Source organism: Macaca thibetana, chromosome 19, assembly GCF_024542745.1.
Source record: "Macaca thibetana thibetana isolate TM-01 chromosome 19, ASM2454274v1, whole genome shotgun sequence".
NCBI lineage: Eukaryota > Metazoa > Chordata > Mammalia > Primates > Cercopithecidae > Macaca > Macaca thibetana.
Genome location: NC_065596.1, coordinates 36,691,095 through 37,267,810, shown reverse-complemented (window position 1 = coordinate 37,267,810; position 576,716 = coordinate 36,691,095). Strand labels below are relative to the sequence as shown.

Genomic DNA, 576,716 nt, shown 5'->3' with positions numbered 1-576,716 from the left:
GAGAACAAACCACGACGGTGAACGGGCGAGATTCGAAGGCGGGTGGGGTGCATGCGCAGAGGGCCTGGGACTCTGGCGCAACTGGGCCGCTGAGGGCTGGAGGCTCGGCGTCTCCCTGAGGTCAGCCAGGTTCGTGGGCTCGCGCCCCGCGCCTCTTCGACACACAGACTTCCCCTCTCGGGGAGATACCTCCGATGTCCTCCAGACGGAAGTGCTGGGGCTTCCACTCCGCGCCAGGCTGCAGGCCTCGCGCTGAGACCCAGCCCGTCGTGATGAGGCGTTACCCAGGTGACCCGACCATCACAGGCCTCATTCGCCAGACGTGGTCTCTTCTCTGCCGGTCCCCACCAACGGCTTCCAGCTTCGCCGCTAGAGGCTTCGAGAAAGGCGAGCAACTTCCCGGAACGGCTGCTGAAGTCTGGGGCCCATTCTACGCTAGCGTTTCTCAGAACTTGCTATGTCCGATTATTAGCATTGATTTGACTGGGAAAAAACCTGTGAGACGGCTAGCACGGAGTATAGGAAATGGCTTTCGACAAGAAGCGGTAGCTGGGGTACCCAGCCTCTTTTAGACAGTTTTGTGGAGATGCAGTTTACGTCAAAATGTACCCAGTATACAACTGAGTATTTTTTAGTAAATTTGTGAGTTGTACAGCCATCACCGCAGTCCACTTTTAGAATGTTTACGTCAACCAATCCCACCATCCCCAGTTCCCTCGAGCCCATTTGAGGATCGGCCCCAGGCAAGCACTAATCCACTTGATGCCTCTTGAGATTTCCCTTTTCTGGACGTTCCATGAAAACTGAATTGTACAATTTATGATCTTTTGCGGCTGGCTTCTTACCTTTAGCATAACACTTCTGAAGTTCATCCATATTGTAACGTTTATGTGGAGTTTGGTCTTGCCTCTTTTAGAGGAAGATAGTTTTGGTTCAGAACTGCTTTGCTGAGTGAATCGTGGAGACTGTTGACATTGTTTGAAAGCTGTAGGTATACCACGCACCCCTTTATCCCCTTAAGTTTGACTGAGTTTTGTCAATTTCTTTTTTCCCTGGATTGAGCATGTATAATTAGGATTTTCAGACTTATTAGCTGAAAGTCTGTTACGGATGCCGAGTTTGTTCCCTTGCTAGCTTGGATTTGGATCCAGGCCCTCTTGCTTGTGTGATTTTGGACAACCGTTCAACATCCTTATGGTCTTAGTCTACAGGGGATACTTATTCCTAGTTTAAATGAGTTATTGCATGGGAAATGTTTAGTGTCTGGCACATAGTTCAGCTAAAAATGTTAGCTATCATTATCTTGCATGGTTTTTTTATTTTTAATGGTGTGTTTTTTGTTTTTTTTTAATGGTGATGAGTTAGAGATGAGTGCTATTGCAACCCAGTGGGCTAGGGTATTAAAACTTGCTAAGTCTGTTTTCTTATGACCCAGATCAATTTGTGGCACATATTTATTTGCTTCCTGGGAGTTGGTAGGAAATTTATACAGCTCACCAAGATTATTTTGATAGTTACTTTTGGTACTTTATATATTTTCAGTAAATTATGTATTTCCTTATATTTGCAGATGTATTAGATAAAAGTAAATGGTGTGGTGTTAAGACTAATATCTGGAGGGCAGAAATGAGGGTTAGAATGCTGAGCTCTATGTGGAGCATTGGGCAATTTGTTTAACATCCCGAGGACCCAGTTTCATCCGTGGAATTGGAAAACAATGGCACCCTACCTTCCTGGTTGTCAGGAAGATTAAATAGAAATCTTCTACTTAACCACAGCACCTGGCAGCATAGGGAAAGTTCCATAACTGCCAGCTGTTGTTATTTCCATTCTGCAGAGTTCTTTCCAATTAAAACAGCTTAGGGATTGTAAACCTCTGTGAACCAGTTAATTAAAATGAACTGGGAAGCCCTCCACTGTTTTCTAGGCCTTGGAACACTTTATGGAACGGAGACATTATTTGTTCCTTGAAAGTTGGAGGTTAGTTTCCATTCCTACTCCAGTCACCTTTTGAGGCCATGCTTTCTCTTGCTTTTTCCCGGGGAGGGGGTGGAGGGGGGGGACGGTACTTTCTGTGTACTACTCCTCCATTTTAATAAGAGTTTTAAATATGATAACAAAGAGGGTCAGCAAATCTTTTCTGTAAAGAGCCAAACAGCAAATATTTCAGGCTTTGTGCGATATACTGATGTCTTGTCAAAATTACTCAGCTCTGTCCTTGTAGTGTGAAAGCGGCTGTAAATAAATGGGTGTGTCTGGGTCCAATAAAATACAGCCAGTGTTATTTATGAACATTGAAATTTAGGTTTCATTTAATTTTCTCATGAAATACTTTTTTTCCAACCATCAATTTTTTTTTTTTTTGAGACGGAGTCTCGCTCTGTAGCCCAGGTTGGAGTGCAGTGGCGCCATGTCGGCTCACTGCAACCTCCGCCTCCCAGGTTTATGTGATTCTCCTGCCTCAGCCTCATGAGTACCTGGGACTATAGGTGTGAGCCACCACGCCTGGCTAATTTTTTGTATTTTTAGTAGAGACAGTGTTTCACCATCTTAGCCAGGATGGTCTCGATCTCCTGACCTCGTGATCCACCCACCTCGGCCTCCCAAAATGCTGGGATTACAGGCGTGAGCCACTGCGCCCGGCCCATCTATTTTTGATTCAACCGAATTTTTGTGTGTAGGCTGTGTGAACTGTATAAAAATACAGCAGACTGGACTTGGCCTGCTTGCTGTAGTTTGCTGACCCCTACCATAGTATTTCATGACATAGTGACTAGTGGTGTGATGTAGACTCAGAAAGACATGGGTTTAATACAATTTTGGGTCTGATATGTGTTAATTGGGTGTATTTGGGCAAATTAGCACATCACTCAGCCTCATGGTCTTCATCTTACAATAGGCAGTAAACTTACCTACCTTTTTGGTTGTCAGTTGGAATAATACATATGAAGGGAGTCAGTGTGATAATCCACAGTGCTAGGAGTCCAGTGACTCATATATTAGCTATAGCATATTCTTTTTTGAGAGTTGGTTGTGTAGATTTAAGTGCTGGAGAGTAGAGCTAGATGACTTGGTTTTTAATCCTGGCCACTTTCTAGCCATGTGACTTTGTGCCAGTCATCTACCCTCTCTGTGCCTCCCCTTCCTCATCTGTAAAATAGGGATTATTAATAGTACCTACCTTAGATAGTTGTCATGAAGATTTAAGAAGCTAACAATTACAAAGTGCTCAGACACATTCCTGGTACATACACATTCTTATGTCAAAATAAGGTACATTTGGGGTTGAAAATCCATGTGCTTTCTTCAAATGAAACACTTTTGTCTCTTTTTGCGGAAATTACACAATTTATAAAGCATAAGAATTATTTGTTCTTTGGAAATGTGAAGAAAGTTGCCTATAAATGGCAAAGGCTTGGAGAACTTTTTGAGGAAAGTACTCCCCTGACATTTGCCAAGTTTTTATTATCTCCCTTCCTTTCAAGAATGATCCATTTCATTATGGCTTTCAAATGTAATAGCCTAGAAATGTACCTAGTGGTGGTTGAGGGCCGAGGCTCAGGAATCTAACAGATTTGGGCTTGATTTCTAGCTCTGCCACCCTTTAGCTTGTAACCTGGGAAAAGACACCTCTTAAGGCTTGCCTCTCATCTGTAAAACCTGGATGATAATAGCATCTACCTTATTAAGTTGTTATGATAATTAAACATAATAATTCACATAAAGTGCTTGGTGCCAGGCCTTACCCACTGTAAAAGTTTAATAAATTATAGCTATTATTTTTATTATTCTCCGGGGCACTCTTGAATTCAGATGCACTTGGAAGCCATCTGCTAGCTTCTTAAATGGACAGCTTCCCTCTTACTTTAGGTTTGAAATGCTTAATAGCATTATAGGTTGAGTATTCCTTATCTGAAATGCTTGACACCAGAAATGTTTGGGATTTCTGATTTTTTTGGATTTAGGATTTTCAACTATATATGAATTATTTGTTCTTAGGAGGCTGCCTTCATGAACCTGTTAGTCATAAGTTTGTTTTCTAAGAAAAAAGGGGGCCATTTATTGAAGATTTTCAGTGTATTTGCATAGGATTGTGTTGGGAGATAGTAAGCAATATAGACAGAAAAACTCATATTTGAATTCTGGCTTTCTCAACTACTTAGATTATGACCGTGAGTAGATAGCATCCTCTCTGAGCTGCAGATTTCTCGTCTACAAAATAAGTATATTAGTTTCAGTTTCATTAAGGTTGTTGGGACAATACACCTAGATACATATTTTTAATAACAGCCTTATCAAGATATAATTCATCTGCCTTACAATTCACCTGTTTACAGTGTATACAGTTCAGTGGTATTTAGTATATTCAGAGCTGTATGGCCATCACTGCCATCAATCTGAGAACATTTTCATTACCCTAAAAAAAAACCTTCACTCCTCATTCCCCTCTTCCTCCAACCGTAGGGAACCATTCACCTATTTTCTGTCTATAGATTTGCCTGTTCTGGACATTTCATATAAATGGAATCATACAAGATGTGAGCTTTTGTGACTGACTTTTTTTACTTAGCATACTGTTTTCAAAGTTCATCTATGCTGTAGCATGTATTAGAACGTTGTTCTTTTCTATTGCCAAATAATATTCTGTTGTTTGGATATACATAATTTATCCATTCAGCTAATGACCGTTTGGGTTTTTTCCCCTTTTTGACTATATTATGAATAATGGTGTTAAGAACATTGATGTGCAAGGTTTTGTGTGAACATGTGCAAGTTTTCTACCTACTAGTAGAATTACTGGGTCATGTGGTAACTCTAACATTTTGAAGAACTGCCAGATTGTTTTCTAAGTGGCACCCAGATCTTTTATAAAGCACTTACTCCAGTGCCTGGCACAGGGTGAGTGTCCCATACAAGATAGCTATTCTTGTAACACATTTTCATTGTAAGAAATATGTTCTTGAAAGCCACTCTTCTAATTTAGTTCAATGAATTGGCAAGCACTTGTCTTTTTCTTCTTAATGTCCTGGGAACTATCTGTGCAGACTAAGAATAATTTGTTCCTTAGGCATTGGAAGAACACTGCCGGTCAAATAGATTTCAAGTAATTTCTGTTTCCCTAGAAAATGATGCATTTCTTTAAAGTTTTCCAGCTTATTAATACAGAATTAATGTAGGATAGTGGTTGCAGAATCTGACTTCTGGAGTTACTTACTGGGTATGCTTCAGTTTCCTTATATGTAAAATAGAGGTGATGAGGTCACCTATCTCAGGAATTGTGAGGATGAGCTGCAAATACATGTAATGCTTGATGCAGTATATAGCACACAGGAAATATTCAATAAATATTAGTTTTATCTCATGGAGCCTGTAGGGGCTAGATTATTAAAATGTACTAGAAAGTTTTAACATACAGGATTCTTTGTAAGAAGGCTTTTCTTACCTTTTTTCCCCCCCATTCCTTTGGCAGTCAGTTTGCTAATTTTTATTTTCCTTGAAAATGTTCCTTTTCATTAAAATTTTCATAAGTACTCATCTAAAATCATACTGAATATTAACTTTTTAAAACTTTTAATAGGTAATATATTTGTGTGGTTTGAAATTCAAAAAGGAGAAAATTCCTGCTCCCCACATCCCATCTTCTAGCCATCAGTTTCCCTCTCTATACATAACCAGTGTCTCAGATGTGTTTGAGTCAGAAAAAGAAAAAAAAAAAAGATAACCAATGTCAATAGTTTTGTGAATATCTTTCCAGTGTTATTCCATGCATATAGAAGCAAATATGTATACAGTGTGTTTCTCTTTTTATTTAATAAATGAAGTATTCTGTGTTTACTGTTTAACACCTTGGCTTTTCATTTAACAGTGTATCTTGGCGGTTGTTCCATAAGATTTTTTGCTTGCTTTTTTTATCATTGTAGATTTTTCTGTTAAATGTATGTGCCATAATTTATTCATCCAGTCTCCTCTTTGTGAACATTTTACTTATTGTTAGACTGTTAAATCTGTATCTCTTACCTCCAGCTGTTTTTCTGCTTTCTGATTCATGTTTTACGTTTATATCAATTATTGCCTTTTTCTCCATTCTTCTTAGGTTTATCTCATGATGGGCCTTAAAAACCAACCAGATAAAAATGCATTTTCTCTATCTGCACGATGATCTGCATTGTGGAAGCCAGAGTAGCTCTCCTTATCATTCTGGTCATGTTCTCAGGCATTGACATGTGAGTATGTGTGGAAATCATGCTGTTTTTCAGGGGACGTGGTTGAGATGTGAGTGCCGATCTCACCTGGGAGAAATTCTTGTAGTGTGCTACAGTTGTGGGTTGTCTGGGATCTCCAGTCATTAAATGGCCTACAGGGTCTTACAAGGTCTGACTCTTCTCTGCTTCTGTAGCCTTTATCTTATGCCATTCTGTATTCTAGCTACACAGGTTTCTGTATTCCTGCAGCCTCATAACCCTTGTGCACACTGTTAATTAGGCATAGAATGTCTTTCCTTACTACCTAGACTGGGTCAGGCTCTCTGATATATGTGTTATAGTACAATGTTTGTTTCATCACATTTATTGCTTGTTACTTATGTTATTTGTATGCTTATTTGATTGTTTGGCTTCATCAGTGAGCTATAAGCCCCATGACGGCAGAAGACTACGTCTCCATTGTTTATCACTGTGTCTCTAGTGTCTGAATGTAGTTGATACTCATTACCTGTTTATTAGGTGGTCGGATAAATGAACGTCTACCATTTTGCCAGTTCAGGGTTAGAGCTTTCTGGTTGGTAAACCAACTTGAGCAAAAAGCGGATGAGTAACCCTGCGTTTTCTACGTGTACTACTTTGGTTACCATGTTATAGCTTGATTTCTGAATGTTTTAGCTTCTTATGAGAAATGGTGCCCAGTGTCCTTTTGGACAGGGACATATAAGCTGAACTTTAGTTCTGAACCTTAATGCTGTCTGCCAGACTTGACATATTTTCCCTTTATCATACCTGATTCATGATGGGAGTGGGCTTTTGCCTGTCTCAAATCCTGTATGTAATTCATTGCTTTTAGGAGCTGTTCTTTTAATATTTGAACTTAGTAGTACTTTCTGTGAAAGGGTTGGTTACTTTAATATGAATGTTTGGCTTTATATTGTCCTGAAACTCCTACTTGAGAGAGTTAAAAAAATAAAAGTTTTCCTTAAGGAAAATTTGTTAGATTTGCATTACTGAGGAACGGTGTACAAATTTGAATATGAAGATATTTATCCAGCAGCACTGAATATATACACACGAGTTCTAAATACTGAAGAACTGGTTTCTTTATCTTGTAAAGTAGTGTTTATTTTAATCTGACTATTCATGTAACAAATCAGCTATGTGTGGAGGACTTCAGAGCTCTAGCAGAGACCTCTCCAGAATCCCTGCTCAGTGTCTCTACTTGCTTTAGTGTAAGCATTTTAAATATTACATGTCCCACATAGCTCTTGATATTGTGCTCTTCCCCTGAAACCTGTGTCTCAGATACTCACCAAATAACACTTCTGTGCACCCAGTTGTCCAAACCAGAAATGTGGAACTCATTCCTGATTCTTTTTTCTTTGCCACACATACACAGATCATCAGCAAGATCTGTCTCTATTGTTTCCAAAGTATATCTTGTATTTGTTCACTTCTCCCTGTCTCTACTGCCACCATACTAGTTCAGAGCCCTGCCATCCTTTGCTACCCCTTAACTGGTCTTCTTGCCTCCTCTGTTAAGTATCCCCAGTCCCCTAGTTTTCCACAGAGCAACATGAATCATCTTAAAATGCACGGTGTCAGGTCTTATTTAAAAATCTTTAATGGCCGCCATTACATTTAGGATTAAGTTCAAGCTCTTCCTCTTAATCTACAGTTCCTAAAGAGCTGGCTTTTGAATACCTGTACAACCTCATTTTACACCCCTCATTATCCTCTAGCCACTCTGATGTCTTTTCTGTTTTTTTCCTTTATTGTCTTTGTATATTGCTGTTTTGTTCTTTTTTTTTTTTTTTTTTTTTTTTTTGAGATGGAGTCTCTCTCTGTTGCCCAGGCTGGAGTTCAGTGGCACGATCTTGGCTCACTGCAACTTCCACCTCCTGGGTTCAAGCGATTCTCCCACCTCAGCCTCCTGAGTAGTAGCTGGGATTACAGGTATGCACTACCATGCCTGGCTAATTTATGTGTTTTTGGTAGAGATGGGGTTTCACCATGTTGGCCAGGCTGGTCTCAAGCTCCTGACCTCGGATAATCTTCCACCTCAGCCTCCCAAAGTGCTGGGATTACAGGTGTGAGTCACCACGCCCTGCCTGTTTTGTCTTTTTGAAATGTTCTTCCCTTCCTCTTCCCCAGGCTGGCTTTTTCAAAATTTAGTCTTAGTTTCTCTTCCTCAGAGATCCCTGCCCATTCTGTATCTACCATACAAACACAACCATCCTCATCTCGGCATCCTGGTTTTTGTTTGTTTGTTTGTTTAAATCATTTACCATAATCTTTAAAGGTTTGTTGAATGTCTCCTCCCAGCTGGACTGAAACTCCAAAGACATATTAAATAAATAAGTTATGACAGGGGCCATTTCAGTTTGATTTACAATGAACCATGAACTTGACCTAGCATTGGGTCTTATATTAAAAGTAATTGCAAAAACCACTATTACTTTTGCACCAACCTAATAAGATAGTAGGCACTCAAATATTTGCTGAAACAATAGCTGAATAAGCACTTATCGAGAGACTTCTGTGTACTAAGCTTTGTGCTAGGCCTTGAGATCATAGTAGTGAAAAAGACAGATTTCCATCCAATCTGCTCAAATAACCCAGACTATTACAGATTTATTGTAGACCAGAGATTCTCAAGCTTTTTGGTCTCAAAACCTACTTACACTCATGAAAATGAGGACCCTAAAGAACTTTTGCTTACGTAGCTTATACCTATTGATATGTATAGTTTTAGATATTTTAAAAACTAGAAATATGGCCAGGCATGGTGGCTCACACCTGTAATCCCAGCACTTTGGGAGGCCGAGGTGGCAGATCATGAGGTCAGGAGTTCAAGACCAGTCTGGCCAACATGGTAGAACACCATCCCTACTAAAAATACAAAAATTACCTGGGCATGGTGGCACGTGCCTGTAATTCCAGCTACTTGGGAGGCTGAGGCAAGAGAATGGCTTAAATGGGACCTGGGAGGCAGAGGTTGCAGTGAGCTGAGATCACACCACTGCACTCCAGCCTGTGCTACAGAGCGAGACTCTATCTCAAAAAACAAAACAAAACAAAAAATAAAACAAAGCTAGAAGTAAAGTCAGAGGACTTCAGTACTTGCATTAGTCTGATTTCATACTGCTGATAAAGACATACCCAAGACTGGGAAGAAAAAGAGGTTTAATGGACTTACTGTTCCACATGGCTGGGGGGCCTCACAGTCATGGCAGAAGGCAAGGAGGAGCAAGTTAAGTCTTACATGGATGGCGCCAAGCAAAGAGAGGGCTTGTGCAGGGAAACTACCATTTTCAAAACCATCAGATCTCATAAGACTTGTGCACCATTATGAGAACAGCATGGGAAAGACCCGCCCCCATGATTCAGCTATCTCCCACTGAGTCCCTCCCACAACACGTGGGAATTATGGGAGCCACAAGATGAGATTTGGATGGGGACACAGAGCCAAACCACATCATTCCTCCCATGGCCCCTCCCAAATCTCATGTTTTCACATTTCAAAACCAATCATGCCATCCCAACAGTCCCCCAAAGTCTTAACTCATATCAGGATTAACTCAGAAGTCCACAGTCCAAAGTCTCATCTGAGACAAGGCAAGTCACTTCTGCCTATGAGCCTGTAAAATCAAAAATAAGTTACTTCCTAGATACAATGGGGGTACAGGTATTGGGTAAATAGAGCTGTTCCAAATGGGAGAAATTGGCTAAAACAAAGGGGCTGCAGGACCCATGCAAGTCCAAAATCCAGCTGGGCAATCAAATCTTAAATCTCCAAAATGGTCTTCTTTGACTCCATGTCTCACATTCAGGTCATGCTGATGTAAGAGGTGGGTTCCCATGGTCTTGGGCAGCTCTGCCCCTGTGGCTTTGCCAGGGTATAGCCTCCTTCCTGGCTGCTTTCATGGGCTGGCATTGAGTGTCTGCAGCTTTTCCAGGTGCACAGTGCAAGCTGTAGGTGGATCTACCATACCAGGGTCTGCAGGATGGTGGCCCTCTTCTCACAGCTCCACTAGGCAGTGCCCCAGTAGGGACTCTGTATGGGGGCTCCGACCCCACATTTTCCATCTGCACTGCCCTAGCAGAGGTTCTTCATGAGAGCCCCAACCCTGCAGCAAACTTCTGCCTGGACATTCAGGTGTTTCCATACATCCTTTGAAATCTAGGTGGAGGTTCCCAAACCTCAGTTCTTGACTTCTGTGCACCCACAGGCTCAACACTACGTGGAAGCTGCCAAGGCTTGGGACTTGCACCCTCTGAAGCCATGGGCCAAGCTGTACCTTGGCCCCTTTTAGTCATGGCTGGAGCAGCTGGGATGCAGGACACCAAGTCCCTAGGCTGCACATAGCACAGGGACCCTGGGCCCAGCCCACAAAACCATTTTTTCTTCCTACGCTTCCAGGCCTGTGATGGGAGGAGCTGCTGTGATGACCTCTGATATGCCCTGGAGACATTTTCCCCCTTGTCTTGGGGATTAAAATTCGGCTTCTCCTTACTTATGCACATTTCTGCAGCAGGCTTGAATTTCTTCTCAGAAAATGGGATTTTATTTTCTATTGTGTTGTCAGGCTGCAAATTTTTTGAACTTTTATGCTCTGCTTCCCTTATAAAATTGAATGCCTTTAACAGCACCCAAGTCACCTCTTGAATGCTTTGCTGCTTAGAAATTTCTTCCACCAGATACTCTAAATCATCTCTTTCAAGTTCAAAGTTCTACAGATCTCTGGGGCAGGGGAAAAATTCTGCCAGTCTCTTTGCTAAAATGTAAGAAGAGTCACCTTTGCTCCAGTTCCCAACATGTTCCTCATCTCCATCTGAGACCACCTTAGCCTGGACCTTATTGTTCATATCACTTACTAGCATTTCTGTCAAAGCCATTCAACAAGTCTCTAGGAAGTTCCAAACTTGCCCACATTTCCCCGTCTTCTTCTGATCCCTCCAAACAATTCCAACCTCTGCCTGTTAACCCAGTTCCAAAGTTGCTTTCACATCTTTGGGTATCTCTTCAGCAATGCCCCACTCTACTGGTACCAATTTATTGTATTAGTCTGTATTCAAGCTGCTGATAAAGACATACCCAAGACTGGGAAGAAAAAGAGGTTTAATGGACTTACAGTTCCACGTGGCTGGGGAGGCCTCACAATCATGGCAGAAGGCAAGGAGGAACAAGTCAAGTCTTATGTGGATGGCGGCAGGCAAAGAGAACTTGTGCAGGGAAACTACCATTTTCAAAACCATCAAATCTTGTGAGACTTATTTACCATCATGAAAACAGCACAGAAAAGACCTGCTCCCATGATTCAACTATCTCCCTCCCACAACACATGGAAATTGTAGGAGCCACAAGATGAAATTTGGTTGGGGACACAGAGCGAAACCACATCAGTACCTCATTTTTAGTAATGTGTAAATTATCCAAACAGAAAACAATAAGGATAGAGTAGATTTGAACAATACTGTAGGCCAAATGGACCTGACACATATACAGAACATTCCATCTAACTGCAGAAGAATATACATTCTTTTCAAGCACACAAGGAACATTCTCCAGGACAAATCATATATTAGGCCACAAAACAAGCCTTAACAAATTTAAGAAGATTGATATCTATATGAAGTATCTTTTCTGACTATAACAGTATGAAACTAGAAATCAATAATGAAGAATATTGGAAAACAACACATATGTGGAAATTAACACACTCACTCCTGAACAACCAGTAGGTCAAAGAAAAAATCATAAGGAAAATAAAAAATATTTTGAGACAAATGAAAATGGAAACACAACATGCCAGAACTTGGGATGCAGAGAAAGCAATTCTAAAAGGGAAGTTTATAGTGTTAAATACTATATTAAGAAAAACAAAGATCTCAAAGAACCTAACTTTGCACCTCAAGAAACTAGAAAAAGATGAACAAATTAAGACCAAAATCTAGAGAAAAAAGGAAAGATAAAGATCAGAGCAGAAATAAACAAAATAGAGAATAGAAAAACAATAGAAAAGATCAACAAAACTATGATCGTAATAGTGAAATCTGTTTTTTTGAAAAAATAAAATTGACAAACCTTTAGCTAGGCTAAGAAAAAAGGAAGACTCAAAATTATAAATGGAAGAGGAGACATTACAACTGATACCACAGAAATACAAAGGATCATAAGATACTACTATGAACAAGTATGCCCCGACAAATTGGATAACCTAGAAGTGAAAAAATTATTAGAAACATGCAACCTACCAAGACTGAATCATGAAGAAATAGAAGTTCTGAGCAGATCAATAAAGAGTAAGGAGATTGAATCTATAATCAAAAACCTCCCAACAAAGAAAAGCCTGATACGTGATTGCTTCACTGGTGAATTCTACCAAATATTTAAGGAAGAATTAACACACAGCCATCTCAAGCTCTTCCAAAAATTAAAGAGGAGGGAAAACTTTTAAACTCATTTTATGAGGTCAGCATTACCCTGATACCACAGCCAGGCAGAGACACTACAAAAATAGAAAATTACAGGCCAATATCTCTGATGAACATACATGCAAAAATCCTTAACAAAATAACTAGCAAACTAAATTTAACAGCTCATTGAAAGGATCATACACTATGGTTAAGTGAGATTAATCACTGGGATATAAGGATGGTTCAACGTACACAAATAAGTAAATGTGATACACCACATTAACAAAATGAACCATAGAAATCGTGATAATTTCAACTGATGCAGAAAAGCATCTGACAAAATTCAACTTCCTTTCATGATAAAAACTCAACAAATTATGTATAGAAGGAACGTACCTCAAAATATTAAAGGTCATATATGACAGGCCCACAGCTAACATCATTATCAGTGGTAGAAGACAGAGACGTTTTCCTTTAAGATCAGGAGCAAGATAAGGAAAAACAGAAGGCATACAAATTCGAACAGAAGAAGTGAAATTGTCTTTGCTGATGATGTGGTCTTATATATAAAAGACCCTAAAGATGCCGCCAAAAACTTGTTAAACTAATAAACAAATTCAGTAAAGTTGCAGTAAAAACCAATATTGTTTCCAGGTACTACTACCAATAAACTATCCGAAAAAGTAATCAAGGAAACAATTCCATTCACAATACCATCAAATTATTTAGGAATAAATTTAACCAGAAAGATGAAGGACCTGTTCACTGAAAACTATAAGACTTCGATGAAAGAAGTTGAAGACACAAAAAGGAAAATATCTGGTGTTCATGGATTGGAAAATATTGTTAAAATCTCCATACTACCAAAAGTGATGTGTAGATTCAGTGCAATTTCCTTTAAAAATTCCAATGTGATTTTTCACAGAAATAGAAAAATACTCCTAAAACTCATATGAAACCACAGAATACCCCAAATAACCAAGGAAACTTTCAACAAAAAGAACAAAACTGGAGAGGCATCACACTACCTGATTTCAAAATTGAGTATAAAGCTACAGTAATAAAAACAGCATGATACTGGCATAAAACCAGACATAGAGACCAGTAGAACAAAATAGCCAGAAATATATCCGTAATTTATAGTCAGTCAATCTTTGACAAAAGTGTCAAGAACACACAACAGGGAAAGGACTTTTTTTTTTTTTTTTTTAAATAAGTGAGTGGGGAAAACTAGATATCCATATATAAAGGAATGAAATTAGACACCCCATATTACAAAATCAACTCAAAATGGATTAAAGACTTAAGACCTGAAACTGTAAAACTACTGGGAGAAAGCATAACGGAAGAAACTTCTTGTCATTGGTCTGACCAATGATTTTTGGATAAGACTTTAAAAGCACAGGCAGAAAAAGCAAAAAATAGAAGGGATTGAATCAAACTAAAAAGCTTCAAGTGTTGGCAAAGATATGGAGAAAAGGAACCTGTGTACATTGTTGGTGGAAACATAAATTAATATTGCCATTATGGAAAACAGTATGGAAATTCATTTAAAAAATTAAAACTACTGTATGACCCAGCAATCTCACTTCTGGTTATATATCTAAAGAAAATCAGTATATATTTCCATGTTCATTGCAGCATTATTCACATTAGCCAAGATGTGGAATCAATCTAACTGTCCATGGATTGATGAATGGATAAATAAAATGTATATATGTATAATGGCATACTTTTTCAGCCTTTAAAAAGAAGGAAATGCTGTCACTTATGACAACATGGGTAAACCTGGAGGACATAATGGTAAGACAAACACTGCATGATCTCATTTATATGTGGAATCTAAAAAAGTTGAACTCATACAAGTAGAGAGTAGAATGGTGGTTGTCAGGGGCCAGAGAAGATGAGCTGATGTTGGCCAAAGGATGCAAAGTTTCGGTTAGATGGGATTAAAAAGTCCTGGTGATCTGTTGTACAGTATAGTGACTATAGTTAATATATACTTGAAAATTGCTAACAGGGTAGATCTTAAGTGTTCTTCACACACAAAAGTAATATGTGAGGTGATATGTTAATTAGCTTGATATCCTTTTTCAATGTATATGTATATTGAAGCACCATGTTGTACACTATAAATATATACAATTTTTATCAATTATATCTTAAGAAAAAATTAAATATTTAAAATGTGTATTTTATTTAAAATAACAGTAGTAAACTTACAGGTTAATGGAAGCAACATTTTTAATGAAAAATAACAATTTTCAAAACCAAAGGTTACTGAGAAGAAGGGCATTGTTTCACATCTTTGTAAATCTCCTTAGCATCTGACTTAATACAAAACAGCTGGATTCTCATCTGCTTCGGCCTTCAATTTGTCATGATATCACAGGTCATACAGCCTCAGGCAAACTCCACTCCACACTTGGGAAACAAGTGAAAACTGTTGTAGTTCATAGAAGATAATACTTTTGATTGAGATGGTACTATGATGCTATGAGTTTGTGAGTTCACAATTTACCCTCCTTTTAATATAAACTTGCAATAATAGGAATATTTAAGATATCCATATGGGTCAAAACTTGAACAGCAAAATGCAAGGATATGTGGAATTGAAAACATAAACCTTCTGAACTAATGATCTTGAAAAAGGCAGAGGAAATTAGGAATCTGACTGCTCTTGGGTAATGAGGTCCAGAAGCACCCCATGCATATTGAGGTCCCAGGCTCATTGTGGCAAACAGGCACCAGATTGGGACTCTCCTGACATAAAAGGAACCTGGAAAAACAACAACAACAACAAACAGTGATGGTTACCCAGGTTTTTTACTTACGAGTGGTGGCAGGGGCGTGAAAAAACAGAGCCATGCAGAGAGGATCCAGCCTAAGCTTTAATCTTGCTCAGTGACTAATACGCCCCTTTTTTCACATGGCACAAAATCCCCAGTTGACAATACATGATTGTCTCTGGACTATGCTTCTCATGGGTGAGGTAGAGACAGTCAAAAAGACGTGGAGGGAAGAAAAGTTCAGAGAGGAGGGGAAACGATAACCCATAGGAAAAACACTTAGAAACTAAACTTGCAAAGCACTGGGTTAAAGTTAGGAAATCTTAAAATGAACAAGACAGCAAAACCAGCAATCGAGACATGAATTCAGTCCTTTCAAAATGCAATTCAAAATAGTGTTAGTGTGACTTTACGATTTTTGAAGCAATAAAGAATAGTGTCCATGAAATGTTCATCCATTTGAGAAAGGTAGATATTAAAAAAAGGTACCAATTAGAAATTATAGAACAGAAAATGTAGTTATTGTATTTAAAACATCTAGGGAAATGCTATTACCAGATGCCGTTAAAAAGAGGAGTTACTCAGCACAGAAAACAATGTGAAAAATAGAAAGATTGAGACAAATGGAGGATGGATTAAGATGGGTCATTATACTTTATAGGTTGAAAAGAGTAGAAATGGAATGGCAGAAAAGTTATATTTAAAGACACACTAGCCCAAGAATTCTCCAGAGTGGAAGAAAGACCTTCGTTTTCACATAAATCCTGAGCAGGATAAACAAAAATCTATACATAACATCTATTCTGAAAGCTACCGGGGCGAAAACTAGGTGTTATTATAAAGGAACGTTATGTTGATGCAGACCTCCTCATCAGGTTTGTTAGAAGAGAATGGAATAATATCTTAGGAGAGAAGATAAAGGTTACCTAAGAATTCCATACCTGGCTAAAATGTCATTCAAAAATGTCTTATAAAGACATTTTTAGAAATACAAATAGACTACCTTATACACTTCCTGAAAGATACATTTAAGGATTTATTGCAATGAGAAAAAGTAAACCTAGAGGAACGAGAACTGAGATTCAAGAAACAAGAATGAGTGAATCAATTCTTGAACTAAGCCAGTAAATATAATTAATCATTAACTGTAAAAATGGTTTTCCTTTGTTTATAAAAAAGGTATAATTAAAATTCTAGACAATATTAATGAAGGTGGGAATGGGAAATCCAGTGAATTGCTGACGTGTGCCAGCATGTTTGCTTTAGTACTTTATAGTCTGTTAAAATATATATGCTTGTGTAGAAATTAGGAACTTAAAGATAGACAGTGAAGTAATAAATATAATTGAAACCTCCCAAATAAGCAGAAGGAAAACAAAACTTGATCAATTCCGTAGAATGCAGGAAAGGAGAAAATAAGTGACAAAAAGCATATTAAACAAATACATCAATAATTAAAAACGTAAACAGATTAACTTTCCTGTGTTTCTCAACAGAGTCATGGCCTTGTTTGCACCTAAAAACATAGCCTTGAAATATATATAAAGCAAAAACTATTAATTATAACGAGTGGTGGATAAAAACCATAGGAATATTGGGAGATTTTATTATATCTAGAACAGATAGATCAGGCAGACAAAAAATTACCAAGAATACTAAAAATCTGAACACAGTTAACAAGTTGATCCTATGAACATAAATAGAAATTGATACCTAACAATTAGAGAATACTCATTCTTTTCTAATATATTGAACAATTAAAATTTACCATATCTTAAGGTCACCAAGGATGCTTTGACAAATGTGAAATAGTAGCATATGGGCCATACTATATGAGTATAATGCAGTTAATTTGGAAATCTGTATTCAAAAGATAGTTTTTTTCCCCCAAGATCTTTGACCCCTAAACACGTTTCTTCATGTCGCAAAGAGGAAATCTAATGGAAACGGAAACAGTGAAATACAGAACTGAACAAGAAAGAACTAGAAAAAGAACAGAAATTAATTACATGGAAAAGAAGGAAGAATATAGTCAACAAAATCAAGTCATTTTCAAAAGACAGAACTGGCAAATCTTTAGCAAAACTGATGGAGAAACCATGGATAGATTAATAATATTAGTAATAGAAAAAGGGGCATAATTCTCAATGGAGAGGAGATTATAAACTATGGTAGAGAATATAAGAAGTAGGATAACAATCCAAATCATTCTATAAGGCTGTTATAACCTTGGTAGCAAAACCAGACAAGGATAGTGTAATGGAAAAGTATAACTCAGTAGTACCCAGCTGCATGTGTATATTAATCAGATCCTCATAATCAAGATCAAGCAGGGTTTAGGAATACAGTTTTCAACATAAAACCTGCTTTATTCACCATATCATCAGATGATGTTAAATAATATAATCTTCCCAGTGGATGCAGAGAAGTCATTATATAAAATTAAACTTATGATAAAAATTTTAAAACCTAGAACTTAAGGGAATTTCCTTAACCCCCAATAAAGAGACTGTACAAAACAAGTTTGCAATGAACGTTTTTACTTCTTAGTAAAGATGAGTATCCCCTTTCAAATATAGGACAAGACTTGTTCAATATCACCCCAGAAGTCCTAGCCAATGCATTATGTTAATGAAGTGAGATACGATTGTCAATGAAAGTAAAAATGAAGTCATTAATTAGCATGTTAATATTTTAAAGATATAGGAACATTTTTTTCTGTAGAAAAAAAAAGTCAACAAGTTCACTGGATCCAAAGTCAGCATATAAAAAGCAATAGCAGGCCAGGTGCAGTGGCTTATGCATGTAATCCCAGCACTTTGGGAGGGCAGGGTAGGCTGATCACAAGGTCAGGAGTTCGAGACCAGCCTGGCCAACATGGTGAAACTCTGTCTCTACTAAAAATACAAAAATTAGCCGAGCATGATGGCACATGCCTGTAATCCCAGTTACTCAGGAGGCTGAGGCAGGAGAATTGTTTGAACCCGGGAGGTGGAAGTTGCAGTGAGCTGAGATTGAGCCATTGCATTGCTAGCTTGGGTGACAAAGCCGGACTATGTCTCAAAAAAAAAAAAAAAAAAAAAAAAAAGGCAATAGCAGATACTCTTCTCAAAAATTCATAACCCAAATCAAGTTGTGAGAAAATATCAAACAAACTGAGTATTCTACAAAATACTGAGAAGCTGTCACAGCCTTGGGGAGCCTAAGGAGATTTAATCACTAAGTGTAATGCTGTGTCCAGACTGAGATCCTGGAACAGAAGGAAGATAGTAATGGAAAAATGGGTGAAATCAAAATAAAGTCTGTAGTTTGTTTTCTGCTAATTATCTCTTCTTTTTGACAAAGTAGCAAGGTTACGGAAGGTATTAACATCAGGGAAAATGGGGTGGGGAAGTTTTGTACTATCTTTGCAACTTTTTTGTAATTCTGAAACTATTAAATAACCAATTATACAATTAATGGGGGGAAAAAAGGACCTCCTAAAGTCAAATAAGGCCTTTATAGGAAAAAAAATTACAGTGTATCGTTGATGGCAATAAGAGATACGAGTAAATACTGATATAGAGGATGGTCAAAGATGAGAGATCTTGATATAATGTTTTCAGTTTCTCTAAATTGCTGTGTGGATTTAATAAAATGTCAGAATCTCAATAGGATAGTTCATCAGACTTTAAAAGCTGCTTCTAAAAATCATTTGAAAGATGGTGGGCTAAGAGTCAGATAATTTTGAAAGACAAGGTAGGGCCAGACACTTTGAAAAACAAGGCAGGGCAGTCACCCTTTCAGATACCAAGATACTGTAAAGCTGTAATAATATGGTGCCTTAATGCACAGAGATAGAGAGTTCAAGCACAGACCTGCTCATATACAGAAATATGATACAAAGTCAGGGGAAAATTAGATCCCTAACACAGAACATAGGCAAAAATAACCATAAAGAAAACTAAAATGCACAGCTATTTGAGTATCTTTATGACATCAGTGTGGGGAAGAATTTCTTAAATTAGGCATTGAAGGAAAAGATTGTGAAATTTTACAGCACCTATTTAATTGTCCTCTAAGACAAAAGATAATGTTGGCTGTTCTAATTTTGGGCTTTTGGACTTTAAATGCAGTTGGGATGGGGGGCAGGAGGTCATTCAAGCTGAAACATGACATCTTTTTTGCTTTGCAAGATCACCCTTAATACTGGAGGAAGGGTTTGGAATGGAAGAAGGGTTTTTGTAGGAAGATAATGTTCCTTAGGACTACCATGGAAAGGGAAATCATGGGACAAATTTGGGATTTGCCTTAGATAGGGTCAGCAAGACTTGCTGATAAATTGGATGCTGGTGGTAAGGAAAAAAGGAACGAGAACAATCGTGAGGCTTTTTTGTTTGTTTGTTTTTATTTTTGTTGGTTTTTGTTTTTGGCTTCAGCAACTGGTACTGTTTATAGAAATGGGGAAAGGGGAAATTAATATTTGTTTGAAATGCTTTGAGTTACCTGATAGACATCCAAGGGGATCAGTCAGTTTCCAAGCAAAAGACTGCACTTTTGTGGACCGTCCTGTGACAGAGGATTGGAATTTGGAAACCATTGGTATGCAGGTGGCATTTAAATTATGTGACTAGGTGAGGAGGGAAGGGTTGTTACCTAGGGAGTGGACATTGATGGAGAAGACTAGTGACTAAGTTCTGAGGCAAGACCCTCCAGTGTATAGATGGTGAGCAGAGCAGAAGCCATTTGTGACTGAGAAGAGACCACTGATAGGGGGGCGGAAACCAGGACCATGTAATTGTCACCAAAAATAAGATAGCATGCGATTTTGTTTTTGTTTGCTTGTTTTAATGAGGATGTTGAGTATTACTGAGAGATAAAGTGAGATTAAGAGCAAGTTTCTTGGTCACATAAGAAATTGCTGAAATTTGTCAAGCAATTTCAGTGGGTTTGGAAGGGATGGAAGCCTTTGGGGCATATATGTTAGCAGGAGAGAATGTATGGTAAGACCATTGAGTCAGCGACAGTAGACTGCTCTATCAGGAGGCATTTTCAGGGCCAAGAGGTGCTGAGCAAAGGAGTGGTAACTGCAGGAGCTCTGAGAGCATGTGGTGTCTGGTGGAAATTAACGATTCAGGATCCAGAGAGAAACTGGTATTGCAGATAGAGGCCTTTGAGGAGAGAGGGGGATGACGGAATCCTTAAAATATGTTAAAATCACCTACAAAACCTAAACCAGACATTAGGATCCCTTGGGAACCTGAAAAACAAAGATCTCTGTGGGACACTGGGAACCCGCATTGTTTAACGGCTCTCCAGGTGAGCCAGATTTGAAAATCTCTAACCTAAGTCAGGGTACTGCCACAGTCACCTTCAGTCTTCCTGCTGGGAACTTGTTTTGAATGTGTATTTTCATAAGCACAGTGTTTTCATTCGTATATTATGTTTATGTTGCACTGCCGGGCGAAAAGAGACTGTTGATGGTCTAGGGAATCTAAAACACGTAAAGCAGCTCCTAGTGTAGCAAGCAATCACTGATAACTCCTTGAGTATAATCAAAGTTTAATTTGGGGTATTAAAGTCTGTGTGCTCCTTAGGTAAACACCTTTTGGTAATTAACCACATCTTGCAGATTTTTTCCTTTAAAGTTAAAATCATACAGCATTTTTATTAGCCACTTAAAATCGCTGTGTGTAAATTTACCAGAATACAGTTTAATTCTTTTCTATGGAGCACAGTTTTGGTGATAAAAATGATGCTCCGTGAATATCTCTGTATAGAATCTTCTGTATATCTCTGTATTTCCTTTGCTTTTTTAGTTCCTTGAAAGTGGAATAGTTGGACCAAAGAGTATATTAGTGAACTTTTAGTAATTCATTGATTTTACTGCCAGAGAAGAGATAAGTATTTCTGCCAAGGAAATTCACAGTATGGATGGCAGAAGGGAAGAATCCCTCTTCCACCCCACATTCCTTGTCCCTAGAAGTAACCCATTAACAATTTCTTGCCTACCCTTCCAGCAGTTTTACCTGTAGTTGGGTTTATCCTTAAAAAACAAATATATGAGAAAACACTTACTTACCAGTTCGTTTCTACAAACTTCAGTAACTTGTATATTTCACTAAATCTATTGAGAATTCGGTCCTTAATAATCCCATCCAACTCTACCTCATGATTTTTATCTCTCATTTTCTCGCTGTTTTACTAAATGGCAATGTAGTGGGCTCACGCAGTGGAAGGTCTGTATTGACGGCTGGTGGGAAACAAGTCAGTAGTGTGTGAGACTGCCCGCTCCCATAAACCGCATGTGCCCGGTGTTTCAGGTTTGCATTTCTTTATGCAAATAGGTCGTGATGTTTCCTTCGCAGGTCGGCCAGCCGTTTGGATTTTCTTGCGAATTGCCAGTTTTGTCCCCTTTGCCCATTTTTTCTGGCTTGGTTTAGTCTTTATCTCGTTGGTTTCCAAGAGCTCTTCATTTATTAAGGAAATTAGCTCGCTGTCTTTCATGTGTCCCAGGCGGAGAAGTCTTGTCTTCCCTGTTGGTCTTTAGACGTTAATGTATATGTTTTTGCGGCCAGGATTTTCATTTTTTTCATTTAGACAGTTGTGTACATTTGTCCCTTTATTCTCCGGCGGTTTTACATTTGAGCATCTCAGTAGGGTTTCCTCCATTTCGACCCCCATTTCTTTGTTTGGGGGCTGCACCCCCACCACCCAACCCACCCCCCAACCCACCCCCCTTTTCCAGACCCGGCTTTGGGGTCCCTCACGGCCACTCCCTGACGTCAGCCCCCAGCCTTCGCGCCAAGCCGTTGCTGTGGCAACCGCAGCCTGATTGGCACACCACAGGGCCGTGGTGAGGGGGCCCGGAGAGGGCGGCGAGGCTGCTGATTGGCTAGCACAGAAGCCCCGCCTCTGCAGAGAAGCCCTGACAAGGAGGCGTCGAGCGGCACCTCGGTGCAGAAGCCTGGGAGCTGCGGGTGGAGAGGTTTGGGAGGCGCGAGAGATGTCCACCCTGGGCTGGTGGCGCCGCCGGGCGCCAGGCGCCATGTGGGTGCGCTAGGCGGCTGTTCGCGCCCTAGGCGGCTGTTCGCGCCCGAGGCTGCACTGAGGTGAGGTGAGTGCGCCCTCGGCCGCCCGGTGCACCTCCTGTCCGCCGGACCTTGGTGTAACGACGGTGCTGTGCCGGAGTGGCCGTCTTGCCGCAAGCCCAAGACCCCCGCGGCAAGCCAGCGACCCCTGTGGCAGGGCGGTCCGGCGGACCTGGTACATGGCCGCCCACTGCCCAGTCCGGGAGTGGGCACAGTGGCGGCCGGGCTGTGGATGGTTGGTGCGTTTTTGGGGCAGGGGTGGGCGCAGCCTGGGCTGCTGCGTTGGTGCCGCCATCTTGCGGGCCGGGGTCTAAGGGGCTGCTGCGGGTCCTCCGCGCCTTCCTGACTGGCCGGGGTCCACCGCAGCAACCCGGGGGCATTAGGGCAGACAGCCAGGGGCTCTGTCACGGCGAGTCCAGCAAGGTGGACACCAGTGCCATCCCTGTTGCCGCGGTGGAGTGCGGCTCTCGGGAGCCCTGGGCTGCCTGGACTGGGTCTGGGGGCTGCAAGAATGCCCCTTCCTGCGGGCTCCCATCGGCCTCACGGCGCTGGCGTGCCCGGCTACCCTCTGGGGGCGGGGCCTGTTTGCCGCAGTGGTGGTGGGAGGGGCGAAGGCCGCCAAGGTGGCAGGGCTGAGGGCTGTCCTGCCTGTAAGGGGTTTTCTTTCCCCGCCCTCTCGGGCGCTATCTTAAAGGAGGGCGGCTGAAGCTTGCGGCGCAAGCGCTGCCCTGGTTGGTTGGCGGCAGATGGGGCGGGGCAAGGCTAAAGTGACTGTGGGTGGCGTTGGATGTAATCGTCTGCTCAAGCCCCACCCACTGGGTGACATCTTTTCTGAGGGTGGCTGAGATTTGCCGCGCAGGCGCTGTTTTGGTTGGTTGGCGGCAGATGGGGCGAGGCAAAGCTGAAATGACTGGGTTGCATTGGCTGTAATCGTCTGTTCCAGCCCCACCCACTGGGTGCCATCTTTTATAAGGGTGGTTGAGGTTTGCCGAGCAGGCGCTGTTCCTGTTGATTGGCAGCAAATGGGGCGGGGCAAGGCTGAAGTGACTGGGTAGCATTAGATGTAATCATCCGCTCAGGCCCCGCCCAGTTGGACGCCATGTTTGATGAGGGCTGCTGAGGTTTGCTGCGCAGGCGATTCCCTGGTTGGTTGGTGGCACATGGGGCGGGGCAAGGTTGAAGTGACTGGGTAGCATTGGATGTGACGATCTGTTCACGCCCCACCCGCTTGGACGCCATGTTTGATGGGGGCTGCGGGCCCCACTCTCTCGGACGCCATGTTTGATGGGGGCTGTTGAGGTTTGCTGCGCAGGCGCTGCGCTGGTTGGTTGGTAGGAGATGGGGTGGGGCAAGGCTGAAGTGACTGGATAACATTGGATGTGACGATCTCAGGTCCCGCCCACCTAGGTGCCATGTTTGATGGGGGCTGTTGAGGTTTGCCGCGCAGGCGCCGCCCTGGTTGGTTGGTGGCACATGGGGCGGGGCAAGGCTGAAGCGACTGGGTAGCATTGGATGTGAAGATCTCAGGCCCCGCCCACCTAGATGCCATGTTTGATGGGGGCTGATGAGGTTTGCTGTGCAGGCGCCGCCCTGGTTGGTTGGTAGCAGATGGGGCGGGGCAAGGCTGAAGTGACTGGGTAGCATTGGATGTGACGATCTCAGGCCCCTCCCACCTAGATGCCATGTTTGATGGGGGCTGCTGAGGTTTATTGCGCAGGTGCCGCCCTGGTTGGTTAGTGACACATGGGGCGGGGCAAGGCTGAAGTGACTGGGTAGCATTGGATGTGAAGATCTGCTCAGGCCCCGCCCACCTAGGTGCCATGTTTGATGGGGGCTGCTGGGGTTTACTGCGCAGGTGCTCTGACTGGTTGGTGGCAGATGGGGCGGGGCAAGGCTGAAGTGACAGGGTGGCATTGGACCTAGTGGTTTGTTCAAGCCCCACCTACCTGGGCGCCATCTTTAATGGAAGCGCCTGAGATTTGTTGCACAGGCGCTGTCCTGGTTGGTTGGGCGAGGCAAGGCCCGCCCGCCTGGGCACCATCTTTGATGGGGGCAGCTGAGGTTTGCTGTGCAGGTGTTGCCCAGATTGGTTGGCGGCAGATGTGGCCGGGCAAGGCTGAAGTGGCTGCGGGTGGCATGGGCATGATGGTCTCAAGCCCCGCCCACCCGGGCGCCATTGTTGATGGGGGTGGCTGCGGTTTGCCGCCTAGGTGTGGGGTTGTCCACAGGGAGGGGCGGGGCCGCGGCTGCTGTGCTGCCTTCTCTGCGGTGGTGGAAAGCTGTGGAGTGCCACGCCCGTTGGGTTGTGTGTGCTGGTCGCCGAGCTGTTCTGCCAGTGGGACTGGCTGGGTCCCCGCATCTGGGGGAGCCAGGAGACCTGCCTAGAGAGTTTGCCGTAGCGGCCGCGGAACCATTTGTCCTCAAGGACACGGCGACGGTTGTCAGCGTGCTCGCTGTGTTTTTGGCTAACGGTGGCAGAGGCTCACCCCTTCCCCTGTTGTTGTCTGACCAAGACTTTGTTCACCTCAGGATGTGTGTGGCTCCATTTTGTGTCTGGGGGCGACTTGGCGGGGGAGCTGCGTGGCGGGTTGCGCAGGCGCCCTGCTGGCAGGGCTAGGGGCGGGGGCCCAGGACCGTCCTTCGGGACTGATAGGGCTGAGAGCACCCCTACCTCCACTGCCCCCCGCCGCCTCCACGGTACTGTCTGTGCTAGCCGCAGGGGGGCGCCCGAGGTTGATTGCGCAGGCGCCATCTTGAGTGACACCTGGGTCGGCCCGAGGGCGGGCATGAGGGAGGGCTGTCTCAGTGACTGGGAGCTGCTGAGCCTGGTCCACTCTGGCGCAGTGTTTGGCTACAGTAGGGCACGTGAGGGCAGTTACACAGGCACTGGTTTGAATGACTGCTGGGTTGGCTGTAGGGCCCGGTGCAGAGGAGTGACCCGGGGGCTGCATGGCCCCGCCCACCCTGTGGCATCATCGTGGCTGGCCATTAGGTGGCAGCCAAGGTGTACTGTGCAGGTACCATCCTGAATGACAGGCTGGCTGCAGGTGCGGGCCTGAGGGAGGAGCTGCTTTGTCTTGAGTGATTGAGGGGGGCCATAGCATGTGTGTCTTGTGTGATGGAGCAGCCTTCATTCAATGTGACGGGTGCACTGCAGAGGCGCCATTTTTGAATGACAACTGTTGGCTGTAGGAGTGGGCGTGAGCCCCGCCCACCCTAGTACCGTGTGTGTGGGACGTTGGCGGGGGCAGCAGAAGCGTACTGCGCAGGCGCCATCTTGAGTGACAGCAGGGCTGTTGGAGGGGGCTGAGGGGATTTCAAGGTAGGCGGGGCCGTAGAGCCTAGTTCATTCATTCTGTGCCATCTTTGCCGGCTCAGGGGTAGGGCCTGCGCGGGAGCCTTCCTGAGTGACCGCGGGCTGCACTGGCGTGCCAGCTGAGCCCTGCCCCTACCGTCTTGGGCAGCGCGCCTTCATGGCTGGTGGCGCCGTAGTTCCTCCAGGGGGCGCCAAAGCCAGGCCTCGGGAAGCCGGCGAGTTCAGCTGCGCAGCCTTGGGACAGTGAGGTCCAAGGCCAAACTCAGAAATTTTAAAAGATTTGGGGAAGGGTGGGATTTTAAGTGAGAAAATGGAGGAGGTGCACTGTGGGTTAAGATTTGGGGTCTAGGTGATTTGGAGACTCTGGTGGTGAAGGATTTTCTCTCAAAATCCTACAAGTGGAGCTGGAAAAATTCAGGGCTGCAGGTGGTCCTGAAGGGAGGGGCAGTGCCTTGGAACTAGGAGGCTGCCCTGGGCAGGTGGGGGTGTGTTTGAAGGGGCTGCCCCAAAGGTAGGGTGGGTCCTTGGGAGAAACTGTTCATGAGCAGAGCCGCTAGAGGGCTGCACAGCTTCCAAAGCTTAGTTTGGGTGGGGACCTCCCAGCCCTAGCTCTCCTACAGAGTCCTAGAGCTCACTTACCTAGCCCTGGCTCCACCCAAGGAGATCTTAAGTCAGCCCTTTTGTTTTATTTGAGGTAGGGAAAGTGACACATATGACGCCTTCCTAGCCTGTCATCATTTCTTTTTTTTTTTTTTTTTTTTTTTTTCAGACAAAGTCTCGCCCTGTCACCCAGGCAAGTAGTGCGGTAGCGCGATCTCGGCTTGCTGCAGCCTCTGCCTCCCGGGTTCAAGTGATTCTCCCACCTCAACCTCTCTTGAGTAGCTGGGAATACAGACGCGCACCACCCTGCCCAGCTAATTTTAAATTTTTAGTAGAGCAGGGGTTTCACCATGTTGGCCAGGATGGTCTCGAACTCCTGACCTCAGGTGATCTGCCCGCCTTGGCCTCCCAAAGTGCTGATTACAGGCGTGAGTCACTGCACCCATCCTTTGAATAGTTTTTAATAAGCTCTTTAACCTCACCAAAATATGCTCACCTGACTCTTGGAATATAAACCAGCCCCGTAATCATGAAGGTCCTTCCCCCAGCGACCTCTAATTGATTGAACACATACTCTGAGGTGCAGTGGGACTTGAACTATGTCCTACTAGTCCACTGAGAGCATGTTGATAAACCCTAAAATATTTCACATGATTAAGAGTATCATTACGTAATAATAATGATAGGATAGCAGTCCTAACATAGGGATGGCCAGCGCCATAAATGGGGTTCTTGAATTGATTCCTTAATCTAGAGCCGCAGGGAAGGTTGTAAGACACCCCAGAAACTGACTTGAATGCTTTTGATGTACCCTTGTTGGAGAAAGTCTATGAGTACATCCCAGGGTGTGACATGGCCTAAGGGGGCTATACCCATGGCCATTCATCCTGGATGGGATGCTATTTATGGTCTCGTTTGACCTGTGCCATCATAGAAGATAAATGTGGAACTGTTGTGCTGTTGTTCCCCCCTGAGGAACCCAGCAACTGCAAAATAAACATGGTGAATCACATTTTCTTTTCCTCTACAGCTTTGCCTTCTTGATCTTCCATCCTTCTTGGAGACGACTGGCGAGAGGAAGAGGGACTAGGTCCAAACGCTAGGTGGCTGGGTCCAGGTGAGTTGAATTTCCTCCTCACAGTGCCACATCCATCTTTGAAGTGACCACCGCACTTCCTTACTCTGACACTTTCCTACTGCACACGTGTTCCACATAGCCACCCCAGCACCATTTGTGCCCTCTGAGAATACCCAGACTCTTCTGGTGGATTTTGTATTCCCTAGAAATTCTCCTTGGCCTCACACCATCCATTTCAGTATCCTCCCTCTTTTTCTCATACTCAGCTACTGCTTCAGGCCTACTCTTTTTCTCTTACCTGGTGATTAAAGAAGCATGAGAGATTCATCCACTCGTCTGTGAATATTGACCAAGTGTGTACTTTGTGCCAGGTACTGGGACATAGCCCCCATGGGGGAAAGGAAGTGTTTTCACAGAGTTTTTAGTCTATTTGGGAATTAAAGCTGTGGAAAACATAATTGTTTGATTTATACTTTTGCAAGAGAACATCTGCTAGCAACAGCCGACTTAATCTTGGAGAGGCCACATAGGGGCCTCCCGGAGATGGTCAAGAACATTAAAGCTGAGCCCTGAAGGAGTGTGAATGGTGTGTGTCATGGGGAGAGTAGTCTCAGCAGAGGGGACAGGGATGTTCTTGAGAGATGCAGAGAGAGAGGAACTGAAAATCCGGGATTCCTAGAGCAAGGGAGTCATTAAGTGGCATCTGACTGAGGTAGGAAGAAGGTAAGTTGCGGCTTCATTGTGAAAAGACTTGTAATCGTGGTAAGTAACTGGGCTTGACCTAAAGTGCATCAGGAAGCCCTTTTAACCATGGGAGTATCATAATCAGATTTGTGGTTTTAAAAAGATCATCTGGTTACAGGGTGCAGAAGGGGAGGGTGGACGCAGTGGGTGTGAGGAGGCCACCTTGGGCCTGGGTGAGAGATGGTGGCTTGGCTTGTGGTCATATCACAGGGAGGAGCGAAGTGGGTAGATTATTTGAGAGGTGATAGGAGGGAGACTCCACAAGACTCACTTTCTCTGTTCATGGCCTGCTGACTGATTCAGAGCAGACACAGTGAGTCACATGGTACAGGGAAGCAAGCACATAGCCAGGGGTTGTCTATTTATTTGTTAGCAAGCATTGATGCTGGGCCTGATCCAGGACAGGATCATGCCAGGCTTGGAGTCTCTAGAAGTGAGAGGCATAATCCCTGGCCTCAGTGTCTACTGAGTGGAAACTACTCCCATCACAAGAAGAGTAAGGATGTGTTTACCAAAATAGGTGGCTAAGGTGGTGGTAGAATACTGCTTGGGGAGAAGCTAACATGACCAGGTGGGCCCTTGGGATGGGTTGGTGTATTCCTGGCCTCAGTGAATGCTCAAGATATCCATTATGGTGCTTAACCCTGTGGAGACTTGGAAACCTACTTTGCCTGAGAGCTCGTGTTGGTAGATCCACATTTAACTAAGCTCGAGAGACTTAAACCCGTACTAACATGACTTGTAACAGGAGGTTCTTTTTCCCACAATTCTGGTTTATTAATTTATGGTAGGAGATCAACAGTAGCAGGGACCCAGGTACTCAGCAGTGTGTATGATCAGCAGATTCTCTCCCTGTGGGCAGACCTACATGGGAAACACAGCCATAGTGAGAAGGTTGCTTGGTGAGTGTGGAATCAGAACCAAGAGGATGTGGGTGAGCTTTCATAGCACTGGTTTGTAACACAGCCTGGTGCAGCCATGTAGTCACAGTGAAACCCTTGCTTAGGGTTACCAAGACACCACAAGCCCCTTATCTAACATCCTTGCCCTCCCCAAACTCCATTCGAGTTAGGTCTGATGAGAGTTGTTCACTATCCTGTGGATGGTTGGATGGACCATGCTTTGTGGCCTACTTTTTAGTACTCCCTCCCCTTAAAAAAAATAAGATCAGCCAATTATTGTTATTAGAATATAGTCAAATAATTTCATACTGTTCTGGAAGACATTTTGTCTCTTTAAAGTAGCTTTATTTGTCTCGAACCATTTTGTGCTGGTCGTAAGACCGAACTCTTAGATATTATTTCCTCTTTTTCTAAACTTTTGGGGAAATCTCTCAAGGATGGACAACGACAAGGAGATTTTGCTGCAGTGTGGTAAGTGCTAAGCTTAATGTGGTAGAAGTAAGCCCAGGATGTTGAGATTATCTGAGAGAAGCCAGCCAACAGACCAGAGGGTGGAGGTTGTGGCCTTTGAGATGGAGTTGGTGGTCATTTACTCCTTGCTCCCATATAAAATTGTTCCCTCTAAAGCCCCTGTGTCCCACATGTACCTTATTCATAGGTGATGGGACCAGACTGGATACCTTAGAGCAGTGGTTCTCAAAGAACAGCTCCTGGAGTGGTGGTAGGAATGCTTCTTTCCTGGGGAACCACAGACCTCCTGAGTCATCCCACCTGGAAACGTAGCTTCGTGTTTCATAAGCACCCTAGGCAACTCTTCTGCACGTCTGAGTTTGAGAACCACTGCCCTAGAAGGAATCAGGCTGTAGCATGCACTTTCATACTGAGAATTTGGATGAAAGGACGCTTGCGTGTCAGGCATTTAAACTGGGAGGTGAGGTAGGCCTGGGCTGGGATAGCATCTTACTCCATGTGCATGCTGAAGTAGAGAATGTCGGTCTGCAGAGAGAGGCAGGAGAATGGAGCAAACAAGAAGAGAGAGGCGACCACACACCACGCTGTCCCTGAGAGACGAAGAGAGTAACCTCCTCGGTTCCTGACTTTAAAGTTCTCAATTCCAGCCCCCTTTTATTGAGGTAGGTAGAACGAATTAGGGGGCTGAATCTAGGTGCACTATGGTGAGGGACCAAAGTAAGTAAATGGAAATGAGACTGAAGGAGACTTGGTGGATTTTCTCCTGCGTCAGATGGGATGTGGGAGCCTGAGGCCAAACTGGAGTCACAGGATTTCTTCTTACACATGGTCCCAGATGCTTTCTAGTGCATGATGTGTTCTTTAATTAAGCTCTTCCCTGCTCAGTTGAACACTGACCCATCATTTCTCTGATTAAAGCCATAGATCTTCCCCGACTTAATGGCAAGGATGCCTGATGAGTTTCATCTTTATTATGTATTATATTAATTGTGAGATCCATGCTTTTAATTTCTACTCATTTTAATGGAATAGAAGTAAAGTGTCATAAAATATCCAAAGAATGGCATCAGTACCACCATCCAGACTTCAATTGGCAGTGCTGTCTTACAGCAGGCAGCGCCAAGCTTATTCTGTATACAGAGAGGTTTCATGTGTAGATATCTAAAGAACAGATCCTTTGGAGATCAAAGAATGCGAGATTCCCAGAAGCACTCTTCCTGCCTGGCTGTGTAGAGGGATCCTTTATCAGTGGCCCCATCACTTGGCGCCTCTCCTCCCTCCCCTTGAAGTTGGTGACCTTTCTTTGTCCCCTGGCCCAGAGTCAGCTAGCCCTTGTGTGCTGCTAACTGCAGTTGGCTACTACTTAACACTGAGTCCTGCTCTGAAGAGAGAGCAGAGGGAGATGTGGAAGCTTTAGTAGTGAGGGGTGTGTGGGAGCTCACCTTCAAGTCAGGAAGGAGATGGATTTGCCCTGTGGCCAGAGTTCAGTCTTGAGCCATATGATGGCTAGACAGCTGTCAAGTGAAGTGAGGATTTGGGTGTGGAGCCTAATGCCTACTAGCCCCTCCATGGTACAGTCACTGGAGAGGGGAGGTACAGATGGTGACCACAGGGTACCCTCGGTGCTTAAGGGTCAGAGGGAGATTGTATTATGGGGACCCCAGCAGGGAAAGGGGAGGGCCTGATGTGCTGCAACAAGCTGGGCAGGAAGGAAAACAAACCCCCTAGGAAACAGTCATTGAATTTACTTCATTTTTATATTTAGTTTTTTTCCTGATTGGGAAGTTAAAATAACATTTTAAATAGAGCTGGAAAAAGAAACAGAGACTTGTTATTGTTAATCATTTATTCCGATAGATTCCCCTATTTTATAAATAGTCAGTACAAGTGTATGTGAGTTTTCTTCCAGTTTAGTTTGTATGTAGTTTAGTTTGTATGTAGTACCATATGTTTAACTATTTTTTACATACATGAGATCATGCCATTTATCAAACATTTCACACTCAAAGTCTCCATCTATAGCTTTGCTTTCTGAAAATTGCATTATATTCCATTGTGTGGACACTATCATTCTCTGTGTACACATAAGTGGGAATATTTGCAGTAAGAACAACATATGTATAGATTTTAAGATTTATTAATAGCAACAAACTTAATCAGTAGGTGTGGCTTGCAGTTTCTATGGTGAATGTTTTGCAATTCACCATATTTGCAATTCAGGTTTGTCAAAACCTGAATGTAGTGCTGTGTTTTATTTTTATAATCAGAAAATAAAGCTGTAACATTTCTTGACAACACGACTTAATGGTTATGTAACATTTTGCTAAATACTTTGTTTTCATTCCTTGTTTAATGAAAACTCAGGAGGGATGCTGATTTTTTGGGTGCAGTAACTTACTTAGAACAAAGTATGTTTGTCATTGGCCCTAGTGGCCTTAGCTTTCTAGAAATGTGTAGTTGAAATACCTAATTTCTTAGGGGATGCTCTGTGCCAGCAGTGGTTATATTGGCCTTTCCTAACGTCAAAGGCCAACTCTAATTCTAGAAATGCGTGCTTGAGTAACCAAACACTGAAGTGTCAGCGGTCCTGTCATGGCCTTTTTGTTAAAGTTACCCTTTGCCATGTAGTTGTAAGAAAGTTCCTAGTTTGTATTTAAATAAGGAGTCATTTTCCAGTCTTTTATTATACATTAAGTCCCCATGTGTCTATAGACTTTCACACAGTTGAATTCTGGACTCTGTTATGTCCCAGTGGTATATTTGTCCTTGTGCTTATATCCTTATGGGAAAAAACACTTTATTTTCATGTGTTGGAGTCATTTTACAGACAAACCACCTCCCACTCCATATAGGCCTTATGCACGGTTGTCTTGATATTCTTGTACATTTATTCTTCCAGAAGAACTGGATTATCGGTTTGTCAAAACTCCCCACCTCAAAATAAAAAGGAACTTTTAAAATGTGATACACATGTCTTCATGTATTTATTTCAGACTTATTGCCCTTCTGTAATTTTTTTTTTTTTTTGGTGATGTGGTCTAGTTCTGTCACCCAGGCTGGAATGCAGGGGCATGATCTTAGCCCATTGCACCCTCCTGCTCCCAGGGCTCCCCCTGCATCAACCTCTCGAGTAGTTTGGATTACAGGCGCATGCCACCACCCCTGGCTAATTTTTGTGTTCCTCTGTAAACTTTTGAAATTTTGTTTGAAGTTGCAGATAACTTTGTTAAACTGATTTATGGAGATTTATTTATTTGTTTTGCTATTAATGGGAATTATTTCTCTTGCTGCCTCATAAGGTTTTGTAGTTCAAAATAATGCTGTCCCCATATTTATACTTTTTTCTTCAGTTGCACTAGCTAGGACTTCCAGAGTCATGTTAAATTGTAGTTGTGATGTAGCTGTCCCTTCCTTGTCCCCACTTCCAGAGGAACACCTTTAGGGTTTAATAACATGCTTGTTTGCATTTCTTTGAGATAAGTATTATGCTTAGATGGTCTCCTGCGTTTACTCTGCTAAGAACTTATGAGGAAAGGCTGTTGAAGTTTGCAAATTTTTTTAACTTGAAATACTGCTCATGGGCTCCCCTTCCCCTTTCATCCTTTGTATAACAGTTTACCCTTATGGGACATCCTCCTTGTATTCCTGGAATAGCCTTTCAAGATCATGGGCTATTATTTGGACTTTGTTAGATTGGGTTTATCAAATGTTTTTGCATCTATGTGCAAATGTTTATTGAACACCTATAAAAATACAGAGATGAAAAAGGTAGCAGAGTCCTTGCCCATGGGGCCTTGCAGTGGGGTATAAATACAGGTGCTCTGTTGTTCTTTTGGATTCATACATTTTCAAGCACAGCTCTGATTAATAGGCTACATTTTTACTGATGGCCCGTTTAGGCCATCCTTGGGCAGACTAACTCCTCAGCCTTAATGTTTCATTTGATAGCATCAGACAAGCCTTTAGACCTTTCTTCCTCTCAGCACCTGCAAACACATATCTTCTGTTTTCTTCAGTGGTAGGCGTGGCTGTTGCCATGGAGAAGCTGGCCTGGGGAAGTGGGGGCCGAGTGGGTAGAGCAGTTATGCTTTTGATGGCCAGACTCGCTGTCACAGAAGGTCACCTGGGATCTGATCTTCCCCAGGCAGGGTAAGGTAAGTATGTGGCCCTGGCAGGTGCAAATTCAGCATCTGGCCCCATTGCTAGTTGCCCTTTGGGCGGCAAGTAGAGGATGGGGTGAATCCAAAGCTAAGGGTTGGGTCACGCGGCCAGGAAGGCAGCTAACCTAATTGCATATGGCCCACCTTGTGTCAGGTGGCCCTGCAGGAGAAGGCTGACCAGCACTTCCTCTTTCTGCCTTTGGCTCTGGGTTGCTCTAATGTGACTTGTGTTAGGACTGTGGTTACATAGCAGTAACACAACAGAACACGTTTGTTTCCCTGTCAGTCGTGCTCATCCCTTCCCACCATTCCATGTATAAAATGTGTTACCTGCCATTATTTTGTGCTCGAGGTTTTACCTTTTACAAACCAGAAATTAGCTGTACATACAAAGGTTAAAACATAGTGTGCAGCTGACTTTGTTTTTTGTTGTTGTTGTTGTTGTTGTTTTTTGAGATGGAGTCTAGCTCTGTTGTGCAGGCTGGAGCGCAATGGTGCAATTTTGGCTCACTGCAACCTCCACCTCCTGGGTCCAAGTGATTCTCCTGCCTCAGCCTCCCGAGTAGCTGGGATTACTGCCACCACGCCCAGCTAATTTTTGTATTTTTAGTAGAGACGGAGTTTCACCATGTTGGCCAGGCTGGTCTCGAACTCCTGACCTCAGGTGATCCACCCGCCTCAGCCTCCCAAAGTGCTGGGATTACAGGCGTGAGCCACCGCACCCAGCTGCAGCTGACGTTTTAGCTTTTTTTTTTTTCTTATTAACATTTTATCTACTTGGCTATATTTGTTCTTAAATGGAGAATTGCTGGTTCAAAAGAAGTAGGTGGTTTTTTTAGTAGCTTTAAACAGTGGCCAAAATGGGGTCCAGAAATGTGGTTCATGCCTGCACCAGCCAGCTTCTCTACACCCTCACTAGCAAAAATTTTCATCTTTTAAACATGTGCCCATTCGACAGGTCAAGAAAATGTTTATTGTAATATTTTACATTTCTTTGATTTCTGATGTTAAGTAAGCGGCCTTTATTATCACTAATTTTATGAACTCTGTGTATTAGTGTTGTTTATTTTCATATTGGGCTATTTTTCCTAATGCCAAAAACCTTTTACATTTCAAATATTAACTGTCATCTATGTTATAAAATACTTTCCCCCTCACTTTTTGCTTTGTTTTTACTTTGGTTGGTTTTTATAGTGCAGAAAAGTTGGGCCCATCTTTATTTTCCTGTGTCCCACGTGGTGGCCTTTCAGTGGTCTCTGCCACTGGAATTATGCTTGAGCATTTACCTGACTGTTCCTGTTCTCTGCTGTTGTAAACAGTGCTTCTGTGAACACACTTTTGAACCGTATGTCTTTGTGCACATGGGCAGATGGGTCTGTGAGTTAGATTTCAGAAGTGGAATTGCCAAGATAGGGGATGGCATTGTATTTATGTACTGACAGTTGATGGGTATAATTGAGGGGTATATTCAGATTGCAACTGCAATATCATAAGTATTTATTGGATCTAAGAGGTTTCAAAGTTGATTCTTTGGGGTTTTCTAAATTGACTTTCTCATGTCCCCTGCAAATGGCCAGGTTAGGGTATGACCATGGATTCAAGCTGCGGATGGATGGTGAAGGGGAGGGGAGGGGAGAAGAGCCTGGGCTCGGCACCAGTGTAAAGATGTTACGGCTGCCTGCACCCACTCCTTGGGTAGCACAACCTCTAAAGGCCTCTACTAATAGTTTTGTTTATTGTTTTAACTTTGAATTTATTTTTTTGACTAGGTAATACATGCTCATGGTAAAATAAAAATAAAAACAAAAAACAAAGGGTGAATATACAGTGAAAAAGTAAGTTGCCCTCCCTTTCCTGGCCCCTAGTTCCCTTACCCAGAGGCAACTGCTATTAGTCATCATTAATAGTCTCTTATATATCCTTCTAGAAACCGTCTGTGTAAGCACATCTGTTTTTAGTTTCTTGGAATGCTATATACATCTTATATATCCTTCTAGAAACCATCTGTGTAAGCACATCTGTTTTTAGTTTCTTAGAATGCTATATACATCTTATATATCCTTCTAGAAACCGTCTGTGTAAGCACATCTGTTTTTAGTTTCCTGGAATGCTATATACAGCACTGTGTCCGGTTTTGCACTTAACTATGTTAGAGATCATCTCATATTCATTTATTTAAGGTTGCCTTGTTTTAAAGGGTTTTACAGTAATTCATTGTATGAACATAACGTATCTTGTCTATTAACAACACTTCAGTGAATATATTCTTGCACATAGGCCATTACATATCTCTGAGGTAAATTCGTAGAAGTAGAATTTATAGGAGAGGGAGGATATGTGCACTTCTAATTTTGTTAAAATCTGCATTGCCACAAGCAGTATATGAGTGCCTATGTCTTCCCGCGCATACAAACATATGTTGCCCAGCTTTATGATTGATTGTTTTGTTTCCAAAGCCCTTTCTTTACTCCCAAATGAATTTCTGCTGCCATGGTGGGAAGTTGCTCAGGTCTGATTTTTTTTTTTTTTTTTAAGTTTTTCTGTTAAAAAAATAACTTCAATTTTTCAATGGCTTCTGTTAACCGAGGGCCAAGTTCTATTGGCCTGGTCTGAAAATCTTGAGCATGTTAAATGAAGATTGTGTATGTTTACTCTAATCCTGAATTTCTTGAGGAAAAGCAATGTGTTCTTTTTGTTGTTGTTGTTGTTGTTTTGGCACAGAAGTTGGCATCCACCTTGTGACAAGATTCATGTGGGCATTCAAGTGGTCACATAATTAATTGTAGGAAGTCCTCCATCTCTTTTCTGTGCTCTGGAATGGTTTTTATAGCATGGTAAATATTTTATTCACAGAAAGTTTATTTGGGAAGTTGCTCTTTACATTATTTCAGCTTTTTAGATTTCTTCCCTAGTGGTCATATTTTTCTCTGCTTCTTGAGTCAGATTCGGCTATTTGTATTTTCTTCAAAAAAAAAAAATGTTGATTTCCTGTTGAACTCTATAAGTCTACCATTCTGATATATAGCTTTTACCTAGGATACTTTATGCTTCAATTCATGTCTTTTGGGGAGAGAAATTCACATAATATAGAAGCATATATACGTATATAGATCTTACGTAAGGGAATGTTAGTTTTATCTCTTTGTGCCTCAGATGTGTTTTTCTTGTCTTATTGTAATTGGGTAGAACTCCATAGAATAATGTTCAAAAATAGCAGCATTAAGACTTTTATTTCTGCTTTCGTGAGTTTGGTTCGTGGTTTCTTAGTGATATCTTTGCCTTGCGTTTTTGACTTGTTCTGGTTTCATAAAGACAGTTTGAAAGCTTTTTATTTCTCCTGTCTGGCATGGTTTGTATGGCATGGGAATGACCTTTCCCTGAAGGTATAGAAGGCATCACCCCAGTGCTATTTGAGTCCCCAGTCATCTGGGGAGTTAATTCTCTGACGCTCCTTCTATATGTCTTTCATATTCTTAGTCTATGTATTTCTTCCTTTAAAACGTCTGCAGGTACCTGTGTTTTGACTCTCTTCCTGTGGATAACTGCTTGGTCTGAAGTTCCAGAAAGGATCCTGTTCCCAGACAGGTGATTACATATCTGAGGCTGTTTTATTGCCTGAGGATGAGGGCTAGTATCATCTCAGGTACCAGAGTGTTCTCCTGAGCCTGTCTGCCACGTAGCAGAGTTGGGCCGTGTGTCCTTGCCTGTCTCCCTCACAGGCACAGACCTCTGCTCTTGGCCTTTCCTGGGTTAGAGTGACCATGTCTGAAATGTCACACCAATCATCTGGAGCCTGGACTCTCTGGCCTGCTGCTTTCCCTTGCTTTGGGATTCTTCTGCCCAGCAGAGCATTATCTGTGTTGTGCTGTCTGTGGTGTCTCAGTCCTATGGAGAAGGGCAGCAAGGGAATATAGTCCAGTCGCTAAGGTCTTCAGGATCGAGGCATTTGCACTGGATGGTGCCCAAGCTCCATGGGATAACTTACAAGAGAGAGCGCGGGAAGGCAGTTTGCATAGTGAGGGAAGTGGGAGCCCATCACTGAGACGAGTAAACATGAGTTTACCGCAGTTACCACATTAATTTCCAAGTGATAATGTCTAATTGAGACTCTGAATAATGGAAACACCTTCAGTTTTCCTTTAGACTTTTTTAAATTAAAAAATTTAAACTTGCTTTCCTTTTAAAACAAAGGGAGAAAATTTTTGTTGCATATGTTTTTTTTTTCTTCTCTGGAAGTAAAGCCAGTAGGTAGTTTATGCTCCCAGACCTCGATTTCTTTCCCATATTGCCCTACTTAGTTGCACCAGTTGTGCTGACAAGTCATAAAAATACGTAATAAAACGTAAATGATAGCAAAAATGCTTTAAGGGAAACGTATAGCTTTACTTGGTTACGTAAAAAAGAGGAGAGATTGAAAATCTTTACGTTTATATCCAATCTCAAAAGTTTAAAAAATGGAAGGGGGCAGATAATAAAATAAAGACAAGGAAATAAATGAACTAGGTAAAGAAACAGTAAGAAAGGAATGTCAAAACAGAAAGCCGATTCTTTTAGACAGATGAGATCTTTGATGAGATTGATGAAGGGCAAAAGAACATGCAGTAGCATCAAGAGGCTCAGTGGTCACTTGTCACTGTCTGAGGGAATAATGTCATGTTACTTAGAGTTGAGTACTTTTAATATTTTTGAGTGGTCTTCCATTTTTTACATGTTGTATACTGTGTTTTAATGATTGTGTTAAGGGAAGAAATGTTAGGGGAGGATTTGCCCCAGCTCCTACTTCCCTTTTCATTTTTGCTAATAAATGTGCTGACATCTGATTGTAGTACTGGCTAGGGCCTTGAACACTTCTCTTGTGCCTTGCATTGGGCAGTTAAGTCTTTTTAGGTATCTTAGTTTATTTCAGCTTCACAATTCTGAAAGGGATGGAGGTGCTGTTATTCTCATTTCTCAGATTACAGAGACAGACTCTAGGGCATTAGACAAGTTGCCCACAGTCACCTAACAAGTTAGTAGCAGACCTAACTCCTCAAGAGTAGGTCTCTGTGAAGCCCAGGGGTCGTGCTTGTAACTGCTGTGCTGAGGCCAACTTTGTGCAGTTGTTTGTCTATTTCCTGGCGACTCCCATATCCCAAAGCATTGTTGATGCCCCTGGTAGGGTGGCCTTCACTGCTGCCTGGTCCTCAACTTCTGGGACATGTGTATATCTCCTTACGATCTACAGGTCCCTGAGTACTGACGGTCAGGGGCTGCCGCGTCTTTCCCGTTGACTCATGTTTGGTTCCTCCAGTGAAAATTTTACTTAGAGAAACGCTGCCTCCAAAGCACTTGTCTGCCACCACACCTAAGAAGTCCTGGGCCCCAAATCTGTATGAGCTAGACAGTGACTTGACTAAGGAGCCGGATGTCGTCATAGGAGAAGGTCCAACTGACTCTCAGTTTTTTCATCAGAGGTTTCGGAACATAATCTACGTGGAATTTGTTGGGCCTCGGAAGACCCTGGTCAAACTCCGAAACCTCTGCCTTGATTGGTTGCAGCCGGAGACTCGCACTAAGGAGACCATCGAGCCCTTGGTCCTTGAGCAGTGCCTGACCATCATCCCTGAAAAGCTCAAGCCTTGGGTGCGAGCAAAAAAGCCAGAGAACTGTGAGAAACTCATCACTCTGCTGGAGAATTACAAGGAGATGTACCAACCGGAAGGTAAGAGTCTCCATGGGGTGATGGTGGTCAGTGCAGGCCTCAGGCGCGCCCTGCGGCTCTCAGCCTCCACACTTCCAACATGGTCTGGGCTGGATTGTTCTCTGTCCTGGGCAGCGGTGGGGGTGTCCCGTGTACTGTGGAATTGAGCCGCATCATGATTTTCTGGGTGTGACCACCACAATTGTCCCCACACATGCCCAGGTATCCCCTGGCAGCCAAAACTGCCCTGGCGCAGAACCACCATCCTGAGTCAGGAGAGGGAAAGGAGACACCTCTGTGGAAGGGAGAAAACGTCTTACGGCTCCTGCCCTTTTGGTGTGGCGTGCTAGGAGATTGCCTTCTGGCTTTTTGTGTCTGGGGGTGAGGTCGGGGTGCTCACAGCCCACAGTTTTTAGTATGTCAGGAGTGGTTGGAAGCCACTAAAGGGTTTTGAGCTCAACAATGTTAGGATCAGGTCACTCCAACCATGTGTGTGTGTGACAGGGAGATGCAGCTCAGGGACTGGGGGGAACTACTGTGAGAATATGGGCCAGAGATAGTAACCAGGTCGATAGTAACCAGGTGATGGGTGTCCTCTCAGACGACAACAGCAGTGACATGACCAGTGACGACGACATGGCCCGGGACAGAGGAGAGTCCTCACCACCTCACTCAGTCCGTTCTTTCAGTGGTGAGTACTCATCCCCTGGGTCAGCCGTGGGCAGGCGCTGCCAGATGCTTCCAGGTGGAGACACGGTGGGTCGGGGCCTCCATGAAGATGCCCCGCCATCCCCAGGTGGTCAGCTTCACTCAGAGATCTGAGGAGAGGGTAAAGTAACTGATGGCATAATGAGATATTTTCATATCTAAACAGACACCTTAAATACTTAGTTTCATTTTATTCAACGATAAAATATTTAAAGCTATTTGGAATTTGCAACAGGCTGCTTCCAGCTGTACCCCAGCCTCCCCAGGAAGGTTCATTAAAGATGCTTCAGTGAGCTTTTATAGGGAGCTCTGCTTTCAGGGAGGGTGTGTGTGTTGTTTTCTTGGGTTTTGTGTTTTTTTGTGGTAGAATGACATGCACTTTAAGATTGGCTGCCAGACAGTAGACGGTCTGCAATCCATTCTCCTGAATGTGGACTCAGCCCCTTAGGAAGTGGGAAGCCAGCAAAGAGTTTGAAGTGGGGGTTAGCTACTGGACTGAGCTTTGGAACTTGCTTGGAAGCAAGCCCCACTTGCGCAAAGCCTGCAGAAACCATGTTGTGGGTATATGATAAAGAAGGGGCCAGATGAGCCTGGGAATCTGGAGCTCTCTGTTTTGGATACATTCCTTGTGGGAAGAGGGTAGCATCTCTTTCCAGAGGGGTGTTTGTGCACATGCAGGGAAAACAGGTGTGTCGAAGTGCTTTGTTAACCACTGGAATGTCTCACCCGCTCAGGTGACCGGGACTGGGACCGGAGGGGCAGAAGCAGAGACATGGAGCCACGAGACCGCTGGTCCTACACCAGGAACCCAAGAAGCAGTGAGTCTTAACCACTTTCTTTCTCAGTAGGAGATATAGAGCATGTGCTGTGCATAGGTTGAAGGGGAAAGTGCCAGGGCCTCAAAAGTTTCTGCTGCTCCATTTGGACTATATTCTGCTTCCCCAAAAGTTTAGTCTGAGCCTCCTATTTGTGAAGTTCCACTCAGTGCCACCAGCACAGGTTTCACCACATAGACCTGTTGCCATCTGAACTATTTGCTCAGTGTTCTTAAGCTGGTGCATTTTTTTAAAAAAGCTAGAAGTTTCTATATGAAAGATTATGCTACTCTAAAAATTGAAAACTAGGCCAGGCGCAGTGGCTCACGCCTGTAATCCCAGCACTTTGGGAGGCTGAGGCAGGCAGATCACGAGGTCAGGAGATCGAGACCATCCTGGCTAACATGGTGAAACGCCGTCTCAACAAAAAATACAAAAAAATTAGCTGGGCGCAGTGGTGGGCCCCTGTAGTCCCAGCTACCCAGGAGGCTGAGGCAGGAGAATGGCGTGAACCCAGGAGGTGGAGTTTGCAGTGAGCCGAGATCACACCACTGCACTCCAGCCTGAGCAATAGAGCGAGACTCCGTCTCCAAAAAAAAAAAAAAAAAAAATTGAAAACTAGTATAAAGTGCCATAGGCAGAAAGCAGAATGAAAAACACATTTTAACAATGTTGTTAACTAGGAATGTCTGCAATGACTTCTTGCAGTGTTAGGAAAGTACAGTGCCACATCTGAGCACCAGGCCTGAGATTTGAAAGGGAATCAATCATCACACCAATGTGGTGTTGGTGTCCATACTGCTGGAAATCATTTCCTCTTCTTCCTGGACTTGGAGAGCACTGCTCTGGGCAGCAGGGCACCCCTAAAATTGATCAGGAGAAGGATATCAGGAGTGAGTGACATTTAGTGATGGTTCACAACACATTAGGCATTGTTCAGAGACATGACCCTGTGGGACGGTCTCTTGATGCCATCTCCCTGTCACACATTGCAGCTGGGGAGACCCAGAGGTTGTGCCCGAAGGATGAGGCTAGTGGACACTGCACTGGACCCACACAGCTTAGGCACAATCTGAACCACCTGCGAGACTGGGAGCAGAAGGATGAGGCAGGGTCCCTGGCCCTGCTCTGGGTCTGGGTTTTTGTAGGGCCACTGGTTTTATGGGACTCCTCAGAGGCTGCCACAGAGTACAGAGAAGAGAAAGGCACTTGCTGTTATACACTCACACCCCAGCCAGCTTCACAGTTGAGTAGGACAAACCTGGGACCTGCAGGATGGACTGGGCCCTGCTTCTTGTTGATGCCTTTTCTCTTCCCAGGGATGCCTCAGCGGGATCTTTCCCTTCCTGTGATGGCGAAAACAAGCTTTGAAATGGAAAGAGATGATGACAGGGACTCCAGGGCTTACGAGTCCCGATCTCAGGTATGCTCAGGTTTCCTCTCTTTCTAGAAAGGCCATCTTCATTTCGTGGCAGAGATGCCTTTCTTTCCTCGGATGGTGTGTTTATTTATCTGCCCCTAGAGTCCCACCTGGGGTGACAGCCCCAGCCCTCCAGGAAGAGCCCAGGCCCATCCCATAGGTGACAAGTAGCCCAGGCTGCTGCTGGCTGTCGGTGTCGTTCATGTGGTCAGAGGAGCTACTGCCCCTCAGCATGTGTGTCGCTTGGTAGGTTGGTCACATTGCCGTTCCCTACAGGGCCGGGGAAGCAGAGTGACTCTGGAGATGTTTCTGGTCCTCAAGAGGGAGCCGGGAAAGCTGTGGGTCTGCAGAGTAGACTGGCCAGGGAGAGCAAAGGCTCTGGAGCTGACAAGAGCTGGGTTCAAAGCCTGGCTCTGCCACTTGCTAGCTGGCCTTGGGCCATTTACTCAACTAAGCTGAATTTCCGTTTCCTCATCTGTAAAATGAGTATGGTGATTGCTCCCAGAGCTGCTGTGAAAAGTCACTCATACACATACATAAAGTACCTGGCACATGGTAGGCATACCATTAAATGTTATGGCAGTTGTGGTTGAAGAGGCAGCATGTGCCAGGGAGATTCATGAAGGGAAAAAAAAGGTGGGACTTGAGCTTGTTTTTTAGGAAGGAGGAAAGGGGTCACTTAGACATGGTGGAGTGTGGAGGAAGACCCCAGCACTGACTGGACTCAAAGAAGGGAGGAGCCATTGGGCTGAACCTTGCTTTCCTTTATGTATCAGTGCCTACCCCATGTCAGATAGCAGGCCTAGGCCCTGGGGGGCACAGCAGTGAGCAACACAGAGAGGGGCCCTGCCCTGAGAAGCTTTTGACAGTTGCACAAATAAATATTGACATAAATGTTGTATATAACTGCTAATCGTTCTCAGTGCCCTCAAGGAAAAATAGAGAGTTAACAAGAAATTGTAACAAGGGCCTTGATTTGGATTGAAGGGAAATGTCTTGGAGGCATTAACAGTTGCCGTCTAGAGCAAGGAGCAGACTGGGTCAGGTGTTGTGGGAGGGGACCCCAGGCATTAGGGAGAGCTCAGCTAAAGTTGTGGGATAGGAACTAAACAAAGGGCCAAGTGACTGGGATACAGGAAGAAGGCTGCAGGCATGTGTGGGCCTGGCCATTGGTATCCTGGTAGTTGGGCTTTGTCTTGTTTTGCTTTTTAAATGCCCTTCCTTGACAATCTGTGAAGAATTGGCATCCAAGCCCCATGTCTGCATAATCAAAAGTCTGGAAGCTACTGATTCCTACTGATGCAGTATAGTAGTAACCCCAGCAGCAAATGACAAATTACGTTTTGGAGGTGTACAAAACAGGAAATTCTCTCATCTTTTAGCATCATGTGTAAATCTCTTAATTGTTCACATGTATGGATCATGTTGTGAAAATTACATTGTACCATACTAGCATTGTTTTCAGAACAGCATCTCTTCCGTTGAACTTGATTGCAGTTTGTATACATTAAGATGTCATTGTTGATTACAAACACAAAGTGAACAACCAATGTAGGGCTGCCTACTTGCCTAGATTTTAATTTCAAATCAAAGTGTGCTTTTTTTTTCATGTGAGAAAAGAATTTTATCTGTGAAGCTCTGCTTTGTTTCCTTGCCCTACTTAGTTTTTGTCGTTGTTTTTGCTTTTTTGTGGCAGGACACAGGCAGTGCATAAATAAGGCTTCCCTCTTAAACCCAGATGCCCGTACCTCTTTGTTTTCTTGATATATACCTTATTCAGCAAACCCTCTTTTTTGCTACATTTTTCATGTTGCTCCATGGCTTTTCCCAGCAATAGAACTATGGTGGATTTAATATCAAAACATACGTATTTCCTTTACATAATTTTTCTTAATATTTAAGCAACACATCACATTGCCGAAAATCCTCACCCACGGTATTGCAAAGCAGATAAATGCACTTCTCCCCATTTTACAGGTGAAGAACCTGAAAGAAAGGTTCAAAAAGATTTCTGTTCCCAAGGTTGCACAGCTCATAATTGGTGCGATCCTCCTTTGACCCAGATCTCTGTCCAGCTCCAAAGCCTGTGGGCTTCCCATAGCACCGTCTCCCTCCTCAAGTCTCTCTCCAGCCTCAGTGCCATTCTTCCTGGAACCATGACTCCCTGAAACCAGTAGTGTTCTAGTCGGCCCTCTGGCAATAAGCAAAGGTCCTTTAGGATCCTGGTAGAAGGTTCTCCTGAGTAATTCGAGGAATTTTTAAATTCCTTTTTAGGTAAATGTCCATTAAAACAGAAAAGGCAATTATAAAAATGCCCTCAGGGCTTACAGTTATTCCTGGGTTATTTGGAAATTCTGCAAACTGGAAACTCCCTCAGTATAGCCGTGCTATGCCATGGAGAAACCAGGAGGGAGGTTTAAGTCACATCCTGACCAGACGTCTGCCTGAATGTGTGTGTCTTCTTTCTGTTCCCTGAGTACTCCATGCCTGTTTGATATTTAGTCTGTTTAAGTTTTCCCACCAATCCCTTTCTCTATGTATCATAACCTTACCCGCTACTTAAGGCCCCACCTGCCCTCCACAAACCTGTGCACACTGTTCAGGCCCATCCTGAACTGTCCCTCTACAAAACCCGTTTAGCACTTATTATCTGTACCCCAATTTATTGTTTATTGTTCTCTAATTGTTTCATGAGTCTTTTCTCTCCAACCAAATTATAAGCTGCATGAGGGCAAGGAATATGTGTCATGCGTCTTTGGGATCTGCCTCAGAGTGTAGCACCAAGGTAGGTACGACGTAGGCCCCTAGTAACACTTGACTTGGATCACTCAGAACCCCAATACCGTGAGCACTTACTATATAACTTCATATATGTAGCTCCCATGTCGCCAACATTATTCTGTCTTTGGATATCGGTGGGGACAGACTCCATTGAGAGGTCTGTGTTTGCTGTTTTAGGATGCTGAATCATACCAAAATGTGGTAGACCTCACTGAGGACAGGAAACCTCACAACACAATCCAGGACAACATGGAAAACTACAGGAAGCTGCTCTCCCTGGGTAAGCAGCTGCTTCTCAATCACTACCAGTCCAGTCATTGGAGCATTTTGTCATCTTGCTCCTTTTTAAGCTGGATGTTAGAGTCCGACACATTAATATATTTGGACTTCAAGGGTAGTAAGAAATCTATGAAAGATTTCAAATGAGGGAGTAAATGATGAAATGTGTATTTTTAAGAAATGCCTCTGGCTTTGGGTAAAGATATATTGTACAGGGTGGGGACAAGCAGGGAGATGCTTCTTGCCACAAGAGTTGATACCTTTTTCCAGAGCGGTAGCACTGGAGGTTTTTAAGTAGACATTCAGGATGGAATCCTGAGTTCCCATGTGGACTTTCCTGGAAGACATCTAGCCTAAGTTGGTAGTGGGCAGTTGGCTGTCCTGCAGGTCTATAAGGCCATGGGGCCTCGAGGGAGCGGGTGGAGGAAGAGCAGTCGTGAGGTAAGAGGAAGAAGGCCAGTGAAAAAGAGGACTTAAAAAGTGGTTACAAGGGCCGGGCACGGTGGCTCAAGCCTGTAATCCCAGCACTTTGGGAGGCTGAGACGGGCGGATCACGAGGTCAGGAGATTGAGACCATCCTGGCTAACATGGTGAAACCCCGTCTCTACTAAAAAATACAAAATACTAGCCGGGCGAGGTGGCGGGCGCCTGTGGTCCCAGCTACTTGGGAGGCTGAGGCAGGAGAATGGCGTAAACCTGGGAGGTGGAGCTTGCAGTGAGCTGAGATCTGGCCACTGCACCCCAGCCTGGGTGACAGAGCGAGACTCCGTCTCAAAAAAAAAAAAAAAAGTGGTTACAAGAAGGTGAAGACTAAAAGACAATGCACTGATTTCAGGGACATGTGAGGTCTTTGTGCACATTTCTGAGTGGAGTCAGAAGAATTACTTGCAGATTACAATGGATTAGGGAATAGATAGTAGGGAAATGAGACAGCAAATGTCTTCTGACATCCAAGGAATCAGATGTGGGCCACCTCATATTTAGAGGCTCAGTGAAAGATGAAGATCAATTTATGGGGATGAGTCTTGGTCCTCAACTTGAATTTGAGGCACCATATTGTCCTTGTGACCAGGAGTGCAGCTTGCTGAAGACGATGGCCACTCCCACATGACGCAGGGCCACTCATCAAGATCCAAGAGAAGTGCCTACCCAAGCACCAGTCGAGGTAAGCAGGAGGCACATCCCACAGAGGAGCCACACAGCCAGTAAGATGCTATCAAGGAACCTTCTACACTTTGCATTCGTAAACATCACAGAAGGGTGCACCCCTCCAAGTCCAATGTCCTTCCTGTGGGGACTAGGGAGTATTTACATTTAGGGTTTCTTTCCAGGTCTAAAAACTATGCCTGAAGCCAAAAAATCAACCCACCGGCGGGGGATTTGTGAAGATGAGTCTTCCCACGGAGTGATAATGGAAAAATTCATCAAGGATGTGTCGCGCAGTTCCAAATCGGGAAGAGCAAGGGAGTCAAGCGACCAGTCACAGAGATTCCCCAGAATGTCAGATGCTAACTGGAAGGACGTTTCATTGCACAAGAGGGAGTCAGTGATCCAGCAGAGGGTTTATGAAGGGAATGCATTTAGGGGAGGCTTTAGGTTTAATTCAACCCTTGTTTCCAGAAAGAGAGTTCTGGAAAGAAAGAGGCGCTATCATTTTGACACGGATGGGAAGGGCTCGATTCATGATCAAAAAGGCTGTCCCAGGAAGAAGCCCTTTGAATGTGGTAGTGAGATGAGAAAAGCCGTGAGCATGAGCAACCTGAGCAGCCTCAGCTCCCCGTCGTTTACTGAGTCGCAGCCAATTGATTTTGGGGCAATGCCATATGTATGTGATGAGTGTGGGAGGTCGTTCAGTGTCATCTCAGAATTTGTTGAGCACCAGATCATGCATACTAGAGAGAACCTCTATGAGTATGGTGAGTCCTTTATTCACAGTGTGGCTGTCAGTGAAGTTCAGAAAAGTCAGGTTGGAGGGAAACGTTTTGAATGTAAGGACTGTGGAGAGACCTTCAATAAGAGTGCCGCCTTGGCTGAACATCGGAAAATTCATGCTAGAGAATATCCTGTGGAATGTAAGAATCAGGAGTGTGAGGAGGCCTTCATGCCTAGCCCAACCTTTAGTGAGCTTCAGAAAATATATGGCAAAGACAAATTCTATGAGTGCAGGGTGTGTAAGGAAACCTTCCTTCATAGTTCTGCCCTGATTGAGCACCAGAAAATCCACTTTGGGGATGACAAAGATAATGAGCGTGAACGTGATCGTGAGCGCGGGGAAACCTTTAGGCCCAGCCCAACCCTTAATGAGTTTCAGAAAATGTATGGTAAAGAGAAAATGTACGAATGTAAGGTGTGTGGGGAGACTTTCCTTCATAGCTCATCCCTGAAAGAACATCAGAAAATCCATACTAGAGGGAACCCATTTGAAAATAAGGGTAAGGTATGTGAGGAAACCTTTATTCCTGGTCAGTCCCTTAAAAGGCGTCAGAAGACTTACAATAAGGAGAAGCTCTATGACTTTACAGATGGCCGGGATGCCTTCATGCAAAGCTCAGAGCTCAGTGAGCATCAGAATATTCATTCTCGAAAGAACCTCTTTGAAGGCAGAGGGTACGAGAAATCTGTCATTCATAGTGGACCCTTCACTGAATCTCAGAAGAGTCATACTATAACACGACCTCCTGAAAGTGATGAGGATGAGAAGGCATTCACCATTAGCTCTAACCCCTATGAAAACCAGAAGATTCCCACTAAGGAAAATGTCTATGAAAGGAAATCATATGAGAGGTCTGTTATTCATAGCTTAGCCTCTGTGGAAGCTCAGAAAAGTCACAGTGTAGCGGGGCCCAGTAAACCAAAAGTAACGGCAGAGTCTACTATTCAGAGCTTCGATGCTATCAACCATCAGAGAGTTCGTGCTGGAGGGAACACGTCTGAAGGAAGGGAATACAGTAGGTCTGTTATCCATAGCTTAGTGACTTCCAAACCTCCAAGAAGTCACAGTGGAAATGAATTGGTGGAATCTAATGAGAAGGGAGAATGCTCCATTTATATCTCAGACCTTAATGATAAGCGACAGAAGATTCCTGCCAGAGAGAACCCTTGTGAAGGGGGCAGTAAGGATCACAACTATGGAGACTCTGTCATACAGAGTGTATCCCATGCCAGACCTCAGAAAAGTGTTCCTGGAGAGGGATCTGGTGAATTTAAGAAGGATGGTGAATTCTCTGTTCCCAGCTCAAATGTCCGTGAATACCAGAAGGCTCGTGCTAAAAAGAAATACATTGAGCATAGGAGCAATGAGACCTCTGTAATTCACTCTCTACCTTTTGGTGAACAAACATTTCGCCCTCGAGGGATGCTCTATGAATGTCAGGAGTGTGGGGAGTGCTTTGGGCGTATCTCTGACCTCACTGAGCACCAGAAGATTCATGATAGAGAGAAGCCCTCTGGAAGCAGAAACTACGAATGGTCTGTCATTCGCAGCCTGGCCCCTACTGACCCTCAAACAAGTTATGCCCAAGAGCAGTATGCTAAAGAGCAAGCGTGGAACAAATTTAAGGAATTCAGACAATTTTTTGCTACCAGCAAAGACCTGAACACATACCAGAAAATCTATGACCAAGAGAAGTCTCATGGTAAGGAGTCTCAAGGTGAGAAGATCCATGGGGAGGAGACCTATAGCGAGGAGACCCACGGCGAGGAGACCTACGGCGAGGAGACCCATGGTCAGGAGACAATTGAAGACCCTGTCATTCAAGGCTCAGACATGGAAGACCTGCAGAAGGATGACCCTGATAACGCAATCTATGAATGTGAGGACTGTGGCCTGGGCTTTGTGGATCTCACAGACCTCACAGACCATCAGAAAGTCCACAGCAGGAAGTGCCTGGTTGACAGTCGGGAGTACACACATTCTGTAATTCACACCCATTCCGTCAGCGAGTATCAGAGAGATTACACTGGAGAGCAGCTGTATGAATGTCCAAAGTGTGGGGAATCTTTTATTCATAGCTCATTCCTTTTCGAGCATCAGAGAATCCATGAACAAGACCAGTTGTATTCCATGAAGGGGTGTGATGATGGTTTTATTGCCCTCTTGCCCATGAAGCCACGGAGGAATCGTGCCGCAGAGAGGAATCCTGCTCTTGCTGGGTCGGCCATTCGATGCCTTTTGTGTGGACAAGGCTTCATTCATAGCTCTGCCCTTAATGAGCATATGAGACTTCACAGGGAAGATGATTTACTGGAGCAGAGCCAGATGGCTGAGGAAGCTATCGTTCCAGGCTTAGCCCTCACTGAGTTTCAGAGAAGTCAGACCGAAGAGAGAGTCTTTGAATGTGCAATCTGTGGAGAGGCTTTCATCAACCCAGCAGAACTTGCAGATCATGTAACTGTTCATAAGAATGAGCCTTATGAGTATGGGTCCACCTATACTCACACCTCATTTCTTACTGAGCCCCTCAAAGGAGCTATACCATTCTATGAATGCAAGGATTGTGGAAAGTCCTTTATTCATAGCACAGTCCTCACTAAACATAAGGAGCTTCATCTGGAAGATGATGATGATGATGATGAAGCAGCAGCTGCAGCTGCAGCAGCAGCAGCCCAGGAAGTTGAAGCCAATGTCCACGTTCCACAAGTAGTTCTGAGGATTCAGGGGTCAAATGTAGAGGCTGCCGAGCCAGAAGTGGAGGCTGCCGAGCCGGAAGTGGAGGCTGCCGAGCCAGAGGTGGAGGCGGCTGAGCCAAACGGAGAGGCTGAAGGGCCAGATGGAGAGGCTGCAGAGCCCAATGGAGAGGCTGAACAGCCGAATGGAGAGGCCGAGCAGCCAAATGGGGATGCCGATGAACCAGATGGTGCAGGGATTGAAGACCCAGAAGAAAGAGCTGAAGAGCCAGAGGGAGATGCCGACGAGCCTGACGGTGTGGGAATTGAAGACCCAGAAGAAGCTGAAGATGAAGAGATTCAGGTAGAAGAACCATACTATGATTGCCATGAATGCACAGAAACCTTCACTTCCAGCACAGCATTCGGTGAGCACCTGAAAACTCATGCCAGCATGATCATATTTGAGCCTGCAAATGCCTTTGGGGAGTGCTCAGGCTACATCGAACATGCCAGCACCAGCACAGGTGGTGCCAATCAAGCTGATGAGAAGTACTTCAAATGTGACGTCTGTGGGCAGCTCTTTAGTGACCGCCTGTCCCTCGCCAGACACCAGAATACCCACACTGGCTGAGGGCATGGGGTAAAGGTTAGAAAACCTTCACCTAGGACTTGACCCTTACCAAACCACAGAGAATTCAAACCAATCCATGATAATGTCAGTAGGAGACTTAACCTTAGTGTGTTACACACCTGACTTAACATCTCCAAACTCATATTGAAAAGAGAATGAATGTGGAGATTCCAGTCTTAAGCTTTCCCCTTCAGATGACAGTGTCTGCATGTGGGAAAGCCACAGCACACATCTTACCTTTCCAAGTAACCAGATTGAGAAAACCCTATGAGTATTCCATACTACAAAGGTTGCCCAAACCAACTGTAAATGACACTTGTGTAATGTATATATAGTGTTTCCTGAGGTGTATATAAAATAGCAAATTATGGCAGAACAGTGATCACATAGATTTGGATTTAATATGATATACAGTTACAGTTTACAGAGGTACCTTACCTGGTACTCTGAATTTTTTTTTTTTTTTTTTTTTTTTGGAGGAGGAAGAGAGCAACAAATTTGAATATATTTGTAAGTGTCTTAGATCCCAAGAAAGATTTATTGTGCATTATTTGAACCCTGTCAGTATCTTTTTCGAGTAATTGTTTTGTTTCTTACCCTTGAACAGTCTTGTGAAGGTGTGGGCATGATAGATAACATGTCTTTTACTCTTTGCTGTTTGAAAAGAGAAGTACTTTAGCTTCTTTCTGCAGCCATTTCATCTGCACCATCACTTTGGAACCTAATACTGTGTAAGGCTTTACACTATACGGATTGACTTTTTGTGACCCAAATTGATTGGTTCCCACATCGTTACGTTTGTTGAAGTGGTTGTCATGCAAAAATATTACAAGTTTGTTTTCTGGATTTTTTTTTTTTTAAACCAACTCAGTATGTGTTTGATGATAGTGAATTGATAAAACCCGAAGCTTTTCCCTGTAAATCTTACATCTTTGCCTTTAAAGAATGGGTTACAACCATCACTAGATCACAGTAGTGCCTAATGAAGGTTGAGAACCGTAGGAGAGGCTCTCATGCTGTAAATAATGATGCAGGCTAATGACCTTTCATCACTTCCTTTGTGCGCTTCCTGCCTTAAGTGACAAGTAGCAACATGGCTTGGGTCCCCTTTGCAGCACCAGCCTATGCTGCCACAAGTCAGTTTGCACCCTAGGTGCCCAGGAGCTAGTATCCTTAGATCTTTCTATCGCTAACTTAATTCTCTTCGTTATTTATCTGACCCTCTAACTCCATGTCTAACTTGCATTAAAAAAAAAAAAAATTGCTTTCTTTACAGTCAACCCAAGCTTAACATGGACTCAGGTTCCCCAGCAGCCTTAATTTGTTTTGTTAACATCTGTTCCTTCTTTTTCAGCTCTCCTAGAGTATTTCTGAGTGTCGCATTCATCTAATCTTAGTATTCCTTTTAATCACAAATTGACCTCACAGCTTGAGGTTTCCTGTGTCCTATTCTGTGGACTACCTGTGCTCCTTTGCTTCCCCTACCCTTGCATAATAACTATATTAAGAGATTTTTTTTTTTTTTTTTGGCCTTGAGTTGGCTGGAAAAAAAAATTTAAAATTTAAAAAATTAAAAAAAAAAAAGATTTGCAAAATGTAAGTGTAGATCATTTGAACAAGCAAAATTAAAATACCCACTGGGGGAAATGTGTCTGAATCTTACTCTTCTGGATCTGCAGGATTAGGGCTTGGAAGTATGTCAAAGATGCAGGGAGTGTCAACATTTAGGAAGATTGTAGAGCAGAGAGCTAGAAGCAGAAATGAGTAAGCCAAAGAAGGGAGTCCTAATATATCACCAGATCTAGGAGGGGAGAGGAGACAGACAGAAGAAAACACCAGAGGCAAGAACTGTGGAAGTCCAGGTTGCTGAGAAGGAATTGAGTGGGGTGTCCTGAGCAGTTTGGAAAAGGAGCCTTTGATGGTATGGTATAGGTGAGAGCTAGCTGCATAGGAAGACCTGAGGTTGGAACGGACATCGGGAAAGCTGAGGGGCAGTGAGGTGTACTACATGGGAAGAGGACTCTTGAAACGAGAATCAATGTTGATGTCGGGGTGAACTTTGTGGGTTCGTTACTTGGTGTTAACATTGTTGGCAGTGGTAGACCCTTTTCAGAAAGCACCTTGCCATAAGTAAGGGTGTCCGTTCCAACCTTAAGTTAGTGAAAAGGTAGTAACAAATGCTAAACAAGAGAATGATTGCTTCAACCTATCTGTGGACACTTAATGCAGCTGTTTAAAAATGATAATCACGAGTTATGTAGCAACGTGGAAATATATTTACAGAATATTAAGTGGAGAGAGCAGGACATGAAAGTATATTTATACTACAGTTATAACTGTTTAAAAATATATGCTTATAGTCAAAAGCTGTTGTGGTGGTGTTGTAGGCTTATAGTTGAGCATTATTTTCTTAAATTTCTTGAATGTTCTTTATGGTAGTGTTACTAAAAAGTTTATGATCACATTTCCATTGTGAACATAATTTGAACTCATTATCACACACTTGGAAATTACAGAAAAGTGGAGGAAAAAAAATCATATTCCCACCATCCAAAGACAGATATAGTCTCCTCTATCTTGTTTATGCTTGTTTCTGTGCACAGGTTTATGATTATAACTGTGTCAAAATGTATATTCAAAATAGCTTGTTACGTTACCTTTGTGGAATTATGGTTAAATACTTTCACCTTAATTTTTTCAAATGTTCCCTATAATAATGTCCTGATAACAGTGTATTATGTATGTCTCCATTGTGTGCATAATACATACCCAGAGGAAAAATTAGAAAATACAGTAAATTATTTTAAAAAATTACCTATATTCCCAACACCCAACAACTACTGCTAACATCTTGATCTATTTCCTCCGTCTTGTTTCAGTGCACAAGTTTGTGATTATAACACTGTTAAATATGTGTGCATAAAGTCTAAAATGAAAAGATGTGGAAAATAGCTAAAATAGTGTTGTCGTTGTGGGAACTTGGTTAAATATTTTGTCTCAAATTCCTTAAATAATCTTTGGTGTCGTGGTAATAAATTTTATGTATGTATTTTTCCATTACAAATATAATACATACTCATAGAAAAGTTTGGAAATTCAGTAAAGAAAATTCACTCATATTCCCAACACCCAACAACAATTACTGTTAACATCTTGATCTGTGCACTAGTCTGTGATTATTAGGGTGTTAATGATAAGTATGCATAAGTGTCAAAGATGGGAAGAAAGATGGAAAACAAGAAATAGTTGTGTAGTTGTTGTGGGATTATGGTTATTTTGTCTCGGTTTTCTTGAAAGGTCTTCATCATTCTAGTGTTTTGGTAGTCCGCCTTTATTACATATATTTCCATTATATATGAAATATGTGTTCATTATAGAAACTTTGAAGTTACAGAAATGTAGAAGAGAACCTCACCCATGATTTCACCATCCAAAGACTGTGGTTAACATCTTGATATATTTTCTTCATCTTGTTTCTGTGCACAGGTTTTTGGTTTGTTAATATGGTTGTGGTCGTTCTATCTATCTGTAATAGTGTCAACAATAAAAATAAAGTTAAAAATAAATATTTGCCAGTCTCTTTTGTCTGTTTTGTGTTTGGGGTTGTTAAATATGTTCTTTTGTTAGAGTTATAAATCCAAAAACTTAGTCCCTCCTTAAGCCTAAAAGTTTTGGTTTACAAATCTTATTCTATTTTTAAGTATTATCTATTTCAATGATTACTTCTAAGGGATTTAAAAATACTGTCTGATGTCACATTTGTAACTGCCCTTATGAAACTAAAACATACGTTCCAACAATGTTTTTAAACTTGATAATGAGCACAAGTACATCTTAGTTACTTGAGTGGGCATTTTTAATTGGAAATGTGAGATTGTCTCAAACATAAAAAAAATCACAGAAAATAATAAACCCTTAACATAAAAGTGTTAATACTATATTATATAATCTCAGGTGTTTATTCCTGACTCTTGCCTGAGGTTAAAAGGTAATTATCCTGAGTGGGTCATCTCGGTACCGGTTTTCCCCCAAGTTCATTAACCATACTTTAACCTGACTTCCCCACCAGAAACATCCCATGCAATTCAGCAGGTTGTCATCCCTGATAGTAATTTTTAAACATGGCTGTGATTCCATAGTGATCAGAGCTTTTCAACCAGCTTGCTAACTGGAACGCTGTTGACGACCACAGTGGGTGGCACCATACCCAATTTGCGACTGCTGTGTCCCCGATTCCATAAGTCAGAGGAGATGATTGTATTCATGTCCTTCATGTCACATGATTGGATTATGCTCTTAAGATATAAAAATGTACTTGCCACTAATTCTAACTAGGGTTTGACAGAGTCCTGCATTCTTTCACGTTCTTAGAACTTTATCTCTTGTGGCATCTGACTATTTTGGTCACAGCTTCCATGGTCATTCTGTGACAAGGGGCATCAGCATAGGTCAGGGTGGGAGGGTCGGGACTTTTTAAGGATGGATTCCCTAAATAATGCGTTACAAAAGGCTGTAAAGGAAGGGAATGAAGTAGGTGTCGTTAGGGGTTGTTTGACCAGTCCTTATACTCTGGGGAAATTCCTTCCTCCACCCCACACCCAGTTGAAGGGGTAACTAACTTCCCTACTGCTATGCTTATTCTGTTAGACTTGACCTCTCCCTCGTGTCAGTTGATTGGTGCCCATAGGTTCCTGGTGTTCAGTCAGACTCAAAAGAGAGTGAGGGCTACCTAGGTGGTCATACGGGTTGGGGCTGGGTATACTCATGAACAAACAGACCTAGAAGGAAATAGGCCATAAAGCCAAAGGGAATCCTGGTTCCTGGTGCCTCACCCACCCCAGTGCCTTATGGAGTCTGGCTGAACTGCCTGCCGTTGGGTTTCTTTTACATGGTTAATCCACTTTTTGACAAACCTCTCAAGGATTAATGGATGTTGAATCTAAACACTAATTGTTGGGGATCAGAACATTGCAGGGTGAAGAGCAATGAATATATGCTGTCTGCAGGCTAGCCAGCTCTCGAGTTTAAGTCACTCCTCCCCTAGAAAGGCAGGAGTGAGAAAGAAGCCAGGACTGGTACCATATCTCCCCACCAGCCAGACAGCAGATTGATCATACCAGTCCCTTTTAACCACAGAGAGGGCAGTTTTCTAGCCTTATGGAATAGAGATTCATCCTGGGCTTAGATTTTTCTTTTCCTGCCCGCCAGCCTCTCACGAATGTCTGCCAACTTACTGCATGCCTCGTACCACTTACATACCATATACAGCAGCAAGGAGTACAGAAAAAATCTGGGGAGACTACTCTCGAACCAAAGTAGTTCAAGAAGGTTCCCCAGGATAATTGCATTGTTTCTTCCACAAAGCCAAAGGGTGAATTGTCCAGGATAGCTCTTCTGTATGCCCAGCACCCACTAAATAACAGCACACTGCATGGTTTTGGTGAACTATCCTGACCCCATTCCTTCTGATCACCATCTCTGCCCCTCCCTCATGCCAGCAAAGGGATAATTATGTGGTTTGGGGTAGACCAATCAGACTTCCTTACCCAAGAATTTGAATCTTCAGCAGAGCAATACATGGATTGAAGGTGTTCAAAGCCCAGTCATTCTTATGGCCACACTGAGAAGAGACAGTCTATTATTTCCCCCAATGAGATTAACGAGTCTTCTCTGATTGCTGTCCTACTAGAAGGACTGATTATTAACTCTTTACTCACTATTTTAAGCCACACAATATTATTCCCGTAAGATTCAGTTTCCCCCTTAAATTAACTTGAATGAATTTATGTTGCTTGCAAGCAGAGAATCCTAGCACAGATGTGGTTTCTTTTTAATTTTCATTCTTTCTTATTTATTTCTTGAGACTGGGTCTCACTCTGTTGCCCAGACTGAAGTGCAGTGGCACAAACACAGCTCACTGCAGCCTCGACCTCCTGGGCTTGAGTGATCCTCTGGCCTCACCTTCCTATGCAGCTGGGATCCACAGGCAGGTGCCACCACACCCAGCCAATTTTTTAATTTTTTGTAGAGACAGGAGCTCAATATGGTTCCCAGGGCTCAAGTGACCCTCTTGCCCTGGTCTCCCAAAATCCTGGGATTACAGGCATGGGCCACCGTGCCTGGCCTAGATGTTTTTTGTTGCTGTTGCCCTGTCAGAGATATTGATGACCATTCCATACTCAAGAATACTTCTTTTCAAGGGAATCTGTCCTATCACAGCTGAACAGATGGAAAGTTTCTATCTGTATAATCATAACATGATACAAATGGGAACTCACTTTCTCAAAAAATTCTGATTTAAGTTCTTTATTCTCTTTTTTCCCCCATCCCATCATGAGGAAGCACATAAAGAAATACATCGGTCATTTGCCTGTCATCCTGAATTAGTCTTCAGGGATCACTGTGAGAGAGGTCAACTTTCATTTTGGTTTATAACCATATTTTGCCTTTATTCAAGAACCATGAGGTCTCATCTCCATGCAAGGTCTTCCTAAAATTTCTCTGACTCTGAACTCTCAAGCCACCTTCATTCACTCAATAATTGATGGGCCATTTGTAAGTGTCAGGTACTGTTTGGGGCATTTGGGATTCTGTGGGGGGCAAATCAGACATGGTCCCTGCCCTCATGGAACCAAGAATATGTGTATATTTGGGCTGCCATAACAAAATTTCTTAGACTGGGGAATTTATAAACAACAGAAATTTATTGCTTACAGTTCTGGAGGCTGGGAAGTCCAAGATCAAGGTGCCAGCAAATATGGAGTCTGATGAGGGCTTGCTTTCTGCTTCAAAGATGATGACTTCTTGCTGCATCCTCACATGGCAAAAGAGGCTAGGTAGCTCCCTTGCACATCTTTTATAAGGGCACTAATCTCATTTATGAGGGCTTAGTCCTCATGACCTAATCTCCCCCTAAAGGGCCCACATCTTAATACTATTGGATTGGGGTTTGAACATCAACATATGAATTTTGTGGGGACACAAACATTCCGACCACAGAAGTATGTATGGGGAGGAAGGCAGTAGCAATATATCTCCTAATATACATTCTCCTGCTCTTACTAAATGTTGACTGGTTATGTGGCTATTTAGAAGAAGTAAATATTTTCTCAGCTTCCCTTGCAGCTAGATGTAGGCGTGTGAGTAATGTCTGGTCCATGAGATGAGCACAGTAAAGGTGTGTGTCATTTCCAGGTCACAACCAGCCTTCTACTCTCTCCTCCCCCTTCCCCACAGGCTGGAATGTAGATACAATGGTAGGAACTGGAGTAGCCATCTTGGATCAAAAGATGGAAACCATATATTGAAGATGTCAGAGTAATGAGATAAGAACTTGTGTCTGATGATTCTTGACTACTTATCCAGGCTTTTACATGAGAAATATCTGTCATATTTAAGCATCTGTTAATTGGGGACTCTTCATTACAGGAATGAAACAATAAAACAAATATTGGGAAATAATTTAAAGCTCATGGGAACGTTGCAAGAATAGTACAGAGATCACCCATCTTCACTGATTTGGTAACATTTCTCCTATTTGTTTTGTCATTTGCATACTATTCTATATAAACCTAATACATTATTTTTATAACCACTGAGCATAGATTTCACACATCACAAAGCTCACCTCTAAATACTTCAGTCTGTGTCACCTAAGAATAATTATTTTCTCTTACATAACTGAGGTGTTATTACAACCTTTGCACATTTAACACTGACACAATGCTTTTATCAAATCTGTCAATATTCTAATTTTATCAACTTGCTGAATACCCTCCATTTAAACATTCTTTTTTTCTCCAGTGCAGGATCCTTTCTAGGGCTAGGACCAGGCCTGTGTTTAGCAGTTGTAAAGTAGCCTCCTTTAATCTGGAAAACCTCCTCAGCCTTTCTTTGGCTTCTAGGTCACACTCTGACACACTTTGGGGTTTGGGGGGCCATTTTCCTATGAATTAGGTTCAGTTTATGCAGTCGTTCCTGGAATACCACATAAGGGATTCTGCGTTCTCTCAGGACCTCACATTTTAACCTACAAGAGATCCATGTGCCATCACTGGTGATGCTAGTTTCGATCCACCTAGTCAAGGTGGTTGCCTGATTTACCCACTGATTACTTACTGGTTTCTCTCCTTGCAACTAATAAACCATCAGTGGGACACACTTAGATAAAGCAAATAAGGAAGGATTGGGGAATATTTCGATTGGTCCATGATGGGTCACATGTCTACTGCTGAACCAATCCACAGCTGGGGGATGTAGGACTCTTATTGGCCCAGCCTGAGTTGCATGCCTAGCCCTTCCCAGTGGAAGGTCCCAGACTCTCCCTAAAACGAAACAATGAAATTGTGGAGTAAGTCTGTGGTTCTCAAATGGGATTGAACGATTTGCCCTCCAGGGGACATGTGGCAATGTCTGGAAACATTTCTGGTTGTCATAACTGAAGGGGTGATGCTACCAGCATCTCATGGGTGGAAGCTGCTCAATACCCTATAATGCACACGACAGTGCCCCCACCCCCAGGACACAGAATGAACCGACCCTAAATGTCAGTAGAGCCAAGGCTGAAAACCCCTGGAGCAGAGGAAGGATGGTTCTGCAAAGGAAGGGGCACAGAGCAGAGACCCAACCCTCCTGTCCACTCCGATGCCTCCCAGCTGAAAATGCCAGCCTGGTGAAGCTGAAAGCCCAGACTCTGGGGTTTAACTGCCTGGTCACAAATATTGCCTCTGCCACTAAAAGCTGTGAATCTTGGGTTATTTCCTTAACTATTCTGTGCCTCAGTTTCCTCATCTGTAAAATGGGACTGATGTTAGTACCCCTGTTACGGGGTTACTGTAAGGTTTGAGTGCATTACTTGTACCATTCTTGGGACATGCCTATTTTATAAATGTTTGTGACATAACTGATTGGAAATTTCCACCCTCGGAGGTTAGATGCACACTTCTAATCCTAACCCTCTGCCTGCCCCATTCTAATCATATTGAGTGGGACAAGTTACCGAAGCTTTGTAGTCTCAGTTTCCTCTTCTGTAAAATGGAGAAATAACAACAGAGGCTACCTTGTGAGGTTTACATGAGATCATAGCACATCAACCATGTAGAAAAGGAAATACTTGGGCCGGGCGCGGTGGCTCACGCCTGTAATCCCAGCACTTTGGGAGGCCGAGATGGGTGGATCACGAGGTCAGGAGATCAAGACCATCCTGGCTAACACGGTGAAACCCCGCCTCTACTAAAAAAATACAAAAAACTAGCCGGGTGCGGTGGCGGGCGCCTGTAGTCCCAGCTACTCGGGAGGCTGAGGCAGGAGAATGGCGTGAACCCCGGAGGTGGAGCTTGCAGTGAGCTGAGATCCGGCCACTGCACTCCAGCCTGGGCGACAGAGCGAGACTCCGTCTCAAAAAAAAAAAAAAAAGAAAAGGAAATACTCAACCATCATATAGGAATAATAGTCTTGACAGAAATTGCTACACCTACTCATTGCTTACCTGAAGACTGTGGTCTCCAGGTAGCATGTGGGTGCCATCTTGTTTCTAGGCTTTGAGAAGTAGCTTCAGTAATGGAAGATATGAATGCTGGTCCCTCAGTTGGATTGACTGAGGCAGCCCAAATCTTGGAACAACTTTCTTTAATAGCACCTTTGCCACCTGATGTGCAGGGTCACTGCAGGTGGCAAAGGTTTCTACCCACCCTGAAAAGGTGTCAATGAAGATCAGGAGGTATTTAAAGTTTCCCAAGGCTCTGGGCATAACTATGAAATCAACTTTCTCATCTTCCCCTGGACATCTACCTTGGAACTGAACCAGCTGAGGAGCCTTCTGAGTTCCTCTCACCCCTGCTATCCCCCCATGGGGTGGGTATCAGGGGTTATTAACATAGCAGGTGGGATGAGTCCCAACCACCTTTTTGATTGACTCCCTGAAGTTTGGGACAGTCATGCTTTCACAAAACCGGTTATAAAGGATTTTCTCACCAAAGTGGGTGTTAGAGTGAACTTTTTTAATGGCCTGCAGTGCAACTGTTTTTAGGAAAAGAAATTGTCCACGACGGTTTATTAGCCATCCTGGATGGTCAGGATTCTTGGTATAAGCCCATTTGGTGGCCTTTTTCCATTCTTTTTGAGAGAAAACGGGGGTTAAAAGAGCAGGACCCAAGAAGAAAGGCAAAAGTGGCATTTGAAATGTGACCTTCCCTAAAGCTGCCTGCTTTGACGCTAGGTTGGATTTATTATTTTCTTTAATTACCTCAATGTCCCATTTCTGGTGACTGCAGCAATGGACTATTGCCATGTAGGCTGGTTTTCTTCCAGCTTCCAATAATCTTAAAATGATGGCACTACCTGTTTATTATGAGTTTAACCTGTCCCTTTCCTTCCAAATAACCCCATGTGGGTGTAAAATGAAATACACGTGCCTGGAATCAATGTATATGGTGAGGACCTTCCCTTCACCCAACTCTAATGCCTGGGTTAGAGCAACAAGCTCTGCTTTCTGTGAAGAGCATCCTGGTGAGAAAGCACTGGCTTGTATAACTTCAGTGGGAGAGAACATAGCACATCCTGCCCTTCTCTGTACCTCTTGCAGATTGCTGCTCCTATCGGTGAACCATTTGACTTCCACATTTTCAGTAGGCTCACTTTTAAGGTCTGGGCTACTGGAGTACATGTCACCGTCACCCCTAAGCAGTTATGAGATAGGTAGCCATCTTCAGATGGAAGGAGGGTGGCAGGGTTCAAGCTGTTACACACCTTCAAAGTTATGTGGGGGTCATCAATAAGCATTACCTGTAACTGGAGAGCCCTGCCTTGGGACAGTCCTTCTGCCCCCTTTCTTTTAGGAGAGTCTGGGTATGGTGGGGAGTCCAGACAGTTAACTTTTCGGTCTCTTTTGGAAGGATGGCCATGACCATCCCCAACCAAAGGCAAGGTGGCCATCCTTTAGCAACTGAGTCCAGCTGCTTGGAAAAGTACATCATCACCCAGGTCAGTGGGTCCAATCTTTAAATATGTATTCCTAGGGCAATTCTTCCCCTCTCATGAATGTAAACGTGGAAAGGTTTGCTTAAGTCAGGTAGGGCTAATTCTGGGTCCCTCGTGAGCTGGGTTTTCAGCTTTTTGAATGCTTGATCACATTCTGCCATCAGATCCTCCAGCTTCATGGCTAGGGACTCTCCAGATATTTTGGGGGAGTTTTTGAACACCTGGGTCAACACAGTCAAAGTTAGTTGCTGTTTCCTGCCTGTCTGAGGATCCTGCCATTTGAAAGTGAAGAGGGGCTGGGAGTCTGTCGCCAGCGGGATGCAGAAAAAGTCATCTTTTAGATCCAGGTCTGAGTACCATGTGCAACTTGGAGGCAGAGTGGACCATACAGTATAAGGGTTAGGTACACTGGGTTTATGTTTTCTGTGACCTCACTAATTGTCCTTAAGTCTTACACTAATTGGTATTTTCCATTTGATTTCTTAACAAGTAGGATAGGAGTATTGCAAGGGGATTGACAGGCCCTCAGAAGTCCCTGTTTTCTAAGCTCTTTAATCATTGGGGTCATCCCTTTTAGTGCGTCTCATTTGATCTAGTTTATATTTTAGGATCTCAATAAAGGGGCTATCTTTTGCCTTCCCTCACATTTCCATAGGCAATTTTGGTGGGTAACCTTATCCTTGGGGGTGTTCAAAACCAAGTAGGTGGCCCCCTATGTTGACCAAGAAGTCGACAGGCTTGTTCCCCATGCCCAGTGTCAGCCTGGGCTCCTAGCAGGACGGACACCTGGAGGGCCAATTGAGGAGTACCCAGGACCTGTCAATCTTTTTTTTCTACTTGGACCATCTGCCTCTGTGAGGCACCTGGTAGGACCTACCCTCTTCCCCCTCCCTTCAGACATAAAGGAGACAATCCCTTTTCCAGTGATCCTCCCCCTTATAGAGGGCATGTTGGTTTTGTCCTAGTCCCTTAGGTCTTTAGGATCCTTTCTGTTAGTTAGGGGACCAGGGATCACTCACTTCAGTTGTGGTACTTTATGGATAGGTATCCTGTGAGTTTTCCGGCTGGCACTCGAGAGTAACAGCCAGTAGTGGGCTTGCCATTTGTCCTCTCTGTCTTCTTTATGTTCTTTCTCCCTATCCCAGTTGTTGGACACCTTACTGGCCAGGTCTACCAGTCTTGAGATGAGAGCATCGAGCCCTAATTTTACTTTTTGGAGTGTATGTCTAATGTCCGCTGTGCTCTGAGAGCTAAAATAGGATTGTTTGTCTCTTCTCTATGGGATTGGTCCACTTCCTCCCTTACCCTTTTGAGGGCAGAGGTATTTTTCTGTTTCACTGAGGAGAATATCAAAAGGGATTGAACATCTGCCCAGTTGAGGTCATGGGTCCAAAACTATTCTGAATGAGGTTTTGAAACCCCTCAGATCTTCCCTTAGTCCTTTAGAATGAGACTTTCAGTTATAAAGCTCTGAAGTTGTGAAGGGAAAATGTACAGCAAACATCTCTTTCCCCACTGGGGACCTGCTGGAAGGGGCATCATAGAGTAAGACTGGTAAATGTCCTGCTCCAGGTAGTGGTTGGGCTAGGTCCCTGAGAGGAGTCTGAAGGTGATTGGTAAGGAGGGAGTGTGTTGCCTGCAGAGGCCACTGAGAATAAGGGAGCTATAGGTCAAAGATTATAGAATTAAAAATAAAAAACTCTTACAATTTCATTAATAGTAAATTAACACCATAAAGGGGCCAAGAGAGGTGGCTCACACCTGTAATCCCAGCACTTTGGGAGGCCGAGGCAGGTAGATCACGAGGTCAGGAGTTCAAGACCAGCCTAGCCAATGTGGTGAAAGCCCTGTCTCTACTAAAAACACACAAAAAATTAGCTGGCCTGGTGGTGGGCACCTGTAATCCCAGCTACTCGGGAGGCTGAGGCAGAGAATTTCTTGAACCCAGGAGGTGGAGGTTGCAGTGAGCCGAGATCACACCACTGCACTCCAGCCTGGGTGACAGAGCGAGACTCTGTCTTAAAAAAAAAAAAAAAAAAAAAGTAATACCATCAAGAAACCTTGTTTTAACATAGGGCACTGATCTCAGAAATACTTACGAATAATTTCTTATTAATTATAGCCAACTTAATCATATACAAAATTCCTTTTATAAATTTTCTTCCACAGACTTGATCATGACTTTTACAGACCATCTATGACATGCTTGGACCTTTTGATTTGTTCTGTAATACCTCTTTTAAAATAATTGGTCATTTTATTTTAGGACAAAACTTTACCACATGAAATCCTTTTCTTATATAAAATTATTTTCTTTTCTTACCAAAAATATATCTTTATGTCTACAAATCTTTTATCTCTCTCTCTTTCTCTCTCTTACTCGTTCCTTTCTACCTTTTAAAATAAATAACTTTTAAATAACCTCCAAACTACATAAAATTACTGTTTTCTCAATAAAAATACAAGTTACAGAGTTATATATTATTGCAATTCTTACTTTTAGTAAACTTAAATTTTAGTGAAAACTCAGGAAGCAATAAATCTTGAACTGTTTATCAGATGTTAGCATTTTATAGCTGAAACCATTCTATAATTTTTAGAAACATGTTTTTTTCATATTATAACCCATTTTTAATTGGAAAACACCCCAACATCTAATGAGTATTCATTATTCAATTCAAAATAATTATAAGATTTTAAATGATATGAAAAGTTTGTCTACAAGCACTTTCCCCATTTATATGTACTTAGTTCTTTCATTTTTTTTAAGGATTCTTTCTTTTCTATTGTGAGGTCAAATTTACATACATCAAAACATACAAGTCTTAAGGATATTATTCAATGAGTTTTGGAAAATATGTACACCTGTGTAACTCAAATCTCTATTAATATACAAAACCATATTGTCAATCCCAAAATTCCCTCCTGCTGCTCATCAATCAGTCTCCAACTCTGTCTCATTAGAGGCAACCACCAATTTATTTTCACCACGCATTAATTTTGCTTGTTGTAGAATTAGCATGAATGGAATGACACAGCATACATTCTTTGTGTAACTCTTCTTTCACTCAGCATGTTTTTCTATATTCATCCATTTTATTGCATGTATAGGCAGTTTGTTCCTTTTTTGCTGAGTAGTGTTCCATCGCATGAACCTACCATACTTTGGTTATTTTTTCTCTTATTGATTGACACCTGGGCTGTTTCCAGATTTTTGGCTATTATGACTATAGCTGCTAAGAACATTCATGTACAAGTTTTTTGTTGTTGTTTTTTTTTTTTCATATGTGGCCATATGTTTTTATTTCTCTTGGGTAAATACTTAAAAATGAAATCACTGGATTATGTAGTAGGTATATGTTTAGGGGTTTTTTTTTATTTCCAACTTTTATTTTAAAGTCAGGGTTACATGTCAGGATGTGTAGGTTTGTTACATAGATGTGTGCCATAGTGGTTTGCTGCACAGATCATTCCATCCCGTAGGTATTAAGCCCAGCAGGCATTAGCTATTCTTCCCAATGCTCTCCCTCTCACTCCACACCCTGCAACAGGCCTCAGTGTGTATTGTTCCCCACCATGTGTCCGTGTGTTCTCATCATTCAGCTCCCACTTATAAGTGAGAACATGTGGTATTTGCTTTTCTGTTCCTGCATTAATTTGCTGAGGATAATGGCTTCTGGTTCCATCCAGGTCCCTGCAAAAGACATGATCTTGATCCTTTTTATGGCTGCATGTTATTCCTTGGTGTATACGTACCACATTTGCTTTATCAAGTCTGTCATTGATGGGCATTTAGGTTGATTCCATGGTTTTGCTATTTTGCAATGAACATGCACGTGTATCTTTATAATAGAATGATTTATATTCCTCTGGGTATATACCTAGTAATGAGAGTGCTGGGTCAGATGGTATTTCTTCCCCTAGGTCTTTGAGGAATCACCACACTGTCTTCCAAAATAGTAGAACTAATTTACACTCCAACCAACAGTATAAAAGTGTTCATTTTTCTTCACAACCTTGCTATCATCGGTTGTTTTATGACCCTTAAGTAATAGCTATTCTGACTGGTGTGAGATGCTGTCTCATTGTGGTTTTCATGTGCATTTCTCTAATGATCAGTGGTGTTGAGCTTTTGTTTTAAAAAATGTTCGTTGCCTACATAAATGTCTTCTTTTGAGAAGTGTCTGTCCATGTCCTTTGCCCACTTTTTAATGGCGTTGTTTGTTTTTTTTCCTGTAAATTTGTTTAAGTTCCTTGTAGACACTGGATATTAGACCTTTGGCAGATGGATATATTGCAAAAATTTTTCTCCCATGCTGTAGGTTGTCTGTTCACTCTAATGATAGTTTCTTTTGCTGTACAGAAGCTCTTTAGTTTAATTAGATTCCATTTGTCAATTTTTGCTTTTGTTGCTACTGCTTTTGGCATCTTTGTCATGAAATCTTTGCTTGTACCCATGTCCTGAATGGTATTGCCTAGATTTTCTTAGGGTTTTTATAGTTTGGGTTTTTACATTTAAGTCTTTAATCCATCTTGAGTTGATTTTTGTATATAGTATAAGGAGGGGCTCTAGTTTCAACTTTCTTCATATGACTAGCCAGTTCTCCCAACACCATTTATTAAATAGGGACTCCTTTCCCCATTGCTTGTTTTTGTCACATGCGCACACAACATACAAACATCCAAAAGCTTTTACCTCAGAATTTTAGCCATGAGATAGCAATACAAACTCACCATTGTATAAAGATAGCTGCATCCAAATTATTTCTAACAAAATTGGAACCTGTTCACATGGCTGAACTTTGTTTGCCCTGATAAGTAATTCAGTGAAAGCTGTGGACCAAAATTTTGGGCAAAGCAGTTTTCATGGTAGTTTTGATTGTAAAAACTTCTTTTTCATTTTTTTCTTCAGCTTCAGACAAGTTTCCAGTATTGCCATTTCAGTTAGACCATAAATAATGTGTTATTTCAGCACCAGCAACTTAATAACAGCAGATCCAAAGCTGGCAGAGAAGAAAATAAGGAAGATACAGAGCTTTAGAAGACTCTACTTAACTCTGTAGTAGCAGATTAACCATTTACGCTCTAAATTTTCCTTACTGTGCACAAAACCAATATTGACCATTGCACTCAGGCATCCCTGGTGTCTTATTGAGGCCAGTGGGCATCACTGGCACCCTGTCTCAGGTAGTCTCCCATAGGTACCTTAACCTCATAATGGAGATTTCTTCCAATCCCCCAAAAGTGATCCCTTAACCTCACAGCCTCTGAATCGTCCTCCTTTTGGTACAGCAGCCAAGGCCACCTTGTCTTTAGGGCCTCAGGGAGGAGGAAGAGGAGGAGGAGGAGGAGAAGGAGGAGGTGAAGGAGGAGGAGAAGAAAGAGGTACTTTTAAGAAGGGGAGAATCCAGGTTCCTCCAGTGCATGGAAACTGGCATATAGGAGGTTTCCACAGGCATAAGAGAACAAACTCTAAGAGGAATAAACAGAAAGAAATAGAAAAGAACACACACACATAAAAGACTTGCTGGCAGGTCATTTCCTGGTTCTGTAGTCTACACTGTTAACCCTTCAGTTCCTCTCTCACCTTTCTAAGGACAGTTTTCTTTAAATCAATGTAATAATAAATTTTGTCATGCTTTCAGCTCACCCTCACATAGTCACAACTTATTTATTTATTTATTATTTGAGACATAGTCTCACTCTGTTGCCCAGGCTGGAGTGCAGTGGCACGATCTCAGCTCACTGCAACTTCCACCTCCTGGGTTCAAGCCGTTCTCATGCCTCAGCCTCCTGAGTAGCTAGGTCTACAGGCGTGCGCCACCACACCCAGCTATTTTTTTAAAAAAATATTTTTAGTGGAGAGGGAGTTTCACCATGATGATTAAGCTGGTCTCAAACTCTTGACCTCAGGTCATCTGCCTGCCTCGGCCTCCCAAAGTGCTGGGATTACAAGTGTGAGCCACCATGCCTGGCCGAGCCACTGTTCCCGGCCTCTTTAAATCAAAAGAGTAATAAATTTTGTCGGCCGGGCGCGGTGGCTCAAGCCTGTAATCCCAGCACTTTGGGAGGCCGAGATGGGCGGATCACGAGGTCAGGAGATCGAGACCGTGCTGGCTAACACGGTGAAACCCCATCTCTACTAAAAAATACAAAAAAAAAAATTAGCCGGGCGAGGTGGCGGGCGCCTGTAGTCCCAGCTACTCGGGAGGCTGAGGCAGGAGAATGGCGTGAACCCAGGAGGCGGAGCTTGCAGTGAGCTGAGATCCGGCCACTGCACTCCAGCCTGGGCGACAGAGCGAAACTCCGTCTCAAAAAAAAATAAAAAATAAAAAATAAATTTTGTCATGCTTTCAGCTCACCTTCACGTAGTCACAGTTTAGTTTAATCTTTATGTAGACAAGACTCCTAAAATCTTAAAACAAAGATGGTGTGTTTGTCTGCTTGCTTTCTGATGATGCCCTACTCTGTAATGGAATAGCTTCTAATAAACTTGCCTTTTTCACCGTGCTCTGTGACTTGCCTTGAATTCCTTCCTGTGCGAGATCCAAGAACCCTCTTTTGGGATTTGGATCAAGACCCTTTTCTGGCAATGCTTTCATTTGCCTGCTCTTTGTCCCACTCATCCTGGGCATATGGTCAGCCTCCCTGCCCCTCACTGCCTGGGGGAACCTTTAGTGGACTCACTGAGCAAGCTCGCCTCACTTGCCCATGGGTGAGCAGCCAGACGGGAAGCTTTGCTTGGTCATTCCTGGGCCTAGAGGACCAACCCGCTGTCCAGTGGGGATCAGCCTCCAGCTTTGGCACCACTCATGCCCATCCTGCAGCAGTGGCATCCAGCTTCGGGGGCTCCACTGTTCTGTCATTCCAGCCTGGGTGACAGAGCAAGACATCATCTCTAACAAAGTTAAAAAAAAAAAAAAAAAAGAAAAAGAAAAATTTGGAAGAAAATTCCACCAAGTTCCAAAAACCACAATTTAAATTTGCCATGTGTGCTGTGTACTGTCAAATCCACAAGAATGATGTGTAGGTACTGTACTAGGTAATGTAAGTAATCTAGAGATGAATTAAAGTATGCCTAAGCATGTGCATAGATTATATGCAAATACTATGCCATTTTACATGAGCCTTCAGTGTCCACAAAATTTGATATCCTGGAGGTCCTAAAACAAATCCCCCAGGAATACTGAGGGAAGCCTTACACACATACACATATACATTCCTTCTTCAGGTATAAAGAAACATTGGTGTGACACTTCAGATCAGTTACAGTGGTTACCTATGTTTTTGGGGTAAAATTTTGGTGAATGGTGCACACGTGGTGTGAGGAACGGTTTTCACAGACTACCACATATTTTCAAATTTTTGAAATTATCTAGTTTATTATTTTTTATTTTTACCACCTATCCTCAAGTTCTAAGTAACATATTAACTCTCCAAAACTTACATAAGGCGTTAGTTTTTTTGTTGTTTTGTTTGTTTTTGTTTTTGTTTTTTTGAGACGGAGTCTTGCTCTATCGCCCAGGCTGGAGTGCAATGGCGCGATCTCGGCTCACTGCAACCTCCGCCTCCCGGGTTCAAGCAATTCTCCTGCCTCAGCCTCTCGAGTAGCTGGGACTACAGGCGCCCACCACCAACAGAAGGCGTTAGTTTTAAGGAGGAAGGTCACAGGAGCGCCCTCCTTCGTCGCCGCCCTTCTCGCAGTCCCAACCCTATCCTCGTGTCTCACAGGGCGCTTGGCTGCGAGCGGCTGCGGTTCCTCAGCCCCCTGCACCGCAGAGCGCACGCGCAAGCCGGCCACGGCGCATGCGCTGCTGGTTTTGGTCAGGGCGTGGAGACGTTCAGTCAGGCCAGGGCGTGAGGCATGCGAGGTGAGTTCACTGGGCCCCGGGGCAGGAGAGCGGCCGGCGCGCGGGCAGCCCAGCCAGCGGCCTGGGCGGGGCTGGAGCCCCAGTGGACGTGAGGGCGCGAGAGGCATCCAGTGCAGGGCAACGCGCGGCTTCGTGAGGGAGACTCCGCGGCGGGTCCTACTGGGGCCTTGTGGAAAAGCCACTCCAGAGGCGAGGGCTGCGTCTGACTGCCCTAAAATCACTGCCCTTGCAGGGAGGGACCCAGGACGGCCCTGCGCTGGTGGGCCCGGAACTCACCCCAAGGCTGGAGGCTGAGGCCTGACAATCACTTGAGCCCAGGAGGCAGGGATTGCAGTGAGCCAAGATTGCGCCACTGCACTCCAGCCTGGGCGACTGAACGAGATTCTGCCTCCAAAAAAAAAAAAGAAAGAAAAGAAACACCTCAATGGAAAGAAGCACAAAGGACATGAACAATTTATAATTGGCTAGTAAATCCGAAACAAAGAGAAAGCCGTATTATTAATCAAAAGAAATGTAAAATTAAGGAATAAAATGATAATATTTTTAAATCTGGCTAATTGACAACAGATTTTGAGGGATGATAATATTCTTGATTGGCAGAACCAGTTACATAATTTGCAGGGCCTAGTGCAAAATGAAAATGTGGAGCTCCTTGTCCAAAAAATTGTGAAAAATTTCAAGAGAGTGACAGTAAAGCCTTAAACTAGGCCTGTGGGCTTTATGAGAATGGGGCCCTTGTGACTGACCTAATTACAGGCCCATGAAGATGGCACTATTGGCTTGTAAGGTGGACTGAGACGTAATCTTACACATTGAGTTTGGAAGAAGTTGGTAGAAGCCATTGAAAGGAAAATTTGGCAGATTGTGTCAAGGACTTTTAAAAACAGTTTATCCCTTTTGTCTGTGTAATTTGAGAACAAATACTTAGCTTCAGTGATATTCATTATATTATGATTTATAATAATGGAAAACAAAAATAAATGCTTTCAAATGGAAAAACTGTTAAATTATAGAAATAAAAGGTGTAAGTTTTAGTGGGGAGAAGAAAAGAAAAAAATGTTTCCCCCAAGTGGCATCTTTGTTCATGGTTTCTTAGAGTGAGTGTAGCCTTTATGGAAGGTATGTTTTATTTATCTGATTACAGAAGAAATGAAGGTTTGTTGTAGAACATCTTGAAGCCAGAAAATAGTTTTGACAGAGAAAGTACAAAATCACCTGTAAAAATTACTTATAATATTACTGTTCTTCCTTAACCCACTGGCGCAGTATTTTGGTTTACCGCCTTTTCTGTGCTTTATATGGTTAAGCGTATAGTGTTATGTACAGGTTTCCTTTTTCCACTGATACTATGACCTAGACGTTTTCCTACAACTGTAATACAGCTAAAAAATGTTTAGCGACATACACATACGGAAAAGGGCACAAACCACAAATATGTAGCTCAGTTTTCAGAAAGTGAATACACTGTGTCCAGATCATTCCTAGCTTTCCAGAAGCCCTCATGCCTGGTTCCAGTCATTACCACTCTTCCCCCTAACAGCAGCCACTATTCTGAATTCTAACACTTTAGGTTTATGTTGCCTGTTTTTGACCTTTATATAAATGGAATCATATAATATGGACCTTTTTTTTGAGTCTGGTTTCTTTCATTCAACAGCAACTTACATTCGTATTTTTTGTTTAGTATTCCAGTATACAAATATATCAGCCTACTGTGGCTCTATCTCCTTGCCAACACTTGGTATTGTCTGACTTTTTCATTTTGGACGTTTTGGAGGCTGTGTAGTGTTACCCTATTGGGGTTTTAATTCCTATATCTCTGATAACTAATGAAGTTTAGCCTTGTTTTATGTTGATTGGCTATTTATAGCTGTCATCTTTTGTGTCATACTTGCTCAGATCACCTCCACTCCACTGTCTAATCATAACTCTGCAGGCTAGTTGTAAGTCTCTACATAATTTCTGCAGTTCCTGAGGTTTCTGTATCCTTTCAGCTGATACAACTCTGCCCACCATCTTCCACAGCATTGTGTACCAGAGCAGCCTGCCTTTAAGAGTAGCTCTGTCTTGTAAAGGGCCAAGGTGTAGAGATGCCGGATGTGACAGGAGTTTTGGATATCTTGAGGAATCCCTAAATCTTTTGTATGCGTGGTCAAGAGAAGAAACTAGAAACAGAGACACTGAAAGTTTCTCCTCAAAAGTTTGGGGATTTTCAGTACCTGTCAGTGAATAGGCCTTATCAAGCTGTGAGCCAAATCCAGGAGTTCTGCTTGCAATGGCTGCAGCTGGAGCTCCTCACTAAGGAGCAGATGATAGAGCAACTAGTGTTGGTACAGTTTCTGAGCATCCTGCCAGAGGAGATTCAGACATGGGTTAGGTCAAAACAGCCGAAGAACAGCAAAGAGGCAGGAACCATGGTGGCAAACTTTATTCAGGCATGTGAGAAGGAAGGTGAGAAGGAGGAAGCAACTGGCTGCTTCTATTTATTGAATATCTGCTGTATGCCTGGCACATAACGGGAGCTGAATAGAAATTTGTTGAGTGAATGAATGAAATAATGCATTTTATACATTCAGTCTGATCTGCCTAATCTCATGTGAGATGAAAGAAATTTGGGGTTTGGGTAATTTTTAAATTTTTATTTTAAGTTCAGGGATGCATTTGCAGGTTTATTACATGGGTATATTGGATGATGCTGAAATTTGGGCTTCTAATGATTCTATCACCCAAGTAGTGAACATAGTACTGGATAGGCAGTTTTTCAACCTTTGCCCTCCTTCCTCCTTACCCCCTTTTGGAATTCTCCATGTTTATTTTTCCCATCTTAGTGTCCATGTATACCCAATGTTTAGCTCCCACTTAAAAGCGGAAACATGTAGTGTTTGGTTTTCTCTTTTTTTTTTTTTTTTTTTTTTTTTTTTGAGACGGAGTCTTGCTCTGTCACCCAGGATAGAGTGCAGTGGCACGATCTGAGCTCACTGCAACCTCCACCTCCCGGGTTCAAGCAATTCTGCCTAAGCCTCCTGAGTAGCTGGAATTACAGGCGCCCGCCACCACACCTGGCTAATTTTTGTATTTTTAGTAGAGACGGAGTTTCACCATGTTGGCCAGGCTGGTCTTGAACTCCTGACCTTGTGATCCACCCACCTCGGCCTCCCAAAATGCTGGAATTATAGGCATGAACCACCGCAGATTCTGTATTAATTTGCTTAGGATAATGGCTTCGGCTGCAACCATGTTGCTGCAGAGGACATGATTTCATTCCTTTTTATGCCTGTGTGGGTTTGGTTTTTGCTTTTAACATTTACTATTTCTCTGAGTGTACCAGCTTTGTTCACCTTGCCTCACATTTTTTATCCAGTGTAAACCTTAGTTTCAACACAAAACAACACACACACACTACAAAAAAAATCTCCTGGGATTGCTTGTGGCATTAATATAGTAAGTATAAATTTGGGAAAATTGGTCTTTACATTATTTAGTCTTTCTATTCAAGAACAAGAATGATTAGCTAAATTTTAGATGCAAGGGGGCATAAAATGTGGGAGATACAAAGACTGGAAGTTCAACTTCTGCCAAAATTTGACTGGTATCTTAGAAACTCAAGTTATTAGATTAGAGCTAAGGAGGTATTTCTAGAATGAGAAAAGAAAGTCACTGGGTCCTTATAGTCCTTTGAAAAAAGTAATACTAACTAAAAGCAAAATATTGTTTGGGGCATATATATAGCAAGGGAAAAATGAATACAAACACCAGACCTCAGAGCATAGTTATCTCTAGCGGGAAGGCTGGAGTATGGACATGAAAGAAGCACACAGGCAGATGTAAGTTATTGGGAATGTTCTAGTTTTGGGTTGGATAGTAAATTCACAGGCCTTAATTATACTTAAAAATAAAAATAAATGGATTTAAAATAATCACGAGGGCCATGCATGGCTCAATAAAGATAGCATATCATGAACTAAGGATTATGATTAATCCCATTCTATGTTCCCACATTACTTAAAAGAATTTTAAAAATGCTGACGGTGAACACTTGAGCACTTAGAATGTTTTAATGTATTATCACAGGTGTTCTTTCATGTTAATTCATTTTCTTCTATTAATAGTTCTGTGAAATAGGTATTACCTTCGTTTCATAGACCAGGAGCCAGAAGCATAAAGAGGTTGAGTAACTTGACCGTGGTTCCACAACTTATAATAATAATTGGCAGTCAGGATTCAGACTTAGGCTGCTGGCTCCAGCATCTGTACTCTTAATCACGGTGTTACAGTGAGTGCCTCATATAGATATAGTGGATGTTGTCCCAGAGGCTAAAAACTTGGCCAGAGGCACTGAGTTATTGATGAAGCTAGAGTTCAGTGAGAAGGAAAGAGAGTGCCCTAGGGTACCAGAAATAAACAACAGATTAATGAAGGGTTTACCCAGAAAAGAGAATATATAGGCAAGGAAGGCCATCAAGGTTAAGGCTCCTGAGGGAACGTGGTGGTTGTGTTTTAGATCAATGAGTGAAAAATATGTAGGAAAGGCTTAATCATAAGAGCTGCCATTTACCAAACAAAATACCTGCTATGTGCCTTACATATATAATGTTTAATTCTCACAAGAGCCCTTACAGGTATAGTATACTCCCCTTATCTGAGGGGCATACATTCTAACACACTTGAAAGTGTGGATAGTATCAAACCCTATACATACTATGTCTTTTCCTCTACATACATACTTATGATGAAGTTTATTAATTAGGCACAGTAAGATATTAACAACAACTAGTTATAAAATGGAACAATTATTAGGCCGGGCGCGGTGGCTCAAGCCTGTAATCCCAGCACTTTGGGAGGCCGAGACGGGCGGATCACGAGGTCAGGAGATCGAGACCATCCTGGCTAACACGGTGAAACCCCGTCTCTACTAAAAAATACAAAAAAAAAAACTAGCCGGGCGAGGTGGCGGGCGCCTGTAGTCCCGGCTACTCGGGAGGCTGAGGCAGGAGAATGGCGGGAACCCGGGAGGCGGAGCTTGCAGTGAGCTGAGATCCGGCCACAGCACTCCAGCCTGGGTGACAGAGCGAGACTCCGTCTCAAAAAAAAAAAAAAAAAAAAAAAAAAAGGAACAATTATAACAGTAGGTTAGCATCACTACTTATGTGCTTTGGGGGCATTATTAAGTAAAATAAGGGCTACATGAACACAAGCACTGCGATACCATGACAGTTGATTTGATAACCAAGACAGCTAATAAGTGACTAACAGGTAGGTAGTGTATACAGAGTGGACACACTGAGGATTCATGTCCCAAGTGGGACAGAGCAGGAAAGTGTGAGATTGCATAACCAGAATGGCACACAATTTATAACATATGAATTATTTATTTCTGGAATTTTCCATTCAATATTTTTGACCCCCAATTGACCATGGGTAACTGAAACTGCAGAAAGCAAAACCTCAGATAAGTGTATACTACTGTATAGGTATTGTCATTATTTCTGCTTTACAGTTGAGAAACAGAGGTTCTGTTTTCCTTTTTCACCATAGCCCTCCATGGGCTTCCAAATATCACTTTGCAAATTCCACAAGAACAGTCTTAGCGAAAGGCTTCTTGAGGGGAAAGCTGTAACTCTGTGAGATGATTTCACAGAACACAAAGAAGTTTCTCAGAAAGCTTCTTTCTCTTTGTTATCGGAGGATATTTCCTTTGGCCCTATAGTCTTCAAAGGGCTGATCTTGATTGGACAGTGAGGCCCGAAATGACTGATATGGAGGGAACTTTCACTTTATTTGGAAGGCATGGGAGCCATTGAAGCATTTAGAGCTGGGAAATAACTAGAGCTCTTTTTTGGAACTTGTTATATTGAATTGAAAAATGATTTCTGTCTTTCTCACCGTAGGAACTCTAGAGCTGCTGTTCCTTCCCATGGCAGGACAGGGTGGCATGAGGGTGGCTGGCCACTGTGTCTGTCAGTGCTGCCAGACAGGACTCAATTCCATGGTTATTCCTCTTTCCCTTCTAGGTTTCCTTGCTCAGGACTCTGTCCCTGCAGAAAAGAGGAACACAGAGATGTTAGACAATCTGCCATCTGCTGGGTCCCAGGTGAGTCAGGCTTTCCTCTGACATGGTTATCAAATATGGGGATCTTATCTTCCTAATTTGTGGACTTCCTTATTTAATTGAACCACATCCTCATTTCCATTCAGTTTTTATTTAAATATCACTTTACTGAGCCTTTTTTCTGACTAATCTAACATTTGCTTATGATTCTTTTTTTTCTTATTTCTCCAAGAAAAATCCTTCTGACTCTTTTATCCTCCTTCCTTGCTTTACTTTTCTCTGTTGTACTTATCACCAGCCCACATACTATTTATTTAATATTTTTCCTCTTTCCCTGTATTTTGAATTGTTTACTTTTTTTAGTATTCTATTTTATTTAAAAAAAACCCTTACGTGGTTTGCATTATTGTTGTACCCCTTTTTATATATGAGGGAGTGGAAGCAGAAAGGCTAGGTAATATGCTAAAGGTCACACAGCTGTTAAATAATACAATTGAGACATGAACCCAGGCAGTCTGGCTTTACAGTCCACATTCATAACCCCTTAGTTATTGCTGCCTAATATAGTGCTGTTACTCCAACTTAGGCTGGCCAGATTAGCAAGTAAATATACACAATGCCCAAATTAAATTTGAATTTTGGACAAACTATGAATAAATTTTTAGCATAAGTATAAATATTTAGCATAAGTATGAAGTTTGAATTTCAGATAAACAATTTTTTGTGTAAGTATGCAATGTTTAAGACATACTTATGTAAAAAACTATTGTTTATCCAAACTCTTCCAAGCTAAAGGAGCATGTTGTAACCCAGTGCAACGAAGCTAGGAACCTTGAAAAAAGGTTAGAGGAATTGCTATCTATAATAGCCAGTTTAGAGACAAACATAAATTACCTGATAGAGCTGAAAAACACAGCATGAGAACTTCATGAAGCATACATAAGTATCAGTAGCAAATCGATCAAGCAGAAGAAAGGATATCAGAGACTGGAGATCAACTTAATGAAATAAAGCATGAAAACAAGATTAGATAAAAAAGAATGAAAAGAAATGAACAAAGCCTCCAAGAAACATGGGACTATATGAAAAGACCAAACCTACATTTGATTGGTGTACCTGAAAGTGATGGGGAGAATAAACCAAGTTGGAAAACACTCTTCAGGATATTATCCAGGAGAACTTCCCCAACCTAGCAAGACAGGCCAACATTCAAATTCAGGAAATACAGGGAACAGCACAAAGATACTCCTTGAGAAGAGCAACTCTAAGACGCATAATTGTCAGATTCACCAAAGTTGAAATGAAGGAAAAAATGTTAAGGGCAGCCAGAGAGAAAGGTTGGGTTACCCACAGAGGGAAACCCATCAGACTCACACAGATCTCTCTGCAGAAACCCTACAAGCCAGAAGAGAGTGGGGGGTTAATATTCAACATTCTTAAGGAAAATAATTTAGAACTCAGGATTAAGAAACTCACTCAAAACCGCACGACTATATGGGAACTGAATAACCTGCTCCCGAATGACTCAGTAAATAACGAAATTAAGGCAGAAATAAATAAGTTCTTTGAAACTGATGAGAACAAAGACACAATGTACCAAAATCTCTGGGACACAGCTAAAGCAGTGTTTAGAGGGAAATTTATAGCACTAAACACTAAATGCCCACAGGAGAAAGCAGGAAAGATCTAAAATTGACACCCTAACATCACAATTAAAAGAACTTATTTAGAGAAGCAAGAGCAAACAAATTCAAGAGCTAACAGGAGACAAGAAACAACTAATATTAGGGCAGAACTGAAGGAGATAGAGACACCAAAAACACTTCAAAAAATCAATGAATCCAGGAGCTCGTTTTTTGAAAAGATCAACAAAATAGATAGACTGCTCACCAGACTAATAAAGAAGGAAAGAGAGAAGAATCAAATAGACACAATAAAAAACGATAAAGGGATATCACCACTGATCCCACAGAAATACAAACTACCATCAGAGAATACTTTAAACACCTCTACACAAATAAACTAGAAAATCTAGAAGAAATGGATAAATTCCTGGACACATACACCCTCCCAAGACTAAACCAGGAAGAAGTCGAATCCCTGAATAGACCAATAACAAGTTCTGAAATTGAGGCAGTAATTAATAGCCTACCAACCAAAAAAAGCTCAGGACCAGACAGATTCACAGCCAAATTCTACCAGAGGTACAAAGAGGAGCTTGTACCATTCCTTCTGAAACTATTCCAAACAATAGAAAAAGAGGTTCATTTTATGAGGCCAGCATCATCCGGATAGCAAAACCTGGCAGAGACAACAAAAAAAGAAAATTTCAGGCCAATATCCTTCCTGAGGCGGGAGGATCACCTGAGGTCAGGAGTTCAAGACCAGCCTGGCCAACCCCCATCTCTACTAAAAATACAAAAATTAGCTGGGCGTGGTGGCACATGCCTGTAATCCCAGCTACTCGGGAGGCTGAGGCAGGAGGATCACTTGAACTGGGGAGGCGGAGGTTGCAGTGAGCCAACATCACATTGCTGCACTCCAGCCTGGGTGAGAGTGAGACTCCATGTCAAAAAAAAAAAAAAAAAAAAAAAAAAGATTTTTGATAGACACATAACAAAATTTGATCTTCACAAAACCCTATGATACAAAAAGTATGATGACCATTTATAGATCAAGGTCCAGATCAGAGATGTTACCTGTCTTGTGCAATGCAACTAAATAACAGTACAGGCTGGGTGCAGTGGCTCATACCTATAACCCCAGCACTTTGGGAGGCCAAGGCAGGCAGATCACCTTAGGTCAGGAGTTCAAGACCAGCCTGGCCAACATGGTGAAACCCCGTCTCTACTAAAAATACAAATATTAGCTGGGCGTGGTGAGACACACCTGTAATCCCAGCTACTTGGGAGTAGCACAAGAATTGCTTGAACCCAGGAGGTGGAGGTTGCAGGGAGCTGAGATTGCACCACTTCACTCCAGCCTGGGCGACAGAGGGAGACTCTATCTCAGAAAACAAACAAGAAAAAAAAGAAAAAAACAGTACAGTACTTGAACCCAGGTCTCTGAACTGCCAGCCCAGTGCTCTTCCCACCCAACACACTATCCATGAAATTGTCAAAGATTTCAGAAAACTCAGCCCCTTAAAACTTACTGAAATTCAAATTTAACTGGGCATGCTGAATTTTATCCGGCCATCCTATTTCAACTAAATTTTTGGATTTGGAGATTTGAGACAATGGGGTCCACTGGGAAGCATGGATAGGCTAGAATACCCCAGAATTTTTAAAAAAAGGAAAGGTAATTATGTCCTACCATATATTTCCTCCAAAATAATGAATAATATTTTAATGAAATCATCAAACATAAAACTTTTTTCTCATTGTACAAGATTATACAAATGATTCTGGTAGTGTCATCATCTGTTTGTTTATTCACCAATGTCTACCGGTCAGGTTCTGTTTGAGGGAAAAAAGAATGTTCTTAGAACCATATAGGAGGTGCCAGAAAGTCACAGAGCAATTGAAAAGGGCCTTTTCCTTGAAAGTCATGTCCTAGAACATGCATTCTTAAGGAGGAGGATATTGCCTTCAAGGGGAAGAAAACTGGTTCTTGGGGATGAACACATACTATTCTTCTTATGCATATAGCACAGGCATACATATAGTACATACACAGATACACAGTATATTTGCAATATTAAAATGTATGGGGTACCGTGTGATTCCATTTTTATGAAATATCCAGAATTAGCAAATCCATGGAGACATAAAGTATGTTAGTGGTTGCCTAGGGCTTGGGGTAGGGAGTGGGAAGATGTTGGAGGCAAATGGAGAGTGACTGCTAGAAGGTGCAGGGTTTCTTTTGGGGTGATGAAATGTTCTGAAATTGGGGTGATGGTTGCACAATGCTGTGAATATGCTTAAAAACCCATTAAATTGTATACTTCAAATAGGTGACTTTTATAATTCATAAATTAAATCTCAATAAAGCTGTTATTTTAAAAATAGACATATGGCACCTGTGGCCCCAGTTCCACCAACTGAATTAGAATCTGTGTTTAACAAGATCCCCAGGTGATTTGTGTGCACATTAAAATTGGAAGCATCCAATAACTGTGTATGTGAATCAATGCTAATTTATAATTGTTTGAAAAAGTATACCCATGTCAAGGACTGGAATGTACTTTGCAAAAATGAAAATAGTGTAGATGAAGACAACCCCTTCTACCCACACAAAGGGTATGGCTTACTGTAGGCCTTTAACAAATGGCAGCTCTTATAGGGACATGATACTGTTATGAGGTTTTCTGATTTTTTGTTTCAAAAATGTTCTCCAGTGTTCTTGTTAAGTCATGTTTTAGAAACCTAAAAGACAATAATGAAATTAATATACTCTGCTTTCTTTAGAACCAGAAAAAATTCATGGGGGTTGTGATTAGAAAAAATGGTCTATAAAGATTACTGGGGTGGAGGGAGCGAGATAAGGAAAAAAGGTTGAGAAACAATGTTCTAGAATGTCTGCTCCTGAGAGTAGCCCTCTGTCCCTACCTTCTGTGCCAGGGATTCCAAGCAAAGATGCCCCCGAGGGACTACCAAGGGAATATAAATAAGGAACTGGGCTGGGTGGATTATGACAAACAGGGGAGTGCCTGTCCCATATATAAGGGCAGCTGTGACTCAGCTTTTGCTGATGGTGCCATGTGAGAATGTGTACCCAGGTCCCCAGATTTTCTAATGTTTTTAATCAGAAGTCACAAAACCAGTTAATAATGACATTTCCTAATTTTTTGGTGTTGGCAGCTAATACAAATTTTTTAAAAAGAGTAGAAGGACCACGCGAGCCAAATAAACCCATCTGAAGGAGCTGGGCAGCCAGTATGTGATCCCTAATTTAATCCAGTGTTTGTTGATTTGCATAAAGTTTTAAAAAGTTTCAATTAAAACACAAAAGATGTATATTAATAAAATGGCTATCATAGTCTTATGTAATCTTATGATATCTGCCTTTTTATTTTTATAGTATCAAGCAATTTTAGGTGTTTTATTGTAAAATTTTAGAGTGTAAGTGACTTTAGAAATAATGTAATGGGTCTCTTTATTTTAAAGATGAGACAATGAGAATCAAAGATTAATTAACCCATACCTCACAACCAGCTAATAGCAGAACTCAAAACTCCTTATTCCAGTATAGGTTTGTTCCCATGATTTTCTCTAATAGTTACAGAGAATGAGATGGAAAAAAGAAAGGAGGGTCGATTGACAGTTTATAGTAGGAAAACAGTTGGGAACAGTAAGAGAGCAGTCTTAAAAATGCTCTGACTACCACATGACCACCATCGTTTAAAAAGGACGCTGTGACTGAGAACTCATGGCCTACCATACAGTGATTCTTACTTGAAATAGATACCTTTTCTACAACTAAATTCAGTTGTCTTACAGTGAATCAGGTAACATTTCTCTTTTAACAATTTTTATATATAATAATATCGATTATCCATTATATTCAAGGTATTATAGCATATTAACTGTATTAGTTAACTAAAATAAAGCACAAGAAAAATGATTATGAAAAACTGAGACTGCTGTCTATTCTAAATATTTTGAGTCACAGACTCCTTTGAGAAACTTGGAATTTTTATCTTCCAGAAAGGTGCACATGTACTGCAAAGCTCAACCTTAAGAATCCTTGATTGCCAGGTTAAGACCTCAGCCTAACAATGTACCTTTGGTTTTGAATCATTTTTTTCATTGCCAAAGTATAACTGGAAACAAACAGAAAACTCATTAACTGCTATAACATTTTGAGCAAAATGGCTAGTAAGTTTTAATTTTCAATTTTTGTCGTTAACTGTTTATGAAGACTGTTATTGGATTAGCATATTTGAGTGGGGAGATCCTATGCATTTTCTCATACGTGTTACAATTTTCTAGTTAGTAGATATTCAGATTTGCTAAGGAAGGTAAGTATCCTGTTGCCTCAGGATAATGTTAGATTTGAAGAGGTCAGTCTATCTTTTTTTTTCACTTTTATTTTAGAATTAGGGCACACATGTGCAGGTTTGTTACAAAGGTGTAACAATGCTAAGATTTGGAGCATGAATGAATATGTCACTCAGGTACTAAGCATGGTACCCAATAAATAGCTTTTTCCAACCCTTACTCCCCTCCCTCCCTGCCTCCTCCTCTTGTATTCCCTAGTGTTTGTTGCCCCATTTTTTTTAGGACAACAATTAACTACTTTTATTATTTTTAGTATTTTAATATTACCTAAAATATTCTTAAAAATTAAGTAGAGTTTTTTACAGCTTTGACCTTTCAAATATTTCACATTCAAATTTGTTGGCAATTCTTTCTTTTTTTTTTTTTTTTTTTTACTATACTTTAAGTTCTAGGGTACATGTGCACAACGTGCAGATTTGTTCCATATGTATACATGTGCCATGTTGGTGTGCTGCACCCATTAACTCATCATTTACATTAGGTATATCTCCTAATGCTATCCCTCCCCTCTACCCCTACCCCACAACAGGCCCCAGTGTGTCATGTTCCCCTTTCTGTGTCCAAGTGTTCTCATTGTTCAATTCCCACCTATGAGTGAGAACATGCAGTGTTTGTTTTTTGTCCTTGCGATAGTTTGCTGAGAATGATGCTTTCCAGCTTCATCCATGTCCCTACAAAGGACATGAACTCATCCTTTCTTATGGCTGCATAGTATTCCATGGTGTATATGTGCCACACTTTCTTAATCCAGTCTATCATTGATGGACATTTGGGTTGGTTCCAAGTCTTTGCTATTGTGAATAGTGCCACAATAAACATACGTGTGCATGTGTCTTTATAGCAGCGTGATTTATAATCCTTTCGGTATATACCCAGTAATGGGATGGCTGGGTCAAATGGTATTTCTAGTTCTAGATCCTTGAGGATTCACCACACTGTCTTCCACAATGGTTGAACTAGTTTACAGTCTCACCAACAGTGTAAAAGTGTTCCTGTTTCTCCACATCCTCTCCAGCACCTGTTGTTTCCTGACTTTTTAATGATCGCCATTCTAACTGGTGTGAGATGGTATCTCATTGTGGTTTTGATTGGCATTTCTGTGATGGCAGTGATGGTGAGCATTTTTTCATGTGTCTGTTGGCTGCATAAATGTCTTCTTTTGAGAGGTGTCTGTTCATATCCTTTGCCCACTTTTTGATGGAGTTGTTTTTTTCTTGTAAATTTGTTTAAGTTCTTTGTAGATTCTGGGTATTAGCCCTTTGTCAGATGAGTAGATTGCCAAAATTTTTTCCCATTCTGTAGGTTGCCTGTTCACTCTGATGGTAGCTTCTTTTGCTGTGCAGAAGCTCTTTAGTTTAATTAGATCCCATTTGTCAGTTTTGGCTTTTGTTGCCATTGCTTTTGGTGTTTTAGACATGAAGTCCTTGCCCATGCCTATGTCCTGAATGGTATTGCCTAGGTTTTCCTCTAGGGTTTTTATGGTTTTAGATCTAACATTTAAGTCTTTAATCCATCTTGAATTAATTTTTGTATAAGGTGTAAGGAAGGGATCCAGTTTCAGCTTTCTACATATGGCTAGCCAGTTTTCCCAGCACCATTTATTAAGGAGAGAATCCTTCCCCCATTTCTTGTTTTTGTGAGGTCTGTCAAAGATCAGATGGTTGTAGATGTGTGGTCTTATTTCTGAGGGCTCTGTTCTGTTCCATTGGTCTGTATGTCTGTTTTGGTACCAGTACCATGCTGTTTTGATACCAGTACCATGCTGTTTTGATTACTATAGCCTTGTAGTATAGTTTGAAGTCAGGTAGCATGATGCCTTCACCTTTGTTCTTTTGGCTTAGGATTGACTTGGCAATGCGGGCTCTTTTTTGGTTCCATATGAACTTTAAAGTAGTTTTTTCCAATTCTGTGAAGAAAGTCATTGGTAGCTTGATGGGGATGGCATTGAATCTGTAAATTACCTTGGGCAGTATGGCCATTTTCACGATATTGATTCTTCCTATCCATGAGCATGGAATGTTCTTCTATTTGTTTGTGTCCTCTTTTATTTCGTTGAGCAGTGGTTTGTAGTTCTCCTTGAAGAGGTCCTTCACGTCCCTTGTAAGTTGGATTCCTAGGTATTTGATTCTCTTTGGAGCAGTTGTGAATGGGAGTTCACTCATGATTTGGCTCTCTGTCTGTTATTGGTGTATAAGAATGCTTGTGATTTTTGCATATTGATTTTGTATCCTGAGACTTTGCTGAAGTTGCTTATCAGCTTAAGGAGATTTTGGGCTGAGATGATGGGGTTTTCTAGATATACAATCATGTCATCTGCAAACAGGGACAATTTGACTTCCTCTTTTCCTACTTGAATACCCTTTATTTCTTTCTCCTGCCTGATTGCCCTGGCCAGAACTTCCAACACTATGTTGAATAGGAGTGGTGAGAGATGGCATCCCTGTCTTATGCCAGTTTTCAAAGGGAATGCTTCCAGTTTTTTCCCATTCAGTATTATATTGACTGTGGGTTTGTCATAAATAGCTCTTATTATTTTGAGATACATCCCATCAATACCTAATTTATTGAGAGTTTTTAGCATGAAGGGCTGTTGAATTTTGTCAAAGGCCTTTTCTCCATCTGTTGAGATAATCATGTGGTTTTTGTCTTTGGTTCTGTTTATATGCTGGATTATGTTTATTGATTTGCATATGCTGAAGCAGCCTTGCATCCCAGGGATGAAGCCCACTTGATCATGGTGGATAAGCTTTTTGATGTGCTGCTGGATTCGGTTTGCCAGTATTTTATTGAGGGTTTTTGCATCGATGTTCATCAGGGATATTGGTCTAAAATTCTCTTTTTTTGTTGTATCTCTGCCAGGCTTTGGTATCAGGGTGATGATGGCCTCATAAAATGAGTTAGGGAGGATTCCCTCTTTTTCTATTGTTTGGAATAGTTTCAGAAGGAATGGTACCAGCTCCTCTTTGTACCTCTGGTAGAATTCGGCTGTGAATCCGTCTGGTCCCAGACTTCTTTTGGTTGGTAAGCTATTAATTATTGCCTCAATTTCAGAGCCTGTTATTGGTCTATTCAGAGATTCAACTTCTTCCTGGTTTAGTCTTGGGAGGGTGTACGTGTCCAGGAATTTATCCATTTCTTCTAGATTTTCTAGTTTATTTGCATAGAGGTGTTTATAGTATTCTCTGATGGTAGTTTGTATTTCTGTGGGATCAGTGGTGATATCCCGTTATCATTTTTTATTGTGTCTATTTGACTCTTCTCTCTTTTCTTCTTTGTTAGTCTTGCTAGCGGTCTATCAATTTTGTTGATCTTTTCAAAAAACGAGCTCCTGGATTCATTGATTTTTTGAAGGGTTTTTGGTGTCTCTGTCTCCTTCAGTTCTGCTCTGATCTTAGTTATTTCTTGTCTTCTATTAGCTTTTGAATTTGTTTGCTCTTGCTTCTCTGTTTCTTTTAATTGTGATGTTAGGGTGTCAATTTTAGATCTTTCCTGCTTTCTCTTATGGGCATTTAGTGCTATAAATTTCCCTCTACACACTGCTTTAAATGTTTCCCAGAGCTTCTAGTATGTTGTATCTTTGTTCTCATTGGTTTCAAAGAACATCTTTATTTCTGCCGTCATTTCGTTATGTACCCAGTAGTTATTTAGGAGCAGGTTGTTCAGTTTCCATGTAGTTGAGTGGTTTTGAGTGAGTTTCTTAATCCTGAGTTCTAGTTTGATTGCACTGTGGTCTGAGAGACAGTTTGTTATAATTTCTGTTATTTTACATTTGCTGAGGAGTGCTTTACTTCTAACTATGTGGTCCATTTTGGAATAAGTGCAATGTGGTGCTGAGAAGAATGTATATTCTGTTGATTTGGGGTGGAGAGTTCTGTAGATGTCTATTAGGTCCGCTTGGTGCAGAGATGAGTTCAATTCCTGGATATCCTTATTAAAATTCTGTCTCATTGATCTGTCTAACGTTGACAGTGGAGTGTTAAAGTCTCCATTATTATTGTGTGGGAGTCTAAGTCTCATTGTATGTCTCTAAGGACTTGCTTTATGAATCTGGGTGCTCCTGTATTGGGTGCATATATATTTAGGATAGTGAACTCCTCTTGTTGAATTGATCCCTTTACCATTATGTAATGGCCTTCTTTGTCTCTTTTGATCTTTGTTGGTTTAAAGTCTGTTTTATCAGAGACTAGGATTGCAACCCCTGCCTTTTTTTGTTTTCCATTTGCGTCGTCGATCTTCCTCCATCCCTTTATTTTGAGCCTGTGTGTGTCTCTGCATGTGAGTTGGGTCTCCTGAATACAGCACACTGATGGGTCTTGACTCTTTATCCAATTTGCCAGTCTGTGTCTTTTAATTGGAGCATTTAGCCCATTTACACTTAAGGTTAATGTCATTATGTGTGAATTTATGATCCTGTCATTATGATGTTAGCTGGTTTTTTGCTTGTTAGTTGATGCAGTTTCTTCCTAGCATTGATGGTCTTTACAATTTGGCATGTTTTTGCAGTGGCTGGTACCGGTTGTTCCTTTCCATGTTTAGTGCTTCCTTCGGGAGCTCTTGTAGGGCAGGCCTGGTGGTGACAAAATCTCTCAGCACTTGCTTGTCTGTAAAGGATTTTATTTCTCCTTCCCTTATGAAACTTAGTTTGGCTGGATATGAAATTCTGAGTTGAAAATTCTTTTCTTTAAGAATGTTGAATGTTGGTCCCCACTTTCTTCTGGCTTGTAGAGTTTCTGCTGAGAGGTCCGCTGTTAGTCTGATGGGCTTCATTTGTGGGTAACCTGGCCTTTCTCTCTGGCTGCCCTTAACATTTTTTCCTTCATTTCAACTTTGGTGAATCTGACAATTTTGTGTCTTGGAGTTGCTCTTCTCGAGGAGTATCTTTGTGGCGTTCTCTGTATTTCCTGAATTTGAATGTTGGCCTGTCTTGCTAGGTTGGGGAGGTTCTCCTGGATAATATCCTACAGAGTGTTTTCCAACTTGGTTCCATTCTCCCAATCACTTTCAGGTACACCAATCAGATGTAGATTTGGTCTTTTCATGTAGTCCCATATTTCTTGGAGGCTCTGTTCATTTCTTTTTACTCTTTTTTCTCTAAACTTCTCTTCTCACTTCATTTCATTCATTTAATCTTCAATCACTGATACCCTTTCTTCCAGTTGATTGAATCGGCTACTGAAGCTTGTGCATTCGTTACAAAGTTCTCATGCCATGGTTTTCAACTCCATCAGGCCATTTAAGGACTTCTCTACACTGGTTATTCTAGTTAGTCATTCGTCTAATCTTTTTTCAAGATTTTTAGCTTCTTTGCGATGGGTTCGAACTTCCTCCTTTAGCTCGGAGAAGTTTGATCGTCTGAAGCCTTCTTCTCTCAACTCGTCAAAGTCATTCTCTGTCCAGCTTTGTCCCATTGCTGGCAAGGAGCTGCATTCCTTTGCAGGGAAAGAGGTGCTCTGATTTTTAGAATTTTCAGCTTTTCTGCTCTGTTTTTCCCCCATCTTTGTGGTTTTATCTACCTTTGGTCTTTGATGATGGTGACATACGGATGGGGTTTTGGTGTGGATGTCCTTTCTGTTTGTTAGTATTCCTTCTAACAGTGAGGACCCTCAGCTGCAGGTCTGTTGGAGTTTGCTGGAGGTCCACTCCAGACCCTGTTTGCCTGGGTATCACCAGCAGAGGCTGCAGAACAGCGAACATTGCTGAACAGAAAATGTTGCTGCCTGATCCTTCCTCTGGAAGCTTCGGCTCAGAGGGGCACCCAGCTGTATGAGGTATCAGTTGGCCTCTGCTGGGGGGTGTCTCCCAGTTAGGCTACTTGGGGGTCTGGGACCCACTTGAGGAGGCAGTCTGTCCATTCTCAGATTTCAAGGTCCATGCTGGGAGAACCACTACTCTCTTCAAACCTGTCAGATAGGGACATTTAAGTCTGCAGAGGTTTCTGCTGCCTTTTGTTCGACTATGCCCTGCCCCCATAGGTGGAGTCTACAGAGGCAGGCAGGTCTCCTTGAGCTGTGGTGGGCTCCACCCAGTTTGAGCTTCCTGGCCGCTTTGTTTACCTACTCAAGCCTCAGCAATGGCAGGCGCCCCTACCCCAGCCTCGCTGCCACCTTGCAGTTCGATCTCAGACTGCTGTGCTAGGAATGAGCGAGGCTCCATGGGCATGGGACCCTCCGAGCCAGGCGCAGGATATAATCTCCCGGTGTGCCATTTGCTAAGACCATTGGAAAAGCGCAGTATTAGGGTGGGAGTGACCCAATTTTCCAGGTGCCATCTGTCACAGCTTTGCTTGTCTAGGAAGGGGAATTCCCTGATCCCCTGCATTCCCATGATGCCTCGCCCTGCTTTGGCTCACGCTCGGTGGGCTGCACCCACTGTCCTGCACCCACTGTCCGACAAGCCCCAGTGAGATGAACCCAGTACCTCAGTTGGAAATGCAGAAATCACCTGTCTTCTGCCTGTTGTCCCATTTTAATGACCATGCGAACCCAGTGTTTAGCTCCCACTAATAAATGAGAACACGTGGTATTTGGTTTTCTGTTTCTGCAATAGTTCACTTAGGATAATGGTTTCCAGTTACATCTGTGTTGCTGCAGATGACATGATTTTGTTCTTTTTTTGGCTGCATAGCATTCAATGGTGTGTACACACCTCATTTTCTTTATCCAGTCCACTGTAGATGGGCACTTGGGTTGATTCCATGTCTTTGCTTCTGTGAACAGTGCTATAATGAACATATGAGTGCATGTGTCTTTTTGGTAGGATGGCTTATTTTCCTTTGGATATATGGTATCTGCCTTTTAAATTCAACCTTAGGCTACCAAGATTCTTATATATAACTGTAATTAATTGATTTCTTTCTTTTTCTTTTTTCGGAGTCGGAGTCACGCTGGAGCGCAGCGGTGTGATCTCGGCTCACTGCAAGCTCCACCTCCCGGGTTCATGCCGTTCTCCTGCCTCAGCCTCCCGAGTAGCTGGGACTACAGGCACCACGCCCAGCTAATTTTTTGTATTTTTAGTAGAGACGGGGTTTCACCGTGTTGGCCAGGAGGGTCTCGATCTCCTGACCTTGTGATCCGCCCACCTCGGCCTCCCAAAGTGCTGGGATTACAGGTGTGAGCCACTGCACCCGGCCAGTTAATTGATTTCTATTGCTAGAATACTATTTCATTATATGGCTATACCATATTTGTCTCGTCTACTGTTAATGAATGTTTGGGTTATTTCCAGATTTTGGATGTTCCAAACATGCTATTATAAACATACCTACCCATCCATGTCTTTAAGTACACATGAGCAAATATACCTAGGAATAGAATTTTGGGGTCAAATAGAGATGAGAAGGGTGGTTGTCAGAGGCTGGGAAGGGTAGTTGGGGGGCTGGAGGGAGGTGGAGATGGCTAACGAGTACAAAAAAAAAGTAGAAAGAATGAATAAGACCTACTATTGATAACACAGTAGGGAGTCTATAGTCAATAATAACTTTATTATTACAATAAAGTTATTGTAAAATAACTTAAAGAGTGTAATTGGATTGTTTGTAACTCAAAGGACAAATGCCTAAGGGGATGGATACCCCATTCCCCAGGATGTGCTTATTCCACATTGCCTGCCTGTATCAAAGCACCTCATGCACCCCAGAAGTATATACAAGTACTATGTACCCACAAAAATTTTTAAAAATTAAAAAAATAATTTCTGGATCAAAAATGGTTTTCCAATTTACATTTCCCTTAGCATCTCCAGTGGATCCATGTTTTATATAATACTTGGTATTGTCCCACTTCTTAATTTTTACTCAGTTACTTAATTTTTACCCAATACTTAATTGAATGGGTATAAAATGGTATTTTGTCATTTTGATTTTCATCTCCTTGTTTATTAGCAAGATTGAATATTTCTTCATGTTATGAGCACTTTGTTTTACAGGTGGTACCCTGAGGCTTAACCTACCCAAACTCACAAAGAACCAGAGCCAGGACTCTGATTCCTGAGGCTGAGGTATACTGCTGAGCTTTTAAGTATTTGCATGCTTGCATTCTATCTTTATAAAGTGGCTTAAAAGGCTGTTTCCCCCTCAACCCAAATCTGTAGTAATTAGCAACAGGAACTGTTTCAGTAATGTTCCCACTTCTCTCAGACTGTAAGACAAAGCAAGATGCAATGCCAGGTGCCTGTGGCTCTGCATTAGAGCACGCGGAAGCTCTCTGCTGGTCTGAATGCCTGCATCATGTTCAGTCCTCTCATCACATTTCTTCTCCTCTCTCTGGGATAGTTCCTGGACTTCAAACACTTAGGAGCATTTCTGGTGTTTGAGGAGTTGGTGACCTTTGAGGATGTGTTTGTGGACTTCAGCCCGGAGGAATTAAGCTCCCTTAGTGCCACTCAGAGAAACCTCTACAGGGAGGTGATGCTGGAGAATTACCGGAACCTGGTCTCCTTGGGTAAGTATGCCTTCTCCACAGGACTTGGTTTCTTCCCACTAGGGCAGTGGCTCTCAACTCCTTTGTGTCCTCTCATGAGTAATGGCGGTTCAGTATGTCAGTGAGTCTCAACCCAGGTCAGAGGCAATATTTTAATATTTGAATATCAAATTCACTGTTAATTATAAAATAGCTAACATTTCTTGAGCACTACATATGTGTCAGGCACTTGTGTAAGTGTTTTACATATTCCGACTCCTTTAATCCCGACACTAGTCCTATAAGGGGAAGGTATGCTTATCGTTGTTGTTGTTATCGACATTTTTAACGTTGAGGAAACTGAGTCGTTGGAAGGTTAAATTACTTGTCGAAAGCTGGGATTTAACCCCAAGCAGACTCCAGAATCTGCTCTCTTAAACTCTGATGTGCTACCTGACAGGGGTTTGCTCCACCAGTTCTCAGCACAATGGAAGGCTCGAAATGATGTTTATTGAATGAGCGAAGGAATTGCTAAAAATTCCAGGAGCTCCAAAGACTTCTACTGGCTTGAGTTTTAACAATCAGAGGTTGCCAATCTCTCTTTACATGCAGAGGCAAAATTGTCTTACCTGTTCTCACAGGTAAAGTTGAAAGTGAAAAGTGAAAAGTTTATGTTGCCGGTGCCAACATCCTTTTTCAGTGGCTTTTTTGGGGGCTTGAGGTCTCCTGAAAAACAGAATCCGAAACAAATGCTGTTCCACTGGCAGTAACCTGGTGAAGTCAGAGATCTAGTGGGAAAACACACACATCCTACCTCAAACCTAGCACAGGGATGCATACGTTTAACTCTGGTTCTTATCGGTTACCAGGAAGTACATTTTCCAGCATATTTTATACTCTTCTCTAGCTTACCACATTTTATGACTTAAAATAGAGGGAATAGTATCAAAATAGAAGAAATAAATTAATTTTATCTTTCCAGCTCTTATGCAGTGACCTGGAGGCATTTCTATCTTATGAGCCCTTGGCTTCTTTAACACTAAAGGTTTCATGTTAATAGCAATCTTATATGTCATCTGGGACATTGTCTTCCTAAGTATGGAATGAGTACGGTGAGCTAAATAGAAGATTATTTTAGGCAGTACATGGACAGCATGACATAATCCTTCAATCTGTTGGTGAGAAAAAAGTTCTTCTAATTTTCTTTTAAGCCTTCTGACTATCAAGTAGAGAATATCAGTTTGTTAGCATGTCTCTCTATCTTATTATTCTTCCATTTTAGCAAAGAGAGAGCAGACATCAAACCCTGAGTGTCAGATAGGCAACAGAAGCTAGCTAGCACTCAATAACCTTAGTTTCTGTTATATTTACCATGATGTTACCTTCCATTTTTTGTGCGTGTGGGTGAGTGACATTGGTTTCCATTTATAGGGTTGATATAAAGCTTCCATTGAAAATAAGCATATTGGCCAGGTGCAGTGGCTCATGCCTGTAATCCCAGCACTTTGGGAGGCAGAGGCGGGCAGTTCATTTGAGGTCAGGAGTTCAAGACCAGCCTGGCCAACGTGGTGAAACCTCATCTCTACTAAAAATATGAAAAATTAGCTGGGTAGTCCCAGCTACTGGAGAGGCTGAGGCAGAAGAATCACTTGAACCTGGGAGGCAGAAGCTGCAGTGAGCCGAGATTGCGCCACTGCACTCTAGCCTGGGTGACAGAACGAGACTGTCTCAAAAAAAATAAAAAATAAAATAAGTGTATTTAAGTTAACAAGAAAGGTGATCTAAAGAAAAACATTAAATAAATACTGAATATGACTATAAATGGCACATAGAAATGCCAAAATGCAAGGGTCATTCATTAACTTGTCAGTGAATTCAGATGCACAAGGCCTGGTATAGGCATTGGGGTTACCAAATAGATGACATTTCCCATTCTCATGGATGTTATGTTTGAGTAGAGAGAGTCAGACAGTAGACAAATAGATAATAATTTGGTGTGCAAATGATAGAAGTTTGGGAAACAAGGAACTAAGGGAGGGGGAGGAGCAGCACTTCAAGACAAAGAGTCAGTGGACGTTATCCCAGGAAGGAAAAGAACCAAACTGTTGACTTTTTGAGCAGCTACGTCAGATTCTTGGTGCTGAAGTGTAGAGCTCAGCACACTGCCCTCATGCCCCCTTTTTAGTCTTCATAGCAGAGTTGTTCAACCTTGGCGCTCTTGACGTGGGGCCAGATCGTTCTGGATTGTGGAGCTGTCTTGCAGAATGTTGAGCCGTGTCCCTGCCTCCAGCCGTACTAGACACCAGGAACCCCTCCCGCTGCTCCCACAGTTGTGACAACCAAAGATATCTCCATACATTCTAGATGTCCCTTGGGGGTAAAATCTCTATAGGCTGGAAACAGGCTTCATTTCACTCCTGCAAGAGTTTATTCCTTATTACCCCAGAGTCTTTGGGACCCCGGGTTGGGAGTTACTGAAACCCTGAGTTCTGAATCTTCTCCAACAGGGTACCAGTTCTCTAAACCTGACATTATCTCACGCCTGGAAGCGGAGGAATCACGTGCAATGGAGACAGACAGCAGACATACAGTGATTTGTCAAGGTGAGTAGTGAGGGGGAAGCCCGGGCTGTAGGAGGAGGGACCAGGAAATGCTAGTCAGGGAGCTTTCCTCAAAGCCCCCTGGGCCAGGGAGAAGGCTGGTAGGTGCTCTCACCTCAGGGCCTCTTTCTCCTCACTACTCCCCTTCATCTCCTTTCTGGAGCTCATCTCTTCCTGCAACGTCAGTTCCTGTCCTGCTCAGTTCCAGGGTGGCCAGTGTCCTTTTACTCTTGTGTTGCAGCCCTTCCATTCACTCCTGCCTTTCTCCTTGCAGCTAGAAATCATAGATCTTTCCTCTTTAACTGAGACAAACAAAAAACTGGCCTGATACCACTTGTCTTTCTCACTGCCCTCCACTTTCCCTCACATCAGCTCCTCAGACTTGTTGACACCCAGAGGCTCCCTTCCCTTGTCTTCTTAACCCCGGCCCTCTGGTTTCCATCCCCCTACTTCTGCCAACATAGACACACGTATACGCTCTTTTCTGAAAGTTCCACAAAAGGTTCCCACTAGGATCCTTACGGTTCTGGAACCATAGACTTCACGTCCTCCAAACTCTATGGCTACAGTCTAATAACACTTACCATCTTCATGAAATCCCCTTCTTTGAATTGGGTCACTATGTGCATCAGCTGGGATCACTGTTGTCCTTCAGTTGCAGTTAACAGAAAACCCACACCCAAACTGGCTAAAGTCATAGAGGGATTATTAGCCTATACTACTGATCAGCTGGCCTGTATTCAGGGACCCAGTGAAGTCATCGAAGACCTAGTTTCATTTTCTCCTTCTACTCTGCCTTCAACTCTGACAATAAATCCTAGATGCATTTTTGTTGTTGTTGTTGTTCATGTGCAAAGAAGGAGCAAGAAAGAGCTGGTGTGTCCAACACGCATTCTCAAGAGAGAGGAAACATCTTTTCCAGCTCTCCTGATTTTTCATTGTTCCATATCGGGTTGTATCCCTTTCCTGAACTAGTAGCTGTGTCCAGTACAGTGCTGATGGACACAGCCCTCCTCCACCTTTTTCTGTGTGAGTGGAAAAGGGATGTCCAAACAAAATGCAAGAAGTTACCAGGAAGACTCCTCTCTGTTTCTTTCATTGTCTTCTCTTCTTTCCCTACTCTGGTTTCTTCATTCAGTCATCCCATAGATATTTATCAGGCTTCTGTGGTGGACCAGGTACTGTCCTAGCATCTGTGGATACAATAATGAACAAGACAGGCAAATCTCTTCCTTCATAGAGCTTGCATTCTAACGGAGGCAGTAGTTTTAAAAAATAGACAATAACTGAGTGTAAAGCGGATAGTGAATGAGATATGGGAGGTTGCTTAACATGGAATAGTCAGAGAAGGCCTCACTGTGGAAGACTTGAATGAGATTTCTACCCATGTAGAAATCGTGAGGAAGACTGTTACAGGCAGAGCGAACAGCAAATGCGAGGACCCTGAGATTGGAATGAGCGTGGGTGTTCCAAAAACAGGAAGAAGGGCAATATGGTCTGAGTTAAGCGGAAGATAGAAGATGAGATCACAGAGATAGTCAGGGGCCAGCCCACTTAGGAATATGTTAAAGAATTTTGTTATAAGTGAGATGCAAAGATGGTGGGAAGTTTTGAGCAGGGAAATGAGGTAGTCTTATTGACATTTTAGAACTTTGCTGTCCAGTGTGGTAGACAATAGGCACATGTGGCTACTTACATTTACACTCGTAAGAATTACATAAAATTTAAAATTTAGTTCCTCAGTCACACAAGCCACATGGCAAACATTTGATAGCCACATGTGACTAACGGCTACTGTGCTGGACAGCAAAAGTGTAGACCATTTCCATCAGCACTGGGAGTTCTACTGGGCAGTGCTATTCTAGAAAGATCCATCTGGTTGTCCTATGGAGAACAGGCTTTAAGAGGAAAAGCCAGAGAAACCAGTTCAAGAGGCCATTGAAGTCCACCAGGCTAAAGATGATGGAGGCTGAGGCTATGGTTGTAGAGTGGTCAGGTTTGAGGTATTCCCTGAAAGGAGAACTGGCAGAACATACTGAAATATTGGATGTACAGCAGGGTAAGGAAAACAGAAGAGCCAGCGAGGACTAGGTGTTCTCTTACTCTTCCGTTCTTGAGTGTTCTCTTCAAAGACCATTTCCTAAAAGAGTCAATCCATTGTGATGGGCCCAGCTATCCCTCTTTTCCTGATGACTTCCTAAGCCGTGTTCTGGCTGTGCTGTTTTACCTGTACTCTGTTCACATACTTTGAGTGTCTGCCAGGATGCAACCACTGTGTTCACCACCTCTTTTCCAAACCACAGTCTTATACTTGACTTCCTTGGCTTCAGTATTTTTCCTACCAGAGAGTTGCCTTTATAAAGCATGGACTTTTTTATCAGCTTCTTACCTCCGTCAAGATAAAACTCAAAAAAACACTGAAGTTCCTCCCAGTCTGGCCTGAAATTTGCATCCCACCCTCATCTCCTACAGATCTTGCAACTAAAATCCTGTTTCTAGCTCCCCAGGACTGTATACTTTCACAGTTCTATAGCTTAGCTCAGGCTGTTTTATATAAACTCGCCCCCCTTCCCCATTTGCTGAGGCCAAATGCTGTCCCCTCCACTAATCATGTCCTGTTCCTAAGTGGAGTCAGTTCCCCCATCTCTGCTCCTGTCGTCATTTATAGTCCGATTAGAGTCCCTTTTACAGACCTCTGACCCATCTGGTTAGATAATGCCTTGCACCAAACAGGCATTTAATAAATATTGAATTAAAGGGAATTGGTTGGCATTGTAGATTGGGGTAAAATAAGAGATTTGGAGCTAAGAAAGGAGAATCTTTATTTAATTCTGAACAAGAGGTTATTGACCTGTTTACTCCAGTGTCTCTCCTCAGTAGTCCTGAAGAACCACGGTAATAGATATTCTAAAAAAAAAAAAATGTTTCATGGCAAGATCAGTTTAAGAAATGCCACATTCTGTACCTTCCCTTTTTGGGGTTCGAGGTGCATATTAAAAGTTCTGAATCCTACAGGAATGAAATCTGCTTGATTTCTTGATTTGTGTCATACAACATTTCCCAAATTAACTTGACAATGGAACCCCCTTCATGGTAACAGCTATTTGTTTTTCAGAATATTAGCGATCTGCCACACATGGTTTGGAAAATGCTGGCGAACCCCAACCCCAGCTCTTTCTCTGATTTCTGCTCATTCTAACTCTGTACATTTGTGGCATCTTTTTGACACGCCATCCTCCTGGATGATACTTTTTCTGCTGCTTCCTCACTCTTCCTTGCTTACTGTCTTTTCTTTTTCTTTCTTTCTTTTTTTCTTTTTTGAGACAGAGTCTCACTCTGTCGTCCAGGCTGCAGTGCTGTGGTACGATCTCGGGTGAACCCGGGTGAATCCCAGGTTCAAGCGATTCTCCTGCCTCAGCCTCCTGAGCAGCTGGGATTACAGGTGTGCGCCACCACGCCCAGCTAATTTTTTGTATTTTTAATAGAGACGGGGTTTCACCACGTTGGCCAGGATGATCTCAATCTCTTGACCTTGTGATCTGCCCGCCTCGGCCTCCCAAGGTGCTGGGATTACAGGTGTCAGCCACTGTGCCTGGCCACTTACTGTCCTTTCTGTCCTTTTCCCATTTTCTCTTTAGGTTTTCAGAAAACTCTCTCAACCTCCATGAGATCTGTTTGTTACCCTTGGTCTCTTTATTTCTATTATATTCGTATGTCTCTCTGAGTAAAAAGAATAGAGGAATTTTTACTTTTTTTTTTTTTAGATTAGGAAAAGAGACCTGAAACCAAAGCACTAACTCCAGGGCAAAGCCTGCCTATAGAAATGTCATTACTGGGGGGCAGGAAAGGATAATTTAGCAGTAGGTAACTTCTGGCATGTCTCTGCAGGAGAGGCTCATGACAATCCATTGGAACCACACCAGGGCAACCAAGAGAAACTTTTGAGTCCTATAAAAATGAATGACCCCAAGACCCTCACTCAGGAAAGAAGCTGTGGCAGTGATGAATTTGAGAGAAGTTCTACTTTTAGTGAACAATCCAAGGATCCTCTAGGAAAGGATCCCCAGGAGGACACTGCTCCTGGCATATGTACAAGTCCCCAGTCAGCTTCCCAAGATAACAAACACAACAGATGTGAATTTTGCAAACGAACCTTTAGTACTCAAGTAGCCCTTGGGAGACACAAACAGATCCATACTGGGAAGAAACCCTATGAATGTAAACAGTGTGGTAAAGCCTTCTATCTCATGCCACACCTCAACAGACATCAGAAGACCCATTCTGGTAGGAAGCCTTCCATCCAGTGTGCGAATCTCTGTGAACGTGTAAGAATTCATAGTCAGGAGGACTACTATGAATGTTTTCAGTGCGGCAAAGCTTTTCTCCAGAATGTGCATCTTCTTCAACATCTCAAAGCCCATGAGGCAGCAAGAGTCCCTTCTCCTGGGCTGTCCCCCAGCAAGATATACTTAATTCGTTATCAGCGGAAACATGACTATGTTGGAGAGAGAGCCTGCCAGTGTTGTGACTGTGGCAAAGTCTTCAGTCGGAATTCACATCTCATTCAGCATTATAGGACTCACACTCAAGAGAGGCCTTACCAGTGTCGGCTGTGTGGGAAATGTTTCGGCCGACCTTCATACCTCACTCAACATTATCAACTCCATTCTCAAGAGAAAACTGTTGTGTCCAATCACTGTTGAGAAACCTTCAGTCACAGCCCACACGTTTCTCAACATTTTTGGCTTCATCCTAGAAAGAGTGTTCTGAATGTGAGAAGGCCTTTCACTAGCCCCCACACCTTTTTAACAACTTGAAAATTCATCAAAGTGTGGTTAAAAAAAAATGTTGCAAGGATGTAGGAAAACCTTTTTCCAAGAGGGGATTCCTCAGATGTCATACAGGTGAAAAGCTTACAAAGAATATTTTTGTTGCATAGGAAAATAGCTAATAGATTTTACCTTTTTCAGTGTTATTCATCATGAGGGAAGATTGCCCTCATTTCCTTTTTTTTTTTTGAGACTGAGTCTCGCTCTGTCATCCAGGCTGGAGTGGAGTGCAGTGGTGCAATCTCGGCTCACTGCAAGCTCCGCCTCCCGGGTTCACGCCATTCTCCTGCCTCAGCCTCCCAGGTAGCTGGGACTACAGGCGCCCACCACCATGCCCAGCTAATTTTTTGTATTTTTAGTAGAGACGGAGTTTCACTGTGTTAGCCAGGATGGTCTCGATCTCCTGACCTCGTGATCTGCCCACCTCGGCCTCCCAAAGTGCTGGGATTACAGGCGTGAGCCCCCGCACCTGGCCGCCCTCATTTCTTTATATCAGAATGGATTCATGGATATGTATTCTATGGGCTGTAATTCAGTACTGTCATTTATTTTGTTGTTCAAACGGCTGTAGCTTTGGCCATTGGGAGCTCTTTCAAGTTGGCTCCTGTGCCTTTTCAATTAGCTCCCACCCTTTTCAGGAACCACTTCCTTTCTACATCTTCCATAATTTTTCTCCCTTCACCTCCAGGAAAACCCTGTCATGTCTTTAAGGTAGTTTCTACCTCATTCACTCTCTCATGAAATCCACTTCTCTCCCCACGGTCAGAAGGCTCATAGCCTGATCGGTCTTTTATTTCACTGCTCCTGTTGCCGTTTTTGCTAAATCTACATTCTGTTTGAACTGTTATTTACTTAACATATTTTTAATGGACTCATTTATGTTTTTTAAACTTCAGTACCTCTACTTAAAAAGGAAATTTTTAAATCACCTCAGACAAAGGGTTTTACTCACACCATAACCAGACTTTCCTGATTATCTCCCAGATGTCCTTGGACAGTCAGCTTGTTTCAATCTGGATCTAAACGTTCCCCCCAGATCGCATTTGGTCGTCTGAGCTCTTAAGTCTGTTAATCTAAAGCAATCCCCTCTCACGTTGTTAAGGCCTGTGTGACCCTGAGGTTAATACAGAATTTCCCTCCTGTTCCTACCCAGTTCCTGATACGTCAAACAGTTTAGACACTCCTCTTCATGTTTACATTTTTAAATTTAGAAGAACTCATTTAAAAATTCTTATATTTCATTGTGGTAAAAACCACACAATGCTTAGTGTCTTAACCGTTTTTAAGCATACAGTTCAGTAATGTTCAGTATATTCATACTGTAGGCCGGGCATGGTGGCTCACGCCTATAAATTTAGAAGCACTCACGTTTTAAGGTTTTTAGTGGTGATGCAAGTAATATACATTCCCAGAAGAACACTAGAAATTATGTTTGTTTTTTCTTTGAGTATTTCTATTTCCCCCTCCCAGATATACTTGCTGCTAAAAGTTTGTGCCCATTTTTTCTTACACATACATCTCTGTATAGCTTTTAAAAGTTATATTTTTAGGCTGGGCATGGTGGCTGATGGCTGTAATCCTGGAACTTTGGGAGCCCAAGGCGGGCAGATCACCTGAGGTCAGGAGTTTGAGACCAGCCTGGCCAAAATGATGAAACCCTGTCTCTACTAAAAATACGAAAAAATAGTCGGGCGTGGTGGCACTCGCCTATAGTCCCAGCTACTTGGGAGGCTGAAGCACGAGAATCGCTTGAACCTGAGAGGCAGAGATTACATTGAGCTGAGATCGCACCATTGCACTCCAGCCTGGACAACAGAGCGAGACTCTGTCTCAAAACAAAAAAAGTTTTATTTTTATGAAATGAAATACACTACCATAAACACTGTTTTGAGGGCTATCATTTTCATTCTCATATATTGTGAACATCTGTCCATATGCAGATATACATTCCTAAGTTTCCTTTTAGTACTTGGTTGCATGGATGTGTCCTCATTTATTTCATCTGGCCTCTCAGGGTTGGAAACCAGGGTTGCTTATAACTTCTCTCTTTTTTTTTTCTTTTTGAAATGGAGTCTCGCTCTGTCGCCCAGGCTGGAGTGCAATGGTGCAATCTTGGCTCACTGCAAGCTCCACCTCCCGGGTTCACGCCATTCTCCTGCCTCAGCCTCCCGAGTAGCTGGGACTACAGGCGCCCGCCACCACGCCTGGCTAATTTTTTTGTATTTTTTAGTAGAGATGGGGTTTCACCGTGTTAGCCAGGATGGTCTCGATCTCCTGACTTCATGATCCGCCCGCCTCGGCCTCCCAAAGTGCTGGAATTACCGACGTGAGCCACTGTGCCTGGTCAGTTTATCTTATATACACGTTGCTGCTATAGTTATGCTTCCACCCCTTTAACCCTTGGGTTTTGGGGTTTTGGCATTTTTCCTTATTGATTTGCTCTAATGTCTTTGCATCTGGTCTTGTTTCCTAAGAGGAAATTCTCAGCAGTGGAATTTCTGAGCCAAAATATGTGTATCTTGAAGGTTTTAGAAACACTCCTAGCCTCATCCTAGCAGGGTTTAAAAGTTGTATTGATTTTTTTCTCTAGGGAAGGACTGTAAACCACTTACCTCTCCTCCACAACCCTCTTCTCCTTGAAGAATTTGCATGATGATCCCATATTAGGATATAACAGGATTTAAGTCAGGTCTGGAAAGAGCCACAGATTAATTGAAGTCTTTTGTTTGAACTCTGATTTTTAACATAGTTTTATTAGGTATTGTTTCCTCACTATACAAATAATATTAAGCATATTAAAGAAAATTTTGCAAAACAGAGAAGGCTAATAAACTTCCTAGTCGTTCTGGGTACGCAGCTAGTACAAGTCCAGGGAGGTAGTTATATTCACAGGTAGAAGAGACCCTTGGCAGAGAAGAGAGAGGGTGGGTTTTGGAGCCAGGGAGAGCTGAGGTCAAATCTCAGGGTCCTCCTTACAGGCTGATTATATCTCGTTTTCTTAGGAAATGGGGATCCTCCCCTGGGAGAACCATTGAAAGGCCTAGAGTTCATCTATAGAAAAGAGCCTAATAGTGCCTGGTATTTAGAAGGCACTCAGTAACGAGTAGCTACAATTAGGGAATATTTTAAATTAAATTAAATTTAATGTAATTTTAATTTTAATTTATTTTATTTTTGAGATGGAGTCTTGCTCTGTTATCCAGGCTGGAGTGCAGTGGTATAATCTCAGCTCACTGCAGCCTCCGCCTCCTGGGTTCAAGTGATTCTCCTGCCTCAGCCTCCTGAGTAGCTGGGATTATAGGTGTGTGCCAGCACGCCCAGCTAATTTTTGTATTTGCAGTAGAGACGGGGTTTCACCATGTTGGTGAGGCTGGTCTCAAACTCCTGACCTCATGATGTGCCTGCCTCAGTCTCCCAACGTGCTGGGATTACAGGCGTGAGCCACTGCACCTGGCCTAAAATTTATTTTTAAAAACGTTTTATTAGCAGCGATAAACTAGAGTTGTAAACCACAGTTAACACATCAAAATGCAACGACATTTTAATCATATTTTAGTATTTTTTCTACAAATAATTTTTTCTATGTGTAGGTTTTTAAAAATAACATTACAAGTTTAAAGTTCTTTTCTGATTTTGTGACAGTTTTTAATAACTTTGTATAAAACTCTGATTAACAAAGCATAAAGTACTGTATTTACAGTTTTTTTTAGAATCTATTTCCAAAAAGTTGTTTTACTAGATGGCATGTGATGAACATTTCTAAGGCCCTTGAAAGATCCTGCTGGATTTGTTTCTGGAAGGGCTCTGCCATTTGTAGCCCTCAGCATAGGGAAGGCCAGAGGTATGAAATAGGTGGTAAACCATCCTCCCTCTCGAGTCCCTGGCAGGCGTCGTTAACCAGTTATCCACTCTCTGGTTCCAGTGAACCCGAGGACAGGGTTGGGATCTTTCTCAGCACAGCACCCAAGGCAAACAAGACACACTAAGCAGTTTTTGTATGTGTAAAGAACTGCCTTTGTCGCCCTGGAGCCAAGTAAATACTCCCTTTAAATAACTTGGCCAGCACTGGGTATGTATTCACTTAAACAACCACCAAAAAATCTTTACCTATTTGATAAACCCAAAAAGTGATTATTATTAACAATAATTAATCCATGTTTGCATTATTATGCATTTTTCTCCAAATAAGTTTTAAAAACTTCTTTATGTATAACCTAGGCCCTTTAGCTTTTTTGTCTTCATGCTTTTTCTTACTAATTTGTGTGAACTCACTTTCCTTTTTCTTAAGTACACATTTCTGATGGACTAATGTTTTTTTTCTTTTTAAAGTAATATTTGACTCATTAAAGGCAACTACTTTACAGAAACGTAGATCTCCCTCCCTCCCTCTGCCCCCGAAACAGAAAAATACACTATAAACACCATTAACATTTTAGTCTGTTTTCTTGTAACTTAAAATTAATGACCAGATTTATGAAGGTAGCTGCCTCTGGGGAGTGGCTGAAGAAAAGATCTCATTTTCATGGTCTATACCTGTCCACTTTGTTACCCTTGTGACTGTATTACCCTCTGTTGCCCAGGCTGGAGTGCAGTGGCACGATCTCAGCTCACTGCAGCCTCCATCTTCCAGGTTCAAGCACTTCTGCCTCAGCCTCCCAAGTAGCTGGGACTGCAGGCGTGCACCACCCTGCCCGGCCTTTTTTTTTTTTTTTTTTTTCTATTTTTGGTAGAGATGGAGTTTCGCCATGTTGGCAAGGCTGGTCTGGAACTCCTAACCTCAGGTGAGCTGCCTGCCTTGGCCTCCCAAAGTGCTATGATTACAGGCGTGAGCCACTGCACCCAGCCCTGTATTAACCTATTTTTAAGGTATTCATAGATAGTTGTCATATAGCTGTGACCATTCCATGTGTGCAATAGTACACCTTGTTTTTCTACCCAATCTTATACCTAAAAAACTGCTTTCATCACTCATGTATGGTTATCACCTCCTTAGCAGTTGCACAGCATACCCAGTGCTTTCTATGTATGGCTCCTCCTCTGTTTTTGGGAGGTAAAATTTAGTTTCAATTTTTCATAGTTATAAATATACTATAATGAACATTTCGGTGCTTAAACATTTTTCCAAATGTAAAATTTCTTTAAGATATGTATTTGCCAAAGAGGAATTGCTGGGTCAGAAGGTGTATAATTGCTTTTAAGATTTTTGATATATCCAAGTTCCTTTTGGGAACATTACATCAGTTTGCACTGCTGCTACTGCTAGTAACGCTTGGGGATATGTGTTCCTCACACACACCCACTACCCTCCACACCTTCCCCCCAGCTGGCATTATGTATTAAGAGCACTTTTCATTGTAGGGTGTTTAGTAGCAACTTTGCTAATAGGGGAAAGGGTATCTCATTTTAATTGTGTTTATTTGGTTTTTAAGGATGTTGAACTTTTTCCTGTAAGCTTCTTAAGCCATTGTGTTTCCTCTCTTTGCATTGTCTTTTAATCATTTGTCTATGTGTCTTTAATAGCTTCCTATCAATTTGATCCATCTCTTTGTGTAATAAAGATTTAATTCTTTGTTGTCATCTTGGCTGCAAATGATTTTCCCTGTTGGGCATTTTCTTTATTTTTTGAAAATGTTTCAATTTTTATATATTTCAATCCTTCTATTTTCTTCCAACCCTACAAAATCTAACCCTCTGTAAACATTAGTGTTGTATTCTGGAGTTTTAAAAACATACTTTAGTCATTCTTGAATTTACTTGGGCATATGGTATGAAAAGAGAATTAATACTATTTCTCATTGTTAATTGCCCCAACATTATTAGTAAATTATAAATAGTTATATTTTATAATGTAGGATCTATATTTGGACCATCTATTTGCTTTTATTGGCCTATTGCCCTGTTTTATCCTAGATCTATATTCTTTGTAATTTTTGTAGCTGTATTTAATGTTTTCCATCATTGTGCCTTTAAAAAGTGTATGTGTATGTATGCATAAACTTATGTGAAGTTATATATGTACATTTCTGTTATTCCAGATTAAAATTTCTCTTTAGTAATCAAAAACCAACCTTTTGATTATTATTGCAATGAACTTATAAATTAGGGAGAATTAACATTGTTACATTTAATCTTAACATCCAGGAATATGATACTGTCTTTTCATTCATTCAGGCTTTTGTATCAATCAGTAAAGCTTTATATATAGTTTTCTTATCAGAATGTCACAAGTTTTCCTTAGTTATTTCTGCCTGTTTTTGCAGTTGTGAGTTTTCTTCTATAGAGTTTTTCTTATATTTCTCGTAAAAAGCCAGCATCTCAAGAATAGGGTCACTTCAGCATTGCCAAGGAATTCTGAAATTTTAGAACCAGACTAACTACATTTGGCTGCTTTATTAGTCTCCCAAGATCATCTCTGCTGGCCCCTGTAGGATCCTGAGTTTTCAACCCTTTCTTGAAACCAGTATTTCTCAAACTTTAATGTGTAATATGGGGGAGACAGGCAATAAGCAAAATAAGGTGGTAAATGCTATGAAGAAAAATAAAACCAGGAAAAAGGGTAGGGAGTTACCATGCAAGAGGGCTCATTTAAGACAGGTTAGTCCAAAAAAGGCTCTCTGAGGAGATGGCCTTTAAGCAAAGACCATCAGATGAGAAGCCGGGAGTGGTGGTGCATGCCTGTAATTCCAGCAACTCTGGAGGCTGAGGCAGGAGAATCACTTGAACTTGGGAGACAGAGGTTGCAGTGAGCAGAGATTGCGCCATTGCACCCCAACCTGGGAGACAGAGCGAGACTCCGTCTCAAAAAAAAAAAAAAAGAAGCAAAGCATGCCCAGTGTGGTGCCTGTGATGCTCCAATGGGCTGGGGGAGGTGCCGACACATGCCCAGAAAATGCTTAAGTATATTCACCCCGGGGGAGACCCTGGGGGATGGAGGAGTGCATTTGAGTTTTTACTGTATGCCAAGTGCTTGTACTGTCTGTTCACAAAAACTAATGATAACATTCTGTTTCTGGAAGGGCATTTTCCAGATGTGACTTCAATGGATTCTCAAACTGGGAAGGCAGGCATTGTTAGGGTTCCCATGTCACAGACGAGGAAACTGAGATTTAGAGAGGAAGTGGGAGCATCTAACTCTGAACCCAGGCCTCCCTGACTTCAGTTTTAAGTCCTTTGTGCGACCTGAGCAGAATGACAACTAGCTTTTAAAAACCTCTTCCTGCGAGCTGGACTCTGATCTAAACGCTTTGCATACAACCCACTTAAAAATTATTGAGAAATCCCCGAAGAATGTTTCTTTCTACAGTTTATATCTCCTATGTTAGTCATGTTATAAATAAAAGCAGAGAAATTGTTAAATTTAAACTTAAAAACAGCAACAAATCTATTATATGTTAAAAGAACTTACATTTTGTGAACAGTGTTAATATTTTCCAAACAAAATCTTAGTAAAGGTAAAGGTGGTATCGTTTTACATTTTTGTAAATCTCTTTAATTTCCTCCTAAAGAGAAGAGAGATAGATTTCCCCCATCTACTCACAATATTATATCATGCAGAGAAAATGAGAAGGAAAAAATCCAAATAAAATATTAATGTTCTGGTTGGGCATAGTGGCTCACACCTGCAATCCCAGCACTTTGTAAGGCCAAGGAGGGCAGATCACTTGAGCTCAGGAGTTCAAGACCAGCCTGGGCAATGTAGCTTGCTTTAGTAGAGACCTCATCTCTACTAAAAATAAAAAAATTAGGCCGGGCGCGGTGGCTCACGCCTGTAATCCCAGCACTTTGGGAGGCTGAGACGGGCGGATCACGAGGTCAGGAGATCGAGACCATCCTGGCTAACACGGTGAAACCCCGTCTCTACTAAAAAAATACAAAAAACTAGCCGGGCGAGGTGGCGGGCGCCTATAGTCCCAGCTACTCGGGAGGCTGAGGCAGGAGAATGGCGTGAACCCGGGAGGCGGAGCTTGCAGTGAGCTGAGATCCGGCCACTGCACTCCAGCCTGGGTGACAGAGCGAGACTCCGTCTCAAAAAAAAAAAAAAAAAAAAAAAAAATTAATTAAAAACCAGGTGGGCATGGTGGTGTGTGCCTACAGTCCCAGCTACTCAGGAAGCTGAGGTGGGAGGATCACCTGAGCCTAGGAGATCGAGGCTGCAGTAAGCTGTGATGGCACCACAGCATTCTCGCCTGGGCAACAGAGCAAGACCCTGTCTCAAAAAAAAATAAATTAAATAAAAATTAATGTTCTTAGAAAAATAGTTTGAAGTGGTGGACCCCTTACAAAGATCTTGATTTACTACATTTGGAAATTACTGTCCTAAGAGATGCACAAATAACGAACAAGAAATTACAAATGGAGACCATCAGAGTGTACAAATGAGAAGTTATTAATTCAAGAAACTGTGAAACATCCACATCACCTTTGTAATTCTGTGCAGCTGCATTTGGCTGGGGCAGAATAGCCCCTCCCCCATGGCCAGGTCTCACTCTGTTTCCATGGTGACTCGTCTCCAAAGACACTGAGCGTTGCTTGGCAACCAGACCAGCTCCTCCATTCTCTCCCCCTGCAATGAAGACCCACTGCATTCTTGCTGTTCTATCTTCATACCTGCAATTGTCTGCAGAGGAACCCTGGATACATTAAAACTGAGGGAAGAACAGCAACATTCCACATCTGATGCCACGGAGACGACCAGCTCCAACGGTGCACAGATCCTGCATTTGATCTCTCTACATTTCCCGGGCTGACACGACGTCTCTGTGAAGCTGAGGTGTCAGTGCTTGCTGGGAAGAAAAGCAGTCCCCACATGGAAATCAGCGAGAATGAGAAGTGAGGGTGGCATGGCCCCGTCTGATTCAAAAGTTCGAGAAGTTGCACAGTGCCCAGCAGACACACATATCCCATTCATCAATAACTGTCATTATTGAAAAATGGAAAAAATAGATTTTGAGAGAAAGGAGGAACCACCACACATTATTAACATGGCTATTATCCATAAAACAGAATATAACAAAGGTCGGCAGGCTGTGGAAAAATAAGAAGCCTTCCGCCCTCTTGCTGGGAATGTGATGTGGTGCAGGGGCTTTGGAAGCGAGATGGTTCCTGTGAAATTCATAATAAAGTTACCAGATGATCCAGCTGTGTCCTCATCTGGGTATATACCCCAAGAATTGAAAACGGTGTTTTAAAGAGATATTTGGGCCGGGCGCGGTGGCTCACGCCTGTAATCCCAGCACTTTGGGAGGCCGAGGCGGGCAGATCACGAGGTCAGGAGATCGAGACCATCCTGGCTAACACGGTGAAACCCCGTCTCTACTAAAAGTACAAAAAATTTCCGGGCGTGGTGGCGGCACCTGTAGTCCCAGCTACTCGGGAGGCTGAGGCAGGAGAATGGTGTAAACCCGGGAGGCGGAGCCTGCAGTGAGCTGAGATCCGGCCACCGCACTCCAGGATGGGAGATAGAGCGAGACTCCGTCTCAAAAAAAAAAAGAGATATTTGTACTCTCATGTTTATGGCAGCTTTATTCATAATAGTCAAACGTAGAGAGACTGAAGTGTCCATCAAGGGATGAGTGGATAATGGGTTAACAAACTGTGGTTTTTCACTTTGGGAGGCCGAGGCAGGTGGATCACCTGAGGTCGGGAGTTCGAGACCAGCCTGACCAACATGGTGAAACCCGGTCTCTACTAAAAACACAAAAATTAGCCGGGCATGGTGGCAGGTGCCTGTCATCCCAGCTACTCCGGAGGCTGAGGCAGGAGAATCGTTTGAACCCGGGAGGCGGAGGTTGCAGTGAGCCGAGTTCATGCCACTGAGCGATCTCGAGGTTGCAGTGAGCTGAGAATGTGCCACCGAATGATCATGCCATGCCGAGATTGTGCCTGGGCGACAAAAGCAAGACTCTGTAAAACAAACAAACAAAAAACACCTGTGGATTTTGCATGTGATGGAATATTACTGTGCCTTACAAAGAAGTAAAACCCTGACACATGCTACAACACAGATGAACTTTAGGACACGATGCCAAGGGGAATAAGCCAGTGCCAAAGCGACAACTCTCTCTGATTCCACTTCCATAAGGTCCCAAACTAACCTAATTCATAAAGACAGAAAGTACAATGGTGGTTGCCAGGGGCGAAGAGAGAAGGAACGGAGACTTAGTGTTTCATGAGTACAGAATTCCAGTTTGGCAATATGAAAACTACTCTGGGTTTGGAAAGTGGTGATGTTTGCAAATAATGTGAATGCAATTAATGACACTGAATTGCACACTTAAAAAATGATTAAAATATAAATATTGACTCCTGTAATAATTTACCCCATGTTTATTTAAAAATTTAAAACAAACTTGAAAGTCTTTGCTTACGAATTAATATTAGCAAAATATGGACTATACGGTAAATTTTATATCCTGTGCAGTCTGGCAGATTTTTAACAAGGAATGCCTGTTTCCTTTCCAGTGCTTCAACAGTGCCATCTAGCTGTGGCAAAGGCGCTTGACAGTATTTGATAAAATTATACGCATTGCCTCAAATGAGAAGAAAGAGAAAAAAATGAGACCCTGAAAATTGCTGTGTCACTTTAGTTTCTTGTTTGTTCTTTGAAAAGAATTTGTGCTGCAAGTTTTATTAATGAGCACATGGCCCCGGAAGGCTGTAGGGCCTTGGGTTGATCTGCAATGGTGTAACCTCCTGATGGGCTGGTTCTTCCTGCACAGAAAAAAAACATTCACCGAGACACCAGCCACGGTGGCTCATGCCTATAATCTCAGCACTTTGGGAGGCTGAGGCAGGCGGATCACCTGAGGTCAGGAGTTCGAGAGCAGGTGACCAATGTGGTGAAACCCCATCTCTACTAAAAATACAAACTCATCCGTGCATGGTGATGGGCGCCTGTAATCCCATCTACTCAAGAGGCTGAGGCGGCCGGGCGCGGTGGCTCACGCCTGTAATCCCAGCACTTTGGGAGGCCGAGGCGGGCGGATCACAAGGTCAGGAGATCGAGACCACGGTGAAACCCCGTCTCTACTAAAAATACAAAAAATTAGCCGGGCGCGGTGGCGGGCGCCTGTAGTCCCAGCTACTCAGGAGGCTGAGGCAGGAGAATGGCGGAAACCCAGGAGGCGGAGCTTGCAATGAGCCGAGATCACGCCACTGCACTCCAGCCTGGGCGACAGAGCGAGACTCCGTCTCAAAAAACAAAACAAAACAAAACAAAAAAAAAAGAGGCTGAGGCAGGAGAGTCGCTTGAATCCAGGAGGCGGAGGTTGCAGTGAGCCGAAATCCCACCATTGCACTCCAGCCTGGCGACAGAGCGAGACTCCATCTCAAAAACAAAAAAAACAAAAACAACAAAACAAACAAAAAACAATTCACTGAGGCCATGACACTGCCACAAAGAGTTTATTGATATGAGGCTGGCCACGCAGCGTGGGAGACAGAGTTATTACTCAAATCAATCTTCTTGAAAATTCAGAGGTTAGGGTTTTTCCAGGCTAGTTTGGTGGCCCAGGGGGTCCACTTCTAGGTGGGGCTAAAGGACCAGTTGGTGGGTTGAGAGATTCGAGTGGAGCCATTGGCCATCAGAAATGCAAAAACCTAAAAAGATATTTCAAAGGGCCAGTCTTAGGTTCTACAAGAGCGATGTTATCTGCAGAGGTAATTGTGGAAGTGGCAAATCTTGTGACCTCTAGACTCCTGGTTATCATTTAAGTCTATACCTTAGCAGAATTCAGGCTCCTCATCCTCCTAACCTGGTGACTTTTCATTAGCTTTACAAAATTTCGGGGTTTTTTTTTGGGGGGTAAGGGCCATTATCATTTAAATTATGAATTAAAACATCTCCCCCAATTAACCTGGCCTATACTCAGCAATGATCTAAGACACTTTGGAAGTTAAAGGCAAGATGGGGGCCGGTTAGATCAGACGTCTTTCACTGTCGTAATTTTTGCTGTCGTAATTTTTGCAAAGACGGTTCGGTATGGCTCTGGAGAGATTCTTCAGTTCCGGTACAGGCATAACTGTAGAGAGAGTGCAGGCTGGATTTCAAATTCTGCTCAGCTCTACGGACATGAATCTAAATGCGGAGGAAAACACACACAACCATCCCCAGCAGCCTTGGCCGTGAGCAAGGTCCTAGGAGCGTCCACATTTTACAGAAAGCACTGGGCCCAGAGATGGGAGGTCTCCAGGCTGCCTGTCCCTGAGTCCACACCCCCATCACCTGCTCCCCCAGCCTGTCTCTGGACATCCAAGGAGAGGGGTCTGGCACCTCCTAGAAAAGAGTTTCCAGGGCTGCGGTCTTGTTCCACCCTCAGTCTTGGGATAGCGCTCATGCCCCTAGGGGACAGTTGGCAGTGTCTGAAGGAGTTTTTAGTCATCACAGGAGTGGAGAGCTGCTGAGAATCCAGGAATGCCCCTCAACGACCCACATGGCCTAGCACAACCCTCCCTGCCACAATGAAGAATATCCTACCAAATTTTCAATGTTACCCTGGAAGAGAATACATGATACAGATGACCCTCCCAACATGTTTGACCATCGCCGTATTGACCGCCTCCCCTCCAAGGCTTTCGTTCAATCTCCCTAAGCCATCCACTCCTACCTGCCTTGTCATTACCAATAACCAAGACCACTCAATCCCCTCATTTCGAGCATCCCATTCCCATCTCCAACATCACATCCTACCAAACAGATAACTTATCCTCCTCACCTGATACCAACATTCTTTTATCCTTTAAGGACCAACACTCCACCATTTTTATCAAACCTTCACTGCCACACCCAGGTCACCTTCTAGGGTCAATCTGTGAAATGGATTCTTCCTGCACACACTCCACTCACAGTTTTGTGTGATTCTCTTGGAAAACCCCATCCGTGTTTGGCTCTGACTCCCCTTGCCCTCCCCCTTACTCCTCACTCCTGGTGGCTGGAAAGGAACAGCCCCTACCCCATTGCTGTTCTCACCCTCCCTTCACGGTGACTCACCTCCAAGGATTCTGAGCACAGCCTGGAAGCAGGACCAGCTTCTCTATACACACTACTACTTCAGTGCATGACCACTGCATAATGGCTCTTTTTTTACAGAGTTTTTCACTCTTGTCACCCAGGCTGGAGAACAATGGCACCATCTCGGCTCACTGCAACCTCCACCTTCCAGGTTCAAGGGATTCTCCTGCCTCAGCCTCCAGAGTAGCTGGGATTACAGGTGCCCACCACCACACCTGGCTAATTTTTTTTTTTTTTTTTTTTTTTTTTTTTTTTTGTATTTTTAGTAGAGTTGGGGTTTCATTGTGTTGGCCAGGCTATTCTCGAACTTCTGACCTCAAGCGATCTGCCTGCCTCAGCCTCCCAGAGTGCTGGGATTGCAGGCGTGAGCCACTGCCCTGGCAGGCTTTTCTGATCTTAAGACTTCAACTCTTACATTCACATTGTCACCTTATTCCTATTTCCCAAACAAAAGTAACAAGATTAAAATAATATTTTTAATCATGTCCAAAAGGAAGTGAGATACAATTCTTACTTTTGCCCTTTGAACCTCTTCTATCTCCAGCAACAAACCTAAAACCTGAGATACTCGCAACTTTAGGTATATTTTTCTACCACACTCCAAGCTTACATTCCAGGAGAGGAAGAGAACAAACAGTAAGCAAGGAAAAGAAGCGTTAATTTACGTGCAGTGGCTCATGCCTGTAATCCCCATGCTTTGAGAGGCTGAGACAGGAGGATTGCTTGAGGTCAGGAGTTTGAGACCAGCCTGGGCAACATAGCAAAACCCCATCTCTAAAAATAGAAAAAATCAGCTGGGGCTGAGATTTGTAAACTGAAGGATTAAAATATAAAATATAAAATTAATTGATAAAGCATCAGCAGGCTTTGACAGGATGGATTTCAATTTTAAAAGAAGTTCTGTGGGTAAAGTGCTATCAAACAGCATCACATGCTACAGAGAAATATTTTGTGACTCAGCTGATGTGACGGTCTTTATCGTTATCTTATTTTAAGAAATTGCCACGGACACCTCAACCCTGAACAACCACCACCGTGATCAGTCTGCAGCCATCAACACTGAGGCAAGACCCTCCACCAGCAAAATGGTTATGACTCATTGAAAGGTTAGGTGATTCTTATAATTTTTTAGCAATAACATATTTTACATTAAGATGGGGATATTGTGAACTGGAGGATATATTCTAAATTCTAAATTCTTTGTGGTCATTTTACAATGTTCACAACATCTTCACGAGGAGTAGATTCCATCTCAAGAAACCACTTACTTTGCTTGTTCAAAAGAAGCAACTCCTGTAATCCCAGCACTTTGGGAGGCCGAGGTGGGCAGATCACGAGGTCAAGAGATTGAGACCATCCTGGCAATACGGTGAAACCTCATCTCTATTAAAAGTACAAAAAAAAAATTAGCCAGGCGTGGTGGCACATGCCTGTAGTCCCAGCTACTTGGGAGGCTGAGGCAGGAGAATCGCTTGAACCCAGGAAGTGGAGGTTGCAGTGAGCCAAGATAGTGCCATTGCACTCCAGCCTGGGTGACAGAGTGAGACCCTGTCTCAAAAAAAAAAAAAAAAAAAGAAAGAAAGAAAGAGAGAGAGAGAGAGAGAGAGAGAAAGAAAGAAAGAAGAAAAGAAAGAAAGAAAAAGAAAGAAAGAAAGAAAAAGAAAGAAAGAAAGAAAGAAAGAAAGAAAGAAAGAAAGAAAGAAAGAACTCCTCACCTGCTAAAACTTTCTTATGAGATTACAGAATTCAGTCATATCTTTAGGCTCTACTTCTAATTCTAGTTTTCTTGCTCTTTCTACCACATCTGCAGTGACTTCCTCCATTGAACTCTTGAACCCCACAAAGTCATCAATAGGAGTTGAAATCAACTTCTTTCAAACTCCTATTGATGTTGACATTTTGACCTCCTTGTTCCATTTATAGAGCACAGGTAGAGTAGGTTTTGCAGTGTTGAAGAGTCCTAGAATTTTTAGGCCATGCATGGTGGCTCACGCCTATAATCCCGGCACTTTGGGAGGCCAAGACCAGCAGATCACTTGCGGTCAGGAGTTCGAGACCAGTCTGGCCAACGTGGCAAAACCCTGTCTCTACTAAAAATACAAAACTTATCCGGGCATGGTGGTACAACTTGTAATCCCAGCTACTCGGGAGGCTGAGGCAGGAGAATCACTTGAACTCAGGAGGTGGAGGTTGCAGTGAGGCAAGATTGTGCCACTACGCTCCAGCCTGGGCAACAGAGCGAGACTCTGCCTCACAAAATAATAATAATAATAATAATAATAATAATAATAATAATAATAAATTTTTAGGACTAATAAATAAATAGTCCTAGGACTTTTGGAATAGTAAAAAAAGCATTGGATTCCACTGACCATCACCAGCTGCGTTCGTTCCTAAGAAGAGAGTCAGCCTGTGCTTTGAAGCTTTGAAGCCAGGCACTGACTTCTCTCTAGCTATGAAAGTCCTAGATGACATATTTTTCCAATAAAAGGCTGTGTTGTCTACACTGAAAATCTGTTGTTTGATGTACTCACTAAGGACCTTCACTAGATCTGCTGGATGACTTGCTTCAGCTTCCACACCAGCACTTGCAACTTCACCTTTCACTTTTTTTTTTCTTTTTTTTTTTTTGAGACAAGAGTCTTGCTCTTTTGCCCAGGCTGAAGTGCAATGGTGTGGTCTTGACCCACTGCAACCTCTGCTTCCTGGGTTCAAGCAATTCTCCCCCCTCGGCCTCCCACGTAGCTGGGATTACAGGCATGTGCCACCATGCCCAACTAATTTTTTTTGTATTTTTAGTAGAGACAGGGTTTCACTATGTTGCCCAGGCTGGTCTCAAACTCCTGGGCTCAGGCAATCTGCCCACCCTGGCCTCCCAAAGTGCTGGGGTTACAGGCGTGAGCCACTGCGCCTGGTCCGCCTTTCACTTCCATGTTATGAAGACGGTTTCTTTCCCTAAAGCTCATGAATCAACCTCTGCTAGCTTCCAGCATTTCTTCTACAGCTTCCTTACCTCTCTCAGCCTTCATAGAATTAAGGAGAGTTAGTTAAACACTGTGTATTAGGCTATGGCTTAGGGCAATTTTCTGGCTGGTTTGATTTTCTGTCCTCACAGATGGCTCCAACTTTCCTGACTTGGCGATAAGGGTATTTCCCTTTCTTATCGTTTGCGTGTTCCCTGGAGTAGTCTTTATTTTCAGTCCAGAACTTTTCCTTTGCACTCACAAGTTGTCTCACTGGTGCAAGAAAACTAGCTTTCACCCTGTCTCGGCTTCCTACCTGCCTTCCTTACTAAGCGTAGTTATTTCTAGCTTGTGATTTAAAGTGAGAGACCAGCAACTCTTCCTTTCGCTTGAACACTTTAGCATCATTGTAGGGTTATGTTTTGGAAGAATTCAAATACAATTGTGTCTCACAGAATAGAGAAGCTTGGACATGGGGAAATAGGGGAATGAACAATTAGTGCAATTAATGGGGCACTCAGAACAAACACATGGTTTTTGTTGTTGTTGTTGTCGTTGTTGTTTTAGAGGGAATCTCACTCTGTTGCCCAGGCTGTCATGCAGTGGTGCCATCTCAGCTCACTGCAGCCTCCGCCTCCTGGGTTCAAGCGATTCTCATGCCTCAGCCTCCTGAGTAGCTGGGATTACAGGCCTGCGCCACCACACCTGGATAATTTTTGCTTTTTTATTAGAGACAGGGTTTCACCATGTTGACCTGGTTGGTCTCGAACTCCTGACATCAGGTGATCTGTCCGCCTCGGCCTCCCAAAGTGCTGGGATGACAAGCGCGAGCCACCGCGCCCGGCCACATATATTATTTAGATTCCCCGTCTCATATGCATGTGGATTGTGATGTCCCAAAATAATTACAGCAGTAACATGAAAGATTACTGACCACAGATCACCATCACATCCATGATAATAATAAAAATGCTTGAACTGTTATGAGAGTTACTGAAACGTGATACCGAGGTGTGAGGTGAGCAGGTACTTTGGGAAAACAGCACTCTCAGACTTGCTAATGCGGACGTGCACAAACCTTCCCTTTGAAAAACCTCCATATCTGTGAAGCGCAGGGAAACGAAGCACAACAGAAAAATGGACGCTTGCATTTTCCAAACAAAATTCGCAATAAAGATGGTGTGGCTTTTCATTTCTGCAAATATCGTTAATGTTTTCCTTACCACTAGATGGCTATGATCAAACTGTCTGCTTAAATCAGACACGTGCAATATTATGCCATCCAGAGAAAATGAGGGAAAATGCAAATAAAGTCTTCGTGTGTTTAGGACAATTATTTGGAATTGTGGATTCCAAATCTTGATTCCACCACATCCCTGGAGTCCTGGAACTCCACTTTTGGGAAAAAGTGGTCTAACAGATACACAAATGATATACAGGAGATTATAAATGGAGGTCATTTGAATAAACAAGAGGTTGTCCATGAAGAAAACTGAGGAACATCCAATCACTTTCCTTAGTCTCCACAAACTCCCCTGGCTGAGGAGGAACTCCTTCCCCAACATCCCCCACCACTGTCCAGGTATATGAGGTACTTAGGTACCCGATTCTACGTATATGAGGTACTTAGAAGAGTCAAATTCATAGAAATGGAAAATAAAACGTTGGTTTTCTGGGGCTGGAAAAAGGGAAATGAAGAGTTATTGCTGTTTCCATGGTGACTCATCTCCAAGGATACTGAAGGTTGCTCGGCAACCAGGTCACCTTCTCCATTCTCTCCCTGATCCGACAAACACGTATTCTATTCCTGCTATTATATCCTTTTAGCCACATCTGTCTGAAGAGGTAACCCTACAGTTTAGATTTAAAGGAAGTATGGCAGTATTTCCTATCTTCTGACACCACATTAAGTAGAAGCTACAGGGATTCACAGTTTCTACATTGGTTCTCTCATTTTCTTTATTTTTTTTTGCAGTCATCATATCTTTGTGATGCTGGGTTATCGGTGGTATCTGTGATAAAAACAATAACTCCAAGAAAATCAATGAGGATGAGGACATCAGGGTGACACGGTCTAGTCTGATTCCTACATTTGAGAAGTTGTGCAGGAACCAACAGACAAACACATCCCATTATTAAGTAATTATTATTGAAAAGTGAAAGAAATATTTTTTTCTTTGGCAAAGAGATAATGAACCACTTCATTCCCATTTCCATGGACACTATCCACAAAACAGAAGATAACAACCACCCACAGGGCTTGGAGAAGTTGGCACATCTGCACTCCTGGTGCAATTGTGATGTGATGCAGATTCTGCGAAAAAAAAAAAAAGACAATAGTTCTGAAAAGAATAAAAATAAAATTCTCTTTCTATCTCTGGATATTACCCAGAAGTATTGGAAGCAGAAAATTAAAAAGATATATGTACACCCATGGGCATAGCAGCATTATTCATGAGAGTCAAAAGTGGAAGCATCCCAGCACTTTGGGAGGCCGAGGCGGGCGGATCACAAGGTCAGGAGATCGAGACCAGCCTGGCTAACACGGTGAAACCCCGTCTCTACCAAAAATACAAAAAATTAGCCGGGCGTGGTGGCGGGCGCCTGTGGTCCCAGTTGCTCGGGAGGCTGAGGCAGGAGAATCGCTTGAACCCAAGAGGTGGAGCTTGCAGTGAGCCGAGATCGCAGCACTGCACTCTAGCCTGGGCGACAGAGCGAGACTCCGTCTCAAAAAAAAAAAAAAAAAAAGGTAGAAGCAAACCAAGTTGCTCGTTAACCAAGTTTTGGTTAAAAAGTCAAAAAAATAACATATCAGCAAGGCTGTAGAGAAAGGGGGACACTTACATACTCTTGGTGGAAATGAAAATTAGTCCAGCCACTGTGGAAAGCAGTTTAGAGATTTCTCAAAGAACTAAGAGTTGAACTGCCATTCACCCCAGAAATCCCATTACTGAGTTTATGCCCAGAGGAAAATGAATCATTCTGCTAAACAGACACATGCACCTGTATGCTCGTTACCATTCTATTCACAACAGCAAAGACTTGGAATCAACCTAGGTACCCATCAACAGTGGATTGGATAAAGAAAGTGTTGCACACCTACACTATGGAATACTATGCAGCCATAAAAAGAAATAAAACCGGCCAGGCACGTTGGCTCATGCCTGTAATTCCAGCACTTTGGGAGGCCAAGGCGGGCAGATCACATGGGGGGTCAGGAGTTCGAGACCAGCCTGACCAACATGGAGAAGCCCCGTCTCTACTAAAAATACAAAATTAGCCAGGCGTGGTGGCACATGCCTGTAATCCCAGCTACTTGGGAGGCTGAGGCGGGAGAATCGTTTGAACCCGGGAGGTGCAGGTTGCAGTGAGCTGAGATCATGCCATTGCACTCCAGCCTGGGCAACAAAGAGTGAAAGTCCATCTCAAAAAAAAAAAAAGGAATGAAACTATGTCCTTTGCAGTGACATGGATGCAGCTGGAGGCCATTTCCTTAAGCAAATTACCTCAGAAACAGAAAGCCAAATACCACGTGTTCTCACTTATAACCAGGAGCTAAACATTGAGTGTACACAGACATAAAGATGAAAACGACAGGCACTGTGGGCAACCAAAGAAGGGAGAGAGGGGTTGAAAAACTACCTATCAGGTACCATGCCCACTACTTGAGTGATGGCTTCAGTCATATCCTAAACCTCAGCATCAGGCAATAGGCCTTTGCAACAAACCTGCACGTATATCCCATGATTCCAAAATAAAAATTGATAAAAAGTAAAGGACATCCTGACAAGTGCTATAACTTGGATGAACCCTGAAAAATGATGTCAATTGAAATAAATCCATACCAAAAGGACAGATAATATATGATTCTAGGTATATGAGGTACTTAGAAGAGTCCAATTCATAGAAATAGAAAATAAAATGGTAGCTGCCAGGGGCTGGAAAAGGGAAGTGGAGAGTTATTCCTTAATGGGTACAGAGTCATGGTTTTCCCAGACTAAAGGAGTTCTGAAGACGTATGGGACAGATTAGGATACAACAAGTAAATGTACTTAATTGCTGAACTTTACACTTAAAAATATAGTTATGCTGTAGTTCCAGCTACTCGGGAGGCTGAGGCAGGAGAATCACTTGAACCCGGGAGGTGGAGGTTGCAGTGAGCCAAGATCACGCCACTGCACTCCAGCCTGGGTGACAGAGTGAAACCTTGTCTCAAATAAATGCAAAAAATTAGCCAGGCGCAGTGGCGGGTGCCTGTAGTCCCAGCTACTCGGGAGGCTGAGGCAGGAGAATGGCGTGAACCCGAGAGGCAGAGCTTGCAGTGAGTGGAGATTGCGCCACTGCTCTCCAGCCTGGGCGACAGAGCGAGACTCTGTCTCAAAAACAAAAACAAAACAAAACAAAAAACTATTTGATGCTACCATCCATTCGGCCCTTGAAGATCAGCACTCCATTGATTAAACTATTTTCCACTGACCTTCACTCCCACTCCCAGGTCACCTTCTGTGGTCAATCATTCCAATTAATTCCTTCTACACAAACTCAAATCTCTGTTTCATGTTCTCTTTTATGCGATTCTCTTGGAAAGCCTCGTCCCTGCTGGGCCTGACTCTGCCTGCTCCATCCCTCACTCCTGCAGCTGCAGGGGGCTGGGGAGGAACAGCCCCTCCTCCACAGCCTGTTTCCACTCCAACTTCGCGGTGGATCCTCTCCAGGGATGCTGAGCACAGCCTGGAAACAAGGCCAGCTCCTCCATTCTTTCTCCCTCCAATCGACGTGGCATCGGCTTACATTTTTGTGTACGTTGTTCATATCCCCATTACTACAAGATGGCTAGATTCTCTAATTGACTACTTAATTCAAACACTTACAACATTACATCATCCAGAGACAAAGACAAAGAAAAGGCAAATAATTTTTTTTTTTTAGATGCAGTCCTGTTCTGTTGCTCAGGCTGGAGCGCAGTGGTGTGATCTCAGCTCACCTCCACCTCCTGGGTTCAAGGGATTCTCCTGCCTCAGCCTCCTGAGTAGCTGGGATTACAGACACCCACCACCACACTCGGCTAATTTTTGTATTTTTAGTAGAGATGGGGTTTCTCCGTGTTGGCCAGGCTGGCCTCAAGTGATCTGCCTGCCTCGGCCTCCCAAAGTGATGGGATTACAGGCGTGAGCCACCATGCCCGCCCAGAGTGCTAATGTTAGGGAAATAGTTTGGAATTGTGAACCACCTTAAAGAATCTTGATGCCCCCAGGAACCCTTGAACTACATTTTAGAAAGAGCTAACCTGAGAGATATACAAATAATACGTGAAAGTATAAACGGAAGCCATCTGAATATAAAATCAGGAGGTTATTCAAAAGAAAAACAAATGAACTGTGGTACATTCGCATCACTTTCCTGTTCTCTGCAGCTGCATTTGGCTGGGGCGGAATAGCCCTTCCCCCGCTACCTGTTCCCATTCTGTTTCCATGGTGACTCATCTCCAAGGACACTGCATGTTGCTAGGCAACCAGACCAGCTCCTCCATTCTCTCCCCTACCCCCACTAACTCCTACTTTGTTTCTGCCGTTCTATCCTCGCAGCTGCAACTCTGCACCCAGGTAATGTTACATTTGAGGGAAACACAGCATCATTGACGTCTGACACCACATGAAATTCTCCAAGCTACAGGTGTTCACAGTGTGAACATTCGCTGTGTCCACCTTTCCTTTGCTGACATCGCATGTGGGTGATGCTGGGGCGTCAGTGCTTGCTGTGAAGAAAAGCAATTGTCACATGAAAACTAGCAAGGATGAGGAAATGGGGGCGACATGGCCTAGTCCGAGTCCAAAGTTTTAGAAATCATGGAGTGCCCAAAAGACACACACATCGTATTATTAAGTAACTGTCATCATGGCAGAAGGAAAGGAATTGTATTTTTCCTTTCAAAAATAAAAAAGGAACCACCAACACCCATTAACATGGCTACTATCCATTAAGCAGAATGTAGCAAGGTGTTGGCAGGGTTTGGAGAAATTGGAGCCCTTCTGCACTGGTGTTGGAAGTACGACATGATGCAGGGGCTGTGGAAAACAGGAAGATGGTTCCTGATAAATTAATAATAAAATAACCATCAGACCCAGCAATGCCACTTCTAGGTATATACCAGAAAGATTTGAAAGTGAGAATGAAGAGATATTTGCACAAACATGTTCATGGCAGCATTATTCATAATAGTCAAAGATGGAAGCAGCCCAAGTCTCCATTAAAACTAAATGGGTAAACAAAATATCGTGTTTATATACAATGGAATTTTACTCAGCTTTTTTTTTTTTTTTTTTTTTTTTTTTTTTTTTGAGTCTCGCTCTGTCGCCCAGGCTGGGCCGCAATGGCTCAATCTCAGCTCGCTGCAACCTCCGCCTCCCGGATTCAAGTGATTCTCCTGCCTCGGCCTCCCGAGTAGCTGGAATTACAGACTCCCATCACCATGCCCAGCTAATTTTTGTCTTTCTAGTAGAGACAGGGTTTCACCATGTTGTCCAGGCTGGTTTCGGACTCCTGACCTCAGGTGATCCATCCGCCTCAGCCTCCCAAAATGCTGGGATTACAGGCATGAGCCACCGCGCCCAGCCTACTCAGCCTACTCAAGAGAATTCTGACTCATGCTACAGTATGAACTAAAGAAACACTATACCAAGTAAAACAATCAGTCAGAAAATGACAAATATCGTGTAATCCAACTTCTCTAATACACATAGAGTGCCCACATTAATACAGACAGAAAGCAGAATGATGGTTCCAAGGGCCTGGGAAGGTGGACATAGGGAGTGCTGTTTAATGGGTACCATTTCAATCCATTTGTGTTGATAGCTCAGAATTCTGTGGTCTGGGTGATTTGTAAACAATAAACATTTATTTCTCCCAATTGTAGAGACTGGGAAATCCAGGATTACGGCGGCGGCAGATTTGGTGTCTAAGGCAGTCCCATTTCAAATAGATTGCTTCATCTAGGGCTCCTCAAATGGTAGAAGGGACAGCAAGGCAATTAATGCCCTCTTAGCAGGTGTTAAACCAAGCCTGGGTGCAGCGGCTCATGCCTGTCATCCCAGCATTTTGGGAGGCTGAGGGGGGTGGATCACCTGAGGTCAGGAGTTCAAGACCAGCCTGGCCAACATGGTGAAACCCCGTCTCTAGTGAAAATACAAAAATTAGCTGGGCCTATAGTCCCACTTACTAGGGAGGCTGAGGCAGGAGCATCCCTTGGATCCGGGAGGCGGAGGTTGCAGGGAGCCAAGATCATGCCACTGTTCTCCAGCCTGGGTGACAGAGTGAGACTTTGAAGGTGCTAATCCATACATGAGAGCAGGACCCTCTTAATGTAATCACTTCCCAAAAGGCAACACCACAACGGGAATTTGGTTTCAACTCAAGAATCTGGGAGGACATTCAAACCATAGCAGGTCCCATTTCAGTGTTTCAGGACTGAAAGAATCCTGGAGCAAGATGGTGGAAACCATGCAAACAGTGAGAATGGGCTAAATACCGCTGAACTGGGCACTGAAAAAATGGTTCGAATGGTAATCTTATGTTTTGCCATGTTTTTATGTTCAAGGTTAATGTTAGTAAGACAATTGCTTAAAATGGTAAATTTTATGGTATGTGTATTTCGCCACACTTAAAAATTGCTGGTCATGGGGGCTCACGCCTATAATCCCAGCATTTTGGGAGGCCGAGGCGGGTGGATCACCTGAGGTCAGGAGTTCAAGACCAGCCTGGTCAACATGATGAAACCCCGTCTCTACTAAAAATACAAAACTCAGCCAGGCATGGTGGTGCACGCCTGTAATCCCAGCTACTGGGGAGGTTGAGGCAAGAGAATCGCTTGAACCCGGGAGGTGGAGGTTTCAGTGACTCAAGATGGCACCACTGCACTCCAGCCTGGGCAACAATAGTGAAACTCTGTCTGAAAAAAAAGAAAAAGGAAAAGAAAAGTTTAAAGAAATGTCTATTTACTTTTGCATTATGCTAGAATGCCACCTATTGATGGCAAAGGCACTGATATCATACACATTGCCTCAAATTAGAGTAAAAAGAGAAGACAAAAGATATCTTACAATGGGTATGTTTATATATGGTTTGTTTGTTTTTTGAGACGGAGTCTTATCCTGTAGCCCAGGTGGGAGTGCAACGGTGCAATCTCGGCTCACTGCATATTTTAATGAAATAAAATAAAAATAAATGGTGATGATGGGCCAGGCGCAGTGGCTCACGCCTGTAATCCCAGCACTTTGGGAGGCCGAGGCGGGAGGATCACCTGAGGTCAGGAGTTCAAGACCAGCCTGGCCAACACGGTGAAAACCCGTTTCTACTAAAAATGCAAAAATTAACCGGGCATGGTGGTAGGTGCCTGTAGTCCCAGCTACTCTGGAGCCTGAGGCAGGAGAATCGCTTGAACCCATGAGGCGGAGTTTGCAGTGAGCTGAGATCCTGCCATTGCACTCCAGCCTGGGTGAAAAGAGCAAGACTGTCTCAAAAATAAATAAATAAATAAATAAATAAATAACCAAAAAAATTTCACAGACAAGGCACAGGGAGGTTAAAGCACTTGAAGGAGTTTTCAGGGGACACCAAGAAGCTTGCACTTCAAGTGTGTGTTCCTGGTACTTCAAGGAGCCCATTTGGCAAGGACTATTCCTGCGGGGAGGGTGGGAGTAAAACTGGATTTCCTGGGTCTGCAGAGCTGAGGACCCCAGCCTGGCTTAGAGTGACTTCTTCGTGGCCCCCCTCCCTTCCCCCTTGATCCCAGAGCCTTCCACTGGAATCTTGTCTTTTTTCCTCCTATTTTTAAAGGGATAGGTTAGTTCAGAGCAGGATTGGTCCTTCCTTCTGTGATGCAATAGTGCCCTCAAGTGATGCAGTGAAGCTTGAAATGTATCTTTGCAAGTGACTGAAGGACAAAGTAACATTTATCATGGTTTACATTTTGCCTGCTTCCTTTTTTCTTTTGATTTTTTGAGTAAAGTAGGACTTGGTAATTTGTTCTAATTGTACTTAGAACCAACATTTATCTCAATAGTCTTCCTCAGTCAGTTCTCTCTCCACACCCCTTCCTGCCCACTTCCCATAAGACTCCTGCTACGGAGTGTTGTTGGTGTTGTTGGTGTTGTTGGTGTTGTTGTTGGTGTTGTTGGTGTTGTTGTTGTTGTTGTTGTTGAGACGGAGTCTCTCTCTGTCACCCAGGCTGGAGTGCAGTGGCGCGATCTCAGCTCACTGTAACCTCCGCCTCCTGGTTCAAGTGATTCCCCTGCTTCAACCTCCGAAGTAGCTGGAATTACAGGCACGTGCCACCATGCCCAGCTAATTTTTGTATTTTTTAGGAGAGATGGGGTTTCACCATGTTGGCCAGGCTGATCTGACCTCAGGTGATCCACCTGCCTTGGCCTCCCAAAGTGCTGGGATTACAGGTGTAGGCCACCGTGCCCAGCCCTGCTATGTTGAGTTCTATCAGCCAACCTGGTTGGGGTCCAGAGCCTGGTAATCCAATCACATGCTAATCCAGGTGTCGCTGTGAAGGTATTTTGCAGATGTGGTTATCATCTACAACCAGTTTTTTTTTAAGAAAAGGTTGCCCTGGGTGATGTGGGTGGGCTTCATCCAATCAGTTGAAGGCCTTCAGAGTAAAACTCAGGGTTTCCCAGAGAAGAGGAAATCCTGCCTCCAGATTTCAGCATCAATGTGTGCCTGAGTTTCCCACCTGCTGGCTGGCCCTACACACCAACTCACACAACTGTGTGAGACAATCCTTAAAATAAATCTCCATCTCTGCATACATTAGATGATAGATAGATAGATAGATAGATAGATAGATAGATAGATAGATAGAGATATATACACACACATATGTATCTGAATTTCCTGGGTCTGCAGAGCTGAGGACCCCAACCTGGCTTAGAGTGACCTTTTCATGGTCCCCCTCTCTTCCCCCTTGATCCCAGAGCCTTCCACCAGAATCTGTATTATGTATGTATACACATAGACAACACAGAGGGAGAGAAGAGAAAGATTTTAAGGAATTGGCTCACATGATCTATTTATATCTATTTACATGTACATTTCTAATATATATGTGGATAGGTACATAGCTATCTCCTATTGATTCTGTTTCTGAACCCTGACTGATACAGCTTCACATTCTATTTATTTTATCACCCATTTTTAAAAACTGGTAAAAACCGTGTTCACGGAAACATCATTTATCACAGTAGGAATCTGAAAATCACATACATGTTCTTCAATTGTAGGTCAGTTATATAAATGCACAGAGCAAGTTTTGCAAATGCCAACTCTGATTTTTTCTTTTTTTCTTTTCTTTTTTTTTTTTTTTGGAGACAGAGTCTCACTCTGTCGCCCAGGCTGGAGTGCAGTGGCGCAATCTCTGCTCACTGCAAGCTCCGCCTCCCGGGTTCACGCCATTCTCCTGCCTCAGCCTCCCAAATAGCTGGGACTACAGGCGCCCGCCACCACGCCCGGCTAATTTTTTGTATTTTTAGTAGAGACGGGGTTCACTGTGTTAGCCAGGATGGTCTCGAAATCCTGACCTCGTGATCCGCCCGGCTTGGCCTCCCGAAGTGCTGGGATTACAGGCGTGAGACACTACTCCTGGCCAAATTTTTATTTTACCAATAAAGAATAGAGAAATTCAAGTCATAGTTGGGAATACATTTTAGCATGAGAATAATTTTTTTTTTTTTTTTTTTTTTGAGACAGAGTTTTGCTCTTGTTGCCCAGGCTGGAGTGCAGTGGCACCATCTAGGCTCACTGCAACCTCCACCTCCCGGGTTCGAGCAATTCTCCTGCCTCAGCCTCCTGAGTAGCTGGGGTTACAGGCATGTGCCACCACGCCCGGTTAATTTTGTATTTTTAGTAGAGACAGGGTTTCTCCATGTTGGTCAGGCTGATCTCAAACTCCCAACTTCAGGTGATCCGCCCACCTCAGCCTCCCAAAGTGCTGGGATTACAGGCGTGAGCCACGGTGTCCGGCTGCATGAGAATAATTCTGTCTAAAGGGGGTTGACTCTGATAGGAAAAGTTTGGAAATAACATCACTTGAGTAGTTGAAAGATCTTTGCACATTTTTATTAGAGGGTGTTTGTAATTACACACACCAGGTTGTATCCAATTCACCACATGTGTGTATGTGCATGTGACAGACTGCAAAACAGATTGTATCCAATTCACCACATGTGTGTATGTGCACGTGACAGACTGCAAAACAGATTGCAGTCTTCCACCCCTCCTTGAACCCATGCCCTTTGCCCTGTGGCCATTTTCCCACCCCTCAAGTCTGGGCTGCACTTGTGGTTTGCTTTGGCCAATAGCTTGCAGTGGAAGCTGCACTTGTGGTTTGCTTTGGCCAATAGCTTGCAGTGGAAGCTGCACTTGTGGTTTGCTTTGGCCAATAGCTTGTAGTGGAAGCTGCACTTGTGGTTTGCTTTGGCCAATAGCTTGCAGTGGAAGTGCAAAGCTGTCAGTACAAAGCCTTGTACTCAAGGGGTTTGACGGTTCCTACTAACTCTCTTGGAACCCTGCCCGGCTGCCATGGAGATGACCCTAGGCTGTCCTGATGGAGGATGAGAGGCTACAGATGGGCCAGCTGCCACTCAACCCAGCTCGGCACAGATGCATGAGTGGGTCCAGCCAAGACAGAAGAACTACTTGGTTAAACCCAACCCACAGTGCCGACCCACAGCTGATTAAGTAAATGAAGCACGGCGGTTGTTTAGTCTCTTTATCAGTGAGCTTGGCTGCCATAACAAAGTACCACAGACTGTGTCACTCAAACAACAGAAACTTATTCTCTCCCAGTTCTGCAGGCTGAAATCCTAGATCAAGGGGCCAGGACTGGGCGCGGTGGCTCAGGCCTGTCCTCCCAGTACTTTGGGAGGCTGAGCAGGGTGGATCCCCTGAGGTAAGGAGTTCGAGAGCAACCTGGCCATCATGGTGAAACCCCGTCTCTACTAAAAATACAAAAATTAGCCGGGGGTGGTGGCGGGTGCCTGTAACCCCAGCTACTTGGGAGGCTGAGGCAGAAGAATTGCTTGAGCCCAGGAGGTGGAGGTTGCAGTGAGCCAAGATGGTGCCATTGCACTCCAGACTGGCAGACACGGCGAGACTCTGTCTCAAAAAAAAAAAAGAAAAAAAAAGAATCTCCAATGTTGGCACTGTGAAGTCTGAATCAACAGTGGTCTGCAGGCCACTCCACCTCTGCCAGGTCTGAATATTTGTGTCACCTCCCCAAAAAAACTTTTATGTAGAAACTTAATCACCAAGGTGACAGTGTTGGGAGGTGAGATTTTGAGGAGGTGATTCGGCGGAGCCCTCATGAATGGGATTAGCGTCATTCTAAGAGGCTTAAGAAAGCTCTTTTCTCCCTTCCACCGAGGACACAGCCAGCAAGAAGGTGCCATCTATGAACAAGGAATCGGGCTCTCATCAGACACTGAATCTCCTGGCACTTTCATCTTAGGCTTTCTAGCCTTCAGAATGATTCTTTTCAAGGCCAGAATGATTCTTTTACAGTGGCTCATGCCTGTAATCCCAGCGCTTTGGGATGCCAAGAAAGGAGGACTGCTTGAGCCCAGGAGTTTGCGACCGGAATGGGTAACATAGGGAGACCTCATCTCTGCTTAAATAAATAAATAAAGCACCTGTTCTGCTTGTTATAAGCTGCTCCATTTATGCTGTTTCGTGATAGCAGCCAGAATGGACTGGCAACCCCCTTGAGGTCAAAATCCCAGCCATTACCTAGCACACCGTAGAGGGGGGAGTCTGGAAGCTTAAGGCAATGTGGATGTAGACACTGGTCTATGCAGGCAAACTGCCCAGCTGCCCTTAAACACACCCCTGGAGGGCCCGTGGGAGACTTGCCTCACCAACACTGTAAGGTGAAGAGGCTCCTGGATCGGCGAAGAGCCCTGAGGCTGCTGTCCATTGTAGGACGGAGAAAACGCCACGAGGAAATTGGATTCCATGAGCTTGGTGGGAATAACAGGATCTTTCAGTGGAGGCCAGGTGGACACCAAACATTCAGAAGCAAGATCATGATTGTGATGCTAAGCCGGAGATAAGCCAGTTATAATGATAATGCAGCATAAAATTCAGAGTATTTCAACCCACAGGATGTGAGCTTAATGCCTCATAAATGCAATTTACCCGTTGTGCTGAGCCAAATCGTGCCCCCACCAAATGTATACGTTGCTGAACACCAAATTTGTATGTTGACGTCTTAAACCCCCATCCCTTGGAATGTGACTGTACTTGGAGATGGAGAAAGGGAATTAAGATAAAATGAGGTCATTAGGGTGGGTCCCAAGTCCAATACGACTGACATTCTTTTTGTTGTTGTTTGTTTGTTTGTTTTGAGATGGAGTCTCACTCTGTTGCCCAGGCTGGACTGCAGTGGCACGATCTTGACTCACTGCAACATCCACCTCTCGGGTTCAAGCTATTCAGCCGCCTCAGCCTCCTGAGTAGCTGGGACTACAGGTGTTTGCCACCTTGCCTGGCTAATTTTTATATTTGTTTAGTAGAGATGGTGTTTCGCCATGTTGGCCAGGCTGTTCTGGAACTCCTGACCTCAGGCAATCCACCCGCCTCGGCCTCCCAAGATACTGGGATTACAGGTGTGGGCCACCACACTGGGCCCATGGCTGACATTCTTTCAAAAAAGAAAAGAGTGTGAGAGAGATTATGACACAGACACCCAGAGGGAAGACCATACGAAGACAGGGGGAAGATGGTCATCTGCGAGCCAAGGAGAGAGGCCTCAGGGGAAACCAACCTTGGCCATACCTTGACCGTGAACGTCCATCCTTGAGAACGGTGAAGAAATAAGTTTCCGTCGTTTAAGACCCTGGTGTGGGTGCTTTGTTATGGTGGCTCTAGAAAACTACTCACCCGCCATCTCACCTCACGTTCCTCAACGTCACATCTTCACTTTCTTCCAGAGGGTGTTTAAGGCTTAATGGAAATGACCCAAGAAAACCACAGAAACCAAAAAAAAAAAAAAAAAAAAGAAAACCACAGAAACCTGGGGTTCCTGGAAGGAGCTGCCTGCCCTGGTTGCCAGAGCCTATAGCTGGGTCTAGAATCTTCCAGCCTGGGCAGGGGCTGCCTACTGATGTGTGACAAAAATGACTGGGACATGGAGTCCCTGCCTCAGGGTCTCTGAAATGACAGTGCATGGCCCGATTTGACGGTGCACTTCCTCAGCAGTCCGCGCCAGCATTTTCTAGGGACATTTTTGCCTGATTGTGAAGGTGTTTTCTTAGTGACCACAGAAGTACATCTTCTCCAGGCTAGGAAATGAAAGAGGCAAAGTGCTGTAAAGAGGACGTGCAGGCCTGGTGCAGTGGCTCATGCTTGTAACCCCAACACCAGGAGACCAAGGCAGGAGGATCGTTTGGGCCCAGGAGTTCAAGATCAGCCTGGGCAATATAGCGAGACCCCCATCTCTACAAAAACTAAAAATAAAAATAAGTAAAAATAAATGTTAATACAGAGGAGGCACAGGCATCACGCAGACAGGGGTTCGAATCCCAGTTCCTCCACTTGCAACTGTCAAAATCACAGATTAATTACTTATCCTCCAGGAGCTTCTATCTCCCCGTGTGTCAAATGTGTGCTGCAATGTGCTTGGCATGTAAAGAGACCATCTGTCAGGTGCTAAGGCTACTGTAGCAAAGCACCCCCCAACTGTGGCTGCAGCAACAGACATTTATTGCCTCACGCTTCTGGAGGCTGGAAATCTGAAATCAGGGTGTAGGCAGGGCTGGTTCCTTTTGAGAGCCATGAAGAACTTGCTCCAGGCCTCTCTCCTTGGCTTGTAGATGGCGGCCTTCTCCCTGTGCCTCTTCACATCACGTTCTCTCTATGCGTGTCTCTGCATGCAAATTCACCCTTCTTATAAGGACAGCTGTCATGTTGGGTTACGGCCCACCTTACTTCTCATTTTAACTTTATTACCCTGTAAAGAACTATTCTCCAAATAAAGTCACATTCTGAGGAATCGGGAGTTAGGATTCCCACATATATTTGGGAGGGGCGGAGCATAAATCGACCCCCAACAGGTAAATGTGGCTTTCTAAAGAAAATTGTCTTAAAAACCATATTTAAAGGAAATGAATATTTGAGTTGTTTCTGTTGTCCATCCTTTGAGGAAAATGTCCCTTCTCATGAAGCTTCCAGAAGGAAGAGGGAAGCACACAATGCCTCTTGAGGTCTACAAATAAATAAAATGTGAACTGTAAAGACAGCATGTGTCATGGTTTACGGGCAGCTTTGGGGCTATATAAAGTAATGTGGTATCTCACAATCAATGGCATGTTGGTTTGGTGAAATGCATTTTTTTTTCCTATTCTCTCTTCACAGATTCCTCTGCTTTTCCAATTATCTAAAAATGATCTCATGTCTATTTTTTTAATGGCCAAGGAATAATTTAGGAAGGCTAACAGAATTCCTTCAGGGAAGTCACCTTAAAATAATGCTGGACAATAGTAAATGCCATGTGCACGTCAACTGTTAATATTAAAATTATCGAAGGCCAAGGTGGAAGGATTGGAGTTCGAGACTAGCCTGGGCAACATAGCGACGCCTCATCTCTGCAAAAAATAAAAGTTAAAACAATTAGCCAGTGTGGTGGCACACGCCTAAGATCTCAGCTACAGCTACTCGGGAGGCTGAGATGGGAGGATCACTAGAACTGGGGAGGTTGAGGTTGCAGTGAGCTATGATTGTACCACTGCACTCCAGCCTGTGCAACAAAGCGAAACTGTTTCTAAAAAATAAAACTAAAAAGTAAAATGAAATTATTTATCTATGTCAATGGATTTGCCACCTTCTTTGCCATAGACTGGAATGACATCAGCTACCTCAGACCAAAACAAAAGTGTGGGTTGCAAACTTTTTAGATTGTGCAGCCTGCAGTAGGGACTTAGCCTGTCTGAATCTCAGCTTCTTACTTTCTTCTTCTTTTTTTTTTTTTTTTTTTTTTTTTTGATACGAAGTCTCGCTCTGTCACCCAGGCTGGAGCGCAGTGGTGTGATCTCAGGTCACTGCAAACCCCGCCTCCCGGGTTAAAGCGATTCTCCTGCCTCAGCCTTCCCAGTAGCTGGGACTACAGGGGCGTGCCACCATGCCCGGCTAATTTTTGTATTTTTAGTAGAGACGGGGGTTTCGCCATGTTGGCCAGGCTGGTCTCGAACGCCTGACCTCAGGTGATCCACCCGCCTCGGCCTCCCAAAGTGCTGGGATGACAGGCGCCCGGACTCAGGTGCCTTCTTTCTAAGCCTGTGGGCTCGGCCTCATCCCCTGAGCAAGAAAAAAGTCCCACCCCTGAGTCAGTGCTGGGCGGGGCTCTGGGCAGCCGCCCGGCCCTCCTCGGGACCCCCAGGGGCCCGTGCCGGCGCGTGCCGACGCTTAGCCTTCTGGGAGTTGTAGTTTCGATGACCGAGGCTCTGCAAGCCTTAGTCGCGGTACCAGCGAGCGCGCAGTGCCTCCTGGGAGTTGTAGTTCCTAAGAGCCGGGCAGGCCTGATGCGCAGGCGCAGTCCACCGGGGCCTGGAGCGCTGGCCACTCCGCAGCGGCAGAAGTCTTGACCTTCGCTCCTCTAAGGAAGGAGGCCCCAGGGTCTGTGTTGGCCCAGGAGGACCCGAGACTGAGTAGAAGCGGAGCCGACTCCACCAGGCTGGGAGGGGGCCGGCCAGCGCGTTCGGAGGCGATCCCGGGAGGCGAAAGTAACGGTGGGTAGTGTGCGTGTGCGCGCGTGTTCGTGCAGGTGTGTGACCGCGTGTGAGCCCGTCCCTGTGTGTCATTGTGTCTGCACCTGCTCACTCGGTGCCAGCCCATCACTGTGTCTGCACAGGCTTACTGGGCAGTGCTAGCCTGTGCAGGCGTGTGACTACCTGTGAGCTCGTCCCTGAGTGTCACTGCGTCTGCACCTGCTCACTCGGTGCCAGCCCGTCACTGTGTCTGTACCTGCTTACTCGGCGGTGCCAGCCCGTCACTGTGTCTGTACCTGCTAACTCGGCGGTGCCAGGCCGTGCAGGTGTGTGCCTGCCTGTGAGCCCGTCCCCGAGTGTCACTGCGTCTGCACCTGCTCACTCGGCGGTGCCAGCCCAGGCAGGTGTGTGACTGCATGTAAAGGCATGTGACACTTTATCAGTGTGTCATGTGCTCGTTCATGTGAAGCGGTGTCTGCGATTCGCAGCATTTCACATACACGTGTGACTGACTTTGGGCAAGTCTGAAAGTTCTCCTGGATGTGAGGTGTGTGACCCCACGTGTGCATGTCTGGGTGTGCCACTGTGTGGGCTGGCTCAGCCTGCCAGCACAACGATGGGTGACCTGGGCGTGCGAGCCTGTAGAGTGCCATGCTGTCTGAAGTGTGTGCATCCACACACACACGATGGAGACGCTGCATACGTGGGCTTTGGCCATGCTGGAGCTCTGTCCAGTGTGACTGCACACGTGTCCAGCCATCCCCTGTGGGTGTGTCCTGGTGATGGCCTGCCTGTGTGGAGCAGGTGGTGTGTGTGACCTTGTCCCTCTCTGTGCACCTCTTCACACAGGGATGCTATGTGTGGGTCTGGGTGTGTGTGTAGCTGCGTGTGTGTGTAGCTGCGTGTGCCCAGGACCCTGTGTGCATGTGTGAGTGTGGCTGCAGGTGAGGGCTTCCCACCTGCCTCCTTGCATGGGGGTTGGGAGGGCGACTGTGTGTCCCTGGATATGGGTGTGGGTGTCTCTGCATGTCTGTGTGTGTCTGGGCAGGTATGATTGTGTATGACCGTGTGTGTCTCAGAGTGTGACATCATGCATGTGTCTACCTGTGATCTTGTAATATAATAAGAAATATATGTTTACTCTTTATCCCCAGCTCCTGGTACCAGAGCCCCTAAAATCCTTGGAATTTCCTGAGTGACAGGGGTAAAAGGAGTGTCTTTTGCAGCTCTTAATGAGCCCCTTTCAATCACACCTGTGTTTATGCTAATGGAGGACTCCTGGTAGACCCCTAAGTACATTTATGCTAATGGAGGACTCCTGGTAGACCCCTAAGCACATTTATGCTAATGGAGGACTCCTGGTAGACCCCTAAGTACATTTATGCTAATGGAGGACTCCTGGTAGGCCCCCCTAGGATGGACTGGTTGCCAGGGGAGGTAACCCTGATGAGCATTCCAGCCTTCAGCCAGCCCCTACCTCCTGGGAGGGGAGAGGGCTGGAAGTTGAGTTCATCACCGATGGCCAGTGTCATCACACTTATGTCAGTCACACCTGTATCATGGAACCCACATAACTGCCCTAAACTTAGGGTTTGCCGAGCTCTGGGGTTGTCGAGCACCCAGAGAGGGCACAGTGCTCTGAGCTCCTCCCCATACCCTACCTTGTGTGTCTTCCATCTGGCTATTCCTGAGTTGTGTCCTTTATTGGAAACCAGTAAGAGTAAATAAAGCATGTCCCTGAGTTCGATGAGCTGTGCGAGCAAATCACCAAACCCAAGGAGGGGGTGAGGTAGCTTTATGGCTGGTGGCTGCCTGTGCCTCCCAGCCAGAGCAGATTGGGGACTTGGTTGTTGGTGTGGAGAAAGCCCACGTGTCAGAAGTGCTGGGAGTAGACAACTTTCTTCTTCTGCCCCGGAGCAAGCCTGTGTCTCCCCTTGGGCTCCCGTGTGTGTGTGCACAATGCCCCAGGTTTACCCAACCCCGCTGTGAACCCACTTGCCCTCCCCCCACACACGAGGTGGGTACCCCTGCACACTCTGGGGATGCTGGTGGACGTGGTGCCTGAGCCGACCCAGCCTGGTCCCCACCAGCTGAGTTCTTACCAGCACACGTGACTTCCTGTGTGAGCTGACCCCCACCCCACTCTACCTTGTCTTCCCTGCCTTGCACCTCAGTTGCTGTGTCCAACCCCACACCACCTTTACCTTTCCTCTACCACCCTTGTCACCATCCTGCCCCGGGACCTTTGCACTTGCTGTGTTCTCCACCCTGAACATCATCACTCCCTGCCTCAGGGCCTCCTCTTGTCCTCTTGCTGAGGCACACGCTGCGGGAAGAACATGTCGGGCAGAAAGAATAGCCCAAGCAAAAGCCCTGTCTTGACCAGATGTGGTTGGTGATGCCTGCCTGTGATCTAGGCCCTTTGGCAGGCTGAGGTGAGAGGATCACTTGAGCCCAGGATTCCCAGGCTACAGCGAGCTACGATCACAATACCGCACTCCAGCCTGGGCAACACAGCAAGAAAGACCCTGTCTCAAAAAAACAAAAAGAACAAAAGCCCTATTTTGGGGTGTGACAGAATGCCATACTCTGGTGGCTTAGAAACAGCACTTATTGGCTGGGCACAGTGGCACAAACCTGTAATCCCAGCACTATGGGAGGCCAAGGCGGGTGGATCGTCTGAGGACAGGAGTTCGAGACCAGCCTGACTCATATGGTGAAACCCCATCTCTACTAAATACAAAAAAATTAGCCAGACATGGTGGCGCACGCCTGTAATCCCAGCTACGCAGGAGGCTGAGGCAGGAGAATCACTTGAATCCGGAAGGCGAAGGTTGCAGTGAGCCAACATCATGCCATTGCACTCCAGCCTGGGCACCAAGAGCAAAACTCTGTCTCAAAAAAAAAAAAGAAGAAGAAAAAGAAAGAAACAGCGTTTATTTCTGCACAGTTCTGTGGCTGGAAGTCCAAGGTCAAGGTGCCGGCAGGTTTGGTGTCTGGTGAGGGCTGCTTCCTGGTTCACAGACCGGGCCCTCTTGTTGTGTCTTCATTTGGAGGAAGGGGCAAGGGAGCCTTCCAGGTCTTCTTTTGTAAGGGCAGGAATCCAATGCCTGAGGGCTCCAGCCTCATGTCATCATCACCTCCCAGAGGCCCCACCTGCCAGCACCACCACAAAGGGTTAGGATCTCACACAGGAAGTGGGGAGGACAAGCTTCAAACATAGCCTGCCCAGCAGCAGCAGGAGTGTGCCCGGAGGAGGCCGTGGCTGTGGCTGCAGCAGCATGAGCGCAGTACAGGGAAGGCGTCGCTGAGGATGAGGACAAGGGCTCAGGGAGAAGGCTGGCTATTGAGGGAGCCATTCGGGGTTATCAGCAGGAGGACAAATGAGAGGAAGGACGGTGAGGCCAGGCGGCCTGGGTGTGGGCCCTGGGGTGGCCGCGTCCAGAACCTCTCCCTGGGAGAAACTGGTGGTGCTGCAGAGCCCTGCGCCCGCACGCTGGCGGTTACCCCTGTGTCCGTGCCTTGCAGACATTCCTGTGCCCGCGAATGGCCGGGCTCTTGTTCCCAAGCAGATTTGAATCGGGCCCGGGGAGGGCCTGAGCTCTGTGTGTGTCACAGGCCCCCAGGTGACGCTGAGGTTTCAGGCCAGGGTGGAGCCGTGCTGAATTCAGAGTGGAAATCGGGGACAAAGTGTCAAGGCTGCAGGACTCGCCCTCTGTGACACTGTGATATAACAAGGAATCTATCTTTGGTCTCCGCCCCAGGTCCCTAGCATAGATCTCCTGAAACTCTTGTAGATTGTGGAGCTAGGAGGAGCTTTCGTTCCAATATTTGGTCTTTGATCCCAGTTTCTGACACAGAGCTTCCAAATCCCTTGGAATATCCTAGGAGGGTCTTTTGACCTTTTTTTCTAAAGAGGTGACTCTCGGTGGGCTCCTGGACAGCCTCAGGATGGGGGTGGTTGCCAGGGGAACCAACCACTTGATCTGAGGGTTGGGACTTCAGCCCCACCCCAACGCCTACCTCTGTGGAGGGGAGAGGGCCTGAGGGTTGAGCTGATCACCTATGGCCAATGAGTCAATCAATCCTGCTTACATAAGGAAACTGCCATAAAAACCCAAGAGGACAGGGTTTGGGGAGCTTCCAGACAGCTGAACACGTGGAGGTTCCTGGAGGGTGCCCCCCGGGAGGCCATGGAAGCTCCACGCCCCTTCCCCCATTCCTTGCCCTATGTAGCTCTTCATCTGTATCCTTTAAATGATCCTTTGTATTAAACCAGTAAATGTAAGTGCTTCTCTGAGTTCCGTGAGTCACTCCAGCCAATTAACTGAGCCCAAGGAAGCAGCCGTTGGATTTATAGGTCAGAAGTGCAGGTGACAACCTACTGCTCATGACGGCCATCTGAGATGGGGCAGGCTTGTGGGACCGAGCCTCAGCTTGTGGGGTCTGCACCAATATTGGGTAGACAGTGTTGGAATGGAGGTTAGTTGTGGGATGCCCAGCTGGCTTCTGCTGGAGTGGTTGTTGCTGGAGAGAAATTCCCACACGTGTGGGTGACCAGTGGTGAAGAGTCCTGTCCTGAGTGGTGAGAGAAGGGAAATCACAGGGTATTCCTATACCTCCCACCGCTGCAGGTCATGCATCTGCCCCATGTGCCCATTGAGAGGAGAGGGACATCACGTTGCCTGGATCCCTCTGAGATTGAGAGCCTGGACGTATGACCCACCCTCCATGCATCCTTCCCAGGTTTCCTGTCCCTGGTGTGTGTTTCTGTTTTCCACACACACCCTGTCGTCCTATCTCTGCTGGGATGGGGACTCGAGGAGAGCTCAGAGGCTGTGAATACAACTTTGGGCACAGCAGGGAGCAGCATGAAGGCGTTGATGGGGGTCTATAGACAGAGCGATGTAATGCAGGGGTTGGGGGGCATTGGACCCTCTGGATCCAAACCAACAGGGTCTTTCCGGTGTTTGCGGGAGTAAATCTTCTCCCCTAGGATGAGCCAGAGAGGCCTCCACTCAGCCCCCCATCCCAGAGGGCAGAGCTCAAGGCCCAGCACTGTCTGCTGTATGCACACAGCCTACGAGTTAGTTCAGGGAATGCCTGTGTGTGAGGGGCTGAGCCCACACTTAACATGAGACCAAGCTTCCTGAGAGCCCCACCATGGCCCTCAGGAGAAGGGGAGGCTGGAGCCCTGTTTAGAGAGAGAAAACCAGGCAGAACCTCAGAGCAGGTAGCCACTTACCTGCAGCCACACAGCCTGGAAATGCCCCCCCACCCACAGCAGTGTGAGCCCCCTCCTCTGGGGCTAGCCCCAGCACAGTGGATCCACAAGCAGCTGCCTCCTTCCCTCTCTCAGTAACAGGAGGTCATTTGTCCGTCTGTCTTCCCATTCTGTTAGAACTAAAGTATCAGAAGTCAGTGGTGAGTTTTTGTCCAGTGTGCAGGTCCAGTGTACACCAGGCAATTGGTATAAATCCTTCAGCATCACAGCCCCACTAGAAGTAACTAAATGTATGGCTTCTGTTATGGCTTTCTAAAATGCACAGTGATTTCCTGGGCTTATATAAAAACAGATCCCTGTTTTCCTCTGAGAATGTGGAAAGCACAGACAGGGTAACCTACCACAGCTTGAGGTCACCATCTCTAATGAGGACCCTGGGCCCAGGGGCCAGCTTGAACCTCTGAGCCTGGGAGACCCTGGGCAGCTCCTTCACTGCCAGAGCCCTGTAGAAGGGGGGCATAGTGAGTTGAATAGTGTCCCCCATAATGTGAAATCCGGGATTGCTGTTGGCTGATTCTGTGTGGTGAGGGCTCTCTTCCTGGTTTACAGACAGCCGCCTTCTCCCTGTGTCCTCACACGCAGAGAAGGCAGAGAGAGCAGAGAGTAAGTGAGCCCCCTGGAGTCTCCTCTTATAAGGACACTAATCCTATTAAGAAGGGTGCCCTCATGACCTATTCATCCTCCAAAGGCCCCACATCAAACACTGTCACACTGGGAATTAAAGTTTCAACTGATTTTTTCCCCAGAAAAGAAAACTGTCTTTCCAGGTATCTTAGCTCTGGCTTACAAACAAACAAACACATCACAGATTAGGTGGCTGAAGCAAGAAACACTTATTTCTTCACAGTGCTAGAGGACGGGAGTCCGAGATCAGGGTGCCAGCATGGTCGGGCCACGCTGAGGGCTCACTTCCTGGCTTGCAGACGGCTGGCTGCCTTCTTGCCATGTGTTCACCTGACAGCGAGCTCTGGTGTCGCTTCCTCTTCTTAACAAAGCATTAGTTCCTGCCAAGCGCAGTGGCTCACACCTGTAATCCCAGCACTTTGGGAGGTCAAGGCAGGTGGAACACGAGGTCAGGAGTTTGAGACCAGCCTGGCCAATATGGTGAAACTCCATCTCTACTAAAAATTCAAAAATTAGTCAGGCATGGTGGCATGCACCTGTAGTCCCAGCTACTCTGGAGGCTGAGGCAGAAGAATTGCTTGAACCCTGGAGGCAGAGGTTGCAGTGAGCCAAGACTGCGCCACTGCACTCCAGTCTGGGCAACAGAGCAAGACTCCATGTCAAAAAAAAAAAAAAAAAATTAGTCCCATTGTGGGGGCCCCACCCTCATGACCCCTTCTAAACCTAATCACCTCCCAAAGGCACCATCTCCAAAAAGCATCACCTTGGGAGTTAGGGCTTCCATGTATAAATTTTGAGGGGGTACAATTCAGTACACAGCACCAGATTACAAGGCCGTATTTTAAGAGCTGACAGATTCATGCTTTTTTTTCTTTTAATTTCAGGGATGTTTTAAATTTGTTTTTAGTTCCATTAAATCAGTGATTCCTAACTGGGGGCAATTTTGTCCCCAGGGGAGGGGACACCTGGCAGTGTCTGGAGACTTTAAAAAAAAATTCAGACAGGGTCTCACACTGTCACCCAGGCTAGAGGGCAGCAGTGTGATCACCACTCACTGCAGCCCCAACCCCCTAAGCTCAGGTGATCCTCTTGCCTCAGCCTCCTGAGTAGCTGGGACCACAGGTGCACAACACCATGCCTGGCTAATTTTTTTTTTCATTTGTAGAGATGAGATCTTGCTGTGTTGCCCAGGCAGCAGACAGTTTGAGACAGTTTGCTGGTCTCAAACTCCTGGGTTCAAGCAACCACCTGCCTTGGCCTCCCAAAGTGCTGGGATTACAGGCATGAGCCACCACGTCCGTTGTTACAACTCGGGGATTGAGGGGTAGTGTCCCTGGCATCCAGTGTGGAGAGACCAGGGACGCTGCTCAACATCTCACAACCCACAGGATGGGTCCTACCACACCGAATTATTGGACTCAAAATGTCATTGGCACAGAGGTCCAGGGGACCCATGCTAAGTCCTTCCCAGTTCAGCTGTTAGCCATTTTTCCAGCTCAGGACAAGTGACAATGTTTAATTTTTTCTTTTTTCTTTTTTTTTTTTTTTTTTTTCCTATCTTTTGCCTTTCAGACCCAGAGAAGAGATGTGAGATTGACAGCAGCCCAGGGATCGAGGATGGAGGGACTCTTGGGCGTCGCCCTCCGGGGCGCAGAGTTGGAAGGAAACTGGAAACGCGAGGGCCGGCTTGAGGACCTGCAGGAAAACCGGGAAAGCTGTCCAGCGCCAGAAGCCGTGGCCTGCAAGGGAGACCCTGCCGGGGACGACATCCGGGAACGCGATGAATTCAGCCGAATCCCAAGAACCATATCGAACCCTGCTGCTACCCAAGCCAGTGTCCCCGATGACAGCAGGCCCCAGAGGTGCAGTGCGCCCGGGAAGAGCCCGAAGCAGAGGCATCCTGACAGCCGCCAGCGGGAGAGAGGTGGTGGCCCCAAGAAGCCGTGGAAATGCGGGGACTGCGGGAAGGCCTTCAGCTACTGTTCGGCGTTCATCCTGCACCAGCGAATCCACACCGGGGAGAAGCCGTTCGCGTGCCCCGAGTGCGGCAAGGCCTTCAGCCAGAGCGTGCACCTGACCCTGCACCAGCGCACGCACACGGGCGAGAAGCCCTACGCGTGCCACGAGTGTGGCAAGGCCTTCAGCCAGGGCTCGTACCTGGCGTCCCACTGGCGCACGCACACGGGCGAGAAGCCGCACCGCTGCGCCGACTGCGGCAAGGCCTTCACGCGCGTCACGCACCTGACCCAGCACCGGCGCGTGCACACGGGCGAGCGGCCCTACGCTTGCGCCCAGTGCGCCAAGGCGTTCCGCAACCGCTCCTCCCTGATCGAGCACCAGCGCATCCACACCGGCGAGAAGCCCTACGAGTGCGCCGCGTGCGCCAAGACCTTCCGCTTCTCCTCGGCGCTCATCCGCCACCAGCGCATCCACACGGAAGAGAAGCCCTACCGCTGCGGCCAGTGCGCCAAGGCCTTCACGCAGATCGCGCACCTGACCCAGCACCGGCGCGTGCACACGGGCGAGAAGCCCTACACGTGCCAGGACTGCGGCGCGCTCTTCAGCCAGAGCGCCTCTCTGGCCGAGCACCGGCGCATCCACACGGGCGAGAAGCCCTACGCGTGCGGCCAGTGCGCCAAGGCCTTCACCCAGGTGTCGCACCTGACGCAGCACCAGCGCACGCACACCGGAGAGCGGCCCTACCCCTGCCACGACTGCGGCAAGAGCTTCAGCAACCGCTCCCACCTCCTCCAGCACCGCCTCGTGCACACCGGTGAGCGGCCCTACAGGTGCCTGCAGTGCGGGGCCGCCTTCAGCCACGTGTCCTCGATCATCGAGCACCAGAAGATCCACACCGGGGAGCGGCCCTACAAGTGCAGCGAGTGCGGCAAGGCCTTCAGCCAGGGCTCCTCGCTCACCCTGCACCAGCGCACGCACACGGGCGAGCGGCCCTACGCCTGCCCCGAGTGCGGCAAGGCCTTCAGCAACCGCTCCTACCTGATCCAGCACCACATCGTGCACACCGGGGAGAAGCCCTACGAGTGCAGCGGCTGCGGGAAGGCCTTCAGCTTCTCCTCCGCTCTCATCCGACACCAGAGGACGCATGCAGACAGTGCGGGACGCCTTTGCCCAGCTCCTACGCCTGACTCAACACCTGGGCTCTCACAGGGAGAAGCCTGTTAACAGGGGTGCCCTAGCAGAAATCCGCGTGGACCAGAAGCGGATTAAGAGCTGAGGTTAACTGGGGCCGTGTACACCAGGCGCTGCACTACTGCATGCCTCCTTTCCTACCTCACAATGCTGTGGGGGAGATACTGTGTTATCCCCAATGCTTCCTGTGAGGAAACCGAGGCTCAGAGAAGCTTGTTCACTTGCCTGAGGGCACACAGTGGGGAAGACACAGGGCTGGGACTGTACCTCAGTCCCAGATACCTCAGTCTGTATCTGCCAGACTCCCCTGGGGTCTCCCTGGTGCAAAATTATAAATGGGGCACAAGCAAGTAGACCTGCAGAAACACCTATGGCTGGCCCTTTCTTCTTTCTTTCCTTCCTTCCCTCCCTCCCTTCCTTCCTTCCTTCTTTTTTTTTTTTTTTTTTTTTTTTTTTTTTTTTTTTTTTTTTTTTTCCCGAGACCGTCTCGCTCTGTCACTCAGGCTAGAGTGCAGTGGTGTGATCTCGGCTCACTGCCACCTCCGCCTCCCGGGTTCAAGCGATTCTCCTGCCTCAGTCTCCCGAGGAGTTGAAATTACAGGCGCCTGGCGAATTTTGTTTGTTTGTTTGTTTTGAGGCGGAGTCTCGCTCTGTCACCCAGGCTGGAGGGCAGTGACGCAATCTCGGCTCACTGCAACCTCCGCCTCCCGGGTTCAACGATTCCCCTGCCTCAGCCTCCCAAGTAGCTGGGACTACAGGCATGCGCCACCACACCTGGACTAATTTTTTATATTTTAGTAGAGGCGGGGTTTCACCATGTTGGCTAGGATGGTCTCGATCTCTTGACCTCGTTATCCACCCGCTTCGGCCTCCCAAAGTGCTGGGATTACAGGTGTGAGCCAATACACCCGACCTAATTTTTGTACTTTTAGTAGAGGCAGGGTTTCACCGTGTTGGCCAGGCTGGTCTCGAACTCCTAACCTCAGGCGATCCGCCCGCCTTGGCCTCCCAAAGTGCAGGCCTGAGCCACCGTGCCTGGCCAGCTGGCCTTTTCATTGTGGATTTTATTATTGAGTAAGCACTTGCTCAGTAAATTTAATTCAGTTAAAGCGAATAAAAGGTTTGGTTCCTGTGGCCAACTTGGCATATTTACTAAAGGAGCAGAGTCTAAAGAAGAAATCTGGATTCACTAAGATAGAAACAGTGCTTAGAGAAAATGAGCAGGAGAAATCTAGAACTGGAAGTTATTCTAGAAGAAGGGAGTGCCTCTCCTCTACAAAAGATTTTTAGAGTGGGCCTAGTCTTTTTTTCGGTATGAGGAAACACCTACCCATCTCCAGCATTTTTCCCCCTACCTCAAAGACCTGACTTTAATGCTTGTATCAGTCAGCACTTGCTGTGTAACAAATCATCCAGCCCTCATTTCTCCATTGACTATTTCTCATGCATCTACAGGTCAGCTGCTGGTTCTGTTGGTCTGGACCAGGCTTGATCTGGACCTGGACCAGGAGGGCTCAGCTGGGCCTATTTGATCTTCTCCTGACTCACATCTCACCTGGGTGTGTTCTCAGGGAGGTGGCAGGAGTCTGAGAGGGAGTGGACACACAGGCACGCTTTCAAGCCTCTGATATTGTCACATTTGCATCTAGTCCCACAGGCCAAAGCAAGCCTCCTAGCCAAGCCTAGAAGCAGCACAGGAAGAGCCTTCCCAAGTGTGTGGTCACAGGGAAAGGTGAAAAGTAGGAGTTAGGAACATAATCCACCTACTACAGTGGTGAAATGAAAGTTATAATCTCATAACTTCACATGACTATAATCATTGGAAGATTATTTTATGGGGTAATACATTCGTGTAGTCCACAATTTATAAAGTTAAAAAAAAATACCGTTCTTATTCCTGTGTCTCCCAGCTACCAAGTCCCCCCTCACTAGAAGCAACCACTTACTATATGTAAGCATATATGTGAATATTTATATGCATAGAATATTCTGGAAAGATATATAGTACAGCTTTCTTCACAAATGGTAGCATATGATATGCAGATTTTTCTACCTAGCTCTTTTTAACGATGTTTACCAATATACTTTGTATTAGTAAACAAATGGGTAGATGCTATTCCTTTAACGAAGTTTGGGCATAAGATTTCTTATGAAATAGAATCACTTACGATTGTTTCAGTCTTCCCACTGTGACTTGTTTGGCTCCAGGAAAAAAAAAAATCCCTGACAAAAATATTTTTCAGCTATAAGAATGCTTTTCTTACAACAAATCTTCCTGGGTCACAGGACAACATAGGCCCCCCTCTGCATAAAAAAGAACATCCTAAGGTTTCTTATGAGATTTTTCAATTACACAGAAAAGTATAAAGTACAAGTAATACCCATACATATATACCCACCCAGATTCAATCCTTAAAATAAATTTAATAAAAATACAATACCTAAAACATTTTAATAAAACATTTACCAGATTTTATAGTATATATTTACTTTTAAAATAGGTCATGAAAATATATTTTCCTGGTCTATTTAAAAGTAAATTACAGATGTGATCTCCCTTCATTACTAAATACTTTAGCTTACATCTCCAAGAAAAAGTATCTTGCTATACAACCACAATACCATTATCACACATAACAAAATTAACAATTTTTGTATCATCCAGTGTCTAATCCACATTCAAATTTCCTTGCCCCCATAAACAACATTTGAAAAAGTGATGTAATTTATCTGAAAATTATGTTTCAAGCCTTGAAAATAACAAACCCAGATAGTCTTTAATATGTGTAACTTGTTCAGGGGGGCACTCAGAGACCCTAGTGCAGAGACACACAGGACACACACAGGTATAGACACATCTGGCTCCCTACCTGCCAGCTCCCTTAACTCTCAGCCCCACCAAGGAAGCAGTGAGGGACCTGGCAGAAGAAAGAAGGGAGTCATTATACCTTTAGACCCGTCCTGGCATTGCCTGCACAGGCCTGGGCACAGAGTAGGTCCTCAGGAAATGTCAGGCTGATTGAATAGGTGAAAAAAAAAACCTGAATTGGCCCTGTGCTCTTTAGGACCAGGGACCAAGCAGTTGGTTCTTCCCTTGGCTCCTGACTGACCACCCAGGCCTCAGCACACAGTAGGTCCTCAAGAATTGTCAGTGACTGTATGAATAGTTATACATCCCCAACACCAGTCCCATAGTCATTCAGGGACACATTTAGTTTTTCCTTATCCCCCAACCCCGCCAACATCCCCCAGCCCAGGCCAAGCACACAGTAGGTCCTCAGGAGAGGCCAAGTAAATGGATGAACACGTGAACATCCTCAGCACCAGCCTTGGAACCCATAGGTTCAGGGACCATGCATTCTGGTTTCTTCCTGTGACCCAAACTTTGCTCAGCCCCTGTCCCAGCACACAGTAGGTCCTCAAGAAAAGCTGAGCAAGCTAATGAGTAGCTGAACATCCCAGCACCAGCCCTAGAGTCATTCAGAATCAGGGACCACAGAGACCCGAACTTTGCCCAGTCCAGCCCTCGACACACAGGTGGTGCTCAGGCAGTACCGGGTGAAAGGATGAATGCGTGAAATGCTTACCCTAGTTTACAGACATGTCAGAAAAAGAGCAGAAAGAACGGGGTCAGACCCGCTCTGCCGAGAACTGGCAGGGCTGGGGGCGTGGTCGTGGGCGTGGTCGGCGTCGGTCCTCTGAACCCTTCCGCCAGCTCTTTTCGAGGAGACCCCCTCCTAGTCGGAGTGCGCAGGCGCAGGGGGCTGGCGCCTCTCCAGTGCGCAGGCGTCTGGCGGCTCTCCAGTGCGCAGGCGTCGGGCTCCATCTGCTAGGGAGAGTTTCCCGCGGAGCTGGCACGCCCGGGACAGCGCCGCTGGAAGGTGTGTTTGGTGTGGGCAGGTTGGTCGGCCATGAGCTCCTGTTCAGTGGCGAAGCAGCAATAGGGAGGGGTGATGAGAATTTGCCATGAACCCCTCCTGCTGTAGAAAGAGGAAAGCTCCCGGGGAGGTTAGAGTCGGCTGAGCCCGTGGAGGAGGAATTAGTCAAAATATTTCTGAGCTTCTGAAATGTAAGGATTGACAGATAAGGTAAGGAGGAACTGGACCTAGGATTCTGTGAACTCTCACAGCACTGGATGCCGAAGCTGCCCTCTGGTGGCAGCGTGCAGCCTTCTCATTAATCCCTCCCAAACCATCTCTCCGGCAATCGGAATTGCCCAGTAGGCAGTTTCACCTTTACAATTACTAACCACAGGCCACATGACTGGCCCAAGGGGTGGGCCACTTAATCTCTGTGGTTTTACTTTATTTTATTTATTTATTTGAGATGGAGTTTCACTCTTTTTGCCCACGCTGGAGTGCAGTGACACAATCTCAGCTCACTGCAACCCCTGACTCCTGGGTTCAAGTGATTCTCCTGCCTCAGCCTCCCAAGTAGCTGGCATTACAGGCACACGCCACCACGCCCGCCTAATTTTGTATTTTTAGTAGAGACAGGGTTTCCCCATGTTGGCCAGGGTGGTCTCGAACACCTGACCTCAGGCAATCCACCTGCCTCGGCCTCCCAAAGTGCTGAGATTACAGACATGAGCCACTGTGCCTGGCCTAATCCCTGTGATTTTAGATTTGCCGTATTTACCAACTTCTAGTACCTATTTTCCCCTACACAGTGTTCCCTAGATACTATATTCAGATACCACCCTGGTCCAACGTGCCCTGTTGAAGGAAGAGACAGAGCGGCCGGGCGCAGTGGCTCACACCTGTAATCCCAGCACTTTGGGAGGCCGAGGAGGGCAGATCACGAGTTCAGGAGATCGAGACCATCCTGGCTAACATGATGAAACCCCGTCTCTACTAAAAAATACAAAAATTAGCCGGGCGTGGTGGCGGGTGCCTATAGTCCCAGCTACTCGGGAGGCTGAGGCAGGAGAATGGCGTGAACCCGGGAGGTGGAGCTTGCAGTGAGCCGAGATAGAGCCAATGTACTCCAGCCTGGGCGACACAGTGAGACTCCGTCTCAAAAAAAAAAAAAAAAAAAAAAAAAAAAAAAAGAGAGCAGCTTCAAGAGCATGGGGGTGGGGTCGTGCGGAGGTGCCACAAGCTGGTATGGATGTGTGAGGAGTTCCTGGGAGGCACAGCATGAACTCCACAGCCCTCTGCTCCCCCAATTCCATCTTCGCGGACCGCGCTTCCTCCAGGGAGAACCACCCAGGGAGTAGGAATGGCCATTGAGGACGCTAGACTGAAATTGCGTTGACCCGTTACTTGTCAGGTCATGATACAATCTGTGGAGACAAGTAGAGCGGGACCTGCGGAGAGAGATGCTACTTGATGGTGGTCGGGGAAGGCTTCTCTAAGGAGGTGACATTTGAGACCTCAAAGAGATGAGGGAGCCATGTGAGCTTCTGGGGGAAGAGCCTTCCGGGGAGCGGGAACAGTGCCCAAGTCCTGAAGTAATCATGAAGGGCGAGTTTGAGAAACAGCAAGGAGGCCAGTGTGGCTGCGTGGGAGGGAGCAAGATAAGGAGGATAGAACAGACGCCACCTGGAATAGGGCTGGATGGCATTGTGAAAACTTTGGCTTTACCTGAAATGGGAGGATTATGAATGGTCCTAATGTTATTGTTATTATTATCGTTGTTGTTGTTGTTTTAGAAACAAGGTCTCTCTCTGTTGCATAGACTGGAATGCAGTGACACAGTTGTAGCTCACTGTAACCTCGAACTTCTGGGCCCAAGCGACCCTTTTGCCTCAGCCTCCACGGTAGCTGGGACTACAGGTGCACGCCACCATGCCTGGCTAATTTTTTTATTTTTATTTCTGCAGAAACAGCGTCTCACTATGTTGCCCAATCTGGTTAATTAGGTTTTCATGGGATCTGTCCAGCTGTTGGGTAGAGAATGCAACATCAGTGGCTTGAGTGGATACTTCCGTCATCAATGAAATTAGGTCCCTGGCATACTGTAGAGCTAATTAGCAGACCATTGCTAACATGATTTATATTACTGATAGTATCATGATTCTTTTCTTCTCTTCTCTTTTCTTTCTTTCCTTTCCTTTTTTTTTTTTTTTTTTTTTTTTTTTTTTTTTTTTTTTGAGACAGAGTTTTGCTCTGTTGCCCAGGCTGGAGTGCAGTGGCATGGCACAATTCTGCTGCTCACTGCAGCCTCCACCTCCTGACCTCCCAGGTTCAAGCGATTCTCCTGCGTCAGCCTCCTGAGTAGCTGGCATTACAGGCACCCACCAGGCCTAGCTAATTTCTTTGTATTTTAGTAGAGACAGGGTTTCACTATGTTGGCCAGGCTGGTCTCGCACTCCTGACCTCAAGTGAGCTGCCCACCTTGGCCTCCCAAGGTGTTGGAATTATAGGTGTGAGCCACCGTGCCTGGCCATGATTATTTTCAATATCCCACAAAATCAATCAAGACCTGTGGCACTGTCTGAGCTAATCAGAGCCCACTCAGCCCCCAAACGTCATCCCAACTTTTTGTTTTTTGGGTGTGTGTGTGTGTTTGTTTTTTGATACAGGGTCTCACTCACCCAGGCTGGAGTGCAGTGGCCTAATCATGGCTCTCTGCAGTCTCAGCCTCCTGGGCTTAAGCAGTCCTCTTGCCTCAGCTTGCTGAGTAGCTGGGACTACAGGTGCATGCCACCATGCCTGACAATTTTTTTTATTATTATTATTTGTAGAGACAGGGTCTGTGTTGCCCAGGCTGGTCTCAAACTCCTAACCTCAAGTGATCCTCCTGCCTTGGCCTCCCAAAGTGCTGGGATTATAGGCGTGAACCACCATGCCCAGCCCAGCCCCTGTTGATTGGACACCTAAGACAGTCTCCACACTCATCTCCCTGCTTCTGCTTTGCCCTGCTACAGTCCATTCTCCACCCTTTACTTAGGCAGTTGGTTTATGCCTCAGGGCCTTTGCAGTTGCTGCTCTCTCTCCCCTTATTTCACTCTTGTCCCCAAGGCAGAACAAGGATGCGAGTTGTGAGTGTGCCATGAGAATCCGCCAGGTCTCCCACCTTGCTGTGTGGAAGAGATGATCACAGGGTCCATGATAGCCATCCCCAGCCACGTAGAAGAAAGAGAGGGAGGTGAGGAGAGGAAAAACCCCAGTGAGATTTTTGGGTCCCCCAGAACCAGCTGTAATTAAAGCCAATTTTATCCCAAACTTTGGTGTAACATGAACCAATAATAATAATTATTATTATCATTATTTTGCTTAAGCTCATTTGAATTGAGCTTCTCTTATTTCCAGTAGAATCTCAAAAAAAAATGTAATAGTTAAGGCCAGTTTTCCTTTCTTTTTTTTTTTTTTTTTTTTTTTTTGAGACGGAGTCTTGCTCTGTCGCCCAGGCTGGAGTGGCCGGATCTCAGCTCACTGCAAGCTCCGCCTCCCGGGTTTACGCCATTCTCCTGCCTCAGCCTCCCGAGTAGCTGGGACTACAGGCGCCCGCCATCTCGCCCTGCTAGGTTTTTTTTTTGTATATTTTTAGTAGAGACGGGGTTTCACCGTGTTAGCCAGGATGGTCTCGATCTCCTGACTTCGTGATCCGCCCGTCTCGGCCTCCCAAAGTGCTGGGATTACAGGCTTGAGCCACCGCGCCCGGCCGGTTTTCCTTTCTTTTAAGGGCTGGTTGCTTGTTGCAGGTAATCAGCCTGAGAGAGGAATGGAGAGATAATCCCATATTTTTCCCTGTTAATTTCTCTAGAGAACCTCATATACGTAGACAGAAGAATTTTTTTTTAAGTGCAGGATGGTAATATCAACCAGTATTAGACAAGGTAAAATTTAAGGCAAAGGATTAAACTGACTGAAAACAATCATTTTATATTTAACAAAGGATTCAGAATCAGGTTTTAATTAACATTTATTGAGTGCCTACTATCTGCCAGCCACTGTCATATGGTGTTTTACATATATTATTTAATTGGCAAGGACATAACAATGCTGCACTTATATGCATCGAATTACACAGCTGTTGAGTACATAAAGCAAAGATTATAAAAATTCATTAGCAAAAACAATTGTACTAACAGATTTTCACATAACCTTATTGGTTTTTAATGAATACAGTAGGCCAAAATTAGATAACACATCAATCTGAACAATATAATTGATGATACTGAGTTAATTAACAGGCATGTAAAGTTTTCAATTCTACAGACAGAGAAGCTATCTTCATCTTAAATGTTTGAGAAACAATTACAAAAAAATGGACATGTTCTAGGCCACACTAAAAGCTTTTTAAAAAGTTTTGGAAGCAGATGTGTTGTAGGCCACATTCTGTGTTCACAGTGCAGTAAAACAAGAAAACAAAACTCTTTTTAAACAAAAAATAAACCAAATCACTGAGTTTCAAAGCACTCTTTAGAAACACTACAATGTAATATTTAGACAACATAAAAATGAATAATCAAATGTTAAGATGTGGCCAAGGCTATATCCAGAAGTACATTTGTATTAGTAAGTATACTACTATAGAAAATATAAAGAAAATATAAATCAAGTATTCAATATAAAAACTGAGACAAAGAAGAAAAACAATAAAAAATAAATGCAATACATATCAAAGGAAAACAAATTACAAATAAAAGAAATAACGGATATAAATGAATCCTAATGCTGGTTCTTTGGAAAAACAATAGTAAACTAGATAAACCTTTGACAAATTTAATAATGAGTAAACCACAAACAGCAGTTGACAGGATACAGGGGATAGAACAAAATAAAGGAAAAATTTTAATTATAAAACAGTAGGCATAATTAAGCTAATCATATGAAAAAGCCCTATGGAATGAAGAATTTTCTAGAGGATAAAAGAACTCTGGGCTGGGCGTGGTGGCTCATGCCTGTAATCCCAGCACTTAGGGAGACCAAGGCGGATGGATCATGAGGTCAAGAGATTGAGACCATCCTGGCTAACACGGTAACACCCCGTCTCTACTAAAAAATACAAAAACTTAGCCGGGCATGGTGGCAGGCACCTGTAGTCCCAGCTACTCAGGAGGCTGAGGCAGGAGAATGGTGTGAACCTGGGAGGCAGAGCCTGCAGTGAGCTGATATCACGCCACTGCACTCCAGACTGGGTGACAGAGTGAGACTTGGTCTCAAAAAAAACAAACAAACAAACAAAAAAACTCTGTAATTCGCCAAAATAAATGCAAGAGGTAAAAAGTATTAATAAACTGATAACATTGTAAAGAACTAAGAAAGCTGCCCAAGAATTAGCTGAAACATTCTCTCCATGACTCGATGACCTGGTTATAACAATGAATTCATTTAAAATTTCAAGGGACTGATAATTCTCAAGCTACAGAAACTGCTTAAAAGCATAGAAAAGGTAAAAGTTACCCAAGTCTTTCTATTATGCAAGCTTAACCATGATACCAAAACTTCACAAAGATAGCACCAATCTCACATATGAAGATAGAGGCAAGAATCCTACATAAAATATCAATAAATAGAATTTAGTGTATGAAAAGACTGGTGCACCACAACCTTAAGAATGCAAAGTTGGTTTGATGTTAGGAAATCTACCAGATTTCATCGATCCTCAGTTGCACATTTTTTCATCTTCTCAAAGTCAGGAGATATCTTCCAGTTGGTGGCATCTTACGATTAATTAGCATTTTTCTTTCTCCGTAGTATACAAAATAATGTTTTACAATCAATGATGTTTTCATTTCATGGAAATAAAGTATGTGAAAACTCACACCAAAAAATTTTTTAAAATCATCTCAAAGGATGTTTGAAAGGCATTTGAAAATATTCAACACCTATTCCTGATTTTTAACTAGCACAGTTCCTTAACATAACGCAGGGCATCTATTTCATTAAATTAAACTTTTAAAACAACAGCCACCATTATAGTTAAATGTGAAACATCATAGGCATCCCCGTTAAAACCAGGAACAAAAAAAGCACGCACACTACCAAGACTATGGTTGTTTGTTGTGGAGCTTTTGACCACTCCACAAAGCCCTGAAACAGAAAAAAGGAAAAGGATAAATATTGGAAAGGAAGGGGCCACCATTGTTACTTGCAGGAAAATAGACTTGTATGATTAGAAATGAAATGTCATATCAAGAGAAAAGCTGTTTGAATTTAAAACGGTACAGCTGAGTTACTAGATATAAGATAAACGAATGTAACATAACTATGCTCTCTCAGAGGAAATGTTCAAATAATGGGATGACAATTTCAAAATCTCATTGGAATATTAAATCTCAGTTTTAACATACTGTCTATGCTTTAATGACCTCACCCCTCAAGAGATATGTGTGTGCATGCATATGTATGTGTGTTTTTTGACCCAACTCTATATCTCACTGGCTATTTGCCATCTCCATTTGAATATCTGATGGACATCTTAAACTTCACATGTCCCCAAACAAATATTCTAATGTCCCCCGCCACACACAAAAGCTCCTCATGCAGTTTTCCTCCCATCCTTTCAGGCCCCTCCAGACCTCCAACTGTGGTATCCTTGACTCCTCTCATTCTGTCACCACCCACATTCAAGACATCAGCAAATACTATTGGCTTTATCTTCAAAGCATTCAGAATCCAACCATTTCCCTCCCCTTCACTACCACCACCCTGGTCAAAGCCACTGTCAACTATCTTGTACTCTTGATACAGAATTTCGTTTCTTATCTTGATAATCCCACCCAATTTCTTGTCCATGGGTCAGAGTGCTCCCTCTAAAGTTGACGTCATTCCTTGCCTTTCTCACTCTGTTCCAGCCACAGTCACTTCCAAGCCTTTGTAGTTATGAGCTCTTCTTCCTGGAATGCCCTTCCTCCAGATACCCTTAAAGCTTGCCTGTCAGTCCTTAGAAAACCTTTCCCTCATTACCTATGTAAACCAGGATGCCCTCCACAACCCCTTCCCAACAAAGACCTGCACTGTGCACACCCCTTGTCTTTTTCTCCATGCTCTTATCACCACCTGACATGCTATGTATGTTTATCGTCTCTTCCTCCAATGACACTGTAAGCACCAAGAGGGCAAACCCTTGCTTTGTTTGCTACTGTAGTCCCAGTGCCTGGAACAGGGTATGAACTCTGTAAATATTTGTTGAATGATTTAATAAATGAAAAAACATACCATGATAAGAGATGAGAAGACATAATGATGACAATTTTCCAAATTAATGATGAATTTAGTGCAATTGCTATTAAAATATCAAGGAAGTGAATGGTGAATGCACAAGACATAATGGATTATCTGGAAAGTTAGACAATGGTGAACACTGAAAAAAATCCTGTGAAAGAAGAAAAATGGAAGGACACATACTATGAATTATTAAAGTATATTATAAATCATTGATGGAATTCACATTTCTAATCTTTGAAAACAAATTCCTCCCTCTAGCCTGCTGATTCCCTCTGGATGATACCTCATTTCAAATCTTCCTTTACAACCAGATACCTAGGGACAATGACCCACTTAAGCAGTTCCCAAACCTGGTAGAGCCCCAAAAGTTGTTGGGAGGGTTTTTCAAATATCTTGCGATCCCCTTTGGATTTTCTGGTTCAGTGTATCTGAGGAGAACCAGAGAATGTGAATTTGTATAAAGTTCCTCATAAACTATGCATAAAATTGGGCCAACTGAACAAATGCTCATTGTAGCATTGCCTTCTGTAACAATCACAACAATGGCAGCCTAACAATTCATCAGCCAAGGAAATGGGTCTGACACAACTGAGCTAGAGAATATTTGGCAGCAGTAAAAAGTAACTTTGAAATACAATGAAGATAATCAATATGTATTAAATGGAAAACTGTCCAGCATGTATTAAGTGACAATGCCAATTGGAGCAATAACAATTTTGCCATAATTTCCTTTTGTGGAATTAAAAAATATATGTGTAGTTTACTACATGACAGTATTTAGATAAAATTCAACAACAAGCAAAACTAATCCATGTAAGTGGAAATCAAGAACTATAGTTGCCTCCAGGGCTGGGGAGTGAGAGGGACCAGAAGGGAAAATAAGAGAATGTTCTAGAATGATGACAGCACTCAATATCTTGATTGGGGTGTTGGTTACATGGATGTACGTGTGTAAACACTCTCTGGTTAGTGCATTTTATTGGAAATAATTATACTTCAATTTTGAAAAGCAGAATATAAAGTTAAGAAAATGTAATAAATACAGGTAATCTGAAATCCAATAATTTTACCCACATCACACATAATAGACCCATAGATGCCTCACCTAATTCCTCTTTATTTCTGTTTTTCAGGCTGATGCAGCTCTCCCCTGGATGCTAGCGGTATTGGCTACAAGTTGTATGGTTTACAGTTTGTAGTTGCTCCTTCTCTTCTGACAAATGCCCTTTGCTAATGAGATCCTCCTTCCTAGAGGATTACCCAGGAGGTTAACTCGCCCTCCAGGGCAGTCCACAGCCAACAATAACTCATATGGGATACAAAAGGCCACTCCATTGACTCAGAGGAGGACAATTCTCTCTCTCTCTTTTTTTTTTTTTTTTTTTTGAGAAGGAGAGTCTCGCTGTGTTGCCCAGGCTGGAGTGCAGTGGCAATCTCAGCTAACTGAAATCTCTGCCTCCCAGGTTCAAGCAATTCTCTGCCTCAGCCTCCTGAGTAGCTGGGATTACAGGCGTCCACCACCACACCCAGCTAATTTTCATATTTTTAGTAGAGATGGGGTTTCATCATCTTGGCCAGGCTGGTCTTGAACTCCTGACCTCGTGATCCACCCGCCTCAGCCTCCCAAAGTGCTGGGATTACAGGCTTGAGCCACTGCACCCGGCCCAGAGGAGGACAACTCTCTAGTCACATTCCAGGGCTCCCCTGAGATAAGACGGAGGCTGGACTTCAGTTCTACCAACATACTTGCCTGGTTCCCTCTCCTCCCCTCCCCAGCTTCCCTCACTCCCTGCTGGGCTTCACCTGAGAGCACAACCCTCAATCAAGCACTGGCATACAAATCTCAATTCAGTCTCAGTATATAGGGAAACACGTTTGGCAGGACATATACAGCAACTTATTTTTCTTTTTCTTTTTTTTTTTTTTTTTTTTGAGGCAGAGTCTCACTCTGTCACCCAGGCTGGAGTGCAGTGGTACAATCTCAGCTCATTGCAACCTCTGCCTCCCAGGTTCAAGCGATTCTCCTGCTGCAGCCTCCTGAGTAGCTGGGATTACAGGCAAGCGTCACCATGCCCAGCTAATTTTTGTATTTTTAGTAGAAATGGGGTTTTGCCATGTTATGCAGGCTGGTCTCGAACTCATGACCTTAAGCGATCCGCCTGCCTCTGCCTCCCAAAGTGCTGCGATTACAGACAGGAGTCACTGTGCCTGGCCAGCTTAAAACATTCTGTTGAAGTGGAATGTAGAAAGAGGAGGTTGCACACATCCTAGGTGTACAGCCTGAGGCAACTTCAGAAGGTGAACACACCACGTAACTAGCACCCCAAACAGGAAGCAGATCATTATCAACCCCGCAAATCTGGTAACCACTACCCCAACTTCTCACACTATGGATGAATTTGGCCTGTTACAGCAACTTTTACCAGGGGTTATTTCTGGGCATTGATCTTTTTAAAATCTCATGCACTTAGATAAGATTTGCAGGTGTTACATATGCTTGCATTTTATGGAATGGGAATGATGGGAGCGTTTTCCCCTGCTTGCTTTCCTCTGGGCCCACAGACTGGGAACTTCTGCCCTCCTGGAAAGTAACTCTTTTTCTTTCTTCTACTTGTTCACTCAGTGCTCTCCACAGGAGGTACAGTGACTAGGAAAACAGGGAGAGGCCTTCATCTCTGTCCCCAGTCCTCTCTTGAGGCAGGATCAAGCCCCAAACAGGCAGGACACCTAGTGGTTAAGAGACATGCTGGGTTCAAATCCTAGCTCTGCCATTTACGTGTTGCATGACAAGGGAAAGTCACATAACCTCTCTGTGCCTTAGTTTTCCCATCTGTAAAATGGGATGACAGGTCCTACCTCAAGGACTGATAAGAAGACCAAGTAAATTAAGGTAAGTAGAGCACAAAGTCCAGCTCCTGGCCCATGATGAGGCTGTGACTGCCATCAAAGGTCTCTGGTTCCAGACAGCCCACTCCTCTTTCTTTTTTGGAAGTGGGTAGTTGTCTGCAGGAAGGAGGGTCTGTCCATGCAGAAAACGGACTCAGGGCCTGACAGTGAGAGGCCGTCCCCTATCAGCCCCCTGGTGTGTGCTCCATCAATGCTGGTTCAATGAATTACAACTGGGCGAATGAGTGAGTGAATGAACGATGTCACAGAGGCCTCACCCAAGCAGCATGTCTAAAATTGACCTTGTCATTTCTTCCAAACTTCTTCCTTGATCCCTATGCTGGAGGCTAGAACCTCCGTCTGCCCTATCCCCACATCAGAATTCAGGTGTTGCCCCTGGGTTTGCCCCTGTTCCTGCAGCTTTTATGTCCCACAGATCTGGAAATGCCATCAGGTCCCTGACTCGACACGTCCTGGGTCCCATTGGCTCCTGTCCTTGCCTCCAAGCCCAAACTCTGTGCTAGCTCTGCGACCCACTCACTGTGGGACCCGAAGCAAGCCATTTGGTTTCTCTCTGCCTCAGTTTCCTCATCTGTAGAGGAGGAAACCATGCTAACGATCTCACAGGGCTAATGAGTTAATCATGGGAGTTAATTAGTGTTCAGTTACTAGATGAGTTATAATAAGATGCGCTTAGAATAGCAGCAAGCTGGCTGGGCGTCGTGGCTCATGCCTGTAATCCCAGCACTTTCGGAGGCCGAGGTGGGTGGATCATGAAGTCAAGAGATCAAGACCTTCTTGGCCAACATGGTAAAACCCCGTTTCTACCAAAAATACAAGAATTAGCTGGGCGTGGTGGTGTGCACCTGTAGACCCAGCTACTCAGGAGGCTGAGGCAGGAAAATTGTTTGAACAGAGGTGGCGGAGGTTGCAGTGAGCAGTGAGCCAAGATCATGCCACTGCATTCCAGCCTGGTGACAGCAAGAATCCGACTCAAAAAAAAAAAAAAAAAAAAAAAAAATAACATCAAGCTTGTAACATGCACAAGGAAAGTGGCAACTCGTCTCTGCTTTTTTCCCTAACTTCACATTTCTGACTTGCTCCTTTGCCCCCCACACTCTAACCCCAGCCACATCCAACCCACCTTCCTTCTACATGGGCTCCCAGATTCTCTAAGTCCCCAGACCCATTCTGTGGCTCCCACTGCCTGCAAAACACATCCAACCCCATCGGTGTGGGACTTGGCAGAGAGAGGAGTCCTCTTAAAGGCCAAATCAGAACATGTCCCTCCTCTGTCTAGAACTTGCCTATGGCTCCCACCCCACTCAGAGTAAAACCCACATTTCACCATGGTCCACGAGACGCTACGTCATCCATCCCATCGCCTCCATGACCTCACCTCCTAGTCCTCCCTCCCACCCTCCAGCCATGCTGACCACCACCCCTCTTGGTGTTCCCCAGATGTACCAGGCACATCTGTACCTCAGGGCCTTTGCACTTGCTGTGTCCTCTGCATAGAGCCCGTTCCCCCTAGACATCTGCCAGTCTCACTCCCCACCTCCTTCAGGTCCTCACTCAATAGCTCCCTCTCAGTGGGGACTTTCCTAGACACCCTTCTTAAAATGGCAACCCCCAACCCCAACTCCTACTCCCAAACCCCCTTCCTGCTTTATTTTTCTCCACAGCAGTTATCACCACTCAGCGCAATTCATATTTTAGCTGCTTATTTCAGTTGTCATCTGTCTACCTCGGTGACCGTGAGCTCCATGAAGGCAGGGACCATTTCTGTCTCACTATTGTACGCTCTGTGCATTGAACGCTGCTTGGCACTGAGTAGGTGCTCAAGAAATAGACGTGCAATGAATGAATGATGTCATCCCAGCCATATTTTCACCCAAATCTCCCACTGCTCTGCCCTTAACTTCAGTGTCCCCGAAACGTACTGTGCTATACCACCTTGCCTGTGCACATGCTCTTCCCTTCCCTGCTATGCCCATGGAATTCTTACTATCCCGAAAACTCCAGGTCTGGTGTGTCCTCCTCTCTAGGATATCCAAGAATAAACCTCCTGCCATGCAGTTAACTTCTTCCTTTGGGCCTCCCCACTGTGCCCAGCACTTATTTCTGCACTATCATGGTTTGTTGGCCAGTTTGTTTCTCTCACCCTCACCTCTGCACCACGAGTCAATAAATCCATTTTCTGGCTTGAGGCAGCCAGAGTTACATTCCTGACATGATTGGGAGATGGATGGGACTCTCATGTGCTCACTGAGAGTGATTATGTGATTTTTCTCATGTATGAGATGAATGTATAAATGAAAGAACCATTGGTTTTCTTATATTGATGTCTTATTCCTCAAAAAAGAAAACATTAGTATTTTTTTAGTGAAAGGAATGTGTTTGATGATTCTCTTTGGTTTTACTTGTAGTATGTGAATTAAAACTCAGTAGATGGTTAGTGAATGGATAAATGGAATAGTGGGTGGATGGGTGAATGGATTGGTAGGTGGCCTTATGACTGGATGTGTGAATAGATACAGATGGATGAATGCATGAGTGGGCATATGCGTGGATGCATACTAGCCACATCCTACCACAGCCAACAGGTAGTAGAGGGATGAATAGGTGGGTGGACAGATGAGTGGATATGGGATGGGTATGTAGGTGGGTGGATTGAATAGATGGATTGATGGCATCTGAATAAAAGGGTGAATGAGTATGTGTATGGATAACTGGATATATGGATGGATGAATGGGTGGATGGAAGGATGGATGGAATGGGTATATGGATGCATAAGGGATGAAAGGTTGGGTAAATGAATGAGTAGACAGATGAATGGTTGGTGGATGTTCAATGGGTAGCTGAATGAATGGGTGGGTGAATGGAAAGGTGAGAGGGTGGGTGGAAGGGAGGGTTTATGGGTGGATGGATAAGTGGATAGACAGCTGAGGTATAGGGATGGGTTGATGCATGGATGGATGGATGGATGGATAAGTGGATAAACAGATGAAGTATAGGGATGGATGGATGGATGGATGAATGGATGGATGGATGGATGGACAGATGGATGGATGGATGGTGGATAAGTGTATAAACAGATGAAGTGTAGGGGTGGATGGATGGATGGATGGATGGATAAGTGGATAAACAGATGAAGTATAGGGATGGATGGATGGATGGATGAATGGATGGATGGATGGATGGACAGATGGATGGATGGATGGATGGATGGTGGATAAGTGTATAAACAGATGAAGTGTAGGGGTGGATGGATGGATGGATGGATGGATAGATGGATGGATGGAATGGGTATACAAATGACTAGGTGAATAAAAGTTTGGGTGGATGAATGACTGGACAGATGAGTGAATGGCTGATAGATGTTTGAGTGGTGGATGAATGAATGGATGAGTGATTGGAAAGGTAAGAGGGTGGGTGGAAGGGAAAGTTGATGAATAAGTGGATAGAAGAAGAATTACAGAGGTGGATGCATGGGTAGATGGATTTATGAAGGAAGTGTTGCAGGACACGTGTGAACTAAGTTACGCACACCACATGGAGACCCTCCAGTCTGTGTCTGATCACCATAGAGATCAGACACAAGAGATCTCTTGAGATTTTTATGGGGCAGGTAAATTCCAAGCTGAGAATGCAAATGTGACAAACTTCTGAGATCTACAGAGTGAGACATTTGTGGAAAAACAAACCCCTCAGTGTACCTGGGAGCCCTCTGATTCGTCATCTTCCTCCACCGAACTCCACTCCTGGGAAAGCCCAGTCTCTTGAGAAGACAGGTCTGGGTGAGGGTGGGAGCGGAGGAAAAAGGAGCCATGAGTGAGTGGCTAGATGGTGGGAGTGGGCTCTTCCCACTGGCATCTTGTGCCTTTACTAATAGCTTGTCCCTTTACTAATAGCCTTCTCTCTCTGTCTCACCCTCCCTCTCTCATACACACACACAAACACACAACACCCCCCCCCCACACACACACACATGCCTATGTGGTTCAGCTGGGGCTGAGAGAATGAGAGGCCTGAATTCTGTTCTATAACTACCTAGAAAACTTCAACTGGGTCACCTGATGTGCCCTGCCACTTGAGTCTTCACTCCCTTACCTGTCCAGTAAGTAAGAGTTCCTTCGCTATAGGCAGAAACTGAGTGAAGGAGCAGAAGAAAAAGCCACAGAAGTAAACCAGGATGATGGAGGCTTCCCCAGCTTCCAAAGAACAGACACTAGTGGAGACATGTCCCCACAGTCAGAACCTTAGCATCCTTCTCATCCCTAAGCTGAATAGACTGGGCAAATCCTGGCATTTTCCACTCTTGCACCTGAGCCCCAGCCAGGAGCGCCAAGCCTCACTAGCAGAGCTGGCCTCTGTTATCCACGCCTTCTGTCCCAGGCCTGCTTATCCCCCTGAGGAAAAAGACAGTGCCTTGTAGGCGATATAAGGCTCAGCCCCTTTCTGCTATGGGGTGCCACTGAGATATCAGCAAATGGCACTACCCTTTATCCATCTGTTTGGGCCCAAACCCTAAAAGTCATCGTGATACCTCTCTTTTCCCCCCCTTCCCCACATCCATTAGCAAGAACTGATTCCTCCTCCCAAAGGTGTCCCAAATCTCTCCACTTACCCCAGCTCTCTCTTGGACAGTTGCAGGAGTCTCCTAACTGGCCTCCCACCTTCCATTCTTGACTTCCTAGCCCTACAATCCATTGTCACGTGCAGTGAGACTCAGGGTTTCTCAAACTTGGCACTATCGGCATTTGGAGCTGCACCATGCTTTGTGTGGGGGGAGGGCCCGTCCTGTGCATGGTAGGACGTTTATCAGCATCACTACTGGCTTCTCCCAGATAACAGCAGCATCTCCACAGTTAGGATAACCCTAAACGTTTCCAGACACTGCCAAAAATCGCCTGGGGAGGAGGGGTGGGGTAGAAGACCACGCCCAGTTGAAATCCACTGAGTTACAGGAATATTTTTGAAATGCAAATGAGATCATGTGTTTTTCCCCTTCAAATCTTCCAGTGCTTAAAAATTGGGGTATTCCCTTTCTTGCCCTCCCTGAGAACCCTGCAAGCACCCCCATGAGGATAACCCTGAAAAATCCTGCTGGAGACACATGACCTGTCCTCAGCACCACCAAGCCAACCAACAGCCAGCACCAGCAGACATGGGAGTAAAGCCGTCTGAGATCGGCCAGTGGCCTCACCAGCTCTCTGAGGCTGCACAGACAAGCACAGGCAGGAAAAGCATCCCCTGAAGGCAGGTCAAACTTCTGACCCACAGAATCATGAGCCGATACGTGATTGTTGCTTTAAGCCCCTAAGCTTGGGGATGACTTGTTACACGGCAAAAGCTGACTGACACAGTGCTCCACGAATAGCTGTCGAATGCATGAGTGAAGGAGTGAATGTTTAGTCTTTCCCTGGGCTCTGCCGATTCCTTCCCCTCCACCCACTCACCTCCCAAAGGACCCGTGCCTCTCACCTTTCTCATCACTGTCATGGCTGGAGGCCCCAACCTCCACAGCCTCCCAGTCCTTGGTGCAGGTGGGATGGGGAGGCTTCTCCCAGGCCCGGCTCTCCCGAGGCAGCAGCGTCTTGGTCCTCTCGGGCTCCAGCAGCCCCCGCGTCTGCTCAGGACTGAGACTCTGCATCGCCCCAGGAGGAGGTGAAGCTTCTGAGACAAGCTTCTCTTTCTCCTCCCGCTGCAGGGTCCTCTCTGGTTCCCCAGGCACAGGGTTCAGAATCTGAGGACTGACGAACATTTCATCATTCAGTGAATCGTTACGGAGGGCCAGCAGGGGCTAGGCACGATTCTAAGCATTAGAAATACAGCAGCAATCAAGTGGAGATTCCTGACCTCCTGGGGCTTACATTCTAGTAGGGAGACAAAGAGACAGCCAGGGAACAAATAAAGCACGCAGCAGGTCAAACGGTAGAGAGCACTCTGGAGACAAAGCTGGAAAGGGAATGTTTGTCATGGGCAGGTACACGCAGACACACACACTCACATACTCACATATACATACAAACATAAACATCCACACATACACACACACAGACATAGTCACATACACACACTCATACCAACACACACATACACATTCACACACTCACACTAACACAAACACTCATACACACATTCACACACACACACATTCACACTCACACACATACACACATACTCATATACACACAGCCACACATGCACCTAGACACACACAGTCACATAGGCACACACACTCATACCCACACTTACACTCACATACACACGATACACCCACACTTACACTCACATACACACACACGATACACTAACATACATATACACAATCATACACACATTCACACATATACACACATACACAGTCACATACACACATATACACACACTCATACACATTCACAGACACACACCTCACATACATATACACATACATAGTCACATATACACACGCTCAAACTCTCTCACACACACTCATACACTTACACACATTCACAGACACACACACGCATATGCATTCACAATCACACACACATATGCCTCACATACATATACAAGCACACACATACACACAGTCACATATATACACACTCAAACTCACTCTCACACACACACTAACACACACACACATATACACACATTCACAGACACACATTCACACATGCATTCACAATCACACACACATATGCCCTCACATACACATACACGCATACACATACACAGTCACATATACACATGCTTAAACTCACACACATACACACTCATACACTCACACACACTAACATATACACACACATACACATTCACACATACACACACATTTCTACTCACACACACATACATTCACAGAGTCCACATCTCAAAGCATATGGGGGGTTTTTAGAGAGAGTTGCCCCTGGAATCCCTCTGGCTATAGACAGAAGAGCCCTAGTCTTCGCACCAGCCCCCCATGGCCCCAAATTTCTCCTTGGTTGTCATAAAAAATGATGCATTCACCATATGGGGGTTAAAAGTCTTATTTTATTTTTTAATTTAATTTAATTTAATTTATTTTTTGAGACAGGGTTTCGCTGTTTCCCAGACTGCAGTGCTGTGACAGGATCTCGGCTCACTGCAACCTCTGCCCCCCAGGTTCCATGGATTCTCCTGCCTCAGCCTCCTGAGTAGCTGGGATTACAGGCATGCACCACCATGCACAGCTAATTTTTGCATTTTCAGTGCAGGTGAGGCTTCACCACGCTAGCCAAGCTGGTCTCAAACTCCTGACCTCAAGTGATCTCCCCACCTGGGCCTCCCAGTGTGCTGGAATTTGCCGATATGAGCCACTGTGCCCAGCCTCAAAAGTCTAATTTTAAATGAACTATTATTTAATATCCGTATTCTATATAGTTGATCAACCTGAAATTCAGGTGGTTGTTTGCAAGAAGCTATCTAAACTCTAAGGACTTATAATTACGTAACCCTTTGCCTTAAAACTCTAAAGCTGGTTTATGATTTTGTTTTAGGAAATTGTATCATCAATTTTGTATGTGTAACCCAAAGACTATCCTTGTGAATAATAACTTTTAAAAAAAAGTAAATTATCTTGGAGTGAATGGAAAGCTTTGTGAGCCTTTGTCTCTTTGCTTAGGCTTATGTAAATAGAAATTGTTCTGTCAAATTTTAAAATCACGGGGCAGACACTGTAGATCAAGAAGTTTGTGACTCAACAACCAAAACCATGTAGGGACTATGATGTTTGGTCTCAGATTAAAAAACTAAATCTTCTGTGAAAAGAAAACTTTTTTAAAGAAAACCAAATTAATGTGATTATGGACTGGGTATTTGACTACCCCAAGGTATTATCAATGACTTTTGTTGAGTATGGGAATGGCTTTACGGATAGATAGGGAGAGGTCCACCTTAGCTTTTAGAGGTGCTTTTGTAGTACGTAGGGGTGAATTGACCTGATGGCTGAGATTTGCTTTAAAATACTCCCATATGCAGCCATAAAAAGAATGAGTTCATGTCCTTTGCAGGGACATGGATGAACCTGAAAGCCATCATTCTCAGCGAACTAACACAGGAACAGAAAACCAAACACTGCATGTTCTCACTCGTAAGTGGGAGTTGAACAGTGAGAACACATGGACACAGGGAGGGGAACATCACACACCGGGGCCTGTCGGGGGGTGGGGGAAGGGGAGGGAGAGCATTAGGACAAATAGCTAATGCATGCAGGGCTTAAACCTAGATGACAGGTTGATAGGTGCAGCAAACCACCATGGCACATGTGTACCTATTGAACAAACCTGCACGTTCTGCACATGTATCCCAGAACTTACAGAAAGAAACAAAAACAAACAAAAAACAAACTCCCACAAAGAAAGAGCACACAAGAAAATGAGAAATGCTGAATCTGGGAAGTTGGTAGACGGTGGTTCACAGTACTATCCTCACACTGAACAGTATGTTTGAAATGTTTTCATAATAGAAAATACATATGTTTATATGTGTATATATATGCAGAATGTGCCTTTCTTTTTCTGCATTACCAATCAGCAGTTCTGTCTCCTTCCTGCAGCGGGGTGTCTCACATTTCCCTAGAACCCAAATTCAAGCTCATCATTTCCCCAGACCCCTCTGCCCACTGCCCCACTCACAGCACTCCCTCCTCCTGGGTCCCCCACTCTTGGCCAGGACTCCACCGTCCTCCCCAACAATCTCTACAGGACTCATCTTCGACTTGCCTCCGCCTCCCCTGCCACATCCAATCTTTGGCCAAGTCCACTTCCTCTTGCCTCAGAAAATACTCTGCCCTCCTGCCTGATGCCCAGGGTCCGTCCCAGTCTGCGTTTTTGTTCCCCTGGATAGAGTGACCTCCACCGTGTTCATCACCCTGCCTCCTGGGGGTCCACTCAGCCCTTCGCCCATGGATCCTGCTCCCCGCTCCCCTGCCACCAGCTTCAACCTCCTCAAGACCCCTCTAGTTATGAGATTCTCAATGCCCAGGAGTGGGCACCACGTCCCTGCATGCTCTCACCTCCTAGACAGTCCAGGTGGAGATTTCAGGCACAGCCAGGGATCTCTGACACTGAATTCCAGGGAGAAAAAGCATCTCCTGTGTCAGCCCCTGTGATCCTCCGCATTACCTCAAAGAGAAAGTCTCTGTTGGGTGTCCCTATGCTTTTAGCATCTCTCTCGCTGAGCTTCCTTTCTAACAAAGCAAGAGCAGCTTCAGGCCAGGCAGGCAAAGCAGCCAGCACAGAGCTTCCCCTCAGTAAGAAATAAACATTAAAAGTGATACTGGCTTTCCCTTTGCAACAGTGATCCAAAGTTTGCCTTTGAAACCCACTGAGGTAGAGTTTTAAAGCAGGTTGACTCAGGCCTGCTGGTGGACGTGTCTGTCGGCTCAATCACTTTGGAAAACTATTTGGCAACATCTAGGAAAGCTGAGCACCCCAGGACCTGGTGATTAAACCCCCCGACACTTAGCCAGGAGCAATGAGAACCCGTGTCCACACACACGTGTGTGCGTGAATGTTGATGTCTGCTGTATTCATAACCATTCATAAGAACGCAGTGGTTTACATGCATAGCCAGAAGCACTCATAGGCATAATGAAAATGCTAAAAAACCAGGTGTTTATCAACAGGATAATGCAGACATAAATTGCAGTTTATGCATTCAGGGGAGTACAGCTCAGTAATGAGAGGGGCCAACAAAAGGACACAGGTGGCAACATGGGTGAATAGAATATATATATTTAAATAAGCAAATATATTTTAGTATATAATTATTTTATATAAATATATACTTATAAATATAAAAAATAAATATATTTGTATTATAAATTTAAAAAATAAATATATTTATATTGTAAATATAAAAAATAAATATATTTGTATTATAAATTTAAAAAATAAATATATTTATATTGTAAATATAAAAAATAAATATATTTATATTATAAATATAAAAAATAAATATATTTGTATTATAAATATAAAAAATAAATATATTTGTATTATAAATATAAAAAATAAATATATTTGTATTATAAATTTAAAAAATAAATATATTTGTATTATAAATTTAAAAAATAAATATATTTATATTATAAATTTAAAAAATAAATATATTTGTATTATAAATATAAAAAATAAATATATTTGTATTATAAATATAAAAAATAAATATATTTGTATTATAAATATAAAAAATAAATATATTTGTATTATAAATATAAAAAATAAATATATTTGTATTATAAATATAAAAAATAAATATATTTGTATTATAAATATAAAAAATAAATATATTTGTATTATAAATATAAAAAATAAATATATTTGTATTATAAATATAAAAAATAAATATATTTGTATTATAAATATAAAAAAATAAATATATTTGTATTATAAATATAAAAAATAAATATATTTGTATTATAAATATAAAAAATAAATATATTTATATTATAAATATAAATTTTCAAATATGTTTATGTACATTTATATAATTTACATGTAAATATAATGTTATAAATATAACATGAATATTATAAATATAATATAAATATAGTTATAGAAACAATTTCATAATATAAATATAGAGTTATAAATATACCATAAATACAATAGATGTATGTTATAAGTATAAAAGTATAAATATATTTATATTATAAACATGTAAGTACATCATGCGTATATGTATGTATGTGACTGAGTGAAAAAAGCCAGATACAGAGAGCACATACATGTGATTTGACTGAGATACAAAACGTCTGGAACAGGTCAAAATGGATTGGTCTCAGTGGAGTCAGAGCAGTGGTGGTGCCGGGCTGGCAGACGTGAGAAAGGCTATGAGGAGCTTTCGGGGGCTGCTGGAAATGCCCTCTGTCTTGCTGAGTGGTGGTCACCAGGGGATTTACTTGTGCACCAATTTATTTAGCTGTACCTTCGCCCCACTGTACACTTTGTGCACATCACTCTGTCTTTTTTTAGATCTCACTTAAAAACTGAAAGAAAATAAAAATTGCTGAAACTGTATGTCACGTGATTTGTGGTTATATGTGTGTTTCAGTATCTCAGTGTTTACGCAGGTTGGCTTTGGAAGCTGCATCCTGCACGAACTTTGTTGTGTTGTTTAGACCCAGCTCAGCGGCACCATCAGCACCACTGCAGGTCTTTTATGAAGCTGTGACCTAAAGAGCCCTGTGGGTGTTGCGTGAGTTTCCTACGGCTGCTCTGACAAAGGACCACAGACTCGCTGGCTTACAGCAGCTCACATGGTTCTTAGGGTTCTATAGGTCAGAGGTCTGAAGTGAGTCTCACTGGGATAAAACAAAGGTGTGGGCTGGGCAGTTCCTTCTGGAGGCTCTGGGGGAAATCGTTTTGTGTCTCGTCCAGATACAGAGACCACCTGCTTCCTTCAGTCCATGGCCCGTCCTCTACCTTCAAGGCCAGCAGTGGCCATTTGACTCTCCCATCGCAATCCTCTGACCCTGACTCTCCTGCATCTTTCGTCCTTGTTTTTTTGTTTTGTTTTGTTTCTTTGATTGTTTTTAGAGATAAGGTCTTGCTCTGTTGCCCAGGCTGGAGTGCAGTGACATGAACATAGCTCACTGCAGCCTCAACCTCCTGAGCTCATACAATCCTTCTGCCTCAGCCTCCAGAGTAGCTGGAACTACAGTTGCCCACCACCATGCCCAGTGCCTCTTCCATTTTTAAGGAGCCTTGTGATTACCTTGGGCCCACTCAGACAATCCAGGATCTTCTCTCCATCTCCAAGCGAGCTGACCTTAATCTCATCTGCAGCCTTAATTCTTCCTTGCCAGGTAATCCCACACATTCAGATTCTGGGGATTAGCACTTGGACATCTGTAGGGAGCTAGCATTCTGCCTGTCACAGGTACTAACATAAAATTGTGGCCGGGCACAGTGACTCACTCTTGTAATCCCAACACTTTGGGAGGCCAAGGCGAGTGGATCAGCTGAGGTCAGGAGTTCGAACTAGCCTGGCCAACATGGTGAAACCCCATCTCTACTAAAAATTCAAAAATTAACTGGGAATGGTGGCACACACCTGTAATCCCAGCTACTCGGGAGGCTGAGGCAGGAGAATCACTTGATCCCGGGAGGCGAAGGTTGCAGTGAGCAAAGATTGCACCATTTCACTGCAGCCTGGTCAACAAGAGTGAAACTCTGTCTCAATAATAATAATAATAATAATAATGTTAGAAGAAAAAAGAGGTAATTTAAAAAATAGTAGGTAAGTGTTTGCTAGTACAGGTGTTGCTAAACGGATAAAATACTCAGGACAGTGGGGAAAGAATGACAGCAGTTAATAAAATGCTAACTGCTGCCTGCATGGCTGAGTAGTTACGAGCCAGGGATGGAGATGACCACACAGGTGTGAATTTCGGTTTCGCCACATATTTCCCATGTGGCCTGGGGCAGGTCACTTTAACCTCTCCAAAATTCAGTTTGCTTATCTGTAAAATGGGGAGGTGATAACAGTGACAGCTGCCTCATAGAGCTGCTGTCTCCACCTAGATAGACACGATTTAATTCATAGTGTAAGTACCTGGTGAATGGAGGAACAAAAAGGTGTTCCTCTATCCCGGCCTCAGCTTGACCTCCTTGCACAGGCTTCTAGAAAGTCCCTACCTGTCAGGCCAGAGCTTCCCCTTCATCTCTCATGGGACCCTGTGAGTATCTGCCACCCATGAGTGCTTGAATGAATACAACTTTTCCCAACCATTTCTCAGCCAGAACTTCGGGCCAAACCTGTGCTGAGTATTGGGTATGTGAAGATGAATTTGACATCCTTAACAGCTCACATTCTCCTGGAGGAGAAAGGTAAGCAAGCAGGCAGGACCAAACCGAGCACAGACCCAGCATTCCAGCAGACAGAAACCCCAGCAGCAATGATTGGAACTCACATGCCTCCAAGGCTCGGCAGGTAACACAAATAGGACAGGAAATGACACGAATTAATAAATGAATCAGCAGGCGAGGTGGCTCACACCTGTAATTCCAGCACTTTGGGAGACCAAGGTGGAAGGGTTGCTTGAGTCCAGGAGTGTGAGGCCAGCCTGAGACGCAGTCTTTACAACAGTTTTTAAAAATCAGCCAGGTGTGGTGTCACGAGCCTGTAGTCTCAGTTACTGGGAGGATCCTTCGAGCCTGGGAGTTCAAGGCTTCAAAGAGCTAGGATCGTGCCGCTGCACTCCAGCCTGGGTGACAGAGCAAGACTCTGTCTCAAAGAACCAATCAATGAATCAATCAAGAGTACTCTTTTACTGTGAGTTTTCTACACATAAAAATTAAATATAGGTCCAGAGAAATATTTCCCTATTGTAAGGTGCCCATGAACAAACGGCAGCGGATGCATGGCATGGGAAGAGACAACGGGGGCCGTGGGGGAGTGCAGCAAAAGAGAAATCAGGTCTCCTGTCTGAAGAAGCAGCACCGTGCAACTCAGCTAATGTTTGCAGAGCAAACGCTTGGGACTGATGTCGCCCATCCTGTGATTTCTCAAAAGAAGACTGGAAATCTGTATTTTCAGATGGCATTTTCTACATTTCATGATGTCAATAATTATTTCCAGTGTTTAACAGGAAGACACCTGTAGTCAAACAGCGTAAGTTGTGGGGCTGAATTAGACCCTGGGGTTGCCCATTTGCAACCTCGGTGTGGGTTGGGGAGTCTGTTGGGAGTGAGGAGAGGAGGCTGCCTAGATATTTTTCAGGGGAAGAAAATTCCTACGGGACGTTCATGGGAAAGAGGGTTACGGAGTACCATCATTAATGTGAGACCTAATTAATCATGGATCTAGGTTGAGGGGAGGGGACGGCGTGGAAAAGGAGAAAATGCAGGCAAGCGGGGTGACAGATGGGAGAGACAAGAGCCATCAGGTCAAGGTCAGGAGAAGCTGGATCTGCAGTGAATGGAGGAGGAAGAAGGAAAGGGGATGAGACAGAGGTATGGTGGGCGGGGAGGGGATTCACACCCCACAGCCTCAATGTTCTTCGTGAAATAGCAAACAAGTCATCCCCTGAGAGGATGGAGACGCAGTCACAACGACAACCAGCAACCACAATAAAAGCAATAACTATCTCGGCAGTGTTTCCTGGAGCCCGGGACTCTCCTTGTGCCCAGTCCTTCTGAACACTGCGAATCCCTTTTCTCACATAAAGCTCGCCATGCTTCTCGCTACAGACACTATTATGTTTCCATTTGACAGACAGGGAAGTCCCTTGATCAAAGCCACACAGCTCAGAAGAGTGGGGGCGGGGCTACAGCACCTGTTTGCTGAGAGCCTGCGCTCCCACCGTTGCAGGGTGGTCCACGGGGACCCAGGCGGACACACGACGCGAACACGCACAGGTGCACACGCGGGCAGGTGCACTGACACCCAGGGGGGAGCGAACATCGACATGGGGTCCCCGCGAGACGAGCGCACGTGCCCGCGCCGCCCCACGAGGGTACACAGACCATCAATGCACTCTCAGTGCAGGTCCGGGCTCCCCTCCTGACGCGGAGGCTGGAATTCACCTGCAACCCCAAACCAGGACACAGACCGCCGCTGTGGAGAAACAGACGCAACCCCGACAGACCCCGGCCCTCTCCCACCCGACCGGCTTGGAGACGCCCCCCTCCCCGGACCCCATCCCTGGAGCGGCTCTGCCCTTCACCCCCACCCATGCACACACACACTCTGCGCATCCACACTCGCGCGCGCGCCTCCCCGGATCGCCGCCCGAGCCCCCAGCCCCTTTTCTCCGCCTCCTTCCCGCCCGCGAGGGTCCCTCGAAGGACTCACCCTCCCCAACCAGACCCTGTCTGGGCTCTGCAGAGCTGGCGCCGCACTGACTGCGGCTGCGCAGACGCGGAGGCTGCAGGGTGGGGGGGGGGGGAAGTGGGAGGTGGGAGGTGGGGGAATTGGGGAGCGTGGGCGGCCTCCTCCCCTCCTCCACCCCCGGGAAGCCTGCACCTGGAGGGGCGTGGGGAAGGCAGCGGAGGGGCCGCAGAGGCCGTGTACCGGCGGCGTGGTTGCAGGGGGGTGTGGTACCGAGCTGGTCCATCCCCAGCTGATGGGCACGTACGTTATGTTCGAGGTCCCCTGCGACAGATGCCCCAAGGCCAGCGGCTTTGCGCACGCCCCTCGTGGTTCTCCAGTCTGCAAACGGGGAGTCCGGGTGGGCGGAAGGGAGAAGGAGCTGGGGCAGGGGGTGGCAGCCCGGGGACCCTGAGGCCTGACCGCCTGGGGCAGCGGCTGGCTTTGCCATTAGTTACTAGTGAGTCCTCGGGTGTGTTACTTACCATTTCCGTGCCTCGGTTGCCCACGCTGTAAAGTGGGAATAATTATGGTTACCAAGTCCCAGGATTTCTGTGAAAGTAAAACAATAATAACAATAATAAGTAATACACGTGCAGTTCTTACAACAGTTCCTAATAGCTGCTATTATTATCAATGACCGTTGTTGTTCAAATTTGCAACTGCAGTGACTACAGCCAAGTTGCTCTCATGGAGGCTACATTAAATTTTTAAAATTTTCGACAAAGCCATAAGTAGGGGGAAAACGGTGTGCCTGTGTAATCTTAGCTATATTCCCCTGATTACTAGTGAGGAGAAGTAAACTCACATGTTTTTGAACAGGTTTATTCTCTCTTCTGCTAATTACCTGTTTGTCTCCTCTCTGCATTGCTCTATTTGTTTATATAGCTTTTACTTACTGATTAATAGGTATTCTTTCTATATTCTGCACATTAATCGTTTGCCTGTTACTCTATCTGTGGCAAATATTTTCTCCTGGCCTCTCCCTTATGTTTTTATTGTGTTTACATAGTGCCTGAAGTTTTGAATTTTAATAAAAATCCAAGATATCCTTTTTATTTTATTTTATATTTTTTGCTGTTAACGTCTTAAGATGCCCTTCCTCAGCCTTCTATCCTCTCTCTCTCTCTCTCTCTCTCTCTCGCCCTCCACCCCCGACCCCATCTTTTTGAGACAGGGTCTCACTCTGTCACCCAGGCTGGAGTGCAGTAGTGTGATCATAGCTCACAGCAGTCTTGAACTCCTGGGCTCAAGTGATGCTCTTGCCTCAGCCTCCTGTGTAGCTGGGACTGCAAGCATGTGCTACCACACCTGGCTAAGTTTTAATTTTTTGTAGAAAGGGGGTCTCACTATGTTGCCCAGGCTGATCTCAAACTCCTGGCCTCAACTGATCTTCCGGCTCAGTCTTTCAAAGTGCTGGATCACAGGCATGAGTCATTTCACCTGGCCTCACCCTACTCTCATAAACACATTTTCCTGGATAATCTTATATTTTACAGTCTTATTTTATATATTTATTTTGTTTGAACCTTCTGGACTTTTTTTGAATGGTATGAGGTAAGGATTTAACCTCCTTTTCCAAATGGATAGAAAATTGAATTACCCTGATCATTCAGAAAAACAAAAATAACTCTCGTTTATCCAAAAAATACTATAAGGAAAGGCCTCTTGTTAATATTATCTCATTTAATTCCAACAGCCCAAAGTGGAAGTATTATTATCCCCATTTTACAGAGAAGGGAACTGAGGCACGAAGGAGTTAAATGAGTTGTGTGAAGGACACACAGCAAGATTACGGAAGAGCTGAGATTGGGTTTGCCTAGGAGTTTTCAGATAGGTTATGTAATTGGGAGGGGAAACTTCCTTCATTTCTATGTTTAGGAGATGAGTTTCCTGCCATTCCAAAGATAGTTCAGAGTGTGCAGAGAAGAGAGATGAACTGTCAAGAATTAGACATTTCATCCAGTCCTCATCATTTCCTTTGATAACAAGATATTTGGTACAAGAGACCAGGGGAGCTGCCCCAGGTCACAGAGTCTTGAGAGGGTTAGGAACCAGGCACCCAGATGCAGATCTAACCATGTACTAGCTGTATAACCTTTGGAAGTGAATTAACTCAGTCTCCGTTTCCTTACCTGCAAAATGGGGACAATAATATTTTCTACTTCATAGGGTTATTGTGAACATCATATAAGTTAATACATATGCCTCCTAGTTTTGAGTGCTCAGTAAATGTCACTGGTTTGTCATTATAATTATTGAATAGCACGTCCTCAATATGGGAAAAATCTCCAGTTATGACCCTCATAGTCCAGATGAATTATGGTTATTTCAAAATGGACTCAAGTTTTTCCAAAATCTATTTGGAAAAAGAGGTTAAATCCTTACCCCAGAATTCTGAGGGAAGGATTTTTTTTTTTTTTTTTTTTTTTTTGAGATGGAGTTTCACTCTTGTTGCCCAGGCTGGAGTGCAGTGGTATGATCTCGGCTCACTGCAACCTCTGTCTCCCGGGTTCAAGCGATTCTCCTGCCTCAGCCTCTTGAGTAGCTGGGATTACAGGCTTGTGCCACCATGCCTGGCTAATTTTTGCATTTTTAGTAGAGACAGGTTTTCTCCGTGTTGGTCAGGCTGGTCTTGAACTCCTGACCTCAGGTGATCCACCTGCCTCGGCCACCCAAAGTGTTGGGATGACAGGCATGACCCATCGTGCCTGGCCCAAAGGAATGTTACTGAGTGACCCCTTAGAGGTGATTTCTTCCTGAAACAGAAGAAAACAATGAAGGGAGAGTCCTATAATCCTATTTTATGTCTTACTTTAATGTTTCTCAAACTTCAACTGCTCCAATATCCTTTTTCAATGTTTTCCCTGTTTCTGCAGCAACGAATAATATCTTCATGATTGCTTTCATTTCCACATAACATCCCCGCATTCCTATTTACTTAATATTTGTATTTAAAATGAATTTGTTTTCTAAAACCATTTAAGAAGTACCTGTAAATGGAAACTTTACAGCACTCCTATGAATGGAAAACCAGTTTCAAGTGCCATAACCTAAAAGGGAAATAAAATCATGATTAATAAATTATAGCTACATGCCACCACTAGGTGTGGTAGACTGAATTATTGGGTCCAATTCTTCATTATCCTCATGTAACATAACACATTCTCTGTCTTGCCATAGCCTCATGGCAAGTCAAGGGGTGGAGTACAGATGTGTTATGCCCATGGGCATTTTCCCTTTGTTGATTGTGCTTTGTGTACTTTCACTGTAGTAAATCGTAGCCGTGCATATGACTGTGTGCTGAGTCTCTCTTCAGTCCTCCTCCCAGGAAAGCATCAAACCTGAGGGTGATCTTGGGGAACCCAACACAGGCCTCAAACCCTGGACCACAATTTTATCAGGAGGTGAGTGCTGCTGACACCTTTCTGGGGCTCCATGACTAGCCAGGAAAAGAAAAATTAATGCAGGGCTGAGAATTCATCCACTCATTCATTCATTCACTCATTCAACTAATATTTGTTAAACAACTGCCATGTGAAGATGCTGCTCCGGGTAGCTAAGGCAACTGATGTCTGTGGCCTCATGGGGCTTACATTCTAATGATGAAAACAGACAATGTCAAGTAAACCAATAAGTGCAAAATGAAATATAGTTTGTGCTAAATTCTGTGAAGTACTAAATTCTGTGAAATAAATCACTGTGATAGTAACTTTGAAGCCAGTTTAGATGGGGATGGTCAGGGAAGGTCTTTTAGAAAAGGTAACATTTTGAGCTAAGAACCATATGGTGGAAAGGAGACAATTATAGTTGAATTCACACTAGAATGCACTCAGCACCACGGACAGAGCACACCAGCGGCAAAGGCCCTGAGGAACCAACAAGGAGGTGGTGTGGCCAGTGCGACCAGGAAAGCGAGAGTGTAATGGGATGTAAGATAGAGAGGCGCCCGGGCGCGGTGGCTCACGCCTGTAATCCCAGCACTTTGGGAGGCTGAGGCGGGCAGATCACGAGGTCAAGAGATCGAGACCATCCTGGCCAACATGGTGAAACCCCATCTCCACTAAAAATACAAAAATTAGCTGGGCGTGGTGGCGCGCACCTGTAGTCCCAGCTACTCAGGAGCCTGAGGAAGGAGAATCGCTTGAACCCGGCAGGTGGAGGTTGCACTGAGCCGAGATCACGCCATTGTACTCCAGCCTGGGTGACAGAGTGAGACTCCGTCTAAAAAAAAAAAAAAAAAAAAAAAGAGAGAGAGAGAGAGAGGCATCCAGAGTCGTGAAAGCCACAGGAAGAGCTTTGAATTTTATTGTAGGTGTATTGGAAAGTAGTGGAAAGTACTGAGGAATGGTGTGATAGACTGTGTTTTACATTTTCCAGGGGTCACTGAAACTGCTGTATGGGGAATGCACTAGAAGGGGCAATAAAGTAGGATGATCAATTAGGAGGCTCTTGCAGTAAACCAGGTGAGAAGCAACAGTGGCCTGGAGTAAGGCAGTGGCAGTGGGGATGGAGAGCAGTGGGTAGATTCAGGATTTGCTCTACAGGCAGAGCTGAGCGAACTCACTAATGGCTGGAGTGTGAGGTGTGAGGGAACAAGAGGAATCAAGGGAGACTTCCGGGCTTTGGGCCTGAGCAACTGAGTACCCTGAAGTGCACTAAATGGGATCAAGTTTATTTTGTGGGGAAAATCCAGAGTTCCCTTTTGGGCATGTTAACTGCTGGATGACTGCGTTTCTGAGGTCAGTTCCAGAAGAGCCTGGATTACCCGAATAGCCCCATTAGAGTCTCCAGGGGTGAGGGTTGCAGTGTGGGCTCAGGAATCAACTCAGAAGAGCGCCTACATCTAGCACAGGTGGTGGCGAAATGACACTTGTTCCTATCCATGTTGCAGAACCAGTCCAGCAGGGCTCTCCCTGATGCTGGAATAGTCCAGGCACACGCTACCCTGCGAGGCTGGGAGGCTGCCCGTGGTGCTGAACCATTCTGGCCTGAGCTATCCGGGGCTCTGATGGATATTAGCAGGGCTGTCCGTGGTGCTGAACCATTTTCAGCAGGGCTGTCCTGCCCGGCTCGGGCTGTCTGCGGTGCTGAACCATTCACATCACGAGTTGCCTTGGGGGCTGTCCGTGGTGCTGAATCTGTCTGGTATGAGCCGTCCGCAGTTCTAAATCATTCAAGCATTAGCGTTCGGTGGTGCTGACGCTGTACACAGACTAGCAGAAGTAAATTTTTTTCCCTCCTTTAAAGAACCCATCCGCCTGGGGAAAGCCCTGCTGTTGCCTGGAAACAAAGATCTCTGGGCTGTGGAGAGCATGGGATGAAAGCAGATGAGGGCAAGAACTGCAAAGTCATTTTTAAGTGACAGCTTTGGTTCTTAGGACAGCATGGCCTGACTACAACCTGATTGAAATTATTAACATGAAGTTTCCCAAACAGCTCTGAAGAGGGGGAAAGTACAGAAAGGAAATTCAAAGAAAGAGATGCCCAGGATTCAGGCTGTTGGTTATTCTGTGTTGGGAGAAGCAGTGGAGTGGGGAGGAGAGGACTATATAAGTATATGTGAGTTATTGGCAAAGCCCTATTTTTTATATTGCAAGCTGGGGTCACAAGAGGGATGTTATTGTAGATTTACAGAAATGCAGCATGGTTACAGTTTCTCATGCTTCCAAATACAACCAATCACATACATTGTAAACTGTGACTGTTATTTTAGTGTCGCTTTAGCTGGTGAATAGACACACCCATCATCTTTTTGTCAGGGTTAGTCTTGAATTATGTGGGTTTTTAATTGTACACCCTCTGCAAGAATGAGTCCTTCACAAAATCAAACCTCTCTTGAACTGTTGAATGGATGAATAAGTATTCTTCCCAATGATCTGGTCACTAGAAAAGGCACAGTTTCCACACTCACTCAAGAGACAGACATTTATAAAGCACTCACTATGTGCTGGACATTGCAGGTGACACCCAGTATGCCTGAAGCATATCCTCTATGCCTAACAGGATGATATTCACAACTCTTCAAGGGCCAGAAAACTTTGGGGCTCTGACTTTGAGCTCTTTGTTTACCAAGAACCACTGTGGTATGGCTCTTCACTATCTTTCTATTATATCCTCTAATGAAGTTGCTGCTCCAGTGAGTTTTGATATTTCAATTTCTCAAAATAAGCTGGAGTTCATTACGTCATGAATATTTCTTTTTGCTTACTGTCTGCCTTGCTTCTAAAATGGTACAGACCCATGATGGTAGGGGCTGTGTGTTTCTAATTTACCTCTGAGCCTCCAGAACCTGGAACATGTCTTGGCACATACCAGATGGCCTATGAATGTTTTGAAACAGCTGAATAAATGAAAGACGGTGTTTGTAAATGTAAACTATCTCAATGTTTTAATGCTGATAACTCATTAAAAGGAAAATGAGTGACCCAAACTGTGCTCATCCGTTGGCAGGATGCAGTCTATGATCTGCCTGGTTGAGACATCCAAGATCGTAGACCCCTGCTGAGCAAGACTCTGCCATAAGACCACTTCATGGGCCGGTGACCTGTTGTTCTATCCTCTAGTACATCTGCTGTGGCCCATAAGGCAGGGTTCTGTGGCACCAAGCAGGGATTCCTATCAGTAGGGACCATCCCACAAGGAGAGGAATCTATTTCATGCTTTTTGACAACTGCAGGGAATTAATCACACTATGTGGATGTATCTCGTTTATGTGACTGTCTCCAAATGGTGATCATTTGGGAGCCTTGGATCCCCTCGGGCAGGTCAGCTTGGAAATGGCATATCCAGGATTAAACCCAGAGCAGTATGTCCCCAAAGACCTTCTTGTTTCACTACTACTAAAAAATTTTCCATTTATTTAAGATGGGGATGCAGGGGGAAGAAGTATGATTGAAATGGGAAAACTCACCTTGTTATTTAAAACCTAGAAGGATACAATTACTTGGGGGTGTATAGGGTAAATCATACAAGGGCAGTGAGCTGCCAAGTCTGCTTAGAGAAACAGGTTCTCCTAGCCACTTCCAGCCCACAGGGCTTTTCTGCAGTCTCGCTAGAAAAATGATTCCAAAGACAGAATCGCTACACATCAAGTAACATTTATTGAGAGCTTAATGTGTCCTCACCAAGATCCTGTTGGTTGGGTGTTGTTATTACACTCATTTTACAGAACAAAATAGATCGTTGTGGATGGATATGAAAAGGTCTCCAAGACACATCATTTCATGGGAGGATGCGGGGAGCAAGTTGCAAAACTACAGATGTAGTCTGACATGAATTACGTGAAAACCCAACAACACAAAAACAATGTCGATATTTTCTGTGGGCACATAGATATGTGTAAAAAGTCTTCACAGGTTAAAAACACAAAAGGTATTTAAAAGAAAAAAATCACAAGATTACCACGTTTACCAAAATTACATTTGTTCTTTCATGATAAAAAAAAAGGGGTAATAATATTAAATGATTAAATGATTACCACATCCAGAAAGTTTGTGAAGTCTCTTCAAATCTCAGCATGGCAAAACTTAGAGATACATATATATATACACGCACATTACACACACATATATATGTGTATCTATCTATCTATCTATCTATCTATCTATCTATCTATCTATATTGCTAAGGAGTCCGGCTTACAGGAAGTGCTCAATGTTTTATTATTTGGGGACCAGGACTAAACAGGGTGAATCTGGTATGTTTGGTCAACCTCAGGATGCAACCTAATTTTTCTTCCTGACTGTCATATGTCACGAATGTGATGATTTTCCTTTCAAATATATTGCTTATAAAACAAAGAAGTTAAGAACTTTGTAAAGAAAGAAGAAGAAAAGCCAAAGATATGAACAATTGTAAGACACATTTCAATGTGAGAGATATTAAAATGTAAATAACAACTCAGCATCAATAAAATATGATTTACTGGCCAGGCGTGGTGGCTCACACCTGTAATCCCAACACTTTGGGAGGCCGAGGTGGGTGGATCAGCCAAGGTCAGAAGTTCAAGAGCAGCCTGGCCAACATGGCAAAACCCTGTCTCTACTAAAAATACAAAAAACAAAGCCAGCATGGTGGTGGGCTACTGTAATCCCAGCTACTTGGGAGGCTGAGGCAGGAGAATCGCTTGAACCTGGGAGACAGAGGTTGCAGTGAGCCAAGACTGCACCATTGCACTCCAGCCTGGGCATCAAGAGCAAAACTCCATCTCAAAAAAAAAAAAATAATAATTTACTTATCACAACCTATCCAATAACAATAGTGCATATCTCATAGTATGCAGATGATAGGCATTTGGCATTGTTATTATGGAATGGGTAATAGTAACCAGGTTCATTCTATGTATAAGAAAAGTGAAGCTGAGGATCAATGCATACACACACACACCTCAAGATAATTCTATGCTCTCTCGTCCTCTCAAATCCCTGCTCAGTCATGTGCACTGGCTTCAGCTGGCTTCCTGGAGGATGAGATGCCCAGGGAGGAGAGGGGAGTTATCTTGGACAAAGTTATTCTGGACCAGGCAGCCCACAGCTGACCACATTTGAACACATGAGGCCTGCTCAGGCCAGAACTATCCAATTTAACTTAGCCCAAATGGCCACATTCATAAGCTAATAACGCTTGTTATTTTAAGTCACTAAGTTTTGGAGCGGTTTGTTACACAGCAAAAGCTGACTGAAACATTTTATATACACAACTGATAATCAGCAGAGAGCACTACTACTGTTACACTTCATATACACAACTGATAATTAGCAGAGAGCACTACTACTTCTATATAGGTTGTTAATTTATTGAAATGTTTCTGTGAAAGTCGGTAAATAGCTGCTCACTGAAAGCCCCTGAAGCTCCCTCACTTAAAGAAAACACAAATAAGACACATATTGTTCTTTGTTTGTTTTGAGTTAATTCTGTAATTCAGAACTCCTACCATATTCAAATATTCAACTCATTTCTCACCCAGTTGAATCCTGATATATTTGGCCAGTCTTCTAAAGATGGACTCTTGGGTGTTGCCAATTCTTCTAAGGAAAGCATCAGTGAACACTTGGATGAAAGGAGAATGTCTTCCTTAGATACCCATGTAACTGTCTCTTTGCCAAGTGGGTCTCTGCTCAAATGTTACCTTCTTAGAGGGGCCCTCTCTGACCACTGAAGTTGAGGTGGCCTCCGCCTTCACTCTCCATTTCATCCCATTCTCTGCTCATACCCAGAAATTAGGAGTGGTGGTTCCATATGGCAAAAGACTTTGGTTTGTTTATTGCTGGGTTCCCAGACCCTGGAACAGTGCCTGGCACAGAGTAGGTGCTCAGATGTTTGTTGAATGAATGACTCCCTGCTCACCCCCAAAGTTTCTTATTTCTTGGGATTCCTACTTATCAGAGGGCACAGAAGTTCTGAGTATTTATATATTAGGTATTCACTCTCTTCCTTTTCTCACTTTCTTTTTCCTTAAAACAGCTACTCACCCACCACTAAGGGGGAGAGAAAAAAATAGCTCAGGCTCCTTCCTGACCCAAATTTCTCCTCCTCCTTTCCACATGCATCTGCTCACACCAACCTCTCTGTGCTACATTGGATCAACAATGAAAAATGCCAACTTCACACCTACCTCTTCCTTCCCTCCATTTCTTTCCACCTCTCAATCTCTCTGTAAAACAGGTGATCAGCTATAAATAAACATTTACATCCCTGTAGGCATCTCTTAAAAGAAACTTGAGCCCAAAAAGATCCCCTTATGAATTTTCATGCTTTGAAAAAGATTTACTGAGCAAATGAGTACATGTCACGAAGGAAATGGAAAACCTATTGAGCCTCATGGGGTGGTGCTGGGGAGGAAGGAGTAGATGGATGGATATAATTCCTAATATTTCTCCCTGGTCTTGGTAGACAAATAAGCATCAGGGAAACTTGTTCTGATAACAGACATGGAGCTTGGTCATACTTAAACCTTACATCAACCTTAGGAGGTGATAATAAAAGTATTATTGGCTGGGGGTGGTGGCTAGCACCTGTTACTCCAATGCTTTGGGAGGCTGAGGTTGGATCATTGCTCGAGCCCAGCAGTTTGAGACCAGCCTGGGAAACATAGAGAGATCCCATCTCTACAAAAAAAAATTTTTGAAAAATAGCCAAATGTGGTGGCACACATCTGTAGTCCCACCTACTGAGGAGGCTGAGGTGGGAGGATCACTTGAGCCCAGGAGGTTGAGGTTGAGGCTGTAGCGAACCATGATCGTGCCATTGCACTCCAGCCTCAGGACAGAGCAGGATCCAGTCTCAAAAAATAAAATGAAAGTATTATTATACTGATAATGATAACAACACATAACAAAACTTCCCATGTGTAAGTACTGTTCTGTTTTTTTTTGTTTGTTTGTTTGTTTTTGTTTTGAGACAGAGTCTCACTGTATTGCTCGGGCTGGAGTGCAGTGGCACGATCTCAGCTTACTGCAACCTTCATCTCCTGGGTTCAGGTGATTCTCACATCTCAGCCTCCCGAGTAGCTGGGACTACAGGTGTGCACCACCACACCGAGCTAATTCTTGTATTTTTAGTAGAGACGGGGTTTCACCATGTTGCCCAGGCTGGTCTCGAACTCCTGACATCAACTGATCTGCCCACCTTGGCCTCCCAAAGTGCTGGGATTGCAGGCATTAGCCACCACATCTGGCCATTAGCCACCACATCCAGCTGTAAGCAGTGCTCTAAATGCATCATTGCGTTACTTCACTTCTTCTTGACAACACTATAAGGCGGATACTATCGCTATCCCCAGTCTACAGATGAGGAAACTGATGCACCAGAGAAACTAAGTCACTTTTCCAAAGTTCCTCAACAGAGAAGTGGCAAAACCAGCATCTGAATGCAGTAGTCCATCTCCTGGAAATGGCAACATGATGTTGCTACTTAGACTTTATTGGTTGGAAGCTAGTCACATGGCCACACCTAGCTGCAAGGGAGACTGGGAAATGCAGCTAAAATGTAAGGGTTCTAGCACTATGGAAGAAGGAGGGACCAGATATTGGGGAAAAATGAACAGCCTCTACACACCCACCCTAGACCCTTGAAGATCTGAAAAATCAGAAGTTTGCAGTTATTCCTCAGGATGGGTCAGGGAGTAACTGAGATAAGTGTTCTTATACATTGGTGGTGGGAGTACCAACGGGAGTACCAACAAAGACATTGCTCTGGGAAGGTGCGTCAGTTAGCTATTGCTATACAACCAACCATGGCAACATTTAAAAGCTCAAAACAGAAACAACTATTATTTACTATAGTTCATGAAGTTATGAACCAGCTAGACAGTTCTGCTCATCTGTCTTTGGCTGATCTTGGCTGGACTTGCTCCCATATCTGTCCACAGCTTGGACTGTGAGTTGGGGGTTGTGCTGGCTGGCCTAGAATAACTTTGACCAGGATGACTTCCCCCATGGGCCTGTCATCCTCCAGCAAGCTAGCTCAAGCCAGTGCACATGGCTGAGCGGGGACGTGAGACGAAGAGAGCACGGAAGCATCTTGGGGTTGAGCCTCTGAATGGACACACCATCATCTGTTGGCAGGGTTGGTTTCCCGGAGGCCTCCCTCCTTGGCTTGTAGACGGTCGACCTTCTGTGCGTGTCTGAATCCTAATCTCCTTGTAATTACACCAGCAGATTGGATTAGGGCCGGCCCTAGTGACCTCATTTGACCTTGATCACCTGGGTAAAGGTCCCATCTCCCAATACAGTCACCGTATTGGGAAGTACTGGGGTTAGGACATCAGCCTATCAATCTGGTGGGGAGCACAGTTCAGCCTGCAACGCTCACCAGCCCAGACCCCTTCAGAGCTGTGCTCTCCTATTGGAGACCTAAGATTGATAACAGTGGAGTTGGATGCTGTGTTGGATCATAAATCCCATTGGCTTTACTTTCTTTTTATTATTATTATTTTATTTTATTTTTCTATAAGTTACTGGGGTACAGGTGGTATTTGGTTACATGAGTAAGTTCTTTAGTGGTGATTTGTGAGATTCTGGTGCACCCATCACACTGCACCATATATGTTGTCTTTTATCCCTCGCCTCCCCCTCCCACGCTTCCCCCCAAGTCCCCAAAGTTCAGTGTATCACGGATTTACCTTCAAAACCTACCCAGAATCCATTACCTTCTCACCACCTCTGCCTGGTCCCAGCCACTCTCACCCCTCGCTGGGACAATTGCAGGGGTCTCCCCACTTCGCCCTTGCTCCATTCTCCCTGCCCCCAGCCCGTTCCCCACACAGAAGCCCTTCATGTCCCTCCTCTGCCCATAACCCTCCATGGCTCCCACCTCACCCAGTCAAGCTGCAGTCTTCACCCTGCTGGCCAGCGCCCCACATGATCCAGCCCCTGTCTGCTCTCTGTCCTCTTGTCACTCTGCCTCAGGTGTGGGCGAAACCCCAGGCCTCTGCCCTGGCTCTTCCTTCTTCCTGAAACACTTTCCCCCATATCCCTACCCACCTTGTCCTGCCTCTGAGTTTCTGCTTTCCTGTCTCCTCCTCAGGGTGCCTTCCCCCTCCACCTTCTTAAATCTGGAACCTGCCCCGACCCTCCGCATAGTACCCTCCTCTTTCTGAGATATTTTCTCCACAGCTTTAAAAAAATTGTCACTTCCCAGAAGAACATCAACCCCACAAAGGCAGGGATTTTGTAAGTCTTCTTCACAGCTGTTTCTCCAGCCCTTAGAACTTTATCTGGTTCAAACAGGCACAGTCTGTATGTCTTCTGATATAATTTATTCCAACACAGTCTGTATGCCTTTGAATATAACTTAGCCATGGAGGGTTATGGTCAGAGGAGGGACATGAAGGGCTTCTGCGTGGCAAACAGGCTCGGGGCATGGAGGATGGAGCAAGGGTGAGGCGGGGAGACCTCCTGCAATCATCCCAGCAAGGGGTGAGCATCGCCAGGACCAGGCAGGGGTGGCAATTTATTCTGTTACTGTCATGGCTCAGATTTGCCACCCCAAACAGCTGGGAATTTAACCTTTTATTCCTGTACCTGATATCTACATGTGCTGGTACCACCCTGGGCTTTGGGTAGCAGGGAGGGTCAGCCTCTCCTCAAATTCTGTGTTTTCTTTTTGGGCTGCTGTAACAATACCACAGACTGAGTGGCTTATACACAACATTCATTCATTGCTTACGGTTCTGGAGCCTGGGAAGGCCGAGGTTAAGGTGCCAGCAGATTCAGTGTGTGGTGAAGGCCCATTCCCAGTTCATAGATGGAGCCCTCTTGCTGTGCCCACACATGGAGGAAGGAGTGAGGGAGCTCTCTGGGGTCCCTTTCATAAGGGCACCAATCCTATTCATGAGGCCCCACCCTCATGACCTCATCACCTCCCAAAGGCCCTATCTCCTAACACCATCACCTTGGGGGTTAGGGTTTCAACATGTAAATTTTGGGGAGACACACAAATTCAGACCATTGCACCTTTCTTCCAGGGTGTGGAGTTGGTCCTGGGAATTGGCTGACCACCTACCAGAGACTGCACTTCCCATGACCCTTCACGTGCAGGAGAGTGCAAGGAACACTGCTCACCAGTGGAAGGAGAGGAGAGCTATGTGTCCAGAAATGGCTTGGCCCTCCCCGGTCTGCTGCCCAGATGTCTACTTGAGAAATTATGGGCTCAAGATGGTGGAGGGAGCTTGGATCCCTGAGTCACCCCATGGAGTAGATCCTCCTGCTGAGGGACAGCAGCAGAATCAGACTGATGCATGAGGAATACTTTCCAGCATGGGATGTCTCCTGGTCTCTGGGGCTTGTTGATGCATCCAATCCATGCCAACCAGCACGAGGTCTGCGACCTCACCCAGAGCTTCACCCCTGTGCATAAGATGCTAGGACCATCCCCAGGTACCAAGTGAGCTCAGCGAGCACCAGCTCATAAGTGGTGGAACTAGCAGCTGGTCCCCGGATTCCCTGACCCCAGACCCCACCTGATCACTTGGTGGTCCTACACAGGCTGCAAGCCAGGAGTCAAATCTCCTTCTTCCCCAGGGGTATTTTGTGTGGCCTGTCCAGTCCAGGCCCAAATCGCGTATCTTTTTTGTTTGTTTGTTTTGAGACAGCCTCTCACTCTCCTACCCTGACTGGAGTGCAGTGGTACAATCATGGCACACTGCAGCCTCCAACTTCTGGTCTCAAGTAATCCTCCCACCTTGGCCTCCAGAGTGGCTGGGAGGACAGGCACACATCACCATGCCTGACCCCAAAACAGAGTTTCTTAATAAATATGTAAATTTTTTGCCATTTAGAAATCAGAAACATTGCACATAAAAGTCTGGCTTTTCAGCCCCATGATCTCGAATAAATTATTACTGTTCTGAGCCTGTTTCCTCAATCGAAAGAGAGAATAGTATTACCCTATATTAATAATGTAAACCCTGTTAATGTATGTAGCTCTTATATATACATATTTAAGACTATATTACAATATATTCATATATATTATTAATAAATAATAGTATTTATAATAAAATATTATTAGGGCCGTAAGGTGTGTGTTGGATAGTGCACCTGCTTGACTCAAATAACTCATGTTCATGGCCCTACACCTGGCCTGCCAGGGGTCATAGAATAGTCTGTGATCTCGGAGAGGATCCCTAGTTCATCTCATGTAATTCGGAAACTGCCACCGCAATAGGATTCTGAAGGAAGAGCTTCCTTCTCTCCCCCATATCTGAGGCTGTGAGCTGAGGCCCAGCCTCTCAGTTGGACCATTCTCAGGCCAGGAATCTGCAGCTGCCAGGGGTGTCCACCAGGAGGCCCCTTCGTCATGCTCTGGGGCAGGCGCACTGGGTTCCCCGGTTCTGATTGGGATTCCAGGCGGGGAGGAGCAGAAGAGCCTTCCCTCTGCAGCCTGGGTCTTCAGAGGCTGCCCCTCAGTCAAGGCCTGGGTCAGGAGCCTTCTCCAGCTGCCCAGGCTAAGGCCGAATGCAGGGGATTATATCTGGCTGGGGCAAAGGTGTATGAACCCTGCCTTTTATTTTTAGATGCTTTGATATTTTGGAGGTTTGCCGACCTTGGAGGGACTGTCCCTCCCAGATCTGGGTGATTCCTAGAGACAGCAAACAGCCCCGCTGACAGCGTACCTTTCACAAGCAAATCACCCAATCCAGAGCCCACACCCAGCAACTCCCCCACTGGGCTCCCACACTCAGGGGCTCTGTGCACCTGTCCTCAACACCCAGCGCTGAGAACCAGACAGCCAGGGCAGCCCCTGTGCCCCAGAACCGCTAAATTACTCAGAAAAGCCAATCCCGCTCCTTGCTAGGGAAGCCACAGAGAAGCTCCTGCCCCCGTCTTCCCCCAGCCCCTCTGCCTCCTGATCTGCCCTGGGCTTCCCTGTGGGGCCTGGCACCGCCCTCTCCTCCCAGGAACTGTAGCAACTGTCTTTTCACTCCCTGGTATCTCCTGACCTATGGGCCTCACCTCCCTGGAATAAGAATAAAACCCACATTTTAAATCAGACAGGGGCTGTGGACAAAAGGCTGAGGGATCCAAGTCAGATCCAGGTCTCCAGGGACTACATTAGGCCCAGAGTGGAATGGGCTGCTGCCTCAGAAAACTCACTTGCTTATTCATGATTCAGCCAGGAAGCATTTATTGAGCACCTACCATTAACTCTTTCATTCGACACACATTTACTGAGCACCCACTATGTGTCTGTGCTGTAGCAAGTTTGGGGGAAACAACAGTGGGCAGGACCAGTAACATCCAGATCTCTACCTGAATGCCGTGTGGAGACGGATGGCAAAGAAAGAAAACAGGTATCGATACAGGCTGCAGTGCACGCGACGGGGAATACGAAGCAGGGGAAGAAGGGTCATCAGGGAGGGCCTCCCTATCAGTTAGGGTTCTGCAGAGACGCATTAGTGATACAACTTAATATATTTACATATGTCCTATCATATAGATTGCCTTATTTAGATCATATATATCCCATATAGATATATCATATATATGCTATTACATATATATTTATTATATCATTATATATCCTATATAGCTTTTTTTTTTTAGACAGAGTCTCACTCTGTCGGCTAGGTTGGAGTGCAGTGGCATGATCTTGGCTCACCTCCGTCTCCCGGGTTCAAGTGATTCTCCTGCCTCAGTTTCCCAAGTAGCTGAGAGTACAGACACATGCCACCACGCCCGGCTAATTTTGTATTTTTAGTAGAGACGGGGTTTCACCATGTTGGCCAGGCTGGTCTCAAACTCCTGACCTCAGGCCTGTCTCGGCCTCCCAAAGTGCTGGGATTACAGGCATGAGCCACCTTGCCTGACCTTTTTTTTTTTTTTTTTGAGAGAGAGAGAGAGAATGAGAGAGAGAGTCTTCCCTTGTCACCCAGGCTGGAGTCCAATGGCACGATCACACCTCACTGCGACCTCTAATTCCTGGACTCAGGCAGTCCTCCCACCTCCGTCTCCTGAGTAGCTGGGACTATAGGCACACGCCACCACACCTGGTTAATTTTTCTAATGTTTTTGTAGAGATGAGGTCTTGCTATGTTGCCCAGGCTGGCCTCAAACTCCTGGTCTCAAATAATCATCCCACCTTGGCCTCCCAAAGTGCTGGGATTACAGGTTTGGGCCACCATGCCCTACCTGTATATCTTATACATATCCTTTTATATACCTCATATTTCTTATTATACATATGGCATATGTATACTTTTATATATAAATAGATTTAATTTAAATAACTGGCTCATGCTACTGTGGGAGCTGGCAAGTCCCAAATCCATAAGGCAGGCTGGTAGGCTAGAAACTCAGGCCAGAGTTGGCACTGTAACCCTGAGGCAGAGTTTCTTCCTCTCCAAGAAACTGGTTTTGCTCTTAAGACCTTCAACTGATTAGATGAGGCCCACCCACATTACAGATAATGAATCGTTTACTTAAAGTCAGCTGACGTGGGCGGCATCCACGTCTATAAAGTGTCTTCTCAGCACCACCAGGACTCACTGTGTGATGGGACTGCTGGGCACTGGAGCCCAGCCAGGCCAACACGTGAAACTGAGCATCATGGACCTGAGGAAGCTCAGTGTGGGCTCCGGGCCAGGACGAGAGAGGCCCCTTTGGTGGGAGTTGGTTGGGTCAGTGGTGGGACTGGACAAAAGCACAGGGTGGCTGGAGCAGAGTGAGGAGGGGAGCAGGACGGGAGGTGGGAGAGGCTGCATCACACAGGGGTTTGTGAGGAGTCTGGCATTTACTCTGAGTGAGTAAAGGGGTCATTCAGACCCCACCCAGCACCCACAACCTCAAGGCCAGGCTTGGGTCAGGCCCGGGGACACAGAGACACAGGGCCCCGTGAGGGTGAACCCAAAGGCCAGCACATAACCCCAAATAGTGCCTTGGACAGATGTATGGGATAGGAGACTTGTTAAAAAGTAGGTTCCTGACCTGCTTGATTCCCGCCGAATCCACATTTTCAGGAGGGTAAATATAATTTGGCTTCAGTAAGTACCCAACTGAGGAACTGGGGGGTGGAATGGTGCCCTGGACTGCAGTCCAGCTTCTGGAGTCAGACTGGGTTTTAATCCAGGAGCTGTGTGAACTTGGGCATCTGGCTGAACCTCTGCGAGCCTGTTTCCTCATCTGTAGAGTGGGGGTGATGAGAGCACCCCCTCAGAGGTGGACAAGTGACTCCATCAATGTGGCCGCTATTCCAGCCCCCTCGGGGTTCCTCTTGGGGAAACGTGGAACCCTGAGTGGGGAACTTGCCCGGGAGGCAGGAGACCAGGGATGTGAAACCCACCTGGTACCACAACATCCCCCCGAGAGGAGTCTCAATGCCCTCCACATCAGCTTGGGTTGCAGGGAAAAGAAATAGGAGGGACCTCCGAGGAGGCCCGGGCGGTTCTCTGGATCGGAGAAGGGGGATGGTGGTGGTGCGGCCTCGATCCCATCTCTGCTTCACACACTGGGGAGTCCAGGAAACCAAGGCCAGGAGTCAAGCCCTGGGAAATTCAGTATGTCCATCTCTAGAAGTAGTCCAGTGTAGGCAAGGAGCACGGACCTCAGAGTCCAGGTGGACCCCAGCTCACACCCTGGCCCCTCCACTTCCATGCTGTGTGCCCTCAGGAAGCTCGCCTTGCCTCACTGAACCTCAGATTCCTTATCTGTACGATATGTACATGAATCCCTACCTCAAGGATCTTGTGAGAGTTAAATGAGCCATTTCATCTCTCCAAAGGGCCTTAGAAGGTCTTCTCCTTCCATTTTGCCACTAAAGGGTAGTGAGATCTTGTGTACATATTAGCTAATAGTTGTTGACCATTGTAACACCCCATTCTCCGCAGTGCATACATATTCTCATTTATTCCCACAACAGATGCAACTAAAACAATGTCTGATCAAGTTCTCATTTATTCCCACAACAGATGCAACTAAAACAATGTCTGATCAAGACTTGCTGCTGGAAACCACCACAATCCCACGCGGGAAGCCAGCCTGAGGATGATGCTAACTCATGAAGGGAGAGCCAGAGAATCACAGAGAACCAGAGCTATGGCTCCAATGAGGACAGCCTGGATCAAACCCACCCTGAGGCCCACTTGACGGCCAGAATTTGAAAAATGGTCCACCTTGGCCGGGCACAGTGGCTCACGCCTGTAATCCCAGCACTTTGGGAGGCTGAGGCAGGTGGATCACGAGGTCAGGAGATCAAGACCATCCTGGCTAACTCGGTGAAACCCCATCTCTACTAAAAATACACAAAATTAGCCAGGTGTGGTGGCAGGCACCTGTAGTCCCAGATACTCGGAAGGTTTAGGCAGGAGAATGGCATGAACCCAGGAGGCAGAGCTTGCAGGGAGCTGTGATCACACCACTGCACTCCAGCCTGGGCAACAGAGCGAGACTCCATTTCAAAAACAAAGAAAGAAAAATGATCCACCTTTTTTATACATGTCAGAGTGGCGGTTTTTCTTACTTGCAGAATGTGCTTGCTGATATAATTTTTTTCTGTATTATTTCTTCGTGTACACCAGTGTCAAGGAGTGTGGAACAACTGGAAAAGCCAGGACATTAGCAACCAGTAGTATCAAATTGTAAAATAAAAAGGATGGCCTAAAAGGCCCCAGAGAAAGTACACTTTGGGGAACACTCATGTGTAAACAGAGCTTCAATCGGCCTTAGGAAACTCACTTGAAGCTACTGATATGGTCTGTTGGTGCCTCCCCATATTCACATGTTGGAAACATGATCCCCAGTGTAACAGTATGAAGAGGGAGGACCTTTGGGAGGTCATGATGTCAGGGCCCTTGTGACTGGGATTAGCACCCTTATAAGGGGCCTGAGGAAGTCTGCTGTTTTCAACCAAGTGAAGACACACATCAAAGCACTACCTATGAAGAACATATCCCATCAGACACCAAATCTGCCAGAGCCTTGATCTTGGACTTCCCAGCATCCAGAACCATGAGTGACAAATTTCTATTGTTTCTAAATTACCCAGTCTAAGGTCTTTTGTTACAGTAGCAGGAAGGGACTTAAGACAGTTGCCTTCCCATTTAGCTGCAAAAATCACTATAAAAATAGTCTCTGCTTAGATATATATACTTATTGAATCCATGCATATTTAATCCTGAATATCAAACCTGCTGCTGTTTCTTTTCCCTCTTGCCCCTCCCACAATCACTGAAGCCGATTTTGACCAGACAACTGGCCAAAACAGAAGACTGTTTAAAATGACACAGTCTCCCTTAATTAGAAGTTTTATTTTTAAAAAATGTAACAGCACACTCTAAGAAACTTTGGCATTCAAAGCAGTAGTTACTGTTATTTGCTAACTCTGAAAAAAAAAAATTTTTTTTCCCCTCACAAACAATCGGCAAACTCCTGCCTACTTCCTAGCTTGGTGGCTTCCAGCGCGCACTGCAGGGAAATGGTGGGTGGAGGGATAGGAAAGCCCTCATGCTCCTAACCCACCGAGACAATGCAGATGGTGACAAGCTGCATCTGGACTCCAGGGTGTCTCTGACAAAGGGGGAGATGCCTCCTCCCTCCCCTCCACCAGCTCCACTTTCCCATTGAAGAAACAGAGATGTGGAGGCAGGCGTGACCTGTCCAAGCTCGTAGGACAGTTACTCAGAGAGCTAGTCTGGAACCCTGATGTCTGTTACCAGCGGCCACGGCTCAGTTACAGTGAACCCTGAAATGTCCCCAGATACGTCCGACACCGAGGGGCTTGCTTTCTGAGGCTCAGTAAGGAGGGGGCATGTGTGATCAGCCAGCCCTTCCACAACCCCACATTCCTGAGGTCCCCTGACCCCGAGTCCCCACCCCAGGGGAGAACTTCTCACAGCACTGCTGGCAAAGCGCGCATCCCTCTGACGTCCGTCCTGAGCACCGCCAGGGAGAGCCCTGCACGGCGGCGCTCAGGTGTGAATCCGCAGGTGGCGCGTCAGGTTCGTGTTCCGGCTGAAGGTTTTTCCACACTCGCCGCATCGGTAGGGCTTCTCGCCCGTGTGGATCCGCTGGTGCACAGTGAGGGAGGAGTTCTTGATGAAGGACTTCCCGCACTGGCCGCACCTGTACGGCTTCTCGCCGGTGTGGATACGCTGGTGCTCGATGAGGTAGGCGCTCTGGCTGAAGGCCTTGCCGCACTCGCCGCACACGTAGGGCTTCTCCCCGGTGTGCACGATCTGGTGCACGATGAGGGACGAGCGCCCCGTGAAGTGCTTCTTGCAGATGTAGCACTCGTAGGGCTTCTCCCCGGTGTGGATGCGCTGGTGCTGCGTGAGCGAGGAGTTCTTGCTGAAGGCCTTGCCGCACTCGCTGCACTCGAACGGCTTCACCCCGATGTGGAAGCGCTGGTGCTGGATGAGGTAGGAGCTCTGGCTGAAGGCCTTGCCGCACTCGCCGCACACGTAGGGCTTCTCGCCGGTGTGGTTCCTCTGGTGCAGGGTGAGCGAGGAGCTCTTGTTGAAGGCCTTGCCGCACTCCTTGCAGGCGTACGGCTTCTCCCCGGTGTGCGTGCGCTGGTGCTCGGTCAGGTGCATGTTCTGGCTGAAGGCTCGCCCGCACTCGGGGCACACGTACGGCTTCTCCCCGGTGTGCGTGCGCTGGTGCACGATGAGGTGCATGTTCTGGCTGAAGGCCTTGCCGCAGTCCCCGCACGCGTAGGGCTTCTCCCCCGTGTGGATCCGCTCGTGCTGGGTGAGAGAGGACGTCTTCCGGAAGGCCTTCCCACACACGTCGCACACATACGGCTTCTCGCCCGTGTGCGTGCGCTGGTGCACAGTGAGGTTCATGCGCTGGCTGAAGGCCTTGCCGCAGTCCCCGCAGGCATAGGGCTTCTCGCCCGTGTGCACCCGCTGGTGGATGGTGAGGGACGAGCGCTCGATGAAGTGCTTCCCACAGGTGTCGCACTCAAACGGCTTTTCTCCCGTGTGGATCCTTTGGTGCTTTATCAGGGACGAGCTTCGGCTAAAGGCCTTGCCACACTCGCTGCAGTCATAGGTTTTCTTCTCCACGCAGGGCGTGGGGGGCTTACTGAGGTCCGAAATACTGGAGAAGTTCTTGTCACACCTTATGGGTGGACAGGCCCCCTTTTCTGTGGGGTCGTCCAGCCGTGGTGGAACCAGGACACAGCTTTGGTTGGTAAATGCCTTCAGTTCATGACATCCGGGTACTGAGCCCCCCAAGAGTTTGTTCCCCTGGGGAATTCCCAGTGGCTCGCACTGGGCACCCGCATCTCCCCGCCGCCTCTCTGGCCAGCTGCCTGGTTCCCACACTCCTTCTGAGCCAGGACCCCTGGCACTGTTCCTCGTCGGTCCTCCTGTGGCCACCCCAACAACAGAGGGTTTGTCTTCCGAAATGTCCTTCTTTGGATCCAACTCTTTCATTTCAGGTCTAGTCTCCCAGTCTGAAAACAAAACAAAACAAAAACAAAAACAGAAGATGCAAATATATGTAGTTAAAGATGCTGGGAGTGAGGAATCTCCACAGCGGGAAGGAGCAAATGAAATCGACCCCAGTGAGGCCCAAGGCACAGAGCGAGTTAGCAACGAAGAACGTTGGATCAGAGAGGGAGGGAAGCGGGAGGCATGGAACTGAGGCCAATGTGGTTTATGAGGCAGAGTCAACACAGAAGGTGAGCAGGGAGAGCAAATGTCCCTTCAGAAGAGGGATGACAGTGGCACCAGGAGCTCGGAAAGGGCACGGCTGGAGAGCAACTGTAGCAGTGAGCTGGGCTAGCAGGGAGCCAAGGGCGGGCTCTGCAAACCTGAGTAGGAATGATTGCAGCCAGCTACTGACTTGCAGGGCCTCCTCACCTCATCCCACAGACCCACAACCAGTCATGCTCCTCAGCAACAGTTTTTATCAGAAATAATAAGGTGGCCAGGCACAGTGGCTCATGCCTGTAACCCCAACACTTTGGGAGGCCGAGGCAAGGATTGCTTGAGACCAGCCTGGACAACAAAGTGAGACTCCCTCCCCGACGGCCCCCCGCCTCTACTAAATTTTTTTTTTTAATTAGTCGGGCATGGTGGCACATGCCTGTTGTCCCAGCTACTTGTGAGGCTGAGGTGGGAGGATCACTTGAGCCCAGGAATTCGAGGTTGCAGTGAGCTATGATCACGTCACTGCACTCTAGCATGGGTGACAGGATGAGACCCTCTTAAAAAATAAACAAATAAATTCTGAAAAAATAAAAATAAAGAAATAATAAATAACTAGCATTTATATGGCATGTGTTGGTTATTCTCTACTCCTTCGACCCACTTTCTATTCTCCACCCTTCTCTGACCTGCCCTGTACTCAGGATGCTGACTTTACCCACTGGTTTCCTGTGCGTCTGGCCGAAGGCAGGAAACTGGAAGTGAAATGAGAGAAAAATCGGGCATTTCTCCTGCCCCTTGGCCACTTCTCTGGTGTAACTGCCCCCGGGTTGCTGGCTGCGAGATCCCCTCCCCTGGCTGGGGCTCTGGCTCCTGCTAGCTCATCATGCACCTGCCCTGGCTGGCCCCAGACCTCCCACACCCCAGCCCTCTTGTCAGCCTCAGCACTAAGAGTGTTCGTACACACAGGACTGCTCACTTGAGCCCGTAATAACCACATGACCTGGGGTCTCACAATTGCTTCTGTTGCTCCGTCACACCCCTCTCTGCTGCCTGGTTCTTGGGTGGCAGGCATTCCGTGGAGCTTGGGTTCAGACCCTCTTCTCTGCTCATCCACCCTGCCCTGGATAACTACCTCCATACCCACAGCTTCAATCACCTTCCATGTGTATCCTGTTCATTTCTAAACCTCGATTTCTAGCCTAGGTGGCTCTCGGGAGTCTAGACTCTGCATCAGGGGACTCATTCCCAACATTTAAAAGTTGCTGTCCATGTAGCTGCCAGCTACATGAACACACACGTGAACACACAGCCACATGGAGCCTCATTCTTATGGGTGACAAGATGTTGCGTGGGGCAGCAGCTGTCCCCCTACCCTATATAAATGATCCACCTGGTAGTTCCTGAGGCCACCTGAGTTTGAGACCCCTCTCCTGAATCACACCAGACCTGCAAAGCCACACGAAGTGAGTCTGGATCTAAATGTTATCCACAGGCTGATGCTGCTCAAACATGCACCTCCAGCCCAGACCTGCTTTCTGGGCTATGTCCAAACTGTTCAAAAAAGCCCAGCATCTCAACTGGATAGCCCAAGTCTAATACATCCGATACAAAACTTGGGATTTCAGACTTTCCCCACGAAAAACATTTTTTTAAAAAAGCAAAGCCCATCAAAGAGACTTAGTAAAATAAATGAGACATGGAAGGATGAATGCTATGTGATTCCACTCATCTGAGGTACCTGGAGGTCGGATTCCCAGAGACAGACGGCAGAACAGAGGATGCCGGGGGCTGAGGAGTGGGTGGGAGTTGGTGTTTAGGGGATAGGGTTTCATTTGCGGGAGATGAAAAGAGTTCTGGGGATGGATGGCGGTGATGGCTGCACATCATCATCAATGTCCTTAAGGCCACTGAACTGTACTCCTAAAAGTGGTTAAAATGGTAGATTTTATGTTCTATGTATATTTTTCACAGTTTTAAATATAAAATTTAAAAAATTGTTTGAGAGAGACTTAGCAGACACCCTGACTTGCCCTTTCCCTCCCACCGTCCTGACCGTTGGCAAGCGTCGCTGTGCACAAACAGCCTGAATCAGACCAAATCTCCCGGTCCCCGCTGACAAAAGAGCTGGCTGGCCACTGTGGGCCCTTGCCAGAAATGCAACAGCAGCTCCTCTCTGTCCTCCCCACCCCATTCTCACCCCTGCAATGCGTCCTCCACTCCTCCGGGAGTGTGGTCTTCTGAGGAGTCAGATCAAGCCCTCCCGTGGCCTCCCTACTGTACTGAGAATGATGCCAGCACCTTCAGCAGCCTCAGGGCTCTCAGCACCCAGCTGGCCTGCTTGAGTCGTCCCCTGGCCACCTTCCCTCCCAAATTCTCATCACCATGCTCTCCCTCTTGTCCGTGTGTTCTTCCTGCCTCCGGGCCTCTGTACCCACTGTCCTGTGGACCTGCCGTGGACGTCCTTATCCTTCAGGCCTGTTTCCCCACAATCCCACGGGAGCCTTCCCAATCTACCCTATGGAAGGAAGGAAGGTCCTCCTGCCCACTTCTTTATGAACACTCAGTGACCTGTGGCAATTCTTCTCTGCCTATCCCTTGATCTGTTTATTATCAGCCCCCAGCAGGAGTCAGCTCCACTAGAGGCAAGGGCCTTGCTCACCCCCCAGCTCCTCACACAGCCTGCACACGGAAGGCACCAGATAAGCGAGTATGGAGCACTGGCAACACGCCTGGCACAGTGCTAAGCAATTTGCATGGATCTCTGGAGACCCTCACAATCATACTTGAGTTACGTACAGTAGTAGACAGTTATGACCATCCCCATTTTGCTGACGGGGAAACGGAGATTCCAAGAATGGAGTCAGAGATGTACTCAAGGGCACACAATACACCTGAGGCACAGCGGGATTCAAGCCCTAGCAGTGTGGCCCCGGAGCTGTGGCTCCTGAGGAATGGCTATATTACCATGCATCACTTTTCCCATCTCAGACGAAAAGAGCTGAGAAATACTTAATGCAGGTGAACGATTGTGGTTTAGAGACCCTAGTCAGGGTGTGGCACAATGCCCAGATGTTGGCACAGATGGTAGTGTGGGATGTAGACTCGGCGGAAAGAAGACTGTCTCCAGGGGTGATGGTGAATTTGGTCTGGGGCCTGTGGAGTCTGAGATGCTCTGGAATATGAGCTGGCAGCGATTGGAGAGGACCAGGAGTCTTGGTTGTGAATACAGCTGGAAGTCTCCTGGAGTGAACATGACCTCGAGAAATCAGGAGAGCTGGGGGAAGAATACCAGCAGAGGGACAGGGGGAAGGAAGCCACTTCCCTTTCACAAGTTAAAACCCTGCAGTAGAGATCATCTGCAAACAGCAAACACTCAGCGCTAACCATGACAGCTGTGAAAACACAAGTCCACCCCACCCAGATTAAAACTACCCGATCACACCTTTTCTCTAATCAGGTCAGCAAAAGAACAGAAAGTCTGATGGCAAGGCCACTGTCATGGGAGACATCCCAAGCTTCTGCACAGGGCACTGTCGCCAAAAGCCGTTAATGTGCAAAATGCCATTCATTCCTTTTGATACAAGTGTAGGTGCATTGTTTTTTCACATTGCTAAATCTCTTGTCCTTCATAGTTTTTCAGTTTTCTGTCTTTCTATGCTTGTTTCTGATTACAAAGTAATTTACACTTGTTTTTAAAACATCAAACGCCAAAATGGAACGGAGAAAATGGAAGTCTCTGTAATCTCAGCACATTGGGAGACTGAATCAGGCAGATCACTTGGTCAGGAGTTGGAGACCAGCCTGGCCAACATGGTGAAACCCTATCTCTACTAAAAATACAAGAATTAGCTGGGTGTGGTGGTGGGCACCTGTAATCCCAGCTACTTGAGAGGCTGAGGCACCTGTAATCCCAGCTACTTAGAAGGCTGACGCAGGAGAATTGCTTGAACCTGGGAGGCAGAGGTTGCAGTGAGCTCTGATCATGCCACTGCACTCCAGCTTGGGCGACACAGCAAGACTCTGTCTCAAAAAAAAAAAAAAAAATGAAAAGAAAAGAAAACAGAAGTCTCCTGTAATCTTACTCACCAGAGTTAACAGTTTGGTTTATATTTTAGACTCCCCTCCAACACATACCTTTAAAAAAATACACACAACACACCTGTACATGCACACACACATTTTTCCCCCAGATGGGGTTTTCATCCAAGATGGAGTATAAAGGATGAGATTCCCTCGAGCCTAAAACAAAATATATAAAACAATGGATGTGAAGACACTGAATATCAGGCAAGGAAGGGCAACAATCCCTGAGAGAAGAAAATCAAACAAGGTAGGTCCTACGACGGCCCCAGCTTACTGCCTGGGAAGTTTCCAGGCTCTGACAAAGGAAAGGTAAATTGAGGTACAGTCTGGCCAACTCCCCAAGTTGAGGAGATGGAGCTGAGAGACCAAGGCAGATAGAGTTCCCAGGACAGACGAGAGAGGAATGAGCTGCACACAGAGTGCTCTGAAGACCTGCAAGGAACTCCCTCCAGTATTCAGCAGACTGTTGGTCAAAACATGCAAGTCAGGAAACCACCCAACACAGGAAAAAAACCATCTGAAAGGATTTGAAAACAGTGCCCAGAGCTGACACAGGGCTGAGAAGAGTGCCTTTTCCTACCAGTCAGACTGTAAAACCTTGTCATTCGTGGGGTTTTGGGCAGAACACCCAGAATGGTCTTTAGGAGAATGTCATTCTAGACTGGGCACGAGTCATAAAAGCAAGATCTGAAAGGATGACACTGCTTGGTATTGATGCAAAGGCAGACAAACAGATGGACAGAACAGGATTCAGAATTGGACCCACACTTGTAGGGACAAGTGATTTTTGGCAAAAGTGCAAAGGCAATTCATTGGAGAAAGTGGTCTTTTTAACAAATGGTGTTGGACAACTGGACATACATTTGTCCCCCCTCCCCACATACCCCAATAAACTTGGATTAATACTTTATATCATATTAAGAAATTTAAATAGATCAAAAGAACAAAATGTAAAACCTAAAACTATATAACTTACAGAATAAAACCTCTGAGGCCTTGGGATAGGCCAAGATTTCTTACAAAGACACCAAAACCAAAAAACTGATAAACTGGACTTCATTGTATTAAAAACTTCTGCTCTTCAACAAATAGCGCTGGGGCACCTGGATATTCACATGCAAAGGAATGATGCTGAGCCCCTTTCTTACATCATTCACAAAAATTAATTCAAAATGGATCAGAGACCTCAGTGAAGAGGTAAACCACTAAAACCTTAGAATAAAACACAGGAATAAATCTTCATGACTTTGGGTTAGACTGTTTAGATATAACGCCAAAAATACAGGCAACAAGAACAACAAAAAATAGATACATCAGACTACATCAAAATTAAAAACTTTAGAGTCAGAAATAATGCCATCAAGAAAGTGAAAACACAATCCACAGAATGGGAGGAAATATTTGCACAGCATATATCTGATAAAACTTGTATCAAGAATAAATAATGAACTTTCAAAATTCAATAATAAAGAACCCAATGGGGGAGAAAAAATAGGCAAAAGACTTGAACGGATACTTTAGCAAAGAGAATATACAAACATCAAATAAGCTCATGAAAAGATTATCCGTATCAAATGAAAAGCACAGTGACGGGACCACACACCTACAAGTGTCAGTATCAAATGAAAAGCGCAGTGATGAGACCACATACCTACAAGTGTCAGTATCAAATGAAAAGCACAGTGATGAGACCACACACCTACAAGGGAGGCTAAATTTAAAATATAAAGCAATTGGAATGAAGCTTGTGCACTGCTGGTGGAAACAGTCACTTTGGAAAACAGGTTGGCAGTTTCTTAAACAAGTTAAATATACATGTAGCACATGATCCAGACTTTCCACTCAACAGAAAGAAAAGCAAATGTCTACACAAAGAACTGTTCACAAATGTTCACAGCAGCTTTATTTCTAATAGCCCAGAACTGGAAATGACCCAAATGTTGATAACCAGGCGAATGGCTAAACAAATTGTGGCATATCCATACAATGGAATAATACACAGAGATAAAAATAAATGAACTATGAAACATGCAGTGACATGGGTGAATCTCAAAATAATGCCAAGTCAAATAAAAAAAAAAGCCAGACCAAAAAAAAAAAGTACCTGTATGATTCTATGTATATAAAACTGGAGAGCATGCAAACTCAACCACAGCGACATAAAGCAGACCAGCGGATTCCTGAGATGGGGGTTGAGGAGGGGGAGAGAGGGGTAGTAAAGGAGGATGAGGAAACTCTTGGGGATGATGGATATGTGTCCTTTATCTTGATCACGGTGATGGTTTCGTGGGTATGCACTACGTCAAAATGCATCAAACTCTTCACTTTATATATGTGCGGTTAATTACAGGTCAATAATACCTCCAGAAAAGTTGTTAAAGAAATAGGACCACACTCTGATTCCAAAAGTGAGTGTTTTCACCTCACAGTATGTTGTGGGACATCTTTTCATGGCAGTGCCTACAAACAGTCCTCAGCTTTGAAGAGATGCCTGGTTTCCATCATATTGATAGGCCTTGATACGTTCAGTCAGTCTTAGGCAGCTGGGCATTTAGGTCGTTTTCCTTGATTTTTCTTCCCATGGAAAACTTTGCATACTTACGTGAGAATTTCTAAAGGACAGATCTCTAAAAACGGAATCCTTCAATATTTGATTGATAAGGCCAAGCTATCCTCCCAAAGAGCTGTTGCAACTTTATACCCCTACAATGGGAGTCCTTTTCTCTATAGCCTCATAATATAGGCTATTATTCTTTTTTGATCTTTGTGTACCTCATGGGCAAAAACTGCTGGTATCTCAATTTGTGTGTCTCCAGTAGTAAGGTTTAAAAAACTTTTATAAAGTGTAACTTTGTGTATTTCTGTATCTATGAATCACCAACTCCTAAGTCTGGTCCATTCTATCATTCGCTTAGTCTTTTTCTTATTCCCAGGAGCTGCTAACATAATTATGACCCTTTGAATGTAAACACGTGATATCCCGGCCCGCGGGATAGTCGAAGCAGGCCCTGGAGGAGGGGGTGGGAATTTGGGGAACAAGAGATACGAGAAATGGAGACAAGACAGTGCTCTGATCAAGTCTCGTTTAATGGCGGTAATGCAGTGCCTTATATACACTTGGAGGGGAAGGGGTTGGGCCAAGGCGAAAATGATCTCATAGTGGAGGCGTGGCCAGATAGGTATTGGTTTCTCTGGTCGAACGTCATGTTGCACCTGCGCTGTCAGGTAGTAATTTTCGCGGGCGCGGGAAAAATGGGTGAAGAAGAAGCAGGAAGAGCGCCATCTTTTATGAGGTATTAATACAGGGAAAAAGGTAAATCTAGGGAGGAGGTAGAAGGTGGAAATGAATAGAGCTCAGGCGTTTTTTTAATCGTCAGTTATTATTCGCTATGGCCGGGGTGTGCAGCTCCGGACAACGTGAGAAATATTATTTCCCATACCATCATCTATCAACTTTATTTTTAGCTTCAAGTAGAGCAAATTTTAAAACTTTCCATGTAGTCAGATCTGTTGATCTTTTTTTTTTTTAATTTATTTGTGGTCCTGAAGTTATGGGCCAATGATGAGTAACTCAACGAAGCTGCCCCTTACCCAGTGAGACCAGGTTCCTGTAGTTCTCCAGCATGACATCCCTGTACAGGTCCTTCTGGGCAGGCTCCAGCTGCTGCCACTCCTCCTGGGTGAAGTCCACAGTCACATCCCTGAACGTCACTGACTCCTGTAAGAGGAAACCCACATCCGCTCATCGCAGGGCCCTCCTTAAAGAGGCCTGGCGGAATGGCCAGAAAAGCCAAGAGGATTTAGGGGAGGCAGATGGGATGTAGCTGAAGTGATTTCAATAAGATGCAGGGTTCTAAAGGGATCACTCACAGTTTTCTCTGTGTCTAGTTATATTGGGTTGGCACTCTGACAGAGAAATAAATCCCATATGAGACATTCTGGAACAGAAGGTCACAGATCTGAGAACCAGATGCAAAGGAATTGAAGGCAAAGTGAGTCTAACCCAGTGAATCAACAAGTGCATTAGAAGCACAGCAGAGGCAGAGCCCCAGATGGAATCCAGGGGCACAGCTAACTTTTCTGAGCCCCTACTAAGCGCCAGGCAGCAAGCCCAGGTCTGGGATACAGACACAAAAGGTTCACGAACTAATTCCTCATGGCACAGACAGGCAAAGACACGTAACTTGGTACATGCAATCAATCATGAAGGTATGAACAGAGATCTCCAGGTGCCTGAGTAATGTCAGCTATAGGGGGTGCCCAGGAAGACTCTGAGTAGTCTGTGAAGAGAACTGGTGGTTGGGTCTTTAGGGGGAGATTCTGGGTAGGGAAGAGAGTTTGGATCAAGACCCGAAGGTAAAAAGGCAGATGAGACTGCTGGGGAGTGGAGAGAAGGCCACGCGGAAGGAGCAGCGCTTTGTGGTAGATGTCACAAGCCTGTGGACTGAAAGAACCTGGCGGAGCAGGGTGGATGGTGATGATGAGGTAGGCAACACCAGACATTATGCAGCAGCTGCTATGTGCCAGGTACTACTCTAAGTGGTTGGTATGGGCTGAGTTGAGCCCCCCCAATTCATATGTTGATGTCCCAACCTTCAAGGCCTCAAGAACATGACCTTATTTGGAAACAGGGCTGCTGCAGATGTAATTAGTTAAAATGAGGTCATCCTGGAGTGGGGGTGGGGGCCCTAATCCAACAGGACTGGTGTCCTTATCGAAAGGGGAAATTTGTTTTTTAATTTTTAAAATCTCAATAGTTTTAGGGGTACAGGTAATTTTTGGTTACAGGGATGAAATGTACAGTGGTAAAGTCTGGGATTTTAGTGCACCCATCACCTGAATAGTGTACATTATACCCAATATGTAGTTTTTCATCCCTCACCCCCCTGCCACCTTGCCCCCTCCTGAGTTTCCAAAGTCTATTATACCACTCAGTATGACTCTGTATATCCATAGCTTAGCTCCCACTCATAAGTGAGAACACACAGCATTTGGTTTTCCATTCCTGAGTTACTTAATTTAGGATAATGGCCTCTAGTTCCATCTAAGTTGCTGGAAAAGACATTATTTCATTCTTTTTTATGGCCGAGTAGTATTCCATGGTGTGTGTGTGTATGTATATGTGTATGTGTATAAATGTGATATATATGTGTGTGTGTGTGTATCACATTTTCTTTATTGGTTGATGGGCACTCAGGTTGACTGCAGATCTTTGCAATTGTGAATTGTGCTGCAATAAACATACACGTGCAGGTGTCTTTTTGATATAATTACTTATCTTCCTTTGGGTTGACACCAAGTAGTGAGATTGCTGGATCAAATGGTAGATCTACTTTTAGTTCTTTGAGAAACCTCCATACTGTTTTCCAAAGAAGTTGTACTAATTTACCTTCCCAGCGGCAGTGTATAAGCATTCCCTTTTCACCACATCCATGCCAATCTATTGGTTCTTGACTTTTTAATAATGGTCATCCTGGCTGGGGTAAGGTGGTGTCTCACTGTGGTTTTAATTTGCATTTCAGAAAGGAAAAATGTGGACAGAGACAGACATGCACACAAGGACAAGGCTGTGTGAAGAATGGAGTTATGCTGCCACAAGCCAGGGAACTTGCCAGCAGATGGGAGAGACGCCTGGAACAGAGCCTTCCCTTGAGCCTTCAGAGGGAGTGTGGTACTGCAGATACTTTGATCATGGACTTCCAGCCTCCAGAACTGTGACAGAATAAATGTCCTTTGTTTAAGCTGCACAGTCTGTGGTACTTATTTACAGCAGCCTTGAGAAACAGATACTGTGCTTGGCACATATTGATTCATCCATTATTAACTTAAAACAGACCTACGAGGCAGGCACTAACATTATAATATAGTATGCCTGTTTAAAAGTGATTAAATGATTGTCTTTCATCCCCAAAGCCCGCCTTCCACACTCTGCACAGAGGTCTGCGGGCTTTGACTCAGCGATCCGGTGCTGTTTCTACCTTAGTAGCTACTCTCCGTTAAGCTCTGTCAATAGGGGGCACTGGAGGGAGGCTGGAAGGTGGAGATAAAGAAATAAAAAGAAAAAGAAAAAGAAACCAAGGCACAGAGAGGGTAGGTTCCTGGACCAAAGCACACAGCTAATGCATGGGACAGCCACGCTTTGAACCCCACGGGCTGTCTCCAGAGCCCGAGTCCTCATCCTTGCAGGCTGCTGCCTCTCATGAACTACCCAGAGTGGCAGGTAATGAAAACTTGTGGTGCCCAAATGTGTATTCCTGACTCCGACCTCTGACCCCCACCCTGTCCCCACACCTGCTCTGCCCCTTGGGCTCTGCTCCAGCCCTGCCAGCCTTCCTTCTCTCTTCGACTATACCTCAGGGCACTAGCACTAGCTGTTCCCTCTGCCCAAAATGCTCTTCCTTCAGGTCTGGCCTAAGCTGGCTCCTTCTTACTCATTCTTTGGAAGGTTTGAGCAGGAAAGGGACAGAATCTAATTTAGAATGTTACAAGTGCACTCTGTATTTGCACGCCCATGTTCCTAACAGCACCATTCACAATACACAAAAGGTGGAAGCAACCCAAGTGTACACTAACAGACGAAAACATGAACAAAATGTGGTCTGTATATACAATGAAATCAGACTTGATAGGGAAGGAAATTCTGACACATGCGACACCATGGGTGAACCTTGAGGACATTCTGCTCAGTGAAATACGCCAGTCACAAAAGGACAAATACTGCAACATTCCTCTTGAAACACTCTGTCCAACTCAAATACTAAAATATTCCTCTCTGACACTCCTGATAGGGGAACAGACTGGAATAATGTCTATGGAGTAGCATTTAGCAAAATGTATCAAAACGAATATTCAAATTCTTTTGAACACTTTAGACTAATTCAGATATATTAACACACATGCAAAAACATATATGTTTAAGGATATTTATTACAGCATCAGATGAAGAAGTAAAAAGAGTGAACACATCCCAAATAGCCATCAGTAGAGGTTTGGTTAAATTAGGTCAGCGAATCCACCACAGTGGAATACACACAACCGTAACAAAAAAAAGGGGGCAGCTCCTTAGCTGCAGATGCAGAATGATCTCCTGAATATACTGTTACATGAAAAAACAAATCAACGCCCAGAACAGTGTGTCTAGTTTGTTAACATTTCCATAAGAGGAAATAATAAGGGACATTTATACATATGTGCCTACACAGGTGCAGATTTTTTTTTTTTTTTGATGGAGTCTTGCTCTGTCACCCAGGCTTTAGTGCAGTGGCGTGATCTCGGCTCACTGCAAACTCCGCCTCTCGGGTTCACGCCATTCTCCTGCCTCAGCCGTAGCTGGGACTACAGGTGCCTGCCACCGCGCCCGGCTGATTTTTTGTATTTTTAGTAGAGACGAGGTTTCACCGTGGTCTTGATCTCCTGACCTCGTGATCTGCCTGCCTCAGACTCCCAAAGTGCTGGGATTACAGGCGTGAGCCACTGTGCCCGGCTGGTGCAGACTTTTTATGGAAGTGAATGTAAGAAACTGGTAAGAATACACAGCTGGTGAGGATGTAAAATGGTTCAGCTGCTTTGTAAATCAGTCTGGCATTTCCTCAAGTGACTAAGCACCGAGTTACCTTATGACCTAGCACTTCCATTCTTGGTAAGTACCTAGGAAAAATGAAAACAGAATGCCACACAAAAACTATACACTGACGCTCATAGCAATGTTATTTGCAATAGTCCCAAAGTGGAAACAACTCAAATGTCCATCTCCTGACGAATGGACAAATCATGTGGTTCGTCCATATGACAGCTCTGACATACGCTGCAACAGGAAGGAACCTGGAAAACATTACACCAAGTGAACGATGCTGGACACAAAAGACCATATTGTATGCCTCATTTATATACAATGTCCAGAATAGGCAAAATCCATATAGTATGCCTCAATGCCTCGTTTATATACAATGTCCAGAATAGGCAAAATAGAATGAAGGTAGATATATGGTTGCCTAGGGGTGAGGGTGAGTTGGAGAGAGATGCGGAGTAAGTGCCAGTGGGTATGGGGTTTCTTTTTGGAGTGGTAAAATTTTTTAAAAATATTGTGGTGATGGTTGCATAACTCTGTAAATAAACTAAACCTTTTCATACTCTCAGGGCTGTGAATCAGAAATGCCCAGTCCTGCTGCCCAAGCAAGGAAAATGTGGGTACCTTTCCAGGAACCATCAATGAACATATTTAGAATACATCAGAATAAGTATTAGATACCATTGATCTAGAATTCCTGTTTTAGGGGGTAAAAATTCAACCGTGCTTTTCTGGTAGCCCAGAAAACTGAAAATTAAAACACCAGTTAAATTTCTAATCCAGTTATATTTTGCTGGATCAAATTACCCATTTTCATACTCTCTTTCAATATAGGTCAGTTTTGGTAGACAATGGTAAGTGGGTAGACTGGTCGAAAATGGCCTCAAATCCGTCACTAGTGGAGTCTAGTTCCCCTATCCTTGAATCTGGGCTGGCCTGAGGGACCTGCTTGGCCAATAGAATCTGGCAGAGGTAATGTTCTGGGACTCTCAGGCTAGATCACAGAAGACTTCCAGCTTCTGCCTCAGCCTCCTGGAACACTTGCGCTGGGAGAAGCCAGTCATCACAATAGGTGTCTCATTACTCACATGCCATGCTGTGAGGAAGCCCAAGCAGCCACAAGGTCATGTGGAGAAAAAGAGATGCCCACCAATGCCTCAGCTGTGCCATCCATACCAAAGCAAGAGACAGACATGTAAGCAAAGAAGCCAGCAGACTACTCTCACCTAGCTGCCATCCAACTGCCACCAACAAGAGATGCCAGGCACGAACTGCCCAGCTGAGCCCATCAACCCCGAAATAGTAATAAATTGTTGTTTTTGAGCCATTAAGTTCCAAGATGGTTACTACCCAGCAAAATATAACTGGATAGGAAATTTAACTGGTGTTTTAATTTATAATTTTCTGGGCTACCAGAAAAGTATGGTTGAATCCCCTAAACAGGAATTCTAGATCAATGGTATCTAATACATATTCTGACATATTCTAAATATGTTCATTGATGGTTTCTGAAAACACACAGAGTGACACTTCACCCACTCACGTATTCATTCGACCAATATTTATTAAGTGCCTGTTATGCACCAGGCACTGGGCATACAACTGTGAATAAGACAGACATGGTATTGGCGCCAGGTTTCTTCCATACTAATTCATTAGTAAATAATGATAAAAATAACTAATGTTCATTAAGTACATATTACATGCCAGGTATTGTTCTAAGCCCATTGCACACATCATCATCTCACTTAATTTTTAAAACAACCCTACTATGTAGGCACTTTTATGAGCTCATCTCTTTTACAAAGGGGGAGACTGAGGCACAAGAGGTCACACAGATAGGAGTGGCAGCATTTTAAACCCAGTCAGTTCAACTCTCAGCCCCAACACTACATGGCCTCATCCACATATAACACCGATCTAGCCGGCATCAGGGCCAAGGAGCAGTTTAGTTTGGATCAGACCCTGAGATGGATGGCATGTCTTTTTCCAATAAAGAAGACAGTTGGATAAATATAGCAGAGTGTCCCAGCTGGCGCTTTTCTTCCAGATAGATCACAAGCGATCCTGAAGCTACTTCCAGAGATGGTGCTTGACAGTCAACCTCCTCCCTCATGTGATGAAGGCCTGCACGTCTCACATTATTGCTGGCTGATCACATCATCCATGCATGACTCTACCACATGAAGATCTTGAGCCACGGTCACAGATTAAATTTCCTATCCAGTTATATTTTGCTGGGTAGCAGCCATCTCAGAACTTCATGGCTCAAAAACAACAATTTATTACTATTTTGGGGTTGATGGGTTCAGCTGGGCAGTTCGTGCCTGGCATCTCTTGTGTGGAGGCGGCTGGATGGCAGCTGGGCTAGAGTAGTCTGCTGGCCTCTTTGCACACATGTCTGTCTCTTGAGCTGGTAGGGATGGCATAGCTGAGGCCTTGGTGGGCATCTCTTTTTCTCTACATCACTTTTCCTTATGGCTGCTTGGGCTTCCTTACGGCTGCTTGGGCTTCCTCATAGCATGGTATGTGAGTAATGAGAGACCTACTGTGTCCTACAGAGGGACCTGCTGTTCTGAACTGAGTCAGTGGTACAACCCCCATGGCACAAGGAAAGAACGGGAGCTCTGAGCATGCACCGCATATGAGATGTATCTGGGCCTGAAGCTAGCTGCACACATTGCTATTTTGCCCCATGGGGGTTTCAAAATTGTTTTTGTTACATGAAAAAAACATCCACAATTTACCAAGAAAATGAATTTTTAGTTTCTCTTTAACCAGAATATCTGGCCACTGTAGGCTGGAGCTGAGTGGTGGCTGGCCCTTTGATGGGGCAAGAGAGCTCCAATTTGCCATGGGCCCCACCTGCCCACTTATTTATGTAAGACACTCAGAATGGTAGTGCATAGCACACAGCAGGCACTCAATAACTGCCAGCTATTGTTATTGACACCCAGAGCTTGCTGGCTCTCTCCAGCATACTGAGTCTCCCCACCACCAACTAAATCCCAAGGGGAGGCCTCACCCCCGCTGGCTAGTCCCTCCATGGTCCTAGGGTACCTTTCTGGGGCTTGGGCTCAGGATAGCCTCCTCTACCTCAGGGGTCACCTTTGATAGAAAGTGGTTGGGCTGGTGGTTCAGAGTGTGGGCTCAGGAACCACACTCTGCGACAGAATCCTGGCTCTGCCCTTCACAAGCTATGTTTCCTTGGACAACTGTCTTTCTCTTTTTGAGCCTCATATGAGAAGCAGGCTTCCTGATAACAACGTCCCCCTCCACAGGGTCATGAGGCTAAATGTGTAGAAATATGGTCCAGGCACAGTGCCTCGTGTGACGGAGGAAGCTCTCAGTAAATGTCGACTCTTACTATTATTATTTAATTTTGATATTTAATATATATCTTATGTACAACTATAGATCCTTATATGATATTATTTGACCTTTTGGCCCAATGTATCTTTCAGCCAGTCCAGCTAGTAATTCCTCCTTTTCTAAAAATTTAAACTACTTCATTGAGGTGTGACTGATATAGAAAAAGCTGTACATATTTAACGATGTACATAACTTGATGAGTTAGCAGATGCATACACACACATGAAACCATCACCACCATCAAGGCCATAAATGGATCCATTACCTCCAAAAGTTCCCTCTCACCCCTATATTTATTTATTTAACAAAACTGTAATATAACAATTCCTTCTGGAAGTCTTCCCTAAGTATACCCACCTAATTCACTCAGTAACTATTCACTGAGCAGTCTCCAGGCACCAAGCCCAGACTGGCACCAGAGTTGTGCTGAGACACAGAACACAGCCTTCCAGGTCTGGGAGCCCATTGTGTTGGGACAGAAGTGCTACAAAGGGCCTCTGAGTTCTCTGCATGTACGTGTCCAAGGCCACTTTTTCTAGTACTCTATCTTTTTCTGTTTCCTGTCTAATGACACAAACCGTTTCACCACAGGGAAAACTCAGAAGAGCTGAAACCAGACAGGCTCAATTTTTTAAAAAATCAGGATGTAATTACACTAGCAGTAATTTTTAAAAAACCAAACTTAAACCAAAACTCCCAACCCTGTTGAAATAAAAACAAACAACAAATCTTTCTAAGTAATGTAAGTAAAAGAAGAATTCAAGGCAAGAATCACAGATGAGATAAAAATGAAGGCATCATGGTGCAATCGCTTAGGAAAACAGTCTGGTGGTTCCTTTAATGGTTCAACAGAGTTAACGATACGAGAACCAACATTCCACTTCCAGGTACACACCCAAGAGAACTGAGAACATATGTTCAAAGACTTATACATGAATGTTCATAGCAGCATTATTCATAATAGCCAAACAGTGGAAACAACCCAAATGTCCATCAACTGATGAAAAGATAAATAAAATGTGTATAACCACGCAGTGGATATTGTTCAGTCAAAAAAAGGAATGAACCACATAGATGAACCTTGTAAATATAATGCTAAGTGAAAGAAGCTAGTCACAAAAGACCACACAGTGTATGATTCCATTTATTTGAAATGTCCAGAATAGTCAAATTCACAGAGACAGAAAGCTGATTACCGGTTGCCAGGGGCTGCAGACTGATGGGGGGAAATGGAAATGAGTGCCAATGGGTACTCAGCTCCTTTTCAGGACGACGAAAATATTCTGAATATTCTGAAATTGACTGTGGTGATGGTTAACACAACTCTATGAATGTACCCAAAATCAATGAATTGTACACTTTGTGGTACGTGATGTGTACCTCAACAAAGGTATCAAATAAATGAAGACAGAATAAACCAAAGCTCCCAAATAAGTCAACTGACACATTTATATAGCAAAATAAATTACAGGTAGATTCAAAAGTTCATTGTTAACATTCAAATGATAAATGGCAAAAGGGAAGAAAATATAGCTGCTCTGTGACCTGTGGATGGAGAAACCCTTTCACAGCTTAAAGATGAAGAAAGACACCACAGTGGGAGAAACCAACAGATTTGATTTTTAAAATATGAAATGCTTTTTTCATATTTTTATGAAAAAATAAGGCAAAATAAAGAAACAAAAAGCAAATCTGGGAAGAATATTTGCAACAAATATTTACACACACACATTTACTTCTGTAAAGTCTTTAAAGCATACTCAGATCCCTGTAGACTGGTAAAGCACAAGACGGATCATTTCCCTGCCCACAGAAATGGCCAGTAAACATTTTCTAAGACTTGAACTTCACTAATAATACAAACAATGCTGCTCAGAAAGAAATCACTTGGCACCACTTGTGCCCTATCAGGCTCATGGTTTATAGCTTTCATATCCATTTATCATTGATTATCATGGTGCAATATTACACCAGTCTAAATATATCCAACATGCAGAATAAATGCCTGACAACAACCATATAAACCAGCGGAGACCTGCTCAGACACGCTGGTGGGAATACCTACCGCCATAACTGATTTGGAAAGTAGTATCAAAATACCTCAAAAATACCCAACCCAATCTTCCTCTTCAAGGAACTGCTCCTAAAGAAATCATATAAGACACAAGGAAAGATTTACGCCCAGTGTCCCTCACGACACTGTTTATAACCAAAAAAAGAATACTTGGAAACCAATAAAGGTCCAACAACAGAGGAACCATTAAGTAAACCAGGGTATGGCCACTGAACAACACTTTTATGTGGTCATTATGATGGATGTTACAAAGGAGTTTTTAATGATGTGGAGAAATGCTGAGGATGAGATCTCTGATGAAAAAGCAATCTTTAATATTAAAATTGCTTAGCCAGACTCAAACATTCCAGAGTGATTATCTTTTGGGGTAAAATCATGGGTGAATTTGTGGGCCTCATTCCCATAAGCTTTTGTACTTTCATCACACATGTAGGCATCCACAAGGAGCATTTAGTGTGTCTGCCCATTTTAAAGGTGACACATCCAGCATGAGTTTTTTCACTCAGTGTCACATATCTAAACCACCACTTCCCACAGGTGCCCACCTGTGTCTCCTGAGAGTCCAGAGAGCTAGTTTGGCCATTCCAAAGCTTCCCTGTCCCCCACAACTGACCCCACAGCCAGGGTCAGCATCATCTGTAAGCACAGCCCTCCTCATCAGGACAGACACAGCCCCAGAAGATGGGACTGGGGGCCTTGGAGAGGGTTCGAGCAGCAGAGGCTCACCCAAGGCAGGAATCCAGTCTTTGGAAAGGAGAGTGACAGGGCAACATGACTCACCAATGCCTCATCAGTCAGCAGCTGAGCAGCCATCCCTCTGCTGCCCACGGTGAACAGGAAGACAGGCCTAGGGGGCCAACAGGGCTGTAGGGAGAAGACAGACGGAGGCATGCTGAGAGACTAGGTCTAGGCTGGCCTCACATATGTAGACGGGACAAATCACACACACTGAGAGACAAGCAGAGACAGACAGACAGACACACATACACACACACCAACAGTGAGTATTTAGAGGGCTTACTGCACGTAGGGTACTTGAATGTATCTCACTTGATGTTCTAACCATCCTGGAAGGTAGGTACTACATCTACTCACCCATTTCACAGATGAGGAGACTGGGGCCCAAGGAGATTAAACCACTTGCTAGAGATTACAAAGCTGGGACTGGAGTCAGGCAGAGTATGTCTGGGTCCACATGCTTAGCCACTAGGCTACAATGCCTCACAAATGCACTCCCATGCACACTCCTACAGATACAGTCAACACACATACACTCACACACATTCCCACAGGCTGCTGAGGGCCACCGTACACCCTGCCTTCTTCCAATGGCCCTGCCCGGATCCCTCCTCGAAGGTGAGTGCTGGACCGAGGCCCCCCTGAGATGCCCCAGAACCACCTGTGGCCTCTTCGGGCACTTCCCCCAGACTTCATGGGGTTACCATGAGGTTCAACTAGCAGATATGAGTGTAAGGAACTTCCACCCAGGGGCTCTCAGAGCCATATTCGCCTGGAGAAATGCAGCTTGGTTCAATTCTCTTTCAGTTCCACTGACAAGCTCAGGACAAAGTCTCAAGTGGAGAGGTATCTTAACATTCCTGCAACCCCTCACTCACCCCTTGAAACAAAAGAAAAGCAGGAGAATAAGATCCTGTCATCTGCAACAACATAGAGGTCATTATGTTAAGTGAAATAAGCCAGGCATAGAAAGACAAACTTTGCATGTTCTCACTTACTTGTGTAAGCTAAAAATTAAAACAATTAAACTCATGGAGATAGAGACTAGAATGATGAAGAAACCAAAGGCTGGGAAGGGCAGTGGAGTGGTGGGGGGAATGTGGGGATGGCTAATGGATATTAAAAAAACACAAAGGGTTGTAGTGAGCCAAGATCGCACCACTGCATTTCAGTCTGGCAACAGAGCGAGACTCCGTCTCAAAACAAACAACAACAAAAAACACAACAACAACAAAACACACACACACACAAAGAATAAATAAGACCTAGTATTTGATAGCACAACAGGGTGACTATGATCAATAATAATTTAATGATACATTTAAAAATAACAAAAGTATAATCAAATTGTTTGTAACACAAAGGATAAATCCTTGAGGTGACAGATACCCCATTTATCCTGATGTGATTATTACACATTGTATGCCTGTATCAAAATATCTCATGTACTCCATAAATACATAAACCCACTACATACCCGCAAAAATTAAAAATTAAAATTAAAAAGAAAAGCAGGGTTCAGGACCCAAACTTAGGGTGACCATAATATTTCATTAGAACTAGCTGGCTTTACTTCCATTTGTTTTAATGTTTGTTTCCCTTCTTACAGCAAAACTCAGCTTCTTTTTACAGCAGTCACACAGAATGCCCTTTTAAACTAAGTCGATTTAAATTAAAAAAAAAAATCAGTGAGCCAATTCAAGTAAATGGCAAAGTAAAAAAATAGGATGCATGGCACAGGTTAGGACAAATTCTTGGAGTTTGAGGCATGTTGGCTCAGTCCTGGCTTCTCCTGTGACAGGGGGCTCCCTACCCATGCCACCAACACCTCTGACTGGAAATGAGTTTTTCTTCTGCTGTAAACAGAAACATGCCTCTCTACATCTCCAGCCCTTCAGGATCACCCAGAAAAACCTCAGTCCTCTCCAACACAATACTCTTTTAGCTCAAAGTACCAGAATCACTAGGGATGCTTATTAAAATATCACTCAGAATATATACTCCTAACCCCCCTCCCAGATTCTCTGAATCAAACTACCTGGGTAGGGCCCTTGAATCAGTATTTCTAAACAAGTTTCCCAGGAGATTCTGACACCTCTGACAGCGTAAGAACCACTAAGATAAAGAAGAGCCTTTCTTAGGCCAAATGGTCCCAACTTCCACAGGTGAAAAGTAATTTTAATTGTAGGTGGGTATATATATATGGCCAAGTTGGCAGAAGCCTTTGGTACTCAACCGGGAACAATTTTGCCCCCCCCGGAAACATTTGTCAAAGTCTGGAGACATTTGCCAAATTGTCATAATTTGGCAGGGGAATACTATGGGCATTTAGTGGGTAGAAACCAGGGATGCTGCTAAACATTGTATAATGCACGGGACAGGCCCCACAACAAAGAATGATTAGGCCCCAAGGTCGGTAGTGTGGAGGCTGAGAAGCCCTGTTGTAGAACAAAAGGATCACAAAGGCGTGGGCTCGGGGTTCCTACCACTTAACGCCTGTATACAGGCACCACACCTGGCCAACTGTAACCACTCAGTGAAAACGTCCTCTGGGTTAAAACTCTTCAAAACTCTTCCTTGGCTTCCCCCACCTGTAGTCCCAGCTACTCGGGAGGCTGAGGCAGGAGAATGGCGTGAACCCGGGAGGCGGAGCTTGCAGTGAGCTGAGATCCGGCCACTGCACTCCAGCCTGGGCTACAGAGCGAGACTTCGTCTCAAAAAAAAAAAAAAAAAAAAAAAAAAAAGAAATCACTCAAAGTCTTCACTGCCGCCCACACAGCCTTTACGATGTGCCCCGATGCCCTCTCCCCTTCCATCTCCTCTACTCCCCTCTCCCATGCTTGGCCCCAGGCCCCCTGGCCTTGCATTTGCTGTTCCCTCTGGAGGGAGTGCTCTTCCCATGACTAGCCCCACTTCCTGGTCAGCTCCAATGTTACCTCCTTAGAGAAGTCCTCCACCCCCAATCACCTGACCTTAAGCAGCAACTCTCTCCCCCTCTATTTTCTTGCAGTACAAACCACTATTGACAACTGTCTTTTCTTAAATAGTTGTTTTCAAGTTTGTCATCTGTCTTCCCTCCATGAGAACAGAAGCCCCCAGGGAGCAGGGATTATCACTTTTAGATTGTATTTCTGACATCTAGGACAATGTCTAACACACAGGAGGCACTTAGACATCAAGCTGAACGAACAGATGAGCTAACTTCTAGTGCTGGCCAGGATTCAAAGGAACAGGCCCTCTCACACACTGGTGAGGGAATGTGAATCGCTCAACATTTTTCTGGAAAGTGAGCTGGCAATACACAAATCCCATAACCCAGCAACCCTGTTCCTGGGAATCTGCCCACACTAATAACGCTCCATGTAAAAGTTACATATAGGAAAAAAAGATATTTATGGCAGCGTTGTTTCTAGAGGAAAAAAAAAAAAAACACACCCTGAAAACAAAATTAATAAAATTACTAAAGGAATCAAATCAATGGTAGCGTCTCCATAGTACGAAGTATCAGGTCGCCTCTGCGAAGCAGAGTTAGTTCTGCATCTCGCAGAGTTAGTTCTGCATCTGTTGACATGTCTGTGGTTTCACTAAGTGAGAAAAGCAAGTTACCCAGTTTTATGCATAACTTCAGCCCCTTTGTGAAAAAAAAAAACCAACCATGTGGATGTGGACACATCTGTACAGCGTTTTCCATCCTGGGAAAGGTTGTGGAATGAGGCTGGCTTGGTATCTGGAGGGCGTGGAATGGGAATGAGAAAGGGGTAGGGGTTATTAATTATTTTTTCTTTCTCTTCCTTTGAACTGTCTCCCTGGGTGTAGAAACCTCATATCACCATACATATTTTTGAAACAGAATTTAATTTAAAAAAATATATTCCTTGCAGATCAGTGGTCTCTGACTTTCACCCGTGTCCTATGAGGTCAAGAACACTGGCCCATTTTGCCAGACCACAGCAGTGACCAGAGCCCACTTACCCAGTAGGCACAGAGCCTGGGGCCCATGAAACCTTTAGGGGCCCATAGGAAGGACTTAATTTCTTTTAAAATCATAAGAAAAGACCTAATCCAGCCTAGAATACATTTGTCTTCCTATTAATGAAATTACAAAATGTAACTTTTAGTGCTTTAAAAAGCCAATGGAGCAAGAGGTCCATAAAGGCAAAGTACCCTTAAAAATCATACAGCAGCCCTGGAAGTGACTTGCCCAAGAGTACTTGCCAGTGACTGCTGAACCTGGTTTGGCCTTAGATCTGGATTCTTCTTCCTCTGAGCTTTTTAGCATTTCCTTCCTTTCATCCATTTCTACTGTTTCCAAGCGGAGATTCCCTTGGGGAAAACCCTGCAACCTTGTGTCAGCTGAGCGGAAAGGGAAAAAAGGGATCTCCCATTTGTCTAGTGGCTAATTGTGGGGGCTGTGGAACCTGGATGCCTGAGGTAACCTTGGGTGAGTCACTTAGTCTGAGACTCAGTTTCCCTGTCTGTAAGATAAGGATGATGATGGTCCCTACCTCAGAGTTACTGGGACACCTATAAATGGCCAGCACTGGCTGCAAACACATTCTGTGAACAAATCAACCTCTCCTTGGTCAGAACGGAGTAGGGCACAGAGACCCTTTAGGAGTCTGATCCCCTTTTAAGATGATCCTGTGGGAGGCAGAAGAAACAGCCTTTCTTTTCCCCTCCTCCACCCTGCCCCTGTCACTCCCAGGCCCCTATGCCTCCAAAGCTTTCTATGGGCAAGAAAAAGCCAGGGAACTATGGCTGGGCAGACTAGGAGAAGTGTGGGGTGAGAAGGTAGTGGCTCTGCTAGGCCCCCTTGTCCAGGCATACAGTCTTTGGAAGAGGCACACCCAGATGCATCCACCTCTGCAGAGTCACACACAAACATCAAGAAACACTCAGACACACGTGGACACACAGAGATAGGGAAAGATCCAGACAGGACTGGACCCTGGAGAGACACACCCCTACACTCATGCCAAGAGACATGCATGGAAAGACCAGACATAGTGGACACCCAGAGGGCACCCTCACACAGAGACACCCAAGGATAGAGATCAAGGCTGACACACCCACAACACCAAAGACAAGGACACAGGCAGTCACTCAGAGATATCACCACACATGTATAGGCAGAGGCCCGGAGAGAGACAGCTCCACAGAGAGACCAAGACTCTGTAGAAGTTGGACAAACACACACACACATTACCACACATAACCCACATGGACACACATGGACACATTCACATTCATTCACAGACCCAGCCTCTGGACGACACGCAGTTTCTCTCTCTCTCTCTCTCACACACACACACACACTCTCTCTCACAATCTCCAGAGACACAGCCATACCCTCAGGACGACACAATCTGTCTCACACACACATACAGACCCACACAGACACATTCACAATATCCACAAAGGCTCGGCCTCATCCTCAGGATGATATGCACCGCCTGTCTCTCACACAGGCCACCTTCCCCCCAGGATGGCCCTGGTGTCCATGCAACTTTCCTACCTCTAACCCAGTCACGCCTCTCCCTTCCTGGCCCAGGCCTCTCCTCAGCCCCTCCTCAGCCTCTCCTCAGCCCCTCAGCCTCCCCTCAGACTCCACTCAGCCTCTCCTCAGCCTCTCCTCAGCCCCTCAGCCTCCCCTCAGACTCCACTCAGCCTCTCCTCAGCCTCCCCTCAGACCCTCAGCCTCCCCTCAGACTCCACTCAGCCTCTCCTCAGCCTCCCCTCAGACCCTCAGCCTCCCCTCAGACTCCACTCAGCCTCTCCTCAGACCCTCAGCCTCCCCTCAGACTCCACTCAGCCTCTCCTCAGCCTCTCCTCAGCCCCTCAGCCTCCCCTCAGACTCCACTCAGCCTCTCCTCAGCCTCCCCTCAGACCCTCAGCCTCCCCTCAGACTCCACTCAGCCTCTCCTCAGCCTCCCCTCAGACCCTCAGCCTCCCCTCAGACTCCACTCAGCCTCTCCTCAGCCTCCCCTCAGCCTCTCCTCAGTTTCTTCTCAGCCTCTCCTCAGCCCCTCAGCCTCTCCTCAGCCTCCGCTCAGCCCCTCAGCCTCTGCTCAGCCTCTCCTCAGCCTCTCAGCCCCTCAGCCTCCCCTCAGCCCCTCAGCCTCCGCTCAGCCTCTCCTCAGTCCCTCAGCCTCCGCTCAGCCTCTCCTCAGCCCCTCAGCCTCCCCTCAGCCTCTCCTCAGCCTCCCCTCAGCCTCTCCTCGGCCGCTCAGCCGCTCCAGGCGCCCCTCGGTCCCGGCCTGCACCCTCCCCTGCGCCCGCATGCCCTGGACCTGCACCCAGCCCTGCACTCCCCGTACCTGGGCCTGCACGCCCTCTCCCCGAGGCTGCGCCCTATCCGGGGCCAGGGTATGGCCCCCCGCACAGGTAGAGGGTGGGCGGAACCCCGCAGCCACACTCACCCGCTCGCCGCTCTGCCAGGACAATGACCGCGCCCGCTAGGCCCGCCCGGCCGCAATGCGCCTGCGCGGACTGCGCCGGACTACGCTTCCCAGAAGCCCGCGCGCGCCACCTCCCCTCGGGCTTTTTCAGCCGAGCCCTGCCCCCAGCCGAGCGAAGCCGAGCAGAGCCAACTGAGCTCCTCTAGCTCCCAGAGGCCACCGCGGCCAAGGAGGCGGGGGCAAGAGGGAGAATTGAGGGGGAGGAGGCAGGGAAAGGGGAGGAGAGAGAACAGACGGAGGGAGGAAGGGTGGGAAGAAGGATGGAGGGAAAGGAGGGGCGAGGAGGGGGGGAGGGGGAGGAGGGAGAAAAGAAGTAGGAGGGGTGGGAAGAAGGATGGAAGGGGAGGAGGGATGAGGAGGAGCGGGAAGAAGAGATAGGAGGGGAGGGACTTGCAGAGGAGAGCTGGGGAGGAGGGAGGAGGAAGAAGAGATGGAGAAGAAGGAGGGGTTGGAAGAAGGGTGGAGGGGAAGGAGGAAGGGCTGGGGAGAGACTAAGGGAAAAGAACAGGTCAGAGAGAAGAACCAACAGAAAGAAGAGGGAGGGAGGTGGGAGGAGGGAGGGGCAGGGAGGCAGGAAAGGAAGAGAATGGAGAAGGCAAGGAGGAGGAAAGAAGAAAGGGTGGAAAGGGGGATGAGAAGGTGGAAAGAACTATAAGGAAGAAGAAAAGGGTAGGAAAAGGAGGAAAGAGAAAGTCGAGTTAGGGAGGGCAGGACAGGCTGAAGAGGAAGAGAGGAAAGAATGGGTAAGGAGAGGGAGGAGGGAAAATAGAAAAGGACAAGGGATGAGTGGAGGCAGATAAATGAGGGGAATAAAAGAGGCGTGTCACATCTGCTGCAGACATTTCTGCAGTCCACCCAATGGGCTGGACTGAGGGACCATCCCAGGCAACTTTAAACCTGATAATCATGCTTATTTGTAGAACATTTGCAAAGCATACAGATGTGCAAAGAAGAAAATGAGCATAGGTGTAGAATAAAATGTATAGGAGACTATTGGGTTGGACTGAGTTCCTGCACTAGGCCCAACAGATCAAACCGAAATGGAGCTACTCATGCTGAAGTTCCAGGCCACCAACTCCAAGTTGTTATCTGACCTCCTCTCAGGAGAGAGAGAGAGAGAGAGAGAGAGAGAGAAAGAGAGAGAATAGCCAAGTCCCAAACAGGCCAGTTTTAGCACTCATGATAAAAGAAATCCCCTTTGCTTTAACCTTGACAGGTAAAGTAACTTTAAAATGACCATCCACTTTTGTTCTGTTTCTGCTTTCCTCAGCCCGTTTCTGTGTATGAAGCCATATTCCTCTGCTTGGATCACCAGAACATTAGTTCTATTTTATAGAAGGAGGTGTGGCTGGATTCTAGAATTGCAAATAAAAGACAACTAGCTCTTTAAACGTAATGTCAATTGCCTTTATCTTTAGATATAAGAAGAAAGCATCAATCCTTGTTGTTACGAGTTTCCTTTGTTCTGGCCCCTGGTCTCCATGCCTTATGATTTATAAACAATCTTCACAGCCAAGCTACTTTCCAGATGAGTTGGGTAATACAGACAGGGGAGCTTACACAAGAGGAAAGGTAGGAACCAGGTGCCTGGCTGAGGCCCTTTTCTATAGTAAACCACAAAGCCAAGTTTAAAAACATTTGCTGAACGTCTGAGTGGCCACAAAACTGTCAACAGCAGCTAACCTTAGATGGTGACTAATGATGTATTTAAGTGAAATCTTTTATTCAGAGATAAATGTGGATTTGTTCACGTCAAGTTGTAAAACATAATACAGAAATCATAGAGAGAGACCTATGTCTCTTAGGTAATTTCACCCAAGGGCAACATCTTGCAATATCACAAGTAGGATACTGATGTCAGTCCATTCAAGAGACAGAATATTTCCATCACAAGGATCTCTTCCAATATTTCCACAAGGATCCATCATCTTGCCCTTTTATAGCCACACTCACTTTCCTCCAGACTCGATCATTAGTCTGTCCTCCATATATACAATTGTGTCATTTCAAGAATGTTATACAAATGGAATCATACAGTATCTGAATGGTGGGATTGGCTTTTTTCATTCAGCACAATTCTCTGGAGATATATTCAAGTTGCTATATATATAGAACTTAATTATCTTACATAATAGAAGCTTTATACTCATTGAGTAACATCTCACCTCCCCCAGTCCTTGGAAACCACCATTCTAATTTCTGTTTCTGTTGGGAGCAAGCCCTGAAAATTCTGGCCATAAACTGGCCCCAAAACTGGCCATAAACAAAATCTCTGCAGCACTATAACATGTTCATAATGGCCCTAACGCCCATGCTAGAAGGTTGTGAGTTTACGCGAATGAGGGCAAGGAACACCTGGCCCCTCCCAGGGCAGAAAACCACTTAAAGGCATTCTTAAGCCACAAACAATAGCATGAGCGATCTGTGCCTTAAGAACATGCTCCTGCTGCAGTAACAAGCCCAACCTATTCCTTCAAGTCGGCCCATCCCTTCGTTTCCCATAAGGGATACTTTTAGTTAATATAATATCTATAGAAACAATACTAATGACTGGTTTGCTGTTAATAAATATGTGGGTAAATCTCTGTTTGGGGCTCTCAGCTCTGAAGGCTGTGAGACCCCTGATTTCCCACTTCACACCTCTATATTTCTGTGTATGTGTCTTTAATTCCTCTAGCTCCTCTGGGTCAGGGTCTCCCCGACCGAGCTGGTTTCAGCAACTGGCATCCATTCGTGGGGGCTCGAATCCAGGTCGAAGGGTCGCCAGAGTGATGGTTGTAATGGAAAACTAGCTGGAGGATACCCGAGTACTCTTAAAGCAATCCCCATGGTGAGTAAGAAGGGGAGCTCAGAAGTGTCAGGGTAACAATGGGACAGGTGTGGGGTCTGGTTTGTTCCACCTTGGAACTTCTTCACACTGATGATGAGGAAGAACAAGACTGTAACGAAGTAACAGAAGAGGTTACAGAGCATGTTTATTTGCCAGCTAAAGCTAAAGCGGCAAAGGAAGGAAAGGTTCATCCCTACCCTTCTGCACCCCCTCCTTATTATTTTGAAGAAAAAGACCCTCCAGATCTTTCTTTTCCAGAGGACATTGGGTGAAAAGCAGTTGCCCCAGTGACTGTTCGAGCAGCACCTTGAGAGACCGCCCTTAGTTCTATTCAGACAGGAATTCAGCAAGCTACACGAGAGGGTGATTTAGAGGCTTGGCAGTTCCATGTTAGAATACACCCCCCAGATCAACAGGGAAATATTGCAGTTACATTTGAACCTTTTCCTTTTAAATTACTCAAAGAATTTAAACAAGCTATAAATCAAGATGGAGCAGGTTCTACTTTTGTAACGGGACTGTTAAAGAATGTTGCTGTTTCCAGTCAGATGATTCCTACTAACTGGGACGCTCTTACTCGAGCTTGTCTAACTCCTGCTCAGTTCTTACAGTTTAAAACTTGGTGGGCAGATGAAGCTTCCATTCAGGCTGCTCGCAATGTCCAGGCCCAACCTCAAATTAATATAACTGCAGACCAACTTTTAGGGGTTGGCGGCTGGGTTGGTTTAGATGCACAACTGGTCATGCACGATGATGCCATAGAACAGCTTAGAGGAGTATGCATTAGAGCTTGGGAAAAAATCACTTCAGGTGGGGAACAATACCTTTCCTTTACTGCTATAAAACAGGGACCAAGAGAACCATACATTGATTTTATAGCTCGGTTACAGGAGTCTCTTAAAAAGATGATTGCACATTTGGCTGCTCAGGATATAGTGTTGCAGTTATTAGCCCATTCTTCTCATGACTCATCTGCCTTCATTTCCACAAAACAAAACACCACATTTCCAGCTGTCATTGGAGAGTGAGAACATTGGGAAAGCTCTGTCACCTACAGAGATGAGGTTATCCATCACCAGGATGACAAAACCCCACCCCAGCATTCCTTCCCGTCTGACCCTTCCGGGGGGGAGATCATTGTGGCTTTGATACACATTTCCCTAATGGCTAATGACTGAGCATCTTTTCATATACTTGTTTTTCATTCACATATTTTCTTTGGATAAATGTCTATTCAAGCCTTTTGCCTATTTTTAATTGGGTTGTGTTGTTATGGTTAAGTTGTAATTCTGGATTCATGTCCTTTACAGATAAACGATTTGCAAATCTCTTCTCTCATTTCATGAATTTACTCTTTCACTTTCTTGATGGTGTCTTTTGAAGCATAGATTTTTTTGTTTTTGAGACAGTGTCTTGCTCTGTCACCTGGGCTGATGTGTGGTGGTGCAATCACAGCTCACTGAAGCCTTGGTCTCCCAGGCTCAAGCAATCTTCTCACCTTAGCCTCTCGAGTAGCTGGGATTACAGGCATGCACCAACTCATCTATTATTATTATTATTTTTTTTTTTTGTAGAGATGAGGTCTCACTATGTTGCCCAGGCTAGTCTTAAACCTCTCCTCAAGTGGACCTCTCACCTTAGCCTCCCAAAGTCCTGGGATTACAGGCATGAGGTACCATGCCCAGCCTTGAAACATAGATGTTTTTAATTTTGATGTAGTCCAACTTGTTTTGCTTTTGTTGCTTGTACTATCTATGAAACTACTTCCAAATCCAAGGTCATGAATATATACCACTATGTTTCTTCTAAGAGTTTTACAATTTGGGTTATTGCATTTAGATATTTGATCTATTTGCATTCATTTTCATATATAGTGTGAGGTAGGGGTACAAACTTTTTTTTTTTTTTTTTTTTTTTTTTTTTGAGACAGAGTCTCACTTTGTCACCCAGGCTGGAGTGCAGTGGCACAATCTTGAATCACTGCATGCTCCACCTCCCGGGTTCACGCCATTCTCCTGCCTCAGCCTCCCGAGTAGCTGGTATTACAGGCATGTGCCACCATACCCAGCTAAGTTTTTGTATTTTTAGTAGAGATGGGGTTTCACTGTGTTAGCCAGGATGGTTTCGATCTCCTGACCTCGTGATCCGTCTCCCAAAGTACTGGGATTACAGGCATGAGCCACTGCACTCGGCCCCAAATTCATTCTTTTGCAGGTAGGTATCCAGTGGTCCCACCATTATTTGTTGAAATGACTTTTTTTTTTTTTTTTTTTTTTGAGACAGTCTCACTCTGTCACACACGCTAGAGTGCAATTGTGCAATCTCGGCTCACCGCAACCTTTGCCTCCTGAGTTCAAGCAATTCTCCTGTCTCAGCTTCCCGAGTAGCTGGGATTACAGGTGCACGCCACCACCCCCGGCTAATTTTTTGTATTTTTAGTAGAGACTGGGTTTTGCCACGTTCCCCAGGCTGGTCTTGAACTCCTGAGCTCAGGCAATCCACCTGCCTCGGCCTCCCAAAGTGTTAGGATTCCAGGTGTGAGTCATCGCACCTGGCCAAAACGACTCTTCTTATCCCACATTAAATTGTTTTGACATCCTTCTTGAAAATCAATTGACCATAGATGTATGGGTTTATTTCTGGACCTTAATTTCTATTCCATTTATCTCTATAACTATCCTTATGCCAGTACTGCATAGTCTTGGTTACTACAGTTTTGATTTAAAATTGGAAAGTGTGAGTCCCTTTGTTTTGCTTTTTAAATGTGTTTTGGCTATTCTGTGTCCCTTGTGCTTCCATATGAATTTTAGGATCAGCTCATCAATTTCCACAAAAAGGAAATGAGATTGCACTGAACATGTAAATAATGTTGGGAAGCATTGCCATCTTAATAATATTAAGACTTCCAATGTATAAATATGGGATTTTCTTTCAATAATATTTTATAGTTTTCAGAATCTAACTTTTGTACTTTTGTTGATTCCTAAGTATTTAACTCCTTTTGATGCTATTGTAGGTAGAATTTTTTAAATCTTATTTTTAAATTGTTCATAGCTTCTGCCTCCAGGAACCCCAAAAAGCCTCCCCGAGGCCCCAAACAACCTTCCCAAGGACCCTCGGGCCATGCTGAGTTAAAAGCTCTCTCTGAAGTCACATTAGTCCCAGAGGAGGCTCACCTGGCAGGGCAGTTTGGTGTCATTCCCATTTCAATTCTTTTGATCAGAGATGCTCCTTCAATTACAATCTCTCTACATAGAATTCTTGACCTGCCAGAGAGGCAGTATAATGGTTTTAAAATCCATAAGACAAATGGTGTTTTTCTCATGGGAAGAATGAATGTATGGGCTTCCAGACCCTTGTCAGGAGACCTGATGTTGCAACACAAGAAACAAATCCAGCATTCCTGCCTTTTGAAGTCTGAACAACATCCTTTACATTATGTTAAGAAATTTCTGGCCTTATAACATAATTTATTAGAGGCCAGCATTTGGTACATGGATGAGTTCAACAAATTCTTAGAACCATGGCAGGCTACTCAAGCCACTTTGTCAATATATTCAGCCTCCTCAAATTTCACTTTCACAAATGCCCCAGATTTTTCTTAATCTACACTAGTAAACTAACTGCTGAAAATTCTTCTAAGATACAGTTACTCTTTGCCCTATTTTAATGTTATATGTATGAATGATTTTATTTATTTTTTCAAACAGGGTCTGGCTTTGTCATCCAGGCTGGATTGCAGTGTTGTGATCATGGCTCACTGCAGGCTCAAACTCCTGGGCTCAAGCAATCCTCCCACCTTAGCCTCCCGAGTAGCTAGGTGCCACCATGACTGGAAATTTTAATTTTTTTTAAGAGATGGGATAGGGTCATGTTACATTGCCCAGGCTGGTCTCAAACTCCTGGTCTCAAATTATCCTCCTGCCTGGGCCTCCCAAAATGCTAGGATTACAGGCATGAGCCACTGTGCTCAGCCTGATTTTGCATTTAATTTTATGGTCATGTTAAATTTACTTTGTTATTCCATGTGAGCAACAATGGAATGGGGGAATAAGATGAATTGTTAGCGGTCTCTTCAGGGCAGCCATATGTACCTATGCAAACAGATGTTAATAGGTGGTATATCACACGAATCCAGAAGTTCAGTATGTTCCAACCCTTCGGATCATCTCCAATATCACCTTTCCAATAGTAGAGCTATATTTTTTTCTATCAATATTCTGCTACACAAGTATGACCATATATCCTGCTTTGCTGAGGATATGAACACCTGTTGCTAAGTGCCCTGTGCAGTTAGTTATCCCTTTCACTCTCAAAAATGTCCCAGTTTGGACAATAAATTATATGGTAATTGCATTAATCAGTTCAGGCTGCCATAACAATATACCACAGACTGGGTGGCTTAAACAACCAACATTTATTTTCTCACAGTTCTGGAGACTAAAAGTCCAAGATCAAGGGACTGAAAGGGCTGGTTCCTGGTGAGGTCTCTCCTCCTGGCTTGCAGATGGCAGCATTCTTGTTGTGTCCTTACATGGCATTTCCTCTGTGCACATGTGGAGAGACAGAGCTCTGGTGTCTCTTCCTCTTATAAGGACACTAGTCCTATGGGATTAGCGCCTCACTCTTATGGCCTAACTTAACCTTAGTTTCTTAAAGGCCTTATGTCCAAATACAGTCACTTTGGGGTTTAGGACTTCACAAGTAAATTTGGTGGTGGTAGAGGCCAGCATTTGGTGGTGCTGATGGGAACACAATTCAGAAGTGAATTCACAATTCAATTCACAGTGACTCTTGCGAATAAAGTATAAAATTTAACCAGCATTTCACTTTATTTTTTTTTTATTATTTATTTATTTTTTTTTTTTTTGAGACAGAGTCTCGCTCTGTCGCCCAGGCTGGAGTGCAGTGGCCGGATCTCAGCTCACTGCAAGCTCCGCCTCCCGGGTTTACGCCATTCTCCTGCCTCAGCCTCCCGAGTAGCTGGGACTACAGGCGCCCGCCACCTCGCCCGGCTAGTTTTTTTTGTATTTTTAGTAGAGATGGGGTTTCACCATGTTAGCCAGGATGGTCTCGATCTCCTGACCTTGTGATCCACCCGTCTCGGCCTCCCAAAGTGCTGGGATTACAGGCTTGAGCCACCGCGCCCAGCCCAGCATTTCACTTTAACAATGCATAAAAACAGTCTCTAAATTTGGTTATGAGCCATCTTAACCCTATGACTTTAAATAATGTGAGACAGCTTTCAACAATATCATACAAAATCCCTTAGTTTAATTTTTTTGCCTTAATGCTAGAAATTCAAGAGCTAAACTTTTAAGTTATTCAAAGCAGTGAGATACCAGTATTACATATAACTTTTGGATTCAGCGTTCTCCATCCTCTTTAAATTGTCATTATCCAGAACCCTAGACCTCTATTCATCCCAGGTGACTATAATGAATAATAATCAGGTGTTTGCTCATTGCACACCATGAGAAAATAAGTCTTATTTGCCCCATCTCATCCAAAAATCAACTTCCAATACCGGATTTTCCAAAGATTCTAATGCCTATACCCAATTTTCATACCAAATTCTCTATGATTGTTTCTTTACTTGCAAGCAACTGACCAACAGGAGGCAAAAATCGAGTGCCAGAAAGATAATGGGTAGTTCGAGCAATCACAGACTTAGAAAGTACAAAAACCAGCGTGGTTCCAGGACCAATCAAAAGAATAACTGCATCAAGCTTTTAGGGAGTTGCCATTGGATGACACAGATCCAAATGCCTTTTGAAATTCAGAGACGATTTTATTGGCCACATCCATCAGAAACATATGGTAGGGTATGGCCAGTTACTCAAAAGGAAAAGATGAGATAGTGCAGCCAAAAGGAGGAGGCAAGCGAAACTGGGCAGAGAAAAACAGATGCCTACTATAATATGTATTTTGATTTTTTATTTTCGATATTACAATTGTGGGTCTATACTACAATACAGGTCTGCAATTTTTCATTTAGTATAGCACAGCTATCTTTCAATGACTATACAAATTGGTATTTTTTTCAACAGCTGCGTAATTCCTATTGAATGGATATATACCATAATTAATTTATTCATTACCCTGATGGACACTTAGGTAATTTTAATAGTTTACCATTAATTTTTTTGCCACTAATACATTTACCTACCTTTGTATATTTTGGTTTCCAAGGAATATTAATTAAAAGGGTATATACACAAAGCAATAGATATATAATCAACAATGGAATGCCCTTGTTTCCACACATTCACCAATACCGAATGTTATCAGTCAGTCTTTTGGGGGAAAAGTAGTTAAATAATCACTTTAATTTGCATTTCCTTGATTTCTAGTGATATTGGATAATTTTCATTAACTGCTTTTATTTCATCTTTTGTGAACTGGCCATTAGCTTTGTCCATTTCTCTAAGTTGCAGATTATTATTGGTTTATAATAGTACTTTGAATATCATTAATTACAGTCCTTTGTTATATTTGTTGCAAACACTTTGTGTCAGTCTCTCATTTACCTATTGACTATGATGTTTTCCACCATATGAAAGCCTAATATCAGCTTTGGGGTTATGCATTAGTGCTTAGTCTATTTCAAACCAAGGGTACAGAAATATTATTCTGTTTTTCATGTACTTTAATTTTACATTTAGACCTTTAATCTCTCAGGCCTTCATTAGTGTGAAAGGTACAGATCTGTTTTTCCAGTGAACTAAGTTTCCCAATGCCGTTTAATCCAACCACCTTTTCCCCACTACAATGAAAAATCCTTTTTATCATATATAAGGGGAGTCTGAAACTCCACATTCTCTGGTGAAGCTACCCATCTCCTAGCTGTTATATTTCTATCAGCAGAAGTGAAGAGGGAGCCCCACGCTCCATTTTCTAGCAGTCATGTACTCTGGATAAGAGCTTCCCTCACATAGCCCTCTATACTGCCACAGAAAGCAGTTAAGAAGGAACCCAAGAGCTCTGGGTGCTTCAGTTAAAAAAAAAAAAAAAAGTACTCTTCCAGGGATGAACGTAACTACAAAAGGACAAGGGATTCCTCTTTGAGGATACGAAAATGTTCTAAAACTGACGGTGATGGCTGCACAACCCTGTGAATGAAATAAAAGCTGTAAGTTGCACACTTTAAGTGGAGCTTTGGGGCTCCCTCTTCACTTCTGCTGATGGATAGAGAGGAGAGGGTATGGGTGTTCTTCTCCAGAATTGCTTTGTCTCAATAAAGCTGTCACTCAAAAAATACCCTTCCACCAGCTTCTAAATCAACATTTATATAAGTGAATATAACTGCCATGATCTCTGTGAAACCATTAGTCCTCTCTTCCTCCAACACTCAAAGCATCATAAACAGTATCTGCCTTCGGACTATCATGACTATTTTCAGTATGCCTTTTGTGTCTCGCAGTTACCTCTAGTTCTTCCCTCATCCTCTAATACCCACATGTTCTGGGGACAGTAAGGTGCCTGATCCAGCACTCCCTAGCTTCTTTTTTAGATCATTTCTCTTTATGGGACATATCATATATTTATCACATGGCATGCATTTAATTTTTTCTGTTCTACTAGATCTGTAAGAGCACGTATTTTTGTCCATTTTGTACCTTATTGTATCCCCCAGCACCTAAAACAGTGTGTGATACATTAGCAAATGTTCAGTTAGTATTAGTACTACATTCCCAGTGTAAACTACATTCCTTGTTAAAATCAAAATTCTACAGATGATCAGAATCAGCTTCTCAACTAAAAAATATATGAACATTTTTATTGGAATATCAATGAAGTTACAAATTTAATTTAGGGAGAAATATTTTTATCAGCCTTTCTATACAGAGGCATGTCTAGCCTTCCTATTTTTAAATATTTTAAAAATAAGTTTAAGTTGTAATATCTACATTCAGAAATTAATTGCAGTGTACCTATTTTTATGTTTTGGCATGTCTTGTCAATCTCATGGAACCAGATGGAAGGTCTTATTGCATTTTATTTTATGCTAGAATAATTTTACCACAGGAATTGTCTGTGGTACTTTTATAAAGGTGAAAGTATATTGAATTACCCTTTTCAGTTTGTTTCATGGCTATTAATCTATTCAAGTTTTTTTGGCTTGTTACTTTTAGTTTAATGCTAACCACCCTGGTTAGTCCTACATTCTACCAAATGCTTTTGTTCTTCTTTTGTTTTTCCTTGAGACAGTGTCTGGCTCTGCTCCCCAGCTGGAATTGCAGTGGTGTGATCATGACTCACAGCAACCTCTACCTCCTGGGCTCAAGCAATCCTCCTGCCTCGGCCTCCTGAGTAGCTATGACTACAGGTGTGCACCACCATGCCTGGCTAATTTCTGTATTTTTTGTAGAGATAGGGTTTCACCATGTTGCTCAGGTTGGTCTTGAACTCCTGAGCTCAAGCAACCTGCTTGCCTCGCCCTCCCAAAGTGCTGGGACTACAGGCATGAGCCACTGTGCCCAGCTAAAAGCTTTTGTTCTAATTGACTGATTCTCTCTTCTCAGTGTCAGGTCAAGTGAGAGTTGCTCAACAATGCCACAGAGGGAGTGATAAGCCACCATGTTACCTTGTGTACTATACATCTTTCAATTCTGAGTGTGTTCATCTTTCCTCTCTATCAGACTAGAGTCTTCTGTCTGCTCTAAAATCTTAGTCTTGACTTACTGGTTTGGTTTACTTGCTGCTTAATATGACAGTTTGTAAGGAAACCTTACCTTAATGGCTAGCATTTATTTAGCAGTAACTATATGCCAGTGTGTGCTAAACCCTTGAAATGGATTAATATATTTTCCAAATCAAGGGTTTTAAATGGGAAAGTAAATATATATTTTTATTTTTAAAAGGTTAGGCTGCCTACAGTGTTAAACGTGTACTTGATAGGAGCAAAAGGGGCAACAGTTATGCTACTGCAGAAATCCAGATGAGATGGTTGCGTCTTGGACTATGATGATGGAACAAGTGCTGGAAAAAAGCAGATGGATTCTAGAAGCATTTACAAGATTGAATCTACAGGACTTGGTGGTATGGGAGGGCAGAGGAGAGAATAACTGATGACTCTCCAGTATGAATTCGCTGATGATGAGCAAGATGTACACTCTGCCTGAACGCTTTTCCACATTTTTTGCACGCATAGGGCCTTTCTCCAGTATGAATTCTCTTATGGAGAGTAAGATGGGCAACCTGGCTGAAGGCTTTGCTACATTCCTTACACTCATAAGGTTTCTCTCCTGTATGAATTCTCTGATGTAGAGTAAGGGATTTACGATGGCTAAAGGCTTTCCCACAAACGTTACATTCATAAGGCTTCTCACCAGTATGACATCTCTGATGACAAATCAGGGATGCCCTCTGTCTGAATGCCTTCCCACATTCAAGACATTCATATGGTCTTTTGCCAGTGTGGAGTCTCTGATGTTGAACAAGATATGAGCCATCACTAAAGGCCTTCCCACATTCAATACATTCATAAGGCTTCTCACCAGTATGAACTCTCTGGTGCTGAACAAGATGTGCAATCTGACTGAAGGCCTTACCACATTCCTTACATTCATAAGGTTTCTCCCCAGTGTGTATTTTCTGATGTTGTGCAAGGTGTGCATTCTGGCTGAAGGTTTTGCTGCATTCCTTACATTCATAAGGTTTCTCTCCAGTATGAATTCTCTGATGATGAGCAAGATGCGTGCTCTGCCGGAAAGCTTTCCCACATTCTTTACATTCATAGGGTTTCTCTCCAGTATGAACTCTCTGATGAAGAGTAAGAGACCCACGATGGCTGAAGGCTTTCTCACAGGTATTGCATTCATAAGGTTTCTCTCCTGTATGAATTCTCTGATGTACTGTCAGAGATGAGCCATGGCTAAAAGCCTTCCCACACACATTACATTTGTAAGGTCTCTCTCCAGTATGAATTCTCTTATGCTGAATAAGTCCTATGTGATCAGTGAAAGCCTTCCCACAATCAATACAGTCAAACGGTTTCTCTCCAGTATGATAATATCGCCGATGACGTATAAGAGAAGCATTTTGCCTGAAAGCTTTTCCACAGTCAACACATTCATAGGGTCTTTTCCCAGTGTGAATCCTTCGATGATGAGCTAGGGATGAACAATCACTAAAAGCCTTCCCACATTCAATACATTCATAGGGTTTCTCTCCAGTATGGACCCTCTGATGTTGAGCAAGGTGTGCAAGCTGGCTGAATGCTTTATTACACTGCTTACACTGATAAGGTTTCTCACCAGTATGAACTCTCTGATGTTGAACAAGATGAGCATTCTGGCTGAAGGCTTTCCCACATTCAGTACATTCAAAAGGTTTTTCTCCTGTGTGTATTCTCTGATGTTGAGCAAGGTGGGCACTCTGGCTAAAGGCCTTTCCACATTCAATACATTCATAGGGTTTCTCTCCTGTATGAATTCTTTGGTGAAGAGTAAGGGTTGAGATTTTGCTGAATATTTTCTCACAGTCATTACATTTTAAAAGTTTCTTTTCTCCACAGTCTTGCTTGTGTTTTTTCACAACTGAATGTGTTTTTAAGCTTTTCTTATCTGTATGAAAATTAAACATTCTCTCTTCCATGGGAAAAATCTGTTTTATATAAGATAATGTATTCAGATGAAAAACTGTCCCAGACTTGTTACAGTGGTCTCTTTTTTCAGTAAGAGTATCTACATGAGTGATGATCTCTTGCCTAAAATGTGTCTTCTGGTTTACAAGCTCCCTCTCAAACAAGTCTTCACATTTACAGTTTTTCCCTAATGTTGAACATTCGAGGTCACAGCTTGTAAGTCTTTCCATTATTATTGCCGGGGGTAATTTTTCTTCATAAATATCCTGGTTTAAAGATAATGACTTTGTCACCCACACACACTCCAAGTCTGAAAGATATTAAGAAAGCAAATGTCTCCTTTATTAAATGCTAGAATGGAAACTTCGAAAATGAAAATGTGAATCACATAGTTATTGAAATCCACAAGCAGAGGTACATGTTTTTATGGTTCTTATGTAAGATTAGGTGATACAACTATCCTTGCACTGCTATGATAAATCCTCATTGGTCATGGTATACTATTTCAATATGACCTTTTAAGATTTTGAACCAATATTGATAATTGAGGTTTGTCTCTAATTTCCCTTTTTGGTGCTATTTTGGTAGATTTTGGTATCAGAGGATACGCTGTATTCATAAATGAAAATGTTTTAAGCTCTCCTTTTTATTCTCTATCCCAGAACAATTGAAACAACATTGGTGATATTTTTCCTTAAAGAACTATTTGGGGACGTGGCTTCTTTTCTTGGGGGAGGCAGTTCCTATACAATATTCTACATTTCTTTCATGGTAACCTACTTGTTTAAATGTTGTATTTCCTCTTGGTATCAGTTATGGTAACCTACATTATTATATTCTCCTAGAATATCATCTATTTTTTCAAATTATTTATGGAGAGCTGAGGAAAATAGATTCATATGATTCTTTTAAGTTCTTATGCATGTGTGGTTATTTATAATTATTTTGTTTTTGTGTTTCCTCTCATTTGTCCTTACAGTTTATATACTGTATTGGTTTTCTAATGAAGTATATACAAAACTTTATAATTTTCAGTAGCGCTACTGTTTCTAATTCATTTATCCCTACTTTTATTTGCAGAAGTATAAATCACTACATATAACTTATCTGGGTTTTCCTTAAATTCTTTTTGTTCTTTTTCTAATATTGTGAATTGGATGTTTACTGATTTTCATTATTTCTTATTTATTAACATACATAGTTAGGACCACAAGTAACCCACAATCCTCTTCTTGGAACTGTAAGAGCTGAAAAGTAGGGCCAGGTATGGTAGTGCATTCCTGTAGTCCTAGCTACTCAAGAAGCTGAGGTGGGAGTACTGCTTGAGCCCAAAAGTTCAACTCCAGCTTGGGTAACATAGCAAGGTCCTGTCTCTAATTTTAAAAAGTAAAATAAAATAAAACAAAATGAAGAACTGAAAGTAGGAAAAGTCTATGCTTCAGGCCACAGATTAAACCAGAACCATCTCATCTGAGGTTCATTTTCTTGCAATATATTTCTGTTGTCTCTTATCTAGCTTTCTAAATCAGTAAAACAGCTACAAAGCAAGGGCAATTTGAAAAAACTGAATAAAATACCCTGGGTCGAAAATCCCAGTGAGCACAATATAAGTGGGGAAATGACGTACACAGGGAAAGAAAGTAATATTCATGAGCTAATTTCTTCATCTTTTGTAAGGGTAGCAGAAGATAATGTCTGGAATATCAAGCAGAAAAATTATAAATGATCTTAAAATATATAAAGACATAAAGGTAACAACTTACAGAACTAAAAACTTTTCTAATTCAAAGGTTGGGTGGTATAAAGAAGAGAGTGAGAAAAAACAGACCTAATAAACAACAAAACAAGAATAAATAACAAAAGAAATACAAAAGAGAAAAAGGCAAAGGGAAGAAAATAGATATAATACATGTTAACTCAATAAACTCACCTTTTAAAGAAAGGAAAATATTTAAACCAGTTCCAAAAACTAAACATCAGCTTGTCTAAAGGATTCAGAAATGTTTGAAGTCAGGGATGATGACAACAACATGGTGCTTGAGTAGAATTAGGTATATATCAGTAAAACAAGAGCTCAGAAATAGACCCTGGTATGCCTAAGAAATCAGTAAAGGTAAAGGAGGTATGTTACACCAGTAGGGAAGAGAATAACCATTCAAAAACTAGTGTTAGAAGACAAGTTTCAGTTTGGGAGGGAGTTTGAGAGGTGTTTTCCAACAAATTTCAGAGAGAAGAACATGTTGAGAACAGTTCCTCTATCTCTAGGTATCCTGCACTTACCTGGGCACAGGCTTCTGGTCATCTCTCCTTTTATCACCCAAGGGTCTTTCTCTTGCTCCAATAAGGAGATCACATCCGGTTTAGAAAGGCAAAGACCTGCATGTAAAAAAACATATAAAAATTGCCTATGCTGTGGAAGACTGTGGGAAATTCTGATAATGGCATAAAAGACTACTGAGTCATGGGGAGGCAAAAGGAGGAAGATACTCTTACCTACTGAAACTAGGTTCCTGTAGTTTTCTAACATCACCTTCTTGTACAAACTTCTCTGAGCAAGATTCAGCCACTCCCATTCATCTTGGGAAAAGTCTATGGCCACATCTGTGAAAGTCACTGAACCCTAAAATGACACAAATATAATCTTGCTCACTCAGTGTTCATATTCCAATGTGGCTCTAGGGTAAAGGGTTATGCTGTTCTCACTTTGGGATTAAAAACACTATGTATAAGTAACTGCACTAAGGGTCTAAATGATCCAGGTCAGGTAAGTTATTGGACAACTTTTCTGCCTAGTTATGCTGTAATGCTGTACATATTAGGAAAAAGAAAAAAATGAGATACTCCTTGCTCTTCAAACATTTGCAATTCTAGGTGGTGAGAATACATTACCATTAAAAAAATGCTGACTACATTCAAAACAGGATATAATCAAGTGCTAATGCAATGCTATTCATGTTAGGAGCTAAATCACTTCTCTACATGGAGAAACTAAAGAGCTCTGGAACTGTGAGAAAAACTTGCAAGGAAGGATGCTGACCTGATGAACAGGATTTCAATCTCCACAATATTTTCTAAGAAATCTTAGTGTTCTTGAGATGTTAAGGGGTATGCCTAAAAAATGAAAGAAAAAAAAACACACCTAGCTATAGTCTTTTCTTCTGACATAAAAATATATTTGTATTAGGAGAGAAGAACACATTTGCAAAGTTGTTTTTCGTTTTCCTTTTTTATTTATTTCTTTATTTTGTAGAGACAGGGTCTCACTTATTGCCCAGGCTGATCTCAAACTCCTGGCCTGTCACAATCCTCCCACCTTAGCCTCACAAAGAGTTTGGATTATAGGCCTGAGCCAACATGCCCAAAAGTTGTTTTTGGATAATCTAATGGCAAATTATCAGGAGAAATAATGTAATGTGAGCACATATCAAGCAACCTGTATTTTGTTACACGAGCTCCATTTCCTAACCAACCCACAAGGTGATTAACTGGACTGTTACTGGCAGATTTTCAATTTATTTCATGACTTCACTTATATCAACATCAGACTTTTAAATAAATACCAGTTTTGAATAAATCAGAAAAAAGGTCAGATTACTCCAATGAATTTGGTCTCTAGTACTGACTAGCTGGGTGAGGTTGGCCAAGTTTAACTTCCCTGTGCCTGTTTTCCCATCTGAAAAATGGAAATATAGTACTTGCTTCACGGCAGCATTGTGAAAATTAAATGAAGAAACAGGTCTAAAGTGCCTGGCATGACGTAATTGCTTGAGAATTGTTGCCTATGATAAGGATGAAGAAAGACAGAAGGGAAAAAACAAAGAGAAGGAAGAGGAGGAGGCCAAGAAGAACAGGTGAAACATTTCATTTAGTATTTCAGTAATAGTTCTTACATTTTATTTTACCTAACTGTAGTATGCTACAATAGTTTAGACATGGTCTTTGAATCTAGATTACCTATATTAAAATACTGTTCTGTTTAGTTGAGCTATTAGCTTTGCTTTTAACCATTGAAGATATTTTTATAAACTCAAGAGAACAGTCTATTGTATTTACAAACAATATTTCCCATTTCTGTTGCACTTCCTTCACCCTGATGCTCTAAGTCCCCTTCAGGCATAATTTCTATCTGAAGAACTTCCTTTAGTGATTCTTGTAGAATTCTGGCAGTGAATGTTCTTAGTTTTCTTTCCTATGAATAACTATTTTATCTGCATTCCTAAGGGCTATTTCCCTGGACATAGTATTCTAGGTTGACAGTTCTTCATCATTTTTCAGTGGCTGGTTTTTTAGACTTTTTGTCTTTAGTTTTCAGCAGTTTGATTATCGACTAGAAGGCTTCTCCTGCAGCTCTTTCTGTCCACACCATTACTCACTTGCAGGTTTTGGTCTCTTGAAGGTAAATGCACTATGGTCTGGTGGTACTTCAAATCTGGGGCTTTTTCCCCAATCTGACTGCTACTATTTTTTTTTTTTTTTTTTTTTAGACAGAGCCTTGTTCTATTGCCCAGGCTGGAGTGCGGTGGTATAATCTTGGCTCATGGCAACCTCTGCCTCCCACGTTCAAGGGTATTCTCATGCCTCAGCCCCTTGAATAGCTGGGATTACCAAAATGCACCACCACACCTGGCTATTTATTATTTTTTTTTGTAGAGACAGGATTTTACCATGTTGGCCAGGCTGGTCTTGAACTCCTGGCCTCAGGTAGTTCACCTGCCTCAGCCTCCCAAAGTGCTGGGATTACAGGTGAGTCACTGTGCCCAGCCTGCTTGCTACTAACTTTACAGAGACCTCAGATTGCTGTTACAGGCATGCTGTCCTGGTTTTATAGCAACTTTCAGTGGGAAAAAGAGTGGAGTGTGCATAGTTCATCTTAACCTTTATGACAAATTCCGCCACTCTTAAAATATTTTCCTCTGGCAACTGACATGAATGTTTTTGTTTAAAATGTCTAAATGTTCTAAGAAACAAGTTACCTTGGTAGTGTATGTTTTGTGGCATTATACCTAAGAAAAGATGTCATGCTCTGGCCATAAGTTGTTATGCCTATTATAAAAAAAAAACTTGGCCAGGCACAGTGGCTCATACCTGTAATACCAGAACTTTGGGAGGCCGAAGCTGGCAGATCACTTGAGGTCAGGAGTTTGAGACTAGCCTGGCCAACATGGTGAAACCCCATCTCTACTAAAAAAGAAAAAAAAAATTAGCCAGGCGTGGTGGCACATGCCTGAATTCCCAGCTATTTGGGAGGCTGAGGCAGGAGAATCACGTGAACCTGGGAGGCAGAGGTTGCAGTGAGCCAAGATTGCACCACTGCACTCTGGTCTGGGCAACAGAGTGAGACTCTATCTCAAAAAAAAAAAAAAAAAACTACTCCATTAAAAAAAATATTAATTTTCTAAGTTTGTACACCAAATTCAATACTTTCTTACAATAAGCAATTTGCTGGTGAAACTAGATTAGCAGTTTATCTTAATCAGAACATGAACTGTAGCTCTGAAGCTTCCATTGTTGGCCATAAAAATAATAAAATTTAAAATGTTCTGGAGTACGGTCAGTTTGAGAAACTTTAATCCACAAGGAATGAAAAACTAGGAATTTAGTTAAAGAAAATAATCAGAGATGAGGGCAAAAATTCAACCACAAGAATGATTACTGCAACACCCTATTCATAGCAGATAATTGTCAACAATTTACCTATGGAACATCAAGGGGCTGACTAAACAGATTATGGTATTCATCCTAGAAAGAAGAAAGGATGTAAAACATTCCTTGGCATTTAAAGATGTTTACGGCTCCATGGTCAAATGGGGAGAACAAACCTTTGCATACTCCGATCAGAATGCCACCAATTCCACCTGTGCCTGCACTTCCTCCGTTTCATTCAAGGCGTAACTCAGGAATCACTTCCTCTGTGAAGTTCCCCCAACCCTTCCTGCGCTCAGCAGTGCGTAGGATGGTGCAGGTTATATCCTGCTCAAGGATCCCTCACCAAGGAGGCAGGAAGGAGCTAAAATACGGTAGACTTCCTCTTGCCATACTGTGCGGCCTGTCACAGAGCTTCACCAGTAGAGAGGAAGACGCATCTTTTTTCTAATTCACCCAAAGATATCATATGGGCTATTAATGGCCCTTCGCAAGTATTCCACTGTGAGTCTACTCTCTGCCTGCAGCACTTATCACACTGCATAAGTGTCTGCTGCCTTTTCATTTCTCCAACAGATTATAACCTCTCTGAGAATCAGGACTGAGACATAGGAACTAGGCATGGAAATTTCCTCTGAGGATTGCACTTCTGCTTTGTCGGATGCCTATGAAAAGACTGAGCACAAGGGAAGGGCTCAGACTGGGTCATTTCTTGAATGAAAAATAAACAATGAGTAGGAAGAAGAGAAGGAACCTCTGAGAGGGCACTGGGCTGTGTGAGTCTCTCACTCACTCACAACCCCATCACATCTCAGAAAGGGAAGAAACAGGAAACAGGCCTCAGGGTGGAACTCTTAAGCACAAAATTTTCAGAAGACAACAAGCATTGCCAAATCCTGAAAAGCAAGATTATTTTAGTGGCGACAGGGGGAATACTAACTCACCAGGGACATGGCTTTACGAAGTTTAATTCCTGGCACCTCTACCTCTTCCTGGCTCTTCATTTGGAGAAGAGCTTTACTCTGGCATTGCAGAGCTGGGGATGAGAAAGTAGTAGTGAGAAACCAAGTAGCACTAATAATCAGTCTAAAAATGCTTTCTTCCCTTCAGCTTCTTCTGTCCTCACTCACAATCCTCCCTCCAACTCCCCCACCCCACAGTCCAGATGCTCTTTGGGAGATTTGAAATATATAGCTGGGGTTCCCCTCTGCTCTGGGTTTTCAGGATGAGCATAATATATCTTGACCCCCTCTTCCCATCAGCCACCAATTCATTAACAACAGATGTATTAATACTAGGTGTTCTCTGTGTGTGTGTACATTTTTTTTCTAAGACAGGGTCTCACTCTGTTGCCCAGGTTGGAGTACAGTGACATGTTCATAGCTCACTGTATCTTCAAACTCTGGGCTCAAGTTATCCTCTTGCCTAGGCCTCCTAAGTAGTTAGGACTACAGGCGTGTGCCACCATGCCCAGCTAGTTTTTTTTCTTACTTTTTATAGCGATGGGGGTCTCACTATATTGCCCAATTGCTCACTATATTGCTTGAGGCAATATAGAGTTGGGTATCTGGTCAACTTCCTGGCCTCAAGCAATCCTCCTGCCTTGGCTTCCCACAGTGCTAGGATTACAAGCATGAGCCACCATGTCTGTGCTGTATATATTAATACTCTCTTTAAATCTCCACAATCTTCAATCAGAATAGGGTATACTGTCACCATTTTACAAATGAAAGCTCTGGGAAGTCAAGTCTTTTTCACAAGTCACACGACTTTGTAAATAAAGAAACACAGTCCCTAACCTAGGTCTGGGTAACTCTACCACAAAAGTTATTTGCTCAGACACCAGAAAATAGCAGAAAATATGTCCTCTGTGCAACTGGCCAGGATTTGTGAAGACTCTATGAGACAAATTCCTTGGAGAAGTCCATGTTTCCCAGAGGGAGGCATTCCTTTTGTTACAACAGAGTCCATGTGACTTGCAGACAACTAAACAAAAAAATCCTCGTGAGGCCCAGGATCTCATTTTGTTTTGTGGCAAACTACAGTGTTGAAGCAGTCCCTTGACTCCACTGAGCCACGTTTCCTTAATTAGGAAGAGGATAAAGTATCTGAATTCTGGTTTCTTTCATCTAAATTCCACTGCCTTCTCAAAGGATTATCATAATGATGATAAAAATGAACACATTACATGGCAGGGACTATACCAAGTGCTTTACATGTATGAGGTCATTTAATCCTTATGACAGTACTGTAAGATATAGAATATTATCATCTCCATTTTACCTAAGAACTTAGAGTCACAAAGTTTTTTTTTTTTGAGACAGAGTCTCGCTCTGTCACCCAGGTTGGAGTGCAGTGGCGTGATCTCCGCTCACTGCAAGCTCCGCCCCCCAGGTTCACACCATTCTCCTGCCTCAGCCTCCAGAGTAGCTGGGACTACAGGAGCCCGCCACCACGCCCGGCTAATTTTTTATATTTTTAGTAGAGACAGGGTTTCACCGTGTTAGCCAGGATGGTCTCAATCTCCTGACCTCGAGATCCACTGGCCTTGGCCTCCCACCGTGCCTGGCCTACAGTCATAAAGTTTTTAAGAAAAAAACCCCAAACCTGCTCAGTAGAGGTTCCGGGATATGAACTCTTTAGTTATTTAACCCTTTCAGATTCAGTTTCTTCAATTGTCATAAGTGGGTAAGAAACCTACCTGAGACAGTAGTTGGGGAGACTACATGACAGCCAGTGACTCTGGAGTCAGCCTGTTCTGGATCTGAATCCCGGTTCTTCCACTTACTAGTGATACTTATCCTCTCTATGATTCAATGTCTTCATCTGTAAAAAAGAGATAAGGTAGTTCCTACTTCATAATGTTGTGAAGTTTGGTGTTGATGCTCCCAAAACGTCTTAAAACTGTGTCTTGCACATTATAAACACTCATTAAACATTAGCTATTACTATTGCATGCAGGAAGCTAAACAAGCAAAGAACAATATGGCTAAAATTAGCCCTTCTTCCCCCTTTCTCTTTATTGGAGTAGGAGGCCAGAGGGGAGGGAGAGAAGCCCAAGGAATGGGGATAGCTTCCGTTACTGACTAGAACGTGTTTAACCCGTAGAAAGGCTGGAATGCCTCGGCATTCCTAGGTGAAGCTGTGAATCTCGCCTTCTTCCCAAGTCCCATCCTACAGTGATAGATGGGACAACGCTCTGAAGGGTAAAAATCTAAATGCTGAGCTCTTCCTTGAAGAGCAGCAGAGTACTCAGAGGTAATGCTATAATGGGTAATATAACGGGTAGTGTTCTCTCCCCTGGGCCCTTAGTGATATCCCAAGGACCTGAGTCAGGTATCTGGTTAGGTGTCTCTGGCCAAGTCAAGGTCACTCCCTAACTAAACCCAGCTCCACTCTGACCCAAGGTGACCCTCCAAATCTTTGGACTTCCGGGTCCACTAGCCTTAGAAACCGGAGACATCCTCCTCCAGCACCTGAACCCCAAAGGACAGCACCCAAAACCTCAATGTCCACTCCTGCAACTGCATCCGTCATCTGTCACGCTCACCTGTGTACTCTGTTCCCATGGTCTTCGCTCCTCGCTGTCCTGTGGACATGGAGTCGTGTCCTGAGCTCTGCCCCCCCCAGATAGGGCCGACGGGAAATGCTTCAGCCGAGGCCGCCCCGCCCGGGTACCTTCCCCAGGGTCTAGGGCTTTGCCCACACTGGGCTCTAGGCAGTTGATACAGGGGAGGGCGGGGTAAGCCTCCTCCAGCCAGGTTTCCTGCTCTCGGCCGGTTAACGTGCTTCACTCATTCCATCACACACCACCTTCCGCACGCCGCCGGGACGTGCACGCAGGCGTACATTCGTGGCCACGCACCGGGCAGTCACAACACCGGGCCGCCATCCCCGCGCGCGCTCGCCCAGCTCAGCGCCGCACCACACGCTCACCACTTATGGGCACTCACAGCCACCAGGCCACACGCGCACTCTCACGCCCGCCGCCCACGCAGGAGCCGGGACACCGCCCTCGCCGCGCCCCGGCCCAGCCTCGGCCGCCGCCCCGCCTAGGCCCGCCTTCCCCTCAGCACCCGACGGGGCGCGCGGTTGCCCGGCTTCGGGTCCTCTCCGGAAGTAGGCGCGTCCTCCGCCGCAATGGCCCCTGGGAAGTGTAGTCCCGAACCGAGGCAGCGTTCCGGAAGCGGGCTCCGGCTTTGCGAGGAGCGGCTGCTCTCAAAGCCTGGCGGTTACTGCCCTGTGTCCTCTTTTGGGACTCTCCTGGTCCTCCTGGTTGGATTAGGCGCCCTCTCAGCCCGGACTCTGGGTTGCCGAAGTACAGGCCGCTTCACTGAAGCGAATCACGGCGCAGGGGTTTCTGGAAGCCATCGCCAGGCTCCGAGTGTTCAGATGCAGCTGCCAGACTCAGGGCACAGGGAACTGACTTCCAGCTCGCAGGAGCGCCCGTCCGTGGTGGGTATGGTCGCAGGCGTGGGGTGTGCAGGAGCAGTGGGACAGCACTGAAACGCAGTGGGTAAGGCGTAGCGGCCACCTCAGGAGAGAAAACCATGATAGGGCGGGGCTTGGGGCGCGTGCGGGGCCTACGGGATACAAAAGTGAAGAGATTTGGATTTGTCTGCTTTGCACGCTTGTGACTTTCTGATGGTGCGCGTGTGGAACTTGTTTTATTTCATGTCTGCTAGTTACCACTCTCTGATATACGGTACGCCCCTCATTCCCTCGACCCCATTTTATCTCTCCCTGCTAGAAGGAGGGTTCCGAGAAGGCACACAGCTTACATCCTGTTCAGGGTTATATTCTCGGTGACTAAAACAGCACATAGTAGGTACTTAGTTTTTTATTTTTTTAGGAAATCATGAAATCTAGCATTGCCAGCCGCACCATGATACATGTTATGGACTGAATGTGTCCTCCCACAATTAATATAATGAAACCCTAACCCTTAATGTGATGACGTTAGGAGGTGGGACTTTGGGGAGGTAACTGGATTTAGATTAGGTCATAAGGGTGATGCCCTTATGATGAGGTCAGTGCACTTATTAAAAAAGAGGAAGGGCCGGGCGCGGTGGCTCAAGCCTGTAATCCCAGCACTTTGGGAGGCCGAGACGGGCGGATCACGAGGTCGGGAGATCGAGACCATCCTGGCTAACATGGTGAAACCCCGTCTCTACTAAAAAATACAAAAAAAACTAGCCGGGCGAGGTGGCGGGCGCCTGTAGTCCCAGCTACTGGGGAGGCTGAGGGAGGAGAATGGCGGGAACCCGGGGGGCGGAGCTTGCAGTGAGCTGAGATCCGGCCACTGCACTCCAGCCTGGGCGGCAGAGCGAGACTCCGTCTCAAAAAAAAAAAAAAAAAAAAAAAAAAAAGAGGAAGGAGAGGTCTCCATGTTTACACAACCACCAAGAAAAGGCCATGTGAGGACACAGCAGGATGTAACCCATTTGCAAGCCAACAGGGCCCTCACCAAGAACTGAATGTCCCAGCACTTTAACTTCTCAGTCTTCAGAACTGTGAAAAATAAAGTCTCTTAGTCAAGTCACTTAGTCTATGATACTTTGTTTTAGCAGCCGCAGCTGACCAAGACACAGCGTCATAGATGCTGGCTCACCAGAAATTAACTCACCCAGTCACACTTAATCACCCAAGGCCACACAGTGACATCTAGACTGGACTCCTGGATCCAGTTTACATCAGACATCATAAACACCATAATAAAGCCGAGTCTAGCTGTGAAGATACTTTCTCTATGAAACAGCAAATGTCATCTTAGAGCTTGTAACTATTGTGGTTATCTGAATTGGATAAAAATGATAATATTCTCATTGTAGCTCTGGCATATAAAGAGCTCAGAAGCCTTCATTCCCATCCTCACAACAACAAAACCATTCAACAAAAAAAATCAACTTTTTTAGATCCATCAGAGAACTGAAGATAGAAAGGAAACTGACACCCCAAAACCCTGAGAAAGAAAAATACATAAAATTATAGCCAAGATTAGCTTACTTGAAGCAGAAGCCACTGGAGCTATAAACTGGTAGAAAATTTATTTTATAATTTTGATGAATAGCCACAAGTTAGTGTCGGTTAACTTGTGAGTTAAAAACTCCTAGGGGCCTAATCTTAGATGGGCCCCCACACTTTCATAAATTTTACCTCCAGAAGCCCTATCAAATTCCCTCAGTGAAGAATGGGAAAAAATCTCAGATTTTGGGGCAAGGGGAGGAGAAAAGTAACCAGAGCATTCTCCATAATAAACACTTGCACTCCAAGGAAAACTACTTACTAGAGTCTTGTTGGACCTTGGGGAGAGGCAATTGGCCAGCTCCAGTCCCTCTATAGCCTGTCTGTCTCAGTAAGGCAGGATTTTTAAAAGGCTAAGAACTGGTTGTGAAGATCACAGTCCAAGGACTCAAGCCCACTAGAAAAATGGTATTTAATAATAAGATTATAGAATGCTTCCCTCCCCACTGTACCTCATTGCCACACTAATGGGGCTCTGGTCAATAACAGTAGATTACAACAGAGAAAGCTGCGAGGCACGGACTTGATTTAAGAAGGAGTTCTTAGGGAAGCCCACAGAAGGAGAAGCATCTTGGAAAAGGTAGACAACATACAAGAACAGATGAGTAATGTAAGCAGAGAGATGCAAACTGTAAGAAGGAATCAAAAGGAAACCCTAGCAATTGAAAACCGTTGTAACAGACATGAAGATTACCTTTAATGAGCTCGTCAGTAGACTAGACACTCTGAGAAATGAATGAGTGAGCTCGAAGATATGTTAATAGAAATTTCCCAAACTGAAATACAAAGAGGAAAGAAAAAAGAACGAAAAAAGAAAAAGAACAGAATATCCAAGAACTGTGGGACAATTACAAAAGGTGAAATATATGCATAACTGGAATACCAGGAGGGGAAGAGAGAAAGGAGAGAAAATATTTGAATAATGACTGAGAATTTTCTAAAGTTAATGACATACACCAGGCCAGTGTGGTGACTCATGCCTGTAATACCAGCACTTTGGGGGACCAAGGTGGGAGAATTGCTTGAACCCAGGAGATTGAGACCACCTGGGCAACACAGTGAGACCCCATCTTTTAAAAAGATACAAAAATTAGCTGGGTGTGATGCTGTGCACTTGTAGTCCCAGCTACTCAAGAAGCTGAGGTGGGAGGATCACTTGAGCGAGCCGTTATCCTGCCACTGCACTCCATCCTGGGCAACAAAGCAAGACCTTGTCTCTAAAAGCAAGAAAACGAACACCAAACCACAGATCTAGGAAGATCAGAGAACACAAAGCATTATCACAAGTCGCCTTTTGACATTATCACCAGCACTATTCAGTCCTTCTAATTTCTTTCCATCCTTTTTGTTTCAGATTAAATAATTTCTATCTATATTCAACTTCATTAACTATTCTGCCACCTCAAATTTCCTGTTAAACCTATCCAGTGGATTTTTACTTTCAGACATTGTATTTCTCAGTTTTAGAATTCCCATTTTCAAATTGATTTACTCATTTGCTGAAATTCCCATCTGCTTATCCATTAATAGCACATTTTCCTTTATATCATTCAGAATAATTATAATAGGGGCCTTATTATTCTTGTTAATTCCAATTTGCAATTCTTGCAAATTCCAATGTTTAAGGATTGGTATTGCTTTTTTCTCTTGAATGTGGCTTACGTTTTCACATACCTAATAATTCTTATTGTATGAGTAACACACTGTAGAGACTCTGTTGTCTCTACAGACAAAAAGTCTGTCTGAATTTTGTTTTTAGTAGGCAGTTCACTGTGTTGAACTCAATCTCCAACTCGTGTCTCACTGAGGCAGGTAATGCTAAAGCCTTTGTTGGGATGCTTGGAGTTTGTCAAATACTTGTATAGAAAAGGGACTGTCCAGAAATTTTGAGTCTTAAGGGCTGGTGAAGGCTAAAAGGATAGTGAGAAATACTACATTAAAAACTGGAGGAAAGAAGGTCCTTGTTATGTAATGGGAGAAAGTTTAGCAGCCTGTTATTTGCAGCTAATGCAGGAAGAAGAACTGAGTGACCTAGCTAAGATTTTCAAGCAATGTGTTGAACGTCCTGTTGCTATTGTTTTCTTGCTGCTTACAGAAACATGCAAAAGAAGAGATATAAATTGAGGGAATAACTTAACAAAGAGAACATTAGGATTTTGAAAATTATTAACCTCTGTAGGTGGCAAACAATGCTAAAAGCAAGAAAGGGCTTCCAAGCAAAAATGAAATCCAAGTTACTGGTAGGAAAACTGGTCTAGATAAACAACTAAGGGCATGTCTGTAAAATCCAGAACCTCAGAAAGACCAAAGCTTGTATCTCAGAGTATATTTAACCACACAGAGGCTCTGTAAAGAGATAAAGGCGACCTGACAGACACTCTTATTCAAATAATGAGGCCTCTAAGAAGCTTATCTCAGATTTGTGGCTGTGGCTTTTGGCTTGTGCAGTGAACCCCAATGAGGTTCTCATGAAGCCCACAACATTTTCAGAAGAATCAGCAGAAACTCTGCCAACTGGAGTGAGAGGGACAGAGACAGCACAAAATGAAGAGCCGCCACTAGATTCCTAAAACTCTAGTAAGCAAGCTAAGAAACTATTGAGCTGCAAATGCATTTCAGGAAAAAAGGATGATTCAGAGGGCAGAACCTAGAGTTCAGATGGTGGATAATTATCCCAGGCCTTGTGACCTAATAAAGGAATTTCCAAACATTTGTCTGGCTAGATTTCAGAATTGCTATGGAGCAGTGGCTCCACTGTGTTGGTTAGGGGTGGTGGAGGAGGGGAGACACATAACTTGTTCTTTATTTTCTTTAAAGGTCTGCAGATCAATACCCATACTTAAGAAAGTATATCTTGTGGACCTCATTAGCACCTGTACCTATGTTAGATGACAAGATTATTGACTTTGAGGTGATTGTGTAATGAGGTGAGCCTCTGAGAGGGGCCTTGAAAGGGGTGAGTGTATTTTGCACGTGGAAGGGACGTGAATCACTGGGATGTGGGGACAGAGGGAAGACTGTGGTGGACAGCCGTTATGATGCCTCTCAAAGTTCCCCACCTCCTCTTATTCAAACTATTTTGTAATCCCCTCCCCTTGAAGGTAGGCTAAACCTAGTGATTCCTAATTAACCAAATACAAAGATGAGGGGATATCACTTCTAATATTAGGTTACAAAAGGACTTCATCTTCTATCTTGGGCATCCTCTGCTGCTCACTCACTTTCAAGGAAGCCACTTGCCATATTGTAAGCTGCCCTACAGAGAGGCCCACATGGAAAGGAACAAACATGTCCAGCCAAAGCCTGTGGGGAACTGAGTCCCGCCCACTTACTTGAGCTTGAAAGCTGATTATCCTCTAACGAAATCTTCAGATGACTGCAGCACTGGCCAACAGCTAGACTGTAGCCTTCTGAGAGACCTTAAGCCACAGGCACCCAACTAAGCTGTGCCTGGATTCCTTACCCAAAGAAATTGATGTAATGAACATCTATCTGTTTTCAGCCACTAAGCTTTGGGGATAATTTGTTATAACAACAAGCAATTAACACACCATCACAGTTCCTACTCTATGACTCAGTGAGGGAAAATAGGAATTCTATCATTAGTCAAAGGTATTATATTGATCAGAATTATAGTAGCTGCTATTACAATTGAAATCCAAATATTACCTTAATACAATATAAGTTTATTTCTCACTCATATAATCATTGCTGGTGTTCCTTGATGACTGGGGAGCTTTCCTCCAAATAGTGATTTAGGGAAACAGAGTTCTATCTTTCAGCTTTGCCATTCCATATGATTAAGATGATTCTTCCGTCGGGACAGAACATCTTTTTCCTAAAAACCAAGCCCCGAGTGGCATATTGCTTCTATTCACACCACACTGAAGAAAATTCATCTGATAGACAAAACTGGAAGCAATGGTGCCTGGGCAGACACATCCCAGGATCAATTCTAGACAACAGAAAAGACAAACTTTTGGTGTCATCTGGTCACACATCATAGATATCATTAACAAATGCATACCCAGGACCTGGGAAAATAGCCACAGTGTGCATTTGTGGTCTCAATAGACCTTGTTCTAAGCTACGCTTATATAAGAATTCTTCCATAAGCCCTCACTCTGCATAAATGCAAGTCTTTTTCGAATTCCCATGGAATTGTTCATAGAAATTTTACAGTCATTCAGGAGTGCCCAGTCCCCTGCCACTGATTTAAGTCAGTGTGAGATTTGGATGCCATGCCATGGAGTGTTTTTAATTAAAATAAAACCTTAGTGCAGTTTCTTTTTTCTTTTTTTTTTTTTTTGAGACGGAGTCTCGCTCTGTCGCCCAGGCTGGAGTGCAGTGGCCGGATCTCAGCTCACTGCAAGCTCCGCCTCCCGGGTTCATGCCATTCTCCTGCCTCAGCCTCCCGAGTAGCTGGGACCACAGGCGCCCGCCAGCTCGCCCGGCTGGTTTTTTGTATTTTTTAGTAGAGACGGGGTTTCACTGTGTTAGCCAGGATGGTCTCGATCTCCTGACCTTGTGATCCACCCGTCTCGGCCTCCCAAAGTGCTGGGATTACAGGCTTGAGCCATCGCGCCCGGCTAGTGCAGTTTCAATGCTAGGGATCAATTTGTTTTAATTACAGTGGAAATATCAGAAATCAGAACACTCTTAGAGTTCTGAGGTTTGTTACAACTTTTTACTTTCTTCTCATAGTTAATGATTGCCCCGTAATCCAGCCTCTACAAATGCCACAGTTCTACAGAAATCGGATACCCTTTTCAAATGTAATCACTCATGAAAACTCTCCACACCTAAAGGAGGAGGTAGAGGGATATTTTTCAGTGCTTCTTTCATGTCAAAGGAATATGGAAAGGCTATTGGGCCCTGACAGGGGAACTTGCAGATGAGTGAAGGGCATGGACCTAAATGATCCAATCCAGCATTATGAACTTCTGAATTCTTTCAGTCCATATATATTATGCAAAGTAATTTCTAATCCTCAAAATACACTTCCAACAATGTTCCCTAGATTTTTGATGTTATAACAATAATGAAGGAAATTAAATATTTCTGGGTGAGATTAATCTCCTTCCTAACTTCCTGTATTTCAAACTACAGGTCATATTAAGCTCTGATTTTGGTTACCAGCCAAGCAATAATGGTGACCATGTGAGAAAAGGGACAATCAAGTTTTCAGTCACAGGCTGGGTATGGTGTCTCACACCTGTAATCCCAGCACTTCAGAAGGCCGAGGCAGGCAGATCACTTGCACCCAGGAGTTCAAGACCAGCCTGGGCAACATGGCACAACCATCTATCCACAAAAAATTTAAAAATTCTGGGTGTGGTGGCACACGCCTATAGTCCCAGCTACTCCAAGAGGCCGAGGTGGGAGGAACGCTGGAGCCCAGGAGGTCAAGGCAGCAGCAAGCCATGATTACATCACTGCCCTCCAGCTTGGGGGATAGCAAGACGCTGAGAAAGAAAAATAAAAGAAAAGAGAGAAAAGAAGAGAGAGAGGGAAGGGAGGGAGGGAAGGAAGGAGGGAGAGAAAGAAGTTTCCAGTTACAAGGGAAGCATGGAAAGTAGAATCAGTGGGGAGGTTGCTTAACGGTTGAGAGGGAGAGTCAAGAGAGGGTCGATGTTTTCTAAGATCCTTGAATCCTCCTTGTTAGTCTCATCCCAGTAATTCAAATTCCAATATTTCCCTCATAGCTTAACAGAAGTGACAAGGTTGTGAATTCAGTAAGCATCATCATTGAGCAAATAACTGCATCTACTGCTGCCTTTGATTTTTAGCAAATGCAGCCCCATGCTTAGAAGGAGTATGAGATTCTTGCCAACACAGACATACAGGTAATGATTCAATTCCTTAAGGCCAGAATTTCAAGTAGCCTTGAAATTTAATTACCCAATTTCATTATAAATAGGTATCATATATACTTTTGGGAGTAGTATTCCTCAATACCTTTGTTTTTGGTAGGAGCTATCCAGCCCCTAGTGCACAGTGGGCTTAGAATTCTGCTATATCATGAATATCCTTTCACAGCACAAAATAGGATTAGGAATTTACCTGTGCTTTGATCTGTCTCACTCGACATCCATCTTGAACACTCTGCTTCTCTACAGCCTAGTAATCATTCTGTAGTATAAATTTCTGTATTGGCTAGCTCTCTTTGCTTGAGAACCAAAGAACTTGACTCTAACTTAAAATTAGAAATATTAGAATACCAGGTAGTTCACAGATTCAAAGAACTGAACTCAAATCCAGGATGTGAGAAAGCAGGAATCATCCCAATGGATTTCAGTGACAGGTGGAGGAATCCTTAAGTTGCTGCCGAAGGATGACTTAATTCAAACAAATTCCAGCCTAGGAGTCATATCCCACAAACTTCACAGCAGGTACAAAAATGTCCCATCAATCAAAATGGATATTGACTAAAACAGAACATCCATTTTGGCCATACTGGTTCATAAAGCTGAATATTGGCCCTGTTCCTGTCCCAGTGTCTTTCAATCAAAATAGAGAGAATGAATCTGGTTGGCTTAATTGGAACATATGTCACTGACAGTTCACCAGAACAATACAGAATGAAGAGAGGGAAAGGGCCCACAAAATGCTAGGAAAAGTCTGTGTGTTAAAGACAAAACCAGATTTCAACATATATACTGAGGCTGTGCATATGTGTGTTCATACACACATATATATTCAGTATTAATTTTGACTCTGACTAGATCATTTTACATGTAAGGTTCTGTAAACCACATATTTCATTAAATATGTTGTAGATGCCATTCCACAGGAGTATATGTAGAGCTTAACTGCTTTCTACTAACTGCACAACACCGTACTGAGTAACTACAGTTTAATCAATCCACTTGGCAGGGCACTGAATTCCTATTTGTCATAATTAAGACAGTTCTACAAGAAAACATTATTTATATCTACCTATCTATTCCAATGGGATAAACTTCCTAGATCTGGAATTACTGTTTGAAAAAACCTCACATTTATGTTGGTAGGTCATGCTACCCAAGGAGATAGGGGATGAAGTGACACTGCTAATAATGATCAAGGACCTGTTTTCCCACAGTAACACCATTCCTGGATATTATCCAAATTTTGTATTGTAATCTACCTAAGAGCCAGGAAAATGCGGTTTCATTAATATTCTTCTGATTAATGAGGTTAAGAATTTCACGAATTTTCTTTATTCATTTGGATTCTTCAGGGTGATTTGCCTACAAGTGTGTATGGCCAGTTGTTCCCCACTGCTCTGTATATGTAACAGCATTCTGTTGTTTTCTCTAAATTGCATACATTTGCCTTCGATTGTCTTTTATGAGTTTTTGGTGCCTTTCACCATGCTGAAGTTTTAGATCGTTGCATAGCCCAACTTGTTCTCGATTTCTTTATGGCTTGTAGGACTCCATGTCCTACTTGATAAAAGGTTCCCTTTTTCTACATTTGCCTCTAACATGTTATTTTATGATTAGATATGTCAAATACGATAGGCATATTTCTCTGTAAGGTGTAAATGTGCTTCTAACTTTTTTCTTGGAGAGGGTGGATAAAATTGTCAAAACATCATTTCCCCGACATTGAAATAACACTGCTATTATATACCAAAATCTCATATGCAAAGAGATCTATTTCAAAAATTTTGGGGAAGGCTGAGGCAGGAGAATCACTTGAGGCAAGGAGCCCAAGACCAGCCTGGGCAACAAAATGAGACACAGTCTCTACAAAAAAAAAAAAAAATTTAAGGTTACAGTGAGCTAGGATCTTAGCACTGCACTCCACTCCAGCCTGGATAGAGTGAGGCCTCCATCTCTTAAAAAAAAAAAAAAAAAAATCTTGGCCAAGCATGGTGGCTCACACCTGTAATCTCAGCACTTTGGGAGGCCAAGGAGGGTGGATCACGAGGTTAGGAGTTCAAGACCAGCCTGGCCAAGGTGGTGAAACCCCATCTCTACTAAAAATACAAAAATTAGCCGGGCATGGTGGCGGGTGCCTGTAATCCCAGCTACTTGGAGGCTGAGGCAGAGAACTGCTTGAACCTGGGAGGCGGAGGTTGCAGTGAGCTGAGATTGTGCCACTGGCACTCCAGCCTGGGCAACACAGTGAAACTCCATCTCAAAAAACAAAAAATTCTTGCTATTCTTGCCTAATTATACTTCCCTGTTACCGTCAAAGTAAATACATCTTACTGGGACTGAATTATAATTTACAAACATTTGAGCAATATTATTTCTTCTAGAAAAATATTATTTCTCCTTTTATTGACATCTTTACTTTTCAATATAGTTTAATAATTTCCTTTCACCTCTATTGATAAATGAGTTCCTTTATCATTTGTTTTCTTGTTTTTGATGTGAGAGTTGTATTACCCTCATAAAATTAGAATCTTTTATACATTTTTCTCTAGAGCAGAGGTTGGCAAACTTCCTGCTAAAGGACAGGAAATATTTGAAGTTTTGCGAGCGATACAGTCTGTCACAGTTGTCTAAAGCAGCCATAGTCAATAGCTAAACAAATAAGCATGGCTGTGGTCTGATAAAACTCTATTTACAAAAACAAGCAGCAGACAGGATTTGGCCCATGAGCTTTAGTTTGATAACCTCTGCTCCACAGCAGGGATCACACACATTTTCGGTGTAGGATCAGACAGTAGATATTTGGGCTCTGCAGGCCACATGATCTCCTGTCACCACTGCTCAACTCTGCTGCTGTAGCCCAGTATAAAGGTCAAGGTATAAATCAATGTGTGGCTGAAGCCAACCAAACTTTATTTACAGACGCCAAATCTTAAATTTCATATAATTTTCATGTTGAAAATATTCTTTTCACTTTGTTCAACCCTTTAAATTTTTTTAAAATTCTAGATCATGGACCATACAAAAACAGTCAGTGAGACTGTGGCCATGAGTCATAGTTTGCTGACCCCTACTCTGGATCAATTTACCTCACAATGAATGGTTCCTTAAAAGTTTTAATATAGTTCATTTATAAATGTGATTTTTAAACAGGTCAAATCTTGCAAAGTTTTCTAATTCTTGAGTAACATGTCAGTTGTTTTAACTTTATGCATATAAATCTTGCATTTTTTTCTGATTTTTAAAATTCATTTGTCCCAGGCGGCCTATTCATTCATGGTCCCTAGACTTTCTAAAACAAATCAAGTCAAATGTAAAGTTTAATTTTCTCACCAACAAGGTCACATCACCTTACATTCACACAGGGTCAGATGGAAAGCCACAAAACTAACTCGGCATTATAGAATCAAGTTTTAAACCAACAAAGGCAAAATCTCACCCACTACTGGAGAACGCTGTTCCTGATCTAAAATGTACTTTTTCCTACCCTCATCCTACTGCATCGTTTTTTATCAGAGCTGACTACTGTAACTTTTCAATGTTCAAATACAACGTTTTTAAAAGAGCTAAGTTTACTGAGCACTTAATATGCACCAGACATTGTGCTGAGCACATCTCACGCGTTAACCAATTAAAGAAACTATTAAGTTTTACAAGAGGAGTGAATAAGTTACATTTACACTTATGTGAAGAACAAACTAATAAGGGACAAAAATAAAACAAAAGGGCAGGGAGATGGGGTTTTAAACTGCTGGAGTACTCAAACAGAAATGACGTCTTGAGGCTATGGTGATGGGAGGGAGGATGGATTCCAGAGAAATTTGGGAAACAGATCCACAGGATTTGACGTGGAAGGTAAAGAGGGGCATGTTGACGACTCTCCAGTATGAATTCGCTGATGATGAGCTAAGTGTGCAGTTTGCCTGAAGACTTTTCTGCTTTTCTTATAGTTATAAGATCTCTCTCCAGTATGAACCCTCTTATGTTGATTAAGGTGTCCAATTTGGATGAAGGTTTTCCTACATTCCTTACATTCATATGGTTTCTTTCCAGAATGAATTCTCTGATGTACACTAAGGGATTGACGATGACTAAAGGCTTTGCCACACACACTACATTCATAAGGTTTTTCTCCAGTATGACTTCTGCGATGACAAATAAGGGAGGATTTTGTCTTGAATGCCTTTCCACACTCAATACATTCATAAGGTCTTTGGCCAGTGTGCAGTCTTTGATGTTGAGTACAGGATGAGTTATCACCAAAGGCCTTCCCACATTCTATACATTTATAGGGTTTCTCACCAGTGTGAACTCTCTGATGTTGAATGAGGTGTGTGGTCTGGCTGAAGGCTTTACCGCATTCCTTGCACTCATATGGTTTCTCTCCTGTATGGGTTTTCTGATGCTGTGCAAGGTGAGCCTTCTGGGTGAACGCTTTACTACAAACCTTACATTCATAGGGCTTCTCTCCAGTATGGATTCTCTGATGAGTGGCAAGCTGAGAACTGATGCTGAAGGATTTTCCACACTCCCCACATTCAAAAGGCTTCTCCCCAGTATGAATCCTTAAATGACTGGCAAGGTGTATATTCTGCCTAAAAGCTTTTCCACACTCTTTACACTTAAAAGGCTTTTCTCCAGAGTGTACTCTTTGATGTTGAGTGAGTGATGCATGATGGCTGAAGGCCTTCCTGCAAACATCACATTCATATGGTTTTTCTCCAGTATGAATCCTTTGATGTACAGTAAGGGAGGAACCATACCTGAAGGATTTGTGACATACATCACATTTGTAAGGTTTCTCTCCAGTATGAATTCTCCTGTGTTGATTAAGCCCTATGTGGTCACTGAAGGCTTTCCCACAATCAATGCAATCAAAGGGTTTCTCCCCAGTGTGATAGTATCTCCAGTGACGGATAAGGGATGTGTTCTGGATGAAAGCTTTCCCACACTCAATGCACTCATAGGGCTTCTTGCCAGTGTGACATCTCTGGTGTCGGGCAAAGGACGAGCCATCACTAAAGGCCTTCCCACACTCGTTACATTTATAAGGTTTCTCTCCAGTATGAATTCTCTGATGAACAGTAAGAGATGAGCTCTGGGTAAAAGTTTTCTTACATTCATTACACTTGAAAAGCTTTTTTCCTGCATAGATGCCTGTCTGTTTTATTACCACTGAACTTTTTTGAAAATTTTTAATTGAATCACAATTATGAACTTTCTCTTCTGAATCGTCCAAATGGAACCATCTTCCAGATTTGTTATACGTACGTTCTCTTTCCTTAGAGAGGGTTTTGTTATGATTAATTGGCTCTTCCCTGAATTGTGTCTCTTGACCTACTGCAAGCTTCCTTCCAAACACACAGTCAGAATCCCAATTTTCTCTGAAACTGGAACACTCAAGTTTAGTGTTTGAGGTTCTGTCTGTTTCTCCTTCAGCATATGAATCTTGCTTTGGAAATAATTCCTGGGTCTCACGTACAGATCGCTGGCCTGAAAGATACCAAGAAAACACACATTTCCTTTTTCATGTGCTAGGAAAAAGAAATCTGCCAAAAGGAAAACTAGTGAATTAATTCACTGATTGGTGAATTCATCAACATACATTTTACACCTCTAAAAACTATTACATTTAGGACCAGGCACAGTGGCTTATACCAGTAATCCCCATGCTTTGGGAGGCTGAGGTGGATCACTTGAGGCAGATCACTTGAGGCCAGGAGTTCAAGACCAGCCTCCACAACATAGCAAGACCCTATCTCTAAAAAACTTTTTAAAAAATTAGCCAGGCATGGTAGTATGTGCTTGTAGTCCCAGCTACTCAGGAGGTAAAGGCAGGAGGATTGCTTGAGCCTAGGAGGTTGACGTGGCAGTAAACTATGATCAGGCCACTGCACTCCAGCCCGGGCAACAGAGCCAGTCTCTGACTCAAAAAACAATAATAATAATTTTCACATTTTCGTGGCTACTTCCACAAGCCTGAAAACATCCTCAGTTCTCTGGCCATTCCACAATGAAGCCTTGCATTTTCTCTTTTTTGGGCAATAAATATTTTTCCAGCTTTATTGAGGCACAGTTGACAAATAAAAATTGTATATATTTAAGGTATAAAATGTTTTGATATGCTCATACATGGTGAAATGTTTACTACAATCAAGCTAATTAACATATCACCTCACATACTGTCACTGAATTGTACACTTTAAAATGGTTAAATTTTATGTGTCCTTTTCTGTAATAAAAATATGTAAATAAAACAAACGTAAAAAAATGTAAAATAAAACAAACATGTAAAAAATAATGTAAAATAAAACAGACCACACAGCAAAATACAGAAGATAAGAGAAAGGTAAGGAAAGAAGGGGAAAATGAGAAGGAAAGAAAGAAAAGGAAGGAAGGGGATATAGGAGAGAGAAATAATAAGTTACAGAAGGTCAAACAAATGTATTATATTATTCAAATGGGACATCTATTCATTTTTTAAAATCTAGGAGTGAAACAAATGAAAAAACCAACAAAGTACATGCTTCTATAAATGAAGATAACTCCCAAGTTAAGCTACTATATAGTAAGAAATACCATTTGCAAACTTCTAGACCACAGAAAATTGGGGGAAAATTTTATCAAACTTATAAAAAAAAGCATTCATATCAATGTTGCATAAATATAGGAAAATATACAACCAATAGAAATGTGAGTAATGAGTATAAACAGACTATGAATAGAATACAAACTCTAAATAGATTTAAGTGCACATATTCTCAACATCATAAGTAGTTGGGGAAATGCAAATTAAATAAAACATTTTTCATCTAGCAGCGTGGCAAAATTATTTTTAAACTACAAAATAGCCATATTGGTGATGATGTCTAGAAACAGTATTCTCATATATTCTTTACCAATGGTACAGCAAAATATCTATGACACTTTAAAAATATGTATGCTTTGACCATGCAGATTCATTTCCAAGCATATATCTTGAAGAAATATTCTGACATGTAAGCAAGAAGATACATACAAACTGGACCACTGTCGATTATAGGTAAAAACTGGAGAAGACCTCCTAAATGTTTAAATATCCTCAACAGTAAATAATTTAAATAAATTATGTATATTCATATGTTATAATACTAAATAGTCATTAAAAATGAAGTAGAACTATGTGTGTTAAGTTGTTAGGCACACAAATAGGATAAATCACATTAGAAATAATACACTGGACTATATAAAAACTGAAAAATTTTACATGCCATAATTTTAAAAGACCTAATTAAAATAAAAACTCTTATTGCCATAGGTGAAAAATAGTTTGAGACAATATATCACAGAATTAGTATGCTTATATACATAGCAATCACTGAGACTGTTAAAATATTTAACACACAAGTGAACTGGGTATGAATGACAGACATTTTACAAAAAGATAAAGAGAAAAACCAAATTTACAAAAAAATGTTCAATTTCTTTCATAAAAATTTTAGTGTATAATCTTTCAACAAATAATGAGCGCAAGTTTTCATGTAAATAACCAGTGCTTTCAAGATGCAATTAAACTCATCCATCTAATTGTTGCTAGTCACCAAAAACAAACAACTCTCAGAGCCCAGCAGGTGCTCATATCCAGGAATACAGCAGTCCCCAAAATGTGTAGTTTTCACTTAACTTGAAAAATCTATTCTATCTTTAACACTAAGAAATGTAAAGCAACCTAACTGAGCAATGACATATACAATGTGGAATCTACATGAAAAACATGTGAATGCATAACTGAATGTACACTATAATTTCTACTATGTGAAAAATGTGTTTATCCTAACTTAAATGGGTCTAAGGTGTATGTTGTGATAAGGTCATGGTTTTCTATTCTTTTGCCAAACTAAACCATTACATTTTCTACAAACCATTATTTCTATGGAAATTTCCTTTCTTTCCGTTGTGTATCAAGAGGAAAAGATCCTTTACTTCCGCCTTCTTGCAATTCAACTTCTGCCCACCTGTCCTACTAAAACATAGAAGCCATTGGGAACAACATCTCCTTTGTCTCTGTAATGCCCTATTTGAAATTCTGCAAACTTGACTTCATGCAAGCTATCCATAAACATGTGTTATCCTTTCCATTACAGTAATTCACTGATGGTTTACATTTATGCGTAATTCTCCGTTTCCAATCACCTGCCAATACTCAGCAGAGTGGCTCAGTCACATAACTTTCAATTGGAGGTTCTCACAGGAATGGATGCATGATGAAAATAATAGGCTATTTAACCATAGAAGAGAAAACCTTTGGAAGTCAGCTCAAAAGTGCATCAGGGTCCGGAAAAGGAAGTGAGTAGATGATACACATCCCAGTTCCTCATTTAAGGAAGTGAGTGGATGATAAATGTCCCAGTGGTCAAGAAAAAAAGGAACTTCAGGGAAATGGGAGTTACTGGAGAGAAGGGGGCAAAGGAGGAGGAAAGAATTATTTGGAAATCCTGGAGTTCAATTTTCTTTCCAGACCCGGAGAGCCTGGTAAAATTTCCTACTGTATATTAGTGAGGATGCAACCTTTTTAATAAAAGCTCTGCTCTCTCTCACAGTGACTTTTCCACATTAGGCTCTCCTGCACTCACCTGATAACAGGCTTCCTGTCAGTTCTTGCTTCACCATCCAGGGCTCCTTTTCTTGCTGTAGTAAAGAGACTAAATCTGGCTTAGCCACACAATGTCCTGCAAAAGTGAAAAGAGAGGAGGTTTGGCCAATACTCTTGCCATCCTAAAATTGAGAACCACTCCTTGTTGATAGAAAAGTGTTACTGCTGAAAGAAGCAGTAAAACAGGTGAGTAGGATCTGAAAGACACAGAAGATAACGCTTTAAGCATAACAAAGACACCATCTTTCACCTCTACAAATGCCAAATTCTTGTCTTAGGAATCCACAACAAAAATTCAGGCCAGCACGTCAGAAGACACTCCCTCCCTCCTCCATAATTCAAAACTGGTTTGAAAATGGAGGTACCCAATGACAGATTCAGATATGGGAGAAGGACATCCTTACCTGCTGATCCCAGGTCACTATGGTTCTCCCATATCCCATTCTTAGAGAAATTCTTCTGAGCTGGGTGTAGCTGCTGGGGGAAGTCAACAGCCAGGTTTTTGATAGTCACCAAGCCCTGCAATGGTAAAAGCACGTTTTTTAAATCAAACCATGTTCATGAACCCACCTGGTCCCAGTGGGATGGACTGTGTCCACACACTGCAAAAAAGGCACTCCATACCAAGAACTGCAACTTAAGTTCTGGTACACCAGGTCACATAATGATAGGGCTTAGTTATAGCATATATGTTTGGGGAAAAACACAGAAAAATAGGAGAAACTTTCTGCTATGGAGAGTTTGTCATACTTACACACAGTATGAACTTACACACAGTATGAACCTTTTAACACAGACGGAAGGCTTTCCCATATTCATGCAAATTATTCAACAAGTCCACAGAGTTTTTCTCTTGTATGAAATCTTTGATGAAAAGGAGGGGTCGATATTCTGCTCAAAGCTTTCTTACATTCATCGCCAAGTCAAACATTTCTTACCTTGACAGATTTGTTTGTAATTCATTACAACTCAGTTTCCCCCTCCACTGTTCTTATGTGTATTGAGATTAGGCACTCTGTTCTGAGGGGATAATCTGTCTATAAGAAGTATTGTATTCAAATGAAAACTTCTCCTATAGTTATTGTAGTCATGGTCTCTTCCCTCAAGAAGAGTTTCCTCATGAAGGATACTTCCTCTTGCCTGAAATGTGTCTTCTGACTTACCGGCTGTGTGTCAAACAGAGCATCATAATCCCAGTGTTCCCCTAACAGGGAGTACTCCAGATTATAGCTTGTGAGTCTCTCTGTTATCACTGCCTGGGATAGCTTTCCTTCACAGAAGTCCTTCTTGAGAGGTAACTCCTTGATCTTCCGCACAGTCTTCAAGTCTGAAAGATATAAAGAAGGCGAATATATCTTTTATCGTGTTAGTATGAAGAAAAATTCCAAAATGTAACCATTAAATTAAAAGCCACAAAAAAGCATATGATAGTCACTTATTTTTATGGAAGAAAATGAAAAGCAAATCGTTTTGAAAGCTTTCTTATATTACTAGCAATATTCAACCAACCCTACATTCCTAAATTTGTGTAGCCATAGTCCTAAAGGACACAATAAGACCTTTCCCACCTAAAAGCTGAACAAGAGTTCACATTATGTTTTTAGCAGAAGACTGGAAAAAGCAATTAAAAATCAAGAGATAAGGGAGCTCACAAAAAAAAATGTATGATAAAATGTCTAATATAAAGAGAAAGTGGAGGCTATAGAAAAAAACTGCTATATGATCCTTATTTCAGCTTTAAGTCAACTCTTTTTCACTGTCCATTTCACCTAGCAAAAATTTCATCTCTATCTCTACGTACCTCCTTTTTTTTTTTTTTTTTTATTACAATGCTAACTAATAAAAGTCCAGATCCTGGCCTTAAAAATGTAAGTCTTCATAATTAACTAGTCTCAACAAGAGATGAAGGATCTGCAGGAAGAAAAAACAGTTTTATGTCATTAAACTAGCTCGAAGTATATGATTTCATATGATGTTAAATTGGAAACTTCACACAAACATTCTTGTTCTCTGATGCCATATACTGACCCATGTGAGTCACTTTAATTTATAACTGTCAGTAACTTGTCTTGGTGTCAATGCAAGCGTTTCCTTTAAATGTGAATTGAACAAAGAAACCTTGTAAGATTCTCAGTTCTTTAGAAACTGTTACCATTTCCTATTAGGATAAAACCTCTGAAAGAAATCTATAATTCTAATTCCTTGTCTTACTTAATAATCTGCTGTTCTAGAAATAAAAGATGTAGTTGAAATTTCTGTATTCCCAAATAGTATAAATAACAGATACTGCAAGAGGCTTAGGAAGAGTCTGTTGAAGATGCTGCGTGTCTGAGGCAGCTGAACTGTGACCAGCAGTGGCCTCACCCTACCTGGTTCTCCCACACTCACCTGGGCACCAGGCTCTTGTCATTTTTCTCTTCACTGTCCAAGGCTCTTTTCCTTGTTCCAATGAGGAGATCACATCGGGCTTAGAAACACAAAGTCCTAGACACATAAAAAACAACCTGGTCACATACTGTGTGGCTGTCCAGACTGAGATGCAGTCCCCTTGGCTTGACGCGAGAGGGCAGTGCAGGTCTTGGTGATAAAGGCATGAAAGGCTTCTAGGTCAAGGAAGTGGGTAGGGTGAGGGGTGGAAAAAGGAGTGGGAGCCCTTACCCAGCGATGCCAGGTTCTTGTAGTTCTCCAACATCACCTTCCTGTATAAGTTCCTCTGATTGGGGTTCAGCCACTCCCACTCCTCTTGGGAGAAATCTACGGCCACATCCCCAAATGTCACCAAGCCCTGAAATGATATAACCATGTTCTTGCTCAACCAGTGCTCATGCCCCGACATGACTGGGGGGCTGTTATAGAAAGAAATGTGTCCCCCGACAAAACTCCTACATTAAAGTCCTATTCCCCAGCACTTTTGAATGTGACTGTATTTAGAGACAGGGCCTTCAAAGAGGTAATTAGGGTTAAATGAGGTCATATGGGTGGGGCCCTAACCCAATCTGACTGGTGTCCTTATTAAAATAGGAAGAGATACCACGGTGTGCAGGCACAGGGAAAAGGCCACGTGAGGACACAGGGAGAAGACGGCCGTCTGCAAGCCAAGGAGAGAGGCTTCAGGAGAAACCAAACCTGCAGGCACCTTGATCTTGGACTTCCAGCCTCCAGAACCTTGAGAAAAGAAATTCCTGTTGTTTAAGACACCCACTCTGTGGTATTTGTTCTGGCAGCCTTAACAAACGAATATAGGGGTCTAAAGATTCCTTGTCTTCATTTTGAGTAAGAGACTGTAAACTCAGTACTCTGGAGATCTAGTTAGGTATTATACAGCTAGCCTCATTCTGTCTTAAACTCCAGGGAAAAGAGAAAAATATGGAGACAGCCCCTGCCTTTGGAGAACTTGCAGTTTTGTGGAGTGAAAGGAGGCAGCCTCAAGAAAAACCCCTGACATCAATTCAAAACTATAAATAACGAAGACTAACTTGTTCTATGCACAATAGGTACTACAGCACTGTCCAGCATGGAGACATTTGAGTGGCCTGAAGCAGCATAAGAATGGGGCAATAAACTTGAGATGAACCTCAAAGCATCAATATTATTCATGACTAAACTGGGTTCTAAGAATTTCTATTTTTACTGTTAGTGTTCAGTAGAGGTTCATTTAAAAAAATCTAGCAATATTCTTTTTCTAAAATGAATATGTAATAAGAATGAAAAACACTATAATGTTTTAAATTAATGAAATGCTTTTAAGAACCAAGGTGCCGTGTTGGAGAAGCTACGCATTATGAGGGGCTATCAGGAGCACGTTTGCTAACAGCTCGGCATGAGCAAGATTTTCCTGACCGACGGGCAAGATGGGCTGCTCAGCTCCTGCTGGCAGATTTTTATGCAGTGTAGTTTTACAGTTTCAGCCTACAACTCTGATACGTTCCAATGTATTTTAAACATTTATTCAGTTGCAACTCTAATCCCAGGAACCTGTGGCTAACAGAAGGCAGATTTAAATGACTAGCAGCTGTGAGATTTTCCAAGTCTAAACTTAAATGAACATGAAAAACAGTTGGACTACCCCAAAAGCTGAATTACGAAACCTCACTTGGTTACCTAATGCCTCTGTGCCTCAGTTCCCCAGCTATAAAATGGAAAAGGCAACAATACCAACCTTATAGATTACATTTTGGATTAAATGAGGCAATACATACACAGCACTTAGAACGTGCAAGGCACAATGGAAGCATGCAGTGAACATGAGTTATGATGATGCTGACTGTCATAACTCTCATTCATAGGGATGCTCCCTCTGCTTGTCACCCTTGACCTATATGTTTTCAGGCAGTCCTCGCCCAGTCCCCATTTGTATGTTCTAGATAGAAAAGGCCCCATACTATGAACTGACCACTGTACGTCTGCATGAAGCCTGGTGAACCTGATAATGTAAACTTCAAGTTCCCTTACTGAGCCTTGAGCTCCCTTCAAAGTATCCAAGCCAACCCTGTCTTGGAAAACACACCTAGATGATGCCCTGGACCCCAATAAAAGCTCCAGCCCACAGGTCCCTCCCTCCCTCTTGGTCCCCACCCTTTGGCTGGGCATGTGTGTCTTGAATGTCTCTGGGCCCTTCCAGTAAGCCCTGCAAGGTGTGCTGGTCACCGTTCTCTGGAATCTGCGAGTAATAAATAATCTTTTTGCCATTCTGCTCTGATTGTCCCTCACCATGCTGCATCTGACTACACAAAACCTAATTTAAATACCTCACTTAACAAACCACACCACCAACCAAAAGCTGAACCTTTTAAAGATTCACATTATTCTACTAGAAACAAAAGTCCCTTTGAGGTTTGAATTTCTGCTGAATAATATACAATCACATGTTCTTTAACCTGCTACCAAACTTTAAGGACATTTTTAACTGAATTGTGTAAAGATAGGTCAAAAAGGTTTTGTAAGTGATATCCCGATTTGAGTGAAGATCAACTGCAGAGGTAGTGGAATCAGTCAACTGCAGAGCTACACTCTCGATGGTAAACTCATGATAGAGAAATCTCCTAAGCTGGGGACTGAAAGGCCCCCTGCAGTGTAAACCACAGGTAATACTTGCAGGAAACAGCCAAGAACTGCTTAATGTCCTTGAGCAAAAGACACACTAATATGGCTACCTAAGCAAGCTAGTCTAAAACAAATGCTGGTCAGCTCTCAGCAATAATTTTGCAAGTTGAAGCATCTTGGCATAAAAGAAGAGGAACTTATTTGCTTGCCAAGAAGAATCAACCCTAGTTTCCCAGGTTGATCCTGTTTATGCATTAGTGATCTGCTTTTGTATCAGTGGTTTGTTAAATGCCTTCAATTTAATCATGTACGGGGACCCAACTTTAGCAACATACATACATCCTCCTAAGACATTTTCTGTTTTTTTCGGACAGCTCTTTATGTACAGAATCAATGACTTTTGTTTTAAAAATGTCTTTTACTGTAAATAACAGCAATAACAATAGCTGAAAGTACTTACAACACTTCAGACACTATTCTATATACTTATATATTAGCTTATTTAATCCTCACAATGATCCTAATAGTCAGTACTATTACTATTCCCATTTTACAGATGAGGAAATACTGAGCTGTAACATGCCCAGGATCACAGTCAGTCAACTGTAGAGCTGGGTTTTGAACCCAGGAGTCTGACTCCACAGTCCATGCTCTTAACCTCCACTTCAGGTGTCAGCAAAGTGTTTCTGTAAAGAGCCAGAAAGTAAATATTTTAGGCTTTGTGGGCCACATGGCCTCGGCCACAACTCTTCAATTTTGCCACTGTAGCACAAAAGCAATCACAGATAATATATAAACAAACAAGTATGTTGTGCTACAATGAAGTTTTTTTTATGGACACCAAAATGTGACTTTCATTTAATTTTCACGTATTCTTCTTTTGATTTTTTTCAACCACTGAAAAATGTAAAACTCATTTGTAGCTTGTGGGCCACACAAAAGGAGGTGATGGTGGGCTGGATTTGGCCCATAGGCCATAATTTGCCCAGTTCTGTCCTATATTACACACTTTTTTTTTAAAGTACGCCATCTAAGTGTCTTGCCTGTAAATTTCTAAAACCGTCATGGTGACATGAGGATGCTGCCAGCTAACACTAGTAAGTCCTTACTGTGTGCCACGTACCTCGTTTCAGGCACTATACACAACTTAATCCTTACAAGAACTGCTTGAGGCAGGTCTAATTATTTTCCTCATTTTATAGATGAAGAAAATGTGGTCACTTGAGTTGCCTGAAGGTTATGCAGTGATTAGATGCTAGAGCTAGCATGTGAACCTAGTCCATGACCTTTGACCACTTTGCCATTCTACTTCTATTAAAACTTTCCACTCTGATAATAGCAGTAATACTTAGTATCCATTCACCCTGATAGTGAAACAAGTTCCAGGAGAAAACACGTTTTCAGATAAAAATAAAAAGAACTTTCCCTAACTGATGTCTCCATCAACCTACTTAATTTAGATGGAGACAAAACACTGTCAAATGTGCAGGTCCTGTTCTTATTCCTGTTGCTGCAACATAAATATGCAGACTTCAAAACGGGTTTCACATTTTTACACTATACCACAGAGAAAACATTATACAGGCACAGAATCTACTCCTGATATAGGCATCTGATGTAAGTTAACTCATCTTAATACACATATGAACTGGGTATGGTGGCACATGCCTATAGGTCCAGCTACTCAGAAGGCTGAGGCAGGAGAATTCCTTGACCCTAGGAGTTTGAGGCTGTAGCACACTACAGTTGTGCTGAAAATAGCCAATATACTCCAGTTGGGACAAAACAGTGAGACTCCCATCCCTTAAAAAAAATTATATATACATATACATATATAAAAGTATATATACATATACATATAATATATAATAGATGTAATATATATTATATATAATATATGTATGTATATTATATATGTATGTATTATGTGTATAATTTATATGTATATATGTGTGTATGCATGTGTTTATATATAAAATATATATAATTATATATGTAAACACATTACATATATTCTGTATTATATATACATATATTACATAATATATACATACATATATACATATAATATATAAACACACACACAGACACACGAAGATAGAGACATTAAAAGAATACAAACCAACAAAAAATAAAAGCAACTTTACACTTACAGAAAAATATTTCTGTTGAAATTTCATAGAAAAGAATGAACAGGAAGTACTTTATAGAAAAAATACACTAAAAAGATTTGTTTCAATTCAATTCAGTTAACTTTTGAAACATATGAATAAACATTTATTTGGTAATAACTATTTTTCCTCATGAAGTGTACATTTTTTCAAAGCATGCATTTTACAAAGCATGAATTACAGCTTTTGAGGCACCACTGCTGTTCTATCCAAAATAATAATTTTAGAAGTATTCTGATTTCACATAAGCTTAGGAAACCTTAATCCACGAGGAAAGAAAAACTTCTAGGAATGTATTCACAAAATAATCAGGGGCTGGGCATGGTGGCTCACACCTACGATTCCAGCTCCTTAGGAGGCCAAGATGGGAGGATTGCTTGAGGCCCAGAGTTTGAGGCTGCAATTAGCTATGACTGTGCCACTGTACTCCAGCCTGGGTGACAGAGTGAGACCCTGTCTCTAAAAGCAAAAAACAAAACAGAAAAACAAAATCAGGGAAGAAGCACATTTTCAGGTATAAGAATGACTATTCTAACACTACACTAAATATCAAAACACTGGCCACAAGAGAACTTTAAGACTATATTCAAACATTCATCCACCAAATATTTTCTGTATCAAACATTTAGGCAAAACTGCCCCAAATCCTTGCCTACGAAGTGTGACACAAGGTGACATGTTTGGATAGACCTTTCTGGCTGCTCATAGGGAAGGGGCTGTGGGGAGCATGAGCAGAAGCAAGAGGTCCCAGAAGCACAGTCAAGAAGCTGACAGTAAGAGATAGGAGGACTTGGACCTGCTGGTGGTGACAGATGTGATGAAAACTGCCAGATTTTGCACATAATTTGCAAATAGAACTGACAGGATTTGCAACAGGACCAAATATGGAAGGAGAAGGAGAGAAATGAGACAATAATGATAAGGCTTTTGGACTGAGTAACTGAGAGGATGAAACGGCCACTGACTAGGACTCAAGCTGTGGGAGGAGCTGGTTTATGGGAGACTCTCAGGACTTCGGGTCTGGACAGGCTGGCTTGAGTTACCTGTTAGACACTCAGGCAGAGGAGTGGAGCAGGATACACAGGCCCGCAGCTCAGAGGAGAGGTTTGGGCTCACAATGTGAATTTGGGAGGAGGCACCATGTGAGTAGGTTTTACAGACAAGGAACAGGCTAATATCCCCAGGAGACAGCATGCAGACAACAAAGAAAGGGCCAAGAGCAGAGTGCTGAGGCACACGCTGTTCCAGGTCAGGAAGGTGAGTAAGAACTGTGGCAAAAACTGAGAAGTCAGGAAGATGAAAGTCAGATGAGTGTGGGATCCTAGTAGCCAAGGGAAAAAGGGAGCCTACTGAAGGACAGGGATGAACTATTTGAGGGATTGGCAGCCACCTGTTTTTGTAAGTCAAGTTTTACTGGAACACAGCCCATCCATTCATTCTTTGGCTACTTTAGCTCTATAAGAGCAGAAAGGAGTAGGCACAGCAGAGACTCTCAAAGCCTAACATATTTTCTGCTGTGCCCTCATCCAGCACAAGTTTGCCAACTCTGAGCTATTTCAAATCCCAATGATGGTCAAAAAAGACTAAGAATTGAGCACTGCATCTGGTAATGTGAAGATCACAGTAACCCGCTTAAGAGCAGTTTGGGCAGGTCAACCGGAAGCTGAATCATCTGTACATATATTTTTTGAGGCCCCAGTGGAAGTGAAATGGTTCATCTATTAATGAGCTAGCTATGATATTTATGGGACACAGCCAACAGAAACAAACACAACTATTTATTGGCATTTTTTAAAGCCACAAAGTCAAGTGGGAAAAAGAAAGCCTTTCATATTGCACCTCCTCTCCCTAAAATGTTGTCTTTACTGTGCCTCCCAAACATCTTCTCTCCCTTCAAGGCAAGGCTCAAAAATCACCTCCTTGGTAAATACGCCTACCCTTCCGCTACAAGAGGCTGGAAGCCAGGAGCGCCTTGTAGTCCTCGCTCACAATACTTGGCCCAAGGATGATCACATTCTAGAATCTTGCTTGTTTCCTTGACATTGGGTCAACAGGCTGTGAGCTCCAGAGCAGGGAATGGGGCTTAGCTATTGGTTTGTCCAGTGGCTGGCACAAAGTGGTCACCGAACAAACCACGTATAGCAGAAGGGTCTGCCGTGTTCCTCAAGGAGCACACTTCCTTCATCAGAGTGCCTCTGAGAAAAGCGGTACGAGGGAGAACTGACTCATTTCATCAATCAAGAATGAAGGCTGACTGGAATGAAGCAGCAGCAGGCATGGAGGCCCTGGGCAGCTTAAACTTTTCCCTGTAGCCCATCACTTCACTAGAATGTGAAGAAATAGAAACCCGCACCCAAACAGGTCTCTTAAACTGAAAAATTTCAAGAAAATAAACAACATTAAGTCCCGAAAAGCAAGACTGCATTTCAGAGACGAGAGATGAAATGCCAACTCACCTGGGGCATGGCTTTAGGTTCAATTCCTGTCCCCGCAGCCTCCAGCTTCTGGTTTCTCTCCTTGGGAAGAGCAGTGTCCCTGGAAGGCAGAGCTGGAAGAGAAGGGAGTAGCTAGAGACCAGGTCTACACAGTCCCAAATCACCAGCCTAGAAACGTCCCTTCCTGCATGAGCAGGTGGGATCAGGTCATTACCCTGCCTAGGAACTACCACAACGTAGAGATAGTTTTTTTTTTTCTCCCTGGGAGCACGAAAAGAGGAAAAGTGTCCAGTTAGAGTCACCCTGGGAAAGTAAACACCCTTTTACCGCGGCTTGGCGCTCTGAGTCAGTTGAGCTTCCAAATCTTCAGATTCCCCCGCTCCACCAGCTTCAAAGACCAGGGGCACAGTTCTCCAGCAACTGGTCCCCGAGAGCCCAACCCCCTCCCAGATCTCATCCCGAGATGAATTCGTCCCTGTCCGCCCGGCCCCAAACACCTGTCACTCTCACCTCTGTGCCCAGGCCCCGTAGTGGCCGCTCCTCGCTGGCCTTTGGTTGCGAGGCCATTCCTTGAGCGCGGCCTTCCCCGGGCAGGGAGGGCCAAGGTGGCTGGAGTCCCTGTCGTCGGGCCTCGGCCCGCCCGGGGCTTTGTGCGGGGGGCGCCTCTACCCCGAAGCGGCGTCGGCTCGCGAGCACCCGCGCTCGCCGCCCCCCGCATGTCACCCGAGGCCGCGCGACGCCCTCCCGGCCGGTCCCTCACAGACCCACACCCATGGCCACACCCGCCCGCCACGCCCAGCGAACAGCCCCGCGCGCGCTCCCCCAAGCCCCGGCATCCACGGGGCCGCGCCGCGGAGCCGCCCCGCCCCCGGCCGCGCCCCGCCCCTCCCTACACCTCCCTACCCCTCCCCGCTGCCCCGCCCCTCCCCGCCGCCAAGCGCAGCCTGGCCCGACCCGCTCCCAGTGCGCAGCCAGCGCCGCCGGAAGTGGGCGGGACCTCCGCGCAACGCCCGCTGGGAAGCGTAGTCCCAAGCAGGGAGAGAAGCGGCGGTCCTCGGAGCTCCTGTTGCAAGATACGGTTTGGCCCCGGGCCTACTTAACGCCCGTCAGTCCTGCCCTCTGCGGGTCGCTCCCACTTGTCCCTGGACCGCAGCGCCGCATAAGTGGTTGGTCGCCAACGCCGGGCCTCGGTGTGGCCGGAAGCAGAGGCCGCCCTGACTACACACCCACGCCCCAAAGGCTTTTGGGAGTCGCGTAGGTGCAGCGGCAGGCCGGGTGAGGAGGGGCTTGTGGAGAAAAAGGGTGCTTGGCTGTGACAGGTGTGGGGCCTGGGTGTCAGCTCCTTGCGGGAGCATCACTGCCGACGGGGAAGGGAAAGGCAATCCTGGGTGCCTCTGGAGTCCGGAGGATGACTCTGATGGGGCATGTGTGTGGGCTAGGAAAAGATGTAGAGAGCTTGTGGGATTGATTTTGGGTGCGCCCTCACCACCTCCCGTTCTCTCTGGCTACACGGGCCTCCCATCCTCCAAAATACCATTTTCCATTTTGTAACCTATGTATTTGCACGTCCTGGGTCGGAATAGTCTAACCCCAAATTTTCGTCAGGGCTGGCTCCTTTATGCCATTCACTTGTCATCGCCTCAGAGAGGGCTGCCTAACGTTTCAAAAATACCAGCCCTGGCGACCTCTTGAAGTTCCCTTCTTGTGTGAATCACGATCTGAAGTTAACTGATGGATTTATTCTTGTACATGTTTAGGACCGGTCTCTCCCCCAGGGGCCTTGTCAGAGCTGGAGAGCTTCATCCTGGGAGCCAAGGGCCTTGTTGGTTCACAGGCAGTGATGCTGTTACCAGTCATCACAGATGCACTGACCCCTGCATGCCCAGTCACACTGGACGCCTGGTCTCCTTACTGTTGAATTGATTTCCGTCAGGTTTCCTGGTCTCAGTGATAGAATTAAGATGACTTCTATCTCTGAATCCAAGGGTGACTGAAAGCCACAAGCAGCAGAAAGGACAAGCCCAGCATTTCTCTTCAAAACACTTCAGTCTCATAGAAAAGGCTTAGTTTCAGAGTCAGGTGGACCTAGCCATGTAATAGCTGTGGCAGACACTGCTGGTGGTCTCTCCAGTGTCTATTTTGCACTCCTTCTGCAGCAGAACACTGATGATCTTCAAGTGGCCACCTGTCCAGCTTATAATGCTCACCTCCCCAGTTTCCTTGTAAGGAGTAGTGGCTCTGTAACCAGTGAAATTTAAGTACAGATTTGCTGGGGGTTTGGTGGTTGTGTGGAGAGAGACACAGCTGGCGTGTAACTCTGGCCTGTTGTCATTTCACACAACCTTCTTCCTGCTTGGGTATGACACAGGATGTCAACAGGTAGAACAGCTGTAGAGACCTGGCAAAGGGATTGTGACTAACTCAACATTCCACTGGAGGCTATATGATCAAACAGCAAATTGTTTATCATGAATGCAGAATGTGGGCAAACTTGCTTCTGTGCCTGCCACCAGAAAGTTTGCTGAAGGCAATCACTTCCTGGCGCCATGCTCCTTGAGGTTATCTAATGGGACATCTAGAGCCTATTGTTTGAAGAATGCAGTCTTGCAAGCCTGCTGTAAATCAAGCTACCGACCGACAACCACCCCCGCTTCTCCCTATTCACTCTACCTAATAAATATGAAGGGCTGTAAAAGCTCAGGGCCCTTGTTCACTAGAAGCAAGGAGCCCCCATATCCCTTCTTCCAAATATACTCTTTTGTCTTTGTCTTTATTCCTATGTTTGTCATCCTTTTTTCAGTCCAACAGGGATAGGGTCCGCCACAAACAGCCACCTTGACATCATGAGGATGACAGTTATGCTAAAGATGGCTTAGCAGGAAAAAAAAAGAGAAATAAAGAACCAAATAAATAGTATTAGAAATGAAAAAGTGAACATAATCACAGAAATTTTTAGAATTTTACAAATACTATGATCGCCTTATCTCAATATATTTAAAACATGCAAGGGTTTACCAGAGAGAAAATTATAAGTACCAAAACTGACTCAAGAAGAAATGGAAAATCATTAAATAAGTTCTGAGGCTTTTCTGTGAATACCAAAGCAATAGATAATCCCTATCCTATAAAACTACACTGGAGAATTTAAAAACTAGACACCCTTGATACCAAAACTGGACAAGGACAGTAGGGAAAGAATTTAAATAGGGAAAGAATTGCCAATCTTCAATGACAACATACACATTAAAATCCTACCTAAAGTGACAATAAACATAGTCCAGCAATACCTAGAAAAATATGTCATATCCAAGGAAGATATGTCAGAATACTTTCATGTTCTGGAACATAGAGGCATCACCTATGTGGATAAAGACAGCATCCTGAGTTGATGGAGAAATGGCATAGAAGGAACCAGGTCCTTTGATGACATGGAGCACAGCTGTCTTCTTGCCATGACCTGCCACCTACCTACATGGGAAGCTGTTACTTGAGAAGGCAATAAAATCTTCTTTATTGACAGAGTTGACAATATTTTTATTGTAGCAGTCACTTATTCTCATATGACTGCTATATGCTGTTTTCCTATTATATGGAGCTATATGTGTCCTTGTTCATATTTAGCAGAGAAGCAACAGAAACACACTAAAGAATTACGAAGAAAAAATTCTCAATATATCCAAATTTTTAGAGAGCTACAAGAATCATTTCATTATTAAGTTCTGATGCAGCAGGAAGATGACAAAATTTCTCACCTTAACCACCAGGAGTTACACTGTGCTTTTTTATAAACCCAAAACTATAACTTTTTGAAAAACAAAAACCAACAAGAAAGATGAATAATCTCCCTGCTGAATCATTTAGATTAAGCTGATACAACTTATGAACTACTGCCTATCTTCACATTTGCCATATTTATAAATTCTTTTATTATTTTTTTAAAAATCCAGTATAAAGAATAATATGAACTCACAATAGGCAAAAAGAATATTTATAGCACAAAGAAAGGATGTCATATGCTTAAGTGTCAGATATTTAACAAACAGAATGTACAACATAATGACACTTGATTTGGGAAATAATACTTAGTCCAATGAATTTAGTTATCCAGGGAATCTACTGATTAAAAATATGAATTTTCTGTAAGATCATAATTTCTGATTTTATATTTTTCTCTGGAGAGGCATTTTATGTTGTATGTCCATAGGGCCTTACCACATCATGGGACATAAGTCTTTCCTTAGTCACTCAGGAAAAGCCTTGTGATATCTGGCTAAGACGAAGTGGCAGTCTACTCCTGTCACTGGGAATTCGGTCAGCTTTTGATGAATCATCTGAGGGTGGAAGAGTCACCTGAGCACAAGTTGAGTTTTGTTAGAAAAGATAAAAAGGAGACTGGATGCCAAGCAGGTAACCGACAGTTTATACTGCCAAGAATTTATCACAGGAGTGCCAGGGTGGGGAGCCTGTTAATATCATTCACCACTATTAATAAATAAGGATGAAACAGTTTCTTGAATCATCTCAATAGATGATTGAGATAAAATGCAGCTCACATCTGTGATTTTAAAAAGAAAAAGGCTTAGCAAACTAGGTATGGTGGAGAGCTTCCTTACTTGATAAGAAGATGGAATAAAATTATTATAAGCCCCAAATTCTTTCATTCAGCTTTGGTTAAAATGGTCTGTCAACATCAGACTGGAAAGAAAAGGTTTCCATAGGTAGTTCTGAAAATGGAAAGCAGTGGCATAGACTTTGTCTTTTATTGTAAAGAATATTTACTCATAACTTACTATTAATTGGAAAATGGAAGACAAAGCCTCAGACCAAGAGGTGAAATCTCACTTAGGTTAGATTTTATGAGCCTACTTTAAAAGCAATAAACTGATAAATTGGCCTTCATCAAACTGAGATACACAGCATGTGAAATAAAACATTCACTGGGCTTAAAAGCAGAATGGAAACAAAAGAAGTAAGACTAAGTGAACTTGAAGAGAGATTGATGGCAATTATCCAATCTGAAGCACAGAGGAAAAAAGTTCGGGGGAAAAACACTGCTTCAGAGCAATGAACAGGCAGTAACTAAAATTCAAAATACAATACCATTTCCGATTACGAATTTTAGCTCCAGATCGACTGCAAGAACAAACCAGAAATCCCAAGAGTACCCACAGACCCTGTGAAGGAAGGGGGAGACACCCCAAATACTGTGAGTGCCCCAACTTCGGAAATGGGAAAGGGAGATCCTCCTCTCCCAAATATACCCCACCTCAGCTGGAGAAACTGAAGGTCTGTTTGTGGGAGAAGTTGCTGACATTTCCTGGAGCTGAGTCAATTTAGAGAGCTGAGCAAAATACAGGGGTAGAGGAAGCAGTTGGAAAGACCCTGGGAGCTCACTGGGCCCTAGGCAGGCCATTCCTGCCTGACACCACAGGGATCCATTGGGAAGGCACCCGGGGAGAGGGGGAAAACACCAAAGGGAGAAGGAAATCTCCAGCTGCACTTTGTAGCACTTTGAACTGGGTGAGAAGCCTCCTGGTCAGAACTTGGGGAAGGGCATGGATCAGGTGTGCAGACTCCCCAGGTGGGGAAAGAACCAAGCCCTTTTCTTTTGCAGTTGGGAGGCGGGTAGCCTGGGGCAAGTTCTCAAGCCTGGTGCATCCACTGGCTGGAAACAGACTCAGGTCTGTTGGGGAGTCACAGTGGGAGTGAGACCAGCTCTTTGGTTCATGTGGGAGCTGGGAGAGGCCTGTGACTGCCAGCTTTCCCCCACTTCCCTGACAACCAGTATGACTCAGCAGAGGCAGCCATAATGCTCCTAGGTACACAACTCCATTCATCTGGGAATCTCATCCCCATCCCCCACAGCAGCCCTAGGAAGACCTGCTCAAGGAGAGTGTGAGCTCAGACATACCTAGTCCTGCCCCAACCTGATGTTCCTTCCCTACCCACCCTGGTAGCTGAAGACAAAGGGCTTATAATCTTGGGAGTTCTAGGCCCCCACCCACCAATGGTTCCTCTCCAAATGCCACAGCTGATGCTTTTTGGAAAGTGCCACCTCCCAGCAGGAGGCCAACCAGCACAAAAAAAGAGCATTAAACCACCAAAGCTAAGAACCATCACAGAGTTCATTCCACCCCACTGCCACCTCCACCAGAACAGGTGTTGGTATCGACAGCTGAGCGACCCATAGGTGGTTCACATCTCAGGACTCTGTGCAGACAAACACCAGTACCAGCCCAGAGCCAGGGAGACTTGCTGGGTGGCCATATATATATGAAGGAAAGATACAGTCCTTTGCAGACAAACAAATGCTGAGAGAATTCACCACTACCAAGCCACCCACTAAAAGAACTGCTGAAAGGAGCTCTAAATCCTGAAACAAATCCTGGAAACATATCAAAACAGAACCTCTTTAAAGCATAAATCACACAGGACCTATAATACAAAAAATAAAAATAAAATAAAAAGCAAAAGTAAAGAAACCAAGGTACACAGGCAACAAAGAGCATGATGAATGCAACAGTACCTCACATCTCAATACTACCATTGAATGTAAATGGCTTAAATGATCTACTTAAAAGACACAGAACTGTGGAAAGGATAAGAACTCACTAACCAGGTATTTGCTGCCTTCATGAGACTCACCTAACCCATAAGGACTTCACATAAACTTAAAGTAAAGGGGTGGAAAAAGGCATTTCATGTGAATTGACACCAAAAAGAAGCAGGGGTAGCTATTCTTATATCAAACAAACTAAACTTTAAAGCAACAGCAGTTAAAAGAGACAGAGGGACATTATATAATGGTAAAAGGCCTTCTTCAACAGGAAAATATCACAATCCTAAACATATATTACCTAACACTGGAGCTCCCAAATTTGCAAAACAATTACTAATAGACCAAAAAATGAGATAGAGATCAACACAATAATAGTGGGGGACTTCAATACTCCATTGACAGCACTAGACAGGTCATCAAGACACAAAGTCAATAAAGAGGTCTGGCACAGTGGCTCATACCTGTAATCCCAGCACTTGAGAAGGCCGTGGCGGGTAGATCACCTGAGGTGAGGAGTTCAAGACCAGCCTGGCCAACATGGTGAAACCTTGTCTCTACTAAAAACACAAAACTTAGCTGAGTGTGGTGGCAGGCACCTGTAATCCCAGCTACTCGGGAGGGTGAAGCAGAAGAATCACTTGAATCTGGGAGGCAGAGGTTGCAGTGAGCTGAGATCATGCCATTGTACTCCAGCTGGGGTGACAAGGGTGAAACTCCGTCTCAAATTTTTTAAAAAAGAAAGTCGACAAAGAAACAATGGAATTAAGCTATACCTTGGAAAAAATTGACTTAACAGATATATACAGAACATTTCATCCAACAGCCACAGAATACACATTCTATTCAACAGCGCATGGGACTTTCTCCAAGATAGACCATATTATAGGCCAGAAAATGAGCCTCAATAAATTTAAGAGATAAGAAACCACTTTCCTAAAACAGTCCTTCTTTGAAATGTCCTATGGGTGGTGAGTAAAGCACTCCCTAGAGGTAAAATGCTGCTCTTGAGCACAGGTTCAGGAAAAGCTTTTCAGTCGTTTTGAGCCAAGGTTTTTCCCAGCAGGCTTAAACCCAACCAAAGGCCTTAAAACATCCCCAGGCACTAATAAAGATATCTAAGCAACTTCTAGCCTAGATGTATGAGCTGAGCTTGTGCAAGAATCACCACCCATAATTCTTCTGAATGACTGCAACAGAAGTCTACCTTCCTTAGAGCTCTCCCAGAAATACTGGTTATATTCCTTTCTTCAGTATGTGCATACCTTAGTCACAGTTCTTTTGGGGCTACTCTGCCAATTCAGCAGGACAAAACATGTTTACAACCTGGCAGAAGCATGAATCGGGTCAGGTCTAGGGAGCAGAGTAGCAGAAACTCATATACTATCTTTAAGTCATGGCCAAAGGATAACTCATGTTCAACTTCACCCATGTCTCAAGGAGTATCTAATTTGATTTAAATGAACTGTGTACAGGCGGGATGCGGTGGTTTATGCCTGTAATCCCAGCACTTTGGGAGGCCAAGGTGGGCAGATCATGAGTCAAGAGATCGAGACTATCCTGTAGTCCTAGCTACTCGGGAGGCTGAGACAGGAGAATCACTTGAACCCAGGAGGTGGAGGTTGCAGTGAGCCAAGATCGCACCACTGCACTCCAGCCTGACGACAGAGCAAGACTCCATCTCAAAAAATAAAAATAAAACATGAACCATGCACAACCAGCAACACACAAAAAAACCTCATGGAATAACATGAGAGCAGTTCACCCCGCCCACTACCAAAACCAAAACAAAAACAAAAACAGGGAAGGAGTTCTTGTATCTGTGTGTGCATGGTTTCTATTTGTATTGTAAACAAAAACTACAAATAACAGATACTATGAATGCATTTTTTAAGCTTTATGAAGTTTATGTAGTTAATAACGATGTCTTCGTGTTAGTTATGAAATTACATTTGTTCATAAACTGCAAGACAACTTTGAGTACATAGAGATCCATCTCATTTTCTGTAACTACATACTGATCTACTAAACTGATTATCTGTAACGTAAGTAACCCACAACTTTACTAGTTCTAAACATTTTTTCCAAATTTTTCACAATTCTACAACGTATTTGCTTATGCATATATATTTCTGCACTTGTGCTTTTTGAGAACATAAATGACTAGGTGTAGAATTGTGGCAAAGGGTAATTACATCCAAAATGCTGACAGGTAACACCACATTGCCCTCTAAAATGGCTTTCCTCTAATTTACCCTGTCAATATATGAAAATATGGTCTCTCGTACATCTGTAACAATACTGGATATTATCCAAACTTTACATTCACATAAAATTTCTGCTGGTTTGTGTTGGTGGTGATGAGGACTTTTACAGTCTGCATTTATCTGATCATTAGTGAGGTTGAGAACTTCTTCTATTTAACCATTTTAATTTCTTCATCCAATAAATTTTGTTGACGTGCTCTGTAAGACTGTGTACCTTATCCTTGCTGCTTTCCAACAGCCCTTTTTCAAGGGCTATATCCTTTCTAATGTATGTTTAAGATATCTCTCAGCCTGTCATATGCCTTTTAACTTTGCATACAGTATCTTATGCCATGAAAAAGGTTTAAATCTTCTACATAGTCCTGTCATTCTCCATGGCTTCTGGACCATGTCCTGCTTCCCAGACTTCCTGAACCTAAAGGCACAGAAATACTCTACATTCTCCTCTACCATTGTAACAGTATTTCCTCTTACATCTGTAACCAGTATAGAATGAACTTCTGTGTAAGGAATAAAATGGGATGCTGACTTTATTTCCAGTTGGATAACTGTCAAAGACATTTAATCTCCCCCAATGATACATCGAAAACACTTCTGCAATATAAAAAAACCCATGGGATATGACCTTCTACAAAATCTCCCTTCTGATAGCTCCCTAATTAACACTCAACATGAATTTCAGAACTGTCAATGTAAAAGTAACTTACAGGATTACAATATTGAAATATTCATCTAGGATCATGTTATGGATCTCCATTTATTCAGAGCCTCTGTTCTCCATCAATAGAGGCTAATAATTTCCTTTTGTATATAACTAAGTAAACTCACCTATACTTTCATTTTTTTCCCCTTGGTTTGATATCAGAGTTGACTTAGCCTCATGAAAGAAGTGGAACATTTTAAGTGTGTGTGTGTTTTTTAAAATACACTCCAGAACAACTTTACTAGTGGATCCTTGAAAGGTTAGACTAAATCTGTGAACCCACATGTTGAAATACAACTATATTACTCAATTTCTCTTTCTTCAGTTAAACATTAGTTTTTTGTTTTGTTTTTGCTTGACTAAATACAGTCTTTTATATATTCTCCCCAGGAATTCTAATTCTTTTGTTCATTTTATCCAGAGCTATATAGCCACTTCTTAAAACATGTTCTGTGCATCAAGTCATAATTAATTTCCTCACCAACAAGGGAACACAGCCTTAATCATGAGAGAGCCACTCTGAAGTTTTATTATAATATTAAACGTTAAGCATACTACATGTGCTAATCACCGTCTACCTTAAGATACTGTTTTAAGTCAGGCTGGTTGCCTGTAATTCCAGCCACTTGAGAATGAGGTGGTAGGATCACTTGAGCACAGGAGTTTGAGATCACCCTGGGCAACATAGTAAGACCCCATTTAAAACTTTTTTTAGTTTAAAAAAAGATACTGTTTCGGTTCCAAAATTTTTACGATTGCCAAACTGCTTTCAAGAATACACTGTTTAAAAATAACTTACATCAACTCTGAAGAATACTTATCTAACATTTACCAAGCACTTAGTATGAGCTGATCATTTTGCTAAGCACCCTATGTACATCAAGTATTTTAACTAGAGTTTTAAGAGAGTAATTCAATTTGCATTTTTCAAGGGTCACTGTGGCTGTAATGTTAACTCGAAAGGGACAAAAGAGGATGAAGTTTTGGAATTCACGGGTATCCAACCCATTGAATGTGCGGACTTTTATGCTTATTTGAGGTGGTGTATCACTAAAATTATGCATAGACTTTTTTTTTCTTAGCTCATCAGCTATTGTTAATGTTACTGTATTGTATGTGTGGCACAAGACAATTTTTCTTCTTCCAATGTGGCCCAGGGAAGACAAAAGGTTGGACACCTGTGTAATGACTGAAATAGTCAAGGTGAAATGACTGTGTTTTGAACTGGGGAACGAAAAGAAGTGGATAAATTCCAAAAGTATTTAGCAGATATATCCACAGGACTTGGTGATGTAGTGGGTGAGGGAGAGCTGAATGCCTGAAATGAACTCACTGATGAGCAAGGTGTGCATTTCGTCTGAAGACATTTGCACATTCTTTACATTGTTAAGACCTCTTTGCAGTATGAATTCTTCCATGTAAAGCATTCAATCTGGCTGCAGGTTTTTCTTGTGTATGCTTCACGAAGTTCTCATGATGTGTTTTTCAGTTCCATCAGGTCATATGTTCTTCTCTAAACTGGTTATTCTAGTTAGCAATTCCTTGAACCTTTTTGCAAGGTTCTTAGCTTCCTTGCATTGGGCTAGAACATGCTCCTTTAGCTCACAGTTTATTACCCACCTCCTGAAGCCTACTTCTGTCAATTTGTCAAACTCATTAGCTATCCAGTTTTGTTCCCTTGCTGGCGAGGAATTGTGATCCTTTGGAGGAGAAGAGGCATTCTGGTTTTTGGAATTTTCAGCCTTTTTGCACTGGTTTCTCCCCATCTTCATGCATTTATCTACCCTTGGTCTTTGATGCTGGTGACCTTCAGATGGGGTTTCTGTGTGGATGTCCTTTTGTTGATGTTGATGATATTCCTTTTTGTTAGTTTTCCTTTTAACAGTTAGGCCCCTCTGCTGCAGGTCTGCTGGAGTTTGCTGGAGGTCCACTCGAGACCCTGCTTGCCTGGGTATCACCAGTGGAGGCTGCAGAACAGCAGATTGCTGCCTGTTCCTTCCTCTGGAAGCTTTGTCCCACAGGGGCACCCACCAGATGCAAACTGGAGCTCTCTTGTATGAGGTGTCTGTGGACCCCTGCTGGGAGGTGTCTTCCCATCAGGAGGCATGGGGGTCAGGGACCCACTTGAGGCAGTCTGTCCCTTAGCAGAGCTCGAGCGCTGTGCTGAGAGAACTGCTGCTCTCTTCAGAGCTGGCAGGCAGGAACGTTTAAGTCTGTTGAAGCTGTGCCCACACCCACCCCTTTCCCCCATGTGCTCTGTCCCAGGGAGATGGGGGTTTTATCTGAACTTTTTTCAGAGATGCCCTGCACAGAGAGGAGGAATCTAGAGAGGCAGTCTGGCTACAGAGGCTTTGCTGAGCTGTGGAGGGCTCTGCCCAGCTGGAACTTCCCCGTGGCTTTGTTTATGCTGTGAGGGGAAAACCACCTATTCAAGCTTCAGTAATGGCAGATGCCCCTTCCTCCACCAAGCTTGAGCATCCCAGGTCGACTTCAGACTGCTGTGCTGGCAGTAAGAATTTCAAGCCAGTGGATCTTAGCTTGCTGGGCTCAGTGGGCATGAGCCCACTTAGCTCAATCACTTGGCTCCCCGGCTTCGGCCCCCTTAACAAGGGAGTAAGTGGTTCTGTTTCACTGGCGTTCCGGGTGCCACTGGGGTATCAAAGAAAACTCCTGCAGCTAGCTTGGTGTCTACCCAAATGGCCGCCCAGTTTTGTGCTTAAACCCAGGACCTTGGTGGCATAGGCACCCAAGGGAATCTCCTGGTCTATGGGTTGCAAAGACCATGTGAAAAGCTTAGTATCTGCACCAGAGTGCACCATTCCTCATGGCACAGTCCCTCATGGCTTCCCTTGGCTAGGGGAGGGAGATCCCCGACTCCTTGCACTTCCCAGATGAGGTTACGCCCCACCCTGCTTCGGCTCGCCCTCCATGGGCTGCACCCACTGTCTAACCAGTCCCAATGAAATGAGCCGGGTACCTCAGTTGGAAATACAGAAATCACCCACCTTCTGTGTTGCTCTCATTGGGAACTGCAGACCAGAGCTGTTCCTATTCAGCCATCTTGCCAGCCTCTGGCTGAAGGTTTTTCTACATTTCTTACGTTTATGTTTTTCAACCAGTGGGACATCTCTGATTAACAGTAAGGGATTGATGATAACTAAAGGCTTGGCCACATGCACTACATTCTTAAGGTTCTTCTCCAGTATGACCTCTTTGATGATAAATTAAGGATAACTTTCTTCTGAATGCCTTCCCACATTCAAAACACTGATAGGGCCTTTGGCCAGTGTGGAGTCTTTGATGTTGAGCACAGGATGAGCTATCACTAAAAGCCTTTCCACATTCAGTACATTTATAGGGTTTCTCTCCAGTATGAATTCTTTGATGTTGAGTAAGATTGGAAGTTTGGCTGAAGGCTTTCCCGCATTCATTACACTCATAAGGTTTCTCTCCTGTATGAGTTTTCTGATGTTGGGCAAGGTGTGATCTCTGTTTGAAAGCATTTCCACATTCAATACATTCATAAGGCTTCTCTCCAGTATGAATTCTCTGATGAGTAGCCAGCTGCGAACTGATTCTAAAAGCTTTTCCACATTCTTTACATTCATAGGGTTTTTCACCAGTATGAATTCTCAAATGACTAACAAGGTGTACATTCTGCCTAAAGGCTTTCCCACATTCCTTGCATTCATAAGGTTTCTCTCCAGAATGTACTCTTTGATGCTGAGTGAGTGATGCATGATGGCTAAAATCTTTCCCACATATATCACATTCATAAGGTTTCTCTCCTGTGTGAATTCTCTGATGTACAGTACGGGATGAACCAGAGCTGAAGGTTTTTCCACACACATCACATTTGTAAGGTTTCTCTCCAGTATGAATTCGCCTATGCAGAATAAGTCCTATGTGAACACTGAAAGCTTTCCCACAATCAATGCAATTAAAAGGCTTCTCTCCAGTATGATAACTCCTCCAGTGGCGAATAAAAGATGTGTTATACCTAAAAGCCTTCCCACACTCAATACATTCATAGGGTCTTTTCCCAGTGTGACATCTCTGATGGCGAGCAAAAGATGAGCCATCACTGAAGGCTTTGCCACACTCTTTACATTCATAGGGTTTCTCTCCAGTATGAATTCTCTGATGCTGAGCAAGGTGTGCAGGCTGTCTGAAGGCTTTTCTACATTCCTTACATTTATATGGCTTTTCTCCAGTATGAATTCTTTGATGTTGAATAAGGTGTTCACTTTGTTTGAAGGCTTTCCTACATTCTTTACATTCAAAGAGTTTCTCTCCAGTATGTGTTCTGTGATGTTGAGCAAGGTGTTGCCTTTGCTTGAAGGCTTTTCCACATTCCTCACATTCATATGGTTTTTCACCAGTATGAATTCTAAAATGAACAGTAAGGGATGAGCTATGGGTGAAGGTTTTGTCACATTCATTACATTTAAAAAGCTTCTTTCCTACATAGACTTTCTTGTGTTTTATTACCATAGAATTTTTGGAGAAGCTTTTTTTATCTGATGTGTGATTATAAATATTCTCTTCTATGTTTTCCAGATGGATACATTTCCCAAATTTAGTATATTTGAATTCTGTTTCCTTAGTGAGGGTTTCTTTATGAGTGATTGTTTCTTTCTTGCTAAAAATATTGTGACTTCCCATCTGCTTCTCAAAAAGGTCTTCCCATTTCCAGTTTTCTTCAAAAGTGGAACACTCAAGTCCATAGCTTGTAATTCCCTCAATGCATGCATCATCATACATGAACTGCTTCAGAGGTAATTCCTGTGTCTCATATATAGATTCCCAATCTGAAAGATATAAAAAAAGTGAATGTTTCCTTTATCATGGCTACATCAAAGGAGACATTGTGAAAAAGGTAATTTAAAAATATTTAATAAATCTCACAAAACCTGTTATGTACAGGCATGTCAACTGGAAAATATGCAGGGAGACCCCAAGAAAGACAGCTTATGAAGGAACATGGAAAAGGTGATTAAGAAAACTAAATGGGCTAGGTGTAGTGGTTCAGGCCTATAATCCCCAGCACTTTGGGAGGCTGAAGTGGACTGCTTGAGCCCAGGAGTTCAAGACCAGCCTGGGCAACATGGCAAAACACCATCTCTGCAAAAAATACAAAAATTAGTCAAGCATGGTGGTACATGCCTGTAGTCCCAGTTACTCAGGAGGCTGAGGTCAAAGGGTCACTTGAGCCCAGGAAGTTGAGGCTGCAGTGAGTCACGATTGCCCTACTGCACTCCAGCCTAGGTAGAGCGAGACCCTGTCTCAAAACAAAAACAAAAACAAAAAACAAAAACCTCAATGTAGGATGAAATCCTAGAGAAGTAGTCTGCTATGGTAATATTTCATGCCTGTGTTGACCTAACAGACTATAAATTAAGCTCTCGTCATCTACTCTCTTCCACTTGTAATTGGTTTTCATATATAGTTATGTTAACTTTGTTTAAATACCAATATCGTATCACTACTGCTGCTGAAAACTCTCTAGAGATCTCCAGTAACCACATACCCTATGGTTTGTGATTATCTTAGGATTTAGGTGAAATCCTATGGTTATCTTTTCATAATCAGAAAATGGTGTTCCAATGAAATCATCTACATGTTTTGATAAAGTGAACTTTTCAATTCTGAGTTCCCTGAACTTTAATCTGCATATTAAGAGATTTTTTCCATTCACCTTACTTTCAACAGCCTGGTAAAATTATCACTTCTTAGACCACCTTTTTATTAAAAAAAAAAAAAAAAAAAAAGAGAGAGAGAGAGAGAGGGTTTCACTTAGTTGTCCGGGCTGGAATGCAGTGGCATGACCATAGCTCACTAATTCCTGGGCTTAAGCAATCTTCCCACCTTCTTTTGAGTAGCTAGGATTACAGGTGTTAGCCACTGTACCCAGCACCTTAAGCCACTGCTTAACAGGGTTTTACCATTTCCCCTTTTGAAGAAATGAATTTTATAATGATATGTAGGTTGATATCACTATTAATCACATTCTTATTTACTACCACGAGTAACTTTCTTAACTGCTGACCTAGAACATAAGTTTAGAGAAGGAATAAATGTCCTTTAAAAATTATTGCAACATCGGCCAAGCGCAATGGCTCATGCCTATAATCCCAGAACTTTGGGAGGCGGGCATATCACCTGAGGTCAGAAGTTTAAAGACCAGCCTGGCCAATGTAGTGTAACCCCATCTCTAGTAAAATCACAAAATTAGCGGGACATGGTGTCACCTGCCTATAATCCCAGCTACCTGGAAGGCTAAAGCAGGAGAATCGCTTGAACCCAGGAGGCATAGGTTGCAGTGAGCCGAGACTGCGCCATTGCTCTCCAGCCTGGGCAACAAGAATGAAACTCATCTCAAAAAAAAAAAAAAAAAAAGAAAGAAAAAAGAAAAAAATATTGCTACATCACTTACCATAGATAGAAGAAATCTGGGCATATATAAAACGTTATCAGTAAAATATAAAGAAATTTATATTGAAGAGGTGATACTGAGAGAAAACCTGAGGGAAAAGGTGGTTCAAGAAAAGGCAAAGGAAGTACTTTCCTTTTCTATGTCATCCATAGGAAATCATTGACTAATCCAATATTTCCTAAGCAATTATACATTATGCACTAAGCATTTGTGATATCAAAGTAATGAAGGAATTGTTCTTGAAAAGTTTAGAAAGTAATTAGGAAGACAAGACCAACAACAAAAAAGTAATTTGAGAATATAAAACATAATCAAGTGTGAGCCCATGTGATAAAGATTAAATTGTTGGCCGGGCGCGGTGGCTCAAGCCTGTAATCCCAGCACTTTGGGAGGCCGAGACGGGCGGATCACGAGGTCAGGAGATCGAGACCAGCCTGGCTAACACGGTGAAACCCCGTCTCTACTAAAAAAAATACAAAAAATTAGCCGGGCGAGGTGGCGGGCGCCTGTAGTCCCAGCTACTCGGGAGGCTGAGGCAGGAGAATGGCGTAGACCCAGGAGGCGGAGCTTGCAGTGAGCTGAGATCCGGCCACTGCACTCCAGCCTGGGCGACAGAGCGAGACTCCGACTCAAAAAAAAAAAAAAAAAAAAAAAAAACAACAACAAAAAAGATTAAATTGTTATAAAAGTTCAGAGATGGGAGAGATCAAATCCACTAGAGCAGTTAAGAAAGGTTTTGAGGTATTAACAAGCTTTGTAGTTCAGGTCTTCATGGTATCAGGAATATCCAGTGTCTTGAATAACTTGGGTTGCTATAACAAAATAATATTGTGTCACTTAATGATGGGGACATGCTCTGAGAAATGCATCATTATGGATGGGCAATTACAGAGCATACTTACACAAATCTTGATGGTATAGCATACTGCACACTTCGCCTATATGGCCTACCGCTCCTGGTCTACAAGCCTGTGCAACATGTTACCATACTGAATACTACAGGCAATTGAAGCGCAATGGTATTTAAATGTTTAGATATGTTTGTATCTAAACATATACAAACATAAAGAAGGTAAAGTATGATATGAGGACATTTTATATATATATTTTTTGAGACAGGGTCCCCTCTGTCACCAGGCTGGAGTACAATGGTATGATCATGGCTCACTGAATCCTCAAACTCCTGGGCTAAAGTGATCCTCCTGCCTAGCTTCCTGAGTAGCTGGGAGTACCAAGTGCATGCCACCATGCCCAGCTAATTTTTTATTTTTAGTAGAGACAAAGTCTTGCTGTTGCCCAGGCTGGTCTAGAACTCCTGTTGAGGCAATTCTCCCACCTCAGCCTCTCAAAGTACTGCGATTATAGGCATGAGCCACCATGCCAAGCAATAGAAGAGATTTTTTTTTTTTTTTTTTTTTATGATGGAGTCTCCTCGCTCTGTTGCCCAGGCTGGAGTGCAGTGGCATGATCTCGGCTCACTGCAAGTTCCACCTCCCAGGTTCATGCCATTCTCCTGCCTCAGCCTCCCGAGTATCTGGGACTACAGGCACCCGCCACCACACCCGGCTAATTTTTTTTTTTTTTTAAGATGGAGTCTCGCTCTGTAGTCCAGGCTGGAGTGCAGTGGCCAGATCTCAGCTCACTGCAAGCTCCGCCTCCTGGGTTTATGCCATTCTCCTGCCTCAGCCTCCCGAGTAGCTGGGACTACAGGTGCCCGCCACCTCGCCTGGCTAGTTTTTTGTATTTTTTAGTAGAGACGGGGTTTCACCATGTTAGCCAGGATGGTCTCGATCTCCTGACCTCGTGATCCGCCCGTCTCGGCCTCCCAAAGTGCTGGGATTATGGGTGTGAGCCACTGCACCCAGCCAGAAGAGATTTTTTTAAAGTTACACCTGTATAGGGCAGCTCCATCATAATCTTCTATGACTGTCTTAACATGCAGTCCATAATGGATAGATATATTGTTTATGTGGCCCATGACTGTACCATATACTGGGTAGCTTATTGATGTGGTTTGGCTGTGTCCCCACACAAATCTCACCTTGAATTGTAGTAATACCCACATGTCAAGGGTAGAGCCAGGTGGAGATAATTCAATCACGGGGGCAGTTCCCCCGTACTATTCTCGTAGTAGTGAATAAGTCTCACAAGATCTGATGGTTTTGTAAATGGGAGTTCGCCTGCACAAACTCTCTCCTGACTGCCACCACGTAAGAAGTGACTTTGCTCCTCCTTTGCTTTCTGTTGTGACGGTCAGAGCTCCCCAGCCATGTGGCACTATAAGTCAATTAAGCCTCTTTCCTTTATAAACCACCCAGTCTCAGGTATGTCTTTATTAGCAGCTTGAGAACAGACTAATACACTTACAAACAACACTTATAACTAAACAAACTAATATACTTATAAAAAATTAGCTGGGCATGGCTAATTTATTTCTCACAGATCTGCAGACTGGGAAATCCAAGATCAAGGCCCAGGCAGATTTGGCATGGGCTGGCTTTCTCACAGATGGTGCCTTCTTCCTGTTTCCCCACACAGTGGAAGGGGCAAGGAAGCTCCTTTGGGCCTTTGATAAAGGTAATAATCCTATTCATGAGCCATCATGACCTAATCACCTCCCAAGGTCCCACCTACCACTATCACTCTAGAGAAGATAATTTCCACATGAATTTCAGGGGCACACAAACATTCAGACAAGGGTACCCATGCTTCAAGAACTGAGGCAATGTGGGGTTAATGAACTAATCACCTATAATTTTTCCTACATAGACAGACTGAAGTAACAATACTAGAAAAAGACACAGAAAGCTGAGTCCATCATCTACTGTTTTCTCACATTTTACTTTTTTGTCACATGAAGATTGTCTTCAACTTCAATTTCCTACAGAGAGCCATGGTTGTTCCTAATTTTCTGGCCTTTTTAAACAGACACTAAGATATCTTATGCATACAATAATACTTATATCTACACATTGACTCAGCATCCCACCAGACTTATAGCTTCTTCCTTTTCCCTTCTTCTACTTGTTCTTCACAGGGCCAATTATTAGGAAAGTTCTTTTCTGTTTCTCTATTTAAGGCAGATGGCATCTTCATACAAAACCAAAGTATAAAGTGCATCTAAGCAGAGTCTATTTCCCTTCTGATGTGTGGGTATAGTCATCCCTCCTTATCCACAGTGGATACATTTCAAGACCCAGTGGATGCCTGAAACCTGGAATAATACTGAACGCTATATTCACCACATGCAACAGATCTGAAAAGCTAGATGAGACTAAGAGACTAACAGGCAGGTAGGGCATACAGCATGGATGTGCTAGACAAAGGGATGATTCATGATCTGAGCAGGACAGAATAGAAAGGTGCAAGACTTCGTCATACAACTCAGAATGGTGCACGATTTAAAACATATAAATTATTTATTTCTGGAATTTTCCATTTAATATTTTTGGACAGTGGTGGACTGTGGGTAACAAACTGCAGAAGGCAAAACCTTTAATAGGGGGACTATTGTATTTGGAGGACACAGACAGTTTAGGATCCAAATTATCCCAAAATGTAAAGATCAAACACTGTTACATAAGGGAAAGGAGAATGTTTTAAGGTATAATTGTAACGGTATATATTGATATGCCCTTGTCTTTTGGAACTTTAATTTCAATGGGAGAGGCAAAATATAAGCACTGAGCAATAAACAAGTTAACTGTAGGCTTTCCTGAGTACTAGGAAGAAAATAAACAGTGGCTCGTTGGGCAGTTATGGGTTGGGATGGAGAAATGTTCGTTACATAAGGTGGTTAGGGAAGGCCTCTGATGAGATGATTTTTTAGCTCTGACTTGATATTCAGGGTAGACAGACCCAAGAGAGGAACATTCTGGGTAGAGGAAACAGGAAATGCAAATGCCTGAGTCAGTAAAAAGCTTGGTGAGTTCAGAAAAGTTGACCCATGGGCTAGATGAATACTTATTCAATATGACATCTGTAAAACACAGGTGGAGCAGGCAAAAGAATGATACTGCCTGTGACTCAGAGGCGATCAGATTTGGAATTACCTCTGGACCCATCTAGTCTTCCAAGGCTCTTGACAGACTCAGTAGCTTGGTATACCTGTAACTCACTTGAAACATACCCTCGGTATCTCACATAATTTAGCAAACTCTGGACTAAAGTATAATGAAAAAGCTAAAAAGTAATAAAGAATGAGTTTATAGAAGTAGGAGGGAGCTGGTCAGGAAGAGGCTAACAGGGTTTAGATTTTTCCTATCTGCTACAGGAAAGGAATGAAAGAACAGAAGGGTACATTATAATTTGTAAGCAGAACCTAATGCAAGAGTTAAGAAAAGATTTAAGAAACACAAAAGTTTATATAAGTCTGTATGGCAAAGCAAAAGGGGATGGTAAGGAGCTGGATAAAGATTTTTGCAAGACAAAAATCTTAACAGATTTAAGATTCTCTAATCTCTAGAGAATCTTAGTTCTTAGAGAGAAGACAGTCAAGTAGAAGAGAAGATATTTGAGGGGCCCATGTTAAGCATAAAGTTTCCGTTTTCTCCCCCAGGCCTGTAAGGCTGATGTAGAGTTTCTGAGATGCATAAGTGAGAAGGTATCACCTCTAAAAATGGCTGAGCCATGATGTCAAAAAGATTTCTCTCTCTGGTTCTTCCACACTCACCTGAGAAGGGGCTTCTTGTCATCTCACTTGTCATCTCCCAAGGCTCTCTCCCTTGCTCCAATAAGGAGATCACACATGGCTTAGAAATGCAAAGACCTACATATTAAAAAAAAGACATGAAAATTGGTCATGTTTTGGGTTATTTCAGAACTATAAGCCAGTTCCTTAATTCTGGTGGAATGATATAGTAGGAATACTAGATAAGAGATAAAGCACATCTGAAGGACAGACTACACAAAACTCTGGAATAGCCTAGTAAGACTGCTAACAGTTAACTCTGAGAACTATTTTATAAGGGGCTTGAGGGCAGAAATTTAGTCCAACATTTTCTGAATATTATCACACAGTAGTAAATGAGGTATTTTAAAAGGTCCCTAGAAAGAGTTTGAAGTTTTGAGATAATTGCCTGCTTTAGAAAAAAATAAATACTCTTTAGGGGAATATGACAGAATCCAGAGGCTCTACAATGTTTTATTTACAGTACACATGAAAAAATTCAAAATTACTTGACTTAAGAAAAAAGTGAATCATGCCCATTAGAAAAAGCAAGCAACAGATGCTCATACTGCAATAACAAAGAAGAAATAGCATATGATCTTAAAACAGCTATTATTATATCAATACTTAAGAATATAGAGGCAAATATACTTGTAATGAATGCACACACAGAAAATCTCAGAAAAGAAACTATAAGAAGAACCAAATAAATATTATATAATTTAAAAAATATAACATCTGAAACTTAAAAATTCACTAGATGCACCTAACCAAACACTGAGGGTAAGGATAGAGTCAGGGAATTTGACTATGAATCAACAGAAATTATCCAATCTGAGCTGGGCACAGTGGCTCATGCCTGTAATCCCAGCACTTTGGGAGGCAGAGGTGGGCAGATCACCTGAGGTCAGGAGTTCGAGACCAACCTGGGCAACATGGTGAAACCCTGTCTTTGTTAAAAATAAAAAAATTAGGCCGGGCACAGTGGCTCACACTTATAATCCCAGCACTTTGGAAGGCTGAGGCGGGTGGATCACGAGGTCAGGAGATCAAGACCATCCTGGTTAACATAGTGAAACCCCATCTCTACTAAAAAAATACAAAACAATTAGCCGGGCATGGTGGCAGCCACCTGTAGTCCCAGCTACTTGGGAGGCTGAGGCAGAAGAATGGTGTGAACCCGGCAGGCAGAGGTTGCAGTGAGCTGAGATGGAGCCACTGCACTCCAGCCTGGGCAACAGAGTGAGACTCTGTCTCACAAAAATAAAAGAAAAAAAAAAAAATGAGCTGGGTGTGGTGGTGGGTGCCTGTAATCCCAGCTACCTGGGAGGCTAAGGCAGGAGAATTGCTTGAACCTGGGAGGTGGTGGGCCAAGATTGCGCCACTGCACTCCAGCCTGGGCAACAGAGCAAGACTGTCTTTTAAAAAAAAAAAAAAAAAAAGAGAGAGAGAGAAATTAAAACAGAGAACAAAGATTTTTAAAAGTGAAACAATCCTTGGTTACCTAGGGCACAATATCAAACAATCTAACATAGGTGTAACTGAAGTCCCAAAACATAAAAGAACAGAAAAAAAGATTTGAAGAAATAATGGCTAAAAATTTCCCAAATTTGGTTTAAGATATAAATTTAGTTTCAAGAAGCTCAATGAACCACAAGCATAATCAAAAGGGCTTCTAGAGAACAGAAAGCTAATTTAGCCAATGAGGTGGCCCCAGTGCTTAGAAGAAAAGGCCATATGAATTTCCCTAACTGTAAGCGATCTGAAGCCATTTTCAGTTTGTGTCTTCAGTTTGTTACTTATCACAAGTTAATATAAAGATACAGATTTTAAAAGTGATATTCTGAATTTATAGTAATCTAGCTATATATTCTTTGTGAACCTTGTTGTTGTCTAGTGGTGATAATAATTCTGTAGGAGAGAGAGAACAAGGAAACCCAGGAGACTGGTGAGATTCACATTGTGTCCTGTGTTCCCAATTGCCTTAAGGGTGTACACATGGAATATCTGATATTCACCAAATTCACTAACTCTAAATCTCAAGTTTTCTTCAGTCCCTCAATATCCTCTGTTTCTCAGATTCCATTCCCAGATTCCATTCTGACCTACATATAACAAAAACAAATTTCATAATATATAAAAACATAAAAGTTCCTTAAAGGTAGATTATGCAGGAGGGAAAAGATCCTCACCAAGTGATACCAGGCTCTGATAGTTCTCCAACATCATACTCCTGTATAAATGCTTCTGAGCAGGGTTCATCCATTGCCATTCTTCCTGGGAAAAATCTATTGCCACATCCTTGAATGTCACTAAGTCCTGAAGTGATAAATATATTCTTAACCAACCAATACTCATGTCCAAAGATAACTCTGAGTTGATCCAAGATGTCTCTACTTTATGTGAGAAATAACTCATAGAAGAGAAAAAACATAAATATGAAGATCCAAGTCAAAATAGTACTTATGGAAGTGTTTAACTGCATTGGGTACAATGGTGCCAACCAATTCCGAACATAGGGAAATGTGCGTGCATAACTACAAGGCAGTGAAGAGGGCTTCAGGGAAGAACACATACCTGTGTTGAATCTTCAAAAGCATAAAAGGAATATCTAAATTGATATTTTTTAAATGATTCTCCATGGGATCCAAGTTTTATTGGCAGGGATAGAAGAAAGGCATTGAACTAATGTGGCTGATTTTTTTTTTCTTAAATAATAAAAACATGTTTAAGAATGCAATTTTCTTATGTCTGCATCAGTGAATACTGTGTTTTCCACCAACGGTTGGTAGAACCCACAGTTGCAGAACAAAATGAAATTGAAGTTATAACTTTTAAATGTTCTTAGAGAAAAATTAATGACCAGTTATAATCACCAGCAGGTTGTAAGAAATTTTAAAAGTTATTGTGGGCATTTTTGACCTTCAGATTTATTTCCATTGAAAATGAATATCTTCTTAATCTTAGTGCCTGATTTGCAAAGTTATCAAAAATATAACTAAATAAAGACAAGGTTAGGAGCACAACATTTTAATTTGCTTTAAACAGTAATCTCTGTATCATGTCTTTATTCTAAAGATTAGTGTTTAAAAGCAAATTTTAAGCAGATATTCAATGTAGGGGACTTCAGAAGATATACATACCTTTAGAAAAATGTTTAATATATTTTTGATATAAAAGAATTACAAAATTGTTTGTTTCTCTGTGAACTCTCAGTTTTCCTGAATTCTAGTTTTCACCTTCTAGTAAGTTGAGAACTAAGAACCACCATTTCACATATTCTTATAAAATGAGATGAATTCCTCAATGCAAGCAAAAGGTGCTCACATTCTTTCCAGTATTTAGGATAATTTTGGTGACTATTAAGGACAGAGGAGCTTTGGCTGTTCCCACAGGAAAAAAAAAACTGATTGCTTTTGATCCTGGTACTCATGGTTAATAATCTGGTATATATACTACCAGAATTTTACCAATATCAATGAAATAACTTTATATATATATATACACATGTATATGTAGTGATGTTTTTAACTGATAATGCTATAACCAATGAGGTAAATCCCAATGGATAGCATCTGAAGAGCTTGTAATTCTTTTTTTCTTTTTAAGGAAAAAACCATTTATTGCAAGGTATCAGATAATTTATGAAATTTCCAGGAGGATTAAGACTGAATAAGTGACTAAATTAATTAAGACTAAATAAAATAAATGAGAAAAATAGGCAAACATCTCATTCAGAAGATTTTCAAATGATTTATGTTTGCCCTTAAGGAGGTAGAACATAATTTCCCACTCTTGGAGTGTAGATTGTGCATAGTGACTTCCTTACAAACAGTACAGTATGGAAAAGTGAGGGAAAAAAGAGTCACCTTATTATAGAGAAATCTGACAAACACTACCTCAAAGTTAATTAACATCAATTAACATCAACAGTAATAACTCATGTTGACAGTGTGCACCCCTGATTTGATGTGATGAAAAAGGAAATTTACTTCTGCAATCTTCCTCCCCAAAACACAGTACCCTATTCTAATCATGAAAAAACATCATATTTGAGACATTCTACAAAATAATCGAGTATTCCTCAAAGTTGACAAGGTCATCAATAAGCAAAGTATGAAAAACTATCACAGCTAAGAGGAGTCTTAGGAAATATGGCTACTAAATGTAATATAATTTCCTAGATAGTATCCTGGAACAGAAAAAAGACATTAGATAAAACCTGGCCAGGTGCAGTGGCTCACACTTATGATCCCAGCACTTTGGGAGGCCAAGGCTGGTGGATCAGTTGAGGCGAAGAGCTCAAGACCAGCCTACATAGCATGGCAAGGACAATACGGCAAAACCCCACCCCTACCAAAAATACAAAAATTGGCTGTGCACAGTGCTGCATGCCTATAATCCCAGCTACTCAAGTGGCTGAGGCATGAGAATTGCTTGAACTGGAGAGGTAGGTTATAGTGAGCTATGATCCTGCCACTGCACTCCAGCCTGGGTAACAGAGTGAAACTGTGTCTCAAAAAAAAAAAAAAAATTAAAAAGTTGAAACAATGAAAGAAAATCTAAACTAAGCACTTTAGTTACTAATAACATATCAATATTGGTTCATTAATTTTAACAACAGTACCACACTAATGTAAAACGTTAATAGGGGAAGATTGGTGTGGTATAAGATTTCTCTATACTATCTCCGCAATTTTTCTACAAATATAAAACTATTCTAAAAAATAAAATTTATATTTTAAGTAAACCTTCTCAAGCGGAGGACATCAAAACTTCAAATTATCTTTTAAAAATATATAAAGTCTAGCACTAAACCCAAAATGAGGCATTTAAGACAAAAATCAAGATAATTTTCAAAGAATCAGAAAATAGAAACACATAAGAGATTCAGATAATGGAATTATCCAACAAGGCTATCAAAATATTATGATAATATTTTTAAGGAGTTAAAAGGAAAGGTAGTGAATTCAGGAAGAAAATAGAAAATTACATTAAACAATTAAATAGAAATTCTAGAACTAAGTATTCTATAACAGAAGTTAAGAATTCCATTATGGGCTTAACAGGAGATTACAGAGTTAAAGAGAGAATTAAAGCATAAGTGACATGTAAAACTGTGAAAAATAATTAACATGTATATAATTGTAATCTTAGAAACAGGAAAGTTTCAGAATATTTAAAAAGACAGTGGTTGAAAAATTTCCAAATTGATGAAAGACACCAAGCTACCCTGAACACTGACTTAAAACAAAAATAGTGAATAATGTTCACCGTCTATCAAATAAGCATGTGTGTGTGCATTTCAGGTGATGGGGTTAATGGACTGCATCTTTATCATCTATAGTAGTAGGTTACTAGATAATTTCTAAAACTAAAATAATCAAGAAATAGTGTATGGAACAGTGTATGGAACATTATTCAGGAGTATGAGGTTAAATATCAAAACTAAAGACAGTAAGTAGTATTGTGGAGATAACTTACTTCTAGAGGGCAAATGGCAGGTGAATAATTCTGTTGTATTAAATGGTGCCTGTGACTTCAGGCAGAAATTTAACGACAACATCAGGCACACAAACCATAAAAGGTCTGTATCTTTGGAAAATTATGTTAGATAATTCACAAAATGGTTTAATGCTGAGGAAGACACAGATGCCCAGAATCCATGTAAATATTTTTTAATATCTCATGAACTCTGACAGTGCAAGAAAAAAAAGCAGTGTTTCAAAATTAATTTAACATAACTTTTGATATGAAGCATATAATTAAATTAATTAAGCACTAATTATGGACATCTGACACTCATGTATGTCATGAAAACACATTTTCCACTTAGAAAAAATGTGAAGGGGAATTTCACAGTGGGAGAATTAAGGGTTCCTTTTGTATACATGGTTCTTTATACATGTGCAATATAATATTTAAAAATTAAAAAATTAAAAGCAGAAATTCAAGTAAAACTGAGTGTAGTACAGCAACAGAACCAAATATACACAGGAGTTTAGTGCATGGTATAGGTGGCATTTCAAATTAGTGAGAATGAGATGAATAATTCAATTAATGCCATTGCGCCAACTTGAAAAAATCAATCTCTGCCTCACTTATTATAAATTATACATTTAATATAAAAATTTAATGTAAATTAAATTTAACATAAAAAGTGAATGTAATTTCAGCTCTACCATGATAGAAAACCACAAAAATCAAGTCTAAGCTTACCAGAAACTTAACTGTGAAGGATAAAACAAATCTTAGAAGAAAAATAGGACCTAAAGGTAGACAAAAATTTCATCAACAGGACACAAAACACCATTAACTTTGAAGGGAAGAAAGTATTTATGTATACACACAAAGGCATAACATAGCTGTGAATGAGATACAAGCTGAGAATAACTTCTTAAAAGAACTGGGAGGTAACGGTGAAATTTGTTTTTAAATTTTGTACCATGTAAACATCTCACCTATTTAAATTTATAAAATTTGCAAAAATTAAGTAGAATAAGATTTTTTCAGGTGAACAAATGAGGCTGGTAATTCATACTTAAAATGTAAAGAAAATCTTTTAAGGAATTTATCTTAAGGACATACTCAGAGATTTGGACAAAAATTCAGGTAGATGCATTCTCTATATAGGAGAGGCACTGGATGCGCATTTAACCTGGAACCCGACTCACTAGTACTAAGATATCCACAGATATATTCCATACAATATAAATCAAGTCTTTTCACAAGAGTCAGCACTAAATTTAAAATGTACACAAGGTGGGAAGAGGAATCTCCCAGGGGCCTCCATGACTTTTTATACTAAGCTATTACTCACTCATTAGGTAATTAGAGTTAAAGACAGTGGCCTCTGAGAGAAGTGGGAACTAGGCTCTTGGACTGTTAATCGGGGAATTTTCAAAAGAAAAGAAGCATTGCAAAGTACTAAACAGCAAGACTGTCTTTCATGAAGAGAAAGAAAATATCAACTAACCTGGGGCATGACTTTTACTACTTCAACATTCATTTTTGCCTTCTCTTCTGGTCTTTCTCTTGAAGAGCAGTGTCTTGGGAAGGCAAGGCTGAAGGAAGGGAAAGGTTAGTGAGAGATGAGGCCTTTGCTGCACTCCCAGAATCACTAGCCTAAAACTGTCTTCTTCTTCCCAGCTTTGGTTGATCCCATAACTGGGTATGAGCAACCTATGGCCACTGAAGGGCTGTAACTCATAACTGGTTTTTGTTTTTTTTTTTTCATGCTTGAGGTCCTAAATTTAATCTTTTTCAAAGACTTACCTTCCCATTCAGATGTATTAGGTACTCTGCATAGATTAGATTATCTCGCTTTATTTTTGAAATAATCCTACCAAATAGTCATTTCCTCTATTTTTACAGGTAAAGGTGGAGTCATTCTCTTCTTGGGTCTCTGCTTCATGCTTTGAAAGTCTACTCTTTGAAAATCTGGCTCCTTTTTGGGCCAGATGGATGGGGTTTTTGGGAAAAAACAAAAGAAAAAGGAAAATCTGACTCCCAAATGCCACTAGAGGCCAGGGTTATCCTCCTCCTTCACTCAACCCCCACCACTGCACCCCTGCCCTGCTCCCTGGCAATGTTTCACTTTCCTCACCCTGAAACGATGGAACCTTTAGCACTCAATTCTGCCACTTTCACTCTCACCTCTGTCCCAGCCCCTTGATTACCCTCCTGTCACACAGAACTGAGGGTGTCTCCTGCTTCAGTTAGGAGTTTCAGTCACCCCAGCTTTTGCTTCTTACTGAAACTCCTGGACTGTGGACAGGAATTCTATTCCATGTTTCCTATCCCAGCAACACACAATTCCAAACAGCCACACTCATAAACAATCCAATCCTATCCATCTTCCAAGTAGTCTCCCCACACACAGCAGTCATACAGGGAGACAATTACAGGTATACAGGGTGACATACAAACACTAACAAGTTTCCTGGTCACACAGAGGACACAATCACAAGCACCCCAAAACAAGCACATATACAGTCACATTTCCATTGTCTAAGGACATGAATATAAGCACACACAGTGACTCACCAACACCTTCACACATACCCCTAATCTTACTTCTCTCACACACACAGCTCACTGTCCCCTATCTCTGTCTCACACATTCATGCTTCACAACCTCAGAGAGGTTATATTTGTAAAGCCTTTTGGATAACACACCATGGTTCACATAGTTTCTTTCTTACCCAGCCACATCACTAGTCTTTCTCTCCCTCTTTCACACATACAAACATGATGTTCTCTCATACATACACATGCAATGGTATCTTTCAAAGAGGCCTCAATTACTCAAATACACCAGTATCTCACACAGATACACAAACACACTCTGATCTCTCACATTCCAACTGCTTTATCTGATGCACACAAAATACATACTGGTTGCTGTCATTCCAATCTTTTTCATACTGTGATACACCATCTCACTACCTACCAGGCCAGACAGAGACATACTCTAGTCTCTCACATACCCATTGGTCTCTCACACACTCACACCAACATACCCTATTCTCTCCCAATCACTGAACTCTCAGTCTAGTCTCTTGCTTTTACTCAGACACACACATGATCTTTCTCAGACTCCAGGGAGCCTCATACTTGTTAATCTTTCACACAGGCACATCTATTTCTCTCACACATTGATATACCCTGGCTCACACTCTGGATTCTCACAGTCCAGTCCCTGATAACACACTCAGCTGACAAAGAGGAGAAACAAACTGTTTCTCTTACTCTACTCTCACAACACAAAACAGTTCTAAGACCAGATGTGTGGGGTCTTCACACACACACACACACACACACACACACACACACCAGGCAAGCAATAAATTCTTCAATGAATACCAGGTGGGTGACCTCTAGGGCAACCCAATTCTGACACTATTTACCTGGAGATAGCATAAGATCCCATACATTGAGGGCTCAGTCCTACAAAATTGCTCCCTACTTCCAATGCCAATTGCAAGCCCCAGGTTGTTTTATGTGTGCTTCTGATTGGCTATAAAACTGGGGTTCCTATGACCCCCTCCTTGCATTCAATTAATTTGCTAGGGCAGCTCACAGAACCTAGGGAAACACGTTTATAATCATAAAGAATTATTACAAAAGATACAGGTGAAGAAATGCATAGGAAAAGGTTATGTAGGAAGGGGCTCATCCTACAGGAGACTCCAGCGTTCAGCTATCTGGAAGTTTGATGAACTCAGTCCCTCTGGGTTTTTACGAAAGCTTCATTACTTAGGCATGGCTGGTTAAATCACTGACCACTGATGATCCATTTAACCTGTGGCTTCCTTTCCTCTCCCTGGAGATTGAGGATGGTACTGATAATCCCAACCCTCTAATCCTGCCTAGGTTGTTCTGATGACCAGCCCTTACCATGATCTACCTACAGACTGCCGGCCCACCAATCATTAGCATGCAAAAAGACACTTAATACTTTGGAGATTGCAAGGATCTTGGAAGTTGTATGCCAGGAAACATAACTTTGTCCCATACTTTGATCACCTCCCTCTCTCTCACAAACTAATACCAACATACCATAGTCTCACTCTACTTTGATCGCCTCCCTCTCTCTCACAAACTAATACCAACATACCGTAGTCTCACTCTTCAGACTCTCACAGTTTAGTCTTTCTCTCTCTCACACACGCCAGCCTCTCAAGGAGCCTCACATGACTGGTCTTTCACACACAGCCACATGTTCATCTCTCTCACACTCACTGGTGTCATGCTGTGTAGAGAACACTCAGGTTGTGAGAAAGAGACTCACACACGAACACACCATGGTCTCACACTCTGGTCTCAGTCTGTCAGACACATATAAACCACAGCCTCACACACTGACGGGTCTTTCACCCAAAACACGCATTTCTCACACTCACTGGTCTCCCTTTCACACATTAACACACCAGTCTCACACTCTGGCCTCACACGGTCTAGTCTCGCATACATGGTGATTCTTCTCTCTCAAACACACACACACACACACACCGGCCTGTCATTGAGCCTCACACACTGACCAACCGGCCTTTCACACACAGGCCCACGCCCATCTCTCTCACACTCACTGGTCTCCCTTTCACACATTAACACACCACAGTCTCACACTCTGGCCTCGCACCGTCTAGTCTCGCATACGTGGTGATTCTCTCTGACACACACACTGGCCTCTCATAGAGCCTCACACACCGACCGACCGGCCTTTCACACACAGGCCCACGCCCATCTCTCTCACACTGGTCTCTCAGACGCCAGCCCGTCTCCCTCTCTCACACGAATACATCCTGGTCTCACGCTCTGGACACCCGGTCTGTTACACACTTACACACCCACACATCCCGCATCTTCTCACAGAGCTTCACACGCTCTCTTTCAAATGCAGGCACACCCCCATCTCTCTCACACTCACTGGTCTCTCGCACTGACCCGTCTCGCTCTGTCACACACGAACACACCCTGGTCTCACACTCTGGACTCTCGGTCTTCACACACACACACACATACAGAAACCGCACCCTCTCACGAAGCCTCACACGCTGACCGATCTTTTACACACAGGCACACCCCCATCTCTCCCACAGCTCACTCCCGTGGTCCCGCCGCCCCAAGCCGCCCCGAACGCCCAGCAGCCCCGAGCCGCGGCCTCCGCCCCGCAGACTCGAGTACGCGCGCCGCGCTGGCCTCTGGGAAATGTAGTCGTCTTGGGGACGGAAGACGCGGCTGGGCCTTCGCGACCCGGGTCTGAGCCGCCCGCCTCGCCTGCCCTTCCTGGCCCAGCCCTCGGGCTCGGACTCCCAGACCACGCAAAACAAACCCCCGGCCTCGTCTGGCACCCAGAAGCTCTCATCCGAAGGACTTCTTGAGTCGACGCCGGAACCTCCATCGCGCAGGCGCCAGCCTCTCTTCAGGGGTCGGACGTGACGGGCGGAGACGAGGCGTGGCCTAGCGTTGAGGGGCTTGTCCTCGGGCTGCTGTGGGAGTGGGAGGGACCTTAGAGATGGAGCGGGTGGTGCCTGCGCAGTACGTGATTATGACAGGTGGGCGTGGCCCAGGGTTTCCGGCGGGTAAGAGCGGAGTGTGCGCAGGCGCAAAGATTGCGCTCTCCCCCACCCACCCTTTCGCCTAGAGACCAGAAGAGTCCCTAGTTACCGGTTTCTGGGGACTGGGAGTGAAGCGCGCGACGGCTGAGCCTTCGGTGTGAGCATGTGTGCGGCTTTGTGACGCTGTCTGTGCCTCTATGATCGCGATGTCATTCGGAGCGCGGCCTTCTGTGCCTGTCCGTGGGAATGTGATTATCTTTCTGTGCTAAGCTTATTTTGGAATAAGAACAGCGACTCGGAACCCCTACCGTGTTGTGACTCTAGCAAATAAATACCTCTCTCAGCTGCAAAATGGGAATATCACTGCTCAGAGGCAGTGAATAACACGAAGTTTTTGGAACCAGTCCGCTAGGATTGAACCGCGTTCCGCCCCTTAAAAGAATGGAAATGGTCCCTGTTTTAGGGGACTAGCCCTTACTAGGAAAACTGTAGAATTAGTATGGGAAGGTGAGACAAATAAGGTAAAGCAATTCAGGGGGATACAGCAGAGAAAAAAAAATCCCTGCCCTCTTATTATATAATTTACTTTGAGGTGGAGAGAGACAAGCCACAAATTCATGAGTTAGATAAATAGTCTGATGAATAGTAAAAAGGGCTATGGAGAAATATAACACAGAGAAGGTTGTATCGTATACATTTTTTCTATTGTCTCTTATAATGTCTTAACATCTCAAAACAACCTTTCTGCAGCAGACACCAGCCAGGTGACCTCCACTCCAATTCAATTCTGACGCTACCTGGAGAGCATCAGATCCTACAGGTTAGACAGCTCAGTCCCACAAGACTGTCCCCCACTTCCCATGCCAATTCCAAACTCCAGATTGTTGTACCTGTGTTTCAGAGAGATGTGCTATAACTTGGGGCTCCCACAACCGGCTCCTTGGGTTCCATTAATTTGGTAGAGCGGCTCACAGAACTCAGGGAAACATTTATGTTTACTGGTTTATTATAAAAGATATTTTAAAGGATACAAATATATAGCCAGATGAAGAGACATGTAGGGCAAGGTCCAAGAGAATCCCTAGTGCAGGAGCTTCTGTGCCCGTGGAGCTGGGGTGCACCACCCTCCCAGCATGAGGATGTGTTTTTGTCTACCTTCTTGGAAGCCGCTTGAACTCAGGTCTTTTTGGTTTTTATGGAGGTTTCATTATGTAGATGTGATTGATTAAATCACTGGCCACTGGCGATCAACTCAATTTTCAGCCTCTCTTTTCCAGGAAGTAGAGGGTGGAGCTGTGAGTTCCAATCCTCTGAGTACATGGCTGGTTCCTCTGGCAACTAGCCACTGCTCCCCCCAAATATTGGGATTATCTTGTGAGTTTCCAAAAATCACCTCATTAACATAAACTCATGTGTGGTTGAAATACTGTCTTTCACATTTATGGCTCTGGAGCTGTTCTGGAGCTTTTTCAGGAACCAAGAACAAAAGGCAAGATATTTTAACAAAAGATACTTTATTGCTGTAGTCATTTAGGAGATTAAAAGGGCTGTAAGAACTGTGAGCCATGAACTGTACCTTTCTAACTCCACATTCAGTGATGTCATACTCATAGATTGAAATCTACCACAAGGGGACTATTTACAGTATGAAAATACAGTCTACATCGCTAAAGGATGGAGATCCATTCTGAGAAATGGGTTCTTAGGTAATTTCCTAAGAAGCTTGTTGTGCAAACATCATAGAGTGTACTTACACAAACCTAGATGGTGTAGCCTACTACACACCCACACTCACTCAGACTGGGACAACCTAGACCTACCAGTTAACTTCTTGTGCACATCTGTGGGATGTGGGAGGAATCTGGAGTACCCAGAGAAAACCCATGGAGACATGGGGAGACTAGTCAGAGTGCATTAGGACCCACCCTAACGAACTCGTTTTAACTTAATTAACTCTGTAAAAATCCTATCTCCAAATACAGTCACATTCTGAGATACTGGGAGTTAGGACTTCAACATGCAAAATTTGGGGCAGCCAAAATTCAACCAGTAACAAGAGGTTATTTTGATTCTTCTGTCCTCATTCATCCCACCAACGAAGTAAGGGATATTTCCATTATCATACTATGTATTAAATTATCATTACATTACATATATAATGTTTTCTTTATCTAATTTTTACCTTATGTATACCCCATTTTTGTTCATGGGCCATCATGACCAAAATTTCACAAAAAAAGGGGAAAAAAAAGTAAGCATCAAATCCATATTCCCTCTGAATTGTAAGTGATTATAATTCAGCTGCTTCCCACATGGGCAACTCAACGTCCAGTATTTCACAGTGGGTACAGCAGAGATGTATTTAACTAATGAAGACTGAGTATTCTCTAGGGTAACACCAAGGAGATTATCTATTATATGACACTGTAGCCTACAACCAGGTTTTCTAATATTCTCATGTTACTGAATCTACTTTTCACTTCTCCTAAAGTGCTGGCATTCAGGACAGACAAAAAAATAGGCCATACTTACATTCCACAGGTAGCTCACCTTGCCCTTGGAATCGAAGAATGACTTGGGGAAGAAGTGGGTGGGGAGGAGGAGGTATAGAAGCGTGACCATTCTGACTCTCTATACGTTCTTGCACAGACTTAGTTTCTATCCTTGGCAAACTATTTAATATTCCAAATGGCAACAGATGGGACCCAGCTGAAATCTCTCTTGGAGTAGATAAGACTAAGGATCTTCATCATTCAACTGATTCCTGAATAGGGAGGAAGAATGTCATCTACTTCAATTTGACTTCTGACTCCACCACTGTATCTTTAAAAAAATGAGAGTTCTATTGAAATATAGTCATAAGCTATATAATTCACCTACATAAAATGTAAAAATCAGTAACTTTTAGTATATTCATAGACATATAACCATCGCCATGGTCAATTTTAGACATTTTTATCACATCAAGAAGAAACCCCATAACCTTTAGCTATCCCCTTCCTCACCTCCCATTCCTCTAACACAAAGCGGATAGTAATCTACTTTCTGTATTTATGGGCCTGCTTATTCTAGAGATATGTTTTTATTTTCTATATTTTATTATGCTCCAACATATTAGGGTAGGGGAGCTAGCTGTAGTTGGCTGGGGAGAGCCCCTCCTACAGCTAGCTAATTCTTAAAGGCAGTAAACAGCTTGCCCATAAATATACCCTTTATATGCAACCAACCAACCCAAAGCCCATAACCCCAATTACCATCTTCATCTAACTCTCATACACCAACCATTATTTCCCCTGCCCTAAACCAACCTGAGGACCAGACAACTAGAGACTACCCCCATAGCCCAGAGCCTGGCGACATTATTCAAACTAGACAATCCTAAATTGTTGCCCCTGCCTGGTTCTGCCTTTTCTAAAGAAAACATGATAAAGGCTCTGGGTCTAGGCTTTTTCCCTTCTGCCCAGGCACTCATTCTGCCTCCTGACCAAATCTTGAGACATCCCCATGTGGCTCTGTACAGTGTGGCATGCTCCCTTCTGCTGGGAAATGGAAGTAATAAACTTTTCATGCAAAGGCAGTTGTCTCCATGTCTGTCACCTTACCATACCTGATTTTTAAAAATCCAGGGTACGTTTTAAAATGCCTCTCCTCACATAGAACCTGTCTTAGCCAAAAATAAACCAAAAAACCTAAGCTTAACATTTGATGCTACATAAAATAGGATTATGCTTTAGCAACACTATATTAAGATGTAAAATGGAGACATTTAGAAAAGCTTTTCTCATGTGTTATAAACTGTGTCCCCACAAATTCTTATGCTGAAAGCCTAACACACTGCACCCCAGAATGTGACCTTATTTGGTTGTTTCAGATATGATTAGTTATATCAAAATGAGGTCATTAGGGTAGACTCTAATCTAATCTAACTGGTATCCTTATAAAAAGGGGAAACTTCTCAAAATATTTCATGTACCCTCTAAATATATATACCTACTATGTATCCACAAAAATTAAAAATAAGAAAATTGTAAAAATTAAAAGAAAAAATTTTAAAGGTGAAATTTGCACACAGACGCATGCATGGGGGAAAATGACATGAAGAGACCACAAACTTCTGCTATTTAAGCCACCAGTCTGTGGTACTTTATTATAGCAGCTGTAGCAAACCTATACATCATAGGGCAAAAAAGTTACCAAGTTTGAGTCATATTTTACAGCCAAAAAAAGGAAAAAGCTTTATGTAACTAACTTTATCTTGTTAGAATGTACAATTACAACTAAAAAAGTTCATTTTCAAGTGTATCATTTTTTGTTAGGTGTGTTTTTAAAAGCATATGAATTTATTTATTTTATTATACTTTAAGTTCTGGGTTACATGTGCAGAATGTGGTTTTGTTACACAAGTATACATGTGCCATGGTGGTTTGCCGCACCCATCAACCCGCCACCTACATTAGGTATTTCCCCTAATGTTATCCCTCCCCTAGCCCCCCACCCCAAGCCCCGGTGTGTGATGTTCCCCTCCTTGTGTCTACGTGTTCTCACTGTTCAACTCCCACTTATAAGTGAGAACATGTGGTGTTTAGTTTTCTGATCTTGTGACAGTTTGCTGACAATGATGGTTTCCAGCTTCATCCATGTCCCTGCGAAAGACATGAACTGAAGCATATGAATTTGAAGTGATTATTTCCTACAGTACTTAGATTGTACAGTAGGCAAATGTTACAGGCTACTTAGACCTAAACTCAAATTACAATATATAAATCCCTGCTGGTGTTCCATCCAAATAGTATTAAGTTTTTAAATAGTGGGAGATCAACTAAGTTTAAAATGCTCCAATGTAATTGGAAAGAAAAATATATAGAAATGGATCCTAAGGAAATAATTACAGATGAGGGTCAAAATCAGCTGAAAAATGGATCAGGATAGCATTGGTTATGATAGCCAGAATTAAGGCAAAAAAACCTACGTGATAGTAAGAGTTAAATAAGTTGTGTTATGTTTACAATAAGATATATGATCCAAAAAATAAATAATACACTGATATGGTTTATCTGTGTCCTCACCAAATCTCATGTGGAATGGTAGTTGCCAATGTTGGAGGTGGGACCTGGAGGAAGGTGACAGGATCATGGCGGTGGTTTCTCATGAATGGTTTAGCGCCATCCCCTTGGTACTGTCTTTAGGATAGTGAGTTTGTTTTTGTGGGATCTAGTCGTTTAAAAGCATGTGGCACCTCCCCTACCCCCATCTTTCTCTGGCTCCTGCTCCTGCCATGTGAGACTCCTTGCTCCCCCTCTGCCTTCCCCCCCAACGGAAATTTCCTGAGGTCTCCCCAAAAGCAGAAGCCACTATGCTTCCTATACAGCCTGTAAAACTATGAGCCAATTAAACCTCTTTTCTTTATAAATTCCCCAGTCTCAGGTATTTCTTTGTAGCAATGTAAGAACAGACTAATACACCATACAAAATACATAGAAAATAGGCAGAGTAAAATGACACCATTTACAATAATAGAGATGAAAATATCTGGTAATATACTCAACAGGACCTTTATGAAAACTTTGAAAACTCTACCAATGGAGTTAAAAGACCTGAATGAATGGAAACACACATCGTATTCTTAGATAAGGGATTCAATATCATGAGTATAATAATGGCAAAACCCTAATAAAATGAACAAGTACATATTCAAAGTGGTAAAATCTGAATAAGGTCTGTGTACTGTACCAATATCAATCTCTTGGTTTGATATTATATTACTGTCATGTAGAATGTTACCACTGGGGAAAGCTAGGTGAAAGGTACTATTTTTGCAACTTCCTGTGAGTTTACAATGATCTCGCAATGAAAAGTTAATTAGCCTTAGGGAGGGAATTGGGTCAAGGTGGCAGTACTTCTTACCATTTACTCTTCTGAAAGTTTTTTTTTTTTTATCCACAGTGTAGATATATTCTATTTAAAAGAGCATATTTTCTTCATGTAATGGCTTCAACCCTCCTAAATACCACTTTTTTCCTAAAACTTTCCTGGTTATTTTTTTCTCAAATTGATTCTATCCTGCCTAACAATATGCCTTTTTTTGTTCTCTGTATATAGGAAAAGACCCCAGCATTCCACAGATGTGGCCACAATATCATCTTGAAATAGGACCTCATTACTCCATGGAATCTTAATTCCTCATAGCAAATTTCCTGTCCCCATTGACCAGACCTCATCCTTTAAGAACAAAATCATCTTCTAGAATATACTGCAAGCCAGAGCTCACAGATATTCAGAGTAGGCTAGAGCTATCTGGGGCATGGTACCTCATAACAAGGCATCAATCCCTCATCATCTTACGTGCTTCTCAAGGATAGCTCCCTTTTTCTCTACAGACGGTACATTTCTCAGCCACCAGTTATTCACAGAATCGTAGGCACAATGCTTATAGTGAATACATACATGATGGTTAAGCGGAGAACAACGTCGACAGAGGGCACTGGGCTACTTTAGCCATCCCTTTTGGTCTTTCATTTGCCAGAAAGGGAGAAATAAGGACTAAGACCCTAACAAGGTCTTTATGAGACAGCAAGGTGCTGAAGGAAAAGACTGAAAATCACAGGAGAAGGAAATGCCAACTTACTTGGGACATGACTTTAAAATTTAAAAGTGATTTTTGTCAAGGTGCCATGTCTCATGCCTGTAATCCCAACACTTTGGAAGACCAAGGTGGGAGGATTGCTTGAGCCTAGGAGTTTGAGATCAGCCTGGGCCACACAGTGAGAACTTGTCTTTACAAAAAATTAGCCACGTGTAGTCCCATCCTAATTGGGAGGCTGAGGCAGGAGTAGTGCTGCAGTGAGCTGATTGCTCATTTTTTCCTCCTGATCCCTCTTTTTGAAGAGAAATTGTCCTGGGAAGGCAAAGTTAGGGAGAAAGAAAGGAGTTGTAAGACGCCAAGTCTGTCCTGCAGTTCCCAAGATCAGCTCAGAAACCCTCCCTTCCCCTGCTCTCCTCCTTTCCCTCATGTTCCAAACACAAACACGTTGTCATAATAAGATTCCAGATACTTGGGGACAGGAATGGTGGCTCACGCTTGTAATCCCAGCGCTTTGGGAGGCCGAGGCGGGCAGATCACGAGGTCAAGAGATCGAGACCATCCTGGCCAACATGATGAAACCCTGTCTCTACTGAAAATGCAAAAAAATTAGCTGGGCGTGGTGGCGGGAGCCTGCAGTCCCAACTACTTGGGAGGCTGAGGTAGGAGAATGGCGTGAACCCGGGAGGCAAAGGTTGCGGTGAGCCAAGATCGCGCCACTGCACTCCAGCATGGGCGACAGAGCGAGACTCCGTCACAAAAAAAATAATAATAATAATAAATAAATAAATAAACAAAACACTGGTTTCTCTCTCTCACACACACACACACACACACACACACACACACCACTCAATCACAAAAACTGGCTAGTGCTAGAAACCTTAGCAGGATAGTATTTTAGGCTTTTAGGTCACAAGATTTCTGCTGCAAGTACTGAACCCTGCCATTGTGCAAAAGCAGTCATAGAATAGACGTAAATATACACAAGTATACATATTCAAAATCAGTGGTTCCCCACAGGGATGTACACACCGCAAAAACTGGGCTCTAGAGTCAATAGTAAACAGTTCAGGCTTTGTGGGGTCACACAGTACCTGTTGCCACCTACTCTACTCTGCGCTTCCGTAAACGTGGATGCAGAAGCTAAACAGATATCCAGAACATACACACATATTCAAAATCAATGCCCCCCCTCCGCCACGTACAAAACCACAAAAATCGGCTCGGAGACACACGTCTAAGGAAACACAAAGGTTCGTCCTCACACATGTTCAGGGTAACACAATGTGGGTCTCACCTACACAAAAGTGCGATCAAAACCCGCGACCCGCACGCCCAGATGACCGGGACGAGGCCATACTTCACATCTTCTCTCACAGACTCACAATTACGCAACGGTCACCACACAAGACTTTATGGCGGACACTCCCGGACCTTCCGCTGCCCGCCCCTCCTCGCTGCTTCTCCCAGCCCGGGTCGCCTCACCGACCCCGTCTCATCCCCGACGCAGTCTCACCACCAGCCCGCCGGCTGCGAGGCGCAACACCGCAAGGAAGAGCCGCAGGCCGCGCAGGGGCCTTTGGGAAATGTAGTCCGGGCGCCACGCAAAGGCCTGTGGGCCTCTTCGCAAAACGTGCAGGTGAGTCCTCACCGTCGGCGGAAAGAAACATCCCTGTGCTACTCTCCCGGGTCAGTTCATCTCCGACCCGGACAGAGCAGAACCAGCGCAGCCCAAGCTTTCTTCACCTCACGTTGTGGGTGGGACCTTCCACAGCCTCGCTGCACCCCGGTGGCTTCTGGAAGTTGCAGGGTGACTGCGTAGTGCGCACGCGCGGGTGAGGCCGGCTCCAAACCTCGTGAATGTGGGGGCGAAGGATGGTGGCGGGTGGGGGGCAATAAGCCCTCACACGGGAACGTGTGGGTGTGGGAGCCGGGAAGGCGGCGAACTGGGGAGGTTGCGTTTAGTTAAAGAGCTCGAGGAAGGGCCTCAGTGTCCACACGTGATCTCCTGAGAGGATGAAAAGCAAGGCCGAGCGCCCGTCCCCTAGTAGCCCGGTGCGCGTGCCAGCCCCGGGAGTGTGCGCAGGCGCGGGGCCTGGAGCGTCCGCCCCCAGGACTGCACCGATTGTGCGAACGCGCTTGAGCGTGTGGCGTTGAGGGGGCGGGGCCTCAGGCCGGGGCTGGTGGCTCCCTCCCCGAGAGGCGGGTGAGCGCGCGCCGCGTGGCCTTGTTTGGGGGCGGGGCCACGCGCCTGCCTGCGTGGTGCGTGTGTGAAGGGGGGTGCGGCGCGCGGTCCCGGGGTCCCGGAGGGGATTGCGCAGGCGCTGGGTCCCCGCGCGGCTGTCACGGTGGTCGCCGCTGGGGTCGGAGCCTGGGAAGACCGAGGTGAGGGGGCTGGCGAGAGTGTGCGTGTGTCTCTTTGAGGGCGTGGGCGGCGCGCCCGCCACTGCGTGGACTTTACTGCCCGGGCGCGCGTGGGCGTCTGCGCGGGTGCTTGCGGGGGCCGTGGGCTCAAGCCTGCGTGGGTTCTGGGCCCGCGACTGCATGGGGTTTGCGCCTTTTCGCTGCTGTGGCTCTCGGGGTTTGTGCGCCCGCGTGTGAGGCGCGCCATGTGTGCCTGTGTGTGAGGGAGCTATGTCGGGACCGCGGATGTGTATCGCTGCGTGACCCACGCGAAGGAAACAATGGAGCCAGTGGGAAGCCGGGAGTGGGTGTGTGACGCTGGCTGTGAAGATTTGTGTTGCGGGAGTGTGTGCGTGTGTGTCAGTGTCAAGCGGATGTGGGCGTTTATTGTAGCCTTGGGTTACTGTGTGATTTGCCTGGGCGTCTGTCTGCCACTTAGCGTCAGTGGCTTTGCGGTTGTGAGTGTGTGACTGTGCCCTTCTGGTGTATATTGCACTGTAACCATGGAAATGGAGGCCCGCAGGGGGAGAATTCTGAGCAGCTCTAAGGTGTGATGGGCTGCCCTGGAAATCTGTGGAACTGTTTAATTGTGCATGACACTCCTCCTTGGTACAATAGTATATTAATAGCACCTGCCTGGGTGTTATTGGGAAGATTAAATGGGATGATGTAGCTGAAACACCCTGACGTGTGACAGACCTTGTCACATACTAATCACCGTGTTTAGGTGTTGGTTTTGGTGCTGGTGGTCGTTTTTCTTTGACCCTAGACAGAGGCAGAGATAGTGGTGAATGCTGGAGGAGTTTGCATCTCTGAACTTGGGACTGGGCGATCTTTGTCCACATACCAGGGCATCTGACCACCTCCATTTGAGCAGTGGTGCACTGTCCCCGCCAACCACCTGTGTCGTCTGTTTTCTGCATGTGTGCATTTGAGTGGAGGACAGAGCCCTCCACTGACGCTGCGTATGGTTGTGTCCCCTTCCTACCAGCGTAGCTTGGAAACAAGAGTATGGACTGTGGCGCCCCACTGTCTGGTGTTGACTCCTGGTTTCACCACTGGCTAGCTTTGTGACTGGGAGAGCTTAGTTAAGTCCACCACCCCTCGGTTTCTCCTGTAAAACAGTAGTCATAACAGAACCAACCTCAGGCTTATGGTGAGCATAAGTAGAACTTGGCACAAGGAAGTGCCACATAAATGGTCATCGTTTTATTAGTAGCATAATCGCGGGCATCCCACACCTGGAGAATAAAATCCATAGGTAGAAAAGCAAAAAGATGAGGCCTAGAGTAAAGGTTTCAGGTTCAGAGGTAAAATAACTTGGACGTCTAGATCAGGGCTTAGGTTCAGAATTGTGTAGTCAGGGTCCTGGGAGGGCAGCAGTAGGGTGGAGGAGGTGGGATCAGGAACAAAGGATCTTCCTGATGGAGATGTCCCTAGGGAGCCCATGGGGAACCCATGGGGTCAAGAACAGAACTTTGAAGTGACAGGGACTAAGGGATGTTCTCATATAACACATGGATCTGGAAATGTTTCTGTCCAGACCAGTGTTTCACAGCCTTATCACTGTGACATTTGGGGCCAGATAGTTTTTTGTTGGGAGATGGGAGGGGGTGCTATTCTATGTATTATAGGATGTTGTGCAGCAACCCTGGGCTCTATTTACCAGGCCAGTAGCACACCGCACCTCCCTTCAGATTGTGACAAGCGAAAAAAAAAAAATGTCTCCAGACACTGTCAAGTGTCCTCTGCAGGGGCAAAATCACTCTGATTGAGAGGACGGTGATGCAAAAGCATGGACAGACCCAGGGCACGATGAGAGGGAGAAGAGTAAGGGAGCTGGGGAAGGCAGGGAGGGAAGAGATCAAAGGGATAGTGTTCTGAGATGAGAAGAAAGGTGTCCATGACCTGCAGCCCCGGTAAGCTCCGAGATGCATTCATTCGTTTAGCCAGTGAGTGCCTACCACGGATTGGGCACTGTGCTAGTCACTCAACAAAACAGGCAAGGTTTTTACTTAGCTGGAGCTTGCATTTAGTGGGAGAGACAAAAATAAAGTCTATAATAGGTGCTGATTGTATTTTGAAAAGGAAAGCAGGGTAAAAGGATTACCGGGTGTTGTTAGGTGTTCTTTTCAGAGTCAACATCCAGGTCTCCCATGGGCATCTTGGTCAACTCCAGAGCCAGGAATGGCCACCAGCAGTGACCCTCTGGAATCCCTTGATTAGGGAATCTAAGAGTTTGACTTTGATCTTACCAAATTGATTTGGAGGAGTCAGGGGGAGGATGCAAGTGACCTCTGCTTGGATATCTTATCAAAAACAGTCCTCAGAGCTGCACTTTCCTGCAGTAGGGATATTCCTAGCCCCATCCTGCAAGTGAGGAAACCTAATCTGTTCCCACACAAAGTGGGGAAATGGCAGGCTAGACATGCATATGCATAGCCTGTGTTCTTCCTGTAACAGCTGTGCTGCGGTCTTTGGTGAAATTGCCTACATACGTTCCTGGCCTCTGGGACTGGCAGGTTCAGGCCAGGAGTGATCTTTGAATATTTGACAGCTGGTACAGCAAAAGCTGACTGGCCCAAAGGAGGCAGTGAGGCTGTGGCAGTGCATTTAATGGCTGGTTTTCAGTATATCAGGACCCTCCCCCAATTCAATACCCAGCACAGCCCCCCAGGCTCAAAGGGGTGCCAAGGCAGGAGGGGAAGGCCCCTCAGTTATTTGCCTCAGAGGGGAGGCACAACCACTGTTCAGTAGCTCTTTGAAGCATGTTCCAGCCGTCCTCACCTCAGGAGGACGTAGCTTTGTGCCTTTCAAAGCCCTTTCTCATCTATCATCAGGGACTCAGAAGACGAGCCAGGTTTACAGCCCTGCCTTGATGGGGTATGTGCGACCCAGCCTTCTTTTATTTCGTTTGTTGTTTTGAAGATGTAATTATACGTTCATGACACAAAAACAAAGCATAGAGAGCAAAAAGCGGATTTTGGATTTTTCCAAATCCAAAATATGTTATATATGTGGATTCCCACACATATAACCTGGTTCCTTTCTTCAGGGACAGTCACTGCTACAAACTTTTTGTTTATCTTTCCAGTGCCTTTTCAAAGTCATGTATTTGTATACTATATTTTGGTTTTTCTAAATGGCTTTTCTATATTTTTCCCCTTATACCATTTTATCTTGGAGGTTTTTCAGCCTTAGCACAGTTGATGTTTTGAGCCAGATCCTTCTCTGCTCTGGAGGGCCGTCCTGTGCATTGCAGGATGGTGAGCAGCATCCTTGGCCACCACTCACTGGACGCCAGGGGCACCTCACCTCCCAGATGTGACAACCAAAAACAGCCTCAGACATTGCAATTTTCTCATGGGGGGCAAAATTACCCCCAATTAGGAATCACTACTATGGTTCTACTTTGTTCCTTTTAATACGTGGTATCTCATTATATGCATGTAATATTCACTGAACCATTTTCCTATTGATGGGCCCTTAGGTTGTTTCCAGTCTCCTGATGGTGGTAGTAATAATAAAATTCTTAGCATTGACCCTGCTTCCTGGCACTCCTCTAAATGTGTTGCTTATTTTGACTCATTTAATCTTCACCACAACCCTGTGAAGTCATTACTGTGTTTTGTCTCATCTTGCAGATGAGGAAGCTTAGCCCCGGAGAGGACACGTAGAGTGTCTAAGTCCACACAGATAGCGGATGGCAGAGTTAAATACTGAACCTAGACAGCCTGCTGCAGGCCCACACCCTTACCCAAGGAAATGTACTGCCTCTTTCTATAAACTCTGCCACGGTGAATACCTTTGTGTGTCTCTCATTGTGCACATGTGCAAAGACATCTGAAGACATGTACAGGAAATAAGATTGCTGGATTAAAGAGTATAACAGGGGTGAAGAATGTGTATCTTCAGTCTTAAAGACATTGCCAAATTCCCCTCCATTGAGGTTATACCAATTTCTCTCCTCCAGCACTAGATAAAGAATTCTAATCTCAGCCTTTTTAGTGGGTCTAGTCTTTGTTGGTCTCTTGGATGCGTGGTATGTGGTTGACCCTTGAACAGTGCAGGGGTTAGTGGTACCAACCCCCTGTACTGTAGAAAATCCACATATAGTTTTGACTCCCCAAAGAGTTAAGTACTGATAGTCTAATGGTCACTTTACTGGCACCTAAGCAATAACCTAAACAATCTGTTAACACATATTTTGTGTGTTACATGTATTACATACCCTATTCTTACAATAAGATAGAAGAAAATGTTATTAAGAAAATCATAAGGAAAATATATTTACTGTTCATTAAGTAGGAGTAGTTTTCATAGTCATGGCCTTCAAGTTGAGTAGGCTGAGGAGGAAGAGGAGGGGCTGGTCTTACTGTCTCACAGGTGGAAGAGGTGGAGGAGCTGGAAGGGGAGGCAGGAGAGGTAGGCACACTCAGTGTAACTTCCATTGAAAAACATCTGCATATAGGTGGACCCTCACAATTCAAACTAACGTGGCTCAAGGGTCCACTGTATTGTGAGTTGAAGAGGAAAAGGAAGGCAAGCAATGACCATGTTCCAGTTACCGAAGACATCACGTGTAAATATCCTAACAGCAGAGGTGAGGTAGGTTTTCTTTACCCCATTGTATAGATGAGCAAACAGGCTTTGTGTAATTTTTTCACAGCCGGTAATTGGCAGAGACAAGCTTTGAATCCAGGATTATCTAATATCAAACTGCTGTTCTTTCTTCCCCAGTAGTGCCGAGTTCCTTGAAGAAAATTGTTTTATGGACAGTGTATGAGTCTGTTTTCACGCTGCTGATAAAGACATACCGGACTCACAGTTCTACGTGGCTGGGGAGGCCTCACAATCCTGACGGAAGGTGAAAGGCCTGTCTTACGTGGCCGCAGGGAGAATGAGAGAAGGAGAGCCAAGCGAGAAGGGTTTCCCTTACAGAACCCAGAACCCTCAGATCACGTGAGACTTACTCACTGCCCTGACAACAGCATGGGGGAAACTGCCCCCATGATTCAGTTATCTCCCACCAGGTCCCTCCCACAACACATGGGAATTATGGGAGCCATAATTCAAGATGAGATTTGAGTGGGGACCCAGCCAGACCACATCAGACAAGAATCATGCTTCTCAAATTTGGGGTGCGTGGCTGAGTGCAAACACCTGTGAAAACTGCAGGATGAATGCATTACAACTTTCTGGAACAAGTCATTTTACCTGAGTAATTGGACAGGGAAAGCCAAGTGATCTGCTTATCTGGTAAATCATTTAAAACATGATTTTTGGCCGGGCGCAGTGCCTCAAGCCTGTAATCTCAGCACTTTGGGAGGCCGAGACGGGCGGATCACGAGGTCAGGAGATCGAGACCATCCTGGCTAACACGGTGAAACACCGTCTCTACTAAAAAATACAAAAAACTAGCCGGGCGAGGTGGCGGGCGCCTGTAGTCCCAACTACTCGGGAGGCTGAGGCAGGAGAATGGCGTAAACCCGGGAGGCGGAGCTTGCAGTGAGCTGAGATCCGGCCACTGCACTCCAGCCTGGGCGACAGAGCAAGACTCCGTCTCAAAAAAAAAAAAACAAAAAAACAAAAACAAAAAAAAACATGATTTTTACATTAACACAAACCCAGATTTATTCTGAAGTAGTATGCACAAATGAACATGTTTCAAAACAAGAAGTCAAAAGAGTTTTCTGTTATGGGCAGCTGCTTTGGGATTTACCGCAAACCATAGAAATAGGCATCAGCCCTCCTGTACTCTTCAGGGATATCTGCCCAAAGTTTGAGAATTCCCAGGCAAAGAATAGGGCTTTGTTCTCGAAGGCCCTGCAGCAGTGGTGTGCTGGAGCTGGCTCACCCAAGCCATTCAGCCCCATGCCAAGTGACGTCAGTTCAGTAGCTTACAGCCTGCTGTGGTGGGAGTGTGTATTAGTCCGTTCTCACACTGCTAATAAAGAAATCCCTGAGACTGGTAATTTATAAAGAAAAGTTTAGACCGGGCGCGGTGGCTCAAGCCTGTAATCCCAGCACTTTGGGAGGCCGAGACGGGCTGATCACGAGGTCTGGAGATCGAAACCATCCTGGCTAACACGGTGAAATCCCGTCTCTACTAAAAAATACATAAAACTAGCCGGGCGAGGTGGCAGGCGCCTGTAGTCCCAGCTACTTGGGAGGCTGAGGCAGGAGAATGGCATAAACCCGGGAGGCGGAGCTTGCAGTGAGCTGAGATCCGGCCACTGCACTCCAGCCTGGGCGATAGAGCGAGACTCCGTCTCAACAAAAAAAAAAGAAAAGAAAAGTGTAATTGGCCCACGGTTCTGCAAGTTGTACAGGAAGCAGCAGCTTCCAGGGAGGCGTCAGGAAACTTTTACTCATGGCAGAAGGCAAAGTGGGAGGAGGTGTCTTACATGGTGGGAGCAGGAGAAAGAGGCGGGGGTTGCGACACACTTCTAAACAACTAGATCTCGTGAGAACTGACTCATGAGACCAGCACCAAAGGGACGGTGCTCAACCATTGACGAAGGATCCACCCCCATAATCCAGTCACCTCCCACCAGGCCCCACCTCCAACACTGGGGATTACAATTGAACATGAGATTTGGGTGGGGACACAGAGCCAAATGGTATCAGAGGATTTACTCCGTGGAAGTTAGTAAACACTATAAATCACCCCTGCAGCAAGCTGCTTGTTAAACATTCCCCAGCACACCACTGTCATAGGGTCTAACACAGCCCAGAATTCAGGTGTCCAGGATTCAGGGCAGGCCCCTTGGTCCCCATCTCTGTACGAAGGAAGCCTCGCTCAGAAAAGTCAGAATCGAAGGCCAGTCTGCTCAGTTCGTCACCGAGCCCTCGCTCCTCAGTCTTAACATGATATGCTCAAATTTCCCCCAACTCCTGTGGCCACTCTACTATGACAGAAACGTGGGGATGTTTTCAGTAAGCATTTCACCACACTGACGCCTCCTGTACCCTGCCAGGGTGGATAGTGGACTTCTGCCCCGTGTGAGGAGTGCAGTGTGTGCAGCTTGTGGATAGGGCCTCAAATCCAGGCTCCATCAGCTAAAGCTCTGTGACAACAGACGGGTCATCATCCCTCATCCCTGCGATGGAAAATAGGAACCCTGGGTGGTTGGTTTGCCATTAAAGGTTAAAGGAGATGGTGTAATGCATATAAAGGATCCAGCACAGCTTTTATTCTCATCGTTGTTAACTGCAGAGGTGATGTCGCTGCCCAGGCATGGGGTACATTCAACACACACACCTGAGCACGTGCATAGAGCACGTGGGCAAAGGACGGTCAATGTGACATTTTACCAAACTCACCTCCCACAGAACTGGCCCCACCTGGCACTTGTAACCTCAACAGCAATGATGGTAAATACAGTTTACCTTAATGGAGCATTGACTGATATGATCTCATCTCATCCTCCAACCGCCCTTTGTCCTCCCTTTGCAGATGTAAAGGGGGGAGATAAAGACCCATCAAGGTTCAGTAACTTGCTCGGGATCACACAGCTACACACATGAGAACATTGGTCAACTCATTGTCCGGTGAAGGACAAGAGGTGAAGCCAGAAGGCAGATGTGCTCACAATGGAACGTGTTTCCCCTGTGAAGAAGTGGCACCTGATACATGCGAAGGATAGCCCTACCCCGGTTTAGTGGGTGAGGAAAGGCTCCTTGAAAAAGTGCTGGTAAAGAAAGTTAATATTTATTACAGAGCCGTTCAGTCATTCAGTTAGCAAACACTTAAGCCCTTTCCGTGTGTTGGATGCTGGTCTAAGGCACTTGGAATAGAGACACCTGTCCTCGGGACGGTTGACGGTAAGCACTAGACATAATAAGCAAATTGTGCCGTGAGTTACACCATGATAAGAGCTACTGAAAAAAGAAATATCTGAACCAGCTGTGAAGGGTAGGTGGGGGCAGCTTGCGTTATTAAATAGAATGGTTAGTGAGGCTTGCTGAGAAGGTGAGGTTTGAGCAGACTGAAGGAAGTGAGGTGGGGCTGTGGCAGCCCCTTCAGGGACTAGCAGGGAAGCACCGGCATGGGGATGGGGGTGTGGGACCCGAATGTGATTCTTGATTCTTACAACTCCCTCCAGAAGTAGGTTCTGAATTGTCCCCAGTTGAGAGGTGAGGAACCTGCAGCACGGAGAGGTCCAGTGGCTTGCCCAGGGTAACACAGCTGATAGGAACACTTGCCACGCTCAGGTGATCTGACCCCAGAGTGATGTGTTTACCACCACTGGTGGCTGCCTGGCCCTTCCCTCTGGCTAAAACAAGGCAAGACCCTGAGCTTCCTCAGCATGAGGGAGCTCTGGATGCGCGTGTGTGTGCACACGCGTGCGTGCAAGAGGGAGGCAGGCAGGGCTGGTGTTTCTGGAATCCTTTCTGCCTCGTGGAGTGGCCTCACAGGCCAACTTCAGTGATCACGAGCCTACCTCTTCATCTCACCGTAGCCCTGTGATTCCCCTGAATTACCGATGTTTTCAGCACCTGGTCACTGACAAAGCCAAAGAAGCCCATTTATTGGGCATGAGGACTGGAAGGAAATGGTGGAAGGGTCACTGTGTTCATTTCCTCTTGCTGCTGTGACAAATTACCACAAACTTAATGGCTTCAAGCTACACTCATGTATTCTCTTAACAGTTCTGAAAGGCAGAGCTATGAAGCCGTGTCAGCAGGTGTTCCTTCGTCTTCAAGGCCAGCAGCATAGCTTCCATCTTGCAATTTCTTTTTCTCTCTGACTCTCATCCTCTGCCTCCCTTTTATAAAGAGGACCCTTGTAATTATGTTGAGCCCACTTGGGCAATCCAAGATTATGCTATTGAAAATGATCTATTTAGCCTTTAACCTCTTCCCTGGCATACAACTCCTGAAATCTTAGAATTTCCAAAGTGATGTCTGTGAACCCAAAATATCGGAGACAAGTCTTAGTCAATTTAGAAAGTTTATTTTGCCAAGGCTAAGGACACACCTGTGACACAGCCTCAGGAGGTCCTGACACATGCCCAAGGTGGTCGGGGCACAGCTAGGTTCTATACGGTTTTGGGAGACATGAGACATCAGCCAGTATATGTGAGATGTACATTGGTTTGGTCCAGAAAGGTGGAACAACTCAAAGTGAGGGAGGGGCCTTCCAGGTCATAGGTAGATAAGAGACAAACAGTTGCATTCCTTGAGTCTCTGATTAGCCTTTCACTGAATACACAGTTTACATGTGAGAGGAGGGTAGAGGAGTAGTCACGTATGCCTTAGTCTGGCTTAGTGAAATAGGGCAGAGGAAGCAATCAGATACGTGTTTGTCTCATGAATTCTGTGTGTCCTTTGTCCATAAAGGATTTCCTTGTGGGCAAACTGTGAGGGAGGTATGTGGTTAGTAATAAAATGGGAGGCAGGTTTGCCTGAAGCAGTTCCCATCTTGACTTCCCTTTGGCTTAGTGATTTTGGGGTCCAGAGTTTTTGTTGTTTTTGAGACAGAGTCACCCAGGCTCTGTCACCCAGGCTGCAGTGCAGTGGCGTGATCTTGGCTCACTGCAACCTTTGCCTCCCAGGTTCAAGCGATTCTCCTACCTCAGGCTCCCAAGTAGCTGAGATTATAGGCATGTGCTAATTTTTGTACTTTTAGTGGAGACGGGGTTTCCCCATTTTGGCCAAGGTGGTCTTGAACTACTGACCTCAAGTGATCTGCCCACCTCAGCCTCCCGAAGTGCTGGGATTACAGGCGTGAGCCACCATGCCCTTTTATTTTACATGTCTTTTGTATGCTAATGAGATGGCTGGTGGCTGGTAGCCCCTGGGTAGCTTCAGGATGGGGTTGGTCACCAGAAAGACTGAGGCAGGACTAGACGGTTGGGACTTTCAGCTCCACCTTCCAACCTCCGGGGAGGGGAGAAAGACTGAAGGTTAAGTCGATCACCAAGGGCCAGTAATTTAATCTTGCCTGTGTCATGAAGCCACCATAAATACTCAGAAGGACAGGGTTTGAAGAGCTTCTGGATAGCTGAACACGTGGAGGTTCCTGGAGGGTTCCCAAGGAAGGCATGGAAGCTCCACACCACCTCACACATACCTTGTATTTCTACACGTTTCTCCCTCTGTATTATTCAGAATAGCCTTCATCATCAACTAGTAAATGTCAGTATTTGCCTGAGTTCTGTGAGCTGCTTTAGCAAATTATTAATTGAATAATTATTAATAATTATTATTATATTTATATATAAATAATCCCCAAAAGGGGATTGTGGGAACCCCAGCTTAAAGCCAGTCAGTCGCATGTTCCTGAAGTCCGGACTTGCATCTGAATGTGGGGCAGTCTTGGGGGCTGAGCCCTCAAGCTCTAGGATCTGATTCTATGCCCAGGAACACAGTGTCAGAATTGAGTTGGAGGACAACCAGCTGGGGGTGTGGGGAAAATTCCTCACACATGTGGTCATGGAAGTCTTCTGTATTGATTGCTGTGGTGTGAGAGCAGAGGAAAAACGGTTTGTGTTTTTTCTATTTTCAGGATAATGTCCCCCGCCCCCAAGATCCTTAACTTCATCACATCTGCAGAGTTCCTTTTGCTATGTAAGGTGCCATATTCATGGGTTCTGAAGATCAGGATGTCCATATCTTTGTGGGGGCCATAACTCTGGTCTGCCACAGTCACTAATGCCCCAGGGCCCTCGTCCCCCGATCCCATTCCCAGGCAGATGAAGTCAGGTATCCCCCTTAGCCTGATGTGGCCGGCGTGGCACACAGTGCTAATTAGAGGCCCCTCCTGGACCATGGCTCACCCACATGGGACCCCACCCCTTCTTGCCCAGTGAGTTTTGCTGGAAAAGAGGGTCCCAATGCAGACCATAAGAGAGGTTTCTTGGATCTTGCACAGGAAGGAATTCAAGGTGAGTCACAGAGCACGGTGAAAGAAGCAAGTTTATTGGGAACTACTCTGTTACAGAGTAGGGTGTTCTCAGAAAGCAGGAGAAGGAATGGGAAACTGTAAGCAGCTATCATTAAACCCGGAATGTGCAGATGAGCTCACTAAAGGTAGGGGCTATTTGTGCTATCAATGACCATTCATCCTTCAACCGAAGCCTGGTCATTGATGTTATCTCTGAGTAAAGTGGGCTGCACTCTCAGGACACCTGGACATTCTGCAGGCTTGGTGGGAGATGTTCTGTGTGTCCATAAACTTTCTGTAATTATAATAGGTGGTCAGCTCAGGATGTAGCTATTTTCAGACTGTAAGCATGAACCTTATAGCGGGGGCCTTGTGAACGTCTAGCTACTCACTTTAAGACAGAGTCACCCTGGTCATGTTTTATTAAACCAGAGGCCTGGTAACCAGGGATCCCTCTCACAAGAGCTCTAACAAGAGGTGGGGGTTACCTCTTACTGGCTTATGTTTCAGAGTCTGCAGGGCCACCTCCCAGGTTCCAGCATTCTCAAGGGTCTCCCAGGACCCAGCCGGTAGTCATGCTCACATCTTGGGCCAGGGAATGGCCACGACAGAACTGTGTCTCTGGGATGGGGTTTCAGCACACTGAGGATTTGGTTGAGTTAGTCAACAAGTGTTTCTTGAGCACCTGCTCTGTGCTAGGTTGGTTCTCAGCCCTGGGAGAAGAGCGGCGAACAAAACAAAGTCTCCGCTTTCCAGCCCAGATCACTGTGTGTGTGTAGGGAGGCGGGAGGTACTACCCACATAAACACCCACATAAACAAGCTGTTTTCGGAAAGTGGTAAGTGTTGTGTGGAAAATGGGGCAATACAATACTAGAGCATGGGGCAGCACTGCCTCGCAGAAGCATAATGTGAGGCATATAATTTTACATTTTCCAGTAGCTACATTGGAAAGGGTAGAAAGCAACACATTTATCATTAGAGTTAATTTTGTTTTGTTTAGCTTTGTTTTTGAGACAGGGTCTCACTCTGCTACCCAGGCTGGACTGCAGTGGCATGATCTTTGCCCACTGCAACCTCTGCCTCCCAGGCTCAAGCAATCCTCCTATCTCAGCCTCCCAAGTCGCTGTATTTTTAGTAGAGACGGGGTTTCACCTTGTTAGCCAGGATGGTCTCAATCTCCTGACCCCGTGATCCACCCACCTCGGCCTCCCAAAGTGCTGGGATTACAGGCCTGAGCACCCGGCCTATCATTGTTCTTTATATGGACTTGCTTTCCCTACTGGAATGTAAGGTGCCTGGGAGCCGGCAGTCTTCCACTGTAACTCACTGCTGTCTCCCCACTACCTGGGACAGCTGGACACCTAGTAGGTGCTCAGTAAATACTTGTCAAATGGATGGCCAGAGGTCTGTACAGTCCTTATTTGCCTCCTGATCAAGAACCTGCTGCAATCTTAGGCACAAAAAGTGTTGGCCGTGCCCCTCCCTGACCGTGAGAGGGTGAGGGGGGACAGAAATGCGCCAGGTGTTCTGACATCTGTGTGTGCGTCTGGGTGTGTGTGTGTGCCTCCAGGTTAGGGGCCTGTGCGCTCTGGCACTGCCCAAAAGACCCAGTTGGCCTCATGACCTGTCTTCTCCCCACAGCCCTGCCTTACCAGCTCTCTGCCCCTCTCTGAGTGTGGACCCTAAAGGGGGAGAAGGGATGCCAGCTGCACGGGGGAAATCCAAATCCAAGGTAAGTGGCAATTCCTGTTTCTTCAGGAACATCCCATTGTGTCCTGTGAGATGTGGACCATTTGCTTTCCTTCCATGGAGACTTGTTGCCTATTGGAGATCCATCCAACACCTAGCCCTTGGTTTTCTTCCATTGCCATGGGGGATGAGAGCCTGAGAAGGGCCCAGCAGCCAGGAAACTGCCCAGTGGGCCTCTCTCCATTCCCCAGTGTGCACATGGCCACTTGCCTGTTGGTTCAACATTTCTACGGGCTTTGCTAGTGCCGGGAGAAATGTCATCCTCTCTGGAGGAAGATGAGAGCCACTGTGATTTCTCAGCATGGAGATAAATGCCCAGGTGGGGTCTGCAGTAGCAGAAGGGATTTGACATGTGCTCTGGAGTTAGTCTTGTTGTGTGGTTTTGTTTCTCCTTGTAAAACCCATATTTACATGGAGGAAATCTCTCCAGCTAAGGTCCCAAGACTCAGAGGCACCACATAGCCCTGCTATTCCATTGAGTGCATTGGCGCAGGCACTGAGGTGGTATGGGCAGCCTCCTGTGGTCAGCATGCTCCACCGCTGTCAATCATCAAGTGATTTTTACAACAGGCATCTCAAATGCAGTTTCCCATAACAAGCGTGTTTGCTTTCACTTACGTGTATTAGTTCCCCCTTGCTGCTTTAACAGATTAGCTGCAAACTTGGCAGCTCAAAACAACACGTGTTTATTATCATGCAGTTTTGTGGTTGGCGTCCAGGCACAACGTGGTTTAGCTGGGTCATCTGCTTTGGAGTTCACAGGGCTGAAATCAAGGTGTCGGTCGGCTGTGTTCTCATTTGGGGCTGAGGTCCTCTTCCAAGCTTGCTGGTTATTGGCCAGATTCAGTTCCTTCTCACACTTTCCACCTGACCCTCATTTTTCATCTTCAAGACAGCAAGAACCAATAACCAACTGGCCAGGTCAAGTCTGAGATAATCCGCCAAGGTCAAGTGGTCAGTAACCTTGATTGTACCCTCAAAGAACCTTTTGTCATGTGTAACATATTCACAGGTTTCTTGGAGAGCATGTGGTTAGGAGATTAAATCGGGAGCTACACTATCTGGGCTGAACCCTAGCTTCTCCATTTACTAGCTGTGAGACCTGCAGGAAGTTTTCTTCTGTCTCTGGGCCTCCGTTTCCTCATCTGTAACATCCTGTGATTCTGCTGACAGTGCTTCTGTCACTGATTCACATGAGCACTAAGTGAACCAGCACAGTCAGGTGCTTAGAAGAATGCCTTGACTTTGTAAATGCCTGGTCGATCCAGGCTGCCGCGTGTTCTTAATGCAACATAATTTTAATAACAGCTATGTCTTCTATTGTATTTTATTTAATTTATTTAACACACCTGCCCCTTTTGGCCTCAGAACCCTGAATGCTTCCTGAATGATTCTTGGTACCTCGTGTCTCCCATGTTTAAGATGTGTGCACCGTTTCCTCCAGCCACGTGGAAGCACAAGTCCATGGTGAATAGACATTTGATTTTTCATTTCAGGCACCTATAACATTTGGGGACTTAGCCATCTACTTCTCCCAGGAGGAGTGGGAATGGCTGAGCCCCATTCAGAAGGATTTGTATGAAGATGTCATGTTGGAGAATTACCGGAACCTGGTCTCGCTTGGTAAGGCTCTTCTTCCCCAACAATCCAGAACCAGCCTACTGAGGGACATGCATCACTCTGGGTCTGGTCTGGAAAATGGAAACCACTGCAATTTCTGTTTTTAAAGAGCTTTATTGAGATATAATTCACATAGTATACAATTCACCCATAAAAAGTGCACAATTAAATGGTTTTTATAATAGTATATTCAGAGTTATGCATCCATCACCACAATCGATTATATTTTCATTATTCCCACCCCAAAACCCAGTACCCATAAGCAGTCACTCTTCGTCTCCCCCAACCACTCATACCCCCCGGATTGGGCAACTACTAGTCCATTTTCCATCTCTATGCATATGCCTGTTCTGGTCCTTTCATACGTGTGAAATCATAAATACATGGCTTCTTTCATTTACGATGTTTTTGAGGTTCATCACGTTGTAGCATGTGCCAATACCTCATTTCTTTTCATTGTCAAATAATATGTATTGTATGGATAGACCACATTTGTTTATCCAGTCATCAGTTAATTGACGGGCATTTGGGTTGTTTCCACTCTCATTATTTTGATATGCTGCTATGAACATGTACAAGTTTTTTGTGTGGATGTATGGTTTCATTTCTCTGAGGTATAGACTTAGGGGTAGAATTGCTGAGTCATATGGAAACTCTGTAGGTAACTTTTGAGTTCTTTTGATAGACTTTTTTTTTTTTTTTTTTTTTTTTTGGAGACAGAGTGTTGCTCTATCTCCATCTCCAGGCTGGAGTGCAGTGGCGCGATCTCTGCTCACTGCAACCTCCGCCTCCCAGGTTCAAGCAATTCCCCTGCCTCAGCCTCCCAGGTAGCTGGGATTACAGGCGTGCTCCACCACAGCTGGCTAATTTTTTGTATTTTAGTAGAGACGGGGTTTCACCATGTTGGCCAGGATGGTTTCGATTTCCTGACCTCGTGATCTTCCCACCTCAGCTTCCCAAAATACTGGGATTACAGGTGTGAGCCACTGTGCCCGGCCCTCTTTTGATAGAATTTAAGGAATTGATTTAAGAGGTGGTGTTGAACGGTGAACTGTGGACATTGATGTAACTGCAGGATGCTGCCACCATCCCTAGGGTTGGAGGGACAAAGGGAAGAGTTTAGAGTTTTTAGGGCTTCAAGGAAGGTCTCCTTGGATCTGGGACTCAGACTTCTGAAGGAGGGGGCAGTGTGCTGCCTGATTTGTTTATACTTCTGAGGGGCCAGATGAAACTGGTTCTGGGAATACAGAACTAAAAAAAAACCAAACATTGAAACCAGCAAAGCCCGTTATTGGTGGATGTTGACAGGAAGCAGCTGGTGAAGCAGAAGTGAAGATAGCAAAGCCCCAGCCCTGGCACACAAAACAGACAATAAAAGGGTGGGGGTCTGGAGCAGAAAGACAGTAAGTTCATAACCAGCCTCAGGAGCTTCTGACCTAATTCTCAGGAAAATAGTTTGCTTTGTAGAATTAAAGTTTAACAACTCTACTGGCTATAATTTAGATTTCTGCCTCCACGTTTGAGATTTAAACAACCAAACTCAACACCGCACACTCTAACACCAGATGTTTGGGGATTTTCCCACACACAACAAACAGTTCTCCAGCAGACTCCAGCTGGGTGTCCTCCAATTCAATTCTGACAGTGTCTACCTGGAGATAGTGTCAGATCCCACAGGGTAAGGGCCCAGTCCCACAAGACTGTCCCCTACTTCAGAGGCCTTCCGACTGACCAACTCTAAATTCGGGGATTCCCATGACCCTCTCCTCAAGTTCAGTCATTTGCTAGAGTAGCTTTCAGAACTCAGGGAGGCGCTTTATTTATGCTTACCAGTTTAGTGTAAAAGATATTACAGAGGATGCAGTTGAACAGCCAGATGCAAGAGATGCAGAGGACAGGTTATAGGGGAGGGGCACAGAGCATGCACCTTCTACTGTACCACCTTCCACGTGGTCAACAACCCTGAGGCTCTCCAAACCCAGTCCACTGGGGGCTTTTAAGGAGGCTTCAGGTAGGCAAGGTTGATTAAATCATTGGCCATTAGTGATCAGCTCAACTTCCAGCCCCTGACCCCTCCCCAGAGGTCAGGAGGTGGGACTGAAAGTTCCAACCCTCTAATCACATGGTTGGCAACCGGCCCCCATCTGAAGGCTGTCCAGGAGCCCCCAACCAGTCTTCTCATTAGCATACAAAAGGCACATATGCAGGAGATTCCAAGGGTTTAAGGAGCTGTGTGCCAGGAAACAGGGGTGAAAAGCAAATAATGTTTCTTATTAGAAATCACAATTTCACACTCCCCATTCTCCAGCTGCCCTTCACATCCTGCGTGCTCCCTTCATGTTACTACACCTGCATTCCTGTTGATGCAGAACGTGGCTGTGACTTCTGTGGTGCCCATATTTATGATCATTTCCCATGTTTGTGCCATGTACAGGTCTTTCCTTTCGGAGACCAAATGTGATCACCTTATTGGAGAAAGGGAAAGCGCCCTGGATGGTAGAGCCAGTAAGAAGACGCCGGGCTCCTGGTGAGTGACAGAGAACCACGGCATATGTCTCAGTCTACTGGGGCTGCTATAACAGAATGCCATACACTAGGTGACTTACAAACAACAGAAATCTACTTCTCACAGTTCTGGAGGCTGAGAAGTCCAAGATCAATGCCTGAGCAGATTCGGTGTCTGGTGAGGACCACTTCCTGGTTCATAGGTGGCACCTTCTTGCTGTGTCTGCGCATGGAGGAAGGAGTGAGGGAGCTCTCTGGGAGAGAGATTATAGGTGATTATAGATGATATTAATCTCATTCATGAGGGTTCCACCTTGGTGATTTAAACACCTCCCAAAGGCCCTACCTCCTAATACCATTACCTTAGATAGTAAGATTTCAGCATATTTTTAGTGTTTGGAGCCTCCAAACACTAAAAAGTGCAAAAAGTGTGGGAAAGCCTTCAGTCAGATGTCATCCCTTTTACTTCATAAAAGAACCTCCCCATACTGTTCTCAGTAGTGGCTGTACTAATTTACATTCCCACAGTGTACGAGGGTTCCCCTTTCTCCATATCCTCACCAGCATTTGTTTTGCCTGCTTTGGGATAAAGGTCATTTTAACTAGGGTGAGATGATACCGTGTAGTTTTGATTTGCATTTTTCTGATGATCAGTGATGTTGAGCACTTTCTCATATGCCTGTTTGCCATGTGTATGTATGTCTTCTTTTTTTTTTTTTTTTTTTTTTTTTTGAGACGGAGTCTTGCTCTGTCACCCAGGCTAGAGTGCAGTGGCCGGATCTCAGCTCACTGCAAGCTCCGCCTCCCGGGTTCAGGCCATTCTCCTGCCTCAGCCTCCCGAGTAGCTGGGACTACAGGCGCCAGCCACCTCGCCCGGCTACTTTTTTTGTTTTTTTTTTTAGTAGAGATGGGGTTTCACCGTGTTAGCCAGGATGGTCTTGATCTCCAGACCTCGTGATCCGCCCGTCTTGGCCTCCCAAAGTGCTGGGATTACAGGCTTGAGCCACTGCGCCCGGCGAATCTTCTTTTGAGAAATGTCTATCAGATCTTTTGCCTATTTTTTAATTGGATTATTGCATTTTTTTCTATAGAGTTGTTTGAGCTCCTTGTGTATTCTATGGTTATCAATCCGTTGTCAGATAGGTAGTTTATATTTTCTCCCATTCTGTAGATTGTCTCTTCACTTTGTTGATTGTTTCCTTTGCTGTGCCCAAGCTTTTTAACTTGATATGATTCTATTAGTCCATTTTTAGTTTCATTGCCTGTGTTTGTGGGGTATTACTCAAGAAATCTTTGCCCAGACCAATGTCCTGGAGACTTTTGCCAGTGTTTTGTTTTAGTAGTTTGATTGTTTTAGGTCTTAGATTTGTCTTTAATCCATTTTGATTTGATTTTTGCATATGGCAAGAGATAGGGGTCTAGTGTCTTTTGCATGTGGATATTCAGTTTTTCCAGCGCTATTTATTGAAGAGACTGTCCCTTCCCCAATATATATTTGTAACATCTTTGTTGAAAATGAATTCACTGTAGATGTATGGATTTATTTCTGGGTTCTCTGTTCTGTTCCATTGGTCTGTGTGTCTGTTTTTATCTCAGTACCATGCTGTTTTGGTTACTATAGCTCTGTAGTATAATTTGAACTTAGGCAATATGATTCCTACAGTTTTATTCTTTTTGCTCAGGATGGCTTTGGCTATTCTGGGTCTTTTGTGGTTCCATATGAAGTTTAGGATTATTTTTTCTATTTCTGTGAGGAATGTCTCTGGTATTTTGATAGGGATTGCATTGAATCCATAGATTAATTTGGGTAGTGTGGGCATTTTACTAATAATTATTCTTCAAATCCATAGCATGGACTATCTTTTTATGTTTTTGTGTCCTTATCAATTTCTTGCATCAAGGTTTTGTAGTTTTCATTGTAGAGTTCTTTCACTGCTTTTGTTAAGTTTATTCCTAGGCATTTTATTTTATTTGTAGCTATTGTAAATGGGATTACTTGATTTCTTTTTCAGATTGTTCACTGTTGGCATATAGAAATGCTGCTGGATTTTTATATGTTGATTTTGTATCCTGCAACTTTACTAAATTTATCAGTTGTAATAGTTTCTAGGGTGGATTTTTTACGATTTTCCAACCAAAAGATCATATCATCTGCAAAGAAGAATAATTTGACGTCTTCTTTTCCAACTTGGATGCCTTTTATTTCTTTCTCTTCTCTGAGTGCTCTGGCTAGGACTTCCAGTGCTATGTTGAATGTAGAATAATAGTTGTGAAAGTGGGCATTCTTTTTATGTTCCTGATCTTACAGGAAAGGCTTTCAGGGTTTTTTCCCATTCAGTATGATACTAGCCATGGGTCTGTCATATACAGCTTTTATTGTGTTGAGGAATGTTCCTTTATACCCAGTTTTTTGAGGGATCATGTCATGAAGGGATGTTAAATTTTATCAAATGCTTTTCAACATCAACTGAAGTGATCATATGTTTTTTGTCCTTCATTCTGTTTATATATATCATTGATTTGCATAGGTCAAAGCATCCATGCATTCCTGGGATGAATCGCTCTTGTTCATGATGAATGATCTCTTTAATGTGTTGAATTCAGTTTGCTAGTATTTTGTTGAGGATTCTTGAGTTAATATTAATGAAAGATATTGGTCTGTAGCTCTTTTTTTGATGTGTCCTTGGTTTTGGTATCAGGGTAATACTGGCCTTGTAGAATGAGTTTGGAAGTATTCTCTCCTCCTCTATTTTTTGGAATAGTTTGAGTAGGATTGGTATTAGGGTTTTTTTTTTTTTTTTTTTTTTTTTTTTTTTTAAGTATTTGGTAAAACTCAGCAGTGAAGCTATCAAGTTCTGGGCTTTTCTTTGCTGGGAAACTTTATTACAGCTTCAATCTTATTGTTTGTTATTTCTCTGTTCAGGTTTTGGATGTCTTCATGATTCAGTCTTGGTAGGTTGTATGTGTCTAGGAATGTATCTATTTATTCTAGGTTTTCTAATATATTGGCCTAGGTTGCTCATAGTAGTCTCTAATGATCCTTTGAGTATCAGCTGTAATCATTCCTTTTGCATCTCTGGTCTTATGTCTTTTTTTCTTAATCTGATTAAAGCTTTGTCAATTCTGTTTATCTTTTTGAAGAAATTTCATTTTGTTGATCTTTTGTGGGTTTTATTGTTGTTGTTATTGTTGTTGTTGTTTTGAGACAGAGTCTCACTCTGTCACCCAGGCTGGAGTGCACTGGCATGATCTCGGCTCACTGCAACCTCCACTACCTGTGTTCATGCAATTCTCCTGCCTCAGCCTACCAAGTAGCTGGGATTACAGGCGTCTGTCACCACACCCAGCTAATTTTTGTATTTTTAGTAGAGACGGGGTTTCACCATGTTGGTAAGGCTGGTCTTGAACTCCTGACCTCAGGTGATCTGCCCACCTTGGCCTCCTAAAGTGCTGGGATTACAGGTGTGAGCGACCATGCCCGGCCTCTTTTGTGGTTTTTAAATTTCATTTCTTTCTGCTCTGATCCTTACTATTTCTTTTTTTCTGCTAACTTGCGATTTGGTTTGCTCTTGCGTTTCTAGTTCATTAAGATGCATCATTAGGTTATCTGAAGTTTTTCTACATTTTTGGTGTATGTGTTTATTGTTACAAACTCTCTTCATACTGCTTTTACTGTATCCCATAGGTTACAGCATGTTTTCGTATGTTGTGTTTTCATTATCATTTGTTTCAGGGAATTTTTAAATTTTAATTAAGAAATTTCTTCAGGCCAGGGGTGGTGGCTCATGCCTATAATCCCAGCACATTGGGAGGCAGAAGTGGGCAGATCACCCAAGGTTGGGAGTTCGAGACCAGCCTGGCCACCATGGTGAAACGCTGTCTCTCCTAAAAATACAAAAAAGCTATCTGGGCATGGTGGTGGATGCCTGTAATCCCAGCTACTCAGGAGGCTGAGGCAGGAGAATTGCTTGAACCCGGGAGGTGGAGGTTGCAGTGAGCCGAGATTGCGCCATTGCACTCTAGCCTGGGCAAGAACAGCGAAACTCCGTCTCAAAAAAAAAAAGAAATTTCTTCATTGATCCACTGGTCATTCAGTATTATATTTTTAAATTTCAATGTGTTTGTAACTTTCCAAAGTTCTTCTCATTATTGATTTCTAGTTTTGTTCTATTGTGATCAGAGAAGATACTTGATATGATTTCAATTTGAAAGACTTTTTTTTTTTTTTTTTGAGACAGGTTCTTGCTCTGTCACCCAGGCTGAAGTACAGTGGTGTGATCACGACTTACTGCAGCCTCAACCTTCTAGGCTCAAGCAATACTCCCATCTTGGCCTACTGAGTAGCTGGGACTACAGCATGTGCCACCATGCCTGGCTAATTTTTGTGTTTTTTTTTAAGATGGGATTTCATCATGGTGCCCAGGCATTGAGCTCAAGCAATCCACCTGCCTCAGCCTCCCAAAGTGCTGGGATTACAAGTGTGAGCCAATGCACCCAGTTTTTTTTTTTTTTTTTTTGAGACGGAGTCTTGCTCTGTCACCCAGGCTGGAGTGCAGTGGCGCGATCTCGGCTCACTGCAAGCTCCGCCTCCCGGGTTCACGCCATTCTCCTGCCTCAGCCTCCGAGTAGCTGGGACTACAGGCGCCCGCCACCACGCCCGGCTAGTTTTTTGTATTTTTAGTAGAGACGGGGTTTCACCATGTTAGCCAGGATGGTCTCGATCTCCTGACCTCGTGATCCACCCGCCTCGGCCTCCCAAAGTGCTGGGATTACAGGCTTGAGCCACTGCGCCCGGCCAATGCACCCAGTTTTTTTTGGATTTTTAAGACTTGTCTTGTGTCCTAATATTTCATAGTCTATACTTGAGAATGATCCATGTGCTGAGGAGAATGTGTAACCTGTAGTCATTGGATGAAATTGTCTAAATATCTACTAGGTCCATTAGGTCTGATGTTTCTTTGTTGATTTTCTGTCTGGATGATTTGTGCAATGCTGAAAACGAAGTGGTTAAGTCTCCAACAATTATTGTATTGTGGTCTGTCTTTCTCTTTAGCTTCAAATATGTTTGCTTTATATATCTGGGTGCTCCATTGTTGGGTGTGTATATATTTATAACTGTTATATCCTTTTGCTGAATTGATCCTTTTAGCATTATATAACTTTCTTTGTATCTTTCCATACTTTTTGTCTTAAGCTCTATTTTATCTAAGTATAGCTGCTCCTGATCTATTTTGGTTTTCATTTGCATGGGATATTTTTTTCCCTCCCTTTATTTTTAGTCTATGTGTGTCCTTATAGGGAACGCATGTTTCTTGTGGGGAACAGTTCATTGGGTCTTTTTGAAAATTCATCCAGCCAGTCTGTGGCTTTTGATTGGAGATTTAGTCCATGTACATTTAATATTTATAAGTAAGGACCTACTACTGACATTTTGTTATTTGTTTTGGTTATTTTGTGGCCTTTTCTTTTTCCTTCTTGTCTTCCTTTTTGTGAAAGTGATTTCCTCTGATGGTATGTTTTAATTTCTTGAATTATATTTTTTTGTGTATCTCTTAATGTATTTTTTTATTTGATGGCACCATGAGGCTTGTAAATAACATCTTATAACCCATTAATTTAAACTGATGACAGTTTGTGCAAAAACAAACCAACAAACATGCAAAGAGAAACTAATAAAAACTCTATACTTTAAATTCATCTCCCCTGCTTTTTAACTTTTTGTTGTTTATATTTTAATACTGTGTGTGTCTTAAGTTGTAGTTGCCATTTTTGATCAGTCCATCTTTTAGTATTCCTACTTAAGATATGAGTAGTTTACACATCACAATTACCGTATTATAATATTTTGTATTTATCTGTGCACTTACTATTGCTAGTGAGTGTTGTATGTTCAGGTGGTTTTTTATTGGCCATTAACATCCTTTTCTTTCGGATTGAGGAACTCCCTATAGGATTTATTGTAGGATAGGTCTGGTGTTGACAAAATCAGTTTTTGTTTGTCTAGGGAAGTCTTTATTTCTCCTTCATGTTTGAAGGGCATTTTCACTGGATGTACTATTCCAGGATAAAGGTTTTTGTTTTCTTTAGCACTTTAAATATATCATAATTATTTCTCCTGGCCTATAAGGTTTCCACTGAGCAGTCTGCTGCCAGACGTATTAGAGTTCCTTTATATGTTATTTGTTTATTTTCTCTTGCTGCTTTTAGGATCATGTCTTTATCCCTGACATTTGGGAGTTTATTAAATTGTCTTAGATAGCCTTCTCTGGATTAAAGCTGCTTGGTGTTCTGTAATATCCTTGTACTTGAATTTTGACATCTTTCTCCCGGTTTGGAAAGTTCTCTGTTACTATCTCTGAATACACTTTCTACCTCAGTCTCTCTACCTTCTCTTTAAAGCCACTAACTCTTAGATATGCCCTTTTGAGACTCTTTACTAGATCCTGTAGGCATGCTTTAGTATTCTTCTTCCCTTTGACTCCTCCAACTATATTTTCAAATAGCCTGTCTTCAGTCTCACTTATTATTTCTTCTGCTTGATCAATTCTGCTGTTGAGACTCTGATGCATTATTTGTCAGTTGAATTTTTCAGCTCCAGAATTTCTGCTTGATTCTTTTTAATTATTTAAATATCTTTTTAAAATTTATCTGATAGGATTCTGAATTCCTGCTCTGTGTTATCTTGGATTTTGTTGAGCTTCCTCAAAATAGTTTTTTTTTTTTTTTTTTTTTTTTTTTTTTGAGACAGAGTTTCCCTCTGTCCCCAAGGCTGGACTACAATGATGGCATGATCTCGGCTCACTGCAACCTCCGCCTCCTGGGTTCAAGTGATTCTCGTGCCTCAGCCTCCCAAGCAGCTGGGATTACAGGTGTGTCCCACTCTGCCCAGCTAATTTTTTTTTTTTTATTTTTAGTAGAGACGGTTTCACCATGTTGGTCAGGCTGGTCTTGAACTCCTGAACTCAGGTGATCCACCTGCCTCGGCCTCCCAAAGTGCTGGGATTGCAGGCATGCTCCACCACCCCTGGCCAAGACAGCTATTTTGAATTTTCTGACTGAACGGTCACATTATCTCTGTCACTCCAGAACTGGTCACTGTTGCCTTATTTAGTTCATTTGGTGAGGTCATGTTTTCCTGGATGCTCTTGATGCTTATGGATGTTTGTCAGTACCTGGTCATTGATGAGTTAGGTATTTATTCTTATCTTTGTAGTCTGGGCTTGTTTGTACTGGTCCTTCCAGAGAAGACTTGCCATGTATTCAAAGGGGCTAGGGTGTGTCTTTGTTCACTGCAGCCATGTTTGCATTAGGGATCACCCCATAGCCAGTAACTCTGTGACTCTTGTAGACTCACAGAGGTACTGCCTTGGTGGTTTTTGGTAAGATCCAGGAGAATTCCCTAGATTACCAGGAAGTCATTCTTCTCCCTTACTTTCCCTGAATGAATGGAGTCTCTCTGTCTGTGCTGAGCTGCCTAGAGTTGGGGAAGGGGTGATAGAAACACTCCCATGGCCACCACCACTGGACTGTGCTGGGTCTGACCTGAAGCCAGCATAGTACTCATTCTTGCCCAAGGGCTGTGGTTACCACTGCCTGGCTACCACAGATGTTTATTTGAAGCCCAAGAGGTCTTAATTCATCAGGTGGTAAATTCTTCCAGGCCTGTTTTTCCCTTCAGGGCAGGGAGTTCCTTTCTGGCCCAGGGTAGGTCTAGAAATCTTGTCCAGGAGCTATGGCCTAGAATGAGGCCTTCAGGACACTGCTTGGTACTTTATTTTACTGTGGTTGAGCTCATATCCAAGTTGCAAGACAATGTCCTCTTTACTCTTCCCTCTCCTGCTGGAGCTGCCAGCTGTGCTGCCAGGAGGTGGGAGAGAGTTGATACAAACACTCTCGTGGCCACTCCAGCTGGTGTGTCACTGGGTAGCACGTACCCTAAGTCCACTGGTTCTGAGCCAAGCACAGCACTAGGACGTGCCCAGGAATTGCAGTCCTTGTGGCCCAGACTGCCTTTCAGATTTATTTAGGACACCAGAGTGTTTTAGTCTGTAGTAGGCGTACTTGCTGGAACTCAAGTTTCCACCACTGTGGTGGACAATTCTCAGGCTAGAGTTGATTTAAATGCTTCTTCTGGGGGTGCTGGCCAAATTCTGCCCCACGTTGCTTTCTGCTGTGACAGGGCAGCGCTGAGTTCCAATGCAAAGTCCCACCATCACTCTATTCTTCCTCCTCCAAACACATAGATTCTCTCTTGTTGCCATGCTGCACTGCCAGGCATTGGGGGAGGGGTGGTGCAGGCAAATGATGACTGTCTTTTCTACCCTCCTCAGTGCCTCTTTCTTTGAATACAATGTTAAAACCTGATACTTTGATTGCTCACCTAATTTTTGGTTCCTATGAAGGTGTTTTCTTGTGTGGATAGTTGTTCAATTTGGTGTTACTGCAGAGGGGACAATCGCTGGAGGGCTCTGGCCATCTGGCTCCTCCACTTTCTCCTTTTTTCTTGTTTTGTTTTTTGAGAGGGAGTCTTGCTCTGTCGCCCAGGCTGCAGTGCAGTGGCACGATCTCAGCTCACTGCAACCTCCGCCTCCTGGGTTCATGCAATTCTCCTGCCCCAGCTTCCTGAGTAGCTGGGATGACAGGCACATACCACCACACCCAGCTAATTTTTGTGTTTTTAGTAGAGATGGGGTTTCATCATGTTGGTCAGGCTAGTCTCGAACTCCTAACCTCGTGATCCACCCACCTTTGCCTCCCAAAGTGCTGGGATTAAAGGTGTGAGTCTCCACGTTTGTTTGTTTGTTTTAAGGAGATAGGGACAGGGTCTTCTGTTACCCAGGCTGGAGTGTAGTGGAGAAGTCATGGCTCACTGCAGCCTTAAACTCCTGGGCTCAAGCAGTCCTCCTGCCTCAGTCTCCGAAGTACCAGTTTGTTTCTTGAGCCCTTGTGAATAGACTGGATATCCACATGAGTTTACCCGTACTGGATAGGCCATAAATCTTTCTTGTAGATTTGCCAGCATTTGTTTTCTGTTTGTAATTATTCTCGTGAATTGTTTTTTCATGATCCTTCTTCTTTTATCTAACAGTGACTTTGTTTTTTATTTTCTGCTTGTATAGTAAGCTTTCATATAGAAAATGCATTAACCATATGACATTACATTTTACTTCAAATATTTCCACATTCTTTCTTAAGACTTATTTTATTTACCTCTTATTTTTCTGTTTGGTTATATGAAAGTTTTTTTCATTTTTGTGTGATTGGAAGTGTTGGCATTCACAATGTAATTTTTCTTTTTTTTATTTCCTTAGTTAGAAATTCATCTGGTTTCTAGAATTTGGGGTATATTTCCTATTATTTTAGTTTGTAGTGATTTTGTACTTTATATTGAACTAATTTACCTGGGATTAATTTTGGTGTATGGTGTGGTTTAAGGATTTCCACATTGAAGATGGGGAGATGGGCTAAGAGGATATGTTAGTATTCCACACAAGAAGGAACAAAGGAAGGTACCAAGGAAAAGGAAGGGAAGCTAAGAGTTTTAGGAGAATGTGAGAGGGAGAAGCAGCTTAACTGATGTGACTTAATGGGATGTGGGGTGGGAAGGACTACAGGAGGAATCCTGGGTTTCTTGTTTTGCTGATGCTGCTAACTTCACTGTAAACATTTCCATTGTCTTCCTGTGTTAATTCCTTATTTTGTCTGGTTGTTTTCTGGAACTTCTACTATTAATAATTATAATGGTAGCTACTACCAGTTATTAAGCAACTGCAGGTCGACAAAGCTTTCTCTAGAACCCTTGGAGCAATATGTGTTTCACAATTCAGAATTGTGCAGATTTTAGAAAGGAAAACAGGTCATATACTATATGTGGCATAACATACCCAGCAGAGGCTGGAGCAGCACCCCAAAATCAAACACACTGAGATAGCTACGAAGACTAGACTTCCCAAGAGCAATAAATGGAGGCTATGAACAGTCTTACTGCATTTCAGACGGGGTTTCACTCCAAACGTCCAAACATTCAAAAAGGAAAAGAAAAAAGGAAAGACTTTGGTTCTCAGCTTTTTGAATACTGGAATGGCAGATTAGTGGTCACAGCGTGTGCCAGAAATTTTGCACATTATTTCCAATTCTCATGAAAATCTTGTGAGGTAGGTGATTATATTTTCAAGATAATATGCTTATGGTAATAGAGTTAACAAGTGAGTCACAAGCTTATGTAGTTAAATGAAAAACACCTCAGTTAATTCAGTAATGTCTGTGTTTAAAGCACAGCTAGGAAATAGAAATATAATGTGAGCCACATATGTACTGACAAAATCTTTAGTATCCACATTCAAATAAAAATTTAAAAACAGTGATATGGTTTGGATCTGTGTCCCCACCAAATCTCATGTTGAAATTTAATCCCCTGTGTTGGAGGTGGGGTCTGGTGGGAGGTGACTGGATCATGGGGGTGGATTTCTTATGAATGGTTTAGCACCATTCCCTTGGTGATGTCTTAGCAATAGGGAGTGAGTTCTTACAAAATCTGATTGTTGTAATATGTGGCACCACCTCCACACTCTGTCTTTATCTTTGTTTCACCATGTGATGTGCCTTCTCCTACTTGGACTTTCACCATGAGTAAGAGCTCACTGAGGCCTCCCCAGAAGCCAAGGAGGTGCCAGCACCATGCTTGTACAGCCTGCAGAACATGAGCCAATTGAACCTATTTTGTTTATAAATTACCCACTCAAGTATTTATTTATAGCAGTATAAGAACTTCCTAACACAAACAGGTAAAATTAATTTTAGTAATATATTTATTTAACCTAATAGATCCAACATATTATATCATATAACCAGTCTTTTCACAATGAGATACTTTACACTTTTTTGTAGTAAATCTTCACAATCTGGCATATGTTTTATACTCGTAATATACCTCAAAACCAGCCACATTTCAGTTCCTCAGTAGCTACAGGTGACTAATGGCTACTACATTGGATAGCATAGTTCTAAACCTATGTTTATCATTCCACATTCACTCAGGTTTATAGTCAGTTTGCTACACAAGTAGTTATTTTATATCATCTTGGACTTTGACACCCTGTGCCAGCCATATTGGTCTATTTTACTAAATAATAGATTCCTTCTTTTAGCCTAATCTCTTACCTATTTTTCTGAGTTTTTCCTGCTTCTTGTTAAAGTCCTCACCTTTGTAAATATCTACATACAGTCATATGCTGCATAATGATGTTTCAGTCAACAACAGACTACATAAACGGCCACGGTTCTATAAGATCATAAAACTGTATCTGTACTGTACCTTTCCTACATGTATGTATATTTAGATACACAAATACTTATCATAGTGTTAAAATTGCCTACAGGATTCAATATAGTAACATCACGTACAGGTTTGTAGCCTAGGAACAGGCTATACAATATAACATTGGTGTATAGGCTATACTATCTAGGTTTATGTAAATCTACTATAAGATGTTTGCACATTGATGAAATTGCCTAACAATGCATGTCTTACAACATATCCCCATTGTTAAGCAACATGTGACTGTACTCAGTTCTAATTGTTACTAGTTCTTTTTCAATTTGATCTTAAGAATACATTTTTTTAAATCTACAACTTTATTAAGGTAAACATCATAAAAGTCACTATATCTAGAATATAATTAAATGATTTTGGATAAACTTACAGAGTGTGTAACCATCAACATAATCCAGTTTTAGAACATTTTTATCACCCCTGTAAGATTCCTCATGCCCATTTACAGTTAATCCTCATTCCTACCTTGAGTCCCAGGCAACCACTTATCTTCTGTTTCTGTAGATTTGCCTTTTCTGGACACATTCTCCAATAAACATATGTTTATCCAGTGAACAACCTGTGGAGTTCAATGTGCAGTATATGGCATAAAAGTTACCCTATAAATAAAATCTTAACTTACTCATTTTCCAATTACAGACTCTTCTGAATTCTGGTTATTAAATATCTCTGTAAAGCCTTTAGTATGGTCATCAAAACCATAATGAAACACTAAAAAGTTATTGTTTTGGTAATCAAAATTGTTATGATTAATAATGATAATTGTATTTATATTGTAGAATCTTCATTTTTTCAGCACAGGAAAGGAGAAACATTTAATTCATTTATGTCTTTCAGACTCGGGGTCTAAGTGTGAGACCAAGAAGTTACCTCCAAATCAATGCAGCAAATCTGGGCAAAGCATCTGCCAGAAACTAGTTTCTGCACAACCAAAAGCTCCTACACGAAAGAGTGGCTGCAACAAAAATTCAGTCCTAATAAAGGCTAAGAAAGGGCATTCCGGGAAGAAACCTTTAAAATGTAATGACTGTGGTAAAACCTTTAGTCGAAGCTTCTCTCTTAAACTTCATCAGAACATTCATACTGGAGAGAAGCCTTTTGAATGCAGTAATTGTAGAAAAGCTTTCAGACAGATCTCATCCCTCGTACTTCATCAGAGAATTCACAGTGGAAAGAAAAGCCATGAATGTGATAAATGTGGGGAAAGCTTCAATCAAAGAACAACCCTTATTCTACATAGGAGAATTCATGATGGAAAGGAAATTCTTGACTGTGAGAAGGCCTTGAGTCAATGTCAGTCTTTCAATATACATCAGAAAATTCACGTTGTTGGGAATGTCTGCCAGTGCAAAAAGTGTGGGAAAGCCTTCAGTCAGATGTCATCCCTTTTACTTCATAAAAGAATTCACAATGGAAAGAAAACACATAAATATAATAAATGTGGGAGAGGCTTCAAAAAGAAATCAGCCCTTGTTATAAATAAAAGAATTCATGCTGGAGAGAAAATCCCTGAAAATGTGAAGGCCTTAAGTCAGAGTCTACAGCAAAGAAATCACCATTTAGAGAATCCTTATAAATGCAGAAAATGTGGGAAATTCTTTAATAGGATTTCACCCCTGATGCTTCACCAGAGAATTCACACTTCAGAGAAACCATACAAATGTGATAAATGTGACAAGCTCTTCAGGCGGCTTTCAACCCTTATTCTGCATCTAAGAATTCATAATGGAGAAAATATATACAGATGCAATAAATGTGAGAAGGTCTGCAATCGGCATTCATCCCTTATTCAACATCAGAAAGTTCATACAAAGAAAAAGAAACTCTTTGAGTGTAAGGAATGTGGGAAGATGTTTTCTGGAACTGCAAACCTTAAAATACATCAGAACATTCATTCTGAAGAGAAACCTTTCAAATGCAATAAATGTAGTAAAGTTTTCGGCCGCCAATCATTTCTTATTGAACATCAAAGAATTCATACTGGAGAAAAACCCTACCAGTGCGAGGAATGTGGAAAAGCCTTCAGCCACCGAATCTCTCTCACGCGACACAAGAGAATTCATACTGAAGATAGACCCTACGAATGTGATCAGTGTGGGAAGGCCTTCAGCCAGAGCGCACACCTTGCCCAACATGAAAGAATTCACACTGGAGAGAAGCCATATACATGCAAAACATGTGGTAAGGCCTTTAGTCAGCGCACATCTCTTATTCTACATGAAAGAAGTCATACTGGAGAGAAACCCTATGAATGTAATGAATGTGGAAAGGCCTTTAGCAGTGGCTCCGACCTTATTCGACATCAGAGAAGTCATTCTTCAGAGAAACCCTATGAATGTAGTAAATGTGGGAAGGCATATAGTCGGAGCTCATCCCTGATTCGACATCAGAATACACATTCTGAAGAAAAAGCCTAAGGTGATTTTAAATCTATAAAATCAACAAATGAGGCTATCAAAGATATGGCAAATATTTATTTGTCTATAATGTAAATTTTGTGTATATGGGACCATTTGATGATATGTCCCACTTTGAAAGCCAAAGAGCAAAAGTCATTGGTGATTTTGACCTCAGGATTTGAAATTAACTGAAGGAAACTCAGAAGTTTGGTCAGCCATTGGAAATTAAGATCATTTTTTATTTGATAAGAATCACTGGCTGGGCAGGAAATGAAGATCATTTTTTATTTGATAAGAATGACTGGCTGGGCACAGTGGCTCACACCTGTAACCCCAGCACTTTGGGAGCCTGAGACGGGCGGATCATGAGGTCAAGAGTTTGAGACCAGTCTGGCCAACATGGTGAAATCCCATCTCTACTGAAAAATACAAAATTAGCTGGGCGTGGTCGTGAGCACCTGTAATCTCAGCTACTGGAGAGGCTGAGGCAGGAGAATCGAACCCAGTAGGTGGAGGTTGCAGTGAGCAGAGATTGTGCTACTGCACTCCAGACTGGGCAACACAGCAAGATTCTGTGTCAAAAAAAAAAAGATTGATATTTTACTTCCAGCATAGTTTTAAAGATAATTCATTGGTCACATACAACAAAGTATAATTCTGAAGTCCATTATGGCGCTCTGAGCCTGGTTTAAGGTCACAGAAGAAAGAATTTGAGTCTCTTTCTCAGATCTAGAACTATCAAATATCAGGAACTTCTTGGCAAAACAGGGTGCCACTTTCAACTGACAAACTTGTGGGTGAGAATAAAGAAAAGTGAGTCTTTAGGTAGATAAAGGCATCATTCACTCATAATGGTGTGTAACAGTAGAAACCTTATTGTACCATCTCCATGGATATGAGAATATATGATCTTCATGGTGTGAACATCTAACGTGGCTGAGACAAGCTATCAGTAAAAGAACCAAGATACAGTGAAGAATGAGGATTTCAAAGCCAGGAGAAATCAGTATTGTTTTATTTGGAAATAAATCATCTATATTTATATGAATAAACATTGGTATTTTCATGTAACAATACTGGTATGCAATAAGTGATGAAATATGAGTTGTTATGGACTGAATGTTTGTGTTTCCCCCCCCCCCCCCAAAATTCATTATGTTAAAATCTTCACCATCAATGTGATGTTACTTGGAAATGAGGCATTTGGGAGGCAATTAGAATTAGATGAGGTCATGAGGGTGGAGCCCTCATGATGGGATTAGTGCCTTTATAAGAAGAGACATTGGGCTGGGCGCAGTGGCTCATGCCCGTAATCCCAGCACTTTGGGAGGCCAAGGTGGGCGGATCACGAGGTCAGGATTTCGAGACCAGCCTGGCCAATATGGTGAAACCCCGTCTCTACTAAAAATACAAAAATCAGCTGGGCATGGTGGCATTTGCCTGTAGTCCCAGCTACTCGGGAGGTGGAGGGAGAAGAATTGCTTGAACCCAGGAGGCAGAAGTTGCAGTGAGCCAAGATCACGCCACTGCACTCCAGCCTGGGTGACAGAGCCAGACTGTGTCTCAAAAACAAACAAAAAAGACATCAGAAAGCCTGCTGCCTCTCTGCACCATGTGAGGATGCAGCAAGAAGCCAGCTGTCTACAAAACAGGAAGAGAGCCCTCACCAGAACCTAACCATGCTGGCCACCTGTTCTCAGACTTCCAGGCTTCAGAACTGTGAGCAGTAAATTGTTGTTTAAGCCACCCAGTCTATGATGTTTTGTAATGGCAGCCCAAACTAATATATGGAGTGGAAACCCTAGGTTTATATACTGGGTTCTTTTCCTGTCAGCAGTTCAACACGTGTAGTAACTTTCAGTCTCTGCTGTTTGTGCCAAATATATAAGAAATAAAATCAGAGAACTTTTTTGCAATTGGATCATATACAGTTGGGCTCTTCTGTGTAAGTTTTCCTTCTGTAAAAGCTATTTTTGAGAATACCTAAAGTTTAAGATGACTTTGTGGAATGTACATGGGTTAGGTTATCCTAACTTTGACCACAATTGATAAAACAACAATCCAAATTGTGAGGGGTGAGCATGCATACAGGATAGTACAACTAACTTCCCAGTTAAACTTGTTCTTTCATATTTGTAAAGCAAGTATAAAAATCCACCCCTTGGAGCAAATGGGTGAGCAAACAGCACAGAGGTTACTCATGCAGAGGCATGTCCTTTTTTCCCCCTCTTTTCTACACACACCCTCTAGCTTGTTAATTCCTCTGCCAATCTGCCATACAAATACACGTCAGTCCCGAATGAATTGTGACACACCTGAAGACTGGGGAGAAGCAAGAGGATGCCCTGCCCACGGTAACCTAATTTCCTCAGGCTTATCTCATTGCCTATTGCATTTCTTGTTCCTCCTGGGGATTTCAAGAGAGCATTAGAATGGCAATACATGATAAAGTTAACTTGGAATTACTTGTGAGAATTGCATATCTTCACTGATTTATTTCTGGCCTAGTCAAAAATCCTCATTTCATCTGGTTTTGTCTATTCTCTCCTTTTCTTAAACTCTTAAAGGCATTAGTGAAAGTGCCATAAAGGTAAGATAACTTTGGGTTTATGTGTCCTCCAAATGCTTGGAACTCAGTTACATCCCAATAGGCTGAATCATTTATTATTTAAATTATTTTGCATTACATGAATTTTAAAAATATATCCAAACTAAGAAGGAAATCAACTTTGTGTTTTTTTTAAAGTCCTGAAAAAACTGGCAAGAAAAATGTTTTGCTTTATTCCTAGACTGTTGTAGGAGAGCCCATTATTACAGTATTTTGCTTTTAATAGACACCTATAGATTTCCAGTTTTCATTAGCAAACATTTTAGCTGCATATTTGTTGTGCATGTAGATACCCTGGACCAATCACTGCTAAATCCTGGGGATATGTAAACGAATAAGACACTGTCCTTGCAACAGACACTTACAGTTTACCAGGGAATTCAGGTAATATGGAATTCTGTATAAGGTGCATAGGTAGTACAGAGAAGAGGATGATAAACTTCATGGTGATGGAGGTATGGGGACAGGGATTGTTTTTGCAGATAGCATTAAAGGAAGAACATGAATTTACTAGGCACACAAAAGTTGGAAAGCTACTGAAGGCAAAGAGAAAATTACAGATGCATAAAATAATAGCAAATAGTAATAGAGTATTTGGGGAGTTACAAGCTCCAACATTTAGGACAATGACACATAGTTCAATGGTAAGCACTCAATAAATATTTGAATGAATGAAAATAGTAGGCTGGGCGCGGTGGCTCAAGCCTGTAATCCCAGCACTTTAGGAGGCCGAGACGGGCGGATCACAAGGTCAGGAGTTCGAGACCATCCTGGCTAACACGGTGAAACCCCGTCTCTACTAAAATATACAAAAAACTAGCCGGGCGAGGTGGCGGGCGCCTGTAGTCCCGGCTACTCGGGAGGCTGAGGCAGGAGAATGGCGTAAAAACCCGGGAGGCAGAGCTTGCAGTGAGCTGAGATCCGGCCACTGCACTCCAGCCTGGGCGACACAGCGAGACTCCGTCTCAAAAAAAAAAAAAAAAAAAAAAAAAAAAAAAAAAAAATAGTATAGATGGGGTTTCTGAAGTATAATCCAATGGGACCTAAACCTTAAGGTCACCCTGACATTGAGATAGATCCTTGGGAAAATCAGTTCTGACCCTAAAGATAAGGAATCACTATTCATATCTGAAACCTTTGGTGAACTTACGATAATACAGCAACAACAAACCATAAGCCTTCCTCAATTCCTAGCTATAATAATAAAAATCTTACCCACCCATCTCCCACACGCTAAAGACTACATAGAAAAACATCCCCTTTCCAGGAATTAAATTTATTTACCTTCATATCTGTTGTTCTACAGAAGATACTTGGCTTTCAGGAAAAAACAAACAAAAACTATGAGGCATACAAAAATGCAAAAATCAACACCTTACCCCACCAAGAAACAAAACATTCATCAGAACTAGACTCAGAAATACATAGCTGTTGGACTGACATGGAACTCAAAGGAACTATGAGTAGTATCTTAAGAGTTGTAATGGAAAAGTGCACAACAGGCAAGATTAGATGGGTAATTTGAGCAGAGACACCAAAACTATAAGAATAAAATGGAAATACTGGGAATGAAAAAAGCAGAACAATGTCTTCTATGGGCTCATCAATATTCTTGACATAGTCAAGGAAAAGGTAAATGAATTTGACGTTTGGACAATAAAAGTTAAACTAAAACATAAGTTGGGTGGGGTAGGACAAGAAGGAACAGAGAATCCAAGAGCTCTGAGAAAATATCCATTGGTCCAACACATACACATAATTGGAATCCCAGAAGATATATTATAAGTGGGACAGAAGAAATATTTGAAGACATAATGGCCAATACGTTTCCAAAATTTATGAATCCAGAACACAAATCTATGAAGCCCGGAGAACCTCAAGAAAGATAAATATTAAAATCACACACACACACACACACACACACACCACCTCAGCCATATTATGTTCAAACTACTGGAAATAATCTTGAAGCAAGCCAGAGAGGGGAAAAAATTACATATAGAGGAACAAAGTTAAGAAACTTACAGCAGACATCAGAAGTATTGCAGGCCAGAGGACAATGTAATGGCATCTTTTAAGAGCTAAAGAAAAAAACTGTCTTCACGAAATGTTCATGAAAATCTTTCAAATTGATAAATACTCTCAGAGAAACAAAACTGAGAGAATAATACATTAAGACCTACTCTACAAGAAAAGTTCTTCAAACAGAAGGACGGTGAAACACAACAGACACTTGGAGATACACAAATAAATGAAGAGATGTGGAAATGGAGTACATGAATGTAATAACTTTTAAAACTTATCTAAAAAAGTAACTGGCTGTCTTAGAATAAAAATGTACCAGGTAAACAGCATATAAAAGTAAAATATGACAAGCATAATGGATGTCAGAGAAAATGGGAATATATAAGATCTTAACATGTTAAGTTGTATATTATTTGAATGTATATTCCAATTAAAGATGTAAAGTAACAACTGAAAATGTTTAATTAGATGTAAACAATAATATAAAATAGAATTATTAAAAATGGTCATTTAGACCATAGAAGGCAAAAACAGAACAAAAACCAAAGAACAGATAGAACAAAGGATAGAGTTAACAAGGTGGATAGATTTTAATCTAACTATATATTTAAAAATATCAAATGTCAATGATCTAAATATACCAGTTAAAAGACAGAGATTCTATGATTGAATGAAAAAGCAGTATCCAACTATAAACATACTTTAAATATAAAGGCATAGATAAAAGTTAAATGGTGGGGAAAAGATACACCATGCAAACATTAACAAAAAAGCAGAAATGACTATATTATTATCAGATGAAGTAGACTTCAGAACAAGGAATACAATCAGGGATAAAGAGCAAGATTACATAATGATAAAAGGGTCTGTTTACTGGGAAAATGTATTTATTTATTGATTGATTTTTTTGAGACAGAGTCTCATCTCACTCTTGTCTCCCAGGCTGGAGTGCAATGGCGCAATCTCAGCTCACTGCAACCTCCCCCTCCTGGCTTCAAGCGATTTTCCTGCCTCAACCTCCCAAGTAGCTGGGACTACAGGTGCCCGCCACCATGCCTGGCTTAATTTTTGTATTTTTAGCAGAGATGGGGTTTCACCATGTTGGTCTTGAACTCCCGACCTCAGGTGATCCACCTGCCTCAGCCTCCCCAAAGTGCTGGGATTACAAGTGTGAGCCACCGTGTCTGGCTGGGAAAATGTAATTCTAAATGAGTACACGTTGAATTGCAAGGAAAAATGATAGAACTGCAAATAGAGAAAGACAAATTGACAATTGTCATTGGAGACTTCATCACTCCTCTTGGTAATTAATAGAACAAATAGACAAAAAATCTGTAAGGATATAGAAGACCTCAACAACATAATCAACCAACTTGACCTGGTTGACATTTTTTAATATAAAACATTCCAAACAACCCACATTCTTTTTAAGTGTTCATGAAACATTCACCAAGACAGAGTATAAATATTAATAAATTTAAAACATTATTTTGCAAACTATATTCCTTGACTATACCAGAATTAAAGTTGCAATAAACAGAGACATCTGAAAATATTTGGAAGGCTTAAATTACAAATTCCTTTTTTTTTTTTTTTTTTTGAGATGGAGTCTTGCTGTGTCGCCCAGGCTGGAGTGCAGTGGCATGATCTTGGCTCACTGCAAGCTCCACCTCTCAGGTTCACACCATTCTCCTATCTCAGCCTCCCAAGTAGCTGGGACTACAGACACCCGCCACCACGCCCGGCTGATTCTTTTGTATTTTTAGTAGAGATGGGGTTTCACTGTGTTAGCCAGGATGGTCTCAATCTCCTGAGCTCGTGATCCGCCTGCCTTGGCCTCCCAACGTGCTGGGATTACAGGTATGAGCCACCGTGCCTGGCCACTAATTCCATTTTTCTAATATAGAACTGAATATTTCTTCAGTAAACCTTGTTAACTTCTTTCAAGAATTTTTAAATTGTCAAATTATTTGCATAAAGTTCATAACATTCTTTTATTCATTTAATAACTGTATCATTTGTAGTGATACCACATCTGCCATTCCAGATACTGATAACTTGTAGAATCTTTTTTTTCTTTGCCTGCTATTTTTTTGTTTCATTGACCTTCTCAAAGAACCAGCTTTTGTTTTTCAGGTTTCTATTTCATTGGCTTCCGTTCTGATTTTTATCATTTCCATTCTTGTGTTAACTTCAGGTTTCATTGCTCTTCTATTTCTAATTTGTTAGGTGCAAATTGGAGTCATTGATTTGAGTCATTTGTTTTGTAACATTGACATTTAGTGCCACTGTATTTCTTTCCAAGTACTGTGGTACATCCCATGCATTTTGATGTGCTTTTTTCTAAGTTTCATTCAACTCAAAATATTTATTTTCCCTTTTGATTTCTTCTTAGAAATATGGTTACTGAAAAGTGTGTTCTTTTGTTCTAAATATTTGGGTGTTTTCTAGTTACTTTTCTGTTATTGATTTAAATCCATTGTGGTTAGAAAATATATTTTGTGTGACCGGGCACGGTGGCTCATGCCTGTAATCCCAGCACTTTGGGAGGCCGAGGCAGGTGGGTCACGAGGTCAGGAGTTCAAGACCAGCCTGGCCAAGATGGTGAAACCCCGTCTCTACTAAAAATACAAAAAACTTAGCCAGGTGTGCTGGCAGGCACCTGTAATCCCAGCCACTCGGAAGGCTGAGGCAGAGAATTGCTTGAACCTGGGAGGCAGAGGTTGCAGTGAGCCGAGATGGCACCACTGCACTCCAGCCTGGGTGATGGAGTGAGACTCGTCTCCAAAAAAAAAAAAAGATAGATAGATAGATAGATAGATAGATAGATAGATAGATAGATAGATAGATAGAATGACTTTAATCCTTTTCAATTTACTGATATGTGTTTTAAGGCCTGGAATTATTGTCTGTCTGGGTGAACGTTCTGGGTTCATTTGAAAAGAATGTGTGTTTTACTCTTCTTGGGGTGAATAGTTCCACAAATATCAATTAGGTCAAGCTGGTGATAATGTTCAAGTCTTCAATATCCTATTTGTTCTATTTACATGTTCTATTGAGAGGCATGCTGAAATCTACAATTATAATTCTTGGTTTATTTCTCCTTGTAGTTCTTTCAGTTCTTTCCCCAGTTTCAGGTAGTTTCTTCACATCCATATTCTGATCTGTACTCAGGTTAAAAAAAAAAAAAAAAATAGAAGAGGAACACACTATAGATTTCTAGATGCTTTTTTTTTTTTTTTTTTTTTTTTTTCCTTTTCTGACAGCTGTCTCCTCTCAAACTCTCTATCCTGGGAACTCTAGCCACCTTGATCTCCCTGACTCCTAGCTCCATCACCTTAATTCGTGGAGATCTGTACCACAGCCTGGAAACTCCATGCAGTTGTCTGGGGAAATCCTAGGACTCACCTCATTTGTTTCTAATTTCTCAGGGATCATTACTTTATTACCTGATGTCGTTTTTTAGTATTTCAGATGGGAGATTAAATTATTCCCTAGGACTCCATCTTTGCCAGAAGTGTAGACTCAGATAAGGATTTAGAGAGGGTGATGATAATGAGGAATCTAGGATTTTTAATTTCTAAAATAATATTGCAATTAACATTCTTGTACATATGCTTTTGTAAAGATTTAACAATATTTTTAGAGGAAAAATTATTGGGTCAAAACGTAGGTATATTTAACATATATTACCAACTTGTCTTTCCTATCCAAACTACTATCTATCTGGAGTGAAGTAGGATTCTTAAGAGGCATTTTATGTATGTTTGTTCATTGCAGCCTGCATCTCCCCTCTTCCCCACACAACGATCAGGATGTATCAGTGAAGTTTTTTCAGATTTTCTTCCGACTTTTTCTCCATTATGCTGCTTTTCCCAGAGGGCAGAGAAAACCAAAGATGCTGGCACATTGTTTTAGTGTGAGCCTACTGTTTCTGTATTATATTTTCAAGTATGTGATATGAGGTAGTGCAATTTTCTCATTCCATGATGCTGGCACACTCTTTTCATTTTGTTCAGTTTTAATGAAGGAGTGTTCTGTAATTTTGAACCTACCATTATTGATAAGATCTGTGAATGACTGGAGTTTTTAATTTTTGAATGAAGTGAGCTTTTCCTGATCTACTTATTTATGGAAGGACAGTGCCTTACACTAGCAGATAATTGGTTTTACTCCAGTGAATCTGAAACAATGTGTACAGATCACCTGGAGATCTTGTAAAACTGCAAATTCTGAATGATTAAGTCTGGATTAGGGCCCAAGATTCTGGAATTTTAACAAACTCTCAGGTGATGCTGATGCTGTTATTCCATGGCCCAGACTGAGTAGCAAGGATTAGTCTTTACTTTGCATTCTTGCACATCACTGGCAGTATTTTCTTTCCTCTATTACATGATAAAGCATTTTTAAAAACCCATGCATTTCCTCCTTAAGCCCTCCTGTCACTCACACAACACTCTGCAACAATAATAGAGTTTAGGAATGCTTCCAAAGCCAGACTGTTCGAAGTGATGTTGTGACTGCAATAAAGGTGCCCTTTCTTTTGCCTTTCCAGATATGCTACTGCCTTAGGAAAATTCTGTGCTCCTCAATGCAGCAGTAGTTTCTTTTCCCAGGATTTCCCACATTTGGCAGCATCACTTTGTGGATTTTGAAGCTCAGAATAATACATGTTTCTTCACTTCATTAAAGAAGAAGCCTCTACATGCATTTCTTACTCTTGTTTCTTTAACTTGGTTTCAGAAAGGAGAGACAAACAGAAACTACTTCATTCCATCTTGTTAAATGTAGAAGTTAGTAAATATTTTTAAAGGCTTCTCACACATATATTCAAACTTGTCTCCTTGTGGGAATACACCAGTCTACCACTCTGCTGTAGAGAACAGGATAAGGGAGTAGGAAAATGAAGTTCCTTACCTGAAGACCACAGTCTTTATAGATCAGATCTGCTTTCCTTTATACAGGTAAGCCGTCTCACTTTCTGTGGGTTGTATCTCTGACACTTTCTGCAAGGGAGACCTTCTGTGGAGTGTATTAAAAGGAACTCCCTTGAACCGTCTCACTTTCTGTGTGTTGTATCTCTGACACTTGCTGTGAGGGAGGCCTTCTGTGGAGCATCTTAAAAGGAACTCCCCTGATGTCCCCCGGCATGCTGGGTCCAGGTGACGCTAAACCAATTCTTGTCACCACAGCCCCAGCCTCTTTCTGCTGGGGTTACTTTATCCTGCAACCTTCTCTGGATTACTAGCAAGACAGCTTAATTACAAGCCACTTTGTGCTATGTCCATTTGATCCATAAAAATTTAACTTACCTATGCTTCAGAGTCTGAGGTAGCACTCCTGAATTGAACAAATTAATATTTCTCAAGAAAAACATATGAATGTTTATACTAAGTGGAATCAATATCAATAAATACCTTCATGTCAATTCAGGTCAGGTTTTGCCATTATGAGAACTGATTCTCAACCTCCCTTTAACCAGGCCCCATTCTGTTTTTTTGTTTGTTTGTTTTTGTGAATTGGTCAGTTCAGTGATTCAGTCTCTCTGGAAGAAGCATGTGCACCTGACACAGGCTGGCTAGAGTACCCCACATACCATGGACCCCAGAGTGGGCACACAGCCAAAACTGAAACAAATATTTTCCTCCCAGGGATTGACATGGAGGCAGAAAGACAGAGATATTGCCCTACTTTTCAGATTAAATATTCTATGGACATTTTAAGTCTAATATCCTCAGATGCCATTTCTTTCCTACCAAGAGACAGAACCTGGAAAGAAGGAAACTACTGAAAGCAGAGCTGAGTTACAAAAATCTGATAAGTCTGAGCACTTAAATCCAGCCTAACACTATGCCATACATGTTCAATGCTTTTTGGTTACAAGAATCAATAAATACCTGTTTCCTAAACTAATTTTGTTTGGTTTCTGACAATCCTGACTACTGTTGCTGTTTCTGGATTTATTTTTATACACTCTTTATAAGTCTTTTATGAAAGAAAAGGATTTAACTCATTCCATGTGAGTTATATTTTATCACATTTGTTGCATTTTAACTTGAAATATAGCTAATCTATATTTTCTTATTCCATCAACTTTAGGCATATCTCCGGAATCTCCTCTGCGCGATGAGATTATTGCCACTTCCCCTTGCTTCAATCTTTCATCTTCCCATCTGCCTTCCACCATCCAATCAATCAGCTATATTCTGCCTTTCACATTACTAGATATTTGTTATAGATAATACTTCAGTGATTTCTATATTATAAATGTAGAAAATAAAATAGCGTTGCATTGCTACTAACATTTGTTCTTCTCTGAAGAGCCAGTGCCAAGTAATATGTAAAGATTACATTCCTCCTCTACACATCTAATGTTATGATCTTAGTACTCAGTTAAAGGGAAACTTTTTCAGTTTTCTAAAATCATGCAACATTTCATGGGGAGTTGCTTAATGTTAAGACCATGATATCTAGTATGGTTTTTCCTTTGTCTTCTCCAGAGCCAGTTTCTTTCCTTCTCCTATGAACAAAATTTTATCTCCATCATATCGCTAAGATCCTCCAAATTCATATGAATTCTGTTTAATGGAACCCATTCCATTCTTCAAAAAGTTTTTCTTCAGTGACTCCCTGGATTCTTAGTCTACCAATAATTTGGATTGTTTTCTATGCTTATTCCAAAGTGGGTATCCTTGTCATCCTCAACTCTAGTCTCTTGGGGTTACAACCACTGTTCACTGAAGCCTATCCTGCTGTCTTCTTCCTTTTTCATCTACATTTTGCTTGAGTTAATCCTTTAATACCCTGGATAATGGATATATGGAAATAAATTCCATGTCTGTAAACATCAATATTTGGCCTCATGCTTTAAATATTGTTGGCCAGGTATAGACTTCTAGGTCCAAAGTAATTTTATATCATGAGTTGGAAAGTGCTACTCTGTATTCTATACAATATTTGATAGGATGAAGGGCTAAAATCATCTTGATTCTTGTTCTTTTTTAGATGACCTAATGATTTTTGAAAACTTTTAGAATGTTTTCTTCTTTAATATTCTGAAATTTCGCAAGCATATTTCTGGATTTTCCTGTTGTGGTTTTCCTAGTTCATCCTGTCCAACATTCAGTGAGCTAACCCAAGCTGAACATGTATGCCTTGTTTCAGTTTAGAAAGCTTCTCAATCATTCATTTGATACATTCTTTTATTTTGTTAAATTTTTTCCCAAACATAGATATTGGACCTTGCAAATTTCCATGTCCCTTTTTGATTCTCATTTTTCTTTTCAATTTATGCATCTAAAGTTTCTTGTCTTTCTGCCCTTTATTAAATTTATTACAGCAGCATTTTTTAAAATTATTATTTCTTAGGAGTTCTTATCTAATTGTTCCCTTTGTTTTGTAGTTCCAAACCGCAGGCTAAAATCAATTTTTCATTTTCTTCTGTTATTACATGACTTTCCCCACTCAGGATTCAATTATATCTCTTGGTGTTTATTATGCTGATAGTTTTCTTCATGTGATGATACTTAGCTATCAGTTTCCATTTAAGTAGGACATAGTTTGATTACCACAGGTAAATGCCAGGGGGTCCTTTGTTTATTTCCACTGTAGGTCTGTTTGCCTAAATGGGAAGGGTTACCAGGGTATCTGTATGCTTGGGAAGGGCTGGCAAGTCAAGCAGAGATTCTCTGAATTCCAAAAAAAATTTTTAACTTAGACTGCCAACTTTTCATTCTAGGTGTCCTAGTTCTTTGTAAACTCAATTTTTTTCATGTGAAAGTTTTTTTTTTTTTTTAATTATTACATTGATGTTTAAAACTTCAAACAGTACAAATAACACTAAATCTTCCTTTGACCAGAGCATCCAATACCAGTCCCTTCCCAGAAGAAACATTTATCAGTTGGGTATCTGTTCAGAACTTTCACTAAGCATTTGCATCCTTCTAGAAATGCATTAAAAATAAATGTTTAAATATACATTAGTGTGTGCCAAAAATTTTACATTTTCAACCAGTAAGTCCTTTAGTCAAATTCGTATCAATATTATCAGCCCATTCTTTTAAATTCCAGCATAGAACTCCTAGTCATTACTTTGATAGAAATTTAGGTTGTTTTCAGCATTTTGTATACTAACTATACCCTACAAAGTGGCTATAGTGAGCATTTTAAAAACTTCACTGCCTCTAAAGTAGCTGTGATGAGAAATCCTGGCTCCACACCACTACTAATATCTGGTATTATATTGTCTAAATTTGAATCTCTCCACCTGTGATGCCAGCACTTTGGGAAGCTGAGGGAAAAGGACCACTTGAGCCCAGGAGTTTCAGATCAGCTTCAGCTACAAAGTGAGACCTCATCTCTAGAAAATAAATAAATAATAAATGAACAAATTTGTATCACTTAATACTAATGAGGTTAAGCAGAGACTTAGATTTATTAGACATCTCTATTTCTTCCATAATTTGCCCATTCTTATCCTTGCATATTTATATATATGCTTAGTTGTCCTTTACTTATTGACTTATATGTGTTTTACATGTGTCCGTTATATTACAAATGTGTTTCTTCATTCCTGTTGCTTATCTTTTAACTTTCTTTAAAAGCACACTAATTTTTGTTGTTGTTGAGGCAGAGTTTTGCTCTTGTTACCCAAGCTGGAGTGCAATGGCATGATCTCAGCTCACTGCATTCTCTGCCTCCTGGAATCAAGCCATTTACCTGCCTCAGCCTCCCAAGTGGCTGGGTTTACAGGCATGCACCACCACACCCAGCTAATTTTGTACTTTTAGTAGAGACAGGGTTTCACCCTATTGGTCAGGCTAGTTTCTAACTCCTGAGATCAGGTAATCCACCTGCCTCAGCCTCCCAAATGCTGGGATTACAGGCATAAGCCAGCACAAGCCAGCATGCCTGACCAAAAGCACACTATATATGTGTGTGTGTGTGTGTGTGTGTGTGTGTATATATATATTTTTTTTTTTGAGACAGAGTCTCACTCTATCGCCCAGGCTGGAGTGCAGTGGTGTGATCTCGGCTCACTGCAACCTCTGCCACCCGGGTTCAAGCGATTCTCCTGCCTCAGTCTATTGAGTAGCTGTGATCACAGGCGCCTGCCACTGCACCTGGCTAATTTTTTATTTTTAGTAGAGACAGGGTTTCACCATCTTGGCCAGGCTGGTTTTGAACTCCTGACCTCATGATCCACCTGCCTACATCTCCCAAAGTGGTAGGATTACAGGCATGAGCAACTGCGCCTGGCCAAAGCACACTAATTTTTGACACAGTCAATTTTATCAATCTTTTCCCTTACGGTATTTGAATATTTTAGAAAGACATGTCTGACACCAAAGTCATTAACATATCCCACTATATTTTTTTTCTAATAGTTTTGCTTTAGTAATTTACATTTAGATTTTATTGTTAGAACTTATACTTGTTAATGCTGTGAAATTTACTTATATAAGAGAGGGGAGAGTAAGGAGGCTTTTGGCAAGGGTTACTGACATAACTTTCACATAGAAAGGCTTTAAGAGGTTTTTCGTCATGTCTTCTTAGAAGCCACAGCCTGTACAGAAGCCAACTCCAAGCTTGAACTTCTCTAGGGATCCTTTGGGCAGACTAGATCCCATTTTCAAAACCCTTCAGTCATTCACATATAACATGCAGCATCTTCTGCTACATTTCATGAATGAACACTCTTCCTTGTTTTGCCGTTTACAAAATTATTTCATCCACTCAAAAGCCTCACTTTTTTTTAAAGTATCGTTTACATTGTTCTATGTGTATAATAGGATCTGGAGGGAAAGACATTGTGTGCCGAGTTTTTGAACTTCAAAATAAAATTCTACTTTTCCCAATTAAAATTCTGAAGTTGACAAATTGCCTACCAGAAAGTTTGTACAAACCCATGCTCTTTTAAATTTGTGCATAGTATCTCTTTTTCTATGCTTTCAATGCAAAGTTTTATTAATCTGATATTGAAAAAATAGTATTTCATTGGCCTAAACTGTATTTCTTCTGATCCTAGGGAGATTTAGTACTTACCACATATTTATTGGTCACCTGTTGCCTCTTCATATCCTTTGACTATGAGCTGGAGAAACGCATCATTTCCTAAGAGATTTTTATGAGCAATTTTATGTTAAGGATACGAATTCCATAGTTTATATGTGCTGCGATAAATTTCTCCCATTCTTAGCTTTAAAAAATATTGTATCTTTGTTTTGCTATCTTTGGTCATATAAAATCTTTATACAGGTCTGATACAGTCAAACCTATGACTTGTTGGCAGGAGGTGGGGAGGCTTCTGAACATCATGTGATGTTCCATGATTAGAGTGTGCCACAGAGTTCTCTAATCACTGTTTGTTCCACATTTAGACAAACCACTTGAAAATAACTTTCACATATGTAAGGAATGAATTGTTGTATAGAGCAGAATAAATTTTTCCAAAACTGTTAAACCACTGATGTGATAGGTCACTTTTGTTATATATTTTCTTTATATGTGTAACAGCGTGAATATGTATGTTCACACATACATGTTAAAACCTTATAAAATGTATTAGATTTTTGTTAGGTAGAATCTGTAGATTAATTCATGGGCTACTGACATCGGTATGATAGTGAATCAATCTTTTTTTTTTTTTTTGAGACGGAGTCTCGCTTTGTCACCCAGGCTAGAGTGCAGTGGCCGGATCTCAGCTCACTGCAAGCTCCGCCTCCCAGGTTCACGCCATTCTCCTGCCTCAGCCTCCCACGTAGCTGGGACTACAGGCGCCCGCCACCTCGCCCGGCTAGTTTCTTGTATTTTTAGTAGAGACGGTGTTTCACCATGTTAGCCAGGATGGTCTCGATCTCCTGACCTTGTGATCCACCCATCTCGGCCTCCCAAAGTGCTGGGATTACAGGCTTGAGCCACCGCGCCCGGCCTAGTGAATCAATCTTACCATATAAAGGATAAAATATTTGTCTTCCTTTTCATCCTCCATTAAACTTTCATCATTCTGTTTGTATCTATAGTCATATGTGAATTGATTATTGGATTGATTATATGCCAAAAGACTTCTGGGGTCAGGAAGTAATATTAAAAAAGGTCAGATATAAAGGATCAGGGAGTGGTCTGAATGTTTGAGAAAGGGAAAACACATGGTCTGCTGAAGGTATTCACATGTATTTTAAACTTCATGCATACAGAATCAAACATGTTTGTGGGCCAGTTTATGAGAACTCACCTACAGTTTTGGTTTCTTTTCTTCACTAGTTTTGAAATTTTAGTAATTTAACAACCTTTATTAGTTTAAATGACATAGGTTTGATATAACTCATTTACCTAGATTTAGAAAAGGGGTTCAAACTTAATTTTCTACTCTTCTTTGGTTACTGATTGTTTCACGACTTCTTTTTAATTTTGATTTTGCCTTTGTTTACATGTAAATGATGAATACATCTCAGTAAACTGTCTTATTAAAAAATGACTTTTTATGCCAGGCACGGCAGCTCACGCATGTAATCCCAGCACTTTGGGAGGCCAAGACAGGCGGATCACCTGACGTCAAGAATTAGAGAAAAGCCTGGCCGACATGTCAAAACCCTGTCTCTACTACAAATACAAAAATTAGCCAGGCATGGTGGTGCATGTCTATAATCCCAGCTACTCAGGAGGCTGAGGCAGGAGAATCACTTGGGAGGTAGAAGTTGCAGTGAGCCAAGATTGCACCATTGCATTCTAGCCTGGGCAACAGAGCAAGACTCCATCTCAAAAAAAAAAAAAAAAAAAAAAGACTTTTAAAATAGGACATTAGCTTCTTAGAACTGTTAAATATCTAGTCAATGCTGAGATAGAAGCCACCATTTTACCCTATATGACGGACTCTAATGTCAATCCTACTGTATTAGATACTCTCCTTACCTACTTTTAGAAAAATGCCTACCATTCCTAATAAAAAAAAGAAAAACTTCACAATCTCTCAGTCCTGAGCTGCTGCATCTCTTTTTTATTTCTGAGATAATCATGGCCGAGATGATCGGCTCTTCTATGTATAGTATGGTTATCTTTTTACTTTACATTAATGTTTAATTACTTTATGCTAGGCACGCTGCTGAGCAATTTACATGCATTATTTCATTCTTCTCTTAACTTCTGAGGTAGAACCATTATTATTCCCACACTATAAATCAGACTGAAGCTTACAAAGCACAAAATGCTGCCCCCAAATTAGAGGGCAGAAAATGGAAGTGCAAAGATTGGAACCCAGATCTTTTTGGTTCTGGAAAATGTGTCTTAATCCTGGATAAGTATTCAGAGAATGAGATGGGTAGTGACACAAGATAGGAACTTTGGAAGGTAGCCTGGAACAAGGTGTTAGAGGCTAGGTTTTTAGGCTATTTTGAAGAATGTGTACTTTAACTTAAAAACTATGGGATGCCACTGAGGAATTTTAATGAGGGAGAAATGATATTCAACATATTTTTTTTAAATACAAATTTGGCTGCAATGTGGACAGCTGACACAGACAAAGGTGAATACAAGGTGACTAATTGGAAAGCTACTCGAGTATCCCATGTCAAATATATTAATGTGCATTGGACAAGGATGATGTAATGGAAATGGATTAAAGAGGTGAGATTTCAGACATATTCAGGAGATGAAACCTACATGTCTTGACAACTGATTTGATGTGGAGGGTGAGGGAGAGGAAAGAGTCAAGAATGACTCCATAGTATGAATTCTTTCATGATGAGCAAGATGTGCACGCTGCCTGAAAGATTTCCTGCAATCTTTACATTCATAGGGTCTCTCTCCAGTATGAATTCTCTGATGTAGAGTAAGAGATCCACTATAGCTAAAGGCTTTCCCACAAACATTACATTCATAAGGTTTCTCTCCAGTATGAATTCTCTGATGTTGAGCAAGGCCTGCATTCTGGCTAAATGTTTTCCTACATTCTTTACACATATAGGGTTTTTCTCCAGTATGACTTCTCTGATGTTGTGCAAGTGATGAACTATTGCTAAAGGCCTTCCCACATTCAATACATTCATAGGGTTTCTCTCCAGTATGAACCCTCTGATGTTGATCAAGGTATGCAATTTGGCTGAAGGCTTTCCTACATACTTTACATTCATAAGGTTTTTCTCCAGTATGAACTCTCTGATGTTGAGCAAGGTGTGCATACTGGCTGAAGGCTTTCCTACATTCCTTACATTCGTAGGGTCTCTCTCCAGTATGAATTCTCTGATGTACAATTAGGTATCCACGATGGCTAAAGGCTTTCCCACACACATTACACACATAAGGTTTCTCTCCTGTATGAATTCTCTGATGCTGAGCAAGAAATGAACCATTACTAAAGGCCTTTCCACATTCAATACATTCGAAAGGTCTCTCTCCAGTATGAACTCTCTGATGCTGAGTCAGGTGTGCAATCTGGCTGAAGGCTTTTTTACATTCTTTACACTGATAGGGTTTCTCTCCAGTATGAACTCTCTGATGTTGGGCCAGGTGTGCATTCTGGCTGAAGGCTTTCCTACATTCTTTACATTCATAGGGTTTCTCCCCAGTATGTATTCTCTTATGTTGTGCCAAGTTTGCACTCTGGCTGAACGTTTTCCCACATTCAACACATGCATAGGGTTTCTCTCCAGTATGAATTCTCTGATGAAGAGTAAGGGATGAGCTCTGGTTGAAGACTTTCTCACAGTCATTACATTTCAAAAGTTTCTTTTCTACATAGACTTTCCTATGTTTCATTTCAACAGATTTTTTCCGGTAACTTTTCTTTTGTGGTTCATGCTTATGTTCTTTTTCTTTGGTGGGAAAACTCTGTTGTATATCAAAGATTGTATCCTGGTGGAATGTTTGCCAAGATTTGTTATATTCTTTATTTTGAACTTCTGGAAGGATTTCCTTATGAGTGATGATTAATTGCCTAAGATGTACCTCTTGACTTCCCAGCTGGTTCTTATACCAGTCCTTACCTTGACAGTCTTCTCTCAAATTGGGGTAGTCAAGGCTATAACTAAGATGTCTTGTTCCCACTGTCACAACTGTGGATGATTCTTCATATGTCTCTTGCTTTGATGAAAATTCACTGTTTTTAAATACATACTCCCAATCTAAAAGATATCAAGAAACAAATGTCTTTTGTATTTAATTCACTAGAAGAAACTTAAACATGTGAATAAAATACATAGCAAGTTAAAGGATTTAAAAGCTTATAATGCATTCTAAAATAATGACATTATAAATAATAAGAATTTAAGAGAGTTGATTAAGGAAATAATCATTGACAACCAGTAAGGTAAATATAAGAAGAGCAAAACAAGGTGGTCATCCAAAATCATAATCAGCTTTTTATATCGAAGTTAATAACAGACTTCAAACACCTGTCCTCTCTTATCATAGGTTATCCTGCATTCAAGCTAAGTTATCTTTAATAAGCCAGTTTTATGACGTTAACATGATTTAAAAACTCCATTGGAATCACAGGCCTAAAAACAACACTAGGCACTATCAATATCCTTATTAGGATACATGTAAAACTTTATGGTTGTTCATATTGTTCATAAAACTCTGTGGGTAAACATCTGCAGTTAGAAAAAAGTCTTCCTGAAAATCATTTTCTATGTAACAAATTCTAACCATATGTAAATTTTCAATTGATCCCTGAAGCTAAGATGCCTTCCTTTAAGAGTAGTTTTCTATTAAACTGCTTGGTCTTACTAACCTGGCACAGAACTTACTCTGCCTTCCCGTGTTCAGTTCCAAATCAGATCACTTCATTTTTCTGCTTAAGATTTTCCTGTAGTTTCGTACTATGTTTATAATAAAGCCAAAATTCCTACCCTGGTTTATAAAACTCTACATGACCTGGTGTTCTCTGATCTTATATTCTACTACTCTCTTGCTTGCTTCCTCCACTTCAGTCATATGGGTATTCACTATATTTCCACTTTAGGAACACCAGACTTGCCATTTCTCTGCCTGAAAAGCACTTTCCACAGATACCTGCTTGATCCCTTCTCTCAGTGCACTTCTTCACTTGAGGTTCTGTTCACATATTACCTCTTCAGTATGGCCTTTGCTGAACATCCAATATGAAGTATTCCATACTCCCCTTCCTCCTGCTTTGCACTTCACAGCACCTAACTTACTTAATATCATATTACATGTTAACTTACTCTCTATTCTCATTAGAATGTAAACATTCATGTGTAGGAACTTTTTTCCTCACCCTTGAACACCCATTGCCTAAAATAGCCTGGAAAGATAGAAGATGCTTAGTATCTTTGGAATAAATACTGAATCAATAATATACAAAACATCACACTAATTCATCCTCTTATTAGAATGACATGCTTGCATGAATGGGGTAAATGTCTGAAATCAAATGGAATATTACCATTAAAATATTATAGTGGATAATGATATTTGGAAGGAAAAGAATCTGAAGGCAACATACTTAAATTGAGGCTGCTGATTCCCACTGTGCTGCCTCAGTGCCCTTCCAAATTCCACTTTCCTCTCTAAATAGTTGTAAATCACACTCATGAATGCCCTATAGAAAGTCAACATGAAAATTAAATTCTGAAGACTCATGGGTCAAAAAAGAAATATGAAATGACTGCCAAGGAGCAATGATCTAATTAAATAAACCCAGAATTAGGTTGATAAAACTATAATAAGGAAGTAAAAACATAGGTATAGTCATTGATGAATACTAATTCTCATTAGACTGAAAAGGATGGATGTTATAATCGTTACAGGCATGATTCTTACATTTTAGAGTATATCAGAATTAGATAAAACTTGCTAAACGACAGATTGCTATACTCTGTGCACAGAGTTTTTGATTGAGTTAGTGGAGGTTGAGGGCTGAGAATCTTCATTTCTAATAAATTCACAGGTGATGCTGCTGGTCTCAGGACCACATTTTGAGCATCACTGCACGATAGCACCCACTGGAAGCATAATATAAAAAGGTACAACAAGCCAGCAGATAAAATAAAATGGAATTATAAAAAATATTCAAACATCCCAAAAGAAGATAGAGATGAACAAATATTTTTTAATGAGAAATATTAAAGAGAAAACAATAGTAGACCCAACTCAAATTATACAAATAATTAAATATTAATGAACTCATTTAGTTAAAAGGCAGAGTTTATAGGAATCAACAAAATGAAAGACACAATTATATGCTGTTTATAGAAACCTCACATTATATATAAGAATACATTAAAAATAAATAGTAAACAGATAAAGATGTAACATTCAAACAGTAAGCATAAGGCCAGACTGACTATATTCGTGTCAGATAAAATAGACTTTAAAACTGAGTATTACCAAAGATAAAGAGACATATAGTAATAAAGGGATCAATTCACCAGAAAGAAACAATCTTTAATGTGTGTGCACCTAATATAAAGCCTCAAAATACATAACACAAAAATTGAAAGTGTAAGAAATAGGTAATCCTATAGTCATAATAGGCAACTAACGCATGCTTTGCTCAGAAACTGACAAAACTACGAGAAAATAGTAACAAAGAGGATCTCAACAGGGTTAACTACTTTGATCTAGTTTATATTTATACAACACTACAATCAACACTTGTACAACATGTATTCGAGTGCACACAGTGTGTTCAGTAAATAAGATAGACTATAAACCAAGTATATACAAACCAAGTCTCTATAAATTCTAAAGTACCGAAACCAAGGTGAGTATGCTGTCTAACCTCAAGAGAGGTTATATATCATGGGCCAAATCATATAAATCATGGGCCAAAGAGTATAGTAAGAGAAATTAGAAAATATCTTGGTTGATAATGACAATACAACATATCAAAATCTGAGGGATACAGCTAAAACGGTACTTAAAGGAAAATCTAGTTTTCAAATGCTTATATTAGAAAACAACTAAAAGTCTAAAAATCAATAATCTAAGATGTTACCTCAAGAAGTGAGGAAAAGGCCGGGCGCGGTGGCTCAAGCCTGTAATCCCAGCACTTTGGGAGGCCAAGACGGGCGGATCACGAGATCAGGAGATCGAGACCATCCTGGCTAACACGGTGAAACTCCGTCTCTACTAAAAAATACAAAAAACTAGCCGGGCGACGTGGCGGGCGCCTGTACTCCCAGCTACTCGGGAGGCTGAGGCAGGAGAATGGCGTAAACCCGGGAGGCGGAGCTTGCAGTGAGCTGAGATCCGGCCACTGCACTCCAGCCCGGGTGACAGAGCTAGACTCCGTCTCAAAAAAAAAAAAAAAAAAAAAAAAAAAAAAAGTGAGGAAAAGACCAAAGTAAACTTAAGGAAAGTGGAAGCAAAAAGTTAAGAAAGAAAATTAACAATACAGAAAAACAACAACAGAGGAAATAAAACAAAAGTAGGTTCTTTTAAAACATCAGTTATCAAGAAAAAAAGAACAGATATCAGCAACACCAGAGGAGTTATCATTACATATTGTACAGCTGTTTTTAAAAAATGTTAATAAATTGAACAACTCAGATGAAACACAGAAATCTCTTGAAAGACACAGCCTACCAAAGCTGATTCAACAAAAATCAGATAACCTGATTAACCCTATATCCATTAAAGCTGTTATTTAAAAAATACTTCAGGCCCAGATGTCTTCATTGGTGAATTCTATCAAATATTTAAGGAAGAAATAATATCATTTTATCCAAACTGTCAGAAAATAGAAAAAGATAAAACACTTTCCAACTTGGTTTCATAAGGCCAGTATTATCTTGATACCAAAACCAGATAAAAAAAATTTTAAGAAAGTAAACCTGCAAGCCGGGCGCGGTGGCTCATGCCCATAATCTCAGCACTTTGGGAGGCCGAGGTGGGCAGAGCACGAGGACAAGAATCATGACCATCCTGGCCAACTGGGTGAAACCCCGTGTCTACTAAAAATACAAAAATTAGCTAGGCGTGGTGGCATGTGCCTGTAGTCCCAGCTACTTGGGAGGCTGAGGCAGGAGAATCACTTGAACCCAGGAGGCGGAGGTTGCAGTGACCTGAGATTGATTCACTGCACTCCAGCCTGGTGACAGAGCAAGACTCCGTCTTGAAAAATATATATATACAAATAAATAAATAAAAGTAAACCTGCAGACCAATGTAGCGCATGTACATAAGGCAAAATCTTTAATAAAACTGGGCAAATCAAATCCAGGAAAATATGAATAGCAACATCTTGACCAAGTAGAGTTTATCCCAAAAATGCAAGATTGGTTTCACATTTGAAAATCAATCAGTGTAATTCGCCATATTAAAAGGTTAATGAAAAAAAAATCACATTATCATTTCAACAGATGTAGAAATAGTATCTGATCCATTTATTATAAAAATGCTCAGCAAACCAGGAATAGAAAGTAATATTTTCAAACTGATCAAGGACATCTAAGAAAAACTTACAGCTTACACTGACTTAACAGTAAAAATAGAATACATTTCCCCTTAAGACTGGAACAGCACAAGTACATCTCCTCTTACCCCTTCAATTACACATTAGACAGGAGGTCCTAGCCATTGCAATACATCAAGAAAAATAAGGTGTAAGGTGTAAGGTGTAATTCTCAAAGGATCAGAAGGAAAAAAAAAACTATTTGTAGATGGCATGATTGTCCATCCAAAAAATCCTCATAGACCTACAAAATAACTGTGAGGGCAACTATTAAATGAATCTAGCAAGGTCATAAGATGTAAAGTTAATACAAAAATCAATTTACATTTTTTGCCTACTAGGGGCAAACTATTAGAAAACCAAATTGTTAAAAAATTATATTTATTATAGCACTCAAAAAGCTATTAAACACTTAGGAAAAAAATTTAACACAGTATGACTACACTGCATACTACAAAATATTCTTAAGATAAATTTTATTATTTTTCCTTTTTCTTTTTCAGACAGAGTCTTGCTATGTTGTCCAGGCTAGTCTCAAAGTCCTGGACTCAAGTAATCCTTCCAACTCAGCCTCCCAAGTAGCTAAGATTACCAGCGCACACCATCACACCCAACTTCGAGACATTTTTAAAGACTAATAAATGGCTTAATAAACCATACTTATATTAGAAGACTCAATGTTAAGAGGTCAGTTCTTTTTCAATTGATGTACAGAATCAATGTAATCCCAGCAAAAATCTAAGTTTTTTGAGTAGAAATTATCAACTTCATTCTGAAATTTATATGAAATGCAAATGATCTAAAACAGTCAAGGCAATTTTACAAATTGCACTATCTGATATCAAAACTTACCATAAAGCTACAGTAATCAAGGCAGTATGGAACTGGTGAGACAATAGACATATAGATCAATGGAACAGAAGAGATTCCAGAACTATACCCACACATATATGGTCAAGTGATGATCAGGAAAAGTAGCAAGGTGATACAATTAGGAAGAGAAAGTGTTTCCTGACAAACGGTCTTGGGGCAACTGTATATCCATATGGAAAAAAAAAATGAACCTCAACCTTTACCTCACACAAGACACATACATTACCTCAAAATCATTCACAGAGCTAAATGTAAATGCTAAAACTTTAAAACTCCTAGAAAAATATCTTTGTGACCTGGGAGTAGCAAGAATTTCTTAGATATAAGAAGCACCAACTAAGACAAGTTAATGAATTGGATTTTACAAGAATTGCAAACTTTGCCTCCAACAGTGGTGGCAGTAGAAAAACAAAAAGGCAAGCCATAATTGGCATACATATAAGCCAATACATATAAATGATAAAGAACTTGTTTTAAGACAATATACAGAACTCTTACAACTCATAAGATAAACAATCCAATAAAACATGGGCAAAATATTTGAACAAATATTTCATAAATGTTATATGCATGGCCAGTAAGCATATGAAAAGAGGCTCAACATTATTAGTCATTCCAGAAATGCATACTAAAACTACAACACAACTTTTAGAATGACTAAAATTAAAAATACTACTAATGATACCAAGATTTGGTGAGAATGTGGATTAACTGGAAGTCTCATACACTGCTAGAAGAATGGTATAATTCCTTCAGAAAGCTGACAGTTTCTAACAGAGTTAAACATATACCTATCATATAACTCAGTTCTTCCATCTTAGGTATTTACCCCCAAAAAATAAAAATATATGTTCACACAAAGTCCTGTACATGACAGCTGTATAGCAACTTTATTTATAATAGCCCCAAAGTGGAAACAACCCAAATGTCCATCACTAGGTGAACGGATAAATGAAATGTTGCATTCATACTGCAATGATATAGATAAATTTCAAGATCATTATGCTGAGTGAAATAAGCCAGACATAACAAAATACATACTGTATGATTCCATTTACTTTAGATGCAAATTAATAAAAAACAACAAAGATCAGATTCATGTTTGTTTGGAACTGGGAGTGGAGAGTAGGATAGAAAGAAAGACACAAGCAATCTTTTGGGGTGATAGAAATACTAAATGTGTCTTGATTGTGGTGACAGTTTCATGGGTATATGATCAAACTGTACAATTTATATGTATCCAGTTTACTGAATATAAATAATTCCTTAATAATAATACTATCTGATCAAATACAATAAAACCAGAAAACTCTCTTTTAAACAACTCTGGGTGAAAGAAAAAAATTTTTAAGGTAGATTATCTAGTATGAACAGCAGTAACAAAAACACAAGTATCAGAATCTACAGGAGATAGACAAAGACAAACTTAGAGGAAAATTCATAGTCCTTAATAATCTCATTACTAAATAAAAGAATGAAATTAATAGATCAAGCTCTCATTTCAGCACTATGGAGATAAAAATAAATAAGAAAATTAGAAGGAAAGAATTAGTAAGGAGAAAATATGTTATGAATTAGTATGGAAAAAAACAGAAAATTGGAAAAGAATACTAATACATAAATGCATAAGCTAATTATTTAAAAATAAACTTATTTATGAACAGAGCGACCTAATAATACATGTATTCTTTTTTTTTTTTTTGAGACAGAGTCTCAAGTTAAAGTTCAGTGGTGTGATCTTGGCTCACTGCAACCTCCACCTCCTGAGTTCAAGTGATTCTCTGCCTCAGCCTCCTGAGTAGCTGGGATTACAGGAGCCTGCCACCACACCTGGCTAATTTTTGTATTTTTAGTAGAGGCGGGGTTTCACCATCTTGGCCAGGCTGGTCTTGAACTCCTGACCTCATGATCCATATGCCTTGGCCTCCCAAAGTGCTGGGATTACAGGTATAAGCCACCATACCCGACCAATATATTCTTTTTAAAAAAGAATAGTTATACAAAATAAGAAATTAAAATTGGAAACCATTATAGATATAAAAAAAGAAAAATAATTGTATATTACTTTGCTCAAATTCATGAAATCTGATAACCTAAATGAAAAGAACAATTATCTAGAAAAATTAAAATGCATAAAATTTAACTAAAGACAGGCTGGAGGCAGTGGCTCATGCCTGTAATCTCAGCACTTTGGGAGGCCCAGGTGGGCAGATCATTTGAGGTCACAAGTTCAAGACCACCCTGACCAACATGGTGAAACCCCATCTGTACTTAAAATACAGAAAAATTAGCTGGGCATGGTGGCGCATGCCTGTAATCCCAGCTACTTGGGAGGCTGAGGTAGGAGAACTGCTTGAACTTGGGAGGTGGAGGTTGCAGTGCACCACTGCACTCCAGCCTGGGCAACAGGTCAAGACCCCATCTAAAAATATATATATATTAACCAAAGACAAACTACAGAGATGCCATTTACCATGGAGGATACTGAGAAAGTTGTCAAAGATTCACTTCTCCCACAAAGGCCTCAGCATCAGGCTTTATCTCTCAAACTCTTAAGACCAGTGATCTCATTCATTCACACTGACATCTCTAAATCAGAGTATTTTTCTCAGACCCTATCTTCTAAACCAGTTGCATGTTGCATTTCTTTGCTTGGAACTCTCCTCATCTTATACATATAACCCTCTTATGTCCACAGCCAAATTTATCATCTTTCCTCCTATCAACCTATTCTTATGATTGTTTCTATTAAGTGTTATCATCTTGTAGTTATCCACACTTGTAAATAAAATTGGCTTTCTTTTTTCTTTGCTGGTGTATAAGCCTCTGAATAATCCCAAGAATTTAGCAGAATCCTCTTCTCAAAACATAAAGTCGGCTGGGCGTGGTGGCTGAAGCCTGTAATCCCAGCACTTTGGGAGGCCGAGACGGGCGGATCACGAGGTCAGGAGATCGAGACCATTCTGGCTAACACGGTGAAACCCCGTCTCTACTAAAAAGTACAAAAAACTAGCAGGGCGAGGTGGCGGGCGCCTGTAGTCCCAGCTACTCGGGAGGCTGAGGCAGGAGAATGGCATAAACCCGAGAGGCAGAGCTTGCAGTGAGCTGAGATCCGTCCACTGCACTCCAGCCTAGGCGACAGAGCGAGACTCCATCTCAAAAACAAACAAACAAACAAAAAAAACATAAAGCCAATGAGGCTTGGAAAAAGAATAAATAAATGCATCAATCCTTCAATCTAAAAGGAATTAGTAACTGAGAAAGGAAAAAAAACAAAAAACAAACCAAAAAAACCTAGCTTCTTTTTTTTTTTTTTTTTAGACAGGCTCTTGCTTTGTTGCCCAGGCTGGAGTGCAGTGGCGTGCTCTCAGATCACAGGCTCAGGTGATCCTCCCACCTCAGCCTCCCACGTAGATATTACAGGCGCATGCCACCAGCCTTGGCTGATTTTTTGTGTGTGTGTATTTTTAGTTTTACCATGTTGCCCAGGCTGGTCTCGAACGCCTGGGCTCAAGTGATCCACCCACCTTGGTTTCCCAAAAAGCCGGGATTATAGGCACCTGGATTTTTAAAAAATGAAACAAGGCAACCTGTATAAAACTAAAAGGCAAGGACAAGGAGATGCTGTGACATTTGGATCCAACAATAGGAAAATGGGTTATCAGAGAAGATTACTGTCAGAGAAGACCATAACTTGTGAGAGAATATAAACAGAGAGAACATATTGAGGAGCTCATGCTAAAGATGCCTCAATATTTCTTCCCAGACTTCGAATCTTTAAGAAAAGCTACCCAGGAAACATCAATGATGAACTGAAATCTTTCAGAATTGCTGAGCTTTTCCTGGCAATGTCTTCTATCTCCCTATTTCTCTCTTACTCACCAGGGCATGTGCCTCTTGTTCCCTCTTTCTTCACCATCCAGGGCTCTTTTCCTTGCTCCAATAATGAGATCACATCTGGCTTAGAAACAGAAACTCCTGCTTACAAAAAATAAAAGGGGAATTAGGCAGGTATATAAGTAAGATCAAGTTTCTGCATCATCAAGAAGGTGGGAGCATAATGGGAGGGAGCTGAGGAATAAGAATGGGGAAGATGAAGCTGCCAGTTCTACAAATTCAACCTATTTTGGGAAGCACAAGAAAGGTAAATTTAGTGAAGGACATCAGAGGTTTCCCAACATTACACTGGAGCTCAGTCCCATGTACAGATTCTGAATTACAGGAGACGTCCTTACCCAGTGATACCAAGCTCCTGTAGTTCTCCAACATCACTTTCCTGTACAAATTCCTCTGAGCGGGGTTTAGCCATTCCCATTCCTCTTGAGAGAAATTTACAGCCACATCCCCAAATGTCACCAAATCCTGAAATGACATAAACACATTCTTGCTCAACTAGTGTTCATATCCTCACATGAGCCTAGGTTAAAAAGTTAAATTGTCTATACTTTGAGAGAGAAATATTGCACATAGCAAAACTTTCTGACAGTATCTTAGGTTCTAGGCAACACATGTCAGATAATTACTAGATGACTTCTTTGTGCTTTGTTTTGATATTCTGTCATGGAAAGTACACAATTTGAGAGATAATCCTGTTGGAGAAAAGGATTTATAACATACACAAAATTGGAAAATAACAGAACACTGTAAATCGAGTATAAAATATGTTATTCATATTAAATGCCAGAGTTATTTCTCAATATTGGAAAATCAGATACACTGGGGAAGTAAAGAGCTTCAAGGAGGAAACAGGCTGAGTTAAGCTTTATAACGTGTATATGGCTGAACCTGGCATTTTTCCAAACTCAGTACAATGAAATGGTCAATGTTCCAGAGACATCAATAGGGTTGTATAAAAATACATATAAATATGTTTGATGCTTACAATATTGACTTTCTGAAATTAAATATACATAATAGAAACAGTAAACAAAGTTTTATACTGACTTGCAAAAATATGGCTTAAACGTATACCATAACAGAGAGCAATCAAGAAGCTGAGTGACGCTTGCAGTGAGCTGAGATCCGGCCACTGCACTCCAGCCTGGGCGACAGAGCGAGACTCCGTCTCAAAAAAAAATACCTAATGTGTGGGGAAGTATGCCACTGAATTTGTGCTTGCTGGCAAAGATAACATTAGCTAATCAGCTGTCAAAGTGATGCATTTCATCTCACTGATGACCTCAGGTATCTCACGTATTTTTTACATTTCATAGTACACATTTCATAATGACAACCTAGGTCTTGTGTGTGTTGTACTTTAAACATTTGTTTTACACAAATTCCTCCCCTGTAGATGGTTTAAATGAACGGAAGGCATATGGTTTAGATGAACAGCAGCTTGATGTCACAAAAGGTATCTGAATCAGGCCAGAGGTGGTGGTGCATGTCTAAAGTCCCAGGTACTCAAGAGGCTGAGGCAGGAGGATTGCCTGGGATGCTTGAGTCCAGCCTGGACAATATAGTGAGACCCTGTTTCTAAAGACAAACAAACAAAAAGGTATCTCAATCAAAACAAGAAAAAATTTGTCACAGATAAAATGAAGTTGATCTCCAAGACTGTGACTTCTAATGTCTTGAGAAGAAGAGTACTATTATAATAAATGTTTGAATCTGTATAATCAGTACTTGATAAGAAGGAATCAAAGAAGTACAATAAAAGTTATTTCAATATAGGACAAATTTCCGTTGGAAATAAAAATTTTCCTGAGACTGTGTGGAAGAGGCAACAAATGATTGCCTAACAGCTCTTGATAACCCCACTAAGTTGTAAAGATAGTTGGTAACTTATAAATATGCTACATAAGAGACAAAATAATATAATTTAAGCACTATTAATTTACTTAAATAGTGAATGTCTCCAAGTCTGATAATGAAATGCATCAAAAAATACCCACCGCTCTCACTAGAAGAACATACACAACTGTGCCTGTTTGATGAGCAAGAGGGTTTTTAAAATGTTACAGTACAGCTCCCAAATACTACTACTGCATGTTGAAGTAAGGATCTTTAAGATAACATGGAACGAGACCTAGTTCGCTCCCTAAAAATTAAAAATGGGTCTTCTTCCTAACAAGATAAATCAGCTCAAGACTTACCAGGGCTTGCTGTATGGTTAGGCATATGCATCTTGGTTTTGACATGTCACAGAGCAAAGCCTGTTCTTAAGCTGGGCTGACATAGAGATGGGATTCAATGGTACACACCTGAGCAGCTATGTTGATTCCTTAAATACTGAAATATTGCCACACTCACTGGTAAACAGCTACTGCACTGAGTGCTGCTAGTGACCAGATTTCTCCATAAGGAATTCAGCAACTGAAGATTAATGCCCAGCATGGCAGCAAACGCCAGGATCCCAGCTAAGATATGTTCTCGCTGTGTGCCTTTGCCTTGTTGGTTGTCAAATATGAACATCACCCCTACCCTTGTATGACTCTTTGCAGAGTAATGCTCCTGTTGAAGAAATACTCAAATACATCAGTGGTTTTATTTAGAAACCTTTTTAATGGAAAAAAAAAATGAGTCAATGTTAACTGCTACTGTCAGAACGATGCACAAAAATGTTAAGGAGGTTATCTATAAAGAAAGCAAAAGTATGGCTCCAAGAAACATCAATTACATGCATCAGCTGTTTAAAAAGCTTCCATCTCTGAAACACTTCTTAATACAAGGATATCTAAGGAAGTGACTTGTCACTTCAAAAAAGGAAAGGAATGTGAATCAGGTCTAAAAAGTAAAACTTGTGCTGGATAGGCCTGGGCACTGCTATTCATCAATTCTACTGTAACTCAAACACTTCAATACAAACTCTTTAAAATTTTGGGCAGGAAAGTGTTCCACACACATCATTTATTGTGTAGACATTAATGAAGAAGCTTTTGCTACACAAAGTCCTCAAGAGACATTTTTTAGCTGCACACATGAACTAATGCATTCTGTGTTTTAATTATCTGACATTTTCCTCTCAGCCAATGAGACCATGAATACCTTGCAAATGCTTTTTATAATTATTTTGATTTAATTTAAAAATTACTATCATTAAAGAAACTTAAAAATATACTCTCCAGTATTTCTACCCTCAGTGATTTCCCCCCACTCCTTTTTTTTTTAATTTTATTTTTTAGGAGACAGGATCTTGCTCTGTCGCCCAGGCTGGAGTGCAGTGTTACAATCATGGCTGATTGCAGTCTCAACTTGTAAGGCTTGAATGATTCTCCCAACCTCGGCCTCTCAAGCAGCTGGGACCACAGGCGCTCATCACCAGGCCCAGGTAATTTTTTTAATTTTTGGTACAGATGATGTCTCACTATGTTGCCCAGGCTGGTCTCAAACTCCTGGGCTCAAGTGATCCTCCTGCCTTGGCCTCCCAAACTGCTAGGATTGGAAATCTTTCACCCCCATGTCTACTCCCGTGTCACTCGACCTCCTAAAAGCAATTATAATTTATAGTTAGTATAATCTGTTCAAACAGTTCCTTATACTGATGTCTATGATTATGTATATATTTCACTTACCGATAATGTCAATTATTAGCTGAATAATATTATATAGTACAATTATGCTCTGTCTTACTTACTAACCCCTATGCTTATTTTCAGTTGGGTAAATCTTAATTTTTTTTTTTTTTTGAGACGGAGTTTTCTGCCCTCGTCACCCAGGCTGGAGTGCAGTGGCATGATCTCGGCTCACTGCAAACTCCACCTCCCATGTTCAAGCAATTCTCCTGCCTCAGTTTCCCAAGTAGCTGGGATTACAGGCACCCACCACCATGCCCAGCTAATATTTTTGTATTTTGAGTAGAGATGGGGTTTCACCATGTTGGCCAGGCTGGTCTCGAACTCCTGACCTCAGATGATCCACCCGCCTGGCCCCTCAAAGTGCTGAGATTACAGGCGTGAGCCACCGCACCCGGCTGGGTAAATCTTAATTTTTTACTATGATGTTGCATAGGTCTTGAATTATTTTTTTTTAATTGATTCATAGATGTCATTCTCTCCATTGAGACCAGGATTTCACAAAATTACTTAACCTCAAAAAAATTTTTAATTACACTATTTTGACCCAGCAACAATACGATCAAATTGTTTTTGAAGTGAAAAAAAACAATTAAGGGTGGGAGTAAAGTGTTGCCTTGCACTCAAAGACATCCTCAAAGAGTTCTTCAGGTAGAAGTAAAACAGAAGGAAAATGGAAGCATGAAAACACAGGAATAAATTAAGAGTTCTAAAGCAGTAACTATAAATAGAGCAATAATAATACTGTGGAGTTAAATCACCATAGGCATCTCATCCTGTTCAGGAGAAACAAAGGAAAAAAGAATAGATGGGATAAATGGAAAACAAACAGAAATACAGTAGTTTTAAAAACATATCTACAAGTATTATATTAAATATGTAATAAACACTAAAAGATTAAGATGATCAGGCTAGCCTTTTTAAAACTAGTCAATTATATGCTGCTTACAAGAGGCATACTTTAAATATAATCTTTAAAGGCAGAGGTTCTCAAAAGCCATGCATTAAAATCATCCTGGATACCTGTAATCCAGCTACTGGGCTACTTGGGAGGCTGAGGCAGGAAGATAACTGGAGGCCAGAAGTTCAGAACCAGTCTGGGCAACACAGTGAGACCCCATCTCAAAAAAAAAAAAAAATAATCCTGGGAAACCCAATAAAAATGTGTTTTCTTAGGTGCCACCAAAAGACCATGATTCAGGAGGTCTGGGGAGGGGTCCTAGAAACAGCATTTGGGCTAATGGATTCCATCTATTCTATACATCACACTTTCAGCTTTTTCTTTCTTCTGTTACCAAATCAGTAGCAGGAAAGAAGAGGTGTCTAGCTCTAGCTATCCTGGTCTCGCTCACAGATGAGGAATTCATCTGAATGCCTATTACCAACTGGGCACTATTCTAAGAGTCAGGAATACAAAGGTGAACAAAACAAAGTTTCTCCTCTTAATATTCTAACAAAGGAGAAAAACATTAAACATAAGGTCATACATGTCAGGTAGTGACATGTGACAAAAAACAAAAGAAGGTAAAGGGTGATTAAGAGTGATAGGGTGTTTATTGTAGATGATATGGTCAAGGTAAGTCTAAACGAAGAGGTAAGGTTTGAACAATAATCTGAGTGAAATGGGAGGGCAAGCTATGTCAACATGTAGGGGGATGGGGGAGCAAATGCAAAAGTCCAGACACAAGAAAAAGCAGAGTAAGTCTGAGAGACAGCAAATTCACTACTGTCATTAAAATGAAGAGAGGTAAATATTTGTAGAAAATGAGGTCTAGGAAAGCCAGGAGCTGAAGCACAAAGGACCTTATAGGCCATGGTTAGGATACTGGATTTCATTCCAAGTAAGACAGGAAGGCAATAAAGGTTCCGGGCATGGGAGTGAAATAATGAGCCCCATCACAGTCTCGCTACAGTGTCCTTCATCATTTTCCACCACCCTCTTAATATCATCACTCACCATCATCGACGTTACTGACCCTCAATGTATATTACAACTTCTTTTTTTTTTTTTTTTTTTTTTTTTTTTTTGAGACAGAGTCTCGCTCTGTCGCCCAGGCTGGAGTGCAGTGGCGCAATCTCGGCTCACTGCAAGCTCCGCCTCCCGGGTTCACGCCATTCTCCTGCCTCAGCCTCCTGAGTAGCTGGGACTACAGGCGCCCGCCACCGCGCCCGGCTAATTTTTTGTATTTTTAGTAGAAACGGGGTTTCACCGTGGTCTCGATCTCCTGACCTTGTGATCCGCCCGCCTCGGCCTCCCAAAGTGCTAGGATTACAGGCGTGAGCCACCGCGCCCGGCCACAACTTCTTACATCTGACTCAGTCACTAACTGGTTACGTGGACATGTCACTCTCTTCCCCGGGCCTCCTTTTCTTCATCTGTAGAATGGGAAACTTGGACAAGATCACCCATAATTATCTTCCTGGCTTTACTGTTTTATAAGCCTAACACTGTGCTGTCTAATACACTAGCTACTAGCTACATATGGCTAAATTTAAATCAAGTAACATTTAAAAATTCAGTTTCTCAGTCATGCTAGTATATACAAGTCTTTGTAGCCACATCTGGCTAGTGGCTTCTATATTAAACACTGTAGATATAGAACATTTCTACTGTCAATCATCACAGAAAGTTCTATTGGACAGTGCTGTACTAGCTGATTTCTGCATCTCCCTCACCTTACTCTTTCTCCATTCTCTATATTTTAACCTAGAGGTTTGTGTTTTTTAATACATATTTAACCTATATAATGTATTTAACCTCTATGTATTTTTATCTATGTGTAATTTTTTTTTACTAAATGAATATTCCATCCCTTCCCTATTGATTTAAAATAACATCAGTACATCATATAATTAAACTAGTATACACTAAATTCTATGAAGACAAAGACAGGGCCTATTTTTATTTATCACAGCACTTAGCATAAGGTCTTTAATAACTATATGTTCAGTGAATGAATATTTCCATTCTTATGGAATTCTTATACTTGAATTTGTTTCTTAACATCATATGTTTCTTCTGGCTCCATTCCACACTATCTACTGTTTTCATTATTATAGATATATACAGCTTTTATTTTAATGTAGATTTAAGTGCTCTCCCATTACTCTTTTTCAAAAAAAGTTCTATTTTTTACATATTAATTCCACTTAACTGGATGACCTAGAATAACATAGCTGTGGACACTGAGAATGTCCCTAAAATGGTACCTCATTATTCCCTGGAATACTATTCTTTAAAGCCCACAGAGTGCTTGGAAAAATCCCTGCCCTAGCTGACCCACACTTTAATATTCAAGACTCAACACATCTCACTCCTCAAAATCACTTTGAGCAAGAGACTCTGCCCTGTTCTGTGACTAAGACCACCTGACAACCCTCCTGTCTCGCCTTCTTTTCAAACGTAGGTCTGTGGAAAAGCTTTATTTATGCTAGTGGTTACATCTGAACATACACCTCAATCTCAATGAATCAACTTACTACAGTGAAGGTTTTCATATACCAGTGAGTGTATTTTTGCATCTTGAGAGCTTCTAACAGACACTAAACCCAGAGGAGGTGCCGAACTATTTCTTGAGTGAAGATAAAAATGCTGGCTGTGGAAAAAAAGATGACTAAGCTTTTGGGGACTTTTACTGGAAAGCAAGATATGAGGAACGAGTCACTGGATGAATGGAACCTTGTTAGGTTGGAGTATTTTGGAAGAAAAACAAAATGTTCGTATAACCTAAAAAATAAGATGGCATTTTAGGGAAGAGAGAAGAAATGCTTCCTTACCTTGGACATGGCTTTAAGGATTCCAGAATTTGACAGTTCTTCTGTCCTACTCCTTCAGGCTCCTCTCCAGGAGAGGGATGGTATCCTGAGAAAGTAGAGCTGGAGAAGGAAAAAAAACCATAAAATGCCAGGCCTGCCCTGCAGCTGTCAGTATCATCAGCCTAGAAACCTTTCCTTCTCTTTCTCCTTCTTTCCCCAACCTCAGGAGTAAATTAGAGATATCACTGAGCAAGTCATTTATATCTAAATTTACAATTCTTTTGCCCACATGCTTTGGATCTTAAGAATACAACATATGGGCCAGGTGCGATGGCTCACACCTGTAATCCCAGCACTTTGGGAGGCTGAGGCGGCGGATCACGAAGTCAGGAGATCAAGACATGAGGCCAGGAGATGGAGACCATCCTGGCTAACATGGTGAAACCCAGTCTCTATTAAAAAATACAAAAAATTAGCCGGGTGTGGTGGTGGGCGCCTGTAGTCCCAGCTACTCGGGAGGCTGAGGCAGGAGAATGGCATGAACCCGGGAAGCGGAGCTTGCAGTGAGCCAAGATCACGCCACTGCACTCCAGTCTGGGCAACAGAGCAATACTCTGTCTCAAAAAAAAAAAAAAAAAAAAAAAAATACATGTTCTGTGATTAGGTTACCTTTCCTTTTATAATTTAAAACAAAAACAGCAATTACACAATGGCATTACCAAGCAAGGATTTCCCTCTCTTTCACACAGGAAGGCTCTTCATCTGAGTAATTAATTATTCAAGGCATCATGGTAATAAGGAATTAAGCCAAACTGGAAACCAGGTCTAACTTTTAATTCTTTCCACCCGATCATGATGTTGAAAGGAAATATATTCCCACCCTTTCTGCAAGGATGAGAGATAAAGCTACAAAATAAAATTTCTCAGAGAAAGCATCTCTATACACAGAGTGAGCGTCAGAGGGTCCATGTGGTGTGGTGGACACTCGATCAAAGAGTCAAGACGGCCTGCTTCAGGTCCTGGCTTATGACAACCCACAATTGAAAACTAATCTCTTGACTTTTCTGGGCAATCTCCTCAGAGAGAAAGAAGGAGAGAGGGAAGGAGGGGCAGACTATGCATGAACAGTCATCCAAACCCTTATCATTAATTCTTATCCATCAGACCTCACTGTCTTGAAGAATAAAGCTATTACCTAAGAAGCAGCATAACTTAGTGGTAAGAATGACTAGGCTTAAGGATCAGAACACTTGGTCTCAAACAGCCAAACCACGACATGCTACCTCTACAACCTCTGGCAAGTTAGGTAACCACTGCAAACCTGTTTCCCTATCAGTGAAACGGTAACTATTCCCTATCAATTGTTGGGAGGATTCTGAAATGATCTACATAAAGCATTGAGCACAGTGCTTGGTACATCCTTTCTTAAATAAATTTTCATCTTTCTGTCATTTATTTTCATAAATAGCACATGGTAGGTCTCCCATTCCTTTTTCCTGTTAAATTCCTCACATGCCCCCAGAGACTGAGAGGGATGGAAAAACTACTGTGCCAGAGGACAAGCAGCCAGTGTTTTCAGGCTTAAGTCTGAGGCTCCTGTCTGTCTCTCCCTTTCCAGCTCTCTTCCCCTCTCCCTTTTTCCATCTTCTCCCCTTCATCTCCATCTCTCTGTCTCTCCACCACAACAGCAGTCTCCCAAACCCCAGAGAACACCAGCATCTCCAAGCACCCACATAGCTTCCTGCCCACACAAATCACAGACAACAAACCACACAGTTTGTCACTCTGGCACCTCCCCTGGCAACCTATGGACATGCCCCCACATTGTAGCCCGCCCTGCTCTCACAATGGGTCATATAAGGCCATTCTGAGTCACACTGTCACACTCACTGTCGGAATGACACACAGTGCTAAGTCACACAATCTCCCTCAGTCTCACATAATCACACACAGTCATGCACAATTTCACTGTCACATACAATCTTAGTCCAACAACACGAACTCTGTTCACATAGTTTCACATACAGTGACAGTCTCACACACTGTCACACAAATTCTCAGTCGCAGTTTCACGTGGTCCCACATCAACAGCCACATACCGTACACAACCACACATAGCCTCACACACGGTGACATGGCCTGACATACTGTCACAGTCTCACGTGATCCTACACACATGGTCAAACTCTGTTCACAAAGTCACACACACTGTCACATAGTCTTACATTATCCCGCACACACAGGTCACACACACAGTGACATGGTCTTACACACTGTTCACACACGGTCTACACATAGTGACAGTTTAACACTGTCACACACTCCCAGTCAGTGTCACACATGGTGATGTGGTCTTAAACACAACCCACACGGTCCCATATACTGTCAAAGGCTCCCGCACATACAGGGGCAACGGTCTCATACTGTCACACACATTCTCACACCCAGTCTCACACTGTCACACACAATCCCACATTTGTCCCACATGGTCTCACACTGACACACATATTCACACACGGTCTCACACACATTCTCACACTGTCACACACAGTCTCACATTCTCACACAGTCACACATGGTCTCACACACGGTTCCACACTGTCAAACACATTGTCACACACGGTTCCTTAATGTCACAACATTCTCACACACTGTCACACACGGTCCCACACACGGTGGCATGGCCGCTCTCGGCGTCAGCTCCATCCCGCGCTCCTCACCGCCTCCTCCCTCCGGTGGGTACTTCCTTCGCGCGGTCCTTGGAGGCCGGGGCTGGGCCAGGGCCCGGGCCAGGGCTCGATCCTGGCCGCCGGCCGCGCTCACAAAGGCGCCGCAGCGCTAGGGCAGGCCGCAGGGGCCGCTGGGAAATGAAGTCCAGGGCCGGCGCGGCGCAGAGGATGCTGGGATGGTGGCCGAGGGTCCCTGGCGGCAGCAGGTCTCGCCGCTCGTTGCGGGTAGTTTCTGCTGCGCCGCCTTCCCTAGTAAGCCCACCTCCGCTGGCCTTCAGAACCCCACTCGGACCAGCTGAACCCTCTCAGGCCGTTCGACCGCCCGTTCACCCACCCGTTCCACCTGAGGCCTGGGAGGACCCGCTCTGACTGCGCAGGCGCAGCTGGCTCGGGTCCCCAAAGGCTGCCAGGCCGGGGCGCTGGCGCGGTGACGCGCACGCGCAGTAGCCGCGTCCGCGCTCAAGCGCTCGGTGTGGGGTTGTGAGCCCAGCGCTGAGAAAAGGGAGCCTGGAGGACCAGTGTGTGGCCAGAGCCAGCTGGAGAGGGGCCCGGTAGGACGTACGGGTGATTAAGCTGTCTGGCAGCCCGGGCTTTCTCTTTCCTTTCCCTTTCTGTTTCTTCTCTCCCCGCCTTACCCTGTTTTTCATTCACCATTTATTGAGCGCCTACTGTGTCGGGCACTGTCGTAGGCCCTGGGCACACGGCAGTGAACAATCAGACAAAATCCCCACTTCATGAAGCAGCGTTCTAATGCGGGAAGAATTCAATAGGAAAAAATTAATAATAAAGGACACTGATGCATACTGGGAAGTAATGCGTGTTATGAAGAAAAGCGAAGCAGAGTGTTAAGACCATTCTTTCAGTTCTTCCTTCCTTCAGTTATGCCCTCTGAATCAGTGGAAAAAACAAAAGGTGCATTTTTTTCCCTATTATCTCGAGAACTAATCATAACAAGACTTCTCTGACCAAATATGGGGGAGTTTCCCACACATACCAAGCACCCGCATACCAAGCAAGCAGTGAGTTCAATGAGTTCTGCAGTGAACACCAGCTGGGTGTCCTCCAGTTCAATTCCGACGCTGTCTGCTTGGAGATGGGTCAGACACCATTCGCTGAGGGCTCAGTTCCCAAGCCTGCCTCCCCCTTCCCACTAGTCACAAGTCCAGTCTCTGGAACATCTGACCCCACCAACTTCAAATTGGGATTTTCACCACCCCCTCTTTGCAATTCAGTATTTTGCTAGAGTGGCTCACAGAACTCAGGAAACACTTATGTTTACTGGTTTATTATAAAGGATATTACAAAGGATATAGATGAAGAGATGCATAGGGCGAGGTACAGAAGAAAGGGTGTTGCACCCAGGAACCTCCACATGTTCAGCTATGTGGAAGCTCTCCGAACCCTGTCTTTTGGGAGTTTTACGGCTTCATTACATAGACATGGTTGATTAAAATCCCCTCCCCTCCTTGGGGTTGTGGGTGGGGTTGAATGTCCCAGCCTTCTAGTCATGCCCTGGTCTTTCCATAACCAGTCCCCATCCTGAAACTATATAGGGGATGCCAGCTATCAGTCAACTCATTAGCATACAAAGAGTTTTTACTCTTACTTTGTAGTTTCTTTTTTTTTCTTTTTTTTTTTTGAGACGGAGTCTCGCTCTGTCGCCCAGGCTGGAGTGCAGTGGCTGGATCTCAGCTCACTGCAAGCTCCGCCTCCCGGGTTCACGCCATTCTCCTGCCTCAGCCTCCCGAGTAGCTGGGACTACAGGCGCCGCCACCTCGCCCGGCTAGTTTTTCGTATTTTTCAGTAGAGACGGGGTTTCACCGTGTTAGCCAGGATGGTCTCGATCTCCTGACCTCGCGATCCGCCCGTCTCGGCCTCCCAAAGTGCTGGGATTACAGGCTTGAGCCACCGCGCCCGGCCTTACTTTGTAGTTTCTAAGGATTTTAGGAGTTCTATGCTAGGAAGATCAAATATATATTTCACAATATCATACTCTCTTATTCCTATTCTTCAATGTTTTTGAAAATATTTTATAAACTCCTATCTCTAGTTCTATCTCCCAATCCTGTACCATCCCTTCCAAAATCCTGTTATGCCCTTCAATTGTTTCATTTAATTGTCTGATCAAAGTTGCCAGTGACAAAGAGCATCATAGAAGCTGGGAATTTTATTTGAGAAAATAAAAAAAATGCAACTATGATAGCAGCAAATACTAACTAAACTTCTTTTTTTTTGAGAGGGAGTCTTGCTCTGTTGCCAGGCTGGAGTGCAGTGTTGCTACCTCAGCTCAATGCAACCTCCACCTCCCGGGTTCAAGCGATTCCCGTCTCAGTCTCCCAAGTAGCTGGGATTACAGGCACACGCTAACATGCCTGGCTAATTTTTTTTTTTGTTTTTTAATCTTTAGTAGAGACAGGGTTTTACGATGTTGGCCAGGCTGGTCTCGATCTCCTGACCTCGTGATCCCCCACCTTGGCCTCCCAAAGTGCTGGGATTACAGGCATAAGCCACCATGCCCAGCCAGGGTCCTGAGATTTATTTTCCTTTCACATCTATCCGATTGAAAACTATACAACTTTTTAAAAGAATAATCACATGGCAATGAAGCAACATGTAAAAATACTTCTTGTGTTAAGGTTTCTTAAAGGAGGAACAAAACTGATGAAATTGCATTATGACTGCAACATTGGAAAACTATTCCTATGAATAAAAAGTAAAAGGAACACAATCCACAAAAATTGTAGTTGGGTTGTGTTTGAGTGTTGAAATTGTTAGAAATAAATTTTCGGGCTGAGTGCGGTGGCTCATGCCTGTAATCCCAGCACTTCGGGAGGCCAAGGCAGGCAGATCATGAGGTCAGGAGATTGAGACCATCCTGGCTAACACAGTGAAACCCCGTCTCTACTAAAAATACAAAAAATTAGCCAGGTGTGGTGGCAGGTGCCTGTAGTCCCAGCTATTAGGGAGGCTGAGGCGGGAGAATGGCATGAACCCAGGAGGCAGAGCTTGCAGTGAGCTGAGATTGCACCACTACACTCCAGCCTGGGTGACAGAGCAAGACTCCATCTCAAAAAAAAAAAAAAAAAAAATTTGCTGCCGCAAAAGAAGTAGCACTCTAACATAAATTTTCTCAGCAAGGCAATTTTACTTCTATAGAAGGGTACATCTTGCAGATGGAGCAATGGTGAGAGCACACCTGAACAAGGGAGGGGAAGGGGTTTTTATCCCTGATGTAGGTAGCCCCTACTGCTGTGTCATTCCCCTATTGGCTAGGGTTGGACCACACAGTCTAAGCTAATTCTGATGGGCTATATTAAAGATAGCAGCGGTAAGAGCCAGACTGGTGGGGTGAGCAGTTTTGGCAGGAAAGACTGTTATGGAACAGGTGACTAAAGGTGACTTAGGTTAGAGCAGGTGACCAGGGGTGACTCACGATGGAGCAGGTGACCAGAGGAGCAGATGTGAACTACTGATCAGAACTGGCAGGGAAGTTGTTTACTGAAACTAAGGGCAAGGAGATGAAGAGAATGAGGAAGTTAAACTTTAAAATGGAGAACAAAGAACTGAACATACTGACATACTGATTCTTTGAAGAGAAACTTAGAACTCACTGTCTTGAACAAAATTATGATTGATATCTTCCCCTCACTTTTTCAAACCAGACAGACAAGACTTGTTTAAAATAAGGCATCAGTAAACTTCCAGGTTTTGGCAGTCTTTTCGACATTTCACAGATGCGTGAAGAGAGTAGGCATCTTTACGAAACCACCTTTGCAAAGACTGTATCAGTGAGAAAAATTGTTACAGTAAACTGAGCTAACCCCTTTCCCTTAATTATTCCTGGGCTATAGGGCTGAGCTAACTTTGGAACACACTTACACTATAGTCTAAATAATGGACGAATGGGAGCCATTCGTCTGAGAGGAGAAGAGGATGGGTCCTGCTAAGGTGGTGCCATTATTCAACTGTCAGCCATTACTCCAAAAGTTTTAAGATGTGCAACTTCCCCAATTACTACTGCAAATAACATCACCACTGTAGAACCTCAGATTGGCCTTTTGAGATATCTTTTCGGGTTTTTTCATGTCTGACACCCATGGCTCCACCTGGACCTGATGGTTCCACTTGGACTAACCAATCCAGCTCCCGTGGCACCACCCAGCAGCAATTCAGCCCACACAAGGAGAGCTCTGACCCCCTATGATTTCATCTCCAGCCCAACGAATCAGCAGCAAGCACCCGTTACCTGGCCACTCTTACCCCTTCCCCCAAACTGACTTTGAAAAACCTCTAATATAAGAGCTTTGGATGAGATGATTTGAGTACGAACTCCATTTCCCATGTGGCGTGGCCAGACTCATGTCTGTTAACCTCTTTCTCTACTACAATGCCATGGGCTTTCTTTATGCAGTTGGCAGGAAGAACCCCTTGGGCAGTGGTTACATTTAGCCAAGGAGGCTAGATGGTAACATTTTTTATTTTTAGCCATTATCTCTTAAGCTTCTCCTTTTGGCAGAACCTTCTACAAAGCTTGGTAAGAGTCACTAAGTAAACTTTGATTTGCTTAAAAACCACATATATTCTTTGTCTCAGGTGAGCAGCAACTATTTGGGCTGGTGGTGCAGAGGTAAAAGAACTTACCAAGATAGTTGTGGGTAAAGAAAGGCAGATAGATTTATTTATTTATTTATTTATTTTTATTTATTTATTTTTTTTGAGATGGAGTCTCGCTCTGTCGCCCAGGCTGGAGTGCAGTGGCCGGATCTCAGCTCACTGCAAGCTCCACCTCCCGGGTTCACGCCATTCTCCTGCCTCAGGCTCCCGAATAGCTGGGACTATAGGCACCCGCCACCTCGCCTGGCTAATTTTTTGTATTTTTTAGTAGAGACGGGGTTTCACCGTGTTAGCCAGGATGGTCTCGATCTCCTGACCTCGTGATCCGCCCATCTCAGCCTCCCAAAGTGCTGGGATTACAGGCTTGAGCCACCGCGCCCGGCGAAAGGCAGATTTATTAAAGACAGTATGAAAGTGTGTTATCAGGGAGCGACAGGCAGAATCAGCAGAAGAGGAGCTGACTGCAAGGAAACAAAGGCTAGCTGGAGATTTTATAGGATGGTTCCTGGGCTGATGGATAACGCCAAGGCAGCAGGGAGCTAACCTGCATTCTTCTGTCACTCAAGGTGTTTGATGATAAATGTTTGCGTGCGTTTGATGATAAGCAGGGAGTTTGTGAATTATGTTCATGATTTGCTCCGGAGGGCTGTATGTCCTGGGCCATAAAGAAAAGCAAGCCTATAGCTTATCTGCTTCCTTTTTTGTTTATATATCCTGGACCATGAAGAAAATGCAGATCTATAGCTTATTTGCTTTATCTCTTTGCTTTCCGCTGGTCCCACCAGCCTGACTCCTTTTCCCTAAGTAGGAATCCACATTCTTCCTAATGGGTAATCAGCAGACATATGTCTACCTAGCACACCTAAGTTTAACATAATTATCTAAATGCAAAATCTTGAGGAATAAAGACAAAAAAACCCTCTACCAGGCACAGTGGCTCATGCCTGTAATCCCAAGTGACATAGGAGTTAAAAAGAAATTATTTAGGCAGATAGTGAGGGTAAGGAAATCCTCGGTACGGTTTTCCTTTTAATGAAAAGCAGCCCCTGAGTCATTTCTAACAAAGAGCAGCCTGAAAAATCAAGCCGCAGACATAGATAAGCAAGCTGGAAGCTTGCACGGGTGAATGCCGGCAGCTGTGCCAATAGGAAAAAGGTACCTGGGGGCCAGGCATGTCCAACATGGCAGCTCCATCTTCCCTTTTGTCAACCAAAAGGGAAGTGTACAGTAAGGAACAGACAGCATGGCCCTGGCCAGGCAGGGACCCCATCTGCATAATAAAAGATTAGGGTGGGACAGCCAGCTTCTGATTGGCACACCTGGTCCAACCAATCTTTGGGGCCTATGTATATCAGACACCACCTCCTGAAGCCAGTCTACAAAACCCCGTGCCCCATGGAAGTCCTACCTGGGAGCCCTTCTCTCTCTGCAGGAGCTAGAGCTGTTCTCTTTTCTCTTTCGCCTATTAAACCTCTGCTCTTAAACTCACTTCTTGTGTGTCCGCGTCTTCGATTCCCTTGGCGTGAGACAACGAACCTCAGGTATTTACCCTAGACAATGACGCAGCATCATCAGCATTTTGGGAGGCTGAGGCAAGATGATCACTTGAGCTCAGGAATTCAAGATCAGCCTGGGCAATACAGTGAGACCCCCATCTCTTAAAAAAAAAAGAAAAGAAAAATTAGCTGGTGTAGTGGCACGCACCTGTGTTCTCAGCTACTTGGGAGGCTGAGGTAGGAGGATTGCTTAAGCCCAGGAGGTTGAGGCTGCAGTAAGCTGTATTTGTGCCACTGTGGCAAGCCAGATCTCACAAAAGCTGAACAGGCAGGCCTCCATAACAACTGTTCCAGCATTGACTAAATGGTTAGGTTAAATATTAAAGGCTGAGAGAGTCAGTGCCCTAACACAAAGGCTGCTGATTTGAAGCATGACAAGGTAATGAAGGAATGGTCACACTCCTCATCCCAGGATCCATTTAGGATTAAACAAGTTTTACTGAGGGTCTAAAGGCACTCCCCAGACCTCCATAACTTAGTAGGAGACAAGGTAAGGGTAATCACCTTTGGCACTTGGACCCAAGTAGAGTAAGTAAAATTACTGAGGCTCTGGAGGAAGGTTCCCAAGACTCAGACCTTAGTTATAGATGAGAAGAAATTAATCACTTATATCTTTAGATGAATGCACACTTACATGTAGACATATAGCTTAGAAGGTGGATAAGCACTGGAAAACTGTGTAATTTTGAGTTGTCTGGCAATATTTTTCTGGCCCTCTCCCTGTACCTGGTTACAGAAATAAAACTCTCTTCTTTTACATCAACATCTTGTTATTGGGCTGCGAGAAAAAGCAGCCTGGTCCTCGGTTCAGTCCAGGAACACCACTGCATACCAGCTTGGGTGACAGAATGAGACCTTGTCTCTTAAAAAAAGTCCTCAGAGGCCGGGCCGGTGGCTCACGCCTATAATCCCAGCACTTTGGGAGGCCGAGGCGGGCGGATCACGAGGTCAGGAGATCGAGACCATCCTGGCCAAGATGGTGAAACCCCGTCTCTACTAAAAATACAAAAAGTTAGCTGGACGTGGTGGCGAACACCTGTAGTCCCAGCTACTTGGGAGGCTGAGGCAGGAGAATGGTGTGAACCCAGGAGGCAGAGCTTGCAGTGAGCCAAGATCGCACCACTGCACTCTGGCCTGGGTGACAAAGCGTGACTCCGTCTCAAAAAAAAAAAAAAGTCCTCAGAGAGAGAAGGTCACACGTATTTTATCCTCAGTTGTCACAAGATGCAATACATGTATTTTTCTCCTGGATTAGTACTGGAGAAAAGCCTTTTATCCTTTTTCTTTCTTGGCTATGGATGTCCAGTTGCTGCAGCACTGTTTGTTGAAAAGGTTATACTTCCTCCATGGAAATTTATTATTATTATAGTGCACAGATTTTAGGTCAGAAAAATTGGGGGAGGTGCCCAAGGTCATTCAGAGAGTAAGTAGCTAAGATTGGGTTAGAGCCCACTTTGTTGTTGTGTGATTCCTTGCTTGGATTACTATGCACAACAGAATATGGCCCACCTCCCCACAGTTGATCTCATTCGAGTGATAATGGGTGATCCTGAAATAGAAGGAATCTGGCAGAAGGATGGATATGGCTGGGTGTGGCGGGGTGATGGTTAACAGGAGAGGGAGCTGCTGGAACTCTGCATGTGCTTTGGCACAGGAATGTGTACTGGGAAGTGGCTGACTAAAGACCTATGGATTCCATGGAATGGAGAGGCCAGCTCAGAGCATTCTCATACTCTTAAAAGGAAGAAACTGGAAGCCACCTTCTAAGTGGACCCTGAATGATCCCTGCCACCTAGTATGTATACTCTTGTGTAGCCTCCACCTACTTAGACTCACAGCTGATTTTGTGACCAAGAGTATAATGGTGTATGACTTCAGAGGCTTGGTTCAGAGTCAGAACTGGCCATTTCATCATCTTCTAAATTTCTCTCTGGCAGATTAATAAATGTGAGAAAGTAAAAATGGTATAGAAGAAAGCCTGAGAGATGGCTGGCTTTGTACCTGTTTGGTCCTTTTCCTTCCTTTCCTCCATAAGCAAATACTGACGCATGTACATATAGACACACACAGTGGGATGTTAAAGGGAAACTAGAGCCACTCGCCCCTTCCCAAGATCAGAGAACCTAGGAAAGATGACTTTTTGCATCTACCCTCTGCTCTTGAACTCACAACACTGTCCTGAACCACAAATAAGGTCAAGTAGGATAAATCTACAACTGTCTCCTCGACTCTTTGCTCACAAGTGTGAAATTCAACCGTCTTTGCTGAAGTTGTCTCTTAACCAACCTCTGAGCTTTGCTTCTATTATTACATCATTTTATTTGACCCTCAGGACAAAACTGCAGGCCCAGCATTACATTCTTCCCTTTATGGACAAAACAAAACAAAACAAAACTGAGATAGGCATGAAGAAACTAATAAATGGCTGAAATGGCATTTGAATCCACACCTGTCTAACTCTAAAAGTGTGCTTTCTACCACATCACTGTGCCTGCAAGGAAAATACAGCCTCTACCCTCTCTTGAAGAATGTGTAAAGAGGCAATATGGTGTGTTTTGGAAAAAGCATCTTTGCAGACAGAAAGCATTAGCTTCAGCCACATCATCATCCTTATCCAGCAGCAGTAACATTATTTTACACATATTGGCTCAGTTACTCCTCCCAAACAACTCGATGTGTTAGATGCTATAATCATCCTCACTATCAAATGTGGAGACCGAGGCACATCTCTTAAGACTAGAGTTCGGCCGGGCGCGGTGGCTCAAGCCTGTAATCCCAGCACTTTGGGAGGCCGAGACGGGCGGATCACGAGGTCAGGAGATCGAGACCATCCTGGCTAACACGGTGAAACCCCGTCTCTACTAAAAAATACAAAAAAAAAAAAAAAAAAAAAACCTAGCCAGGCGAGGTGGCGGGCGCCTGTAGTCCCAGCTACTCGGGAGTAGTCCCAGCTACTCGGGAGGCTGAGGCAGGAGAATGGCGTAAACCCGGGAGGCGGAGCTTGCAGTGAGCTGAGATCAGGCCACTGCACTCCAGCCTGGGTGACAGAGCGAGACTCCGTCTCAAAAAAAAAAAAAAAAAAAAAAAGACTAGAGTTCAGGCATTCTGGCTCCAGTCTTAGAGATGGTAGAGATGATTAAGGGCTCACACTCTTACCCACTTATTACACCATAGAGCTCACCAGGTCTGAGGGAAACAGGATCAAATCAAAAGACAGTAACTCAGGACTCCGGGCCTGACTCAAGGACGAACTGTTCCATCTCGGACAGGGAGGGCTTCCTCATTCTGAGACCCAGAATAACAGGTCCTGACCGGCATCTGGCACTCGGACTCCCCATCATATTGGACCACACTGGCTCGGGATGTGTAAAGTCCTGGGCTTCTCACACGTGATGGCACCAAAGCCGCCTAAAAACGAGAAAGAATTAACACCTACCTGCGGCGGTCTGGTATTTGACCAAGAGATGCCGCCCCATAAAACTCCTTTACATCTTTATAACGTTTTTATTTTGCGTTCTCCTTCATAACCCACATTTAATTCGCCATATATGTAACGTTTAAAAATAGTTACCAGATAAACTTACGCTTCCAAACTTTTAAGGCTCCTTCCAAACCTTCTGGTAAAACTGCTGTTCCACGGAAATGGGAACTTAACGGATGAGGGAATCTTCCACAGCGGCACACAATTGTGTATCCACCGCTAAACGGTACCAGTCACACAGTCAGCGACCCACGCGGAGTCGAAGTGACCACCACACACCGTCACAACAATCACGCACACACAGTGACAGCCCCTTGCCCACTCGGTCACTCGCGCACAATCTCTCGCTAGAGAATCACACGCAGATAGCACAGCACCAAGAACCCCCAGGAAGGGACCCAGGGACTCGAACACACAACTCTCTCCCGCGCGCAGGGGAAGCACGCCTGCGCCCGGCTCACCTCGAAACATCGCGAGATCCGGCTTCAAGGCCGGGCTGCGGCCTTCACGCCTAGAGACTATGTTTCCCAGAAGTCACGGCGGCGCCGGCCCTATCATGGCGCAGCATCGGTGTGCTTTGTGCGTCTGCGCCATCTTCCGGCTGCGCACGGCGAATCCGCCGGTACCGTGGTGGAAGCGCGCCCTGGGCTGCTGGGGGCGCGGCCGCGGTAGCACTTGGACCCGAGGAGGCGGCAGGTGAGGGGCTCCGGAGCTTTCCAGGTGCTCTGGGGTCCAACAGGAGCTGGTGCCGCGGCCAGGCGGGTCTCAGGCCTGAGAAGAACCGAGACTTCTCGCCCCATCGTCGCTCTGTGGCTTTACCGGCGTGAGACTACATTTCCCGCCGGCCCTCGCGGCGCGCGCCGGCTGGCGCCCCCTTTCTGCGTCCAGCCTCATAGGCCAGGTGCATGGACCCCTTAGGTGGGTGCGCAGGGGTCTCCGACCCCCTGAAATTGCAGATGTTTTGCATTCACTGTTATGCGTGCTTTTTTTTTTTTTTTTTTTTTTTTTTAAATCTGAGAGGAAATCTTGTTTCATGAGGTTCTCAGAGAGTTGCAAGACCCCAGAAGACTTAGAACCGCTAGTTTAGAAAAACTTATACTTGGGAACATTTTATATGACCTTGTTCAAATTCTGTGTCCAGCAATGGAGAAACACTTGAGTGAATCACAGGCCATCCTGTGTAAATAGGATATGGTGCAGTTAATACAAATAATGCTTATAAAAGTGGTCATAATAAAGAAAAGCTGCCTATTACATCATATTAAGCAACATTCATAATTATTTCACTTACAAGTTACTTAGAACCAAATGTTTGTAATGCAATAGGCACTTTATATACTTACTCCTTTACAAAATACTTCTTGTTTAACAATGAGCTCAAGAACTGGTTAAATGACAACACTGCAAATACTTGGGTGTTTTTCCTTCCAGTTTTTTTGTTTCGTTTTGTTTTTAGCCTGTGTGTTAGTGAGTTTGACTTCTTCTTGCTGAATGTTCTCAGAGGATCCAGTAGTTAATATCTTTGCTTGTCAGTTTTTGATAGTCATTTTAGATAGTCACTTGGCATCGCATTTATGGCTGTGCCAAAAATGATTCAACCACTTGCCTACTTGTGGACTTGCCTACTTATGTACTAATTTTCAGTTCTATTATTTAGCAAATATTATTGGGCCTGCGGCTTTGTGCACTGCTGTGTCTCTATGGAAGGACACATTTATGTGCTGATAATGGAGCACTGGGCGTACTGCGTGTGATTTGTCTCTGACTGTTCCTTGCAAGTCTGTCCCATTTGTTGATGCAAGGCATGCTCCATGAAGTGGCAGTTTGGGCTGTAAAGGTTTTTGTAAATTCGGCAGTTGGGAAAAGAGCCAGGTAGACTTCCGAAGGTGTTACATTTGCTGCAGGAAAGAGTTAAATGGCCTAGTCCTGGAAAGGCTTTATTCTAGGCTGGGGCTATGCAAATTATGCAGACCTTCTATGCTTCCTGGCTTGAGGGAAGCCTTCTTTGTCCTTGAGGTAATATGTGGGTCTCAGTCACTAGAACAGCCCACAGCATCCCCGTCTCAGTCTTGCATCTGCAACAAAACAGAACCACTGGATGTTTAGGGGAAATGGGAGGGAACGGACCACTGGTTTCCCTTTGCCTTGCAGCAGCTAAAGCTGGTTTCCTGGGGTTGGGTGAGGATCCCTTTGTCCCCTCCCCCCCCCCATTTTCTTGGTGGGCAGAGGGGCAAGCAGGTGGGAACTTGTAACTTTGGCATTCTAGGAGCTGTGAGGCAAGCCTAGCCTCTCATATTTGCTCTTTCCTCCCCCAGCTCTGCCATCGCAGGACTCTGCCCTTCCCCAAGAGAGGAACCAGGAGGAGGACCTATCAGCCCTTGAAATTCTAAAAGTCATGTCCCTTGTGAGTTTTAACATCCCACAAATATTTGCTTTCCTTATCTTGAAACTTTCCACCTGGGTTCCATCCAGGAATTTGGTTCTCAGACTTTCCCATTTTAGGGAATAAAAGTACTAGGCAGGAGTCCCCTCTCCCATTGTCCTCTCCTCTGACAAATGCCCACAGATTTATTCTCTATAGCATTCTGCATCTCCTGATGGTTTTCGTCTGCTAGGAGGAGAAACTCATTTCCCTGTATGAAAGAGAGCATCCTTTGTAAGAACTGAAGTGTGAAGAGATGGAAATGAATGGTTAGGAGCAATCGCATATAGAAAAGCAGGGGAGGTGGTGTTGGTTGGTTTCAATTTCAGCACGTGGTACAGTGTCCTGCTTTGGGGGTGATTAATGATTGGATATGTAATTGAGGTTTGGCTGGGAATCCATCAAGATTCGATGCCAGAATTAAAGTCTAGTTTGACGTTGAACAGAGAGCATTTGAATCTGGGACATCCTCCATTAGTTTCTTTAGCTTAAGAGCAAGAAAAGTACAGAGCTGAAGATGGTGATACAGAAAGTGAGATGATCAGTCAGCTAGGTGAGTGAGTGGTCAGGGCTTGGAAAAACCTTAGAGATCTGATCCAACCTCGGGATCCAAAATAAGAGGATGTTTGGGTCATTCATTTCACTTGATAGAAAACTGTACACTCAATAAAGTGATCTCCATGGTTTTTCCCATGAAGAAAAATGCTTGTGTTATGTTCCAACATAATGATGAACTTTCATCTCCAAGAAATTCTTGACTTATATGAAAATCCTGTATCTAAGATAGACAACATGTTTCCATAATTAAAAAAATAAAATAAAATATTTGGGGAAAATCCATCAGAAATATTTTTATTGTTATTGTTATTCCAAAAGATAGAAATGATAGGTCTCACTTTGAGAATTTATTGTATGCCAAGTACAGAGTGGGCAGTGTGCTTTATTACACTGTTTCTTACAATAAGGAAAACTCCATTTAGCTTGATTTTAATTTTCATCCCAGACCTGTACACAGAGCTTTGATTTGCAGTTAAAAGGAGTGTTTGAGAACATCTGAACATTCTGTTTTACTCATACCCATTTCTTCTGTCACTTTTCACATTCAGTCCCACCTTTCTTGTTCAACAAAACAACCCCCCTCCTGCAAAGACCTGCCCCACCTCCTTTCATCCCACTGTGAACCATTGGAATACATATATATCATACATGCCTGCCATTCCAGGGGTCAGAATTGTTCAGGGATGTGGCCATAGTCTTCTCCCAAGAAGAATGGCAGTGTCTGGCACCTGCTCAGAGGGATTTGTACAGAGACGTGATGTTGGAGACCTACAACAACCTGGTCTCACTGGGTAAGGTGATCTCATCTGTTTAGTTTGGAGGTTATCCTTGGGCATGTTCCTTCCTGGTCAGTTTTTGGGTGCTTTTCAGTCTTATGACTGGTCATTTTTGAGGGGTTAAAGGGCAGCGCTGTCAGCTGAAGCTGCATCTTCCCCTGCCCTCAGGCAGTTGTCCCATCTTCCTCTGGCACTTCCTGCAACTGCCTCTCCTGCTTGATGACCAGGTCCTGGATCTGAATTCTGGGGCCCTCACACCATAACCAGGTGGCATGTTTCTTCTCATCTCCAGGTCTTGCCATTTCCAAACCTGATGTGATCTCCTTCCTAGAGCAAGGCAAAGAGCCCTGGATGGTGGAGAGGGTGGTGTCTGGAGGCCTGTGCCCAGGTGAGTGATGTATCAATGGGAAGGGAGTAGCCACTGCAGGTATCAGGTCAGCTGGAAGTAGCCCTTTGTCTTAGAAAATCTTCCCTGCAGATTGCTACATTCAAAGCTTATGTCTTAAGTGTTGTCATCCTCTCCTCCCAACCTCCATTCTCTGAAAGGCCCCAGTGTGTGTTGTCCCACTCCATGTGTTCATGTGTTCTCATCATTTAGCTGCCACTTAGAAGTGAAAACATGCAGTTTTTGGTTTTCTGCTCCTGTGTTAGTTTGCTTAGGATAATGGCTTCCAGCTCCATCCATGTCCCTGCATAGGACATGATCTTGTCCTTTGACCATTTTTCTAAAGGAATGTGTATCGGTTTGTTTGAATTTTGGAGAGTCAGTTAACAAGTACTTATAAGCTTTTATTATGCACCATGGAATATGCCACAGTATACATTGATGAGGCAGGCAGACATTATCCTTGCTTTCAAGGAACTTACACTGCAGTGGGAAAATAGACATGAAATCATACAGACACATGGACATGAGCTAATATATGAAAGAAAAAGAACAGGTTGAGTCAGGGTGCATGGTAGGGCCAATGGCCTCTTCAAGGATGAGGCGTTTCAGTTGAGACATGGAAGGTGTGATGTAGCTGGGGAATACCAGTTGCAGCCAGTGAGTGTGAAGGACCTGAGCAGGGAGCCCTTGGTACCTCTGAGATAATGGACGGCCTCTGTGGCTGAGTTCAGTGAACAAAGGAAGGAACACAAAGAAATACCCTAGGGGCCAGGCATGGTGGCTCATGCTTATAATCCCAGCACTTTGGGAGGCTGAGGCGGGCAAATCACTTGACTAGCCTGGCCAACGTGGTGAAACCTCGTCCCTACTAAAAATCACAAAAATTAGCCAGGTGTGGTGGCACATGCCTGTAATCCCAGCTACTTGGGAGGCTGAAGCATTGCTTGAACACGGGGAGTGGAGATTGCAGTGAGCCAAGATCGAATCACTGCACTCCAGCTGAGGCAACAGAGAGAGACTCTGTCTCCAAAAGAAAAAAAAAAAAGATAAGCTAGGAAAGGCAACCACATTAAGAAGTTTGGGCTCTGCACTGTGGGCAGAGGGAAAGCAGTGTAGAAATAGAGCCAAGCCATGATTTTGTGGTCCACCTTGAGAGGATATTAACTACTGCGTGTCTCACATATTATTCACCTGCTAGTTTCAGAAGTCATTGATAGTTTTCCCTTGGATCAGATATGATTAATAGTTACAAAAGAGTGATTTTTAAAAAACTTTATTCTTCTTTATTTATTAGATCACATGCTCCTGTAAAGAAGAGCTTTCTCCCTTTCACGATTTGTTTCTTCATTTATATCATATGGATTAATAGTAGGTGGCATATTTTTTCTCATCTCCAGGTCAGAATAAAATAAATCTTATTTTATCCTGTAACAGATGGTTACCCATTATCATTATTTATCACAACATTCATGTTTTTCCAAATTTGGCCAATGACACCCTTTCATACTGGCTCTTGGGCTCTTTGGACATAATCCCCTACACCTTTTTTTTTATAAGCACGGGTTTAACTTTTTTTTTTTTTTTTTTGAGACAGAGTTTCGCTCTTTTTGCCCAGGCTGGAGTGCAATGGCGCATCTCGGCTCACCGCAACCTCCGCCTCCAGGGTTCAAGCGATTCTCCTGCCTCAGCCTCCCGAGTAGCTGGGATTACAGGCGTGTGTCACCACCCCGGCTAATTTTGTTTTTTTAGTAGAGACGGGGTTTCTCCATGTGGGTCAGGCTGGTCTTGAACTCCCGACCTCAGGTGATCCACCTGCCTCGGCCTCCCAAAGTGCTGGGATTACAAGCGTGAGCCACCATGCCCGGCTAACTTTTTTAGTTTCAACAGTTCAGTAAAAGCTGGTCAACATCAGTACAGAACAAGTCCCACACAGTTGACAGCCATGTACATAAATGCAAGAATACCAAACCTCATGCGAACGAAAAAGTATCAGCTCTGACAATGTTGACTATTTAGCTGTGACTCATAGGTCATAAATCTTCGCCTGAGCAAGGTCCACATTCAAATGTTTTTTACAACTAAGACTAAAACAAGAATTTTATGTTTCTAAAAGGAGAAGCATAAAAGTCACTGTGTCGAAGAACATAAGGATGTGATAGAAAAGAGATTTGAGCCGGGCGCAGTGGCTCACGCCTGTAATCCCAGCACTTTGGGAGGCTGAGGTGGGCGGATCACCAGGTCAGGAGATTGAGACCATCCTGGCTAACACAGTGAAACCCCGTCTCTACTAAACATAAAAAAAATAGCCGGGCGTGCTGGTGGGCGCCTGTAGTCCCAGCTACGTGGGAGCCTGAGGCAGGAGAATGGTGTGAACCCGGGAGACGCAGCTTGCAGTGAGCTGAGATTGCACCACTGCACTCCAGCCTGGGAGACAGCGAGACTCCATCTTGGGGAAAAAAAAAAAAAAAAAAGGAGATTTAAGTGGGCACAAAGTTAGTGCCGCGTGTTAATACTTTTACCTATTAAAATCCCTCTGCAGCCAGGCGCAGTGACTCAGGCCTGTAGTCCCAGCTACTCAGAAGGCTGAGAGAGGAGGATGACCTGAGCCTAGGAGTTTGAGGTTGCAGTATTACTGTGATTGTGCTTCTGCACTCCAGCCTGGGCAACAGAATGAGGCCCCATCTCTCAAAAAAAAAAAAAAAAAAAAAAAAAAAAAAAAAATTTTGGAGGCAAACTTCATATAGAACGTTTGTATATAGGTTTTTTTTAAAAGTCATCAGTGTCATCATTAAACTAAAATGCAGATTGTGCTTTTGTCTCCAAACTGATTATAATATTTTTGAGTCGAGTCAAAACATCTCAGAAACATCCAGTTACTGTTGATGACAATGAATGTGACATGCTGACAGAATTTAAGAGGGTACCATTTTTCACTGGTGAGAGCCGAAAAAGCTTGGTAATTTTCAGTAATGTTGGGGTCACTATAGTGAATAGATCTGCAAAACGACATATCTTAAACCCAGACAAATGTTATGAATACTGGTTCTGTTTAATAAATGACCGATGTTTGTATAAAAATACTTAACATAGAATTCTCTCCTGCTCTTTCACCCTCAATAAATGCTATAAAGTGCATTCACAAAGAGCCATATTAAGATAAAGCTGCTGCACGAAAGATCCCACTCATATGTACTGAAATGAGTAGGATCACACTGGAGTTTAATTGTGCACATTTTATATACCAGTATAGCAGCATCCTTAGCCAGAAGTCTCAACAGAATTATCATGAATGTGTTTAAGGGTTATGTACATATATCCATTTAAAGTATTAAAAGGTACATTTGAACTGAATGGCAACATTTAAAAATGATATCCTTGTTAGCACATCAACTTGAGTCTTTCTATGATGTACGATTCAGCAAATTAGGACAGAATCAAAGTCTCATCAAAAAGTCCTTTGAGGCTGGGCATGGTGGCTCACGCCTGTAATCCCAGCACTTTGGGAGACCAAGGCAGGCGGATTGCTTGAGCCCAAGAGTTTGAGACCATCCTGGGCAATATGGCGAAACCTCATCTTTACAAAAAGATACAAAAATTAGCTGAGCACGGTGGTGCCCACCTGTAGTCTCAGCTACTTGGGGGCCTGAGGCAGGAGGATCGCTTGAGCCCCAGGAGGTCGAGGCTGCAGTGAGCCGAGATCATGCCACTGCACTCCAGCTTGGGTGACAAAGTGAGAATCTGTCAAAAAAAAAAAAAAGAAAAATGTACCTTGTTCATTTACAAAAGTGTAAATCAAAAATTACCTGCTGAATTAGACAGCAGATAGCCCCTTTTCTATAACTGTATACTGTTGTTGATATTAATATAATGTGGTTCAAATGCTTACTGTGGAAACAAGCAGAGAAAAATTCAGAAGTGGTAAATGTTCCCCCTTTGAGCAAACAATATCTAGGTATGATAAACAGGCAGGTTCATAATAAATCACTGAAAGAACAGTTGAATTCTAGCTGTCTTCATGTACCACAAAGTTACGGAAGATATGAGGATGTGTTCATATCACTGGAGTGACCAAAAATCAACATTTTACTGCTGTCCCAAACTATTAGTAGTTTGTCCCTAATTATTAGCATTTGAGTTTGGTGTATTTATTTAAATGTCCAAATTATGCTAAACATCAAGCACCTGTTAGAAGTGGAAAATAAAGGCCGGGCGCGGTGTCTCAAGCCTGTAATCCCAGCACTTTGAGAGGCCGAGACGGGCGGATCACAAGGTCAGGAGATCGAGACCATCCTGGCTAACACGGTGAAACCCCGTCTCTACTAAAAATACAAAAAACTAGCCGGACGAGGTGGCGGGCGCCTGTAGTCCCAGCTACTCGGGAGGCTGAGGCAGGAGAATGGCGTAAACCCAGGAGGCGGAGCTTGCAGTGAGCTGAGATCCGGCCACTGCACTCCAGCCCGGGCGACACAGCGAGACTCCATCTCAAAAAAAAAAAAAAAAAAAAAAAGAAGTGGAAAATAAAATATTTTAATGCTAAGACTATACATAAGATTTTTAGATGTTGTTTCATTGGTTGCACGAAACAGTGACTTCTGCCCAAATAACTTTAAAATACTGTGCCAGATTTTGTAAAAAAATGTGAAAACATAGAAAACATCATTATTGTTGCTATTTTGCAAACTTACAAGTTAAATAGAAGCAAGAAGTTTGAAATTTATGACTGATAATACTCTCTTTGGATAGTTATACAATAGTATTTAATCAGGAATGGCTTTATTTACAGGAGTAGAAATGTGTTCGTGGAATAAATAACACTATACCCTGCTGTAAATCAACAGAGCTCAACTGTGCAAGGTGGATGTGGTAGAGAAAATGGCATTTTGGAGAAAAGAGTGCTTTAAAAAGACACTTCCTTGGAAGCAGCCAAGATTTTTTTCACATTGCCAGAAAGACCAAGTAATACGTGTTCACTTTAATTCCTACAACCAAAAGCCCAGTTAGGCAGTTAGCTTGTCTCAAATGTGTGTTGTTCTGTACACCAGGTTGGCTTTAATATTCCATGGTCCACTGCAGTTTCTTGGTTTTCCTTTTTCTGTAAGATGGCTGCCACATATCCCAACCATTGAGTAGATCCACGCCCTCAGAGGTAGATAGGTGGCTGTGTTTGGAAACTGTCTCACTAGTTGAGTTGTTAGACCACAGTAGAGACCCGTAACCTGACTCTTGAACAGCCAAACACAATGTCTGAAAAAAATACCTTTGTGTACTGTTTACATAGTCTTGTTCTTACAATGTCATGTGTATACACTATAGTTGTGGCACAAGTCTTTGAGGTGACAGCAGCCAGCATTATTCCCACAAAACCCGATGTTTCTTTCACAGTCTTTATCGTCTTCCATTGTAGAAGCAATCTTATATTCCAGTAATTTTAGCTTAATATTTTCACAAATAACAAAATGAATAATAGTATCTGGTCTGCCACCATATGAAACCTGTATGTGCCTATAAAGTCCTCCAAGGCTGTCTGTTCCATACACGCCATGAATACATTCAAAAGCATCCATTCATTTTCTCTCATGGCTCCTTGTGTCAAGCTCTATCTGAATCTCTTTAAGTCAACTGCTATAAGGGGGTTGATTGCTATAAGTACAGTAAAACCTGCCACTGTAGCTGAAATCATGGACCAGATAGAATCACAGTCCCTTATACCATTCAACTTTTTCATGCAGTTTGAATAATTAGCAAAGTATGTTGCTCTAGAAGGACCCACCCTCAATCAACTGGCCTAATCCTCTAAACAAGGAACAAAGCCTTTCTTTTTCCAAGGTCACCTTTAAGAAATAGGTTCAGGTAAATGAATGACATTTAAGAAATTTAAGAAATGTCATTCAGTTGACAATGGGCTTCAGCCCTGGTGTTCAACTATACTTCAGATATAAAAAACACCATGGTGTTCAGCTAAACTTCAGATATAAGAAGCTTCACAGGGGAAGACAGCAGCCATGTCATTCTAACTTCTAGCAGACATGAGCATAGCTGCCACTGTACCAGCATGTTTCTCTGGCTCATTCTCCTGCATGTCTTCCAGGCGCTGAGGCAGGTTGCAGATCCAACCACACACTTCCTCCATCACTTTTATTTTTATTTTTTTAAACTGCGGTAAAATACAAGATTTACCATGCCCACCATTTTCAAGTATACAGTTCAGTATTATTAAGTACATTCACACTGTTGTGCAACCATCATCACTGTCCATCTCCAGAACTCTTCATCTTGAAATCCCCATCATCTTTTAAAAATTCACTTTTGGCGGCATAATTTACAGTCAATAAAATGCATTTTTAAAATGTAGTATTAATGAGTGTTGACAAATTTATACACCCACATAACCATCATCTCAATCAAGATAGCGAACATTTCCATCAACCCAAAAAGTTCCCTTGTGCGCCTTCCTGCAAAGTCCCTCAAACCAATGATTTGCTTTGGTTTCTGTCACTCTATGTTTGTCTTTTCTGGAGTCTCACAGAAACATTTATTGTCTTAAAAAATATGGTTCAACAGTGATTCTGACCCACACCTTTATTTTTTTTTTAAAAAAAGAGTCCCCCTCTGTCACCCGGGTTGGAGTGCATTGGCATGATCATCGCTCACTGCAACCTTGAGCTCCTGGGTTTAAGCAGTCTTCTTTTCTCAGCAGGGACTACAGGCATATGCCACTGCAGCTGGCTAATTTTTAAAGATTATTTTGTAGACGTGGGGTCTTGCTATGTTGCCCAAGCTGGTCTCAAACTCCTGGCCTCAAGTGATTCTCCCTTCTTGGCTTCCCAAAGCACTGGGATTACAGGCATAAGCCACCATGCCCAGCCCCACACTAACATTTTAGAATCACTTTTATAACCTCTCTTATTACCTCCCTCATCTCATTTATGTTATTTTCCTTTCACTGTTCTACTTGTCCATTTTCTAATTGCTTAGCTACATTCAAGAGTTAATAAGCATTGAGTGTAAACCTTCCAATTCTTACTTTAGTTCCTTTATTTGGAAAAACAAACAAACATACTTTTTTCATTCTTTTTCAGTATTGGAGTCCAGATATGATACCAAGGAATTATCTCCAAAGCAGCATGTTTATGAAGTCGAATCACCCCAATGGGAGATAATGGAAAGCCTTACAAGTTATGGTCTGGAGTGTTCAAGCTTCCAAGATGATTGGGAATGCAGAAGCCAGTTTGACAGACAACAGGGAAATCCAGACAGACATTTCCATCAAATGATCATCAGACATGAAGAAATGCCCACTTTCGACCAGCATTCATCCCTTAGTTTTTATCAGAAAATTCATACTAGAGAAAAAGCTTTTGGGTATAATAAATGTAGAAAAGACTTCTGGCAAGAGGAACTTCTTATTAATCATCAAGGAATTCATCCTAATGAGAAGCCCTATAAATGTAAGGAATGTGGGAAGGCCTTTAAATATGGTTCACGACTAATTCAACATGAGAATATTCATTCTGGTAAGAAACCCTATGAATGTAAGGAATGTGGAAAGGCCTTCAATTCTGGTTCAAATTTTATACAACATCAGAGAGTTCATACTGGTGAGAAACCGTACGAATGTAAAGACTGTGAGAAGGCCTTTAGTCGAAGCTCACAGCTGATTGAACATCAGCGAACCCACACAGGTGAGAAACCCTATCAGTGTAAGGAATGTGGCAAGGCCTTCAATCGGATCTCACATCTTAAAGTACATTATAGAATCCATACTGGTGAAAAACCCTATGCATGCAAGGAATGTGGGAAAACCTTTAGTCATCGTTCTCAGTTGATTCAACATCAGACTATTCATACTGGCAAGAAACTCTATGAATGTAAGGAATGTGGGAAGGCTTTTAATCAAGGCTCAACTCTTATACGACATCAGCGAATTCATACCGGTGAGAAACCCTATGAATGTAAAATATGTGGAAAGGCCTTTAGAGTGAGCTCACAACTCAAGCAACATCAGAGAATTCACACTGGAGAGAAACCCTACCAATGTAAGGTATGTGGTAGGGCCTTCCAACGGGTCTCACATCTTACTGTACATTACAGAATTCATACAGGTGAAAAGCCATATGAATGTAAGGAATGTGGGAAGGCTTTTAGTCATTGCTCACAATTGATTCATCATCAGGTTATTCACACTGAGAAAAAGCCTTATGAATATAAGGAATGTGAGAGGACCTTGAGTCATGATTCAACTACTGTTCAACCTCAGAGAATGCATAATAGAGAAACACATGTGAATATAATAAATGTAGAAAAGCCTTCCATCAGCACTTACCCCTTACTAATCATCAGAGAATTTATGTTGGCAAGCAACCATATGAGTGGAAGTAATGGGGAAAGCCCATTAGCTTAGGCTAATCATGACTTAACTCCTTCCTCTTTGAGAAAGACTTGAAGAATGTAATGCCAGTGACAATGCCTTCATTCAGAGGTCATCCTTTATCCTAAGTCTGAAAATTCTTATCAAAGAAAATTTTATGGATGTAAATTGTTCAGACCATGATTGTCAAGCAGGGAAAGGTTGGAAGAAATTTTATTTCTAACACATTCCAGAATCACATTTTCTAACCACAGTGTAGTGATTTTATCAAGAACAAAAAGTTTTAGTTTTCTTACAAGTTAAAAAAACAGCCAAATTATCATTTGCTTAACAAAGAAATCATGCAATTACCATAAATGGTAATGAAAATAATGAGAGTTTAACATGCCAAGAGATGTGAAATGTGGCCAAAGAGATGTGAGAGGAAGGGGAAATCCGAAGCTACACTGGAGGAGTTTTTACAGCCTTTGAATGCATGCATATACATGAAAATCTGAAAGATAAACTCATATGCACTAAACATACTATTCAAGACTACGAAATACCCAGGCAGTGAAAGAAGAAAGTAACAGAAAATGATAAAGCTACCATCTTACAGTAATCTTGGTTTTTGTTTCTTTCTGATCCAGAAATAATCTAAATTTAGGAGAATATATCTTAATTTCCACATTGGTATATTGTTTTATGTGACTGGCACAACCATTGATTGCCATCCCAGCAGCCATACCAAATTCCCCTTGTTATTGGCAGCATCTGTGTCTTGCCTTAGACTCTGAGGATATCGGATGGTAATTTTCCAGTCTCCTGTGCAGCACAGGATGGCCAGTATCTCCCAGTGTTGCTCAGTGGGATCTGCCAGGGCTTCTGGGAAAGGTTTTCCTCATTTGGAAGAGACAGGTTTATTATGAAGACTTCCTCCTCTCTCGCTTCCTGCTTTTAAACATTTTTCTATGAGAACATGATGCCTGGAGCTGCTACAGCTATCTTGCAACCAAGAAGAGAAGAAAGTGGACCTCAGAGAAGCCGACCCAGAGCCTAAGAAGACTCAGCTACTAGGCCAATTCTGGAACTGCCTTTTTGATGCCTTGTTATGTAAGAAAAATAAACCTTGATTGCTCACTTTTAGTTGAGTATTTTGTAAATTCGTAGCCAAAAGCATCCTAAGTGATATAATATCAAATTTAATTTTATTATGGTTGGTAAATGTGGCCTGAAGTTATCTACTTTTTTGAATTTTACTTTTTTTTGGATATAGAGTCTCACTCTGTCACCAGGCTGCAGTACAGTGGCACAACCTCTCCCTCCTGGGTTCAAGTGATTCTCCTGCCCCAATCTCCCCAGTAGCTGGGACTACAGGTGCGTGCTACCACACCCAGCTAATTTTTGTATTTTTAGTAGAGATGAGGTTTCACCATGTTGGCCAGGATGGTCTGGATCTCCTGACCTTGTGATCCACCCACCTCAGCCTCCCAGCACTCCCTGTAAGTGCTAGGATTACAGGCATGAGCCAGTGTGCCGCCCAATTTGACCTTTATTTATTTTTTTGTGGTTAAGTACAAGATTGATTTCTATATATGTTCCATGAACATTGAAAAAATATGTATTCTGCATTTTTGGATACAAGTTTCTAAATAAGTCCTTTAAGCCACTAGATTGCAATGGTAAAAATCTCCATGTTTTTATATAATTTGGTATGCTGGATCAGAATTTCCTAAAACATTTTTGCCAACACCTTGAGTTTCCAGACATTTATGCTTTTTAAATTGTTTGACTTACAGGGACACACTACTAACCTTCTATTCAGGAATTATACCTTTATCTTTACATAATATCCCATTTTGCCTAGTGCAGGGTCTAAAAACCAAATCCAGCCTGCTGCCTGCTTTATAAAGTCTGAGTGTGCCACATTGCATTTATGGTCTACAAGTGCTTTGGCTTCACTACAGCAGAGCTGAGTAGTTGCAACAGAGACTGTATGGCCACAGCACCTATATTTATCTTATTTTTATTTTGAGATGGCATCTCAAACTGGAGTACAGTGGCACATCCATGGCTCACTGAAGCCTCAACCTCCCATTCAAGCAGTCTTCCTACCTCAGCTTCCTGAACAGCTGGGACCACAGGCGTGTGCCACCACACCAGGCTTATATTTTTAAAATTGTTTCATAGATACAGGGTTTTCTTATGTTGCCCAGGATGGTCTCAATTTCCTAGGCTCAAGTAATTCTCCCACTTTGGCCTCACAAAGTCCTGGGATTACAGATGTGAGCCACTGCACCTTGCCTTCTCTGGTTTTTTAATTAAGTTTGGGCCAGGCACTATGGCTCCCGCCTGTAATTCCAACACTGGGAGGCTGAGGCAGGAGGATCACTTGATACCATGAGTTCTAGACAAGTCTGGGCAACAAAGGGAGACCCCATCTCTAAAAGAAACAGAAAAATTAGCCAGGTGTGGTGCCATGTGCCTGTATCCCAACTACTTGGGAGGCTGAGGTGAGAGGATCATCATTTGAGCCCAGGAGTTCAAGGTTGCAGTGAGCTGTGATCATGCCATGCACTCCTGCCTGGTCTACAAAGCAACACATTGTCTCAGTTTACTCTTATTGGCAGCAGATGACTTGCCATTGGCAAACTTGTGCTATGAGCCAGAACTATAGATTTCTGAAGATCAATCTCCGCAGATACTATTATAAACCTTCTACCCATATAGTAGTTATGGCTCTCCTTGCTTTTGATGCCAAGAGCTATCACCTGGCTGCTGCCATTATTCTGAGATCCTATCATTCCCATTGCAACTAGAGAGCCCAATTCCCTAACAGCACCTCTTGCAGCCAGCTCTCGCCTAGGGACAGCCACTATCGGCCATCTCCATGATACTTGTTCTCCCTTCTTGTATATCCACTTCTTTTGATCCTGTCCTCATTTGTCATGGCAGTTCTGCTATCTCCATTTTTTTAATGAGAACCAATGCTTTTTCCAAGCTTCAAAAACTGTTCCAGTATCCATTAAAAGCATCTTTTTCCCTTGCCAGTGTGTTAATCTTGTCATACAGTGACCTCATAGCAGAAAACTCTCCCCTATTCAACTTTGTATTCTACTCCCTGATGCAGCAGTCTCAGCATCTGCTCCCACGTATACTCTTCTGGTTCTTGCTTGTACGTTAGCCAGGTCCTACAGCTCCTTTGGTGTCTGAATCCAGTTCTTACCACAGCAGTCCCAGAACTTTCCCAGTTTGGGGTTGCTGAAATTTGACCCATTATTGATTTGGGGGAAAGATATGTGGAAGAAAGCATTGTTTTAAAGGGAGCATAGACGGTATAGGGAAATCTGGGGATCTGAGCAAGGTGCTCGAATGCACGTGCTAAGAAGTCTACATCCTGACTCAGAGTTGCCACTTCTTCCCCATTAAGTTTTTCCTCCTAAGATTGAAAGTAAAACAAAGGTCCCTACATTTATCACTTTCATTCAACACTGTCCTGGAGGTCACACAGCAATTGCAATAAGAGGAGAAAAAAAAAAAAAGGATAGCATGAAGACCAGAAATGAATAAACTTTCTATTTGCAGATGACACCATTGCTTATGAAAAAAATCAATAAATCTCTATGACAACTCCAAGAATAAGTGAAATGTTCCAGACAACATGCAAGATAAATGTACAAAACTCAACGTATTTTCATGTACAAGTAGCAAACAACTGGAAAAGTAAAAGACAAACCAATTTACATATTGTGAAAATGTCTATGAATAAGCTTAAGAAAATACATTCAAGATCTCTATATAGAAAATTCCAGGATATTTTTTTTTCTTTTTTTGAGGCAGAGTCTCGCTCTGTCGCCTGGCTGGAGTGCAGTGGTGCGATCTTGGTTCACTGCAAACTCCACCTCCCAGGTTCAAGTGATTTTCCTGCCTCAGCCTCCTGAGCAGCTGGGATTACAGGCGCCAGTCACCACGCCCACCTGATCTCAGGTGATCCGCCTGCCTTGGCCTCCCAAAGTGCTGGGATTACAGGCATGAGCCACTGTGCCCGGCCTACTACAGAGTATTTCTGAGAAAAATTAAAGGAGACTGAAATAGAAGTTATGCTAAGGTTAAAGACTGGAAGTCACCGCTGTTAAGTGTCAGTTCTCTTCAGATTTATCTGCAGAGTTGATGCAATCTCAGTTATAATACTGACAGGCTTTTTGGTAGGAACTGATAAGGTGACTCTGAACATTTATTAGAAAATGCAAATAAGCTAGAGTAGTGAGGCCAATTTTTATTTTATTTGTATTTTATTTTTTAACCCAGGAAAGCATCACCAGGATTTTTTTTTTTCTTTTTTTTTTAAGAGACAGGGTCTCATTCTGTCAACCTGGCTGGACCACAATGGTGTGATCACAACTCACTGCAGCCTTGAACTCCTGGGCTCAAGCGATCCTCCCACCTTAGCCTCCGAGTAGCTAGGACTACAGATGGGTGCGCCACCATGCCCAGCTAATTTCTAAATTTTTTTTGTAGAGACAAGGTCTTGCTATGTTTCCCAGGCTGGTCTTGATCCTCTGGGCTTAAGTGATCCTCCCGCCTGGGGCTCCTAAAGTGCTGGGATTATAGGCATGAGCCACCATGCCCAGCCTAGAGTTTGTTAAAATAACAACAAAACTGGAAGACTTAGACTACCAAATTTCAAGACTTCCTCTAAAGCTATAATTAAGACAATGTGGAACTGCTGAGAAGACACAGATTGATGAAAGAGATTATTTCAGAAGGGTACCCATGATAATTGACTTTTGCAAAAGGTGCCAATAACAACATGAGGAGGAAAATGAAAGACATCTCCCAAAACTGGTGTCACTGTGGGTCAATAATACAGGGGAAAATATAATTCAACCTTTACCTCCTCCATTATCCATAATAAAAACATGAAATAGATCTAACTGTAAAGGGTAAAAATACAAAACAGCTATAGAAAACATGTAAGAAATTCTACATAGGCTCAGCATAGAATAAATAATACTTCTTAGAAGATAAAAAGCATAACTAGGTCAGGCATGGTGGCTCACGCCTGTAGTCCCAGCACTTCGGGAGGCTGAGGCAGATGGACTGCTTGAGCTCAGGAGGTCGAGACAAGCCTGGACAATATGGGGAAACCTAGTCTCTACAAAAAATATAAAAATTAGTTAGGTGTGGTGGCATATGCCTGTAGTCCCAGCTACTTGGGAGGCTGAGGTGGGAGGATCGCTTGAGCCCGGGAGGCAGAGACTGCAGTGAGTCATGATTGTGCCACTGCACTGTAGCCTAGGTGACAGAGTGAGACCCTGTCTGAAAAATAAATAAAAGCATAACCATTAAAAAATGTGATTAATTGGATGTGATCAAACTTAAAGCTTTTGTTTTATCACCATTATGTAAGTGAAAAGGTAGGTTACAGAATAGAAAATATTTCTAAAATCTGGTGAACTCTCATAACTGGACATGAAGAAAAACCTCTAATTTAAAAAATAATCAGCAAGACTTCAACACACACTTCACAAAAAATATATATCAGTAGTCAAGGGAAGGCATTTTTAAGTTAAATCAAAAGTACAATGAAGTATCATTCCATACAAACTAAGTACTGGTGATGATATGGAATAATCAGAATTAATATTTTGAGTTTTGGTTATTTGCTAACATTTTCCATTACACATTCTACAGTGTCGAGTAAGGTGAGAGCTGCATCTAAAGGACTTCCCGCACTGACTGCACTGAAAGGGTTTTTCACCAGTATGAATTCTATTATGTTGACAAAGTGTGGAGGAAGTATTAAAGGCCTTCCCACAGGCATGGCATTTATAAGGTTTCTCTCCAGTGTGTGTTCTCTTATGAGTAACAAGGGAAGAGTGCACACTGAAGGCTTTTCCACATTCCTTGCATTTATACGGTTTCTCTCCACTGTGTGTTCTCTTATAAGTAACAAGGGAAGAATGGGCGCTGAAGGCCTTTCCACATTGCTTGCATTCATAGGGTTTCTCACCAGTATGAACTCTCCTGTGCAGAGTGAGCTGCATGACACGACAAAAGGTCTTTTTGCAGTCCTTACGTTGATATGGTTTTTCTCCAGTGTGAGTTCTCCAATGTTCAATCAGGGAAGACAGGCGCACAAAAGATTTCTTACACTTACTACACTCATAGGGTTTTTCTCCAGAATGAGTTTTCTGATGTCTAATGAGCTGGGCACTTTGAGTGAAGGCTCTGCCGCACTCCTTACATTCATATGGCTTTTCTCCACTATGAATTCGCTGGTGATCCATAAGGGCTGAGGAACGGCTGAAGGCCTTTCCACATTCACTGCATTCATGGAACTTTTCTCGCGTATGTGTACTCTGATGCTGTGTGAGATGAGTCATCTGGCTGAAGGTTTTCCTACATTCCTTACATTTGTAAGGTTTCTCACCCATGTGAATTCTCTCACGCTGGGTAAGGTGTGCCCTCTGGTTGAAGGTTTTACTACATTCGTTACATTTATAGGGTCTCTCTCCCGTGTGGATTCTTTGATGTTGAATGAGAGTTGACCGACGAGTGAAGTGTTTCCCACAATCTAAACACTGATTGCATTTCTTTCGTGTGTGATTTCTCTTACGGAGAGTAAGCTGTGTATTGTGGCAGTATACATTTCCACATTCCTTACATATGTTTCTTGTACATTTTATCACTGTGTCAAACTGAGATAATACTTCATTAATAGCCCTCTTTGCAGATAACTCCTTAATCTCTGCACCTGGTGTATCTGAACGGGGAAAAAAAATCAATGAACAGAAGCAAGTTAAACTAATGTAACACGCCCGCCTTTTATCTTTTCAAACCCACTTTAGGCACCTACTCAAGAAATTAAGCTACCAGTTTTTAAGGTTATATTGATAAGAATGCTTATTGAAATAATATGGAAACAAACTAGGTGTCCCTCATCATTAACCATGGTATATCTCTATCTGTAGTACTACTCAGCTACTAAAAAGATTGAACTTCAGCTGTTTTCTGACCTGCAGGATAATGTATTCAGTGAAAAGAACAAGATGCAGACTTATGTGCTAAGTTATACCACAAGTTTCAAAACACAGAAAGGTAAATGATAGTTTCTGTATACGCATTAACCGGAGGAATTAATGTGTCCAGACAGAAGGCACCTCCAGTTAGTTTACTGCAGAAAACAATTTGACATAATATAGAAACAATAAAATCAATCATATAATCAGGGGCAGACAGGGCATGAATTCTCGTTGATACAGACATTTTGAGATTGAAGAGATCGCTAAGCAAACAGGAAAAATAAGAGGGTCAAGTGCAGGCTGCAAGGAAACAGATTTAGAGCTTAAGAAAACATGTACTGTGGGGAACTGCAGAAGCCAAAATGGCATTACAGGAAGGCTGATCAACATGATCAAAAATTAAAGAAAGGCAATAGGATTTGCGACAAAGACGAACATAATACCCTTCTAACCTGTAGTTATTTTTACTGTTTAGGAGCTAAAGGGCAGAGATGCTGGCTGTGCTTGATGTAAAAGTTAAGAACAGAACCGTGGTCAATTACAAATGACTGAGTCTGGCCTGTTCTTCATGCACTAAACATGTGGGAATCCCAGTTTTTTCCAGATTGAACTGTGTATGTAGACAGTGGAGAGGGCTAACCTCATGAAGGGTGCAAGAGGAGCTGGTTTTACAGGGGACCTCCACCACAAGGCCTAATGATTTTTAAAATGAACTCAAATAAAAGATTATTACCAAATGTGACGATTCAAGCTCATTGTTCTACATCCTTTGCACCACAGAAATATCCATTTTAGCAAGAACCATAAATTAGTCAGATACCAACTACCTTTCAATGTTGTCTTACTCTAATGTCTTGGTCTTACTTTGGTTACCTTTTCTTCATGAACAGTGAGGCCCTGGAATTCTAACACAGGATGTTTCCTGTTTCTCCTGCTACCAATCAATCAGTCCTTCTCTGCTATCCATAGGCAATTCACTTCTTCCATTCCTAAGGGTCCATCACCACAAAACATATAGAAAACACGTTCATCTCCAATTCTGAATTACTATTGAGATCCAGTTACATATTTCTAATGTACATTTCAAGACATATCTTAATTCTAACAATTCCCTAAATACATATAGCAGAAATGTACTTCATTTCCTCACTTTCTGTAACTTTAAATATCACCAAGTTTTGAAGCTAAAACTCTACTAATTCCCACACACCAAAATAACCCGTTTTAATCAGTTTCTACCAGTTAATTAGTTTCTACTTTGCACAAGGTTTGTGGAAGCAAGTCTTAATCCCCTCACTCAAATGTAAACTCACTGCAAGTTTCTATACTTTTAAACAAACTCAGAAAAGAACACAGCAGGCTTTGAGACTGTTCTCCTAAGAAAGGTGTGCTTCCAAGGTTGGCCCGATTGACCTCTAAGGAACTTGGGTTTCAAGAGGGTTTCTACCATTCCCGAGAACTGGTACAAGCGACTTACCACACCTAAACTATTTGTGCAGATGATGTGGTTTATGCAGAACACCTACTTTCGTTTTGAGAGTCTGGATTTTCAGCATACACTAGGCAGAGAGTACCTTTATGGCTTCCCTAAGTAAAATTCCTTGGCACTAAGTCTAATGTTATCTAGCTGCTATCATCTCACACATACCACACAAGTTGCTGCTAGAGGAATTAAGTACCTCCTTTGTGACTCCACTGGGAGAGGAATCTCAGAAGCACATTCCTGATTTCCTCCAGACCTTGCCTTATGAGCTTACCTTTGCTGATTTTGCTTTATATCTTTTGCTAAAATAAAACTTAGCCATTGTGCAGTCAAGAATTTAACCTTTTCCAAAGAGAGGTCTAGTCTTTGCCCTTGGCTCCTGGGAGGTAATCTCTGACACCTTGAAATATCCTGCATGATAAAAGTGTCTCTATTTGCCTATGGGCGTTGGACCACACCAGAGAGTCAAATTATGTGATTTATGTGGGGCTCCAGGTCACATGATATTAGGGCAACCTCCAGAAGGGCTAGAGCCTGAGGTGAGACATGAGCAGTCAGCCATGTCTACATGATGGTGCCCTAATGAGGAGTCTGGATACCAAGGGTCAGCTAGACTTCCTTGGTTGGTCAAACACTGTGCATATTGCCACACATCATTGTTGGGAGGAGTTAACACTGTCCATGACTCCACTGTAGGGGCATAAATGGAAGTCCTCCTAGACTCTGCCCATGTCTTTTTCCTTGGCTGATTTTAACGTGTATCCTTTCATGGTAATAAACTGTAACCATGAGTATAACAGCTTTCAGTGAGTTCAGTAAGTTCTGTGAGTCCTCGTGAATTATCAAACCTAATTATCTTGGGGACCTTTGGATTTGCAATTCATGTCAGAATTCAGGGTGGTCTTGGGGATCCCCATACTTTTCAGCTGGCATCAGAATGATGGTGTTCTTCTAGACTATTCACTAACTTTGCAGGCATGAATACAACAATATCATGACTCCTGTGACTACTCCTAGTAAGTCCTTGAACCTGGAGGTGGTCTTGGGGACTCTCAACAGTTGATTAGTTTTAAAAAAGGAATGAATGTTAATGAATAAATGACCAATGAATATACCCATTCAAACAATCAGACCACTATATAAGTCATTTTACAGTAAAGAAAACAACAGTTATCAAAGAATCAAATAAAAAAAAAGTTGGAGAAACAGGATACTGAGTTTAAAAAGAAGCTTACCATAGACAAAGAGGAAAGACACACCTGTAATTTCTGAGCCCACAGGCATTTATAAAAGTAGATATAAATGGTGGGTGATCAGTATCCTTTTAGGAACTCAAACTCAAGAAGCCTCAATGTCTACATGTGTATGGAACAGTGGAAGACAGCATCCTTCACATCTTAAAGGTGCTTTGCCCTCTAGAACTGGTATGCCTTTCATATACATGGCTTACCCCCGCTAGTTGGTTCTTCATACTCACCTGGCAATGGGACTCTTATCTCTTCTTTCCCCATTATCCAAGGCAGTTTCCTTTTCTCCAACAGTGAAATCACAGATTTAGAAATGGAAAGTCCTGTGAAAATAAATAGAAAGAATTGGCTATTCTCTGGTTACTCAGGTATTCTGACAGATCAACACTGTAATCAAAACACAAGCCATTATAAAAACAAAAAAATTAGAATATCTGGCAGATAGGATAAAGAAAGCTGCTCACTTCAATTTCCACATCTCATGTAAATTCTGAATCTCACCAAAGACTCCCAGTATTTAAAAAAAAAAAAAAAAAAAAAAGACACGCTCAAGACATGCTGAATAAAGGGCTTTAAGCACTTACCCAGCCAGACCAGGTTCTGATAATTCTCCAACATCACAGCTGTGTACAAATCTCTCTGAGCAGGGTTCAGGAATCCCCACTCTTCCTTGGAGAAGTCAATGGCCACATCTTGGAATGTCATTGATCCCTGAAACGACAAACACTTTCTTAGAAGAGTCCAAGTAAATAACTGGAAGTTGGGAGGAGCTGATAAGGACTCTGTGTCTTGTAAGAGCAGTTTATTTAAGTTGCTGAAGAACAATACTGTGAAATAGTGTTTGCTAAAATTTGGGTATAGAAAAATACTTAATAAGGGAAACATTCAAGATGAACAGGGTGATTCAAAAAACATTGAATAATTTAAGAAATGTATTGCCCAGAGACTGTGTATCCATGTATTCAAAACCAATTTGTAAAGGAACTATCACAGTTGATTTCATAATCTTACATATTCATAGTATGACCACACATTGACTTTGTCGAAAGCCAGTCATGATCAATTCTATCATGGATCTTTAGTGTGAGCATCAGAATAACTTACAAATTACTTTTTTGCTGAAACAAAATATAGTCTCCTTTCTTTAAATCTGGATTGGACCTACAATTTGCTTTAATCAACAGAATGTGACAGAAGTAACACTAACTAGTTCCAGGTGAAAGCTTTAGGAAGGATTGGCATCTTCTGTTTTGCCCTCATAGGGGCTCATCACACATAAGAAAAGCCAGTGAGACATTGCCAATGGCGAGTGAGGGATTCTGAGACTACATCAAATAAAGCTGAGGAACTCAGCTAGCAGCAAACAACAGTGGCCCAGATATATGACTCCAGCTAGTCTAGCTAAATATAAAATATATGAATGAAGAAGCCATCCTGGGGATTCAGGCCCCAGCAGGCATCATAGGATCAGAGATTAATCATTCCCACCCTGTCGAGTTCAGTGTGGATTCCTCACCCATAGAATCATACGAAATAAAGTAGTCCTTGCTCTTGCAGCTACATTTTAGGGTAGTAGATGTAATGGTCCGAAAACTGCAGCAGATGTGTTATTATTTCACCTTATTTGCTTCCATCAGGTGTGCAACAGAAGCAAGGAAGAAGGTTTCATCCTCAGCTACTTTTGAAGAAGCTGGGAAGAACTGAGGATGCCCAGCCTACGGTTAGTTTTCCTTTCCAATATCCTGGGACTTCATCAACTCATAATACAACTATGATTCCCAATTACTCCAATCATATACAGTTGCCCTGTGTCATCCTTTCCAGATACACCCCTGCACCATCTGCAACAACAGTACAAAGGTCAAAAGCTATTGAAACTTTATTGTACTAAACATGAGGCAGAGAAGGTTCCTCTTTTCTCGCTTGAATGTGGGGTTTAAGAAATCAGTATCGCTGGGTGCAGTGGCTCACACCTATAATCCCAGTGTTGCTGGACTAAGCTGAGGGTCAGGCTGCTATTTATTGAGGCCCAATAACGAGATGCAGATGAACTGGGGAGGAAGGGAGTTTTTATTTCTGTAGCCAGTTACAGGGAGAAGACCTGGAAATTACTGCCAGACCAACTCAAAATTACAAAGTTTTCCAGAGCTTATATACCTTCTAAGCTATATATCTACGTGTAGGTATGCATTCATCTAAAGACAAGTGATTAACTTCTTTTAATCTATAACCAAAGACTGAGTCTTGAAGACCTTCCTCTGGAGCCTCAGTAAATTTACTTAATCTAAATGGGTGTAGGGTGCTGGAGTGATTACCCTTATCTTGTCTCCTGCTAAACCACGGTGGTTTGGGGAGTTCCTTCAGACCTCCAATAAACTTATTTGTGGAGGCGCAGGGAGTTTCTTCAGATCCCCCAGTAAAACTTGTTTCATCCTAAATGGGTCCAATTAAGAATCCCTTCATTATTTTGTCATGCTTTAAGGCCCAGGAAAGGCCAAGGCAAAACTCTTGGTGGGCTTTTGTTACATTCCAGCCGCTGTATAAGGGTACTGGCTTTTAATATTTAACCTGTCCGTCAGTACTGAAACAGCTGTTACGGAGACCTGTGTTTGGCGAGACATGGCCTGCCACACCAGCACTTTGGGAGGCCAAGGCAGGAGGACTGCTTGAGCCCAGAAGTTCAAGACAAGCCTGGGCAACACAGCGAGACTTCGTCTCTAGAAAAAAATTAAAAAATTAGCCAGGCATGGTGGCTCACACCTGTAGTCCCAGCTACTCAGGAGGCTGAGGCAGGAGGACTGCTTGAACCTAGGAGGTTGAGGCTGCAGTAAGCCATGATCAATATGATGAATTCATGTCCAATATGATCAATTTACACAAACAATCCACCCATCAGCAGATCCCTGATCAAGAAACTGAGTATTACCAGCACCTCCAAGATTCCCCAAGATTGCTTCAAGACACACCTCTTGCTATCCTGAATTCTGTCACCATAAATGAGGAAGACTACAATATTTTTAATGAATATTTTTTCTTGATATTCTTCAGATGCCAGTATTTTCTTTTTCTTTTAAGAGAGAGGGGTCTTGTTATGCTGCCCAGGCTGCAATGCAGTGGCTTTTCACAGGTGTGATCACACTGCACTACAGTGCTGAAATGCTGGGCTGAAGTGATCCTCCTGCCTCAGCTTCCCAAGTTGCTGGGACTACAGGGGTGCCCAGATGCCAGTATTTTTTCTACAACTATATCTTCTAAAAGATTACCAAAAGATACAGGTTGAATATCCCTAATCTGAAATGCTTCAAAATCCAAAACAGAATGAGTAAGGAAAATACTGCCTGTTTTCCTAAAAGAAAGAAAATACAGGCTGGGCGCAGTGGCTCACGCCTGTAATCCCAGCACTTTGGGAGGCCGAGGCAGGCAGATCATGAGGTCAGGAGATCGAGACCATCCTGGCTAACACTGTGAAACCCCGTCTCTACTAAAAATACAAAAAAAAAAAAAAAAAATTAGCCGGGCCTGGTGGCGGGCGCCTGTAGTCCCAGCTACTCAGGAGGCTGAGGCAGGAGAATGGCCTGAACCTGGGAGGCGGAGTTTGCAGTGAGCCGAGATTGTGCCACTGCACTCTAGCCTGGGCGACAGAAGGAGACACCGTCTCAAAAAAAAGAAAAGAAAGAAAATATAAGTTTCCCCTTTGAGAAGAAAATCTATTTTTCAAACAAAATGTCTTGGTGTCTACACTTAGCAGGCTAAGAATCAAATCTGGTTGTATTTGCACAAAATTTCAGAGACCATGCAAACACCCTGAAGAGAACTCTATTTTGGGAAATATAGCCAGCTCATCCATCTTGTCCCTTGCAGCAGACTTCTTGTTCCTCATTTACAGAAAGCCAATAGGTTTTTCCCAGAATTCCACAGATGAAGCCTGTGACTTTATTTTAAGCTGCCCAACTTCAAACTGGAACCTTTGATCCAAAACACTATCTTTGACTAATGTCCTAATAAATGGCCTGACTTTGTTAACCTGGACTTCATGCTCGAGACATCAATCACATTCCCATTCCTCCAAATTTCCAAAGGCAGATTACCGTAACTGAGCCTAAACCACTCACTAGCATTTTCTATGCTGCGTCCTCTCAGTCTGGAGCAGTAAAGAAAGTCAAAGATGACGGAGTATTCACCTCTACTTCAAGAAGATGACAGTCCCCGGATAAAGGCTCTCGTCTTCTCCAGGGAAAGTATCTTTGACCCACCACATAGTGCTTAAAAGAAGACTGGTGACAGTGGAGATTCCGATTAATTCATTCAGTGAATAAAGGAACACTAAAGTACAGGACATGGACTCTGAGAGGTCCCGATAGTCCCATGTGTTGCTGAATGAAAAGACCTGAACCTTGTCTCGGTGTCAGTCTTTACCATCCAAGTAAGCAAAAGTAGATGTGCCCAGGACTTAAAACCTATGATGTTGCACGAAAAGAAGATAAAACAAAAACTTACCTGAGACATGGCTAATGATCACTGCGCTGGAACAGTGTCCTGAACAGTGACCGGGTCCTGGAAATGCAGAGCTAAGGAGAAGGAAGAAAACTTCAGTGACTAGATTCTCGAACCCACTGCCACCCATTTTCAACCACGTTCCTAACAAACTCCAAGAACGAAAGATTTCACGGTCAAAAGAAAACACTGTTTAGCGTGCAGCTCTGGTTTCTAAAACTGTAACTGGGCCTTTTTCAATGCTCCAGTCGCCTACTCTGGGATAGAACCATTCACACAAAGAGTAATTTTAATAATGCCCTCCGTGTACACAAACGCCAACACACAGATCACGCGCGCATTGTTGTCAGGCACCCGCCCCCTCCACACTCAGGCCGGGTCGCCTGCACGGATCCCTGGGCCTCCAGCCATTCGCCGGCCACTCCTCCCCGGAGTGCCTCTGAGACAGACCGCCCCGACGCAACACAAACCTCATAATGGCCCAGGCTCCGCGTGGCGCTGGGAAAATACCGTCCAACAAAAGAGAAACGGCGACGCTGCCCACTCACGTGTCCTTGGAGCCCGCCAACCTGAAGCAGCTGCCGCACCGCGTGTGCCGAGTGGTTTCTGGGAGTAGGCGAGGACTCGCAGTGCGCATGTGCAGCCTCACGCCCCCGCTCCCAGAGACTGGACTACAGAGGCGTCCTTGGCTAAGAGACAAGCTACCTGGGGCACAAAGTACGCATGCGTACTGTCGTCCCGTAGGACCTCGACGCCGAGCGCCGTGGAGGCGGTTCCGCTGGTGATTGAGTACGCGTGCGTGAGCTCGGCGTTGGGGGCGTGGCTTTGTGCCCGTTGGAGGTGTTGAGAGAACGCTGCGCCTGCGCACAGAGAACCAAGCGGTTGCCTTCTGAGGGCTGAATCGTGGGAGGCTTTAAGAGGTGGGGAAAGGCCTATGATAATACACTGGCGTGGACATGTGCGTCTTAAGTTTGGGAAAGTGTTTGTTATTAGAGGTGAGTGGGACCGCCGGGCGTCTGCTTTGGTGTATCTGATAGGCCCCATTCTCTGTGAGGTTAGGCCCATTCTCCGTGAGGTTGTGTGATTTGATGTGTGACCCTAAGTGCATCTCTGTGGGTGTTTTGTTGACACTTGAGCTGTAGAGTGTGTCTGCTGTGTGACTTTTTATTGTTTAATCTTTATGAGCTTCAGTTGCTCTTGTGGCAATGGAACAATATTTCTCAGCTAATGGTGTTGTGAGGATTAAGTGTTCATAAATGTGCCTGGCACAAAATAAGCAATGAATGGAGAAATTGTGCTTCAGTGCATTATTTAGATTACGGGCTTCCGGGTCATTTGATTCTACTTTGTCATTGTTTTGAGCTATTTATCAACTCACATTGCGGATCGCCGATGGCAGTTCAAATTACTTCTTGTTTATACAAAAGTAAATTGGAGAAGGCTCAGTTTACTACCCTCCTCCATCTCCATTTGGGAGGAGGCCAGTTTTTGCCTCTTTTGCTGCTGCACATCATTTTAATTAAATTTTTTTGTTGTTTTTGTTAAACAGCGTCTCACTCTATTGCCAACACCGACGTGCAGTGGCACCATCATAGCTCACTGCAGCCACAACCTCTTGACATCCTGGATTGAAACTATCTTCCTGCCTCAGCCTCCTGAGTAGCTGGAACTACAGGTGCGCACCACCATGCCCGGCTAATTTTTTAAGTATAGGTGAGATCTCACTATGTTACCCAGGCTGGTCTCAAACTCTTGGCCTCAAGTGATCCTCCCACATTGACCTACCAAAGTGCTGCGATTACAGGCATGAGCCACTGCAGCCAGCCACTTTAATATTCTTGATCTATAAATATTACTTTTTTTTCGGCTAGAGGAAATGTTCTCTTATGAGTTAGTTCATGTCACCAGTTTTTCTCATTAATGAGTTAAGTAAAATCTTCAAGCTGTGTTTTTCGCTTATTAGAGTGCCTTGTGATTTTTTCCTGATAGCTGAATGTGATGTACTTGGTAAAATAAGCTGCATGATAGGTCTTTAGTAACATGGTGATAAGATTTGGTTGTGAGAGGGGAAGTGTTCTATAGTCAGCAAAATCATATAAACTTAGGCACATTAAAATTTTAAAGAGTTTATTTAAGCAGACAGCAGTTCATGAATTGGGCATTGCCAGACCACATGCATCTTAGGGCCCCTCTGAAGAGGCATGAGGGAAAGGCTTTTACAGGCTGAACTCAGAAACAAGACAAAGAAAATACTTGATTGGTTAGTGTAGAGCCTTATTTGGCTCATTCCAGTGGAAAGCCAATAGTAGGAGGTTAATTGGTGGTTTCTGATTGGTTAAGGCCAGTTACACTGAGTTGGGTTTGGGTTTGCTTAGGTTAAGAATTCGGGATACTGGAGCCATCTCAGCCTAATGACCTCCCAATTAATGGTTTCAAGAAGTCTTAATGGTAAGGTTTCAGTCTTTTGTTTTGTTTTGTTTTTTGTTTTTTTGAGACTGCGTCTCGCTCTGTCACCCAGGCTGGAGTGCAATGGTGCAATCTTGGCTCACTGCAAGCTCCGCCTCCCGGGTTCATACCATTCGCCTGCCTCAGCCTCCCGAGTAGCTGGGCCAACAGGCATCCACCACCATGCCCAGCTAATTTTTTGTATTTTTAGTAAAGATGGGGTTTCATCACGTTAGCCAGGATGGTCTTGATCTCCTGAACTCATGATCCGCCCGCCTTGGCCTCCCAAAGTTTTCAGTCTCTTATCCTGTGCCCAGGGACTATGAATTTCACAAGTGCTTCTCAGTAAAACCCTCCTTCCCCTTAAGTGGGACAGGATGGCAAGAGGGGACCAGAGTTTATTTTCCTTCTTCTAAGTCATTTGGACACTGATAAAACGGTTCTGGTAAAATGGTTTCTCTCCAGAGCATTGAACAGAATGCTCTGGTATATTTCAAAATGGCTACTCTTCCTCTTCCCCTGCCAGAACCAGCTGGGGACTTTTCTCAGATCTTCACTGTGAGAACCTGCTAGAGTCCTTGGAGATGAAACTCACGAAAGTGTAAAGATAGAAACCATATAAGCCAGGAGAGACTGGGGGACTATATTCAGCATCCTTAAATAAAAGAAGTGCCATTCTTGGGAGGCCCATAGGAGGGATTCCTGCTTCTCAATTGTAGGATATTGAGCAGCATCCCTGATCTCCAGCCACTAGATGCTAGGTGCAAACCTGCTAACACTCTCCAGCCCCCACAACCAGTTGTAATGAACAAAAATAATTCCAGACACTGCCAAACTGGGGGCATTATATTAAGTGAAATAAGCCAGGGACTGAAAGACAAATATTACATGTTCTCATTCATATGTGGGAGCTAAAACTGTGGATCTCATGGAGGTAGAGAGTTGACTGGTGGCTTCCAGAGGCTGGGAAGGGACAGGGGAAGAAGAGAGGTTTGTTCCCAGGTACAAAAATACAACTGGACACAGGGGATAAGATCTAGTGTTTGACAGTACAATAGAACAACTATAGCTAGCAATATTTTGTGGTATAATTCAAAATTGCTGGAGGAGAGGAATTGGAATGTTCCCAACATGGGTGAAGGTTTGGGGTGATGAAGTCCCAATTGTCCTCGTTTATTGTTATACATTGTATGCATGTATCAAAATACTGCATGTACCCCCAAAATATGTATAAGTATTGTGTAATGATAAAGTCTGTGTCGGGGCCTCTGTATACTTACAGCTGAGAGCTGGGCTTTGCATGCATGAGGCAAGATCACCAGACATTTACCAAACAGCAGTGACTGTGTTTTATTATTCCTCACTCTCCAAACTTGTTAACACATAGCAGTGACTATGAACAGTCCCTTAACACCCTTGGCATCCAGCTCAGTCGTTGAACGTAGCCAGACAAAAACAGACACATCACAGACAGTGGAGAAAGAGGAGAAAAAAGGCCCCCTGACTTCTCATCCAAAAAAATGAAGGTCTAACACTAATGGAAAATTGTCTGTAAAGTGCTGAAGAAAAAAAAAAAAAAAAACACTTCATGCTATATCCTATGAAAATATCCTTCAAAGATGAGGATGAAAATCAAGGTAATCTTAGAAACATGCAAAGCTATGAGAATTTTTATTGCCCACAACCTACATGACCACCAGTTCTAAAGGAACTCCTTCCGTCTGTGCAGGAATCATAGTGCAGGTCCAGGGATGAACCTGAGAAACAGTAAAGGAGTATATATAAAAGACAACATTTTCTTTCCTGATGGAATTGCTATAAAACACTACAGACTCTTGAAAGGACAATAACCCCATAGGCAGTTTTTATACTGTAGGCAAAAGTAAAAATTACAAGAATTGCACGAAGAAGGATATGGGGTAAATGGAATCAGTTATACACTCTTGGTTTTCTCCTCACTGAGACTGAAGAGGAAGTAAATGAATTTTACAATATGTGAAGCCAGAAAATTAACTTTCCCCTCAGGGCTTAGTATAATGTAGCACCCTGCCACGCTCTCCCCCCTTCCCCCACCCTAATATTAACAGCCTGTGCTCCTTCTGTGCTCAGTGAGCCTTATCTATACTCCCCAGTTTCACATTCCTTAGAGCTCTGCGAATTCTTGCTTACCTCCCAGCACAGCTGCAAGGTCATAAGATTGATAAGTATATGTTACAGAACCATGTATTTCCGGGGATGTAAGACATGGGGTAACAACTGCCTTTCTTCTCGCTTCTGTAAGTACGCTCCTGCATCACGTAATTCCCACCACTGACTGTTTAAAAGGTGGCTGCTGTCTTTGTTCAGGGCTCAGACTTTCCTGGATGCTAGTCCTACTGAGCCAGGTGATCACCTTAATAAAGGCTCTCCTGAACTCTGTTCGGTCTCTCCCAGCTCTGATTGTCCCGCTACAAGACAGTTATCAAATCCTCCATCTGCGTAACTCCATCAGCAGACCCTGCATTTACCTTCTGGGACAATTTGGTACTTTCCCTATATTTTTCTCCCTGTCTCATCCTTTCATGTATTTATTGCATATCTTAAAGTAGATGTTTTTCACCAAGTACACACTGGTGTCTGGTATTAATGAGGCTGTCAGTAAATAATATTGGCACCACAGAAAATAAATGTACGTCTATTCTTTGTCTTTTCCCAAATACTAATCTGTAAATTTATTTAGGTTGTGGCTTCAGGTCATCATAATCATTACCTTCTTCCCAATCCTGATTCAAACCTTGACCCATAATAGGTGCTTCATACCTAAACATATGAAGGAATAAAGAATGGATGCATATTCTAAGTTAATAAATAATCAGGAACAAATACATGGAAGGATCAGTACTGCCAGTTTAAACACACACAAACTGCGCTTCAAACATCCTGCACTATTTGCCAATAAACACAGTCTGGACCCAAAGTTCAAGTTGGAATTTTCTGTTATAAATTGTTTTATCAAAATTGTTTTACAGAGCTTGGTCTTGGGCTATTTTTGTTACTTTATTTTTTAATTTATTTTTTCCAGTGTTTTCTTGTATCTCTACAATGTTTTAAGCATCAGCCAAGTCAGCGTAAAACAGTAAAAATTGGAAAAAAAAAATTGACATGATCTTCAAAATCATGGTGTATACAGTTAAATAAATGAACCTGACAGTAAATAAGCAAATAGAAATATAGCGTGTGACACTGTAATATTAGAACATTTTGATCATACTGTTACTGCCACATCACCTAAGACATTTGGAGGCAGTTTTATACAATTTTGTGGGTAAGTTTTGATTTAAGCAATAATCTATAATGAGAAAAAGTTCACATTTATTACCCAGGGTTACTCAATGCTAGAGGCTTCATGTGGAGCTTCTGAAATTATGTATGGGAGACCCGTGGAGCTGTCAATCGGGAACGAAATGCCCCACGTCATGATTACTATCCTGAATAGAAAAACCACTTTGGGTTTCAAATATGAGTGTCACACCCACATTTCCTCCGAAATACAGGTGCTGGTTTACAACTAAGGTGCTTTCTACATGAACATATTAATGTTAGGGGCCTCAGTTTTGGGGATGTAGCCAGGATTTACTTAACTGAAGGCTGAGGATTTCCTGGGGAAATACCAGAAACGTTGTCTTGTATATGACACAGTAGATTGGAACAAGATTTTCTAATATGCATAGTTTAGGGAATCACATTTTAACTCTGTCCCTAAAACACGGTCTTTCAGGGAAGTCAATAAGGTGGTCCACACTAACATGCCATTATTAACTCACCTTGACCTTAGGATTGAAGAATGACTTGGGGAAAAACTGAATGGGAAGGTGGGAGGTGTAGAGGTGTGGGCTCTTCTGACTCTCTAAACCTGCTTTCTCATGTTTAACGTCTATCCATGGGGAACGATCCCAGGGAACAACAGATTGGACCTAACTAGGATCTCCCTTGGAGTGGATCAGACTGATGATCTCCATCATCCAAACAGTTCCTGAATAAAAAAGAAGAGGGTGTCACCTATTTCAATGTGACATGGACCCCACCACTACATCTTAAAGACACTGTGTTATTCCAGCAATAATGCCTCTGTCCATCAATGCAACTGGTGTTTTCATTCCTCATCTTACTTCGTTTGTCTTAAGTGCATTCAACTGATGCTTTATTCTAGAGACTCTGCTCCTTTCACTTTTACATGGCCATCTTTACCTTGTTTTGTCACCGTACTCTTTAAAAAAACCAACTTTTAAAATGTTAAATTGTGGTAAAATACAAACAAATTGGCTTAACCATTTGTAAGTGTTCGGTTCAGTAAATAGGCACGTTATTGTGCAACCATCACCACCATCCATCTCCAGAATGTTTTTCTCTTTGCAAAATTGAAACTCTGTAAACATTAAAACGCAACTCTTCCTATTCTCTTGCAACCACCACACTACTTTCCCTCTCTATAAATATTTCTATACCGGGTACCTCCTATGACTGGATCATACAATATTTATCCTTTCATGCCTGACTTTTACTTAGTATAGTACCCTCAAGGTCCATCCATGTGGTACCATGTATTAGAACTTCCTCTCTTATAAGAGTGATTAATATTCCATTGTATGTAGAGAGCACATTCTGTTTATCTGTTCATCAATGGACACTTGGGCAGCTTCCACCTTTGGGCTGTTGGATGCCCTAATACTCTTGCTCCCACTGCTCAATATCATTTTTAAAACAGCAAAACTGTCATGTGCAGCCAACTTGGGGGAAACTGGAAGAAATTAAGTGAAAGAAGCCCAGCCCAGTAAAACAGTGGTACCAAATAGTCTTAATACACAGAAGAGACCATTGAACCACTGCACGCATGCACTTGCTAAATATTACAATATTTTCACTCTCATTTTCTCACCTCTCATATTCTTCCTCTAGTTACACCGTAGTATCCGTTACACTTGATAATCCCAGCTTACCTGTATATGCTTCTCCACCAGCTCTCTCTGCCTCAATGCATGACACCAACACATGCCTACTATTCTTTGCCTGAAACCTCAGGCATATGTATGTGCCTTCTTCCTCATCCATGCCTAATACAATGGTTCTCAGCTGGGGTAAACTGTGCCCACCTCAAGGAGAAATTAACAGTGACTGCAGACATTTTGAGTTGTCACACTTGAGTATGCTACTGACTCCAGTGGGCAGGGCCCAGGGATGATGCTAAGCTTCCTACAATGCACAGGACAGCCCTCTTCCCTCTGAAAATGTATTATGTGGCCTACAATGTCTATCGTGTAATAGATCAAAACACTGCCATCTGGCAAAGACCCTCTCCTCGATCAGACTTGACTTAGGCTTCCCTGAGCCCTCTTCCTGACTAGGCCTGGACTTTGGACATCTGTGTCCATCCTTGCTGCACCCAGTTTCAACATGCGTAATGAGGATCCCCCCATCCTTGATACCTGATCAGGTTTCTCATCTTCTGCTGTTAATGTCTAAGTCTTTGGCCTGCCTTTAGCAAGGATTCTACTCTTGATATCTAATCAAGTTGCTCTTTGTAATTTCCCACCCACTGACCACCTTACTCTGATAATTGGCTACAAAAACCCAACTATTATTGCTATCTTCAGAGTTGAGTTTGGTCTCTCTCCCCTGTTGCAATTGTCGTGAATATTCTTCCTCACCGTTGACACAAGTGTCAGAATATTTTTTCTTTTACATCTAACAATCTCACATTCACGCTCAGCATCTAAGGATAAATGTTTATTTTTTCACTGAAATTCTTTCAACCATCCTGCATGATCACTTAAATCTGCCTTAGCTTCTATGGGATCTCATGTCTCTCTCTGTCTCTACAATGCCCCAGTAATCACATTCATTTGCATTATGTTTGTCTGGCTTAATCTGTCTCTCTGAGTAGAAGCTTTGTTAAAACACCACACTATGGGCACCTGTGGTCCCAGTTACTTGGGAGGCTGAGGCAGGAGAATGGCGTGAATCCGGGAGGCGGAGCTTGCAAGTGAGATCGTGCCACTGCACTCCAGCCTGGGCGACAGAGCGAGACTCCGTCTCAAAAACAAACAAACAAAAAACCCCCACGCTATCCACCAAAGCATACCCAAGGGCAGGGCATAAAGAAGGCACTCCACCAGTCTCTTCACCCCATCCCTTCTTCAGTTTCAGGTCCCACTTCCTTACCTGACTTTGGGTAAGAAAGTGTAATGACATCTTCAATCCCTCAACACAACTTCATCTTGCAAACGTCTCAGGTCTGTAAAATTATTGCTGGGAAAAGGAATCCCTTCAATCCAGATAGATTCACCAGCCATCTAAAGAAACACCACAGCCTTCCCAGGTTCGTAGTCATTGTACCTGTGCAATCTTAGAGGCACCACTTGTTCTGCGACAAGTGCAAAGGATGGAGAGAATGGGACAGAGCAGGCCAAAGTTCATTTTGATACAGCTTCGATAACTGGAGGATCCCCAGGCTTTTTGGTCTGGTGCTGATAGGATTAATGACATGGACACATCTGGAGTAGTTTTAAGGAGTGAAAAGTGTAATAGGCAAGAAAGAAGGAAGAAAGACGAGAACATCTCCCCCGTGCTGAGACAAGGGACAGGAACAAAGACAGACCCTGTGCGCAGCAGAAAGGCAGTCCCTTATATCGGGAGGCTGGAGGAGGCGATGTCTGGTTTGCATAGGGCCCAAAGGATTGGTTTGACCAGGTGTGTTATTCATGTAGACTGAGAAAAACCAGGCCCTCCCACCTTCGCCCTTTAATATGCAAATGTGGGTCGCCATGATGGTTTGAACACATGGTGTTATTTGGAGGTGGCCATCACACTTTGCACAGGTGGTAACTAGGAGAAGATGGTGGGAAACACCATACTGAGTGGATCCAGTTTCTAGTGGCCAGCATTTGCATATCAAAGCTTGTCAGCCCCGCCCTTGAAGCTGCCTTTTTGGTCAGAAGAGAGATTGTCTGGGGGTTATTTCTTATTACAGGAAAATCTCCACCTTTCCCCTTACTGTATGCCTAAAATGATTTCTTAATAACTTCTGTGATATCCCCCCCCTCAAAGAGAAGTAAACCTAACTGCTGTTAGGGGGTGTTAGATGATGATTTTTTCTGGCTACTGCCTGCTGAAAAGGGGTGTGTGGGGTGGGGAACAGCAGTTGGGCCTTCTCCTGTGGTTGATCTAAGGTTCTCGGAAGAATGGCATATCTATGTGTGGTTCTGCTTGCAGCACTATTTAAAGTTTAATTGCTTCTAGGTGAAAAGGGATAAATTTTACAAGAAAGTTTAAGATGTAGGTGTTAGGATACAAGTATTAAGATTACCACCGTTAGTGGGGGGCCCTATAGACCATAACCGACAGTAGAGTTTGACACCTTTTACACCAATGGATTGCAATACTGTTTTGCCTCCACTAGATGTCGGTGTACATTACCAGAAACGTTAATATAGAAGTGACTTTTTCCTAGAGAAAAGCATACATTTCCCCCTTAACATACCATTAGAGAATAACTTTAGGCCTAGGCCATTTTCACAACTTGCAGTATGACTGGGAGGAATACATTATTGGGTGGCTAAAATAACTTTAGCGTTAATTTTGACAGGTCCTTTCCTTTATTAAATTCTTTTATGACTTTTACACGCCTTTTTACAACATATTTAAACTTTTTGATTTGTCCTAAACATCCTTTCTTTAAACAACCAGTTATTTCCCTTTAGTACAAGAATTGACCATACAAAATCCTTCCTTATGTAAAATCTCTTCCTTTATAACCTTTTCATAGAGTGCATCATATCACCAACCTTTAGTAAAAAGTCTTATCAAACTTAATGATAGTATAACTTTTATGCTTACTTCTTATCCATAACTATCAGTCCTGCTATAAGCAATACAACCTTGACTAAATTTTTCCTGCAATTATTAACCCTGTTATAAGGATGATAATCAGGCAAACTATTACAGCAGTTAGAATTTTACAACCAGAATTCCACATTGTGGGTGCCAGTGTATAGCTCTGTTGCAAATAGTAGCTTGACTAGAACAATTTTCAAGAGTGGCGTAGTAAATAATTTTCATTTAAAACTTTACTTGCCAAGATATAACATGTGCATTTGGGAATTTACAAAGTTACAAATGCGATTCTATGAATAATTAAATCTCTCTGCAAATATGCATTAAAAAGAAGTTCTAATATTTAGCAGTGAACTCTGAGAGGAAAGTTTAGAAATAATAAAAAGTATTTGATGAGGTAGGAGTGGGACTGAGTAAGATGCGTAGCCCTAATTCAGTTATCTTTTATGATTTTCAGCTTAAGACCTTTTTTTAATTATTATTATACTTTAAGTTCTAGGGTACAACATGCAGGTTTGTTACATATATATATTATGTGCCATGTTGGTATGCTATACCCATTAACTCATCATTTACATTACGTATATCTCCTAATGCTATTCCTCCCCCCTCCCCCCTCCCCACAATAGGACCCTGTGTGTGATGCTCCCCTTCCTGTGTCCAAGTGATCTCATTGTTCAATTCCCACCTATGAGTGAGAACATGCAGTATTTGGTTTTCTGTTCTTGTGAAGTTTGCTGAGAATGATGGTTTCCAGCTGCATCCATGTCCCTACAAAGGACATGAACTCATCCTTTTTTATGGCTGCATAGTATTCCATGGTGTATATGTGCCACATTTTCTTAATCCAGTCTGTCACTGATGGACATTTGGGTTGATTCCAAGTCTTTGCTATTGTGAATAGTGCCGCAATAAACATACATATGCATGTGTCTTTATAGCAGCATGACTTATAATCCTTTCGGTATATCCCCAGTAATGGGATGGCTGGGTCAAATGGTATTTCTAGTTCTAGATCCTTGAGGAAACTCGCCACACTGTTTTCCACAATGGTTGAACTAGTTTACAGTCCCACCAACAGTGTAAAAGTGTTCCTATTTCTCCATATCCTCTCCAGCACCTGTTGTTTCCTGATTTTTTAATGATTGCCATTCTAACTGGTATGAGATGGTATCTCATTGTGGTTTTGATTTGCATTTCTCTGATGGCGAGTGATGATGAGCATTTTTTCATGTGTCTGTTGGCTGTATGAATGTCGTCTTTTGAGAAGTGTCTATTCATATCCTTTGCCCACTTTTTGATGGGGTTGTTTGGTTTTTTCTTGTAAATTTGATTGAGTTCTTTATAGGTTCTGGATATTAGCCCTTTGTCAGATGAGTAGATTGCAAAAATTTTCTCCCATTCTGTAGGTTGCCTGTTCACTCTGATGGTAGTTTCTTTTGCTGTGCAGAAGCTCTTTAGTTTAATTATATCCCATTTGTCAATTTTGGCTTTTGTTGCCATTGCTTTTGGTGTTTTAGACATGAAGTCCTTGCCCATGCCTATGTCCTGAATGGTATTCCCTAGGTTTTCTTCTAGGGTTTTTATGGTTTTAGGGCTAACATTTAAGTCTCTAATCCATCTTGAATTAATTTTCGTATAAGGAGTAAGGAAAGGATCCAGTTTCAGCTTTCTACTTAGGGCTAGCCAGTTTTCCCAGCACCATTTATTAAATAGGGAATCCTTTCCCCATTTCTTGTTTTTGTCAGGTTTGTCAAAGATCAGATGGTTGTAGATGTGTCATATTATTTCTGAGGGCTCTGTTCTGTTCCATTGGTCTATATCTCTGTTTTGGTACCAGTACCATGCTGTTTTGGTGATCGTAGCCTTGTAGTATAGTTTGAAGTCAGGTAGTGTGATGCCTCCAGCTTTGTTCTTTTGGCTTAGGACATGAAGGAAGACATGAAGGAAGGAAAGAAGGAAGAAAAGATAACAAAACCACCAGAAAATAAATAAAATAGCAGGAGTAAGTCCTTACCAATCAATAATAACACTGAATGTAAGTGGACTAAACTCTCCCATTGAAAGACATAGACTGGCTGAGTGAAGAAATACATAAGACCCAAGATCTATTGTCTACAAGAAACACAATTCATCTATGAAACAAGACACATATACAGAAAATAAAAGGATGGAAAAGATATTCCATACCAGTGGAAACCAAGAAAGAGGAGGAGTAGCTATATCACACAAAATAGATTTCAAAACAAAAACTGTAAGAAGGAACAAAGAAGGTCACTATATAATGATAAGGGGGTCAATTCATCAAGAAGATATAACAATTTTAAACATATATGCAGCAAAACTGGAGCACCCAGATATAAAAAGCAAATATTCCTAGAGCTAAAGAGAGAGATAGACCCCAATATGGTAATAGCTGCGGAGCTCAACACCTCGCTTGTAGCATGGGTCAGATCTCTTGGACAGAACATCAGTAAAGAAACATCAAATTTAAGGCTGGGTGCGGTGGCTCAAGCCTGTAATCCCAGCACTTTGGGAGGCCAAGACGGGCAGATCACGAGGTCAGGAGATCAAGACCATCCTGGCTAACACGGTGAAACCCCGTCTCTACTAAAAAAATACAAAAAAACTAGCCAGGCGTGGTGGCAGGTGCCTGTAGTCCCAGCTACTTGGGAGGCTGAGGCAGGAGAATGGCGTAAACCCAGGAGGCGGAGCTTGCAGTGAGCTGAGATCCGGCCACTGCACTCCAGCCTGGGCGACAGAGCGAGACTCCGTCTCAAAAAAAAAAAAAAAAAAAAGAAACATCAAATTTAATCTGCACTATAGACCAAATGGACCTAACAGATATTTACAGAACAGTTCATCCAACAGATACAAAATTACACATTCTTTTCCTCAGCATACGGATCATTCTTAAGGATAGACAATATGTTAGGTAACAAAACAAATCTTAAAACATTCAAACAATTAAAATAATATCAAGCATCTTCTCTGATCACAGTGAAATAAAACTAGAAATCATTAAAAAGAGAAATTTTGGGAAATACACAAATACATGGATATTAAACAATATGCTCCTGAATGAGTGGGTCAATGAAGAAATTAAGAAGGAAATTGAAAAATGTCTTGAAACAAATGATAATGGAAACACAACGTACCAAAACCTATGGGATACAGACAAAGCAGTTCTAAGAGGGAATACTGTAGTTATAAGTGCCTACATCAAAAGAGAAGAAAAAGGAACTGGCATGGTGGTTCACATGTGTAATCCCAACACTTTGGGAGGGTTAGGCAAGCAGATCACTTGAGGTAAGGAGTTCAAGACCAGGCTTGACAACATGGAAAACCCCTGTGACTACTGAAAATACAAAAATTAGCCAGGCATGGCGGTGCACGCCTGTAGTTCCAGCTACTCAAGAGGCTGAGGCACGAGAATCACTTGAACCTGGGAGGCAGGGGTTGCAGTGAGCTGAGATCATGCCACGGTGCTCCAGCCTGGGCAACAGAGGGAGACTCTGTCTCAAGAAAAAAAAAAGAAAGGAGGATGGCCCACCAGGGAGCAACGCAGAGCCAGCAGAACCTCCCCCACAGAGAGAAGCAGTGAGTGAATTTGCGACCTGGGAAGATCATGCTTCTCCATGGATCTTTGCAACCTTCAGGTCAGGAGACCCCCTTGTGAACCCCCTCCACTAGGGCCTTCAGTCTGACATACAGATCTGCATACAGCCTCAGCAGAGCAATCGCTCAGGCATGCGCAGGGGCCCAGGAGCTTTATAAACTCTAGCTCTGGGCTTCCCAGCAAATGTGACTGCAACTCCAGCAGATGGGAGGCTGGACCTCCATATGTAATTCTAGGCAGGGGGCTGAAGCCAGGGGGCCAAGTAGCAATGGTCTGCAGGCCCCACTTTGTGCCTCACAGGAAAAGACCCACTGGCTTGGAATTCCATGCAACCACCAGCAACAGTTTCATCCCTACCTGGGATGAAATTCCCAGGGAAAGGGCCAGGCCACTATTTTTGCTGTTTGGATGACTCAGCTGTTCCAGCCTGAGGGCCTTGGTGAATCCAAATGGATTCACCAGTTGAGGGCAGAAGGGATGCCCCAACACAGCCAAACGTGACTGTGGCCAAAACATGGCCAGACTACTTCTTTAGGCAGGTCCCTTATCCATTCCTCCTCACTGGGCAGGACCTCCCAACTAGGGCTTCCAGCCACCCCCGCTGGTATCCTCTGGCTGACAGAGATTTGAATTCTTCTTGGCCGGGAGTTCCTGGGGAGAAAGGTGAGCCACTGTCTTTGCTTTTGGATGACTCAACCATTCCAGCCTGCACGCTTTGGAGAGTCCAAACAGACTAGACGCAGAAGGGATTCCCCAGAACAGTATGGCTGCTCCACCAAAACATGGCCTGCTTCTTTAAGCAGGTTTCTAATCTGTTTTCTCCTTAATGTGCAGGGCCTTTCAACCAGGGACTCCAGCCACCCCTGCTGGTGTTCTCTGGTTGACAGAGATTTGAATTCTTCCTGGGAAAAAGTTATCAGAGAGAGGGGTGGCGACCGTCTCTGCTGTTTGGGTTATTTAGTAGATGCTTCAGCCTGTGAGCTTTGGAAAGCCCAAGCCAGCCAGGTCAGAAGCAGTACCCCAGCACAGCACAGCGGCTCCACAAAAGCATGGCCAGACTGCTTCTTTAACTGGGTCCCTGATCCCATTCCTTCTCACTGGGTGAGACCTCCCAACCAGGGCCTCCAGTCATCCCCACTGGTGTTCTCTGGCCAACAGAAATTTGAATTCTCCCTGGAACAGAGATTCCCTGGTAAGGGTGGGCCACCATCTTTGCTTGGGTGACTCAACCATACTAGTCTGTAGGCTTTGGAGAGTCCAAACTGACCAGGGGCGGAAGGGATTCCCCCAGGACAGCACAGCTGTTCTGCCAAAATGTGACCTGGCTACTTCTTTAAGCAGGTCCCTGATCTGTTCCTCCTTACTAGGCAGGACCTCCTAACTGGAGCCTCCAGCCATCCCTGCCAGTGATCTCGGCCAACAGATCTGAAAATGTCCTGAGACAGAGCTCCCAGAAGGAAGAGTGGGCTGCCATAATTGCTATTTGGATGACTTAACTATTCCAGCCTCCAGGCTTTAAAGAGTCCAGTCCAACTGGGAGCAGAAGCAGTACCCCAGCACAGCACAGCTGCTCTACAAAAGTAAGGCCAGACTGCTTCTTTAAGCAGGTCTTGGATTCTGTACCTCTTGACTGGGTGAGACCTCCCAACCAGGATCTCCAGTCACTTTCTACAGGTACATTCAGGCTGGCAACAAGTCTGTACCTCAAGATAGAAAAGTGCTGGGATTACAGGTATGAGCCACCATGCCCAGTCCTCTCTTCCTATTTGAATGTCCTTTATTTCTTTCTCTTGCCTGATTGCCCTGGCCAGAACTTCCAATACTATGCTGAATAGAAGTGGTAAGAGAGGGCATCCTTGTCTTGTGCCAGTTTTGAAGAAAAATGGTTCCAGCTTTTGCCCATTCAGTATGGTGTTGGCTGTGGGTTTCAGATGGCTCTTATTATTTTGAAGTATGTTCCTTCAATACGTAGTTTATTGAGATTTTTAACATGAAAGGATGTTGAATTTTACGGAAAACCTTTTCTGCATCTATTGAGATAATCATGTGATTTTTGTCTTTCATTCTGTTTACATGATGAATCACATTTATTGATTTGTGTATGTTGAACCAACTTTGCATCCTAGGGATGAAGACTACTTGATCACAGTGGATAAACTTTTTTTTTTTTTAAGATGGAGTCTTGCTTTGTCACCAGGCTGTAGTGCAGTGGCGTGATCTCAGCTCACTGCAACCTCCGCCTCCCGGGTTCAAGCAATTCTTCTGCCTCAGCCTCCCAAGTAGCTGGGACTACAGGCACGCACCACCACGCCCAGCTAAGTTTTGTATTTTTAGTAGAGAAGGGGTTTCACCATGTTGGCCAGGATAGTCTCGATCTCTTGACCTTGTGATCCGCCCACCTAGGCCTCCCAAAGTGCTGGGATTACAGGCATGAGCCACCGTGCCCAGCCCACAGTGAATAAACTGTTTGATGTGCTACTGGATTCAGTTTGCCAGTATTTTGTTGAGGATTTTTGCATCAATGCTCATCAAGGATATTGGCCTGAAGTTTCCTTTTGTTTTGTTTTTGTTTTTGTTTTGTATCTCTGCCAGGTTTCAGTATCAAGATGATGTTGGCCTCATAGAATAAACTAGGGAGTCCCTTCTGAATTTTTTGATATAGTTTCAGCAGGAATTATATCAGCTCTTTTTCATACATCTGGTAGAATTCAGCTGTGAGTTCATCTGGGCTTTTTTTTTTTTCTTGGTTGATAGGGTTTTTATACTGACTCAATTTCAGAGTTCATTCTTGGTCTGTTCAGGGTTTCAATTTCTTCCTGGTTCAGCCTTGGGAGGGTGTATGTGTCCAGGAATTTATTCATTTCTTCTAGATTTTCTAGTTTATGTGCATAGGGGTATTCATAATATTTTCTGATGATTGTTGATATTTCTGTGGGGTCAGTGGTAATATCCCGCTTATTATTTCTGATTGTGTCTATTTGAATCTTCTTTTTTCTTCTTTATTAGTCTATCTAGTAGCCTATCAATTTTATTAATTTTTTTTAAAAAGAACCAGCTTTTGGATTCACTGATCTTTTGAATAGTTTTTCATGTCTCAATCTCTTTCAGTTCAGCTCTGATTTTGTTATTGTCTTCTGCTAGCCTCGGGATTTGTTTGCTTTTGGTTCTCTAGTTATTTTAGTTGTGATGTTGAGTTGTTCAATTAGACCTTTCTAACTTTTTGATGTGGGCAGTTTGTGTTATACAGTTTTCTCTTAACACACCTTAGTTGTGCCCCAGAGATTCTAGCATGTTGTACCTTTGTTCCCATTAGTTTCAAAGAACTTCTTGATTTCTGCCTTTATTTTGTTATTTACCCAAAAGTCATTCAGGAGCAGGTTCTTCAATCTCCATGTAACTGTATTGAGTGAATTTCTCAGTCTTGAGATCTAATTTGATTGTGCTGTGGTCCAAGACACTGTTTGCTATTATTTCAATTCTTCTGAATTTGCTGAGGAGTGTTTTAGTTCTGATTATGTGATCAATTTTAGAATAAGTGCCATGTGGCAATGAAAAGAATGTATAGTCTGTTGTTTTTGGGTGGAGATATCTGTAGATATCCATCAGGTCCATTTGTTCTAGAGCTGAGTTCAGGTCCTGAATATCTTTGTTAATCTTCTGTCTCAAATCTTTCTAATATTGACAGTGGGGTGTTAAAGTCTCCCACTATTATTGTGTGGGAGTCTAAGTCTCTTTTAAGGTCTCTAATAACTTGTTTTATGAATCTGGGTGCTCCCATGTTGGGCACATATATACTTAGAATGACTAGATCTTCTTGTTGAACCCTTTACCATTACGTAATGCCCTTGTCTTTTTTGATCTTTGTTGGTTTAAAGTCTGTTCTGTCAGAAACTAGGATTGCAACCCCTGTTTTTTTCTGCTTTCCATTTGCTTGGTAGATTTCCCTCCATCCCTTTATTTTGAGCCTATGTGTGTGACTCCATGTGAGATGAGTCTCTTGAAGACAGCACAACAATGGGTCTTGGTTATTTATCCGCTTGCCACACTGTATTTTTTAATTGGGGCATTCAGCCCATTTACAATTAAGGTTAGTATTGATATGTATGGATTTGATCCTGTCATCATATTAGCTGGTTATTTTGCAGACTTGTTTATATGGTTGCTTTACAGTGTCACTGGTCTATGTACCTCATTGTTTTTGTAGTGACTGGTAAAAGTCTTTCCTTTTCATATTTAGTGCTTCCTTCAGGAGTTCTTGTAAGGCAGATCCAGGGGTAATAATTTCCCTTTATGTTTGTCTTAAAAGAATCTTATTTTTCCTTTGCATATGAAGCTTACTTTGGCTGAATATGAAATTCTAGGTTGGAATTTTTCTTTAAGAATGTTCAACATTGGCCTCTAATCTCTTCTGGCTTGTAGAATTTCTGCTGAGAAGTGGACTGTTCGTCTGATGGGCTTCCCTTTGTAGGTAACCTGGCCTTTCTCTCTAACTGCCCTTGACATTTTTTTCACTCATTTTGACCTTGAAGAATCTGATGGTTGTATGTCTTGGAGGTGATCTTCTTATGGAGTATCTTACTGGGTTTCTCTGCATTTCCTGAATTTGAATGTTGGCCTGGATAGCTAGGTTGGGGGCAGGGGGGCTTCTCATGGATGATAACCTAAAATATGTTTTCCAAATTGGTTCCATTATCCCCATCTTTTTTGGGTACACCAGCCAGTCATAGATTTGTTCCCTTTACACAATCCCATATTTCTTGGAGGTTTGTTCATTCCTTTTCATTCTTTTTTTTCTATTCTTGTCTACTTATCTTACTTCAGAAAGGCAGTCTTCAAGCTCTGAGATTCTTTCCTCTGCTTGGTCTATTCTGCTATTAATACTTGTGGTTGTATTTTAAAATTCTTGTATTGTGTTTTTCAGTTCTATCAGGCTGGTTATATTCTTCTCTACACTGGCTATTTTGTCTGTCAGCTCATGCAATGCTTTATCATGACTTTTTAGTTTCCTTGCATTGGGTTAAAATACAATCCTTTAGCTCAGTGAAGTTTGTTTTTATCCGTATTCTGAATTCTGCTTCTGTCATTTCAGCCATCTCAGTCCAGTTTCAACCCCTTGCTGGAGAGGTGATGTGGTCATTTGGAGAAAAGAGGGCACTCTGACTTTTTGTGTTTTCACCATTCTTGTGCTGATTTTTTCTCATCTTTGTGGGTTTCTCTACCTTTAATATTTGAAGTTGCTGACCTTTGGATGAGTATTTTTTTCTTTTAACAATTTGGCCACTTTTCTATAGGGCTGCTGTGGTTTGCTGGGAGTCCTCTCCAGTCCCTAGTCATCTCAAATTTTCCAGTACCTGGAGGTATCACCAGTGAAGGCTGAAAAACAGCAAAGATGGAATTCTGCCCATTCCTCTGGGAGCTCTATTTTTGTGTTTGTAACACAAAAAATAAATTCTTGGGGGTAATGGATACCACATTTATCCTGATGTGATTATTATGCATTGCATGCTCATATCAAAATATTTCATTTAACCCATAAACATATACACCTACTATGTACCCACAAAAACAAAAACAAAAATAAAAATAAATGGTTATGTCAATATAACTGATACATCACGTTGGAAAAGTGAACAAAATAAAAAATTTAAAAATAATAATAAAATAATTTGTGCAAGATCAGATCATCACCAAATGGCATGTGATAAAACAGGCAGTCTGTGAGCCACCGCGCCCTTTCTGTGCAGAGATTGTGGTACAGTGGGGTCCTCTATAGTCCAAGCCCAGGCAGACCTCCAGGCATCTAGAACACCCCACTCTATGCAGAGAACTTGGAGCCAAGGAGGTTTCCCATCTGATCTTCATGGCTAGTCACACCTCTGGGTACATGGTTGACACTGGTGCTTGTGCCTGCTATCAGGAAGCCTGTACATGGGCCTGTCCATTCCAGCCTCGTCCATCTTGGAATGCATGCTTCGAATTTTTTAATATGTAATCTCTTGTTTTCCATTTTGGTTAGGGGTCACTGCTGAAGAGCTAGTGTAATCTTTCAGTGGTGTCACAACATTCAGATTTTTCATGATGCCAGAATTCTTACAATGGCTTCCCATCTGGAGATGTTGGCATTCCTAATTTTTGTAATTATTTTCATGCAGACAAGATTCTTTTTTCTATATATATATTTTTTTCTTTCATTTTCCCTGTCTCCCTAGAATGTGTGAGCATGGAGTATGTTTGGTACCATCTTTTGGCTTTGCTTTTATAGCCCTATGGACTTCTCATGGCTGGCTTTACATTGAGCTATTGTGCAGTTTGGCCTACTAGCCAGCAGATGGCATGCATGAATAAGAGATGGCTGTGGCCAATGTCACTAGATATATACTTTATTATTGTTTACTAAGAGAAGGGCTTAATAAATGCAAAGCATGCACTGCAAGGAAGCTCAGCAACATCCAAACAAAGCTTCAAAATCAACACAAATATATTTCTACAGCAATCCAGTAAATGAAGGAAGAGATAAACACGTCAAAAAGAAATCAGTCAGAACTTCTGGTATTGAAAAGCTCACTTAAGAAATTCCAAACTACAATTAAAAGCTTTATCAATAGACTGGAGCAAGCAGAAGAACGAATTTCAGAACCGGAAGTATGGTCTTTTAAACAAACTTGGTCAGACAAAAAAAAAAAATTTTTTTAATAATAAAGTCTTTGAGAAAATGGGATTATATAAAGTGACCAAACTTATGAATTAATGACATTTCTGAGAGAAGGAGAAAAAGTAAATGACCTGGAAAACATATTTGAGAGAATAATTTAAGAAAATCTCCCTAATCTTGCTGGAGACGTAGACATCCAGATAGAAAAAAATCCAGAGAACACCTGTGAGATACTATACAAAATAAGCATCGACAAGACATATAGTCACCACACTGTCCACCATCAATAGTAAAGAAAAAAATCTTAAAGACAGCTACAGAAAAATATTAGATTATGTACAAAGCGAATTCCATCAGGCCAACAGCAGACTTCTCAGCAGAAACCTTGCAAGCTGGAAGGGATTGAGGGCCTATTTTCAGCATTCTGAAAAAAATAAATTCCAACAAAGAATTTTATATCCCACCAAACCAGGCTTCATAAGCAAAGAAATAAAATATTTTACAGATAAGCAAGCAATAAGGGAATTTGTTACCACTAGACCAGCCTTACAAGAGATCTTTAAGGGAGTTCTAAACATGGAAACAAAGGAACAATACCTGCTACCACAAAAATACACTTAAGTATATGGTCCTCAGATCCTATAAAGCAACCACACAATAAAACCTACAAAGCAACCAGGTAACAACTTCATGAAAGGATGAAAACCTCACATATCACTATTAACCTAGAATATAAATGGTCTAAATGCCTTACTCAAAAGGCATAGAGTGGCAAGTTTGATTTTAAAAAGAAAGACTCATTTGTCTGCTGTCATCAAGAGATCCATCTCACATGTAACAACACCCATAGGCTCAAAGTAAAAGGCTGGAAAAAATCTATCATGCAAATAGAAAACAAAAAAGAGCAGAGGTAGATATTCTTAGATCAGATAAAACAGACTTTAAACCAACAAAAGTAAAAAGTACAAAGAAAAGCATTTCATAATGATAAAGGCCTCAATTTAATAAGAAGACTTAACTATCTAAACACATATGTACCCCACATTGGAGCACCCAGCTTCATGAAGCTATAGTTCTAGACCTATGAAAAGACTCATCCACACAATAATAGTAGGGGACTTCAACACCCCACTACAGCATTAGACAGATCATCAGAGCAGAAAACTAACAAAGAAACCTGGACTTAAATTTGACATTTGACCAATTGGCCCTAATAGACATTTACAGAATACGGAAGCCATAACTACAGAATACAAATTCTTCTCATCTGCACATGGAACATACCCCAAGGTGGACAACATGCTCAGCCTAAAGCAAGTTTCAATCAATTTAAAAACAAAAACAACAACAAAAAAAAAAAAAAACAGAAATCATGCCAGCCATACTCTTGGACCACAGTGTAATAAAAATAGAAATCAATACCAAGAAGATCTCTCAAAACCACATAACAACATGGAAATTAAATAACTTGTTCCTGAATGACTTTTAGGTAAACAATGAAATTAAGGCAGAAATAAAAAAAATTATTTGAAATACTAGGCTGGGCGCTTTGGCTCATTCCTATAATCTCAGGACTTTAGGAGGCCAAGGCAGGTGGACGACCTGAGGTCAGGAGTTCAAGACCAGCCTGGCCAACTGGTGAAACCCTGTCTCTACCAAAATGGAAAAATTAGCCGGGCATGTTGGTGGGTGCCTGTAATCCCAGCTACTCAGGAGGCTGAGGTGGGAGAATTGCTTGAACCCAGGAGGCGGAGGTTGCAGTGAGCCAAGATCGCGCCACTACCCTCCAGCCTGGGTAACAGAGTAAGACTCTGTCGCCAAAAAAAAAAATCAATTCCATTTATAATAGTTGAAAGAAAAACAAAACAAAAAGCATTTTATGCTCATGAATTGTAAGAATCAATATTGTTAAAATGGCCATACTGCTCAAAGCAATCTACATATTCAACGCCAATCCTATCAAGCTGCTAACATCTTTTTTTCACAGAACTAGAAAAAAACTACTCTAAACTTCATCTGAAATCAAAGAATAGCCTGAATTGTCAAAGCAATTCTAAACAACAACAACAAAAACAAAGCTGGAGGCATCACATTACTTGACTTCAAACTGTACTACAACACTACAGTAAGCAAAACAGCATGATACTGGTACAAAAACAGACACATAGATCAATGGAACAAAAAACAGAACCCAGAATTAAGCCACACACATACAGCCATCTGACCTTAGACAAAGTCAACAACAAAAAACCAATGGTGAAGAACTCCCTATTCAATAAATGCTGCTGAGATTGCTGGCTAGGTATATGCAGAAGAATGCAACTGGACCCCTACATTCATCATATACAAAAATTAACTCAAGATGGATTAAAGATTTAAATGTAAGACCTCAATCTATGAGACGCCTAGAAGAAAACCTAGGAAACACCATTCTGAACATTGGCTTTGGGAAAAAATTTATGACTAGGTTCTCAAAAGCAACTGCAACAAAAAAATGACTAATTGGATCTAATTAAACTAAAGAGCTTCTGCACAGCAAACGAAACTAGTAACAGAGTAACAGACAACCTATAGAATGGCAGAAAATATTCAAAAACTGCATCAGAAAAGGTCTAATATTTAGACTCAACATCAAAAGTAAACAACTAAACAAGTAAAAACAAAGTAACCCCCTTAAAAATAGGAAAAAGATGTAAACAGACACTTGTCAAAAGAAAGCAAGCAGCCAACAAACATGAATAAATGCTTAACTTTACTAGTGGTCAGAGAAATGAAAGTCAAAACCATGATAATGAGATAATGAGATACCATCTTACACCAGTCAAAATGACTATTATTAAAAAGTAAAAAAACAAAACAAACAAAAAAAAACAGATGCTGGCAAGGCTACCGAGAAAAGGGAATGCTTATACACTGTGGCAGGAATGTAAATTAGTTCAGCCACTATGAAAAGCAGTTTGGAGATTTTTTAAAGAACTTAAGACAGAACTATCCTTTGACCCAGAAATTCATTACTGGTTTTATATCCAAAAGAAAATAAATTTTTGTACCAAAAAGTCACATGCACCCATATGTTCATTGCAGCACTATTCACAAAAGTAAAGACATGAAATCAACATAGCTGCCCATTATTGGTGGATTGGATAAAGAATCTTTTTTCTGTACTATAGAAGATTATACTATACATATTCATTTACATGTGAAATATATACACATATGGATACTTATGTAATACTACATATAACACACAACTATACATATGTAATGCATGAACTACAGTGCATACATATCACATGTGTGTGTAAATATACATGTAAAAACAAAATAGATTACATATATTAGTAGATGTGTAAAATATTGAATATGTACATAAATTTATGTATAGTATTTGTATAGAATACATAAGATACATTTATACCTAGATAGTATGAGATACATGCACTTATATTGTAAAATATGTATTTTGGGATGTAAAATTATATATATCATACATATAAGATATTTGCATATATTTAATGTCATTTAATATAATTCATGTATTTATATTCAATGTGTATGATTTGTATGGTATATGTAATTACTTAACATGTACATTATAAAACATATATGTAAACATAGTAAATGTATTATTAATAAATATATATATTTACAATTAAAATCACTGCAGTTGGCCAGGTGCTATGGCTCACACTTGTAATCCACCACTTTGGGAGGTGAGATGGGAGAATTGCTTGAGGCCAGGAGTTCGAGACCAGCCTGAGAAACACAGCAAGACCCCATCTCTATAAAAAATAAAAAACATAGCCAGGTGTGGTGGGAGGCACCTTTAGTCCTAGCTACTTGGGAGGCTGAGGCGGGAGTATTGCTTGAGCCCAGGAGTTTGAGGCTGGAGTGAGCCATGATCGTGTCACTGCACTCCAGCCTGGGTGACATCAGAGACCTAATGTACATATAGCATGATGAATGTAGTAAATCCTAATAGACACCTGAAATTAGACTCTAACAACAACAACAAAAAATCACTGTAGCCTTTCTACATTCATGTAAGTGTCACATGGCTATTTTGAGGTTAAGCATAACCTCAACTTGTGAAGGGCATTGCAGGTGGGTCAGCATATGGCACTGAGTGAACGTTTGCTGCATGAGTGAAAGATGGGTACAGAGCAAAGTGTAAGGAGTGTCTTTCAGCTGCTATGTTCTGCTCAAGGCTGGTTTCTTTATGTGTTGAAGAGGAAGCCACAGGCATGAAGAAGACTTGGCATGACTGATTATGAGCAGCGGATCAATATGTTGCATATCAGGGCTCATGATGGAAATCAAAGCAGAGGAGACTCGAGATCTAGTGGGATTTGTATCATTACTGAAGTGGAGGGAGAGATGCAGCACATTTATGTGAGACCATGGGTGGGTGGGGGTGTCATTTGCAGTTACTCGCCCAGTACTGAAAGGCACCCAATAGCACACTATGGGAAGTGAAATAAGCCATGCACAGAGAGCCACATACTGCGTGATTCCCACTTATATGTGGAATATTAGAAAGGTCAAACTCAGAGAGTAGTAACAGAGAGTAGAATGGCAGTTACCAGGGGTGGAGGGTGGAGGGTGGGGGGACTGGGGAGATACTTGTCAAAGGGCAGAAACTTTCAGCTATAAGATGAAAAACTGTTAGAGACCTAATGTATAGCATGGTGAACATAGTGAATCCTAATATGTACTTGAAATTTTCCAAGAGTTATCTCAAATGTTCTCACCTCACACACAAAGACACACACACACCCCCACACACACAATGGTAACTGTAAGATGTGTATATATTAATTATCTTGTTTTAGACATTTTACAATATATATATACATCAAGACATATTGTACACTCTAAATATATGTAATTTTTTTGTTAATCATAACTCAAAGCTGGAAAAAGGCACTCAATATATATTGTTTCCTTAATTCTTTAACGCCACACTCTAATCCTCTTAAAATATATCTTATCATAAAATCTAGGCCCTGAAATCCTGAAAACAGCAACAACAACAACAACAACAACAGATAACAACCAGTATACTTGCCTCACTAATCTAATGAATTCTCCTTCATTAACACCTGCAAACACTATTTTTTTTTAAAGTGTCTACTTCTGGTGACAGAGTGACTGGTGGTAGACTGAACTTCCTGATACAGAAAACTACAAACCTGGATGCGTTCTATCTGGCAAGTTTTCAGGCAGTGATAAGAGGTCATGCAAGAGTGAAATTCACACAAGAAGGGAACCTAGCAAGCCAAGCCCCATGACCTCCCTGTTCCCTTTCAGGGGATAATTCCTCTCCCAATAGATACAACTGGAACTGGACTCTGGGCCAAACACAGCAGTCATTGATATGGTTTGGCTGTGTCCCCACCCAAATCTCATCTTGAATTGAGCTCCTATAAAGCAGGACATTAGGAAGGAAGACAGCTTCTGGGGAGGGGCCCCGTTCTGTGTGGGAAACATGCTAGGGGAGAAGAAAAGACCCACACACAATACCTTTAACGGTAAACAACCTTTGTCCCATGTAAATGGCAATGCAGATAGAATAAACAAATGATACAATAAGCAAATGGATATAATAAGCAAATTGCAATGGGGAGGGCAGAAGGGAAAAGATATACATCTATTTACACTCACCAGACTATGGAGGATTCACCACCACACCGGGAAGCAACAGCCTGGGCTCCAGAGTCGGCCACTCGTCCATGCACAGACCAGGAGAGGTCTCATGAAGCTTCAGCACAGTCTGGGACCCTGGCTCTTTTTGTAAGGAGTTGTTTGGCATGAGGCCCAGCCACGAGGGCCCTTCACGACTGGGTTCAAGGAACACAAAAGGTCAACTTGTTTTTGCGGTTGTCTGTTGTTTTTCAATAACTAACGAATAGGAATAGATTGAAACAGAGATTTCTCCAAAACAGCGCTGGATGAACGCCTCAAGGGGCTCACACAACCTGTTCCAGGACTTGGTGACCATTGTTTGTGTCCATGTTCAATTGAGTTCAAATTTAATATTTAACTTTTCCTCCACAGGCCCTCAGAAATTTGTGTCAGTAAATGTGGGAGGGCAGATATCTTTTTGACATACTAGCTTCCTTTTTTTTTTTGAAAGTGCACAGCAGTGGGAATGCCAGTCACATGGGAATTCTATTTTTAGTTGTTTGATGAACTGCCACACTGTTTTCCATAGTGGCTGTACTAATATACTTTCCCACCAACACTGTACAAGGGTTCCCCTTACTCTGCATCCTCACCAGCATCCATTATTTTTCGGCTTTCTGATAAAAGCCATTTTAACTGGAGTGAGATAATTTCTCATTGTGGTTTTGGTTTGCATTTCCCTGATGTGGTGATGTTGAACAGTATTTCATGTACCTCTTGACCAACTGATGAACAAAATATGATACATATACACAATGGAGTATTATTCAGCCATAAAAAGAATAAAATTAAAACTATGTTATTTGCTGCAACATGGATGGAATTGGAGGACATTATGTTAAGTGAAATAAGCCAGGAACAGATGGACAGATATCACGTCTTCTCACTCATATGTGGGAGCTAAAAACATGGATCTCATGAAAGTAGAGAGTTGATTGGTGGTTACCGGAGGCTATGAATGGAGGGGGAAAGGAGAGAGGTTGTTTTGTGGGCACAAAAATGCAGTTGGATGGAATGAATAAGATCTAGTATTCAGAAGTACAGCAAGGCAACTACAGTTAACAATAATTTGTCATATGATTTAAAGTTGCTGGAGGGGAGTAATTGAAATGTTTCCAACATAACAAAAGGGTGCAGGTTTGGGGAGATGGAGACCCAGTTGCCCTGGTTTATCATTAGACATTCTATGCATGCATCAAAATACCACATGACCCCACAATATATATAACTATTATGTATCTACAAAAAAAGTTCTGCGTCCAGGCTCGGTGGCTCACGCCTGTAATCCCAGCACTTTGGGAGGCCGAGGTGGGTGGATCACCTCAGGTCAGGAGTTCGAGAACAGTCTAACCAACATGGGGAAACTCCATCTCTACTAAAAATACAAAATTAGCCAGGTGTGGTGGCACATGCCTGTAATCCCAGCTACTTGGGAGGCTGAGGTAGAAGAATCGCTTGAACCTGGGAGGTAGAGGTTGTGGTCAGCCAAGATATCGCACCATTGCACTCCAGACTGGGCAGTAAGAGTGAAACTCCATCTCAAAAAAAAAAAAATCTGCCTCAGGGTTCTGTATCCATAAATTCAACAAACCTGGGATCAAAATTTTTTTTTTTTTTTTTTTTGCCAGGCACAGTAGCTCACACCTGTAATCCCAGCACTTTGGCAGGCCAAGGAAGGAGGATCACTTGAATCCAGGAGTTTGAGATCAGCCTGGACAACATAGTGAGACCCTGTCTCTACAAAAAATAAACTATGCACCTAGTCCCAGCTACTCAGGAGGCTGAGGTGGGAGGATCACTTGAGCCTGGGAGGTGGAGGCTGCAGTGAGCTGTGATTGTGCCACTGTGCTCTGAGTGACAGAGCAAGAACCCTGTCTCCAAAAAATATTTGTATGAAACCAATAAAAATAATACTAATTTAAAAACCAAGATAGTCTAACAACTATTTACATAGCATTTACATTGTATTAGGTATTATATGTAATCTAGAGATGATTTAAAGTATTCAGGAGTAAGCACTAGGTTATATATAAATAGTACTTCATTTTATGCAGAGGACTTGAGCAGCCTGAGATTTTGGTGCCTGAGATGGTCCCAGAACTAATCCCTACAGACATACTGAGAGGCAACTGCATGTCTATATCTATAGATATCAAGGTCGCAAGAGACAGATTGGTGGGGGGACGCCTTTACATGAGTTAGAGACAGAGAAGAACAGAGAGATAAGATCCACAATTATTAAATATACTGTAGTGGAAGTTTTTCCAGGATATTTTGCCCCCAGTATTACTGAAAAAGCTGGTGAAGTGTGGAGCCAGGCGAGGGCTGTGGGCTCTCACAGCGGGGTCACAGGGTCGCCCACCTCCTGGACACATTTGTAGGCCAGGGAAGCCTGCCAGCCAGGAGGTGTGAAATAGGAAAAGCCAGACCTGGGGGCCGACAAGGAGAAGTCCTCAAGCTGAGAAATGGCATTTCAAAAGGCAGTGAAAGTGACAATTCTTGTTGGAAGAAGTGCTCTTGCAACTGTTTAGGCCTTTCTCAGCTTGCTTATCACAGAAGGAAACAAATGAGCCTGGTCTATGTTGAAGCAGCAGACTGCATTTCAGAACCTGTTAACAGGGAGCCTCCTTCCAGAGATGCTCAGCTACTGACTTTGCAAAAATATATCTGAAGTTGATATCCTTGTTATGGAAGGAGAAGCAACAGGAAGTGGCTGTGTACTAGATGCCATCACCAGAGGATTAAAAACAGCCTTGTAGAAAGAGATGATTTCTCATCAGGGACCAGCAGCAGAAGCACTAAATTGATCCATGGTAGTGTGAGATATGTTCAGAAGGCCATGATGAAGTTGGATATTGAGCAGTATAGGATGGTAACAGAAGCCCTTGATGAGCGTGCCAACCTGCCAGAAATTGCTCCCCTTTTATCAGCTCCATTGTCTATCATGCTTCCAGTTTACAAGTGGTGGCAGTTACCTTACTACTGGGTAGGAATCAAGCTGTATGATTTTGTTGCAGGAAGTAATTGCCTGAAAAGCAGTATGTCCTCAGCAAATCAAGAGCCCTTGAATATTGCCCAATGCTCCAGAAGGACAAACTGGTAGGAGGAATTGTCTGCTATATGGGCGACATAATGATGCATGAATGAATCTTGCCATTGAGCTGACTGCTGACAGATATGGGGGTGCCACAGTCAATGACAGGGAGGTAGTGAGCTTGCTCAAGAAGACAGACACCAAGACAGGGAAACTGCATGTGAGTGGTGCATGGTGCAAGGATGTCCTCAAAGGGCAGGAATGTGACATGAGAGCCAAATGTGTTATCAATGCCATGGGACATTTCACAGACACTGTGTGCAAAATGGATGATAAGGACGCTGCAGCTATCTGCCAGCCAAGTGCTGGTGTCCATATTGTGATGCCTGGTTATTACAGCCCAGAGAGCATAGGACTTCTTGAACAGTGATGGATGAGTTATTTTCTTCTTACCCTGGCAAAAGATGATGACTGCTGGCACTACTGATACTCCAACTGGTATTACACACCATCCACTTCCTTCAGAAGATATTAACTTCATTTGAATGAAGCGCGTAATTACCTGAGCTGTGATGTTGAAGTGAGAAGAAGGGGGACATCCTGGCCGCATGGAGCGGTATCCGTCCCCTTGTTACAGATCCCAAATCTGCAGATACTCAGTCTATGTCCTGAAATCATGTTGTCGATGTCAGTGAGAGAGGCCTTATTACTACAGCAGGTGGAAAGGGGACAACTTACCGGTCTATGGCAGAAGATACCCTAAATGCTATCAAAACCCATAATTTGAAAGCAGGACCAAGTAGAACAGCTGGGCTTTTCCTTCAAGGGGGTAAAGACTGGAACCCCACACTCTACATGAGGCTCGTCCAGGATTATGGACTTGAAAGCGAGGGGGCACAGCATCTTGCCGCCCCCTATGGTGATAAGGCTTTTGAGGTGGCCACGATGGCAAGTGTGACTAGCAAAAGGTGGCCTATTGTTGGAGTACGTCTTGTGTTAGAATTTCCATATATTGAAGCAGAGGTGAACTATGGGATTAAGGAGGATTCCTGCACCACTGTGGATATGATTTCACATCGTACTTGCCTGGTTTTTTTTTTTTTTTTTTTTGAGACAGAGTTTCACTCTTGTCACCCAGGCTGGAGTACAATGGCACGATCTCAGCTCACTGCAATCACTCCCTCCCAGGTTCAAGTTATTCTTCTGCCTCAGCCTCCTGAGTACCTGGAGTTACAGGTATGCGTCACCATGCCTGGCTAATTTTGTAGTTTTAGTAGAGATAGGGTTTCTCCATGTTGGTCAGGCTGGTCTCAAACTCCTGACCTCAGGTGATCCTCCTGCCTTGGCCTCGTCTGGCCTTTCTAAATGTCCGGGCAGCAGAGGAAGCCCTACTCAGGACTGTGGAACTGATGGGCAGAGAACAGAATTGAGATGATTATAAGAAACAGGAACAACGTGAAACAGCCAGGAAGTTTCTATATTATGAAACAGACTATAAATCTCGATCAGAACAGTTAACAGACGGCTCTGAAATTAGCCTACTGCCTTCAGACACTGACAGGTATATGAAGAGATTTTGTAAGTTTGATGCAGACCAGAAAGGCTTTATTACCATTGTTGATGTTCTGCATGTATTAGAGAGTATCAATGTTCAAATGAATGAAAATACACTCCATGAAATTCTAAATGAAGTCGATTTGAATAAAAATGACAGGTTGAACTCAATGAATTTTTGCAGCTGATGAGTGCTATTCAAAAAGGAAGGGTGTCTGGAAGCCAGCTTGCTATACTAATGAAAACTGCAGAAACGAACCTCGACAGAAGAGTTCCAATTCCAGTGGATCATAGTTATAGGAGGGACCGGGCTTAGGACGTGACTGGCCCGGGCAGATCTGTGTTTGTTAAACAGGTCTTGTGTATATTTTGCTATGAATGAAGTTCCTTTAAAGATAAAGAAAAGCACACTTTTCTTCTTTTGAGCATATCTGCTTTTACTTAAAATCTGCTAAATGCTAAAACACACAGTCCTTCACCAATCCCAGAGACTCGTTTGGAACTGATTCCAAGCCATTACTATGAATAAAGCACCCCAGCATTTTGTGTAAGTTCTTTTTTTTTGTGAGACGGAGCCTCAGTCTGTCGCCCAGGTTGGAATGCAGTAGTGCAATCTTGGCTCACTGCAACCTCCATCTCCCAGGTTCAAGCAATTCTCTTGCCTCAGCCTCCCGAGTAGTTAGGATTACAGGCGTCTGCCACCACATCCGGCTAATTTTTGTATTTTTAGTAGAGATGGGGGTTTCACCATGTTGGCCAGGCTGATCTCGAACTCCTGACCTCGTGATCCACCCACCTCGGCCTCCCAAAGTGCTGGGATTACAGTCGTGAGCCACCACACCCAGCCATAAATTCTGAATTAAACCTGTAAAGCTTCCTTATCTGATTTAAGAAAGGAAGACAAGAAATAGGGGGGAATGAACTTCGAAATTCATTCCAAGCACAAAAGGAAAATTTTTCCCTTTGCATGTAAACTTGACCTTAGTTGATTCTGTTGGGGTTGGCATGGGTATGCAGGGATTGCCTGTGATTATCAAGTGATTTATTTCAAGCGACTTTAAGGGGTTTCAGGTGAAGGAACCCCCATCTGTGCTGGAGTTGGATACTCCTTTCAATAGCCACACCACAGTCATAACAATGATGATAATGCTGGATTATTTGTTAAGCCAGGGTTGTCTGCCTCATATCCATCATGCTGTTTGCAATATTCCTGCTTTCAATCAATGTATACCGAGTGTAACTTTAGGATTTCTGCTATTAAATATATGATCCCTCTTCTGCTTCAGTTTCTGGCTTTGCTTTGTCTGTTTCAAAATATGTAGCTTCCTCTTTGGTGCAACAACAAACTCATTTTCACTTTTCTTAAATATACTGTAAGTGTTATCATTGGCTTTCTCTTTCTTATGTATCTGTAAAGATTTTTGGCATATAAATGTAATATTAAAGTCAGTGATGGTATAACTTGCAATGTTTGCATCATGTCCATCTTTTTTAAGGAGTGAAAAAGTCCTACGATGTTTTTAAAGAATAGCAAGTGTAAGCTCAGTACTAGAGTGACTACACACAATGCATGTTTTCATATGTGGCACTTTTATGTAGTGTGTTGGGTTATTGTTCTAGATCGGACTGTAAAATACTATGTTCGAGGCTGGGTTGTCATTTTTGTAACTGTCTTGGTGTTTTATGGCCATTATTTATTACTTTTGATATAGAGAATGAGCTCCGTGCATTTATAAAGCAATAAGACGATGTATTTAATGTGCTTTGTTTTTTTTTTTTTTTTTTTTTTTTTTTTTGAGACGGAGTCTCGCTGTGTCACCCAGGCTGGAGTGCAGTGGCCCGATCTCGGCTCACTGCAAGCTCCGCCTCCCGGGTTTACGCCATTCTCCTGCCTCAGCCTCCGAGTAGCTGGGACTACAGGCGCCCGCCACCACGCCCGGCTAGTTTTTTGTATTTTTTAGTAGAGACGGGGTTTCACCATGTTAGCCAGGATGGTCTCGATCTCCTGACTTCGTGATCCACCCGCCTCGGCCTCCCAAAGTACTGGGATTACAGGCTTGAGCCACCGCGCCCGGCCTAATGTGCTTTGTTTTTAACTGAGTAAGAACCGGAAGCATGAATCAATAAAACTGATTAAAATGGTCGAAAAAAAAAAAAAGCTGGTGAAGTGTTTTTTTCTTTAAAACACATGCAGAACACACATTCGCGCCCTTGTGTGCACACACACACAACTCACACACACACACCAGCCAAACGATCTATCTAAATGGGGCTGTGGTGGTGAGAGCTCTGGGCAATGGCATCTTACCAAACGTGCAGTGCTCTGGAGACAGTGACACCCTTTTTGTTAATATTTCAGATATAAAACAATGCAGGCTCTGTCCTGAAGATCATCATCCAAACAAGAAAAGGGAACATGCATTCCAAAATAGGAGGCCTTCCTGGCCTATGATGAAATTTTGGGCCTGGCTCTGGGATGCACAGCCTTGTTCTACTCTGCCCTCTCTGTTCTGATCCTTGTGGAGCTTGTGTGGCACCGAAACACTCCCATGGTCAGGACCAGCAACCTGACTCTGAGCTACCCCCGCGTTGTCTCCCTCACGCTCTGCTTTCTCTCTTCCTTGCTCTTCATCAGCCGCCCCAGCCCTGCCACCTGCCTCCTCTGACGGACCACCTTTGCAGCTATGTTCACAGTGGCTGTGTCTTCTGCAGGGCCTTCCAGGCTACAAGGCCAGCAAGCAGGATCCAAAAGTGGATGGGTCCCCAAAAAACACATTCTGTTGTCTTCCTTTGCTCCTGTATCCAAGGGGACCCTCTGTGGAATCTGGCTGGGGACAGAGCCTCCCTTCGTAGACAACGACCCTCAGTCCGTGCCTGGATGCATCATTATCCAGTGTAATGAGGGCTCTGTCACTGCCTTCCACTCTGTCTTGGGCTATCTGGGCTTCTTGGTTTTGGGGACCCTTGCTGTAGTCTTTCTGGGAAGGAACCTGCCTGATGCCTTCAACAAAGCCAAGCTCCTCACCTTCAGCATGCTGGTGTCCTGCGGTGTCTGGGTGGCCTTCCTCCCAAGTTACTACAGCACCCAGGGCAAGGCCAGAGTGGCCGTGAGATCTTCTCCATCGTGGGCTCCAGCGCTAGGTTACTTGGCTGCATCTTTGCTCCCAAGTGCTATGTGATCCTCCTTCATCTAGAAAGGAACATTCTTCAATGTTTAAAGAAGAAGCCTAATCCAGGCATGGTGGCTTACGCCTGTGATCCCACACTTTGAAGGCCAAGGCAGCTGGATCGCTTGAGCTCAGGAGTTTGAGACCAGCCTGGGCAATGTGGTGAAACCCTATCTCTACAAAATATACAGAAACTAGCTGTGGGTGGTAGTATGCATCTGTAGTCCCAGCTACTCAGTAGACCGGAGGTGGTAGGATTGCTTAAGCCTCAGAGGTCAAGGCTACAGTGAGCTAAGATCACACCACTGCACTCTAGCCTGGGAAACAGAGCATGACTCTGTCTAAATAAATAAACAAAAAGCCTGAGAAACCATAAACAGACGAAACAATAAACAGGCCGAGAAAAGGAACTGTAATGATCATTAGTGGCAGATAATTTGTAACCTAATTGTGGAAAGCACACCTGAAAATTAACAAAGATTGAATGAACTATTTGAAAAAAATGGCAATGAAAGATAGGAAATTTACAGAGGCAAAATCTGAATATCCAGTGAATAATAAAAAGATTCTGGCTGGCTCAAAGGTAGTGACTTCTACCAGTTTATTGTCCACAGTCATTACAGACCAAATTCCTTGTTCTACTCTTTCCCCCCTCCTAATGCACTTGACTAGTCTTTAACGAAGAAAAAAAAAAAAAGATGCTAAGCCTGATAGTCAAAATTTCAAATTTAAAAAAACATAAAATAGTTAATTACTTCTCAGCACAATGGCAAAAATTACAAATCTGGAATCACTAAGTGTTGATTGGGATATGGAGCACAAAGTGAGGGCATTGGGAAGGGTGAGGTCTGTGAAGACGCTAGAACTACTGAGTGGGATTTTAGCACCGAAATCAACCTCAAAGTTCAATTGCTCACCCTTTGGTTATGTTACAGATGGTGCAATGCTGGGTCACAGAGCTTACCCCAGGTCCCCAAGCGAAGTCAGTGGCAGTGCCTGGACGGGAAGTTCATCCCCATCCATTTTCACTTGCGGAATCTCAGGGCTCGGTAAAGAACCACGATTGACGGAGGTCACACAGCAACTGGTATGACAGGGACGGGTTTCCGGAATTCCAGTGTCTTAACACCAAGCCCTGTAGTACTTCTCAGAGATCAAAACCACTGCTCTTGTGTGCTCAGAAGACAGTTTAGTGGTCATAAAATCCAATACATCCAACTTGCAGATCAACACACAAAGACCCTGGAGGAAGGTGGGGCGGTAATTTCTCCCGGTCTCCAAAGAAAAGGCAAGAATGGTGATCATCAAAGCCGCTGGCACTTGAAGGGTCATTGTGTGCCGGCCATTGCTCTGAGGTTCCCTTAATTCTCACAACTCCCTACATTTTAACATCAAATTCTAACATCATCCTCACTTCACCTATGGGGAAACTGAGACACAGGGCATCATCCTCACTTCACCTATGGAAAAACTGAGACAGAGGGCACCATCCTCACTTCACCTACGGGGAAACTGAGACACAGAGGGTGTCTCTTGCTTGAGGCCCTGAAATAGTAAGAGAGCACAGCAGGGGCACCAGACATTATTTCACAAAAAGGGAAACCGAGGCCCAGAGAGGGTGAAAGGTCACCGGCTCACCCTCTCAAGGACGAGTGGTATAGGATAGGTGGCCTCAAAGACAGAGAGGTTGGCTCAGAACCCACGGCCCCTTCAAATCAGCTTTCTCCCCTCCCGTGGGCAGCTATGAAGTCACAGGGGAACTGGGAGGGGCCGTTACCATGGAGACTGGAAGCCCATTCAGAAACAGGGTGGAAACTGGGAGTCGCCCTCATCTCCCAGGGCACCACTTTGGAACCAGCATTTTCGGCCTCGGAAGTGAGGCCCAGAGCGCCTCGCGCGAGCAGCCCCAACCTCCCCGCAGGCGACATGCGACACCGACCGGGTGACCGAAGCTCGGGAATCCCCACACTTCACGCACGCAGAACGAGGACAGAGACGCCTCAATGCGCGTGCGCAACTCTACCCCGTCCTTTAAAGAAGGCCGTGTGGCCTCTCCACCAATCGGAATCCTGCTTTTTCCCTGGTCCCGCCTTATTCCCAGACTTCCGGCGTCTCGCCGGCTGCAAAACAACCCTAAACTAGAGGGCTCGGCAACTCCTAGAGACTTCTGGGTATTGTAGTCCCAAAGATGCAGAGCGACAGGAGGAGCACGTTTTAGTAAAAAGCAGCTTAGAATAAAAATGTCTATACCAGTGATGATTCGGCGGGTTGGAAACGCTTTTTTTATGATTTCACCCACTGTTATTTGTGGGGGAAGCAGGAGGTAAGGAGAAGGAAGGCGGCCGCAGAGGCTTCTGGGAATTCTAGTTCAGCGCACTGAGCAAGGGCTGGGAGCTGCGACCTTCGCCCCGGATCCGGAAGTGGTCGCCGAGGTCTCCTAGCAGCCAATGTGAATGCGACAAGTCCCCGGTCCAGGCGCCCCGCTCTCCCCGGCCCAGCTCGCCAGGTCCTACCACGATGCCTGACTCGTTTGCGGCTTTGGGACCGGTTGTAGGGGGCTTGACCGTCACTAGTAGACGTTTCTGATTGTGTCGCGGTCACCATGGTAACGACTTTAGCTTCCCTTCCGCCCTTGCGGTGACGTCACTGGCGGAGGCCGGACTGGGGTGGGTTGGGGAGCGCGAGTGCGCATGCGCGTGGGGCGAGGCTGAGGGAGGAGGGAGAGTTTCGTGGGAGGACGAAACCCGGGGATGGGACTGGAGGAGTTTCCGTGACCTTGCGGGCTGTTTGTGCTGAGGGGCAGCTTTATTTAAATAATAATATGCGTGCAGGCGCCCTGCATGATTCCTGGCCGCGTGCTTTCTAGTAAGTGCGCAGAGACTTTTCGCAAGAATTGATTCACTCTTTTTTTCCTTCCCTCCCGATTTTTGATTGGAAACCCAGACTTCCTTTCACGCCTGTCGCCAGGTTAACTAGGTCACTGTTTGCTCTCAGTAGCAACCCTGCCTCCCGCAGTTCGCTTGGTCCTTGATTACAGGTTCGTGCTGTGCATTCATTCATTCAGTGAGAGCCGAATAAGTACTAGTGGCCAAGGAGACAGCAGTGAGCTCAACAGTTGAATGGCCTCAGACCTTACCGAGTTTCTCAATACCAGGGTTATTGACATTGGGGGCAGACATTGCTTTGTTCTCGGGGCTGCCCTGTGCGTTGTAGGATGTTGAGGATCTTCCCTCACCTCACCCACGGGATGCCAGGAAAAATCCTCTCCGGCCCCCAACTCCTGGTTGTGACAACCAAAAATGTCTCCAGACATTGCCAAATGTCCCCTGGGGGCTGAAGTCAGCCTACTGAGAACTGCCGCCCTAGAAGTTTTCCAGCACTCTTCTATACCTTCCCATAACTGGGTCACCCAGGAAACTCTCACCAGGTGATTGAACTCTGATATGAATGGACATGATCTGACACATTAACTTCATTTTACATAAAATTTAAGAGCACTCCCCTCATCAAAGGGAAGGGATGATTAAATGTACAAAGGCCATTAATGGTATCCAGGAGAAGTTACAAAAAACTAACATCAAGCACCTGGGCATATAATCATCTGGTTAGCATATGAAACCTTCTAATGATAAATGGGTTTATAAAGCTAGTTTAAAAATTAGTTACTACTGGGTTCCCCCAAAATAAAATATATCATTTTTGCATAAGTTGTCTATGGAGGGATTGGCATCCTCTTCTGATGTGGTTTGCCTGTGTCCCCACCCAAATCTCATCTTGAGTTCCCACGTGTGGGAGGGACCCCGTGGGAGGTAATTGAATCATGGGGGCAGGTCTTTCCCATGCTGTTCTTGTGATAGTGAATAAGTCTCACGAGATCTGATGGTTTTTTATAAAGGGGAGGTTCCCTGCTCAAGCTCTCTTCTCTTGTCTGCCGCCATGTGAGACGTCCCTTTGACCTTCTGCCATGATTGTGAGGCCTCCCCAGCCACGTGAAACTGTAAGTCCATTAAACCTTTCTTTTGTAAATTGCCCAGTCTTGGATATGTCTTTATCAGCAGCGTGAAAACAGACTAATACATCTTCCATCTGTCTGTCATCAACTTACTGGGTGGTTTCCGTGGCTTTTAGCAGTTTCTTTATTACATTTTAAAGGATCAGCCCTGTTTGCACATGAATTGCTGTAAGAAAAGACGAGAGCTTCCTAGGAGCTGTTATGCAAACACAGCCATATCAACTTAGTCAGAATGTCTGGAGATGGGAGCCCAGACCTCTGCACTTACAAATAAACAATCATAATCACAGCAGCAGCGGTAACAGTACCTGGCACTAACAAGCATGGTGTGCTGACAATGCCTGAACTATGGTTGCAGGATTTCTGTGGAAACACCATCTTTAATTCTCACGATGACTGTATGAAATAGATACAGTCTACATCCCCATTTAACAGAGGAGGACATGGGGACACAAACACGTAAGATAAGTGCAGCTGAAGAGTGGAGTATTTTTTGTTTTACATTTTTAATTCTGGGATAATTTTATATTTACAGAAAAGTTACAATGATATAATCCAGAGCTTTCTCACGTACCCCTTCCACACTTCCCCTGCTGTTGACATCTTACATAAGCCTAGTAGATGTGTCAGAACCGTAACATTGCTACAGTACTCTTAACGCCAGACTTTATTCACATTTCCCCAGTTTTTTCTCTAACGTCCTTTTCCTGTTCTGGGGTCACATGTGGGACACCACATGACATTTAGTTGCCAGGTCTTCCTGCCCTCCTCTGATCTGCAGTGGTGTCTCTGACTCTCCTTGTTTTTGATGACCTTGACAGTTGTGAGGTGTATGGACCGGGTGTTCTGTACAATGTCCCTCCATTTGGAATTGTCTGATGCTTGCTTATGATTAGACTTGGATTATGGGCAGGAACTGACTTTTAAATTTTTTAAAAAATTTTAATGAAAAATTTTACATTGATACTTGGTTCAGTTATCAGACAACCTTTAACCCTGTTTGGAACAACTTGGATATGTGGATCTACTTTTTAACTATAAATGTTAGAAAATATAATTGCGGATCAATTTTAGCATTCAAATTGAGATGCACCATACGTGAAAAATACACAATGGATTTCAAAGACTTCATACAAAATGAAGGATATAACTGATCTCATTAATAATTGTTTGTGTTGATTAAATGTTGAAATGTATCTTGGATATATTGAATTAAATCGTACATATTATTCAAATTGATTTTACCGGGTTCTGGGCTAATAGGAAGTGTGAAATAAGTGTGGCTCACGGATTTTTATTGGCTAACACCGCCCTAGATAATAACAATACATTAATTGAGAACTATGTGCCAGGCAGTGTGTTTTAGAAATATTGTCTCATTTAGAACACGTGAACACAGAGAGGGGAACAACACGCACTGGGGCCTGTTGGGGTATGGGTTTGCGGGGAGGGAGAGCACTGGGAAAAATAGCTAAGGCCTGCTGGGCTGAATACCTAGGTGATGGATTGATAGGGGCAGCAAACCACCATGGCACACGTTTACCTGTGTAACAAAGCGGCACAGCCTGCACATGTACCCTGGAACTTAAAAATTTTAAAAATATGTATTATCTCATTTAAAGTTTACCTCTATGAGGCAAGCTCAGTAGACTGTTCCTTAAACTACACTTTAAAATGATCCCTGGGGTAAAAGAAGTTTCCATCCGTCTATGAAATATACCAACTGATGCTTCAGGCTCACTGAATGCCCCTGGCTAGTGCAGTGCTTTCTAATATGCCTTCGCTCTTCTCTATCGGTTCAGTTATGTGACTACCAAGAGCTAGTTGAGTTGCATTTATTCGAAACCTTTTCATTCTAATGGGTTTTATTTCAATGATGTAATGCAATCACATTTAACATAAATGAGGAAAATATGAGTGCGTCGGCAAAGAATTGTTTCCACCAAAAGAATAATTCAGTGGGAAAGATGCGATAAAGGCCGATTGTTAGTAAGAGCAACAACAAAAAATACGTCAAGTTGGAATGGGCAAGATGGCTATAGGGATGATTTTTTCTTTTTTTTTAATGCAGCGAGGATTTTGCTTAAATAGCTTTGCAAGCATGCCTATGTCTCCACTGCCCTTCTAAGGTACAAAGTGGAAATTGTAGTCCATAGACCTATAGAACAACAACACTAACCCCTGGTCTTATATCCAAAGATTGGCAAATGAGTGTACAATTTTACATTTTAAAACAAAATGGTAAAAGTATTTTTAATTTCCTATTGGAACCAACTTATTTGATGAACTAAGCAATGATGGTTCTGATCATGATGGTAAGAAAACTTCTACCCTACTGTTACTATCCCCATTTGACGATAAAATAAGGCATTAAGAGACGATACCCTCCCCAAGGTTGCATATTCATTAAGGGTGGAGCTGGGATTCGAACCCAAGAAACCTTTCTCCAGAGCCCAAGCTCTCAACCAGGACATGGAACCACCTCCAGAGTAGGCAGGAAACATGCAGGCTGGAGAGCTGGACACGGCTTCCTCCTGGAACAGCCACATCCTCACACCTGTATTTCCTCGGGACGGAGCGGGGAGCCCCAAATCTTTACATAAAAGAATACGGACTTTGGAATGAGTCAAACTGGGTCAACTCTCAGCTCTGTAGCTTAGTGTGATGTTGGGAGAGCCATCAGTCCCGCTGAGCTGTAGTTTCTTCACCTGTAAAGTGCACAGTTAACTGATAGGGTTTATGACTCTTGGTAAACCACCAGCATACCTGTTAGTTCTCAGTGTGGGGGAATGGAATAACCCAAACTTTTCAGCCATTTCAACAAGTATACATTTTATTATGGAAGTAGTGGAGACAGTCCGAGAATGGTCTGGAGGAGAGATTTTAGGGGAAACCCCTGCAGTTGCCCTCTCAGCCGCTCTGGGTGCATCCTTCCAAGGCATGGCCCCCACAGACCCCTTCTGGCCATGCGTCTGGGCACCCAGGTGCCATTCCTTAAAGGACCCAGTTCATTACCCTCCACACAGGCAGTCCAGGGGACAGAGAGCTTTCTTCAGAGGTGAGAATGCCTGGGAGATGGAGGCCTTGTGAAGGCTGAGCTGAGATGGAGCAGGCTCACTAGAAAGAACAGCAGGGATCATCCCTAAGAAAGGAGAGAGAAATGTATTTGTGCATTGATTTTCGTCCTCACACATTCTCATACTCCTTGCCTGGTGCCCTGTCCCTCTACCCCACAGGGCTCTTGGTGACCTGCCTCAAGCCCACCTCCTCCCTCCAGCCTAGCCCATTCTCTGCACTCACTAGGTTCCACTAACTTTGTCCCTATGCCCACCAGGCTGTTCCAGCAGCTGGAACACGCCTCCCTCAGATCTCATGGACCCTAGCTCGGCCCCGTCACCAGGGCAAGTGTCTCCTCCTCAGAGCAGGGCTCTTCTAGAAACCAGCCAGCGGGAAGCAGCGCCCCCCTCCAGTTCCTCACTGTCCCCCAATGCCAGGCCTGAGCTTGTGTCGCACCCCTACCTCGCCACTAGAGGGTGCACCCCACAGGAGCGGGGGCTGCCCAGGCCTGGCTGCCCTGCACCCCCAGCCTGGCGCACTGGAGTCAGGCAAGGTTGCAGGAAGAGAACCTTAAGGTTTGCTTCTGGGCACTGGAGTTCCAGGGATGGATCAGGGGTACTTCTTACTCCCAGAGGGGCTCACAGTCTATGTGAGCAGGAGCCCTCAAACTGTGTTCGGCAGGGCCAACTGCAGCCTGCATCCCTTTTCATCAAGTTTTTTTCTGTAATTGAGGTAACGTGTAACCATAATGCATAACATAAAATTCACCATTTTAACCATTTTGAAAGTGCACAATTTAGGGACTTTCGGTACGTTCACAATATTGTGCAATTGTCACTTCTAAGAGTGGAATATTTTCATCAACCCAAAAAAGAAATGCATTAAGCAGCCACTCCCCTTATTCCTTTTTCTCCTCAGCCTCTGGCAACTAGTAATTGGCCTTCTGTCTCTTTGAATTTGCCAAATCTGTCCGTTTCATATACATGGCATCATCTACTGTGTAGTCTAGTGCGTCTGCTTCTTTCACTCAGCACCGTGTTTTCAAGGTTCAGCCATGTTGCATGTGCCAGGACCTCACTCCTTTTTTAGGGCTGAATAATAATCCATTGTATGAATGCACCGTGTTTTGTTTATCCATTCATCAGTCGTTGGGCACAGTCACAGCCATCGGTGTATTCTCTATGATTGCTTTGAGCTCCAACAGCAGAGCAGAGTAGTTGCAACAGATCATCTGGCCTGAAAAGCCAACACTTAACTGTTTTGCCCTTCCCAGAGAAAGTTTGCCAACCTCTTGCCTAATGGGTTGAAAGCACACATTTATATGAAAGTAACTATGTGGTTTGACCAGTGCTTTAATGTGTGGTTGAGGAGAGCCTGAGAAACTATTCAACACCATTCTTTTCCTTCAGCAGCCTCCCCAGTGGAATCTGAAGGATTGCTCTTGGTTCCTGAACCAAAGCATTGCTTAGGTGAATCTTGAGGACTGAGGAGGACTTTTCTAGGTCGACAAAGATCAAGGAATCAATGTGTGTAATGGCATAATGGAGCAGGAAAAAAAAGTGATGTTTTCAGGGGAATCAGAAATGGTTTAATATGGGGTGGGTGTGGCGGCTCACGCCTGTAATCCCAGCACTTCGGGAGGCCAAGGTGGGCGGATCACCTGAGGTCAGGAGTTCGAGACCAGCCTGGCCAACATGGTGAAACCCTATCTGTACTAAAAATATAAAAATTAGCCAGGCGTGGTGGTGCATGCCTGTAATCCCAGCTACTAGGGAGGCTGAGGCAGGAGAATCGTTTGAACCTGGGAGGCAGAGGCTGCAGTGAGCTGAGACTGGGCCACTGTGCTCCAGCCTGGGTGACAGAGTGAGCCTCTAACAACAACAACAACAAAAAAGACATGGTTTAATACGGACAAGGGATGGATTGTGGGTGGGGGGGATAAAGAGAAGTGGAGAAAAGTTTAGAGAAGCAGGAGAAGCTTGGAGCCTGAGAACCCTCGGGTACCATGCCAGGGAGCTGAACTTGATCAATGGGGCAGAGGCTTCCTGCCAGGTTCTCTGAAAACTTGGGATCTTTTAGGAACTCTACAAAGGTTTGCTTTTTCATTTCAAAAATGAAACTATTTTTTAAAATGGGTGTATACCCAAAATAGAGCACATGGACTGAAGTTTTTATTCACTGGAGAGCCACACCAACCTGCTGCATGTTTTACATCTTGGAAAGATTTTTTTATTACCTGAAGGGCATGTAGAGTTCACAAGGCCAACTGTTAGACAACTGTTACTATTTGCAGTGACTTATCTCTGTGCGTTCAGATTTTTCTCCATATGAACAATTAAAAGGAAACACTGCAAGATACGGGGTAACAGAGAGTAATGTAAGACAGCAAAGGCCTTCTGTACCCTGTGCTTGCAAATCTCATCGCCTCACTTCATAGTAAGTAAATGTCACACAGTTAACCTTAGGAAAAGTACTTCTGGTAATGAAAAGCAACTTAGAATTTTTTATATATTGGGATTCCATGTAAGATTTCAGTAGGAAAGTGTTTTGGGTTTTCTTTCTTTTTAAGTTTGAAAGACACTCGTCATAGTTGATGAGTTTCCACTGGTGGATTTAAGCAGGAGTGCAGCGGGGTTGCGGGTTTATCACATGATTGAGTTGACTTTTTTTTTTTTTTTTTTTTTGAGACGGAGTCTCGCTCTGTCGCCCAGGCTGGAGTGCAGTGGCCGGATCTCGGCTCACTGCAAGCTCCGCCTCCCGGGTTCACGCCATTCTCCTGCCTCAGCCTCCCGAGTAGCTGGGACTACAGGCGCCCGCCACCTCGCTCGGCTAGTTTTTTGTATTTTTTTTTAGTAGAGACGGGGTTTCACCGTGTTAGCCAGGATGGTCTCGATCTCCTGACCTCGTGATCCGCCCGCCTCGGCCTCCCAAAGTGCTGGGATTACAGGCGTGAGCCGCCGCGCCCGGCCCGAGTTGACGTTTTTTAATGTGAAAAGGGCGCTGGGGATGCCAGGGAGAGGATGAAAGGCAGGAGATGCAGGAGAGGCTAGGGAGGAGCCTGTTTGTAGCTATCGAGGGAAGAGAAATCTCCCATCTGTCTTTAGTACTTTCTCTCTCTACCCTAGACCCTAGCCTTGACCAGGCTACCGTCATCTCGTGGAAACTGAGTAGCCTCTTAACTGGCCTCCGCACTTGATGTCACTGGGACGTGTCTCTTTCCCACTGACAGCCTTTCCACGGGGTCCAAAGTGCTTGCTCTAATCTTCCAGGTTTGAGGTGGTCTGCTCAGCACGTCACCCACACGCCTCCCACAGTGCCTTCCCACTCCCTCCCCCTTCTCCTGCCCCCGTTATTCTTTCTGACTCCAGGCACATCTAGGCCACTTTCCACCCCAGGGCCTTTGTACAAGCCAGTTCCTTCTTTCACGAGTTCTCTGTGTATCTGACAACCCTGGTTCTACAGGCCTTTGATTCAATGTCACTTTCCCAAAGAGGCTTTCCTTCATCACCCAACTATCCAGGGCAAGCTTCTTTAGTTCTCTTTTTCATCATATCCTGAGGTCTTCCTCCGTCGCTCTAAGTATCACCTGTAATCATCTAATTGTTTTCTTGTGAGCACGGGAATCTCGTCTGCCCCGTTCACCACTGCATCCAGGATGCATCAGTGAGTCGTTGTAAACACAGAATTATCATATGACCCAGCAATTCCACTCCTAGGCATGTACCCCGAAAGATTTTAAAACAGATATTCTAACAAAACTTGTTTATAAAAATTCATAGCACCGCGACTCACAACAGTCAAAAGGTGGGAGCAACCCAGTGCACTTTACCTGATGATGGATAAACAGAGCGTGCTATATCCATGCAGTAGAGTATCACCCAGCAGAAACGAATACAGTCCTGATACAAGGTGTACCATGATGAACCTTGGAAATACTACGCCAAATGAATAAAGCCGGATGCAAAGGGCTACGTAGTGTATGACTCCATGGGTATGAAATGACCAGAATAGGGGAGTTCTCAGAGACAGAGTAGACTAGTGGTTGCCAGGAGCTGGGGGAAGAGACGGTGTCATTGGTACAGAGTTCCCTTTGAGGATGATGAGAAGATTCTGGAAACAGATTAGTGGTGATGGCCACACAGTATTGTGAGTGCACTGGAAGTCACTAACGGTTAATTGTATGTTGTGTGCGTTGGGCCACAAGTCCTAAGACCTGTGAAAAAAAATGATCAAGTGAATGTATAAAGGGAGTTCCTCCTGCCGGGCATGTCCCTGTCATTTACAATGTGCTTCCTTGCCCGTGTCAGGCAATGGCTTGCAATTAAGGGTGATGAACTTGGGACTTCTCATGCAATTCTGGGTGTCTATGATTGCAGCTTCCAAATCCACCTGTGTTCCTTACCTCACACGCCAGGCAGCTGGGATGAACCTCCCCCAGCCCCACCCCAGCAGTGCGAAAAGCCCATTCCTGACTGTAGCCTACCTGATGTCCAGTTCCGAGTTACAGTAGTGGCAGTAACACTTGGGAGGAACAAGTGAACCGGGAACAGAAAAAGAAACAGCTGGGGTGAGGCGAGTGTATTCCTTCCTTCCCTCCCTTTCTCCCCATCCCCCTCTCCCTTCTTTCCCGTCCTCCCCGTCTGCTCTTTCCCTCTGGTTGTGACATCCTGTGGTCTTGCTTCACTATTCAGCCCGCCTCTCACCACTCCCACCTTCTTCCCCATCTTCCAGCCAGTCCTCCTCATCCCCATAAGCAGCACAATCCCCTAAGCTGGGGTTTCTCACTCTCAGGTTCCTGATGTTTTGACCCGGGTTATTTCTGTCGTGGTGCACTGTCCTGGGCCGTGTGGCATGTTGAGTGGCCATCCTGGCCTCTGCCCACTAGATGCCAGTCGAGCGCCCTCCTCCAGCTGTCACAACCAATCCTGTGGTCCAGACACTGTTGAGTGTCCCCTGGGTGGCAACGTCACCCCCGTTTCAGAACCACTAGCATAATTCAAGTCTCTGTCTCAGGCTCATCTCCCTGTTCTCTCCATTTCCCTTATTCCTCACACCCAGCGCATAAGCAGTTCCTGTAGAACTGCGGCACGATTCTCATCTCCACCAGCACCGCCACGTCTCCTGCCCTGGCTGGTCCAGGGCCTCCTCTCCGTCTGTCTGCTCCCACTCTCGCCCTGTTTCCGATCCATTCTCCACAGGCAGCACCGAGAAGGATCCTTTCGTAACTCAGAAGGGATCTCGCTGATGGCTGTCCACCAGATTAGAACACAAGCTTCCTTCTCGTCTGGTCTATGAGAACCTTACATGACCTGGACCCCCCTGCTCCTCTCAGGTCACATAGATGTTCCTTTGGTTCCTTGAAGGCACTCAGCGTGTCCCTGCCTGGGGGTCTGCTGGGCCTGCTTTGCTTACAGTGGTTACCCCCAAGCTGCTCTGAAGGCAAGATCCTTCCATTGTCTCATCTCTCTGTCCAGACATCACCTGCCTGGGGAAGGCTGCCCATGGCCCTGCTCACTCTGTGATATCACCCTGATTTAGTTTATGTTTTTTGGAGCTGGTTGCTTGTTTCTCTGCAGTCCTCCTGCCGTCCCAATCATGGGAGCCTCAGGGACTCAAGGACGTTATGGGTTCTGTTCTCTGAGTCCCCAGCATCTAGAATGGGTCTTCTACACACGTGAATATTTGAAGACTGACTGAATCAATGAATGAAGGATGACTTGTCCTTCTTTTTTTTTCCTATTTAATTTCTTGAGTCAGAGTCTCACTCTGTCACCCAGGCTGGTGCGATCTCGGCCTCCTGGGTTCAAGTGATTCCCTTGCCTCAGCCTCCCGAGTAGCTGGGACTATAGGCATGCACCACCACGCCCGGCTACTTTTTGTATTTTTAGTAGAGATGGGGTTTCACCATGTTGACCAGGCTGGTCTTGAACTCCTGGCCTCAAGTGATCCAGCTGCCTCGGCTTCCCAACGTGCTGCGATTACAGGCGTGAGCTACCACGCCCGGCCTGGCCTGTAGTTTCTTGCACTCTGCCTTATGTTCACCTCTCTGAGTCTGGCACATGGTGTTCCCTCTGGAATGCTTCCCCTGCTTCCCCTCCTCAATTGGCTAATTCCATCCTGTCCTTAACCCACAGTGGAGGTGTCACCTCCTGCAGAAAGCCTTCCATGAGCCCACGCTTCCCCTAGGCTGAGGTAAGCACCACTGCCTCCCGCACTAGCACCTGCTCGTGAAGTGCTACCACTCGGTGATCTGGTTCTCTCTGTGGGTGCCTGCCTCCTTTACAAACTTAGGACCTTCTTGAAGGTAGCTCAACCATCAAAGTCCCCAGCAACCAGCAACAAGCTTGGTCCTTATGAATGTCCCTTAGAAAAAGCAAGAGACAGGCCGGGCGCGGTGGCTCAAGCCTGTAATCCCAGCACTTTGGGAGGCCGAGACGGGTGGATCACGAGGTCAGGAGATCGAGACCATCCTGGCTAACACGGTGAAACCCCATCTCTACTAAAAAATACAAAAAAAACTAGCCGGGCGAAGTGGCGGGCGCCTGTAGTCCCAGCTACTCGGGGAGGCTGAGGCAGGAGAATGGCGTGAACCCGGGAGGCGGAGCTTGCAGTGAGCTGAGATCCGGCCACTGCACTCCAGCCTGGGTGACAGAGCAAGACTCCGTCTCAAAAAAAAAAAAAAAAAAAAAAGAAAAAGCAAGAGACAGCAACGGAGAGAGAGGCAGAATGAGTGACAGTATTTCAGAGGAGCCCCTGGGACTGTTAGTACAGAAGGGAGTAGCATTTATCCCAGTCTAGAGGTGGGAGGGAGGGAAGAAGGAAAGAGAAGGAGGGAGAGAGAATGAGGGAGGGAGGAAGGAAAGAAGGGGTGAAAGAAAGGGAAGGGGGGAGGGAGGGAGGGAGGAGGAGGAGGAAGGAAAGGAAGGGGGAGAGGAAGAAAAGGAAGAGGGGGAGGAAGAAAAGGAAGGGGGAGAGGAAGAAAAGGAAGAGGGGGAGGAAGAAAAGGAAGAGGGGGAGGAAGAAATGGAAGGGGGGAGGAAGAAAAGGAAGAGGGGGGAAGGAGGAAGGAAGGGGGAGGAAGAAAAGGATAGGAGGAGGAAGGAGAGAGCAAAGAGAGGGAAGAAGAAAAGGATGGGAGGGGGAAGGAGGGAGGAAAGGGGGAGGAACAAAAGGGAGGGAGGAAGGAAGGAAAGGGCAGAGAAGGAAGAAGGATGGGAAGGAAGAAGGAAGGGAGGAAGCAGATGGAGGAAGAAAGAAAGGAAGTGAGAAAGGGAGGGATGAAGGGAGAAAGAGGAAAGAATAGGGAGGGAGGAGAGAGAAGGAGGAATTAAGGGAGGGAAGAAAAAAGGAAGAGAAGAAAGAAGAGGGAAGAAGGAGAGACTAAGGAATAATGAAGTGAGGGAGGGAGGGAGGAAGAGCGGGAAGGAGAGAGTTTTACAGAAGGGCTCTCCCACCACTTCCTGCTTGGCACCTCTGAGGCTGCCTCCTTCGCTTCCTCTGTGCCCCTACTTCCCTCCTCTTTGCTTCCTCTCCTCACCCTCCTCCCCTCTGTGCTGCCTCCTTCTTACCCAGTCCCCTTTGTTGTAGGATACGAAGAGGTAGGTTATCACCATGTAGGCGCATTTCAGGAAGTTCCACGTGTTCTTCCTCTTGGGCAGTGGTTTCCTGGATGGTGTGGTGCCTGAGAAGGGTTTAACTGGAGAGAACCATGGAGATGATTGATGCTGATGGCCTTCCCTTCCTGCCCTAGGGCTTCCTGCCACTGCTGTCTCTCCATTCTGATTTCCAAACTCACATCTCTGCCTGCCTCCTGAATTGACATTTTGGTCCACACCCACCGTCACTGCCGGCTTCCCGCTTCTTCGTTACCACCATATCCCAGGCAGTCAGGAATGCCTTTTGGCTCTCGCACCTCACATCCAAGACGTCACCAAATCTGACCCTGTCTTGCCCAGATTTCTCACCCAACTGTCAGGGGTTTGAACCACAGTGACTCCATCTTGAATAGGGGCTGGGTAAAATGAGGCTGAGCCCTACTGGGCTGCATTCCCAGGAGTTTAAGGCATTCTCGGTCACAGGATGACAATAGGAGGTTGGCACAAGATACAGGTCACAAAGACCCTGCTGATAAAAACAGGTTGCGGTAAAGCAGCTGCCAAAACCCACCGAAACCAAGACGGCGATTAAAGTGACCTCTGGGGGTCCTCACTGCTCATTATATACTAATTATAACGCATTAGCAGGCTAAGAGACGTGTCTACCAGCACCGTGACGGTTTACAAATGTCATGGCAACATCAGGAAGTTCCCCTACATGGCCTAAAAAAGGGAAGCACCCTCAGCTCCAGGAGGTCTCCATTCCTTCCCTGGAAAACTCATAAATAATCCACCCTTTGTTTATCATATAATCAGGAAATAACTAAGTAGCCTCGGTCCAGCAGCCCTTGCTGCTGCTCTGCCTATGCAGTAGCCGTTCTTTTAGTCCTTTACTTTCTTAATAAACTTGCTCTCCCTTTATGGACTTGCCTCAAATTCTTCCTTGCACGAGGTTCGAAAACCCTCTCTGGGGGTCTTGATCGGGACCCCTTTCCAGTGACAAAACCACCACCTCTCCCCCGTCCCCAGGCTTCAGGCCCTGCTCTTGATGGCTGCCTCTGCCCCCGACGCCACCCTTTCTCTTTCTCATCCATCTCCCACATGAGTGCCCGCAGGATCTTTCTAGCACCAGATCTGACCGTGTCGCTTTCTTACTTCAAACCTCATGTGGTGCACGAGTGTTTCTTTCGCCTGTGTAACATTTTTCCTTTGTATTTTTATTTTAAAAATATTACATTCAGAAAATCTGTTTTTTTTTTTTTTTTTTTTTTTTTTTTTTTTTTTTTTTTACGGGTAAACCTGTCTGTCTAAACAGGTTTCCAATCAAAAAATAATTACCAGTGTACAGGCAAATACAAATCGAAAGAAAAAAATTAATTCTTCCTGTTGAAAATTCAGGAAGCGATTCCTCCTTGTCCCCTTTGCTTAGAGCATTTACTTTAGAAAACTTTTTGCCATCGCAAGTCTCTCTCTCTTCAACATTTATGCTAATCTTTTTCAAAGCTAAGGAAGCCTGCGGCTGGCATTATGACCCAGGAAGGTGTTTTTAAGGACCTGGAAACCATCCCTTGGAAATGTAAACATCGAGGAAGATAGCACCCAGTTCTCCCCAGCTTCTTGTTGGGAGGGGATGGAGCCTAACTTTGGTGGGCACCTCACTCCAAGTAGCAAATCGACCTCCTGTGATATTTTAGAAGTTTAGCTGGGTGCAGTGGCTTATGCCTGTAATCCCAGCACTTTGGGAGGCCAACGCAGGCAGATCACAAGGCCAGGAGATCGAGACCATCTTGGCTAACACGATGAAACCCCATCTCTACTAAAAATACAAAAAAATTAGCCGGGTGTGGTGGCGGGCGCCTGTAGTCCCAGCTACTCGGGAGGCTGAGGCAGGAGAATGGTGTGAACCTGGGAGGCGGAGCTTGCAGTGAGCCAAGATCGCGCCCCTGCACTCCAGCCTGGTGAAAGAGTGAGACTCTGTCTCAAAAAAAATAAAAATAAAAAAGAAGTTTATTTTTCCGTTAGATTAAGCCAATGAACACAGATGGCTATCCCAATAACCAAGTGAATTTAGGGTGAACCATGTACAGCAAATAGCGTTATCAAGTCCTCTTACTTGAGAACTGGCTGTTGTGTATCTTGAGAGCAGGTGTGTAATAAGTTGTATCTGCTTGACTATATAAAGGGTGATTTTTTTTTCTGTCTTTGCACTCTCTTCGCATATCACGTTCTGGTTTAATGCTTACAGGCTAATAAAACTATTTTCTTTCTCTTCTACCTGGGTAGAGAAGATCTCTGGGTTTGGAGGATATTTTGTTTTTAATTATATTTCACCAACACCAGCATATCCCAAGCCTCTCAGATATACCCTCCCAATCAAAGGTACACAATCACATCTATCAAAAATGAGGCTCACCTTTCTTTCTTCGCAATCCTTTGGTCTATTATTTCCTTTCTCTTGCCTGGCTAGGACTTGCACTGCATAGAACATTCAGTCTGGTGTGAAATGCAAGTGGCGATAGCAAGAATGTCTCATCTGTGATCTCAGAGGGAACGTGTTCTATACCCTCAGCCCTCTGTGTCGCTGGACTCCACATCTGAGGACCCAGCCAACAACTGGTCAAAAATACTTTTTAAAATCCCAATAAAAATAGCAATACAGCAGGCTGGGCACGGTGGCTCACGCCTGTAATCCCAGCACTTTGGGAGGCCGAGGCGGGCAGATCACAAGGTCAGGAGATCAAGGTCATCCTGGCTAACACGGTGAAACCCCCATCTCTACTAAAAATGCAAAAAATTAGCCGGGCGTGGTGGTGGCGGCGCCTGTAGTCCCAGCTACTCAGGAGGCTGAGGCAGGAGAATGGCGGGAACCCGAGAGGCGGAGCTTGCAGTGAGCCGAGATTGTGCCACTGCACTCCAGCCTGGGCAACAGAGCAAGACTCCTCAAAAAAAAAAAAAAAAGCAATACAACAATGAAAACAATACAAAAATATAACAGTATAATAACTATTTAAGGAGCATTTACATTGTATTACAAGTAATCTAGAGATGATCTAAAGTGTGCAGGAGGCTGAGCATAGGTTAAATGCAAGCGCTCTGCTATTTTATATCACAGACTTGAGCATCAAGGAATTTTGCTATCTGCGGGGAGGTCCTGGACCCAACCCCTGAGGATAGTGAAGGACAACTGTATTTTACCTTAAACAGGTTGTTCCTTGTAAGTTTTTGGAGGCTATTCCTTATTATTTTAAGATGTTCCCTTCTACTCGTAGCTAGCTGAGATTTTTTTTTTTTTTTTTTTTTAAATCATGAATAAGGCCGGGCATGGTGGCTTACGTCTGTAATTCCGGCACTTTGGGAATCTGAGGCAGGAGGCTCACATGAGCCCAGGAATTTGAGACCAGCCTGAGCAACATAGGGAGACCCCAACTCTACAGAAAATTTAATAAATAAGCTGGGGGTGGTGTCGCGTGCCTGTGGTCCCAGCTACTCAAGAGACTGTAGAGGGGAGGATCACTTGAGCCCAGGAGTTTAGGGTTGTAGTGAGCCGTGATCATGCCACTGCACTCCAGCCTAGGCCACAAAGCTAGACCCTGTCTCAAAAAACATCATGTAAGCTGTAAAATCTTACCATCTTCTTTTTCTGTATCTACTGAAATGATAATGTGCTTGTTTTCCTTTATGGTAATAAGGTGGGAATGGGAATGCCATATGTTGGTTTTTACCTATTAAACCATTGTTGCGTTGTTGGAATGCAGTGAATTTGGTCATGATTCTTTAAAACATATTGCCAAATTGGACTTGCTAATATTTAGGATTTTGCATCTATATTTATGGGAAAGACTGGCTTGAAATTTTCATTTTTCCTATTTGTCAGATCTTTTATCAAGGTTATTCTGTCCTAAAAACGAGTTGGGAAATGACTGTTTTTAATTTTCTGGAAGATTTCCTGTAAAATCAGTGTGATTTCTTCCTTTTAATTTGCTCTTAAAGCTATCTTGATCCTGGAAGACCTTTTTTGTGTATGGTGAGGCTATTTAATTACAGATGGCATTTCTTTAATAGATAGAGGATTATTCCAATTTTTTTTTTTGAGATGGAGTCTTGCTCTGTTGCCAGTCTGGAGTGCAGTGGCACAATCTCGGCTCCCTGCAACCTCCGCCGTCCAGGTTCAAGTGATTCTCCTGCCTCAGCCTCCCGAGTAACTGGGACTACAGGCGCCCGCCACCAGGCCTGGCTAATTTTTTTATACTTTTAGTAAAGACAGGATTTCACCAGACAGGGTTTCACCATGTTGGGCAGGATGGTCTCGATCTCCTGACCTCATGATCTGCCTGCTTCAGCCTCCCAAAGTGCCGGGATTACAGGCGTGAGCCACCGCGCCCAGCCCAGATTTTTTATATCATTTCATTTGTTTTTGGTAATTTGTGTTTGTGTTTTTTTGGGATTTTGTCCATTTTATCTAAATTTTCAATTTTATTGGCATAAAGTTTCTCCAATGGTCACCTTATTGTTATTTTGTTACCTGCAAGATCTGCTGTGATGCTCTCTTCTTCCTTCCAAATATTGGCAGTTTGTTTCTCCTCTATTTTTTCTTATCAGTAATGCTAGAGGATTAGTGTTGTTCGGGCGTGTTTTTTTTTTTTTTTTTTTTTTTTTTGGAGGCACAATCATGGCTCACTGCAGCCTCCACCTCCCCAGCTCAAATAATCCTCCCGCCTCAGCCTCCCAGGTAGCTGGGACCACAGGTGCTGCCACCATGCCCGGCTCTACCTACTTTAAAGCGCTCATCTCCACCATCTGGATCACTTGGTGGCTTGCCGCTATTTTCTGGTTTTCCTTCCCTTGGTTTTCCGGCCCTCAGTCCTGTCACCCAGGACTTAACCTGGTAATTTCCAGGTCGGGGAAGAGAGGACTCACAGTCCACAGAAGCAGTAGCTGGGATAAAAATATCTCCCAGTCACATCTCAGTGTGTTGAGTCTCCTTGATGCCCATGGGCAGCGTAAAAGGGGCAGGTGGCTGGCAGACTTTGGATGCCCTTCAGGAAGGCAGCCTCTTAGGTACCAAAGCCCCTGGCCTTGATTACCTGAAATCTTCTAAGGCTCTATCACATATCACAGCCCAGACAGAAGGGACACACTGTCCTATAGATGAGGAACCGTACGACCCCATGCACTTACCTTCATCCTTGCAGTCACTTGTTTCTTCTAAAAATGAAGAGGAGGAGGAGAAAAAGGAGGAGGAAGAGGAAAGGAAGAAAGGGAGGGAGGGAGGAAGAGAAAGAGGAGGAGAAAAGAAAGGAAAAGAAAAGAAACCATCAGGTGAATTATGAAGTGGATGGAGACCAAACTCTAAATAGCGCTTCCAGGTGCCTCGAATGAGGAGAGAAGAGAATCAAGTTAGTCTCCTTGTGTCCCTGGATCCCAGGGACTCTCCTGCCTCAGGGCCTTTGCATATACTGTTCTCTCTTCCTGGAATGCCTTTCCTCCAGTTATCTCTGGCTCACCTACCCTTCTTCTTCAAGCCTTTGCTCAAATGTCATGTTCCCTGATCGCCCTTTAAAAACTTTTTTTTTTTTTTTTCTGAGACAGAATTTTGGTCTTGTCTCCCAGGCCAGAGTGCAATGGCATGGTCTCGGCTCACTGCAACATCTGCTTCCCAGGTTCAAGCAATTCTCCTGCCTCAACCTCCCGAGCAGCTGGAATTACAGGTGCACACCACCATGCTCAGCTAATTTTTTCTATTTTTACAAAATTCGTTTCAAAATAATTGTTTGTATTTTAGTAGAGACGGAGTTTCACCATGTTGGCCAGGCTGGTCTCGAACTTCTGACCTCAGGTGATCCACCCGCCTCAGCCTCCCAAAGTGCTGGGATTACAGGCATGAGCCACCACGCCTGGCCAAAAAACTTAACTTTCCCGCACTGCATTTCCATCTCCATTACTCTATTGTCTCCATAGGACACAATAGCATCCAGCAGACCCATAACTACTGCTCTTTGTTTTTCTCCTCTGATTGGAATACACGTTCCACTTGGTCACAGACTTCTATCTGTTTTATCGTCTGCTGCATCTCTAACACCTAGAATACGATTTTGTACAGGAGAGCTAACATCGGTTAATATCTGTTGGACAAATAAAAACAGATTAAACATTTATGATGCAGATGATGATGGGGATGAAGAGTGTAAAGTCTGATGATATTTAAGTCCCCCCTGCCCCCGCTGCCACCATAGAAAAAGCCACTACCTCTATATTTCTGTGCACAGGAGTGGACATAAAATAGCACAGTCACCAGACTTACCATGCAGTACTTGGAGGCTCAGCAAGCCTAAGAAAGATAGGGGCATACAACGTGAGTCAAAAGGGACAGCATGATAAACACTTCCAGACCAGCAGGTGCAGCAGGCTCTCCCCAAGCCACTCCTCCTCCAAGAAGCCCTGCTGGATTGCCCGCATGATCCCCTTCACACTGTCCCCAGTGCCACCTCCCTCCCGTGCCACACGGATTCCTGTTGTAATTTCACTGCCTGTTACTTGTCCATCTCCCCACCTCCCTTAGACTGTGAGTTGATGTGAGGCTATGAGCTCATCAGATCTATCTTTCAGCTTTTCCACCACCCTGCCCAGCCCTAAAAAGCATTCTTCCCAGACCAGCTTCCCAGAGAGTCCCAGGCAAGCATGGAGTGAGGTGTTACCTAGGATCTCTGATGTCCATCCAGAAGGAGATGGGGTCCAGAAGGCAAGACAGGTCAGGGGAGCAGACAGGCCCAGAGTGTGGAGTTCCAAGGAGCCATGGAAGAGGAGGCCACATGTAGGGAAAGATCACAACATCAGAAGACAGAGCGATGGGAACGCAGGAGAGCAGAGCCCTGGGTGGGTCGTGCTGAGCAGTCAGGACACGGAGCGGTGAACAGGGCGGACAGTCAGAGGCTGCATGATGTGGGTTGGGGGGGCGTGCGGTGACTTGCAGGATTTGCACAGCAGCAAGGTGAGGCTGGGAAGGAAGCTGCCCCGCCATTCCCAGCTCTTCCGTTTATTTTTGTTTTGTTTTGTTTGTTTGTTTTTCAGACGGAGTCTCACTCTGTTGCCCAGGCCGGAGTGCAGTGGCACAATCTCAGCTCACTGCAACCTCCACCTCCCGGGTTCAGGCGATTCTCCTGCCTCAGCCTCCCAAGTAGCTGGGACCACAGGTGCCCGCAACCATACCCAGCTAATTTTTGTATTTTTAGTAGAGACAGAAGTTTCACCACGTTGGCCAGGCTGGTCTAGAACTCCTGGCCTCAGGTGATCCGCCTGCCTCGGCCTCCCAAAGCGCTGGGATTACAGGCGTGAGCCACCGCGCCGGGCCTTTTTTCCATATATTTTGTGTCGCTCTAATGTAGGCACCTACATACTTATCCAGGGGTGGCACATTCCATCCCGCCACCCGTTGTTGTTTTCTGAACTTTTTTTAAAATAACAACTTATGTAAATTCACATAATTTACATAACTTACGATTCACCCATCAAGTGTACAAGATAGTATTTCTTAGTCCATTCACAAAGCTGTGCATCCATCACCATAATCAATTTTAGAACATTTTCATCACCCAAAAAAGAAACCATGTGCCCGTTGGCCACTGCCTCCAAACCCAGTGCCCCTGAGCAGTCACTCTCCATCTCTCTGGGCTCATCCCCCGCTCTCCTGTGGCCCTAGGCAACCGCTAAACTGCTTTCCCTGTCTGTGGAAATTGCCTGCTGTGGACATTTCGTAGGGATAGAGTCATACCCTGTGTACTTTGGGTCTAGCTTCTTTCACTGAGCACTGTGTTTTCAAGGCTCATTTATGTTGTATCCTGTGTCAGCACTTCCTTTGTGGCTGAATAACATTCCATTGTACGAATAGACACATTTTATTTACCCATGCATCGGTGGGTGGATATCCTGACACCTGCTTTTGTAGATAAAGTTTTATTGGAACAGAGCCATGCCCATTCACAATGTGCTATCTACTGCTTTTGTAAATAAAGTTTTATTGGAACACAGCCATGCCCATTCACTGTGTGTTGTCTGTGGCTGCTTTCAGGCCACAAAGGCAGCATTGAGTAAGTGAGTGGCAGCAGAGACCACCTGGCCCTCAGAGCCTAAGATATTTACTATTTGGTGCTTTACAGAAAAAAGAAAAAAAAAAATTGCCGATTGATCCCTGCTTTATATCATTGAATTCTCAAACAAGCAGAAAATCTTATCTCCATCAATCAGGTAGGAAGACAGAATCTAAGGGAGTTTGGGTAAGTTACACCTACATTATAGGTGATGGGAGGAGAGTTCCCACCCAGGCCCGTTTGCCTTAAAACTCAGGCTGTCTCCACTGAACCACTTGCATCCTGGGTTAATGTGAGGGTCTGAGAGAAAGAACCCACGTGAATCGCCCAGCACAGAGCTTGGCACCAGGTGGGCCCTTAGGCAGGTGTTTGGGATTTTCTTGCTGGGTTTGGGTTTTGCTTGTTCCTGGAGCAGGGCTGGGTCTGCCTTCAGTTTGCGAGGTGCTGTCAGTGCAGCATGAGGACGGAGGCTGGAGAAGGGCCCGGGGAAAGGGGCCAAAGGAGCAGGGCAGAGGGGCCTCCTGCAGACATGGGAGTGTTCAGAACAAACGTAAATGAGGTGGTCCTCACAGCCCCTTGCTGAGTTTTTATCCCGTGCCAGACATTCTATTCAGCGGGCGTTTCTCAACCTCCAGATGAGTGACATTTGGGGCTGGGTAGTTTGTTTGTTGTGGGGGTGGGGCGTCCTGTGTGCTGTAGGATGTTTAGCAACATCTCGAGACTCCCCCCATTACATACCATTAGCCTCCCCACCACCTCTCTGAGTTCTGACAACCAAAAATATCTCTAGGCATTGCCAGGTATCCCCTGAGGGGCAAAATCTCCCCAGTTGGGAATCATCCTGCCAAGTGCACGATCCTGTTTACTCCTCACAACCGTACGAGGCTGGAACTATTATGTGCATTGTACAGACCGGAGGGCTAAGCCTCTCGGGGTGAGGGTCCGAAGCCCACAGAACTAGAAGGTGGTGCCATCAGGACCGGCGCCCACAGTGCACACTCTCTGCCAGTTCCTCTTTCCCTTTCTTAGCATAATTTTATGTTCCTTACAATATATACACCATACAATTATAATGATAATACTTCCAGTGTAGGGATGAGGCAGGGACCTCGTTAGTCTGAGCCATTTTCAACACTTTCGCGTTTGCATTGTTTAATAGCACTGTTTGGGGATCCAGACTGGGCTTATGTTCTCTGCACCTGACTGGCTGTGTGACCACGAGCAAGCGACTCCCCCTTTCTTACCACAGTGTTCTCAGTTGTAAAACAAGGATGATGACTTGGGGACTATCATGGGTCAAGCACTTACAGCCATGCCTGGTACCCAGAACGTGCTCGTGAGCTGCAGGATACCATTTTTCAATTTGTTTTTTCATATCAGGATGTCTTGGGTTTCATTGAGGCTCAAGCTGCGTAGAAGTGGGGTTTGGAGGTGGGTGCGGGGCATGGACAGGATAGTGTCTCAGAACTGGGGTTCAGATGGCTTTGAATGTGGACCTAAAGAGTGTGTCCTCAGCCAAAAAGTAGAATCAACCCAAAAGTCTATCAGTGGATGACTGGATTAAAAAATGCAGTCTATCCATGCAATGGAGTATTACTCAGCCATGAAAGGGAGTGAAGCACTGTCACAGGCTACCATGTGGCTGAACCTTGAGGACACTGTGCTGAGTGATGAAACCAGACACCAAGGACCACACCATGTATGAGTCCACTTCAATGAGGTACCTAGAATCCTCAAACTTGCAAGGACAGAAGGTGAAATGGTGGTTGCCAGAGCTGAGGTCAGAGGGAGAATGGGGAGTGACTGTTTAATGGGTATTTATTTTGGTGGGGCAGTGATTATAAAGTTCTGGAGTCAGTGGCGATGGTTGCACACCATTGTGAGTGCACCAAGTGCCACCAAATCGCACACTTCAAAGTGGTTAAGGTGGGTGCAGTGGCTCATGCCTGTAATCCCAATGCTTTGGGAAGCTGAGGTAGGAGGATTGCTTGAGTCCAGGAGTTGAAGACCAGCCTGGGCAACAAAGCAAAACAAAAAAGTAAAAAAAGAAAAAAGTAAAACAAAGTAAAAACAAAAACAAAACAAAAACAATTAGCTAGGTGTGGTGACGCACATCTGTAGTCCCAGCTCCTCAGTAGGCTAAAGAAGAAGGATTGCTTGAGCCCAGGAGGTCTGCACCACTGCACTCCAGCCTGGACAACAGGGCAAGATCCTGTCTCTAAAAAATGAAAACAGATTACAATGGTAAATTTCATGTTTTGTGTATTTTACTACCGTTTCAAGACTGTTTTAAAAATGTGTGTTACCCACGTGCGGCAAACAGTGCCTTTTTCAGGGAACAGCGTGATGAAATGGTCAGAGATGTTCTTGGGGAAACTGAGTCTGAGCCACACAGCAGTGGGAGGCAGCACAGCACCGTGGTTAAGCTGCTGAGTCACGCAGCCCAGGATCCATAACCCGCCGTCACTGCTGGGCTGCCCAGCCTTGACCTAGTTACCTAACGTTTGTCCCTCAGTCATGTGCAGATGAGTAATACTTGCCTTGTGAAGAAGTTGCGGGGAATAACTACACATAACACTTTGAAAAGTGCTGCTCTGGTGCCTCGCACCTGGGGCACCTAGAAAGCTCTTTGTAAATTTTCCTCACTGTTGTCACCATCATCATCATGGCATTACATGAATGCCTGATTTGAGGAGGGATTGGTTGCCATGAGACACCTCATCTGTTTGAAGGTGATGGTAATATAGCTATTTTTTCCCAGTCCTTGAGTTTAAAAAAAAAAAAAGAAAGATGGTCAAAAGCTGAGAGATGATCCATGGCTAAGAGTGGACCTCCCTTGGCAGAGACGAGAGCAGGAGCAAAACAGAAGGGGTCAAATGTGAAACAAGACTCTTACGTTTCAGTACTGTTGAGATGCGATGCCAGGAGCAGAAGATCCAGTGGGCATTGTTGGGCAGCAGTGGAGGCACCGAGAGGAGAGGAAAAGAAAGGAGTTAGTGATGCCTCCTTCCTCGCTCCTCCCACCCTGTGGTTCTCAGAACAGACCTTCCCGAAAAAGAGAAATAAAGTGTCTTCCAGATTCAATGGGACAGGCTGGGGCCCAGAATGGGTGACTCGAGATGCTTCTTTGAGACTTTACTCCTTTAGAGACGCATTAATCCAGGTGGACAGAAGCCCCAGGTATTCCATTTCCATGGGGTTTCATCTTCCAGAGATTAGGAAGAAACTAGAGCATCCCTTTGAGCCTCCAGGGTTCTCTCTCATTTCTCCCCCCGAGGGTCAGGAGGGAGAGAGCCTGAGGAAGGAGCGAGGTGCCCCTCTTCGGTTCTCTTCTCAATGGCCCTCCCAACAAATACGTACAACTCAATGCTTTCTTGTCTTCTGGGGCAGTGGTCCTGTGAGCTTCGGGACGTGATATGCCAAGGGCTCACATACTCAGTCCTGCATGTAGCCCAGATCCACTGCACCCCGGACACCCGCGCGGCTCTCCACACCATCTGGGGCTTGCAGCCCACCCCGAAACCCCTTCAGAGAGGGGGGCGCAGATGGAGGGGCCCTCTCAACTTGTGTTCTGCCTTGAGAAGAACTATCCAAAGATTCCCTTCTTTTCCTTGTTGTCTCTTCTTCCCAGCATCTGAAAACTTCCAAGTGACCCATAGGAAAGGAAAAATAACTTACTTTTCACTGGAGGAAGTAGCAGAACCAGCATTCAGGGAGTCAGGATGGAGAAGAGTGAGCAAGAGAATAGAATCAGCAGTACAAGACATTCAATTATTCCTCCATTCAAAATTGTAAAAATATTTTAAACTGTTTACATATTTATATTTAATAGAGAAGGGAAGCTAGCTTACAAGAGACAATTACTAAAGTTTAGGAATTGTACAATGCAGCCGTCAGACCCTTAGCCTCCTGAAGTCAGGCATGGTCAGAGTATTTACACGGTGGGAAGTGGCCGTCACTACAAACCAGGGCCCCCTTTCCCACTCTCCCCTTGCAGAGGTAGTTGTTAGACATTTACCAGCACAATATAGCTTAGATTCTTTGGCAGAATCTGTTCTGATGATGCTCCTGATGCCAGGCCAATGGCTAAACACTGGGGCCTGGACCTACCCTTCCCCGGCATTTTCTTTTTTCTTTTTTTTTCTTTTTTTGAGATAGAGTCTCTCTCTGTCGCCCAGGCTGGAGTGCAGTGGCGCAATCTCGGCTCACTGCAAGCTCCGCCTCCCGGGTTCACGCCATTCTCCTGCCTCAGCCTCCCCAGTAGCTGGGACTACAGGCGCCCGCCACCACGCCTGACTAATTTTTTGTATTTTTCGTAGAGACGGGGTTTCACCATGTTAGCCAGGATCGTCTCGATCTCCTGACCTCGTGATCCGCCCGCCTCGGCCTCCCAAAGTGCTGGGATTACAGGCGTGAGCCACAGCTCCCGGCCACTCCGCATTTTCTTAAAGGAGTTTGAAGGCTCAGCAGGGATTATGAGAATCTAATTTCAGAGACAAAAATTGTCACAGTACTTACTTTCTTCTTCTGTCCTGTCTGGAGGCGAGAATGTAGGCAGCCCAGGTTGCAATGGAGGAGCAGAGCAGAGAGAAATCAGCATTAAGACATGGGTCCAGACACCAGCGACCAGACTGAGTATCCCTGACCAGTCAGAGGAGGGCAGAGGTGGAAATGCTACTGGAGACAGGGTAACCCAACTCACTCATTTTACGGGTAAAGACACAGACTCAAGCACTCAGTCAAGCCTTCTAACAAATGTTTATGAGGCATCTCCTGTGTGCTGGGCATCACGCAAGGTATGGAGGGTGCAGTGGAAAGCAAGGCAGATGCTCAGGGTGCTCACAGACTAGTCAGAGAGAAGCAGGAGCAAAGGCATCAAAAGTGGGGTTTGGGTGGGACGAGTGTTCTGGGTAGACCTGCTGGGTTCCGTGGGAACCTCTAAGGGGGCGATGGTTGCTGACCTTGCGGGGACACCAGGGGAGGCGTCTTGAGGGAAGTGATGTTGTGTCTGAGACCTGGAAGATGAGCAGGGGTTAGCTGGGTGAAGAAATGTGGAAGAGGAGGGAGGAAAGCGTCGCAGGCAGAGGGAACAATGTGGGCGTCTTCCTGGGCGGGATGGAGCCTGCAGTGGCAGGGGGCTTGAAGGAGCCCACCTCAGGGGCATGATGGTAGGTGATCATGGCACGAGACGTGGCTGGAGGGTATCTGGAGCTCAGTAACGCTGAGCCCTGTGGGTCAACCGAAGGGCCTCAGCCTTCATCCTAAGAACAGCAGACACCATGAACCCATTTGGGCCCGTGCTGCGATCTTGGCTCTGCCACACCAGCCTCGTGACCATCAGCAACTCACTCCATCTCCTTGTGCCTCCGTCTCCTCATCAGAAAAGTGGAATCATAAATAAGAGACTCACCCTCCTGGTTTGCCCAGAACCAAAGGGGTTCCCAGGATGCGAGAGTTTCAGAGCTAACACTGGAAGTGTCCTCGGACGAGCTGGTCGCTTTTGTGGCATTTACATCTCTCAGGGGGTTATAAGGAGGAAAAGAATCCAGGCAAAGCGATACTTGGAAAGTCATTGGCTGATTTAAGGTGCTGAATGAATCTACTGTTAGGAGCCACCTTGCCTCTGATGCTCTGCCTGCTTCTGGACCTCAGTTTCCCCAGCTGTTTAGTGACTCAGATGATTTCCAGCCCCGCGAGTCTGTGACTCCCGCCACATCCGCCTCGACTCCCCGCCGCCATTATACCTGTCAGTGGCTACATTCGATTGGTGCTTGGTTTCGTGGCAGGCACTTCGCATGTGCAGTAAGAACATTTTGTGTTTTATAAGGTCCGGCTGCATTCCAAGGAGGAAGCTTCTGGTGCACAGAGGGCTGATATTTATGGGGTGGATGGATTTGGGGGGATGGGAGTGAGGGAGAACTGAATTATTGAGCTTGTTAAAAGGAGACTGTGCAGCTCCACAGGCGATGTGGGAGGGAGGAGAGGCGGGAAGAGAAGAAAAGGAGAGGTGAGCAGAGTTGGTAAGATGAGGAACCATGTGCTTGAGGCTGGCCTGTTCCTGACACTGTCATCTTCATCAAAACCCAGTCATTATAGGTTTCTGTAAGATTTTTCCCACAGCACGTTTCTTGGGGGAACCCATGAAGGAGAGTTCTACTTCCAGGTTGATGGGAAAACAGAGAAAGTGCATGGTTGTTTAGCCACCTAAGAAGGACAGAACTCAGAAACCGTCATCACAGGAGTAACAGACACCACAAGGAAGACTTTGGGCTCCAGAATCCATGGAATGGTGGGGGTGGGAGGGAGTCAAATCCACTTTCGCCGGCTCCCTAATATCTGAGTGTTTCTGACACGTTATCATCATCCTACAACCACACTGTGCAGTGCGGGCTGCGAATCCTGGTGGACCAGAAAGAAAACAGACTTGTCCTGGGTGGCGTGTGCTGGTAAATAGTGGAGCCAGGTGGAAATTCCAGATAGGGATGTATTGGGAAGCCCCGCTAGCATCCGCCCTGCCGGGCATCTCCAGCCGTGAGAGGTGAGCGCTTGGTGATGCCGAGCAGATCTCAGGCGGACACAGGAATTCAGCATGAACTCCTTGGGTGCCACATGGTGAGAACGTTTTTCTCCCTTTAATTCTCTTTCAACCAGAGAGAAATTCTCAAAATGGCACTAACTCATCTTTAACTCATAACACTTGCTAGTCGTTTTTTTTTTTAATATTTTTTAAATTTTTATGTATTTATTTATTTATTTTGAGGCAGAGTCTGGCTCTGTCGCCCAGGCTGGAGTGCAGTGGCGCGATCTCGGCTCACTGCAACCTCCACCTCCCGGGTTCACACCATTCTTCTGCCTCAGCCTCCCGAGGAGCTGGGACTACAGGCACCGCCACCTCGCCCGGCTAATTTTTAGTATTTTTAGTAGAGACGGGGTTTCACCGTGTTAGCCAGGATGGTCTCGATCTCCTGACCTCGTGATCCGCCCGCTGCCCACCTTGGCCTCCCAAAGTGCTGGGGTGACAGGCGTGAGCCACCGCGCCCGGCCGCCAGTCTTTATTTCCACTGAACAGCGAGAACAACCTTCGCACAAAGAGCCTTGGCAGAAAAACAGTGTCTAGTTATAATTTAATCACGTTTTGTTTTCGCCATATTTATCTTCATGGTTGTCTCCTCCTTACGACGAGTGGTAACACTGGCTGACCACTGAAGCGGCCTCAAGGGTCCTTTTCAAGTTTATTTACTTAAGGAAAAAGCTTTGTGTCCATTTAAAGAATGATAGATGTGGGGGTTCTGGCCGTGCATAGATGCAGCTAGAACTCCTGTTGGGGTTCAGTCCATCTGTGAAAAAAAATATGTGGGGGGCAATTTTTTTTTGGCCACCACATTATCAAAAATAAAAAGTCAAGGCCGGGCGCAGTGACTCACGCCTGGAATCCCAGCACTTTGGGAGGCCGAGGCAGGCGGATCACAAGGTCAGGAGTCCGAGACCAGCCTGACCAACATGGTGAAATCCCATCCTTACTAATAATACAAAAATTAACCGGGTGTGGTGGCGGTTGCTTCTAGTCCCAGCTACTCAGGAGGCTGAGGTAGGAGAATGGCTTGAACCCAGGAGGCAGAGGTTGCAGTGAGCCGAGATCGCACCGCTGCACTCCAGCCTGGGCAGCAGAGCGAGGCTCCGTCTCTAAATAAATAAGTAAATAGTTAGATAATATCCCATGCTGCTGAAGGTGTGGGGAAACAAACAGCCCTACAGGTTGTATATGAGGGTGCAAATTTGTTGAACATCTGTCCAGATTTAACAGGCAGATACCCTTTGACCCAGCCATTTCCCTTTTAGGAACTTAACAGATAGGAATTTGCAAAAATAAAAAAAGCAATGATTGGATAAGGATTTCCATTATAGCTCTGTTTATAATAACATCAAAACAAAATAAAACAAAACTGGGCCGGGCGCAGTGGCTCACGCCTGTCATCCCAGCACTTTGGGAGGCCGAGGCGGGCAGATCACAAGGTCAGGAGTTCGAGACCAGCCTGGCCGACACGGTGAAACCCTGTCTCTACTAAAATTACAATACTACTACTACTAATAATAATTTAAAAATTAAAACAAAACTGGAATCAAAATATGTTAGGAATCCCAGTCAACAGGGTGAAAGGAAACTAAAAACAAAAAAACATATATATTAGGAAAAAAGTAAATGTCCATGAACAAGAGGGTCATTAAATTATGGGAGTATACATGAAGCATTTTTCAGATATTTGAAAGAGGTAAAGTTATATCACTAAAACACATAATACTTTTAACTTGAAGAGTTAAGGATGTATGTACATGTGTGTGACTATTTCTTGGGAGAATACACGTGAGTCTAGACATCGTGCTTGCTTCTAGAGGGCAGAGCTGGGAATGTGGTGAAGAGAATGATTTTGACACTCATTTTATGTTCCCTCACTATTTTCCCATGTGCCTATGCTATTTCTAAAACTTAAAAAACACCACAGCGTCATAATTATTAGGCAAAATTCTACTTGTAACCTTATATAATAATAAAGATTTTCATTACGTCAAAGCTCAAACAAAACACGGGCTTGGATAATACCTGGAGGGTTCTTTAAGACTCTACATAAAAGCGTAAATGACTCAATAAGTCTGCGTGACCTTGCGGACAAGAGAAAAGAAAGACCAGCTTCAAAAGATAAAATCCTGACACTTACCGTCCGGTGACAGCCTGCTCATCAGACCTGAGGAGGAAGACATAGAGCATGATGTGCAAATGCAACAGAAAGGAATATTTCTCATTAATGGATTTCCCCGAGTTCAACAAATGTAACAAACTCTTCTTCAGGAAGTGTGGCTATACTACCTCAGTCCTGATGCCTCATTATTCCCACTTAATCCCCATTCCTCCCTCTATCAGTCACAGCAAGGCCAGGCGCAGTAGCTCAGGCCTGTAATTCTAGCACTTTGGGGGCTGAGGCGGGTGGATCACCTGAGGTCAGGAGCTCAAGACCATCCTGGCCAACATGACGAAACCCCATCTCTACTAAAAATACAAAAATTAGCCAGGCGTGGTGGCGGGTGCCTGTAAGTAATCCCAGCTACTCGGGAGGCTGAGGTGGGAGAATGGCGTGAACCCGGGAGGCAGAGGCGCTGCAGTCACCCAAGATTGCACCACTGCATTTCAGCCTGAGTGACAGAGTGAGACTCCGTCTCAAAAGAAAAAAAAAAAGACAGCAAGCATCACTCGTCTCTAATCTAATTTCTGTTTACTTGTCTCTGTTTCCCACCAGACTCTGAGTTTATAAAGAGTGATCATATCAGATCCACCTCTGGGCTCCCATCGCCCAAGCATGAGTCCAGGCACAGACTAGATACTCAGAAATCCTTGCTCAAAATTTCCCACCAGAGTGCACAGTCCAGGGGCATTGGGAAGTGGCAAAGTGTTTACCTACGATCCCTGAGGTAGCCCATCCAGGAAGAGTCAGTGTGGTGGCCAAGGTTACGTGCATGGTCCAGAATGTTGTCCCCAAGAGGTCACAAAGATGAAGCCATAATCAGAAAACCAAAAACAAGGTCAGATGCTGGGGGCTGGGAACAGATTGGGAAGTAGAATCCACAAGGGATCATGCGTGGTAAGCAGTTAGGGACTAAGACTCAGAACGCTGTGAGATTATTGAAGACCCCAGTGCATTTGATGCAGGGAAGAGCGTCCAAAGTAGGGAAAGAGGTTGGGACAACAATCATGAACCATTCTTCATTCATGCTAGGAGCGGAAGAAAAGATGATCCTTTATTGTCTCTAGAAAGAGGAGCCAAGCTCTGTCCTTCTGTTTACCCCACACCAGCCCTCTGAGATCAGATATTGTCCCCATGTTGCTGACGAGGACAGGTGAACCTCCAAGGAATTACGTGATTTGCAGAGACCTGTGCAACTGGCGAGTGAAAAAGCAGGAACTCAGACTCAGATCTCTCTGACTCCTTCTAGAAGTCTCCATTTCCTCATCTACAAAACGGGAACGTTAACTGGGGTGAGGCTTCCTACCTATTGAAGAATCCCACTAGGTTTGCTAGTGGAAAGTGCTGTATTTATGGAGCTCACAACACCTTTCTCAGTGTCACTGAAATTCATCTGGTAGTTAATGCCTAACGTTGTTGGGAATATTGATGTGGGCATTGAATGGTTGATATCCAGGCTATGCATTTTACTAAGTGGGTGGCCGTGGGATGATCAATGAACTCTCTGTGCTCTTTAAAATGGAGATATTGGCCCGGTGCGGTGGCTCAAGCCTGTAATCCCAGCACTTTGGGAGGCTGAGACGGGCGGATCACGAGGTCAGGAGATCGAGACCATCCTGGCTAACACAGTGAAACCCCGTCTCTACTAAAAAAATACAAAAAATTAGCCGGGCGAGGTGGCGGGCGCCTGTAGTCCCAGCTACTCGGGAGGCTGAGGCAGGAGAATGGTGTGAACCCGGGAGGCGGAGCTTGCAGTGAGCTGAGATCACGCCACTGCACTCCAGCCTGGGCGACAGAGCGAGACTCTGCCTCAAAAAAAAAAAAAAAAAAAAAAAAAAAAAAAAAAAATTAAAAAAAATAATAAAATAAAATAAAATAAAAAGGAGATATTATTTCCCGTTCGGAGCTATGTCAATAAAGAAGGAAGATAATGCAGACTGAGTACTTAGCCTAGCTCCTGGCTCAAAGCAACATTTAGTAAAGTTAGAAATAGTAATATGAGGTAAGTAGTCATAATGATGATGCTAATAGTATTGGATTCATACATAAGGGTGTGCACATGTGTGTGTGGTGGGGGCAGAGACATGGACTCAGAAAGAGGTGGTGAAGTCTGGATTTCTTGAGTTGAAAATGTTTTGCAACCATAACTTCATTTAACCTTGCAAAGTAGGCATAGAGAGGTGAAGTGACTTCTCTAAGATTGCCCCACCTAAGAAGGAGCAGAATTAGGCTCCACATGCAAAGCTGCCTAACGTGGGCCTTGTACCCTTTCTGCGAGTCATCGTCTCACTTCCTGACCTAGCCTTCTGCCCCTAAATCTTGCAAACTCAGTGACAAAGCCATGGTCTCATTCCAGCTAACTTGTTCCAGATTGCTATCTCTAGGAATTATTAAATAGGCAGCAATGATGGTGGCTTTTACTACCTGACCTCAGAAAGCAAAAGTATCAGTCATTGTGTCTAACCAAATATTATTATCGACGTCAGGTAGACCTGAATTGAGCTCTCAGACCTAATAGCTTTCCTTGAGCCATGTGTGGACCTTCCTGAAGCTTGGACCATGAAAGAGTGCTCAATTTCTGGCAACTGACTTTGGCAGGGAGAGTAGTAAAAGGGTTTGTTGTTGTTCATCAAAGGAGAATTCCACACTTGGTTTCACTAGTTCCTCTATTAGAGGCTAAGCTGTGAACAGACCAGAGAAGAAACATCAGTCGAAGTTCAGCAGCAATGATCCCTTTTGGACAAAGGCAGACAGAACCCAAAGGGAAAGAGAAGGAATGAGAAGCTTACCTTTCAGCACTGTTGGCATGCAAGCAGCAGGAAGGGCAGGACCGATGGCAGCCCGTGGGAACCATGTTGCCAATGCAGGTTCAGAGAGAATGTGAAAGGAATTAAGTCATCCTTGGTACCTCATTGCACCCCATAGGTCCTGAGATAGGTTAGGGAACCAGAGTGGGGAGCTGCAATTCATTCTAAGTGCATTGGACCCCTTTGGAGGCACATTTACCCTGAAGTCAGAAACTTCAGGATTACCAGTGGCCTGGGGGAATCCAGACCCTCCCTTCTCCACCTGAATTTCTAGCATAAGGAGGGCCTCCATAACAACCAAGTGTAATCTCTAGTTCTCAGCCGGAGACTGGATGTTAATTCTGGGAAAGGAAGACGTCTTACCCACCCCGCACCATATTTTTCTCATCTAAAACCCACCAATGAATACACACAGTCTAACCCAGGTGTGCGTTCTAGAGCAAAGGCTCCTAGATTGTGGTAGGTCATTGATCCTACTGAAAATCGGACCAAAGCTATTTCCCAGAACACCACACAGGTGTTCTCTTTCTCTTTCTCTCTGACAGCACACCCAGTTTTAGACCCGATGGTAGAGGCTTGTCGGCTTCCTCGAAGTCCATCCAGTTGTACCCTTCCTACCCCCTGCAGTCTGAAGGTTCTGGGTGAAGAGGTCATGTTTGAATTGAGAGCCTCTGAATGTGCCCCCGGTTGAATGTGATAGTCAGCAGTTTTGCCTGTCTCTTTCATTCCCTTTCTTCTCTAGGTTGAAGGGCTCCCCATTTATGTAGGGAGAAGGGGATATGACTTACAGTTGACTGGAAGGGGCAGCAGAGCCAGGAGCCAGTGAATCAACATGGAAAATGCAAGGAAGAGAGTAGAATTAATATTAACATAACCCATCTCTGTTAATTTTTACATGCATTTCTTTATTCCTTTATGGAACATTTATTTGCCTGTTGTTATATGGAGTGCGATCTGTATATGGGACACTATTTTTATGTAGTTTGTCACATCCATTTGACAAAGATCAGTACAGCGGTAGCATTGCAGTGGCACGAGTGTTGGAAACCCTTTAACTTTGCAGTTTCAGAAATTGATCATATATATATATTTACATAAACACATAAATGTGTATGTGTACGTATGCACACACACCATGGACCCTTGAACAATGCAGGTTTGAACTACACGGTTACACTTATACTTATCCACTTAGATGTGGATTTTCTTCTGCCTCTGCCACCCGAGACAGAAAGACCAACCCCTCCCCTTCCTCCTCCTGCTCAGCCTACTCATTGTGAAGATGACAAGGATGAAGACCTTGACAGTGACCCACTTCCCCTTAATGAAGGGTAAACATATTTTCTCTTTCTTAATAACATTTTCTTTTCTCTAACATAGTATATATACTATGCTAGAATCAGCATAGTAATATATGTAACATACAAAATATGTGTTAATCTACTGTTTATGTTGTTGGTAAGTCTTCTGGTCAAAAGTAGGCTATTCGTAGTTAAGTTTTGGGGAAGTCAAAAGTGATATGTGAATTTTCAACTGCACTGGAGGTTGGTGTCGCTAACTCTCACTTTGTTCAAGGGTCAAGTGTGCATGTGTAAAGGTTTGAGTGTCCCCCAAATAGCAGGTGTTGGAAACTTAATCCCAAATGCAATAGTGTTGAGAGGTGGGGCCTACTGGGAAGTATTTAGGTCACAAGCGCTCAACTTTCATGAATAGATTAATGCTGTTTATAAAAGGGCTTGAAGCTATAAGCTCTCTGTCTCTGTTTCTGTCTCTCTCTCTCTCTCTGTCCTTCCATCATAGGATGACACAACAAGAAGGCTCTCACAAGATGCCAACCCCTCAATCTTGGACTTCCCAGCCTCCAGAAACATGAGCCAATAAATTTCTATTCATTATAAATTTTCCAGTCTCAGGTATTCTGTTATGGCAGCCCAAAACAGACTAAGACGGTAGTTATATCTGGATGATAAATATATATCTATATGTAGATATAATTCTACACATTTCCATGTATAATCCTACAGATATAAATATATAGATCTATACTGATATATATCCTATATGTCTAATTTAATGTAAGCTGAATTTTTCTTTGAAGCATTGTTTAAAAGAGCAAACTGCTGAAAACAACCTGAGTGGCCATTAGTATGTGACTGGTCAAACAAATTGTGGACTTCCATACAAGGAATATTATTCAGCCAAAAACGTATAAATAGGAGGTTGAGGATGCTCCTTATGAAATGACACAGAGTCATCTTCAGGAAGTATTATTAGCTGAAAAAAGTAAGGTGCATACAGAACAGTGTGTATAATACGCTGTCTTTTTTGTAAAAATAGAAACAAGAAGACTGAATATATAAATACACATTTGTTTCTACTTGAATAAAATATCTCTGGAAGGATCTGGAAGAAATAGTTAATATCAGATTCTTTTGGGGAAGAGAAATGAGTGAAAAGGTTGGGAAGGAATTTTTTCTGGTATAACCTTGAGAACTTCTTGAATTCTGAACCCCGGAAATCTTGTTTTAAATGAAAATAACATGATGTTTTAAATTGAATATTTAATTAGTAATTTAAATGTAATTAAAGTGTATGTAAATACTATTTTAATTGTTCATGGAAATGTTAATAAAATAGTAACATAAACCAAAACATTTTAATTAAAACAGCATAATGTTTTAAATTGAAACAAAAACTGTGGATCATGAGATGTTTGCATTTGTTTAGGCTTAGAAGGTTCAGCTTTTGAAGACAGGAAGGAACTAGCATAGGCTAGCTTTTTAGGTATAAAAAACCCCAAATCTTCTCTGCAGGCAGTTGAGCTCACCGGGTCTAGTGTGGGGATTAAATATTTTTCAAGTTTCCCACGTGATTCTCGTGACGATGGTCCAGTGTGAGGGTCCAGAGCTTTGGAAATCTCAGATCCCATATGGGACGCTTACTCTTTTGAAAATTAAATTGCATGACATATTTTAAATTCTCAGTAAATGCTAAATGCTTAATTAATATTGGTTCCTTTTATCTCCTTTCAATCTGAAATAATAACATTAACTTAAGTTTTCACAGTGCGTTCCATTCTGCAGGCCTCTTTCCATTTATTTAGTCCTACTGAGCACTAGGAATCTTGCTAGGCTACAGGAATAAACAGATGAGTAAAGTACAGTCCCTGCCCTCTAGGAACTTACAGTCTTGCATTCTAGTAGGGGTGGAGAAAAAAGAGATCTTTTTCCCTTCCGTGTGACTTGGAGCAGAAATTCTCAAAGTATCATCCAAAGACCACTTGGCGGGGGTGGGAGGTGGTCCCTGAGACCCTTTCAGGGGATGTGATGGTTGATCTGGGGTGTCAGCTTGACTAAGGTACCCATATAGCAGTAAGACATATTTATTCTCATTGCTTCGGTAGGCACTGAGTCCATCCATCTTCTGCTGAAAGGGAAGCCTGAGTGGTTTGGCGTTTGATTAGAATGTTTGGGCTGCCCCAGGTGTGTCTGTGAAGCTGTTTCTGGAGGATATTGGTGTGTGAGTTGGAAGACTAGGTGGGGAAGATCCACCCTCACAGTGGGTGAGCACCATCCAATTGGATGGAGGCCCAGCTGAAGCCAAGAGGTGGAGTAAGGGTCAATTCTTGCTCTCCCTTCTGCAGCCGGGACGCCCTTCTCCTGGCCTTGGATGTCAGAACTCCAGGTACTCCAGCTTTTGGGATTCTAGGACTTGAACCAGCAGTCCTCTGAGCTCCCAGGCCATTGGCCTCAGACTAAGAGTTAGTTAGAACCATCCATCAACTTCCTTGGTTCTGAGGCCCTCAGACTTGGACTGAGCCACACTACTGGCTCTCCTGGTTCTCCAGCTTGCAGACCCCACAACAGAGTGAGCTAATTCCCCTAACAAATTCATTCTCAAATATCTCTATCAATATATCTCTATATCTATATCTATATGTATCTATATGTATATCTTCATGGTTCTGTCTCTCTGGAGAACTCTGCCTAAAACTGCTCTGCGTGATCCTCCCTTTTCCAACTCCTTATCTGTGTGAGATTAGATTTTCATTTGCTTCAACCAAAATAGCACATTGTGGCTGGGCGGGGCGGCTCACACTTGTAGTCCCAGCATTTTGGGAGGCCGAGTTGGGTAGATCACCTGACGTCAGGAGTTCAAAACCAGCCTGGCCAACATGGTGAAACCTTGTCTCTCCTAAATATACAAAAATTAGCCAGGCGTGGTGGCGTGCACCTGTAATCCCAGCTACTTGGGAGGCTGAGGCAAGATAATTGCTTGAACCCGGGAGGCACATGTTGCAGTGAGCCAAGACCGTGCCACTGCACTCCACCCTGGGCAACAGAGCAAAACTATGTCTCAAAAATAAATACATAAAACTAAAAAAAAAAAAAAAATAGCACATTGTGACAGACTGAAGCAGAAATGAGAATTCAGCTGTTTCTATTAAACTAGATGTCAAAGAGATTTGCAAAAATGTAAAATAATACCTTTCTTCTCAGTAAACTTTTTTGGTTGGGAAACAGCCATTTCACTAAAACATTTATGTCAATATGTGTATTTATTATCCTTATTTTAAAAATATTTTTAATTTCAGTAGCTTTAGGGGTACAAGTGGTTTTTGATGACATGGATGAATTGTGTAGTGGTGAAGTCTAGGATTTTAGTGCACCAGCACCTGTGTAATGTACGTTGTACCCAATAGGTAGTTTTCATCCCTCACCTGGCTGCCACCCTCCTTCCTTCTGAGTCTATTATCCTTATTTTTAAATGCAGTAATAGATATTTTAATAATAGCTTTACTGAGATATAATTTGCATACCATGCAATTCACCCATTTCAATGGTTTGTGTGATACTCAGACTTGTGCAACCATCACTACACCAATTTTAGAGCCTCTAATCACCCCAAAATAAACCCTGAACCCCTTAGTCATCGTCCCTAAATTCCCCCACCCCTCACCCCCTGGAAGTCACTAACGTCGATTGTGTCTCTATGGATTTGCCTATCCTGAATATTTCATATGTAGTAAACAGAATCAGGTAATATGTGATCTTTTATCACTGGCATCTTTCACTGAGAATAATGTTTTCAAGGCTCACACACGTTGTTGAATGCATCAGAACTTTGTTTCTTTTTGTGGGTGAATAATATTCCATTGTATGCATAGACCACATTCTGTTTCTCCATTCATTAATTGATGCACACCAGGATTACCTCCACTTTGCTAACTCTTAGGAATAGTGCTGCTGTGAACATTTGTGCACAGGTTTTTGTGTGGACTTACGTTTCATTTATCTTGGGCACATACCTAGAGCGGAATTGCTGAGTGACTCAGCATTTAACATTTTGAGGAACACCCAGACTGTTTTCCAAAGCAGCTGTATCATTTCACATTCCCACCAGCAGCATATGAGGGATCTAATTTCTCTACCCTAGTTAGTGTGAAGTGGTACCTCATTGTGGCTTTGGCTTCCATTTTCCTAATGGCTAATAAGGTTGAGCAGCTTTTTATGTGCTTATTTGTGAATATAAATATTTTTTGTAAATATAAATATTTGTAAATATTTATAATAATTGTAAATATAAATATTTTAAGTTAAAAATCCTTGAATTTATAATAAGGTAAATATCAATAAAGATATTTTACTGACACCTTTGGCTAGGCGCAGTGGCTCACGCATGTAATCCCAGCACTTTGGGAGGCCAAGGCGGGCAGATCACCTGAGGTTAGGAGTTCGAGACCAGCCTGACCAACATGGTGAAACCCTGTCTCTACTAAAAATACAAAATTAGCCGGGCATGGTGGCATGCAGCCTGTTGTCCCAGCTACTCGGGAGGCTGAGGGAGGAGAATCACTTGAACCCGGGAGGTGGAGGTTGCAGTGAACGCAGATCGCACCACTACCCTCCAGCCTGAGCAACAGAGCAAGGTTTGTCTCAAAAGTAAATAAATAAATAAATAAAACCCTCGCTGGGAAAAAAAAAGAACTATTTAGATCCTCAGTAATTTTTTTAGCGTGTTCAGAGGCCCTAATACCGTGAAGTTTGCAAACCACCAGCTGGTGTTATACATAAGTCAAGGTGTTATTCTAATGGAGATCTGCCTGACATCTCTCTTCCCTGATAAATGCTCTTCATTTTCCCAGCGAGCCTCTCTTCCCCAGACAAAGCAGTGAAGGAGGGCTGCTCTTTTAGTTGTGAGCATCACTGTAAGACAACAACAGAAAGGTGGTTTGTTTTTCCGAGTCATGCCCAGACCCCACGGCAAGTCCGTGCACCAGATCCAAGTCCCACCCTTCCCCAGAATTGCCAGAGAGGTCGCAAGATCCAGAAGAATTTTAGGAGAGGTAGCTATGAAAATACAGACTTGGGGGTTCCACAGTTCTTACTTTTTTCTTTAGTTGCAACTGGAGACAAAAGCATCAGCCAGCCGGTTCACAACAGGATCAGGGAGCAGGGAGCAGAGAGAGAAATCAGCATTAGACTCAGATCAGTGCAATAACCAAGAAGACCAGAGATAGAAGTGTCCCTGGAGACCAGCTGACCCACTCACTGCTCTCAATAAAGCTACTCGGGCCCATCTGTCAGCCCATCCATCCATCGATACATCCATTCATTCATCATCCATCCAATCAACGTTTACATGGTACATGCTTTGGGCATTGGCCTATGTTTGGTGCTGGAGACACAGATAAATCAGATTCAGCTCCTGCTCCATAGGTGTTTGTAAGGCTGATTGGAAAGAGAAATTCTGGTATAAGAGTACACTAGACATCCCAAACTCTGTTCTCACAGAAATTGCTATCTATGGATGTCCCAGACGTCTTACAGGTACTTCAGGCTTAGCCTGTTCAAGAAAGAATCTGTGGTCATCACACTCCTATCCATCAAAAAATAATCTGCTGACGCAATACTTGTTATTATGTTTTTGTAGAGATGAGTCTCACTATGTTGCCCAGGCTGGTCTCAAACTCCTCAAGTGATCCTCTTGCCTTGGCCTCCCAAAGTGCTGGGATTAAAGGCTTGAGCCACTGCACCCAACCAATACGATCAATCTCTCTGAGTTCACACTGATATAAATAAATACAGTACTTGAATAAATAAACGGAAGAAAAGTCAGCTTTTCCTTACAGAGAAATCCCATTGAATGTATGTAGAAGGAATAAGGGGAATAGAAAATCACCATTGGAGAAACACCGTAGCAGTCATTTCTGCAAGCAAGAGCCACAGATGGAGGCTAAAATTAATGGGCAAACACTGGAGGAGAAACGGTATTTGCACAGCCTCAACATTTCTCCCCCAGCATATTTATTAATTACAAAGGGGGAAAATAGTAACTTAACAGTGGAGAAACTTGGCAGACATCACCTTAGCCGAGTGACTAAAGTTAACACCATGTAATAAGGCACGTCAACATCATGGGATCCCTGATATAGTTCTCTGGGAAGGGTATGAGACCACTTCTGCCGTATTCCTGCCCCAAAGGCATAGTCTCAATCCAGTCATGAGAAAGCTTCAGACGAACCCAAATTGAGAGACATTCTGCAAAACAACTGATCAGAGCTCTTCAAATGTTTCGGGGTCATGAAAAGACAAAGATTGAGGAGGTTCAATCACATTTGTTCTAAGGACACATCACAAGACTAAAGGAGACGGGATAACAAAATGCAGCGTGGTTGAGCACGAACTAGATTTTAGGCCAAACAAAAAAAATTTTTTTAATGTAAAATGTGAGGTGGGATCCTGGATTGGATCCTCAAATAGAATAGTTTTTCTGTCAGTAGAAAAATTAGTAAAATTTGAATGAGGTCTGTAATTTCTTCAATAGTTTTGTTCTGGTGTTGGGTCTTGCTTCTGATCCTTGTGCTATGGTTAGGTAAGATGTTAATAGCTGAGATAACTGGGCGAAGAATATTCAGAAACTCAATTTTTGTGACTTTTCTATAACTTCAAAATAAATTTTTTAAAAAACGTGTTCCTCTACAGAGTTTTGTTTTGTTTTGTTTTGTTTTTGAAACATACAGAGTCTTGCTCTGTTGCCCAGGCTGGAGTACAATGGCAGGATCTCGGCTCACTGCAACCTCCACCTCCTGAGTTCAAGTGATTCTTCTGCTTCAGCTTCCTGAGTAGCTGGGATTGCAGGCCTCCACTACCATGCCCGGCTAATTTTTGTACTTTTAACGGAGATAGGGTTTCGCCATGTTGGCCAGGCTGGTCTTGAGCTTCTGATCTCAAATAATCCAGCCGCCTCGGCTTCCCAAAGTGCTGGGATTACAGGTGTGAGCCACCGCGCCCGGCCTCTACAGAGTTTTCTCATCTCAGTTAAGGGCAGCCAGTTGCAAATACATGTATGTATAAAAAGAGCCTTTCTGCACGCTTCTCTTTCCCCAGCCACCAGCATCTGACCCATCAGTCAATCCTGTGAGCTCTTTCCTCAATGTCTCATAACCTTCTGCGTATCCCCATCTTCACCCTGATGACCAAAACATGTTCTAACTTGTGTGTTTGCCATCTTCTCCCTGATGACCAAAACATGTTCTAACTTGTGTGTTTGCCCCTACTCTGATTCCCGCCTAATCCATTCTTTCCTGAGGGGCAAGACAGATTGTTCAAACACACACACACAGACACATACACATACACACACACTCCTAAATATGATGCTCCTTTGCTGAAAACCCTTTAACAGCTCCCTTTTCACTTAGGATACCCTCCAGAATTTTTCCTGTGACCCACCTGCCCCTGTCTATTCTGTTCCCCGCCTCCTCTCTCTTCTTACTTGTAACAGTCCCACCGCTATGCCCCTCCTTCTGTCTCCCGAGTTCCTGACACACCAGCCTCTCTCTGAGGAAGGGACTCCGTGCCTTCTGCCCCAGGACCTTTGCATATTCAGGTCTCTGCCTGGAATAGTCTCCTGACTCTTCAGCTGGCCATCTCCTATTCCTTACCTCAAATGTGACTCTTCTAGAGAGGCCATCTCCGAATCCCCACACTAGAATGTGTATGTTTAGCATGAGAATTCCATGAAGACAGAACTATTTCTGTCTTTTTCATCACTGTATTCCCAGCATCAAGCCCGTGGAAAGAACCAGGAATTAACATTTGTGGATCAAATGAGGAAACAGGAACTCAGAGTTGTGGCAAGACCCAAGTCCTCTTCCCAGTATACTCTTCGGTGTCTTTACGTTGCAAAGGTCTGGAGTCTCACTAGAATTATCTGACTACAGTAATGTCGACTTCCAGGCACTGCACAACATAAGCTCGTCAATGACATACAACTGTCCCATGAACTGGGGATTCTTGTGAGCCCCGTTGGTCAGATGAGGACAGCAAGGCTTGCAGAAGCAATGTCTCCCCAAAGGCACAAAGAATCAGCGATAGAAACCAGGATGCAGACACAAGCGTATCTCCAAGGGCGGGGGCTAGCAACCTAGACTCATTCACCCCACCGTGTCCATCAAGGGAAATGTGAATGTCTAAATGGGAAGCAAGAAGTCCGTTAGACTTCAGGAGCTTCTCTCTGAATCCAGCCCACGAGAACCTCCCCAGTTGTAAGAAAGTACACAGGGGACACAAGGCGTGGCTGGAAGCATTACCTTCACGAGGAGTACAGGCTTCTGCCAATCCCAGGAAAAGCAGAATCAGCAGCAACATTTTCAGAAATGACTCTGATCTGTGCATAGTGGGGCTGGGATTTGGGCTGAATGTTCTCCTCTCAGGATAGACAGGACTGTCTGGTCACCCACCGTCTTCTCAGGCTCCAGGGACAAAACTTAACTGCCCACACCTGCCCTCTAGCCTGCCAAGAGGCTGGCAGGTCTCCAGACCTGTGCCCACGCCACCAACTGCTGACCAAAGAACTGTATCTGCTTTTTCATCTTAAAGCAATATTTTAGAACAGTTTTGTGCTGAGCGTGATGCTTGTCATCCTATGATCTGCTGGCCAGATCTGCCTTCCTGCTGTTTTTGTAGGGCCTATGAGCTAAGAGTAATTGTTACATTTTTTAATGGTTGGAGGGGAAAGACAAAAGAAAATATTTCATGACATGAAAATTACATAGAATGTGAATTCCAGTGTCCACGAATAAAGTGTTATTGGAACACAACCATGCCATTTCACTATATATTGTCTACAGCTGCTTTCAGGCTGCAAGGCTGAGTTTTGTAGTTGTGACAGAGACCATCTGGGCTGAAAAGCCTAAAATATTTACTGTCTGGCCCTTTATAGAAAAAGTTTGTGGACCTCAGTCCTAGACATACTGTAAATTTCAGAAAAACAACAAAGCAAACAAACATCTATCGTATTTCTACTCAGACCTAAGTATTGCTTTTACATTTTTGTGTACATTCCTTTCCAAAGATGTCTACGTTTATACTTATCTCTAGCACTTACTAGCTTATGTACCCTAAGCAAGTTACTTAACCACCGTGTGCTTCATTTTCTTCATCTATAAAATTGGAATTATGGTATTTCTAATCTCATGAGATACTATCATATCACGGCTGTATGATAGTAAATTTGTATTGTTGTAGCCATTAAGTTTGTAATAATTTTTCGTAGCAGCCACAGGGAACTGTTTCCACTGGTAATTCTTAGAAATTGCTTGGACGGTCAAGAGCTTTGGCTGTTGGGGGGGATATGAACTTGACCCGGAATCCCTCTGGACTCCTGGAATAAAGGTAGAGTGTAGAGACTGCTGGTCTATCTCAGCTCTGAAGGCTTCTATGGTACTTCCGTCAAGCCTGATAGAAACAGAGGATTGTGTGTGGTCTCCTGGAAGGAAAGAGTTCCAGGTGTGGAGGGATGTCCACTCTTGCAGGGGTTTCTGTCCTGCTGCCATCTCTGGTACTATCTATGTTTCAATCCCTAGTACGAGCTGGACCATCTCATGTGCATCAGGTACATCAGGGGACACCTCAGCGATCCTTCAGAGTAGGCTGGAGGGAAGAGTTCTTGTTGGCCATTTGCCATATTCCACAGCTCCCCTCCTTTGTGAGCGCATGGTCCTGGCAACTCATCACTGGGAAAACGTGACACCACAGGATTTGTTATAACGAGGAGAAGAAACAAGGCGTGCAATGTGCAGAAGGCTTTTCACACCCTGTGCTATGTGGAAATAAAGACCACCCAATGAAAACGAGCAAAGGCTGTTAATTCAGAGCTTGCCAAAATAAGGGAGTCAACTGACACCATTTGTGTTTGCCACAGACTCAAAGGCAGGCAGGGTAGTAGGAAAGCTTATAGTGAAAGAAAGGGAAGGCTTCAGGAGTGCCTGATTGGAGGCCGCTGACATAAGGAAGCTGGCAGTGGCTAATTAGAGGCTATTGTGATTGGTTGGGGGAGCATATTTGGATTTTTCTGATTAGTCGTACGTTTCGATTTTCCATCCTTCCTTAGCAGTCTCATTACCAGCACAGCTGTTTCTTTCCTTTATCAAATATAATCATAGTCCCTAACTCATAACACTAGGGTTTAAATGCAACAAATGCCTGGGATGCAGAGCATCATTAATGTTCTTTAGCAATATCCTCTCTGCCAGACTGTGATTTGGGGACAGAGATGAGTCAGATACTGGCCTCACTCATGAGGAATTCATGCTTTAGGAAAGATCGGGATGTCTCAATGTTGGCACAGCTGACATTTAGGACCAGATCGTTTTTGTGGTGGGGGCTGTCTTACGCTTTGTGGGATATTTAGCAACATCTCTGGTCCCTATCCATTACACAGTAGCACCTGCCCCACCCACCGCACACCAACCACCACCACCACCATGTTTTGGGAGCCACACGTAGGAAGTGATGAGCTTTTAGTGCTCCTTACTTTATTTTTATTATAACTTATTTATGTTCAAGTTTATACAATTTAGTTTTGAGTATTGGGCTATGTTAGGCAAACAGCTAAATTGAGGAATTTTACCTCAGTCTAAAAATGTTTTAAATGTAGAAAACTGAAAACGTAACAATTGACCCTCATGATAAACTGGCTCCAATACACCTGTGTAATACCATTTTTTGTGTTTTTACGTTCATTCTAACTGGTGTTTCACTGAATCTTTCTTGCACAACTTGCCATTTATTTTTTTATGTATTGAGAGGGGTCTCGCCCTGTTGCCCAGGCTGGAATGCAATGGCACGATTTCAACTCATCGCAACCCTCCACCTCCCGGGTTCAAACGATTCTCCTGCCTCAGCCTCCCGAGTAGCTGGGATTACAGGCACGCACCACCACATGCGGCTAATTTTTGTGTTTTTAGTAGAGACGGGGTTTCAGCATGTTGGTCAGGCTGGTCTCGAACTTCTGACCTCGTGATCCGCCCTCCTCGGCCTCCCATAGTGCTGGGATCTTTCTTTCTTTTTTTTTTTTTTTAACCCAACGTGATGTCTGTGAGATCCACTTACGTCTGTGTGGAGCGGGAAGTGGTGCTGGACCTGGAGACGGCAAAAAACCTGGTCGTTATGGTCATGGACAATCAGTTGGAATCACAGACACTGAGTCAATCCAGTGTGGATGCCAATCCCTGCCCCACCACACGATAGCCAGCATGAGTTTCTTCTTGCTACTATAGTGAATCACCATCAATTTTGTGATTTAAAACGACATAAATTTATCATCATACAGCTCTGGCATTCAGAAGTCTGAAGTGGGGTGACCGAGCGCAAAGTGTTGGTAAAGCTACGTTCTTTCTGCAGGCTCTAGGAGGAATTTGTTTCCCTGCCTTCTGCAGCTTCTACAGGCAGCCCGCGTTCCTGATGCCTGGTCGGCTTCTTTCGTCTTCCAAACCAACAGCACGGCATCTTCAAACCTCTCCCCAGCCCTCTCCCATTTTCAGGCCAGCGATGGTCGGTCAAATCTTTCTCACCGTACATTGCTCTGATGCCCTGCTTTCATCATTCCGTCTCCCTCTGTTACCCATTTCCCTCCCTCTTTCACTGACAAGATCCTTTGTGATTACGTTGGACCTGCCCCAGTAATCCAGGATCATCTCCCCACAAGGTCAGCTGATTAACAATCTTATTTTTATCACGTCTGAGAGTAACACACTCCCAGGTTCCAGAAGTTAGATGTGGGTATCTTCAGGGACAGTTGTTCTGCCTGCCACACAGATGCATGAACTTGCTCAATGGACTATATCCCTGAGCCTCAGTCTCCTCCTATTAATGATAGCAACATTTGTTAATTATTATATTATTATGCCGTATCATTGTGAATTTTTTTTTTTTTTTTTTTTTTTTTTTTTTTGAGACGGAGTCTTGCTCTGTAGCCCGGGCTGGAGTGCAGTGGCCGGATCTCAGCTCACTGCAAGCTCCGCCTCCCGGGTTTGCGCCATTCTCCTGCCTCAGCCTCCGGAGTAGCTGGGACTACAGGCGCCCGCCACCTCGCCCGGCTAGTTTTTTGTATTTTTAGTAGAGACGGGGTTTCACCGTGTTAGCCAGGATGGTCTCAATCTCCTGACCTCGTGATCCACCCGTCTCGGCCTCCCAAAGTGCTGGGATTACAGGCTTGAGCCACCGCGCCCGGCCTCATTGTGAATTTTTTAAAGTATATTGAGAGGATGTGGAGAAATTAGAGCTCTTATCCATTGCTAGTAGAAATGTAAATTGGTGTAGCCACTGTAGAAAATAGTTTGGCAGTTTCTCAAAAAGTTAAGTATAGGCTACCGTATAACCCTGAAAGTCCACTCCTAGGTAATGTACCCAAAAGAATTCAAAACAGGTAATTAAACAAATGTTTACACATGAATGTTCACAGCAACGCTATCCACTGGAGTCAAAATATGGAAATGATTGGAATGTCCATCAACAGATTAATGGGTGAAGTGTGGTATAGACATATAATAGGATATTATTCAACTGTAAAAAGAAATCAAGTACTGATATATGCTGGAACATGGGTGAACCTTGAAAACATTATGCTAAGTAAAAGCAGCCAGACACAAAGACCACCTAGTCTATGATTCCATTGATATGTAATATCCAGAACAGGTAAACCCTTAGAGACAAAAAGTAGATAGTGGTTGCCGGGGACTAGGAATGGGGAGGGAAAGAGGAATGGCTGCTTACTAAGATGGAGTGAGGAGTAAGGAAAATGTTCTAGAACTAGATATAGGTGACAGTTGAACAACATTGAGAATGCACTGAAGGCCCCTGAATTGTACACTTGAAATGGTTAGTTTTACATCATAGGAATTTTACCTCAATTTAAAAATTTTTAAATGTAGAAAAATGTGTTAAAAGCTCTAAAATTAGCAATTTAAAAAATCCCATGTCACCAAAACAAAACGAAACAGTACAAGCATAGGGACTGCGCGTATTAAAAGTAACTACATTTAAAAATTAAACCAGCAGCAGCAGCAGCATCTGAGGCTTCTACCAAGAAATTAATGGAAATAGTTCAACCCCTCTGTGCAGTTCCTGAGGCAATCCCAGAGCTCGATCAGGTGGGAGGGATGAGCATTCTGTCCCTGCCGCAGTGGCCATTACACCCACGAGGCAGCGCCCACACAAGGGGTCTCGGCTGCAGCTGGCATGACCTGCTCAGCCACGCCAATGCTTCTGTGTCCTAGGCAGCCTGGCTTCTCAATCTCCAAGGAGTCCCAAGCCACTGGCTAGACCCTAGAATAGACAACCCATGTCCTGGGCTCTGGCCGGCTCTCCAGTCAGCTCCTTCATGTCTATCCTGGATAGAGGACCCCTTGGAGTCTTCTGTCCCCCACTGAACAGATAAGGGAGCAATGGGTCAGAAGTGTAAGGGATTTTCCCAGAAGGGAAAGGGACCTGAAAAGTGTCATCAGATTTAGCCAGGCTCTGAAATCATAAAGGTTTGGGATCAAAGCTCAGCTCCCTCCACCTCCGGGCTCTGTGCACTAGGACAAGGATTTCTTTTCTTTGGACCTCAATTTCTCAAGGAGTAAAAATGGAGGTGTGACAGCAACAGCTGATACTTTTCCTAGCATTGACTACATCCCAGATGCTCTTCTAAGGGCCTTTGCCTGTAATAACTCCTACAACACTATGAGGTGGCAACTGTTACTAGCTTCATTTTATAGATGAAAAAAGTGAGATCTAAAAGCATAAGGTCAACTCAAAATCACACCACTAGTAATTGGCAGGATTGGGATTCGAAGCTATGTATTTGAATCTGCAGTGCATGCTGTAAACCAGCCCTGTCGAATAGAACTTTCTGCAGTGATAGGAATGTACTATATCCGTGCTACCCAGAATGGTAGCCACTAGCCACATGTGGCGCTGAGCACTTGAGGTGACGCTAATGCAACTAAGGAAATGAAGTTTTAATTTTATGTAATTATAATGCATGTAAATCGACATAGCTACATGGGCTGGTGGTTACCATACTGGACAGCACTGCTCTAAATCATGATACTAAGCTCGCTCTCAGCCTTATCAGACTATGTACCTAACAGGGTTGCCATGAGACTTCTGACAGAGCCGTGTACGTAAAAGCAACTTCTATGAACCAAGCAGTCTTGGTGTTGGGGATACGCTTTTTCTGATCCTGTGGGGTTTATAGTCTGGTATAGGAAGACAAGTAACAACACTGACAGACACCTATATAATTTCATGTACTGGTCATTGCTGCAAAGAAACGAAAATAGGGCCATGTGTTAGAGAGTGGTGGGGTCGAGATGCTGCCGTAGCTCGAGCTGTCAGGAGAGACCTCACTGAGATGGTCACACTTGAGTTGAGATCTGAATGAGGATCTGGGGTAAGAGTAGCTTAGACAGAGGGGACAGCTTGTGCAGAGACCCTGAGGCAGACGAAAGCAGAAGGAATTTGACAGGCAGACAGAAGGTCATTGTGGATGGAGCAGGGTAAGCTCATGGGAACGTGGAGGGAGGAGAGGTTGGAGTGGTAGGCAGGGGCCAGATTGTCAACAGACCTGAGAGGGCTCCGCCATGAAAATGGTAGTAAGCACAAACCAGGAACATTCCTCTTTGTCTGCTTTTCCTGGGCCCTCTTACACCCACTTGGTTCTCTATTAAATATGGGCATCTCCGGCCGGGCGCAGTGACTCATGCCTGTAATCCTAGCACTTTGGGAGGCCAAGGCGGGTGGATCACAAGGTCAGGAGATCGAGACCATCCTGGCTAACATGGTGAAACCCCATCTCTACTAAAATTACAAAAAATTAGCCAGGCGTGGTGGCGGGCACCTGTAGTCCCAGCTACTTGGGAGGCTGAGGCAGGAGCATTGCTTGAACTGGGGAGGCGGAGGTTGCAGTGAGCCAAGATCGCACCACTGCTCTCCAGCCTCAGCGACAGAGTGAGACTCTGTCTCCAAAAAAAGAAAAAAAGGCATCTCCCAAGCAGAAAGCAAAGTCTACTCACTTCTTTGGGGAGAGAGGAAGAAAATCCTGGACACGAATTGAGCATCCTCTTTGGGCACCTGCCCCAACAACTTCACACACATTATCATCTCATTTAACTGAGGTTGGGTCTGCAAAGGCAGCTTGGCTTGGCAGAAAGAGTGGGAGCTTTGGAATGAAGGCCTAGATCTCACCATGGCTCTACCACTTGGTGCTATTTTTAGCAAGCAGGCAGTAATAATCATAATACTCTCAGCAGGTAAGCTTCATCAGGTGCTTATGATGTGCCATACATGGTTCTAAGCACTGCATATCTATGTTTTTTTTTTTTGAGACGGAGTCTCGCTCTGTCCCCCAGCCTGGAGTGCAGTGGCCGGATCTCAGCTCATTGCAAGCTCCGCCTCCCAAGTTCATGCCATTCTCCTGCCTCAGCCTCCCGAGTAGCTGGGACTACAGGTGCCCGCCACCTCGCCCAGCTAGTTTTTTTTTTTTTTTTTTTTTTTTTGTATTTTTTAGTAGAGATGGGGTTTCACCGGGTTAGCCAGGATGGTCTCGATCTCCTGACCTCGTGACCCACCCGTCTTGGCCTCCCAAAGTGCTGGGATTACAGGCTTGAGCCACCGTGCCCGGCCCTAAGCCCTTCATATCTATTAACTCATCATTTTAAGAGTCTGGTAGTATTATAATTTCTCTTTGCAAATGAGATAACTTTGCCCAAAGTCAACAAAGCCAATAATTGGAAGAGGTAGGATTTGAATCTATACAAGTATGATTGACATTTGTGAACTTGTTTAGCTGCTAAGTCTCTATATCCTGATTTCCTTTGGAAGAATTACCTCTGCTCCACTGTGTGTGGTCCTGGTGTATCGGATAGTTAATGCACGTGCCCATTTTCTCATAATGAAAGGCAAGCAGGGTCCCTCAAAGCTCCTTGCACCAGATCCTTGTTTTTACACTAAAGCCAACCAACCTGTGTCCTCAGCCAACCTAATCAGACTGCTTACCTGGCACTTTAAATCTTGAATTGAGGAAAGCAAGAGTGGAAGAAGCAGATTTAATGCTTTTCAGGTGACAGTGTTGAGTGGCTCATGATACAGAAATCTCTTGGTTTCCCAGGCTTCACTGTGTCCCAAACCCACTCTCCAGCCTTCACTTGAATCCTCTGAACTCCACCCCTTTGCCAGTTCCTTCCGGTGATTTCTCTTTTAAGCTAGCCAAAGTCCATTCCTGCCCCTGGAACCCCCCCCAAAAAACCCACTTGATTCAAGAAGTTCAGCTCCGTTTGTGTTCTGAGGCAACCTCTGGCTGCTGTCCTTCTGTACATAGTCTTCCTTGCTTTGTATCTCTCAAAGAGAATGCTCGCTTCCTCAGTTTACTTTCCACCAGCTTTAAGTTTCAAGCCTTACTGCTTGCTTACTGCTTTAACCACTTACATAGAGTGTAGGTGCATACTAGATGCTCAGTTAATATCTGTTGAAATGGTATTCAAGGTAAAAGATTGAGAAGTGAAGATGGTTTGGGATTTTGTTGTTGTTGATGCCTTTATTGTGGGAGTGCCCTGTGCTAGGATGGATCTGAGAATGATTTTTTTGTAATTCTGAAATAAACCCATATGTCTCCCCTACTCCTAATCCTTCCACGGCTCAACACCACATACAGGATAAGCATTTGTTTAATTTATTTATTTATTTTCGAGATGGAGTCTCACTCTGTCACCCGGGCTAGAGTGCAGTGGTGCGATCTCGGCTCACTGCAACCTTTGCCTCCCAGGTTCAAGTGATTCACCTGCCTCAGCCTCCCGAGTAGCTGGGATTACAGGCGCCCACCACCACACCTGGCTAATTTTTGTATTTTTACTAAAGATGGGGTTTCACCATGTCGGCCAGGCTGGCCTTGAACTCTTGACCTCAAGTGATCCACCCGTCTCAACCTCCCAAAGTGCTGGGACTACAGGCATGAGCCACCACGCCCGGCCCTAGGATAGCATTTATAACTAAAAGCTTTAGTGTGACCTAGATCAAGGGTAGGAAAACTTACTGTCCAGAGCAAGACAGTAACTGTTTTTGTCTTTGTTAGCCATATGGTCCCTGTTGCAGTTACTCAACTTTGCCGTTGTAGTGAGAAAGCCACTAGAGACAATAAATAAACAAGGGGAGCTAGCTATGTCCCAATAAAACTTTATTCATAAAAACAAATGGCGAACTATGGTTTGCCAACCTCTGATACAGACTCTTCGTCCTTCTTTAGTCCAGTCTCCCAACATGTCCTCATCTTACGTTGTTTTTCTACTAAATGAAACTTTGACTTCAGGATTCAGATCTGGTGTCACTTCCATAACACGTCTTTCTTGGAATGTACTGCATCATTCCTGAAAGGTGGAACATCTCAGTTAATAGGAAGACCTGAACAAACAAGTCATTTTCTGTAGTGGAATGAGCATGAACTTGAGAGTCAGATCTAAGTCTAAATCCCAACCCTGCTACTCACTTGCCTTGAAATATTGTCCAAAAAGTCTTTCTTGGGCTGGGCATGGCATCTCACGCCTGCAATCCCAGCACTTTGGCAGGCCGAGGCAGGCGGATCACTTGAGGTCAGGAGTTTGAGACCACCCTGGCCAACGTGGTGAAACCCCATCTCTACTAAAAATACAAAAAATAGCTGGGCCTGGTGGCAGGTGCCTGCAATCCCAGCTACTCAAAAGGCTGAGGCAGAAGAACTGCTTGAACCTGGGAGGCGGAGATTGCAATGGGTCGAGATCGTGCCATTGCACTCCAGCGTGGGTGACAGAATGAGACTCCCATCTCCAAAAAAAAAAAAAGTTTTTCTTGGAGCTTCATTTTCCTCTTACATAAAATCATAGGCTTTTAGGGGGAAATAACTGAGGTGAAGGTTGTAAAACACTTAGCAATGTGTGTAGCACATAATATTTATATGGCTCATAGAAGTGTAATAGTACTATTGTAATTATTATTACATTTTATTATGCATTATCATCTCAGAGGTTCTTGCGAAATCTATACTTATTTTAAAATGGTGATTTTAGCTATTCCTGGTCTTTGTTTAAATGCATCATTTTCTGTCGCCTCCCTTCTTTCAGATGCTTTAGGTAGAAGTAGAAAGAGGAAAGTGTTAAGAGTTTCTTCCAAAGGACATGGGAAGATGTTCTGGTTGCCTTATTTAGAACTTCCAGGGTCTAGAGTTGCAATTTTTCTGAGTTAAGTCACTGCTGAAGCTCTCAGAACATTTTATCTCTCAAATAAAGCCACTTGGGACTGGTAGGTCCTGAGAGCACAGATGCAGGATTCCATAGTGCCCTTTGGAACCCCATCCCTGTGAATTCAGCGAGCCTCCTTCTGGCTTGGAGATGAAAGGAAGATGAATAAGATGATTCTTACTAGATCTGGGATCCCAAAGCTCTGGCTTTCGGAAAAGTGAAATATTCTTTGCTCCAGAGGGCACATAACATGTTCCTGGCCCATTGAAGGGCTGTCCCTCATAAGCAGGAGCTCAGCACTTACCCTTAAAATGCACTTCACCCAGCTCACCGTCTCATGAAGGCCAAAGCTGGAACAGTCTTAGGTGTCACCACATTCCAGCGGCCCTATGCTAAATGTTGAGCGTGTGGGCATTCTTCTTGGAAGAAGGGTTGAAGCTGTTATCAAGTCATTGGAGGTATGCCTGGCCCTAAGAAGGGAAAAGGATCACTGACTAGTCCCAAGGCATCATTCAGATGGGCATGTGAGGAGTCTCTACCAAGTTTCTCTGTGTTTAGTAATACATACTCCTACCTTGCCCATCAGTAAGGAATTTATAATCTACTAAATTTATTTTTTAAAAAATATTGTTTCTACCAAAAGACATATGCAAAAAGACTTAGAGCATAATTGTGCATATAGATAAACATTGGAAATAATCCAAGTGTCCGTCAACAATAGAATGGATAAATAAATCAAGGAATGGATAAATGATATTGCACAGCAATAAAAAGGATGAACTATCCATACATACAACAACAAGGATGACTTTTATCAATATAATGTTGAATGAAAATTGGGCTGGGTGCAGTGGCTCATGCCTGTAATGTCAACATTTCGGGAGGCTGAGGCGGGTGGATTACCTGAGGTCAGGAGTTCGAGACCAGCCTGGCCAAAATGGTGAAACCCTGTCTCTACTAAAGCTACAAAAAAAATTAGCCAGGCATTGTGGTGGGCGCCTGTAATCCCAGTTACTTGAGAGGGTGGGAAGTTGAGGCAGGAGAATTGCTTGAACCCAGGAAGCAGAGGTTGCAGTGAGCCAAGATCATGCCATTGCACTCCAGCCTGGGCAACAAGAGCAAAACTCCGTCTCAAAAAAAAGAAAAAAAAAATTAGAAACGAGACTGCATACTGTAACATACCACTTTTATGAAACTCTAAAATAGACAAAATTAATCTATGGTGATAGAAGTTAGAAAAGTGGGCCAGGCACGGTGGCTTATGCCTGTAATCCTAGCACTTTGGGAGGCTGAGGCGGGTGGATCACTTGAGGTCAGGAGTTCAAGACCAGCCTGACCAACACGGTGAAACCCTGTCTCTACTAAAAATACCAAAAATTAGCAGGGTGTGGTGGCAGGCGCCGGTAACCCCAGCTACTCAGGAGGCTGAGTCAGGAGAATCACTTGAACCCGGGAGGGAGGCACAGGTTGCAGAGAGCTGAGATTGCACTCCAGCCTGGGCAACAGAGTGAGACTCCATCTCAAAAAAAAAAAAAAAAAAAAAAGTTAGAAAAGTGGTTACCTGTAAGTAGGCACAGATTGGAGGGGCAAGAGGGAGACTTCTGAGTTACTGGAAATATTCTGTCTCCTTATCTGGGTCATAGTTATATGAATCTATCCGTCTATCCATATGTAAAAATTTATTAAACTGTAACCTTAAGAATTGTACACTTCATTATATGTAAGTTATACCTCAATAAACAAACAAAAATAAAGAAAAATTGTGATAGCCAAACTTTAAGACTTGAATTGTTATTTAAGTTCTTTATTGTACATATGAAATTTTCAATAATACCATTTTTTGGTGTTTCCAAACAGGATATTAGTCTGAAGAAATAATCTCTTTTTCTCCCCTGACACTTTTCAGTTTTATTTTGATTCTCTCTCTCTCTCTTTCTCTCTCTGAATTTGCTCGTGGATCTGATCCAGTCCTGAAAGACACTGTGAAGTCAGGCAGCTTGTCTGTGCTTTATCCAGCCTCTTCTGGGGAATACTGGACAGATAACAGGGTTGTCTCTAAAGAAAATTAGGTTTCATTCACCAGTGGGGGCCATTCTTAGGAGAAGGATGTGCCTGAGCTAAGGGAAGGTCCCAGCTCTGATGTCACTTCCTTCAGGAAGTCCTCCATGATTGATGGAGGCAGATTAGATGCCTGTTCTGGGAATGTCACAGCCCCTGAGCTACCAGGGGGAGATCAGTACCATATACTGTAGACAACATCGACTTGGCCGTCAGCCAGGCTTTGAACTTCATTCCTGTCTCTGTCACTTAAACTCCCTACATTTTCTCTTTTTTTTTTTTTTTTTTGAGACAGAGTCTTGCTCTGTCACCCAGGCTGGAGTGCAGTAGCACAATCTCAGCTCACTGCAACCTCCGCCTCCCAAGTTCAAGCAATTCTCCTGCCTCAGCCTCCTGAGTAGCTGGGACTACAGGTGCCCACCACCACAGCTGGCTAATTTTTGTATTTTTAGTAGAGATGGGGTTTCACCATGTTGGTCAGGCTGGTCTTGAACTCCTGACCTCGGGTGATCCACCCACCTCGGCCTCTCAAAGTCCTGGGATTACAGATGTGAGCCACCACACCTGGCCACATTTTCCATTTCTATAAAATGAGTGTAACAGTTTCTTGCAGTTGGTTGTGGAGTTTAAGTGAGGTAATTTTTGCAAAAAAAGAGTGCTCTCCAAATGTTTATAAATTAAAAGAAAAATACCTCCTAGCTCAGGGTTTCCCAAGCTTCTCTCAAGAAAGTACCACCTCATAGTTTTTTGTCAATTCCATGTGTATTATTAGTATTACTTTTTATTGATTGATTTTCCTCAAACATATTAACTTGTTTACTTAGATGGTCACTGTAGCTTTATCCTAAGCAATACCTACATACAATAAAATTGCAGATTTTTGTCCTACTGATATTTTACTGCACATTAAAATGTGTAATAAGGCCGGGCGCGGTGGCTCAAGCCTGTAATCCCAGCACTTTGGGAGGCCGAGACGGGCGGATCACAAGGTCAGGAGATCGAGACCATCCTGGCTAACATGATGAAACCCCATCTCTACTAAAAATACAAAAAAACTAGCCGGGCGAGGTGGCGGGCGCCTGTAGTCCCAGCTACTCGGGAGGCTGAGGCAGGAGAATGGCGTGAACCCGGGAGGCGGAGCTTGCAGTGAGCTGAGATCCGGCCACTGCACTCCAGCCTGGGCGACAGAGCGAGACTCCGTCTCAAAAAAAAAAAAAAAAAAAAAAAAAAAAAAAAAAAAAAAAAAATGTGTAATAATATTAGTTTCAACACCAGAGGGAAAAAAAAAGAAGAAATTCCAAAGATTTAAAAATATATGTAATTACTAAAACAAAATATATATATTGCCTAAAATTATCTCTAATATGTCCATGGTTGGTGGATATTACAGAACTTAGAAAAGTTTTGCTAGTTGAGAGCTGAGGCTCAAACCTGAAGTTAGTGGTGCTCTCCTTGTCGATATTGTTTCATTGTTATTGTTATTAACTTTTCTCTTTTCAAAAACATTTTTTACAGCATTTAACAATTTTTTAATTTTTATTTTTTTAAAACAAGGTCTCGCTCTGTCACCCAGGCTGGCGAGCAAGGGTACGATCGCAGCTCACTTGCAGCCTTGACTTCCCTGGCTTCAGCTAGCCTTCCACCTCAGCCTCCTGAGTGGCTGGGACCACAGTCATGTACCACCATGCCCGGCTAATTTTTATATTTTTTGTAGAGATGGGATTTTGTTACGTTGCCCAGGCTAGTCTTAAACTCCCGAGCTCAAGCAGTTCACCTGCCTTGGCCTCCCAAAGTGCTGGGATGACAGGCATGGGCCACCGTGCCTGGCCAACTTTTTCATTTACATTCAGATAAGCTGCTTGGCATGCACAGAAATCCTCCCTTAAAATCCATTTTTAGCTACTCAAACACATGAATTTTCTGCCACTAGAAGTTTGAGTACACATACCACAAGCATACCTCCGTAGATTTCACAAGTGCCTCTCACAAACCAAAGGGGCAGAGAGGACAGAAAGGGCAAACCAGAGGCATGAAGAGGAACCAAATCCCAAAGAAAAGGCTGATTGAATTCTAGAGACTGAGATCCCAGGGAAATCGTACGAGGGTCCAGGTAGGAAGAGGGTAAGATCAGAATTACAGGGTGGGGCCAGGTGCAGTGGCTCACACCGATAATCCCAGCACTTTGGGAGGCCGAGGCTGGTGGATTGCTTGAGCTCAGAAGTTCACGGTTCTACCATGTTGTTCAGACCAGCCTGGACAACATGGTAAGACCTCATCTCTATTTAAAAAAACACTAATAAGTATAGAGTGGGAAGACACAATGCTGTTCCTGTTATTTGTGGCTGTATGACACATCACAACAAAACTCAGTGAGTCAGAAACTCAGAACAACAGTAGTGCTTTTAGTATCTCTGTGGGTCAGGAAATTGGTGGTGGGCTCAGCTCGGTGGTTATGGCTGAGGGTCTCTTCTGTGCTGACTAGAGCTGGACCTCCAGGTGACTGAAGCAGCTGGAGCCCACCCGCCACCTCTCTCTCTTCATGCTGTCTCAGGCCCTCTCCATGTGTCGTGGGCTAGGTGGGGCGCCCTCACAACATGGCAGCCTCTGGACAATGGGACAGCTGAGGGGAACTGAGGCCTTCGTGCAAATAAGGGGTGGGTTGTATCGTCTTTTCTGATGTAGCCTCAGGAGTCACGCAGTGTCCCTTCTGCCACTTCCTGTTGGAGACAAGCGAGTCACAGCCCTGCCCAGATGCAAGGGGACGGAAATCCAACTCCACCTCTTGATGAGGACGTGACACGTTTGAACAGATCAGGTGGGAGACTGTTGTGATCGTCTTCAGAAACCACAGCAAGTGTGTTTGTGTCTGTCACCCCCACACTGGAAGGCATGTCTGTCACTCCCACACTGGAAGGTGGGTCTGTCACCCCCACACTGGAGGGCGTGTCTGTCACACCCTACACTGGAAGGCATGTCTGTCACCCCCACACTGGAAGGCGTCTCTGTCACCCCCACACTGGAGGGCGTCTCTGTCACCCCCACACTGGAAGGCGGGTCTGTCACCCCCACACTGGAGGGCGTGTCTGTCACCCCCACACTGGAGGGCGTGTCTGTCACCCCCACACTGGAGGGCGTGTCTGTCACCCCCACACTGGAAGGCGTGTCTGTCACCCCCACACTGGAGGGCGTGTCTGTCACCCCCACACTGGAAGGCGGGTCTGTCACCCCCACACTGGAGGGCGTGTCTGTCACCCCCACACTGGAGGGCGTGTCTGTCACCCCCACACTGGAGGGCGTGTCTGTCACCCCCACACTGGAGGGCGTGTCTGTCACCCCCACACTGGAGGGCATCTCTGTCACCCCCACACTGGAGGGCGTCTCTGTCACCCCCACACTGGAGGGCGTGTCTGTCACCCCCACACTGGAGGGCGTGTCTGTCACCCCCACACTGGAAGGCGAGACCTTCAAGGACAAAGACTCCATTTCCTCCCGGTGTCCCTTTTGCCCACACAAGACCTAATATGTAGTCAGTGCTCAGTATTTATGGAAGACACTGTTGGTGGCCCGGAAAAGGCTCGCAGAAAAGATAAGGTTGATTGTGCTGAAACCACACCCCTCACTACCCTGGGATGGCACCAAGAGGCGGGTGGGAGCTGAGTTCTGGAAACCTGCAAAAGGCTTGCAGAGTCCCCCTGCGCCCGTGTCTAGGAAGATCGGGAAGTGGTGGGAGGCAGGAGCAGGTGTGAGTCTTGTAGAGTCCCCCTGCGCCCGTGTCTAGGAAGATCGGGAAGTGGTGGGAGGCAGGAGCAGGTGTGAGTCTTGTAGAGTCTCCCAGCGCCCGTGTCTAGGAAGATCGGGAAGTGGTGGGAGGCAGGAGCAGGTGTGAGTCTTGTAGAGTCTCCCAGCGCCCGTGTCTAAGAAGATCGGGAAGTGGTGGGAGGCAGGAGCAGGTGTGAGTCTTGCAGAGTCCCCCTGCGCCCGTGTCTAGGAAGATCGGGAAGTGGTGGGAGGCAGGAGCAGGTGTGAGTCTTGTAGAGTCTCCCAGCGCCCGTGTCTAAGAAGATTGGGAAGTGGTGGGAGGCAGGAGCAGGTGTGAGTCTTGCAGAGTCCCCCTGCGCCCGTGTCTAAGATTGGGAAGTGGTGGGAGGCAGGAGGCAGGTGTGAAAGGGGACCAGCTCTTCAGCCCGGTAACAATGGTGGGCATCTCACTCCCACATGCCAGTGATCTGTTTAGTACTGCAGGGACGCTGCACTCCATATCCCAGTGACAAATGTTCCGTATCCTCCCATGACATCTCTTGGGAACGTGGAGATCAGCCCTTGGGTTCATCTCCACCTGCCTCCCTTTGTTCTCCTCCCAGCCCTGATCAGTCACCCGGTTCCAGGGATTCTAACGTCTAAATCTCACTCGAATCTCTCCTTTTGTGTCCATTCACATTGCCTCTGTCCAAACTCGGGATGCCCCTGGTTCCCCACTCTCCTGCCATCACTCCTTCTGCAAACTCACCGGTCTTGGACCTAAGCCTGACATGCGGCTTTTCTGTCCACACTCTCTCTTTTGAGGGGCTATCTAACCCCTCTAGAAGCAATGGCCAAGTCAGGTGTCTATTCCGGAGCCTTTATCCAGGTATTTCCCTGACGGCAATCCTGATTTTTCCACTGTTTCCCAAACATTTCCTCTGCTTCATCAACAGCCCTTGCCTGAACTCAGGACACAATAGTCACATGCCTGGATGTTGGGGATCAAGCCCTAGGTGACCTGCCCACTGGTCCCTGCCACTAGAGGCTGCCCCTACATCTGTCTCCACACTAACTGCCAGAATGGTACGAAATCTGAATCATGCCACACCCATGTTTAAATCTCCTCAGTGTCTGCCCCAGTTTTTCCGCATCTTCAAATACATGTCTGTGGATATGTGCACATACATATATAATGCATGTATGTATATATGTATACATGCACACACCTGAAAAATATAAGGACATGCACTGCATATTAAAAATACGGGCTGAGCACAGTGACTCACGCCTGTAATCCCAGCACTTTGGTTGGGAGGCTAAGGTGAGAGGATCACTTGAGCTCAGGAGTTCAAGACCAGGCTGAGCAACATGACAAAACTCCATCTCTACAAAAACCACAAAAAATTAGCTGCATGTGGTGTGCACCCATAATCCCAGCTACTCAGGATGCCAAGGCAGGAGGACTGCTTGAGCCCAGGAGGTCAAGTTTGCAGTGAGCTGTGATTGCACCACTGCACTCCAGCCTGAGCAACAGAGTAAGACCCTGTCTCAAACAAAAAAACCAAAAAATATAAAATCATCTCTATGTGGTGGGATTATGGATGACATATATTCTCCATTATCCTTTTCTCTGTATTTTAAAGCATTTCCTCCTGACTGTTCTTTATATTGTGTTTCTAGTTTTTTAGTGTGTGTGCACTTTCTCTTCTGAACTTCACCAGCTGCTTAACAAGTTCTATTCAAATATCTCATTAAAAGTTTCATGGGAATGCAATTTCCAAATGTATTCACTGCAGGCACGTATGTTATCTTCAGGATCAGAAACAGGCAATAATTACTGTTTGTTTTTATATATATATATATATATATACACACACACACACACTTTAAGTTCTAGGGTACATGTGCACAACGTGCGGATTTGTTACATATGTATACATGTGCCCTGTTGGTGTGCTGCGCCCGTTAACTTGTCATTTACATTAGGTATATCTCCTAATGCTATCGCACCCCACTCCCCCCACCCCATGACAGGCCCCGGTGTGTGATGTTCCTCGCCCTGTGTCCAAGTGATCTCATTGTTCAATTCCCAGCAATTAACAAATCATGTTTTCTGCCTCCTCAGAGTTAACTTTTTGATGCCAATTTAGCAGCTCAACGGGCAGAAATAGAGCCAGGTGCTTTGGGACTCATTAAAACCACCCTAACAACCCTCCTAGGGACCCTGAGAGTAGATGACACCGTGTTTTTTCATCCATCCAGGCAGGCTGTGTAATTATGATCAATGTATTCAACCAATCTCAGGGCTGGCAAGAAAAAGAGCTTCTTTCAGGGAGAAAAAAAAAAAAAAAAAGCCAAAGGGGAAAACCGCCTTGGGTCACAGGCAAGAGGGGTTTGGGAATTAATCAGCATGGACCCGTTAGAGGGAGTGAAACAGTGAGATGGCAGGTGGAGAGTTGCACCGGGCTACGGCACAGAGTCGGCCTTGGGCACTGAGGCAGGTTTGGTTTTCTGTTTTTTGTTTTTCTGTTTGCTCGTTGGCAGCAGCGGGCGGCAAACTTTCTAATCCTGTGGCCGACTGGGCAAAGTCTTCCCACCACAGGCAAACCCGTCACTTCCCTCCCCACTCCCCGCCTTGGGCGCTCAGCCGGCTATTGTCCACGCTTTGCTCAATATTGACGTTCTTGGAATCGTAGATTAGAGATCACTTTGTGTATTTTTTGGACTATCTAAATATTACTCAAAAGCTTTCCTAACGAAAATGGAAGTTCCTTTCCTGTTTCCAATGGGAGCAGCTTTAACAATGCAGAAAGCCCAAGTCTCCCTGAAGATTCCTCTCCCCCAGTTCTCTTCTCCTCACTGTAACCTTCTCTACAGCCTGCTGTCGATTTTCACATGCTGGCATGGACAGGCACGCCGACGCTCACACGCCTGCACTCACGTGCCTGCACGCGCACACCTGCACTCACGCGTGGTGCACTCACACACCTGCATCACGTGTACCTGATTTGCAAATGGGACCACGTCATGCTTGTGGTTAGGTAACCTGGTTTTTCTGTTACTTCATTATCAATTAGTTGTGGGCATTTTTCCAGAACAGTAAATGAAGATCTACTGTATTCTTTCTCCATGGCCATATACGCTTCCATTCTATGAATACACCACGCATGTATTCACTCCCTCAGCAAATACTTAAGGGGCATGTAACATATGCTAAGTACTGTGCAATGCAATGGTGAAGAAAAAGTAAAAAATACATTCCTGGAGATACGGTTGTAAAGAAAAAGTGATACAAAATATAGTTCATCTCAAAATCTGGGTATTTGGTAAAAATAAAAGAAAGAGAAAAGATATATTCCACTGGAAGTTTTAATGGGATATTTGAATAGAATTTGTTAAGTAGCTTCTAAAGTTCAGAAAAGAAAGTGCACACACACACCCCCCCAAAAAAAAACTGAAATAAAAAGAAAAACAGTGAGGAGAAAAATGCTTTAAAACTGCAGTGATTGAAACAATGTTTTACTTGAGCAAGGACACATAAGTAGATCAATAGAACAGGAAAAAAAATTCTGAAAACACACCCACATATACAGGAAGATATTGCACATAATAAAAAGTCACATTTTACAGCTCGTGTCCATTAACAGATAAAGAGATAAACGGTGTGTCATATTTATCCAACTGAATAATCCTCAACGAGAAAGCAAATGAATTCTTGAAACAGAGGATACTAGGGGTGAATCTCCAAACTGGAATTCCCAGTGAAAGAAACCACACTAAGAGAGGACGCACAGAGTGCACAATGAGATTTAACATTCTGAACAATGCAAACTAACCTATAGCAGCCGAAAGCAGATCAGTGACCGCCGGGACGTGAGGAAGGGGTGGGTTGCACGGACCCACGTGGAAACGTTTGGGATGAATGGGATTTGTTATGTTCACTGTGACAGTTGGTTTCACAGGTCCACATGGATGTCAGCACACGATAAATCACAAACTGATAACACGTGCCATTTACTGTACCTCAATTATACCTACATAACATTGTAATAAGGAAATATATGTTTTAAAACTCACAGTTGTTGCATCAAAGGTCACAATCAACAGAGTGAAAGCAACCGATGGAATAGGATACCGTATTTGCGCTTCACATATCTGAAAAGGGGGTCATAGCCAGAGTATATAAAGAATGCATAACTCATCGACAAAACACTAACAACATGGTTTTAAAATGGGCAAAGAACTTAGACATTTCTCCAAAGAAGGTCTACACGTGGCCAACAGTCACAGGAAAAGGCACTCCACATCACTAATAATTAGGGAAATGTAAATCAAAACCACACCATCGCTATCAAAAAACAGAAAATAACAAATTTTGCCAAGGATGTGGGGAAATTGGAACCCTTGTGCGCCGTTAATACACAAGGAAAACAGCATAGCAGCCCCCCAAAAAATTAAACATAGAATTACGATGTAATCTAGGAATGCCACTTCTGCATATGTACCTAAAAAAATTGGAAGCAGGAACTCACACCCCTATGTTCATTGCAACGTTATTCACAATAGCTCAAAAGTAGGAGCTACCCAGGCATTCATTGAAGAAGGAATAGATAAAATATGGTCCATCTGTACAATGGAATGTTGTTCCCCTTTCCAAAGGAAGGACATTGTGACACGTGCTACAAAGACCTCATTTGACACCAGAAAAAATAATATAATGTTAGCAGTTTATCCTAGAATTTGTTACAACTAATAGGTAAGTTGATGAAAACCTTGGTCTCCTAAAATTGTATAATAAATAAAATAGGCTATACACTAATTAGAATATAATTATATATAGCGACCACAGTTTATGTAATACTTCGGGACTAACAACAATGATTTGTATAATAATAAAATATTTCATTATAAAATTTGAATATACCATTCCAGTAGAGTACAAGAAAAAAATGCCAGATCGTGTGAACCATCATATGAACCACCAAATTTAGCTTCACAGTAACAGGAGAGGAAGCCTTATTTAAAAAAAAAAAAAAAAGACGCTTATTCACTGGTATATCAGTTAGAATAACCTTTTTTTGTTGTTTGACGCTTTGGTTATGTTTAATGTCAGACAGAAGCAGAACCATCTAGCTGTATCTGTTAGAACAAGATCTTTTCTGCCATCCGCCGGACATCTGTCATAACTATACAAATTAACTACAAAATCATTCCAACCTTAAATTTTTAACATAAGCTGGGTGCGTATGATGCTAGTGGCACCGGCTTAGACACAGCCACCTTGCCCCGTGCAAAACCTGAATTGACAAAGAGACACTGCATCCCTACTTTCTCCAGTTCTCATCCACGCAGGTCTTCAACTTCTTATTGTAAGAGAAAAAAAAATGTATTTAGTGTCTATAACACAGGATAACTTCTCCCCACACGTCCTCATTCTGTTGACATCCCAACATTCAAAACTGTTCACCTCAGTCCTTGTTACTATCACAACCCTCACCTCCAGCCAGTGTGTGTCTTGCCAACACACCGATGGGAGCCACTTGTTCACGTTCCTTCACTGGGGTGCACAGACTGCCACCCAGGTGGTCAGCTTTCTGGAATTTTCCTGTTATTTGCATGCTTTATTTGGTGCATGGGATTCTTTTACAAGTTCTATGATCCTGTGGACAAGAAAGTACCAAGCCACTACTTCCATTTCAGGTGTTCCAACCTTTCTAGGTGAGCTATATTCTTGGGGTCCACAAATTTCTCTTTCCATCTTTTTTTCTCTCCCCCTCCACCCCCCATCCCGCCCACCTTCTGTTGCTCTCCCTTCCTCTGTCCTCTCCTGACTATCCAGAGACTGTTTTTTTTTTGACAGGATCTTGCTCTGTCACCCAAGCTGGAGTGGCACAATCACAGCTCACTGCAGCCTCAAATTCCCAGGCTCAGGTGATCCTCCCACCTCAGCCTCCAGAGTAACTGAACCTATAGGCTCACACCTCTGCAAGGGAAAGGAACAGGGCTTCTGTGTCAGTTACCAGTCAATTGCCTCCCAGCTTCTAAGTCCACAGGTTCAGTGCCGGCCCTGCAATGACGAGCTGTCCTGGCTCCTTTGCAGCGAGCGCAGTGCTAAGCTCTGCCACTAGAGGGGGCGGGAGGGATATCCCAGCAGGAAGAGGTGCCACTGCGCCGCCATCTTGTCTTCTTGCTCCTGTTATGGCCTTGTCAGCCCTATAGGAATGGAGCCCCCTGGCCTGTTCACGGCCCTAGCTCCTGCCTGTGACTGCCTCACCACAGGCCTCTCCATACTCCAGCCACCAGCCTTGGCCCCTGGACCCCAGAGGGCTGCCTCCTATTTCCCTGGTGACCATGATCCCACCCTTGCCCAACCAGAGGCCTCACCCAGACTCCTCCATTGAGGTTCATACCTCCACTGTTGACTTGCACTTTCTTTGGGATTATTAAAAGTTTGACCATGTTTGATGTTTGTTTCTTATCACCCCACAGCTGGACAAGCTGATAAGAAAACCTGGGTACTCCCTCTTCTAGTGCCAGTGGGGAGTTCAAACCCTGTGCAGTACCCCTGGCTGTGGCCCATACCCTAAGCACCATAAAACCCCAACCCCAAACCAACCTGCTTTCTCTGCCCTCTCAAGCCATGTTCAGACCAGCTTGGGAAAGCCCACTCTGCTCTCTTCAGAAATCCTGTTATGTAATAAGCTTCATACCCTCTTGGAGTGTGTGTTTGTGTGTCATCAGTGTGAACATTCAAACCGAATTTTGGGTGGCTGTAATCCTTTTTCTCCAGGGCGGCCCCAACCTTTGCGTTGTTACAGCTTCTCACCTGCTTAAGCCAGGTTTGGGTAGGTGCACCTGAATCCATCAGTTCTCCTTTTTCTCTCCCAGAAAACCATAAGAGAATCTTGATTGCTCCCGTATCCTCTCTTACCCAGCACCCTCCAATCCATTATTACTTGACAGGCATGTTGAGCTTTAAGTTAGGCCAATTAGGCTGCTACATTCTTTAAAATTTGTCGATGGATTCCCATTCCTCTGAGAAGGCTTCCTCCCTAGGTATCCTTCAGAGTTCTTTTTTCTTTATAGTTACGCCCATGTTTTGGTTAATAAATCTTTATTTCGGAGGTCAGAAAGCTTTTTTCCATAAAGGAGCAGAGAATATATATTTTAGGTTTTGCAGACTATTTGGTCTATGTTGAATATTCTTCTCTGGTTTGCTCGTATTACAACCCTTTAAAAATATAAAAAACAATTCTTGTCCAGGTGTGCTGGTTCACATCCGTAATTCCAGCACTTTGGAAGGCCAAGTCAGGAAGATCACTTGAGCTCAGGACTTTGAGACTAGCCTGGGCAACATAATGAGACCCTGACTCTACAAAAAAATTTAAGAATTAGCCAGGCTGAGCAGGCAGGATCACTTGGATTGGCTTATTTCACTTAACATAATCACCTGCTGGAAGCTGGGACCCAGGAGGTCAAGGCTTCATAAGCTGTGATCATGCCACTGCACTCCATCCTGAGTGACAGAATGAGAACCTATCAAAAAAAAAAAAAACCAAAAAACTACTTTCTAGCTTGTGGGCTGTTGAAAAACTAGGTAGCAGGCGATTGTGTGCCAGCCCCTGCTTTATATTAAATGCTGCTTGTGCAAATTGCTGTGGGTTTTTTTCTCTTGATTGGACCCTGACTGATACAATTTCTCAATGCAGATTCTCTTTCGAAACTCCCCAATCATTTTTCCCCAGAGAAAGAATGCGTTAGAAAATGGATAAAGCCCAAAAGTCCAAAACTAGTACATCTTCAACTACACAGAAAAGCACGAACAGTGGGCCTTAGACATCCCCCATTCAACAAAATTAAACATCATGGAGAAAGGCGCCCCCAATCAGTCACTGAACACAGAAGGGTCTTGCTGGAGTACAGAGGGTAACAGAGACTGACAGTCTGACAGTCACAAGAGTCATCAGTGGTTTGTTGTTTTTTGTTGTTTTTGTTTTGTTTTGTTTTGTTTGTTTGTTTGTTTTTGACACAGAGTCTCTCTCCGTCACCCAGGCTGCAGTGCAGTGGCATGATCTTGGCTCACTGCAATCTCTGCCTCCTGGGTTCAGGCGATTCTCCTGCCCCAGCCTCCCGAGTAGCTAAGACTACAGGCGCATTCCACCACGCCTGGCTAATTTTTTGTGTTTTTAGTAGAGACAGGATTTCACTGTGTTAGCCAGGATGGTCTTGATCTCCTGCCCTCATGATCCGCCTGCCTTGGCCTCCCAAAGTGCTGGGATCAGTGGTCATTTAGTTGAGTAGCTTAGGCTACATAAAGCACGTGGTCTTTTCACTAAAAAGAATAGAATCCATAGAAAATAAAATGTAAATAGTGTAACAGCAGGATTAGATTTGCTCACTTTCATACTCAATATGGCTGCCATGTGATAATGGGTGGAAGGCCATTGGGTAGGAGTGGATGTGGGAGAAATAAAACACTTAGTATCGTATTCTGGGTAAGAAACCAGAAGGATTGAATATTTCAGATGCGCTTATCAGACACCGGCCTCAAGGTGCTGACTTGAGCAGTAAGAGATGGTAAGATTTCGCTCAGTGGATGCAAAGCTGGAACCCAGAGGAGCCTCCCTCCCCATCACTCAAATGAGAGTCCATTGATGAGCAGCCTGTGCCTCACGTGGAGCCTGTCACTGTGAATCAGACCCTGCATTTTAACAAGATCTGAGGGTGAATTATATGCATATTAAAAATGTGAGGGCCACGAGGTTACAGCAAATGAAGCAGGATGCTAGAAATTTCTTTTTTACGGTACACCACTGATTTTCAACCTTTGTTGCACATTAGAACCACCTGGAAAAAATTTTTAAACCTGATTTTCAAGCATCAACTCAACCTGGTATCTCCTGAGGGTGGGAATCAGGCATCAATGTGTTTCAAAACTGTCCGGGGTTGGAGAAAGGGAGTCTCTCTCCAGTAGGTCTTTGCTATCTTATCCTTAGGAGCAGTCAGCCTTAAATCCTCTCTTTCAGGGTGTGCTGTCTATTCTGCACTTAACTTTCAAAATATTCTTATTCCTTTGTAATCAGTTACTCTATGCTACATCTCTTTTGCTGTGTGTCTATTGTTTACGTTCCTTTAAATTAAGAAGACAAGAACCGAGGTCTCACAACAGTGAACTTTAATAAATGAATCCAGCCTGTTCAGGAAGTGACCTTTGGGAGCTCTGAGGATCGCTGGTGTCTGCCTGTGAGCTCAACCAGCCATTCATAAAATGCCCTCCCGAGACCAGCAGCATCAGCATCACTGAAAATGCAGATTCACGGGTTATTTAAAACAAGTAAAATCTGAGCAATTGTCACCAAGAGGAGCCTAGGGAGATGTGACAACTCAAGGCAAGGTGGCGCCTTGGATGGAAAAGAAGGAAGAGGAGGGCATTATGTGAACACGAAGGAGGTCTCAATAAAATATGCACCTTAGTTCACAGCAATATATAGAGTCAGCTCATCGCTTGTGGCAAATGTGCCGTACTAGTGAACCATGTTAACAGTGGGGGAAATGGTGTGGAACATTGGCGAACTCTGTGGACTTTTGAAAGGTATTCTAAAATGAAATCTAAGGCCAGGTGTGGTGGCTCATGTCAGTAATCCCAGCACATTAGCAGACTGAGCCAAGAAGATCACCCAAGATCAGGAGTTCGAGACCAGCCTGGCCAGCATGGTGAAACCCTGTCTGTACTTAAAATACAAAAATTAGCCAGGCATGGCGGTGGCACACCTGTAATTCCAGCTACTCAGGAGGCTGAGGCAAGTAAATTGCTTCATCCCGGGAGGTGGAGGTTGCGGTGAGCCGAGATTGCGCCACTGCACTCCATCCAGCCTGGGTGACAGAGGGAGACGTGGTCTAAAATAAAATAGAGTCTGTTTTTTAATGCACACTCTAAGGCCACACCCTTGATCTACTAAATTGGAAGCTCTGAGATCAGGGCCCACACTTTTGTAGATTAACAAAGCCTTCAGGATATGGTACTATCATTAAGATCAACTAAGTCACTAAGACCAGCGACTCCGAATGCCTCAGTAGTTCAAGAGTCAAATCAGGAATTTAGACATTGCCAAATTTAGGCCACAAAATACACCATCTGGGGCAGGGAGATACACAGGCAGAACAGAGAGGATTCGGAGGGCAGTGAAAATATCCCCCACGATACTCCAGTGGTGGATCCTCATGAGGCCTTTGTCCAAACCCACAGGATGTACGACACACAGAGCGAGCCCTAATGGACACCATGGACTCTGGATGCTGGTGATGTGTCTGGGCAGGCTCACTGATGGAACAGATGCACCACTCTGCTGGGGATGCTGGGCGGGGAGAGGCTGTGCCGTGTGGGGAGGGAGTCTAGGGGAAATCTGTGCTGTCCACTGAATTCCCCTGTGAACCTAAAACAGCTCTGAAAAAGAAAGTCTAGAGCCAGGCGTGGTGGCTCACGCATATAATCCCAGCACTTCTAGAGGCCAATATGGAAGGATCACTCGAGACCAGGACTTCAAGACCAGCCTTGGGAACAAAACCAGATCCCATCAACTACAAAAACTTATTTCAAAAAATTTGAATAAAATAATACTCCTAAAGCCTAATACAAACAATACAGGATGCAGTGGCTCACCCTTGTAATAATTCTTTGGGAGGCCGAGGCAGGCAGATCATTTGAACTCAGGAGTTCAAGACCAGGCTGGGCAACATGGCAAAACCCCCTCTTCAAAAAATACAAAAGTTAGCCGACATGGTGTGGTGTGTTCTTCTAGTCCCAGCTACTCCAGTGGCCAAGACGACAGAATTGCTTGAGCCTCGGACATCAAGTCTGCAGTGAGCTGTGATTATGCCACTGCACTCCAGTCTGGGTGAAAGAGTGAGACCCCATCTCAAAAAAAAAAAAAAAAAGAAAAGAAAAGAAAAAGTAAACAATACAGGATACCCAATAGAAGCTGAGTTGCAGATAAATAATTAATAATCTAGAACAAGCTGATATTTTAAAAAATTGTTTATTTGAAACACAAATTTCCCCAGGCATTGTGTATTTAATCTGGACACCCTACTTTGACAATTTTACTTTACAGCAAAACAGTGGGTAATAGCATGTCAGTCAGAAGGCTCAGTTTTTTGTTATAAAATACTGAAAAACTAATTAAACTAATTAGATGTTTATTGAAAGAACAACACCACAAACCCAATAGGCATAATGAAACAAAACAAAACTCGGTGGGGAGAATGAATATTTCCTCGGACATCCTGGCAGTTCCTACCTAGGGCACTCCCTCTGTGTGCTGGGTGGCCATGCACCTGTGTTATCTAATAACATCAATGAAAAATCATCCTTCTCATTCTCTGGGTGCAGTGGTTTCTGGATGTGTTTTCTGGTGATACTTTAACGTTTCAGGCCGACGAAAGGCTCTCGAACACTTGGAACACGGATAGGGTTTCTCTCCGGAGTGGATGAGCTTGTGCTCATTCAGGTTCTTCCTGTAGGTGAAAACTTTCTTGCAGTCTTTACATTTGTAGGGCTTCTCTCCTGTGTGGCTCCTCTTGTGACATTTCAAGGAGAACCTCCTGTTGAACCGCTTGTGGCAGACGTCGCATGTGTAGGGCTTCTCACCAGTGTGGATTCGCTGGTGAACGCGGAGGTCTGAGAGCTGCATGAAGCACCTTTCACAGACGTTACATTGAAAGGGTCTCTCTCCGGTGTGTGATCTCTTGTGGATGACTAGCTTGGAATTACAGGTAAACCTCTTATCGCACACGCCACATGCAAAGAGCAGCAGTTCCTTGGCTTCTTGGCCAACAGGCTGACTGCCTGCGCCCGCAGGGCCCGGGGAATGAACTGGATTGATCCCAGCTTGTCCCAGGGATTCTCTGTTGCCCACAGGTGTGGCTCCTCCTTGAGGCCCTTCTTGGGAAATGGAGGTGGCGTCTGGTTTGCTTCTTTTGGGGCCTCTGAGATTCGGAGCCTCTCCTCTGTTCTTGCTGTGAGTCGAAGCTTTTCTCTCCACAACGCAGGCAGAAGGTGTGTCAGCATCCGCATTTTCCACAGAGGCTCTTTTTTGGGGTTCCTGCCCCTCCTTAGCTCCCACCACCCCTGCTGGAAGAAGGGATTCCACATACAACAGTTAATAACGCGCATATTCAATACACCAAACTCGTTGCAGCCAAACACTAACCTCTGAGAACTTCCCCTCAACCTCAAGACTAAGACGTTGGACCGTAGGTCTCTGGAGAGTGGGGGGTGGAGAGGCTTTGGCAGCTGAGTGCCCACTCCCCAGACATGATAATGCTGGGCCCCCAGACCCACACCCAGGAAGAGAGGAGCTAATATTTCCGGGTCCAAGTCTTCATACTCACTGGGACCGTTTGGAAGCTGAGGCTCTGGGGATGTAAGTCCTGGGTTCTCCTCCCTGTCTACGTTCAGACCCTTCTCCAAGGTCGGCTTAGGTCTCAGAGTCTTTGGACCTCCTTTCATGACAATAATCTCTGGCAGTCGGAAGTCGTCCTCCTGACAACGGAAAACCAAGAGCAATGACTCCGCGTCTAAACTGCAGGAAGCACGGACACGTCTGTCCCCTCCTGACTGTATGCACCAACTCTTCTAATGACACATGTGTGGAAATATGTGCAGACTTCCTGTGGACCACCCCCTCACCCCCAGTAAACATCACCACCGCATGTCTGAGTCTGTCCCTAATCTGCACCCTCCATATTCTAAATCAGCTCCTGTGCCTGGTGGTTTTCACCCTTTGGTTCTCTGAGCATATTTCTTCCCTTTGTGCCAACGTCTCCCTGCCCCTGAGGCTGGAAGGAGCATGACTCTAGGTGGAGGCCCCTCAGCCCTGGCACCACTGGCATTGGGGCTGCATCACCCTCCTGGAGGGGGCGCTGCTGTGCAGAGCGGAGACCCTGCCTCCACCCTCTAGATGCTACTAACACCCCACCACCCCCGAGAATGCCAAATAAGAACGTCTCCAGACATGGCCATGTGTCTGGAAAGGCAAAATCACCACAGTTGAGAAACCCTCCTCAAATTAAGAAATCGACAGTCTGAGACAGTGGGTTCCTTGCTGAATGACTTCATGAAATGTCTTTGTGGAAACTAGGTGGGGAAGGGATCTTCAGTTCATTCATCTGTGCCAACTGCCTCCCTCACTTCACTGAGAGCATTTCTTACCCCTCACCCTCAATGCTAAAAGCTCTCATGGTGGAGAGAAAAGTAGATGTAGCTTCCCTCTCTGTGATGGCTCAGGAATGTCTAAGGATGTAACACATACATAGGAAATGTCTCTATTCTTGTCCTGTGCCAAATCTGTCAATCAGTCCAGTGGACACATTATTTCCTCCTATTCCTTCTCCCACCTCTGCCCAGACACCAAGGCCTCACACACTCACCTGCCTCCTGGACCGTGCAGGGACCCTGGGCAGGGTCTGCAGCTCTTGGTGGGCCTGGCCTTCCCCCAGACGCATCTGGTTCACAGAGGAGGCCCGCTGGCTGGACATGCCTCTAGGATCATCCCTGACACTGGTGGGGGCTTCAGCCATCTCAACATCTGAGTCCTGCATAAGATACTCCTTTCCCTGGAAAGTGACTACAGACTGTAGAGGGAAAAAAGACAATCAGACTCACTATGAGAACCTGAAAGTAGCTCTTATATTCCCTGGGTCCTGCCATAATGCTCACATTGACTGTAATTAATGTTCAAATCTGCCTTCCTGATGCAGAATCAGCTCTATGGACACAGCAATCCTGTCTGAATGTTTTTCTTCTCTAGATAAGTACATAAATATGAGTCGTTTGGATGAAAGGGTCTCTAAACCAAAGAGAAGGCAAGGAGAAATATCCTGGATGAATCCCACTCAATTGGCCGATGGCAGCTCACCTTGTGTTGGAACTTAGGGGTTCATTTGGGGACCTGGAAACAGATCCCTGGATCTCTGATACCAACCACTTTCCCTGCCTCAGGATGGGACTTCTGGGCCCCCCTTCAGTTCACCCTAATGCCTCCTTCCCTACGATCCAGTGTCTTTCTTTCATGTTGGCCTCACACAGTGTGTAGATCCCTGTATCCCCTCTGCCTGTCCATCGCCTACACCAGGAATTGGCCATCTCAGCACAGCTGATATTTGAATCTGGATGATTATTTGTCATGGTCGGTTGTCCTGAGCTTTGGAGAATACGTAGCAGCATCTCCTGTCCTCCCCCTTGTGACAAGCAAAAACTGTCCCCAGACACTGCTATGTGTCCCCGATGGGCAAACTCTCCTCTACTTGGAAGCCCTGACCTAGAGCAGCCCCTCGGGTCCTCTCCAGTCCAGGTGCACCGTGCAACCCCCATCCCAGCTCCCCTTCCCTGAGCCAATCAGGAGCGTCCCACTCACCCATTTCTTGGGTCTTCTGTGGTTTCGTAGCAGGTCCTCCAGGTCTTTGCAGCTCTGCACGTCGTTCACCTTGACTAAGACCTGGAGCTCCTGGGGCATGGAGATCATGAACTGCTCCATCACCAGCATGTCCAGGATCTGCTCTTTGGTGTGGAGGTCAGGCCTCAGCCACAGATGGCACAGCTCAGTGAGTTTCCTCAGAGCCTGGATGGGGTCTGACTCCTTCGGGCAGGTGAACATCCTGAAGTTCACGTGAGAAATCTCAGGGTCCACGTCGTGATTTCCCAATTGAGTTTCTGAGGATGCCATAGACCGTGGCAGCTCCAACCCAGGACTGTTGCAGGGTTCTCTCTGACGCCATGAGGATGTGCAATTTGCAGCCATATCTAATGGAGAATATTCCAATCAGTCTCTGAGAAAGCTCTTCTAGTAGCTGGTGTCTAACTGAGACCTATCTACCCAGGCCTCCTTTGGTTTTCCTCAGTAATAGATTTCACTGTTCAGAAGTCTGCAAAAAAAAAAAAATCATGAGCCCGATCAGTTTAAGCTTCTAGTCTATCCACCCATCCCTTCCAAAACCCTCATCCAAATCCTGGACGCCACTTCTTCAGCAGCATCGAATTCAGCACAGTGGAAATCAACCCACCCTGTTGTTATTCCAGTGTCTACACCTGACTATATGTTCTGATTTAAAATCTTAATGCCCCCTGGATCTTGATCTCCAGGAAATCATTGTGCAGAAGTGGAATCAGTTTTTTTTTTTTTTCCAGTTGGAACAACATGGTTCCCAACTGTAAATTAAATAGGATAGTTATGTAAAGCTGCTAAAACCTGATGCAACAATAACTTAAGTTCTTCACGTTTGCCTGTCCAGACAAGATCCAAGGTAAAGCCCTTCATCATAATTATGCACAAAGATAGAGAAAAATAGTTACAACCTACAGTTTTCCCCCAACACCTTTTCTTGTTAACCCCAGGACATTTGTTTGCTCCAGGGAAGGGAGAACTTTAAGTAATCATAAGAGAATTCAAGTCCTACACAGATATTGTTATTTTGATAAAATGCACATTCATAAATTTCATCATTTTTATCCTCTTCCAAGTGCACAATTTCTTGGCACTAAGACATGTACCATGCTGTGCAACCATCATCACTGTCTAGTTCCAGAATTATCTCATCACCCCAAAAGGAACTCCATCCCCATCAGTGATCACCCCCTGCCCACCCACCCCAGCCCCCGGCAATCACTAATCTACCTTCTGTCTCTAAGGGTTTCTCTATTCCTAATCTCATCTCAGAAAATGGATTTAAAGTCTAGTGCTCTATAATATTTTCAGGAAGTGAAGCAATACAATAGAAAGATTTTTTGAGGCCGGGCGTGGTGGCTCATGCCTCTAGTCCCAGCACTTTGGGAGGCTGAGATGGGATCACTTGAGGTCAGTATTTCGAGACCAGCCTAACCAACATGGTGAAAACCCGTCTCTACTAAAAAATACAAAAATTAGCCGGGTGTGGTGGCAGGCACCTGTAATCCCAGCTACTTGGGAGGCTGAGGCAGGAGAACCACTTGAATCCGGGAGGTGGAAGTTGTAGTGAGCCGACATCACGCCATTGCACTCCAGCCTGGGCAACAAGAGCGAGATTCCATCTCAAAAAAAAAAAAAAAAAAAAAAAAAAAAAAAATGATTTTTTGAAATTTGGTTCTAAATGTACTTTCATTAGGCAGGAGTCACTGTGTGATACTCTCCAGGCATCAATTATCCAAGTTCAACAGCTGTGAGAACGCAGCCCTGCCTTCCTAGCCACAGGTGGGGAAAGCAACCTGAAGGTCTTCAGAAAGAAGAAAGAATTGACAGGAGGGTCTCAGGAACGGTCACTGGAATCCCAAAGAATGGGAACCCTATGCTTCCTGGAAGGAATCTGAACAAGTGCAGAACAGAGAGACAGCCAGGGAGACAATCGGCAGAGGGGGAAGACAACCCAGGAGACAATATTCGCAAATCACACATCTGACAAGTAGTTCCTATGCAAAACATTAGCAACTCGAACTACTCCATAGCAAGAAAACACATAACCCACTAGAAGGAGGGCAAGGCGCCTGTGTGGACATCTCAGATGAAGACATGTGAATAGCCAGCAGGTCTAGGAAAAGGCGTTCATCATCACTCATCTTCGGGGACATGCAAATCCAAACCACAAGGCACCCCTCACGCCTGCTAGAGTGGCTGTTCCCAAAAAGACACATGGATCGAGTGTTGGTGAGGATTCGGAGGAAAGGGATCCTCTGCGCCCTGTGTTGGGACGTAAATTAGAGCAGCTGATATGGGAGACAGTATAGAAGCGCCTCAGAAAATCAAAAGTACGACAACTGCATGATCCGGCAATCCCGCTCCTGGGCATGTACACAGAGGAAAGGGAATCAGGACGTGGACTCCAAAACAGTGAAACTCTGGAGGGACAGAGGGAGGGAAGATTGAAAAACTATCCATCGGGTTCTCTCCTCACATCCTGGGTGATGGGTTCAGTCATACCCCAAACCTCAGCATCACTCAATATACTCATGAAACAAGTCTGCACAGGTACCCACCGAATCTAAAATACAAGTTAAAATCACTTTAAAAATTAAAAAAGAAGTAGGTGATATAAATAATAATTTTAAAAACCTAGTGGACTCACAGTAGCAGTAAGTAGAATGTGGTTACCAGGGCTGGGGTGGGGCTAGGGAGATACAGGTCAGAGTACAAATTTCAGTTGAAGAAATGAATTCAAGAGAATCCGACATGGTGCTTTCAGTTCATAACAATGTATTGTTTACTTGGAAATTGCTAAAAGAGTAGATTTCAATCAAATACTCTCACCGCCAAAAATGATTAGTACATAAAGTAAGGCATATGGATATTAGCTCAATTTAGCCATTTTACAGTGTTTATATCCTACAAAGCACATTATGCTGTACACCACAACTACAATTTTTAGTTTTCAATTTGAAAGCAAATTAATTTTTTTTTTGAAAAAAGCATACAAATATGAGAGAGAAAAGAGAGCCTAAGATTCTGGATTTAAAAGTGGCTTTGCCACAGGGTGCCTACTGCTGCTCGGGAGGCTGAGGCAAGAGGATCACTTGAGCCCAGGAGTTTGATAACAGCCTGGGCGACATAGTGAGAGCCTGTCTCTTGAAAAAGCGGTTTCATGTTCCTAGAAATCGCCGTGTATTCACTCTCAGTTCTTTTCCCATTAAAGCAAGCAATGGAACACGGGAAAAAAATACAGGCAGGTACGCAGGTTAGTATTCAATTCTGGGAGTATATAGCACGCAGGACACCCAGGTAGGGACACTTAGCTCAGATTCTCATTGGCCTAGTAGGTTGATGCCCATTCATTAATGGCTTGATTTTACCCTGTGGAAAGGGAAAAAAAATCCAGTGACACTTTTTAACAAGTCGTGTGCGGCCGGCAGAGTGGCTCATGCCTGTAATTCCAACAGTTTGGAGGACCCAGGTGGGATGATCGCTTGAGCCTAGGAGTTCAAGACCAGCCTGTGCAACATACCGAGACCCCATCTCTATAAATAAATTAAAAATGTAGCTGGGTCTGTTAGTAGGTAGGTGCCTGTCGTCCCAGCTAGTCGGGAAGTGAAGTCCCACCAATGGCTGGAGACCAGGAATTCCAGCCAGCCTGGGCTATGAGCAAGACCCCGTCTCTAAAATGTAACCTACCCACGAAGAGAAAGTTAGTATTATTCCTCGTTTACAGAAGAGTTGCATAACAAGCCAGAGCTAACGATGGGGTGCAAAGGAGACCCGCTGCCTTCATGAGGTCTCCAAGCAAATGCATGAGAAAATAAACCCAAATCTTTCTGAAACCAACCCGCCTGCACGCCAGCTCCTAAACCCCGCAGACATCGCCCAGGGACACTTGCCTCCTTCCCGCCTTCTGCCTCCAATCTCCTTGCATCTGGGATGCGCTCTCCAACTGGCCTGGAGCTGAACTGCGTCTATTTATGAAACGGAGGGACTCCATGCCCCGTTTCCTGTTCCCTGCGCCGCCCCATGATTGGTTTAGGGCCATGTAATCCATTTTAGGTGATCAGCGTTGATTACATTTCCCAATAAAACTCCACCCATAGGAAATTAATGTATTAAACATGCCTACTGTGCAAAAAACATAGGTTTTCCCGCTCTACTCAATTATTTGTCATATTGCTGAAGTATTTGGAGACCTCAGAAAATATAGATCCGCAAGGGTTTTTTTGTTTGGTTTTGTGGTTTGTTTTTTTTTTTCTTTTGGTTTCTTTTGAGACAGAGTCTCACACTGTCCCCCAGGCTGGAGTGCAGTGGCGTGATCTTGGCTCACTGCAACCTCCGCCTCCTGGGTTCAAGCGATTCTCCTGCCTCAGCCTCACGAGTAGCTGGGATTATGGGTACACAACACCACGCCTGGCTAATTTTTGTATTTTTAGTAGAGACGGAATTTCACCATGTTGGCCAGGCTGGACCTCGTGATCTGCCCGCCTCGGCCTTCCAAAGTGCTGAGATTACAGGGGTAAGCCACCGCGCCTGGCCTTAGGTCCGCAAGTTTTAATCACTTTGGATCCCCTCGTGCCACACAAACAGTAATATCCTAACAAGTAAAGGAAAGGACATGTTGAGAGTTGTTGGATTAATATCAAACCAGTGATGTAATCCAGTTTAAGCAAAGCCTTTCACATGTGAATGTCACGATATTGAAAAATACAGTCATTGCTGGTCTATAATAAATATTAGTGATAATTATTTCCTTTTCTTTTTCAAATGCTTAGAATTCACACGGGAAAGCTTTGCTTGAACTAGTCTAAATCACTGGTTTGACATCAGCCAACCTTCCCTTAGGTAAAAACAGTGGGAACCGGAGAAAGGCACATGGTCCCTACTTTGCATTCACTCCAGGACGGTGCGAGGGTGGTTTATAGATACACTGAGGGTCCTGTGGGGTTCCCTAGGTTTCAACCCCCTGACTGAGTCCTCTCCAACATGAAAAGCCTTAACGGTGGGTGTGAATTTTACTGCATGGATCATGGAGTCATTGTGGAATGACAAGTACTAGGCATGATTAGATTACAATTGGAGAAGTCGACAGCATCAGCTGACTGACTCACAAATCCATTCAAATTGTGGCTCATTCATTTTTAATTCAGAGTAAGCTTTCTCATCTAACATTGAAGATACATTGGAGGGCTATTAATATTACACTGATTCTGGTTTAAATCATTGGGAAATCTTAGGCAAGGCACTGAATTTCGGGAACTTCAAACTCCCTGTGAATAGAACCAGGGAATTATCACCTTCCTGATGTGCTGTTTTGAAGATGAAAAAAGACTGTGTCAGTAAAGTGCCCGACACAAGGTCATTTTGCCAAAAAGTTCAGGCACATGTTTCCTGATGCATTTTCTCATAGTTTGTGATATTTTTCCTTGTTAATAACTGAAGTGTTGATGGTGAGTCAGAGTTCAGAATGGAATTATTAAGGGGAATGAACTGGAATCTGCCTAAAACCACCATCTACCTACCCAATTCCCTCGAATCTTCTCCTCTTGGAACATGTAATCTGTTCCCATGAAGAATGTGTTTGGCATTTTGGTAAGGATTGTGATGGGTCTGTAGATCTCTGTTAATAGTGTGGTCATTTTCACAATATGAATTCTTCCGATTAATGAACATGGAATATCTTTCCATTTTTGTGCCCTCTTCATTTCCTCTCATCAGTATTTTATAGTTTTTCTGTTAGTGATCTCCTACCCCTGTGGGTAAATTTGTTTGTTTATTTGTTTATTTTTAGAGCCAAGGTCTCACTGTGTCACCTTGGCTGGGTGCAATGGAAAACTCATAGCTCACTGCAGCCTCAAACTCCTGGGCTCAAGAGAGCCTCCTGCTCCAGCCTCCTGAGTATCTGGAATTACAGGCAAGCACCTCCACACTTGGTTAATTAACAAACGTTTTTTGTAAAGATGGGAGTATCGCTATGTTGCCCCGGCTGCTCTCCAATTCCTGGCCTCTATCCGTCCTTGGTGACTAAGGTCACCATGCTGGTGTTTACATATCCCTATACATGGTGTAATTATCACTACAATCAAGCTAATTAATGTATTCATCAATTCACATAGTGACTATTTTCTTTTCATTATTTATCTGTTTAATTCGTGGGCTCAAGCAATCCTCCTGCCTCAGCCTTCCCAGTAGTGGGGACTAGGAGCATGTGCCACGACCCCGGCTTGCTTTTTTTCCCTTTGATTTGTGTATGTCCGTGTGTCCGTGTATGTGTCTGCGTGTGTGGGTGTGTTCGTATGTGTCCATGTGTTCGTGTGTGTTTCCGTGTGTCTGTGTGTGTCCATGTGTGTCCCCATGTGTGTGTCCATGTGTTCGTGTGTGTCCATGTGTTCGTGTGTGTTTCCGTGTGTCCGTGTGTGTCCCCCCATGTGTTTCCGTGTGTCCTTGTGTGTCCGTGTGTGTCCCCATGTGTGTGTGCATGTGTTCGTGTGTTTCCGTGTGTCCGTGTGTGTCCGTGTGTATCCCCATGTGTGTTTCCATGTGTCCATGTGTGTCCGTGTGTATCCCCGTGTGTGTGTGCATGTTTGTGTGTCCGTGTGTCCATGTGTGTCCGTGTGTATCCCCGTGTGTGTGTGCATGTGTTTGTGTGTTTCCGTGTCTGTGTGTGTCCGTGTGTGTCCCCGTGTGTGTGTCCATGTGTTCATGTGTGTGTCCGTGTGTGTGTCCACATGTGTGGGTGTGTTTGTGTGTGTGTCCATGTGTTCGTGTTTCCGTGTGTCCGTGTGTGTCCGTGTATCCCCGTGTGTGTGTGCATGTGTTCGTGTGTGTCCGTGTGTGTCCACATGTGTGGGTGTGTGTGTCCATGTGTTCCTGTGTTTCCGTGTGTCCGTGTGTGTGTCCCCGTGTGTGTCCATGTGTTCGTGTGTGTCCGTGTGTGTGTGTCCACGTGTGTGGGTGTGTGTTCGTGTGTGTGTCCATGTGTCCGTGTGTGTATCTGTGGTGAAACAATTACGATCTATCATTTTTGTTTTTTTTAAATTTTTGAGACAGAACCTCACTCTGTCACCCAGGCGGGAGCACAATGGTACAATCTCAGGTCACTGCAACCTCCGCCTCCCGGGCTCAAACAATCCTACTGCCTCTGCCTCCCAAGCAGCTGGGAATACAACCACCATGCCTGGCTAATTTTTATATTATTTGTAGAGATGGGGTTTCACCATGTTACCCAGGCTGGCCTCAAACTCCTGGGCTCAAGCAATCCGCCAGTCTCAGCTTCCCAAATTAATGGAATTACAGGCAGGAGCCACCGTGCCCGGCCCATAATCGATCTTCTTAGCAAATTTCAAGTATAGGATACTGTATGGATGCTCTTCAATTTACAGTGAGGTTACATCCTGATAAACCCACTGTAAATTGAAAATATATAAGATAAGAAATGCATTTAATATTACATCACCTACGAAATATCATAGTTTAGCCTGGCCTACCCTAAACCTGCCCCGAACACGTACCTTCCCCTACAGTGGGGCAAAATCGTCCAACAGAAAACCTATTTTATAATAAAGTGTTGACTCTCTCCTGTAGTTTTATTGAACACTGAACTGAAAGTGACAGTCAGCATGGCCATGTGGATCCTGCTCGGCAATGTGCACAGCTGAAAGCACCACCGTAAAGGAGAAAAATTGTACGTGGAGCTGTCACCAGATGGAGTTGTCCACGTTCTAGGCATGTTGAACAAAGAATTGAATGAAACGCACAAAGTAACAAAAGAACAAAGCAACAAAAGACAGCACACAATAAACGGAGTAAGGAAAGCACAGATTTATTGAAGACAATTCACAAACTGGGAGCGGGGCTCCAGCAAGAGGCCCAAGAGCTTCCTCAATTAGGGTTTTGATTAACAAAAGGAACCCGGCAACACCCCTCGGTGCCTTTGAGAGGCCTCCCATTGGCTACACCCCATGAAGGACTGACCTGCGACCAATCAGAGGCTGACCGGAGACTTGGCCCCACCGTCCATCAGAGGCTGGAGTGGAGACTTGGCCCCACCCTCCACCAGAGGCTGGAGTGGAGGCTTCTGTCTCGTTATCACAGGAGTGAGGATGTGGCCTGTGTGCTGCCTAATCTTGCCTAGAACTGGCTGCCTCTGCTGTTCTTTTGCTTCTACCTTAACCCCTGGTTACCCTAATTCCCTGTTTTCCTGCCTTGGAGCCATCGGAAGTCGGGGACGGTCTCTAACATTGATTACAGCCCCTAGTCGGTATAACACATCTTCAGAGCTTGTTCACCCTGCATGGCTGCAAACTTTTCTCTTTTCTTTTTATGAACCTGAACCTGGGAGCGCAGGAATTCTGTACTCTTCACGAGAACTCTTTCCTCTTCAGTAGTTTCTTCCTCCCCACTTTGTGAACCAGGAAGACCTGGAAAATGGGAACATCCTTCTTGTTTTCACTTTCCTTCTTTTTACCAATTTCTCTGCCTCATTCACTGAGGAATTGGCTGCTAGCCCACACATCTCCTCTCCTACCGACGTTCTGAAATCTTTGTGAGTTCAGCATCCAGATACACAATCTCTTAAGTTATTTGTAGAGTCGGGCCTCACTACGTTGCCCAGGTGGGTCTCAAACTCCTGTTCTCAAGAAATCCTCCTGCCCCAGCCTCCCAGAGTGCTGGGATTACAGGTGTGAGTTACCGTGTGTGTTCACGGTACCTGACTCGGGTTCCTTTTCTGCCAGCTTAGAAGGGCAGCCCCGTGACTGAATGGGATTCTGAGGATGACTCCACAGTTAGATCCTTGTTGCAGTGTATCACACCTGAAACGCTGCACATCTGACCAGGGACTGTTAACACCCGTGCCAGTAGTGTGGGGTGTCTGCTTATATTTCCGGCAAAAAAAAAAAAAAAAAAAAAAAAATCTGTTTTGTTTACTTACTGCATCAAAAGAAAGTCTGGGGTGAACAGTAGTTTTTTGTTTTTGTTTTTGTTTTTTTAAATCAGCTGTGAAAAAAAGTTGCAGATCTGCAAAAAAAGAAAAAAAAAAGGAGGGTGATTTCATAGAAAAGTGAGGGATTTGGTGTGGGTAAGGTTGCTTCAAGTTGGTTTGGTACAAGAGCTTTCTAGCCATTCCTTTATATGTATGTGTATATATACACACACACTTTATGTTCTAGGGTACATATGCACAACATGCAGGTTTGTTACATATGTATACATGTGCCATGTTGGTGTGCTGCACCCATTAACTTGTCATTTACATTAGGTATATCTCCTAATGCTATCCCTTCCCCCTCCCCCCACCCCACAACAGGCCCCGGTGTGTGATGGTCTCCTTCCTGTGTCCAAGTGTTCTCATTGTTCAATTCCCACCTATGAGTGAGAACATGCGGTGTTTGGTTTTCTGTTCTTGTGATAGTTTGCTGAGAATGATGGTTTCCAGCTTCATCCATGTCCCTGCAAAGGACATGAACTCATCCTTTTTTATGGCTGCATAGTATTCCATGGTGTATATGTGCCACATTTTCTTAATCCAGTCTGTCATTGATGGACATTTGGGTTGGTTCCGAGTCTTTGCTATTGTGAATAGTGCCGCAGTAAACATACGTGTGCCTGTGTCTTTATAGCAGCATGATTTATAATCCTCTGGGTATATCCCCAGTAATGGGATGGCTGGGTCAAATGGTATTTCTTGTTCTAGATCCTTGAGGAATCGCCACACTGTCTTCCACAATGTTGAACTAGTTTACAGTCCCACCCACAGTGTAAAAGTGTTCCTATTTCTCCACATCCTCTCCAGCACCTGTTGTTTCCTGACCTTTTAATGATTGCCATTCTAACTGGTGTGAGATGGTATCTCATTGTGGTTTTGATTTGCATTCCTTATCTGTTTAGAAGTGACTGATCCACCCACTGCCAGGACAGCTCATCAAACAATGGGACCATTTACCTATATGGCGCACAGCTGTAATATCCAATCATCTCCAGGTGCCAAGCATGTCCTCTCTTTTCACTGTCAACACAATAACAAGCGGAGGGGTGGGGACCATTTGAAAGACAAAACGTGGACACCGGTTTTACAGATGGTGATGTTTGGACTACATGAATATCATGACCTGACTTTCTCAACAGTCCGAAGCTAAATAGAAACAAGCAGAAATCTCATCTCCAGCTTGCCAGGCCCCATCCTGTAGGCACATGTGAGATGCAAAAACTTGACCATTGTACTAGTAGGTGGAGCTGCCATTATCTGAGTCATTGAATAGTGTTGAGACATAGAATTGGGTTGACACTGCCAACTCCTAGAATTAGGATCTAGGCATTGCAGGTACGTCACTCACAGCTCCAACAAATGCCTCTGCCTTCATAGAGTAGCTTTCTGACTTCTGTTTAACATTTTCTTGGAATAAAGTCTTGGAAATAAGCCCATATAGCCAGACATGATGGCTGACGCCTGTAATCCCAGCACTGAGGTAGGGGGATTGCTTGGGTCCAGGAGTTAAAGACCAGCCTGGGTAGCATGGTGAAACTCCGTGTGCTCAGGAGTGAAAGACCAGCCTGGGCAACATGGCAAAACTCGGTGTCTACAAAAACATACAAGACAATTAGCCATGCCTGGTGGTGCACACCTATGGTCGCAGCTACTGGGGAAGCTGAGGTGGGAGGATTGCTTGAGCCTGAGAGATTGAGGCTGCAGTGAGCTATGATTGTGCAACTGTACTTCAGCCTGGGCAACAGAGCAAGACCCTGTCTGGGAAAAAAAAAAAAAAGAAAGAAAGAAAAAATAAATAGCCCATATAGGGGAAGGGGAAGAACAAAGAGCTCAGTGAGGATCATACCAGAGTCATCCAGGTTGATGGCTGTGGCTCGCCCATGAGTACTAGTAGTTGAGATGAGGAGAGCTGTTCAGATTCTGAACTTGTTTTCAAGTTCTAAGAGAATCCTCTTTCTTTTTCTCATAGTCCTATTGAGGTATAGTTGATATAAAATAAATAACTCATATCCAAAGGGCCCAATTTAATAAAGTTTGGAATCCTACCCAGCAGTAAAAAGAAATCATTGATAACCCCCAAGAACACGGAAGAATCTCAGAATGTTACGAAGGTGAAAGGGGACAGCCAGAAAAAAAAAAAAAAAAGTGCATCTGGTATGAGTCTATCAATATAAAATTCCAGAAAATTCTATCACTAGGCTGGGTACAGTGGCTGACACATGTAATCTCAGCACTTTGGGAGGCAAAAGCAGGTGGATTACTTGAGCCCAGGAGTTCAAGATCAGCCTGGGCAATATAGTGAGACCCCATCTCTACACAAAGTAGAAAAAATTAGCCGGACATAGTGGTCCCAGCTACTTGGGAGGCTGAGGTAGGAGGTTCACTTAAGGCTGAGAAGTTGAGGCTGCAGTGAGCCATGATCGTACCACTGCACTCCAGCCTGGGCAACAGAGCAAGACCCTGTCTCAACAAAAAAAAAAAAATGGAGAAAAAAAAGAAAAAGGAAATTCTGTCAGTGATCTGTAATGACACCAAGAACACCAGTGGTTGTCCAGGGGTGGAGCTGTGGGAGGGACAGACGATGAAGAGCCTGGGGAAGCATTGGAGGATGGTGGGAATGCTGAGCTTCTCGATGATGGTAATGACTTCGTGAGTATGTACAGATGTCAGAACTTGGACTCTGGACATGCAGGCACAGGAACCAGCTAGAGGAGCTGCTGCACAGCAGTGTGAATGCACCAAACGCCACTAAACTGTGCAGATAAAACAGTTAGTTTTATGTTGCGTGAAATTCATGTCAATAAACACATGAATCGAGGTATAGGATTTGTTGAGAGACTGAGTTTATCGTGTGAGGGAAATGCAGGAATCAAGGATAACCCCACAAATCTTGTGGATTGCACATGAAGGGGGCTGGAGCCACCTTTACCTGAGGTAGGGAAAGATGTAGTCGGTCTGGGATGTGTGGTGATTGACAGGTCTGTTAGGCATCCAAGATGAGGGAAACTCCAATTCCCGTGAGGGAAGGACGGTGGTTGGTCATACATTCTTAGAGAAGCTTTAATTCTTTGTGTCATTATTATTATTGACTTTATAAATTTACAAATACAAATAGTACACATTTCTGGTGTACAACACAATGTTTTGATACATATATACAACATGCAATGGCTAAGGCAAATAACTTGACATATGAGTGACCTTGCATACTTATCTTTTTTGTATGAGGGGAATATTTATGTATTCATTTATTTTTCAAGAAAGGGTCTGGCTCTGTCGCCCAGGCTGGAGTGCAGTGACGCGATCACAGCTCACTGCAGCCTTGACCTCCCAGGCTCAAGCAATTCTTCTGCCTCAGACTCCTAGGTGGCTGGGACTGCAGGCTCGCACCATAATGCCCAGCGATCTTTCGTGTTTTTTGTATAGACTGAGTTTTGCCGTGTTGCCAGCCTGATCTCAAAATTCTGCTTTCAGTTGTGTACATTACTGAGAAGTATTCACACACCATTGTGATTGTCACTTTCAGTACAATGTTCAATAAATGACATGAGATATTCAACACTATTATAAAATAGGTTTTCAGTAGATGATTTTGCCTGACTGCAGGGGAATGTAAATGTTCTGAGCAAGTTGAAGGTAGGCTAGGCTAAGCGCTGAAGTTCAGTAAGTGACCTAATAGTAAATGCGTTTTTATTTTCTATATTTTACATTCACAGTGGGTTTATCAGGATGTAACTTCATTGTAAGTCGAGGAGCATCTGTACTGTATACTTGAAATTTGCTCAGAGGGTGTATCTTAAATGTTTCCTACACACACACACACACACACACACACATATCAAGAAATAAAAAGAAAGATGTAGCTCGCGCCTATAGCCCCAGCTGCTAGGGAGGCTGAAGCAGGATTGCTTGAGCCCAAGAGTTAAAAAATAAATAATAAGAAGGAAAGAACATGGTATCTATGTGAGGTGATGGAGACGTTAACCAGCTTGGTTCTGACGATTGCATCACAATGTATACATGTTTCCAAACTTTAGCCTGGTGACCTTCGTTAATATGTTGGGGCCTGGCGCAGTGGCTCATGCCTGTAATCCCAGCACTTTGGAAGGCCAAGGTGGGTGGATCACGAGGTCAGGAGTTCAAGATCAGCCTGGCCAAGATGGTGAAACCCCATCTCTACTAAATATATAAAAATTAGCTGGGCAGTGGTGGTGGGTGCCTGTAATCTCATCTACTTAGGAGGCTGAGGCAAATAATGGCTTGAACCCAGGAGGTGGAGGTTGTAGTGAGCCAAGATTGTGTCACTGCACTCCAGCCTGGGCGACAGAGCGACACTCTGTCTCAAAATAATTAATAATAATAATAAAATAATAATGTGTTGGGAAAGTCTTAGCCAGAGCAAGGAATAAAGGTCATCCAAATTTGGAAGGAGGAAGTCAAATTGTCTCTCTTTGCAAACAACATGTCATCTATAAAAACTCCTGAAACCTCCACCAGTAAAACTGAGAACTGATAAAGGAATTCAGTAAAGCTGCAGGATACAAAGTCAACATGCAAAAATCAGTAGTGTTTTTATACACCAACAACAAACGAGTGGGACAAAAACCAAGAAAGGAATCCCATTTACAATAGCAAAAGAACCCCTAAAAACCTGGTAATAAATTTAACCAGGGAGGTGAAAGATTTCCACAAGAAAAACTATTAAGCACTAATGAAAAAAAACTGAAAAAGACCACCAAAAATGGAAAGACATGTTCATAGAATGGAAGAATTAATATTGTGAAAAAGACCATACTGTTAATAGACATCGACAGATTCGATGCAATCTCTTCCAAAATACCAACAACATCTTCAAAGAAATAAGACTATGAATTTCCAGAGGGGAGGATTTGGGAGAATTGTGTAGCCTGATGGTGGTTTAGGCAGCTCCCAGTTAATTCCAGTAAATAACTCCATTCTTAACTCTAACTCATTGTCAACACCTCAGTGGTAAACCAGAAAAGTTATGAGAATCTGCATCAGAAAATAATTGTTTCAACTTCTTGGCAAAATGACCTTGTATCCAGCACTTCCCTGACAGTATTATTTCATCTTCAAACAACACATCAAGAAAGTTCTACTCCCAAGAAATTTGAAGTTCCCAGAGTGAAGTGGCTTAAGATTTCCCAGGGATTTAAATCAGAATCAGTGTAAAACCAGCAACCCTCCCATTTATCCTAAAGGTTAGAGAAGGTTTCCTTTGAAATTAAAATGAATGAGTCACTATTCGAATGGATTAGTGTTACCCAATTGATGGTGTGAACTTCCCAAATTATAATCTAATCTTGCCTAGCATTTAATTATCATTCCACATTAACTCCATGATCCATACAGTAAAATTCACACCCACCATTAAGGCTTTTAGTGCTTGAGAGCCCTAACTGAGGGGGCTGAGAACTAGGGAATCCCATGGGACCCTCAGTGTATCTATAAACCACCCTCATAGCGTCCTGGAATGAATGCAGAGACGAGACCATGTGCCTTTCTCTGGTTCCCACTGTTTTTATATAAGGGTAGGCTGGCTAATAGCAAACTAGTGATTTAGTCTAGCTCAAACCAAGTTTTCCCATGTCAATTCCAATATTCTTTTTTAAAAAGTGAAAAATTATCACCAATATTCATTATGTATCAACAAAGACTGTCTCTTTTTTTTCAGTATCTTGACATTCGCATGTGAAAGCTTTGCTCAAACTAGATCAAATCACTGGTTTGATATTAATCCACCAGCTCTTAACATGTTTTTTACTTGTTAGGATATTACTCTCTGTGGCATGAGGGGACCCAAAGTGGTTACCACGTGCGGATCTGTATTTTCTGGGGCCTCCAAATACCTCAGCAATATGACAGCTCAGTAGAGCGGGAAAACCTGTGTTCTTTGCACAGTAGGCATGTTTAATACATTAATTTCCTGTGGGCGGGGTTTCAGTGGCAAATGTAATCAACGCTGCTTACGTACAATGGACTCTATGGCCCTAAACCAATCATGGGGCGGCGCAGGGAACCGGAAACGGGGCCTCAGTCCCTTGACTTCTCCATAAATTGACGCAGTTCAGCTCCAGGCCAGTTGGAGAGCGCATCCCAGAGCGAGGAGGTTGGCGGCGGAAGCCGGAAAGGAGGTAAGTGTCCAGCGGGCGTATGTCTGTGGGGTTTAGGAGCTGGCGTGCGCGGGGGTTGGTTTCAGAAAGTTTGGGTGTATTTTCTCATGCATTTGCTCGGAGACTTTGTGCAGGCAGCGGATCTCCTTTGCACCCCATGGTTAACTCTGACTCGTTATGCAATGCTTCTGTAAACTGGGAATAATGATAACTTTCTCATCATAGTTAGGTTATATTTTATTTCATTTTCTTTTAGAGACAGGGTCTCGCTAGAATTCCAGACTAGCCTGGAATTCCTGGGCTCAAGCGATCTGCCCACCTCCACCTCCCGAGTAGCTGGGACTACAGTCATATGCCACAACGATCGGATAAATTATTTATTTATTTATTTTGCAGAGATGGGGTCTCGGTGCGTTGCCCAGTCTGGTCCTGGACTCCTGGGCTCCACCATGCTCCCGTCTCGGTCTTCCAAAGTGTTGGAATTACAGGTGTGAGCCACCTTGCCTCCCACACACCCTTCTTAAAAAGCGTTGCTGGATTTTCCCTTTGCGCAGGGTAAAATCAAGCCATTGATGAAGGAGCATCAACCTACTAGGCCAGTGAGAATCTGAGCTAAGTGTCCCTACCTGGGTGGCCCATGTGGTATATACTCCCAGAACTGGATACTAACTCCTGTACCTGCCTTTATTTTTTCCTGTGTCTTGTTTCTTGCTTTAACGGGAAATGAACTGAGATCAAATACAAAGTGGTTTCTAGGAACATGAAACCACTTTTTTTTAAGAGACAGGATCTCACTATGTTGCCCAGGCTGTTACCAAACACGGGCTCAAGTGATCCTCCCGCCTCCCTGAGCAGCAGCAGGCGCCCTGTGGCAAAATCACTTTTAGTTCCAGAATTTCGGGCTCCCTTTCCTCTCTCATATCTGTATGCTTTTTCAATAAAAATTAATTTGCTTCCAATTGAAAACTAGAAATTGTATATATTTATGGCATATAGCATAATGTACTTTGTAGTATCATAAACATTGCAAAATGGCTAAATTAAGCTAATATTCATATGCCCTACCTCATGTACTAACCATTTTTGCTTTTGAGAATACTTAAGTCTACTTTTTTTCACCATGTTGGACAATTGCTTTGTTGAATTGATTTCTTCAACTGAAATTTGTACTCTTTGACCTGTATCTGTCCAGCCCCCACCCCAGCCCTGGTAACCACATTCTACTCACTGCTACTATGAGTTCCACCGGGTTTTTAATTATTATTTATGATATTTACTTCCGTTTAAAATTTTTTTATAATTTGAACTTTTATTTTAGATTCGGTAGGTACCTGTGCAGGTTCGTTACATGAGTATATTGAGTGGTGCTGAGGTTTGGGGTATGACTCAACCTGTCACCCAGGATGTGAGGATAGCAACCAATAGGTAGTTTTTCAACCTTCCGTCCCTCTGTCTCATCCAGTGTTTCACTGTTTTGGAGTCCACGTCCTGACTTCCTTTCCTCTGCATACGGGTCCTGGAGCAGGATTGCCAGATCATGCAGTTGTTGTACTTTTAATTTTCTGAGGAGTTTCTGTACTGTCTCCCATATCGGCTGCCCTGATTTACATCCCATAACAGGGCACAGAGGATCCCTCTCCTCCAAATCCTCACCAACACTCGATCCATGTGTCTTTTTGGGAACAGCCCCTCTAGCAGGCGTGAGGGGAGCCTTGTGGTTTGGATTTGCATGTCCCTGATGATGAATGATGATGAGCACCTTTTCCTAGACCTGCTGGCCATTCACATGTCTTCATCTGAGATGAAGCGTTCTCATAGCTGTTGAACTTGGACAATAATTGATGCCTGGAGAGTATCACTCAGTGGCTCCTGCCTAATAAAGCTAGGTTTAGCAATTAACTTTGAAAAACCTTATTATTGTATGAACCCACTTTAAAATATCATAGAGCACTAGACTTTAAATCTGTCTTCTGGGATGAGACTAAGAATAGAGAAACCCTTAGAGAGAGAAGGTAGATTAGTGATTTCCAGAGGCTGGGGTGGGTGGGCAGGGGGTGATTACTGATAGAGACGGGGTTCCTTTTGGGGTGATGAGATAATTCTGGAACTAGACGGTGGTGATGGTTGCACAGCATGGTACATGTCTTAGTGCCATGAAATTGTGCACTTGAAGAGGGTAAAAATGATGAAATGTATGAATGTGCATTTTACCAAAATAACAAAATATCTGTGGGAGCTTAATCCTCATAAGATTCTTTAGTGCTGTCCTTTCCCTGGAGCAAGTAAATGTTCTGGGGTGAACAAGAATATATGTTGGGGGAAAATATTACGTTCTAACTCTTTTTCTCTATCTTTTTGCATAACTATGACTAAGGGCTTTGCTTTGGATCTTGTCCTGATGAGAAAACATAAAGGGCTTACTTTATTGTTACATCAGATTTTAGGAGCTTCACTTAACTGTCCTATTTAATTTATAGTCAAGAACCGTGTTGTTCCAATTGACAGGAAAACTGATTCAACCTCTGCACAGTGATTTCCTACAAATCAGAATCCAGGGGGCATTAAGATTTTAAACCACAATATGTAGTCAAGTATAGACACTGGAAGATTTCCACTGTGTTGAATTCGATGCTGCTGAAGAAGTGGCATCCAGGATGAGGGATTTTGAAGGGAGGGGCGGATGGAGTAGAAACTTAAACTAATCAGGCTCATGCTTTTTCCCCCCTAGACTTCTGAACGAACAGTGAATCTGTTACTGAGGAAAACCAGAGGAAGCCTGTGTAGATAGGTATCAATTAGATACCAGCTACTGGAAGAGCTTTCTCAGAGACTGATTAAAAAATTCTCCACTAGATATGGCTGCAAATTGCACATCCTCATGGCGTCAGAGAGAACCCTGCAACAGACCTGGGTTGGAGCTGCCACGGTCTATGGCATCCTCAGAAACTCAACTTGGAAATCACAACGTGGACCCTGAGATTTCTCACGTGAACTTCAGGATGTTCACCTGCCCGAAGGAGTCGGACCCCATCCAGGCTCTGAGGAAACTCACTGAGCTGTGCCATCTGTGGCTGAGGCCCGACCTCCACACCAAAGAGCAGATCCTGGACATGCTGGTGATGGAGCAGTTCATGATCTCCATGCCCCAGGAGCTCCAGGTCTTAGTCATGATGAACGGCGTGCAGAGCTGCAAAGACCTGGAGGACCTGCTACGAAATAACAGAAGACCCAAGAAATGGGTGAGTGGAACCCTCCTGATTGGCTCAGGGAAGGGGAGCTGGGATGGGGGCTGCACGGTGCACCTGGACTGGAGAGGACCCGAGGGGCTGCTCTAGGTCAGGGCTTCCAAGTAGAGGAGAGTTTGCACATCAGGGGCACATGGCAGTGTCTGGGGACAGTTTTTGCTTGTCACAACGGGGAGGACAGGAGATGCTGCTAAGCATTCTCCAAAGCTCAGGACAACCCCCCTGACAAATAATCATCCAGATTCAAATATCAGCTGTGCTGAGATGGCCAATTACTAGCCTAGAAGATGGACAGGCAGAGGGGATACAGGGATCTACACACTGTGTGAGGCCAACATGGAAGAAAGACGTTGGTAAAATATTACACCTGATGGAATGTAGGGAAGGAGGCATTAGGGTGAACTGAAGGGGGGCCCAAAAGTCCCATCCTGAGGCAAGGAAAGTGGTTGGTATCAGAGATCCAGGGATCTGCCTCCAGGTCCCCACATGAGCCCCTAAGTTCCAACACAAGGTGAGCTGCCATTGGCCAGTTGAGTTGGATTCACCCAGAATATTTCTCCTTCTCTTCTCTTTGGTTTAGAGACTCTTTCATCTAAAGGACCCATATTTGTGTACTTATCTAGAAAATTCCAGGTGCAGGCAGGTGCTGGAGTCCAGAGAGGAGAAAATTCAGACAGGATTGCTGTGTCCACAGAGCTGACTCTGCATCGGGAAGGCAGATTTGAACATTAATTACAGTAAAGTTTGAGCATTATGGCAGGACCCAGGGAATATAAGAGCTACTTTCAGGTTCTCATAGTGAGTCTGATTTTTTTCTCTCTCTCTACAGTCTGTAGTCACCTTCCACGGAAAGGAATATATTGTACAGGACTCAGATGTTGAGATGGCTGAAGGCCCTGCCAGTGTCAGGGATGATCCGAGGGACATGTCCAGCCAGCGGGCCTCCTCTGTGAACCAGACACGTCCGGGGGAAGGCCAGGCCCGCCGAGAGCTGCAGACCCTGCCCAGGGTCCCTGCGCTGTTCAGGAGGCAGGTGAGTGTGTGAGGTCTTGGTGTCTGGGCAGAGGTGGGAGAAGGATCAGGAAGAAATCGTGTGTCCACTGGACTGATTGACAGATTTAGCACAGGAGAAAATTAGAACCATTCCCCATGGAGATGGTACATCCCCAGACATTCATTCCTGAGCCATCTCAGAGAGGGAAGCCTCATCTACTTTTCTGTCCACCATGAGAGCTTTTAGCATTTAGGGTGGGGGGTAAGAAATGGTCTCAGTGAAGTGAGGGAGGCAGTTGGCACAGATGGATGAACTGAAGATCCCTTCCCCATAGCCAGTTACCTCAAAGACATTCCATGTAACAAATCAGCAAGGAAACCATTTGCTACCGATTGTCAATTTCTTAATTTAAGGAATGTTTCTCAGCTGGGGTGATTATGCCTTTCCGGACACATGGCCATGTCTGGAGACGTTCTTGTTTGGCATTCTCGGGGGTGGTGGGGTGTTAGTAGCATCTAGAGGGTGGAGGCGGGGCCTCTGCTCTGCACAGGAGCGCCCCCTCCAGGAGGGTGACGCAGCCGCAATGCCAATGGTGCCACAGGTGAGGGGCCTCCACCTAGAGTCATGCTCCTTCCAGCCTCAGGGGCAGGAAGACGTTGGCACAGCGGGAAGAAATATGCTCAGAGAACCAAAGAGTGAAAACCACCAGGCACAGGAGCTGATTTAGAATATGGAGGGTGCAGATTAGGGACAGACTCAGACGTGAGGTGGTGATGTTTACTTGGGGTGATGGGGTGGTCCATAGGAAGTCTGGTGTATCCAGTGAGGAGGGGACAGACATGTCTGTGCTTCCACCGGTGTAGACATGGAGTCATTGCCCTTGGTTTTTCATCTTCAGGGAGAGGACTATCTGCTACACAAGAGTATTGACGTAAAAGGTGACCCAAAGTCTCCGGGACCCAAGCTGACCTTGGAGAAGGATCTGAAGGAAAACAGGGAAGAGAACCCAGGACTTACATCCCCAGAGCCTCAGCTTCCAAAGCGTCCCAGTGAGTATGAAGACTTGGATCCACAGGGGTTAGTCCCTCTCTTCTGGGGTGCAGGGCTGGGGGCCCAGCATTATCATCCCTTGGGGAAGTTGGCACTCAGCTGCCAAAGCCTCCCCATCCTCCACTTGCCAGAGACCTGTGGTCCAATGTCTTAGGCTTGAGGTTGAGGGGAAGTTGTCAGCCAACATCAGTGTTTGGTTGCAATGAGTTTGGTGTATTGAAAATGCGCTTTATTAACTGTTGTGTGTGGAATCCCTTCTTCCAGCAGATCTGGTGAGAGCAAAGGAGGAGAAGGAACCCCCAAAAAGAGCCTCTGTGGAAAATGTGGATGCCGACACACCTTCTGCCTGCGTTGTGGAGAGAGAAGCTTCGACTCACAGTGGGAACAGAGGAGACACTCCGAATCTCAGAGGTCCCAAAAGAAGCAAACGGGACGCCTCCTCCATTTCCCAAGAAGAACCTCAAGGAGAAGCCACACCTGTGGGCAACAGAGAATCCCCGGGACAAGCTGGGATGAATTCAATTCATTCCCCAGGCCCTGCGAGCCCAGTCAGTCACCCCGATGGCCAAGAAGCCAAGGCACTGCCGCCCTTTGCATGTGACGTGTGCGATAAGAGGTTTACCTGTAATTCCAAGCTAGTCATCCACAAGAGATCACACACAGGAGAGAGACTCTTTCAATGTAATCTCTGTGGGAAGCGTTTCATGCAGCTCATTAGCCTCCAATTTCACCAGCGAACCCACACCGGCGAGAGGCCCTACACGTGTGACGTCTGCCAGAAGCAGTTCACCCAGAAGTCCTACCTGAAGTGTCACAAGAGAAGCCACACAGGGGAGAAGCCCTTCGAATGTAAAGACTGCAAGAAGGTTTTCACCTACAGGGGGAGCCTGAAGGAGCACCAGCGCACCCACTCTGGAGAGAAACCCTATAAATGCTCCAAGTGTCCAAGAGCCTTCGGTCGGCTGAAATTGTTAAGACGCCACCAGAAAACACATCCAGAAGCCACTTCTCATTGATTGCATAATCCGGTCTATGCCTTCTGCACCAAGAAGAAGTGAATGATGATTTTTCACTGATGTTACCAGAGTACATTTGACACGTGCAAGGGCGCCTGGCACACAGAGGGAGTGCCCTAGATATGAATTGCCATGATGTTTTGAGTAAATATGTATCCTCCCCACTGAGCTTTGTTTTCTGTTTCATTATGTCCATTGTTTTCCTATAGGTTTATTTTGGTTTCTGTTGCTGTTCTTTCAATAAACGATCATCTTATTAGTTTTCAATATTGTATAACAAAAAACTGAGTTTCCTGATTGACATGGGGTTACCCACTGTTTTGTTGTAAAGTAAAATTGTCCAAGGAGGGTGGCCATATAAAATACATAATGCCTGGTGAAATTTGAGTTTCAGATAAACAATTTTCTTTAGTATCAGCATGTTCTAAATTATTCGTTATCTGAAACTCAGCTTTTATTGGGTATCCTGTAGAGTTTTCGTTTTCTTTTTTTTTTTTTTTTCTTTTCTTTTTTTTTTTTTTTTTTTTTGAGATGGCGTCTCCCTCTGTCACCCAGGCTGAGGTTCAGTGGCGCAATCACCGCTCACTGCAGCCACAACCTTCCAGGCTCAAGCAATCCTCCTGTCTAAGCCTCCCGAGCAGCTGAGACTACAGGAGCATGCCACCAACTTAGCTAATTATTGTGTTTTTTTGTAGAGATGGAGTTTTGCCATGTTGCCCGGGCTGGTCTTGAACTCATAAGTACAAGTGATCCATCTGCCTTGGCTTCTTTAAGTGCTGGTATTACAGGCATGAGCCACTGTACCCTGTATTTTTATTAGACTTTAATATAATTATTATATTCAAATTTTTGGAAATAATTTTTTGTAGTGATGGGATTTCTTGTTGCCCAGGCTGGTGTGGTGTGAGCCACCACACCTGACTCTAGACTTTCTTTTTCAGAGCTGTTTTAGGTTCACAGGGAAATTCAGTGGACAGCACAGATTTCCCCTAGACTCCCTCCCCACACGGCACAGCCTCTCCCCGCCCAGCATCCCCAGCAGAGCGGTGCACCTGTTCCATCAGTGAGCCTGCCCAGACACATCACCAGCACCCAGAGTCCATGGTGTCCATTAGGGCTCGCTCTGTGTGTCGTACATCCTGTGGGTTTGGACAAAGGCCTCATGAGGATCCACCACTGGAGTATCATGGGGCATATTTTCACTGCCCCCTGAATCCTCTCTGCTCTGCCTGTGTATCTCCCTGCCCCAGATGGTGTATTTTGTGGCCTAAAGTTGGCAATTTCTAAATCCCCAATGTGACTCTTGGACTACAGAGGCATTCGGAGTCTCTGGGGACTAGTTGGTCTTAGTGATATTCCCATCCCCTGAAGGCGTGGTTAATCCACAGGTGGGTGGGCCCCAAATTCAGAGTTTCTGATTGAGTAGACTGGGGATGGGGCCTGAGAGTGTGCATTAAAACATAGAATTCATTTTAGAATAGCTTTCTAAAGTCCATAGAGCTCCCTAATGCCCCACGCCATTTCCCCCATTGCTGACTGATTCATTAGTATGGCACATTTGCCACAAGCGATGAACTGACTGAATACATTGCCGTGATCTAAGGGCCATACTTAGTGTTTTTTTATTGAGGCCTCCTTAGTGTTTACACAATGTCCTCCTCTTCCTTCCTCCCCATCCAGGACACCACATCGCCTTGAGTCGTCACGTCTCCCTAGGATCCTCTTGGTGACAATTTCTCAGGTTTTACTTGTTTGGGATCACCTGAGAATGTGCATTTTAGGTGGTGCTGATGCTGCTGGTCTTGGGAGGACATTTTATGGATGGCTGGTTGAACTGACAGGCGGAGTCCTGCAATCTGCAGAGGTCTGGAAAGGTCCCTTCCTGAATAGGCTGGATTCATTTATTAAAGGCCACTTTTGTAAGACTTTGGTTCTTGTCATTTTAATTTAAAGGAATTTAAACAAGAGATACACAGCAAAGAGATGCAGCATACAGCAACTGATTGCAAAGGAAATAGGGCATTTTGAAAGTTAAGTGCGGAATAGACAGGACATGCTGGGAGCAAGGATTCAGGGCTGGCTGCTCCTGAGGATGAGACAGCGAAGACCTGCTGTCTTTATGGGAGTCTCGGATGACTACACCTAGTGGGGTGGGATGAGGTGTTACTAGTAAGCACGTTCGGGGTGGTCCTCTGGGCACACAGGTGCAGTAGCTGTGCACACGTCTCATTAGCGTCTTTAGTCTCCACCCAGGGGTGTGGTTTTTACTATCATAACAAGCAAAGTGTCAGTGTGTGAATGGGTAAGATCAAAGTGTGCAGGCTCTCAGAAATTCCTTACAGGAGATGGCTTTGCTTGAATGAACTCAAATCCAGTGTGAACGCTGAGGCTTATTTTTTTCACTGTATAGTCACCACGCGTGCAGCATCCTAAGGACGTGGTCATTTCCTTGACTGCCTATCCTGCCTCACCCAGGTCCCTTTCAGAGTAGCATTCTTTGAGGCAGGGGCCTAGAATCCACCATAAAATGTACATGGACTCTCCTTTCATTCAAGAAGTGGAGGTAGGCGTGGGTGGTGGTTCTCTCTTTTGGTGATTGGGTTCGACCTTCTTCACCAGATGTAGAAAATGTTTTGATGATACTACCTGCCCATTTAATTTCAATCATGGTGCTCTATGATCCATTAATGACTTCAATGTTTCTTTAGAGCTTCATTTTCTAATTTGGCTACATATTGGAGTCACTTGAAGAGTTTTTTATATTTTTTTTAAAAAAGCAATGCCTGGGGTCCAGCCCTAAGATTGGGTGAGGATGTGGCCCCTGTGTTGAGAGTTTATAAAACTCCCCAGGTGATCTAACATGTGGCTGAGGTCTGGCAGGCCGATTTTCTGATTGCCTGGACACTCCAATTCCTGTCCTCTCATGGGGATGAGTGAGTTCATTTCCATGGCAGGATCATGCACCTCTATTCCCAGTCTAAAGACGGTAGACTCAGTCAGGCGCAGTGGCTCATGCCTGTAATCCCAGCACTTTGGGAGGCCGGGGCGGGTGGATCACGAGGTCAAGAGATCGAGACCATCCTGGCCAACATGGTGAAACCCCGTCTCTACTAAAAATACAAAAACTAGCCAGGTGTGGTGGTGTGTACCTGTAGTCCCAGCTATGCAGGAGGCTGAGGAAGGAGAATCACTTGAACCCAGGAGGCGGAGGTTGCAGTGAGCCGAGATCACACCGCTGTACTCCAGCCTGGTAACAGAGCAAGACTCTGTCAAAAAAATATATATATATAGAAAATAAGAAGGTAGACTGCACTGACCAACCCTGGATGGGTGTCTCTCCTGCCATATCTGGCTGCCTGAACCACTCCAGGGACTGCCCCTCATGGCTAAGGGCACACCTGACCTTGGGCTGCCTTCGCACTACCGCTCCTCAGCCGCCTACGTGCTCTGGTGGATGCTCCAAGCCAAGATACCCACTGCAACCCCAAAAAGCCATGTGCTAGAGATGACTTTGAGTTGAATTTAGAAGGTGCCTTTTTTGGCAGAGAAACAACAATGCAGCACTGCCTAATCCTCCCAAGCTGGAGCTAAATCTGCACCAGCCAACCTGGCCCACCTGGTGGCTTTCAGACTCCGACCTTGCTGATGGGACATCAGGTGGGGAGGGAGGCTGTGGCACGGCCATGGGAAGAAGGAGGAAGACAGCAGCTCCCCTGGCATGATCCCTGGGATCTTGGAGGCTGGGCGGGTCAACATGGTTGGAGTTGATTCTAGCTTTCTGTCTTCCCAGAAAAAGGAGCTGGGAAGCTGGGCTTAAGCGAGTATCCTGCCTCAGCCTCCCAAGTAGCTGGGACTACAGGTGTGTGCCACCACACCCAGCTAATTTTTAAATTATTTATAGAGTCGGGGTCTCACTATGTTGCCCAGGCGGGTCTCCAACTCCTGGGCTTGATCAATCCTCCTCCCTCAACCTCCCAGAGTGCTGGGATTACAGGTGTGAGTTACCGTGTGTGTTTACGGTGCCTGACCCGGGTTCCTTTTCTGCCAGCTTAGAAGGGCAGCCCCGTGACTGAATGGGATTCTGAGGATGACTCCGCAGTTAGATCCTTGTTGCAGTGTATCCCACCTGAAACGCTGCACATCTGACCTGGGACTGTTAACACCCATGCCAATACAGTGTGGGGTGCCAGGAAGTGTCTGCTGGTATTTGCCGGGGGGGAAAAAAAATCTATTTTGTTCACCTACTGTATCAAAGGGAAATCTTGGGGAGAACAGTAGTAATTTTTTTTTAATCAGGTGTGAAAACAAGTTGCAGATCGTCCAAAAAAAAAAAAAAAAAAAAAAAAAAAAAGAGAGAAGACAGTAGGGCGATTTCTTAGAAAAGCAGAGGGATTTGGGGTCTTGGCCTTCGGGCTCCATCCAGCGCCATCGGCCTGACGCTGAAGCCACGGCAGGCATGGAAGGGCTCCTTCTTCGCAGACAACGTTGGACTGGGCCCGGGCTCTAGGCGCAGCCCCCGGCCCAGGCTGGAGGGTTCAGGGCGGAGGCCTGCTGGGTCCCGGCCCCTCACTGGCTCCCCTCCCGTCTGCAGCCGCAGGGCCGCAGGCAGCCATGGCGCCCAGCCGGAATGACATGATCTCGAAGCCCCATTTCCACAAGGGCTGCAGCGGCGCCTGGCCACGTGGTTCCACCAGCCTGCCGGAAGAGACGCAGGCGCCAGGCCGGACACGCCAAGGCGTGCAGCCTCGCCCCGCCCCGATCCGGCGCAACGTGCGCTGCTACCACGCGAAGGTGCGCTTGGCTGCGGCTGCCGCCTAGAGGAGCTCAGAGTGGCCGGCACGCACAAGAAGGTGGCCCGGACCACCGGCGTTTCTGTGGATCGGAGGAGGCGGAGTCCCTGCAGGCCAACACGCAGCGGCTGGAGGAGCCCCGCTCCAACCTTATCCGCTTCCCCAGGAAGCCCTCGGCGCCCAAGAAGGGAGACAGTTCCGCTGAAGAACTGAAACAGGCCACTCAGCTGAGAGGACCGGTCATGCCCATCCCGAATGCCCATAAGGAGAAAGCTCGAGTCATCACTGAGGAGAAGAATTTCGAAGCCTTCGCTAGTCTCCGCGTGGCCCGTGCCAACGCCCGGCTCTTCGGCATCCCGGCAAAAAAGAGCCAAGGAAGCTGCAGAACAAGACGTTGAAAAGGAAAAATAAAGCCCTCCTGGGAACTTGCAATCAGTCAGCAGTTATGCTGGGTCTCCACGTGATGTGTTTCCCAGGAGCAGCGGGGCCTGGGATGGGGCTTCGTGGCTGTGACTTCCTGGCAGGGCGTTTGGGGTTTTCTTGAAAGACAGTCCAAGCCCTGGATTATGCCTTACTTTCGTGTTAAAGCACTGTTGGTCGTTTTTGTTTTCTTTTGTTTTTGTTTTTGTTTTTTAAGAAAGAAAAAGAAAAGTAGAGGGATTTGCCCCGCACGGTGGCTCACGCCTGTAATCCTATCACTTTGGGAGGCCGAGGCGGGTGGATTGCCTGAGCTCAGGATGTTCAAGACCAGCCTGGGCAACACAGTGAAACCCTCCCTGTCTCTACTAAAATACACAAATTAGCCGGGCGTGGCGGCGGGCGCCTGTAATCCCGGCTCCTCGGGAGGCTGAGGCAGGAGAATGGCACGAACCTGGGAGGTGGAGCTTGCAGTGACCCAAGGTCGCACCACTGCACTCCAGCCTGGGCGACAGAGCAAGACTCCGTCTCAAATAAATAAACTAATTAATTAATTAAAATAAACGTAGAGGGATTCCGTGTGGGTAAATTAATTAATTAATTAATTAAAATAAACGTGGAGGGATTCCGTGTGGGTGAGTATGCTTCAAGTTGGTTTGGCACAAGAGCTTTCTAGCCATTCCTTATCTGTTTAGAAGTGGCTGATCCACCCAGCGCCAGGACGGCTCATCAAACAATGGAACCATTTACCCTTATGGTGCACGACTGTAATAGCCAATCATCTCCAGGTGCCAAATATGTCCTCTCATTTCATTCTCAATACAATAACGAGCGGAGGGCGGGGACCGTTTCAAAGACAAAACGTGGATACCGTTTTTACACACAACGATGTTTGCACAAAATGATTGAAATGACTTGGTTTTCACAATTATCCAAAGCTAAATGGAAACAAGCATAAATCTCAACTCAAGCCTGCCAAGTCCCATCCTGTAGGCACATGTGAAACGTGAAAACTTGACCCGTTGTACTAGTAGGTGGAGCTGCCGCTATTTGAATTGTTGAATTGGTCTGACAGGTAGAATTGGGTTGACGTTGCCGACTCCTAAAATTAGAATCTAGACATTGCAGGTACCTCACTCACAGCTCCAGCGAATGCCTCTGCCTTCACAGAGTAGCTTTCTGACTTCTATTTAACATTTTCTCAGAAGATACCTTGAAAATAGCCCATAGCGCCGAATGCGGTAGCTCATGCCTATAATCTCAGCACTCTGAGAAGCTGAGGCAGGTGGGTAGGTTGGGCTCAGGAGTTAAAGACCAGCCTGGGCAACATGATGAAACCCCATCTCTACAAAAACATACAAAAAGAAAAAGAAAAAAAAAAAAGGCTGGGCACGGTGACTCACGCCTGTAATCCCAGCACTTTGGGAGGCCAAGGCGGGCGGATCACGAGGTCAGTAGTTCGAGACCAGCCTGGCCGATATGGTGAACCCTGTCTCTACTAAAAATTCAAAAAGTAGCCGGGCATGGTGGCACGTGACTGTAATCCCAGCTACTCAGGAGTCTGAGGCGGGAGAATTGCTTGAACCCAGAAGGTGTAGGATGCAGTGAGCTGAGATCGTGCCATTGCACTCCAGCCTGGGCAGCAGGGCGAAACTCCTGTCTCAAAAAAAAAAAAAAAAGAAAGAAAGAAAATTCTATGTTAGCAATTTTCAGACATGCAATACGTTGCTAATGGCTGCAGTCTCCATGCTGTACAATAGATTTCTTAAACACTTTTCCTGTCTAACTGAAATTTTGTATCCTTTGACCAACATCTCTGCTATTTCCCCAGTCTCCTGCCTCCCTCAGCCTAGGTTACCAGAAGCTTGAGAGTTCTAGGCTGAGGACCTGATTTAGAGATCCTCAGTTGGAGAAAGTTTTACGACACCACATACAGCCTGATGCCAGGAGCACCCACCTCAAGCTAGAGGTATGGGTCTTATGTATCTGCACGGAAACAGACTCATATTGTAGGGTTAGCTGTCTATTTATTGGACCAGAAACCTCTTGAAGGCTAGGACTGTACTCTGTACCTCTTTTTATCTTTTTTTTTTTTTTTCCTGAGACAGTCTCGCTCTGTCCCCCAGGCTGGAGTGCAACCTCTGCCTCCTGGCTCCAAGCGATTCTCCTGCCTCAGCCTCCTGAGTAGCTGGGATTACATGCATGTGTCACCACGCCCAGCTAAATTTGGTATTTTTAGTACAGATAGGGTTTCACCATGTTGGGCAGGCTGGTCTCGAACTCCTGACCTCGTAATCCGCCCGCCTTGGCCTCCCAAAGTGCTGGGATTACAAACATGAGCCACCGCGCCCGGCCTATCCTCTTTTTATCTTAAACTCTCATTGTGATTGGTAAGCTGAACTTCAATTAAGCAGATAATACAGATAACCTGGCCCCACTCTTCTTTTCCTGCCTTAGCATTGGTTCTTTATTCTGCAAGTTTTATGAGAACAAAGACTTTGTCCTACTAATTTTTTCATACTTTTTTCTTTTTTATCTTTCTCTTTCTCTTTATTCTGACACATTACGGCTTTAAATACATTTCTTTTTTCTTCTTTTTTTTTTTTTTTTTTTTTTGAGACGGAGTCTCACTCTGTCGCCCAGGCTGGAGTGCAATGGCGTGATCTTGGCTCACTGCAAGCTCCCCCTCCCGGGTTCAAGCGATTCTCCTGCCTCAGCCTCCCAAGTAGTTGGGATTACAGGCATGAGCCACCACGCCCAGCTGCACTGGGCTTTTTTGAGGTTGCAGTGGTTATCTTGTTTTCATCGTCAGTCAGGACATCAGGTAAATCAAGCTCTTAGCTCAGAGCACATAGGTGGATAAGGAGCAGCAGTGCAAAGGCCACCCAGTGCCAGGTACATCCTTAGCCATGAGGGGCAGTCCCTAGAGTGGTGCATGCAGCCAGCCACAGCAGGAGGGATCCCTGTCCAGGACGGGTAGGAGCCAGCAGTGGAGTCTACCTTCTTTAGACTGGGAATGGAGGTGCATGACCCCGCCATGGAAATGAACTCACTCATTCCCATGAGAGAACAGGAATTGGAGTGACCAGACAATCAGAAAACTGACCTGCCAGACTCAGTCACACGTTCGATCACCTGGGGAGTTTTATAAACTCTCAACACAGGGGCCACATCCTCAGCCAATCACATCATTGCCTCAGGGTTGGACCCCAGGCATTGCTTTTTAAAAAATATTGAAAAAACTCCTCAAGTGACTCCAACATGTAGAAAAATTGGAAAATGAAGCTCTAAAGAAATGTCGGATGTGGTGAATGGATCATAGAGAACCATGATTTAAATTAAATGGGCAGGTTGTATCAGCAACACATTTTCTGTGTCTGGAGAAGGATGTTGGACTCAATCATCTAAACGGAGAACCACTACCCACCCAACGTCCACTTCTTGAATTAAACGGGAGTCTGTGTACATTCGATGGTAGACTCAAGTTTCTACCTCAAGGAATCTTTCTCCTAAAGGGACCTGGGTGAGGCAGGATAGGTAGTCAAGAAGGTGACCGTGTCCTCCAAACACAGCGCCGGTGGGGACCGTACAGCCAACACAATAAGCCCCAGCCTTCACTTTCTAATTGAATTCATTCACACAAAGCCATCTGCAAAAGAGAGTTTCCCTGTAGAGAGCATGAGCATTTTGATTTTACCTGTTCACAAACTGACCCTTTGCTCATTATAGTAGTAAAAATACACTCCTGGATGGAGACTTAAGATCCTAAAGAGACATGTGCACAGCTACGCCCCCCTGTGTGCCCAGAGGACCACCCAGAACAAGCTTACTAGTAATGTAGCAGGACACGCCGCAGACAAAACTCCTCAGACACCGGATTAAAGAAGGAAGAGCTTTTTTATTTGGCTGGGAGCATCGGCAGACTCGCGTCTTAAGAGCCAAGCTCCCGGAAAAAGAAATTCTTGGCCTTTTTAAAGACTTACAACTCTAAGGGGTCCACGTGAAAGGGTTGTGACAAATCGAGCGAGCGTGGGAAACGTGACTGGGGGCTACATGCATCAGCTAACAGAACAGAAAGTTTTACAATGCTTTTTTCATACAGTGTCTGGAATTTACAGATAACACAAGTAGTTTAGGTCAAGGGTTGATGTAATAATTATTATTACTTTTTTTTAACTCCTAGGGCCGTGTGGCAGTGCCAAGGTTGTCTGGCTATTTATCTTACTTTTGTTTCTTTATAACTTTTTGTTCTCTCTCTTTCCCCCTGTCTTGTGAACTAGGCAAGGTGGGGGGAGGAGGACGGCAGTAGGGGTAGTGGTCTCCTTCCTTAGTAACACCTCTTCCCACCCCCTTGTGTGTGATCATCCGAGACTCCCATAAAGAGGAGTCTCCCTTGAGCAGGTCTTTGCTGTCTCATCCTCAGGAGCAGCCAGCCCTGAATCCTTGCTCCCAGCATGTCCTGTCTATTCCGCACTTAACTTTCAAAATACCCTATTTCCTTTGCAATCAGTTGCTCTATGCTGCATCTCTTTGCTGTGTGTCTCTTGATGAAATTCCTTTAAATTAAGATGACAAGAACCAAAGTCTTAAAAAAGTAGCCTTTAATAAATGAATCCAGCCCCACCCCCAGCCTACTAAATCAGAAGCTCTGTGTTTGGGGCCCACCCATCTCTGGATCAACAAAGCCTTCAGGATATGGTACTATCACTAAGACCAACTGGTCCCCAGAGACTCCCAATGCCTCTGTAGTCCAAGAGTCAAATCAGGAATTTAGAGATTGCCAAATTTAGACCAAAAAATACACAATCCAGGCCAGCAACATAAATAGGCACAGCAGAGAAGATTCGAGGGGCAGTGAAAATAGCCCCCATGATACTCCAATGGTGGATACTCATGAGGCCTTTGTCCAAACCCACAGGATGTACGACACACAGAGCGAGCCCTAATGGACACCATGGACTCTGGGTGCTGGTGATGTGTCTGGGCAGGCTCACTGATGGAACAGATGCACCGCTCTGCTGGGGATGCTGGGCGGGGAGAGGCTGTGCTGTGTGGGGAGGGAGTCTAGGGGAACTCTGTGCTGTCCACTGAATTTCCCTGTGAACCTAAAACAGCTCTGAAAAAGAAAGTCTAGAGCCAGGTGTGGTGGCTCACACCACATCAGCCTGGGCAACAAAAAATCCCATCACTACAAAAAAATTTCAAAAAATTTGAATATCATAATTATAATAAAGTCTAATAAAAACTATACAGGGCACAGCAGCTCATGCCTGTAATGCCAGCATTTAAAGAGGCCAAGGCAGGTGGATCACCTGTACTCAGGAGTTCAAGACCACCCTGGGCAACAAGGCAAATCTTCATCTCCACAAAAAACACGAAAATTAGCCGAAGTGGTGGTATGATCCTGCAGTCCCAGCTACTTGGGAGGCTTAGACGGGAGGATTGCTTTAGCCTGGAAGGTCACGGCTGCAGTGGGCGATGATCCTGCTACTGCAATCCAGCCTGGTTGAGAGAGGGAGACCCCATCTCAAAAAAAAAAGAATAGGGGAAAAAAAAAAAAAGAAAACTGTTTAGGATACCCAATAAAAGCTGAGTTTGAGAAGAATAACGAATAATTTAGAACATGGTGATACTAAAAAAAATGTTTTATCTGAAACCCACATTTTCCCAGGCATATTGTGTATTTCATCTGGACACCCTCCTTGGACAATTGTACTTTACAGCAAAACGGTGGGTAACAGCATGTCACTCAGGAGACTCCGTTTTTTGTTACAAAATATTGAAAACTAATAAGATGTTTGTTTATTGAAAGAACAGCAACACAAACCAAAATAAGCCTATAACAATAGACATAATAAAACAAAAACCAGAATTCACTGGGGAGGAAAAAAAATTAAACAAACATCCTGGGAATTCCTGTCTAGGGCACCCCTGTGTGTGCCAGGCGCCCTTCGTGTGTCAGATGTCATCTGATAACATTGGTGAGAAGTCATCATTCACATTTTCTTGGTGCAGAAGATGCAGACCCGATGACGAGGTCACTGTGAAGTGGTTTCCGGATGTGTTTTCTGGTGGCGTCTCAAGGTTGCAGGCCGACCGAAGGCTCTTGAACACTTGGGACATATGTAAGGTCTCTCTCCGGAGTGGGTGCGCTGGTGCTCCTTCAGATTCGCCTTGTAGGTGAAAACTTTCTTGCAGTCTTTACATTCGAAGGGCTTCTCCCCTGTGTGGCTTCTCCTGTGACACTTCAGGTAGGACTTCTGGGTGAACTGCTTCCAGCAGATGTCACACGCGTAGGGCCTCTCGCCGGTGTGGGTTCGCTGGTGAAATTCGAGGCCTATGCGCTGCCTGAAACGCTTCCCACAGAGATTACATTGAAAGGGTCTCTCTCCGGTGTGTGATTTCTTGTGGGTGGCTAGCTTGCTGTGATATTTAAACCTCTTACTGCACACCTCACATGCAAAGGGCAGCAGTTCCTTAACTCCTTGGCCATCGGGGTGAATGACCAGGCCCGCAGGGTCCAGGGAATGAACTGGATTGATCTCAGCTTGTCCCAGGGATTCTCTGTTGCCCACAGGTGTGGCTCCTCCTTGAGGCTCTTCTTGGGAAATGGAGGTGGCATCTGGTTTGCTTCTTTTGGGGCCTCTGAGATTCGGAGCCTCTCCTCTGTTCCTGCTGTGAGTCGAAGCTTCTCTCTCCACAACGCAGGCAAAAGGTGTATCGGCATCCACATTTTCCACAGAGGCTCTTTTTGGGGATTCCTTCTCCTCCTTTGCTCTCACCAGATCTGCTGGAAGAAGGGATTCCACACACAACAGTTAATAAAGCGCATTTTCAATACACCAAACTCATTGCGACCAAACACTGACCTTGTGTGAAAACTTCCCCTCAAGTTCAAGCTTAAGACATTGGACCGTAGGTCTCTGGAGAGTGGGGGGTGGAGAGGCTTTGGCAGCTGAGTGCCAGCTCCCCCAGACATGATAACGCTGGGACCCCACTCCTGCACACCAGGAGAGAGGGGCTATCTCCACACAGGTCTAAGTCTTCATACTTACTAGGACCATTTGGAAGCTGAGGCTCTGGGGATGTAAGTCCTGGTTTCTCCTCCCTGTCTTCCTCCAGGTCCTTCTTCAAGGTCGGCTTGGGGCTCAGAGCCTTTGGGTCACCTTTCATGACGTTAGTCTCTGGAAGCAGGAAGTCCTCTTCCTGACAATGAAAAACCAAGAGCAATGACTCCATGTCTAAACTGGGGGAAGTTTAGGCATCTCTGCCTTTTCCTGATTGAATGCACCAACATTCAAAACCACCACACCAATGATACAGGTGTGGTGGTTTTCACTCTTTGGTTCTCTGAGCATATTTCTTCCTGCCCTGCCAACGTCTCCCTGCCCCTGAGGCTGGAAGGAACATGACTCTAGGTGGAGACCCCTCAGCCCTGGCACCACTGGCACTGGGGCTGCATCACCCTCCTGGAGGGGGCGCTCCTGTGCAGAGCAGAGACCCCGCCTCCACCCTATAGATGCTACTAACACCCCATCACCCCCGAGAATGCCAAACAAAAGTGTCTCCAGACATGGTCATATGTCCGGAAAGGCAACATCACCAGTTGAGAAACATTCCTCAAATTAAGAAATTGACAATCTGTAGAAAGTGGGTTCCTTGCTGAATTATTACATGAAATGTCTTTGAGGTAACTGGCTATGGGGAAGGGATCTTCATTCATCTGTGCCAACTGCCTCCCTCACTTCACTGAGATCATTTCTTACCCCCGCCCCCACCCTAAATGCTAAAAGCTCTCATGGTGGAGGGAAAAGTAGATGAGGTTTCCCTCTCTGAGATGGCTCAGGAATGAATGTCTGGGGATGTACCATGTCCATGGGGAATGGTTCTAATCTTGTCCTGTGCCAAATCTGTCAATCAGTCCAGCAGCCACACGACTTCCTCCCGTTCCTTCTCTCACCTCCACCCAGACATCAAGGCCTCACACACTCACCTGCCTCCTGGACCGTGCAGGGACCCTGGGCAGGATCTGCAGCTCTCGGTGGGCCTGGCCTTCCCATGGACGCATCTGGTTCACAGAGGAGGCCTGCTGGCTGGACACGTCTCTCGGATCATCCCAGACACTGGCGGGGCCTTCAGCCATCTTGACATCTGAGTCCTGAATGAGATATTCCTTGCCGAACAAGTTGACTACAAACTGTAGAGGGAAAAAAGACAATCAGACTCACCATGAGAACCTGAAAGTAGCTCTCATATTCCCTGGGTCCTGCCATAATGCTCACACTTGACTGTAATTAATGTTCAAATCTGCCTTCCCGATGCAGAGTCAGCTCTGTGGATACAGCAATCCTGTCTGAATTTTTTCCTCTCTGGACTCCAGCACATGCCTGCACCTGGAATTTTCTAGCTAAGTACACAAATATGGGTCCTTTAGATGAAAGAGTCTAAACCAAAGAGAAGACAGGGAGAAATATTCTGGGTGAATCCAACGCAATTGGCTGATGGCAGCTCACCTTGTGTTAGAACTTAGGGGCTCATATGGGGACCTGGAGGCAGATCCCTGGATCTCTGATACCAACCACTTTCCCTGCCTCAGGATGGGACTTCTGGGCCCCCCTTCAGTTCACTCTAATGCCTCCTCCCCTACATTCCATCAGGTATTGTATTTTACCAACGTCTTTCTTCCATGTTGGCCTCACAGTGTGTGGGTCCCTGCATCCCCTCTGTCTGTCCATCGCCTACACCAGGAATTGGCCATCTCAGCACACCTGACATTTGAATATGGATGATTATTTGTCAGGGGGGTTGTCCTGAGCTTTGGAGAATGCTTAGCAGCATCTCCTGTCCTCCCCGTTGTGACAACCAAAAACTGTCCCCAGACACTGCCATGTGCCCCTGACGGGCAAACTCTCCTCTACTTGGAAGCCCCGACCTAGAGCAGCCCCTCGGGTCCTCTCCAGTCCAGGTGCACCGTGCAGCCCCCATCCCAGCTCCCCTTCCCTGAGCCAATCAGGAGGGTTCCACTCACCCATTTCTTGGGTCTTCTGTGGTTTCGTAGCAGGTCCTCCAGGTCTTTGCAGCTCTGCACGTCGTTCACCTTGACTAAGACCTGGAGCTCCTGGGGCATGGAGATCATGAACTGCTCCATCACCAGCATGTCCAGGATCTGCTCTTTGGTGTGGAGGTCGGGCCTCAGCCACAGATGGCACAGCTCAGTGAGTTTCCTCAGAGCCTGGATGGGGTCCGACTCCTCCGGGCAGGTGAACATCCTGAAGTTCACGTGAGAAATCTCAGGGTCCACGTCGTGATTTCCAAGTTGAGTTCCCAGGGATGCCATAGACCATGGAGTCTCTGACCTAGGTCTGTTGCAGGGTTCTCCCAGACCCCATGAGGATGTGCAATTTGCAGCCATATCTAGAGGAGAATATTTCAATCAGCCTCTGGGAAAGCTCTTCCGGTAGCTGGTATCTAATTGCGACCTATCTACACAGATCGCCCCTGGTTTTTCTCAGTAACAGATTCACTGTTCCTTCAGAAGTCTGCAGGGAAAAAAAGCATGAGCTCTATTAGTTGAAGTTTCTACTCTACCCACCCCTCCCTTCCAAATCCCTCATCCCAATCCCAGACCCCATTTCCTCTCTAGCATTGGACTCAGCACCATGGAAATGAATCCACTCTGTTCTTCTTCCAGTGTCTACACCTGACTACATGTTCTGGAGTAAAACCTGAATGCTCCCCTGGATCTGATCTCTAGGGGATCATTGTGCAAAGGCTGAATTGGTTTTCCTGCCCATCGAACAACATTGTTTTTGACTGTAAATCAAATAGGACAGTAATGTGAAGCGCCTAAAATCTGATGCAACAATCATGTCAATTATTTATGTTTTCTTATCAAGATAAGATCCAAGGCAAATCCTTAGTCATAATTATGCAATAAGACAAATAAAAATAGTTACAATGTAAGATTGTCCCCCAACAAACCTTCTTAACCCCAGAATTATTCGCTCCAGAGAAGGGACAGCACTAAAGAATCCTATGAGGATTAAGCACCTACACAGATATTTTGCTTTTTGGTAAAATGCACATTCATAAATTTCCTCATATTTATCTTCTCCAGGTGCACAATTTCATGGGACTAAGACATGCACCATGCTGTGCAACCATCACCACTGACTAGTTCCAGAATTATCTCATCGCCCCAAAAGGAACCCCATCCCCATCAGTGATCACCCCCTGCCCACCCACCCCAGCCCCTGGAAATCACTAATCTACCTTCTCTCTCTAAGGGTTTCTCTATTCTTAGGCTCATCCCAGAACACAGATTTAAAGTCTAGTGCTCCTTGATATTTTAAAGAAGTGGGTTCATACAATAATAAGGTTTTTCAAAGTTAATTGCTAAACCTAGCTTTATCAGGCAGGAGCCACTGGGTGATACTCTCCAGGCATCAATTATTGTCCAAGTTCAACAGCTATGAGAACGCAGCCCTGCTGTCCTAGATACAGGCAGGGGGAGCAACCCGAAGGTCTGCAGAGAGGATAAAAAACTGCCAGGGGGGTCTCAGGAAAGGTCACTGGTAGCCTGGAGGACGAATACCCTACACTTCTTGGAAGGAATCTGAGCAAGTGCAGAACAGAGAGACAGGGAGACAATCAGCAGAGTGGGGGGACTACCCAGAGGAGGAGGCAATATTTACACACCACACATCTCACAAGAGGCTCCTGTGCAAAACATTAGCAACTCAAATGACTCCAAAGCGAGAAAACACATAACCCACTAGAAGGAGGGCAAGGTGCCTGTGTGGACATCTCACATGAAGACATGTGAATGGCCAGCAGGTCCAGGAAAAGGCGTTCATCATCCCTCATCTTCGGGGACATGCAAATCCAAACCACAAGGCACCCCTCACGCCTGCTAGAGTGGCTGTTCCCAAAAAGACACATGGAACGAGTGTTGGTGAGGATTTGGGGGAAAGGGATCCTCTGCGCCCTGTGTTGGGATGTAAATTAGAGCAGCTGATATGGGAGACAGTATAGAAGCTCCTCAGAAAATGAGAAGTGCAACAACTGCATGCTCCGGCAATCCTGCTCCTGGGCATGTACACAGAGGAAAGGGAATCAGGATGTGGGCTCCAAAACAGTGAAACTCTGGAGGGATGGAGGGAGGGAAGGTTGAAAAACTACCCACTGGTTGCTGGCCTCACGTCCTGCGTGACGGGATGAGTCATACCCCAAACCTCAGCATCACTCAATATACTTATGTAACCAATTTGCACAGGTACACCCCAAATTTAAAATAAAACTTGAAATTACAAAATAATTTTAAAAATAAAAGAAGTAAATAACATAAACAATAATTTAAAACCCAGTGGACTCAGGCGGAGCGCGGTGGCTCACGCCTGTAATCCCAGCACTTTAGGAGACCGAGGCAGGCGGATCACTTGAGGTCAGGAGTTCAAGACCAGCCTGACCAACACAGAGAAACCCCATCTCTACTAAAAATATAAAATTAGCCGGGTGTGGTGGCACATGCCTGTATTCCCAAATACTCGGGAGACTGAGGCAGGAGAATCGCTTCAACCCAGGAAGCAGTGGTTGCAGTAAGCAGAGATCAAGCCATTGCACTCCAGCCTGGGCAACAAGAGCAAAACTCTGTCTCCCAAAACAAACAAACAAACAAAAACCCAGTGGACTCATAGTAGCAGTGAGTAGAATGGTGGTTAACAGGGCCGGGGTGGGGGTTGGGGAGATATAGGTCTAAGGGTATGAATTTGAGTTGAAGAAAGCAATTCAAGAGAGCAATTGTTCAACACGGTGACTTCAGTCCATAACAATGTATTGTATAATTGGAAATCGCTAAAAGAGTAGATGAAAAGGCAGCTGGAAATTCTGGAATTAAAAGTGATTTTGCCAAGGGGCACCTGCTGCTGCTCAGGAGGATCACTCGAGCCCAGGAGTTTGAAAACCGCCTGGGCAACACAGTGAAAGCCTGTCTCTAAAAACAGACTTTGTATTCCTAGAAACCACTTTGTTCCTAGAAACCACTTGGTATTCGCTGTCAGTTCCTAGAAACCACTTTGTACTCGCTGTCAGTTCATTTCCCGTTAAAACAAGCAATGGGACACGGGAAAAAATAAAGGCAGGTACGCAGGTTAATATTCAATTCTGGGAGTATATAGCAAGGTGTCTGGGCAAATGCCTGGGAAAATGAACCCAAATCTTTCTGAAACCAAGGCCCCAACCCAAATCTTTCTGAAACCAACCCCCCAACCCAAGTCTTTCTGAAACCAACCCCCGCAGGCCAACTCCAAAACCCCACAGACATCCCCACTGGGCACTTACCTCTGTCCCAGCTTCTGCCTCCAACCTCCTCTCTTCTGGGATGTACCCTCCAACTGGTCTGTCTGGAGCTGAACTGTGTCTATTTATAGAGAACCCGCGGGACTCCGGGCCTCTCTTCCAGTCCCCTGGGCCCCCACATGATTGGGTTAGGGCCATAGAATCCTTTGAAGGGGATCAGCATTGATTACATTTCTCATTGAAACCCCACCCACAGGAAATTAATGTATTAAAATGCCTACCGTGCAAATAACATAGGTTTTCCCGCTCTACTGAATTACAGTTCATATTTCTGAAATATTTGGAGGCTTCAGGGACTATAGATCTGCAAGTTTTCACCACTTTTGGGTCCCCTCAGGGCATAGACAGTGATATCCTAATGAGTAAAGGACGTGTTAAGAGTGGGTTGAATAATATCAAGCCAGTGATTTGCTCTAGTTTGAGGAAAGCTTTCACTTGTGAATGTCAAGATATTGAAGAAAAAGGACAGTCATTGTTGATACGTAATGAATCGTAGTGATAAGTTTTTACTTTTCAAAATCTGGGAATTGACATGGGAAAACTGCTTGAACTAGGCTAAATCACTGCTTTGATATCAGCCAACCTACCCTTAGGTAAAAACAGTGGGAACCAGAGAAAGGCACATGGTCCCCTCTCTGCATTCACTTTAGGATGGTAGGAGCTGGTTTATGGACACACAGAGGGCTCCCTAATTCTCAACCCCCTCAGTGAGGCCTCTCGAGCAAGAAAAGCCTTAATGGTGGGTGTGAATTTTACTGTGTGGATCATGGAGTCCATGTGGAATGACAATTAAGTACACTTTATACTGATTCTGGTTTCAATCCTTGGGAAATCTTAAGCTGCTGAATTCCGGAAACTTCAAACTCCCTGTGACTAGCACCAGGGAATTATTACCTTCCTGATGTGTTGTTTTGAAGATGAAATAAGATTATCTTGGCCGGACGTGGGGGCTTATGCCTGTAATCCCAGCACTTTGGGATGCCGCGGTGGGCGGATCACAAGGTCAGGAGTTCGAGACCAGCCTGACCGACATGGAGAAACCCCGTCTCTACTAAAAATGTAAAATTAACCAGGCATGATGGCACATGCCTGTAATCCCAGCTACTCGGGAGGCTGAGGCAGGAGAATCACTTGAACCCGGGAGGCAGAGGTTACGGTGAGCCGAGATCGCACCATTGCACTACAGCCTGAGCAACAAGAGTGAAACTCCGTCTCAAAAGCAAAAAAATAAATAAATAAATCAACAAAACAAAACAAAACAAAAAAAGATTATGTCAGTAAAGTGCCCAATACAAGGTCATTTTGCCAAAAAGTTCTGACACTTATTTCCTGATGAATTTTCTCATACTTTGTGATTTTTCCTTGTTAATAATTTTTTTTCCTTGTTAATAATTGAGGCGTTGATAGTGAGTCAGAGTTCAGAATGGAGTTCTTAAGTGGAATGAACTAGAATCTGCCTAAAACTACCATCTACCTACCCAATTCCCTCCAATCCTCTCTTCTTGAAACATGTCATGTTCCCATGAAGAATGTGTTTGGCGTTTTGGTAAGGATTGTGATGGATCTGTAGATCTCTATTAATACTGTGGTCATTTTCACAATATGAATTCTTCCGATTTACAAACATGGAATATCTTTCCATTTTTGTGCCCTCTTCATTTCCTCTCATCAATATTTTATAGTTTTTCTGGTAGTGGTCTCCTACCTCTGTGGGTGAATTTGTTTATTTATTTACTTATTTTTAGGGCCAAGATCTCACTGTGTCGCCTTGGCTGGGTGCAATGGAAAACTCAGAGCTCACTGCAGCCTCGAACTCCTGGGCTCAAGAGATCTTCCTGCTCCAGCCTCCTGAGTATCTGCAGTTACAGGCAAGCACCACCATACTTGGTTAATTAACAAAGATTTTTTGTAAAGATGGGGGTATCGCTATGTTGCCCAGGCTGCTCTCCAATTCCTGGTCTCTATCCATCCTTGGGGACTAAGGTCACCATGCTGATGTTTACATATCCCTATACATAGTGTAATTATCACTACAGTAAAGCTAATTAATGTATTCATCAACTTACACAGTGACTATTTTCTTTTCATTATTTATTTATTTCCTTAATTCCTGGGTCAAGCAATCCTCTTGCCAGAGGTTGCAGTGAGCCAAGATTGCTCCACTGCACTCCAGCCTGCGCGACGGAATGAGACTCCATCTCAAAGAAAAAAAAAAAAAAAAGCTATCAAAAGAAAGCCAGATGTGGCTTATGTCTGTAGTCTTACCTGCTAGGGAGGCAGAAGCAGGATTGCTTGAGCCCAATACTTTAGAAATAAATACATAAATGATAAAAAGGAAAGAACATGGTATCTATGTGAGATGACGGAGATGTTAACTAACTTGGTCCTGGCGACTGCATCACAATGTATACCTGTTTCCAAACTTCAGCTTGGTGACCTTCATTAATAGTAATGTGTTGGGAAAATCTAAGCCAGAGCAAGGAACAAACTGCATCCAATTCGGAAGGAGGAAGTCGAATTGTCTCTCTTTGCCAACAACATGATGTCATCTATAAAAACCCCTGAAACCTCCAGCAGTAAAACTCTTAGAATTGATAAACCAGTTCAGTAAAGTGGCTAGATACTAAGTCCATATGCAAAAATAAGTAGTGTTTTTATACACCAACAACGAACTAGTGGCAAAAAGAAAATCAAGAAAGCAATCTCATTTACAAGAGCAAAAGACACCCCAAAAACCTGGAAATAAATTTAACCAAAGAGGTGAACGATTTCCACAATGAAAACTATTAAACGCTAATGAAAAATATTAAAGCGGACCCCAGAAAATGGGAAGACATGTTCATGGGGTGGAAGAATCAATATTGTGAAAAAGACCATAGTATTAATAGACATCTACAGATTCGATGCGATCCCTACCAAAATACAAACAATGTTCTTCACAGAAACACACCGTGAGTTTCCGGAGGGGAGGATTCGGGGGAATTGCATAGGCAGATGGTGGTTTAGGCAGCTCCCAGTGAATTCCAGTGAAAAATTCCATTCTTAACTCTAACTCATTGTCAACACCTCAGTGGTTAAGAAGGAAAAATATCATAAAGTATGAGAAAATGCACCAGAAAACAATTGTTACGACTGTTGGGCAAAATGACCTTGTATTGAGCACTTTACTGACCCAGTCTCATTGCATCTTCGAAACAAATCAGGAAGGTTCTATTCACAAGAAGTTTGAAGTTCCCAGAGTTAAGCGGCTTAAGATTTTCCAAGGATTTAATCCAGAATCAGTGTAAAATTGACAGCCCTCCATTTTATCCTAAAGGTTAGATGAGGTTTCCTCTGAAATTAAAATGAATGAGTCACTACTTGAATGGATTAGTGTCATCCAATTGATGGTGCGAACTTCCCAAATTGTAATCTAATCCTGCCTAGCATTTACTTATCATTCCACATTAACTCCATGATCCACACAGTACAATTCACACCCACCGTTAAGGCTTTTCGTGTTTGAGAGCCCTAACTGAGGGGGCTGAGAACTAGGGAACCCTAGTTCTTTTTTTTTTTTTTTTTTTTTTTGAGACGGAGTCTCGCTCTGTCGCCCGGGCTGGAGTGCAGTGGCCGGATCTCAGCTCACTGCAAGCTCCGCCTCCCGGGTTCACGCCATTCTCCTGCCTCAGCCTCCCGAGTAGCTGGGACTACAGGCCCCCGCCACCTTGCCCGGCTAGTTTTTTTTTTTTGTATTTTTTTTTTTTTTTAGTAGAGATGGGGTTTCACCGTGTTAGCCAAGATGGTCTCGATCTCCTGACCTCGTGATCCGCCCGTCTCGGCCTCCCAAAGTGCTGGGATTACAGGCTTGAGCCACCGCGCCCGGCCGAGTGTCCACTATCTTCAATGTCTTGCAATTCACATGTGAAAGCTTCTCTCAAATGAGATTAAAAATGAGATTAAATCACTGGTTTGATATTAATCAACCAACTCTATTTTGAATTTTTCTTTCTTTTTTCTTTTTCTTTTTTTTTTTTTTTCCCCCATTTTGTTTCAATAAGCTAATTCCACCAGCTCTTAACATGTTCTTTACTTGTTAGGATATTACTCTCTGTGGCATGAGGTGACCCAAAGTGGTTAACACGTGCGGATCTGTATTTTCTGAGGCCTCCAAATACCTCAGCAATATGACAGCTCAGTAGAGCGGGAAAACCTGTGTTCTTTGCACAGTAGGCACGTTTAATACATTAATTTCCTGTGGGCGGGGTTTCAGTGGCAAATGTAATCAACGCCGCTTACGTACAATGGACTCTGTGGCCCTAAACCAATCATGGGGCGGCGCAGGGAACCGGAAACGGGGCCTCAGTCCCTCTGCTTCTGCATAAATAGACGCAGTTCAGCTCCAGGCCAGTTGGAGAGCGCATCCCAGAGCGAGGAGGTTGGCGGCGGAAGCCGGGAAGGAGGTAAGTGTCCAGCGCGCATATGTCTGTGGGGTTTAGGAGCTGGCGTGCGCGGGGGTTGGTTTCAGAAAGTTTGGGTGTATTTTCTTATGCATTTGTTCGGAGACTTTGTGAAGGCAGCGGATCTCCTTTGCACCCCATGGTTAACTCTGACTCGTTATGCAATGCTTCTGTAAACTGGGAATAATTCTAACTTTCTCGGTCGGGCGCGGTGGCGCATGCCTGTAATCCCAGCTACTCCGGAGGCCGAGGTTGGCACATCACGAGGTCAGGAGTTCAAGACCAGCCTGACCAACATGGTGAAACCCCGACCCTACTAAAAATAAAAAAATTAGCCGGACGTGGTGGCGGGCGCCTGTAATCCCCGCTACTCAGGAGGTTGAGTTGGGAGAATCGTTTGAACCCAGGAGGCAGAGGTTGCAGCGAGCCGAGGTCGTGCCGTTGCCTGGTCAACAAAGCAAAACTCTGTCTCAAAAAAAAAAAGTAAAAGCAAGTAATAATATTAACTTTCTCATCATGGTTAGGTTTTGTTTCATTTTTCAGAAACGGGGTCTCGTTCATAGCCCAGGCTGGCCTGGAACTCCCAGGCTCAAGCTATCTGCCCTCCTCGGCCTCCAGCTAGCTGGGACTGCAGGAGCACACCACCACGCTGCCCGAGTGCATTTTTTATTGACTATAGAGACATGGTCTCACTACTTTGCCCAGGCTGGTCTCGAACTCCTCGGCTCCAGCAATCTGCCCGCCTCAGCCTCAATCTCCGCCTCCTGAGCAGGGGCGCTTAGGGAACCTGGTGGGAAAACCTCTTTAATTCCCAGAATTTCAGGCTGCCTTTTCTCTCTCGTAGCTGTCTGCTTTTTAATAATGTATCAATTTACTTAATAAATAAAACGAGATGGCCTCTAGGTGTGTCTCCCAGGCTGAAGCACAGGGGCACAATCACGGTTCACTGCTGGGCTCAGGTGATCCTGCCACCTCCGCCTCCCAGAGCGCTGGGGTGACAGGCATGAGCCACCGCACCAGGCCTAATTTACTTTCAAATTGAGAAATACAAATCTATAATTGTGTATATGTCTGGTGCACAGCAAAGGGTGTTAAGGTGTGTATGCATTGTGCAATGGCTAAATCGAGCAAACTGCCATAAGCTCTACCTCACCGTCTTACCATTTTTGGATAACTCTTGAAATCAACTTCCTTAGCAATTTCCAAGTATACTGTACATTGCTGTGAACTATAGTCACCATGCTGTGCAGTAGACCTATTTAACGTTATTTTTATTTATTTTTTTTTTTTTGAAAAGCTGTAATGGCCGGGAGCAGTGGCTCACACCTGTAATCCCAGCACTTTGGGAGACTGAGGCATGGGGATCACTTGAGGTCAGGAGTTTGAAACCAGCCTGGCCAACATGGCGAGACCCTGTCTCTACTAAAAATACAAAAATTAGCCGAGAGTGGTGGCTCACGCCTGTAATCCGAGCTACTCGGGAGGCTGAGGCAGGAGAATCGCTTAAACCCCAGAGGCAGAGGTGGCAGTGAGCCCAGATCAGCCACTGCACTCCAGCCTGGGGGATAGAGCAAGACTCTGTCTCAAATAAATAAATAAAACAAAATAAAGATAAAAATAATTTTAAGTAGGCCAGGTGTAGTGCCTCACACTTGTAATCCCAGAACTTTGGGAAGCAGAGGCAGGAGGATCATTTGGACCCTAGAGGTCAAGGCTGCAGCAAGCCAGGATTGTACCACTGCACTCCAGCCTGGGCGACAGAGTTTAAAAACCCCGACCCTACTAAAGGTAGTAGTTTAAAAACAAAAATAGATAACTTTAAAAAAATCCACTTTTATTTTAGGTTCGGTGGGTACCTGTGTGCAGATTCGTTACATGAGTATATTGAGTGATGCTTAGGTTTTGGGGATCACTGAATCCGTCGCCCAGGATATGAGGATAGCACCCAATAGGTAGTCTTCCACCTTCGTGCCGTCTATCACTCCAGAGTTTCAGTGTTTTGGATCCACGTCCTGATTTCCTTTCCTCTGTGTACATGCCTAGAAGTGTAATTGCTGGATCATGCAGTTGTCGTACTTTTAGTTTTCTGAGGAGCTTCTGTACTGTCTCCCATATCGGCTGCACTAATTTACATCCCAGCACAGGGCGCAGAGGATCCCTTTCCTCAGAATCCTCACCCGTTCCATGTGTCTTTGGGAACAGCCCCTCTAGCAGGTGTGAGGGGTGCCTTGTGGTTTGGATTTGCATGTCCCTGATGATGAGTGATGATGAGCACGTTTTCCTAGAACTACTGGCCATTCACATGTCTTCATCTGAGACGTCCACACAGGCTTCTTGCCCTCCTTCTAGTGGGTTATGTGTTTTCTCGCTTTGGAGTCGTTTGAGTTGTTTATATTTTGCATCGGACCCTCTTGTGAGATGTGTGGCTTGTAAATATTGTCTCCTCCTCTGCCGATTGTCTCCCCCTCTCTGCCAATTGTCTCCCTGGCTGTCTGTCTGTTCTGCACTTGCTCAGAGTCCTTACAGGAGGCGTGGGTTTTCCATCCTCCGGGCTTCCAGTGAGCTTTCCCGAGACCCTCCTGCCAGTTTTTTCTCCTCTCTGCAGACCTTCGGGTTACTTCCCCCACCTGTGGCTAGGACAGCAGGGCTGCGTTCTCATAGCTGTTGAACTTGGATGATAATTGATACCTGGAGAGTATCACTCAGTGGCTCCTGCCTTTTGAAGCTACATTTAGAACCAAATTTAAAAAGAAAAAAAAAAAAAAAGTCGGGCTGTGCGCGGTGGAACACGCCTGTAATCCCAGCACTTTAGGAGGCCAAGGCGTGGGAATCACCTGAGGTCAGGCATTTGAGACCAGCCTGTTCAACATGGCGAAACCCTGTCTCTACTAAAAATAAGAAAATTAGCTGGGCGGGGCCTGTAATCCCAGCTACTTGGGAGGCTGAAGAAGGAGAACCACAGGAACCCGCAGAGGTTGCAGTAAACTGAGATGGCACCACTGCCCTCCAGCCAGGGCAGCAGAGTGAAACTGTCTCAAAAAACATAAATAAAAGAATAAAATTAAAAAAAAAATCTAGGCCAGCTGCAGTGCAGTCAAACCTGTGATCCCCGAATTTTGGGAGGCCGAGGCCGGTGGATCGCTTGAGCCCAGAGTTTGAGACCAGCCTGGGCAACATGGCGAAACCATATTTTATTACAAAAAATAACCTATAAAAATTAGCCGGGCGTGGTGATGCGCTTGTAGTCCCAGCTACTCGGGAGGCTGATGTGGGAGCATCACTGGAGTCCAGGAGGTTGAGGCTGAGGGAACCATGGCTGCGAATTTCCTTCCAGCCTGGATGACAGAGCAAGACCCTGTCTCAAACAGAAAAAAGAAAAAATCTTTCTATGGTACGATCCCACTACCTGGAAATTTCATAAGACTTTAATCCATTTTATGGAATGAGATAAGGAGTAGAGAAACTCCTACAGACAATAAACAGATTAGCGATGGCCAGGGGCTGGGGTGGGTGGGGCAGGAGGTAATTATTGATGAGGATGGCATTTCCTTTTGGGGTGATGCAATAATTCTGGAATTAGAAAGTGGTGATGGTTGTACAAAATAGTGCGTGTTCTTAAGTAAAAGTGATGAATTTTATAAATGTGTGTTTTACCAAAACAACAACATACCTTTGCAGGAGCTTAATTCTCATAGGATTTTTTACTGCCACCTCTTTCCTGCAGCAAATAAATATCCTGGGGTTATTTGTAGAATAATAGAAAAATGTGCTGGGGACAATCGTAGGTTGTAACTATTAATATTTTTCTCTAGCTTTTTGCGTAATTATGACTAAGGGCTTTGCCTTGGATCTTGTATTGACGGGAAAACATAAAGAACCGATGTTATTGTTATATCAGATTCTAGGAGCTTCACGTACATATCCGATTTAATTTACAATCAAGAACAATGTTGTTCCAGTTGAAAGGAAAACCAGTTCCACCTCTGCATAATGATTCCCTACAGATCAGAATCCAGGGGAGCATTCAGATTTTACCCCAGAACATGTAGTCAGGTGTAGACACTGGAAGAATAGAGTGGCTTCATTTCCACAGTGCTGAGTCTGATGCCAATGGACAAGTGAGGTCCGGGATTGGGATGAGGGATTTGGAAGGGAGGGATAGGTAGAGTAGAAAGTTAAAATGGTCGGGCTCATATGTTTTTTTTCCCTGCAGACTTCTGAACAAACCGTGAATCTATTACTGAGAAAAACCAGGGGCAGCCTGTGTAGCTAGGTCTCAAGTAGATACCGGCTACTGGAAGAGCTTGTTCAGAGGCGGATTGAAATATTCTCCAGTAGATATGGCTGCAAATCATACACCCTCATGGGGTCAGAGAGAACCCTGCAACAGACCTAGGTCAGAGACTCCATGGTCTGTGGCATCCCCGGGAACTCAACTTAGAAATCACCACAGGAACCCTGAGACTTGGCACCTGAACTTCAGGATGTTCAGCTGCTCGGAGGAGTCGGACCCCATCCAGGCTCTGAGGAAACTCACTGAGCTGTGCCATCTGTGGCTGAGGCCCGACCTCCACACCAAAGAGCAGATCCTGGACATGCTGGTGATGGAGCAGTTCATGATCTCCATGCCCCAGGAGCTCCAGGTCTTAGTCAAGGTGAACGACGTGCAGAGCTGCAAAGACCTGGAGGACCTGCTGCGAAATCACAGAAGACCCAAGAAATGGGTGAGTGGGACCCTCCTGATTGGTGCAGGGAAGGGGAGCTGGGATGGGGGCCAAAGAATTCTCCAGTCTCAAATATCAGCACAGTTAATATTGCAAATCCCTGGTCTAGGAGATGGACAGGCAGAGGGAATACAGGGACCCACACACTGTGTGAGGCCAACATGAGAGAGAGATATTGGTAAAATATTACACCTGATGGAATGTAGGGAAGGAGGCATTAGAGTGAACTGAAGGGGGGCCCAGAAGTCCCATCCTGAGGCAGGGAAAGTGGTTGGTATCAGAGATGCAGGGATCTGTCTCCAGGTCCCCAAATGAGCCCCTAAGTTCTAACACAAGGTGAGCTGCCATTGGCCACTTGAGTTGCATTCACCCAGAATATTTCTCCTTGTCTTCTCTTTGGTTTAGAGACCCTTTCATCCAAAGGACTCATATTTATGTACTTATCTAAAGAGAAAAATATTGAGACAGGATTGCTGTGTCCACAGAGCTGATTCTGCATCAGGAAGGCAGATTTGAACATTTATTAGTCAAGTGTGAGCATTATGGCAGGACCCAGGGAATATGAGAGCTACTTTCTTTTTTTTTTTTTTTGAAATGGAGTCTCACTCTGTCGCCCAGGCTGGAGTGCAGTGGCACAATCTCAGCTCACTACAACCTCCGCCTCCTGGGTTCACACCATTCTCCTGCCTCAGCCTCCCAAGTAGCTGGGATTATAGGCGCTCGCCACTACCCCCAGCTAATTTTTTGTATTCTTTAGTACAGACGGGGTTTCACCGTGTTAGCCAGGATGGTCTCGATCTCCTGACCTCATAATCCGCCCACCTCGGCCTCCTGAAGTGGTGGGATTACAGGTGTGAGCTACTGCGCCCAGCCATGAGAGCTACTTTCAAGTTCTCACAGTGAATCTGATTGTCTTTTTTCCCTCTACAGTCTGTGGTCAACTTGCTCGGCAAAGAATATCTTATGCTGGACTCAGATGTCGAGATGGCTGAAGCCCCCGCCAGTGTCAGGGATGATCCGAGAGACGTGTCCAGCCAGCGGGCCTCCTCTGTGAACCGGATGCGTCCATGGGAAGGCCAGGCCCGCCGAGAGCTGCAGATCCTGCCCAGGGTCCCTGCACCGTCCAGGAGGCAGGTGAGTGTGTGAGGCCTTGGTGTCTGGGTGGAGGTGAGAGAAGGAACGGGAGGAAGTCGTGTGGCTGCTGGACTGATTGACAGATTTGGCACAGGACAAGATTAGAACCATTCCCCATGGACGTGGTATATCCCCAGACATTCATTCCTGAGCCATCTCAGAGAGGGAAACCTCATCTACTTCTCCCTCCACCATGAGAGCTTTTAGCATTTAGGGTGGGGGTAAGAAATGATCTCAGTGAAGTGAGGGAGGCAGTTGGCACAGATGAATGAAGATCCCTTCCCCATAGCCAGTTACCTCAAAGACATTTCATGTAATAATTCAGCAAGGAACCCACTTTCTACAGATTGTCAATTTCTTAATTTGAGGAATGTTTCTCAACTGGTGATGTTGCCTTTCCGGACATATGACCATGTCTGGAGACACTTTTGTTTGGCATTCTCGGGGGTGGTGGGGTGTTAGTAGCATCTAGAGGGTGGAGGCGGGGTCTCTGCTCTGCACAGGAGCGCCCCCTCCAGGAGGGTGATGCAGCCGCAATGCCAATGGAGCCAGGGCTGAGCGGCCTCCACCTAGAGTCATGCTCCTTCCAGCCTCAGGGGCAGGGAGACGTTGGCACAGCGGGAAGAAATATGCTCAGAGAACCAAAGGGTGAAAACCACCAGGCACAGGAGCTGATTTAGAATATGGAAGGTGCAGATTAGGGACAGACTCAGACATGCGGTGGTGATGTTTACTGGGGGTGAGGGGGTGGTCCACAGGAAGTCTGCACATATTTCCACACCTGTGTCATTAGAAGAGTCGGTGCATCCAATCAGAAGGGGACAGACATGTCCGTGCTTCCCCCAGTTTAGACGTGGAGTCATTGCTCTTGATTTTCCGTTGTCAGGAGGACTTCCGACTGCCAAAGACTATTGTCATGAAAGGAGGTCCAAAGACTCTGAGACCCAAGCCGACCTTGGAGAAGGGTCTGAACGTAGACAGAAAGGAGAACCCAGGACTTACATCCCCAGAGCCTCAGCTTCCAAACGGTCCCAGTGAGTATGAAGACTTGGACCTGGAAATATTAGCTCCTCTCTTCCTGGGTATGGGTCTGGGGGCCCAGCATTATCATGTCTGGAGAGTGGGCACTCAGCTGCCAAAGCCTCTCCACCCCCCACTCTCCAGAGACCTACGGTCCAACGTCTTAGTCTTGAGGTTGAGGGGAAGTTGTCAGCCAAGGTCAGTGTTTGGTTGCAATGAGTTTGGTGTATTGAAAATGCGCTTTATTAACTGTTGTGTGTGGAATCCCTTCTTCCAGCAGGTGTGGTGAGAGCAAAGGAGGGGAAGGAACCCCCAAAAAGAGCCTCTGTGGAAAATGTGGATGCCGACACACCTTCTGCCTGCGTTGTGGAGAGAGAAACTTCGACTCACAGCGGGAACGGTGGAGAGGCTCTGGATCTGAGCAGTTCCAAACCAGACACCACCTCCATTTCCCAGGAAGAGCCTCAGGGAGATGTCACACCTGTGGGCAACAGAGAATCCCTGGGACAAGCTGAGATCAATCCAGTTCATTCCCCGGGCCCTGCGAGCCAAGCCAGTCACCCCAATGGCCAAGAAGCCAAGGCCCTGCCGTCCATTGTGTGTGACGTGTGCAATAAATCGTTTAAGTATTTTTCCCAGCTAAGCATCCACAGGAGATCACACACAGGAGAGAGACCCTTTCAATGCGATCTCTGTTGGAAGCGCTTCTTGCAGCCCTCCGACCTCCGAGTTCACCAGCGAGTCCACACTGGCGAGAGGCCCTACTCGTGTGATGTCTGCCAAAAGCGGTTTGCCCACGAGTCCACCTTACAGGGCCACAAGAGGATCCACACTGGGGAGAGGCCGTTCAAATGCAAATACTGCAGCAAAGTTTTCAGCCACAAGGGGAACCTGAACGTTCACCAGCGCACTCACTCCGGAGAGAAGCCCTACGAATGTCCCAAGTGTCAAAAGACCTTCCGTCAGCTGGGGACGTTCAAGCGTCACCTGAAAACACACCAGGAAACCACCTCCCAGTGATTCCAGAGTCAGGTCCACATCCTGCACCCCAAGAGACAGTGACTGATGATTTTTCTCCAATGTTACCAGAGGACATATACACATAAAGCACTTGGTAGGAATTGCCCAGATGTTTGAGTAAATATTTATCCTCCCCCGTGAGTTTTGTTTTGTGTTTGATTATGTCTCTTGCTTTCTTATAGATTTATCTTAGTGTCTGTTGCTGTTTGTCTCCCAATGAGCACAAGTCTCATCATTTTCCAATATCTTATAAGAAAAAACTGAGCACAGTGGCACGCAAGCGTAATCCCAGCTACTGGGGAGGCTGAGGCAGGAGGATTGCTTGAGTCCAAGGGTTTAAGTCCAGCCTGGGCAACATAGTGAGACTCCACTGCAACTCCACCTCCCGGGTTCAAGTGTTCAAGTTCAAGCGATTCTCCTGCCTTAGCCTCCTGACTAGCTGGGATTACAGGCGCCCATCACCACATCTGGCTAATTTCTATATTTTCAGTAGAGATGGGTTTTCACCATGTTGGCCAGGCTGACCTTGAACCCCTGACCTCAAGAGACCCACCCACCTCAGCCTCCCAAAGTGCTGGCATTACAGGTGTGAGCCACCATGCCCGACCTCCACCAGGAATTTATAATACTTATAAACTTAAATGATGCTAAAATATAGCTTCAAAATATGTAAAAAAGAAAAAAAAAAGGATCTAAAACTAATGAACGAATGAACAGGAAGCAGGTCAGATATCCAGAAATTGCCAGAAATTAGAACTAAGGACCCTCTCATCAGGTAACTAAAGGAACTTAAAATTGTATTAGTCTTGTTCAGGCTGCAGAAGCAATGGTAGGCCTGTGACCCACAAATGATCCCACGTGGGATACACGCCTAGTGGAAAGTAAACACCCACCAGTCCTGAGAAGCTTCAGATCAGAAAGGGAGTGTGCAATGGAACTTCCCAAACCCTGGGAATCTGACCAATTCTCTAGGTTTCAGAACATCCTGAGACACACAAAGTTAAAAGATTCAGCATTATTGATTAAACCTTTGGAGCTGCTTATTTGCACATTGCTGATAATTTCAGCTGGCAGCTTAGTAACATAAGCTGGGATCCTCCGAGTGCTCTTTGAAGTCTCGCCCATGGAGTGGACGTACTACCCAGGACCCGTTCCAACTGGGACTCCAGATGGCTGTTTCCAGATCTTCCCAGCACTGCTGGATCTGGATGTAGGTATTCTCCCCGGTTTGGTTAATACATATGTATGTATTTCCCTTTCCCCTTTTCTCACATTAGTGTTTGCTAAGTTAACCCTTATACTCTTCTGCAAAGTTTTGATCATTAAACTTTTCTTTTGGCCAGGCATGGTGACTCGCGCCTATAATCCTAGCACTTTGGCAGGCCGAGGTGGGCAGATCACCTGAGGTCTGGAGTTTGAGACCAGCCTGACCAACATGGAGAAACCCCATATATACTAAACATACAAAATTAGCCGGGCATGGTGGTGCACGCCTGTAATCCCACCTACTCGGGAGGCTGAGGCAGGAAAATTGCTTGAACCTGAGAGATGGAGGTTGCAGTGAGCTGAGATCGCACCATTGCACTCCAGCCTGGACAACAACAGTGAAACTCCCGTCTCAAAAAAACAAAACAAAACAAAAAACTTTAACTGCATTTGAGTGTAACACTGTGGTTTCTTTGGCCTGTGAATTCTCAAACTCAAAACGAAAGTAAAACTTTCAGCAAAACAATAATCCAAAATGGACTGCCTCCAATAGGTTATATTTTCCCAGTCCCTCACCTGACTCTGTCATCCTGGATTTACCAGTCCCACACCTGAGCCTATCATCCTGGATTCTGCTACCCCTAAAAAAATTCCCAGACTAATTAAAAGGGAAAAAATTGACTATTTGACAAGGAACATTTTGTTCTCTCCATTCTGCTCCAAACTGCCTCTCCTCATTTTGAAGGAGACTCAGGTAGGTTGAAAGAATATGGAAGAGTAAGTACGCACTTTGAAGAATCTTTTCAAATCAAGACACAGACTCTCAGACTTAAGAGGGTTATTTGTATTATTCAATAGCTCGTGTGATAATTGGGATGATTGCAAAAGAACACAATTACTTTAAATGTGTTGCAGGAATATTCCCTGATTACCCCAGAACCTTCCAACTAGTCCTCGAATTACTATTAGTTTCATTAACGACACGTTATACTGACTCCAACGACGAATCAATAAAACCTAAGACACTCCAGAAGTTGTATAGAATAATTCAAATGCTTTACAATGTCTTCATGAGACCTGGGTATTTAACTTCAGGATCTTAGTCTCAACACAGGGTACCTAGAAAGGGTTTCAGAGGGAACAGAAGGAGCTGGAGAAGAAGGATATGAATAGGGATTCAGAGACATCTATGACTTCAGGACATCTTCCTCCTTGGGAATTTTCTTGCTGAGCACGTCCAGATCTGTGGGAGAGAAAGAGGTAAACTTTGAATGGTTTTTCTCACTGTCACTCCCCAAACCAGGTTCTTGAGGTTGGGAATGAAAATGGGAAGGAAGATCTCTTTAGTTCATCTGAGATCCAACAACCTTTCCTTTTCCCTCTCTCTTTTCTTTTCCCTTTTTTTTTTTTTTTCTTTGAGATGCAGTCTCGCTCCATCTCCCAACCTCTGCCTCCAAGGTTCAAGCGATTCTCCTGTCTCAGCCTCCCTAGTAGCTGTGATTACAGGTGCGTGCCACCACGCCCGGCTAATTTTTGTATTTTTAGTAAAGATGGGGTTTCACCACGTTGACCAGGATGGTCTCAAACTCCTGACCTCATGATCTGCATGCCTCGGCCTCCCAAAGTGCTTGGATTACAGGTGTGAGCCACTGCACCCAGCTAATTTTTGTATTTTTAGTAGAGACAGGGTTTCACCATGTTGGCCAGGCTGGTCTCAAACTCCTGACCTTGTGATCTGCCCATCGCAGCCTCCCAAAGTGCTGGGATTACAGGTGTAAGCCACTGAACCCAGCTAATTTTTGTGTTTTTAGTAGAGATGGGGTTTCACCATGTTGGCCAGGCTGGTCTTGAACTCCTGACCTTAGGCGATCCGCCCACCTCGGCCTCCCAAAGTGCTGGGATTACAGGCGTGAGCCACCGTGCCCGGCCCCTTCTCTCTACTTTCATCTGCCCACACATTTTCCCTTTCCGCCCCCTTTTAAGAAGGTACATGGTGGTGATGGGAGTTTTCAAGAGTCAGAATGTAATCGAGGCGAAGATGGAAATTCGTGAATTCAGGGAGTGTATCACACCCAGCACGGTCCAATACATGCTTTTGAAATGAATTAGTGCCATTGAAATAAGGACATAGCGTCTCCAAGAGTTAGGTTAGGATTGAAGAAGGAGATGAGGGTTGGGGTGAACGTCCAACTAAAGGAAGGCAGGAAAAGCTGGGGTTTGGGCATCTGCTGAGCTCATGATCGGGTGTGAAGGTGGCAGCTGAAGGCTGTGTTTGGATAGTTTAATTCATTGATTTAACAAATATTTACCAAGTACCTACTATGCGTCATGCATTGTGCTGGGCAGTGAACAATACAAAGGTCCCAGGCGCGGTGGCTCACACCTGTAATCCCAGCACTTTGGGAGGCCGAGGCAGTCGATCACCTGAGATCAGGAGTTCAAGACCAGCCTGGCTAACATGGCAAAACCCCGTCTCTACTAAAAATACAAAAATTAGCCGGGTGTGGTGGTGGGCACCTATAATCCCAGCTACTCCAAAGGCTGAGGCAGGAGAATCACTTGAACCCGGGAGACGGAGGTTGCAGTGAGCCAAGATCACACCAGTTCACACCAGCCTGGGCAACAGAGAGAGACTCCTTAAAAAAAAAAAAAAAGAATGAATGCTGGAAACAAAGATCTTATTTAGGAGAGAGGCTGATGTTAAAATTGAACCATGAGGCCAGGCACGGTGGTTCATGTCTGTAATCCCAGCACTTTGGGAGGTCGAGGCAGGCAGATTACCTGAGGTCAGGAGTTCAGGACCAGCCGGGCCAACATGGTGAAACCCAGTCTCTACTAAAAATACAAAAATTAGCTGGGCATGGTGGCGGGTGCCTGTAGTCTCAGCTACTCAGGAGGCTGAGGCAGGAGAATCGCTTGAACCCAGAAGGTGGAGGTTGCAGTGAGCCAAGATCGTACCACTGCACTCCAACCTGGGCGACAAGAGCAAAACTCCATCTCAAATAAATAAATAAATAAATAAATAAAATTGAACCAAAAGGTCAAAGTGAGGGGTTTGACGTCAATGTTGTAGCTGAGGCTAAGCTTAAGGGGGTGATACTGGGGGACATCAAGGTTGGGTGTGGGGTCCTAATTGCAAAAGTGCTAGATGCAGGCTGGGAAATGAGAGTTGGAGCATGACGTGGGATGGGCGGTGAAGGAATAGAGGTGAAAGGAGCGGTCGAGGCCGGGATGGGAATTCACCATCGAGGCTGAGTGGTTGGGTAGGGGCTGTGGTTACAGGTGAGGAGGTCCCTCGTTTGTTCCAGTTTCGTCCCTTTCTTCGTTTACCCTCAAAGCTCTGCCTGCCACTTCCTTGCTCCCCCTCTCCTATTGGTGTCTCTCTTCCATGTTTCCTGGCTTTACCTCCAATCTCCGGTTTGGCAAACGCCTCCATCACGTTCCTCTTGGAGGGCTGCAGAGGGTGGGAATAGGGGAGCCCATCTAGAAACAAAGATACAACATTCACACAGACGTTCGTAGTTATAAGTGGCAGCTGAAGGACGAGAACACACGGACACAAAGACGGGAACAACAGACACTGGGTCCTTCCCGAGGGTGGAGTTGGGGGAGGAGGGAAAGGAGCAGGAAGAATAACGATTGGGGACTCGGCTTAGTACCTGGGTGATGAAATAATCTGTACCACAAACCCTGTGACACAAGTTTTCCTGTATGACAAACCTGCACATGCACCCCTGAACCTAAAATAAAAGTTTAAAAAATAAATAAGGCCAGGTGCAGTGGCTCATGCCTGTAATCCCAGCACTTTGGGAGGCTGAAGGGGGCAGATCTCCTGAGGTCAGGAGTTCGAGGCCAGCCTGGCCAACATGGTAAACCCCATCTCTACTACAAATACAAAAATGAGCCAGACACGGTGGTGGGTGCCTATAATCCCAGCTACTCGGGAGGCTGAGGCAGGAAAATCACTTGTACCTGGGAGGTGGAGGTTGCAGTGAGCTGAGATTGTACCATTGTACTCCAGCCTGGGTGACAGAGTAAGACTCTGTCTCAAAAAAATAAAATAAAATAAAATAAAATAAAATAAAATAATGATGCCTTTATGACATTCAGCTTTACTGCTTTACAGTATGCAACATGGTTTCACTTCCCTTATTTTTCTGGACACTTATGGCACTTCTCGGTTCTCAACCAGGAGTGGTTTTGCCCTGTGGTGATTTGGCTGTGTCTGGAGACATTTTTCATAGTCACAATTGGGAACAGGAGCCGATCACAGTGGTTCACACCTGTCATCCCAGCACTTTGGGAGGCCAAAGTGGGTGGATCACTTGAGCTCAGGAGTTCGAGACCAGCTTGGCCAACATGGTGAAACCCCCATCTCTACTAAAAATACAAAAATTAGCCGGGCACGGTGATGGGTGCCTGTAATCCCAGCTACTCGGGAGGCTGAGGCAGGAGAATCACTTGAACCCGGGAGGCGGAGGTGGCAGTGAGCCAAAACTGTGCCATTGCACTCCAGGCTGGGCAACAGAAAAAAAAACAAAAAAGAATTGGGAATAGGGAATGTGACTAGTGTGTAAAGAGTAGAACCCATGGGCACTGCTAAATATCCTGTGATGCACAGGACTGACCCCCACATCAAAGAATTATCCAGCCCCCAGTGTCAGCTGTGCCAGAGTTGAGAAGCCATGCCCTAAATTCTCTTAGTTTCCCACGTTTGGGAGGAGACAAGGATGAGGAGGCTTAGCCGAGGTCACGTGTCACATTCACACTGTGAACGTTCAACTCTCCAGACCCCTATGCACCTCCATGATTCTGTCCTTCGAGATGTAGAATGGGAAGCAGAGGGGAACCTCAGAAAGATTATTTGGTCACACGAGAAGACAAGATACGGGGATTAGGGATAAGCAAAGACATGGTGGACAGGAAGCTTGCAAGGATAAATATTGACTATAACAGCTGTGACCCATTTCATTTCTTTTCTTTTTTTTTTTTTCCTTTTTGAGATGGAGCCTCTGTTGCCCAGGCTGGAGTGCAGTGGCGCCATCTTAGCTCATCTCGGCTCACTGCAACCTCTGCCTCCCGGTTCAAGTGATTCTCCTGCCTCAGCCTCCGGAGTAGCTGGGATTACAGGCGCCTGCCATCACACCCAGCTGATACTTGTATTTTTAGTGCAGACGGGGTTACACCATGTTGGCCAGGCTGGTCTTGAACTCCTGACCTCAGGTGATTCACCTGCCTTGGCCTCCCAAAGTGCTGGGATGACAGGCGTGAGCCACCGCGCCCGGCTGACTCATTTCATTTCCACCATATGCCAGACACTTCTAGGAAATTCAAGTGCATTTTCTCGCTGAGTCATACAACTAAATCATGAGATTATTCCATTTATGTCATTTCCATGTGGAGGAATTTTGTGCGGTGCAATGCAAAGGGAAAATAAGGGGCCCGTGGTTCAGACAGGATTCAGAATCTTAACTTGGTAACAAAAGAACATTAAATGAATCTGGGGCTCCAGGTGATGGCACAGAAGCTTGAAAGAAATGCATCACTTGCTCAGGGCTCCCCAAATAGTAAGCGGCAGGGGGAGGGCTGGAGTTCACATCTACCAGCTTCCAAAGCCAGGAGAGAGCCGGCAGGGGAGGATGCGGGAGAAGACGTCTAACTCCCCGTTCACTCACCTATGGCCTTCCACAGGTCTAGGATCTCAAGGGCTGTCTCCCTCTTCCGGTCTTGGTCACCCATTTGGGGAAGGTGGAGGACTGGGTGGGGATGGAGAGAGCAAGACCAGGTGGTCGGTTAAGCAGAACTGAAATAACACATAATCCAGCAATTCAATAGCACAACACACATAATCCAGCAATTCAATAGCACGGCTCACTCAACACAGTCCCTCCACCAAGCCTGTCAGACCGGGTGCGTGTTGACCATCCCTACCTATCAGTGGGGAAATTGTGTAGCTGCAAGTGGAGTCACTTGCTCAAAATTACACTGTTGTTGCCAGGCGTGGTGGCTCAAGCCTATAATCCCAGCACTTTGGGGGACCGAGACGGGCGGATCACGAGGTCAGGAGATCGAGACCATCCTGGCTAACACGGTGAAACCCTGTCTCTACTAAAAATACAAAAAACTAGCCGGACGTGGTGATGTGCACCTGTAGTCCCAGCTACTCGGGAGGCTGAGGCAGGAGAATGGTGTGAACCCGGGAGGCGGAGCTTGCAGTGAGCCAAGATCACACCACTGCACTCCAGCCTGGGCCACAGAGCGAGACTCCGTCTCATAAAAAAAAAAAATTACACTGCTGCTAATGGCAAGACTGGGGCTTGAACCCACCTAAGTCTGGGTCCACATCTCACGTTCATTTCTGCTCCTGCCACACTGTGTCTGGAGCCTGGGTTTCCCTGAATGAAGCTCAAACTGAAACCGACCTTGAGCACCGCAGGAATCTCGGTATTTTAGGGATGTAATGGTCACTGTGCAGCACGTGGCCATGGGCACACCTAGTGCCCAGGGAAGATGCAAGTGGGGGGAATGGGGAGAGACAAACAGAGGAAAAGAGAAAAAAAGTTGCTGGGCACTGTGGCTCACGCCTGTAATCCCAGCAGTCTGGGAGGCTGAGGCGGGGGGATCACCTGAAGTCGGGAGTTCGAGACCAGTCTGACCAACATGGAGAAACCCCGTCTCTACTAAAAATACAAAAGTAGCCAGGGGTGCGTTGTGGCACAAGCGTGTAATCCCAGCTACTTGGGAGGATGAGGCAGGAGAATTGCTTGAACCCGGGAAGCAGAGGTTGCTATAAGCAGAGATTGGTGCCACTGCACTCCAGCCTAGATAACAAGAGCGAAACTCCGTTTCAAAAAAAAAAAAGAGAGAGAGAAACAAAGAATAGCAGCTAATCGTTACACAGCACCCACTACACACCAGCTATTGTTCTATTAATAACTCAATCCTCACAACATTCTAGGA

The 576,716-nt window shown here is 43.8% G+C and overlaps 16 protein-coding genes, 3 long non-coding RNA genes and 3 pseudogenes across 50 annotated transcripts in view; 11 read left to right on the top strand and 11 right to left on the bottom strand.

Moving 5' to 3' along the window:
* The first annotated feature begins 6,120 nt into the window (after positions 1 to 6,120).
* PEG3 (paternally expressed 3) lies at positions 6,121 to 54,246 on the top strand. Of its 8 annotated transcripts, XM_050771660.1 has the most exons (11): positions 22,315 to 22,508; positions 27,429 to 27,515; positions 30,125 to 30,255; positions 37,263 to 37,338; positions 39,292 to 39,454; positions 40,035 to 40,124; positions 40,876 to 40,959; positions 42,276 to 42,379; positions 45,335 to 45,437; positions 46,509 to 46,601; positions 46,768 to 54,246. In XM_050771660.1, the coding sequence occupies exons 5-11, from the start codon at positions 39,439 to 39,441 to the stop codon at positions 50,673 to 50,675; spliced, it is 4,398 nt and encodes a 1,465-aa protein (XP_050627617.1). In that variant the 5' UTR covers positions 22,315 to 22,508; positions 27,429 to 27,515; positions 30,125 to 30,255; positions 37,263 to 37,338; positions 39,292 to 39,438; the 3' UTR covers positions 50,676 to 54,246. The 8 variants fall into 8 exon arrangements, with proteins under 8 accessions (XP_050627616.1, XP_050627620.1, XP_050627617.1 ...); XM_050771656.1 differs by lacking the exon at positions 30,125 to 30,255; XM_050771657.1 differs by lacking the exon at positions 30,125 to 30,255 and having other exon boundaries at positions 39,205 to 39,454.
* On the bottom strand, positions 14,803 to 22,175 carry LOC126943282 (uncharacterized). Its single transcript, XR_007721730.1, has 2 exons — positions 21,474 to 22,175; positions 14,803 to 15,402 (listed from the first exon to the last, which is right to left on the bottom strand). It is a non-coding gene; the product is annotated as an uncharacterized LOC126943282 (long non-coding RNA).
* Positions 54,247 to 129,947: 75,701 nt separating the features above from the next.
* ZNF835 (zinc finger protein 835) lies at positions 129,948 to 141,617 on the top strand. The gene is made up of 2 exons (XM_050771733.1): positions 129,948 to 130,152; positions 137,612 to 141,617. The coding sequence occupies exon 2, from the start codon at positions 137,657 to 137,659 to the stop codon at positions 139,220 to 139,222; it is 1,566 nt and encodes a 521-aa protein (XP_050627690.1). The 5' UTR covers positions 129,948 to 130,152; positions 137,612 to 137,656; the 3' UTR covers positions 139,223 to 141,617.
* Positions 141,618 to 147,040: 5,423 nt separating this feature from the next.
* Positions 147,041 to 171,079, bottom strand: SMIM17 (small integral membrane protein 17). 2 transcript variants are annotated; one of them, XM_050771863.1, is made up of 5 exons: positions 171,019 to 171,079; positions 168,511 to 168,577; positions 158,684 to 158,952; positions 156,916 to 156,992; positions 147,041 to 149,172 (listed from the first exon to the last, which is right to left on the bottom strand). In XM_050771863.1, exons 3-5 carry the CDS (start codon positions 158,850 to 158,852, stop codon positions 149,062 to 149,064), a joined length of 357 nt encoding a protein of 118 aa, XP_050627820.1. In that variant the 5' UTR covers positions 158,853 to 158,952; positions 168,511 to 168,577; positions 171,019 to 171,079; the 3' UTR covers positions 147,041 to 149,061. The 2 variants fall into 2 exon arrangements, with proteins under 2 accessions (XP_050627820.1, XP_050627819.1); XM_050771862.1 differs by lacking the exons at positions 168,511 to 168,577; positions 171,019 to 171,079 and adding an exon at positions 168,011 to 168,073.
* Positions 171,080 to 185,034: 13,955 nt separating this feature from the next.
* LOC126943281 (uncharacterized) lies at positions 185,035 to 186,941 on the top strand. Its single transcript, XR_007721729.1, has 2 exons — positions 185,035 to 185,510; positions 186,435 to 186,941. It is a non-coding gene; the product is annotated as an uncharacterized LOC126943281 (long non-coding RNA).
* An 810-nt stretch (positions 186,942 to 187,751) lies between these two features.
* On the bottom strand, positions 187,752 to 214,434 carry ZNF71 (zinc finger protein 71). 2 transcript variants are annotated; one of them, XM_050771750.1, is made up of 3 exons: positions 214,375 to 214,434; positions 207,998 to 208,081; positions 187,752 to 189,922 (listed from the first exon to the last, which is right to left on the bottom strand). In XM_050771750.1, the coding sequence occupies exon 3, from the start codon at positions 189,900 to 189,902 to the stop codon at positions 188,433 to 188,435; it is 1,470 nt and encodes a 489-aa protein (XP_050627707.1). In that variant the 5' UTR covers positions 189,903 to 189,922; positions 207,998 to 208,081; positions 214,375 to 214,434; the 3' UTR covers positions 187,752 to 188,432. The 2 variants fall into 2 exon arrangements, with proteins under 2 accessions (XP_050627707.1, XP_050627706.1); XM_050771749.1 differs by having other exon boundaries at positions 214,273 to 214,424.
* An 8,724-nt stretch (positions 214,435 to 223,158) lies between these two features.
* On the bottom strand, positions 223,159 to 237,552 carry ZNF470 (zinc finger protein 470). Of its 2 annotated transcripts, XM_050771695.1 has the most exons (6): positions 237,025 to 237,552; positions 236,176 to 236,300; positions 234,419 to 234,510; positions 230,325 to 230,451; positions 230,112 to 230,207; positions 223,159 to 228,141 (listed from the first exon to the last, which is right to left on the bottom strand). In XM_050771695.1, the coding sequence occupies exons 3-6, from the start codon at positions 234,476 to 234,478 to the stop codon at positions 226,271 to 226,273; spliced, it is 2,154 nt and encodes a 717-aa protein (XP_050627652.1). In that variant the 5' UTR covers positions 234,479 to 234,510; positions 236,176 to 236,300; positions 237,025 to 237,552; the 3' UTR covers positions 223,159 to 226,270. The 2 variants fall into 2 exon arrangements, with proteins under 2 accessions (XP_050627652.1, XP_050627653.1); XM_050771696.1 differs by lacking the exons at positions 236,176 to 236,300; positions 237,025 to 237,552 and adding an exon at positions 230,869 to 230,942 and having other exon boundaries at positions 234,419 to 234,501.
* Positions 237,553 to 245,372: 7,820 nt separating this feature from the next.
* Positions 245,373 to 264,504, bottom strand: ZFP28 (ZFP28 zinc finger protein). Of its 2 annotated transcripts, XM_050771686.1 has the most exons (8): positions 264,157 to 264,504; positions 263,668 to 263,759; positions 256,656 to 256,782; positions 256,386 to 256,481; positions 255,161 to 255,324; positions 254,402 to 254,516; positions 253,978 to 254,073; positions 245,373 to 250,858 (listed from the first exon to the last, which is right to left on the bottom strand). In XM_050771686.1, exons 1-8 carry the CDS (start codon positions 264,362 to 264,364, stop codon positions 249,150 to 249,152), a joined length of 2,607 nt encoding a protein of 868 aa, XP_050627643.1. In that variant the 5' UTR covers positions 264,365 to 264,504; the 3' UTR covers positions 245,373 to 249,149. The 2 variants fall into 2 exon arrangements, with proteins under 2 accessions (XP_050627643.1, XP_050627644.1); XM_050771687.1 differs by lacking the exons at positions 263,668 to 263,759; positions 264,157 to 264,504 and adding an exon at positions 257,029 to 260,809.
* Positions 264,505 to 264,681: 177 nt separating this feature from the next.
* On the top strand, positions 264,682 to 266,399 carry LOC126943280 (uncharacterized). Its single transcript, XR_007721728.1, has 2 exons — positions 264,682 to 264,921; positions 266,125 to 266,399. It is a non-coding gene; the product is annotated as an uncharacterized LOC126943280 (long non-coding RNA).
* A 1,153-nt stretch (positions 266,400 to 267,552) lies between these two features.
* On the bottom strand, positions 267,553 to 295,361 carry ZNF471 (zinc finger protein 471). Of its 2 annotated transcripts, XM_050771697.1 has the most exons (6): positions 291,934 to 295,361; positions 291,553 to 291,724; positions 291,254 to 291,341; positions 286,470 to 286,596; positions 284,281 to 284,376; positions 267,553 to 277,983 (listed from the first exon to the last, which is right to left on the bottom strand). In XM_050771697.1, the coding sequence occupies exons 2-6, from the start codon at positions 291,558 to 291,560 to the stop codon at positions 276,359 to 276,361; spliced, it is 1,944 nt and encodes a 647-aa protein (XP_050627654.1). In that variant the 5' UTR covers positions 291,561 to 291,724; positions 291,934 to 295,361; the 3' UTR covers positions 267,553 to 276,358. The 2 variants fall into 2 exon arrangements, with proteins under 2 accessions (XP_050627654.1, XP_050627655.1); XM_050771698.1 differs by lacking the exon at positions 291,553 to 291,724 and having other exon boundaries at positions 295,115 to 295,143.
* An 8,147-nt stretch (positions 295,362 to 303,508) lies between these two features.
* On the top strand, positions 303,509 to 336,750 carry ZNF667 (zinc finger protein 667). Of its 4 annotated transcripts, none has more exons than XM_050771714.1 (5): positions 303,509 to 303,758; positions 316,861 to 316,951; positions 318,465 to 318,591; positions 321,023 to 321,115; positions 333,263 to 336,750. In XM_050771714.1, exons 2-5 carry the CDS (start codon positions 316,919 to 316,921, stop codon positions 334,840 to 334,842), a joined length of 1,833 nt encoding a protein of 610 aa, XP_050627671.1. In that variant the 5' UTR covers positions 303,509 to 303,758; positions 316,861 to 316,918; the 3' UTR covers positions 334,843 to 336,750. The 4 variants fall into 4 exon arrangements, with proteins under 4 accessions (XP_050627671.1, XP_050627670.1, XP_050627673.1 ...); XM_050771713.1 differs by lacking the exon at positions 303,509 to 303,758 and adding an exon at positions 304,184 to 304,308; XM_050771716.1 differs by lacking the exons at positions 303,509 to 303,758; positions 318,465 to 318,591 and having other exon boundaries at positions 316,892 to 316,951.
* Positions 336,751 to 351,881: 15,131 nt separating this feature from the next.
* Positions 351,882 to 382,928, bottom strand: LOC126943204 (zinc finger protein 583). 4 transcript variants are annotated; one of them, XM_050771724.1, is made up of 6 exons: positions 382,857 to 382,928; positions 382,096 to 382,322; positions 370,037 to 370,135; positions 362,981 to 363,107; positions 362,628 to 362,723; positions 351,882 to 353,574 (listed from the first exon to the last, which is right to left on the bottom strand). In XM_050771724.1, exons 3-6 carry the CDS (start codon positions 370,043 to 370,045, stop codon positions 352,097 to 352,099), a joined length of 1,710 nt encoding a protein of 569 aa, XP_050627681.1. In that variant the 5' UTR covers positions 370,046 to 370,135; positions 382,096 to 382,322; positions 382,857 to 382,928; the 3' UTR covers positions 351,882 to 352,096. The 4 variants fall into 4 exon arrangements, with proteins under 4 accessions (XP_050627681.1, XP_050627680.1, XP_050627679.1 ...); XM_050771723.1 differs by lacking the exon at positions 382,857 to 382,928 and adding an exon at positions 382,499 to 382,786; XM_050771722.1 differs by lacking the exons at positions 382,096 to 382,322; positions 382,857 to 382,928 and adding an exon at positions 372,736 to 372,871.
* A 58-nt stretch (positions 382,929 to 382,986) lies between these two features.
* On the top strand, positions 382,987 to 396,029 carry ZNF582 (zinc finger protein 582). 2 transcript variants are annotated; one of them, XM_050771729.1, is made up of 5 exons: positions 382,987 to 383,091; positions 384,711 to 384,799; positions 386,040 to 386,166; positions 386,444 to 386,539; positions 393,619 to 396,029. In XM_050771729.1, exons 2-5 carry the CDS (start codon positions 384,791 to 384,793, stop codon positions 394,938 to 394,940), a joined length of 1,554 nt encoding a protein of 517 aa, XP_050627686.1. In that variant the 5' UTR covers positions 382,987 to 383,091; positions 384,711 to 384,790; the 3' UTR covers positions 394,941 to 396,029. The 2 variants fall into 2 exon arrangements, with proteins under 2 accessions (XP_050627686.1, XP_050627684.1); XM_050771727.1 differs by having other exon boundaries at positions 383,017 to 383,313.
* A 2,411-nt stretch (positions 396,030 to 398,440) lies between these two features.
* Positions 398,441 to 445,560, bottom strand: LOC126943223 (zinc finger protein OZF-like). 3 transcript variants are annotated; one of them, XM_050771762.1, is made up of 6 exons: positions 443,019 to 445,560; positions 435,385 to 435,560; positions 409,139 to 409,209; positions 405,226 to 405,352; positions 404,872 to 404,964; positions 398,441 to 401,652 (listed from the first exon to the last, which is right to left on the bottom strand). In XM_050771762.1, exons 3-6 carry the CDS (start codon positions 409,145 to 409,147, stop codon positions 400,553 to 400,555), a joined length of 1,329 nt encoding a protein of 442 aa, XP_050627719.1. In that variant the 5' UTR covers positions 409,148 to 409,209; positions 435,385 to 435,560; positions 443,019 to 445,560; the 3' UTR covers positions 398,441 to 400,552. The 3 variants fall into 3 exon arrangements, with proteins under 3 accessions (XP_050627719.1, XP_050627718.1, XP_050627717.1); XM_050771761.1 differs by lacking the exons at positions 435,385 to 435,560; positions 443,019 to 445,560 and adding an exon at positions 409,684 to 409,787; XM_050771760.1 differs by lacking the exons at positions 435,385 to 435,560; positions 443,019 to 445,560 and adding an exon at positions 409,606 to 409,743.
* Positions 410,739 to 441,297, top strand: LOC126943270 (glycerol-3-phosphate dehydrogenase, mitochondrial-like; annotated as a pseudogene).
* On the top strand, positions 441,508 to 443,255 carry LOC126941695 (vomeronasal type-2 receptor 26-like; annotated as a pseudogene).
* Positions 445,561 to 445,576: 16 nt separating the features above from the next.
* LOC126943210 (zinc finger and SCAN domain-containing protein 5A) lies at positions 445,577 to 538,923 on the top strand. 8 transcript variants are annotated; one of them, XM_050771742.1, is made up of 6 exons: positions 445,577 to 445,765; positions 447,056 to 447,157; positions 535,198 to 535,583; positions 536,419 to 536,622; positions 537,482 to 537,632; positions 537,901 to 538,923. In XM_050771742.1, exons 3-6 carry the CDS (start codon positions 535,200 to 535,202, stop codon positions 538,647 to 538,649), a joined length of 1,488 nt encoding a protein of 495 aa, XP_050627699.1. In that variant the 5' UTR covers positions 445,577 to 445,765; positions 447,056 to 447,157; positions 535,198 to 535,199; the 3' UTR covers positions 538,650 to 538,923. The 8 variants fall into 8 exon arrangements, with proteins under 8 accessions (XP_050627699.1, XP_050627695.1, XP_050627698.1 ...); XM_050771738.1 differs by having other exon boundaries at positions 537,898 to 538,923; XM_050771741.1 differs by having other exon boundaries at positions 535,073 to 535,583.
* Positions 514,150 to 517,584, bottom strand: LOC126943272 (putative zinc finger and SCAN domain-containing protein 5D). The gene is given in 4 exon segments (XM_050771873.1): positions 514,150 to 514,916; positions 515,177 to 515,327; positions 516,215 to 516,418; positions 517,201 to 517,584. Coding segments are annotated over 4 exon segments (1,506 nt in total).
* A 4,337-nt stretch (positions 538,924 to 543,260) lies between the features above and the next one.
* On the top strand, positions 543,261 to 543,850 carry LOC126943254 (60S ribosomal protein L13-like; annotated as a pseudogene).
* Positions 543,851 to 549,894: 6,044 nt separating this feature from the next.
* Positions 549,895 to 553,268, bottom strand: LOC126943212 (zinc finger and SCAN domain-containing protein 5C-like). Of its 2 annotated transcripts, none has more exons than XM_050771744.1 (4): positions 552,885 to 553,268; positions 551,850 to 552,053; positions 550,912 to 551,062; positions 549,895 to 550,646 (listed from the first exon to the last, which is right to left on the bottom strand). In XM_050771744.1, the coding sequence occupies exons 1-4, from the start codon at positions 553,266 to 553,268 to the stop codon at positions 549,895 to 549,897; spliced, it is 1,491 nt and encodes a 496-aa protein (XP_050627701.1). The 2 variants fall into 2 exon arrangements, with proteins under 2 accessions (XP_050627701.1, XP_050627702.1); XM_050771745.1 differs by having other exon boundaries at positions 549,895 to 550,643.
* A 7,323-nt stretch (positions 553,269 to 560,591) lies between these two features.
* On the top strand, positions 560,592 to 568,682 carry ZSCAN5B (zinc finger and SCAN domain containing 5B). Of its 2 annotated transcripts, none has more exons than XM_050771748.1 (5): positions 560,592 to 560,655; positions 564,866 to 565,376; positions 566,307 to 566,510; positions 567,397 to 567,544; positions 567,811 to 568,682. In XM_050771748.1, the coding sequence occupies exons 2-5, from the start codon at positions 564,993 to 564,995 to the stop codon at positions 568,548 to 568,550; spliced, it is 1,476 nt and encodes a 491-aa protein (XP_050627705.1). In that variant the 5' UTR covers positions 560,592 to 560,655; positions 564,866 to 564,992; the 3' UTR covers positions 568,551 to 568,682. The 2 variants fall into 2 exon arrangements, with proteins under 2 accessions (XP_050627705.1, XP_050627703.1); XM_050771746.1 differs by having other exon boundaries at positions 567,808 to 568,682.
* A 1,758-nt stretch (positions 568,683 to 570,440) lies between these two features.
* The window catches only part of GALP (galanin like peptide), a 12,763-nt gene continuing 6,487 nt past the window's right edge, over positions 570,441 to 576,716 (bottom strand). The window contains exons 4-6 of one of the 2 annotated variants that reach the window (XM_050771864.1): positions 575,432 to 575,512; positions 573,162 to 573,239; positions 570,441 to 570,999 (exon numbers count right to left, since the gene is read on the bottom strand). In XM_050771864.1, coding sequence (XP_050627821.1) covers positions 570,944 to 570,999; positions 573,162 to 573,239; positions 575,432 to 575,512 — 215 coding nt within the window. In that variant the 3' untranslated portion in view covers positions 570,441 to 570,943. Of the gene's footprint in view, positions 571,000 to 573,161; positions 573,240 to 575,431; positions 575,513 to 576,716 lie in introns of those variants that run through there. The other variant, XM_050771865.1, reaches the window with a different exon arrangement.

Coding starts and splice junctions, on each gene's coding strand:
- LOC126943204 (XM_050771721.1), bottom strand. CDS start 363,119: ATGTCATTTCAGGATTTGGTGACATTTGGGGATGTGGCTGTAAATTTC. Junction 362,724..362,980: donor CAGGAGCTTGGTATCACTGG/GTAAGGACGTCT, acceptor TTTTGTAAGCAG/GAGTTTCTGTTTCTAAGCCA. Junction 353,575..362,627: donor AACAAGAGGCACATGCCCTG/GTGAGTAAGAGA, acceptor GATATCTTTTAG/ATTGGGAGTATGTATTTAAA.
- LOC126943210 (XM_050771738.1), top strand. CDS start 535,200: ATGGCTGCAAATTGCACATCCTCATGGCGTCAGAGAGAACCCTGCAAC. Junction 535,584..536,418: donor ACAGAAGACCCAAGAAATGG/GTGAGTGGAACC, acceptor CTCTCTCTACAG/TCTGTAGTCACCTTCCACGG. Junction 537,633..537,897: donor TCAGCTTCCAAAGCGTCCCA/GTGAGTATGAAG, acceptor CCCTTCTTCCAG/CAGATCTGGTGAGAGCAAAG.
- LOC126943223 (XM_050771762.1), bottom strand. Junction 404,965..405,225: donor TCAGAACCTGGTCTGGCTGG/GTAAGTGCTTAA, acceptor TTATTTTCACAG/GACTTTCCATTTCTAAATCT. Junction 401,653..404,871: donor GATAAGAGTCCCATTGCCAG/GTGAGTATGAAG, acceptor TTCCCCGTTCAG/ATACACCAGGTGCAGAGATT.
- ZFP28 (XM_050771686.1), bottom strand. CDS start 264,364: ATGCGGGGGGCGGCGAGCGCGGGTGCTCGCGAGCCGACGCCGCTTCGG. Junction 256,482..256,655: donor CAAGAACCTGGCATCGCTGG/GTAAGGGCTCCC, acceptor TTATGTGTCTAG/GACTTTGTGTTTCTAAGCCC. Junction 254,517..255,160: donor CTCTGTTTGACACACAGCCG/GTAAGTCAGAAG, acceptor TTACCATTGCAG/GGCTTGGTGACTATCAAAAA.
- ZNF582 (XM_050771727.1), top strand. Junction 386,167..386,443: donor CAACAACCTGGTCTCACTGG/GTAAGGTGATCT, acceptor TCTCATCTCCAG/GTCTTGCCATTTCCAAACCT. Junction 386,540..393,618: donor GTCTGGAGGCCTGTGCCCAG/GTGAGTGATGTA, acceptor ATTCTTTTTCAG/TATTGGAGTCCAGATATGAT.
- SMIM17 (XM_050771863.1), bottom strand. CDS start 158,852: ATGCAGAGTCTCAGTCCTGAGCAGACGCGGGGGCTGCTGGAGCCCGAG. Junction 156,993..158,683: donor CCATGACAGTGATGAGAAAG/GTGAGAGGCACG, acceptor ACCCTCACCCAG/ACCTGTCTTCTCAAGAGACT. Junction 149,173..156,915: donor ACGAATCAGAGGGCTCCCAG/GTACACTGAGGG, acceptor TTTCTGTTTCAG/GGCTTTGTGGAGTGGTCAAA.
- ZNF667 (XM_050771714.1), top strand. CDS start 316,919: ATGCCAGCTGCACGGGGGAAATCCAAATCCAAG. Junction 318,592..321,022: donor CCGGAACCTGGTCTCGCTTG/GTAAGGCTCTTC, acceptor TGCCATGTACAG/GTCTTTCCTTTCGGAGACCA. Junction 321,116..333,262: donor AAGAAGACGCCGGGCTCCTG/GTGAGTGACAGA, acceptor TATGTCTTTCAG/ACTCGGGGTCTAAGTGTGAG.
- ZSCAN5B (XM_050771746.1), top strand. CDS start 564,993: ATGGCTGCAAATCATACACCCTCATGGGGTCAGAGAGAACCCTGCAAC. Junction 566,511..567,396: donor CTGCACCGTCCAGGAGGCAG/GTGAGTGTGTGA, acceptor TTCCGTTGTCAG/GAGGACTTCCGACTGCCAAA. Junction 567,545..567,807: donor TCAGCTTCCAAACGGTCCCA/GTGAGTATGAAG, acceptor CCCTTCTTCCAG/CAGGTGTGGTGAGAGCAAAG.
- ZNF835 (XM_050771733.1), top strand. CDS start 137,657: ATGGAGGGACTCTTGGGCGTCGCCCTCCGGGGCGCAGAGTTGGAAGGA.
- ZNF71 (XM_050771750.1), bottom strand. CDS start 189,902: ATGAAAGAGTTGGATCCAAAGAAGGACATTTCGGAAGACAAACCCTCT.
- PEG3 (XM_050771659.1), top strand. Junction 40,960..42,275: donor CACCAGGAACCCAAGAAGCA/GTGAGTCTTAAC, acceptor TTCTCTTCCCAG/GGATGCCTCAGCGGGATCTT. Junction 42,380..45,334: donor CTTACGAGTCCCGATCTCAG/GTATGCTCAGGT, acceptor TTGCTGTTTTAG/GATGCTGAATCATACCAAAA.
- LOC126943212 (XM_050771744.1), bottom strand. CDS start 553,268: ATGGCTGCAAATTGCACATCCTCATGGGGTCTGGGAGAACCCTGCAAC. Junction 552,054..552,884: donor ACAGAAGACCCAAGAAATGG/GTGAGTGGAACC, acceptor TTCCCTCTACAG/TTTGTAGTCAACTTGTTCGG. Junction 550,647..550,911: donor TCAGCTTCCAAATGGTCCTA/GTAAGTATGAAG, acceptor CCCTTCTTCCAG/CAGATCTGGTGAGAGCAAAG.
- ZNF470 (XM_050771695.1), bottom strand. CDS start 234,478: ATGAAGAGCCAGGAAGAGGTAGAGGTGCCAGGAATTAAACTTCGTAAA. Junction 230,452..234,418: donor TTCGTAAAGCCATGTCCCTG/GTGAGTTAGTAT, acceptor GTGTCATTTTAG/GGTTCAGTGACTTTCACAGA. Junction 230,208..230,324: donor CAGGAACCTAGTTTCAGTAG/GTAAGAGTATCT, acceptor TTTTACATGCAG/GTCTTTGCCTTTCTAAACCG.
- ZNF471 (XM_050771697.1), bottom strand. Junction 284,377..286,469: donor TCAGAGCCTGGTATCACTTG/GTGAGGATCTTT, acceptor TTTAATATGTAG/GTCTTTGCATTTCTAAGCCA. Junction 277,984..284,280: donor GACAAGAAGCCCCTTCTCAG/GTGAGTGTGGAA, acceptor TATATCTTTCAG/ATTGGGAATCTATATATGAG.